At 39.5% G+C, this 576,716-nt stretch overlaps 1 protein-coding gene and 2 pseudogenes across 4 annotated transcripts; 2 read left to right on the forward strand and 1 right to left on the reverse strand.

Moving 5' to 3' along the window:
* The first annotated feature begins 36,959 nt into the window (after positions 1 to 36,959).
* LOC133097169 (cell division control protein 42 homolog) lies at positions 36,960 to 37,602 on the forward strand (annotated as a pseudogene).
* A 7,944-nt stretch (positions 37,603 to 45,546) lies between these two features.
* Positions 45,547 to 46,019, reverse strand: LOC133097332 (ubiquitin-conjugating enzyme E2 D2-like; annotated as a pseudogene).
* A 25,209-nt stretch (positions 46,020 to 71,228) lies between these two features.
* Positions 71,229 to 467,289, forward strand: KDM4C (lysine demethylase 4C). 4 transcript variants are annotated; one of them, XM_061200412.1, is made up of 22 exons: positions 71,229 to 71,350; positions 106,945 to 107,105; positions 111,493 to 111,668; positions 124,219 to 124,333; positions 148,580 to 148,773; positions 170,074 to 170,123; positions 182,613 to 182,716; positions 186,539 to 186,676; positions 276,200 to 276,393; positions 279,334 to 279,569; positions 281,947 to 282,260; positions 285,911 to 286,019; positions 306,220 to 306,401; positions 308,060 to 308,273; positions 310,196 to 310,272; positions 331,874 to 331,929; positions 334,128 to 334,236; positions 383,865 to 384,050; positions 410,171 to 410,341; positions 450,938 to 451,057; positions 454,320 to 454,412; positions 466,282 to 467,289. In XM_061200412.1, exons 2-22 carry the CDS (start codon positions 106,962 to 106,964, stop codon positions 466,456 to 466,458), a joined length of 3,159 nt encoding a protein of 1,052 aa, XP_061056395.1. In that variant the 5' UTR covers positions 71,229 to 71,350; positions 106,945 to 106,961; the 3' UTR covers positions 466,459 to 467,289. The 4 variants fall into 4 exon arrangements, with proteins under 4 accessions (XP_061056395.1, XP_061056396.1, XP_061056397.1 ...); XM_061200413.1 differs by having other exon boundaries at positions 281,947 to 282,191; XM_061200414.1 differs by lacking the exons at positions 383,865 to 384,050; positions 410,171 to 410,341; positions 450,938 to 451,057; positions 454,320 to 454,412; positions 466,282 to 467,289 and having other exon boundaries at positions 308,060 to 308,269; positions 334,128 to 334,212.
* The last annotated feature ends 109,427 nt before the right edge of the window (positions 467,290 to 576,716 follow it).

The following is a 576,716-nucleotide window of genomic DNA, read 5'->3' on the forward strand; positions in this document are numbered from 1 at the left end:
GGGCCTGAGAACCACCTACTTCCAGGGGGAGGTCGGGTGGGGGGGATATATGTCATGTCCAAGTAAGCTCTCTGGGGAGGGGTTTGACCAAACTGATCAGAACAAACCTTGAGGGTCATCCACATTTGAGGAGAGAAAGCAAAGACCCTGCAGGAAGCAAGGAAAAGTGTTGAGAAAGAGGGAGGAGACACGGGTTGGCCTAGAGTCTTGGAGACCAGAGAGGAGAAAATGTCAGACAAGGTGGGGGCACTGTGCCCAGATGCCCCAGGGAGGTCAGGGGAAAGAGAAACAGGAAAAGATTCATTGGAGTTTGCACAGAGAAAACCCCTGTGACCTATGAGAGGCAATTACCCCAGGTCTAGAGCCTGTCTATGCAGGGCTAAAGTTGAGAGTGATGTGGGAAGGGATGCAGCAGATTCCAATCATCTGCTTGAGATGTCTGGTGATAAAAGGGAGGAAAATCCCATGGTGGCTTGAGGGAACAGTGAACAGAGAAAGTTTTAAAAGTAGGCTGACCTTGACCCTTGTGGCACTGGATGACACATTTACATGGGTTTTCCTGGCCAGTGCTGACCTCAGTGGTGTAATCCAGCACTCTCTGGTCAGAGTTTTACACCAACAGGTATCACAGAGTCAATTCCAAAGTTCACTGGGTGGGCAGCTTGTGAAAAGGGCAAATAAACCATAGGTCAGTTTTTTTGTGTTTTTTTTTCCCCCTCAAATCCTATTCTCTCTACAAAAATGACCTCAGAAATAGCACATAGAACCTCCTCTACCCATTTTGGAAAGGAAATGCAATGGATATAGAGACACTGTATCAGAAGATGAACAGATCATCCATACGTCTGGAGAAGTTGGAGCGCATACAAATACAGTCCTCAAAAAAAAAAAGGAGTAGAGTGGAGATGATAACCCCTAATTAATTTGTCAGACTGGGATTGGCTGGTGGTGGTGGTGGTGATACTTCCCGAGGAGGGACTTGGAGAGCCTGTTAGATGGGAAGGGTCATGGGTCAGTTCACAGTTCAGGGGGAAGCATAAGAATGCGAGTGTGGAGCCTTCAGGAGATTGGAATCTGAGAGGTTCAGCTGTTTAGCAATAGCCACTGTGGGGTGGGAAGAGGATCTTTCACCACCAGCAGCCAGAGCTTGGCCTCAAGAAACTTTTTTTTTTTTTTTTTAAGGCTATTAGTAGGCAGAAGTTCTAGCAAGCAGTAACTCCAAAGAAAGGTCCAGTCGCTTAAATTTGAGGATAAACTCCAATACTGTAAGGAATCAGTGAGGCCCTAGAGACACTGGGGGAATAGAAAATCTACTTAGAATTTAAGATAATTTGGGTGACACGGTCATTGAATGATATAGAGTGCCTGTTACTAAAATCCAGCTAAAATCCCAGTTATTGGAACCAGGAAATAAGGTCCAGGTGGACCCATCCCCACCCCAGGCTAAGCAGAAAACTAACCTCCTATGTATTTCCCCAGTTTAGAGACCAGATTAGTGGATTACTATAGAGTTTGGGGTAGGTCAAGGCCCGCAGCAGGGAATGAAGTGAGAGGGACTTGGGGCCAAAACCAGGTCAATCATTGCCAAAGCTCTGTGACCAGCTCAGCCTTGGGCATTGACTCCTGGAGTGTTTTCCAATACCATCAAGCAACTCTCCAGTTCTCAGGGGACACCAACTGAATGTCCTACAATTTAACTCAAGTCTGACACTATCTACCTGAAGATAGCGTCATATCCCACAGGTTAAGGGCTCAGTTCCACAAGACTGCCCCCACTTCAGATGCCATTTGCAAGTCCAGGTTGTCACCCGTGCTTCTGAATGACCAGCTGTAAGTTGAAGGTTCCCATGACCACCTCCTCGAGTTCAATTAATTTGCTAGAGTGGCCCACAGAACTCAAGAGAAATACTTCCTATGTTTACCAGTTTATTTTAAAGGACATCATAAAAGATACAGATGAACACCCAGATGAAAAGGTACATAGGGCGTGGTCCAGAAGGGTCCTGAGCACAGGAGCTTCTGTCCCTGTGGAACTGCGGTGCACCATCCTCCCTGCACATGAGTGCATTCACCAACACAGAAGCTCATCAAACATTGTAGCTCAAGAATTTTCATACAGCTTAATCTATAGTGTCCCTCTGCCTTCCCTTCCTGGAGGTCAGCGGGTGGGGGTGACATCTTCAGCCCTCTAATCACTTGGTCGTTCTGGTGACTAGCCCTATCCTGAGGCTATCTAGGGACTCCACCTTAAGTCAGCATTAACTCTGGTATGAATAACTTTTAAAAGACACTCCTGTCACTCTGGAACGTCCAAGGGCTTTAGGAGCTTTGTGCCAGGAACTGAGGACAAAGACCAAATATATTTCTTTCTATACCACAACTCCTCACATGGTTTCAGAGTGGGCCATGCCATTGTGGCATTCTGACTCCTCAACATCTCGCTGAGAATCCTTGGAGATCCCTGGTCTCTGACTCTGTCCTCACCCCAGGGTTAGGATTCTACTCCAGTTATACGAAATGGGTCCCAAGGGCAGATGATGGGTTGGGGGAGAACTGGGTCTGGCCTGTGTTCTCTCTCCCTCAGCTCTGAGGAGCAATAAGCAGATCCTAAGAGGTACTAACTCATGTCTCCAAAGATCGCTTCCCCCAAGGTCTTCCCTCTGCAGAAACACCATGAGTGTTAGCCTCTGACCTGAGGACAAGGATGACCAGGAGCCTGCACACTACAGATCACATCTTCCCTTTTTAATTAACATTTCTACTTCAGTGCAGCCTGATTTCATTCACTCCTCAGCAGGGTCCTGCTCCTGTAACATTTTCACTGCCAATTACTTCATGACTCCCTTATTCAGGGCATACAGGCTTCCTTTTAACCACCCACTCTCCTCTATCTCCTCTGTGTTAATCAACCCAGCATGAAAGCAGACTGTTCAAGGGTCAGGGAAGCCCAAGGTCAGGAGGAGTTAGGCATTAGTCAAAGGCTGAAGACCTTCCAGACAAGTCAAGAGGCAGAGACCATGTGCCTTTAGGGGCTTCAGCAGCCTGAGGGTGGGCTCCCATATTTCCTGAAGCACACAGAGACTGAGAAAGCCCTCAGCACAGTGTTGCTGACAACCTGAGCACTTCCTTCTTCAGAATCCGGGCTCTAATGCTGGGATTCTCACTTTTCTCCTACCATATTTCATCAAAGGTGGGTGTGTCTGACTAAAGTGTGTGTTTTAACCACTCTGAATGTGCAAGAAAATATAAAGGGAGTGGCCCACATGTCCCCTACTATACTCTAGGATCTGCCAATTTAACAGGGATTTGGAGGGGAGGACCTGAGGCAGGGACCCAATATAAGTGGCATCTGCACATTCATCTTACAGGCCAGTGCTTAGCATGAAGGTGGCTTTGGAATGAAAAAGTGTGTGTTGAAGTGAAAAAATCAAAACTATTCAGGTGTGGGACACCAGAACTTGATGTCCCTCACCAATCTGAGTTCTGTGGATAAGATCAAAATGTGGAAGGCAACAGGGAAAATACAATGGGCTGAACTAGAGCAGAGGTGCTGGGTCAAATGGAGGACTCTCCTAAATGATCTACTTCACAGGTAACTTCCATCCCAGGGCAGATTTCTAAACTCGATTCTTTTCCCCTTTAAAAGAGGCACCGTTGGGGCTTCCCTGGTGGTGCAGTGGTTAAGAATCCGCCTGCCAATGCAGGGGACACGGGTTTGAGCCCTGGTCCCGGAAGATCCCACATGATGGAGCAACTAAGTCCATGCGCCACAGCTGCTGAGCCTGACCTCTAGAGCCCGCAAGCCACAACTACTGAAGCCTGTGTGCCTAGAGCCCGTGCTCCGCAACAAGAGAAGCCACCAAAATGAGAAGCCCATGCAGCACAACGAAGAGCAGCCCCCGCTCGCCGTAACTAGAGAAAGCCCGCGCACAGCAACGAAGACCCAATGCGGGCAACAAATAAATAAATAAATAAATTTATAAAAAAGGAGGCACTGTTGGGACTTCCCTGGTGGCGCAGTGGTTAAGAATCCGCCTGCCAGTGCAGGGGACACGGGTTCGGGTTCGAGCCTTGGGCTGGGAAGATCCCACATGCCGCAGATCAACTAAGCCCGTGAACCACAACTATTGAGCCCGCGTTCTGCAACAACTAGAGAAAGCCTGCATGCAGCAATGAAGACCCAACACAGCTGAAAATAAATAAATAAATTTATAATAAAATAAAATAAGCACTGTTTACACACATTCTTATCAGACTGAATATCTGCTATTCCAGCCCCAAATCCTCTGGCTCCTGTGTCTCTGTCCATTCTGTGCCTAGAGCTTCTTTTACCTCCACTTGGCCGGTCAAAACTCTATCATCCTGTAATGTACATCTATTACTTTATATCCTGAAAAATACATCTGTATTCTCTTTTTAAATTGAAACAAAGAGCAGCAACTGTTATTCATCCAAGATGACTTATTTTACCCCTTCCTCTGTGCCCTGGGGGCAGGTTACTTTCCCTGCTTAAGACTCAATGTCCCCAGCCAGAAATGGAAATATTAACAACCACTTATATAAATGAAAATAAATGTTCATAATTGAAACACTGTATATAAAGTGCCTAGCAGGGTCCTGGAAGTATGCTGTCAATAAATACTAATTCTCTTTCTCACTCTATGCTCATCCCAATATAAAATGACTCTCAGCTCCTTTGCTGCACACTCCACCTTGTTCTACAGTATCAGTGCTCTTTCCTCTTCAGTTTGCAGTGCCCTTAAAGGCTAGAGGCTTAATCTTATGTGAGTTATTTTACCTTCCTATTTCTGCCACAAACTGACACACTTAGTACCTTAAATACAGTATATACTTAAGAAATACTTGTTTTGAGATTTTTTTTGAATTAATTTTATTTTTTTAAGCTATAGTTTTTTTAAATTGAAGTACAGCTGATTTACAATGTTGTGAGAAATACTTATTTTGTTGAAAGCATGAATGAAAGTGATAAAGAAGGAAGAGATTGAAAAAAACCTACCTGCCCATCCACTATGAGAAAGAGGAAATCACTTCATGTTTACTTTTTCTAAGAAGTTTCATGGGGGGGGAGGGGCTTGTAGGCTAGAGTTTTGTTTGTTAATTTATTTACTCTTTGTTTTACCATAAGTAAAAGTGCTTAGAACAGCACCTGGCACAAGTAAATACTATAATAACCTTTTACTATTATTCACCTCTCCCAAGTGTACTTCTTATAGTTTAGCTACTGGCAAACCGCATTCTCAAATACTGTCTCTAACTAAGGCAAGCAGGAAGATCACTGGGCTTGTGGGGGTTTTTTGTTCATTTTTTTCTTTTTTTTGGGTGGGGGCGAGTAGGGGGAAAGTAGCCCATCTGGTCTGATGCATAAAATCCCACCTGAATGCTGCCATCTAGTGTTCACTTCAAAAGTTAGGTGTGGTCCTAGCTAAGTAACCCTGTCCTCCCTCTCAGCAAAGACCATTTTAACACGGTTTTGTTATTGGATCCCAGGTTTTGGGAAATTTTGGTTACCAAAAGTACAACAGAGCTTTTGGCAGTAATGAGGGGGTAACTGAGAAACTGGAAATTTTCCTAAAATTCTAACAGAAATGATCCCATAGCTAAGTGATATGATTACAACCAAAATCAAAGAAATGAGAGATTTAGGTTATCCTGTGAATAGTCGTTGCTGGTACATGTGGTTTCTGTTGTAGAGGGGAGTGAGGAGAACACGACTGTTTATTTGAGTACCTTTCATGCATCAGTCTCTTTACATAGGGTTACTCTAATTCAGATCTCCCCGTAACCCTCTGAGTTAATACTGCTATCCCCATTTTAAAGGTAAGAAAATAGAGGCCCTGACAGTTTCACTTGTTTTCTTTTCCAAAGCTAGTTGAGAAAAGAATTAGGTTTTGTACCCATGTCTATCAATTTTCAACTCTATGCCCTTTCATCTGTACCCCAGTGCCTGCTAAACTTTTGGAAATCCCAGCAACAGGCCACTGACTCTGGTTACTATTCTCATAGATTTCTACAGTGTCCTTGCTTGAGAACCACTGCACTAAAGAAATACAAAACCCTCTGCGTGTTAATGTCCTAGAAATAAACTGTACCATTAAGACCTGAACCAAGACTTTCAGATATCTAAGTTAGAAACAGTAAGTACTAAGAACAAATCAACTTGCTTCACAGTGATATAAAGGGAAAATGATCAATAAATAATAAAATACTAATCTTCCCCAAAGTACTCTATATCTTTACGAGAACTGAAACCAAATAACAGAATCATAGAAATCTGCATTGTAGAAATCATGGAAATGTTATTTTTAACAAGCTTCTATCTTTAATAAGCTTGTGCTCAATGTTGAAAAGTTTTTTTATAAAGGGGAAGAGGAAACAAAATTAAAAGGTAACAATAGGGCTTCCCTGGTGGCGCAGTGGTTGAGAATCTGCCTGCCAATGCAGGAGACACGGCTTCGAGCCCTGGTCTGGGAAGATCCCACATGCCACGGAGCAACTGAGCCCGTGAGCCACAACTACTGAGCCTGCGCGTCTGGAGCCTGTGCTCAGCAACAGGAGAGGCCGCGACAGTGAGAGGCCTGCGCACCGCGATGAAGAGCGGCCCCCACTCGTCGCAACTAGAGAAAGCCCTTGCACAGAAACGAAGACCCAACACAGCCAAAAATAAATATAAATAAATAAATAAATTTATTAAAAAAAAAAAAAAAGGTAACAATAATCTCTGAAGTCCAATCACTTAACCTCCCAATATTTTTATGTATAGCATAAGTTTTAAATGCATTATTTGAAACAAATGTATATGTATATATATAATTTTTAAAGTAGCAACATGCTAAACATGCAGTTTAGTTAGCTTTTTTTAAAAACTAAGGTACATTGGTAATAGTTTTCCATGACAGAATTATTATTCTATAATTTTTTAATGGCTGCTTTGAGTTCCATTTAATGGATAATTATATTATATTTAACCAGATTAAATACATTTAGTTTGTTTCAGATTTTTACCAATACAAGATAATGCAGGGGTAAATAACTGCATTCCTAAACCTAACATATATCTCTGTGTTAACATTCAAAGGAAGATATGCAGTGCAAACAGAAAGTGGACTTAAGAGACTCTTAAAGAAAGCAAGGGGTGCAGCCAAAAAAATTAATAGGAAAATTACAAATAATCAATTAGCTAAGCAGCAAAGCTGCCCAAGAATTAATCCTCTTATCCTCAGTGTTCCAAATAAAGTTAAGTTGACAGAAATTGCTTTCTCACAGGCAGGGCTCTGGCTCTTCCTGTGTGCCATTACTGCAAAGTTAGAAGGAATCAGGGGTGCAGTCGAGGGTTAAGAATGATAAGCCAAATGCTTACACAAAGAAAACCATCAGAAACCAAGTAGTATTTCTAGACTGGGCTTGCAAACACAGGCAGAGGTTAAGAACCTGAGGTAAAGCTGAGAGACTAAACCAGAGTCATAGCACCCCATGAAGTCAGGGCTCCGGCGTGGGCGGACCAGCGTTAGAACCACAGATCTGCCAATCACTGTGAACTTGGGCTAGTCCCTTAAACTCCTTGAGCCTCAGTTTCCACATTTTCCTCATCTTTAACATGGAAAGAGCAATAATGCTTCTCCCTCAAAGTTGTCAGGATTAAATGACATAATGTAGCTTCCATGTAAAGAGAATGCTATAGAGTGGATGTTCAATAACTGGTAGCTATAAACCAGGAAACCAAGTTTTGTCTAACTAGGGTAGAGGGTCACTGTGCTTTAGCCTCAGAGGCTGGAACTAGATAGGGCCCAATCCAAAGGGCGGAAAGTATCTGAGCCACACAGGGGACACTGGTGAGAGCCAGAGCATGGAGGCTAGATCCCAGAAACCAGGATGACACTTGGGGCCCGTGAAGGGTAAGGGAAGGCATGTGGGAGTGCAGGCAGGGACTGAGTCCAAAAAGCAGGTCCCCAACTGGAACTCCTTTAACTCCTCTGATTTCCCTAAGAGCCCCCAAAGCTGTACAGCTTTTACTTAGCTCCTTTTACAGGAATTTCCTTCTCTTTCCTCCTCTGACTCTTTGTGTTTGCCTCTATTAAGTTTCATATTGACCTAACTTTCAATGTTTACCACTTTCTGAATAGTAAAGCCTTATTCCAGAAGGAGAATATAAATCTTTGCTTTCCTGGGAGAAATGAGAGGAATTCCTTCAGAGAAGCTTGGCAGCACTCTTGATAATCTCATTACATCTAATACATCCCCATACCCCAAGGATCCTTCTTCTGAATATTTTGTGAATACACTTCCTTAGATCTTTATTATCACCACAATAGTTCAAAATGTCTTCGTCTTTTCTTGGACTCCTACAGTCATCTGCTAACTGGAGCCTTCATTTCTACTTGTGTCCACGCCCATTCTCCATTTGCAGCTAGAATAATACTGTATTATAAAAACAAAAATATGACCAAATCTTTTTCTAGCTTAAAAAACTTCTAATAATTCTCTTTACTATCAGGACGAAGTCACAATTCCTTAACGTTGTCCACAAAGCCTCTATGACCTGGGCTTTGACTTTCCACACTCATTGACAATTCTCCTCTTTGTTCATAATGCTGCTGTAGTGGTAACTTTTCTTCAGTTCCTAGAAGTCATCAAGCTTTTTTCAACCTCGGGCCCTTTGCACATAATCCCCTTTGCCCACAGGCTCACTGCACAACTTTTCACTTGACCAATTCCTCCTTATCCTTCAGGTCTCTAATTAATTTGTGACTTATTCACTGAAACTTATCCAAATCTCCTAAACTAGGTTAGGTCTTTGTTTTATGCTTTCATAACACCCTGTACTTTGTCCTGGCTGCACTTATTACAACTCTAAATAATAGTTGTTTGGTTATTCTTGAATATCTAGCTCTTTGAATTGAATATGATCAAGGATGTATGTCTTATGTTCAAAGCTATAAATCAAGCACATAGCACAATTACTAGCACATAGTAGGCTTCCAATAAAAATAATGTATGTCCACAATTATCCATATTTGCATCTTCAGTCATATATCTATGTGTGTGAAATACATAAAACTAGAACAAAAGAAATTTAGCTGATTTCCTGCATGCTCTTTGGAAGTTAGAGGTTATTCTTTGCCTACTTATCTTGCAGTAGGAGGTACTCAATAGCTAAGAGACTCACTATAGTAAATTTTCTCCAAGTCTGACCCTGAAAAAGTGGTTTATACATAGAAAAGGAGCATGTCAGCTATAAAGGATAGAGAAAATCAGGCTGGCTTTAGCAATCTCCATATCAAAATTCAATGCTAGGAGAAAATGGAGCAATGGCCTACAAAGCACACAGTTAAGGAAAAAAAAATAGTGTGATGCAAGAATGTAACATTTAGCAAGGTGTCTTGATATATAAAAGCAAGAGGGACTTCCCTGGTGGTCCAGTCGTTAAGACTCCACACTTCCACTACAGGGGACGTGGGTTCAATCCCTGGTTGGGGAACTAAGATCCTGCATGATGTGTGGCATGGCCAAAGATTTAAAAAAAAAAGAGAGAGAGAGAGATAAAAGCAAGAAACTAAAGAAAATAATGAAATCTCAAATTTCTATTTCCAGTTATGATGGGCTAGGTTATTCAAACTAATATGCCCACTGATAATGACTAAAGATGCTGGATAAACTATAAAAAAATAATCTCAAAAGCATCAAATTACTGAAAGAAGGTAAGGAACTATTAGGCCAAAAGCTAAGAGAAGGCAGAAACCGAAAGAAGCAAATGGGGCACCAGAGCACAAAAGCTATTCTTGCCCTGAGGACATTTTCTAGTCAGGGAACATGTAGCTTTTTTTTTTTTTTCAGTTGCTTCATTGGGCATGGAATGAGCAGACAATGTCCAGGGCTACCCAAGGTGAAAATGGTATAATGTGATTCTCCCCATATTAAGCTGCAATTTCACAGGCTATACCCTAAGGGGAAGTATGAACCAGTACCTTAGAATTTTAGGAAAGTTTGCTTTTACAATGACAAAAAAAAAAAGTTTGATTTTACATAGGAGAAAGAAAAGATAGTTTAAAAAAACTCCCATCTTTGAATAGATGGGCAGCCATTGGGCAGCTCTTGCTCAGATTTGTAGCCTGGGTTAGCAATGGCCCAAGGAAACTCCACCCATGAAAACTGGTCTCTGATTGAGAAAGCCTCAAGGCACCCAGCAGGAACAAACAAAAATCCTCTTTGAAAGCAGCCACAAATACTTTTTTCTCACAAATCGTTTTTTCAAGGTTAAAAAGTGAAGACACAAAGAAACCAGACACCACGGACCATACACAGCACATATATCAGGCAGCAGAAAGGAACCTGAAAATAATTCAGACATTAGAACTATCATGATACAGATTACAAAACAACTGATACAGATTACAAAACAACTATGACTACTATGTTTCAAGAAATAAAATAATCCAGCTCCAATTAGCAGGAAACAGAGAGGACAGAGAAACATGCTGAAATGCTCCATGTATACGGAATCAACAAAATCCAGGCTGAGCGGAAACACTATAGAGTCTAAGGTCCCAGGTTCGTCAACAGAACCTTGTAAGGAATATAAAGCTTTAAACGTTTTGCCATTAAGTAGGATGTTTGGTATATGGTTTATTGCAGATACCCTTTATTAGATTAATTTCCCTTCCATCACTGGTTTTCCATGAGCATTTATCATGAATAAGTATTTGATTTAATCATTTATTCTACAATTATTGAGATAATCATATTCTTTCCATTAGTCAATTAATACTTTGAATTCTGGTGTTAAAACAACAATGTGCTCAAAACGTGTTATTCTCCTTATATAAAACTAAATTTGGCTAATATTTTGCTTACCAGTTTTTGCACCTACATTCATGAGTAAACTGTAAATACCATTTTCCTTCAATTTGCTCTCCTTGTCAGGTTTTCCTATCAGGGTTATACTAACCCTCATAAAAAGTTGAAGTGTTCCCTGTTTTTGCCTTCCCTTCCCCATTTTTCTAGAAGTATTGTATTTGATTAATATGGGAATTATGGTTATAACAAACTTATGGTTACCAAAGGGGATGGGGGAGGGGATAAATTAGTTTGGGATTAACATATACACACTACTATACATAAAATAGATAAACAACAAGGACCTACTGTATAGCACTGGGAACTACATTCAATATCTTATAATAACCTATAATGGAAAAGAATCTGAAAAAGGATAGATATATGTGTACGTATAACTGATTCACTTTGCTGTACACCCGAAACTAACACAACATTATGAATTAACTATACTTCAATTTTTTAAAAATGGTTTTAAAAAAGAGAAAGCAGAAAAAAAAAAAGGGAATTATGTTTTCCTCATAATGTTGGTTTAACTTGCCAAGAAAGCCTGGGTGGCCTGGAGTCTTCTTTGCGGGAAGGCTTTGGACTACTCTTTCAATTTGTTTTTAAACTGTTTTCCTGCACATGGACAAAGAGGTTCCTCCCCAGGACTCTTCCATTCCGGGAAGCAGACTGTGGAGTGCTCGGGCCACAGAAGTGAAGCAAACGCACACAAGATGTGGTCACTACGCGCCAAGGGAGAAACCGGGAAACCACTCGGGGCGCAGCTGGGCCGCGACGCCCCTTGCCCCGGAAACCGCGTTCTGACGTCACCACGCGGCAGCGTCCCCGCAGGACCTCAACGGAGCCTATTGTATCACGGGACACGTATGGCTACACTCTGGTCTTAGAGCGTTGGTGCGGACTTTCGCTCGGTGCTCTATGCACCTGTTCCTCCCGCCTGCTCAAACTTCTTTCCTATTTATGAAGAGGGGGGCGTCCCCATCTCCCGGAAGCAAGGAGATGCGAGAGGACGGCGCCAGTTTAGGTGCAGCTAAAGGTAATGGAAGCTGATCCGGAGCCTGAGACCCATCAGAGGCTCACGTGACGGTCTAAGGGCTACTACTGCCTACTAAGGTTCCCCGCCACCGAGGGATCACGTGACAGATGGCTGGCTCGGCTGTCACGTGATGCCGCGTCGCGCGCGACTTTGCGCTGGAGAGTGCTAGTTCTGGACTGTGTGTCTTTGCCTCCGCGGCGGCTTTGGTCCCCTTCTTTTGCCGCATGCGCAACACACGACTGCCTCCTGCGTTGTCCCCCGAGCCACAATTCCACCATTTCTTCCTCCCGGGTCCAGAGCTGTGTGTCCGCTTGTCTGCCCCTCTTGGGCTCTGGGGCAGAAGGTGATCAGGGAACCGGAGGTCAGGGGAGTCGGGACAAGAGGTCTTCGCCCGCATCTGCTGAGACTGTTGTGATCGCCATGCTGAGGGTTGGGGAAGAGTGCCACAGGCCAGCGGCGCTCCCGGGGATTCTGTCTTGTGTAACGTGCTCTCGAGAGAGCTGGAGTGAGGAGCGTGCGTCCTAGTGACTCATGATGCGGCCACGTCACTGTCACCTTCTCTCTCCCTTGGGACTTCCTGGGAGTGAGCCGGTGTCCTAGGAGCTTATTCTCATCCTTAGGAGAATCATCGTCTCCATCTCCTCCGCTAAGGGGTTTCGGGCCTTACACGACTTTTTTCTGGATTTCTGACCATTAGCCTCTACATCCCCCAAGGCTTAACTCTAAGCTGACCTCCCACTGGTACTGGACCTGCGCCATGGCCCTTATGGGTATATAAAGTATAAATATAAATTGACCTGGATTTTTTAGATTTTTAGCTCCCCAGTTCAAAACATACCTTCCTTGTCCTTGATTTCCATCCCTACACCATGATAGTAGGACTAATCCACCATTACAGTCCACCACTACCTTCTGTAGACATACTGCTGGACGTGGCATCTCCCATCCGCTCCTCTTATGATATTTGACATAATATTATCTGGCTACTGTATCGAAACAAATGCTTCCAAAATCTCAAAAGTATTTTCCTCTGGTTATTACGTGTGCTGTTTCATTAAAACTTTTTTTTTCTTTGTACTACCTTGGTATTACCAAACAATTCAAACCTGATCCTTACAAGAACAGTATTTTTTATTATTAGTAAGAAGACTATTTTAAAGTGAAGTTGTCTCTGCACCAGACATGCAACAGCGAAATTCCTGTTTTAGCAAATAAAGATGAGGCTGTCTGATCATTCCAAATGTCATGAAAAAGTAATACTTTTAAATGCTTAAAAATAAAACAAATAGCTGCCTGTTTATCTTTTATTTAAGTTTAGCTTGTTGAAAACACTTTTATGAACCAGTCTAGCACATTGTGAAATGTTTTTATTGAATGAATGAATGACTCCTCTATGTCAGGTTTAAAGATAAAATATATGATTTATCTGTCCAGTGCACATGTTGGTAGCCCTGTGTTAATGCTCTTGGTAGGTCTGCAGTTCAAAACAATGTTCTTTCACTCTGAACCATGGAATAAAGCATTCAGTGCACTTCTTATCACATTATCGGGAGTTGTTATAAATGGATCTCCTGCTTTTTCTTCATAGTTAAGCTAACTTAATTCTAAGGAATTACTCTCAAAACTTCTGCTACTAAAGGTAAGAGTTTCAGTGATTTTTAAAAATTCAATCTATTTTTAACCTGTTTGGTAAAATGTTTTATAGTCATGTGATTCAAATATTGAAATGTAAAAAAGTATATAGTGAAAAATCTGTTTCACATCCTTGCAACCTATTTGCTCTGTTCCAAATGCACCCTATCCCAAAGACAACTAGTTGGGAGGAAATACAAATACACTTATTTTCTTTCTTTTTTTTACACAAACAGTAAACTATTTTATACAATGTTCTGTATCCTGGTTTGTTTTTGTTTGTTTTTTGTTTTTTGTTTTGGCTGCTTTGGGTCTTCGTTGCTGCGTGCGTGCTTTCTCTAGTTGCGGTGAGTGGGGGCTGCTCTTCGTTGCAGTGCGCGGGCTTCTTATTGCGGTGGCTTCTCTTGTTGTGGAGCATGGGCCCTAGGCGTGCAGGCTTCAGTAGTTGTGGCATGTGGGCTCAGTAGTTGTGGTGCATGGGCTTAGTTGCTCCGTGGCATGTGGAATCTTCCCGGACCAGGGCTCGAACCCATGTTCCCTGCATTGGCAGGCAGATCCTTAACCACTGCACCACCAGGGAAGTCCCTGTATCCTGCTTTTTTCATTTAAAAACATTTTTGTTATCCATATGAGTATATAGTATTATCCTTTTTTCTGTAGAGTTGTATAGTATTCCATAGTACATATATCCTATAATATTTTTTTTTTACCAGTTTCCTATTGATGGGCATTTGGGATCTTTCCAGTCTTCTGCCTATTATGAATAATGCTGTAATGAAAAATAAACTGTTTTGTAATTGTGCAAGTGCATGATGATATAAATTTCTAGAAGTTAGTTTCTGTGTCAAAAGTTATATGCATTTGAGATGTTGATAGACAAGTGTCAAACTGCCTTCTGTAAGGATTGTATTAATTTAACTTCTGTAAGCATTGTACTAATTTAACTTCCACGACCAACGAATATATATTCCCCATAAACTCATCAACAAAATATTAGCATACTTATTTTTTTAAATAAATTTATTTATTTATTTATTTTTGGCTGCATTGGGTCTTTGTTGTTGGGTCTTCGTTGCTGCACACGGGCTTTCTCTAGTTGCGGTGAGTGGGGGCTACTCTTGGTTGCAGCGTGTGGGCTTCTCATTGCGGTGGCTTCTCTTGTTGCAGAGCTCGGGCCCTAGGCATGCAGGCTTTGGTAGTTGTGGCACGCGGGCTCAGTCGTTGTGGCGCATGGGTTTAGTTGCTCCACGGCATGTGGGATCTTCCCAGACCAGGGCTCGAACCTGTGTCCCCTGCATTGGCAGGCAGATTCTCAACCACTGCACCACCAGGGAAGTCCCTAGCATATTTTTTTGTCTTTGACGATTTGATAAAATTGTCATTGTATCACATAATAGCTTTAATTTTCATTTCTGTTAGGAGATGAGCATCTTATATTTAGGAGCCATTTATATTTTCTTTTCTGGGAACATATTGCAAATCCTTGCTCGCTTTCCTATTGGTTTGTTTTATTCATTAGTTTTTAATATACATTTTACATCATATTAAAAGGACTTGCAGCAGGGATAAATGTCAATATGGTTAGGAAAATTTGAAAGGAAAATTTTCTGCCAGGGTTAATTCATTTGCTGTGATGGAGCATATTTCACTCTGGGCTTCTGTCAGACATGTAAAAAAAAGGGGGCGGGGAGGTATTTGGCAAAAGGAAACAAACAAATGAGAGAGAAAGAGAACCTTAGTGGGTTCTAAAAATTCTAGAAGAACTGTAAAGCTTAGGGAAAAAAGATATCATTATCCTGATTTTATTTGTTTTGTTTCCCCTAGAACAAGAGAAGTTGGTAGGGAAATGGAAAGACAAAAGTTCTGATGATTTGCCCTTAATTTTACCAAGTTAAGTCAACTTCAAGAGTCCTCTTGTCAGAAAGGTAAGAACTGTATCCCCCAAATCAACACAATGTATCTAAAAGGTTCATTCTTGCTTAGACTGCTGAAAAGCATCTCTAACAAGTCAGCTAAAGTACAAATGCTTACCTATCTGGTATTTAATTCTACTGAAAATGGACACCAGAAATCCTCTTTCTTTTTAATAAATTAAATTAATAAGATAAATAAAACAATACAAATTGAGTACCTTTGGAAGCATTGTTAATATAAAAGGTCCAAAAATAAAGCTAAATTTCTCCAGTAACAAGCAAGTGGTGAATTATAACTTGATACGTCATCAGTTAGAAACCTCAAGAAGAAAAAATACTTAGAAATTTACATGATGGTGTAGGGACATATTAAGAACCCCAGAATTAGTATGAACATTATTTTAAGTTGAAGACTTTTGACAATCAATGGGTGCAGAAAGAAGCATTCTTAGAGCTTCCCTTATTTGACTAAAAGCAGAAACTTCTGGGAAATAAGGCTGCCAAAAATTCCCACTTCATCGTGGGTCTACTCCCAGGAGAGAGACCAAGAGTAAACCACTATAAATACCTCTCCCAGGGGTTTCATGGCCATAAAGAAGAAGGAAAGACCCTCACACGAGCATAAACAAACATTATCACAAACTTTCTTCCCCATTTGTTCTTCTAAAAACCCATTTGTCTTCCCTAAAGAAACCTATTTGTTCTTCCCATAGAAGCCGGTTCTCCCCAGTCCCTTTTCCCTACTAAGTTAGGTATATAAGCCCTATTAAGTTAGGTATATAAGTTCTCCCCAGTCCCTTTTCCCTACTAAGTTAGGTATATAAGCTACCTCCTTAGTTAGCTCCAGATACATATGAATAAACCTTTTACTCTTGGTAACGGTCTTTTGTCAGTTTAATTATCAGGTCCCCCTTCTGAATTTAAGAGGTTGGAGGAAAAGTTTTTCCTCCCCAGCAGTGGTCAAAGGGACAGCAGTTTTTTCCATGAGAAAAAGACAAATAAAATGGGTGGTGAGGGGAACCTCAAACATTTTCCAAAAAGAAGAAATCCAAAAGGATTTCTTTGGATAAAATAAATTGTAAAAAGCCATTCAATCTCATAAATATCCAGAAAAATGCAAGTTTAAATCACCCCTCTGGTTGACAAATATTAAGAATCTGACAATAACCAACACTGGCATGTATGATGAGCAACAGAAGCAAACACTGCTGGAGAAAGTGTAAATAGATGCAACAACTTTCCAAACAGTTGCATGTTGTCTAGAAAATTGAAGATCCAGATACCCTATGACCTAGCACATTCACTCCCAGCTAAACATTGAGCATCTCTCAGCAATTTGTTAGAAATATAAATTTATGGGCCCCACTGCAGACCTTCTGAACCAGACTCTGCATCTTAACAAAATCCACAAGTGATACATAAGCACCTGTACTCCGGGTTACATGGACGAGAATGTCCCTGAGAGCCCCAAATAGAAACAATCCCGTTATCTGTGAACATGAGAAGGGTGTGCTATATTCATACAATAGAAAGCCGTTTATCAATGAATAGGAACAAATTACAGGTAAATGCAACATGGATAAATATCACAATGTTGAGGGAAAGAGGCAAAGCACAAATAAAATATGTAGAGTGTAAATCTACGTACGTAACCCTCAATAACGGTCAAAACCAAAGTGCACTGCTAGGCATGCACACTGAGGTAATGATACTAAAAAGGGGGAGGGGGAGAAAGTAAAGCAGGAAAGTGATTCCTAAGGAAATCAGAGTGGAATTTACCTCTGGAGGAGAGAGGGTTGTGATCTTAGAGGGAGGGTGGCAGTTGTGGGGTTATTACAAAACTAGTATAGTTGTGGATAGTGTTTAAGGGGTTTTGTTTTATGATTATTTCTTTTTTTTGTTTTATGATTATTTAAATAGTGTAATGTTCTATGTAGTTTTCAGTATGTGTGTTATATTTCACATTAGATAAGTAAATGCTATAGACTCATTTCCAATTAGGAAGAAATCAGCTACGTTAACACACGCAAAACTACAAATTGAACTTCTTCCAACCAACACATAGATAGATGAGAAAAGCAAGAAGCAGGAAATAACAGCAAAGTAAATTGGTTCTGGATAGAGAAAAACCAAGGTCTCCCAGTTTCTATTCTACTAAAAATAAGGTCTTTTTTCCCCCAGTAAAGCTATCTCTATCTCTGTTGTCCATGAGGGAAGTTTAGGCACACAGCCCCAGGCCTGAGGAGTGGGTGTGCTCTGGGGGTGGAGGTGGAGGGAAGCAGGGGAGTTGCAGGAACTTGGGAGGAGGCTGTAGGCCATTCGAGGTGGAGGAGAGGTGGAGGCAAGGGAGGGAGGGCATGGCACTCAGAGATCAAAGAAGTGGGCTGTACCCCACAGAGCTAGCCTGCCCCTCTTCTTCCTGCCTGCCTCTTCACCTTTGACCCAGAACCCTCACAGGAATAGCAGTTCTGGAGCTCTTTTTCTGGGTCAAACAGTGCGTGGAGGGAAAGGGCGTTCCATATTAGAACTCATTGTCAAAGGAACATACCCCAAATTGAGCGTTAAGGAGGATTTAGCCACTAGGGCACCTACACAGGAAGTTAGGTCAGGTGAAAAATCCCCAAGAAGAAAACAGTCAACTCAGGCTGAGCCTCCTGTAGCACTTAACAGTGAGGCCTGACATTCACAGAGTGGCCTTGAAGCCGGTCATTATTATGGCCTTGTTGTGGGTTGGTGCATGTATTATTTTAGTCTAGAGAAAGTTCCTTTCTATAAAAAAGTAGAATATACAAGATAATGAAGTCTCAAGTTGTTGAAAATAAGCCTCACTTGAAAGAAAAAAAAAAAAAAAAAAAGAACAAATTCCTAAGGATGTGTCCAAACATTAACAGAAGATAACAGGAGCTGAGGAATCTTTTGATTCATGTCACTTCAGAATACAACTCACTGTTAAGAAGGCTGGGTTTAAAATTACAATCAGGGCTCTAAGAAAGTAGGCAAAAGGCAGAGGGAAATGAATTTAAGATGGACTTTGAGAAAGAACTAGTGAAGAAATCTGAAAAATGTTACAAGTTTCTGAGAAGATAAAATATAAATCAGTACAATTTTCAGAAACAGAAAGGGTCGTTAATTGTCTTAGTCCATTCGGGCTGCCATAACAAAATGTCACAGACTGGCTAGCTTATAAACAACAGAACTTTATTCTCACTGTTCTGGAGGTTGGGAAGTCCAAGATCAAGGCGCCAGCATGGTTGCCTGGTTCATAGCTGTGCCTTCTTGCTATGTCCTCACATAGTTGAAGTGGTAGGCAAACCCTCTGGGGTCTCTTTTATAAGAGCATTAATCTTCCACCCTTCATGAGGGCTTTACCCTCATGACCTAAGCACCTCCCAAAGGCTCCCCATCCTAATACCATCACATTAGGCACTGGGATTTCAAAATATGAATTTTGGGGAGGGGGACATAAACATTCAGACCATAGTATTTTTTTTTAATAAATTTATTTTATTTTATTTACTTTTGGCTGCAGTGGGTCTTCATTGCTGCACTGGACTTTCTCTAGTTGCGGCGAGCGGGGGCTACTCTTTGTTGCGGTGCACGGGCTTCTCATTGCGGTGGCTTCTCTTGTTGTGGAGCACGGGCTCTAGGCACGTGGGCTTCAGTAGTTGTGGCATACGGGCTTAGTTGCTCTGTGGCATGTGGGATCTTCCTGGACCAGGGATCGAACCCGTGTCCCCTGCATTGGTAGGCGGATTCTTAACCACTGCACCACCAGGGAAGTCCCAGACCACAGTATTAATGAAGCAAAAATCATTAAAGAGACCATCAGTGTGAGCTCTGTCAAGTGCTGGGGGAAAAAATTTAGACTTTGGAAAATAGAGCAGTTGCTATACAAAGTAGAGAACCAGGATGAGCTAGCCACATTGAGCTGAGTAAAACTTTTGAATGTACATAAGAGGTCTCCAAAAGAGAAGGACAAATCTGTTGATTACAAAGAGAATGCCACTTGATATGATTTGGTATGTGCTGTGGTACCAAAAGTGTGCCTGCCAGAAATTGTACGTTACTCTGACATTTATGTCGCTGTCTTATTTCCCCTATGACTGCAGTGGTCTGAAGGGTAGAGGGTTGACCTTATCCAAATATACTTTCTCATCTCCCACCCTCAGCACCAAGCTGATGTAAGTACCAAGTTGTACACTGTAAATACTTAATAAATACTTTAAGGCATGAATGAAAGAAAAATAGGCAGAGAGTAGAGATTTTTTTTTTTTAAAAAAGAAAAAGAACAAGCTAAAAAAACTTACTTGCTGTTATAAAGAACAACATAATTAGTTCTTGAGAATTGATTCAAGAAGATTCCCTACTCCCCCTGCTCCACCCTCTCAATCACCACAAAGACGAAATCACTTCGTGTTTATTATTTTAAAAGGAAAATAAAATATAATAGAGGGGAGGGAAAGGCTTGCAGGTTAGTTTTTTGTTGGGTTTCTCTTTTTTTAATTTAATCTTCTCTCTCTAGCAGCCTCTACAGATGCTTTCTTTTCTAGGTTAGTAACTATTGTCCTGATGGAGGCAAGTGGGAGGGTCCCTGGGGAAGCGGGATCCACTGGGTAAGAAAGACACTCGGAAGAAACTTGGCTTGGGTTTTGTCAGGAGGGGAAAACAAAAGTGGGCCATTGACCCAGACAATCTTGTCTGAAAGCTGCCATCTAGTGTTCATTTCTGAGAATATGCCCTGACATACTAATCCTGTGGTTCTCTATCTGAAGGACAGTTTTTATTGATGTTTTATCATTATGCACCAGATTTTAAGATAATTTGGTTACCAAAAGAAATACAATACGAAAAGAATTGTGTTTCTCATCTGTTTAACTGCATACGTGTAATACTGCCAAAACAAAACTTTGGATAAATATTTCTAAAAGAAACGATCCCAAACTGAACTGATGTAATAGCAATTAAAAAATAAAAATAATATGCAGGTTATCTTCTCCATCCTATTGTTAGTAAATGTTACCAGTAGTTTTTATTGCAGAGAGGGCAAGGAGAGAAGAACCATTTATTGTGTATCATCAGTGTGCCCGACTCTACAAACATTGTCTCGTGTAAGTCTTAAAACAGTCCTCTGAGTATTTTTCCCCTCACCTTTATCGAGGTATAATTAACAATTAAAACTTGAGTTAAGGGGAATTCCCTGGTGGTCCAGTGGTTAGGACTCTGCACTTTCACTGCCAAGGGCCCGGGTTCAATCCCTGGTCTGGGAACTAAGATCCCACAAGCCACACAGCACGGCCAAAACAAAAAACAAGACTTGAGTTAAGTTTTTCTAATACCGTTTTACAGATGAGAAATTGAGGTGAAGTAACTGGGCTTTATATCAAAGAGCAAGCTGGATAAAGAACCCACATATGTCATACTCACAGGCCATGCACTTTCATCTAAACCACAGTGCCTAGTAAACTTTTTGAAATTCAGGGGAAGGCTTGCAACTCCACATTTACTGCTTTCATAAACTGTTAGAAGGCCTAATCAACTTCATTTGGAAATCACTGCATGAAAGGGAAACCCAACCCCCCACATCAGTCTGCAGGGCCACTTCCTTAAAACAAATTGTACTCTTGAGACCTGAACCAAAATACTCAAAATTCTAAGTTAAAAACACTAGAGTGGGGAATTCCCTGGCGGTCCAATGGTTGAGACTAAGTGCTTTCACTGCTGAGGGCCCGGGTTTGATCCCTGGTCAGGGAACAAAGATCCCACAAGCTGTGCGGTGTGGCCAAATAAATAACTAAATAAATAACAGTGCAGAGTAATGATTAAAAAAAAAACAAACCAGGAACTTCCCTGGTGGTCCAGTGGTTAAGACTTCATCTTCCCATGCAGGGGGTGCAGGCTCGATCCCTGGTCGGGGAGCTAAGATCCCACATGCCTCGTGGCCAAAAAACCAAAACATAAAACAGAAGCAGTATTTTAACAAATTCAATAAAAACTTTAAAAATGGTCCACATCAAAAAACAAAACAAAACACCTTGGGACTTACCTGGTGGCACAGTGGTTAAGAATCCACCTGCCAGGACAGGAATAAAGATGCAGACTAGAGAATGGACTTGAGGACACGGGGAGGGGGAACGGTAAGCTGGGATGAAGTGAGAGAGTAGTATTGACATATGTACACTACTAAATGTAAAACAGATAGCTAGTGGGAAGCAGCCGCGTAGCACAGGGAGATCAGCTCGGTGCTTTGTGACCACCTAGAGGGGTGGGATAGGGAGGGTGGGAGGGAGACGCCAGAGGGAGGGGATATGGGGATATATGTATACATATAGCTGATTCACTTTGTTATACAGCAGAAACTAACACAACATTGTAAAGCAATTATACTCCAATAAAGATGTTAAAAAAAAAAAAGAATCCACCTGCCAATGCAGGGGACACGGGTTCGATCCCTGGTCTGGGAAGATCCCACATGCCACAGAGCAACTAAGCCCATGTGCCACAACTACTGAGCCTGTGCTCTAAAGCTCGAGTGCCACAGCTACTGAAGCCCGCGTGCCTAAAGCCCGTGCTCCACAACAAGAGAAGCCACCGCAATGAGAAGCCCATGCACCACAATGGAGCGTAGACCCCGCTCGCCGCAACTAGAGAAAGCCCGCATGCAGCAAAGACCCAATGCAGCCAAAAATTAATTAATTTTTTTAAATCTTAAAAAAAAAAACCACTAGGGTAGTTTTATTCTTTAGTTTTACTAGAGCAAATTCTTAAAATATATGAGGTATTTTAGTTACACTCTAACTTTACTACGTTTCAACTGAAACTTCATGTTTTATCTTACATTTACTTAAACTTTTAGCTATTCCATATTATATCAGGAATCCAAATTCTTGCATGGAATCAATCAAATAAGCTATGCCCTCAACTCCCAATTTTGTGTATAAACAGTATTCATCACAACAGAGAAACACACACAATTTTTTAAATTAAAGCAAAATATTAAATTTTCTTGGTTCAGGGACTTCCCTGGTGGCTAAGACTCCAAGCTCCCAATGCAGGGGCCCTGGGTTCGATCCTTGGTCAGGGAACTAGATTCCACATGCTGCAACTAAGAGTTCGCATGCTGCAACTAAAGATCCTGCAGGCCGCAACGAAGATCCCACGTGCCACAATTAAGACCCGCACAGCCAAATAAATAATTAAATATATTTTTAAAATACTTTACAAAAAAATTTCCTTGGTAATGTATTTAATCACCTTTTGAAGTTTGACAAGTATTTTAACACAAAATTCCCTGGCTTGGAATAAATATTTTAGAGCACCAATATGATTCATTAATGAAACATTTATCAGAGAAAAGAGGACTCATTGATTTGACACCCATCTGTCTAGATCCTGAGCTTTTGTTCTTAGGCAAGATTATTTTTCTTTACTTCTGACAACAATTCTATAAAGTTTGTAATAATTGTGTGATATTCAGGCAAACTAGTGTTGCAAATAACCCTAAATTTTAGGGGGCTCAACACCATAAAGTTTTATTTATTGTTCACATTATAGTCTAACACGGATCGGTGGGGTCTTACTCCATGCATTTATTCAAGGAACCTGGCTTCTTCTGCCTAGTGCTCTACCACCTTCAAGGCAGGTAAGATCTTTTTTTTTTAAATTAATTAATTAATTTATTTATAGCTGCATTAGGTCTTTGTTGCTGCGCGCGGGCTTTCTCTAGTTGCGGCGAGCAGGGGCTACTCTTCGTTGCGGTGCGCGGGCTTCTCATCGCGGTGGCTTCTCTTGTTGTGGAGCATGGGCTCTAGGCACGTGGGCTCAGTAGTTGTGGCTCGCAGGCTCTAGAGCGCAGGCTCAGTAGTTGTGGCGCACGGGCCTAGTTGCTCCGTGGCCTGTGGGATCCTCCCGGACCAGGGCTCGAACCCATGTCCCCTGCATTGGCAGGCGGATTCCTAACCACTGTGCCACCAGGGAAGTCCCCACACATTTACTTTTAATTTAACAAGCTATAATACATTTGTAGCATTCCACACCCTTTTTTAGAGGGGAAAATTATATTATGTACTTTACATGTTAAAACAGAGGTGCTTTCAGTTACACACGTTTAAATTTTAGTATTTATTAAGTGCCTCCAGCTAGACTAAGATTCTTTATTTCAAGTTCTGCGATCCCTGGCCTTTAATTTAGGCTTCCTTTGAATAGTGTGAAATTACACTATTATATTTCCAATTACTGAAAAGTTAGAAAGGAGTTAAATTCATTAAAATATATGTGTGGAGAAGTCTTGGGTCCATTTAATATGAGGATATGTCTTCCTTTGGAGCACATATCTTCTTTTGGCAATTAGCTGGGTACTCTAAATGCATCCTTTCTATGGTATGCCCTCTTAAAGGCTATAGGCTTTTGGTGATAATGCATCAAGTAATTAGTCATATATGTAGACAATTTAGTAGAAGATTCCTGTCATCAAATAGTTCCTGGCATCCCCAGAAGAAGGAAACGTGGAGGCTTGTGAGTCAGAACAGGGTGACTTTAACAGCAGCGTTAAGGGAGTTGCTGAGGTTAATTTGGGCTTTCATTTTTTTCCAATGGCCATGTTTTTACCATGGTTACATTTGTACTCCATGGTCTGTCGAAAGGATGTGGCCTGCTTAGGGCTTTCATAGGTACCCAACAAGGCAGTATTTACTCTTTGACCTGGGCAAGAGGACCCTGCACTGTAGTGGCCACCACATATCAGAAACATGCTAAACTGCTAAGGCCTGTAGGGGAGGAAAACATTTTCTTTTCCTTCTAGCCATCTTAGGTTCTCTGGCTGGGGCCCTGTATTTAGACTGACAAGACAGACTAAGAGAAAAACAAAGAGTTTATTAACGTGGGCTTCCCTGCTGGCGCAGTGGTTAAGAATCCACCTGCCAATGCAGGGGACACGGGTTCGAGCCCTGGTCTGGGAAGATTCCACATGCCGCGGAGCAACTACGCCTGTGTGCCACAACTACTGAAGCCCGTGCCTAGAGCCCGTGCTCCACAACAAGAGAAGCCACCGCAGTGAGAAGCCGGCGCTCCACAACAAAGAGTAGCCCCCGCTGGCTGCAACTAGAGAAAGCCCGTGTGTAGCAACGGAGACCCAATGCAGCCATAAATAAGTAAATAATAAATTTATTTTTAAAAAGTTTATTAATGTATGCATCACGCAAACACATGGGAGCAACTCGGAGATGAGTTACTCAAAAGAGTGGTTAGACCTCGGCCTATACAGCATCTCAAAAAAAGAACAATAAATTTTTAGATAAACGACAAGGCAAAGGAAAAGACTTTTGAGTTTCCAGGGCAGCAAATTGTGGGAAGGCAAATATATGGGGGAACTAATGGAAGGTAAGATGTGTTATGGAGATTCCTCTGGTGCTGTCTCTGCGCTGAAAAAAGCATCTAGAGTTGTCTCCAGTAATTAACTTTTGTCCTTCCTGGTAGAGAGAAGAGGTGGAACATGTTAATGAATTTATGTCCTGCTTTTAGGCAAATAGGGGGAGGGCAGAAAGCTTTCCTTATATCTGCTTTTTCTCAACTGTCTTCAGCAAAAAATAATCCTGATGCCAAAGTGGCATATTTTGGGGTGGTATGTTCTGCTACCCTTCACGCCCCAGGAGATAAACACCCCAGCATATCTCTAGCTGTGTGTCCTCAAAAGAAAATGACATTGGGTCCAAATGCTAAGAAGCCTCCTTGGTTGTGCATGGCCAACGTCATAGATGGATGTTGCTTCAGAGACTGGAAAGGTTTTGAGTAGCAGAAGCACTGAAGTAGGAGAACGTAACAAATTACTTTGTCAAATCCTTTCAGATAGCATTAATGCAAGGGGTTCTTACATAGCACAGTTACGTAACAGTGTGGAGAATTGATTTCTTGCTTCTCTTTATATTTCAGTGAGTGGTTCCAGAAGTACTCAGGAATTAGGTTATTAGCACAGTATCTGCAACAACTGAGAAACACTTAAGAATATTAAACAATTCATATTATCTTTAAAGTCCTTTGTATGAATGTCAAGACCTAATATACACAAAATATGATGCTGACTACTAACACTGGCAACTGGATGGACTGTGAACACTAAAATCATATTAGTTTTATTTTTATAACAATATTTAGTAAGATTTAATTACATCTGCCAAAAATTAAGATTGTTTAACTCTAAATAATTTTGACTTAAAATCTTTATATTCTTTAATTATAACACATTTTGCCTTTTAATTTTGGAAGATAATTCGGAAAACTTTAGAAGAAAAATAACTTCTTAAATATGTGTGAAAATAATTTTTAAAATGTTTACAATAATTTAATTTACACTTGGGGAAAATATATTAAAATCTATACACTTAGAACACAATTACATTTTACATTTTTAGTCATTTAGGTCAGGGGTTGGCAAGCTTTTTCTGCCAAGCTCTAAATAGTATTTTAAACGTTGTGGGTCAGTCTCTAGGACAACTACTCAACTCTGCTGTTATAGCTCAAAACCAGCCACAAACAATACATAAATAAACGGACATAGCTATATTGAAATGAAACTTTATTTACAAAAAGTTGGTAAACCAGATTTGGCCCATGGCTGTAGTTAGCTGACCCCTGATTTAGATTATGACTGTCAATAGAACCTAAGTAATATTAAAGTCTTAATTATAATAACATAATTAGTAATATTGCTTAAATAAGGGCAAGAAAATTTAATATTACAGAATAAAAAAAGTTTATGAGTCATGTGTCTTAATTTTATGAACCTTCCAAACATCAGCAGTCCATCAACAGAACACCTGAACAGGTGCAATATTAAAGAGAATCAGCAAAAAACAGAAGAAGCAGGAAGTGAAGTAGGAGAAAACCAAGAGAATGGGTGTCCTGGAAGTCAAGAAAGCATGTCAGGGAGAAGAAAGTGATCTTATGGATTGATGGAGGGAACAATCTAGTGAAATGGCTTTGAGGGATCATGGGAGATGAGTCATCTAGACAGTAATTATAGACAGTTTATCCATGTCAGCATCATTATGTTTATTACTGCTCCTCTAATCACTCATGTCGCTTTGCCTCGTAAGTAGAGTTAAAGCCTGATATTGTACACTGCATTAGGAATATTCCCAACTGTGTGCTAGTGTAGGGCAAATTAAGAAGTTTTGTGTATAAACAATATTTTTGTTTTATAACCATCAATATCACGTTCCTTTTATCCTCACTGCCCCTCAAAACAAAACATCTGGGACTAGAACCACCGAGGTTTTCAAATAAGCTGAAATTAGAGTTTTGTAGCATTGAAATTGAGTCTTTTCACCAAAGTATAATATAGCTTGAAATAGGAAACAGCAATTAAGAGTCTGCCCAAATCCACCGGCCAGCATTAGGATTGGGCTAATCTTCCTTAGCTGAGAACACTATAGAAGAAAGTCCCATTGGGCCTGGCAGTGAGACGCTTTCAGGCAGTTAAGAAAATTCAATTTACCTTTGCTGAACGTTTGCACGTTGTGCCATCTGCCTCTGGCAGCAGAGAAGACCTAAATTGCACACCCTGAAGGGTGTTTAAGTACAAAAACAAGGCTGCCTTTGACACAGTGAATGGAACCAGGGTGCACCTGCACTTCCAAATTTCTCAATTTCAGCCCAAGATGGGCTCGGTCCAAGCGTTCCTGTGAAAGTTCCTGTTCTGAACGCTCACACCCGCAGGGACAGAAGATGCTCCACACTGGTGCCTCCAACACATGGCACTTGTGCTCCCTGAAGCTTACAACTCAGTCGTTGCTTAAGGGGCCTAAGCAAGGGCTTTTAAGCCCGCCCAGGACCTTCCCACTTGACAGAGGCTGTAGGGCCGTGAGCCTAAGGGAGTCCCTTCACACGACGCGAGCTCTCGGATCCCGGGCAGCACCGAGGCCATGCCTCTGATGTCCCCGCTCCAGATGGCCCGCGCGCTGGTACGGAAACCTATTTCCAAGGGAGGGCGTTGACTCCGGAGGTCTCTCCCCAAAGGCATCCCGCGGGTAGCTGGGCATCAGTTCCTCTTTCCTGCCTGAGTGTCTCCCCGTTCTGTGACGACCAAGTCCCGCTCCAAAGGTGCAAGAAGCTTCCGAGCTGTGGATTTAGCTTCTGTGCTGCGCGGAGCGGACCTGGAAGAACCGGAGTGGCGTAGGCAGTCAGTTGACCCACGTGACTCGCTTGGACCCGGCTTAATGGTGCGCGCATTCCTTGGGTCACGTGAGGCCATGGGCAGTCAGGAGGCTCGGCATCCAGCTCTTTCTGCGCGTGCGCTGGCAATCTACTCCCCCACACCCAACCCCGGAAAAATCTTTCAAATGGCATCCTCAATACTGGTTCACTTTGTCCTGCTACCTTCCTCTCCGAGGTCGGGACACGCAAGCCCAAGTTCTCTTCCTTCCCAGCGGCTGGTGCAGGTGAAAGATCTGGAACCAGGCAGTCAAGAGGTGCGGAGACCGCTGGGACGCGGCAGTTTTCCTTCGTGTTCGCGTATGCTGCAGTATGCCTGCTGTCACGTTCAGCGAGCTGCGAACACTGCAAGTCGGCCGGGGTTTTTTTTGTTTTGTCTTTTAACATATTTATTGGAGTATAATTGCTTTACAATGTTGTGTTAGTTTCTGCTGTATAACAAAGTGAATCAGCTATATGTATACATATATCCCCATATCCCCTCCCTCTGGCGTCTGCCTCCCACCCTCCCTATCCCACCTTTCTAAGTGGTCACAAAGCACTGAGCTGATCTCCCTGTGCTATGTGGCTGCTTCCCACTAGCTATTTTACATTTGGTAGTGTATATATGTCCATGCCACTCTCTCACTTCCTCCCAGCTTACCTTTCTCCCTCCCCGTGTCCCTAAACAGAATTTTAAGAAGTTAGCCAAGATAAAATGAGACACTGATTTAGACTTAGGTCCCAAATTTACAGTTTCAATGATTTAGGAGAATTCCTTGGTAGCCATACTGAGCCTCAGTTTTCACATTTGTAAAAGGGTGAGGATTTAAAAAACTGATACTTCTGGAAACGCCTGTCATTCTGATTGGATATTTTTTAAATGTTGACTGAAATTTAAATGGATAAATTATAAAAAGAAGATGACAAAAAGGCCTATTGTCATTTCATTACCCAGGTAAACCCTGGTGGTCCACTGATAGGAGAAGGGGCTTCTCTAAGTCTTCTTCATCCTGATTTCTGGACACTCCCTTCTTTAATCTGCTTTTGGAGGCAGGGGGTGACATTTTGGCAAGTTTTTTTTTTTTTTAAACATCTTTATTGGAGTATAATTGCTTTACAACAGTGTTTTAGTTTCTGCTTTATAACAGAGTGAATCAGTTATACATATACATATATCCCCATATCTCTTCCCTCTTGCGTCTCCCTCCCTCCTAGCTGGGTTTTTGATCCCCAAGCTCGCAGTTCTCTGGAGGTCGGGCGTTGATGGCCGAGCCCAGCGGAGCGTTGGTGCATGCGGAGGTCGCTTGGTGCCAGACTCAGTCCTGTCCCTCGCCTCTTGGGCCCTTCTTTTTCTGAAACCATAATCCCTAGAGTTAGTTCCTCCAGGATATTCTCCAGACCCTGTGACCAGCTTTTTCATTTTTCCCTCCTGGAGCCAATACTTTCTACAGTGTCTACAGCCAAAATATCTCACCACCAGAGGACCTTCACCACCAACTTGTCATTTAGGACTCTTCCTCATTCGTGGAAATCCACGGGCCTTTTGCCACTTCCTTTTCTGGTAGGCTATCTCTCAGGCTTAAGGTAGTGTAGGCCTCCCACCTGTAAAAAATGGGTCATCCCTATGGCCCTTAAGACTAATTACATTAAACTGACCCCCATCATTTTTTAGACCCTTAACCCTCTAGTTTAGTTTGTTCTTTCCTTATGGTCTTGATTACCAACCCATCTTAGGACCAGAAGAATTCATTCACCTTCACCTTTAAAAGGTGGAGGTTGGTTGGCATCCTTCCTCAGGCTGTGTTGTTAAAACACATGTTTCAAAATCAGGTATAACTTTTCCTTTGGTATTTAGGTTTTACAATTTTATGAAACAATATTTTTCTCTTTGAGCTGTCCTGGCATCATGCACTTCTGAACCAAACAATTCATATCTGATCCTTATATCAAAGGAATAGGTTTGGCATTAGCTACAATGGAAGACTACCTCAAAGCCTGTCTTCTTTGAATGCTCTTCCTTGGACTTAAGCTGCTGCTGTGTGGAATCCCAAATAAACCCATATGGAGGAGAACTGAGGCTTCTGGCCAGCAGCCCCAGCTGAGTTTCCAGCTGGCATCTACCAACAACTGTCTGCCTTGAGAGGGAGGTCAGTTGGGCCTTCTTTCTTCCACACCTCGGAGAATCGAGTCATTTTCAAGATGTAGTCTATGAATGAGGTTTGGGAAAACAGATATTAGTTGGAGTGTTGCGGTGAGATGGGAATGAATGACAAGCAAAAGTTGGCAGAAAAGGAAGAAAGTCAATGAGATCCCCATGAAGTGGGCATTCCAGACAGCGAGAGAGGTGGGTGTTCCAAGACTTGTGGGGAATGGAGACCTATTATGATAAAGTGACAGTAAGCACAAATACTGAGCTGAGAAGTACTGGGAAGGAATAAAGAGCAGGTGACTAAAAGTGTGGACTAAATAGAGATGTCTTGTAGCGGAAAGATGAATACCCAATCACATGTTGTAGGTGATTGGTTTAGAAAGAATTGCTTCATCTAGATACTTGAAGAGCCATCATACAAGAATGGTAACAGCGTTAAATTAAATAATGGTTAACAACACTATTATTAAATTATACCTTAAAACAAAGGCTGGGAATTCCCTGGTGGTCTGGTGGTTAGGACTCCGCAGTTTCACTGCCGAGGGCCTGGGTTCAATCCCTGGTCGGGGAACTAAGATCTTGCAAGCCCTGTGGCGCGGCCAAAAATACAAGCAAAAAACAAAGGCTCTTTCATTCTTATATTAAAAAGTGTGCATTTCAAAAGTTTACATCATTCACCAAACAGACTCATTCACTCATGGGTAATTTTTTTTTTTTAATTGTTTCTTTTTTCTTTTTTTTTTTTTTAATAAATTTATTTATTTATTTATTTATTTTTGGCTGTGTTGGGTCTTCGTTTCTGTGCGAGGGCTTTCTCTAGTTGCGGCGAGCGGGGGCCACTCTTCATCGCGGTGCGTGGGCCTCTCACTATCGCGGCCTCTCTTGCTGTGGAGCACAGGCTCCAGACGTGCAGGCTCAGTAGTTGTGGCTCACGGGCCCAGTTGCTCCGCGGCATGTGGGATCTTCCCAGACCAGGGCTCGAGCCCGGTCCCCTGCGTTGGCAGGCAGACTCTCAACCACTGCACCACCAGGGAAGCCCCATGGGTAATTTTTGTATAAATTTCCCCACTAAGAATTGTTGGGTTCTGTTAAGTATACAGCTTGATATATCATCACCCAGAAATCGCAAAGAAGAACACAAGGAAGTTTAAAGTCAAAGTGGTAGCAGTTTTTAGGGGATAATTTGGATCATGCTCAGATAGAGCTCTGCAGATTTTTTTGTTGGACTTTTCTTTGCCTATCTAAGAAACTAGTCAAATGAACATGAAATAAACCAAAAAACTTGAGCTTCATAGAACTTTCATCGGCCCAAATAAGTGCATTTATTTAAGATGTTATTCTTATCACTTTACCTCATTAATTAATTTTGGTTTATACAAAATACTCTTCTGAATGTCTACAATGTAGCAGTTATTTCTGAGCATTTCCTCCTGGAAACTCGCAGAAATGAACAAGCATATTTTGCATGCTGTAGGACTATTGAGAACAATCGTGGCAAAAATACGATAACATAAAAATAGGTGAGGTAATAATTTCACTATATATGTATGTATATCAAATTATTATGTTGTACATAATAATTTATTATGTTATTGTTATGTTGTACACCTTAAACTAAATACAAGACATAATTAAAATACAATGTTGCATGTTAATTATATCTCAGTAAAACTGGGAGAAAAATAGGTTTTGGAGTATAGTTGAAAAACACCAGGAAGATCCTGGAACTAAAAGTCAAAGAATTTTCCCAGCTCGGTGTTTAGTCTGCCTTGGCATAATTACATTGAAAATGTTCTAATATTACCCTCAATAAATCATATTCCAAGTATATGGGAGCAAATGGTAAATTGGGCTGGAAAGAGTTTCCTTACAGGCAGAGATTTTTACCAAACCAGTTAAAGAGTGTCAAAGAATTCTATTTTTCTGGAAATAATGAAAAGAATCATGTGTTGAATTTCAACAGTGACGCTCGAAGGCGTTTAAAAGTTGAATGAACTGTTTTTTTTTTAAATTTATTTATTATTTATTTTTATTTTTGGCTGCGTTGGGTCTTTGTTGCTGTGCGCGGGCTTCTCACTGCAGTGGCTTCTGTTGTTGCGGAGCACGGGCTCTAGGCGCGCAGGCTTCAGTAGTTGTGGCCCACGAGCTCTAGAGCGCAGGCTCAGTAGTTGTAGCGCACGGGCTTGGTTGCTCCGCGGCATGTGGGATCTTCCCGGGTCAGGGCTCAAACCCGTGTCCCCTGCATTTGCAGGCGGATTCTTAACCACTGCACCACCAGGGAAGCCCCCTGAACTGGTTCTTTAATGTATTTGTATGTATACTATTGTGGAGTTAATGAAAAGAATCTCCTCGCATAAAGGACGCGGTAGGACTCCCCGAGTCCAGGTTAGACACCGCGGCACTGCCCGCCGTGCGGTCTCGGACGTCGCGCTCCTGATGTCACCGCTCTGGGGACTCCCATAGGTCCAGGTCGCCACGTGGACGCGTCAGATTCAGCCCAGTGTGAGGCGCTTCCCGCAGCTCCGTTTAGGTCCGTTCCTCCCTTCTGTTCATCTCACCTGGCCAGGGCTTTCCGGGCCTCAGGGGGCAGGAAATTAGGCAAAGGGGGTCCTTGTTTAGGTGAAGCACGGAGGACGGAATTGGACCGAGGAATGTAACGTAACCCCTCTAGGCCGTGGAGGCTCACGTGGCGCCAAGTGTCCGGGGTAAGGCGCTCACTACAGCCCTTGACCGTCAGGTGATTTGCCTTTATGCACCTTTCGTGTACCTCCAAAAAGTCACGTGACACGTGGAGAATGCTGGGTCCCAGGGGAATGTTTCTGTAACTGACAGCAGTCTGGCGTTTGACACCTTCATTGCCTATACAATGGCCCACTCACCTTTTTAGATGGGGTCCTGACCTGTTCGCCCAGAACATTGCTGTTGGGATGCGGGTGCAGGGTGGAGGCATAGGTGAGGGCCTCCGGACTGCTTCTGAACACTGCTTCTTCACGACGGCTTCTGGAGGCACCACGAGGTGCTCACTTTTGGAGCTTGGGAAGGCAGGGGCCAGTAGGGCAGTTTCCACCAATGTCCTTCATTCCTGTTGTGACTGTCAGTCTGGTGGAGTGAGCTGCCAGCTGAACTTTGCCCCTCCTGCTGTCTAAGACTTTTTCTGCAGTGCTTCCTGTATGTGGTCTTACCCACCACCATCATCTGGTCAGTTTGGCTCACCTCCTCAATTAAGGCTTAAACCCCCTTCCACTTTCTTTTTTACTAGGCACCCTTCAGGCTAATAAAAACAGGTAGGTCCTAATGAAACTTAAAATCTTTTGCAAAGCAAAGGAAACTACAATCAAGACAAAAAGACAACCCTCAGAATGGGAGAAAATATTTGCAAACAAATCAATGGACAAAGGATTAATCTCCAAAGTATATAAACAGCTTATGCAGCTCAATATTAAAAAACAAACAACCCAATCAAAAAATGGGCAGAAGACCTAAATAGAATTTTCTCCAAAGAAGACGTACAGATGGCCAAGAAGCACATGAAAAGCTGCTCAGCATCACTAATTATTAGAGAAATGCAAATGAAAACTACAATGAGGTATCACCTCACACCAGTTAGAATGGGCATCATCAGAAAATCTACAAACAACAAATGCTGGAGAGGGTGTGGAGAAAAGGAAACCCTTTTGCACTGTTGGTGGGAATGTAAATTGATACAGCCACTATGGAGAACAGTATGGAGGTTCCTTAAAAAACTAAAAATAGAATTACCATATGACCCAGCAGTCCCACCACTGGGCATATACCCAGAGAAAACCATAATTCAAAAAGACACATGCACGGGGCTTCCCTGGTGGTGGAGTGGTTAAGAATCCGCCTGCCAATGTAGGGGACATGGGTTTGAGTCCTGGTCCAGGGGGATCCCACATGCCACGGAGCAGCTGAGCCCGTGCGCCACAACTACTGAGCCTGCGCTCTAGAGCCCATGAGCCACAACTACTGAGCCCACATGCCACAACTACTGAAGCTCATGTGCCTAGAGCCCGTGCTCCGCAACAAGAGAAGCCACCCCAATGAGAAGGCTGCGCACCGCAACGAAGAGTAGCCCCTGCTCGCCACAACTAGAGAAAGCCCATGCGTGGCAACGAAGACCCAATGCAGCCAAAAATAAATAAATAAATAAAAATAAATTTTTAAAAATTATTAAAAAAAAAAGACACATGCACCCCAATGTTCATTGCAGCCCTATTTACAATAGCCAGGTCATGGAAGCAACCTAAATGCCCATCGACAAGACAAATGGATAAAGAAGATGTGGTACATATATACAATGGAATATTACTCAGCCATAAAAAGGAATGAAATTGGGTCATTTGTAGAGCTGTGGATGGATCTAGAGCCTGTCATTCAGAGTGAAGTAAGTCAGAAAGAGAAAAACAAATATCGTATGTTAACGCATATATGTGGAACCTAGAAAAATGGTACAGGTGAACTGGTTTGCTGGGCAGAAATAGAGACACAGATGTAGAGAACAAACGGATGGACACCAAGGGGGGAAAGTGGCGGGGGGTGGGGGTGGGGGTGTGATGAATTGGGAGATTGGGATTGACATACACTGATGTCTATAAAATGGATGACTAATAAGAACCTGCTGTATAAAAAATAAATAAAATTCAAAAATAAAAAAAAAGCTTTTTGATATTTTTAACAAACTTCCTAAGTATCAAAATTTGAATAAAGCTTTTTAGTCTCCACCTGACTCTGAGATACTTCGAAAGAACATCTCTGAGACATCTCAGAGAGAGATGTCAAACTAATTTTATTTGGTATGTTAAATTACTTCAAAAACATTGTCAAGTGATTGGAGATGAACCTTAGGTTATGGTGTATGGATAAATGTCATTTATATAGATATTCCAAAATTTATATGGAATCCCTAACATCTGATATGTCCTGATATGTTATCAATCATAACACTAGTTATTCTAAAATGTTATATCCAAGTTTCCTGCTAATTACATTGTACTCAAATCTTTAACCATGCTATTTTAAGTTTTGTCCTGATGCTTTTACAAAATGAAGATTTTCAAGAAGACTGATAAAAAGGAACTTTTTAAGAAATCTAAGTTTCTGATAGTCTTTAGATAATATCACTGGACTGGGTAACATATGACAAAACTATTGGGAAACCTGATTATTTCATCCAGATCAGTGGGAATTAATTACATGAGACTGAATGAAGTGGTAAATATGATTTATAACTTTATGACTTTGGGAAATATACTGGCTTTAATCTTTGTTTTTCAGAAAAACCTTCTCTTTTATGCAATGACCTACAACAAGTTGATAAAGTATGCCTTTGTAAACAAAGACGAAACATTTATCTTTTTCTCTCTACCTGATCCTGCCAGAATTTGTTGTCTCCAGCTGGCTCTCCTGTGGACTTGATATTTATGTCTATCATTGTTTTAATTTGTTCTTTATTTCCAAATTGTTTGTGCTTTGTGTCTCCCTGCTGCACTATGTCTTTGTCAATGTTACTAGCTGCATTACTTATATCCTATTTTATAAAATTGTTGTCTCTTGCAGTACCCAGGTGTAACCAGGCCTCCAACAAAACTCCTGTGGCTAGGGCTTCCTTGGTGGCGCGGTGGTTGAGAATCTGCCTGCCAATGCAGGGGACACGGGTTCGAGCCCTGGTCTGGGAAGATCCCACATGCCGCGGAGCAACTAGGCCCGTGAGCCACAATTACTGAGCCTGCGCGTCTGGAGCCTGTGCTCCGCAGCAAGAGAGGCCGCGATAGTGAGAGGCCCGCGCACCGCGATGAAGAGTGGCCCCCGCTTGCCACAACGAGAGAAAGCCCTCGCACAGAAACGAAGACCCAACACAGCCAAAAATAAATAAATAAAAATTAAAAAACAAAAAAACAAAAAAACTCCTGTGGCTGAACATCTTAAGGAAATAGATCACTTTTATAACATAAAATAATTGTAATAATATGATCTAGGTATGGGAAGAAGCAGCAAGGGAAAATGTCTCCTGGATCATAATTAGAGGATCCAGAGAATCTTTAATTATCAATAGGGCCTAATCCAAAAAATAGCACCTGGAGTGGCATATCAAGAATCTTTGCCTGACCTGGGATGAGCCTTCCAGCACCGTGGGACAAAATTTGATCGTGAAATGTCTCCCAAATATTGGTCAGATTCCTGACCAGGAGGAGAGGATGTCATCTGCAATTGCAGCCCTCCAACGTGAGCTAATAAACCCTGAGGAAATTCAGGAAGGTGAAGAATACCTGCCATCTAGCAGCCATCAGACTGCAGCCACTCCCTGTGGTGAGCCCTGAGGACACTCAGGATGTGAAAATACAGGATACAGGCTCCAGATAGCTGTGGTGCATATCAAAGAAATGATTTCAGTGAGCCCAGACTCTTGCATCTTCCCATACATAGAAAAACGCTAAATTCCTTAACTTGAGATGCTGCCTCCTGGGCTTGAAGCCCTCAAAATTCCTGATAACTCTCAACTTTTAGGTTGTGAATATTTTTAAGTCTACAGGTGTAAAGTAGACACTTCCAAAGTGGAACAAAAGACAAATCTCAACATTTGGAACACTGACGCCGATGGCGGACACTCTCAGAAAGATCCATCTGACGGAGCAGTTAGAACATTGTCACCCCTTTTTCCACAAGATTGTGGAATGGACATTGACAGTGGGGAATTGTAACAGGGAAGAGCTAAATCGGACTCCACACTGGATCTGTTTCTTTGACTTTAACCTTTGCTTTTCGTTGCTTTTGTTATAATCATACATAATGGCCTGCCTCAGGAAACCCTGCCCACCTGTGAATGGCTGCAAGAAAAAAGAAACTAACACATCCTCTCACTGAGGCTGGTCATTCCAGGAGATGTTTTGCAAGACTGATGGCCCTTTTACTTTACTTCCTCACCTCCTCTCCCTCTCTGATTCTATAAAAGCAACTGGCATCTAGACCCAGATAAGATGGTTTATCGGAGACACTAGTCTGCCATCTTCTCAGTCTGCCGGCTTTCCGAATAAAGTCGTATTCCTTGCCTCAAAAAAACCCAAGAACCAAAAAACAGAAAAACAGGTAGGTCCTTCAAATCAGTTGGAGAAGCTGAGTTCAAAATTATATTTGGAATATTTCCAGTGGAGTAAAAAATATTTCAGCAATGCAGACAATTTGTGTTGTGAGTGATGGTGTTGTTGGTAAGATGTGTCTTGATATGCTATACAACAATAAGTTAATGTCTGAATACGTTCCATGGTTTCTGACAACTATGCAGTCAGTAACTGGTGAGAGCCATACACTTATGGACTTTTTGATCCTGCAGGACAAGAAAGATTTGAGAGAACAACCCCTCAGCTATCCACAAACATATATTTCTAGTCTTTTTCAGTGGTCTTCGGCCCTTATTTGGAAATGTGAAAGAAAAGTGGGTACCTGAGATAATTCACCATTGTTTGAAGACTCCTTGTTGGAACCAAAATTGATCTCAGAAATGTGATACCCTCTATTATCGAGAAGCTTGCCAAGAACACAGAAACCTCTCACTCCGCAGACTGCTGAAATGCTGTTCTGTGACCTGAAGGCTGTCGAATACATGCAGTGTTCTGCATTCACACAGAAAAACCTAAAGGATGCATTTGACAAAACATTATTGACTGCCTCGGAGACTCTGGAACCGAAGAAAAGCCGCAGGTGAGTGCTGCTTTGAACATATCTCCAGAACTCTGCACCATTGGTGTTGTCATCAAACTAAAAGCAATGTTTAAATCAAATTAAAAATTAAGGCTCTGCATTGGAGATCAAAGAAGCCTAACTAAAAGAATTGTGGGCTGACGCACACGATAACTTCTTTTTGAAAGGGCTATTTTATCTTGAAGATTATGAGTTTGGAGGAACTAAGGTGATTGGCAGTGGAAAGAATCAGAACATGTGAAATTCCTTAAAAATTTATTGACTTAAATAACTTTGTGTTACACATAATTAAAAAAAAACCCTTTACACTTAAAAAAAAAATTAAGGCTCTGAACCAATTTAATGTACCATTGTAAAAATGTATAATTTAAATGATACGTTACTTTTTTGTGCTATGAATACTTACAAAGTGTTAGAGAAAAGTTTTTTGATGTCCAGTGTGTTTCCTGTGTAAATAGTGTCTGTTGGCTGACAAATCAAAAGTTTCTGTCTTGATGGCATTATTGCTGTGTTAGCAGATGCTTGCCAGCAGGTGTGACTAGTAAACACTGACAATATAGAGGCTTCTTGCCAAAAAAAAAAAAGTTTGGGGACAATGAAGGTGAATTTACCACACTGAAGTCCTCCAGCAGTCATAGAAAAAACCATGTCCTGTCAGACGTGTAACTCCTGCCAAAAGTTGACCTTATCTATGGTAAAAGAGGCCATACCATTGTGGCCCTTGAAACTTGTCTGTATTATCTTTTTTTTTAATGATATTCTTGTCTGCTTACATTCTTTTTATTTATGTATGTATGTATGTATGTATGGCTGTGTTGGGTCTTCGCTTCTGTGCGAGGGCTTTCTCTAGTTGTGGCAAGCGGGGGCCACTCTTCATCGCGGTGTGCGAGCCTCTCACTATCGCGGCCTCTCGTTGCCGAGCACAGGCTCCAGACGCGCAGGCTCAGTATTATCTTTTATTCAGTGAAAAGTTCACACACCCAAGTGGTTGTAACTGATACCTCTGAATGTATTGTGGGAACAGATGTGTTGCGTATGTATAGTACTTCTCTTGATTATTAGGAACGTTCCCAGTGGGGAAATGCCACAAATTAAACAGTGCTAGTGGGATGAGTATACAACTAGGAGCCCACCTGGATCTTTCAGCCCAGTTATGTGATACCAATAGAGCAGGACAGGATGCCAGGTGAAGGGAGGAGAGGGGATGAGCAGATAACTATACTGACTAAGGAAGTGGTAGTAAGAGGACACATAAGGAAACTATCTAGCAGGCTATACAGACTGCCCTCCTATTTCGACTGGCTAGTTCTAATGAGCCTTTTGAGCTTCAAATATCAGTGCTTGACAGTGCTTGCAGTAGACTGCATCTGTGGCACTAGGCAGTGGTGCCCACTAGGGTTTTGGACAGAGCATTTTCCTAACACAACTGCCTGGTATACTCCATTTGAGGGGTAATTATTGGCCTGTTATTGAGTGCTGGTGGACCCTGAGAAGCTAACTATGCAATAGCACATGATGTTATTCTCTGACCCGCCCATTCTGGAATGGGTCAAAAATAAAAATGCCAACAAAGTGGGTATTGCCCAGCAAGCATGCATTATGAAATGGAAATGGTATATCCAGGAAAGAAGTAAGACTTGGTGTTTTACTTTTCTATTGCTGCTGTAACAAAGTACCACAAACTTAGTGGCTTAAAACAACACAAAATTGTCTTACAGTTCTGAAAGCTAGAAGTCCAAAATGGGTTTCAGTAGACTGAAATAAAGGTGTTGGCACGGCTGCCCTCCTTCTAGAGGTTCTAAGGAAGAATCAGTTTCCTTGCATTTTCCAGTTTCTGGAGGGTCTTGGCTCATGACCCCTTCCTCACATCATTTCAGCCTCTTGCTTCCATCATTACATCTCCTACTACCTCTTCTATAGTCAAATCTCCCTCTGGCCTCTTTCTGTTAAGGACACTTGTGATTACATTTAGGACCCAAACGGATAATCCCCATCTCAAGATCCCTAACTTGATCACATCTGCAAAATCCCTTTTACCACATAAATTAACACTCATAGGTCACAAGGATTAGAACCTGGAAATCTCTGGGGGCTGTTATGTAGCTGCGAATCTCACAGCTACATAATTACCAGGAAGATGTGGCTATCTCAGATGCAGGATCTATGCTATCACCTTAGGCTTCTTGGGGGCCTGGGTACACTACAGCTCCTAAAGATGCCTAAGCCTCATGGATATGCCAGCTAAGTTAAAGGTCAATGGGGTTGTGTAGGAGAGAGTTAACATAGCAGATCTGAGCCTGCTTATCCTTAGGAAGTTCTGCTTACAAGGTTGGCCTTTTGCTGGTGTCTGAGATGTGATTTGGGGAGGGTTCCCACCATCCACAGAACTGATAAGAGTGGCTCATTGTACCTAAAATGTTTGTACAACCAGTGTGGATTATGCTGGATACCTGCTTTCCTCCTGGGAGTCTGGAATTTTGGTATGTGTTAGGCAGAAGGTGCCTACATGACCAGTCCCCCAATAAAGCCTTGGGCTCTAATGTGCTTGCTCCATGTGCCTTTTCTATCTGCTGTCTTGTTTTGTATCATTTCACAGTAATAAATCTTAGCTGTGAGCACAACTATATGCTGAACATTGTCCTCCTAGTAAATCATCAGACCTTGGGGGAGGGTGGTCTTGAGGACCCCTACCTCAGTTGGTGTCAGAAATGGGATTTGCTAGCCCAACTCTGACTCACTGAAATATGGCAAAAACAGCTTGAGAAAAGTAAAGGTGAAGGAGTGAGGGATAACACATCTTTAGTACTAACTATGCTGGCTATTGAGTCATTCACGGGATGAAACAGCAGTATTTTCTGAGAGGTGGAAGTTACCTGTGGAATTTGAAAATGATAGATCCAACTCCAGGAGAGTTGGCTTGCTGGATCTCCTGGCTGTTTCTGGCTGTGCTGGCTGAAGCGAGGGGCAAAAGTGCAGCCTGTGCTAAAATGTGCTAAAGTGAGGGGGAAAAGGTGATGCCTTTTTGTATTTTGTTCTCTCCTTCATGTGGGAGGAGAAAGGGCCCCCAAATTCCCAAAGGTGAGTTTGGATGACCCAGAAATATTAAAAGTTTGTATTGCTTTTTTTTCCAAGTTGAAGGAAAAAAATATTAGGTCAGTTCCCATGGCTAGAGCAAAGCAAACCAGAGGGGGAAAAGGGAAAAAACCACTGCAGCCATTTCTTCAGCCTAGTTACCATCACTGGTACAGTAGCCCTATCCTCCCTCTCCTGCCCCCAATTCCAGCTGAGAGTCTTCCTTGGTAGCTCTAATGTTAATCCTGGAAATGTTAAATTTACTGGTAGAAGGTTGAGTAAATTTCCATTTAAAGGTTGAGGGGGGTGCGCTGTGTTGAAATAGCTTTGTGCTTTGCGGTTTTTGCATCTGGATGTAGAATAAAAATTGATGGAAAATATTATATGCTTATAATTTCATAAATGCTACAGGGATCATCCCAGGCAGGGAAATTCGCAAAGAAAAAGTGTTAGTGGGACACACAAATAAATACTTGCTTTTTGCCATTGGTGGGTGTATTGAAATTTTTTTTTTTTTTGAGTGTTGAGAACAAAGTCAGTCTCTGTAACTGATGATATTTGTTATACTTTTTGCCTGTTGTAACTTCTGGAAAAAAATGAAACAACATGAAAAGAGAGGCACTCTCCAGATAGAAATACACTTTTGGAGTTTTACAAAGCAGATTTGAGTTGCTAATGAGCTTTTGTAAAATCAGATGTCTGATCCATAAAGCCTGATGATTTTCCAGCCTGATGTGCATATTTTTGGGTGGGTCTTTTTGGACTCTAAGGCTGACAAGATAAAAAGGGTGTCATAAAGCCTCACTTGTCAGTTAGACTTGGAACATGGCTCTCTGGCCTTGTAGTATCTGGGCTTTGAATATGCTGCTAAAGAATATGCTGCTGGCTTTTTTGGAATCTTGACGCTTAATTGCCTAGACCTGACTCTAAGCTGAAACCTGGTCTGGGCTATTTCAGCCTCAGCACTAGCTGTGCCAAACTAAAAGCTGACGAAGTTCTGCTCAAAAAATAAAACTCAGATTCTGGACTAGTTACACATTTAGGACACTTCTCTGTGGGCTAAATTGTGGAAACATCATGGATGCTGGCTGGACCATCTGGGTCACAAATGCCCACAGAAAAGGGCTTATTTCTGATGGGGCCGTGTGAAATTGAGCTGCTGATCAGCTCTATATTTCTGATACAGAGACTGAATGCATTCCTAACAGGATTCCTGCAAAAGCTAGGGAGTATGACACCTCCACACACTACTAACAGGTCAGACTCTGGACCCCGTTTCAGGGTCGTCTCACTGCTGTTGACTTGTATTCAGCTTTCTAAATTAGTTGCAGTTTGCAATGGCAGTCTGATAGCCTGACTCTACTTCCCTCACCTTTTTCCTGGTATACACACCTTAGTAAGGCAGTTTGATTATTAAATGCAGCTGTCCCCAGAAAGGGACTGATCTTTTCTAGGCTGTTCCCTGGATAAATGATTAGGACAAAATGGATGGCAGGTTATTAAGCCCATTATAATTATCTTTTAAAAATTTAAGATTTCATTCTGACCCATTTCGAATATGATGTGTCTTTCTGGTTAAATTATACAAAAATGTTTTTCTGTGAAAATGCTTTTATGCCTTTTGCATACAACTTTTCCAGGTGAATGGCCTAGATGAGAGTAGGGGATAATTGAAAAAATGTTGTTACCATTGCTGAACAGGACACAACTGATTTTGTAATGATGCAGGAAAAAGTAAAACCCCAGCACCTGGGGATGGGGAGGCAGGGGGGAAGGGCATTAATGATCTTTGTTTTTCAGAACTGTTCCTGGAAGCCTTGCCCTCTTCCTAAAGGAAAAACTATATGCCTTTTCAAGCTGCGAGTTCTCTGAATTAAACTGGTTGCTGAGGCTAGGCTCACACCTTACCAGCACTGAGATGGCAGGGGGTGACCCCAGTGCCAGCACTTTCCTGCAGAACACCTATAGATGTTGTCCACACTTGTGAAGCTGTTGAACTGATGTTATAGACAGGTAAAACTGTTTGGAACTGACTTGCCTCAGGGAGTCCCTCTGAAATCAAGGACTGAACTGCATAATTTGGACGGACTGAGAACCCAGAGTGGGAGGTCTGACAGTATAAGGCCACATGGGGCCCTGATAACTTGTGCTGCCTGACTAATGTATGTCCTGCTTGGCATGCCCCAACATTTGTGAACTCTTTGTTTCTATGGTTACCACTTGCGATCTCTGGGACTGTACTTGTCTGTGTGCCCCGACTATCATACTACCTCAGCCCTGGAAAGCTTTCAGGTCAGCTTCAACTTACTGGCTGTGCCTGAATTGATGCCTTGGGCTAGGTTAAAAAAAAAAAAGTTAAGCAGAAGCTTAAGGATGAAGTCATCTGGCTTTTTCAGATAGATCTGTATAGTTAGTGGGACTTGTTTTAATTGGCTAAGTAAAGGACCCTGAAAGGGCATAACTGAGATGAGTACTGCAGGCCGCTCTCACCCTGCTGCAGGAGGTCCTACTGATAATACTTTCGCTGTAAAGATGCCTTGGCCAAGGGCCAAGAGCCTGCTTATCCTTGGAAAGTACTGCTTACAAGGTTGGCCTGGTGTCTAGGATGTGTTTTGGGGAGGGTTCCCACCATTCACAGAACTGATAAGAGTGGTTCAATGTACTTAAACTGTTTGTACAACCAGTGTGGTTTATGCTAAATAGCTGCTTTCCTCCTGGGAGTCTGGAATTTTGGTATGTGTTAGGCAGAAGGTGCCTGCATGACCAGCTCCCAGTGAAAGCCTAGGGCACTGTTTCTAATGAGCTTCCCCAGGAGGTAACATTTCACATGTGTTAGCACAGCTTGTTGATGGGGGAATTAAGCTGTCCTGTGTGACTCTACTGGGAGAGGACTCTTGGAAGCTTGTGCCTGGTTTTCTCTAGGCTTTGCACCATATGCCTTTTTAGTTTGCTGACTTTGTTTTGTATCCTTTCACTGTAATAAATCTTAGCTGTGAGTACAACTATGTGCTGAATTTTGTCAGTCCTCCTAGTGAATCACTGAACCTGGGGTGTGGTCTTGGGGCCCCCTATACAGGAATGTACTGGAATGGTACAGCTGTGCAGCTTTAAAGAAAACTGTAAAACTATGCATGGAAAAGGGAACTCTGCTCATTGAGCATAGTTTAAGTTGTGGTGGTTGCTCTAAAAATGCCTCCCAAAATATGCCTTGTTGCATTTTCATTGACTCATGGCATTGGGCAATGGGCTAGCAGTGTAGTCTGGTACTTGGCAGCAAAGTTGGATGATCAAGTCTTAGCTCAGAGGGGCCAAACGGGGCATAAGATTGCACAAGACCCATGCCCTCTGTTTGTGACCCATGTGAATGCCTATGGAAAAGGACTCTTGGAGGATGAACATCAGTGGAAACAAGCTGATTTGACCTGAGCTTCCCAGGTAAGGACCATAGCCACCTGAATATACTATTGCACAGGGCAGCAATCCATCTACAAGTCAGAACCGGGCCTAAAAATAAGCTCCAGTGATTCCAGCACCTGAGACAAAGGAAGCCTGGCACACATACCCAAACTGCCAACTACGCAGTCAAGTAGCAAAGGGAACTTGGGGACACATAGTCTGGGGCACTGGACCTGGCTGGTCTTGGCATGCGGACTGTGTAATTAACTAATTCACTCTTTTCCTCCCAAGTCTACCTCCTGGGATACGGGGATACTGGAATTTGTGTGTATCGAAGAAGAGCCAGGAGGTGGGAGATTCTGACTCGATGTCCTTTTGCTGCCCAGCTAAGCTTGCTAGATTTGGGCGGTTATGGATAATGATGATAATGATCATGGATGTGAGATGACAACTCTAAAGTGCTTCTAGTGTTGCCCACATATCAGAGGACTGTAGATGTCCTAGGTGGTACAAGGAAGAAACCACTGAGCCACCTAGGAACAAGTCTGGGCGTATGGTGTGAATAAGACATGGGGACAACTGGCAAAAGGGTGACATGATTGCTGTGGGGACTGATGCCAAGCACTTGGGTGTGGTAGCTAGCACAGGACAACCTTAACTGCTGGGGAGGGATGGGACTGGGGAGGGTCCATTCATCTCTTTCAGCTCTGATCTGCAGAGCATCTGGCTAGTTTTTTTTTTTTTATGTAATGACTGTAGTAATCAGTTTATTACACAGATTAATCATTCTTGAACGTACAAGCTCCAGAGGAGCAACTGGGTCTTTAAATATACACAAGTATTTCCATCGAATGAATTTTCACCCTTACATCCAGATAGACCTAAGCAGTTAAAAACATAAGAAAAATAAGAGCTATTAGCTATGTATTAACTGAGAAACCACATACAAACCAAAGAATATGGAAGAGAGAAAGAGGGGCTGAAGGACGAAGGTTGAAGGGTGGGGAGATGTAAAAGAGTTGGAAACAAAGCCCATCACACTTTACTTACTAATAGCTCCAATCCATTTAAATGTTGACCAGTTAAACTTAGACCTTAAAATACAGGATGTAGGTAGAGTTTAATCTGATTGGTCATAACTTTCACCTAAGACGTTAAGTCCTTCGGAATAAAATGAATACAGAAACAGCTTCATGTTCTTCGCCTTGCTTTTCATAACTGTTTTGAGTTTAATGGGATTTCACTTAAAAAACAATCTCCTACAGGTCAGTGGAGCTTTCCTTCCCCATCCAAGCACACACCATACCCACCACCCCTCACTCTGCCGTTATCCAAATTTAAGTCAATAAGGAAAGCTTTTAGTCTCACACCTAGGTTATGCCTGGAGAACTGGCTTGTCACACACACACTTCTCTGCTAGGAGGCAATGTTGGTACAGAAGTACAGTATTTCTAGTTTGTTGTTCCAAGTATGTACAACACGCAGCACTGCTGTATCAGGTAAACGTGCACAGGGGAAGATGAGGCCTGGGCTCATAGAAAGCAGTCAAATGGAAATCAAAAGGACTTTCTTTCAGAGTTCCCCTATCTTTATTTGTAGAGGTTATCCAATAATTTCTTTAATGACATCGCATACTTCTGAGTCCGTTCCCGAGCTATTCTGTTGTACTTTTCTCTATCTGTTTTGTAGATCCGAGCAATCTCAGGCACTAAAGGATCATCTGGATTGGGATCACACAACAGAGAACAGATGGGCAAAAGTACTCTTGAAATAGTGCTGGAGACCACCGTGACCGCAGAATATCAAGACAAATGCTGCCATTACTGTTAATATTTGGATGATAAAGTCTTGCTGTAAATGCAACCTTAGGTGGTTTGAAGGGGTAATCTGCTGGGAAATGAATTGTCAAGAAAAATACTCCACCCTGACAGGGACTGTCATTTGGCCCCATTATTGTAGCTTGCCCATGGAACATATCATCTCCAACGGGACCTGCTGAACACTGTGCTGGGGGGTCCCGCGCCAGGTCGTTCAATTCCTTGTGGATTCTCTTCAGAGCCATCGCGGGAGGCGGGCGGAGGCGGCCCCCGGGGCGGGAACAGCGGCAGGGCAGGGACGGGGAAGGGGCCAGGGGGCGCGAGGCCGCCTCGGTGATCGCGGGTCGGCCGGAGAAGATGGGGAGTTCCGGAGCGCGGGTCCGGCGGGACGGACTTGGGGCCGTGGCCCACTCGGCTCCTGAGCCTGCCGCAGGGGTCACCGCATCACCCGGCGGCGTCCCCTTTATGCGCTGCCGCCCGAGCCGCCCCCGCGGCAGCTGCCTCTTCCTTCTAGGCTCAGCGCCGCCGCCTCAGCCGCCGCCGCGGATCCCTCCGCCAGGGAGCAAGAGCCCAGGCCTCGGGCTCGGCCGGCGCCGCTGGGTCGGACGGTCGGAGGGACTGCTTGCTGCAGGGGGAGCGAGGGACGCGCGGGCGGGCGGCCTGGCTAGTTTTTAAGGCAGACTGCCACCTCCAACTTGACCACTGGCCGATAGGGAATCTTAATCCAAGAGCTCTCAGAAACTTCCCAGCAGCTGCTGACTGCAGGAGTTCACAGCTGCCACGCCAGACAGTAGAACAAGATCAACTTTCTCGAACCCGATCCGATTTCCTTTTACCTATTCACAGTCCTATTCACAGACTATAGCAACTGCTCTAAGTTTAATCGATTGTTGTATCTCTGTTGCTTAGGACAAATTAAAAGGATTTGTATAATTAGGATATCTGATGGGGTGGCCCATGTTTCTGAAGAGTTCTTGGCTGGTGATGTGAGCGGTTAGGGGGTGAAGTTGTAGGGAAACTGCTCTGTGCAGGTGTCCTCGCAAATATCCATATAGGCCACACAGACAAGGCTTCACCTCAGGAGATCTAAGTCTTGGTAAAATGCCCCATAATCCTCTCAGAACATGAGAGAGTGGGAGGCTTGGGAGGAGCTGCTACAAGGCCGTTTCTCACCCTCCTTTTTATCTTTCCTCGAGGCTGTTATGAGACAATTTCTTACTGCCTCCCAGGTTCTGGTAAGATATAAGGGCTTCTGCCTTGAAACTCCTCTCTTCCCCACACTTTAGGGTACAGCTGCATGCTATAAAATTGCTTAGCAGGAAATACTCAAACTGCTTAGTATAAAACTGGTTCCTGGGACTTCCCTGGTGGTCCAGTGGCTAAGACTCCATGTTCCCCATGCAGGGGGCCCGGGTTCGATCCCTGGTCAGGGAACTAGATCCCACATGCCACAACTAAGAGTTCGCTGGTCGCAACTCAAAAGATCCCACATGCTGCAACGAACATCCTGCGTGCTGCAACTAAGACCCAGCGCAGCCAAATAAATAAATAAAACTGGTTCCTCAGAACCAGAGCTCCTTATCACCCATGTTGCCTTGTTATCTGACCCCTTTTGCTTTAGTGCTGTCTTGTGGGGCAAAGGACACAGGGAGCTGGCACCTTTGCGGATCTTGCTATTGCTGTCTATGGAAATAAGAAACTGTCTGACTAAAAACGACTAATTATTTCTTTAGCAGCTGAATGTCTCAGCCTTGCATGAGGGCAAGGACAAATGCTCCGCACCCACCCTTGGCCCATAAGTATGGATTTCTTTCTTCTCCCAACTCAGCTTAAATACTAGTTAAATTTGAGTATGTTAGAAAAGTGATCAGGACTAGTTTTTGGTTTTATTGTTACAAAAATTTTTGTGTTTGGAAGTAAGGCATGCTCATGATGACTTTGTAACAGATGAATTCTAGGCTTGAACTGTTGAGCCTAGAACCACTGGTTCCTGTCTGGAGAGTAATCTGGGACCTCTTAGTGTTTTATTTTTCTGTTTTGGTGGTATGTGTGAAATTGTTGTTGTTGTTTTTTAATCTTGTTTTTTGTTGTTGTTTGCTTGTTTTTTAATTCATTAATAAGTGAACAGCCTTTGGAGGGGAGGAGGACAGATTGAGTCCACACTGTACTTCCTAGATCTAGTTTAGAAAAGATACTCCCCACCTGGTACTCTTAGGAATTGCAAATACCTCATTTAATAACATACTTCCTTAAAAAATTTGCCTTTTCTCTTCCACCCATGAATAGGTCTGGTATTTGATGAAACTCATGAAAGAGGGTGAACCTAACTTGCCCCTCTTCTCTAGGATGCAGTGAATGCATATGTGACTGTGACTTTTCAGGTAATTTGTCATTTCCTTATTTCTTTGAAGTTAACTTCTAACTCCTTTTATTGATAATGAAGAAAAACACTGCACTTTTTGAAATATACCAGTTGAGTGCATAATTTAAATAGTTTTTCCTTGTCAAAAAAAAGTAGATGTAGCAACCAATCTATGTTTCCCATGTATACTTATGTTATCATTATCTCCAGTTTATAGAGAAGGAAACCGAGGCTTACAGAAGCTCTGTGTGATCACATTTCCACAATTCACAGTGAGTAGAACTGGGACTTGAACTCAGGTCTGTCTGATGTCAAGTCATTCCCTTAACCACTCTGCTCTACTACAGAAAATTACAAATGAACCTCAGAGGAGCTCATAATTTGACAGGGAATTTGAGGGAGGCCCAAGTAAGACATTATTATGAGGCAGGGCCTCCATTTGATTTATGTTGGCAGTTATGACCTAGGGCAGGCTTATAGTAGGGGTTCAAAAACTATGTGTTGAAAATAAATGATAGGCATTAGTACCAGTTTTCTGAGGAGCTGGTACATTCATCTCTGAGTGGACATATCATAATGTAGAGGCAGCAGGGAAACCCAGAACAGAAGCTCAGTAGAAGCAGGACACCAAGGTCAAATGGAGAAATCCTAGAAATAATCTCCTGCAGATGTGTTGACACAGGTTTTAAATCTCTCTGTGCAGATTTAAATGTCTTTCTTTCCTCTCTTTTAAAAATATTTTTTAGATCTGAGAACTTAAGATCAACCTACAGGCAGCCCATTCCAGTCAGCTTGAGTGCCCACAATTTCTCTCCCTCCAGCCTCTACATCTGTGTTGATGCTGTACTGAATGTCTGTTTCCTGCCTTTCAATCTCTTACAATTCTTCTATCCTACAGTGCACATACATAAAGTTTCTATTTCTTAAAACTGCAATAAATCACTTTCAAAAATAAAAATAGTAACAGATACTACCTCTCCCACCTGCTATCTTTAGAGGCAAACAGACCAGGGTTCAACCCTAGATTTTGCTGTTTCCTAACTGGAAACTTGCCTTGGTTACTTATTCTCCTCAAGACTCAGTTACCTCTCCTGAAAAATGGGGATTTTTTTTTTTTTTTTTTAACGTCTAACAGGGTAAAAGTGATATGAAATTAAATCATGCATGTTGGGACTTCCCTGGAGGTCAAGTGGTTAAGACTATGCGCTTCCACTGCAGGGGGCATGGCACAGACTCAATCCCTGGTCGGGGAACTAATAGCCCACATGCCAGGAATGCTGCCAAAAAAAATTATGCATGTTAACCATCTAGCTCAATACCTGCCATATAATTCGCCCTCAATATATGTCATTTTCATCCCTTTTCACTACTTATCCCAGAATGAGATAATCCTTTCCTTTACATCTGGTAAAACTTCACTTCATGGGCATGTCTCACTTTCTACCTGTATTGTGGTTTTTTGTTTTTTTTAAATTTATTTAATTAATTTATTTTTTATTTTTGGCTGCGTTGGGTCTTCGTTGCTGCGCACGGGCTTTCTCTAGTTGTGGCAAGCGGGGGCTACTCTTTGTTGCGGTGCGCGGGCTTCTCATTGTGGTGGCTTCTCTTGTTGTGGAGCACGGGCTCTAGACACGTGGGCTTCATTAGTTGCAGCACGCGGGCTCAGTAGTTGTGGCTCACGGGCTCTAGAGCACAGGCTCAGTAGTTGCTCTGCGGCATGTGGGATCTTCCTGGACCAGGGCTTGAACCCATGTCCCCTGCATTGGCAGGCGGATTCTTAACCACTGTGCCACCAGGGAAGCTCCTGTACTGTGGTATTTTTGTAGTTGTCTTATTTTCCCTGTAAGACTACAGTGTCCTTAAGGAGAGAGGATTGCTTAGAATGCAAGATCCAGTCCCCGCTTCCCTACATCCAACTCCCTCACCCCCCATTTACACAGAGTTCTTTGTACACAGTATGTTCTTGTTAAAGACTTGTTAAAACATGATTAAAATAAAGAAAAGAAAAAATGAAGAGATAAAATAACAGACTGTTGCATTAAAAAGTTTATTGAAGTCATCAAAATGATTCAGAAAGATTTCCAACTAATATTTACCTTTCATGTACCCTTCTCTCCCAAATTGTAGTACTAAAATATAGCATGTAACTTTTTTTTCTTTGAAAAGTAATAAATAGTGGGAATTCCCTGGTGGTCCAATGGTTAGGACTCTGTGCTTCCACTGCAGCGGGCATGGGTTCCATCCCTGGTCTGGGAACTAAGATCCCAGAAGCCGTGGAACGTGGCCAAAAAAACCCCAAAAGTAATAAATATTGTAAAAGTGGATCTAGCTGTTTGGGTTTTAGCGATTGGTATTTGCTCATTCCTTTTACTTGCCTCTTCTAATTTGACTATCTGGCAAAAAGGTTCCCAAATATCTCAACTACCAATATAACTGAACTGTCACTCACAAAAAGGAAATCAGAAGGAGGTATCAACTGGCTAAGCTCCAGGATTGTAGAAAAACCCTAATAATTAGTGACCAAAAAAATACTGTCTAAAATCTGCCATCTAGTGTGGACTTTGTAAAATTACATATTACTGGACACATTAATGCTATGATTACTACTAGGGCTTCCCTCAGTGGACACTAGGTTTCAAAATTTTAATTATCAAACAAAATGATCAAAAGTAGCATTAAATTTGATTTCCCATTTAGTTTTAACCATAGATATATAGAGAGGTAGAGAGATAGATAAATGCTAAATAGATATAGATTGATCTGCAAAATAGAGCTTTTGCTCAGCATAGTAAGGTGGTATTGGAAACCTTTAAATATAAAAATTATCTAATAATGAATGTATATAATTGGTAATAAAAACAAAGAAACATATTCCCCTTGTTTATCCTTATTATTGGTAAATGTCATTCCTGACAGGAGAGGGTGAGTAGGAAAGTATCATTTGTTGGGCACAATCTCTGTGCCAGGCTCTTAACCTACTTTAATCTAATTTAAATCTTATCTTTTGGTCTTTGAGTTAGAATATTACAAACCTCATTTTACGTATAAAAAAATTAAGACCTAAAAGGTGAAGAAATTGGCTTTCTATCACAGCTGGTTAGTAAAAGCACCAGGATTTGTACCCATGTCTGGAAACTCCAAAGCTCATGTTCTTTCATCTCCATACTGCCTTTTATACTTTGTGAGATGCTGGAAATAGTGTACCAACTTACACTATGTAGCAATAATCCCCTCTTTCATTTCTGATATCAGTAATTGATGTGTTCTCTCTCTCTCTCTTTTTTTGTTTTCAGTCTTGCTAGAGATTTATCAATGTTTTTTATCCTTTCAAAGAACCACCACCTTTTAGTTTCATTAATTTTCTGTATTCTTTTTTATTTTCAATTTTATCTCTGCTGTTATTTCTTCTGACTGCTTTGGGTTTATTTTATTCTTTTCCTAGTTTCTTTAAGTTTCTTAAGTCTTAGATTATTGATATGAAAGCTTTCTTCCTTTTTTTTTTAAATTAATTTATTTATTCATTCATTTTTGGCTACATTGGGTCTTTGTTGCTGCATGTTGGCTTTCTCTAGTTGTGGCGAGCGGGGGCTGCTCTTCGTTGTGGTGCACAGGCTTCTCATTGCGGTGGCTTCTCTTGTTGCAGAGCACGGGCTCTAGGCGCGCGGGCTTCAGTAGTTGTGGCACGTGGGCTCAGTAGTTGTGGCTCGCGGGCTCTAGAGCGCAGGCTCAGTAGTTGTGGCACACAGGCTTAGTTGCTCCACGGCATGTGGGATCTTCTCAGACCAGGACTCGAACCCATGTCCCCTGCACTGGCAGGCAGATTCTTAACCACTGCGCCACCAGGGAAGCCCTGTCTTCCTTTCTAATACAGGTATTTAATGCTATAAAATCGCCCCTAAACACCACTTTATCTGAATTCTACCAATTTTGTAATATATTTTCATTTTCAGTTTAAAATATTTCCCAATTTCATTCAAATTTCATTTTCATTCAAATTAAAATCTTGTCTAATTCGAGATTTCCTCTTTGACCTATGAATTATTTAAAAGTATTTTGTTTAATATCCCTCTGATATTATTTCCCTCACATCTGAACTTCCTTTAGCAACTTTTTAGAGCAAATTTTTTTTTTTTTGCAAAAAATTCTCTTAGTTTCCTTTTATCTGAGCATGTCTTTATTTCATCTCTATTTCTGAAGGGTATTTTCACTGGATATATATATCTGACATCTCTCTTTTTTTGGCACTTTAAAATGTTATCCTTCCTTCTGCCTCCACAGTCATTTGAATCTTTGTTTACCTATAAGCAATGCATTTTTTTTTTTGGTAATAAATTTATTTATTTATTTATTTTTGGCTGCATTGAGTCTTTGTTGTCGGGTCTTCGTTGCTGTGCGTGGGCTTTCTCTAGCTGCGGCGAGCGGGGTCTACTCTTCATTGCGGTGCGCGGGCTTCTGATTGCGGTGGCTTCTCTTGTTGCAGAGCTTGGAATCCAGGAGTGTGGGCTTCAGTAGTTGTGGCTCGCGGGCTCTAGAGCGCAGGCTCAGTAGTTGTGGCACACAGGCTCTAGAGAGCAGACTCAGTAGTTGTGGCGCACGGGCTTAGTTGCTCCGCGGCATGTGGGATCTTCCTGGACCAGGGCTCGAACCCGTGTCCCCTGCATTGGCAAGCGGATTCTCAACCACTGCACCACCAGGGAAGTCCCAAGCAATGCATTGCTATTCTCTGGCTGTTTTCAAGATTTTCTTTGTCTTTAGTTTTCAGCAATTTGATTGTAATGGATTTTGATTCAAGTTCATTTGTGTTTTCCTGACCTTCTTGAATCTCTAGGTTATTGTTTTTTTGCCAAATTTGGTAAATTTTTAGCCATTGTTTTTCATACACACACACACACACACACACAATAATGCACTCTTTCCTCTTCTTCTGAAACTCCAGTGACATGAATGTTAGCCCTTTTGGTATTGTTCACAGATCCATGAGGTTCTGTTCATTTTTGGCAGGGAGGGATCTTTTTTTTCCCTCTGTTGTTCAATTTAGATAATATCTATTGATCTATTCTCAAGTTCATTGACTCTTCTGTTACATTCTTCTGTAAGATTTATTTTTTAGTTATTGTATTTTCAGTTCTAAAATTTTTAAAAAACTTTTTGCCTAATTTATTTAAAGAATGGTACTACTTTCTAGCATTTTTTTCTTTTGTATTAGTATCTGCGTTTGAAATGCTAATTTCTCTTTCTCCCAAGGTTTTGCAGCCATCTCCACTACACAGTTAGGCTGATGGGCAGTTGTTTGCCAGCCACAGCTGGTTTTAGCTATGAAGTATACACGTACTTAAGTGAAATATCAAATCTAGTAAAGAATCCATCCCAAGTTACCTCTACCTTCTTTAAATTTTCAGCTCTTCTGAGATGTCTACCTAGATATGTATCTTCTCAAAGTTTAAATCTCCCTTCTGATATGTTTAAATATGTGTATCTCATAAGGGCAGTTTAAACTTTGGGGAAAAATGTTTCACTTTTACTTCAGATTTCATTATACATTCTCAGAAGCCTTAACCTTCACCCTTTTGATAAATTACAATTCTTTTTTGTTTGTTTGCTTGTTTTTGATTTTTGTCTGTTTCGGTTTTTAAAATTTTTTGTCTTTCTTTTTCTCCAGTTCAACTATTTTTATTTGAATGTTTGGGCTGTTGCTCTCTGGGAAATGACTGCTCCCCAAGAGAAACCAATAAAAAGAGTTTCTAAAAGTGTCCTCTTCACCTTTTTCTTTCTTTCTTTTTTTCATTGAGCTATAATTGACATATAACAGTGTGTAAATTTAAGGTATAGATTTGATACACTTACATACTGCAATATGATTACCACTGTAGCATTAGCTAACACCTCCTTTATGCCACATGATTAGCATTTCCTTTTGTGGTGAGGACATCTAAGATCTAGTCTCTTAGCAACTTTCAAGTATATAATACAGTATTGTTATATTAACTATAGTCACAATGCTGTGTATTCGATCCCCAGAACTTAGACGTCTTCTAACTGCAAGCTTATATCCTTTGACCAACATCTCCCCAATTCTCTCACCCTCTTCCTAATTCCCACACCCTGAAACTTCTATTTGGTTTCTCTTTATATCTGCTACTTCTTTGCTAAGAGTTTCTGTCTTTCCATTCACTTCAAAAGTGTTTGCCCTTGTTGGAGGTTTTTAATAATAGCTGCTTTTTTTTTTTTTGGCTGCCCCTCACAGCTTGTGGGATCTTAGTTCCCCAACCAGGGATTGAACCCGGACCCCAGCAGTGAAAGCACCAAGTCCTAGCTGCTGGACTGCCAGGGAATTCCAATAATAGCTGCTTTAGGTTTTTTTTTTTTTTTGGCTGTGTTGGGTCTTTGTTGATGCATGTGGACTTTCTCTAGTTGCAGCGAGCAGGGGCTACTCTTCGTTGCGGTACGCGGGCTTCTCATTGCAGTGGCTTCTCTTGTTGCGGAGCGTGGGCTCTAGGTGCGTGGGCTTCAGTAGTTGTGGCGCACGGGCTTAGTTGCTTCACAGCATGTGGGATCTTCCCGGACCAGGGCTCGAACCCATGTCCCCTGCATTGGCAGGCGGATTCTTAACCATTGCGCCACTAGGGAAGTCCTAGATTCTTTATCTGATAGTTTTAACATCTGTGTGATCTCAGTTTTGGCATCTGTTCATTGTCTTTTCCCATGTACATTGAGATTTTCATGGCTCATCATATGTCAAGTACTTTTAGATTGTATCCTAGACATTTTGAACATAATGTTGTGAGACTCTGTGTCTTGTTTAAATCCTATGGAGTATTTTGATTTTTTTGCTTTAGTAGGCAATTAACCCAGTTTAGTTCAGACCACAGGTTCCATCTAGCCTTCTGTGGGTTGTGGTTTCTATGTCGGTTCCATTTTTAAAGTCTTTGCACTCTATTTGGATCTGTCCTGTATGTGGCCAGTGTGAAGCATGGGAAGAGGACTGTTACTTTAGTTGTCAAAGATTTTAGTATGCTATTTAGGATCAGATCCATGCATGTGCAGCTCGGGGGTGAGCTCAGGAGTTCAGAAACAACTTTTTGAGGTCACTTTTCCAAAATCGTCTTCTGTAATCTCATCAGTACTGTTCAGTTGCCTAGGCTCCCTTTGTGGTCCTCTCACCAGAAAGCTGGGGCTTTATTTACCTTACTCTGCTGCACACTTTCCCTGACCCATCCAGAATCAATTGCTAGCAAGACAGAGAGAAGGAGAGAAAAAAAAGCAAAGGTTGTTTTCCCCATTCTCTTGGGACCACAGATCATCCAGTTGGAGAGCGAGTTTCCCTTAGAGTTTTAGGTACCTGTTACCACCACCACTGGTCACTACCAGGAGAACACTTTCCCTCATCACCAGCCTGAACTAGAGGACTTCTAGAGCTATCTTTGTCCACACAGATATGTACTTCCTGGTTTGGAGCTGTGCTGTGACTAGGTTGGGGGATGCAAAAGGGGGAAGGAAGTGGTAAACTCAACTCCAGTTCTCTGGTACTGTGATTTCTGGTCTTCCCCAATTTACCTGCTTTTATTTACTTTTCATAGTCCTTAGACTGTTCCCTGCATTCTTTCTAGGTTTTTTAGCTGGATGAGTGGAAGAGACAGAGCAAAGTGTGCTTACTCTTTTTTACCTTCAACTTGAACTCACGGTGTCTTTTTCTTTTTTTTTGGCTGTGTTGGGTCTTCGTTGCTGCATGCGGGCTTTCTCTAGTTGTGGTGAGCGGGGGCTACTCTTCGTTGCAGAGCACGGGCTCTAGGCGTGTGGGCTTCAGTAGTTGTGGCACGCGGGTTTAGTAGTTGCAGCACGTGGGCTCAGTAGTTGCGGAACGTGGGCCCTAGAGCGCAGGCTCAGCAGTTGTGGTGCATCTTAGTTGCTCCTCGGCATGTGGGATCTTCCCAGACCAGGGACTGAACCCGTGTCCCCTGCACTGGCAGGCAGATTCTCAACCACTGCACCACCAGGGAAGTCCCCATGGTGTCTTTTTTATACAAATAAACTTTATGCAAATTTGTTGAACATCTATTAGTACATGAAATAAGAATATGTTAATATTTTCCCCCTAAACCCAAGGCTATATCTTTAGTTGTGTGAAGCGTGAAACTACCATACAAACTCCCATATTACAGAGTATCATGGAGATTTAATTTTTGTCTAATCACCAAAGTAATATGTGTGGAATTCAAAGAGTTTGAAAAATGTAGAAAAGCACAAATATAATTTGAAACATAAATCTCTGTAATCCCAACACATAAAAAGAACCATTGTTAAAGTTTGTATAGATTGTTTCTAAGATTTTATTCATTGTAAATATGTACATGTTTTAAATAAAGGTAAAAACATTATATATTATTTTGTTTTTTTCTTTAACATAAGAATATATACTGTTATTTTTTTCCTTTAACATAGTTATTTTTTTCTTTAACATAGTAATATATTGGCCAGTGTTTTCTATGACAATAAATATTGTACACTACAGCAAGCTTTTTTTAAAAAAATTTATTTTATTTATTTATTTTTGGCTGCTTTTGTTCTTTGTTGCTATGCGCGGGGTTTCTCTAGTTGCAGCAAGCAGGGGCTACTCTTTGTTGCAGTGTGCGGGCTTCTCATTGCAGTGACTTCTCTTGTTTCAGAGCTCCGGCTCTAGGCACGTGGGCTTCAGTAGTTGTGGCACGCGGGCTCAGTAGTTGTGCCTTGTGGGCTCTAGAGCGCAGGCTCAGTAGTTATGGCACATGGGCTTAGTTGCTCCACGGCATGTGGGATCTTCCTGGACCAGGGCTCGAACCCGTGTCCCCTGCACTGGCAAGCGGATTCTTAACCACTGCGCCACCAGGGAAGCCCAACAGCAAGCTTTTTTTTTTTCCAGCAAGCTTTTTAATGGCAGCATTGAATCCTATAATTTATTTAGTCAGAACAACACTATGAGGATTTAATATTTCAAAATTTTAGCTATCAAAATAATGGTAGGATAAGGTCTCATACACATAAGTGACTCTCACCTCCAATTGATTCCTTGCACAAAATGCCTGAAGTAGAATTGCTGGCTTAAAGGCAATGCACATTTTTAAGGATTTTGATACATCTATTCAAATTTCCTTCTAGAAAAGATGTTGGAATGTGAATTGATACCTATTTCTTTTTTTTTTTTTAATACATTTATTTATTTATTTATTTATGGCTGAGTTGGGTCTTTTTGCTGCGCACGGGCTTTCTCTAGCTGCGGCGAGCAGGGGCTACTCTTCGTTGTGGTGCGCGGGCTTCTCATTGCGATGGCTTCTCTTGTTGCGGAGCATGGGCTCTAGGTGTGCAGGCTTCAGTAGTTGTGGCTCGCGGGCTCTAGAGCTCAGGCTCAGTAGTTGTGGCGCATGGGCTTAGTTGCTCCGCGGCATGTGGGATCCTCCGGGACCAGGGCTCGAACCCGTGTCCCCTGCATTGGCAGGCGGATTCTTAACCACTGCGCCACCAGGGAAGCCCCCTATTTCTTATTAGGTAGTTTTTTCCTGTTTTTATATTGAATTAATTTTAAATTTACAGAAAATTTACAAGACTAGAACAAAGAATTCCCATATACCCTTTACTTAGATTTACTATTTTTGACATTTTGCCATATTTGCTTCCTCTCTCTTTCTCTCTCCACACACACATGCATGCATACCATGCACAGATTAATTATTTATACTTTTTGAAACATTTGAGGCTGGGTTGCATACATCATGTCTCCTTTCCCCTGAAAACTTTAGTTTGTATTTCCTAAGAAAAAGAATACTTTTTTTTTTTTTTTTTTAAGAATACTCTTTTACATAACTACAGTGTAGCTATCAAATTTAGGAAATTTAACATCACTAAAATACTTCAATATGAAAATAACAAGGGATCAAGAGGACTAAACAATACATCTGCTAGATAATTAATCCTCTTAAGTAGAGCTAATGAAATTAGGTTGACAGAAATGGTTTTTGTCAGCGCTGGGGGCTCCTGCCTTCTCGGTGGCATTACCGAGGCACTTCATATAGGCAAAGCCATACCTACCTTGCACACAACTATCACTAGCATCTCTGACAACTCAGGGCGCGAGGCAGGCCCCCAATGAATATCCATTTACTGAGTTAATGAGCAACAAGGATTACCCAGAGTTTGCACCTTTAGTCTCATGATTATTTTATTTTGTTCTTTTGTTTGCTGTTGTTAAATAACAGGAAGTTAGAACAAGGGAAAATACAAAATTTTCTGCCTTCTATATGGAATCTGTAGCTAATTTTGTTCACTTGAATAGTGGAAGTGGAAGTAGCTAAGAGACTCTCCAAGTCTGACCAAAAATGGGGCTTCACCAGACAACATTCTGTCACCTCTAAGGGGTAGGGTGGGGCGGAGTGGGGAGACGGGCTGACTTCTGCAGTCTCATTACAGTCTTTGGAAAACTTATTTCCAAACCTAGGAGAACTCAGGATCTAGTTCACATGTGACCTCCTTAAAAAAGTAGTAGCAGTTTAACGTCTGCCAAGCAAGAGGTGAGAATGGAGAATCTTTGGCAAAAGATCCGGCAAACATGAAGGGGAGCATGTTAGTCTCTTCTTCTATACCTGTGGTGTTTCTTTAACAAGAATTAGCTCATAGGACATTGATAAATAAGCCTATGCCACTATAACAGTGGAAATTATGGGTTCAAGTGGAATTTTCCTCTGCACATTAATGTTTGGGAGCAATTAAAGGAAAAAAAGCAAAACAAAACAAAAATTTACAATGCAGGAAGACCTTAGGAAAAAGATGAAAATACTACAGAAACCCCCTGTTTAGAGAAAAAAATGTCTGGGTTAGTGATTGCAAAAACCTGGCCACACTTTCCCACATTGAACTATTTTGGGAAGCTGTGTGTGCAGATGAAAAAGTGTAAAGATATTTCTCTGGCTGTTACTAAAATTTGATCAAGAATGCTATACCCCAGATAAGATTTTAATTTTTTAAGAAATATTTACTTATTTATTTATTTTGGCTGCGCCGGGTCTTAGTTGCTGCAAGCAGGATCTAGTCTCCTGGCCAGGGATCAAACCCGAGCCCCCTGCATTGGGAGCGCAGAGTCTTACTCACTGGACCACCAGAGAAGTCCCAAGATTTTAATTTTTGATGAAATTAGTCTCTAAGGCCCTCAAGAACCTATCTTGTCTAAGAAAGAAGCAGAAGTCCATAGCGCCTAACGCGGCCAGAGGTCCCCTAAGGGTGGCAGCCCCACACTCCGGAGGAATTTTAACTGTGCCAGCAGTGGGATTGCTAGTGCTCTGGATAGGCTGCAAGTGGTCTGCCCCATTCCTAATTAACCCAAAGGTCCGCAATTGCACAGAACTTGAGGTTTTTTAGGACCGCGTATTTGGAGTTACTGCAGAAACGCCTGTTACACAGCAAAACAATCTCCCGGTTTCTATTTTACTAAAACTAAGTCCCCTGCCAAAGCTATCTCTATTGTTCACGAAGGAGGCATGGGCACACAGACCTGGAGCCCTGTGCTGGGGAGGTGGGGGGGTGGGGGAGGGGTGGAGGGCAGCAGGAGAGTGCTTGGGACCCTGGGAGGAGACTGCAGGGTGGAGGAGGTGCCAGGGGCGGGCTGGAAACTCCGGGCACTCAGCCAGGCAGGCGGGAACCAGCACTCGGAAGAGCTTTGCCTGGGCGGTGGGTGCGGGAGGGCAGAGAGGTGGAGGCACAAGGCCCGCTCCTCCTCCTGCTCCGGGGTCAGCACCTCGCTGCCCCTTCGCCTTTGACCCCGCGGGTCTCCCCGACGCGGCAGCGGTGGCTTCAGTCGGCAGCCCACGCTGGGGGCGACGCCCCGCGGCAGCAGTTCCGGACCCCTCTTCTGGGTCAAATGCCCCAAGGAAGGAGAAGGCGCCTCAAGGAGGGACTTGCCCAAGGAGCATCCCAAGAATTGAGAGTTAAGGAAAATTTAGCCTATGGTTCTCAAACTTATTGGTCGTAGGACCCCCTTAACACTCTTGAAAATTGTCTCTGTGGGTCTATCCATCGACATTTATTATATCAGGTTTTAAAACAAAGAATTTAAACACAGTAATACAGGTGCCTTTCCATTAGCCTTCATGGCAGTGTTGAAATCACTCCTAGTTGTAGCTGCAGACAACCCCACTGTGAATGAGAGCAGAAAAGGCCAATAAAGTCGAAGTATTATAATGAAAATGGTTTTAACCTGGCCAATTCCTGGAACACACTTTGACAAGCACTGCTCCAAAAAAACCCACAGCTTAGAAACAGGGCCTTTATTTCCCGGAACGATTTAGACAGGAGCCCTGGGGAACCTAGACCAGGGCCTGTGCTGCTGGAGTTAGCTAGACAGTGACCTGCAGAATTTACAGGGGTGCCCTGGGATGCTGTGCACGTTTCAAAAAGGAACAGAACATTCCAAGTAACTAAACACGACATGCTGAGAAGGATACACTTCACTTGAAAGGAAAAAACCAGAAGCTACTGACAAGGTATCGGAATGTCAATAGCCTCACAAGATAAGAAATCACTTGAAGAGAACAGCCAACAAAATAGGAATGCATCTCTCTGATGAAGGGGCTAGATAAAATCAGCAAACATTTTAAAAGTAATCTAATTCCAGTGAAAAATATACTTGTTATGGTGTAAACTAAGAAAATACAAAGAAATCTGTAGAAAAGTTTTAAGTTTATAGAAAAATGACGAGTAAGAATTTAGTATACCTTTTAGAGAAGATAAGATAGTTCTTAATGAAGCAAAACTACTTGAAGAGAAAGTTAAGTGTACTCTGTCACGTGACAGGAAGAGGAAGTTGAAATGAGCAAAACAGGAAAAACTGAAAGTACATCAAAGGTCTCCAAACGAGAGGAAAGGATCTCTCGATTATAAAACTGATGATGCTAAAGTTTTGAATAATTGTCTTGCACAGATCAGTTATGTGCAGGTCAATTCTGAAACTGAGGGCAAAAAAAAAAAAGAAGAAAATATAAAAGAAATTGTATTTTCTGAATTAGACAATGGAGGGTCAGGGGATCAGCAAGTTGAGAAAGTTAAAGACAGAGAAGATAATACTATCAGTTATCTATTGTGGCATAATAAACAACCCCAAAACTTAGTAGCTTAAAGCAGCAATGATTTATTATTATCTTTAAATGATTCTCTGGGTGGGTTGACAGTTTATCTGCTGGTTTTACCTGGGCTCACTGGTACAGAAACACTGAGCTGAAAGACAGTTGGGCTGGAAGGTCAGTGTGGCCTCACTTACATGTCTGACAGTTGGTGCTGTCCATTGGGAGCTTTGGTTCTTTCCCATGTGACCATTATTCTCTAGCAGGCGAGACTGGCTTCCTTACATGATGGTCTCAGGGCAGCATCATAAAAGGGTAAAAGCAGAATCTGCAATGTCTCTTAAGATCTGGCTTTGGAAGTCACAGAACATCACTTCTGCCACATTCTGTTGATCAAATCAAGTCACAAGATGAGTCCAGATTCACAGAGGGGGGAAATAGATAACCTCTTGATGGAAGGAAGAGCAAAGTCATTGCATAGGAGCATGGGAGAAATTTGTGGTCATATTTTGTATTTTATCATAACAGAGAATGAATATGACGAAGACCCAAGCTATATTAACATTAGTTTCAGGAGAGAAACCGTTTACAACTTTATCTGAGTGATGAGATGTCAGGTATGCATGATTGGAAGAGCACTTAAGGAAGGTGGAGCCGGATATTTGATGATTGTAGACAGCGCAAGGTCCCTTGAAAATATAAAGCTTCAAGCTGAAAATTGGACTCATTGATCAGACAAAAAACCTTACTGGAAGAATTTGAGCAGAGAAGAAAGATTAGGAGTAGTTAGGTACAGCGGAAGGGAAATATTAAAATTAGTGAATTCAACAAAATAGAGGGAAACTATAGAATATGAAAATATCTTATAAGGCAACACGTTGTTCTGCAGAAGAAAGCCCATGACTATTGGGTTCTTGTTTGTGATACTGAAAGAGCTATTGCCGGAGAGATGAAGCAAGCCACCTTTCTGAGACAGAAATTAATAGAGGAATGAGTTAAAAAAAAAAAAGTTGCTAATGCTCTGAAAACCAGGGATTGTTAAAGCAACATTTCGTGATCTCTTTCCAACTAATACACAAATTTCATTTCCAAGAAGAAGAGTCCTTTATTTTCTGTTATAATCAGAGACTATAAAAGTAGCAATACAATATCTGATGTCTCCTTCAATGAAAGGATCTTTTAAGTTCATGCCTGAGGGTGGAGGGGTACAGTACTCCTCAGTGATGAAGGATCTTCTGTGAAATTACAGGTACTCTATGATCATTAGTAGAAGAGATTTGCTTAGACTGGAACCCTGATGCAGTCGGTACTAATTAGTATCGCCCCAAATTCCTCCCCTTCCACCACAGTGGATGGCTTGGTTGACTCTGGTACAAATCCCAACCCTTCTCAGGTTCACCTCACAAGCTTACTACCAGCAGGGCCTCTGTTTTCTCCTGGTCAGTTTGGACCACTTCCCCACCACAGGGACTTCATGGGCCTGAAACTTTTCTTCTACCTTTTCTTTCTGGCTCCACCTGAGGCCTAAGAGAGGCATACCTGGCCTCTACCTGAAATATATGGCCTGTTCTATGATTATTAAATCTATAAACACTGACCTCTACCTTTTATCTTTAGTAATATGTTTTTGCTAATTACCAATAATGCTGCTCTTAACATGTATTTTGATGCACATATATATGCAGACTTAGGGGAGAAATTGCTGGGTCACAGTGTATGCATATGTTCAACTTTAGCAGGTAATGCCAGTTTTCCCAAGTGGGAGTGAGCACTTAAAAGATATATAAACAAAAGTCCTTCACTTCACTTGCTGAAGACCCCAAAGCATTTTTTATGGAAAATAAGTATTAACTTACGATGAAACATAGATAAAGTATGTATAAAAAAAAGAATTTGTTTTCATTTTGGCAGAGACAATAATTTCTCCACCAAACAGAACATTTTGTTTCTATAATTCATACCAGAGTACTATTTCCTAGCATATTTCAATAAAGCTTGAATGAGTGAATTAATTAATAGGTCTTCTCCATAGATTGGTTTAAATCAGATACACTTTAATACACTGGAAATTATATGGTATTTAATGGTTAGATATGTTGTAAGACAGACTTTTTACTCCAGATAATTTTTTCTTGGGTTTACAATGTAAACCAGTACACCTTGTTCCATTAAACCTCTGGCTTACAGACTAAAGAAGTTGGTTAACATACACATGGTATTGTCATATGCTGTTGTAAATGGACCTGCTGCTTTCCTTACTAACCAGAACTGATTTCAGCAAACTAAGGAGAGAAAATATTTTAAAAATCATCCCCCTTTTTATTAAAAAAAAAAATAATAACAAGGCATACCTTGTTTTTGTTTTTTATAAATTTATTTATTTTATTTATTTATTTTTGGCTGTGTTGGGTCTTCGTTGCTGCACGCGGGCTTTCTCTAGTTGTGGCGAGGGGGGCCTACTCTTTGTTGCGGTGCCCGGGCTTCTCATTGCGGTGGCTTCTCTTGTTGCAGAACATGAACTCTAGGCACATGGGCTCAGTAGTTGTGGCTCACGGGCTTAGTTGCTCCGCAGCACGTGGGATCTTCCCGGACCAGGGCTTGAACCCATATCCCCTGCATTGGCAGGCAGATTCTTAACCACTGCGCCACCAGGGAAGCCCCATACCTTGCTTTATTGTACTTCGCTTTATTGTGCTTTGCAGATAATGTGGTTTTTACAAATGGAAGGTTTGCGGCAACCCTGCATTGAGCAAGTCTATGGTCACCATTTTTCCAATAAAATTTGCTCACTTCCTGTTTCTATGTTGCATTTTGGTAATTCTCACAATATTTTGAATTTTTTCGTTATTTTATTTGTTTTGATGATCTGTGATCAGTGATCACTGATGTTACTGTTACAATTCTTTTGGGGCACCACAAACCACACCCATATAGGATGGCAAACAATTGATAAATGTTGTGTGTGTTCTGACTGCTTCACTGTTCCCCCTCTCTCTCCCTCTTCTTGGGTCTCCCTATACCCTGAGACACAGCAGTGTTCAAATTAGACCAAGTAATAACCCTACAATGGCCTGTAAGCGTTGAAGTGAAAGGAAGGGCTGCGCATCTCTCACTTTAAATCAAAAGCTAGAAATGATTAAGCTTAGTGAGGAAGGCATGTCTGAAAGCCAGGATAGGCCCAAAGCTAGGCCTCAAGCAAAGTAGTTAGCCAAGTTGTGAATGCAAAGGAAAAGTTCTCGAAGGAAATTAAAAGTGCTACTCAAGTGAACACACAAATGATAAGAAAATGAAGCAGGCTTTTTGCTGATATGGAGAAAATCTGAGTGATCTAGATAGAAGTTCAAACCAGCCACAACATTCCCTTAAACTAAAGCCTAATCCAGAGCAAGGCCCTAACTCTCTTCAATTCTATGAAGGCTGAGAGAGGTGAGAAAGTTACAGAAGAAAAATTTGAAGCTAGCAGAGGTTGGTTCATGATGTTTAAGGAAAGAAGTCATCTCCATAACATAAAAGTGCGAGGTGAAGCAGCAAGGGCTGATGTAGAAGTTGCAGCAAGTTATCCAAATCTAGCTAAGACGAAGGTGGCTACATTAAACAACAGATTTTCAAGGTAGATGAAACAGCCTTATGTTGGAAGAAGATGCCATCTAGGACTTTTATAGCTAAAGAGGAGAAGTCAATGGCTGGCTTCAAAACTTCAAAGGGCAGAATGACTGTCTTATTAGGGGCTAATGTGGCTGATGACTTGAAGTTGAAGCCAATGCTCATTTACCATTCGGAAAAGTCCTAGGGCCCTTAAGAATCATGCAGAATCTACTCTGCCTGTGCTCTATAAATGGAACAACAAAGCCTGGTTGGCAGCCCATCTGTTTACAAGATGGTTAACTAAATATCTTAAACCCACTGTGGAGACCTACTGCTCAGAAAAACAGATTCCTTTCAAAATATTACTGCTCATTGACTGCTCAATGTACTTGGTCACCCGAGAGCTCTGATCCAGATGTACAACAAGATTAGTGTTGTTTTTATGCTTGCTGACACAACACCCATCCTGCAGCCTATGGATGAAGGAGTCATTTTGACTTTCAAGTCTTATTATTTAAGAAATACATTTCATAAGGCTATAGTGGCCATAGTTATCCTCTGATGGATCTGGACAAAGTCAACTGAAAACCTTCTGGAAAAGATCGCGCATTCTAGATGCCATTAAGAACATTTGAGATTCATGGGAAGAGGTCAAAATATCAACATTAAAGGAATTTGGGGGACTTCCCTGGTGGCGCAGTGGTTGGGAGTCCGCCTGCCGGTGCAGGGGACACGGGTTCAAGCCCGGGTCCGGGAGGATGCCGCATGCCACGGAGCAGCTGGCCTGTGCACCACAGCTGCTGACCCTGCGTGCTGCGGCTGCTGGGGCCCGCGTGCCTGGAGCCCGTGCTCCGCAACAAAAAAAGAGGCCACCGCCATGGGAGGTTTGCACCCGCGGCGAGGAGTGGCCCCCACTCGCTGCAACTAGAGAGGGCCTGCGCGCAGCAGCGAGGACCCAACGCAGCCAAAAATAAATAAATAAATAAAATAAAATAAATAAATAAAGGAATTTGGAAGAATTGGATTCCAACCCTCATGGATGACTTTGAGGGGTTCAAGACTTCAGTGGAGGAAGGAGCTACAGATGTGATGGAAATAGCAAGAGAACTAGAATTAGAAGTGGAGCCTGAAGATGTGGCTGAATTGTTGTAACCTCATGGTGAAACTTGAATGAATAAGGAGTCACTTCTTATGGATGAGCAAAGAAAGTGGTTTCTTGAGATGGAATCAACTCCTGGTGAAGATGCTGTGGAGATTGTTAAAATGACAACAAAGGATTTAGATTAGTACATAAACTTAGTTGATAAAGCAGTAGTAGCATTTGTGAGGATTGACTTTAATTTTGAAAGAAGTTCTACTCTGAGCGAAATGCTATCAAAGAGCCTTGCATGCTACAGAGAAATTATTTGTGAAAGGAGCCATTTGATGTGGCAAAATTTATTGCTGTCTTATTTAAAGGAATGGCCACTGCCACCCCAACCTTTAGCAACCACCACCCTGATCAGTCAGCAGCCGTCAACACCGAGGCAAGACCTTCCACCAGCAAAAAGTTTACAACCTCTGAAGGCTCAGATGATGGTTAGCGTTTTTTTTGCCAATAAAGTATTTTTAAATTAAGGTCTGTACATTTTTAAGACATAATGATATTGCACATTTAATAGACTACAGTATAGTGTGAACATAACTTTTATATACACTATGGAACCAAAAAATTCATATGGCTCACTTTATTGCAGTGGTCTGGATCAGTCCCCACATTATCTCCAAGGTATGCCTGTATATTCTTTGCCTGCAACTAAAAAGGATTTGAAATATCAGTATGTGTATAATATGGCTGAGAAAGCTAAAAAATTACTTATGCTAACAAAATTATTGTAACAGAGTATTACATTTCACTGTGAGTTACTGACAACCCTGATAAAGAAACTATCCAAGTAAAGGAAACAGTAGAGAGAAAACTCTTTCAGTTACTGAAATTCTTAAGGGTCAATAGGACCAAAGGAAAAAGGCACTCAGTTTCCTTTTCACTTGTTTTTGCCTTCAAGTTTTCCCCTTTCTAATCAACAAAAAATTTTGTTCAAAAGGAAAGGGAAGGTTCAGAAGTTTTACCCTTTATTTATCAAGTTAAATCAACCTGGGTGGTCCATTTGTCAAAAGGTGGGTAAGAAAGTTGCTATAAAAAATATACAAATATTAACATACTAAATATTTGAAAACCTTTTAAATTTAAATGTCACTTATATAAAAGTGCACAAATCATAATTGTACAGGTTGATGAATTATCACAATTATTATCATCCAGGTTAAAAAACAGAACATAAGCTGCACCCCAGAGGTTCCTTTCCCCTTCCCTCCCAATTGCTCCACCCCTTTCTTCTCCTCAAAGGCAACCATTATTTTGACTTTTTTTTTTTAAATAAATTTTTAAAATTTATGTATTTATTTTTGGCTGTGTTGGGTCTTCGTTGCTGCACGCGGCGAGCAGTGTGGCGAGCGGGGGCTACTCTTCCTTGCAGTGCACGGGCTTCTCATTGCGGTGGCTTCTCTCGTTGTGGAGCATGGGCTCTAGGCACGCCGGCTTCAGTAGTTGCGGCATGCGGGCTCAGTAGTTGTGGCGCATGGGCTTAGTTGCTCCGTGGCATGTGGGATCTTCCCGGACCAGGGCTCGAACCCGTGTCCCCTGTATTGGCAGGCGGATTCTCAACCACTGCGCCACCAGGGAAGTCCCCATTATTTTGACTTTTAACACCATAGAATTGTTTTATCTATTTTTAAATGTTAAATAAATGGAATAACACAGCATGTATTCTTTTGGGTCTGTCTTCTTTCACTTACGATTGTTTTTGTGAGGTTGTCATTCTGTTCTGTGTAGCAGTAATTCATTTATTTTTATTGCTGTATAGTTTTCCATTGTAGAAATTTATTGACTTTTATATCTCCACTTAACTGCTGATAGATACTTGGGTTGTTTCCAGTTTGGGGCCTCACAAGTAATACTATAAACCTTTTTGTGTATGTGCTTGATGCATATGTATATGTATTTCTATTTGTATTTCTGTTTCTCCACATTGTCACCAATGTTTGTCAGTTTTTATTTTTAGCCATTTTTGTGGATGTATGTTGGTATCTCATTGTGGCTTTATTGTGTGTTCCATGAGAGCAAGGCCACATCTGTCCTGTTCATAGTTGTATCATTATCCAAAACCTGTTCATAAAACATAGTACAAATAATAATAAATAACAGTAATACATAATAAAAAGGAGGATTGATTTAAACAACTATAAATACTGAGTTTGCAACTTCAACTTAGGTATGTAGTTTTTATTTGCTATAATGAATATTTAATTTTTTATTGTTATTATTTGATGTCATAAATAAGTCCCAATGTTTTCCTTGATGTGAAAGAAAACATAAACTACCTCACTTGTTTCCCCAGCACCCCACCCTTCCAAACACACACGTACAAGTTTAGGACAATGGCCCAGGGAGAACTAGAAGCCCTAGGGAAAAAAATGACATATCTCCCCAAAGCTTTAATTTTATTCAAATATTTTGATGGGGAAATTAAATATTTTAACTGGTAATTTTAGGTGTTTTTCTTATATTAAACACAGACATAATGGTATCGAAACTGATTGAATATTTAGCTTATACAGAGAGTTGACTCACTTCAATGTCTAGCCCACATCCTTGGTCACCATATTCTTCTTGGCCATTGTGACTCCCTTAGTGGAAAAAGACTGGAAAGCTTTGATGATGATGGGGAATTAGTGAAGTGTTTCAGTTGCATGGAATCATGATCCAATTTTTATTTTAGGAGGGTAATTCTGACTTGCAGTACAGAAGATGAGTTGGAGGGGGAGGGGGTGAGTGGAGAATGCATTGGAGGTAGGGAGATCATTAGGAGACTTTTGTAATAATCCAGGTAGGAGATAAATTGATCTGAACTTCAGAACACAGGACACAGAGAAGAACAGGTACCAAGATTTCTAATTTTATTAGGTACTCACTATCATATTAACTATGACACTTTAAAAAAATCATCTGAACATCTAGTTATTGGTTGGTTTGTATTATACCTGTAGAAGTAACATACATATGTGATAATGATAAATGGAAACATTAATGAGTATTACTATTATTTCTTTATATTTGCAAAAGTCTAATGGACTTCAATATATTCAAAATTAGACTATATTATTTAGTAGTGTATCAGTTTATCAATTTGCTGCATTGTACATATTTTAAGAAATTTACAAGTATTGTCTCTGAGGTGAACAATAGTTCACATAACATAAGCTTCAAGGAAAATCTATGTATCCATTATACAGCCTCCATCTTATTACAATTGGCGTTTTTAATTGGACCTAAATAAATTAATCTACTACATGGCTAAAATGTTAATTTTCATTGTAATTTACAACAGAGGTATTTCAATACATTAGGGACACAACATTGTCTTCTGTGACATGAATCCAGTTGATTTTCTAGTAGGCTCACTTCAATTTCCAAAACTGTGAAGTGCTTAATAGATTCACACAGTGCTTTACAGCTTTTGAAGTGTTTTGACATTGTATCTTCTTTAATGTTCAAAAATGCTCAAAGTCAGCAAAACTGATATGTCACCCTCATTTTTCAGATTAAAAAAACTGAGACTCGATTTACTGTGTTCGACAAACGTTATTTGTGCAATATCATGTGTCTACAAATTGTGAGTGGACTGGAATTCAGGTTTCCAGACTTTTAGTTTTGGTGTACTAGGTTCCTCGTCTAATACAGCACATGGCTTCCAAGGACCCTGGTGTTTAGTAGTTGACATATTTCTTAATCTCAATACTTCGGTTTTCATATCTGTAACAAGGAGGTAATAATCATACCTATTCATTGAATGATTGTAAGGATTAATTTCGTTAATATATGTGAAGCTCTTAAAACAGTGTCAAGTTCACAGTAAGCCCTAAATGAATGTTGTTATATGTTTATTGTTTTAGCATATCCGATTGACTTGTAAGGAGGGTTGGGATCCTCATAGTATACACATTTGGAAAAGTCCCAGTTGAGTTTACATATTAGGGAAGTTCAATCGTGTACCTATGTGGGTAATGTTCCTAATTTAATGACTAAAGAAATGTGGTGACCCAATAATTCCATTAGCTTTACTTAATCACCCATATTTCATCTGTCCTCGCAATGCTCCTTCCAGTGAGAAAAGACTTCCAGGGTGCGGTAAGTGGACCTGTTTAGATATTTAAAAAAACAGAAATCAGTGGATTGTAGTAGAAAACTCAGCATATCAGACAGCCCGAGTGTGCTCAGAAGTGTAAGGTTCTGCCCAATCTTTCTTCGCCGAGAAGACGTTAGGGGAAACGTCACAAAGGACCCAGCTGGGAACTCTACAGGAAGTTAAAAAAATTGTTCAGCTTTGCAAAACACCTGGTGCTCAGCCATCTGTCTTTGGTAGTACAGAGACCTTAGTTAATAAGGTCTGTGTGGTTCTTTCTGACACCTTGGAAGGCAGAGGTACAGCGCAGAAATGACAAGTTGTAGCAAGCTAATTTAAGTACGTTCTGAGAGGTCCGGAGGTACCTGCACTTCCTGTTACTACAATTCAGGCCATAGTGCTGTCACCACAAGTTTTTGAGAGACCCCCTGTCCGAATTCCTATTAGGGCCGCCTCGGGACTCAAGAGCACACCTGCGCGGGGCGGACCTTGTTCCGCGTAGGTGACTGCAGTACAGGACAGTTTCGCTGTCCTCGACTAACAACACGGCTTCTTGCTTGAGTTACTTGTTAAAGGATTGGCAGGCACACACCCTTCGCTCTCTCGGGATCTCCCATTTCGGTCTGGAGGCTCAGAAGCCCCGGCCGTAAGACGCTGTCATTGCTGCCCAGCAGCGAGCCGCGACATCCTAGCCAGGCTCGGCTGGGCATTCCGAGGCCCCACCCAGGGCAACGCCACTCTGACGTCTGCGCTCCGGAGGCCGCCATAGGCCCGCGTCGGAGCCCAGGGCGACGTGTGGCGCGTGGACTCCATCAGGTCCAGCCCTGCGGGAACCCGGTAGGCGCTTCCAGGCAAGGTTCTGTGCACCTGTTCCTTCCTTCTGCTCAAGTGTCTTCCCCTTCTGGGCAAAAGGGGACATGTCCGTCTCCAGAAAACACGAAGCGCGGTGGGAGCCTAAGCTAAGAACAGTGCGGAAGATTAAGCCCAAAGCAAGAAGGTGCCTGGCACCTTTAAGCTGTTTGGAAGTTCACGTGACCCACTAAGTGCCGGGCCCCAGCGGTCACGTGATGGCGCGCGCGCCCTCGCGCAGGGAGAGCCGGCTGGCGCTGTGCGCGCGCCTTTGCCGCTGTCTCCCTGCCCCTCGACGGGAGGGTGAGTAGCGGCGGAGTCATCGGGAGACTGGGGCCGGTGCGCGTGCGCAGCGAACAGCTGTCACCCAGTGCGGAACAAGTCTCCCAAATTTCCCGAATCTCCCTGGGCCGGAGGCCACCGTTTGCCTTCTCACCTTCCTCTTCTGGGTCGTGTCCTCTCCCCCGCCCGCGCGCCAGGTAACCGCTTTTCCGGAGTCCGGGGGATGGGGACGGTGGGGGGAGGGGCCCGGGCGGTCTTCCCGGCACTGCCCCGCTCTGCGCGGGGCAGCAGGGGGTGCCGGCGTTCGGCGGAGCGGAGACGCCGGGCCAGAGACGCTAGGTCCGGGGCCGCCGCGACTGTCACGCTGGCGAGAGAGCGGCCGGCCATGGTCTCAGGGGTGGGAGGCGGGAGCCAGTGACAGCCCGCTCCGGCCCTCCGGGGGTTCGGTCCCCAGGCTCGCCGTTCTCCCGGGGGCCGGAGTCGGGGTCGCGCTCCTTGGAACAGAGGAGCGCGCGGGTGGTCCGGGGATGCCTACTCCTTACCTTTCCCCTCCCAGCCCGGTCTGCGGTGGACTCCGCGGAGGCCGGGCCTGGTGCGCCTCTCGGGGCCATCTCTTCCCTGGGACTCTCATGACCCGCGGGGTGGGGGTGAGGGCTCCTCTCCAGACCTCCCCACCGTAGGTAGCCAGCTCCTCTCTCGGGTCCGTCCTTAACCGCTGTGGCTATCCTTTTGGTTTTTCCGGCGTGGGGCCATTTCTTCCTGCAGTGCCTCTCGCCACGATGCGGTGTAGACAGTGGGTGCTTAATAAATATGAGTTGGATCGGGTCGCGTGGAATGCCAGGCATGGGACGTGGCGGGGGGTGGGAATGTGAAGAAAGGAGCCAGGCAGGCTGGGGCTCCGGGCTCGAGCTTGGGGTTTTCCTCGGGGCTCAGCCAATGAAACCAGCAGGGCTCGATTCGGATGCTTTCCGGGTGAACTCGGAGCCAGCCTCCCCTTGAGCTGCAACCACGCACGTCTGCACGGTCTGGTTTTGGTTGTGGGCGAATGCCAGGGAGGGTTTTTGTGTGGTTCCTCCCCCTGGAGAAGAGAGGGCAAACTTTTTTTTTTTTTTTTTTTTTAGCAGTTGGTAAATTACCCTGCGGGGTGATTTATCAAGCGCTGCTTCGGAAGTGTAGGTTAAAAGTTGCAGTCGGTCCACTCTTAACCTTGTGGAAGTTTCTTGGTAGGCTCGGTTCACCTACGTTCGGACCAAACTTTGCCCTGTTTCACCCACTTGAATTTGCAGTATTTTTTTATTTTTAATCTCGGGAAACTCAGCGTCACTGTTTCTATGGCAACGGTTACTAATATTCTCATTTCGAAGCGTCGTGTTTGAAAATTAGTGGCTTTAAATCTTTAAGGTCCATTTTTACTTTGTAGCACTCAGTTCTTTATGATCATTAGTCTAGTTCTCCTACCTTGCGGGTCCCCTCCCAACTCCCAGGCTTTGTTTTGGAATGTGTCACACGGTTCGGGTTTTTAAGGCCCTCTTTCTTCCAATTTAAGGTCTTATGAAAAGTTTGCACATAATCTTTACAGCACCCCACGAACTTGGCAATACAGTTTAAATCGGAGACTTGTTTCATTTTATTAACAGACTGTAATCTGTTGCTTTTGTAAAGTTAAAAACATGTTTTAAACATTGCATGTGCGCAAATGCTTAAAAGAAGAGTCTGTTAACATTCAGTAAGAACGCAGATTTTAAGAGGCTGAACAGGTACTTAATTTTAAAAGAAGTTTCTTAGACTTAAATTTCAATTTAAGGACGAAAATCTGGTATATTGAGTTCTCTTCTAGACATCGTAATCATACAGGGCTAGGTTAGGTGCCGCTGGGGTACAGTCTGAATTCTTTGCTTTTCTCATTGTTTTCTAATTGCCTGTTGATTGCCTTTTCTCCTCTACTACAATGTTAAGAGCTCTGAGGACAGGTTTTGTGTGTGTGCGTGTGTGTCTGTGTTTTCTTTGTTCTGTTTCCAGCAGTTTATCATAGTGCCCCAGGTGCTCAAAATACCCTCTTTCTTAATAACAGCTTTATTGAGATATAATTCACATACCATAAAATCCACCTATTTAAAGTGGATTTTTTTTCATGGTTTTTAGTATATGTATAGAATTGTGCAACCATCAGCACAGTCAATTTTAGGACATTTTTATCACCTCAAAAAGGAATACTTTGCCATTAGCAGTTACTGTCCATTTCTTCCAAATCCAATCTTCACCCCAGCCCCGGGCAAGGGCTAATCTGCTTTCTGGCTCAGTAGACTTGCCTGTTCTGGACTTTCCATATAAATGTAATCATATAATACTTGGTCTTTTGTGGCTAGATTTTTTTCACTTAGCATAATATTTTCAAAGTTCATCCATGTTATATATAGAATATTTCAGTACTTTATTCATTTTTATGGCTGAATAATATTCCACTGTATGGATATATCACATTTTGTCTGTTTGTTGGTTGATGGGCATTTGGGTTGTTTCTACATTTTCGCTGTCATGAGTAATGCTGCTATGAACATTCATGAACTAGTTTTTGTATGCATTTTTTTTTTTTTTAACTCTTGGATATATACCTAGTAGTGGAATTTCTGGATTAAACATTTTCTCTTGAATGAGTGAATGAGCAGGTAGGGATAGTAGTATTGATAGGCCCCTTTGAGGGGCCTATTGACTCTTTCCTGCTTCACTACGAAGACCACTCACTTTTTAGAGGCAGAATTCTCTGTGTGTGTCTTTGTCCTGAGTATAGTGCTGTGTTTTTCTTGTCTGGATGTCATTAAGATCGTCCCTTTCTGTTAGCCCAGTCTGTTTTCATACGTAATACTCATAATGATTATTCCCTTGATATTGATTTATTTGTTGTATGTTTATTAGAGATATGATGATAAAACAGGTACATTACATGCTGTCATTAAACTCAGTGTCTAATGCAGGTCTTTCAGTCTTTTAAAATTTATATTTTCTTTTTTGTAATATGAATAGTTAATGCTTCTCTCCCTACCTTCATTTCTAATATGAATTTCTTGGGAGTTCTACCATAGTTAAAGTCACTGCATTTTCTTTATCCTTATCAATCTAGAAGGGTTTTTGGGGCCTAAAATATAAATTTAAAATATCGGATTATTATTTTTCTCCCTGCAGCTTCACCCCTCTCTCCCCTCCCCAAAGATTCCCCTGTGCCCCTACTCTTTATACCCTTTGGGAGAAGATGCTGATCATCTAAGTCCACACTTGTAGGGCCTAATCCTTTTCCCACCTAAGCAATTGGGACATCCCCTTTGAGGAGTTTGTTTACCTTGTTTCTCTTTCAATGGCCTCACCTCATTCTTTCCCTGAGTCCTCTCAACAAGGCTTTGCCCAGCCAGTCTCCTCCCTCTCCCCAGTTGCCTGGCTTGGTGGGGTTCGATACCCAGCGCACATTCTTGTTCTCCCTGCCTAGCAGCCTGTGCTTCTTTGTCTGGTTAATTCCATCTCATCCTTCAGATAGCTCAGCTCAGTTGTCGCTTTAGTTGTCACTTTAGGTTAGTCTTTCCTCAGTCCTATATACTTGCCATAGCAGTGTTCTGTAATCTCATTTATAGACGTAAGTCTAGTTGTGTATCACTCTTTACTTTCCATCCCCATGTATGCACAGAAAAAGCTCCACGTGAAATATTGAAAGTGGTTACTTCTGGGCAATGGGAGTATGGTTAATTTGTCTCCGTGTGTATGTGCATCTTTGGATTTTTCTCCTATGTATCAGTATGGCCTTTGTGAACAGGAGAAAAAACCAGTTAAAATCCATGTTTGTTAGAAAAACTGGAAACAGGAGACTTTAGAGGAAAAAAAATCATTAGTAATTGCCATTTTTAACCTTTTTTGTTTTGTTTTAATAACCTAGATGAGATTTTACTATAGCTTTTCAACATCAAGCTTTTATTACATTTCTATTCTTTCTCATGTGTAGGGACTTCTAGGGATCAGTGAGGTTGCCTGGGGTGGTCTTCCCTAGAAGCTTGAAATTAAGCTGATTCTTAGGGACCAGAACATAGCATCTATTTGGGTATGAGAATTGAGTTTGTGCTAAATAACTCATTTCCCTTTTTTTCCCTGAGAAATGTCCTTATTTATACATTTGTATGTTTCATAGTACAGTTTTTCCTTGCAGAATTGCTTGTTATTTGCGCCATTTGTTTTATTTTTGCTGTGGTTTATTCTGCCTAGTAGTGGGTACTTGTCTTCAATAGATCACACCTCCTATGTGCCATGCACTGTGTGTTAGATATGGAGCATATTGTGAACACAATAGACAAGTGATTCCTTACTATTTCATAAAAGAGGATTATTTTGAATGTGACTGTTTAGTTACACCGTTGCTCTTGCTCTGTATTTTCAGATACACATTGGCTTCAGCTACTGTGGTATTTATGAATTGCTGCTCCATAGAGACTAAAATTTTTTTAATTTAATTTTTATTTTATATTGGAGTATAGTTGATTTACAATGTTGTATTAGTTTCAGCTATACAGCAAAGTGACTCAGTTATACATATATCTATTTTTTTTCAGATTTTTTTCCCATAGAGTTTATTACAGAGTATTGAGTAGAGTTCTCTGTGCTATACAGTAAGTCCTTGTTGATTATCTATTTGATACATAGTTGTGTGTGCATGTTAATCCCAACCTCTGATTTATCCTAATTTATCCCACCCCAGCTTTTCCCCTTTGGTAATCATAAGTTTGTTTTTCTAAGGCTGTGAGTCTATTTCTGTGAGACTTTAAAATTTATTCTAGATTCTTCTGTGTTTGTATTATACATTACTGTGGGTAAATATTTAAGGAGCAGAATAATGTATCATCAAAACCGTTTTGCTGATGACTTCTTTGTTTTATATTTCCATCCAGTTTTAGTTATTAATTTGGCATCTCTACCTGTTAACTATAACAGGCCAAACTGTGATCTTTCCTCTCAGCTCTGGTCCTCTGAGTTTTTCTTGCACCTCACTCCATTTCACTGTTAACTTGGGAAACCTGAGGGTTATCCCAGACACCTCATGGCTCTTCAGCCCTCGCATTTGTACCATCACCAAACCTTGTCACTTCTGCTTCCTAAATATGAATCAGATCAGTCTTTTAGTCTCCACCTCGTACCACCTCTGTATCCACTCTACCCCCCTTGATATCTCTTCTCTACTCAGTGATCTTTTAAAATGCAAATTAGATCATTCTAATGGCCCTCAGGACACTTAAAAGTCCTGCATTATCTCTTCCTATCCCAAGCTCCCCCCCAAGCCTTATTTATCAATAGATGGTTCTACCTTTCTGCCCAGTGGCTTTTCTTTTTTTTTTTTAATTAAATAAATTTATTTAGGGCTTCCCTGGTGGCGCAGTGGTTGAGAATCTGCCAGCCAATGCAGGGGACACGGGTTCGAGCCCTGGTCTGGGAGGATCCCACATGCCGCGGAGCAACGGGGCGTGTGAGCCACAATTACTGAGCCTGCGCGTCTGGAGCCTGTGCTCCGCAGCAAGAGAGGCCGCGGTAGTGAGAGGCCCCCGCACCGCGATGAAGAGTGGCCCCCGCTTGCCACAACTAGAGAAAGCCCTCGCACAGAAACGAAGACCCAACACAGCCATAAATAAATAAATAAATAAAATATAAACACTGGGTTCAATTAACTGCCCATCCATTAAAAAAAAAAGAAGAAAGTAAAGTAAGCGCTTACAAATCAAACAGTTCTAAATACAAGAAAAATTAGGCTAAATAAATTTCAGGTTCATGTGACCTGGGAAATATTCAATATTAAATTAATACCTGGTATTAAAAAAAAATAAAATAAAATAAAAAAATTTATTTATTTATTTTTGGCTGCGTTGGGTCTTCGTTGCTGCGCAGGCTTTCTCTAGTTGCGGAGAGCAGGGGCTACTCTTCGCTGTGGTGCGCGGGCTCCTTCTCATTGCTGTGACTTCTCTTGTTGCGGAGCACCGGCTCTAGGCGCGCAGGCTCAGTAGTTGTGGCGCACGGGCTTAGTTGCTCCGCGGCATGTGGGTCTTCCCGGACCAGGGCTCGAACCCGTGTCCCCTGCATTGACAAGAGGATTCTTAACCACTGCGCCACCAGGGAAGCTGCCCAGTGGCTTTTCATTTCCCCAGACCTTACAGACCCTTGCTGAAGGTGCCATTTTCTGCCAGGCAGATTTTCCTTCCCACTCTCTTCCTTTCCAAGTACATCTTTCTGGTCTCTGCTTGAATGCAGTTTCTCAGACAATCCTGACCTGTCACCCCTACCTTCTCCCCAGTCTAAATCAGCTTCCCTAATGATAACCGATCCTAATTTACTAAACTTTTCCTTCCATAACACTTAGCAGTTTATAATCTTATATTTATGTGATTATGTGACAGTTTGTTTCTAAACTGAAAGAATTCTACAAGGGCAGGGATCAACTATTATTCACTTACATCACACCAGCGCACTGCTGTCTCACCAGCACTATAGTATAGGTGCTCAGTAAACCTTTGTTATACAAATTAATGACATTTATATATATGAAAAAATTAAGGAAATTAAAATCAGGCACACGGTAGGAAATACATTTTACCCATCCTGACCACACACACACACGTATAAAACTGAAACAAAAATTTCACAAAACAATAGTTTGCCACCTGTTCTGTACTCTGATGTTGTATCACATATTATAAAAATATTGATATAACCCACTAAATCAGGTAGGACTGCTGACTGCAGTTTGAATAGCAGAGGTCTAAGGCAATCCATTAGCCCCTCCCCCCCTTTTGAAACACAATTACTATTTTCTTAGTCTTATCTGATGGGAAGTATAAATATAGCTTTAAATACCACCTTTCAACCCCCCTCACACATTTAAAGAATTGGCTATTGCCAGAAGCTAGTTATTCTTAGAAGTTCTGGCCTGATCTCAAAGGAGGGTTGCTTAAGGTCAGGTTGAGAAAAATCTAAACCTGACTCGTTTTAGGTCTTCTCTTCCAGGTTTCTCTGGGGTCACTAATAGCACTCTTCCACCCTGCTTCCCTGAGCTCATTACAGGTGTGTTTTAAGGCTGGCTGCTCATCAATTTTATTTTCTCAATTTATTACAAACCAAACAATTCCAGAAATGAAAACAAGGGGATCAAGGCAAACCAGTAAGTATTTGTGAATGTATGAATTAAGGAGCCTGGCCGGGCATGAGTGTCACGTTCAGCGTATCACTAGAGCTTATCCTTAGGGCTGTGGTTCTCATTTGTTCACTTACCAAAACTCCTGCAAGGAAAAGGCTTGGTGCTGTTTAGCCCCACCATGAAATATTGATCTCTTATATATTTTGCTAACTAAATATTAGAAATAACCTAAGTGTCTAGCACAGGGACTATTTTAAGTGAACTCTATGCTCTGCTATTACTAACTTGGAAGAATATTTAAAAACATTAGATAATTGCAAACCTTCTTTGTTTAATGAAAAAAAGCAATAAACAAAATTGTATACATTGTATGATTCTAGTTGTGTTTAAACATGTTTATAAATGGGTGTATGTCTAGAAAAAATACACTGCAATGTTAACTTGGTGGTGGGATTACTGGTAATTTTGATTTCCCATCATTAAAAAAAATTTTTTTGAGAATGAACATTATTATATTTATAGTAAGAAAGGCTCAGTTGAAAAAACAAATTTCCTATACACTACCATGTATTTGCAAATAGGAAAAATAACACCTTTCTTAAAATGGTGGTTAGGGACTTCCCTGGTGGTGCAGTGGTTAAGAATCCGCCTGCCAGTGCAGGGGACACGGGTTCGAGCCCTGGTCTGGGAGGATCCCACATGCCGCGGAGCAGCTAATCCCGTGTGCCACAGCTGCTGAGCCTGCGCTCTAGAGCCCGCGAGCCACAACTACTGAGCCCGCGAGCCACAGCTACTGAGCCCGCGCACCACAGCTACTGAAGCGCACATGCCATAGAGCCCGTGCTCCACAACAAGAGAAGCCACTGCAATGAGAAGCCCGCACACCGCAACGAGGAGTAGCCCTCGCTTGTCACAACTAGAGAAAGCCCGCATGCAGCAATGAAGACCCAACGCAGCCAAAAATAAATAAAATTTAAAAATAATACACTTTAAAATGGTGATTAGTGGCCAGTTTTCTAGTGACTGTGTTTTGGGAACCTCTGTCCAAGTAGGACTTACATTCTACCTTCATGATATGTAATCTTGCACTGCACAGTGTTCTACGTATCTGCTCCTAGCCTGCATATTTTTCCTTTTCTAAGTTATCAAAGTTTGCTAAGCCTTGTTTTTTATCTTTTATTTTGCTGAAATCTCTCCCTGTCATGCTCAAGCATGTTGATAATGAATGTTCACTTATGGTTGATAATTTAGAAAGTCCTAATAGCCCTTATTAAACCCTGCAGTCTGGCATGAGTTGAAGGGATGGAGAGGGTTTTGGATGAACTAGGGTGTATACAGGTGATACCTTTCTGTTAAATTTGGAAAATGTCTAGTTATAGTGGGACTTACAAACCAAATTGAAGGAAACATATAGTAATAGTTTGTAATGTGTAATCATCAGTAAAATTTCCCAAAGCTGTATTTAAAATTATTTAGGCTTTTAACACTCAGGCCTTAGTAGATTAAATTAAATATTTGAAAATGTATTTGATAACTGTACAAAATACATATTCTAAGTATTGATTTACTATTTACTAGAGAAGGAATGGGAAAAGTTTGAAATTAGAGAGAAATGTCAAAATAAGGACAGTTAGCCAGATATGACCTTTTGGAGTGTGTGTGTGACAGTGACAGCACTTTTTGGGGATTACATATTCCTGTTCTCATTTTCAGCATTGCAGGTTCAGAAATCTGAACTTTTCCCAGTGATCCAGAGTATGTCAGGCATTGGAGGACTAAGGTCCTCAGTGTCACTCCCTAATCAAACTCACAGGAAGAACCAGAGCTCAGACCCAAAGCATACCCTGTTTGTTCCTCAGGGCTCTTTCTAGAAAGTCTGGTCCCTGGGAAAGCACACATTATTTGGTGACAGGCAGGTCCCACAGATGGAGATGGTAGCATTGAGGAGTAATCTGAACGGGGGTATTTTTCACCTGCTGGGCTTCTCTTGACCCTTAGAAGTACTCACTTCTGTTCATCAGGACATTCTTCCTGCAGGTATGTTTTTCCTGTTGAAGGAGGTTAAAGAAGACAAATTTCTTCACGTTGGCTCTTTCTTTATCTTTACCTTTTAACTCTTTTTTTTGCACTAGGCATTTGTTTAAATTCTAGTCCTGAGGACATCCCTTTGTTTCTCTGATTGAAAATCAGTCTTGTTGTTTTGGTTCTGTTTTGGGAGTCCATCAAATACTCAGCAAGGTCACGGGCATCCCTTTGAGTGGGAGACTGATGGTACTGATGAGGCTTATTTATTTATTTATTTTTGCTGGTAGCTTATCTCATCCATTTTGTTTTTATTTAATTTTCAAAAGGAACCCTCGCCTAAAATTTGGATACTTTACTGAGAACTCTCAGTCTACAACATTCAGGCAACTTTCATTAGCAGGAAGAATCTAGCCCTGAGATAGGGGAATTCAATTTTCATTCCTTTTTGATAATTTTATTTATTTTTGTTTATTTTTAAAAATTTGTTTTATTATTTATGTACATATATGTTAAAGAAATATTATTTTAAGTAGGCAGTACAAGGTATACAACAAGGTATAAAACTGAGAAGGTGTAAATGGGTAAAAAGTACATATTCTTACCTTTGGCCATCAGATAGGCATTTCCTCTTATTAGTCAACCACTGTTAAAACTGTTTCTTTTGGGGCTTTCCAGACATAGTCTATATATTCTTTGTAAGACATTTTGTACGAGCATATGTGTGTATATGCATATGTATGCATTTTTTACACAGATGGTAGTACCTATACTTATTGCTTTGAATATTTTTTTTTCATTTAACTGTAACTTGGATGTGACCTTCCCCTCCCCCCCTCAGTTTTATTGAGGTATAATTGACATACAGCACTGTATAAGTTTAAGGTGTACAACATAATGATTTGACTTACATACATCATGAAATGATTACAACAGTAGGTTTAGTGAACATCCATCATCTCATATAAATACAACATTAAAGAAATAGAAAAAAAATTTTCCCTGTGATGAGACTCTTAGGGTTTACTCCCTTATCAACTTTCGTATATAACGTACAGCAGTGTTAATTATGTTTATCATGTTGTATGTTATATCCCTAGTATTATAACTGAAAACTTGTACCTTTTGACTACCTTCATCTAATTTCCCCTTTCCCCACCCCCTTGGATGAGATTTTTAAAATATAAATATAGAGCTTTTTTTTTTTTTTTGGCTGCACCACATGGCATGCAGGATCTTAGTTCCCTGACCAGGGATTGAACCCATGCCCTGTGCAGTGGAAGCACAGATTCTTAACCACTGGACCAGCAGGGAAGTCCCTAGAGCTTCTTTTTTTTAAATGATTGTACAGTATTGCATTGTATGTGTGTATGATAATTTATTTAACCAGTGCAGTATTGAAAGTTATTTTGATTCCTATTACAGCAATCTATTTATGTACCATTACCTCAACGTTTTAATTGTTGTAGCTTTATAATATATTTTTAGAGCTTTCCAGGTTATTCTTGTTTATTTTTCCTCATTATATTTAACTTTATAATATGTCAAGTTCTAAAAAATCTATTTATAGTTTTATTGGAAATAAACTTAATAGAGAAATGTAGAGAAATATCTTTAGAATATTGAGTTTTCCTGCCCGCAAATATGGTATGCCTTTCCATTTAAGTCTTCTTTTAAGTCCTTATAAAGGATATTTTAAAGCTATCTTTACATAGATCTTGCACATTTCTTAAATTTATTCCTTTGTATTTTAAAAATAATTTTCTTTTTTAACTTTGGGACAATCTCAGACTTTTAGAAAAGTTGCATTAATAGTACAAAGAACTTTTATTTCCTTGAAAAATTTGCCTTTATGCCCCCATCACTCCTCAATACTTGGGTGTGTGTTTCCTATAAAGACAGTTTCCTGCATAACCACAGTATATACATTAAAATCAAGAAGTTAAATAACATTGATACATTACTGTCATCTAATCTTTAGACCTTTTACATTTCACCATTTGTTATAGCAATCTTCGTAGCAGAAGTATCCAGTCCAGAATGATGCATTGCATTTTCTTCTTTTCAAGTTTCTTAAGTTAACATCATTCAGTCTCAAATCATCCTCAGTTTTTCTTTGATTTTCATTATACTGACACCTTTGAAGATTACAAGCCAGTTATTTTAGAGACTCCCTTAATTTTTGTTTGATGTTTCCTCATGATTATATTCTTGAGGCATCTTTGGCAGGAATATCACAGAGGTGATGCTGTATTCTTTTAATTATATCTTATCAGGTGGCATACAACTTCATTTTGTTCTATTACTAGTAATGTTCGATTTGATTGCTTGATTAAGACAGAATCTTCTATGCTTCTCTGCTCCAAAGTTATTCTTTTGTTTCAAAAAACTATGTACATATCTTGTTCCTTATCAAGCTTTCAATTTATTCATTTATTTTTGTCAATTTGGATTTATGGTTTCCTATTTTATTCAGGGAGTTATAATTTGTTAATATTATTTATACTGATGCTTAAATTGTCATAGGTTTGGCCCCTGGGAACCCTTCAAGGTAAATTCTCTGTCCTTTTGACATGTCCCATCGTTCTCTGAGCACTCCCTTCAGGCACAGTGAGAGATTCAGGCTCATCTTGAACGTTCCCTACCTCAAATATTTAGAAGCCAAGATCTAGGTGCTTATTGATATTGGGGTGTTGCTCCCATGCCCTCTCAGTGAACAGAGCTAGGGAATATGCGTATGTTCAGATATACTTATCCATATACACACGCACTCAATACACATACACAAAGAATTATATAACACATGTACTAATACTGAACAATTCTTGTATTCCTGGAATAACCTTTTGGTCATGGTTTATTATTTTAATGTGCTTTGGATTTTGCTTGCTCTTTTTTTTTTTATAAATTTGTTTATTTTTATTTTTGGCTGCGTTGGGTCTTTGTTGCTGTGTGCGGGCTTTCTCTAGTTGCAGCGAGTGGGGGCTACTCTTTGTTGCGGTGCGCGGGCTTCTCATTGCGGTGGCTTCTCTTGTTGCAGAGCACAGGCTCTAGGCTCGTGGGCTTCAGTAGTTGTGGCACACGGGCTCAGTAGTCGTGGTTCACAGGCTCTAGAGCGCAGGCTCAGTAGTTGTGGCGCACGGGCTTAGTTGCTCCGTAGCATGTGGGATCTTCCTGGACCAGGGCTCGAACTTCTGTCCCCTGCATTGGCAGGCAGATTCTTAACTACTTTGCCACCAGGGAAGTCCCACTTGCTCATTTTTAAAAGAATTCTCATCAGTACTCTTAAATAAAATTGTTTTGCAGTTTTCTTGGGCCAATTGTCAAGTTTTGTTACCCATTTTAGCCTTGCTTCTTAAGGATATTAAAGCTTATTATTTTTTTTTCTTGTGCTCAGGAGCAGCTTAAGTAACATTGGGTTATGTTTCTTAATTGAGCATAATTCTGTGCAACCATCTGGGCTTGGTGCTGCAGATTTATTCTTAAATTTAGTGGGCTTTGGTTTGTTTGTTTTTGTGGTAGCAGGAGAGTTGAGCAAAGAGGTCAGTTATATTTAGGGTTTGGGTTTGGGGGATACTAAATGTGCAATCATTGTACCTACTTGCTATTAGATTTTAGGATAGGGATTTCCATTTCTGAGCCTTAGTCTCATAATTTCACAGAAAACTTTTAAGAATGGAAATGAAGTATTATATGTAAAAAGCACAGTAAAGAACCAAACAAATGCAAGGCTTTTTTTTTTTTTTTTCTTTAAAAGGTTCATTTTAATAAGATAGTGGTATTTAAAGAGTTGTCAGCATAGTTCTCAGTCTCACACTGTTGAAGGAGTTTGTGCAGAGGGACTGGGCCTCCCTCCATAAGACCAGGAAAATGGAGACATTTGTTTTGCTATTAACAACAAAGAAAAATTATGAGTCAAACAAACCAAATGCAGCCCAGGTAGAGTTCATTTCTGTGAACACTAATGAAGGTTTGGCCTTATATTTTAATATATTAAACCATATTTTATAATCAGTAAGAAGCATTGGGTAACAGATTATGGTTTTTCCTTTGAGCTTGTATCATGATTGTATTTGTGTTTATTATAATTTAGTTTAATATTTGTGAACCTGAGGAAAATTAAACTCATCTAGTAGACATTGAAAATATTTTTAGATGCGTTTGCATGTCAAATATAGCTGATACTGCATATGGCTTATGCGATTGTGGATTGTTAGGAATATAATTTCCAAGTTTGCATATGAAATTGCACTTAAATATGTTCTCAAACTGGTTCAAAATTTGGCTGTCGTTTTAATATTTTAAACTAAGAACCTAAGAGTAATTTACATGGCCTCCGGTGAGTTTTTCTCGTAGGTCTAAATGGTTTCGGTAATCTCAGATGTAAAAGTTACGCGGGCTTCACTGTAGGGTTGGCGGCGACGCGTGTTTCACCCTGGGTGTCTACGCGGCTCCGGGATCCAGCTGGTGTGTGGGCGGCGCAGTGCTGGTTAACCAGCCCGCCTGCAGAGGGCGCCGCGGGCCGGTGGTAGCCAAGAAGCCGCAGCAGGTGCTGTGGGTCCACGGCAGCTCTCGCCCTTCCGCTGAAGTGGCTCCTCCTCCCAAAGCTCCCCGAGCGATACAGTCCAAGCCCAGCAAGCTTTCAGTCAGAACTCACAATCATGTGAAATACAAGTTTTGGAAACTGTTGAAATCGCCTTCTTCGTTTTGTGTGTCCTTGTCACACCGCTGCATAATAATAGAAAGTGCATCAAGTTTCTAAATTCTTCTTGGTCATAGGAGAACAATCCTTTTTTTCTATTCAAGCAGAAATATTAGTTGGCATTCATTGCATAATTTTTGGGGTCTATCCCGACCCAAATTTTAATGTAATTTTCCTAAAAATTGGAAATAACAGAGAGTTAAGGTTTTTTCCTTAATTCACATTTATTGAAAATGGATCAGAATTTCCCTTTTTAGCCCTTTTCATGACAGACACAAATCTCTCATAATCAGATAGGTTAAGTTTCCATGTTTTAAAAATGATTTTTATTCTTATAACTTTTAAAACATTTTTTTCCAAGTTTAAATGTTTTATTGATATGCAGATTAGAGATTACTTTTGGCTTCAAGTTAAAAATAGTAGGTTTGAAAGTAGAGTCCAACAGTAAAGAAAACATTGGTCATTTTAAATTAGTATTTTCTAAATTCTTAAAAAGAAGATTTAATGCCACAGTGATGCTTTCTCTGTCTTGTGATCACTGTTTATCAGGTACTTTTCCACTGAAAATTTAATTTTTTACTTTCTTCCAAAAGGGAATTTAGCAGTATGTCTATATTTATATTTACTGATTTTTTAATCTTATCTTTGTCTTCTCTGTACCTTTGACAATTTGAATCATAATGTCTGTCATGACACTTTCCTGCATTGCAATGTAAGAAATCACTTGCTTTTATGAAACACTGCGAACTATTTCCTAGATAAAGAGATTTCTTATTTTGAATTACTGCTGTTTGTAAACTTTCTTTCCCCTTGCCATTATGATACATTTATGTGACAAGATTTCTTACCAGATTACAGGGTATTAGTAGGATTCATAGTTCTCATAGCTAGAAAAGAATTTTATTCTAGTGCGCAAATGATTTTCTTTTTTTTTTTTTTAATATTTCTCTAGGCTGGGCTGTGTCTTAGTTGCGTCTTAGTTGCGGCACACAGAATCTTTAGTTGCAGCATGTGGACTCTTAGTTGCGGCACGTATGCAAGATCTAGTTCCCTGACCAGGGGTCGAACCTGGGCCCCCTGCATTGGGAGCGTGGAGTCCTACCCCCTGGACCACCAGGGAAGTCTCTAGTGTGCAAATGAATTTCTACACAGATTACCTTTTGATGCTAAAATTATTGTTGATGTTATAGTTGATGATTTTAAGTTCTTCCACCAAAGGAGCCACACTTGATTGTTCATTTAATCTATACATTATAGGTATTTATAGTTGTGTTATTGTTTGTGTAACAGAGTAAGCTAAGGGAAGGAGACCTAAGCAAATTAATTCCTTTTTAAGGGCTTGAATACAAATACATAACCCAGCCCTAGGCTTTTTCAGTTAAAATAATGCGACAGTATATAATTTAAAAAACAGTTTCAAGCCCTATGTTGGGGTGTTCATTGGGCTTGCAGGTCTGTCTTGCTTTGGTACCTTTAATATAAAAAAATATGGAGTCACCAAAAATAAAAACTAGGAGTGATTATTTGCTTATTACTGGTAGATTTTTTTATATTAAAGAATAGTTTCAGCATAGAAGTAAAAAAAATTTCTTGGTATTAATTTAAAGTATGTTTAAAATTACCAGGTATTTTCAGGAATTCATAACTTATATTGATTGTTTCATCATTTAAAAAAGATTTTATGTAATGCTTGAGGCATGTGAAAGACATGGTATACAGTACTATGAATTCACCCAGATATAAAACTTTGTTAGAGACTGTCATACAGAGTGAAGTAAGTCAGAAAGAGAAAAACAAATACCGTATGCTAACACATATATATGGAATCTAAAAAAAAAAAAAAAAAAGTCATGAAGAACCTAGGGGCAAGATGGGAATAAAGATGCAGACCTACTAGAGAATGGACTTGAGGATACGGGGAGGGAGAAGGGTAAGCTGGGACAAAGTGAGAGAGTGGCATGGACATATATATACACTACCAAACGTAAAATAGCTAGCTAGTGGGAAGCAGCCACATAGCACAGGGAGATCAGCTCGGTGCTTTGTGACCACCTAGAGGGGTGGGATAGGGAGGGTGGGAGGGAGGGAGATGCAAGAGGGAAGAGATATGGGGACATATGTATATGTATAACTGATTGACTTTGTTATAAAGCAGAAACTAACACACCATTGTAAAGCAATTATACTCCAATAAAGATGTTAAAACAAAGAAAAACTTTGTGATTCTCTTCTATCCCAACTACCTTCGCTTGGCAGCCTTGTCCTGATTTTCTTTTATTGCTTTTTATTTTTGTTTTTGTTTTTTTTTGGCTGAGCCATGTGGCTTATGGAATTTTAGTTCCCTGGCCAGGGATCGAACCCAGGCCCTCAACAGTGAGAATGCAGAGTCCTAACCACTGGACTGCCAAAGAATTCCCAACCTTGTCCTTATTTTTATGTTCAGTATTCCTTTGCTTAAAAAAAAAAAATGTATTTTGTATGCATTTATCCTTAAAAAACAAATTAAACTTTATTTTCTAGGTTTGTAAATGGACACGTACTTTGACTAGTCCAAGACTTAACTTTCTGAGGTTCATCGTATTGTTGGGAGTAGCTTTGGTTTGTTAACTTTCACTGCTGTATAATATTCCATTAGGTGAATATACTCTGATTTATTGACTGATTCTTCTGTAGATAGACATTGGAGTTGCTTTCCAAATGTCAGTAGAGCAGGGTTGTATGTATGTATGTATGTATGTACCTGGCTGGCTGGCTGGCTGTGCTGGGTCTTCATTGCGGCACGCGAGACCTTCGTTTTGGCATGTGGGATCTTTTTTTTTTTTTTTTTTAATTTTTATTTATTTATTTTTGGCTGTGTTGGGTCTTTGTTTCTGTGCGAGGGCTTTCTCTAGTTGCGGCAAGCGGGGGCCACTCTTCATCGCGGTGCGCGGGCCTCTCACTCTCGCGGCCTCTCTTGTTGCGGAGCACAGGCTCCAGATGCGCAGGCTCAGTAGTTGTGGCTCACGGGCCTAGTTGCTCCGCGGCACGTGGGATCTTCCCAGACCAGGGCTCGAACCCGTGTCCCCTGCACTGGCAGGCGGATTCTCAACCACTGCGCCACCAGGGAAGCCCGGCATGCGGGATCTTTTAGTTGCGGCATGCAACTCTTAGTTGTGGCATGTGAGATCTAGTTCCCTGACGGGGTCAAACCTGGGCCCCCTGCATTGGGAGTGTGGAGTCTTAGCCACTGGGCCACCAGGGAAGTCCCTAGAGCAAGGTTTTTAACTTCTGCACTATTGACATTTAGGGCTGGATAATTATTTTGTTGTAGGTGCTTTTCCTATGCATTGTAGGGCTGTTAAGCAGCATCCCCCCGCTGGCCTCTCCCTCACTAGGTGTCACTAGCACTCCTCCAGTTGTGACAAACAAAGAGGACTGCAATGGTTCCAGACAATGCCAGTTTTCCAAACAGGATAAAAATTCCTCCCTCACCTTCTGTTGAGAACCATTGTTGCCTTTGACCCATGTACAGTTTAAAATTATCTTAAAAGTTTCATACATATGGGGATTTTAAATTTATCTTTTAACTCATAATTTTACAATTCCTCTGTTTTAGTAAATATATATCCCACATAAATACAAGGTCTTATTATTGGGTTCCTGAATAATTTTTAAAAGTATAAAGGAGACCTGAGATCAAAAAGTTTGAGAACGCCGCTCTGCGCTTCCAATTCCCCACTTACAGAATAAGGTTAATAATAATACTTACCTCGTAGGGCTGGGCTCTTGGGAGGATTAAATGAGTTAATTTTCCTATATTAGCACTGTTATTATGTGCTCCCTATCCCCCATAGAAGGATAGCTCACCCTTTTTTGATCCCATTTACTTAAGACCCACTTCAAACTCACCTCTTCTTTATGCCTTCCCCCACAGTGGCCATCTGTGGTCTTGCCTTTTCCCCAGGAACTCCTGTAACATTTATGTTTGTACCTTGAGTTTGACTCTGAAGTACATACTGCGTGTGTTTGTCAATTTTGCTAGGATTCTTCATTCTTCTGGATTTTTGCTGTCTGACAAAGGGGAAGGAATTTCTGGTCAGTTGGCCAACCTTTATTACTGCTGTTTTCCTTGTGATTTTGGTTGAGTTAGGCAGTTATCCTGGGAGGAATTCTTTTTACTTTTGGCTTCTGCGTCTAGAGCCAGATGGAAGCACATTTCAAGCACCTGAGCCTCCCTTTCCACCTACTTGCCCATTTAGTTATCCACAACAAAATTTGAAAATATCTTTTCAAAGCTGTGTGACCTTGAATGAGTTTGTTAACCTCTTGATGTTAAGTTCTTGAATGTTAGCTGCCTCTGCTGTTAGTAATGCAGAGTCTTCTTCTGCTTGGTCACATATTTGGGGATTGATTGGAGGAATCTTAGGATGACTTTGTGGTCTGCCTCCATTAACTTTTCTGTAGTGGGCATGGCTCTTTCAATAGTCAGTGCTTGTGTTCAGCATTTTTGAGATTGCTCTCATATCTTTACCTATCTAAGATAAAGTTTTTTCTTTCCTCCTTATTGCCTCCAGGTCCTTGCAGTTAAATAATCTTAGCAGGCAAATTCTTTGATTAATCTTATTTAGCTATAGAAAGAGAGGGTTGTCATTTGAATGAATGAATGAATGAATGATTTAGGAGGGATAGTTAGGTCTGAAAATCTGTGTGCTTTAGAGGAAAATAATGGGATTACTTGTCTTAAATGTCAAGCTGAAGAATTGGAAATTAAAGTGGTTTGCCAATGTCATTTCAGATTCCACTTGAATGGCTTCCATTGGAAGCCATTTTTACTAAGAGAATGGTTTGTTGAGAATGTTACCTTTGGAAGTTTCATCCATCTAGGTAGAGGTTGGGGGTCTGTAGAGTTAAAAGCTCGGAAACCAGGAAGGTAAATAAGAACTTCAGCTTGAGTAAATTACTCGATTTTTATTAATGTAAATAAGCAATTCCTTCCATCCCTCCACCCTTTCTTCTTTTCCCTCTCTCACATGTAACGCTGGGCTCATGAAGGATCTTAGAGATCATTTAGTTTATTGGTTCCCAGATTTGAAAAAATAAGCTGGACTGACATAGGCTTGTCAACTTTTAATTTTCTAAAGTAAAAATTATAAAAGAAAACTTACTATAACTTACTGTTCAAAAAAGCACCAACAAAGCAGGAAGAGCATTCTTCAAGAAGAAAAAGTGTAACTTTATGAAAAATCAGAACACTTTCATTCCTGTTTTTTAGTGAACTGACGGAACCACTGCCCACTAGTGTTTAGGAACACTGAACTTGTTTAATTTCCTAAGTTTAAAGGTTACCAAGACTAAACATTAACAAAGATGAAGTGCTTATACCTCTGGGTATAGATGGAACCACAGCTCAGACCACTTCTGTGGCCATGATCTAGTCCAGTGGTTCTTAACTATTTTTGGGGTCATGTGTGATACATTTTTGAGAGTGATGGGAGCTATAGATCCTCATCTTGGAAAAAATAATTGGACAAGAACAGTGTTAGGACTGAAAAGAATATCAAACTATATGTGAGACCATGAAAAACTTATGCTAATACATTCGAATGGACAGTTTTCCAGAAAAATATAAATGCTGAAATGTATTCAAGTTGTAGAAATATACCATCTGAGAGTTTTTATCCTGTAGTTATATGTCTTACCACAAAGAATACCAGGTTCAGATGGTTTTGCAAGCTAGTTCTACAAAGTATTCAAATTATACCTAATTTCAACCCTCACAAACTCAAAATTTCCCTCTTTCAGGAACACTTCCCAACTCATTTTTTCAGGCTAGCAAGTCTTTTTTTTTTTTGGCTGCGTTGGGTCTTGCTTGCTGCATGCAGGCTTTCTCTAGTTGTGGCGAGTGGGGGCTGCTCTTCATTGCGGTGCGCAGGCTTCTCATTGTGGTGGCTTCCAGGCACGGAGCACAGGCTCTAGGCACGCGGGCTTCAGTAGTTGCAGCACGTGGGCTCAGTAGTTGTGGCACACGGGCTTAGTTGCTCCGAGGCCTGTGGGATCTTCCCGGACCAGGGATCAAACCTGTGTCCCCTGCATTGGCAGGCAGATTCTTAACCACTGCACCACCAGGGAAGTCCCAGGTTAGCAAGTCTTAATACCAGCACCAGACAATGACAATATGAATAAGGAAAATTACTAGCCTCACTTATGAAGGTAGGATATGAAACCTTAAATAAAATGTTAACACAAATAATTCCACAGTGTGCAACTCTGACAATACATCATCATCAGATTGGGTGCATTCCAGAAATATAGGTTGGTTCAACATTAAAATCATATTTAATCTCAGTAGTAAAGGAGAAAACCGATCGTAATAGATACAGAAAAAGCATTTGATAAAATTCTTTTAAAAGCAAAACAACCCCCCCCCCAATAAAACAAAAAACCTAGAGAAAGGGATAGAACAGAACTTTTCTAACCTTTTAAAGGGAACCTGAACCTATACATAGTAAACATTATTCTGAAGAGTAAAGATTAAAAGCATTCCCTTTACAATAAGACATTCTACTGTCACTCCTCTTTGGCACTAGGATGCCCTAGCCAGGTCAGTAAGATGAGAAGGAGAAATAAAATGAATAAGTATTGTCAAGGAAACAACAAAAAAATTACTATTCTCAGATGATTTTCACATGATCAATGTAGAATCATTAAGTAATCTATAGACAAATTTTTGGAAATGAGATTCTTAGCAAGGTAGCTGGATATGAGATCATTTAGAAGTTAATGACATTTTTATGGGGCTTCCCTCGTGGCGCAGTGGTTAAGAATCCGCCTGCCAATGCAGGGGACATGGGTTTGATCGCTGGTCCGGGAAGATCCCATATGCTGTGGAGCAGCTAAGCCCGAGCGACAACTGCTGAGCCTGCGCTCTTGAGCCCACAAGCCACAGCTACTGAAGCCCGTGTGCCTAGAGCCCGTGCTCTGCAACAAGAGAAGCCACGACAATGAGAAGCCCGCGCACCGCAACGAAGAGTAGCCCCCGCTCGCCGCAACTAGAGAAAGCCCGCGTGCAGCAACGAAGACCCAACGCAGACAAAAAAAAAAAAAAAGTTAATGACATTTTAATATACCAGCAACAAAAGAAAAAAATACACCGAAATAAGAAATGTTGTATTTAAAACAATTAAATGTTCTGTTTAAATGTTTAAGTGTTTAAATGTAAAAGTGACTGTATTCTTCAAAAATGACAATGTCATTGAAGACAAAAATAGATTCTGGAAATATTCCAGTTTTAAGAATACTAAAGAGAAATGACAGCTACACGCAATACCTAATCCTAGACTGAATTCCCTACTGGAGGGGAAAAAAATGCTATATAACAGATATTATTGGGTCACTTGACAAAATTAGAACACAGAAATTAGATATAAGTATTGTATCTATGTTAAACTTATTGGAGTTGAAAACTCTTGTGTCTGCGTGTAAGAGAAGACCTCTATTCTTAGGAAACACACACTAAAGTTTTTAGGGTAAAGGGCCACGATATATGCAACTTACTCTCAAATGGCTCAGAAAAATTACATGTATGTGTGAGTATGTGGAGAGAAAGAGAACACAAATTGATAAAGCAAATAGGGTAAAATACTAATTTGATGAATCTGGGTTAAGTGTAACAGGGCTTTTTTTGTTTTTTATTTTTCTATTCCTGCAGTTTTTCTGTAAATTTCAAATTATTTCTAAAGCAAAAGTTAAAGAAATACTATTTACAATAGCATCAAGTATAAGAGTAAACCCACAGAGCTTTGTGTTTTTCTTTAACTCAAGTTAAGTTCCCTTATTGATTTGACTTTCTCCTAAGTCAGGGATGGAGGGCTTGGCACTATGGAACAGACAAGGGAAATAGCTCTGTTTAGCCATAAGGAAATATTTTGACAAATGTTGACATTGCATTATTTTTATGCCTGTATTATAAAGGCATAGAGTAGTTTTTCCAAAAGTTCTTGAGTAGTTTTTATTTTAAAGATGTAAATCAGAAAGAAAGATACATCTATTATTTTATTTCTACTTAAAACATAAATATACATTCATTTGCTTATGTTTTGTTGTAAGATAAAGCCTTTTCTTTGAGTAAAGGTTGGAGTCCTGCATTTCCTCTTTTGCATAAGCAATACACTCCCAATATAGCATGTACCACTCTCAGTTTCTGTTTTTTTAAAGTGAGAGTTTAGACACTTGAAATAACACGAGCCAGAATCCTTATAGATTTTACAAATCCCTTTACCCCCTAACCTTTTACTACTGCAGTTCCCACACTTCATTTGGCACTTTTTTTTTTTTTTTTAATCATCTTATCTATACTGGATTTTTCCAAAATATTTAACTTAAATTTTGTAGAAACAATAACATTTTTGTATTCAGACTTCATCTATTTAAATAATATTTAATCACATCACATAATGGCACAGTTTGCATAAACTGGATTGGAAATAAGCACTGTTGATTGCTAAGCATGCATTTCAGCTGATACTTAGACACAATAGGTATAGCCTACTAGCCTCGCCTATGTTGTGGGCAGCAGTGACGTTTTTCACAGACATTGCGTTAGTATTTGGTGAATTGGTTAAGCAAAAGGCTATTGAGAGCTTCTACTATGCTAGACCACTAAGGGAAAGTAGCTGTAGTGGCTGGCTAGTTTGTTAAATGGCTCAGTTAGTAATTTTACTCAATTACTACAAAATCAATTTTGAGTAATTTGGCTTAATTTCATTAAGATACACAAGGAACTGATTATTTGTATACCAGGTTTCTTTTCTACTCACCGTTATTAGTTTATATTTGATAATTTTATCAGTCATGATTCGATTACAGACAGTGGACACGTCCCTGGTTAACTTAACCAGAAAGAGATTTGATATTGGAGTTGTTGAAGGTTGGAGAACAGGTTCTTGGCTGGGACCCCAGGGACCTGTCTCCTGGGATATCTCCCAAAACACCATTGCTGGTGGGCCTGCCTTGGGAACTGCCATTTCTGCCACAAATAGAAAACTGAAGAATCAGGGTACAGGATCATAGCACCTTGGCTGAGATCTGGGGAGCAGGAAGTTGCTGCTGCATTTGTTTGTTCCATGGACTCACTATCTAAGTTGTGATCTAGGGGTCAGGAATCATGCCAGAACTGTTAAAGATCCAGACTACCTGTGCTAGATCTGTGCCAACAAAAAGGATGCCTCATGGGTTTCCACCTCTTTCCCCACTCTGCCCAGTTCTGAATTCAACTGTCTTCCTATTGGAAGAATTTAAATCATATCTGGAGTGCCTGTTGCAATGTAGATTTCAAGTCTCCAGACCCTGCAGTCTCTCTCTTTTTTTTTTAATAAGTTTATTTATTTTATTTATTTATTTTTGGCTGTGTTGGGGCTTTGTTGCTGCTCACGGGCTTTCTCTAATTGCGGCGAGCAGGGGCTACTCTTCGTTGTGGTGCGCGGGCTTCTCATTGTGGTGGCTTCTCTTGTTGCGGAGCACAGGCTCTAGGCACGCGGGCTTCAGTAGTTGCAGCACACAGGCTCAGTAGTTGTGGCTCGCGGGCTCTAGAGCACAGGCTCAGTAGTTGTGGCACACGGGCTTAGTTGCTCCATGGCATGTGGGATTTTTCCAGACCAGGAAAACCCGTGTCCCCTGCATTGGCAGGCGGATTCTCAACCACTGCGCCACCAGGGAAGCCCCAGACCCTGCAGTCTCTTGAAGATGCAGACTCTTCAGGCATTTACCTTATGACTTACATTATGCCTGGGTGACTCAGGCTTGGTTTCTTCCCTTTCTTTTTTCCCCTCTAAAATCAATCTCTCTCTCTCTTTCTCCCCACCCACCTCCCCTTCTCTCTGCTCATCTCCTTTCTGTTAATGCCCAAGGAAGACAGTGGCTGCCACAGCCCCTCATGGCTTTCTGTGTTCCCCACTTCTGAGTTCCTGGGGGAGTGATTGATCTAGCTCAGGTCAGTTGTGGTCTGCAGGATTGGCTGCCTGGCTCACTGCTGTAGGTGGGAGAAATTCTTGAGGGGAAGGGAGGAGCATGAGAGGAGAATGGTAGGTAGGGGCTTTTTCTGAATGATCTAATTAAAAGGGCTTAGGTACAGTCAATTCTCATTATTTGTGGTAGTTATGTTCTATAAAGTCACTGTGAATACTGAATTAGTGAATTCTGAACCATTGCTCCTAGGGGAAATATAAGTTAGATTCCTATGCGTCTTTGATCACAATGCTTGTCAACGCTTGTCAAGGTGATATATTGATCTTGTGTTATGTGTGCTTCTGTTTAAAGACACCTTATTTAATATGTAATTATTCATTCATTAACAGTGAACTAGGGCTTCCCTGGTGGCGCAGTGGTTAAGAATCCACCTGCCAATGCAGGGGACACGGGTTCGAGCCCTGGTCTGGGAAGATCCCACATGCAACTAATCAACTAAGCCCGTGTGTCACAACTACTGAGCCTGCACTCTAGAGCCCGGGGGCCACAACTGCTGAGCCCACGTGCCACAACTACTGAAGCCCACGTGCCTAGAGCCTGTGCTCCGCAACAAGAGAAGCCACCGCAATGAGAAACCGCGCACCAAAATGAAGACCCAGCACAGCCAAAAATAAATAAATTTATAAAAAAACAAAAAACAAAAAAAGAAACAGTGAACTCATGCCAACAATGTAACTGATAACTGAATGAAGCTATGTAACATGTATTTTCATCATAAAGCACATCATAGCTTTCTTGCATTTAGGAACTTGTGCTTGGGGGCTCGTTTAAGCAGCTAAATCACCAAAAGGAAGCACAAAAAAATGTAAAAAACACTGGCAATAAATAGACTGCAAAAAGGATACTTGTTTACAGTATGAGGGCTGAAACAAGAAGGCAAATCATTGCCTTGTTTGACCTCAGCTGGATGAACATGCATGTAGGGTGATTCACATATTTCACCACTCCATGTGTGTTTGTGAATAACCATACAAGTGCCGCAATCACTGATTTTGGGGTTATGAATTTTAGCAAATAGGTGAATTTGCAAATGCAGAATCAGGAAGAATGACGATTGACTGCGGATATGGAGTGAGAGTGAGGAGAGCATTAAAAAAATGACATTGGTAGATGGTGAGGAGTGTTGTCGGGAAAGGCTTCATAATGCAGTTTATACTTGAGATAAACTTTGAAAGATAGGTTTTTGCCAGATTGCCAACGGAGGAAAGGCCAAGGAAATAGCATAGTAGTTATGAATATGGTAATAGAATTTTAGGTTAAGCTCAGGTCACATCCTCAGCTCTTACTATGGGATCTGGGGCAAGCATTTTAATTTCCATCATTGGTGAATTAGAGATATTCATGATATTCATATTCATGATCACTCTCAGTGGAGTTACTTTAGTGTTTAAATAGGAAAGTGCACAGTAATGCACTTTGTAGATGTCTAGCTCACAGGAAGTACTCATTAATGTCATACACATGATGCATGTCTGTATACAGTACAGCAAAGGAGGGAAGTAGCCTGGCATCCATGGGAACTTTGGTTAGAATGAAGCAAAGGTTTCAAGTAGGCTAAAGGGCTCTTTGAGGCTGGGGGAGAAGACAAGAGCTGGATCATGGTTTTCATGCTGAAATGGTTCTGAGCTATTAAAGGGTTTAAAATAGGGATGGCGTGATCAATTTTGTGCTTTGAAAGTTTGTTCTGTATTTTTTATAGTGTATAGAAGAGAATTGAGGGGAAAATCAAAAGGTATGTAAATCAGCAAAGACTCTTGGAGTAGTTTAGGAAAGAAAGGACCAAAGCTTGACTTAGGATAGTAACATTGGGAATGGAGATTAGAGAATGGATATGAAAGATGTTCAGAAAGTTGAATAGACAACAGTTGGCATCCACATGGAAGTGGAGAGTGAGGGAGGGCTCAGGATGGCTCCTCGGATTCTGATGTGGTCCTTGCAGTGGAGGACAGGGCTTGTGTAGGAGATGTTCTTCCTTCTCCCTTCCCTTTACACCCTTTAAGGTTGGATCCCACTGTTCTTGTACTACTAAAGGCTCTTATGGTGCTCTGTGCTTCTCTTTATTGCAGCACCTGGCCTGTGGTATCATAACCACCTGTGTATTCCCTCTTACACATAAGCTCTTTGAGGATTAGTGCCGGTCAGTGTTGGTCACAAAAAGACAAGCAAGACTATGGATGGATTGAATGAACCAGGATGGAGACTCTGGGATAGAGAAGTAGATTTTGGAGGAAAGATTCCTTTTTATCCCTGTTAAGCTTTAGATTCAGTTTTGTCTCTGTTGAGTGTGAGAATCATCTCTGAATGGCTGTGCCCAGTAGGCACTTAGATTTACTGGACTTGGATTCAGGGGAGAGAGGTTCTTGCTGTGTATTTCTTTTTTTTTTTTTTTTTTAAATCTCATTAATAGCTTTTAAAAAATTTATTTATTTATTTAATTAATTTATTTTTGGCTGCGTTGGGTCTTCGTTGCTGCGTGCGGGCTTTCTCTAGTTGTGGCGAGCGGGGGCTACTCTTTGTTGCGGTGCGCAGGGCGGTGGCTTCTCTTGTTGCGGAGCACGGACTCTAGGCACGCAGGCTTCAGCAGTTGTGGCTCGAGGTCTCTAGAGTGCAGGCTCAGTAGTTGTGGCGCACAGGCTTAGTTGCTCTGCGGCATGTGGGATCTTCCCGGACCAGGGCTTGAACCCGTGTCCCCTGCATTGGCAGGCGGATTCTTAACCACTGTGCCACCAGGGAAGCCCTGCTATGTATTTCTGAGGCATTGGTAAGGACAGTTGAGGCCAATGTAGATGAACCCTCCCATAATGTCTGTGTCTGGTGTAGAGGGAAGACAACCACAGAAAGAACTTTGCAGTCTATCAATAGTGAGGGGTTTGGCTGAAGAGGAGCATGGAAAGGAGTTCCAGAAAGTGGAGTGACGATGAGAGAGTGAGAAGGGGATGGTGTATGTCCCACCATCCCCAGAAGCTGTGGCAGGAGAGGACTTGTCCAGTTATAAAGACTGCAGAGAGGTTGGTAAGAGGATTAAGAACAACATATTGGATATAGCAATTGGAAAGTCACTGGCAACCCTTTCCAGAATGATTTCAATGCACTGGTGCATGGAGATGTCAGATTGCAGTGGGATTGAAGATTGAATAGATGAAGCAGATAAAATGAGTGTAGGCTATTCTCTGTTGGGTTTTGTCTATGAGGGTTGGGTAAAGAAGGCTGAAGGCTGTAGCTGAGGTCCATGTAGGAGGGGCCATGGTGTACAGGGAGCCTTTAAGAATTATATGGGAGAGATTTGAGCATGTCTGTAGGCAGTGGGGAAGAAGCTAATAGAAGAGATTTAATTTGAATAGGTTTTTTTTTGTTTGTTTTTTAAAAGCCAACATCTGTGCCTACTATAGCCTGGCAGTGTGCTAAAGTGTTATATTTAGCAACTTATTGAGTCCCCATCATAGTGCTGTAGAGGAAGTAGTGTTATCTCATTTGACTGATGGGGAATCAGGCGTAGTTGAAGTAATTTTCTTGATGCCCTGCAGCTATTAAGTGTAGGAGGCATGTGGGAGGGATTAGAATCTGACTGGTTTGACTTTAAGGTCAGGTCTTGCCTCTTAACTTGGTTGCCTCTTAAGTGAAGACAGTCACAATTTGAAAGAAATATACCAAATGATTTAGTTCAACTCCCATTGTGATGGTAATTTTGTATAAGATGCCATTTTCTTTGGTTGATATTACCACTGTGATGTCAGTTTAGTTGAATTGCTAGAAAGTGGAGTAACTGTCATTTGTTACCGTAACCTTTTGTTTTGTCTAGTGCTTCCACCTAAGGATTTGGACGTGGCCTAATTAATCAGCATGGTTACTGGTCTTCGTATTTTTTTTTTTTTTAATATTTATTTATTTTGGCTGTGCCTGTCTTAGTTGCAGCACACAGGATCCTCACCACGGCATGCGGACTTCTTAGTTGCAGCATGCATGTGGTATCTAGTTCCCCCACCAGGGATCGAACCCGGGCCCCTTGCATTGGAAGTGCCAAGTCTTACCCACTGGACCACCAGGGAAGTCTCTGGTCATTGTATTGATAGTGATGAATGGAAACTTCATCCCAAGGGAAAAGGATAATAGGATTTCTAACAATTAGGTGGTTATTATGTTGCACAAGCTATAACTGAATGGAAGTTTGCCTACCCCCCAACCCATCCATTTTCTAATAATTGCCTACTTAGTGGAATCTGATTGGTGATAAAGGAACTCTGATAGCCGTTGAACATTGTAAGTTGAAAGTAACAGGGCAGACAGAAAAAAAAAGTCTGAGTATTGAATCCAAAAAGTTCAGTGTTCTAATTTATGCCTTTTATTATTTATTTATTTAGGCTGTGCCGAGTCTTAGTTGCAGCATGTGGGATCTTCAGTTGTGGCATGCAGACTCTTAGTTGCGGCATGCATGTGGGATCTAGTTCCCCGACCAGGGATTGAACCCAGGCCCCCTGCATTGGGAGAGCGGTGGCCCACTGGACCACCAGGGAAGTCCCTAATTTATGCCTTTTATTTTATTTTATTTTTTAAAATTATTTTTTAGAAATTTATTTATTTTATTTTTGCCTGCGTTGGGTCTTTGTTGCTGTGCCTGGGCTTTTCTCTCGTTGTGGCCAGCGGGGGCTACTCTTTGTTGCGGTGTGCAAGCTTCTCATTGCAGTGTCTTTTCTTGTTGTGGAACATGGGCTTTAGGCATGCATGCTTCAGTAGTTGCGGCACACAGACTCAGTAGTTGTGGTGCACGGGCTTAGTTGCTCCGCGGCATGTGGGATCTTCCGGGGCCAGGGCTCAAACCCGTGTCCCCTGCATTGGCAGGCAGATTCTCAACCACTGTGCCACCAGGGAAGTCCTTTATGCCTTTTAAATGAGGAATTTTCCAAGGCATTTTCTGGTTTATAACAGAGCAGAGTATTGATATGTATATACATAGAAACATATAAAAGACCCTTTTTGTTCCAGTTTTGCTATTTCTCTTTTAATCTTATTTTTTCCTCCTTTGCTCCATCATTCTACTGCTTTTCTATGTAACTGTCTGGTGATGCATATAGTTTTAATTCATATCTATCATGTCTTTTTAATGTAACAGTCCCTTGTTCCCACCCCTCCCACCCCCGCTCCCCCATTGGCTTTCGGAATATAGACTATCCCACATTCAGTGTTTAACATGTTGCTTTCTTGTGGTGGTGTTTAGTTTGTTCCACTAGCCCCTGTATTTCCTGACCACTGGTAGTTAGATTTAATGGCTCGGTTTAGATTCAGATTTACTTTTTTGGGTCAGTATGATTAATAGGTGATGTTATATATTTTCCATTGCTTCATGTTTACTTAGTCCACCGATTGTGAGGCTGATTCCTCCATTATAAAACTTCCTATTAACTTGTCAACTCTTGATTTTAACATCTATTGATGATGTTTCTGTATATTCTTTACTTTATTAGGGATTGTAAAAAAAAAATGGTAAATGGTGATCATAGAATTGTGTTATTTTTTCTACTTTTATTAGTTGGAATTTTTCTATAAAGAACTTTCTACCATTAATTCTTTGCTTACCCTATGTACTGGCAGAAAAAATTTCCCTTCTTCCCTTCTAGATTCTTTGGTCTAATAATTAAATTGACATAGGCAGATTAATAGGAGAAAAACAATTTTGAAAAATACTAGATTTAATTTCATATGTACAGGAGCCCCAAGTATATGAGACCCAAGGGCAGGTTGGGCAGTTGAGGCTCATATGCCATCTTGAGCTAAGGAATGGGATAGGGGCCTGGGGCTTCAAAGGTGAGGAGGGTAATTTACTGGACAATAAGAAGAGCGGATGTTTGATAGTCAATGTTTGCCCTGTTGTACAGGTAGGTCTTTCAGATAAAAAGCTATCTCTGGTAATAGCTCTCTTTCTGACCCAGGCTCCCTATCTAAATTCTTCAGGTAGTTAAGGGATAGGTAAAAGTTTTTCTTGACTCTGCTGGGTCTTGATTGCCTTCAGCTCAAAAGAATTCACATGCCAAAGTGACATATTTTGAGGTCACAGATTCTCCTCCTCACCTAAAATATCATTTGTTCAGGAAAGACAAGGGCTTGATTCCTTCCTTTTATTTTATTTTACTTTTTTATTATTTTACTTTTGGCTGCTTTGGGTCTTTGTTGCTGTGTGCGGGCTTTCACTAGTTGCAGTGAGCGGGGGCTACTCTTCGTTTTGGTGCGCGGGCTTCTCATTGCGGTGGCTTCTCTTGCTGCAGAGCATGGGCTCTAGGCGTGTGGGCTTCAGTAGTTGTGGCATGCGGGCTTAGTAGTTGTGGCTCACGGGCTCTAGAGCACAGGCTCAGTAGTTGTGGCGCACGGGCTTAGTTGCTCCGCGGCATGTGGAATCTTCCCAGACCAGGGCTCGAACCCGTGTCCCCTGCATTGGCAGGCGGATTCTTAACCACTGCACCACCAGGGAAGTCCCCCTTCCTTTTATTTTAAGTCTTTGGAGTATTATGTTGATGTATTCCAATGGTGATTGATCATTTTTTTTTTTAAGGAGTATTATAGACTTACAGGTTTAAAAATATTTTAGTGTATTTATTTCACTATAGACTCATGGTTTCTTGCTTTATTTAGTTGATTATAGTCTATTATTATCAATTATTTTTATGCTCAGCTCCCCCAGATTTAGCCTGTGGAAGCCCCTTCAAGTTGGCTTTTCTGTCCTTTTGACATGTCCCCATTGTTTTTTTGAGTATTTCCTTACTTTCTAGCGCAAGATATTCCAGGCCCACCTTGTAGTTTTTCTTCCCCTGCCGTGGAATCAGACTTTTATCCAAGAAGCCCTGGTTCCTTTTAGTGGAGAATGGTAGTATTTAGCAACAGAGATTTGAGGGCTCATTGCTACTGGGGTGTTACTGCTCTTCAAGCCTCTCAGTGGGCAGAGCTAAGGAATTATCTGTACATATACATATATGCACATAACACGCACACACTGTGAGTTTATACCAGTACCTCCAAATTCCCTCCTAGTGCCGTAAGTTAACTCTAGTTCCTCCCTCTTTTTATTTGTGAACTCTGTTCTCCGACAGTGAGAATCTTGGCTCCCATTACCAGTTAGTATGTATCCACGTTCTCATTGCTGCTGCTGTGTTTGCATGGATGTCCTTTTCATCCCAGTCAGGCTCTGTCATACTGCATGGGGCCACCATGGCTATCTTCTGCCTTCCAAAGTGTTCCTATGTCCTTTTGACCTGACTCCTGTTAGTTGTTATTTTTTAAACTTTTTATTTTGAAATAAATTCAGAATAACAGAAAACTTGCCAAAAGACAAAGTTATTCCCATACACTTCATCTAGATTTTCCAAATATTAGAGTTGTTCCTTGCTCATCATTTTCTCACTCTCACTTTCTCTCTGTTACTCTGTGTGTGTGTATGTGTGTATACACATATTGTTTTCTGAACCGTGTGAAAGTAACTTGTAATACTCCTTTACCTATAAATACATCATCATATATTTCCTAAAAACAAGAATATTCTCTAACCACAGTGCAGTTATCAAGATCAAGAAATTAACCTTGACACAGTTCTATTATCTCATCTACCAATCTTACTCAAATTTCACCATTTGTCCCACAAATATTCTTTGTAGTAAAAGAGAAGAAGGGTGTGGAGAAAAGGGAACCCTCTTGCACTGTTGGTGGGAATGTACATTGATACAGCCACTATGGAGAACAGTATGGAGGTTCCTTAAAAAACTAAAAATAGAATTACCATATGATCCAGCAATCCCACTACTGGGCATATACCCAGAGAAAACCATAATTCAAAAAGACACATGCACCCCAATGTTCATTGCAGCACTATTTACAATAGCCAGGTCATGGAAGCAGCCTAAATGCCCATCGACAGACGAATGGATAAAGAAGATGTGGTACATATATACAATGGAGTATTACTCAGCCATAAAAAGGAATGAAATTGTCATTTGTTGAGACGTGGATGGATCTAGAGACTGTCATACAGAGTGAAGTAAGTCAGAAAGAGAAAAACAAATATCGTATATTAACGCATGTATGTGGAACCTAGAAAAATGGTACAGATGAACCGGTTTGCAGGGCAGAAGTTGAGACACAGATGTAGAGAACAAACGTATGGACACCAAGGGGGGAAAGCGGCATGGGTGGGGGTGGTGGTGTGATGAATTGGGAGTTTGGGATTGACATGTATACACTGATGTGTATAAAATGGATGACTAATAAGAACCTGCTGTATAAAAGAATAAATAAAATAAAATTCAAAAATTAAAAAAAAATACCATTAAGTCGCTTAAAAAAAAAAAAAAAAGAGAAGAGAAAAAATTTTTTGTTTTTTGGTCCATGATCTGAGGATCACATACTACATTAATCTTTTAATCTGAAACTGTTTTTCATTCTTTGTCTTTGATGACCCTGACATTTTTGAAGAGTACAAACCACTTATTTTTAAGAATGTCACTTAATTTAGCCTTTTCCTTGTGATTAGATTTAGGTTACATACATTTTTGGCAGGAATAGCCATATACGTGGTGGTGTGTCCTTCTCAGTACATCATACCGAGAACTTTTCTTTGCTGTCTTGCTTTCTAACTTAGGGCCCCAGGCCTGTGGGGTCCTCAGATGACAGGAAAGAGCAGCCTTTAAAGCCAGATGCTCTTGTTGTGGTTCTGTACCTGGTTAGGGATGCTAATGGCCGATGTAGAGGCTTGCCACCTCCCTTTCCCACCCAAGTCTAGAACCAATTGAGAAAGATGAAGGAGTCAAATGGAAGGCCAGAGTATTATGAGCTTTACTATTGATAAAACTGGGGTTGGAGAATGTTGCCCTCTCTACTTCTTTCCCTCTAGTCTGGCCTTTGATGCTGGTCTTAGTTGGTAGGGCTGCTGTAATAAATTACCACAAACTCATATGGCTCAAAACGAGAGAGATTTATTCAGTCACGGTTCTGGAGGCTAGAAGGCCAAAATCAAGGTGTCAGAAGGGCCATGCGTTCTCTAAAGGATCTGGGAAGAATCTGTTCTGTGATTTCTCTTGGCTGGTTGTGCTTGCTGACATCCCTTGGTTTGCAGCTGCATGGCTTCAATCCGCCTTCATCTTTACATGGTGTTCTTCCCTCTGGGTCTGTCTCCCCTCCCACCTTCTTAAAAAAATTTTATTGGATTATAGTTGATTTATAATGTTGTGTTAGTTTCAGGTGTACAGCAAAGTGATTCGGTTATGCATATATATATATTCATTAATTTTCACATTCTTTTCTCATATAGGTTATTACAGAATATCAAATAGAGTTCCCTGTTCTATGCAGTAGATCTTTGTTGGTTATCTATCTTATATATAGTAGTATGTGTATGTTAATTCCAAGCTCCTGATTTATCCCTCCCCCCTGTGTTTCCCCTTTGGTAACCATAAGTTTGCTTTTGAGTCTCCTCCCCTTTTATAAGGAGACACCAAAGTCATGTTGGACTAGGGTCCACCCTAATCGAGTTTGACCTCTCTTAACTTGATTATATGTACAAAGACCCAGTTTCCAAATAAGGTCACATTCACAGGTATTGGGGGTTAGTTTTAGACATGTCTTTTGGGGGACACAATTCAGCCCATAACAATGCCTCACCGAGGTTGCCTGCAAAGCAAACGCTTACTTAGCTCCCTGTGAAACCAAGCTGGGTGAGCTGCAGTGGTGGAACTGAAAGGCCAGACTTCCAGCTGCCTCAGGTAGGGCCTAGGCCCTCCCTCCGGTGAACCTGGCTCACAGGGACTGGAGTAGAGCAGGGTAGTAGCGCCTGCTCTGTCCAGGCCTTGGTTGCTCAATTTATTTTTAAAATCTCACTGTAGGAAAGGAGAAGTAAGTGAGGACTGGAAAGGATGGCCTCCAGAGTTTGGGTAAGGCCTCATGAGGAGCCAGGGGGAGGCGGGAACAGAGTTCTCTTCGAACACTAGCCCAGCTGGTATTTGTCCCTCGGTTCCTTTTCTTTCTAGCCAAGTGCATTATCTGCTTAACTGGTGAGTGCTGTTATCTCCCAGGGGGCTGTGCTTTATAGTAGATCCTCAGATGTCCTCTTCAGTGTAGACCAGTTCTGTGGCAGGCATTGTCTAAGAAACTAATACTCCCATGGTGAGAGCCATCAGTTTTTACTCTTCTCACAGAAACTGTTTAAACAACAGGACACAGGTCAGAAATACAGGTGTATATAAGGAAAGCAATATAGGCTATAGATTGACATTTAGCAGGAAAGCCTCAGCCTTAGTTTCTTTTTTATTACCAAATAGAGATATATTATTAGAATAAGGAGAGTAGGTGTTTTCCCTTCATGATAAGATAAAATTTTTCAGCAAAGAGGCTTGGGTGAGTTGTTTAAGTATGAATTAGTGTTAGATTTTTTGTTTTTGTTTCCACTTAATGAAAAAGATCTTTAGTTCATTAAAAAAGTTCTTAGGGTACTTACTATAAATATGATTATTTGGTTTGAGTGGTCTCGAAAACATTGAAGGCCAGCTCTGTAGAGGCAAAATAACAAAGTTATCATCACAGATACTGTTGTCACTCACTTTGGGGACTCAGTCTGTAAAGAGGTGTAGCATTAAAAAAAATGTCTATTGCATCACCTTCAGTAGAAAATCATAGAGATGTTTCTTGCAAAATATGTCTTTCTCCAACTAGGAAACATTATTGCAAGAGCACTTTAAACCTTCTTTTCTGCTTGGCTCAGAGAAATAAAGGTAAAAGAGAGAGAAGCAGGGCTGGGAATTTGATCTTAGCAACATGATTAAGTTTAATAATGATAAAGGTGGATTAAGAAAATCTCAAGGAACTAAAAATTTATAAACTAACTTTTAAGGGTAAAGAAGGTATGTAGACAACCCCAAGATGAAATGAAAATGGTTATAAATGTCCAAAAATGATCAATATCACTAGTAATCAAAGAAATGAAACTTTGCACCAGACTTTTTTGCCTGTCATATTGGCAAAGATTTGGGTGGTGGGATTAACATTAAATCTTAAGATACTTTGACGTTTTAAATTTTATCATGATCATGTATTAACTTTATAGATTGAAAAGGTCTAAATATAAGCTATCTAGGTCTTTAGTAAATGTACCTGATTTGGAGGTAGAATTGGTTTTGTGTAATCAAGGGAGTACTGACGTTAGGAAGAGGCAAAGTTTACTTCTCAGACGAGTTAGCAAGCTAGATCAAGGGCGAGGGTTTAATTCTGATTGTTATGTATTTGCTGCATATCTTAACAGTTGCATTGCTTGTTTTTCTTTTTTTTAAAAAAAATTATTTATTATTTATTTTTTGGCTGCGTTGGGTCTTCATTGCTGTGCGTGGGCTTTCTCTAGTTGCGGCGAGCGGGGGCTACTCTTTGCTGTGGTGTGCGGGCTTCTCATTGTGGTGGCTTCTCTTGTTGCGGAGCACGGGCTCTAGGTGCATGGGCTTGAGTAGTTGTGGCTCGCAGGCTCTAGAGCACAGGCTCAGTAGTTGTGGCACATTAAATTAGTTGCTCCGCGGCATGTGGGATCTTCCCGGACCAGGGCTCGAACCCGTGTCCCCTGCACTGGCAGGCAGATTCTTAACCACTGTGCCACCAGGGAAGTCCCTAGAAAATTCATTCTTTCTAGGAAGGACTCTGAGGAGGAGAGAAATATAATTAGGTCAGTGATTTAATGCCAGGAATAGGAGCTTGGGAGGAGGAGTAACTAGGGGCAGTTTTTCTTTTCAGGAGTCTGGGGAGAGATGAGGGAGTCTCCCTAACAGGGTGATAGAAGGGAATGGTTAAGTAACTAAAAGAGTTTTTGCTGGGGGAACTTACCTGCTATTTGGGAGAAATGACCACTGACCTCACCACCCAATAACTCAGCACTGATGCCCGCATCATCTTCTCTGCAGAGACTGCCCCAGCCATCATGGAGGTGGCCGAGGTGGAGAGTCCGCTCAACCCCAGCTGTAAGATCATGACCTTCAGACCCTGCATGGAGGAATTCCGGGAGTTCAACAAATACCTCGCATACATGGAGTCTAAAGGAGCCCATCGAGCGGGTCTTGCAAAGGTGATTATCCTCAGATCTTTTAAGCCAGAAAATGATCACTTGGGCTTTCAGTTATGCTTAGTCTTCTTGATGTGGAAACTTGTTTCTTCCAAAGGAAGACATTTGTAAAATTTTTGTTCTTGTTAATCCATTAATGCAGTTAATGCAGTGGGAAGCATTGATAGGCTTAAAGTAGAGGAGAGGAGGATATGGTGGCTGCTTGTTTGTTTATTTGTTATTTTTGTGACATTATTTTGATAAGATCACACTGGCTTCTACATGAAGAATGAATTTGAGGGGGAGGCAGAGCAGAAGCAGGGAGTCTTGTCAGGGGTAGTTGTGACGTGCTCAGGGACATAAGGGTAAGGCGCTGAGGACTGCATTGCAGGGTTGCCCCCATAAGCCCAGAGTTAGAGCTTTGAAAGAGAGATTGTCTAGATTTGAATTTAACCTGAGATAGGTGTATCTTTCTATAATGGAAATCTATTTCAATTTAAAATTTTCCTCAAGAATAGATTTTATTGATACTTGCTTCGTTTTGTTATTGTTCTAAATGTTAAGTTTATAATCTGGGTTTCTGTAGACTTGTTGGCATCACCACATAAATTCCTGAGCCCCAGCAGAGCCTTCTCTACTGTGGCTCGTCACGGGTTCTCCTTGGAACCCCATCTCCGTGGAAGGTCCAGTAGCATTGAGAGCAGACAGTAGCCTCGGAGAGAACTTGCAGAACTGCAGGGGTTGGTGTTCAAGTCCTCCTCCTGCATCTGGACGCAGCTGCTTGTAACCTTGGACTATTCTGACATCTCTGCCTTGAAGTCTGTTCTTTGATATGTATGGTTCAAGTCACTCCTAGAAAAGGTTTAAAATTTGGGGATATTAAGTTGAGTGAACGTTGATTAGGGGTGGGTGAGAGAGATAAAGAAGATAAAGGTTTATAGTGAATTTCTCAGATGAGCTATCCTTAATCTTTTCATTAGGTTCGCTCTTAAAGATCTCATTTTTGGAACCTTAACATTTCCGGGTTGTCTTTGAGGAGGAAAAAAATCATGCTTAAGTTGAAGAGAATGATATTTCAGAATCAGTTGACACACAGAATTTTGATCATAAACTTAAAATGAACCGGTTAGCAAGGTTTTGAGCTTTATTTGGGCAGAGGGGTGTTAGGGTGACTGTCTGTCCTCTTCTCTGGGCTCTGAATGCAGCCCTTTGTCCTGTTGTTCTCCCTCTTTTGTTGCCTGAAAACATATATCTTACTGTGTTCCACTGGGATTAGTGAATGTTCTGTGGTCGGGGGCACGTTTAGTAACCTTAGAAGAGGAAGCAGCAACTAGCCTCACAAGGGAGCTGCAGGCACACAGAGGACACCTGTGCTGCCTTGGGTGTTCTCTGACAGAATGACGTTAATGAGAACTACAGTTAGTTTTCTGAATGTTGAACCAGACACACCTGAGTCCAGACTTTTTTTTTTAAGTGAGACTCACTGACAAAGCTGGAGTTACTCATTTATTCAATCTTGTGGTAATTTCCTTTTACTTATACTAGGAATACAATAAACTGTTTTATTCCTACTCATTTTTGCCATCTTTTACATCAAGTCACATGGACTCAGTTTCACCTCATTTCCTTCTTTTTCTGGAAGTTACAGCAATAGCAAATGTATAAAAGATTTAAAATTATAGTTAAAAAATAAGATTTTTGTTATAGTCCTGAACTTACAGATTTTTAAAATTCTGTCTGAACATTTTAATTGAAGTAAATGAACACATGCAGAAAATATTCACAAAGGTAATATTTAGAGTTTTGTAAATGTATTCCTTCTTTAACTTTAGAGAAGAAAATTTGGTTCAAAATTTTTGGGGGGTGAACAACTGCCTTGTTTTTCACAACACAGGAAAATATTTAACTCTAAACATAATACTGATTTTAATTGTAGATATATTTCTAAACAGGAGCCTGAATAAATCTATGTTTTATATTTTGGAATACTCACAGTTATTTCTGATGAAGAAAATGTTAGTATTTATAACACTCTTAAATACTGCCCTCTCCCCTTTCAATATGTGATCAAGACAATGTAGTATGTTTATCCGTATCCATTTGGTGCGATTGTCCATATGCTTTTAAAATACTGAGTATGTGTCTCATTTTAAGCTAACATACCTTGGAGAAAATAAAATGTATAATATTGCCATATTGCTGATGAAAATTAAATTAATTTTAGACTTGACTGCTCCCCCCACCTCTTTTTTGAATTAATAGGGTCATTTATCAGCTGTATAACATTGGCCAAGTCACTCCTTCCCCTGCTCCAGGTTTTCTCATCTGATGAAGCTTGACTTAAACCTTTCACAAAAGCCAGTTGCAGGTGCAGTGTAGATAAAATGTGAAAGACAAAACCTTAAAACTCTTAGAAAACAAAATAGAATGTATTCATGCCCTAGAGTAGGAAAATATATATTTTTTAAACAGAAGATCGAGGCAAAACATGAAGAAATTGGATTATATTAAAGTTAAGAACTTATGTTTATCAAAATATACAGTTTAAAAGGTTGAAGGGAAAGTTACAGGGTAAGAGAAGATATTTGATATATGTACACACACATACATATAGATAATGGCAAATACACACACACACACACACATTCTTCTAAGAGTAACCAGACTATATACAGAATCTCTATACATTAATAAGAAAAAGACTGACAGTGCAATAGTAAAATGAGCAAGAGGCTTGAATAAGCACTTTACGAAAGAGGATATCTGTAGGGTCAGTGAATATATGAAGAGATTTCTTTAGTTATCAGAAAATGCAAATAAAATCCACACTTGAGTACCATTACACACCTTCCAGAAAGACTAAAATTTAAACGATCAACAATGCAAAGTGATGATGAAGATGTGGAGCGACAGGAACTTTCACACATTGCTGGCAGGAGTATGAAATGGTACAACCACTTTGGCAAAAGTTTGGTAATAACGATTAAATTTGATCTGTACGTATCCTTTGTCCCAGTAGTTTCACTGTTAGGAGGGTCTGTGCGTGTGTGTATTTTAGAGAACCGTGTGCCCACGTGCAGCAGAAGATGCATACAGCAATATTAATAGTGTTGTTTGTAGTTGCCAATAATTAGAAAAAAACAAGTGACCACCAAGTAGTCACCCTTACAAATAAATATTTATACGAAGGCATACTAAGTAGGAATGAAAGTCAATGAACTTCAGTTACCTAGGTCATCATATTTGAATCTCACAAAAATATTGAGTAAAATATAAAAGATAAAGAATGTATGTATATATGGATGCTTATGTTTCTGTACATTTAAAAAACTGTTGTTAGCGTTTACACACAGACATAAAACTATAAAGCCCAGCAAGGAGATTAATAGCTTAAGTGCCATGATAGTGACCACGTTTTGAGTAAGAGAGGGATGTATTTGGAAAAGGGTACCAGGACCTCTGGGGTGCTAGCAGTATCTTACTTCTCACACCTGAGCAGTGGGTACTCTGGTGTTTGCTTTATAATAACTCACAAAGCTACATGTTTGTGATTAATGCATTTTCTGTATGTGTGCTATCTATATTTTGCAATTAAGTTTTTAAAAGAAGTTTGTCTCTAAAAATTAGGATAACTTCTAAAGGTGGATAAATTCCAGCTATAAACCATGACTCAATTCATAACTTTGTTCCTTCTAATTTTTGATCATATGAATATGTATTTTTGGTTTTACTGTTGATGATCTTTTCATTGTTAGTAATTAAGTGTTGAAATATTATGGGAAAGCAGTGGTGTGCTGAGCTACTTCATACAGGCACATGAGAATTGAGAGTGCACATCTTTTCCAACCCCATGTTCAGTGACATCACATTGGTAAGCTCAAATTGGCCATGGCGGGAGTAGTTACACCATGGAAATAGGCAAAAACCACAAATCAGGGTTCCCCCACCTCCCCAGAAAGTTGTTGGTTAAACATTTACTTGCACACCACTCTGATTTGCCATATTGTGTGAGAGGTGTTTAAAGAAACGATATCAACTAAACCAATATTTATTTTTCTCATGGTACTATAAACAGCACTTGAACTCTAGCAAGTTATTTTACTTTTGTGTGTCTCTCAATTTTACCTTTAAAATAGAGAGGTTAACAGTAGCCACTAAAAAATAAGTTAATACAAGTACAGTATTTTGTATAGTGAGTACTCAGTAAATTTTGCTGTTTTAAAAAAGTCATGTCAGTAAGGTGAATATTTGGGAGAATGCAAGCATTTCCTTTAATGTGAATCTTCACAGTTCTTTTACACATTTGTCATATAAATGCTGAGAAATTCTTCACTTGTATTCTGTTGGAATAGGAAAGCTAAATAACTACCTGGAATGTTTTCCAAATAATATTTTATTATTTTACTTTTAGGTGATTCCTCCTAAGGAGTGGAAGCCAAGGCAGTGCTATGATGACATTGACAATTTGCTTATTCCAGCGCCAATTCAGCAGATGGTCACAGGGCAGTCAGGACTGTTCACTCAATACAACATCCAGAAAAAAGCCATGACAGTGAAGGAGTTCAGGCAGCTGGCCAACAGTGGCAAGTGAGTAGATTCAGTTTACTATTTTTATTTCTTTAGAAGATATAGGTGAACATGGTAAGAAACCAAGTAGATGGGAGCTTGTGGTGAAAAGCAGGAGTCTTCTGCACAATCTCTTTCAGTCCTCATTAAACTGTTACTGTTTTCTGTTTTTCAGGTGGTTGCCTGCCTACTTACTTTAGTTTATTGCTAGGGAAATTGTTCCTCATTTTATCATCTCATTCATAATATTTGTAAATGTTTTTTTTCCTATCTTTTAGTTGCCATGAGTTTTTGATTCTACACTTGATTCATCTTTGTTAGGCAAATTTTCTTCTGTGTGTGACAATGTTTAAGTCTTTTTTTTTTTTTAAAAAGCATTCCTCTTTTTTAATAATTAATTAATTAATTAATTAATTAATTAATTTTGGCTGCGTTGGGTCTTCGTTGCTGTGTGCGGGCTTTCCCTAGTTGGCATCGAGCGGGGGGCTACTCTTCATTGTGGTGGGCGGGCTTCTCATTGCAGTGGTTTCTCTTGTTGCAGAGCATGGGCTCCAACAACTTTCCGGGGAGGTGGGGGAACCCTGACTTGTGGTTCTTGCCTATTTCCATGGTGTAACTACTCCCGCACAGGCACGTGGGCTTCAGTAGTTGTGGCACGTGGGCTCAGTAGTTGTGGCGCATGGACTTAGTTGCTCCATGGCATGTGGGATCTTCCCGGAGCAGGGCTCGAACCCTTGTCCCCAGCATTGGCAGGCGGATTCTTAACCACTGCGCCACCAGGGAAGTCCTGACAATGTTTAAGTCTTAAATGATAAGTTATATATATTAGAAGATGAGTAATTTAAAAAGAAAATCCTTGAATGACTTGAAGGGCCACCATTATTGTGTTAGTCACCTGCTGCTATCTAACGAATCACCCCAAACCTTAGTATCTTAAATCAATAAACATTTAACATCTCAGTTTCTGAAGGTCAGGAATCTGGGAGTGGCTCAGCCAGGTGGCTGTGGCTCAGGGCCTCTCCTGAGGTTGCATTCAAGTTGGCTGGGGCTGCTGTCACCTGAAGGCTTGACTGTGACTAGAAGATTTTCTCCCAAGATTGCTCCCCTTACGTGGCAGTTGGCTGGAGTCCTGAGTCCTTTGCCACATGAACTGCTCCTCATGTTGTGGCAGCTGGCTTCTTCCAACGCAAGTGATCCAGGAGTTACCAAGATGAAGACACAATGTCTTTTCATGACCTGTTTCTTGACTGTCATTTCTGCCATATTCTATTTGTTATAAGCCAAATGCAGCTCATACTTAAGGGGAGGAGAATTAAGCTGTAAGTCTTGAAGGGAGGTGTATCAAAGAATTTGTGGATATATTTTAGAAACTATCACAGTTATGATTATTATTAAATTGCCCCCCCGTTTGTTTTAAAGTTTCTGATACGGTGGTTAAGGCCTTAGATCAAAATATTAATCTGGAAAAAAAAAATACCCCCCCAAAACCAACCAACCAACCAATCATCCAACCCAAAAACATAAGTGTCTAAATTCTCTGGATGGGTATTCATGAGATTAAGTTCTTTGGATAAATTTAGTTGATATCTTTTAAAAAAAAAATTTATATTTGACATAGTAAGCACTTGATGGTACTTGAAGAATCTTTTTTCTGTGTGAAGTTCCTATTATGGAGCATTCTGGCTAATCCAAAGCAATTAGACATTTTATAATTAATTCAAGTCGCTCTTGAATTTTTTTTTTTAACATCTTTATTGGAGTATAATTGCTTTACAATGGTGTGTTAGTTTCTGCTTTATAACAATTGAATTGTTTTTCATAGGCATTAGTAAAGCCTCATTGTTTCAGATTTCATTGATTGAGAATGTGAAACTTTTATCATGGACTAGGCTTGTTTGCTTTCATACTCTTTAAGAACTCTTTAATAAGTTCAATGCTAAAACAAGATTGCAGAAGCAATTTTATCCAACTTTTTTTTTTTCCTAACCCAGTGTTAGAAAGATATTTTCTTTTCTTTTTTTTTCTTTTAACTTAATTAATTAATTTTTGGCTGCATTGGGTCTTCATTGCTGCACATGGGCTTTCTCTAGTTGTGGCAAGAGGGGGCTACTCTTTGTTGCGGTGTGGGCTTCTCATTGCGGTGGCTTCTTTGTTGTGGAGCATGGGCTTTAGGTGTGCGGGCTTCAGTAGTTGTGGCATGTGGACTCAGTAGTTGTGACTCGTGAGTTCTAGAGAGTAGGCTCAGTAGTTGTGGCACATGGGCTTAGTTGTCCATGGCATGTGGGATCTTCCTGGACCAGGACTCGAACCTGTTTCCCTGGCATTGGCAGGTGGATTCTTAACCACTGCGCCACCAGGGAAGTCCCTATCCAACTTTTTATAAGTATAAACTGTTTACCATATTCTGTTCTCCATCTTCTAGTGCCTATTTCCAGAGTCATTCTTAAAGTATTAAATAGCTTACAAAACCCCCCTCCAGGCTACGTGGGTCCCTGGGGGCATAGGAGGGAGGCCGGGGAGATCAGGAGAGGCAGGTGGGAGGGGTCCTCCAGAAGAAGCTGGAGAGGAGCGGAGGGCGATTGCCCCGCCCACTCAGGCACGGGGAGCCTGCTGAGCTCCCAGGCTGGTCCCCTGCTCTCCCAGGTGCCCCCCCACCCTACCGGCCACATTGGCCCTGGGGGCATAGGAGGGAGGCCGGGGAGATCAGGAGAGGCAGGTGGGAAGGGCCCTCCCAGATCCCAGACCGGAGGTGCAGGAGAGGAGAGGAGGGCATTTGTCCCACCCACTTGAGCCCAGGAAGCCTGCTGGGCTCCCAGGTGAGATCCCCTGCCCTCTGAGACCAGGGATGGGCGGGGCACGCCTGGGCCCCTTCTGTTCCTTGAGCCTAAGCCCCACCGCCCACAGCCCCCAGGGCCTTGTCCAGACCTGTGGGTCCTGAGCATTAGCCCCACCCACTGCCCAGACCTCACCCTTGCTTAAGCCCCGCTCTCCACAGCCAAGGCCTCCCCCCCACTTTTTTTTTTTTTCCTTTCCTTCCTCCTCTTTTTTACTATTGTGGTACTGATGTACCTTCTGGTTGTTGACTCATCTATATTTTTATTTTTACATTTTTTCTAACATATCTGTTAGTTTCCTAGTCTAATTTTATTTTTTACTTTGTTATTTTCTCTCTTTTTTTTTTTGCCAGCCCATGCGGCTTGCAAGATCTTGATTTGCAAGCCTGGGGTCAGGGGGAAGCTCCTGCGGTGGGAGCTCTGAGTCCGAACCACTGGACTAACAGAGAACCTCAGACCCCAGGGCATATTCATCGAAATGAGGTCTCACAGAGTTCCTCATCTCAGCAACCAAGACCCAGCTCTACCCAATAGCCTACAAACTCCAGCGTTGGAAGGCTCAGGCCAAACAACCAGTAAAACAGGAACACAATCCCACTCATTTAAAAAAAAAAAAATGAGATGGCAAAAAAATATGTCACAGATGAAGGAGCAAGGTAAAAACTTACAAGACCCAGTAAATGAAGAGGAATAGGCAATCTACCTGAAAAAGAATTCAGAGTAATGATAGTAAAGATGATCCAGAATCTCGGAAATAGAATGGAAGCATGGATTGAGAAAATACAAGAAATGTCTAACAAAGATCTAGAAGAACTAAAGAACAAACAAACAGGTGAACAACACAGTAACTGAAATGAAAAATACACTAGAAGGAATCAATAACAGAATAACGGAAGCAGAAGAACGAATAAGTGAGCTGGAAGACAAAATGGTGGAAATAACTGCTGAGGAGCAGAATAAAGAAAAAAGAATGAAAAGAATTGAAGACAATCTCAGAGACCTCTGGGAGAACACTAAATGCACCAACATTTGGATTATAGGGGTCCCAGAAGCAGAAGAGAAAAAGAAAGGGTCTGAGAAAATATTTAAAGAGATTATAGTCGAAGACTTCCCTAACATGGGAAAAGAAATAGTCACCCAAGTCCAGGAAGCACAGAGAGTCCCATACAGGATAAACCCTAGGAAAAACACACCAAGACACATATTAATCAAACTAACAAAAATTAAATTCAAAGAAAAAATATTAAAAGCAACAAGGGAAAAACAAAAAATAACATACAAAGGAATCCCCATAAGGTTATCAGCTGATTTTTCAGTGGAAACTCTGCAGGCCAAAAGGGAGTGGCAGGATATACTTAAAGTGATGAAAGAGAAAAACCTACAACCGAGATTACTCTATCCAGCAAGGATCTCATTCAGATTCGAAGGAGAAATCAAAAGCTTTTTTTTTTTTTTTAAAGATAATTATTTTATTTTTTTTAAAATTTATTTATTTATTTTTGGCTGCCTTCCTTCTTCATTGCAGTGGCTTCTCTTGTTACGGAGCATGGGCTCCAGTCGTTGTGGCACGTGGGCTCAGTAGTTGTGGCTCGCAGGCTCTAAAGCACAGGCTCTGTAGTTGTGGCACACTGGCTTAGTTTCTCCGTGGCATGTGGGATCTTCCTGGACCAGGGATCGAACCCGTGTCCCCTGCATTGGAAGGCAGATTCTTAACCACTGTGCCACCAGAGAGGTCCCTCAAAAGCTTTTCAGAGAAACAAAAGCTAAGAGAATTCAGCACCACCAAACCAGCTTTACAACAAATGCTAAAGAAACTTCTCTAAGCAGGAAACACAAGAGAAGAAAAAGACCCGCAAAAACAAACCCAAAACAATTAAGAAAATGGTAATAGGAACATACATGTCGATAGTAACCTTGAATGTAAATGGATTAAATGCCCCAACCAAAAGACACAGACTGGCTGAATGGATACAAAAACAAGACCGTATATATGCTGTCTACAAGAGACACACTTCAGACCTAGGGACACATACAGACTAAAAGTGAAGGGATGGAAAAAGATATTCCATGCAAATGTAAATCAAAAGAAAACTGGAGTAGCAATACTCGTTTCAGATAAAATAGACTTTAAAATAAAGACTGTTACAAGAGCTAAGGAAGGACACTACATAATGATCAAAGGATCAATCCAAGAAGAAGATATAACAATTATAAATATTTATGCACCCAACATAGCACCCCAATACATAAGGCAAATTCTAACAACCATGAAAGGAGAAATTGACAGTAACACAATAATAGTAGGGGACTTTAACACCCCACTTACACCAATGGATAGATCATCCAAACAGAAAATAAACAAGGAAACACAAGCTTTAAATGACACAATAGACCAGATAGATCTAATTGATATTTATAGAACATTCCACCCAAAAGTGGCAGAATACACTTTCTTCTCCAGTGCACATGGAACATTCTCCAGGATAGATCACATCTTGGGTCACATATCAAGCCTCCGAAAACTTAAGAAATTTGAAGTCGTGCATCTTTTCTGACCACAACGCTATGAGATTGGAAATCAATTACAGGAAAAAAACCGTGAAAAACACAAATATGTGGAGGCTAAACAGTGCGCTACTAAATAACCAAGAGATCACTGAAGAAATCAAAGAAGAAATAAAAAAATACATAGAAACAAATGACAATGAAAACATGATGACCCAAAACCTATGGGATGCAGCACAAGCAGTTCTAAGAGGGAAGTTTATAGCAATTCAATCTCACCTCAAGAAACAAGAAAAATCTCAAACAATCTAACCCTACCCTTAAAACAACTAGAGAAAGAAGAACAAAACCCAAAGTCAGTAGAAGGAAAGAAATCATAAATATCAGAGCAGAAGTAAATGAAATAGAAATGAAGAAAACAATAGCAAAGATCAATAAAACTAAAAGCTGGTTCTTTGAGAAGATAAACAAAATTGATAAACCCTTAGCCAGACTCATCAAGAAAAAAAGGGAGAGGACGCAAATCAACAAAATTAGAAATGAAAAAGGAGAAATCACAACTGATACTGCAGAAATACAAAAGATTATAAAAGACTACTACAAACAACTATATGCCAATAAAATGGACAACCACGAAGAAATTGACAAATTCTTGGAAAGGTACAATTTTTCAAGACTGAACCAGGAAGAATTAGAAAATATAAACAGTCCTATCACAAGTAATGAAAAGGAAACCGTAATTAAAAATCTTCCAACAAACCAAAGTCCAGGACCAGATGGCTTCACAGGCGAATTCTGTCAAACATTTAGAGAAGAGCTAACAGTGATCCTTCTCAAACGCTTCCAAAAAATTGCAGAGGGAGAAACACTCCCAAACTCATTCTACGAAGCCACCATCACCCTGATACCAAAACCAGAAAAAGATATCACAAAAAAAGAAAATTATAGACCAATATCACTGATGAACATAGATGCAAAAATCCTGAACAAAATACTAGCAAACAGAATCCAACAGCACATTAAAAGGATCATATACCATGATCAAGTGAGATTTATCCCAGGGATGCAAGGATTCTTCAATATACGCAAATCAATCAATGTGATACACCACATTAACAAATTAAGGAGTAAAAACCATATGATCATCTCAATAGATGCAGAAAAAGCTCTTGACAAAATTCCACACCCATTTATGATAAAAACTCTCCAGAATACGGGCATAGAGGGAACCTACCTCAACATAATAAAGGCCATATATGACAAATCCACAGCAAGCATCATACTCAATGGTGAAAAACTGAAAGCAATTCCACTAGGATCAGGAACAAGACAAGGATGTCCACTCTCGCCACTGTTATTCAACATAGTTTTGGAAGTCCTAGCCACAGCAGTCAGAGAAGAAAAAGAAATAAAAGGGGTACAAATTGGAAAAGAAGAAGTAAAACTGTCACTATTTGCTGATGACATGATACTATACATAGAAAATCCTAAAGATGCCACCAGGAAACTACTAGAACTGATGAATGAATTTGGTAAGGTGCAGGATACAAAATTAATGCATAGAAATCTCTGGCATTCCTATACACCAACAACGAAAAATCGGAAAGAGAAATTGAGGAGACACTCCCATTTACCATTGCAACAAAAGGAATAAAATACCTAGGAATAAACCTGCCTAGGGAGGTGAAAGACTTGTACTCAGAAAACTATAAAACGCTGGTGAAAGAAATCAAAGATGACATAAACAGATGGAGAAATATACCATGTTCTTGGATTGGAAGAATCAATATTGTGAAAATGACTATGCTACCCAAAGCCATCTACAGATCCAGTGCAATCCCTATCAAACTACCAATGGCATTCTTCACAGAATTAGAACCAAAAATCTTACAGTTCCTATGGAAACACAAAAGACCCCGAATAGCCAAAGCAATCTTGAGAAAGAAAAACGGAGTTGGAGGAATCAGGCTCCCCAACTTCAAACTGTACCACAAAGTTACAGTAAGCAAGACAGTATGGTACTGGCACAAAAACAGAAATATAGATCAATGGTACAGGATAGAATGCCCAGAGATAAACCCATACACATATGGGCATCTAATTTATGACAAAGGAGGCAAGAACATACAATGGAGAAAAGGCAGCCTCTTCAGTAAGTGGTGCTGGGCAAACTGGACAGCTACATGCAAAAGAATGAAATTAGAACACTACCTAATGCCATACACAAAAATAAACTCCAAATGGATTAAAGATGTAAATGTAAGACCAGACACTATAAAACTTTTAGAGGAAAACACAGGAAAGACACTCTTTGACATAAACCACAGCAAGATCTTTTTTGACCCACCTCCTAGAGTAACAGAAATAAAACCAAAAATAAACAAATGGGACTTAATTAAACTTAAAAGCTTTTACACAGCAAAGGAAACCATAAACAAGAGAAAAGGCAACCCTCAGAATGGGAGAAAATATTTGCAAATGAAACAACAAAGGATTAATCTCCAAAATATACAAACAGCTCATGGAGCTCAATATCAAAAAAAAAACAATCCAGTTAAAAAATGAGCCGAAGACCTAAATAGGCATTTCACCAAGGAAGACATACAGATGCCCGAGAGGCACATGAAGAGATGCTCAGCATCACTAATTATTAGAGAAATGCAAATCAAAACTACAATGAGGTATCACCTCATGCCAGTCAGAATGGCCATTATCAAAAAAGCTAGAAACAGTAAATGCTGGAATGGGTATGGTGAAAAGGGAACCCTCCTGCACCGCTGGCGGGAATGTAAATTGATACAACCACTATGGAAAACAGTATGGAGGTTCCTTAAGAAACTAAAACTAGAACTACCATATGACCCAGCAATCGCACTACTGGGCATATACCCTGAGAAAACCATAATTCAAAAAGAGACATGCACCACAATGTTCATTGCAGCACTATTTACAATAGCCAGGACATGGAACCAACCTAAGTGTCCATCGACAGATGAATGGATAAAGAAGATGTGGCACATATATACAATGGAATAGTACTCAACCATAAAAAGAAACGAAATTGAGTTATTTGTAGTGAGGTGGATGGACCTAGAGACTGTCATACAGAGTGAAGTAAGTCAGAAAGAGAAAAACAAATACTGTATGCTAACGCATATTATGGAATCTAAAAAAAAAAAAATGGTACTGATGAACCTAGTTGCAGGGCAGGAATAAAGAGGTAGGCATAGAGAATGGCCTTGATGACGTGGGGTGGGAGGGCGAAGCTGGGGCGAAGTGAGAGTTGCATCGACATATATACACTACGGAATGTAAAATAGTTGGCTGGTGGGAAGGAACAGCATAGCACAGGGAGATAGGCTTGGTGCTTTGCGAAGGCCTAGAGGGGTGGGATAGGGAGGATGGGAGGGAGGCTCAAGAGGGAGGGGATATGGGGACATGTGTATGTATATGGCTGATTTGCTTTGTTGTGCAACAGAAACTAACACGGTATTGTGAAGCAATTATACTCCAATAAAGATCTATTTAAAAAAAAGTATTAAATAGCTTAGTTCATTTAGTGGAACCTCTACTTGACTACTTTGATATTTCAAGAGACTATTTGTACTTGGAAATAATCAGATAATACTTACTAGGAAATGTTGGTTAATACCCTTAAAAATCATCATAATTATTATGAGAAAGTTCTGTGGGGTTTCAAAGGAAGGTAAACCTTCTGTGGTAGTTAATTGGAATGGTGTAATTTCATTTCATAGGTGCTATTGAGATGGATTTTGAAGGAAGGTCAGAAATGTTACAAAACTAATGCATGCTTATTTAAAAATTCAAACATTATAGAAATGCGTAAGTTCAACTCCCAGGGACAATCATTGTTAATAATACATGGCGATTCAAAATATTGATGAGTACAGAGTCTCAAAGTCCTGTGTTCTCTTGTCATGGAGAAACTTTGATTATCATCTCTAGCCCATTTGATTATCGTAGCATGGTGTCAGTTTTCTATTTAGAGGGAATTTATCTTACTAGGCACTTACTTTATTCATATCTCTGTTTTTATTCTGGTGGCTTAGTTGTAGATTGACTCTTCCTGAAGGTAACCGTTCAGGTGACAGTCTCTGTTTTGTGTTCCACTGTGTACCCAGTGCTTGGTACACTATCTGGGACATGGTAGGTGCTGTTTCAATATATGTTGATTGAAAAAATAAATAGTGTCATGAAGCTAAAATATACTTGAAGTAGTATAAATTATTAAACAGATTGTAAAGATTTACTTATTAACAGAATATACATTTCTTGATATTCTGAAGTTCAAAGATAATTTAAAAAATAGTGGACTCAAAAAAAAAAAAAAAAAGTAGTGGACTCTAGGGACTTCCCTGGTGGTCCAGTGGTTAAGAACCCATGCTTCCAATTCAGGGGGCTCAGGTTCCATCCCTGGTCGGGGAACTAAGATCCCACATGCCACGTGGAGTGGCCAAAAAAAAAAAAAAAAAAAAATGGTGGACTCTTTTTTCTCGTTACAAAATATAACTATCATGAGAAATTGTCTGAAAGATTATTTCCAGATTAAATGTTATTTCTTTCAAAGTTGATGTATCTTTTGAGTTGCATTAATTTCACTATAATTGTTGTAATGTTGTTACCTTTGAAATTTATATTTTTGTATTTCCTCTGTGAGTTTCATATGAAAATTTATTTCAAATGCCAGTGAAATGGGTTTTAAGCCTTAAGCCAAGGCTCTACTTGTCCACTCACAGCTACACTAGGATCACATGGTCTTCATAACAGTTATGGAATGGTCCTAAGATGGGACTAATTTTCATGGTAGGCAAGAGGCATTTTTCTGGTCTTTCTGTTCATCTGTTCTCCTTCAGTACATGCCCTTGCATAGGTACACAGTACATAATGTGCTTGGTGGTAGAGAGGATAACACGCTCATTTGGTTAATAACATAACTTAGTCCAAAGAAAATCTGGAGACCTCCAACATATCTTTACTATAAAAGTTTGTGGAGGTGAGTAATACGCTGCTTCCCATCGCTTACATTGTTGATCTGTACTTTCTTCTAGGCATGGAGCTACGTGCTTTACAGAATTATCTGATGGAGCCTTCACAACAGCTCAATTGTTATCATCCCTGTTTTATACAGGAATAACTGAGGTCCAGAAAGATTCAGTCTCCTGTCCTGGGTTATGTAGCTTATAAATGGCAAAGCCTGGATTTAGATCCAGGCAGTCTGGTTCTGGAGCCCTGTCTCTTAACAGCTGTGCTATAGTGAATGAAAGATTCTGGGTAAGAAGTGTGGTTGAATCAGTTTTGAGCAAGTTGACGCTGGATTTGTGGAATAGGCGTGATTGTTTGGCAGTCCTTTAGGGATGGAAACTGTAGCCAGGTTTCATTAGAATCAGGTACCAAGTAAGTGAACTGGTCCCTTTTTCCAAGTTTAGTATCAGTGTTTGTTTCAAATATTCAGGGATTTTAGACTTTAACCTCAATAGCTAATACCGAACTATAGCTTTCTCTCCTAGAGTTATGGGTTGCTAAAAATTGATCCTGAGTGGGTGAGTATATGGTGATAGATTCTTTAGGTCTTCTCATAGTGAAAGGCAGTTTAGGCTTTCAATTTCTAAAATCTAAGAAGTTTCTTTAGAAGTCATAATAAACAGCATCTTTGCTACCTTTTTTTGTCACCTGACTCTGACCTCTGGTTAGCTTGTTTAGCTTGTGCCTGGAATGTTTGTTACTATTGGAACCCTCTAATCAAAGCATTAGAATGAAGTGGAGTGGATTCTTTCATACCCATCCTTTTTATTTTTGGTTGCCCTGTGAGATTAAATCTGTAAATTACTCTGTATTTCAAATACAGTTGTTAAATCAAGTTGTTTGGCATTCTTGCTTATTGCTTAGATAATCAGTTTGGCATCCCCAGTGTAGTAGATGTAGATGTTGCTTGTTCTATAATTCTCCAATCTAAAATGTCCAGTAAGCTTTATAGGGATTGCTGCTTCTGCTAAACACCTTTTTCACTATGTGTGTTCCATTGCTTTCTCAGTTTGTTGATTTCTTTGCTAATTTTTTTTTCCTGTAGAACGTTGTGTTTTTTTTTTGTTGTTGGTAGTAATATAAGATTATTGTTCAAAATCCAAATAATACAGAGAAGTGCCTTTCTGTAATTCCTATGTAAGAGATAACCATTAGTATTAATAATTTAGAGTATATTTCTTTCTGGCCATTTAATATACAGTTACAGATCTTTTTTTATGTAAATAGGATCATAGTATATTTACTGTTCTGTAATCTGCTTTATTCACTGTGGAAAGATTTTAATGTCAATATACAGAAAGATCTGCCTTACTTTGTGTTCATTTATTTAACGTAGTCCTAGTTGCTGGATGTAAGCTTGAGGTTTCAGTTAATGCTGCAGCAACATCCTGGGTCATATATCATTGTATACATCTCTGTGTTGTTGAGATGAATTTCTAGAGTTGAATTTTAGGGTCAAAGGGACATTTTTTTAAGGCTATTGAAAAATTATACTCTGGTACCAGTATATACCCCGACTCAGCTGTGTAAGAGAGGTTTCATTCTTTACCACAATTTATATATTAAGCATTTGCCAGTCTGAGAGGTGCAAAATATCTTATTTTAGTTTTACTTTCTTGGATTTTTAGTGAGATTGTCCTTTGTCAATTTTTCTATAGAAAAATATAAGAAATTTTAAGTGAATTACATATAATTAGTAATAAATATTAAATTACGTATATAACAAATTACATATATGTAATTATATATATATAAAATACATATATTCTAAGTTATATGTTTTGTCTTTTATATGTAAGTCTTTTATTCTAAGTTATATGTTTTGTCTTTTACATGTAAATCTCTAAAATGTCCTAGTATAGTATAATTGGTTAAAGATTTTAGAAAATATTTTGAAAGCTAAAATACTATTAAGTAGTTTTCTGCTTCTATTGTTGATACTTTCATAAAAGTATTTTTCTTATTCATCAAAAAATGAGGTTTTCATATAGAGTTATTTAGGAATCTTAGAGTCTTCAGAGATCTATGATAAACATTTATATATTTACTTGTCAGATTTGACAACATGAGCTACTGCAGTGTTTTCATTTTGATAGAATTTTGTTTAGAAAGTGATTTAAATAAAATGGGTAGGGAAAATCTTAAAATTGTCTTACTGTTTTGTGCTTTGTTTCATCTCCCTTTTCCAGGTATTGTACTCCGAGATACTTGGATTATGAAGATTTGGAGCGCAAGTACTGGAAGAACTTAACCTTCGTGGCACCTATCTATGGTGCAGACATTAATGGGAGCATATATGATGAGGTATATTTCTATTACAGTGGGTTTTGTAAAGCATCATTTCATGTTACTATTTTTGTTACCGTTTTCGGTGGTTGAGTAGTAGTCATTTGTTGTGCTTTGTGTGACCCATAATTCTTCACAGGACAAGAGGAAATAAAGACACATCAGTATGATTTCTGCTGCTTCTGTTTTTTACATTGAAACCAGCTAATTGTACAAATATCTGAGCCTGTTCAACAGTAATATAGTATGTGGTTATCTGGCTGATCTTCAAATTACACTCAAAATTTTTAAAAGCAAAGCACATTATAAAAATACCTGGAAAACAGGAAATATTATTCATAATAGTACCATCTTAAGGCAAAAGCAGTATTGTAATATGTATTCTTCCTGTAGTTTTCCCCTAATCATTTGAAAAAGTTATATTAAACATGATTATAGGACTTCCCTGGTGGCACAGTGGTTAAGAATCCGCCTGCCAATGCAGGGGACACGGGTTCGAGCCCTGGTCTGGGAGGATCCCACATGCCGCGTAGCAACTAAGCCCGTGCGCGACAACTATTGAGCCTGCACTCTAGAGCCTGCGAGCCACAACTGCTGGGCCAGTGTGCTGCAACTACTGAAGCCTGCGCACCTAGAGCCCGTGCTCCACAACAAGAGAAGCCACCACAATGAGAAGCCCGAGCACCGCAACAAAGAGTAGCCCCCGCTTGCTGCAACTAGAGAAAGCCTGCGTGCAGCAACGAAGATCCAACACAGCTAAAAATAAATGAATGAATGAATGAATGTATATACCAAAAACAAAACAATACAAAACATGCTTATATTCTCTTTTTTATCCCCCCAACACACAAATTGTGAGAATTTTTTCTTTTTTAAAAGTACATTTTATAGTTTTTCCAGTTATTTTTCATGAGAGCATAATCTGCTTGATATAATCTAATCCTTCTTGCCTCCCCCGATACTACTTGAAATCCTATTTAAAAAAAAAAATTGGGGCTTCCCTGGTGGCGCAGTGGTTGAGAATCTGCCTGCCAATGCAAGGGACACGGGTTCGAGCCCTGGTCTGGGAAGATCCCACATGCCGCGGAGCGACTAAGCCCGTGAGCCACAGCTACTGAGCCTGTGTGCCTGGAGCCTGTGCTCCGCAACAAGAGAGGCCCCAATAGTGAGAGGCCCGCACACCGCGCTGAAGAGTGGCCCCCACTTGCCGCAACTAGAGAAAGCCCTCGCACAGAAACGAAGACCCAACACAGCCATAAATAAATAAATAAATAATTAAAAAAAAAAAAAATCTTTCCTTTTTGAAACCTTTTATCCCCTCTCCCATTGTTTTATTTAGAGAAATTTCTTGCCTACCAAAAAGTTGAAGTGATACAGTGAACACCTGGATGCCCTCACATGGATTCACTAGTTGTTAATATTTGTCACATTTGCTTTTTGTTTCTCTGTCACTCTGTCTGTGTCTGTCTCTCTGTCTTTATGCTGCAACATTTGAAAGTAAGTTGCAGACATCATGACAATTCACCCTTAATTATTTCAGCATGTTTCTTTCAGTTATAAGGCAATTTAACGTTTACATAATGTCATCTAATATAGAAACCATACTCACAGATCCCTGATTTTCCCAATAATGTTCTTTATAACCTGCTTTTTTCCCCATGTGAAGGATCCCGCCAGGGATTTCCCTTTAAAGTTAATAAGTGTGCTATAGGGTAATATTTAGAGGCTAGATGAATATCCTGTTCCCAATAGCCTTTCACCCAGTGAATTTGCCTCCATTGATAATCCTTGACTGAGTCAGTTATTGTACTATTTTTAAACTGTTTATATTTTGAAATATAAAACAAGCTGGAAAGTGCATAAAACATAAACTTAGAGCTTCATGAATTATCGTAAGGTGAATACCTAGGTACCATCCCTGACATCAAGGAAAACATTATGGGCACCCTAGATTTCCCCTATCTGTCCCCTTTACCTATTATAGTCTCCTACTTTTCCTCCAAAGGAGTGGTTATAGGGTATACACATGGGTAGTTTTAGAAGAAAACTATTTTCCAGTTTACACCTTTCTATACCAGTGTTTGCTACTTCCCATTGCCCCACAGCCTCCCTGACACTTGGTATTGTCAGTCTTTTAATTTTAGACATTCTAAAATTAAATGGGAGTGTGTAGTAGGTTCTTGTGGTTTTAAATAACATCATGATTTTTTTCTTTTATGTTCATTGGCTGTTTGGATTTCCTCTTTATCAAAATGCCTGTTCAAGCCTCTTGTATGTTTTTCTTTTTTGTCATGCTTTTCTTATTGAGTTACAGTTCGTTATAATACATTTCTGGATATGAGGTAGTGGCACAGTTTTAGTTTTTCTATATGGATCTTCAGTTGTTGAACACTGTTACTGAAAGGACCATTCTTATTTTTGAAAATGGGCCGGGTATTAGATGATACTATGGAATTACTGTTGTCCTATTAGATGTGATGATGACATGGTGGCTATGCATATTTTTTCTTGTCAATTGACAATACACACTGAAAAATATATCGGTGAAATAACATGTAGTCTGGGATGTGTTTTGTTTTTTAAATTAATTAATTAATTATTTTGGCTGCGCTGTGCGGCTTGCAGGATCCTAGTTCCCCAGTCAGGGATTGAACCCCGGCCATAGCAGTGAAAGCACCGAGTCTTAACTATTGGACCACCAGGGAATTCCCCTGGGATTTGTTTTTAAAATACCTCAGGAAATAAAGTGGTATGACTTTCGTTGAATAAAGATTGGCAAAATATTGTTAAATGAAGCTAGGTGATGGATACATGATGTTTAGAATATGTGTATGTTTGAAATACTAAAAATAAAAGTTAAAGAAAGGGAAAACATCCTTTCTCTTCCCCCTTTCGTATTTTCACTAGTGTAAGTAACCTCCCTGTTGAGAATTTTTGTTTAAGTTGGTACATGCTCATGTAGAAAAATTGAAAAATAGAGAAAAAATGAAGAAAAAAATTACTCTTAAGCTTACCAAACAAACATAACCTCTTTATGATTTCCTTTTGGCCATTTATTTATTTATTTATTTTGGGTATACTATTTTATTAGCATTTAAATTTCACCAAGAGTTCAAGCGTATGCTAGCCATATGTTCAGACTTTTGAAATAAAGATAAAATGGGCAAACAGCTTTAAGGGTGCAATGTATTTAACACTGCACAATATATTAACTAACTAGACAATCTAGGGGGTGGTATAACTATACACTTAGGAGCACCAAGTTTAGGAACAAGTCCTGGGATTGGAGGAAAAACCCGCCATTCAGGACTGAACAGAGGTCCTTGGTTGCTGACAGAATCTCCCCTTGACTTCAGACTTGAGACAAACCGAGCAAGTCTATCAGCATACAAAACCCACTGATTTCAGGACAAACAGTAACAGGATAGACTGACCAGAGCCAATTCAGGTTGTGGGGATAGTCTGAAGCGATCAGGGCTGGCCGCAGGCTGGAAATGTTGCAGCTGAAGTCCAGGATCGGCAGATGAGAGCAGTCACCTTCTAAAAATCGCTGATTTCTATACAAGTTCCCAAGATGCTTTTCCCAAACAGGGTGGCCTTTTATTTTATGTTAGTGTGTGTATGTATATGTATGCATGTGCTTGCATGTGTGTTTGTGTTTCCCCATCTCAAAGGCTGAGAGATTTTAACAGTTTTTTTGCTTTAGAAGCATTTTCAGTATTGGTCTCCAGAGGATCATTTTAGTGTATTCTAACCCCAGCCAGTTTTAGATTGTACCTTGTATTAAGTCTTTGCTTTTTTTTTTTTTTTGGTATTTCAATTCCAAGTATATTCTTTTTTTTAAAAATTGAAATATAGTTGATTTACAATGTTGTGTTACTTTCTGCTGAACAGCCAAGTGATTCCTTTATACTCCAAGTATTCTTTAAGTTTGACATGTTATGGTTACTTATGTTTAGGAAAATGAGTGCCATTAGTAGTAAAGCTTCCTTACGGAAGATGGCACCTTGTCTTATTAAAACAGCTTCTCTGGGATTTCCATTGAAATGGGTGAGGCCAAGCAAATACAGTTGGTATTTTCAGTTGGGGCCCAGCAAAGTTAAAGTGTTTTCTCAAAGTTACGAGGCTGGTAGACTGGCTGCCAGGTGCTCTTATTCCCCACACCAGTTTTAAGGAAGTAATTATGTATAGTCAGTCTCACAGTTGTGGAAATGTGTACAACTAGGTCTGGGTCACCTACAAATTTCCCCTGAGCTAATGGTTTATTTTGTGCCTTCTCTGTGGTTTCGTCCCTGTGGTATCCTGGCAAGTTTACAGGTTTCTAAAAGGAAGACTGAGCTGAGGAATCATCTGGATCTTGGGCTGAGAGGTTGCATGTCTCGGGGCTCAAAAATAAAATAAAACTCAATCCAAGATTTTTTTCTAACAATACCTTGGGATCATTGGGCTCTTTGTCCCTTTTTGCAAATATAATTAAGAGGTAGAAGCAGCATACGATTTTCAGAACAGTCAACATAAAACTGCCCTGAACTGGCTTTACACATTTGATAGTTAAAATAACATAATTGTTGACAGCACAGCTGAGGGTGATGGACATTGGTTTGTAGTGCTTATCAATTTACTGCTTGTGTTTGAAAACCAGTTACACAATGGCATTGCTTCAAGGGAACATTGACTTTAGACTTCAGATTTGAGTAACTTTAGTTATTAAAATCCAATGAACAAAATCCGCTGGTTTGTAAACATGCAGTTTTAAAACATCCTCATTATTTACAGGTTTTGGGGCCAGGAATCTGTCATTTTGGTAGGACCTACAAGGCATAGTATTTTATGGAATTTTTGTAGGAGCATTTAGTAGCTCCAGAACTGAGCTGACGTTTTCAATGCTTTTGTATCATAAAGAAAGACATAAGAGAGATGTTGTAAACTGCTACTGGTAAATGAAACCAGTCACACTGAAGACAACTGAATTCAAGCAAATGAAAAATAACTTGTATTTGTCCCCTTGAGGTAGATGGAGAGTAACAAGAGAAAGAGTGCATTAAGGAGAGTGATGAAGAGTGAGTGTAGTAATAACTTGTAACTGTCAGGAACATTCGAAATCATCACAATGAATGTGCATTGAATAAAGCCCATGTATTGTTTTGCTCTTCACTATTGTATCTTTGCATTGTTTAACTGCTCAGCTCAATTTAAATTGTATTGGGAATGGGTTTGTTATGGTTCACGGCATTATTTTGAAAGGGATTATAGTCATCAAATTGTAGTTCAGTTCCCCCTGAACTACATTAAGGCTTTTTCCCTTAATGTTAGAAGAAGGGTTGAAAAACCGTAACCTTTTCTTGGTGGGGATGGGAGTTCTTGGAGAGGGTGTGGGGAAGGTAAGAGAAACAGTCTGTGCAGGGTGCAAAGATGAATAAGGATCCTGGTTCTCAATAATTCACAGGCTTGAGGGGCAAAGGGGCAGTAGGATGTAATGAGCTTGGCTGTAAAGGCAAGTGTGGGGTTCCAGGGAGCCCAGAGCAGAGGCACTTATAGTAGCTTGGCGTTGAAGGAAGACTTTTTGTTGGAGACATGGCATCTGAGATTGGCCTAGAGGAGCAAGTTCAAGTCAGGTAAAGGAAGGAGACAGAAGAATGGGGCTGAAACTAGGTAAATTTGAGGGTAAGACTGCACTTAATAGTCTTTGTATTTTTACTGAATTTGGAGGCTTTTTGGTGAGCCTGGTCTTGAGGAGGGTGAGGCAGACCTGGCATAGTGGCTGTGGGGTCTGAGGGAGAGAGATCAGCCTGGCCGGTGATGGGGCTGTGAGGGCCCCTTCTGCTCAGATGTTTGTCTTGCAGCACCAGGCAAGTCTGTTAAGGGGCAAAAAGAGGTGCCATTGTAGTGTGATCCAGGCCTGGGTACAACACAGGAATTAGGAGTGAGAGTGTTCATGAAGGACTACTTGAGGACAATCAGCCTTGATAGTAAAGGGAGTAAGTAGGGCCTGGAGATTCCAGGGAATGAGTCTTGGCCCCTCTTTCATTTGACTGCTGCTTTCAGAGCTTGATTTCCTTAGGATATACTTAAAAATCTCAGTCAACACCATGGGCAGCAGCCTGTGGCAGCAGTATCAGTAACATGATTTAAGCAAGTTACTAGTTTTTAAAGCAAAATGCCAAGACTTTCAAAGGCATGACATGACAAAGCCCAGTCTTTGGGTGTATGATGCAAAGCCTGGCTTGCCAGCCAGATTCTGCCTATTGCTTGTCTTTGTAAATAAAGTTTAATTGGAGCATAGCCTTATTGTTCATCTACATATTATATGTGCCTGGCTTTTTTGCGCTACAGTGGGAGAGTTGAGTAGTTGTGACAGAGATTGTGTGGCCCACAAAAGCTAAAATATTTACTGTCTTGCCCTTTGCAGAAAAAGTTTGCCAACCCCTAATATAGAGGCACAGTTATTTGCTCTTGGGGAAGGGTGCTCAAAACCTTTTTTGAGATACAGATGAAATTCTGAATGTTTTTGGGAGAATGAGATTGACTACGTTGATACCTTGAAATGAAATTTGGTGATGTCAGGGACCTTCTGTAAGTAAAGAAGGTCCTGAACTTAGAAATAGAGCCACCTGTATTCTTGGGTGGCCCTAGATGATTCCTTGGAAACAGTAATAGAAGCATAAGAGTCCTAAGATCTGAAACTTTTTTTTTTTCTTTTTTTTGGGTTGTGTTTTACTAAGGGCTGGTCCACTGATAAAGTTTTAATTAAGGAATTCCCTGGCCGTCTAGTGGGTAGGACTCCACCCTTTCACTGCCAAGGGCCTGGGTTCAATCCCTGGTCAGGGAACTAAGATCCCGCAAGCCGTGCAGCACGGCCAAAAAAAAAAGGGGAAAGTTTTAATTAGCCTATTCTAACTGTACATTTAAAAAATAAGTCCTCTGATAAAAGAAACATGGGAGTTACTTCAGGAAACAAACACACAAAAAGAAGACAGATAAAGAGAAAAGATGAACAGGTAGAAAAAAGCAATATAACTGTGTGGGATGATTCAGTTTGACTAAGAGACATGAAAATAAACAGATATCTGCAGGGAAAAAAGGAGGTAGAACATTTCTGGGATACCCAATAGCCATGCTTCCACAGACCCTTGAAGACAGAGTGCATCTCTTTGTTCTGTGTGTGAGAGCTAAGAATCGGCATCAACATTTTTTACTTACACTAGTACAGTGACATTAAGTCATTCAGGCTTGTGTTCTGTGCTCTTTGGGGCTGCATTTCTAACAATACCTATCATGTGTATAGTGGTGAGCCTCTTAATGATGATAATGGTTCATTAAATTGAGGTTTAAAAATGAAGTCCCACATGCTTCCCTTAAGCTGGCTGTTACCTTCTTTTTTTTTTTTAATTAATTAATTAATTTATTTATTTATGGCTTTGTTGGGTCTTCGTTTCTGTGCGAGGGCTTTCTGTAGTTGCGGCAAGTGGGGGCCACTCTTCATCGCGGTGCGCGGGCCCCTCGCTATTGCGGCCTCTCTTGTTGCGGAGCACAGGCTCCAGATGCGCAGGCTCAGTAATTGTGGCTCACGGGCCTAGTTGCTCCGCGGCATGTGGGATCCTCCCAGACCAGGGCTCGAACCCGTGTCCCCTGCATTGGCAGGCAGATTCTCAACCACTGCGCCACCAGGGAAGCCCCTGTTACCTTCTTGATAACACTGTTTTCAAGAGTCTTCTTTGCAAGATTTTCCCTTTGTTGAGTGGTGACAGACACCTCTTCCCCTAAGCCTCACCTGTCTCCTCCATCGTCCAGGCTTTCTGATTTGAATAGTTCATTCATATCCTAACAGGCATTGTTGTCTGCAGTGGCCCCTTTGAGATGACGTTTTCATAGTAGTGCACCAGCAAGGTTCCTACTTCACAGTAATTTAGCCTTCTTTGGATGCTTTATGTCTAAGTACTTCTTTCTTCTGAATAAACCTATGAGATGGCATGGCATTAAGACTGACCGTTTCCCTTGTGTGTAACCATCTTCAATGATAGTTTTCAGCAGTTCACTGGAGGAAGATAGTACATCTCACTGTGAGGGGAAGCTGCTTCACCCGTGATCCACAACTTGTACAGTCTCTCACTGTTCTTAAATCTCCCAGTCTTGCTTTGAAACTCAGCTCCTTCACTGAATCATGTTCCTCCCCTTTGCAGCTGCCTCCAGATCACTGAAGGTGTCCGCCCTCTCCTCTACCAGCCTGGTACTCAGTGGTCTCCTACACTGAGAATGACTATCAGTCCACTGCACAAGGAGTTTTTCTAGTTTTTCATATATGGTGTTGGTTCGAGTAACACGATTAAGCTTTCCAGGAGCAACACTGCTATGTTGTTAGGTATGGACATATCGCGATCATGTCTTATGTGCTTCTCTCCCTCATTGCACACCATAACCTTCAAGTCTTTCTAATGTGTGGGCTTTTCGAGGACTCTTATGCTCACTTACCTTCTTTTCAGGCTTTTCCACATTTGCAGAAGACATTTTCACCAATAATGATTGGAAGATGATAGCAGTGATGCCCAATACATTTAATCTGGGCACAAGGCATAATCCTTTTGGGACAAGAGCTGAGATACAACCGAATTGCTGTCTATATTATCTTACCTAGATTTGTATACAACTGAAACCGTTCTATTGGTGGATGTTCACAAGTCATTATAGAGAGTTTTTGATTTGGACAGTGAATTTTGGGTAAAAAAATATGTTATTACAGCAGGTATTTGGAAAATTAGTACAGAAAATGAAGGATACCTATATTATTTCTGCTTCAGTAAACTCTGAGTCCAGTGATGGCAGGTATCATTTCTTATAGACTCTCCAGCCCCAGCCCCTGTCATAGCATCTGCTTCAAAGAATGCACCTAAATAATGATAGGATTGATGAGTGCATGACATTAGAAAAATAGGCTGAGGCTAGATCATGGAGTTTCCTGAGTATTTTTGGTTATCATTCTCTACATCTTGAAGAACGTTTGAGATTATTCAATAGGGAAGTGATAGGATCAGAATCATGCTTTAGAAAGTGTGATCAGATAATGGTCTACCAGATGGACTGGTCATAGCAAGAGGCTTGGAAAGTGCTTTGAGTAAGGAGGAAGAGGAGGGGTCAGAGTGATCTTCTTCAGTGTGTGTTTTTCTGAACACTAGTATCCTGAGACAGTAGTTTGGGTCTCAGCACCCATTTATATTTCTAATAATTTATTGTGGACCTCAAAGAGCTTTTGTTTATGTAGGTTGTATCTATCCTTGTTTATTGTATTGGAAATTGAAACTGAGAATGTTTAAAAGTATTTAATTCACTAAAAATAATGTTACATAACATTCCTATTTTTATTAAAAAATGACTGTATTTTCCTACACACAAAATTTAGTGAGAGGAGTGGCATTATTTTACATTTTTTTTCAAGTTACTAATGTCTAGCTTAATAGAAAACCGCTCTGGATTCTTATATCTACTTTTGCATTTAATCTGTTGTAATATCATATAGCCTCCTGAAAGCTCTACCTTACACTGATGCGAGAATGAGAGTGAAAAAGGAGAATAATGTCTTGGTATAATTTTGAAAACGGTTTTGATGCCACAGACCCTGATGGGATCTGGAGGTCTCCCAATGGTCCCCAGACAACATTTTGAAAACCTCTGCCTTAAAATATTTAGCAAAAGATTTCTTCTCTGATCTCACTCTACATAGATGATGCAGGGATCTCCAGGCAAGGTAACAGTTTCCATTCTTGTTTACTGACCTTCAGCTAACTGTGTCCCTGATATGAACCTCAGAGACCTAATCACATTATGAGACAGAGGTTCTCAAACAAGAAGTCATGGAGTTATTTGGGGAACATCATGCCATAAATTCTGACATATAACTCAGGCAAAATTTTACAAGCAGAAAATGGGCTTAGGATGTGAATTCAAGTTCCTGCATCTTAAGATATATAAAATATTTTAAACTGTATTTCCAAGATTTTCCTTTAATATTAATTTGCTAGTCTATTGCTTTTGTCATCCAGTTATTTATTAATAGATAATTGATAGAAAATTCAAAACAGTTTGAAAAATACAGTGACAAACCTTAAGACAAAAAAATATAATGTCTTATACTGCGTATTTCTCCTTGAGAGCTGGGGAAAAATTTTTTTTTTTAACTATGCAGGTACTGGATGGATGGGTGTGTATGGGGGTCCTCTTTCTAACTTCCCTTTTAAGTTTTCTTTATAGTCTATGATTATAAATGCATAAATTTTATAGGTAAAAATTACCTTTTTGTTAATATAAATGTTAATATAAAAAATGATGGAAAGCATTATATGACAGAAAATTGAAATCACTCGTAATCCTGGCATTCAGAGACAAGAGCTGTCAAAAAAGTTTAGTGTACTCCCTTCCAATGTTTCTCCTCTACTTTGTGCTCAATAATTGTATTTCTTTTAACAGGCGTGGTATCATGGTGAACATAGTTTGGTTTTGTCTTTTCTCCCTCCCGTTTCAACACATATGAATGCTTTGCCATGATTACAGATAGTCTTCAACAGGATGATTTAACATTTTTTTTATCTCTTATTTTTATTGGTAGGATGGTTTTCTTGGACAGGGGAAAGCTGATTAATCTAAGGTGGAGAGGGACCCTAGGGGCTGCGGAGGCAGGAAGGGTATGACAGTTGTTAGTCTTGTGTGGGTCAGTGTGAGGCTGGGCCACAATGCACAGTGGGGTGGGCAGATCATTGCTAACCCATGAGAGTGGTACTTTGCCACTGACACTGCCTCATTTCCTGCCTTTTCTCCACAGCCTCTTGAAATAGAAGGCTGTATTAAACAGCACAGAATATTTGACCTATTTACTTATATAGTCAAGGTCTGCCATCCCTAGCTGTGAGTTTCAGGAAAGCTCTGTCTTTGCCTTAGAGTCTGTAAAGGAAACGGATTGAATTAACAGCTCTCTGAAGTTCCTTTCAGCTTAAAAATATTTGCTCTATTATAAGTAACATTTCTTCAAGAAGGTGAAGTCATTGACAATGAGTTTTTATGAGTTGTAGATTCCTTTTATATTAGAATTTTATCAAGAACCCCTTTGTAAGAAATATGTTGGCTGAAGCATAGGAATCTTTTCATACCAAAATTGTAGTCTTACTGGCATTTAGCCTTATAGATGACTTTTTTTTTATCTTCCTGCACTGGGGTAGCTTAAATACCTTCATCCACCAGATGGTGCTCTTGGACAACAAATTTTTCTGAGGCTGAGCGTTTCCAAATGAGGTAAAACATTTAAACTGTTGAGTCACCAGAGTTCCTTTACATTTTGTATTTTTTTAATTGAAATATATATATATATATATATTTAAAAAAATTTATTTATTTATTTTTGGCTGTGTTGGGTCTTCGTTTCTGTGCGAGGGCTTTCTCTAGTTGCGGCAAGCAGGGGCCACTCTTCATCGCGGTGCGCGGGCCTCTCACTATCGCGGCCTCTCTTGTTGTGGAGCACAGGCTCCAGACGCGCAGGCTCAGTAGCTGTGGCTCACGGGCCTAGTTGCTCTGCGGCATGTGGGATCTTCCCAGCCCAGGGCTCGAACCCGTGTCCCCTGCATTGGCAGGCAGACTCCCAACCACTGCGCCACCAGGGAAGCCCTACATTTTGTATTTTTATCATGTTAGGATATTTATCCTGAAATAAGAAATAATTTTAAGCCAGATCACTAACTGTATGTGTAATTTTCACATCCAAGGGAAAATATCATCATTCTAGACATGTCTTAATGCTAAGAGATGGCTGTTGGCTTGATATTGTGACTTTTAGATTTTACTTCAGTGAAATAAGGCTTCTAGTTAATCAAAACTCATTACCTGCCAGCATGTTATGGCTGATCTTTAATAAATGAAGTCTTAGCCTCATGATCTCAAGTTATGCCATCCAGACAGGGGAGGTGATGGTAGTTCTATTCACTTGACACATTGCATCTAGAATGTTTCAGCAGTTCTGGAAGCTGTATTTTCAGAGGGGTATTGCTAGGGAATTGTCGATAGAAGAGAGTTAAGCCCAGTTGCAGGCTGACCTCAGAGTACATGGCTACTGCCCTCAAGTATCTATCTTGCACGTCATAGGGTTAGATGGGATCACTGTGGGGAAAATCAGTTTTGTCTCTGGAAGTGCTAAATTGATAAAACACATATGAGTCCCATGCTGAGTAGTTTGTGAGGGTGTGAGAAGTGTTAGGGATACCAGGTGTTTGCCAGTGGAGGGTGCTAACTTGGTAGCTGGAGAGTTGTGAAAGGTTTCCCTAAGGGATAAATAACACGTACAGGGCAGACTAGGTGCCCCGTGGGTCGTGTGAATACTATGTACCATAGGCATGGAAAGGGGTAGGCATGGAAAGAGGTTATGTTTCTTGGGAACTGGCACAATCCCTGAGATTGTGGTGAGAATTCAGGGCATCTGTGGGCATCAGGCATGTGAACTCTCTTAGTGAGGATGCTAAGAGAGTTCTGGAGGTACTGAATGGTCACTATGCCTAGAAGGGCAGATATCCCTGGGAAAGTGTTAGGGAAACAGAAGTGGGAATTACTGAAGGGGAAAGAACATGAAAGGCAGAGGTGAAAAGCCAGAGTTCTAGTGCTGAATTTGGTTGGTGATCATCAAAGCATTGATTATTTCACCTGGAAAGAGTCTTGGACATCATGATGTAGCCAACACATTTATAGATGAGGAACTTCAGACCAAAATGTTAGGGTTTATCCAAGATGACACCCAGTGACAGAGCTGGGAGATCCCTTTTCCCATTCTCTTTCTACTATTTTATTATTTTTTTAATTTTATTTTTATAAATTTACTTATTTTATTTATTTTTGGCTGCGTTGGGTCTTTGTTGCTGCATGAAGGCTTTCTCTAGTTGTGGCGAGCGGGGGCTAATCTTCGTTTTGGTGCGCGGGCTTCTCATTGTGGTGGCTTCTCATTGTGGAGCATGGGCTCTAGGCGTGTGGGCTTCAGTAGCTGTGGCATGCGGGCTCAGTAGTTGTGGCTCGCAGGCTCTAGAACGCAGGCTCAGTAGTTGTGGCACACGGGCTTAGTTGCTCTGCGGCATGAGGGATCTTTCCGGACCGGAGATCGAACCCGTGTCCCCTGCATTGGCAGGCAGATTCTTAACCACTGCGCCACCAGGGAAGTCCCTCTTTCTACTATTTTAGATTGTCACCAGAAAGGATAATTAGAACTTTGAACTACACTGTGTGCTCTCTATCTCTTCCTCTCTTGGATTAGTATCTGCCAGGGTCTTCATTGGATGCTTAGTGTCTTCAGAAGCAAAAGTTTCTTCTGTTCCCATTGCAGCTGACCTTGCCTGCAGGTTTACAAAAGGACTTTGATAAAGCATGTTTACTTGAAGCCCTTCCTACTTTGGGCTGTCCCCATTTTAAAAAAAAAGGATGATGAAGATCATCTAGATTTCATCTTTACTATGATTTTTTACAGACATGGAAACTGAATTTTCTTTTTAAGGAGGAAATTTATAAATAGAGTAGAAAGATTCAAATAATTCTGTTGTCAGAAAGGAAGTATTGATCCACACCTTTCTGCTTCTAGAATCTATTTTAGAAATGATTAGAAATACGGATCGATGTCTGTGTGCCAAAATCATTTTCCAGTGTTTTTTTTTTTAAATATTATAACAAAGAATGTAAAACAACCTGTATGTCACAAAGGAGAATAATGATGCAAATTGTTACAGACAAGGAGGTGATATATATAATAAAATAAGTGTTAGGAAAATGTTCACAATCCAATAGTAAGTGAATAAACCAAGGTAACTACGTATAGCTATATCTCCAAGATCTTGAATGCCCACACAGGATTTCCAGTATTGTATACAATTTCCCTCATAAGTCATCCACTTGACTATGGGAAGAGAGCAGCAGGTCTGGCTGAGATGGAGAGGTTGGGGAGCTGCTCCCACACGCCAGCATCCTAGTGTCGGTTCCTCAAAAAAATAAGTCACCACCTGTCAGTGGGCTTTTGGGGTCACTGGAACAGAGTTAGAGCCATGAATTCCAGGAGTGTGATTCTAATTATGTTCTAACTAAAAAAGAATTTTTTAAAGAGAAAGATACCACTAAAATGATAAAATGATCTTCTTATTTGCAGGTTTATACATTTGGTTTTTTAAAAACTTATGTTCCAAATGTTCTAAATGAGAAAATATAGAATATTAATTCAGGAAAATTGTTAGTTTTTTCTTTTTCATTGAAGGAATAATGTTGAGCCTGTGTATATGATCCAGAATTTTTCACTGTGAGGAATGAAAATGAGACCATTGGAAATACCTTAAGTTGTTTTTCTTCATGAAGAATAAAAGGGTGTTATTTGAGCCCTCTGCCAGGTGTTATTCAAGTGTGTTAAATCTAAAATTGCTTTAAGTGAGAGGTAGCATTGAGGAAGAAATGAAGCAAGGTGGAAAAAACAAATAACTAGATAGAGTCCTATAGAGGAACAGGGAGAAAGAGGTACATTCTTTATCTAAATTGAATTTTCCTGGCATTAGTAGTTGTAAAGAGGCTCAAGCCCAGCCCATACTTTGGTACCATTCAAAAGCTAAGTGGCTTCTACTTTTTCTTTAGTAGAATCACATTAGCGTCATGGACTCTGATATATTACTTTCTTACTTAAAACCATTAGGGAATGGGGGAAGTGGGGACCTATGGATTTGGTTACTAAGGAGGAAATGTATTAGACATTATTTTGCTGTCAGTAGTAGAGACCTTAAAATAAATGGCTGAAACAAATTGTTTAGTTTTCATGTACAAATTTGAGGCAGGTAGTCCAGGGCCATGTTGGTTCCATGATGTTGTCGTAGACCTGTACTCCTAGAAATTTCTTCTGCCATCCTCATGATGAGATTCTTACCCTTGTACTCTTGTGGTAGCTGCTGATCGTGTCTGAATGTCTGGTAGAGGGAAGGAGGGCAAAGGAGTTGTGTCTGCTTGAGTCAGCCTCTTCAAAGGTTTCTCCTGGAAGCCCTGCTCAGTGATGTCCAGTTACGTTTCATTAGCCAGAACCATACATATCCAGCTGCAGCTACTTTGTTCTTTCGATTAAATGGGGTTCTATTAGTAAAGAAGGTAAAAATAGATACTAAGTACTTAGGCAATCTCTGTTATAAAAGTTTATTAACAAACACAGTGATTTTGAAGTACTGTTTTATACTGCAGTGTAATACACCTTAAAGAGTTGAATGGGACAAGGGGCTTAATAGTCTAGAAAATATGAATACATTAGTAAAGATTGTTGTGTTTTTAATTTCCTGTATTTAAAAATAACTTGTCAGGGTCTGGATATGGGATTTTACTATTTTATTAAATGTTGAGATAATTGATCCTCTTTAAAGAAGAATAGGGCTTTTATGGTTCAGATTCCTTTTAGGATTTTCTGCAAGGGCCATGTGTAGATGTGTAAAATAAAGTTAACAATTCTGTTTATTATTTAAGTGAGTTTGTTTTTTTTTTAATAGAATGCATGTCTGTGAGTGAATCCATGAATCCTGCTCTTGGCCCAATGCAGTTTTTTAAAATCATCTTTTTGATTGGTAGTCCTTAAAAGAAAGAAAAGTAGCAAACATAATAACCAAATTACTAACTTTCCCTTCCAGTCATTGGGGGGATACAGGGAAGTTTTCCCCTCCTTGATTGTATAAAAGTTTAGAATTGACTTTCTGGCTCATTGTTTGGCCAGTGAGGCTTCAGACACAGTAGTGTCAGCTCCGGTTAGAGTTTTCCATTCTCATCCTTCCCGGCTCCACAGTTATGAGCTGGGAGATCTTGGGCAAGTTATCTGACTTCTCCTGGGGCAGTTCTCTCATCTATAAAATGGCATTGATAATAGATGATAGTTTTATTTATTCACCTCATAGGATAAAATGAGATGAATAGATAAAACACCTAGGATAGGGCCTGCTCCATAGTATGTACTGAATAATAGCTGCTACTGGTGGCAATATTAAAGCAAAATGGGACAGAAATCCTGAGGCTGTGATGAGATGTTCAGTAGTTGACTCCGACCAAGAGAATCGTGAAGAATTCTGTTCTGCAATAGTCATTTACTTATAAGTCCAACCTGCATTCCAGCAGTTTATACTTTCTGCCGTTTGTCAAAGTCTGTCACGTCAGAGCCGTGAAGGATGTTTGTTTAGGAGTTACTACTTAAGAAAATGCGCCTGCTATTTTCATGAAATACACCACTCTCTTCGTGTCGGTGAGACAAGGTGCCAGGGCAGAAATGGTGCCGTGAGATGTGACTCAGGAGATGTTCTCTTTTTCATGACTTTTGCTTTATCATATTTTTGGAATGTAATAATCTGATTTTATATGTGCAACTTATGCTTTACAGCACAGTGATACACTGACTACCCCAGACCCACCATGGAGTCCCACAGCTAGAGCGTCAACAATACTGCTCATGGGGAATTCCCTAGCGGTCCAGTGCTTAGGTTTCTATGCTTCCACTGCAGGGGGCACGGGTTAAATCCATGATTGGGGAACTAAGATCCCGCATGCCATGTGGCGGGGCCCCCCCAAAGAAAAAACCAAAAAAAAACAATACTGCTCATGGGATGCTCTTTCTATAGTCCTTCCCTGCTACCCCATCCCATCACCCAGGGGTTGGCTGAACTTTGTGTTTGATTTCTTGCCTTAAAAAAAAAAAAGGTTTTCTCACACAAATTTTGTTGCTGTGGTTGAAGTATGGTTGATTTACAATGTTGTGTTAGTTTCAGGTGTACAACAATGTGATTCAGTTATACATACATACATATGTGTATGTATATATGTGCATATGTATATGTATGTATGTAAATGTATATATAAAAGGATATATATATATATATCCTTTTTCAGATTCTTTTCCATTGTAGGTTATTACAAGATATTGAATACAGTTCCCTGTGCTATAAAGTAGAGCCTTGTTGGTTATCTGCTTTATATGTAGTAGTGTGTATCTCTTAATCCCAAATTGTCAATTTATCTCCCTCCTCCTTCCCCTTTGGTAACCATAAGTTTGTTTTCTATGTCTGTGAGTCTGTTTCTGCACAAACACATTTAAAAAAAAATAAATTTATTTAATTAACTTATTTGTTTTTGGCTGCATTGGGTCTTCATTGCTGCGTGCGGGCTTTCTCTAGTTGCAGCAAGCAGGGGCTGCTCTTCGTTGCGGTGAACGGGCTTCTCATTGCGCCGTAGCTCCTCGTTGTGGAGCATGGGCTCTAGGCATACGGGCTTCAGTAGCTGTGGCATGTGGGCTCAGTAGTTGTGGCGCACGGGCTTAGTTGCTCCTCGGCGTGTGGGAATCTTCCCGGACCAGGGATCGAACCCGTGTCCCCTGCATTGGCAGGCGGATTCTTAACCACTGTGCCACCAGGGAAACCCCAGCTTTTCATATCTTTGTTGGCCATTTGTGATTTCTCTTTTTTCCTCTGCCTATTTTTCTATTAGATTGTTTGACTTTTCCTTATTATTTGGAATTTTTTAGGTATTCTGGATACCCAAACTATGCCATGTTGTTGAATTACATTTGTTGAATTATTTGCTTCAGTAGTGGCTTGTTCTTCCCAAAACTTTTTTGTTTCTTCTATTTTCAGTGTCTTTGTGTGTGTGTGATAACAGGTCAGTTTTAATTCTAGCACCTGAAACTATACAAGGGTACACCTTATCAGCTTCCTGGGACTGTTGTACACATTCTGTGAAGTGACAACTGTGCAATGCCACTTAGTATCTCAGAATCAGGAATATAATTTTGAATTATTTAAACACAATCCATAGAGTTAAAAACAAAATCAGATGCCATCTACAGTTATATTATTGTCAATTAAATGCTATACACCTAATACTTGATATAATAGTCAATATCTAGCAGGGAATGTTGAAAGCGATTTTAGATTTTCATCCTATCGTACTCTGTTGGGAATGTTTCTTGAGTAGGTATGTGACTTGCCAAAGATGGGACAACCAAGACCAGAACAAGTAAAGTTCTACCATGGTTTCTGTAGTGTTCACTTTTTTTCTTTGTCAGTTTTAAAAGTGAACAGCGAGAATTAAATACTTGACTTTACATATATACAGGTATGTTGTAAAAATATATTTGTTTACAAGCATGTAAAAATACTTGGTAACTAGTTTGATAAGAAAATAATGTACAAAGGTATATAGCAAAAACATGAATTGTCTGTGACCCTGCAAAATCAATTCCATATTTTATATTATATCAAACAAAAACAGTTTTAGTTTTAAAAGGAAGATGGACAGAAATTATTATTTTTACACTGAACATGGCTGTGAAAAGAGTTAAATTAGAAAGACTAAGAATATTGGAATGCCAGAATGAGCCCAAATATTTGTCCACATAGAATATTATTGTCTTCAAGAGTAGGAGTAATAATGAAGGCTTTATAAGCAGTTTTTAATCAATAAATGTAATTGGCATTTTGATGTTTTGGTCACTGTAAAACAAAAGCTGTAGCATCACTAAAGGTCTGAGAAGTCTGTTTTGTAGCTTCAACTCAGTGTATTTAAGGTTAACTAAAGTTGACATCAAAATTTTTAGAGATGGACTTATTTACAGTGTCTTTTAATGAACAGATTTTAATTTTAATGTAATTGGTTTCATCAGTCTTCTCTTTTAGTGACTTTATTTATCAATAATTTTGTATTTTTCTCTCTCCTGGGACTCTGAATACATGAACCTTAGACATTCTGTCCTAAGTATGCTTAACTTTACCTTTCAGATATTCCTTCTCATCTTTCTGTATTGCATTGTGTGTTCATGTCTTAAATTTTACACTTCTCTTGTTTAATCCTTTCAATGAGTTTTTAGTTTAATAATGATATCTTTCATTTCTAGAAGTCCACCTCTCCCCCCAAATCTGACTGGTCATTCCAAATAGTTTATTTTACTTTCTTGTCTTTGTGATTCCATTTTTTATTTCTTTAAACATTTCACATTCTTTAGTGTCTGAAAATTCTGATATCAACAGTCCTTGGGGTGATGCAGGGTCAGTTGTTTTTGCTAGCTTTCTGCAGTGAGGTCTTGACTCCCTGTATGCGTAGTGATCTTTGGTTGTATTCTTTGGCTTGATCTTAATTTGTGGAGAATTTACAGGTTTAAGTGAAGGATGCTTTTCTCCCAAGAGGATTGGAGTTGCTTTTGCCTGGAACCAGGGATACCATTAACCTCAAAGCCTCAATGGTCCAGAATCAAGGCAGGAGTCCCAAACTCTCTGCTATCTTTTATTTGACTGGGCATTTCCCCCCTTTTCTTCTCTGCCCTCCTTCTTGTCATATTCATATTTACCTTTTTAAGGTGAACAGTCTTTTTATATGGTACTTTTTGTTGCAGAATTTTTTTGTTACTTCAGAACTTGCTCTACATTGGTTATTGTCTAGACTTTCAGAAAGCAAAGAAAGCACTGCTATAAAATTGTAGGTATTTTGGTGTGTAAAAATGCAAAAAGGAAAAGAGGTTTGTTTTAAAAGTAGAAAGTTTAGAGAATGTGATATTTTCATGGAAAGGAAGAAACAAAAAGAGCTATCACATCACACATTGTAATTAAATTTAAAGCAAATTGAATTTCACATGGGTCTAATTTTATTCTTACTGTGTAAAGATCCTAAGGAAATCCTCTATTTTAAAATGTGGCCAGAGCTTTCGTTTTAGTTATTGAAAGGTGCAATTTTCACACATTACTGTGCGAAATGGATTGAATTTTGAAGTCTTTAAAAGTAACCAAGTTTTATTTTTCTTTCTTCATTTGCATTACCTTTGAAACTTCAAGGGCTTGTTACAGGCATATGAATTGGTGGCAGTAATTTACATTAGCCTAGCTTTAAAGTAAGTGGAAATTAGGTGGATGGTCTTTTGTTTGGATCACAGTACTCGAGTAGGTGTTGGCTGGACTGCATTAAGGGTCATAGAAAGTGATGGTTAGAGCCAAATGAGGAAAGCATAATCTTTTAAAAAATACTAAATAAAAGTACCTGAAAACTTTAGTTAGAATCTTTAATAATACCTTTTAGTATTTTCTCAGAGTTTTACAGTACCTAGGAGGTGGATCTTCTTTTTTTAATAATTGGATTTTCTAATGAAATGATGTTTTTCCCCATAAATTTATAGATTTCAGAATTTATTGCTGGTCCCTTTGAGTCCAGCTTAGAGCTGGGCGTGTGGCAGTGAAGCTTTAGAGAGATGGAGGCTCAGAGCATTGTTTGGAAAGAGCCCCATGGGAATAACGTTGAAGGTGCTGAGGATGATGGCAGGAGTCGGGGCAGGCCGGGTGGGCAGGGGAGGAGAAACATGTGCGTTGGATATTGACATTGTTGAGGAAAGATAGTAATGTCTTACGTAAACAAGGTCCCATGGTCAAATCACATCCGGGAAAAGTGGAGTTAAGCAAAGTTAAACAGGCTTCCTTATAGCATGGCCTCTCAGAACGTTCGGAGTGCCTGTTGGCACTGTGACTTTGTAAGAGGAGGAGAAAAGGATGCCAAAGTTTTTTGACCACAGCCTCTTGTAGAAGTAATGTTCATCAGAAGTATTTTGGGAAGAATTGGTTTGCTATGATTTTTGCATTATTTCTCTGTATTAGGTGGGAATGACTCCTTATTGGTAAGTTTTCTAATGTGGCATGTGGCTGCCCTGTCCTTCAGTCTCCCAGTGACTGAGCGCGGTCACTAAAGTGGGAATCCCAGATGCTCATAGTCCGGAGAAGAAGGTGCTCCTGGCCTGGATGTGGCCTGTGTTCAGGGACCCAGTCCCAGAGCTCAAGGGCGTGAACTCAAACTGGGCACAGTCTCTCTGCATAGGTTTATAGATGCATCGTTCATGCTGATGCCAGTTTGGGGGTACTTACTTCCTCTGTGAAGTCCGAAGTCCAAAGCCTGGTCCTCAAGCAGCTCCTGAGTGCCTATGGTAAGGAAAATTTAGGAGCTCTTTCAAACTGCCATCTGATTCTTGATAGGCTGATGATACAGAGATTGAAAGGAAAGATCCTTGATAAACTTCTCATTTACACATATGTGTACAAATTATGGTCCAATGGTGAATTATTTCAGAAAACCAGGCAGATACAGGGTAAATAGACCAACAGGGCAGGGCAGGCTTAGAATGCACTGGGTTATTGGGGTGAAGGGAGGGGTGGAACCAGGAAGGAAACATCTGCCCAGCGGAGGTCAGGTGAGTTACAGATATTGCTCAAGCACCTGCTGGACATTGTGTAGAAGAGCTTTATATGAAGGGATGGGGTCTGGGAAGAGTCATTTGTCTATGAACTTGGGCTGGTGTGCAGACTTTCTGCAGAGACTTGATGGCTTTAAGCTTTGAACGGTTTGGCAAATTTTGACCTGTCATTGTGGGGCTTGTTTGTAGCTGGGGTCTTTCTGGAGGCTACTTTTACACTAAATTCTATCACCGACTCCCAAGTGAAGCAGCTTTTCTTATAGGCTTTGCCAGTGTTTGTGTAGGGCGGCTGTATGCCTGGGTGGGAACAATGTAGCAGCTTTATATGTTTGCCTGTCCTAAATTTTAGCTTCTTGGATCTTTGTTGATAATTGACGCTGAGAGAAAAGGATGATATGCTGTATTTAACATGGTCAGAACTGGAAGTGTAGAGTTTATAAGTGAAAGCCTAGAGTCAGGTAGATTTAGGTTTATCTTTGCCTCCCACTATTCTAGGAGCACTCGTTTTTTTCCATTTGTTCATTTGGGTATAATGTTACCTGTGTTACAGGATTGTTTTGAATAGATGTAGTGTATATGTATGTGTAGAGTAGTGAGGTAGACTGTGGTGTCACACTTCTCCTAAATGACAAATGGGGTGTACTCTTTGTCTGAATGTCTGAAGGAGACCTGGTGCTCTTCAGAGTTTGAGTAGAACCTGTCCTTGGAGGTAGCTAGCCAGTTCAATCGATAGTAGAGAGCAGAAATTGGAGAAGGAATTTGGAAATAGTAAGATTTATTCTCAGCCTCTGTTATACCAGTTATCCTTAATATTTTAATAACCTCTTTTATTGAAATTATATGACTTTTTATTTTAGCAAAAGAAATTAAGTTTTAACATCATGGCAACCTTGGCCTTGCCCAAAAGAGACTGCTACAGACATATTATTTGCCCATTAATGGGGAGAATTTCAATAGTAAGTTTCATAGGACTTTATTATCACTTACCATGTCTTTGGCTTTTGTTTTGGTGGAGGCTTTCCAGTAAGATTTACTAGAGAATAGTGGAGACATTTATTTAATCAGTTCTAAGACATAGTAAATTTTATTTTTCCAAAGGTTTTATGTCCTTCAGCCTATTCAGTACTCTGAACAGCTCTGGGAGGGTACTGTAGCCCTCAGGCTTTCACGAAGAAAGACTAGAAGCTCAGAAAATCTCGGTGATTTTTGCCCTGGGCAGTGGCAGAGCCGGAGCCATAATCTGGGTCTTTTTGCCATCACTCATTCTTCTCTTCCCTCATCCCTTTAGACCCACAGGTGTAGCCATGTCAAGGGATTCAGCCTCAGTTATTTCTGAAAGATGATATCAGTCAAAAACAAAGATAAGACTTCTTCAAATGTAGGAATTTCAGAGGGATGGTTTGTTCCTAAATTTGCAAGCTCATTCACTTTTTAAAAATGATTCCTATAATATGGTGCTCATTTATTACTTCATATTCATTGCCTCAGTAATGACTTTTAAATAGGACTCTATTATTAGAGTGATTGGACTGAAGTCTGATTGGACTAGAGTTAAGAGATTGCATCACTATAAATAGAGTGAGATAAAATATTTTACATGATTTGATTGAACTTTTATGAGGTCTTGTAAGTTGGAACCTAGGATCTTCTCTAAAAAGATACTTAACTTTGAACAATTTCCAAATAGCAAACTTCCTACTGTGGGGTTTAAGTTGTAGATAGAGTGGCTACCTTGGGGAATTCGGGAATTAAATTATTTCCCCTGGCACTTTCAATTATATTACCTGAGGCAGAACTTCATTAACTGCCCCATCAACAATTTTCCTGACTCAAAAGCTCAAGGAAGTAAGATCAGGACACTGATTATATTGTCATCTAAAGACCAGAATGAAAACAGAACAGCCCTGAAAGTTTTTAGTGCATAAGGGAACTATTAGACATGGTTGTCTGTGAGGCCGTTGGCATAGTTATTGGGGAAGGCCTTTTGGGTATACATAAATAAATTTAATGTCCCTCTTTAATAGCACCATGAAGAGGCTGAACTAGTTTTAAAGACATTGCCATTTCCTCATGATTGCATAAAAATAGACCTAATCTCTGATATTTAGAATTTGATTATTAGAAAAGTATATGGGAAAAATACATAGTTGGTAAAAATGGTAAGCAGTTGTGAATTACAGTGAATTAATAAGAGATTGGTAAGTTTTAATAAAACTGGAATCTTTTCCTGTCACTTTAACTTTTATATCAGTGACTCAAACTTTTCTGTCTCTTTCTGTCACCAGCCATGTTGGGTTACTGTTATAAAACTACATTATTCCAGCAATTTTACCAGAGTTTGGATAAGTATTTTTAGCAGTTATTCTTTGTTTAAAATTTCCCATCAACATAAGAGGCTGATATTTAGTTGAAGAAGCAGTAAAAGCATAATGATCTGTGGCTTAGAATAGTGCTAAGAATTTTCCCAATAATTAGAGTTGAATTTTCAGGAAATGATGTATCACATGCCAAAATTGAAATGGGTGGGGGTGAGAGAGGGATGACAGAAGATATATTTTGTTAGTGGTATCTTGAGATGATGTCTGATGTTTAATATGACTTCTTAAGTAATGTACAAATAAACAAGCAAGCTAAAAAACAGGAAACCCCCAAAATTAAATGGTGTGCTAATGATGGAAAGCATGCTCCAGATCATATGCTTTGAATCAGTGATTTTTCTTACTAACAGCAGATGGGGAGTGGGGCCTTAATTCTCTGTCATTTGGTACAATTTTATACTAATGTTTATATAGAGCCACATTACGTTGGTAGTAATCTTAGATAATTAATCATGGATCTGTATAAATATATGTGTGTGTGTGTGTGTGTGTGTGTGCACGCGCGTGCCTTGGATAATTGTTGCTTTATTTTTTATTTCTAAGTGAATTAAAATACACAGTGTAATAATTTTGGCAGATGATGGTTTGAGCAGTAAATGTTATCTTTATGAGTTTATTAATGTTGGCTTTTTTTTTTTCCTCTCTCTCCCCTGATTCTAGGGTGTGGATGAATGGAACATAGCTCACCTAAACACGGTCTTGGATGTGGTTGAGGAAGAGTGCGGTATTTCTATTGAGGGTGTAAATACCCCTTATCTCTATTTTGGCATGTGGAAAACCACATTTGCGTGGCACACCGAGGATATGGACCTCTACAGCATTAATTATCTCCACTTTGGAGAGCCCAAGTCTTGGTAAGTTATATGTTTAATATTCATTTGCTTTGGAGTTTTGAAATTTGGGCAATATGAACCCATTGAAGATGAATTTTTTCCCTTTATCTGGTGGATTCAGATTTATATGAGCTGTAAGAAAGCTTTTTTGACTGTAACAATTAATTATTACAGAGTCTTCCACTCTGCCTAGGGTTTTGCTCAAAACCATAAAGCTAATGGTGACTTGTATATCTAAAATTGCCTGTAGACCACTTTTGTGGGCCGTGGATTGATAGGTATTTAGTCTCGAAGAATTTGTTTGGGACTTCCCTGGTGGCGCAGTGGTTAAGAATCCACCTGCCAATGCCGGGGACACGGGTTCGAGCCCTGGTCCGGAAAGATCCCACATGCCGCGGAGCAACTAAGCCCGTGCACCACAACTACTGAGCCTGCGCTTTAGAGCCCGCGAGCCACAACTGCTGAGCCTGCGCTCTGGAGCCTGCGAGCCACAATTACTGAAGCCCACGCACCACAACGAAGAGTAGCCCCTGCTCACCGCAACTAGAGAAAGCCCGCGCGCAGCAATGAAGACCCAATGCAGCCAAAGATAAATAATAAATAAAATAAATAACTTAAAAAAAAAAAAAAGAATTTGTTTGGCATCTTTACTTCTCTGAGATTTGCTGGAAGGTATGTGGGCAGCAGTTAGGAGTGAAAATCGACTTCCTGGATGTAGAGTATCAAGTAATCCTAATGGTTTTCTGGTCTAGTCCCTTCTGAATAAATGACAAGTTCCATTTAGTATGTGGTGGCTAGAGGGAGAGGAGGGATGAATCAGGAGGCCTATTATCGCTCTTTGGATGATGGATGTGGGGAAAAGAATAAGTTAATGTGAATATGTGTTCTTAACTTGGAATTTCCTGTGTTTGTGAGCCTCTTTCCTCATCTTTCTGAGCAACGATTTTAAGATTTATTGCTCTGTAGAATGCATCATATGTAATGCATCAAATAATTACACATTTGTAATTATTAGTCTGTCAATCACCCTGGAGTCCTTTGTGGTCAGCCAGTTTCACGTTTGAACTTGTTTTTGTGGGTTTTAGTCTTAGGAGAGTTTCAATATCAGTTGTATTTTGTAAAGTACACATACATGCAGAATAATTCAGAGACAGAAGCATATGAAGTATCTACTTGACAAGCCAGGAAATATGATGTTTCTGCTGGTATTCTGTTGGAACAAGATAGGATGCTCTTCAGGTGCTTGTGTTAGCCCAGTAGCTTTCTTGCCTCCAGTTTAAAGATAATGGCCTCTTTTCAAGTTCTCCTGCTGATTAGGTGTTGAGTACAGTGTATAATTTCTATCCCCATCTTGCCATTAGTTGCCCTTGAGGTTTTATCATTTGGCGAAGTGTGAAGTTGTAATCTTTCTCCAGCAAATTCAAATACAGCAAAAGTTCATAATGATCAAAAATGACATTTAATCAGCAGGAAAGCTTTAGGAGCAAGGGCAAAGCTCTTAGGACATAGAAGAGAAATCCAGGTATTTTCTGGTTTGCTATGGAGTTTTAGGGTCTGAAAAAAGTTAGTGAGAAGCTGTGTAACTTATTTTTAACAGTGTTTTACTTACACATTTTGTTTGATAAATTCTAAGCATTTCTGCTCTCTTAATGGAATAAGTAAAATGTAAACATTTTTAATAGGTGGTCTAGGACCTAGAGAGTCTTTGGTGACAGAATGGGGCAAAGAAATAACTCCTTACAAGGTGTTTGTCGAGGACCAGCTGTGAGCACAAACTTTAGAACCTGTGAGTCTGTCATATTTCTTCAGCACCCACTGTAGAGTCTGTTGGAGGGTCATCCTTTAGTACTTTTGGGACTTGGCTTTGAGAGACTCAGAGAAATATTGTAAACAATGTGTAGGCTCCTGGGCAGTTTTTTAGCTGCATAGTTATCCCCATGATCGTTCCGATCCTCTCTTTTGTTGTGGATAAAATTATGTGAAATTGGTAGATTCAACATCTTGCTGAAATCTAGTCTATAGGCAACTATATACTATACTTCCCTTAAGAAATCTGAAAAGTTAGGGAATTCCTCAGCAGTCCAGTGGTTAGGACTCTGTGCTTCCACTGTAGGGGGCACGGGTTGGATCCCCGGTCGGGGAACTGAGATCCTGCAAGACGTGTGGTGCAGCCAAAAAAAAAAAAAAAAAAAAATCTGAAAAGTTAGTGGCAAAACTTTCCTCTAGGTTTGGAGAAATTCATGACAATGCCTAGGACATTAATTTGAGTTTTTAATATTGGAGGAGTTGAAACGAAGTCTCTCCTTTCTTATTAAGAAAGGTGATTCCCCCCCACCCCGGGACAAGGATTGTCGTGTCCTAAAGATTGCTTAGAGGAGAATATTCTGTCTGGGATAAGACTGATTATAGAGTCTTGTGTCTTTGGGAGAGAGCACCACTGTTTATGAGTGAGAATGAGTACGCTGGATTCCAAAGTATTTCTTTCTCTCTGGAATGTATTTATATTTTCTGTATTTAGTTACTCTATTAGTTTTTAAGCATATAGACTCCATTGTATGCATTAAGAGTAGATTTATAATATCACTGTTATCTTTAACCTTGGCCATTATTTATAATGATAAAAAAATAAAACATAGCAGTGAATTATGACAGTTAATCTACATTCCATTTACTAGGATAACTAGTGTAGGAAAAGAGTGATATAAATGACTCTAAGGATGTTTCCCAGTAGATTTATGAACGATTATATTAGCGTAGTATAAATAATTTTGAGGTAAACTTTATTATCATTAAAATTCACTTCAGGGGCTCCCCTGGTGGCGCAGTGGTTGAGAATCCGCCTGCCAATGCAGGGGACAAGGGTTCGTGCCCTGGTCCGGAATGATCCCACATGCCGCGGAGCAACTGGGCCCGTGAGCCACAATTACTGAGCATGCGCGTCTGGAGCCTGTGCTCCGCAACGAGAGAGGCCGCGATAGTGAGAGGCCCGCGCACCGCGATGAAGAGTGGCTCCCGCTTGCCACAACTGGAGAAAGCCCTTGCACAGAAACGAAGACCCAACACAGCCAAAAATAAATAACAATAAAATAAAGAATTATTAAAAAAACAAAACAAAACAATAAAATTCACTTCAGTAGTCATCATAACATATTTGAAGTCAGCTTTGAAAGGTGGTAGAAGCAATACAAATTCATGTAAACACTGAAATGTGTGTGGCAGACTCAGACTCAAGGGAGCAGCGATCAGGGCTCTAGTCCTTACTCTGCTACTGACGTGTGCGGCTTTGGGCAAAGAACTGTACTTCTGTGACCAGTTTCCTCACTCACAAAATGGCAAGACTAATCAGGATGCTCTCCAGTGCTCTAGCTCTGTAATGTGTGATCACAACTATTGGAATATTTTTACCTAATCTACAAAGTGAGAGGATGACAAGGTGACGTAAGGTTCTGCGTGTGTGCGCGCATGCCTGCACTGGTTTCCTTTTCCGGTGTCCTCTCCTTGTTCATTTGTTTGTTTGTTTGCCGCTCCGCAAGGCTTGCAGAATCTTAGTTCCCCGAACCCGTGCTCCCTGCCATGGAAGCGTGGAGTCCTAACCCCTGGACTGCCAGGGAAGTCCCTGGTGTCCTCTCTTTGTTGAGTTACCTTTGCTCTTCTCCAGGGGTGCCCTCTCTCATGCTTAACATCTCTGGCCCCGGCAGTGTGTCTTCCTCCTCTCTGGTCTTATAGTCTGGCATTTAATTTCAACTTCCTTCTCTTCTTCAGTTCTCTCAGGCACCAAGTTCTGGGTACGATTATTGCAGAGACTGCCTACGATTCTCTCCTTACTTCCATGACTGCACTACTGTCCTCTGCCCGAGTATTCCATAGATTTTTGCCTGAAGGCTTCCTGGACCATGCGTTGCCCCACCTTAGACATCTGCCTTTGCACCTTTCAAGGGGTTGTGACCACCCCTGCTGGTCCTTTCCTGTGCTTGCTTTGAAGTTCGGGGCTGTGTTTGCCTTTGAATCATCAGCACTTAACGCAGGGCCTGGCTATAGGATTGATGCTCTGTAAGTAATTCTCATTTTGAATCAAGAGAGTTTTAAATTGTTTTGGATCAGTCTGTTCAAGGGCAGACAAGATAATATATAAAATGTTCTATAAAGACTCTTGTCTCAAATGTAACTGTTAAGAGCACCAAGTTTCCAGAGATTTCTGAGTAGCTGCTGATAGGCCTGGCTCCAGGTAGAAGCCGTGAAACATGCTTTTCCGTGCACAACATGTAGCAGATTTTGCTGAGTTAAGTGTTCATGAACACGGGTTCGTACTGAAGAGACTTTAGAGGAGCTAATGATTTATTTAAACATTTCTGGCATGAAGGTTTAAGGAAAAAAGAAAGTTTGAAGTAGGCAGATAGAAAACTGCTTTGGCAGTCGGTGGTAACATATTTATTTTCTGGGAATTAATACTGACTTTGGAGCCAGAAGACCTGTTTTAAAATCCCAGTATGTCACTTACCAGCTGAATGACTTAGGGCAAATCACTGTACTCCTTTCATCATGAATTTCTTTAACTGCCAAATGGAGGCGTGATTTATTCTCTATCTACTTAATAGGATTTCTAGGAGGGTCCAGGGATATACTGTGTATACAAGTCTTTTGTAAAGTGTAAAGAACTATACAAATATTCATAATTACTATTGTCTTAATAACATTATAAAAATAAATAATTTTTTGGTCATAGTAATTACTTAAAGCCTGAACTTGGCATGATGTATTTCTGTATATGATAGAGTGGGAGTTTCAAGGATAAGCAAAATATAATTTTCTTTCCCAAGCATCATGTGGTAGTGGTTAATTGCTGGGGAAATAGAATTTAGATGGTGCTTTGAATCTTTCTTCCTGAGATCATGTCCAAACATAATGAATAAGTTACTTTCAGATTTAGTACTCTGTAGAGAATGAGAAAGGTAAGGTTTAAGAGGACATGTCTTAAACTATGAAAGGTCTAAAATCAGGAAAGAAGTTTCTCCTGGATGTTTTTCAGAAAAATTAAGGATGGGCTGCAGCATTTTGGACTTGGCTAAATTTTATTCAGTAAGCTGTGCGATTTTGTTAAATGTAGCAATAAGAAGGTGTCAGATTATTCAGTATAATAATATAAACTTAGTTACATGCTTTTTCTTTAGATCGATTTGTTTAGTGCTGTGTAATATTTAAGAGCACAGGTTTTTGCACCAGAGTCTTGTGTTTTGAGTTCTGGCATTGCTTTTTTACTTAGTATATCACCCAGGACAATTATTACATAACCCCCATGCCTCCATTTTCTCTCCTAAAACACTCACATGGTTTGGTGCCCACCTTGTAAGGTAGTTGTGTGGATTAAATAAAATACAAAGCGTATACCACAGCTCCTGGCATATCATAAGTGCTCAATGGATGTTAACATTTCATACGTTTACTTAACAAATATATATTGCATGTCTTATGTATAAGACCTTACAGATCCTGTATTAATAAGGATTCTTTGTTCTAAATGACAGAAACCCAATTTAAGCAAAAGAACATTTGGCAGTGTGTATAATCGCGATAAGCTAGAAGCAGGGTTCAAGCCCGAGAGCGGATTCTCGCATTGGATGTCCATCTCAGCCTGTCCCTTCTTTTCTCCCCACCGCCCCCCATTCATTTGCTCCCTCCCATCTCACCGCTACCCCTTCTTGCTGTTTTTCCTTTTCCTTTCTTCCTGGGGTAGAGAAGGAGCTCTTTACTTATAAATAAATATTTGATTATTGCTGAATTTTAAAATTCAGGGCTGTCTTTTTAAAAGAACAAATGAATTATATGTCATCGAGTTGACCTGAGCTTGTTTGTTGTACATCTTCTCCATTACAGTGTGAGCTCCCAGAAAGGGGGACCCTCACTGTCTGGCTCACTAGCGTGTCTCCAGTGCTTGCAATGGTATCTGGCATGAGCTTGGCACACAGTGGGTACTCAACTATTTGTTCAATGAATGGTCTTACTGAAGGAATTCCTTATTGAGGTTTTTTCCTTTAAACACCTGGAGCGGAATGTTACTTTAGGGATTGGACAGCTTGATACTATTTAATGATACATTGAATTAACAACATATAGTACTAACTCCTGTTGTTGATTTATCAGTTTAGTAAGTTTAGACTCATTAATGTATTCTAATTGGAAATGTTAAGACTAACTGAATAATGGTAAAAGCTGTATCCTTCTGATGGTTTGTATAGAAAAAATACTCTAGGAATTAACAATGGTTTGCTTCTGGTTTAAATTATTCTTCCTAGAGAAATATGACCTCTAAATAAGCAAAATACCTACTGTGTAGCATAGGGAACTCTACTCAATGTTCTATATGGGAGAAGAATCTGAAAAAGAAGAGATATATGTATATGCATGGCTGAATCACTTTGCTGTGCACCTGAAACTGGCACAGCATTGTAAATCAACTGTACTCCAATATAAAATAAAAATAAAACAAAGAAAAATAGACTTTTATAAATATTTTTTAATTGAAGTATTAATAAAATTAATTGCATAAGTTATTTTGATCACTTCTGGGCATATCTATGTATATATTTTGAGATAATATTATTTAAAAAGGTTTAAAAAATTGGAACTATACCCCAGAAATATGGTATTAATTTTGTATCAGCTGCTAGCTGTATTTGTAGGAAGAAAGAGAGTGCAGAGATAACAGGAAGCAAAAATTTTTATTGATCAGATGGATAATATTTTAGTTAGACCTGAGCCTGACTTGGAGATAAACACAACCACACTGGTGCACACACACATACCTGCAGTCCAAACAGTGAGTCCCGAAGACCCCTGCTCAGCACCGAGTTTTTTAAGGAAAGTCAGTGAGGTCTAGTGTTTGTGATTTTGAAAATAAATCTCACTCATTTCCCTGAAGTGATGAGATGTAATGCCTTTTCATTAACTGATTGGCGACTGTGGGTTCTCATACAGGAAATCTAAACATATTAATTAAGTACTTTTGATACCCCTGATAAGCATAGCAGGGGCTTGTAAATTCCTTCAGGATGCCTATTTCCTTGTTGCTACTCTTTCACTTAAAGCCACCACCATCACCACCTACAAGAACCCCAGAAAACCCTTTAAATGAAAAGAGATTGCTGAATCAAATCCGTAACTCTTAGGGAAAAATCAGACGGTTAATGCAAATTTATATACTATGTAGTTCATGGAAAACAAGCATTAGTGCTGTCAGCCTTGCTAATTACTGTGGCAGATATAGCAGTTCACAAATTATGTTGCTTAACTTATCTTTTTCCTCCGTATTTCTCTTCCTCCTTTTCAGACTGTTTAATATTGCCTTTTAGATAGCACTTTGTAGAAAATATTTATTACTTAATATTTGTTTTATAAAAATTATTCTTTGACTTGAGCATATAGGAAAGCAGTTTTTTTTTTTTTTTTTTTTTTGATTGCCCTTCTGCAGGTAGCCTTACAGATGGATTTATAAACGCTACTTCTGTGACCCCAAATGTGTTCATTCTTTGTCAGCTTACTTTTCAAGGTGTAGGTCTTGACTAGGATGGTGAAGTATGTTCTTTATCTTTGGTGACTCCATTTCATTTAGTGTGTACCTTTTATGTGTGCCAGGAACTGTGCTAATCATTTTAAGAAATCATTTCAGGTAATCCAGACAACAGATGTTTCAGGTAGGTGTTTTTTGGCCACATTTGTAAACTAAGGACTCTGAGACTGGTGCTTAGTGAGTCTTGCAGCTGGGATTTTTAACTTTTATTTGTCTGACTCTTCTCATAGATTTAAAGAGAAAAGGAAAGAGTAAAGGTGAAGGAACAGGCAAGAAGAAAGTGTGCCTGTCTTTCTTGTTTATACCATCAACTTTCTTTTAATGAGATTTTCTGCAGAACCAAAAGAGAAACCAGCCTCTTATACTTTGGGACAAAACTATGGCATAAAAGAGATTTTCAGAAGGGTAAAATGTGGCTAGATTCTAATCTTGTTATAATTGATAGCAGTTATTTGGATGGGGGAACCATTGGAGTTGAGAGTGGGAGAGACCACTGGCCCAGCTTCGTTTGCTTCAGATTTGTTCTTTAGATATCCCTGGGAAATCTACTTGAAATCAGAAAGAAAACCCCACATTTTAGAAAGAACGAGTTTTACCTTGAGGATTTTGTCTTCCTCTAGGGAATGGGTGATGATTCTTCAATTAGATGCTTACTTTCAGTCCCCTCAAATGAAGTTTTGGAAAAAGCAAGTCTGTTCCTGTTGAGAGCTAAGAGTGCTTTGTCTATCAAACCTATCAGATAAGAACTGCTAGGATGGGGACCAGCCTAACTTCCAAAGGCTATAACAATCCTTACTCTTCCAGTAAGGTCAACTAATTTTTACTTTAATTTTCATGCATTTCCTCATGTTATTTGGAACCTTTTTTATTTATTTATTTTTTTAAAATTTATTTTTATTTATTTATGGCTGTGTTGGGTCTTCGTTTCTGTGCGAGGGTTTCTCTAGTTGTGGCAAGCGGGGGCCACTCTTCATCGCGGTGCGCGGGCCTCTCACTATCGCGGCCTCTCTTGTTGCGGAGCACAGGCTCCAGACGCGCAGGCTCAGTATTGTGGCTCACGGGCCTAGTTGCTCCGCGGCATGTGGGATCTTCCCAGACCAGGGCACGAACCCGTGTCCCCTGCATTGGCAGGCAGATTCTCAACCACTGCGCCACCAGGGAAGCCCTGGAACCTTTTTTAATCCATTTAAAAAATAATGTCTGCATTGGATGTCTCTGGATCGAGAATGTTTTGTTGAAATTGTCTTGGCTCCTTGAAATATAAACTCACTATGAATCAGCTTAGCCAAAAGGAAGAATTTAATTGGCTCACATAGCCATGAATGGTCAGAAACATCTGGAACCCTTGGAAGTTGCCAGGGTGTGTTGGATCCTGGGCCCCACTTCTCTTTGTGTGTTGCCTTCATTTTTCTCCCTGGCTCATATATTTCTCCCTGTATCACTAGAAAGGAAAGCTGCCCCATTTGGGAAGGGACCATGGAATCTCCTGGCTTGGATTCTATGCCAATCTCTTGTTTAAATCACTGAGGCCAAGGGTAGGAAGGTATTGGGATTGTCCTGGCTTGGGTCACAGGCCTGTCTCTGTGGCAGTGAGGGCAGAGGCATGAAGAATGGCAGCCCCCATTAGAATTACATGTTTGTGTTTGGAGGAGATGGTTCCCCATTAAGAAGGAGAGTGCTATTACCTGAATTATGCTGCACGAAGGGAATAAAACTCGATGTCTCCTACAGATATAAGGCAAAGAAAATCCCAAATAAATGTTCAAGTATTTGCTTAAAAATTTTAGGAAGGCTGATTCAATTACTTTAACTGGCTCTTAACTTATTTTCTGTAAGATTTGAAAAGATGTCCTGTGGGGTTATTTCCTTAAGATGGAATGAATATATATATTTAAGGTATTAAAGTTATTAAAATGTATGTTTGTTTAACTTATTAAAAGCATTTCTAGCAATTGATCAGTAACTTTTACCCAAAGTAGAGGCAATTGGCAAAAATAAATCTTTACACTGGACTTGAAACTAAAGAATCTATAATTTGTTAAGTTTTTTTCTGACTACTTGAACCAAAATTGCTCTTTTCTTGTGACTTAAATAGTCACAATATCTAATAGTTTTTCCACTTTATTATGTCCTGTACTAATAGTCAGTTTTACCACTTTTTTATGTCCTGTTCTTTCAGAACTCTTTTTTTCATTGGTTTGTGTGTTTTGGTCTTGTCTCCACAAGGAGACTTGCTGCATCTTGAGGGCAGCACCACAGCACCTTTGTCAAGCCAGGCACCACTGTAGGCTCATAGGCCTGTTTAATTATTGAAGCAGGATTCTGCTTCTGTTTTTTGGGATCTGCTAACTTGTATATCACATATCTACAGCATCATGCTTTTTTTTTTTAATTTTATTTTTAATTTTTTTACTTTTTGTATTTTGGCCATGCTGTGCGGCATGCAGGGTGGTCCCCCGACCAGGGATCGAACCCGGAGCTCTGCAGTGAAAGTGCCGAATCCTAACCACTAGGCCCCCAGGGGGCTGTGCGGCATGCTTCTTTCAGTCTTTACTGATCTTTTTATAATACTCTTTTTGGTTTCTTATGGGTAAATATTACAAAATTAGCCTATAAAATAATATAGTCATGTATCTTGTGTGATGCCTTGTATAGAATTGACCTGATGTATAGGAAATTTTTAGAAGTTACAAAAACCTGTTAGAAAGTTTTAGACACTCTACTATATTTTGATTGTCAGCGATAATAACAGATTTGATAGCTTGCCTAAGAGAAATCCACAGACAGTACACTCCAAATTTAATATAGCCAAATGTTGTGTCCACCCCTTCTTCCCTTCCTCCAAATGACTGATTACTTGTGGGGGCTCCATACGTGGTTTCTTTATTTAAGGATTCGTGCACGAAGCTTCTGGAATGTTATTTTATAGCATATATTTCTGAGAGGACATAGCATCCAATTGTGTGATCTCTGAAATGATGTTCTGACCAGAGACAAAAAAAGCCCATTTAACAATCTTCCTTGAAAAGTGAATGTTCTTTGGCAAGGCATTATACATCAACAAGGGCTTGAATTAGATGGGTTGCCGTCATCATCTTCGCTCTTATAAGTTACCTCTCTCAGCCCACCTGAGTAAATATTAACATCATTTAGGGAATGTCAGGTGTTGGCAGAAACATGTGACTATTTACTGTCTCCCCGCCCCCCCAATTTTATTGAGAAATAATTGACATACAGCACTGTGTAAGTTTAAAGCATACAGCATGATGGTTTGATTTACATATATTGTGAAATGATGGCCACAGTAGGTTCAGCTAATATTCATTTTCTCGTATAGATACAATAAAAAGAAAATGAAGAAAAAAAGAAAAAAAATTCTTCTTGTAATAAGAACTCATAGGATTACCTCTCTTAACTTTTCTATATATCATACAGCATTGTTGGCTATAGTCATCATGTTGTTCATTGCATCCCTAGTACTTATTTATCTTATAACTGGAGGTTTGTACCTTTTGACCACGTTCCTCCAGTTCCGCGTTTCCCCACCTTTGGCCTCTGGTAGCCACAAGTCTGATCTCTTTTTCTGTAAATTGGTATCTTCTTTTAAAAAAAATCCACATATAAGTGAATACTTCTTTTTTTAAAATTTAAGGTTGTATACCTTTTTTGTTTGTTTGTTTTTTGCACGTTGCTTGAGTTGTCTTTGGGTAGCTTGGTTGCTTTGTGTAACGTGCACTTTTGAAAGACTCTCAATTTTTAAAGAGGTTTCCAACTGTACAGTGGCTGTGTAGGTAGTTTTCCCTTGAAGATTAAACATCAATCACAGGAAATCTCCTTGAAAATGCTTCAATACTTTGTTGGAGATAATTGTGGTAGAACTCTGTAAGCCAATTGTAGTGGAACTCTTTAAGCTACTTTATCTTATTCATGGATGGTACGAGTATCCTTTGAATAAATGATAACTTGGAAAGGATACTGCCCTCCGAAGATTTCTGTATAAGGTAAGTTTGTTTTTCATTGGGAAAATATTGGATTTGAAAATTTTTGATATGGACAAATAGCTTCTTACGGGCATGTTTTTGTTTATTACCAATTTTTGAAGTTACTATATTTTTGATTCTTCTGGAAGTGGCAGTTTGTTTCTGTTTTATTAATGCTTTATCCTGTAAAACATTGCATCTGTGTTCGGTGACTTTTGGTTTTGTTTGTTTGTTTCTTTCCTGTTTGTTCATTAAATATTTATTGAGCCACCCATCAGTCAGATACTGGGCTCGGTGCTAGCGATACCATGGTGAATAGGGCAGAATGGTCTTCATGAAACTTACAGTTTAGAAATATAGCTTTTAGTACCCCCACCCTCCCCTTTATTTTCTAGCAGTAGCAGAACACTTGTTCTTAGCACAATTTTATTGGAATCCAAATCTTACATGAATTCAAATCTTACACAGAATATTCATGCATAAGCCAGAAAAAAATTTTCTGTGATGGGTCCTCACTTTGGAGAACACTGGCCTGGCACAGAGGTTCTCAAACTTTCCATTTGAAAATTTCTTCAGAAGGGCAATTTATACAAAATTGAAAATAAAGGCAGAGCTGACCTGGCTGAAATGTGTTTGGTGGGACCCTCTCCCTTACCAACTCCTTCCTTGAGGTACCTTCAGGAAACCCTGGGGCCCTGGGGGGTGCCATGGAAAACAGAAAATCAGTCATTTGATCATCTAGTACTTGAAAAATCACTTTGCTACTGAATATGTTATCTGTTGAGTATTTTGGAGAGGTCAGTGTTAAGACATAAAGATTTCTTTTATGTTGTTTATGGGTGATATCAACTAATAATTTATAATACCTTTTTTCTTGCTGCAGTTGCCTTACTTATGGTTGTCTACAGATGTGGCTGCTAGACTTTTTTTTTTTTCCATCTAATTGTTCTGTCCGGAAATGGGCCACAGGTGGCATAAGGGTGAGGCCAAGCTCTGGCTGAATTCCTTTCCTCAGGGGCTTTTTATATGGTGTCCCTGTAGGGCCTCAGTTCAAACACCTTGTCCTCCGGTCATAGTTAGAGACGCCCAGCTTCTGTTTTCAGGACTGGTGTTTAAGAGACACCTCCTTACAAATATGTTCTTTGTAATTGTTTGTTGTAGCTTGTGTCACTCAGGAAGGCAACTTTGAGACTCAGATTTGTGTGCTGGAAGCAGCAGCCTTGGGGAGGGAGGAAGGCAGGACTAGGCAGAAGGGAAAGTTGACTGCTTTCGAGCCCTGGGCAGATCTCAGAGGCAGCTCTGGACCTGGCAGGGCCCTTCAGAATTGCCCCAAATGGAGGCAAGAGGGCCAGGCCTTAATACTCAGGCTTGGACCATTCATTGCATACGGGCCACCATCCCCTCCCTCGCCAGGGGCATGATCCTGGGGGAGGGAATGAGACCCTGGGTGAGCATGATGTGGGGCAAGGATCCTCCCTTTGGTGAAGGTGCTGAGGGCCTCATCCAGAAAAGGAGAGTCTGGGCACCTACCAAAGCATCCCTTACAGTCACACGTTCTGTTTCTCACATTCATCTGTTTTTAAGAACTGAAAATGAAGTAAGCAGTGTTCTGTTTTCCACAGTTAACTAATGAGACTTCATAGTATAAAATAGTAATGCTTAAACTTTAATAAATGAACAAATGGTAAAACTTGTTAACATCATCAGTAATGTGAAAATGTAATATAATCACACATATAAAATCTATAGCTGTTCAGCCTTCTTTTTGACACAGGAATATGCCTTGATTAAAAAGTATATTGTAAATTACTTCAGAAATATTGAGTTTTGTGAAATATAATTTAGGCACTTTGCTTTTTGATTCGTGAAGTTTTTTATAACAAGAACTAAAGAAAAGTTTTGAGTAGTGGTTTGATGACTTCGTTCTTTGTATCTGCATTTTATCAATATTTAAAATGTCATTATCATTTGCCTGGTGTGTACTATAACTTTAATTTCAAAGGCTAGTGACTTTTTTTTTTTTTTTTTTGCAATTGTGAATTTTAAAAGTGGGTAAATGTAAGAAGGATAGCTGGGAGAACTATTCTGTGTGTATATTGGAACTTTGGCCTGTTAGCAGACAGAAAACTTTTTTTTCTGAAAGTTGGATCACTCTGCAGTGATTGCAGTGATCATTGTAAAGGGTGTGGGTATGTCCTGGGGAGGGACAGACTTGGTAGCACCTGTCACTTCCTTCTTCTTGGCATCTTCCTGTGATTGATGAGGAAACAGGAATGGAATATGGGTCTGGAGAGCATGTCTTGGGCTTTGGAGTCAGATCTGGGGTTGGGCTCCAGCTCTGTCATCGACCTTGCTCAAGTAAATTAATCCCTCTAAGTCTTAGTTTCCTCATCAGTAAAATGGAGGTGTTAGTAGGAGAACTTTTATCACAGGATCTCAGCACAAGGCTTGGCGTCTTAAAAGTGCTTGATAAATGGTGGCTGTGATAAGCGATATAATCATGTTTATTTGTCAGATATTCTTTTCACTCAGCCTTCAGCACTTTAGTAACTGTTGAAAGCAAATCAGGCACACATGCTTATGCCAGTAAAAGAGGGGAGGGTCAATTTAGAGTTGCTGTTTGTCAGAAAACTATCCTTGTGGACTTGAGCCTGAATCTTCATGGGAGATGACTGAGTAGCAAGAAGAAGAGGAAATATACAAAGGAGGAGGAAAGGGCCACTTCACACACAGCCTCCGTTAGGGGAACGGAGTAGAGGGCAGTGCTGTTTCAGGACTGACCTACCTGAGCATGGCCTGGACCTGGAAGGGGATCTCCCCTCTGTGGCCCTGGGCTTGGTAAGACTGCCCTTGATGTCACAGGGTGGCGGGGGTGTGTGGTGGGAGTGGGCCAGTGGGAGGTGCCAGTGGCCAGGGACCTCTGCAGCTGCCTGTGTGAGACAGCACAGTGACAAAGGTAGGGGTAGCGGGACAGCTGAGGACATTGATTTCTAAGTACATTGTGATAGCCCCAGGGCTCCCAAAAGATATTAGGGAGCCCCTGGGGGATGATCTGAGAAATAGGAGTTACCCTTTAGTAGTGCTGGTAAACACTTCTGATAGACTAATGGACTGAGCATATCTTGAAACGAGAAGTACAGAGACCAGTTCATAGAGAAAGCCTGAATCAGAGGAATGGATCTAGTACATTTTGAAAAATACAGCTTTACCTACTGACAGTTCGAAATGTCAGTCTGATATTATTCAGTTAAACATAGTATTTGTATTACAATCACCAGGATAACATCATTTTAGGTCTATGAGAAAACCACCCAAAGATGTACTTGGGGTTATTCTGTTTTCCTTGGCCTTCAAATTAGATCTTTTTCCCCCTTAGTTATAAAAGACTTTGGTTTTAAATAAAACACAACTCTGTAAATATCTAATTAGTGTGTTCATAGTTCATTAGTGATTCATAGTTTCTTTTATTTATTTATTTATTTATTTATTTATTTATTTATTTATTTATTTATTTATTTATTTATTTATGGCTGTGTTGGGTCTTCGTCTCTGTGCGAGGGCTTTCTCTAGTTGCGGCAAGCAGGGGCCACTCTTCATAGCGGTGCGCGGGCCTCTCACCATCGCGGCCTCTCTTGTTGCGGAGCACAGGCTCCAGACGCGCAGGCTCAGTAGTTGTGGCTCACGGGCCTAGTCGCTCCGTGGCACGTGGGATCCTCCCAGACCAGGGCTCGAACCCGTGTCCCCTGCATCGGCAGGCAGATTCTCAACCGCTGCGCCACCAGGGAAGCCCCATAGTTTCTTAATGTTAGCAGAACTGTTTGCAATATTCCTTATATCTGAAACAAAAACACTGTCCTAAAGGTTAAATGAACAGTTAATAATTTCAGCACACCATTGTGTACTTGAGGGTATACAATGGTAGGCATCTTATTTGGTGGTTTTCAAAGGACACAAAGAAGTGTGAGACACATTTATATCCTTAAAGAATTAAGAATTAGCTGCCTAACTGAGCAGTGGTGGCACAGAATAGAGTGCTTGGCTGTAAAGCAGACACTCACTATAAAAGGTAGGTTAAAATGGATAATTTGTTTGAAAATTTCTGGGTGGTGGTAGGCATTCTCTCCCTCACAGAACTCAGTGCCTTTCCAGACAGAAGTGATTTATGCACACCACACAGCAGCTAGCTATGGTAAGTAGTAGATGATAAATACTACATGAGAAATATAACGGAAGGGCTCTGGGAGGACGAAAAGGGGTAGGATTGCCGAGATTTCCAGTGGTCAGAGAAAGCTTCACGGAGGAGGTGGAATCTGGGCAAGGCTTGGGAAGATGGGATTTGAAGCAGAATGGAGGGGCTGTTTGTGGTGAGGAGTGAGGTCAGAAAACCCCTGTGAGGGATAGAATAATTCATAGTCCAAACTGTGGAGAGTGGACTGCTGCTATTTGTGGCTGTGGCTAAACTGTGTGTGTGTGTGTGTGGGCATCCTGAAAGCCAAGCAGTAAGGAATAAAGGTTTTTATCCTATGATAGTGATATGAGGTCTGTAGCTGCCCAAGGAGATAGACAGTTTAGTTATGGTAATGGTCTAGCTGGGGCAGATCAGGGTTGGAATTGAGGTTTTGCTGCAGGGAGGTGGATATGAGGTTTTGAGGGTGTAGAGTGGATAGGACTTGTGACTGGCAGTGGGGGCAGAGGATGACAAATTAAAGAAGGGGTGACTCTGATAGTTCCAGTATGGGATGCTAAGGGCAAATGGAGTTCTGAACTGCAATGGGGAAGCTGGGGGAGATAACCAACTTAAGGGGGGAGAATCACAAATTTGATCTTGTTTGTTGTGAGTCTTTTGAAGTGATAGGATACTTTCATAGAAAAGTCTAGGAGGTGGTCAGAGCCATAGAATTAGAACTCCCCTGACTGAGGTCACTAATTGTCTGTAATAAACCCCTATGCATACGGACCTTCTAGCTTGCCTCTATTAGTCACCAATTCCTGCTTCAGATAGATTTTAAACAAGTGAAGGAAGTGACATGAACTGATTGGCTACATGGACTAGAGAGGGTAAGGCTGAAGACTAGCTAAGAGGCTGCTGTAATGATGTGTGTGACAGAATGGTGCCTGGACCAAGGCGGTTGTAGTTAGGATAGAGAAATGTAGACAGGTTCATGAGATTTCTCTTGTATAAGTAACAGGTGGAACACATAAAACTTGGGGATTGATTAGATAGGGGAGTACAACCACAGACAAATTCTGTTTCTCTGGGCAGTTAGATGAGGAACTCTGTAAAAGAAGCAGGTCTGTCTTGAAGATGCTGGAGGATTAAGCTTTGGACAAATTGTGTTTGAGGGCTGCTAAATGGATTTGTTCAGTAGCTGGTTGGTTTTTGAAGTGCAGAACTCAGAGGGACACACATGGGATGGAGATATGGTTCAGCAACATGTGGGTGATCTTGAAGGCTTGAGGGAAGGTGGTTCCCTTAGGGAAGAATGTGGAAGCACTAAAGCATGGCGCCCTGGGGAATGTTAGGCAGCCAGAAGGTAGGTTTGGCAAGAGCAGAAGGTAGAAAAGCACTGGAAATGACTTAAATCATCAAACTCAAGAGAAGTGAGTGTTTAAGGAGCTAGTTGAAAATTCCAGAGAGGACAAGGTAGGTAAAGACTAAACAACGTGGCAACCTTTGTCTAAGCAGTCATAACTGAGTGTGATGGGAATAGGATCCAGATTGAGCTGGACTCCAGGGTGAATGGGATAAAATGAGGCAAGTACTGGAAGTGGTGTGTGTAAAGGGAAGAAAAGAAAGTAGATGGGTGGTATAGCAGAATGAAGGGCCCAGAGAAGGTATTTTTTTGAGGCAGAAGAGATAAGCATGTCTAAATGCTGATGGGAAACGGTCAGATGGGTGGGCAGGTAGGCAGTATTTTTATGCTGTTATTTCCAAATAAATGCTGAGAATTGTTTAATGTTTCCATGAAGTAGTAGAATTTACTAGAAGACAGAAATTAATAAAACCTTGTATGTTAGAGCAGCAGGAGTTCAAACTTCTTAAAAGTATACAAGTGATCCAGGTTTTTAAGGGCTTTTATCCCCCCCTATGATTGCTCTCGTTCAGGGCATTCTGTTTCAGTTATATTCTGATAGTTGCTTATATTGATTTTTTAAATTGTTTAGATGAAAAATATTAACATTCTTATGAAGCTGGAACTTTTTTCTGGTTGACTTGTATTTATTACCTTTGTTTTTCTTTTTATAAAGAAATTAGATGGTACTTTTCTTTGCTGGCTGCTGCATTCATAGGAGCTAAGTTTTTAGGGCAGTTATATCAGGAACTTATTTTTGCCCCATGCCATTTAAGTGGAAATTAAGTGCCCCAGTCCTGCCCATCTACCTTGAGCACACTTTGTCCTTCACAGGGTAAGATCCCGGGGGGATGAAGAGAAGGCAAGGCAAAATGGGGAGACCATACTAAAAGTATAGAGTCCTGTGAGAAAGATTTGATTGAATTAGGTATTTGAACGGATTAGGAAATTGAAACTGGTAGAGTTGATCCTGAGTATGCCAGGCTGACCCTGTAATTAGGAAATGAGGTATTGGCTTATATAATTTCTTACCTGTTCTTCCAATTTCCCACTTTCATGATTTTTTCTTCTTGCTGTATCCTTCCTCTCCTTCCACATCTTCCATCCTGGAAGGTCAGTAACATGATTCATCATTTTGAGAGCCACAAAAGTCAGCACATACTTTCTGAGCATCTGCTTTTCTGGTGCTTTGTTCTACGAGAGACACTGGTCCTTGCCCCTAGGGAGGTTGAAAGGAGAGAGGGAGGCAGAAAGGTAAAAAAAATTAAATTCTGAGTACCATGGTGGAAACCTGTCTTCTTTGTGGTTGATAGAGCAAAAGGAGGAGTGTGGAGCTCTCCCTGGGGGTGACTCAAGCTGAGTGGAGAAAAAGGAGTGAAGGTTTTGTTGGCTGGACAGGGATGGTAAGGGTGTGTAAATCCCAGAAACAGGGGAGGGAAAGTAGTGGAGGTATAAAGTAACAAAGGCACTGGAAGGGCATTCAAGTGGTTTGGTAAACCAAAGAGCAGGATTTGATTGAGACATTGGTCAGTAGGTGCAACTGAAGAGGTGTCGGGATTGCAGCAGGTCTGTGTGCCCTGCAAAAAAGTTCAGCTTCTATCCTTCAGGTAAGTCAGCCACTGAAGGCCCAGGGTTTTGTCATGATCAGATCTGTAGTTTGCAAAGATGGCTTTGGCACACCATGGAGGGTAGTTTGGAAGGGTACAACAGAAGGTGGGCGCCCACCTGTAATGGTCAGTTACAACTTAGTGACCTGAAGGCCAAACTGCACTGAGGGGACACACTCAGTGCCTTACAAGTCATGTGTCTAATTTAAAGAATTTTTGATACATGTATAAAGTATGGAAAAAATCTTTCTGATGATTAGCCTCCAGAGAATTTTTACTAGAACCCTTTTAAGAGATGTGTTTACTATGTGTTGGCTATGTGATTTTTGTCATAGAGTTGTGAAGATCAATTGAAAGACTATGTCAAGTGTATTTTTTATCCTTATATTTTTGTTTATATATACATTTATATTTACTTATGTTTTCTGTGAGCAGATGGTTGAATTTCGGGTTAATGAACTTTAACTTTGATACCATTTTTTAAAAAAAGTGAGCCTGGATATATAAATATCTCCATGTCCAACCCTTACATGAGTGCATGCCTGTGTGTGTATACATGTGCATGTGTTAGCATGTATGTTATGCTTGTATGGGGCATGTGTGTGTGTGTGTGTGTGTGTGTGTGTGTGTCCTTTTCTGGGTATATTTGGCAACGTAAACCAGGGATTAAAAATTGCTGAGAAGTGGCCAGTGTATAAATATACGTTGGGTGATTGTCATTTAGTTATGCTAAAATTTTATCTTCCCAATTCAGTTGGAATAATTTCATTAACAGTGCCTGAAGCAACAGGATATATGGTTGAATTTTCTTTTAGAGAATTGCCTAGTTACAACGGATCCGATTAAGTTCTGCATATGTTATCAGTGGCATTAAATGCAACCAAGTGTGGTGTTAAGTAAAATGAGAAAAGTTATTTTAGTAAAAAAGTAACTTGTACTTAATATATATTGAGCTAGTAAACAGCAAATGTAGGTCTGAAGAGTAACATATTCTTATTTAAAACATGAAATGATCATTTAACTTGAGATTATTGTTTTAAAATTTGTTAGTAAGTTCACAGTAAATAAAATCAAGTATGTAACTTTTGAAAACACCAGGAACTAGAAATGAGTAATACTTGAAGACGAATTTCTGTTTTCTAAGGGTGAACAATTCTTTCTTTTTTTTTTTGGCTGTGCCACATGGCTTGCAGGTCTTAGTTCCCCAACCAGGGATCCAACCCAGGCCCCGGCAGTGAGAGCACCGAGTCCTAACCACTGGACCACCAGTGAATTCCCAACAATTCTTTTTTCTATAATCAAGATTTTAGAAGTCACATAATTGTGAAATAAATCAAAGCTGCCTTTTTTATGGCTGGTAAATTTTTATTTAAAATCTATTTGAAAAGTACAGTGTTCTTAGAAAGGTTTGGTGGAGATATAAATGTTACTATAATAATTTCATGTTCTATCCTGCTTGTCAGTAAAAACATTTTAAAAGGTTTTTATTTTTAAAGAAAACTTTTTTTTTCTGGACTTCCTTGGTCACGCAGTGGTTAAGAATCCGCCTGCCAATGCAGGGGACACGGGTTTGAGCCCTGGTCTGGGAAGATCCCACATGCCGCGGAGCAACTAAGCCCGTGCACCACAACTACTGAGCCTGCGCTCTAGAGTCCGCGAGCCACAACTACTGAAGCCCGCGCGCCTAGAGCCTGTTCTCCACAACAAGACAAGCCACCGCGATGAGAAGCCTGCACACCGCAACAAAGAGTAGCGCCCGCTCGCAGCAACTAGAGAAAGCCCACACGCAGCAATGAAGACCCAACGCAGACAAAAATAAATAAATTAAAAAAAACAAAAACTTAAAAAAAAAAAAATTTAGCTTAAAAACAAAGGCCAAACTAACCAACTGCAAAACAAAAAATATACAACCAAAAATAGCCCTGGATCGCTGGGGTGCTGTGAGTGTTACAAGGGAGGTTCTAAACTCCATGCTGTGGCGAGGTGCCCCTTGTCCAAGCAGTTTGCTGGCCTTGGGCCTTTGTTCCCTAATGTGTAAAATGTGGTTGGAATGGTGAGCTGGGACATTGAAATAGGTGATTTAAGTTTATTTTTCTTCTGTTTAGTGTCCAAGAGATACAGTTCTGTGTTTGGTTCTCTAATCTCTGCTTAGTTCATCTAAGTGGAGTTTGGGGTTGACCTTTTTTTTTTTAAATAAATTTATTTATTTTATATATTTTTTATTTTTGGCTGCATTGGGTCTTCGTTGCTGCGCACGGGCTTTCTCTAGTTGCGGTGAGTGGGGGCTACTCTTAGTTGTGGTGCGCGGGCTTCTCATTGCAGTGGCTTCTCTTGTTGCAGAGCACAGGCTCTAGGCGTGCAGGCTTCAGTAGTTGTGGCACGTGGGCTTAGTTGCTCCGTGGCATGTGGGATCTTCCCGGACCAGGGATTGAACCCGTGTGCCCTGCACTGGCAGGCGGATTCTTAACCACTGAGCCACCAGGGAAGTCCCTGGGGTTGACTTTTTTTTTACATGACATTATTTAGGAATAGATGTCCTTAGGATACTAGCTGAACAATTATAAATCTAAAATTTTTATTTGTGTTTAAAATTTTAGGTATGCAATACCCCCAGAGCATGGAAAACGACTGGAAAGACTAGCTCAAGGTAAACTTGCTTTCTGTTTCTCATCTAGATAGGTTTTTTGTTTTTGAGGTATTGGGTTGGCCAAAAAGTTCCTTCGGTTTTTAAGTAAAAATAAAAGACACATTTTTCATTTTCACCAAGAATTTTATTGAACAACATATTCACTGTTTTGTTCCATTACCTTCTGCAATTTTTGGGGCAACTTCATAATTCCATCTTCCCAAAACTTTTTATGTTTTTGAGCAAAGAACTGTTCCAGGTGCCTTTTACAGTCTTCCCAGGAATTGAAATTTTTTTCATTAAGAGAATTTTGTAAAGACTAAAATAAATGGAAATCCGAAGGTGCAATGTCTGGTGAACACCGTGGATGAATCAGAACTTCCCAGCCAAGCTGTAAGTTTTTGCCTGGTCATCAGAGAAACACGCGGTCTTGCGTTATCCTGATGGAAGATTATGCATTTTCTGTTGACTAATTCCGGACGCTTTTCGTCCAGTGCTGCTTTCATTTGGTCTAATTGGGAGCAGTACTTGTTGGAATTAATCGTTTGGTTTTCCGGAAGAAGCTCACAATAGAGGACTCCCTTCCAATCCTACCATATACACAACATCACCTTCTTTGGATGAAGACCGGCCTTTGGTGTAGTTGGTGGTGGTTCATTTCACTTGCCCCATGATCTCTTCCATTCCACATTATTGTACAGTATCCACTTTTCATCACCCGTCGCAATTCGTTTTAAAAACGGAACGTTTTCGTTAGGTTTAAGTAGAGAATCGCATGTGGAAATACGGTCAAGAAGGTTTTTTTGCTTAACTTATGTGGAACCCAAACATCAAAGCGATGAACATAACCAAGCTGGTGCAAATGATTTTCAATGCTTGATTTGGATATTTTGAGTATGTCGGTTATCTCCTGCGTGGTATAACGTTGATTTTTCTCAATTAATGTTTCTATTTGATCACTATCAACTTCAACTGTTCTACCTGACCGTGGAGCATCGTCCAGCGAGAAATCTACAGCACGAAACTTCGCAAACCACTTTTGACATATGCAATCAGTCACAGCACCTTCTCCATACACTGCACAAATCTTTTTTTTGCATTTCAGTTGTGTTTTTAGCTTTCTTGAAATAATAAAGCATAATATGCTGAAAATTTTGCTTTTTTTTTCATCTTCAATATTAAAATGGCTACACAAAAATTCACCAATTTTGATAAGCTTTTTTTTAAAATGCACTCCTGATATGACAGCTGTCACAATAAAATCTAACAAAATTGTTTCGAATGAAGTTAAAGACAACTAAGCGCTACTAGAGCCATCTTACGGAAAAGACCTAATGAACTTTTTGGCCAAACCAATATTTTTACAGTGTAGAATATCACTGTGTTAATTTTATTCTTTTCAAGTTATTGGCATTTAAGTATTTCTCTCATTGAGTAATTTTAATTTTTTCACATTAATGTGTGCATATTTTTCCCAGTTGCATAATCTTCATGATTATTTTAGTTGGCTGCTTAGCTTTTCGTCAACTGATTGCACTTAACCTATTTTGGTTATTTCCAAATTTTTTTCTCTTTTATATAGTGTACTTAACATCACTGTGCCAATAATATTTTTTCTTCCTTTAGTTGTACCCTTGGGATAAATTCCAAGGAGTACTGATGCTGCATCTTGGGCTGTAGGTGTTTTATGAGTACTTTTCATGTTGCCATATCATTTCACCAAAGGGTTGTGTTAAATCTCTTTTTTGACCCCCTCATTTTTATTTGGCCCCCTGGGCCTGAGAGTGCCTGAAGTATGAAGGTGAATGTCCCCAGCTAACTGGATGAGCATGATATTGTATGCGTTCTTAGACTGTTAAAATTAAACATACTTTACTGGAACTTGAATTTTTATTTTTTAAAGCTTTGTCCATCTTCTTTTTTTCTTTTTCTAGTTTTGTTGAGATGTACTTGACATATAGACATTGTAAGTTTAAGCTGTTCAGCATAATGATCTGACTTACATACATCATGAAATGATGACCACAATAAGTTTAGTGAACATCCACCATCTCATATACATACAAAAATAAAGAAATGGAAAAAATTTTTTTTCCTTATGATGAAAACTCTTAGGATTTACTCTTTTAACAGCTTTCGTATATAACATTCAGCAGTGTTAATTATATTTATCATGTTATATATTGCATTTCTAGTACTTATTTATCTTATAATTGGAAGTTTGTACCTTTTGACTGCCTTCATGCAGTTGCGCCTCCCTCAACCCTGTCCATCTTCTTAAGAGCCAGGTTGAGTCATTCTTCTGGGAACTCTATCAATTGCTTTCACTCTGTGACCACTTGTATCTACAGAGAGCACCTTCTACTTTTCTTCCCTGCCTTAAAGATACGCCAGGCAACCTTGTTCTCATCTGCTCCCGCAAGGGAGGAGAATCATATTTACCCCGTTACCCTCTTTTTCTGTTTTGCTAGCCACCCTAACCAACGACGACGTAGACTGGTAGTGACTTATTTCCAGGGGAAAGTGGAGTTCCACTGAGTGACAACTGAAGATAAGACAGAATGTCTTATTCAGAATGCCTTTATTCAGAATTGAATCCTCAGGGAGCATTGTCTTTTCAGTCAGGTGCTGATCTAAGTTTCATTGGTATGTTAGGTTTGCCTTCTAGTAGAAAAGGAATTTTGTTCCTGCATTATGTATGCTTTCATTTAATAATGAAATGGGGACACTGAGAAACCCTGTCCTTTGACTTGACAGTTCTGAACAGAAATTGTTAATGATATCTAAAAGTTACTTTCCTCCAAATTAGAGTTAGAGTATCACGTTTGTAAGAATACGCATTATTATAATTTTGGCAGGCTAATAACTATAAAGACTTAGTGTTTTTATAATGTAATACATTATAGTAATAATAGCAATGTAATTGTAATCTTGAACTTTGTTAGGGACTATTTTCATGAATATTAAGGTGGGTGAATCCTGGTTCTGGGTAATAGATTAGAGCACAGCTTAGAAAATGATTACCATAATCCTTAAATACCCTGGCAATGAACTTTGTGCTAAATCTATATGCTGTGAACTATCCTCGTCCCTGTGATAATTATTCTACCATGTTCTGTTCACCTCATTGCCAGAGAACTTTTAAAATGGAGCCAGTGTAAATTTTACGGTATGGACTCACATGCTAAAGTTTTTGCTATAAACTGTCTGTAAACACTTTGACGTAAACTGTCTGAAAATGACATTCCAGGAAAATGGATGCCATTTGCATAATCAGTAAGAGATTAATAAACTTGAAGGTTGAACGAGAACTTTAAACTCAATTGCATGTTTTTTGAAAACTTTTTGCAGCATTATTTTGAGAAATGATTCAGGGAAAAGACACTATGGGACAGTGGAGGATTTCTATCTGCTGACCAGATGCCAGCCAAATTAATTGAGTTCTGCTAAGTAATTAAAATGATAAAATAATGCAGTAAATGAGATGGAGCATTATAGGTTGTCTAGGTCAAGGCAGCACTTGATACATAAAATGAAAAGCAGCCTCGGATATTTTCCATTATCTTGTCTGAACATCATAATTATCACACTTGCCTTTTATGCATGAATGCTTTCATCTTTGGTTTCTATTGAAATCTTGATTGACTGTGGCACCTACAAATATTTTATCTGAAAGACGTTATGCCTGCATCTAAATAAAGCCAGGAGTTTGATTTTGCCCTTCAGCTGCTTTCTCATCTATATAGGTTTTTTTCCAATATTATGTAGACATAAATGTAATAAAAAATCTCAAGTGAATTGTTGCAATTTTTATACTTGTTATGTTCGCCTATAATGCCATTGCATTCTTTCTAATTTTTGGCTTGATACAATTGAATGGAAAGTATAAAGGAGAATAGAGATATAATATTAAATCATAAATGACAGTTTTGAAGATTTTCAGTTTTAAGAATGTCTGAATCTCATCTATTTTAGAAATAAGACAATATCTTTGTGGTTCTATTAAGTTAAGCAAGATATGGATTAAAGTAAATTGGAAGCAGCTAAATTTTTTTGTGAGTGACTGTATTCCATTGGTCTCTCATTGTTAATAAAGTGCTAATATTTAAGAAAAATTGAAGATGCTTTACTTTGGTCAAAATTTTGGTTACTGGGAAAAGAATATGTGAGTTAGGACTTTGTGCAGCAGATTTTGGAAGTGTGAATGATCAGCAGGAATTTTGTTTTAAGTGACAGTATGGTAGAGTTAGTTGAATACACTGGTTCTTTTGGAGGCTTATATTTACTTGTAACAAGTGTTTTCGTTTTGACTCCTTAAAAAAGCGACAGTAAAAAGGAATGGATGAATCATTGTTATGAAGGATTAATTTAGTTCAAGTTTTTTTAAGCAGTTAATTTTGGTGTGTGTGTGTGTGTGTATGTATGTTTTAAAATGACTAGTTATCTTGAGTTTAAACCTGTGGAACAGAGTCTTAGCCTGATTTGCAGGGATCCCTATTCCAGGAGGTGCACAAAGGGTCTGTGGGTGGGATGCAGGCAGTCTGTGGCCACTCTGAAATTATATTCAAAATTGCGCATATATGTGGATTTCTGGGACGCTATCATCAAATCCATTAAGAGGGTTTGGTCCAAAAGAGATTATGAACCACTGCTATCAAGAGACTAGAAGAGTAGAATTAAATAACAAGTCATTTTAATTTTATAAACATTCTAAATTGACCTGTTCTCATACCTCTGACTTGGAATTAGGAAATGTACTTTTATCAGCTCTCAAAATGATAAATACATAATTCCCTTAAGCATTCATTTACATGATAGCCTGAAAATATTGTATTAAAATGCTTGGTTTTGAAAGGATAATAAATAAAATACCCTTGATTATGAATAATCAATTTTAGGGGGCCCCTAAGCCCTAAAAAATGAAAAAGTCCAGTGATATATCCTCTGCCTTCATGCCTAACTCATGCTTTAGGCATGGAGGTCAATGTGTGGTGTGTCAGGATATGTTTATTTTCATCTTACTATCAGTTGTTACATTAAGAATGGTGAAACAATCCCTAAATTTAACTTCCTCATATTTTGATGTCAAATATCACACTGTGTTTAATTTTGAATATTTTATATCCAACCATGTTCCTAGTAGGATTTTAAACATCGGACAGTAATACATAACATACACCAAGTTAGAGTAATTAGAATGTGTGGTGAAAGACAGTTCTGAGAAGTGACAGGTAGGGAACGGGGAGGAAAATTCAGGAAGGGAATGCCAGCTAGCTGGGAAAGATTACTATGGAGGGAAATTAAGAGTTCTTTGATTCTGTGGGGGGTGTGGAGGGGGGAAGCTGAGCCAGGAAAATCCTGTTTAGCTTGACTGATCTGTTTGTGCCAAAGTGCTTGGCCTGAGGCGTCCTGGGTGACCTCCGCGTGTGTGGTCCATATGCCGTGTCAAGGTGGGAAAAAGCTGGAGCTGAAACAAAGCGGTCTCAGGAATGCAGTAAAACACCATGTGTAATGGTCTATATACCTGTTAAATTAGGTGGAAATTTTAACTCTAAGTGTTCTGCCAACCAGTTTGAAGTGGAAAAAACTTTCCCATTACTCACTGCACTGTGTTCAAGAGTTAAAAATAAGGCAGTTGTTTAGGAGAACCACCATCCTTCTCGATACCACGGTCAGTATGAATTTCTCCTGGTGCTCCTCCTAGAGAGCTCCATGGAGCTTTGTCTCTCCAGTAGAGATGTTGATGGATTACGGGACACGTGGAGCAGAGTGAAGCCTGCAATGTGATAACTTTCTACCCAATTATTAATTGCTCAGCGAACGGTAGGAAGAACAGAGAGGTCAACTACAGCTTAAACCTCTAATGTTGACCTCTTAACTAGGAATGTGGGTAAAAATACCAGGTTTCTCCCCACATAATGTAGCTCATTAGTTCTTTTCATTAAGAAGCATGTTAAGAAATTTCATATGTGAATCAAATACATCTTTCTAAAAGTATTTCCCACAGAAGCATTCCTTCCATATTCTTTTCCTATGTCCTTTTCCTTACCATTCGTTTATATGGCTACTATATTTTTTAAGCCTCATATCAGTTGTATGAATATTGCAAAAACCATTACAGGCCTACTTCATTTTATTGTGCTTCGCTTTACTTCAAGTTGCAGATAATGCACTTTTTTCTTTTCTTTTTTTTTTTTTGCAGATTGAATGTTTGTGGTAACCCTGTGTTGAGCAGGTCTATTGGTTCCATTTTTCCAACAGCATTTGCTCACTTCTTGTCTCTGTGTGACATTTTGGTAATTCTCACATTTCAAACTTTTTCATTATTATGTTTGTTTTGTGATTGGTGAGTTGCGAAAAGATTACAACCCATGAAAGTGTTAGATGATGGTTAGCATTTCTAGCAATAAAGTATTTAAAAATTAAGGTAGGTACATTTTGGGGGCATAATTCTATTGCACATTTAATAGACTACAGTATAGTATAAACGTAATTACATATGCACTGGGAAACCAAAAAAATTCTTGTGACTTGCTTTACAGTAATATTTGTTTTATTGCTGTGGTCTGAAACAGGCGGAACCTGCAATATCTCTGAGGTATGCTTGTATAAAACTCTATGAAAGCATACTTGGGTAAATTTCAATTATATTCAAATTAAATTGTCTTAAATCTATTACTAGTGTGGACATACACTCTACATGTCTGATTTCTCCATCTTTCCCCTCTGCTTCCCTCTCTTTTTCCTTTCTTTCCTAAGCAATTAATAACTAACGTCAGCTTCTCCAAACTAGTGTTTGTATATCCATAGAAAATGTTACTGAACTTTGATTTTTAAATTTTTTTCCTAGGCTAAAACTTTGTTGGTTAAATAGTAGCAGCATGTGTTTGTCATATGAGATTGGGATTTAAAAATAATTACTTAGTAATAGCTAATATATTAGAAAATGTAAACCAGTTGACAGTTGGCAAAACTTCTTATTTGAAGGAAAGAGCACACTATTTTTAGAGTATATCTGCTCTATTTCTAAAACAATTTAAAAACATTTAATAATTTTTTAGGTCAGATTAATTGAGGTAAAATGCACTTACAGTAAAAGCCACCCCCTTTAACTATACAGTTTTGTGAGTTTTGACAAATATATACAGTGGTGTAACTACTACCACTATCAAGATATAGAACATTTCCAGTACCCCCAAAAGTTCTCTTGTACCTTTTTCCAATTAATTCTTCCCCCCAGCAACCACTGGCAGCCACTAATCTGATTTCTATCTCTAGAATGCCATAAAAGTGGAATTATACAATGTGTAGACTTTTCTGTCTTGTTTCTTTCACTTAGAATAGTGCTTCTCACATCTGATCACTTTTACGTTGAATACAGGGCATCCTTGGATGTGTATAGCACCTGGTTCTTGAGAGGGCTTATGTGATTCTGTACTTCCTCATGCTATAAAACTCCCAGCAGAACTTTGGCAGTCTTAGCAAATGTTATTGTGGGATGCTTTTAGGGTTTCAGGGCTCTGTTGGGATTGCTGGAGTACATGTTCCTTATCATGGTGGAAATGGAAGATTTGTTGAACTAACATGATAACTAGAGTCAACATGGTGGAAATGAGTAACAGGGATAATAATAATGGCCACTATTCATTGAATGTTACTATGTGTCAAGTAGACTAAGTTTTATTATTTTTTTTAATTGAGGTAACATTCACAAAATGTAAAATAAACCATTAACCATTTTGAAGTGTACAATACAGTGGCATTTTAGTATGTTCATATTGTGCAACCGTCATCTCTATCTAGTTCCAAGAGATTTTTATCACCCTAAAAGGAAACCCTTTATTTGTTTGTTTGTTTATTTATTTATTTATGGCTGCGTTGGGTGTTCGTTGCTGCGCGCGGGCTTTCTCTAGTTGCGGTGAGCGGGGGCTACTCTTCCTTGCGGTGCGCGGGCTTCGCATTGCAGTGGCTTCTCTTGTTGCGGAGCACAGGCTTTAGGCGCACAGACTTCAGTAGTTGTGGCTCGCGGGCTCCAGAGCGCAGGCTCAGTAGTTGCAGTGCACGGGCTTAGTTGCTCCGAGGCATGTGGGATCTTTCTGGACCAGGGATTGGACCAGGGATTTAACCTGTGTGCCCTGCATTGGCAGGCGAATTCTTAACCACTGTGCCACCAAGGAAGTCCCAACCCTGTATTTTTTAATCGGTCATGCTATATTCCCTCCCATGCCTCCCCAGCCCCTGACAATTAGTAGTCTGCTTTCTGTCTAGGTATTTACATATTATGGATATTTCATATACATGGAATCATATAATATGTGATCTTTTGTGTCTGCCTCCTTTTATGTAGTGTTCTTCTATGTTATAACTTATAGCAGTACCTCATATTTTTTTTATAGCTGACTAATATTTCATTGTAAGGATATACCATATTTTGCTCTTCCATTTATCAGTTGATGGACATTAGGTTGTTTCCACTTTTTGATAATGGCTAAGTTTTTTGTGCATTATCTCACTGGATTCCCATAAGGATCCACCCAGTGAGGATAGCCACTGTGGAAAACGGTATGAAGGTTCCTCAAAAAATTAAAAGTAGAACTGACATATGATCCAGCAGTTCTACTTCTAGATATATATTTGAGGGAAATGAAATCACTGTCCTAAAGATATATCTGCACCCCTGATATTACAGCATTATTTATAGTAGCTAAGACATGGAAACAACCTAAGTGTCCATCGACAGGTGAATGAATAAAGCAAACTGTTATATATATATACAATAGACTATTATTCAGACATAAGGAAGAAGGAAATCCTACCATTTCTTTCAACATGGATGAATCTTGGGGTCATTACGCTAAGTTAAATAGTCAGATACAGAAAGACAAATACCGTATGATGTTACTTATGTGTGGAATCTAAAAAACCAAACTTATAGGTACAGAGAACAGTTTGGTGGTTGCCAGAGGCAGGGGGTGGGGAAAATGGGTGAAGGGGGTCTAAAGGTACAAACTTCCAGTTATAAGATGAGTAAGTTCTGGGGGATGTACTGTACTGTATGGTGACTATAATGAACAATACTGTATTGAAAGTTGCTAAAAGAGTAGATCTTAAAGCTTCTCATCACACAAAAAATTATAACTATTTTTAGGTGATGAATGTGAATTAAACTTAACGTGGTAATCATTTCACAATATATACATATATCAAATCATTATACTGTATATCTTATACGATGTTATATGTCAATTGTATCTTGATGCTGGGGGAAAAAAAAAAAAGACCCCACTGAGGAAGGTAATACTAGCATCCTGATTATATGAATGGGGAAATTGAGGAGCTGAGAGATTATGGGACCAGACAAGGCTATGTGAGTTGTTGGACTTGTGCTAGGAATCCATGTCTCTGTAGGGATTCTTAACTGTTATTCTCTTTTATTTTGCTAGCCATGTGGACAAGATGAGGGTGACTTCAAATAGTTCAAACAGTTACGTTTTTTTCATCTAAAACTTAGCTCTGCTATTTAATAGCAATGAGAAGGTGTATGTTGTGAGCAGTAAATGAGAGAGGAAATTTGGTGTTCAAGTAAGCGTCTGTGTTAGGTGTCTGTAAGAGGAGATTGGGCAAGATTTACACAAAATCCCATAACATAGTTTGCACCTCACAGTAGGCTGCCTCTCAAATGCTTCCACCAAAATATCCCTACAATGGAGGAGAGTGAAACCCTACCACTCCACAACACTCATGCAGATTTTGCATCTTGCTCCCTTAATACGTTTGTTTATATGCAAATATAAACCACGTAATTTAGCATGACAAAAGTAGATGCTCAGAAAGATGTGCCAGGTTTATTCTGTGTATTCTTCTACACCTGGCATGTTACCTGATGGCCATGGGGTATGTGAGGTGTGGTAGTGAGTTGCTAGCTGCTATGTCCACTACTAGATATTGAGGGGTCAGTGTAGAACTGTTTTTTTATTGGAACTTCCTGGTTTTCAAGATTATGAAAGAGTGGATTCTCCAATTATGTGACTGGTAAATTGGAAAGTCTTACAGAATGTTGCAGTAGTAACATTCAAATACGGTAAGTTTAAGAGCAGACTTCTTCCAAATAAATTCTTTCCAAATTGAAAACTTAGAAAAAAAGCACATTAAGAAAGTAAATATTAGAATAGAAAAAGAAGGTTCTGAAAGGCATATTTTAAAGAACTTAACTTGCAAAAATTTTAACACATACCTTGTTTTCTCTTTATTTGGTGACTTTCAAAAAACTCTGATTGTCTTAAGTTGAATTTTTAGTTAAATTTTATCTTTTCTATCAGATCTATTTTTGTTATATTTCATACATGTGATTCCAAATTTTGTTTTTTTCACTTGTTATGAAAGCTGCTAACATTCCTTTAGCCAGCATAGTTCTGAGTTTTAAAAGATACTATCATTTTGTATCAAATAGTATTCTGGTTATATTGGCTTCTTTATATATTGAATAAAATATTTTTAAGAAATGGTGGAGTGAGGGTGAGTGTGAACCATGTACTTCTGCAAGTATTTTGAGGTAAAATTCATTTTGAGACACATACATTATGTCATAATTTGTGGTTTATGAGGTGTTTTCCAGGGCGATGTGAAATATAATTCTGATAGCCTATTGAAAATATAAATTCTGAACCAATACGAAGTTCTTAACATATGGCAAATTGCCTTCCTTCAGTGGTTTTCCAATTTAACTTATGACCAGTCATCACATTGTTCAGGTCCTGACTACAAATCCATATCAAAAGAAAATTAAGTAGACTCCTCTTTCTTCATTGATTTTAATTTAAAACTTAATTCATGCAGTGCTGCACAGAGTTACAGATTTGAAAAGCTTGATAGATCTATTTAAATTGTATTGCTAAAACTTTTCCGTGGGTTATGTGTTTGGGGACTGCCCTGCTGTGCTTTACTCTCTGTGGTATAGACTCAGGACATCTTGTTGTATAGATACGGCCGTTGCATTATGTGGTACTTTCTCACCATTCACTAAGGTCTGCATTCTTTCAAAGGTTATTTTCTATTTATGTATTATGAATATTAACCATAAACGGAGGGCTATATTAAATGACCAGATAGGGCACAATTATTCCTTTTATTCCCATTGGTCTTGTAGCGAATGATAGTATTTCTGATGTTTCTGTTGGATGTACTTTTTAAATATTTCTGTCTGGTGTTCATCTTAAAAATCCAGGTGTAGATGCTTAAGCAGAATATACGACTCTTTGCAGGTGGTTCTTTATACCCTAATGGCTTTTTTTTAGATGTTTCATTTGTTTCCTTCCAATGATCTGTGGCCTCACATACTCCATGGTGGCATCAATAAAGGCTTGTTTACTTTAAAACTATTCCTGTAAAACCTTGCTATTCTATGAGGTTAAAATGGTTCATGATTAGGTAATGAGTGCTGGTAATTCTTTCATCAGATTGGTCATATTCTGGAGCTATTTATACGTAGTGAGCCACAGAGTTAGGTAAGTAACATTTCCAGTGGCCTTCATTTTGGTAGTGGAGGAGTTAAACAGCATCTGTGCTTCTTCCCACTTTACCCAGCTACATCACACATGCTTTCCTGGTGATTCTGTGTTCCTTCTGGGTCCTCTCTCTGATTCTTCTCTGTCTCTTCCATGTTTCTCTTGTCTTTCTCTTTTGGCTTTCCCGTTCTCAGTGTGGTGGTTTTTCCCTCTGAGTGAGGAAGGTAAAGAACAGGATATCAGGCACATTCATTTTCCTCTAGCTTACATAACTGAGTTAATGAGAGTCTGCCTCAGACAGACTGCAGGATTGAAGGCAGAGATGGAGAGAAACAACTGTGTTTCAGTGCATAATATACTGTTGAATGAAAGGGTTGCTGCATGTTTAACTTCTTCATTTAAAGGTGTCCTCAAAACAGTATGTACTGTTCACATACAGGCTGGTGAGACAGGTTTCCAAGCTTTTGACTGGCCCTGGCTGGGAGTTACCTCAGGAAACTAGAAGCAGTTAAACTATTTAAAATCGATCAGAAAGAAACAAAGGTGGGAAACTGCTGTGTCTACTGTATGCCGGGCATTGGGACAAGTGCTTCTAGAATGATTGCTTCTAGGAGTCTAAAATGAGAGATTTCCTCTGTTAAAATGCAGATTTTCCTCTTCCACCTTCCCTTAATATTTTGTCCATTTATCAGTTAATAGGTAGATTGAGTTCAAAGCTGTTACAAATTGGAAGTTGTAGGTTTAGTCATTTTATATCATGCCAACAACTCTTGGCAGATCTTTTTTTTTTGTAAAAAAGGTCAACCCTTGGTGATATAAATATGTATCATTTAATTTTTAAGAATTCTGACTCTGGTTTTTAGTACCAGGGTTTTTGATGGTGGACTTGGTCTATATTTGCGTAAAGCTGTCATTCTATAAGAGTACTAGAACATAAGCTTAAAAAAAGATTTGAAATTTTATCTTAATTGACACATTACTGCTTATAATTACTGTTTCCATTTAGGTTTTTTCCCAAGCAGTTCTCAAGGGTGTGATGCATTTCTTCGCCACAAGATGACACTGATATCTCCCTCAGTATTGAAGAAATATGGTATTCCCTTTGACAAGGTATATTAGTGTTACTCTTTAACAAATTCATTTAATGTGTGTAGTATTCGTATTTAAGACAAATTTAACATAAACTAATATATTTTTGACTTCAGGTAGGACTTTTAGGATGTGGGGAGAAAAATTCAGATTCCTGTTTTACTTAGGTAACAGTTATTTACCTAAATATTAATTTGAAGCTACTTTTATTTCAAGATGCATTTACTAGAGATTTCATGCAGTTCTAGTTCACTTACAACAATACTGAAAGTGAAACGTAGCACATTTGACAGAATAAGATATATAGCTCTTCTCCATTGAAGTCTCTTATATGAGCAACAAAATTTATGTGTATGTGATCTATTTTTCTTTTTTTTTAAAGAAATCAGAGCAATTTTCATTAGCAGTTTGGTTGGTTAGAATCAGTGATTATGGTGCCAGTATGTTATTTCTAAACACATTCAGACATAATACAATTGAGATTTCATTACGGATAAAATTGCCTGATGATTTAATAATCAGATATTGCTTCTTTGGAGTATTTCTGAAGATTAAGTTCTGTAAGACGCTGTACAGGCTAGATCCCTCTTTCTTTGTGTTTGTGGGTAGTTACTGGGTCAGAATTATTACAGAGCATGAGCATTTTTATGTGGAGAAGCTGAAATGAAAAACGCTTTTGACCAGATAAATAAAAGGTCTCTCTCAGTTGGAGGAAGATTAAGTCCTTAGCTACTTCAGAAACATTAAAAAATAGTTCCACTCTCTTTTTCATTTTTTATTTGACTGTCTTCCCATAATCCTTGCTGTTTTCCACCTTAGAAGCTTTTCACTTGTGACTAAATCTTTCCCTCTTCTTAATCTCAGGCCCTTAAAGTCCTGTCTTCCACCTCCCTCCCCCACCACCCCCAGCCCAGGCTTTGTTGAAAGTAGAATTTTTGCAAGGACCAAGAAACATTCTCCAACTTGAGGTGGTCCCGCTCTCTCACAAACAGGCTGTGCAGTAGTCATGCATGAGACATACTTGTCTTATTTGATGAAGGTGCTCTCAACACTGGTTTAGTCACATACTTTTACCCATGACAGAAAGTGTGCCTTGGAGATGTGCACTATGGAGAAGGTCCACAAGTGTGGGTGGGCTGCAGCACTGCTGCAGGTACAGAGGTCAGATGCTGCGCCCCCCCCAGAGGGACCGTTCCTTCTAGGGGGCCTTGTCTTACTCGCAGATGCCTCTGGGGATCAGGCTTTCCAGTCTCAGACATATCGTCAGTGCACGTTCTTTCAGGTGGTTGGCATAAGCCTGATTAAGCACTTTTATTTAAGTTGGAATATTAGAAGGCAGAGGAGAAAGAGTAGACTGGAGTCCTCCAATACAGGAAAACCTCTGCGGGTTTAGGGCTGGTGATAGGAATTGATCAAGCTGTTCTTTGGAGAGGGGTTGTATGAAGTAGCAGTACTGCGGGATTGGCTCATTTGCCCAGGATGGAGGCCTTTGGAGTTTGTAGCTTCTTTCTCAAATTTGGGGAGAAGGAGGCAGGTGCCTCACACCCCTTTCTGGGCCGAGGCTCTTCAAGTACTATTTGGTAGGTCACTAGATGCACCAGGCTCTTATCTGGTCTTTTGAGGATGGGACATTTCGTGGCTTCTGTGGGAAGTGGAAGGGTGAGTGCTCGTCCACAGATGGTGAGACACCAGCGATTTAGAGGGCTGATTGGCAGTTGCAGTTTTTCATATGAAATACTGCCACTTCCCCTTCCACCTTGATAAAGGGTGTGTGATGATTGTGTGCTCCTCAAGGAGCTTATTCTCTGATGATGATAATGTAACTTGGGACAGAGTAGCACAGACTTCAGAATTATACTTCCCAAGTTCATTTCTGATTCCGTCACTTGGGTAAATTACATAATTTTTCTGAGCCTCAGTCTCTTCATCTGGAAAATGGGGATAATAATAGTACCACTTAATAGGGCTATTATGAGGATGAAAAGAGATGATCTATATGAGGGGCTTTGCACAGTACGGGTTATATATAATAATAACACAATCTTCCTCCTCAGTTTAACCTTTTCTCTTTAGGCAATCATTTCGCAGTTGGACTAACATTTTTTTCTTCTTCTTTCAGTGAATTTGTACATATTCATACATATATATGAAAAAGTATGTTTAGCAAATAGCTAATTTCTGCTTTTCGATTACGTACACTACCCTTTCTGACATTTTTTGCCGTATGGAATTATGATGCTTGGTTAGTCTTATAATAAAAGGGACTTGTTCTTGTCTACCCCTATATCTTTTTTTTTTTTTTTAAATATCAGTTTGTTACACAGAGGCAGTAAATTAGCCTTATATTTTGGCTAAATGGGATTGACCTGTTTCTAGAAATTATATAGAGGCATAACATTTACGGTCCAATTTAATGGGAACAGGTACTTTTTCAACATGGCAAGAACAGGGTTTTCTAGGGAGAGTAGAGAAGGATTGTAGGTGGAATTCAGTGGAGCAGTGAAGCTAGTTTCCTTATCCCACTGACAACAGACTTACCCTCTTCTTCTACCTTATAGGGCTAGAAACAGTTGAGCAGAGTGAGTTTTGTTTTATCACATGGTACAAGGAAGTGCCTAGTTTCCAAGCACAATTATAATTAATGAGATTCAGTGAGACCAGGAAAGGAGAGAATCAGGCTTTGTTCTCACGTGGCTCGGAATGATGGAACTGGAACCATGTTGAACACTGATAAGCCATTCTCTGCCTGCCAGGTGGCAGCTGAGTTGCTGCTCATTGCAATAGAACACCTGCTGGGGTATCACAGGGGAGGGGGTGATGAGCTAAATTTCAGAATTGTTGGGAAAGAAAATACTTCTACACACAACATTTTAGCATTCCTAAAATGGTAACTGAATTGCAGTGTGTGCACCTGTATTTATACAGTGTGTCTCCTGTATGTTTCCACACAAGTGCATACTCACATATTCATTTATCAACATTTTAGGACTGAAGTGAACCAAGGTAACTGAATGAATCAGTGAGTTATATATTTGATAGTCTAGCATTGAGTAGACAAGTTAAAAAAAAAACACTGAAAAATTTAGCTTCACTGTATTTCTATAGCTCATGGTGTGTTTTGTATGCTTTGGTGATTATAAAAAAACCAAATTTCTGTAATCTGAAAATTAGGAATGGACTGAATACATTTTTCATCTTTGCTTTTAGGCTGCTGGCTTATTTATCCAAGCTAGTTTAATTATATTTGAAAATGCACTCACTCACTCATACATACTTATATATTATACATATATTTGAATAACTATTTGGTAGAAATTTTACTATTAAATGGAATGCAGTTAATTGAATGTTCTCTAAGTATTATGAAAGGATAATTTGGTGAATACTATCAACTCTTTAGCAACAAGAATTCATAATATTCAGCGTGTGTTATCAAAGTTTTTATAGCTCTAACTTGAAAAATGTCAGTTATGATAGTCCTGTTATATAATTCCAGTAATGTGAATTTTTAAAGTATTAAAATATACATATTGAATGCTAATAAGAACAAATTTATTTGAATAACATAAAACAAAGACATCTTCAAATAGAATATAATTTCTTTGATTATGGACTGAATGATTGAACTACATTGCCAGAAGGTCACACCCTGTTTAGAAAATTCTTTTAAAAGTCTCCTGAAAAACTATTAAAGGATTAAGTAAAGGATCTGGGGGGACTTCTTTTATAGCTCGGACATCATAACATTTTTTCTTTTTTTTTTAATAGGAAATATATTTTAACTGTATTTGCAATTTGGGAAGTCTTATAATTGGGAAATATTATATGTTTTCTACCCTGCAGATCACCCAGGAGGCTGGCGAATTTATGATTACTTTCCCATATGGCTACCATGCTGGTTTTAATCATGGTTTCAACTGTGCAGAATCTACAAATTTTGCTACTGTCAGATGGATTGACTATGGGAAAGTTGCTAAATTGGTAAGTTATGTCTCAAACGCTTAAATTAAATGTGTATTCTGATTATTATAGTGGGAAAGCTAAGAGCACATGCAGCATTTATTTTTTTCCTCAATGATGTATGCTTGTTACCATAGTAATTTATTCCAGACAGATATATTTATTTTACATAGGCTATATTAACATTTGTAGCAATGTTTTCCTGTTTTGAGATTAATGTGGAGCAGTTTACTTTGAGAGGTAATTTTATGCAACCAGTGCTTTCTTTCTTAAGGCCACCAGTTGTTTTTTCGTGAGATTTTCCAGTGGCTCCGTGTGACTCCATATTAGGTAGATGTGGCTCCTTCCATGTTAGAATTCAGTCCATGGCTTAGAAAACAACTATTTACAGAGGAAAGTGGTAAAATTGTTAACAAGAGGTTAAGGGAGGATGGTAAGAAGAAATAATTAAAACTGCCTTTAGTGCAGAAATGAATTTTTTGAAAGTAATAGTATAGAATGTATTTTAACAAGTAATATATCTTAATGTTAAATTTGGTGTAAAAATTTGCATCTCCTACTCAGTATATTTAATTTAGTTCACAAACTGTGTATTTTCATTCACAAGCAACTTGTGTTAAATTTCATTAATTGCCCCCCTGCAGTGTTAAATAGAGGACATCTTCAAAGTGATGGTAGCTTCTATTGGGTTGCTTCCTTTCCTGTGGATTTTAAGGCAGATGTATAGGCTGGCAGAGGGCAGTTTCTTAATGAAACTGTGTGTTTTACTACAGAGTATGTAAAATTGACGTATATTTGGTGGAAAATGGCACATACAGGCTATGTAGCCTTATCTTGGCCACTGCATGGTTCAGGCAAATATTATTCATTCTACATTGATAAAACTTTCATGTGGAACCATTGAGTGAACTTGGATAGAAATATATTCAGGGAAGACAACTCTAGGTTTATTTTACACAGGTATTTAGAAAATTGCATAATATATTAAATAAAAGTATAGCAGCTCAGAAAGCATTTGAATGAATTTGTGACATAAAAGAAATCTCCTGCCATTAGAAGACTTTCTCTGTTCTAAGTAATTTTTATTTATGAGGGGTAATTTAGAAAGGAGCAGAACTGAACTACTTCTTTCCCTTACGCATCCTTCGTATTACAATAAACCTAATAAAAAAACAGAAAGCCTGGTGTACGTACCTTGGTCAGCTACTGCCGTGCTTTTGCAGAAAAGTAATGCTTGTATCTGCATCGAAACAGTGTCATAGCCCTGAGGTTATAACAAGGTATGTTATTTTATGGTTTGCATCTTTAATCATTGACATAATAAGTCAGCTATCCCAGCTGTTCAGTCACCAGAAAAATTAGTTGGTTCTTGTTTACTACAGCTTTCAGTTCTAGTTCTGAGAATTGGCTTCTTCCCAAGGCTAAAATGTCCTGAGTGCATTTCCACCTTTCCGGGTGGTCAGAGTGGGAGTGGAGTGTGACCAAGTAAGAGAGGTCAGGAGTGGTCCTCTCTGAGGTCTCAGCTGATGGAGCCCAGACCTGTGGGGCTGTTAGGAAGCAGAGCCCCATGGTGGAAGAAGTAGGGATTTGAGGCCCAGCTCGTCTTCTTGCTAGCCAGAGAACATCAGGAAAGTCATTTCTTCTTTTTGTTTCTTCCTATAAATTAAAAATTCCTCTCTACCTCATAGATTTGTTGTGAGGAAAAAAACTTAGGTATGTGGATACCCACTCATGCTGTGTTGATTTATATCATTCAGTTTAGTCAGGGGATATGACTGTCTGGGTTCTGGTTTTTTTTTACTGGGTACAAAATGTTCAATGGCTATAATGCAGTTTTGGCCGGTTAATTTAAAATTGTAATTACATGTGTTTGAGATGTTTCTAGGTGTTGTCTCCACTCTTTCCTTACTTTTGGTGAGGTGATGCTATTCTGAGAATGTATTAGTTTTCTATTGCAGCTGTAGCAAATTACCATAAAATTAGTGGTTTCAAACAATACTCTTGTACTGTTTCGTAGTCCTGTAGGTTATACATTTGACATTGGTCTAACCAGCAAAAGTCAGGGTGCTTGCAGGGCTGCATTCCTTACTGGAGATTCTGACAAAGAATCCACTTCCTTGCTCAGTGAGATTGTTGGTAGAATTCAGTTCCTGGCAGTTGTAGGACTGAGTTCCTGTTTCCTTGCTGCCTGTCAACCAGGTCTTTGCTCCTAGAGGCCTCTCTCAGGTCCTTGCTGTGGTCCCCTACATTTCAGAGCAAGCAATCCACAAAATCCTTTTTGTCATAAAAAATAACATATTCACAGATTGCAGGAACTAGGACATGGATATCTTTGCTGTTAGGGGTGGAACCGAGTGGGGGAGTGTGTGGGCGTCAGCATTCTACCTACCACAGAGAGCTTCAACTGATAACTGACACGGTGACGTATTAAGAATCTACTTTGGGACTTCCCTGGTGGCGCAGTGGTTAAGAATCCGCCTGCCAATGCAGGGGACACGGGTTCGAGCCCTGGTCCGGGAAGATCCCACATGCCACGGAGCAACTAAGCCCGTGCGCCACAACTACTGAGCCTGCACTCTAGAGCCTGCGAGCCACAACTACTGAGCCTGCATGCCACAACTACTGAAGCCCGCACGCCTAGAGTCCATGCTCTGCAACAAGAGAAACCACCGCAATGAGAAGCCTGTGCACTGCAACGAAGAGTAGCCTCCGCTCACCGCAACTAGAGAAAGCCCGCGCACAGCAACGAAAACCCAACAGAGCCAAAAATAAATAAATTAAAATAAAAAAAAATAAAAGAATCTACTTTGATTCGTGTAACGAATTTTGGTTATTCTGCATAAAAATAGGAAACTAATCTTGGATACAATTTTGAATGTTTCACTAAAACATCCTTAGGCTTTCTTAAATTTATTCCTCAGTATTAATGTTTTTCTTGGCTATTTTAAATTGTTTGCTTACATTATAATGTGCTGTGATGGCATTTTGAGGGAAGATTTTATTGTCTTTTATCATTTATTTGACACATATTTTTATTGATTTTCAAGTCTGTTTCTTTAGGGAACCTTATGAATTTACTATATTGTGTGTGTGTGTATGTACGTGTGTGTGTGAACATGTGTAATTTTTAATCTTAGGAAAATTTGTAAATTGGGCAGTTTTTGTATTTTGCTGGGGACAAATGTAATGTATAGTGAATTAATTATGAATTGTACTTAAAGACTTTTAACTTTGATGATGGCCAAATTGGTTAGTCTTAACTCTTTGTCTTCTTCAAATCATTCTAAATGATAACTATTTAAAAAACAGTAATTTTTCACAAGTGATGATGAGTTATGCATTTAGGGGGGATAATTTAAAAAATAATGACATACTTTTTATAGTTGAAGCACTGGGGAATGACATCTGCTTTACCTGTTGCATGTTGATTTGAGTATATAAAAGCATCTGATAAAGTGTCTGTGGTGTGGCATTAATTAATTAACGTGGTGCAGAGTGAAGGATCTCTACTGATAATATTTCATATATTACAAACCAATATTTCTAATTTCATAACATAGACAAGAGCTGTTAGGAGAGGTTTTTTTAAAAATTAATTAATTTTATTTATTTGGCTGCATCGGGTCTTAGTTGCAGCACGCGGGATCCTCGTTGCGGCATGTGGGATCTTTCATTGCAGCACACGGGCTTCTCTCTAGTTGTGGCGTGCGGGCTTCAGAGCGCATGGGCTCTGTAGTTGTGGCACGCAGGCTCAGTAGTTGCAGCATGCGGGATCTTAGTTCCCTGACCAGGGATCGAACCTGTGTCCCCTGAATTGGAAGGTGGATTCTTAACCACTGGACCACCAGGGAAGTCCCCAAGAGGTTATTTTTTAATTTAAAAAATAATTTTGGAAAGATAACCCCAGGTTCACTGATATTATTGGTCGTCTTTGTTTAACAGCCAGCAGGCTTTGGTTAATAGGAACCTTTTAAGCCATTCAAGTGGCTTAATGTAGATGGGGACAGAGCTCTGTTTTTTCAGGTAATGCTTGTCTGCTCTATACCAGGCACCAATGTATGTTTCTGTGAATTCATCACTTGGAGGCTGACCTATTTGATGGGAGCCAGAAGTGAGGGTAGAGTTGGCACTGCAAGGGATCCAGGACTGCTTCCTTTGTTGTTGGCTACTTGACCTCTGGTGGCATCTCTGGAGCAGGACAGGAGGTGGGGTTTCTGTGGATTTCCTTTGAATGTATTACTGACCTCTTGGTATGTGGTATTGGTTCATGAAACCTTCCCTTTGTTTAAAGTATAGCTTACATTGACTAGAACTTCCATGCCATTATTTGTGATGATCCCAAATACTTGTCTTCCAAATTTCAGCAAATTCCTGAACCTTTGATATTCTCAGCTAAATAATAATAATAACAACAATAATTATTATGTGGATATTCCACTGCCTGTCGGTATATTCCCTGTATTCTAGCACTTAGTCCAGACGGCTCTTTATTATAGTATCTACCCAAACTGCCTCACCTCTCACATAAGGCTTTTTTTGTGCCTAGATTGTGGAGAAGGTCTTTAGAAAACAGGCATAGGTAGAAATGAGCCATGATAGCAACTTAATTTGACTATCCTTGTTTCTAAAAATTCCTGCTAATACCCTTGGCCTTGCCATTCCTCTTGTTTCTGTCTTTCCCTCTCTTCTCTTTAGGATCATTCAGCTGTTTTTTGCCTTGACCTAGTAAATATAGCAAGCCAAATCCTGCATGATACTCCAGAAGAGAAGGGCCTTGCCTTAAGAGGGCCCACCTACCTAAGAAAGCGGTTATATAATTTCCCCCCCATTTAATTTATCAGAATTAAGGTTTTCACTGAAAAAAATTGAGAGGAATGTTCCAGGTGGCCGCGTGCCCATATGCCTACTTATAGGCGGAGTTCAGCTTTGGTGAGTGCCCGGCGAGTTTCTTCTCTGGAACAGGAATTGTGCTACATGATTGTACAAAAGGACTTGTTTTCCTTGTCTTCAAGGAGCGTTCATAAAGAGCAGAAGGGCTTTTAATAAACCTCCATTTGCAAAGCTATAGTATGCGTGGAACATATCATCCAGTTATTTTAGGCATTTTTCTAGCTTTGAATATCAGAGTAATCTAGAGTGAAACACTGTATATTTTTTTCTAGTAGAGATTTAAACATATCTACCAGATTGCATAGCAGTTGAACTAAGATATTGGTGTATATTCGAGATGAATGTTTTCTGTTCCTGGAACGTTCTTTCTGTCTGTGGTGAAATGGAGTCCGTGGTAACTTCTGTGCAGCAGCTGTGGTGGCATTCACAGGTCTGCTTCCTAGCTAGGACGGACCAGAGAGCTGGCCTGCAGGTTATATTTCATTTTTCCGTTTGGTGGGATGAAGTGCAGTTGTTTTGATGTTAGGTTTGATGGATTTGTTTGCCACTGCATTCATTAGCTTCACATCAGAAAACTGACAGGCTGTTAAATGAAACTTTGGCTTAGATTTTCAGCTTGACTGTTTGGAGACATTTGTGAAGATATTATGTTTTTGTGTTGCAGCAGCCTCCAGCACTATGATTGTCTCTAAGGGAAGAAAAGTTATTTACTGTACTGATTTTCTTGAGTAAAAACGAATCATTGTCTGGGGGACAGTCATATCTAGCCTACACCATCAGAAGCAGTGTATTTATGACAGTGTGTGCAGCATGAGAGACTTATCTATGGCATGATAAATAACATTATCTTTTTGGAAGGAAAGGTAATAGTTGGTGACTCCAAAATGATATCTCATATTTTACATTAATTTTATTTTAAGTGATAATCTATTAACATGATATGCCAGAAAGTTGAAAAATTGCACTGCAGAGCTGGGAATGTTCTCTTATGAACTCCAAGAGCATTACTTCACTATCTAACTTTAAAGCATTCGGACATTTGAATTCTCAAACGTTTGAACAAGTTTAAAAAGAGATGATAGAATGTTGAAATTGATTTCCTTTTAATCTGGAAGGGATTTCAACTATTAAATTGTCTTTCATGCAAGAGCTATGATATGGGTTCATTTTATTTTATATTTCAATCCTTCTCTAAAATTAAATTTGGTTTTTCCTAAATCAGGTAGCAATTGTCCTAAAAAAATCTTTAATCTTGGGCAGTCTTTATTAAAGCAATCAGGAATCATTTTAACAGTGAGTCTCTAGGTTATATTTTAATATGCTTTAGATCGTAGAATACCAGTATAGTGACATTTCTCTATTCTTACAGCTTGTGAAGGAAAGAAAATGTAGACAGTGTTGCACATTGCTCATTTAACAGTTCTTGGCATTCTGATTTTAAGTGTCTGGTATGGCATATAAAATATGAACTTCGGGAGTTTAGTGATTTTATATTCTGCATTTTATCTTTTTACCTCTACTTTGTCTCTGTTTCCTGGGTCCTGCTGGTACAACATAGCAGTGCTGATGAGTGACTCTCCTCTGCCTTTTTTACAGAGCTTAAAGGAAAGAAGAGAAAATACCATGTAGAGAAAAAGAAGCATACAAAGTCATGTCCTTAGGAGTTTGTACTCTAACTGGGAAGTTAGTATTTATGTATCAAGAAGAGGTATTAAGAAAGCAAATAGTCACATTATGTCCCCATTTTATTCTGATGAAGTATTGAGTTGTGGGATTCAGAAAATCTGAGACTTCAAGTAGTATACTAGGAGAGCCAATTGATTAGTATATATTGTGTCTGCAGGAGAGATATTTGGGGCTTGAGTCCTCAGAGATAGGGAGCCTGATTTCATTCAGTGCTAATTTAAATTTGCTGGATTATGGGATTTGAATGGAACTAGGTATGTGGTTTATGACACTGATGTTTAGTTGCTAACCTGAAATCAAGGTAATATCTGTTTTTGAGGCTTTAGTTAACTCAATACCTTAAAAAAAAGTAAATTGGCTTTTTGAATAATGTGTACACTATACTGAGAAAAATTAATTTGTCTTTAAGCCATGCTACTTTTATCTAGTTTGATAGTAGTAGTAGCCGACATTGTTCACAATCTGCCAGGCGTTGTGCAGGGCACTTCACACATGTTACTTCTTGCCATCTCAGAGATAATGCATCTTCTGTCTTCTACTAGCCCCCTTTCTCAAGCCAAGGAGTTGGGATGATGCCTAAAATGAGGATGGTGAGGTTGAGATTAGAGGCAGAAGGTTGGCCCCCTAGTGAGTGCCCCATATCCTTCTGGATTCATCTCCTTGGATGTGGTGGATTAAACAGGTGCCAGCCAAGTATGTGATTTGTAGGATCACTTTTAAGATACTTGAGGCTTCAGAGTGATCCTGTCCCACGAAGGCTGTAGTTGACAATCACCACCAGGTGGTGGTGATTCTCTCTGGCATTTGTTTTTGTTTGGATTCTTAAAGCCAGTGGACACTTTATTCTGTATTCTTATGATCTGTTGGTCAACCTACATATGAATTCTTTTTTAGCCCATCGTTACCTCTCAGGCTTTGACCACCCTACTCTTTAAGTTGGGGGAAAAAAAAGTTCTTTACTTCCTTCGTCATTTTGAGGAGTGAGGGGGATCCTGAGGCATCAGTCTGGACAAAAAGGTGTGTATGTAGAGAATCAGAACAAAGTTTAGTATGCTCCTACCTTGACATATTTCATGATTATCAGGGACCTAATTTTATTGAAGCACTTTTTGAAGCTTTGGGGAATTTTTTGTTTACCATTTCTTTTGCCTTTTCCATGTTTTTTTTTTTTCCCCCAGTGTTTATAACGGTAAAGACAGTAAAAAATTCCGTAAAAAGCTGTGTCCTAGATAAGTGTCTGGAGAAGACGGTAGAAGTCAGGAGTGAGTATTCCGGCCAGGGGTGATCCAGAATTCTAGGAGAGTAGTGGGAAGAACACCTTGGCGGTATTTGAGGGAAGCAGGTTGGCCAGCCCCTCGAGGGAACAGAGGGATAATGGGAGAATCATTTGGGCTCTGGGCACCCCCAGCATTTATAACAAACAGATTTCCTGGTTCCCCACAGCTTCTCATTCTCTCCCACACAGGGTTTACTGTGTTTTCCTCCTTCTGCAACTACCACTGAGAAGACAAGCAGTGGTTTATCTAGTAAGGGGTGGTTTCCTCGCTTGAGGGATTTGCAGCCAGGTGGCCCCAGGGTTGGTGCAGCTCAGCAGTGTCATGAGGTCTCATGCTCTTCCCCTCCTTCTGTCTTATTCTCCTCCGTGGGAGGGTATTTATTAGCAAGCTTGCCACTATAGCTGTGCTTACTCCAGACGTGTTTCTTCCAGGGAGGAAGGAGGGGGACAATGCAGGAATGTGGCTCACCCACGTCCCTCTACCTGGGAGGAAAATCTTTCCTTGAACCCTACCTGAAAAAACTTTTATATCTCATGGCCAACCCAAACCATAAGGAAGCTAGGAAAGTAAATGGCAGGTCATTTTGGGAGAGCACCTGTTATGTGCTGGGCCCTGTGCTTCAGTTAAGAGAGTAAACAAGACATGTGTGGTCTCTGTCTGGTCGATCGATCCACATTTAGAGTCTATAGCAGCTGTTCTCAACCCTGCGGAGCTTTAAAAGCATGGACCCACCCAGACCAATAGGATAAGAATCTCTGGTGAAGGGATACAGCATTTGCATTTTAAAAATCCCCCTAGGTGAGCCTGCTGGATGCTTTGGGTTGAGAACCACTGGTCTTTAGTGAATTAAATAGGCCTTTGTTGTTTGGGTTGATGTTTTCTTTTTTACATTTCAGCTAAAGGTTCACTGGCAGCTCTATCAAACAGACCAAAATAATTATAAATGCAATTTATATATAAATGTAATGTATAAATTTACCACATTTAAAAATTTTCTTCTGAGAACCTAAAGCTCTCCAGTCCTTATGTGACATCCATTTTTACAACTTAACTCATCACGTCAATTCAGGTGATGAAGCTTAAGATTTCATAGCAGGAAGGGAAATGATCGATTTGGAAGGTTTTCGGACAACCTAAGAAAAAGGAAACATGGACCATTAAAATAAAGTCAGTTCTTCTAACACCAATAAGCTGATTTTCTTTGGGAAAATCACTTTGCCTTGCTAAGACTGTACTGTTGAAATAGTGGTCCTGTTCCTAAATTTATTCAAAAGCTGTGGTGGAAATGTCCACATGTTGGTTAGGAGGCAGCATGGCGAGGGATAAAGAGAGCACAGTTTGTAGCTAGTGGGGCTGGATTTGAATACGGGGACGACTGCTTGCTAGTGATTAATCCTAGCAAGGATTCACTTGATAACTTTATGATCTGGTTGCTAATTATTTGTTCTTACACAGTACCTCCCTCAAAAGATCTATATAATCTTTTGATTCAATGCTGTAACTTACAGAAAAAGCTAGTTATAGGAGGACTCGGGAAGATTTCTCAGGTGGGGTCTGAACCCTTGGCCTAGCCACATAGTGATTTTTCTTTCTCAGTGCAAGAGCTAAGTGTGAATTAGGACTTCTTATATAAGGCATGCCAACCAAGGTCACTGTTCCCTTTCTTTCAAGATCCTTGTCCTCTGCTGATTGAACAAAAGCAACATGTGCAGATGCCCAGTTTGAAGTTTGATGTAGGCATCTTGCCTACTTGATCATTTGCTGTGACCTCTTTGAATCAAAAGAGAGCTTTAATGGGATTTCACTGAGGTCAGTGGCTATAATTAGACTTTAATCTGTGGATCCACAGTCTGTCCTCCCTCTGCTTGTGAGCAAGATGATAGAAAGTGTGAATACACCTCTCTTCGGAACTGCTTGTCAGGACTGTAGCCCGGAAATTCCCACGGGGGCTGTAGCCCCGGAACACTCTCTCACCAGAGCCCCTTCTCAAGCAGAAGGTTGAAAGTAATGAGGGTAGTAGCTGAACAGGGTGTTGATATTTAAATATCAAAGGGAATAAAGAATGGGTGAAGAAACCCCTGATTAATCTCTATTACTGTTTTAACAGTTCCGCACTTCCACAATTAGAAGAATCAGAGCGTTAGCCGATTCAAAGAGGAAAGGTGCCCCCAGTTAGGCAGACCCTAAAAAAGTCTGATATAATATAGAAGCCCAGTGCTTGGTTCTCTCCCTCTTTCAGCCATGCCTAGTATTTTAAATTTACTATGCTTTTATTCCCTACAAACTATGCCTAGTAATATTTTTTTTGCCTCTTTCCGAAACGAGGAAGGTAAAGCAAGAGTATCTTCTGGACATTCCAGATACTCTGGAGGGATGATTTCCAACATGATAGCTTAGAGCACTGATTGATTCTTTGTGGCTCTATCTGTGATATTTAGTGCTCACAGCTAATTCCATCTGGCATTATTTTTGTCTTTCATTTGTATTGATCAGTTTGCTGATCCTTCCAAGTGCTGTCCTTAAGGGAGAGCAATATCAATACTTGTATGCCTCTTGCTTATAATGCTGAGTGCAGTTTTATGATGGTGTTATGTTTCTCTTACTGTCTGATATTTTGATTTTTATCATACTTGAGTATGACCAATGAATAAGTAGCTAAGTAAGGGAAGTTTCAAATTAGTGTTGTTAAAAATATGAAGAAATAAAATCGTAATATTGGGGAACTGTCTATTTTATAGTCATAAATAGCAGTATTTTGGCAGATAGGGGATGAGGATTGTATGTATATATTTTACCAATATTGCTATTATTTTATAGTCTTTTAGTAAAAGGCTAGAAAAACATTAAGGAAGAAAAATTTAGCATGCCTTATGTTCCATGTATAATATCAAAGTTAGTTTTATAAAATTAATTATATGTTGTATCTCCCTTCAAGATGCTTCATTAGAAATATAGCTCAAGTAGTTATTGAGATTCCATGATCTGCTTAGTATTGCCATCAGGATCACTCCTGACGTGACACAGGGTAGTGGAGGCGGCTGACACTTTGGAGAGTAACAGACTGTCTTGAATCCCTCTCAGGCTGTGTGTAATTCTGCTGAGCTTCATTTTCCTCATATATTAGGGAGGCATTGTTGTGCAGTGAAGGCGGACAAGTTCAAGGCTTGGCCAGGCTCTGACTTGAATTCTGCCTTTTCCTTTTACTAACTGTGTGATTGGAGCAAGTACTTAATTAACCTCTTTAAATACCTTTTTCCCATATGTAAAATGGAGATTATAGCCTCTTTAAGTTGTTCTGAAAAATAAATGAAATTAAACCTGTAAGGAGCCTTGCAGAGTTGTGGTGGGGACTGGATAGGTGTGTGGTGGGTTAGGATTGTGTTTCCTCTGCATCTTTCTTGCAGAATTCCAGTTTGGGGAATTGACCTCGGCTCAGTGGTGGGCCTGGCTGGTCTAAGAGAATTCCCGTTTCCTTTTCCAGCGATGATGGATCAGATCAGTGGACCAATCTTGGCCAAATAGAAAGGAGGAGGAGGGTAGGATTGGTGGAGAAATAGAGGAAAACGCCAGCTTGCCCTAGGAGAGTAGTGGGAGGCTCGTCTCTCTAGATGAGGACAAGGAAGCACTGAAGTCTCCAGCCTGCGATCTTAAGGGGACCAGACCTAGCTTAAAGCCCGTGCTTTGGACACCAGGTTAGAGAGCTGAAAGGCTTCTGTTTAAAATCGAAGCCTGGAGAAAGCAGGCCAGTGTTTTATTTTTCATAACTCTGTCAGAAATACAAGTGTTTGTTGCTCCATCTCCAGGGTATTTCTTTCCTTACTAAAAGTGTTTTGATGGCTAATTTGAGTGCAAGCAAACAAAAACCCAACCCAGTCACACAGACCTGTGTTAGAATTCTGGTTCTGTGTGTGGTACTTGTGTAACCTGCCTCTGTGAGCCATAGTTTTCCTACTTGTAAAGAGGGCTTTAACTGGTGCCACACCAGGATGGGGGCCACAGTGGGGGCAGGCACCTAGCACCATGCCTCTCTCACTGAGTACATTTTTAAAAAGCCATTCATCATGGTCATTTCTAAGTCAGGGAACTCCCTAATACTATTTGGGGAAGACTGGTGGGGTTCAGGCCTGAGGTGCTGAGAAACAGTGGCTATGGGGATAGTATTTGCAGCATACATGCTAACAGCAGGCTGGGCAGATGGATTGCTTTATATATTTCTACTGAATTCTCACATCCATTCACTTTTACTTTCTGCCAAAATGAGGGCAGCATTTGGAGTTCTGTGGGCCAGATTGCCAAGAGGAGAAATTTGAAGGAGCTGTTGCTTATGTGTTCAGAAACATACTGTGGCTCTTGGGCCCTCTGTTGAATTCGAAAGACCATGTGTTGTAAATTCTTGGAAAGAAAACCATCATGGACGTTGTAGATTCCTGCTAAGTTTGACTCTCGTCCAGACATGGCTTTTACATACTGCATACATATTTGAATTAAGATAAAAGAATAGATTGTTTCCAGCAACTTTCTAAATTTTCATGAACTATATTTTTATACGGCTTAGTCATAATTTTCAGTGTTTCTTGTATTCCCAGTTCTCAGGAATGTGTATTCTGTCCTTTAATTTTAAGTATTAATTAACAAAAAATTGGACTGTTCTGATGACTATTGAAATAGCATGAAAACCTGTTTCTTTGAAAACTGAAAAATTGTTCAAACTTCAGTAGTAGTCATAGTAATACTGAAGGATTTTTTTTTTTTTCTTATCATATTAGTAAAGACATAAGGAAAACTCCCATTACTCTTGAGAATGTACTTCTTAGAGTGATCACTTTGCACTTCTGTTGGTGGTGGTGTAATTGGGATAAGTATCCTGAAAAGCAGGCAGGTAATATATATCAGTACCCCTCAACATCTCCATGCCCTTTGATCCATTTCTTACACTCCTAGGAAATAATTGGAAATGCAGGCAGAAGTACACTTACAAAGATGATTGGTGTAGTGCTAGTTTTATCAGCAAAAATTGAATTATAACTACTATGTCCAACGATATGGGAATCATTGAGTAAATTATGGTGTGCCATGTACTAGAATCCTTTTAATTTTACAGAAAATTATTGAAAGGAAATCATGATGGCTCTTAGTATTGTTACCTGTTGTTAAAGTGTATAAAAAATTAGTATATGTCCACGGCTAAAAAAATTAGAGTACAGAAAAATATTTAATGGCACCCTTTCTAGCCCCTTCCTTAAAGGTAAAACCTTTTAACAACTCCTTGTATATCCTTTCAAAAATATTAGCATATGTCTGTCTCTGTCTTTTAAAAAATTTACACAAAGTTAATCAGTGCTGTTCACATTGTTTTCCAATGTCTTTAAACAGCTTTCCTTTTAATACATCTTTCATTTATGGCAAGTAAAACATTTAGAGTGTAAATATTTATTAGAAAAATCTTCTAGCTTATCCCAGTAGAGTAGGACAGGTGGTTGCCGTAGATTTTTTTTGTGGGCCGTCACAGAACCACAGTAGTGCATAAGAGTTCATTGCACAGATCTCGTTAACAAATCAGGACTTTGAAAACGAATGCCTTAGTTCATTGCTCTGTTTCGCTTCCCCCCCTTCCCCCGTGCAGAGCAGATGGCTAGGTGGACCTGGAGCACTTGCACGTTTCCAGCCCTGTCTTTGTTGACGGGCCCTGCCTGCACCAGCATCTCAGCTTATTCCACCACAGTTAATACTGGGAGATAGTTAATGCCATCATAGTTTCTGTTTTACTGAATGACAGCATTTCTAACCGTGTCCTCATATTTGAAAGATTGGATTGGTTAAATAAATTTTAATAAGTTCCTTTAGAATTGCATTTCTCTGTCCTCATAAAGGATTATCCCAGTGAATTTGGAAGACACGACAGGAAAAAGTAACTGAGTGACTTTTGTCAACAGTTATGTGATAATGGGAAATTGAAATAGGAATGGCACAAAGAGGGGATAAAACCCAGCCTGGTTGCTACGTACAGATGTAGGCAAGAAAGGCTACATAAAATAAGAAAATGCCAACTGCAATAATCATAAAGGACACTCTAGATTTAAAACATGTACATGAAGTAAGACAATCAGGAAGTTATTGCCCATTGTTTCAAGAGAGCAGATGGTGCTTAAAATATCCCTTAATTTTATGTCATTCTTAAAAGCAAACAACCAAAGAGCATATACAAGCTGTATTTAAAAAGTTAAGTGCAAACTTTTCTGTTTTGGGGGGATGCTAGAGTAGAGCTGAAGAAGAACAAAAGTAGCATTAAATCTGCCAATAAAGATACACATTGGAGGCTGTCTTGGCAGGGGGTTGAAGGCATAGATGAGGGGAAAGATAACCAAGAGAGCAGTAATCCAAACCCTGCTCAGCTCCTGTGTGAAACTCTTCTGTTACATATTTTCCCTCTCATTGGCTCTGGTAAATGACTTGATGTTTAAGTTTTGAAATGTCTAGATTATGTCTCTAAAACCACATCCATTTAGGTACATGGTCATAACTTTTAGAAAACGTGATTTCATATTTCAGTATTTCACATTTGATTAGAGAGAATTTTAGGAAGGTTTTTTGAATTTTGGTGCTGTTTACACTCAGGACCTTCTGAATTAGTGCTGGATCATAGATCCTGAAGTGTTTAGTTTGAGTAAGCATGACCAAGGCCTCTCAATAGATAAACTGCTGTTCTCAGATTTGTACACAGTTTACACTATAGCAGTGTGTCTTAAAAGGCATTTCTGTAGTGTAGTTGCCTTATGATCAATTCATGGTGCTTTTTTGCCCAGTTACTACACAGATGTATTTGTGTAGAGATGGAAGGTGTTTGTGGTACCTCAATAGAGATGGAAGGTGTCTGTGGCAAAGTTAAGTCAGTCTGTGATGTACTCAGCCACTCAGGGCTGGACTGAAAAGTGAACACAGATTCCTTTACAGTTCCTGTTTACCACTTTACTGTTTGTTCTCATCGGTGATCCCGCCTGTCAGAGCAGCCTAAGTGAAAGTGAAGACAAGGAATTGGAAGCTCAGATCCATATTTCTAGAAGTATCCACTCTTTGAGTTGTGCAGTGGAGAATCTGAAGTCCATACTCAGTTACTGAGTAACTGATGGAGCTACTTACCAGGAAAATTGGGGCGATGCAGTTCACTGTGTTTTCAAAGAAACATTTTGAGGTTGGGAAGTTTACAAACATAGAATTTCAATAAACACATATAGAGTTTAGTTTTTATTAGATTGATATAATGCAGTTTGGGCTGATTTCATTCTAAGAGATCCCCCTTTCCCCCTGTTTATATTCTGCATTTACCTTCTGGAACTGATTGACATGATAGCAGATTGAATCAGACTTTATAATTCTTAGACTTTATAATCATTAAGCTTTGAAGTAAATGGTGCTTCTTATTTAAGGGAATTCCACAGGATAAAGCCAAACAGGTACCACTGTGGAAGGGATTGTCTTCAGTGGATATCATGTGTTCAGCTCCTAGCTGCTTATTGTCTTAATAGGGTCTGTGGACAAAGTAGTCCTCAGTGTAACAGTGGTTCTGGGCCTTCTGCTTCAATGTGTTTGTCTCTGAAGCAGAAGGCCTGGAACCACTAATCAGTGTCCACCAAATTTCTTAAGACTGGCATTCAGTTTAATTCAACATCTGTTAATTACCTGCTGTGTAATGACCTGTGATGGACTTCTGGGAGGAGGCCCCAGTTATCCTGAATACTGTGGGTGCATAGAGAGTCAGTTTGATGAGATCTTGGATGCACTTCCCTAAACCAGGCTTTTTGTCATGCATATAAGAATATTAAAAAAAATTGGAATATTATCAAATATATAATTTTACATTTTGCTTATATTTTTATTGTTTTTGAATATTTTCTCATGCCACTTCAGCATTCTCAAAAATACTATTTAAAATAGCTGAGGGGCTTCCCTGGTGGCACAGTGGTTAAGAATCCGCCTGCCAATGCAGGGGACATGGGTTCGGGCCCTGGTCCAGGAAGATCCCACATGCCGCAGAGCAACAAAGCCCGTGCGCCACAACTACTGAGCCTGTGCTCTAGAGCCCGTGAGCCACAACTACTGAGACTGCGTGCCACAACTACTGAAGCCCGCGCGCCTAGAGCCCGTGCTCTGCAACAAGAGAAGCCACCGCAATGAGAAGCCCGCACACCGCAATGAAGAGTAGCCCCCGCTCACCGCAACTAGAAAAAGCCCGTGCGCAGCAACGAAGACCCAACACAGCCAAAAATAAATAAATAAAATAAATAAATTTATTAAAAAAAAATAGCTGAGTATTTTATCCTATGAATGTACCCTAATTTAACCGTTTACCTGTTGTTATGGAGTTTGGTTATTTACAAATTTCAGTATTACAGATTACACTGTACTAAAGAGCTTTATGAATTCATTGCTGTCCACCTCTTTTTTCTCAAGAGATACAATTTTAGAAGGGTAATTTTTTTTTTCTGTTTAAGGATTTTTTTTTTCTTTTTTTTTAACATCTTTATTGGAGTATAATTGCTTTACAATGGTGTGTTAGTTTCTGCTTTATATCAAAGTGAATCAGCTATACATATACATATATCCCCATATCTCCTCCCTCTTGCGTCTCCCTCCCATCCTCCATACCCCATCCCTCTAGGTGGTCACAAAGCACCGAGCTGATCTCCCTGTGCTATGTGGCTGCTCCCCACTAGCTATCTGTTTTACATTTGGTAGTATGTTAAGTCCATGCCACTCTCTCACTTCGTCCCAGCTTACCCTTCCCCCTCCCCATGTCCTCAAGTCCATTCTCTATGTCTGCGTCTTTATTACTGGCCTGCCTCTAGGTTCTTCATAACCATTTTTTTTTTTTAAGATTCCATGTATATATTAGCATATGGTATTCGTTTTTCTCTTTCTGACTTAGTTCACTCTGTATGACAGACTCTAGGTCCATCCACCTCACTACAAATAACTCAACTTCATTTCTTTTTATGGCTGAGTAATATAGAAGGGTAATTATTGAATCAAATAGTTTTTGGATACAGGTTGTCAGATTGTTTCCAGAAGTTTTACTCACAGGTCACAAAAAAATTATTTTTTGCCAACACTGAGATTGTTATTAAAATAATTTTTCTTGTTTAAAGAAAAAGCATAATCGTATTTTTTTTGAATTTTATTTTATTTTATTTTTTTATACAGCAGGTTCTTATTAGTTATTATACATATTAGTGTATATATGTCAATCCATAATCTTATTTTTTATTTTCATTTTAAAAATTACTAAGGAACTTGAATAATTTTAATTGCTTATATTTTCTATTCATATTTTAATATTCAAAATATTATTATGAATATTATTATGAATTAAGGATAAGAACCTTTGGCTTTATTTTCCACAAACATTATTCCCAGTTTGTTTGCTTTTAAATTGTATTGGAGTATTTTTTGTGTTTTTATTTACAGGAGTCAGTGTTTGCTTATGGCCCAAGGATTGAGCCTGTGTTCCTTTTTTCCTCTTAGCTGCCACTATACTCCCACCTGGACCTTCTTTTTTCCAAATATTGACAGTGGAATGGGTGTAGCCTTCCTAATTCCCACTCTGTTCCTGCAGCAAATTGTAGATGTCGTTTGTATTAAGATTTATACTGCTAGTAACTGCAGGGCAACAGAGGATTGAGAGTCACACTTTGTGGGAGTCTCAGAGGTTTTAGGTCAGATTATGTCCTATCTACCTCATAGGGATAAGGATGTCTTTTCCCTGGTTCCTCTGTCTGTGCAATTGAATAAGGAGGTCTTTACTGTTTCCAGGTTCTTGACCTACATTTTTCAGCTCCACTGCCCAGTTTTTACCCTCTTATGCTTCAGCTTTGCTTTATTGCGCTCTTTTCCCTAAACAGCTTTACACTGTATACGTTATTGATTACATGTGGAAAGATGTCTTGAAAAAGCTTGCAGAAATTCTAACATCCTTCGAAGTTCAGCTTAGTATCCCTTCTCTCCCATGAAGCCTTTCTTGGGGCAGCTATATTCTGTTAATTGTGTCCTTGCTTATCTCTCTTCCTTGAACCTACCTCTGTTAAATAGATGCTTTTTATTGGATTCATTTTCGCAGAGCAGGACATGTTATCTTCTCTCAAGAGGTCAAGGGAAAGTGTTTCTCTGCCTGCCATTCCCAGATGCAATGACTATGAAACCAAACCTAGTCCAAACACAGTGGTCTTGACTTGAGTTAAATGCTGGGAAAGCAATCAGTGAGGAAATTACAGTCTTGGGGAAACAGAAATAGGACACAGAGGGAAATGGGTATTCAACACAGTCAAGACACAACTATAGATTGAATGTTCATTCATTCACTAAGCTATACATTTAACAGAGGATGATAAACTCTTTAGGACTGGGCAGTTTGCAAGGGGGGAAAAACTTGATAAAGATCAGTTCCAATCTAGATGTGTGGTTTTTACAAAGCCTGTGTGTAGAGATGTGCAGACAGTAGAGTAAGTGCTTCTGTAAATTTAATAGGAAGGAGCCTAGTGACAGCTTGGGTGTTTGTGACTGTGCTGTTCATTAATAAACCTTCAGAGTAAATTTATAACTAAGTGAAAGGAGGACAAAGCTAGCCTATTTTATGCCATTTGTATGTTACGGTTTAAGCCCCACAGCAGAACTAATCACTGGAGTTGTATGGATTACTGAACAAAGATGAGGAAATTTGAACTTCAAGGAAAGATGCTCTTTATAGAGTTATTTGTATTTTCAGTTGGGGATTTTAGCTGTGGCTTAAAAGAAGTCATATAATGAGGAAAGATCAATGGGATGCTATATGGTTGCAAAAGAATGTCATTCTTAGGGTTACATGCTTATTATTTTTATGAGGTTTTGAATAGTTCTTTACTATAAGGAGAATATTTTTGCATAGTAAAAAACATATGAATACTCAAATATATGATATGCATTTTCCCTCTTATAGGTACAGCTTTTGGTTTTTAAAGATTTTTCCTTGAGTTACTGAAAAGGGTTGGCATTACATGTTTTTATGTACTTAATTGTGTACAGTTATAGACTCAAGTGGGTTTTAAAATCAAGTTGCTTCTAAATGTTAGTTTGGCAAAAATGAAAACTGCCCTGCATTTCTACTGTGCAGCTGCTAAAAATAGTGGAATACATCTGTATGTACTGATACAACAAAGATCTCCAAAATATATTGTTAAGTAAAAAGCAAAAAGCAAGTTAATGTGTACTTTGTATAGTATGAAGCTATGTTTTTAAAAACCATCTTTAAAAAAATGTAAATAGTTAGAAAAAGAAATGAAAGGATTCATATGGTTAATTATGGTGGCCTTTGGCCAGTGGAATGAATTTGAGGTGTGTAAAGCAGGGACCCTCACCTTTTATGCACTCTACTTCTGTGTTGTTGGAGACGTTTTTCTTTTTCTTTCCTTTTTTTTTTAAACAAGACTGCTTTCATATATTATTTTGTGCTATTTAAAAAATATCCAATAAAATTATTTCTTACAGCTTTCAGTAGTATCTTTGTATGGAGAGCCCTAATGTCTAATGTCTAAATGTGTCTCATAGATACATGGTAGAGATATTCTGAAATCTCTCTGCTTCAGGATATTTAGCTTGTAACCAAAATTTCACTGTGAAGGAGGAGGTGATAAATATATGTGTCTATACATGCTCATAGTACTTTTTTTTTTTTTTTTTAAAGTGACTCAGCCCTTGCAGTGTTGTTTTGGGAGGTCACCACTCTTTTTTTTTTTTTTTAAATTAATTTAATTAATTAATTTATTTTTGGCTGTTTTGGGTCTTTGTTGCTGTGCGTGGGCTTTCTCTAGTTGCGGCGAGTGGGGGCTGCTCTTCGTTGTGGTGCACGGGCTTCTCACTGCGGTGGCTTCTCGTTGTGGAGCATGGGCTCTAGGCATGTGGGCTCAGTAGTTGTGGCACGCGGGCTCAGTAGTTGTGGCTTACGGGCTCTAGAGCACAGGCTCAGTAATTGTGGCTCACAGGCTCTAGAGCGCAGGCTCAGTAGTTGTGGCGCACGGGCTTAGTTGCTCCGCAGCATGTGGGATCTTCCCGGACCAGGGCTCGAACCCGTGTTCCCTGCATTGGCAGGCGGATTCTTAACCACTGCGCCACCAGGGAAGTCCCCCTTATAGTTCTTTTTTTTTTAACGATTCCCTGGGATCATTCTTTTTTTTTTTTTTAATTCAAACAGAAAGTCACAAAAATTATAATCATCCTCATCAGTTCACTCAGTCCCATGTCCCCCTTATAGTACTTTTAAAACTTTATCCTATCATTACTGATTGATCTTTAATTAAGGTGACATTCCTCATTGATTGCAAAATGGAAATAAACAACATTGATACACATTCAAACAATTGTTGAAAGAATTAAAGTGGAAATTTGCCTTGAAATTATTTTCAGATAGAATATGTGTTCTGTATTTGTTGTAGTAAAAAAGCCTGAAATTGCATAATGGATTTTTCTAAGACATATACCATGTGTGTGTTTGTCTTTCCCATATAATCCAAACTCACTAGCAGATTCTGTAAATTGTATCATGGACTATGGTGCTTAAATATTAATGTATTTTATTTTGTTCTCAGTGAAGATTCACGGACAGTGTGTATCATTCACCAGCAGAGGGCAGTGTCTCTTCACAATTTTTTTTTTCCTGCACAGTCCTTTGGAATGAGTGGGTTTCCCTCATAGCATTTGACCTAATTTGAAGTATAGAGATGTAGAAGATATTATTGATTATGAATTTGTAATAGATATGTTTTATATGGAAGAGAAGATAAAATCGATGTAACTTAATGTAGGAAGGGGTATTTATACTCTTGTTTATATTCCTTCTAGATTAGTTGTTTCTTAAAAGGAATGCTCATTTTATGCGTAGGAAGCATTTAGCCTAAAATATCATCAAATTGAAGTGCTTTCTTTTGTGAAATGAAGTTATAATTCCCCCAAATCTATTGCAAGCTGTTCATGGGTTTGGTTCCTACATGTTGTATAGTTTGGCCACTGTGCAAAGGGAGAGCATGCCCCCCCCCCCAATAAAAAACAACACACACACACACTCTCAGCACAAACATATTTATTTGGAGGAAACTTACATGCTGACAAAGTAGCAGTGTAAGTCCCCGCAGGTCCTATTCTCCCAGGGTGAGGTGGACTTGAATTGGGGAGTATTGCCGGGAAAGGGCTTCAGTGGAAGGATCCAGCCTGGACCTTGTCATGTTGTGCTCCCTTATTTACAGAGAACCAGGAGCAAAACACATCCACGTGACCAGGAACCGCAGGAGATTCCTAGGCGAGGAAGTAGTCTTCATGTGAAGAGATGACACTTAATTTAGACTGCCTGGGCTTGAATCCTGGATTGGTTGTTTGTAGGTAGTATCATTTTGGACAAGACATGTATAATTTGGGATAATAATACCATGTCATATAGGTTACTTGTAAGAACTAAATCAGGTAATTCATATAAATTCCTGGAATAGTGACCGACACAGGGCATGTAATAAATGTCTCTTTTCTCTCATGAGGTTTTGACATTTATTAAACTTTAAAAAGCAATTTGGGATCCCCATCTTCTCAAATTGTACCATGGCAGTGACCATCAGTGCATTTCTGCATTTTGCTTCCCAGATCTGCCCCAAGAACTGGTTGTAAGCCAGGGCTCCTTGTTCTGAAATTACACCTTTGGTGGGTGCAGATCTAATACCATGTCACTGTTGGGCAACTATCATTGAAATACATAGCAGCCATGCCATGTTAACTGTCTTTCAGAATAAACTGTGAAGGTACCCAACATGGGGATGCATTCTTATCATTCGTGTTCTGAGGGATTTCAAATGGGTCAAAATATTTATTCTTTGGTTTTCATTTGGCTGTGTCCAGAGCATACCAAAGGGCTGTAGTTCTAGAATAAATTTTTATCTGTCATACATCAGAGACAGAAACTATCTGGGAGAAAGGTTCAGTGTCGAGACACCTGTTCTAAAACATCCCCCCACCCCCAACTGATCCCTTTCTTTCTTTTTAAAATAAAGCAAGACGATGAAAGATTTTGAAAATGCAAAACTCTACTTGAGAGTATTTATAAGTAAAAAAATGTAATTCTTTAATTTCTTGGATATGAACACCCAGAGGAAGAAGGGTTTGTTCTTAGTCCAACTCTGACTCTACATTTGTGGAAGGATGTCCTTTATTCTGCGGCTGTGGCTAAGAGAGCAAGTGTACAAATGCAGGTGGGAGAAAGGGGACATTGAGCTGCAAAGACAACACTTGCCCTCTCTACGCGCTTGGTCCACACAGAAAGGCTTGAGCATGCAACAGGTTTCTTTACTCCCACAGATCATTAATCTGGATGTGTTATGACTCTCTGATCTAGCACATCCAGGGGCATTAATGCATTGGGGATAGAAATTTAATTTGATAAACTCAAGGTGTTCAGCAGTGGCCATGAAAAATCACCAGAGATATAGATGGATCTTTGCCACTGTGAGATGTTTCAAAGATTTCTTCTATTAAATGCTGTTTCCAAAATGATAGAATGCTCTTCAATTTTTTTTATATAAAATAACATACCTTAAATATATATAATTTTATTAAAAATATAAAAACGCAAATAAAAATTGAGGTAAAAGACCTTGGGTAAATTTTATAAGATATGAAAGAGCAACATAAATCAGAATAGAAAAACAAGAAGGAACTTGAAATAAAATTAAAAATCATTTCACAAAAAAATAATTAAAACTCAAAAGTAAGTTTCCGTTTGTACTTTTTATATAGCAATCTTTGTACACCATTTAATGAAACAAGTACTTATATTGAATGAAATACGTACTTATATTTTAAAACCTTCAGTATTTTAGGGTAATTTCCACAGAGAAAAAGAGGGTGAGGTTGGAGGGCAAGTGAGGGAAAATAAGTTGAGATTTCCATCTCACATCCAAACAAAATTCTGTATGGCTGAAATATTTCACATGTTAAACATTTTAGAAGAAAATTTAGGGGAATATTTATCTGATCTTTGGGTTGAGGAGGACTTTCCAAGCAGGACACCATTGCTGGATACCATGAAGGAAAAGATGGTGAGATCGGAATTAAATTTAAAAAAGTTGCAAACTAAATAAACAAGTGTACTACTGGCATTACCTGAGAGATAGTGGATTAATGTCCTTAATAGGGTGCACCTCCAGTTAATCCCTCGATGCTACTTAATAACAAATTAGTTGAAAAAGAAAGTCAAATATTGATATAATTTGAGGCAGAATGTGAAATTTACAGGAGTATTTAAAATAAAACTGGTTAATTTTGGGAAATTTGGCACATCTGGGATGCTGCTTGGTCTTTACCTTCAGATTGCATGAGGCTACGAGCTTTTCTTCTTTGCCATTAGGTGTACTTCAGCAGGCGAGTTTGAGAGGTGGCATCACATGAAGAACCTCTCATTCTTGTCATTAGTAATTACCGTGGCTAAAATTCAATGAGTGTTTACTCTGTGTCAGGCATAAAAGTTTACACTAACTCATCTAAGTTTAACAATTGTTATATGAGATAGGTAGTATTACTACCCCCATTTTATGGTGGGGAATATTAAAGTGCAGAGAGGCACAAATGAGGATTAAAACATGTTGGTGAAGTGCTTAAATGGAGGTAAAAAGACAAGAGGGGCGCTTTAGAAAATATCCAAGATGAAGAATCTGATAAATCAAGGGTTACATCACTTGCTAGATTTGAGGCTTTGGGTAAATTACTTATTTTCAGCTTCAAACAGCAGTATAAATATCAGTAATCCCTGAGTGCATATAACTGTATCTAATATTTCTAGTGATGACTGTGAGCCATTAAGCTAGTTAATGGTTTTGATGTATCGCATACCCTGGTAAAGAAAGAAAGCAAGTATATTAGGGACGGATGGAATTAAGAGTGTCAAATAGTTGAAATTCACCCCCACCCTTCTCATGGTGTATTTCACTACCCCCATGTGCTAGATAAATCAGGCCTGTTAATAATGTTAGCAGTTTTATACAAACGTTCATATTTCAAGCAAAAGGGGGGGATGTGACTAATCTCTTGGATCTCTAAAATAACTTATTTTATCTGGAATCTTAATTAAAAATCTTTTTTTTTTTTTTGGTTGTGGGGCTTTTTTGGAGATATTTGAAAGGCGTATTTATGAACCCGTATGACGTAGCTGGCCGCCTCTCGTCCTGCATAGGATGGTAGGTGCCGAGGGACGGCAGTGGCAGGGGCTGGACACGGTCCACTGAGAGAGGAAGTGCTGCGCCCGGCCCTCCCTGGGGTCTTAGTGGTGAGAGTCTTCTTCAGGGCTTCACCCCTGCTTTGGTCTGGGGCTGCGGGTTAGGTTCCTACTTTAAACAGCTGTGAAGGAGTAAGTAGGAACCTGGTCCTGAAATTCCTTGCCAGCCATTCCATTTCTAAGGTTTCTCCCAGCAAGTTGGGACAGACAGGCAGATGGAAGGTGGCTTTTGGGAATAGATTTTCTCAAGGTGCAGGCAGAGCCAAGGAGGGGCCTGCAAGGTGCTATCCTGAGACCTGCCAGCCCTGTTCCTCCTCCTACTGCCCTCCAGCTCCTCCCTTTTGGCCGTCCTGTACCTCCTTACAGCAGGGAGCAGGGAATGGTGCTCCTCCCTCCCAGTCTGATGAACACTATACGCTGCGGGTCTCAGCTTTGCTGTCACGTCTTGCAGGCAGCATCCCTGACCCCACAAGCAGGTTAATAGGACTCATATCTGTCTTCAGGGTTACTCTGCAGGTTACATGAGAAAGTGTGTCCTTGGTGCTTGCGTTCCTGGCAGTGCTCCTGCAAGCAGCTCTTCTCTGAAGCAGAGTTACAGGAGCCCACAGAGCCCTGGAATTCACTGTAGAAGGGACGCAAATACCTCAGCCAAACAGGGGATCAAAACAGAAAGGCACTTTTACATATGTAAATAGAGTAGGTTGAAGGTACAGAAAACCCATGTGCAAAGTTGTTCGCTTTTCTATCTGAAGGGCAATATGCTTGGACATAACCTTTTCTGTAGTGTCTGGTGAGATTCACAGCTTCGTGTGTTAACTAATTTTTGTTTTGCTGTATTCCAATGACATTTCTTTTTGTTTTACATATACTTACATATATATATATATAGGTATATGTATATATATTCTTTTTCAGATTCTTTCCCATTATAGGTTATTACAAGATATTGAATATAGTTCCCTGTGCAATACAGTCGGTCCTTGTTGTTTATCTGTTTTATATATAGTAGTGTGTGTCTGTTAATCCCAGACTCCTAATGTATCTGCCCCCCACATCCCCTTTGGTAACCATAAATTTGTTTTCTATGGCTGTGCGTCTGTTTCTGTTTTGTATCATTTTTTTAAGATTCCACACATAAGTGATTTCACATGATATTTACCTTTCTCTGTACTTCCAAAGACATTTCTGTTTAGATGAGGAGGGGTTTCTTTCCCCATTAACTGGCTTCTAACTAGGATAGCAGGTACCAGTGTCTTCTGAACTGTGAGCTGCTCCCGGAGGTGCGTGTGTGCTCCCTATGAGTTTCAATAAGATGTTTTCCCTTTCTTTTTGTACTAATTTTGCTATTGAAATTAGAAGGAAAGAATACTGTTGATGTTTCAAGAATTGTGATATTCTGTTCTTGGAGTTCTTTTCTCATATGGTAACTTTTCCACATTGTTGCAAACCAGTGGCTATTTCCAGTATGTTGAGAAATTTAACAAAACGAAAATAAACAGCAAACAAAATACTGGCTGTCTCTCTGTCCTTCATCTGAAAAGAAATGGGACATGAAGATTGAAATGCTTGAGATATAGCCTTAGTTCAGTAACTGAGTTTCAGTTCTGTGTTTTCAAATAAACAAAACACCAGCACTCATACCGGGAAAAGTAAATGTTCAGATTTCTTTCTAGGTAATATAACTTGATTATATTCTTTTAAAATTAGCTGCCCAGGGATAGGAATTGAAAAATAAAAATTCCTGCACAAAAATGTTTCCCTAGTATTAAAATTTAAATGCAAGCAAATTGGTTTAGAACTTAAAAAACAGGTTTTGGTGTTCTTGAAGCATATGGTGAAACAAACACATTTTTTGTAATGCAATGCACCATTTATGGAATCTAATGCACTGTCTTAGGCTCAAGTTTGTAAAATGGATTTTTATGAAGTATATCTTTCTTTAGTCCATGCCTTGTGCCAGCTGAGGAAGAATACATGTCACATTCAGAGTGCTTCCGCAGCGGGGTTGGGGAGAGGCAGGGAGAGGAATGCTATTTGGCACTTCTTCTTTCTGGTGTGGGGCAGTGGACTTCACCTTCCCTCCTGCTCTGGGGGTGGGCTTGGCCAAGGCTCCTTAGCAGGGGAGCTATCTCAGCTCTGCCGGATGCCCTGACAGCCTCTCCACCTGCCTTCTTTCCTCTTCTTCCTTCTCTTCCTTTATTCTGTTCTCTTCTTATCAGCAAAGCTAGCACTTGGGAAAAACTGGACAGGTTTTACTTTATTATGATAATACATATAAGCAAAATTGAAAATTCCCAGATGAGAGTTCATGCAGTTACTATTAAGCACATTATCTGTACCTGCTGTTTAGATTACGCAAGAATGGGTGTTCTTTCATCTACCTACCAGCATTTGTCTTAGGGTTTTCACATTTCTTTGAGGGGGTTAGGGGGTTGCATGGTAAAAGGGATAGAAAACAAAAGAAATTGACCTTCCTCTGAAGCAATCATGTTCAGTGCATTCTCTTCTAACTACCACCATGATGAGGAATTGGAGATGCCTGACACTTTGAGATTGGAGGTTAAGTTCCCTTTCAATTCAAAAGAGACAGAAATGATTGTTGCAGTCTAGTCATTAAGAAGTCATTGTCCTCCTTGTACTTGGCACTTTTTATGCTATTTCACTGTCAAGATTTGATTGTTTTTAACCCTTCAGAAAGAGAACAACAATTTAGGGGAAAAATCCATTTGTCTGTCTCAAGAATAAAGAGATGTCTTGGTTTGGTTTTGCTTTCCTTGAATATTGTAGCAATCTATTTATTTATCTTTGACTTGGACCTTATTGTAGCTTTAATCTTGATGGGTATACATTGCATCCCATAGCTTCTGAAGAACAAGGAAAGGGCCAGTTAAATGCTTTCTGTTTCCATTGTAAATGGTCCCTTAATAGAGTTAACATCAGCTTGTGGTAGTGCAAGGACTATGCTGGGTGTGAGAAGCTAAGACAGTTTTTGGCACTTGAATATGTAAGAGGCTAGGCTTTTATCACTGATAAATGCTCTAACAAAGGTACAGGGTAATACAGGAATATAGGATGAGGAGAGATTAATTCCAACATGGCAGGGATCTGAAACTTTTTTTTTTTTGAGAGGACTGATATTTGAGCTGGTGAAGATTAGATGGGATTTTGGTGGTTTGGAAGTATGTGTCTGAAAGGGAATCAGCAGCTTGAGTGAAGTCTTGGAGGCAAGAGTGGTAGGATATTTTTGACAATTGTCTCTGTGTGGTTTGAGATGTAGTACATTTAGAATGGGCGGGTGGAAGCAGGCTACGAAATACCTTGAATGTTAGGTAGAGGCATTTGGACCTTTTAATTCTGTGTGATGGGGAGCCAGTGAACATTTTAGAAAAGAGTTTCAATATAAACTCTTTATAAAACACAGTGGTGAAAATACAACAATAAGTAAGTTTGCAATTTTAATAAGAGCATTTTTCTGTTTTGGCTAGTTCTTTTGACCAAATAAATTCTTTGCCATTTATTCAGCAAATATATATTAAGTTTCAGTTACATACAAGATAGTTTATATGTGGGAATAAAACATGAATAAACCAAATCTGGCCTAAGAAGAGCTTTTAGCAGGATGTTTCATTTTATTTCAATTTTAAGTATTGAATATTGCATACCTGTTAAGAGGATTGTGTCTTCTAAAATAAGCCTACATTTTAAAGAAATTCTGATAGCCTTTGAATATTTTCCATTTTGGTCAAGTGACTCTCAACGCAGCAGCACGGTGTTTCCCTATGCTTGTGTGGATGGCCAAATGATTGCAGGGAGACAGTGGAAACATCCCAGTTCCACTTATTTTTCTCTCTAAATTTTAAGAAATGATATAAATGGGGGGGTTCATATTCCATCCATTAAAGATTATTTAGGTCATCAGGCTTTTTGTTTATTTGTTTAAATGCAAGAGTGAAGAGGGTTAGGTTAAATCATTTACACTGGTATGAATTATTTTCATTGGCAGGAATGACTTAGAGAATACAGAAGATTAGGCATAAAATGCAGGCTGTGAGAGAGATGTTCAGAAAGGCCTGAGGAAATCACTGATGGGGAAGCTCCTGCCTTGACCTTCTCTCTTCTGATAATCTTGAGTCCACCCTACTCGATCAGTAATTCTTATGGTCTTAACACATGTACTATCTTCATATTCCCAGTTTCGGGCATCCCATCCTGTGACATCCATCTCCTGACTTTTCAGCTCATTTCCTTTGCTACCCCAACTCCAGCATGCCTGTGGACCCCAGTAGGGACTAAAATCTATTGATCCTACTTTTCATGGTCACTCACACCCTCATGCTCTTACTTCCTTCTCTGTCAGGCTTATATTCTGTGATCTATTGTTGTATACTCTCCCTTGCCTCTCTCACTGTGTCATACTCACCTGGCAAAACCCCCATCTTATTCCATCCAACTATCTCCCTGCTCTCCATGCTTGTCCCTGGGCAGCTGCTGTGGCTGGGGACAAGTATACAGCCATCCCAGCTGTTCTTCCCAGATCTAAGACCTCATTTCATTCCCAGAGATCCAACCACATTCTCCTCTCTCTCCATCCTCATTCTCTGCTAATTACCTTGCTTTTCGTTACAGTGAGAAAACAGAAATTTCCATGGATTCCCACCAGCACACCTACCTACTTACCAGGCCCAATGCCCGTATACTTGACCTCCCATTCCAGTATCCCAGATGAATTGTTTTTGCTTTTGAGGCCATTCGTGCACTTGACCCCAGGCCATCTTGCACCAACTTCTTTTTTTTTTTCAATATATTTATTTATTTATTTATTTATTGGCTGCGTTGGGTCTTCGTTGCTGTGCGTGGGCTTTCTCTAGTTGCAGCAAGCAGGGGCTGCTCTTCGTTGTGGTGCGCAGGCTTCTCATTGCGGTGGCTTCTCTTGTTGCGGAGCATGGGCTCTAGGCATGCGGGCTTCAGTAGTTGTGGCACGAAGGCTCAGTAGTTGTGGTGCATGGACTTCGTTGCTCCGCGGCATGTGGGATCTTCCCAGACCAGGGCTTGAACCCGTGTCCCCTGCATTGGCAGGTGGATTCTTAACCACTGTGCCACTAGGGAAGTCCCTTCCACAGTGATATTTCTATTTTAACTTCAAAGACAGTTTCATAAGGAGATTTCTCAATAAATCCCCTCATTTCTTGCTTTGTCATATCCTTTAGACTCTCAGGTGTGAATTTTCTTCCCTCTAAATTAGCCTTTTTTAGGATATTTATTTGGTAAAGCCTGTGTGATTTAACATTTGTACTCTTTACTGGGTTTGGAAGACCCCTTTTCTTCCACTTGTTGACCAAGATTACAGTTACATGTTAGCTCTTTTATTATCATAGAGCATTTGAATCAGATAGATTCTTAAACTCTTCAAAAAATTCTCCTTTAAAAAATGTTGCACTGATGTTGCATCTGACTCGCCTTTCTGATTAATGTGACTGGGAATTGGGCCAGTAATGTGGTTCATATTTGTAGTTTTTATTGAAGTGCTGTTTCCTTTGTGATGCCGAATCATTTTATACTGACCTTATGTTTTTTTTGAGTGGTTACCTTACAAATGCAGTTGAAATCTTTGTAGTCCATAACGACTGCAGTTTAAGTTTTGTGTGAATGTACATTGCTAGTGAATTATATTCTTGGGTTTATTTGAATGAGTGAATGAATGAATGAGTGATTACAGTGACAGAAGAAAGGATGCAAATTTTAACCTTTCATTGAATTCCAAGAAATGTCTTCTTGAGTGTATGTGCTAAGGGCTATCAGGTGGCAGAACACAGAATAAGCCAAACGTAGTAAGCAAGTTCTGAGTCTTGTGGGGTTTGGTATCTGGCCTAATTGCTTATAATTAATGATCAAAGAAAAAGACGTTCATATAATCACAGCAAATGGCTCTTATCTTTGTTGTTTGTTTCAAATGCTTTCTGTGTCACTGACTACGGAACCCAGAATTATCTATTTGGGGGCAGGGAATCAAAGGGGTACCACTGTGTCTTTGAGCACGTCTGTTTTTGTCTTCATCTGTAGGAAAAGGAGCAGAGTCTGAGAAGACACTGGTGCTGCTGGCACCTCTAGCCTTTTAGGTGGGGCATGCGACTCCTTTCTTTCCTCTGATATTTGGACATTTCTTGGTAATTTTGGGGCGCATGTCTCTCTCCGGTGCCTTAGGCAAGACAGTGTTTACTTCTTACAAACCTCAGGTATGGTAATCCAGAATCTTCTTTCACACAGCTGCTGGGGAAATGCAAGCTGAGGTTTTATACTTAAGCTCAGAATCAGAACACTAGGAAGGAGGAGATGGTTAATGGTTGCATGAGCTTTTGTTTGTTTTAACTCACTGAGGGCGTGGGCTAGTTTCCTATACTGCACAGGATTTATGCCCCCAGGTCTGCTTTGCACAGGGTCTCCACCCTGCTGCTCTGTAGGCCACAATACAATCAAATTAGCCCTTTGGTTCCTGGTTGGAGGCAGGCGGTGGAAACAGGCAGGAGATTGAGGGGGGCGGAGAATGCAGCCCACCCTCAGGGTTGCCTCAGGCCATCCTCCAGGGACTCTCCTGGATTCTGATCATTGCTCCCTCCTCCAGGCCTTTTAGACTGAGCTTTAGTGAAAACTTGGCTGTTAGCAGGCCCAGGGTACTACTCTGCCTCTCTTGTTTCTTTTTTTTTTTTTAATTTAATTTTATTTTTTTATACAGCAGGTTCTTATTAGTTATCCATTTTATACATATTAGTGTATACATGTCAATTCCAATCTCCCAATTCATCGCCCCCCTCCCCCCCGCCACTTTCAACCCCTTGGTGTCCATACGTTTGTTCTCTACATCTGTGTCTCTATTTCTGCCCTGCAAACCGGTTCACCTGTACCATTTTTCTAGGTTCCACATATTCCTGATGGGAGGGACTGGTGGTGGGCAGAGCTCAGTAAAACTTTAATCCACTTGTCTGCTGATGGGTCGGGCTGGGTTTCCTCCCTGTTGGTTGTTTGGCCTGAGGCGACCCAACACTGGAGCCTACCCGGCTCTTTGGTGGGGCTAATGGTGGACTCTGGGAGGGCTCACGCCAAGGCGTACTTCCCAGAACTTCTGCTGCCAGTGTCCTTGTCCTCATTGTGAGACACAGCCACCACCCCCCACCCCCCGCCTCTGCAGGAGAGCCTCCAACACTAGCAGGTAGGTCTGCTTCAGTCTCCTATGGGGGTCACTGGTCCTTCCCCTGGGTCCCGATGTGCACACTACTTTGTGTGTGCCTTCCAAGAGTGGAGTCTCTGTTTCCCCCAGTCCTGTCGAAGTCCTGCAATCAAATCCCGCTAGCCTTCAATCTCTGATTGTCTAGGAATTCCTCCTCCCGTTGCCGGACCCCCAGGTTGGGAAGCCTGACGTGGGGCTCAGAACCTTCACTCCAGTGGGTGGACTTCTGTGGTGTAAGTGTTCTCCAGTTTGTGAGTCACCCACCCAGCAGTTATGGGATTTGATTTTATTGTGATTGTGCCCCTCCTACCGTCTCATTGTGGCTTCTCCTTTGTCTTTGGATGTGGGGTATCTTTTTTGGTGAGTTCCAGTGTCTTCCTGTCGATGATTGTTCAGCAGTTAGTTGTGATTCGGTGCTCTCGCAAGAGGGAGTGGGCACACGACCTTCTACTCTGCCATCTTGGCCCAATCCCTCGCCTCTCTTGTTTCTTTACACCCTGCCTCCACCTGTTCTGTCCCTTCATTCAAATTATTCCAAAGCTTCATTTTATCCCTGTTTTCTGCTGGGACTCAGACTCATACAGTGTTGACCCAGGAATCTCCTGTGGATTTTGTCTGAGGAGTTTTTATTAAACATAAAAACTGAAATTGTTTGAGGTCATTCTTCATAGAAAACTGTTCTTTCCTTTGGTCTCTGGATTCTGCTTTGCTATTAATATGGACACAATATAGGTTACTATATGTATTTGTTGAAATTAAACTCTTTTTAAAAACACATTCTGGTAACAAAGCTAGAATGTTGATATTTTGTGTTAGTGAGTCTTAGTCTTCCTACTTTGAGGTTCTGAAATGAACCGTGTATATGGCAGTGAAGATTCAGGGAAACCTATATTCTTTTTACTATTTAACGTTCTAAACCTTTTTTGAGGGTTCAGTATTCCATTTTGAAGCTTGCAAAGTGTGGGTTCTTAATTTCAGGCCACTTATTGTTTCTTCTTTAGCCGCTTTTGTGGGTGCCCAAGTTGCGCTTTGCTGGGACTTGTTAAGATCATATGTAAACATTTCAGGGCTGCCACTGCTGGTGACACATCTCACCCGATAGCCATGGAGGAGCTTCTGATGGAATAATTATTATATGAACAGCATTGTAGGAGGTTGTTACCACAGAAAAATATGATGTGGATCAAATAAAAGAGACACAAACTTTAATAAATTGCCCTTGGTTGCTTTCTTTTGCCCAGGATAAGCTCACTTCCAGAATTCTCCTGGCCTGCTGTAGTGGAATGATGGTTTATCACAGGCTTCTTCACTGTTTTTGAAAATGCTGTTATAAACAGGTTTTTAAGGAAAACTTTTACAGTGAGTCATTAGTTTCACTTCTCTGTCCATCTTTACCACCCTCCTCAATTAACATGCTAGTTACTTAAGTTTTTAAACTGAAATTCAAATTCAAATCTCGGTTGAGATTTGAGTTTTTTTTCTGTTGAGATTCAAGTTCAAAGTCAAGTTTTGTTTTTGTTTTTGATTTTTGTGGTAGCTGAAATGATGTAATACCACCTGTTGAGAGGTCTAAAGATATATTTTATAAGAGGGCACTGGGACGTGAAAAGGCACTGTTTTTTTGTGTGTGTTGAACTGCAGTTTAGCCTGGATTACTAGAGAACAGCCATTGTGAGCAATAAAAGCTTGTGGTCAGAGATATCCTGTATGGGCATCATGGCTTCAGTTTGCTCTTACAAATGACCTAGTGATCAGCTGGTGACAGTGAAAATACAGGTTCCCCCCCCCCCCCCGCCCCCGCCCTTTGGATGGTGCTTTGTTGATGAACCAGGTTTTTCTCCTCTTTGTGAGATTATCCAATGTGATGGTAAGTGGGTGTCAAGCGTTGGGTCTTACAAGAAAACATTCGTGAAGCTGTGGGCTTCAGCTAGGAGAGGCATCTATGGTGATGGTGGGGAAATAAAACTGGCCTTGTCGGAATTTGATAGACTGGTCCACTCATGTCTTTGAGCTTCAGTTTTCTCATCGCTCATATGAGAATATCTGTAAAATGTGTTGGTATGAGAATTAAATGAGCTAATATAAGGGGGTTTGTAAATGTAAACAAGTATGAGATAGTATTAAAGAAGCAGATGTAGAGAGAAAATTAGCAAATGAGAGATCAAAGTAAAAATGAAGGAGAGAGAAATATTAGGTGAAAGGTAGAATCTTATCTCTGAGTGCTTGTTTCATTTTTTGCTTTGATAAGATTTTGTAGCCATATTCAGTTCTTTGCATAATCAAAGTTATTTCCTGTGAGTGGCAGTTACAATATAAAACTGATTATATCCTTCTCAGTGAGAAGCCACAGGATCTTTCCAGTATTAACTTCAGACCCTCATTTATATCTCATTCTACACTCTAGGGTGAATAAGGCCTGGTGCTAAGAACACACGCTGGGAAAAACAAATCAAATGCCTCCAAACGCTGTTTATCACAGATATGGGCTAGGGAAATGGATGCTCAGAATTCCAAAACAATTGGAATATTTTCAGTAGTTTACAAATTATTGAAAGGTTCCTGATATTTTGACTTATCTGAGGGATTATTATAGTGATTATTATTAGGGATTATTATAGTGATTTAGAATTTGTAGTTCAGCATTGCAAATTCTCTTCAGATGATCTGGTCATTCTTAGTGGCATTGTTGCCTTTTAACTATTGCTCACTTTCATATTCATAAATGTGCCAATATTATTGGTACATGCAATTAAATATACGTGTTCATTTTTTAAAATTGTTGTTTCTGTGATTGATGGAAAATGTATTAGGTGACATATATAGCTTTTTGGTAAAATCAGTGCAGGCTTTTTACCATTATTACTAGAAGAAAATAAACTCTTCAGGCTTTATATTTAGTAACTCCCTTGATCATTTTGACCTAGAGTCTAAAGTGATGGTGGTAAAGGAACTGATGATAAACAACATTAATTAGACTATGAGACGTATCAGATTTACCTCCCAAGGCAAGAAGCTTCCCTTGAGGTGATCATCCATCCTCTGCGGGGAGGCTTCTGGCCCTTCCAAGGCGCTCTCATCATTGTTTTGTCTGACTACTCCTTTGAAACTGCTTGAGCCATTGGCCTGTACCTTACCCCAGCTCAACAATCAGCCTGTGTTTTTATCTTATTTGACCTTTTGGTAGCAGGGGGCCCTTCTTCCCTTCTTGAAAAACTTTCTTATCTTGGCTCCCACACCCTCAAACTCTGGGAAGGAGTCTCACTGTCCCTATTTCGTCCCCTCTGATGGCTTCTTTAGCACACTCATATTGGGCTGTCGCAATAGCTTTTATCCAGTTTACCTCTGGGCCGAAGCCAGTAGTCAATCTCCATCCTCACTTTACTCAACTCCTCAGCCTCCCCAGCCTTGAAACACCATCTTCTTTTTCCTCATAACACCATACTCACCTGGTTTTCTTCCAACTTCCTATCTGTTTCTTAGCCTCTTTTATCAGGCCTCCAAATATTAGAAGGCCACGGAGCTCTGTCCTTGGCCCTCTTCTCTGTCTTTAAGTTCTTTATCGATTTGGTAATTTGTCTTCCCTGTACAAGGATGTAAGTCCCTTGCGAGCAGGCACTTTTATCTGTCTCGTTTGTGCTTGTATCTACTGTGCCCAGAGCAGAGCTCTGTAGGTATCGACTGACTGGCTCGACCCTTCACCACTCCTCTCATTACTTGGACTTGTGTGTCCTAGCTCCCCGTAGTTTCACAAAGATTGTAGCCAGTGGTTCTGTGATCACTTTGAATGTGACTTCAGTGTCCTGGAATATAGTTTATATAGTTTATTACTTCACTTGACCTATGTTTTGTTTTTCCAATAATGGTACTACCTCTTTGTGGCAGGTAAAACCGAGGCCTTTTGCTGTGTTATCGATGCCTCCCTCATTTTTTATCCCCTGTGATCAGTTACTTTGCTTACTGCCTTGTTACCCATCCATTCCTTTTCAAACCTTTACTTTTTAACCACCTTGGAGGTTGATGGTTAGTTACCCCTTGTCTTGACCCTGCCTCTTAAAATCTGTCAGATTATGCTGAGAACGCAAAAGTCTGAAGTTCCTTTATGAAAGAAAGGATTTTGAACAAGGAGTCCCAGTTGCCAGTATTCTAAGTCTCTGCCTCCTTACACGCATGTTCAGGTGCCCTCTATAGCTTTCTGTCGCCTGTTTCCCAGTCTGTGGGCACTGCCTACAGCCTATGCTTTAGCAAGACTGAGTTACCTTGTACCCCACACCTGTGCTTCTTCATCTCCCTGCTTTGCCTCGTGCTGTTACCTGGAATATGGTCTTTATGCAAACTCCACACATACTTCAAGACCATTTCAACTGCCTCCTCCTTTGTGAAGATCTATCTGCTCCCCCTAAGCTTGAAGTAATCTGTCTCTACTGTGAAATCCCTAGTTATCTTTACCTTAATGATAGTGCTCAGATTTTTCTTTTTTTGTGTTTGCTTATGTCTTATCTCTCTTGTAGGTCATTGAAGACAGATGCTTAGCCCTTGCCTTTTGTTCGATAAATATTGAAGGAATAAAGGAGACTCAACTCATGAAAAGAAAACTAACTGCCCTTTTACTATTTACTTACCTATCCTGGGTGTCAGTTCTCTTTTAATTGTGTTTATTCTTCCATTTCCAAGTTAATAACAGCTAACATTTGAGTGTAATGCTTTACTTTTCACAAAACATTGTACATTTATCCTGCTTGACTTTTTCCCTTCAACAGTTCGGTAAGGAGACAGTGTATGTAAACCATAAAATAAGGCAGAAATTGAAGTGCAGAAGCTGTTTCTCTGGTTAGGTGCTACTGTGCCCCAGTCACTGGTCCATGAACTTTTCCTGTACTATTGAGTTGACTCTTCTTAGCAGCCCATTTTTTCCTAATTATTGAGGTATAGTTAATTAGCAATATTATGTAAGTTTCAAGTGTACATCATAATGATTCACAATTTTAAAAGATTACACTCCTTTTATAGTTATAAAATATTGGCTATATTCCCTGTGCTGTACAATACATCCTTGTAGCTTATTTATTTTATACATAGTAGTGTGGCAACCCTAACTGGTACTTCAGTCAGGTTTCCAACTCAGGTATATTCTCTTGGGATATGGGAGAAGGAGGAATATTTTGTGGGTGCCAAAAGAGAATATTTAAGAGGTTCATCTTCCCTATTTTGGAGAAATTGTAGAGATTTTCTTTCAAATGTTTTCTTTGGTTTTTAAGGATTAAAATAGACTTGATTTCTACAACCCTCTGCCACTTCTTTCTTTTATGGCTCATAGAGTCTCATTTCTGAAATGTCATTAATTTTATTGGCCCCTGAAGGATGTTACTCACTCTTGATGAGTCCTGAGGGTCTTTGGGATATTAGTCTCATTTTAACTGTTCCTGGTGTAATTGGATCAGTGTGATGCTTTTGACTTAATTGGTTCCAGTTTGTCAGAGGAGAAAGACATTCTCCTTGGTACGGTGCTAAAGTGTCTCTATCTCCCAGGACTCCCTACAGAAATCACATTATTCAGAGTCAGCAGTTCTTGGGATCTCCTAGAGGTCAGATTCAGCCACTGGTGGGAAATTCCCCAGGGAAGCCACAGGTAGGTTTTAGGGGTATGTATGTTGACTTCTCACATCCTCAAAGTAACTTCTGTCCCATCTGTCCAGATTAACAGAATTATCAATATTAGTTGCTTTTATAAATTCCCTCTATAACCTTTTCATGTAAATCCATTTTTAATTTAGCATCTAATATAGAGAATGTCTAAAAAATAAAACAGCTGTTGAATTTATTTAAAAATATATTTTCAAAGGCTCTGCATAGCATAATTCCTTCCTACCTCTTAAGTAATCAGTATTCCTCTGTTGTAAAAGAATGACCTCTCTAACCTGGTAGTCCTTTCACTTTAGTGTACATAGGAAACTGGAGAACTTGTAAAAAATAGGGAAGCTGGGTCTTACTCTTCTGCACCTACATTTTGCAGGAAGCACCTCAGAGTATTCTGATGCCTGTGATCCTCTGAGTACGTGTTGAAGGTACACTGCTGCAGTCTCACTGTTCTTTGCCTGTGACTACTGTCTTCTTTTGCCAGAATCCTTCAGGACAGCACTGACATTTACACAGGGTTGCTTCAACTCTTGACTCTTGGGTGTGTGGAGTACTCTGTCTCCCACCTCGCCACACATACCTTAGGCCTTGATCCCCTGTCATGAGTGCAACAGGCATTGCTGGTTATTCCCCTTGTTTTTTCATTTAGGGAGCCCCCCACCAAACCCACCCCACCAGCATACATACCGTGTGAAACTACTATCACCTCACTTCAGTAGGTTTATAATTGCTTGAAGGGATATATATATATTGAACAAAATGATTTTGGTGAGAAATATATTGGTTAACAACTATGTGCTGATACACAACAAGTAGAGTTGCTAAAAAATTTAAAAGGTTTAAAGAAAGGTCACAGTAATCATGTTTTATTAAGAAATGCTCTTCATTTGGTTAACAGGGATACTTTTTGTACTCAATTAATGGCCCTCAACTAAAATTCATGCTTAATAATCATTCCCTCCAGGTTTTTTTTCTTTTTTTAAATAAATTTATTTATTTTATTTATTTATTTTTGGCTGCGTTGGGTCTTCGTTGCTGCGCGCGGGCTTTCTCTAGTTGCGGTGAGTGGGGGCTACTCTTCGTTGCGGTGTATGGGCTTCTCATTGCGGTGGCTTCTCCTGTTGCGGAGTGTAGGCTCTAGGCGCATGGGCTTCAGTAGTTGTGGCTTTCAGGCTCTAGAGCGCAGGCTCAGTAGTTGTGGCGCCCTGGCTTAGTTGCTCCACGGCATGTGGGATCTTCCCGGACCAGGGCTCGAACCCGTGTCCCCTGCATTGGCAGGCGGATTCTTAACCACTGTGCCACCAGGGAAGCCCCTCCCTCCAGGTTTGAGTGAATATTACTCTTGAATATTAGTCTTGTTGGGGCTGTGGTTGTCAGTAAGCACTGGTCATATCTTAATGGCAGTGTTATATGAGAAAGGTGTTTACCGTGTAGTTCTATGTAAGAAGTATATTGGCCTATAAGAAAATTACAATCCATTCTCTAAGGTAGCTGTGCAATTAAAAAGAAATCTTAAGTGATAATGTGGCTAGGGCTCCGGCTAGACCCTGCAGGGTAGACAGAGGAGTAAGAACAAAAAAGGCACCTGAGGTTTGGTAGGGAAATGAGTCCTGATGGGCTGTAGCCATCACGGAGTCATTCGTGCCCTGAAGAGTACAAGTACTATGAGAGAGTTTCTGCCAGAGTGTTTGGTGGTTGGGTAAGAGAGAGATGATTCGGATGCCATCAGGAAAATACTTCATGAAAGATGCTGGGATCTAACAGGTGTATAGGTACACATGTGGTGGAGTTATGTAGCCTATCAGACAAGAGTCACAGTTGGAGTACAGAGGGGAAAGTATGTGATGTGTTCCAGTGACCAAGTAGATCATCCTGGTTCTCTGGTGCATAGACTACAAGTAGGTAGTAGGATTTGGCATCATATTCTTAGAGCCTACAAGCCTGGGCTTTTAGGAGAACTCTCTAAGTAATCCATAAGCCTAGTAATGCCCCTCCCCCACTTCTAAAATTCCTTAGTTTTGTATCCTTAAGAAAATTTTTTTTTGAAAAGTACACATTTGTAGCTTAGGGAGTCAGAAGTAGAGAGAGATGCTGCAAAATCTACAATCAAAACAGTCATAGCAGTAGCAGTAGTCAGTATTCAGTTCTTTTCTCCTTTAATCCTTACAACATTTATTTGAAGTAGGGGAGACTGAGGCAGAGAGGTGGAATGTCTCCCCCCGGTGCATACGCAAAGGAGCAGAGCCAGACTGCACCCTGCATGTGGCCATTTCCACTAACACATCAGTTCTGAACCCTGGGATAATCTTGTCCACAGCGGACATTTGATAACGTCTGGGGACATTTTTGATTGGCATGACTGGGGTTAGAGCCACTTGCATCTAGTGAATAGAGGTCACAGGTGCTGCTAATGCACAGTGCACAGGTTAGTGCCCTACCACAAAGAATTATCTGGCCCCAAATGTCAATTGTGTGGAGATGGTACTAACTGTACTACCAGACTTTGTAGTCACCGTTCATGTAGACCTCTATTAAGTTTTCCATTAAGCTCTAGAGCTAATTTAAGAAAAAAAGCAGTTTATTTTATTCTTAGTTTTTTGATTGTGCAGGAGGTATAGTGAGTTCATTTATATGTCTGTGGTAGTAAAATCTTAAAATATTTTAGTTCCATAAGAAATATGTATCTCCTGTGCTAAGTATTACTGTATTGAAATGGCATCAAATAGACCATCAGCATAAATTGAATCAGCTTTTCTAAAGCACATTCTGGAATTCTCCTATGGGAGCAATAGGTATTAGGATGTTAACTTGAGAAAGCCTCTATTAGATTCTGACAGGTAATTATGCCTACAGGTTCCAAATCCCTTGGTTTCTTTAATTCTGCAGGTGGTGCTGTTTGCCTAAGGGAAAGATAAATGCCAGCATTTCCTGCCTGTTTGAAGCAGATTCTAGTTATCTGCTGCATGCACTGCTGGTTGAGGGGCATAGCTACCAATGGTTGAAATGAAACAGATTTAGGAAAGGAATGGCTTGGGCCACGTTCAGGGTTGACTTTCCTCATGGAAAAAAGTAATTCTGATGAGCAGCGTTCTCTGCAAATAACTTTTCGGCTAAAATTTTACATACAATTTAAAAGAGAATGCTATGTTAATAATAAACTTTGAAAGGGCAAATAAAAGTTCTGCCAGTACAATTGAACTTGATGGTAATTTGATTAATATTTACTTACATATAGTTTTAATATACATGTAAGACAATGTGTAAATCTCAAAGGAGTAAACATTTTAGTCAAGAACATAGAGGTTTGACAGTCAAATAAGGAATATAATATGATGGTAAGGATTTTGGCATGTTTGTTTCTGGAATGAATGGTTCTTTGAATTACAGTTTTTCCAGATCTTCCACACTGTAAAACTCATTATCGAAATTAGAGTTGGATAATTTTTTCTAGAATTAAATTTCTATACTATCTTACATGAGCTGATCCTTTTTTTAAAACAAGATTTTGTAACCAAGTTGAGGATCATTATTAATATTTAGGATTTAAAAAATATTTCTGATATTTAAAGTGTGCCTGTATTCCTACTTTTCCAATTTCTCATAAACATAAAAAAATTTATTATGAAAATCATACAAGACTTTGTTTATATTAGGAAGTATGGTATAAAACAAAAGGCATTATAAAAGTCTAGTAAATATATTGCTTTAATGTATCTCTGTGTAGTTTGTGTTATTTCTGTTGTCACTGAACAGCATTAAGTTCTTGTAGGGAATCACTTGCTGAATAGGAAAGTCCTGATTCCTGCCGAAAAACAACGTAAATTCCAGATTTAAAGCTTAAATTTTTTGAAGACATTATGAAAAATAGTAAACAGTACTAATTTTAAAGTGTCAGCTTCCTGTTTAATAAAACCTATTGAATTACATTGGCAGACAAGTATACTTATGTTTATTTCACATAATTTGTTTAGATTTAAAAAAATAATTTTGTTTAATTTATTTTGGCTTTCAAGCGAGAACTAGAATTACTTAGAGCCAGAAGGTAGCTCTAACACACGAAGTTTATTCAAATCCTAGGGAGAAGAGAAACAAATTCATAAAACCAACAACATAAAAAAAAAGATACCTTGTGATTTCACGATATCCAGATGTTCATGTGTTTTCTTTTTAAACTCCATTGCTTACTACCTTGTTGTTTTTACTTAAGTTAGAAAGACTCCACCCACCCCATAATTATGTAACTTTGCATCTATTTTTAAAACTACATATGCTATAAATATTGGAGATTTGTAGGTATGTGTATATAGGAGTACCTTGAAGATATTGTGGGTTTGATTCCAGACCACTGCAATAAAGTGAATATCACAATAAAGCGAGTCACAAAAATGTTTTGGTTTCCCAATGCTGCCTATAGGAGTTATGTTTACACTATATAGTTTATTAAGTGTGCAATAGCATTATGTCTAAAAACAATGTACATTCCTTAATTAACATACTTTATCGTTAAAAAATGCTAACCATCATCTGAGCCTTCAGCTAGTCATAATCTTTTTATAATAGTAACGTGAAAGATCACTGATCATCATAACAAACATAATAATAATGAAAAAGTTTGAAATATTGGAAGAATTACCAAAATGTGAAACAGACATGAAGTGAGCAAATGCTGTTGGAAAAATGACACCAGTAGACTTGCTTGATGCAGGGTTGCCTCAAATCTTCAATTTGTAAAAAACGAAGCACAATAAAACGAGACGTGTATATACACAGTATTGCTTTACGTGGACTTGATTTGCTTAGCAAATCAACGCATAGATACATTTATCCATAGATAACAGGGCTTGAGAAAAAGACATTGACATTGGATATTTAATATTTTCACTTTTCATTTCAGTGAAGATATCATCTCTTTTGATAGTCCAGTAAAGTAGATACTACTGTCTTAAGATAAATGGAAGGTTTCCCAATGGAAATCATTCAGTCCTTTCGCTCGAGCTTTCTGGATTGCTCCTGGTGCTGTAGTTGACTGGTTCAGGTTGTATACTCTAGCATTCTGATAAGTGAGAATGACCCTTGCTCTGATTATTTAGAAAATGGAAGTGTTCATTCTCTGGGAGCCAGTTTGTAGAAAGGCTCCCATGTGGGAATAGTATTTTGGGAGGTACAGAGTATAATGGTTACAAGCAAAGACTTTAGAGTAACAGCCTTTAACTCTCATTTCTGCCACCTAGTAACTGGGTGCCCTTATTTAGGTACTTATCTCCTCTGTGCTTTAGTTTCCTTATCTGAGATAAGAGCACCTACCTCCCAGAGTTATTGTGAAAGTACCTTATGTAAGGATTTTAGCACAGTGCCCAGCGCTTAGTACTGAGGAAATGTTGATTAAATGTCTGTTATTACTGACTTGGTTTCAGGTACTGATTCTAAAACCAGAAACACATAGTTACTTAAAATCTTTTGGCCATTTTACTATGTAGACTATGTGGAAATCATAGACACTTTTATCAGAGAAGTAGAAAAAGGGGAACACTACAACTAATTTATTACTGTAGTCACTAGGAAAGAGTAGAAGGAAAAGTTTATTGATGTTCTCCTTGTTCATTGTATTTACAAGACTTAATGGTCTCTTAACTATATAGCTTAAGTGGTTTTAAAATGGAAACTATATAGCTTTCTAGGTTTTAAAAAAGAAACATCATCATCATAAAAACTTAAAGTTATTCCTACAAAAGCAGCAGCATCTGTAATATCTGATCAAAAGGCTCTTGCTAACTTCATGGTTCAAACCTTTTTAGGGAGATAATCTTTGTAGCTCACACTGTAAGCTGTATGTGCTTTTGGGGTTTAAACATCGATCAGTAAAAATAGATGTTAAGGGCTTCCCTGGTGGCGCAGTGGTTGAGAATCCGCCTGCCAATGCAGGGGACACGGGTTCGATCCCTGGTCCGGGAAGATCCCACATGCCGCGGAGCAACTAAGCCCGTGCGCCACAACTACTGAGCCTGCGCTCTAGAGCCTGCGAGCCACAACTACTGAAGCCCGCGCACCTAGAGCCCATGCTCCACAACAAGAGAAGCCGCCACAATGAGAAGCCCGTGCATCGCAACGAAGAGTAGCCCCCCCGCTCGCCGCAACTAGAGAATGCCCGTGCACAGCAATGAAAACCCAACACAGCCAAAAATAAGTAAATAAAATAAATAAATAAAATAAATAAATAAAATAATTTAAAAAAATAGATGTTAAGTGGAAGACTGTAACCCTGATTTTGTGTTTCTAGTGTTAAAATATATTTGTTTCACCTAGAAATTCTGTGTTAGTAATTGAATATCAGTTATGTGTGTGTTTGTTTTGAATCTCAACATGGGAGTTCAAATTAGACTGCTGTCGTGGAGGAGGAGTACAAGAGCCTGAGATGTTCATGGGAGGTGAGGAAGAAAGACTCCCTAAAAACCGCAAAAAGGATGGGATCAGGATATACAGTATAGTTTTCTAAAGAAGTTAGAACTGGCAATCTATACATAGCCTTTCCTATTTCCTCTCATTGTTTTTCTTGCAAAATTAGGTTTCACAGTTAAAGTTTGAAACTCTGAAAACCGAAAATGCAGATCAGATTTTAAAAATAAATGGCCATTTGGTTAGTGGAAGCATAAATAATTGAAAGGTGCATGTCAGATTCTCCTGTGGATTGTACATAACAGTGTACCCCTCAGGAGGGCATTTCCCTTGGAGGTGATTTCATGCAGTTAGGATTTGCTTTGGGGATAATGCCAAGTATTCAGTCTTCTCACTTGTTTTTTATTATATATATATATATATATATATATATAATTTATTTATTTATTTATTTATTTTGGCTGTGTTGGGTCTTCGTTGCTGTGCGCGGGCTTTCTCTAGTTGCATCGAGCGGGGGCTACTCTTCGTTGTGGTGCGCGGGCTTCTCATTGCGGTGGCTTCTCTTGTTGCAGAGCACCTGCTCTAGGTGCGCGGGCTTCAGTAGTTGCGGCTCATGGGCTCAGTAGTTGTGGCTCACAGGCTCTAGAGCGCAGGCTCAGTAATTGTGGCGCACGGGCTTAGTTGCTCCGCGGCATGTGGGATCTTCCCAGACCAGGGCTCGAACCCGTGTCCCCTGCACTGGCAGGCGGATTCTTAACCACTGCACCACCAGGGAAGCCCCAGTCTTCTTACTTGTAACATAATAAGATTATTCTTGTGAATTAAAACAATCTTTATTGTAATACTATATATTATTGGGTATTGACCTTTCTTGTAGCAGAGCGAGCAGTTCTTACCTCTTGTGCCTATGTAGCTCTCCCACGCTGAGAGTCCTCCCCACAAAGCCAGCTACAGAGTAATACTTTTGTCTTTTGAGTCCTGGGAGCACCCCTCCCCACCTTTCCCCTTCTCTGCTGCAGAATATATGTTTTAAATTTATCTTCTTAGTCAACTACTTTCAACACTTTTACAAATTGATGACATATCTCATGTAAATGGGACAGAACAGAGTAATTTAATAGTTACATGCACAAGGTGTTCTCCAGATCTCCTCCACCTCCTTCCTCCAGCCAAAGGTTTCATGTTTGCATGAATGATACATATATGCGTATGTATACATAATTTAGTATATATTGCTGTATCACAAATTGAATATGTTATGTTTGTATATTTGATATATAATATATTTTAAATAAATATATTTATTTCATAGCTTCATTCCCATGACATAACACACATTTTCAGAGGGTTGCTTGTGGTCATCCAGAGAATACTCTAGCTGGGTAAGGAAGGTGATGGTTTTACTAAATGAGTAAACTCAGGTTTAAAACTTTTCAGGAGGACAAAAAGAAACAGTAAGTCTTTGGTTCTCTTCTAAAGGGAGTTAATATTTTCTTTGCTCCTCCTGTGTGAAGGCTGAAAAGGTAGCTTAACTGTGTCAAAGAAAGGGGAAATTGAAACCAACCATATAAAGCTGTTCTTGGAAGATACTTTAAATGAGAACAATCTTCCAAAACAGCTGGCTTTTTAGTCAGCTAAGCCATCTGTTTAGTTTTTCAGCTGGTACTGTCTTCAGTCTCCCTGATTTTTATAGCTTCCCCTTGGGAAACCACAAGATTCCAAATCGTCACAACATTGCAGAGCCCTTCGAAGAGCTGTGTGTGACTTAGAGGATTATTTGTTAGTCTTCTTTTATATAATTCTGAATGGTTTTTACTTCTGTGGAACTTGTGGTTTTATAAATTTTGGGAAGAGGGAGAGTCTGAGGAAAGAAGAAAGACGGTTTTTCTTATATAAGCATTTATTTTCCAGTAATACATCACTAATAAAATGGTAGCTCTTTTATGTTTCATTTAATGGGGATGCATAAACCTGTTAATCGAAGTAAAATTGTTTTAGATTTTTCAGTTCTACCATTTAGTTGGTTTCATTCTTATGTCAAATTCAGTGATGTTACAGTTTTGTTGCAAACATTCCTTAAAGGGTGTTGATGTTAAATTTATTTATACCTCATTATAATGATTACAGTTTCTTAGAACTACAGAATGGATATTTTAAAATTGATGCATAGGTATCAACCTGTTTTTAATGAATGTGTTCCTTTTGTTTTAAAAGTTAATCATATTTGTAAGGCTACATTTTAATATTATCATATGGTAATCAGCAAGTGACTTCCACTGTCTCCCGGCTATATGTATATATATAAAATATATTTTGGCAGAGGAAATAATTGGCAAAGAGTTATGCTTTATCCTGTGTGTAGAAACCACATTTCTTGTTTGCTCACATGTGCTCTAAACATAGAGATAACAATTCTCAACCTGCATATCATTTGAGCTTCAAAATGTGAACAATTACTACCTATTATCGTCACTACTCTGGAGAGCAAGATGAGTATAACTTTTAAAAAGTCTTTGTGAGAATCGTGACAATTCCCAATTCCACCCTCACAAAAATAGGACCAAAATGTTAGGGGATAAATACTAATGCAAATAATTTAATGCTTTGAAATTATTTGAAAGACTCACAATCATCCACACGGCAGGAATAGTTTTTAAAGTCATTTCAGCTCTAAAATTTCATACTTACATTGAAATATTGGGAAAAAATAGCCAACATTTATATAACTTTTCATTTCCATTATATATTTCATTAACATCATAAAACTCATGTTTTATAGGCATATATATATTCATACATCACTAGATGTATAATTGTACCACCTTTCTTCCCTAATTGCTTTCTTACCATCTTAGTTGCTCTTTAGCTGCCTTCATTGAGTGAGGCTTTATAAAATATTTATTCTTTTACTTGATTTTGAAACCTCAAAGTACCCATCCTTCGGAATTTTTCCTCATGCCTGAGAGGTGAAGGTGTCTCTTCCTTTTCAGACTGAGTTGTGTGTTCTCATTATCCTTCTCCACCCAGTTTCCTTGGGTTTTCACCTCAGGGCCTTCTTACTATCTGTCCACTTGCATGTCCGGGCCCAGCTTCAAGAGGGTCCTCAGCTGTGGAACTGTTCCTGGACACGTTCATTAGCAGTGGGCTTGCAGGTCTCACTCCTCAGATGGCACTTACTGTCTCCTCACAGAAATTAGATTGCTGCCTTGTATATATTTGCTGTTCAGTTCATGATTTAAAAATTTAATCCCATATAAAAACCTTTTTTAAAATGTTGAGTTTGTTTAATTATAAACTATCTTGATGTAGCAAGGATGAAGGTGCTTTCTCCTTTCTTTTTTGAAGAACAGTGCTCAATAACTCATAAGACTTGATAAAAAGTACTACTCTAGTGAAGATGTAAATATTGATTTTATTCTTCTTTCTCTGATGAATGGTATCATGGGCAGCTAAGATAATGCATTTTTATTTTAGGTGAGACTAATGGCTGATGAAGAATGAAGTTACTATATTTCTATGAATTTTATCCTAAAATATAGGTTGGTTGTAATTTCCTGTTCTGTGGACAGACCCTTAAAGAAGGATCCTTACTCATTTTAAGTCAAGATGTGTAAAATTTTACTGTTTTGGTCCAGCATGGGTCCAGCATAGGATATTGGATGCATTTTGTTTATTCCATTTGCAATTTTTGCTATTTGAAATTGACCTTTTTTTTTGTGGTAATTAATATTTTTTTAATTGACGTATAGTTGATTAACAATGTTGTCTCAGTTTCAGGTGTACAGCAAAGTGATTCAGTTATACATACATATCTACCTATCTATCTAATCTATTTTTTTCAGATTCTTTTTCCTTATAGGTTATTACAAAATATTGAGTACAGTTCTCTGTGCTATACAGTAGGTCCTTATTGGTTATCTACTTTATGTATATCAGTAGTAGTGTGTATGTTAATCCCAAATTCCTAATTTATCCCTCCCCTGCCCTTTCCCCTTTGGTAACTGTAAGTTTGTTTTATAGGTCTGTGGGTCTATTTCTGTTTTGTATAGGTGCATTTGTGTCATTTTATTTTATTTTTTAGATTCGACATATAAGCAATATCATATGATAATTGTCTTTGACTTACTTCATTCACTTAGTATGATAATCTCTAGGTCCATCCACGTTGCTGCAGATGGCATTATTTCAATCTTTTTTATGGCTAACACTCCATTTTGTGTGTGTGTGTGTGTGTGTGTTTGTGTGTATATATACCATATCTTCTTTATCCATTTATCTGTCGATGGACATTTAAGTTGCTTCCACTTCTTGGCTATTGTAAATAGTGCTGCAGTGAACATTGGGGTGCATGTATCTTTTTGAATTATGGTTTTCTCCAGATATATACCCAGGAGTGGGATTGAAGGATCATATGGTAACTCTATTTTTGTTTTTTTAAGGAACATCCTTAATGTTCTCCACAGTGGTTGTACCAATTTGCATTCCCACCAACAGTGTAGGAGGGTTCCTTTGGTAGTCAATTTTGCCTCTGCTTCTGTCTGTAAAAATGTCTTGTGCTGTCTTCTGGAATAGTTTTCTCTGCTTCCTATGGCTTAATATCATAAATGATTATTTTCCTAAAGCATTAAAATTTTAGAAATGAATGCACAATAGCCCCCAAATTATGTAAAACAAATTCATTCTGAGATTATTAATGGAATGTATTCATGGAACAATGGAATGTAGAAACTAAAAAAAAAAAAAAAATCCTACTTCCCTTGAGTGTTATTAGGAGAACAGAGCATGCCTGTAGACAAGAGAAGCAAGAGAGAGAAAATGGAATGACTTGCTTGTTATCACGTGTATCATCGATAGCTTCATACTTGTCCTCACGGCAGCAGAGCCATCAGAGATGGCTGTCCACTCCATGCCACGGCCATTCTCAACCTGAAAACCCCAGATTCCCCTGAAAGTTCAAGAATCTGTACCTAGCAGTCATGTAGCCATGACCAGCCTACGTGTGTGTGTGCACAGTGGTGGCTCACAGTGTTCTTTACATGTTTGAATTATGTTAATTGCCAATGTTTAAATATCAGGAGATTTCACAAAAAACTCTGGAGTTACAGGTTCTCTTAAACACTGGGATGATTTGAAAACATTGCCCCCATATTCCCTCCCAGGCAACATTTGGCTGGTGGTGGAGGCCTGCTCCTTTAGACCATGGAGGCTCTCTCCATTTCCCCCTAGTTCTCAGCTTGCCTTCTGCCAGTCACACACAGAGGATTTTTGGGCCCTACTGCCACCTGTGCCTACCTAGTTATTTTGGGGACACCTGCCCCACTTCACTCATTGTTACTTGCCTGGTTCTGTGGCTATTTGGATTTGCTCCCTTCCAGTTTCAGTGTTCCTTCAATCGACCAGACAGTTAAATTTATTATTTTGAATGTGTTATTGTAATCTAACTCTTTGAAAATTAGATTGAAAATTGATTGTTTGAATAAATGCTGGAGAGGGTGTGGAGAAAAGGGAACCCTCTTGCACTGTTGGTGGGAATGTAAATTGATACAGCCACTATGGAGAACAGTATGGAGGTTCCTTAAAAAACTAAAATAGAACTACCGTACGACCCAGCAATCCCACTACTGGGCATATACCCTGAGAAAGCCATAATTCAAAAAGAGTCATGTACCACAATGTTCATTGCAGCTCTATTTACCATAGCCAGGACATGGAAGCAACTGAAGTGTCCATCAACAGATGAATGGATAAAGAAGATGTGGCACATATATACAATGAAATATTACTCAGCCATAAAAGGAAACGAAATTGAGTTACTTGTAGTGAGGTGGATGGACCTAGAGTCTGTCATACAGAGTGAACTAAGTCAGAAAGAGAAAAACCAATACCGTATGCTAACACATATATATGGAATCTAAAAAAAAAAAAAAAAAAAAGGTTCTGAAGAACCTAGGGGCAGGACAGGAATAAAGACGCAGATGTAGAGAATGGACTTGAGGACACAGGGAGCGGGGAGGGTAAGCTGGGACGAAGTGAGAGAGTGGCATGGACATATATACACTACCAAATGTAAGATAGATAGCTAGTGGGAAGCAGCCACATAGCACAGGGAGATCAGCTCGGTGCTTTGTGACCACCTAGAGGGGTGGGATAGGGAGGGTGGGAGGGAGACACAAGAGGGAGGAGATATGGAGATATATGTATATGTATAGCTGATTCACTTTGTTATAAAGCAGAAACTAACACACCATTGTAAAGCAATTATACTCCAATAAAGATGCTAAAAAAAAAAAAGACAATTGATTGTTTGGGGCCCTTGATAGTAATCAGTTAGGATTAAACTAAAAAAGCCATGAACATCTGTGTGCATAAAATATCTCATTAATAATGCTCATACCAAGTTACAGAAAAATTAAGCAGTGGTGAAAATTCTAAAATATGAATTAGTATTCCTTCTAATTTCTGAAAGGAGAAGTCTTTATAAAAGAACCTTCCCCACCCCAGTCAGTGAAAGTGAATATTTGTGTAGACACAGAGGAGCTTGTGCTCTTTCCCTCGGTGCTGCGTGGGTTTGCCTTCCTGCCTCCTGTACCGCGCTCCTCCGAAGCTCTCCGCGTCTGCCCACTGAGCTTGGTGGCATGGCACTACAGCCTCCAGCCCTGCTGCTGTGACCCCTGCAGCTGTACAGCTGAGAGTCCAGGTGACAAGGAGCCCTTTGAAGGGGATTGTGGATATTAATTGGAAGAGCAGTTATTCTGCTTCTATCTTCTTTAGGATAGGTTTTACCATATTGAGTTTGGAGGAAAATATAATTGCCTAAGAGTTTCAGGGAAGCAGTAGAGTGATTATTAAACTAAGGTGAAACTGGTTTATCTTTTTTTTTTTTTGAAGTATATTTGATTTACAATGTTATGTTAATTTCTGGTGTACAGCAAAGTGATTCAGATATATATATATACACACACACACATATATACATTCTTTTTTATATTCTTTTCAATTATGGTTTATCCGAGGATATTGACTATATTTCCCTGTGCTGTACAGTAGGACCTTGTTGTTTATCCGTTCTGTACATAACAGTTTGCATCTGCTAACCCCAAACTCCCAATCCCTCCCTCCCTCACCGCCCCCCCCACCCTTGGCAACCACAGGTCACCCTTGGCAACCACAGGTCTGTTCTTTATGTCTGTGAATCTGAAACTGGTTTATCTTTATCAAATGTATACCTACATTTGGTTTCCTTTCCTCTTCTTTTTTATTGTCTGTTTTGCCGTGTCTATTTTTCTGTTTCTAGTCCTCAGAATTTTATTTTTTTCTCTCTAATTACTTCCAAATCTAGTAGCACTAACACTTGTAATTTAGGTGGTTAGGTACTGAATCTTATGGCTACTGCTTTTACATCAGACAGCGCCCACTTGAGTCTTGAACTTCATAGCATGTCAGTACTTTTCTGGTACCGAGAAGGCAGGAGCTGCATAAAGTGTGCTACGCTGTGTTTTGTTATGATACTTCTTTCTTTATGGTTTGTAAACCAATTGCTTTTTTCCCCTTTGTTTTAGCCCTGTGGACCTTATTATGAATATGACTGTGTACTTTTGTAAATGAAGGCCTCCATTTAGTGGCCATCTACCTTTCTTTTGACGATATTACCCTAATGTTTTATATAATGAAGCAAAGCTCAAGACAGAAACATAGAAGCATGGAAAGAAGAAAAAAAAGCATATTCTAAAATGCTAAACATTGATTAACTCTGTAATAGGATTTCAGGAGATATTTAATCTTTTGTGCTTATCTCTATTGTCCAAGTTTGAAACATTTGAGCATGTTTTCCTTTAATCAGAATAAAACCTATAGACATTTTTGGAGCATAAATATTAAGAGAAGTAAATTACTTTTCTTTAGAAATGTATAAACATTTTAAGTCATCATTATCTGAAAAAAAATTATTAAAAAATTTTGTGCTCTTTCTTTGACAAAACAGAGGACGCCATTTAAAAAATTGTACAAGTAACTATCTGCCCTGGTGGAAATACTTTGGTCTGCTACTAAAGGGTATTTCCATGTAGTGTGTATAAGTATAGGTGTGTATAGGTATAAAACCAATGGCCTTCGGTATCAGAACCAAGTGAAATGGTTGTTAAAAATGTAGATTTCTGGGCCTCATTTTATCACTCACTGAGCAGGAAGAATCTTGAGACTACTTGAGAAAAATGTTTTTCTTCTTTTTTTTAAAAACAAACTCTCCAGGTGTTTCTCATGCTTGCTAACGTTTGAGATCCACTTCCCTTTACTAGGGCTGCCAGGAGAGCAGTGTTAAATTCTAAACTTGATTTTTATCTGGATCCTTTCAGTCATTCCTGGCTTAAGTGTAAAATGTTATAATGTGTTCTTTCAGGTTAGCTTAAATTTATATATCAGATAAAACTGCACAGTTTTAAAGATTGATTTTGTTAAATTATGATGTTTAAGAAATCCTCTAAAATGAAATTAATTATCTACAATTAATTATCTACAAAGCAGGTGCTGTTGAATTGGCTCTGTAGTCTGAATTTATTATTGATTGGACATCTTTATATTTGAATTTATGCCGGGTTCAGAAGGTCTAGGTGGTACCAGGAAGTGGTTAATATTTCAGTGACAGTCAAACCTTTAAGTGCCTGAAAGCTAGGGTGTTAAACTCCCTCCTGCAAATTGATTTTCAGTTGCAAGATTTCATGCACATCAATGACGGAACGGCAATGTCTTATTTACTAGTTTGATATCGTGGTTCAGTAGATGCAAATCTATTTTGATGAGTTTTGGTGACTTTTTAAGAGTTTGGTTCATGTCTTTTTTGCTTTTTTCACCTAAATTAGGGTATAATCAAATATGTGAAAGCTATCAAAGTATTTTATTTTATTTTTTTAATTTTTGGCCGCACCATGCAGCATGTGGGATCTTAGTTCTCTGACCAGGGATTGAACCTGCGCCCCCTGCAGTGGAAGCGCGGAGTCTTAACCACTGGACCTCCAGGGAGGTCCCTCAAAGTATTTTGGCACTCATTCTCATCGTGCAAATTCTGTTCTTTTTTTCTCTAAAACATATGGGTTACTTTTGGATAAAAAATTAGCTTGAATATACTTTCTGTAGATTCCCTCTAACCAAATCACTTGTAGTCAAATAAAGCAGAACCTTCTGCCTCTTTGCAACAAAGGAAACAGCACAGCATGGGAAATTATGTATGCTAGGAGGGGCTAATTATTGACTTTGGGCTTGTTTAGGTGTTTTGGGGGAGGGTTCAATGGAAGAGTGGTTTTGGTTTGGATTGGATGCTGGCAGAAAGTGGGAAATTGTATGATCTGATATCTTAATTTTATCTATAGGGCAATAGAAACAGTAGGCTAAAGCTGTAATTGGTAAAAAAGTAGCAGTTACTCATATTAGCTGGAACTGGGGATGTTAGGTTATGGTTGCGATTTGTGTAGTGTTCTTATTTTTGTCTGTGTTTCAACACAGTTGTGCAGTGATTATGTTTTTGTCTTGCTCTATTCCTGATCACCGAGTGGTCTTTTCTTTCTCATTCTTGCTTTACACACACACACACACACACACACACACACACACACACACACACACCCCTACCCCACATATGGAAGCTTTCTCTCTCTTGTTTTAGTCAGCTCATTTAGGTAAACAATAAAAAGAGAATATAATTTATCTTTTATTAGTTAGAATCAGTCCAACCTTCCTTCTTAAAATAAACAGACCATTTTTACCTGACACTCTGGCTGTAAATATTATTTCGGGCAGGATAAATTCAAATTGATTTGGGAATTATAAACCATCTAAAAGTAGCATTGATGTCTTTGTATTAATATTCATTTGCTTAAGTGTCTGTTTCTTGAACTCATGATTAAGGAGAAAATAGCACAAGATTAAATTTATTAACTTAATTTTGACAAAATCATCAGCTTTTAAGTAGGACTTACTTGATAAGGTTAATAGTGTGCCTATTAAATTTATAATCTGAGAATCAATCTGAAATTAGATAGATTTTAATACTTAGAAATAATATACATGTTTATCATTTCAGATTTTAAATATGGCTTAAACCTAATAATGTTTTATTAGTATAGTTCGGCTTTTAATCTGAAGTACATACTAATATTTCCTCAAGGTAATGGAAATAAATTTTTACATGTTAAAGTCTTGAATCACAGGCAAAGTGTGTTTTTATATGTGCTCTCAGAGATATTAAAGGAGCTTTTCCTGGTCATGTAAGGGGATGAACTATCATATTTCATGTAGGTCAGAAGCAGCACAATTAGAACCCACAGATTTTAAGATATTTTGTTTGATGCAGATGTGTCTTTTCTACTGGTGTTTATGGCAAAATTTGTACCATTCGAATGAGAACTTGATTGTGGTAAAAGAACATAATTTTTAATGACTTTCTTGCCACAAATTAATTATGTTCTGGGCAAGCATGATCTCATAGTGTTGCTCAGGAATGCTAGAGGTTCCTACTGATAGGAGAATATGAGGTGGTTGTAATTGATACTATAGATGCAGGAATTTTAATAGTCCATATTTAATGAAATTATACTTACTTTATTTTTAAATTTAAAACAAATTATGCAAAGTGGAGTTCTTTTACTATTATATCAATATTATACTTTAATTTCATATTTTAGTTTTATCTTTTGATAAATTATACAGAGATGTACATGGTACCTTTCCCTAACACTTTTCCTTACTTTTTTTGGCTGCCTGTCATTGATCTCCATTTCATACCAGCAATTTTGTAACATTTTCTAAAGAGATTATAGAAAGATGACTAATTTTTTGCTCTAGTATAGTTAAAACTTTTTTATGGTTATTTAGTTCTAAAACATTTCCTCTATTGTCACAACTCATTCGCAGGCCATGCAGATTTTCAGGATTGATGTCCATATTTGGGATAAACCTCTGTCTAGTTTTTTTCGTATGTGAGCTGAAATATTTCCAGGCTTTTCAAGGTGTGTGTTTGTCTGGTGTGTTTGTGTGTGTGCATGTGTATACAGTGAATAATTGCATATTGAATATATTCTTTGAATTGATGGCACTCATTAACCAGTATGTCATTGATGTTCTTTTATAGTACCTTATGAATTTTACATTATTTTTGTTGATGTCAGTACTTAATGTCCCATAGCAGAACACTTTTTTTTTGCTCTTCCTCATTAATTTGATAATAAAGTAATCCTAAAGCCTTGTCGTTACTTATATTTAAAATTTTACCTCTAATTTCAAATTAAATGCACCCCAACTCAGTTGCTTCTTGGCCAGATCCCAAATACTCCAGCAACACTCTGATGCCACCTGGCATAAGGTGAAGTGGGGGAAGAAAAATTAAATGGAAGAGGTCAGTGCTTTTAGCAGAATCAAATGAAAATCTTTTACTGTTGTAAATTAACAAACAACACATAACCATGTGAATACGTATCTGGGTCCTTCCCAGGATAATCTATGGAAAATATTTATATTGACTATTTTGTGCCACATTTCTCTTAAGAATGTCAACTTATAATTTCTACAGCTGTGTTCCTCTGTATCTGTAATGGCTGTGAATGCGAACACTATATGTTTGTTCTAATTTTATTGGGGAAAATGGAAATTGTTTCAATTTGCATTTCTTTCATTTCTATAAGATAGTCAACATTTATCATCTTTATTCATTTTATGTTTTAAAAATTTTTTTCCTTTTTGTCCTTTAAATATTATTTTCCCACTAGTGTTTTTCTTGCTGCATTCTGTGCGCTCTTTGTTTAGTTAAAGACAGTCATATCTACCAGTTTTCTTTTTTAACTCATATATTACACATTTGGTGTTATGCTCAGAAAGACTTTCTTTACTGTAGTATGTCACAGCAATTAGGATTATCATTTATTAATTTTATAATTTCTTTTCTTTAAACCATCTAGAATTGACTTTATTGTATGGTGTGAGGCAGAGACCAAACTTAATTTTTTCACAAGTCTTCTCATTTCAAATTGTTTGCTTGAAATTTTGTTTTAACTAATTTTTAAAAAATTGAAGTCTAGTTGATTTACAATATTGTGCTAGTTTCAAGTTTAAAGTCATTTTTTAACCAGTTTATCTCTAACCTATTTATTTTCTTCTAATATGGCTGTGTATTAGAGTTACCTGGAGAGTTTTTAATCAGTATTTGGACTCTTATCCCAGAGTGAGTAAGTCCGAGTCTCTGGGTGTGTGGACTGTTCATTGATATTTTTTCCAAGCTTGTCAGGAGACTGTAATATGTTCCTGAACTGAGAGGCACTGCTGTAAACTTTCATAAACATTTGCATTTGTGCTTCAGTTTTCATTTTGTTTTTATTGGTCTCTCCATCCCATATTTGTTTCTTATTCATAATGGATTTACTCGTTGTTAGCTTCCAAATGTAATTTGATTTTGTTTTTATTCTATGAGAGATGCTATAGCTTCTTTTATTCAGTTGAGTTTGAATCTAGCTTTATAAATTGAATTCCCATTTTTATGGTACTTCTGAAAGGAAATAAAGTTACCTGATATTAGTTGTAGTATCAGTATTTTTAATTTGTAATCTTAAGAGTTACTAACTAGCTACATTAAAAAAAAAGTTGACTGTTTTGTGACTTACGCAAAAATTGATTTTTTTCTGCCTAAAGGATTACTTTTTATTTTATTAAAATTTTTTCTTCTAGTTTTATTGAGATATCATTGACATTCAGCACTGTATAAGTTTAAGGTGTACAGCATAATGATTTGGCTTACATACATCATGGAATAGTTATCACAATAAATTTAGTCAACATCTATTACATCATATAGATATAAAATTAAAGAAATAGAAAAAAAATTTTCTTCCCTCATGATGAGATCTCTTAGGATTTACTCTTTTAACAACTTTCCTGTGTGACAGCAATGTTAATTATATTTATCATGTTGTGCGTTATATCCGTAGTACTTATTTATCTTATAACTGGAAGTTTGTACCTTTTGACTGCCTTCACCTAACTCGCTTTCCCCCAACCCCTGGCCTCTGGTAACCACAAATCTGATCTCTTTTTTTTTTGAGTTTATTTTTGAAGTGTAATTGACTTACAATACTATGTTAATTCCTGTTACACAACATAGTGGCTCAATATTTTTATATGTTTCAAAATGATAACCATGATGTCTAGATTCGATCTGTCACCATACAAAGATACACATAATTTGATTTCTTTTTAATATGAATAACTTTGCAAAACTGCCTGAATTCTACAACAATTATTAGATAGCATTCATTAGCTTCAGCTAACTCCTTAGCAGAGATGCAGCAGTAGTGGTAATTGTACTAGATATTTGATATATGTTAACAGTAGAATTATGCTCTGATATATATCTATCATATATAATATGTAATATACAATATCACATACATGTGTATACAATTAGACCTTGTAGAAAGGCAAATGATAATAATATAGAGATGATATATATGACTTTTCCATTTTTCTCTTTCCTCACTTTTTTTAAATGAAGAAAAGGGATCAGAATATTATAAACTGATGTTCTTTTTGGATTTTAAGATCCTGTATTCAACCTATGGATTAATGGGTTGAAGGGAAAGCAGAGGCGTTTTATACTTCTATTCTCTCAATATATTATGTTTTATTTAATGTGCCATTTTCAAACAGGTCCTGGGTATCTTTCGTTTTTTCTAGCCTAGAGGATTCACATTTCTTGATAGTTAACTTTGAAACTTCCAAGGCCACCTATATACCTTTGAGCTATAAATTAAAAGCCCACGATAAACCCTGTTTTCTGGACTCAGAAGCCCAGTATCAGTTTCTTCCAGCCATGATCTAATTATGTTCAGTTGCTCATAGGGACACTGATACAGCCCGTGACATTTGGGCACCACTTGTTGCATCTTCTTTGTTATTGGGAGTTGACTTTCTCAGAAATTGAGGGATGTCTTGGAAACTGGCATCAAGAATGCCTACGTATGGTGGAGGCTGTTAAGTATCTCCTGTAACCGGAATTAACTATTTTAGTTAAGCTGTGTTAAGCTGTGTGCAACCTATAGATCGTTATAATAGGACAGTGACATATAGGTATACAATTTTAGAAATAACATTGAAAAAAACACTACATTGAGAATTTGACTATTTACATATTTTATACATTTAAGTATAAAGTAAGCATGCAGCATAGAGACATTCAAATTAGTTATCAAGTAAAAGAAAAATTTGTGTGATTTACTTCACTTTGATACTTTGTTAGTAAATTGGGAATAAAATCATAAAAGCAGTAATTAGCAACACTATTTAAAAGATGTGTTATTAATATACAGTTTATGAGAGTTGACATGTTTTGTCATTTTAAGTATATTTAGATGTCTTCATTCTTTTAATATTAGGAGTAGAGTAATATGATTTTTGAAAATTGGCCTTGCTATTACTTAGTTAATAATTTAAGAAATATAATAACTAGCAGTCATAAGAATGAACTTGAATTGGTTTAAAACATATTGCTGGTGACATCATAAACTAATCTTTATGAAATAAAAGTTGAGAAAATGTCTGAAAAACTTAAAAAAATATGCATACCCTATGATCTGGCATTTTACTTCCAAGAATTTGATCTAAGGAAAGAGATATGAAGAAATAGTTATACATGCAATATTTTATTTGTAAAGATGTTCAACACAGCATTATTTACAACAGTAAAACAAAACAACAACCTGACAGCACCTCTGTGTGTAACACTAGAGGATTAGTAACATAAATCAGGGTACTGTTATGTTGGAGAATGCAGTTGGCCCTCCCTGTCTGTGGCTTCAGCATCCACGGATTCAACCAATTGCAGATCAAAAATATCCAAAAAAAAATTCCAGAAAGTTCCAAAAAGCAAAACTTGAATTTGCTGGTGCATTTATTTACATTGTGTTAGGTATTATAAGTAATCTAGAGATGATTTAAACAATATAGGAGGCTGTGTGTAGGTAATATGCAAATATTTTTTAAAAATACCCCATTTTATTTTTATGTGTTTCTTTTTTATTAATGTTATGACTTCTACATAATATTATTGCATAATAGGAAATGCATGTCTGAAACACATTATCCCTTCAGTACACTATGAGAAGTAAGTACAGATTTGCCATCCCTTGCAATAATTCCATCTCCATCTATACCTCTGGATCTTAGGAGAAGCACAGAACTGCAGTAGAACCCAGCTGACCCCCAACTCCTTTACTCTGACCATACTGACAAAGCCTAATGCACAGGAATATGTTTGTAACTTCTGTCACAAAAGCTCAGACTTTAAGGATGTCCCAGAGTAAATGCAAACTACCCATATAAGTACACATGATAGTGGCCTACAGGTGCCTGGGCTCTTGGATTAATTACAAAAAGTGAGGGCAGGACCAGCTACATAATTTGCAGGGTCCAGTGCAAATGAAATGCAGGGCCCCTTGTTCATAAATTTATTAAGCATTTCAGAATGGTGACAGTAGAGAATTCAACCAAGTGTGGGGAACTTCTGGACATGGGGTCCTATTTGACCTATGAAACCAGCCTTGAACTGGGGCCAGGTATACACTGAGATGTGTGCTGCACACAGTGGACTTTTATGATCATCCAACAAAATCTGTCAGCATTTAGCAAAGCAAATGTAATAGTGGCACCTACTATGTGCCAGGCCTTCCTCTAAGTGCTTTGGGTGTTATGCTACATTTAACTGATGAAATAGGTATTATTATTCCCATTTCGCAGAAACCAAGACCTAGATAGGTTTAGTAACTTAACTAGTAACCTGCTGTATAGCACAGGGAGCTCAGCTCGGTGCTCTGTGGTGACCTAGATGGGTGGGATTGGGCGGGGGAGGGAGGTCCAAGAGGGAGGGGATATATGTAAAAATACCCTATTTTAAATAAGAGACTTGAGCTTCTGTGGGTTTTGGTATCTGAGGTGTTGGGGGTGGGATGGGTTTCCTGGAACCGGTACCCCCAATGGAGACTGAGAGATGACCGCACTGGGGAACCATTTTAAAAGAAACACCACATGCAGTATTGTTCCACTGACAGAAGTGCGTTTGGAAAGGTGAATGCAAGAAAATCACGTTAAGTGGTTATATGGTTCTCCCCAGGTGGTTATTTTCCTCATGATATCCTTTGGCATTTTTCAACATTACTCCAGTGAGCATGTTTCAACTTTGTAGTTGGGGTAGGGGACCCAACGCATATTTTTAAAAGATTTTGCTTCTTGAGATGACTAGCACTTGCATTTTTATATCATGTCTTTTTATAAATGGCTTAAGGTGCCCAATATGATAATATGTAACAAAATGTAACACATCATCTGAGCCATTTTTATGATTAATTGATACTTTTGTATTTTAGATGTTACAAAGTTCCGTGCCAACTTTTCTCTGTGAAATGGCTGGAATTGGCCATAGATCTTTTTTGTTCATTTCAGCACATTTTATGAATGGATATTTATTATGAAAAGTATCAAGCATCTTCCTTTCACTAAGACAGCCAGAGTGTTCTCACTTGATTGAGCTGACGGCTTATAATAGTCTGTTTATTTAATCACTTTTGCTTACTCAGCAACTTGATCCACAGTGGAGTAAAGGCTCTCCCAGCCTTTATTTTTTGAAGATAAGATTGAGCGATTTAAACATGATTTATTCTTCTTTGACCTATGGTTTGAATTAACTTGGCTGTTAGCTTTCTTATTTTTAAGAGAAGCATTTAATCCTTGCAAAGCAATAATCTAATCAATCCCTTTGTTTTTCAAATTGCTCTGGAGACAGTCCTAAACTGCCTAGATTGTAAAGCTTTCTTTTATTAGAGTATGAAATGCAAATTTGATTTTGATAGCTCATTTGGAAAACAATATGTATTTAAGAGAGTAACATTTCGTTTCAGATAAGTCTCACTGTGCAATGTTATACAAACATTTCCCCAATTCATACTGACGTTTTCCTGCCGATCCTCAGGTATGATTAATGAGCTTTGAGAGAACTAAGGATTTTTTTCAAGTGCTGTTATGGGATTAGTTCTGGGTGATAGTAAATACACTGATTTTCCTAATGTTCTGCTATCCCACCTCTTTTTTTCTACTAAACGTCTTGAGTGTGTATCACATACTTTCAGGTGTAGCTGTTGGGGAATCAGTAAACAGTATTTCCCACAGAGGCCATCTGTGCTCTTTTCTTTTACTCCATTCTCAAATACTACATTTCATTCTATAACCACACTGAACTGACCAGGCAGTACCCCTTCTAACTGAACTGTGCTGTCCCTACGGTCTCCTTTCATTTTCTATCGGTTTTGATCCTGTGTATCTTTCAGTGTCTACTTCAGGTAGCCTGAGCCCCCTTCCCCATGCAGTATGACTTGCTCCTGAGACTCTGTTTGAATCTCTGTTTAGTACTGGGTCATGTAAATGTCTTCGTAGTACAGTTGTTTTTATGCTCTTAGAAGAGAGAGGCTGTGCTTTTATTTATCTCTGGGCTTTCTTAGAACCCTGTGGAATTCCTGCACATATAATCCCTCAGTGTCTTCTATATTGAATAAAATTAAAGATGTTATGTGATAATGAACTATTCTGGTAGCCACACTTGCCAAGTAAGTTAGACAAAATGCACAGGACATGATCTTTACTCTTCTTTTCAGAAGTGCTTAGGGGTCCAAGAAGCCCTATAAAATTATATGAAAAATCCTTATATATGTTCCTATGTGTATTTTTCTGAAGTTTAGATTCATAGCTTTTTATCTGATTGTAAACAGCATATTTTACCAGGTTAAGAACATCTACTTTAAATGATTTAGGTTTCTAAGTAATTTCATAAAAGTACGTAAGTCCAACAAAGGAGAATCAAAGCCAGTAACTCTTGTCGGGTAGTTCATTCAAAATCTCTGGTCCAGAATTCATGTACCCTCTCCCTATTTCATAGATTTCAGAACTTGGAAAAATCAGAGAATTCTTACTCAGTTCAATTTTGGGTTAAGTTGACCAGGGACAGAGTATGGCAACTTGAGAATTGAAGGCTGGATTCTGGTCCTAATTACTTTGCTTCCATCTCTAGTACCTCCAGAGGCATTTCTCTTGGAAGAATGGGAACTCTTAGTTTGCTAGCGTGAGCAGTCATATACTCATGGTGGTTCAGTACTAGATCACTGGGCCTCCCCTTTAGAAACAGGTGAGTGCACTGCAAGTTTAAAGGGCACAGTGCTGGTAACTGGATGGTGGAAGCGTCTGGACTTCTAATGCAGAGCTTATGTCTGGATGCCTCTCTATGTTTTAGCAGTAATTCTTCTACTATGGGGTGAGAGGAGTGGACACACAGGTTTAAGAGGATAATTTTTTGGTTGGTGTTATCACCAAACATATCGTTGATTCCAAGAGCAATCAATCGATTATTTAGGTGGGGTAAAGCACAGAAAGATGAAAGGCTCCCTGCACAGCTGTCTGTGTCCGTAGGTTGTTACTTTTCATCCCTGAATGGAGACGAAACTGTTGGCTATTTCGTTCCTTGCCCTTGGTTCACCCTTTCTTTTTCATGGAGGGCAGTGGACCATGACTCAGGCCCCACAGAGCCGAGTGTAGAGTTTTCTTCTCCAAAAGCTGAGCAGGAATTTCTTGTCTTGGATTCACGGAATCATTTGGCTCTCTCATTGTGTTGCTGGCAGATTTACACGGAATTTGTGCTGCAGCCTTATCAAGTATGCTTCCCGGAAAGGCAAGTGTGACTGGCTTCTAATTAATGGCATGATCGTGATGGCTTTTAAAATTAGGCACTTGGAAAATTTTCAGCTTCCTTTTTTTTTTTTTGATTTGTAAAATAGTTATAATCTTTTGTCTTCTTTCCACATTTACCTTACCAGCCAGTACCAAGTCAATTAACTCAGTTGTGGGGAAAAATACTCTCTTTATATCAAAGTGTCTCATAATTTGATGTATTAACTTTAATTTCCATGGCAAGTCATTAGCTTCGAATGGCATATGGCTGCATTTTTGTCTAATACAAAATTATTCTCAATCTTTATAATGTGAATAAAAGAGCACATTACAGCCAGTTGCCTTTAGCTTAGGTTGGAAATATAGCAGAGCTGCACCACCTCTGTCCGTGCCTTGTTTCCAGAGCCTCCTTTAGTTCTTTCAGAAATGGCGATGTGGGTGCTGATAACTCCTGTCTTTTGATTTTGTGTTGGCTGCCCGTTCAAAAAGTCAAATGCCACCTCACCTGTTTCTCTGAAACTACATTTTTTTCAGGTCAGTGGTTGGCAAGCTACGGCTCCCTGCCATTTTTGTGATAAAGTTGTGTTGGAACAAAGCCATGCTCATTTGTTTGTGTATTGTCTGTGGCTGCTTTTGTATTACAATGGCAGATTTGAGCAGTGTGGCAATGATCATATGGTCCACAGAGCCTAAAATAGTTACTACCTGGAATTTTTCAGAAAAAGATTTTTGACCCCTTCTCTGTGAGATCTGACTGGGCTCAGATGTTGCATATTCAGGTGTTGTCTACACGGCTTTGGCAAAGAACCTGCTGGCCTGCTTTATGCTTGTTGGTAGCAGAGAAATGTTTCTTTCCTTTCCCAAAGCATGCATAGTGGTATCCTGTTCTTTGGCTTGAGAACTCAGCTGGGTCTCTGTTATGCTCTGTGGCAGTGTTCCTAGTCAAGCCACAGCCTTTTCCAGCATATTCAGGCTTGGCTGTATTTCTGAAAAGGTGTCTTAAGGGTCAGGCTGCTTTGAGGTACACTCACTCACAGTGAGCGTTGCACTGTCACACTTGGACAGACAAGGGATCTGCTGGCTTTGCTGACTCATTTCGCAGTGAGGCTGATTAGCATGGAGCATAGATCTTGTTTGTGATATTTTTTAGGCCACAACATCTAGAGGTAGAAAATAATGACTTGGGCATAAACTCTTTTATTTGTAGTGCCCTGCAAACATGTGTGCAAATTCTCCCTGGTACACAGCTGCTGAGGAAGATTATGCTCTGCATAATGCCATCCGTCATCACTTTTTTTTTTTTTCAGTAGTTACACCTAAATGTTTATTTTCTTTCTCCTTACTACAAATCAAAAATATCTGTTTAAAAATGTTTTTCTGAACAAAACATTCATCTAACGTTGTTTTTCAGTGAAATAGAAAAGAGCATGAGAACATTAAAGCTACAATGCTGGGAGGATCTAGGCAAGTCAACCGACTTCAGAGTCCAATAAATCATATGTAATTTCAAGAAATCCTTAACGTTGTGCATTACCAATGTACCTTGCTCATGTTTTAGAAGTAGAGGGAATCTTATCCCCAAATATTTGATGAATGAGAGAATATTAAGTGCACAAATAAGTTCTAAGAAGTTTGAAGTGTAGCTTTTACATATTAGAAACAGAAGGAAGGAGAAATAGAAACTAGAAACAGGAGGAATGAGGTTATAATAATAAGGCTCAGCTAAGAAAGGTCCACAGCGATTGCACTTAAAGCACAGTCACTTTCACTGCTCTCAGGGAACACTGCTATGCTATGAGTCCACAGGAAGAAATGCTATTACCTCAAGTAATCGTACTTGGGCCATGAAAATAAGAAAAAGTGTACCTTTGTGCTAAAATCACAGCATGAAACCATTCTAGACAAGAGCCAGGATAATTTTTCAATAATGATACAAATTACTTATAATTTAGTAGTAAACAAAGAGACAAATACCAGTTACTTCATCTACTCATATACTTTGCATACTCAAAAATTTAAAATGTTTTTAACCTAAGATATTTCAAAAATGGAAACTGCAAAAACAATAATACTCACAGCCCCCCATAAAGGATTCCTTTCAAACAACATCCAGCAGTGCCTTTTATTCTTCTGATTAATCATACTTATTTCCTGCTTGTGGAGGAATATGTTGGATATACAACTTGTGGGTAAAATCTATAGGCATTCTGTATTTAGACACCAAACACGCACACATCTTCTGTTCGACATGGTAAAGAACTAACTAAGGGGAAGTGCAGAGCTATGTTTCATAACTCCTCTTCTAGCACTGATGCAGCCTCAAAGAACTACGCAAGTAACGAATTTCAAAATTCCACGAAGGTATTTCAAAATGTAGTGAGAGAACTCTAGAATACTGTGGTAAAATGGGAAGGATGGGGCCAACTACATGTGATTTTATTGTAGTTATAGTCTTTAAATTTATAATAAACTATCCTTTAAAACTAGGTCATAAAGAATCTTAGCATATTTTTTCATGGTCATAAGAAAGTAATAAGAAATGCTGAATAGCAAAACCGTATCCATCTCCCCCCAAGCAAAAGGACCTTCTGTTTCCTTCCCAGGTTACTAGCAATCCCAAATGACCTCTTCATTAAAAAAAAAAAATCAGGATTTTAAAGAAGGAGAGGCACCAATGAGCAAATTTCTCATCCCTGCCATGCTTATAAGAGAAAATTACTAATTAAAGTCAATGTTTTAGATAATATATCACATAACATAGACTTCTCAACGTCATCACTTTTGGTATTTATTTCTATCACAAATCCTTCACGATGTTTTATAATAAATAGTACAAACTAAACCTACCATTCATTTTCTTTACAAATGAGTAGTTGCAAGACTGAAATCTATGTCTTAGCTTTCATGGAGGTTTTTGCCATTTGCCTCTCCATTCATCACTGAAATCTTTCTGATGGGACTTTATTTTTGGTCTCCTGGCAAAAGAGGGCTGCATTTTGGCCATTTAGAGCTGGTCAAAACCATAATGAAATTAGAGAAAACTTTTTTCCTCTGTGGTAATGGCAGCCAAGTAGCAGTAGTAGTCATGTCATCAAAGAATGTTTGTGGATGATGATCCCACCACCATGGTAAGAGATGAAACACAGAGACTGCTGATTCTCAGAAGGCTGTGCCATTCCATTCTTCTGTGCACAGAACCATTGCTCCTTCCCAGAAGTATGGTGTGTTGCAAACGATCCCTGACATGCATGCCTCTGACCAGGTATTCAGTCTCACAAACTTGGTGCCGTGGTGTGGTGAGTATTCTCTAATAGAGATACAACTTTATTGTCTGTGCAATGGAACCAGGAATGGGTCCATGTTACAGAGGAGTCACATCATGCGAGGCAGGATGATGACAGGGTGCTCAGGTTTGGAGGCAGAGAGCTGGGCCCACACACTGGCTGTGCTCTTTATTGGCTAGACAACCTTGTACAAACCACTTAGCCCTTCTGACCCTCACATTCCTTTACAGTAAAATGCATACAATCTGAGTATATATGTTTATGGTGGCAATAATAAAAAGTATTATCATCAGAAACCTACAGAATCCATGCTTAGGGCCACGGAGATGTTGGGTGGTGAGATGGTATGACCTTCAAGTGTATCACTCATTCAAGGGAAAGAGAACAATTGTAAACATACAAGCGTTAGTGGCATTCAGCTAATCCTATTTTGCAACCAACATTTGGGGCTTTGCTATAGCAAAGTAGCCTTTTGGTTTCTTTTTAATTGTTTGTAGATTTTCTTTCCATTGCAGGGCAAAGAATGGTTTTATCCAGCTGGGTGTTTGCAAAACTGATTCATAATGCTGTCCTTACCCTGTCAACTCCACAGTCTTGCCAAACTATTAACAATAACACCAACACAATTACCAAAAAACTACTAAAAGAGTGTTTTTAATAGAAATCATTTAATTATTGCTATTGCAGTTAGGGACAAATAATAATATAGCTCTGAGTAAGAAATCATTATTTCTTTTCCTGATTAGTTCAGCTGTAAAGGTTAGGATACATTTGCCTTCTTTCATATGTAACTTTATGATAACATTATGATGATAGGAGAGAGGAAATAATAGAGTTTAGTAGAAGGTCTTGTAGAGTCCTAAAGGGAAGTCATAGGATCTCTCCTGTGCCTCCCTTTCAAAACCTAAAGCCTGGAATAAAACATTTACAGTCATTCCCACACTTTCTCTTCCCTTTCTGAGATATCCAGGAATCCAAAGACCAGATGACTTAGCTTGATATAGTCCTACCCCAAACTCTTTCTCTAAGAGAAAAAGGTGAGAAGATGAGAGCTGGATAGCCCCAAGTTTTCTTCCTGGTTTTACAGTCCTTTAAAATACCCTCCGATCTTGCACTGTTCCCCATACGTGGCCACAGACAGAGGAGAGGATGTTGGTTGCCCCTTCTCTCTTTAAAATGTTGGTCTGTTTGTTTGCATCATTGCCATTTTCTTTTGAATTTTAGGCTATAACGTCTGTCAGGGGCTCTTGGAAAATATGTCTTGTATTGTTATTTTTGAACTTTTACTTGCTTAATAAATGTTAAGCGTTGTGACTGTAACTTGCCTGTGGTTATCATAGCACAGTTGTACCTGATGTCACATCTTTAGTCTGAACAACTTGAAAAGCCATTTAGTGGATTTTTTATGCCAGTCAGATTAACCAAGTATATATGCAGCTACTTTCATTCTCTAGATTTGTTTCAATTTATGAGTTCCTATTATAGTTCATAAGACAACTCCAAGGAGTGTAAGTGACTTGTAATTTATAGCCATGGTATGTTAATTCTGTGAAATTGTAGTCTAGTTAGGCTATACGAATTGTGATGACACTTATCAGTTGTTTACACGAAACAACAGAATAGATATGTGTGTCTTCCTTTGAGAAGTAATAAAAAGAAATGCCTGTCAACTTAATTTATCACCAGACATTTTCATATTTAAAGCCCTTTATAGTGAAATAAAAGCTTGACCTAAAGATTATGGTTACTGCAGACTTGACAGCAGCTGTGACTGTGGCGTAAAATACTCTAAGGGCCTCGACTGCCATAATAAAAGCTGGTAGCTCGTATGAAAAGCTGTTACATGAGGTGAATGTTCTTGGATATAGAAATGATTAAGTAATCCTTCCAATCAGAGATCTGAGAGGTCATCTGGTTGTTTATGTTATATCAGAACTGTGCCTTTTCAAGCACTAAAAAATTTTGTTTGCTGAAGGAGATATCTAAAATTCTTTTTCTCTTTTTTGAAAGTTTAAATATTACTAGTACTGAATAGCCAGGAAATATCAAAGGATGATTTTATAATTATCTAGTGGTAATTGCATTGTGCAGTTCTGCCATCATGTAGCTACATACATGCCACATTGACCAGGGGCTGATGAGTGGAAGATCCTGTACAAGCACAGAAAGAAGAATTAGATGGTTTGCTTACAAGTTTAGCACATGGTATTTATTATTAATGGCTTACTAGGTCTGGCTCCTGAAAATTATACAGTTACTTTCCATCAGAGATAGAAGTCATTTGTACAAACTGTCAAAAGTTTATAAAGTTTCTGTTTTTCAGGTAAAAGTTACATTTTAACTTTTTTTTATCAGAAAGAATGTAGCATTTATACACAGCATAATTTATTGGTAATTCATAAACTGTCTTTTCATATCTTCTTATATCTTAAACTGTGACTTAAATTAAAAATTATAATAGTAATGTTTATTATTAGAATTCAAACTTGCAGTCATAACGGGCAAAGTAAAGGTCTGTGCCCCTCTCAAACAAAAATAAAAATAAAAACTAGTAACCTCTTTGGTGGTATTTAGCATTGTTGTCTGTCTGTAATCTGTTCACTGCCATGGTTATTTTTCCATGTAATTTCTTTCCTCCATAGAAATTGCCATCATTTTATGCTTTTTCCCCTACTGGCCTATGGTGTTTGACGGATGTTGTGAATGCAGTTTCTTTGCACTACTGAGTATATGCATTAATCAGAGACTATGAAATGCCCATTGTTCTCTCAAGTTCATTTATAAATCATTATAAAATCATGACCAAGCTACTGGCTAGGTTATGTTTGCTAACATTCACTCTATTATGTACTTATGTCTGAGTGGTGGGGAAACGTGGAGTCATGGCGAGCACAGGTAGCTCCATGGGGTATGATTTTGAAGAAAATGAAATAAATTGAATGATAAAAGCAAGGATAGGACTGATGATGATTAAATGTCTTGTACCCAGTAAATTCTCAGCTGAACCTGCAACAGCATCCTGAATTAGAGGCCCTTACATCATAGCATAAACCCCTTCCTATGTTTGCTCAGGTTAGCAGTGTTACCGACCAAACTTGGGTCCGCTCGCCCGAGCGCAGTAAAGCCAATCTGCTGACACCAGGTTGTGGTGAAGGAAAGTGTAGCGTTTATTGCAGGCACCAAGCAAGGAGTCCAGGTAGCTAATGCTCAAAAAACCTGAGTTCTCCAATGGGGTTAAGGGAAATGTTTTTAAAGACAGGGTGAGGGTAGGGGGTTGTGGGGTACGTGACCAGCTTGTGGGCATTCTTCTGATTGGTTGGCGGTGAGGTGATCGAGTCAACATCATCAACATTCCGGTTCCAGTTGGTCTGGGGTCTATGTGCTTGTGATCAGCATACAGTTAACTTCTTCTACCTGGTGGAGGTTTCAGTATCTGCAAAACAGCTCAAAGAACATGGCTCAAAATATTATCTATAGTCCTTGAGGAGGAACTAAGCATCTTTGACTTTGTTTAATGGCTAAACTATTATTATTTTGTCTTGCTTGACTGTTTTCCTTTGTTTCTGCATTTTCTTACTTTAATTAAATTTATTCTTTGGAACCTGGGGAAGGCCTGCGAGGCTAAAGTTTTTCTACAAACAAGAGGCAGGCAGAGGATGGGATGGGATGGGGATGAGTCAGTGGCAGTGGAGGGGTCCCAGGAAGGTCCCGTAGGGTCCTGCTCAGTTACAGCAGTAGTTAAAGAAAAATTTATATCTAATGCATTTGAAGACCAGATATTGATAACCTATCCAGTTTTCTAGTTTTAGAAATACAAACTGACCTTTGGATACCGAAGCTATTAATGTTCAGATGAGTTAAAGGCTAACTGAGATTTTCAACTTTTGTGGTAATCACATAGTTAGACCATATGAAGGCAACTTTTTTAAATGAAATATGTTCAATGATCATTTTAATTGGTTTGATTTTATTAAAGGAAAAAGATGTACTATAAATAAACGTTTTTAACATTTACATTTTTACAAAATAAATCTTTTATAGTCAAAATGAGAGATTCAGTAAAATAAGATGCTTATTTCTTTGTTCCATTAAAGGGGAGGGGGGGAAAAGACATCAGCTTAAACAACTGCCTCAGCCCTCATGTAGATTTGTTTCTATTTCAATAAATCCTCTGGGCATTAGTATTATAATATGTAAAAAGCAATAGGCAATGTGAAAACTTTATCTATTTCTTCTTAAAATCTGGTGTAATATTTTCATTACCAAAAGAAAAAAAGAAGAGCTCAGCATCAAGAATTAGTTACTGACATTTTCCATAATTCACTATACATATACGAGAATTGCAGAGCTAAAATGTGGAACCCCAGACATATTTTACAGGATACTTTTCTTTCAAGTAGCCTTTAATGGACATTGTTTTCATAGCATTGTCTTAAAATTACTTAGCAATGAATTGTAGAACCAAGCTGCCTGGGTTTGAATCTTGCAAAGACCTTCGGCAAACTACTTAACCTCTCTGTGCATTGGTGTTCTCATTAGTTAAATGGGCATAATAAGTATACCAACCTCCTAGGGTTGAATTATTAAATGTAATGTGCTTAGAACAGTCCCTGGCATTTAGCACATGCACTCTACAAGTGACAAATAAGTAAATAAATGTAGACAAATGCTTTTTTTAGTGTTAATTTATTGTTGAAAATATATTCAAAGGACACTTTTTTTCATTCAATTTATTAATTCATGCAAAAAGTATTTATTGACCCCCCGCCCCCTTCGTTGAAAGGCACAGTGATGAGCAGGACAAGCATGATCTTTGTCCTTTTACAGGCAAGGCTTAGAAACTGACATTTATAAAATAATTATACAACTAATTAATTATGATGTCATTTGTGTCACATATTCAGGGTGTTGAGTTATTTTGTAGTAGGGGGAACTGACCTAGTCTGTATGCATTTAAGGTGAAATATGAAGGATGTTAGCTAGATAAATATGCTTGGTTATAGCAAGAGGATGAGAATGTTTCCAGTAGGGGCAGCAGTACATGGGAAGATTTATAATGTAGCGTAGCAAAAACAGTGGAGAAAAATGACAACGCGAGTCGATAAAGGTGTTTCATTGCTTTTTAAATTCATGAGATCTGCTCTTTCCCCTGTTATGTGCCCTGTTGTCTGTCCTCCTGCACATTCTTCCAGAGCAGCATCCCCTTTTCTGCTTCTCAGTCTTCCTTGTGGCTCAAGGACCGCACCCCCCCCCCCACCCTGCCAAGCAGAGTCTGTACATTCTTCTGTTTGATGGTGCTGCCATCATCCTGTTGTTTCCTTGACACATTCCTACTCCTTTTTTATCCTGCTTTTTCTTGCTATCACTTTTTCAACTGTTCCTAGGTTAGCTACTTATTCTTCAGTCCAAATGAACATTTGAATATTTGAAAAATGGGTAAAAAGAAGCTTCTTTGCAAACTGTTGGAGCTAATAATTTAGGCTCTTTGGACACTAAGAACATAACTCTGATGGTACTTTATTGACTAAGGAAGTCTTGCTTATTTTTTGCTTATGACCTAAGAAATATTCTATTTCAGAATTTTTCCTGATCATCAAAGGACTAGCTTAAGTTAACTTCTACCTGCATTATTCTCCTAAATAGTCTTTTTATCTCTGTCCATATTTTTTATCTTTTGATCTCTGTTTCTTGAATGCCAATCTTACAAAAATGGGAATTTCTAAGAGGCTTCTTTATATGGTTTATTTCTCCATTACTACATCTTTGGAATTATATCAATTAAAGAGAGAATAATTATTAGTAGGAAATAAAAGAGAAAGGTGGTTCTGGCTGTGTAAGCATAAGCATGTGTGAACTTAAATTAAGGCAATTTGCAGGGAAATACCTAAAACCATATACCCCTTTTATGTTTCTTAATACAGATATGTTATAGCTGAACTGTGGTAAAGTGAGGGTAATTGATGACTAAGTGGCATTTATCTCCAGAACACAAGAGTATTACTCAGGTTTCTCCAGAGCCAATAGGATGCATATATGTAAAGAGATTTATTGTAAGCAATTGGCTGTAATTATGGAGGCTGAGGTGTCCCAAGATCTGTAGTCAGAAAGCTGGACATGCAGAAATAGCTGATGTTTCAGTTCTAGTGCAGAGGCAGGGCAAAACCCTTGTCCCAGCTCAATCAGTCAGGCAGGAGGAGTTCCCTCTTATTCCTGGGATGGTCAAACATTCTGTTCTATTCAGGCCTTCCCCTGATTGAATGGCGCCTGTTCATATTAGGGACAGCAATCTGCTTTATTCATTGTACTGATTCAAATAGTCATTTCATCTAGAAGCACCCTCACAGACACACCCAGAATAATGTTTGACCAAATGTCTGGGCACCCCATGGCCAAGTCAAGTTGACACATGACGGTAATTATCACAAAAAAATTTGGTCTAACATTTAAAAATCAAATCAGTTTAATCCATCACATTAACAGAATAAAAGAGAAAAAACATATGATCATTTTACCAAATGTAGAAAAAGCAACATTCATTTCAGATAAAAATGCTCAGAGGGAACTTTGTCAATAAAGTAGGTATAAGAAACCTACAATGAATGTCATACAGAATGGCGAAATATTGAACAGTTCCTCCCTAAGATTTGGCGCAAAGTGAGAAGTTTCATTCTCACCACTTCTGTTTGTTATTTCACTGAAGACTCTGGCCACTGCAGTAAGTCAAGAAAAAGTAGTCAAGGGCATGAAGATAAAAGAGAAGTAAAACTGTCCCTATTTGTAGATGATTGTTTATGAAGAATATAGCTACACATAGATCTAGATCTTCTCCAATAGAAGAGAAGAGAGAACCCAAAATAGACCCACGCTTATATGGCATTTAATTTTTGTCAGTGGCACCAAAGCGATCCAGGGGGGAAAAAAGAGTCTTCAACATTTGTGAAAAAAATTAACCTTGAACCCCACCATATAAAACTACTAATTCAAGATGAATCCTAGACCTGAAGGAGAAAACTGAAATATGAAGCTTTTGGAAGAAAATATAGGAGAATATCTTTATAACTTGGGGATAGAAAAAGGTTTCTTAAGTCATAGAAAGCAATAATTATAAAAGACAAGAATTGATGAGTTAGACTTCATTAAAGTTAAAAACTGCTCATTAAAAGACATCATTAAAAGGACACAAATTAGGAGAAAACATTTGCAAAACATATATTTGATAAATGACTGGTATCTGGGATATATAAAGGACTCAGACAGCTCAATAATAAAACAACAAAAATATCTCAATAAAAAGTGGACCAAAAATATAACAGACTCTTCACAAAGGAAGATATACAAAATTAAAACGTGTTCATGAATGTACAGTTGTTCCCAGTAGTTTGCTCCGAGTATGAGCTAGGCTGCAACATTGTTGGAAGGACTGGAGGAGTGAAAGGGTGTGTAGGGAAGATGGTGTTACCTGAGCTCGGGAACAGCCGGGACCTTTGTGCCCCTGTGTTCCTCAGCCCTGGCCTGCTGCTGTCACTTCTCCAGCAGCCTGCTGCTGAAATCTTTAGACTCTCTTCTGCCTTCTAATCTCTGCAAGTCTCCTTAATATCAGAGCCACATCAGAACCCTTTGGCCTGGGGCAGCTCCATACGGGGAAGAGTTCAGATGGACTGGGACGGTGCTGAGTATCAGCACTGTATATCCTGTACTGTCGATATATTGTTCGTCTTTAGGAGCACTGATACTGATGACGAAAGGATGTAGACTCAAGTCTTCATTCTACCACTTGCTTAATTCATGACCTTTCGCAAATTATTATTATTTTAAAAAATATTTATCTATCTATCTATTTATTTATTTAGGTTACGCCAGCTCTTAGTTGTGGCTGGCGGGCTCCTTAGTTGCGACCTGCGGGCTCCTTAGTTGTGGCATGCAAACTCTTAGTTGCGGCATGCATGTGGGATCTAGTTCCCTGACCAGGGATCGAACCCGGGCCCCCCTATATTGGGATCACGGAGTCTTGTCCACTGCGCCACCAGGGAAGTCCCATGACCTTTGGCAAATCATTGATTCTCTGTATCCTACATTAGTAAAACAGAGTTATTAATAGTTCCTCATAGGGATGTGAAGATTAAGTGAACTAATATAAGTACCGATGCAATGAGAAAATGCTTTGCATTTATCACTGTGCCTGGCACAGAGAAAGCACACAGTATGAGATGTTTGCTATTATAACCATCAGCTTGAATTCTTATTTTTTACTACAATCAATTAAAACCTTTTAAAAACCAAGAACTGGTATTTAAGATAGGTCCCCCTTCCTCTTATACTTAAGAACTTAGGAGACTAAACATAAATGAAAAAATACCACGAATAACTTGCCATTGGACACAAGAAGCCATGAGTACCATTGCTGCATTTAACTGATCGCTCTTGGTGAGACAGTTCTTCCTGCTGCATCCACTGCAGGAGTTTCACGTTCTGCTCAATCAGGCCGTCTCAGAGGCAGGACTTCTGGTCTGTGATTGACAAGATTCTTGGATGTTGCTGCTGCTGAGTAATAATTAAGTTAAACTGTTTCATTAAAAGTATAAAAAGGAAGTAGTTGAATATTAAAAAAAAAAAAATTACACATTTACTTTGTTTGAATTGCTGGAAGAAGTCCAGAGTAAAGGTTCTTTTTTAAATTTGGGATTCCAATAGCCTTTGTAGTTCAATACCAGTAAGTTAACATTATCCTTTGATATACGTAATTCATTTTCAGGCACTTAGTAATTTTATGTCTTTGTGGTTACAGGTTGCCGTATTTCTGACATTTTATTATTAAAAGTAGTATTTAGATCTGAGTGTTAAAGTGAGATGGTATTTTAGACTAGGCTTTTAAAATAATGTATTTTACATTGGGTTTTTAAAAATTTAATATTGGTCCTGGGACATTGGAATATGTAACTTCTGTTTGTTTTAACACTACGTAATTGCTATTTTGATGTTTCTTTCTTGATGATATAGAGACAGAAATGTATTTATACGAGTGTAAACTTTTCCTGTTGAAGGCTTTTTTGTGTGTTGTGACTGGCATTTAAAATCTTAACTGGTTTAGACAGCCATATGGATTCAAGTCTCCAGATTAAAAACATGGGGCTAATTTATCTGTTTATCTTTAGGCCTGATATTCTAAACATGCTAATTGACCTTAATTGTTTTGAACATATGTAAAAGTGTAAATTTGATGTAGTCTTCTGCTTTGGCAAATTCTTATTATAATGTTCTGTTACTGATTTTCTTGTTAATTTAACTTTTATGACTTGTTCCTGGCTCACAGTATATGTCTGTCTTACCTGATAACCCATTTCATTTCATTCTGACTATAAGATCATTTTCTTGTAACTCAAATGCTAATTGTATTGCTCTGGTTTCAACTGTAGATACATTTCCAGTAACAATCTGGAGAAGTAGATTTAAAAATCCTTCCTATGCTCATAGATGATTTTAACTTTTCTTCTGAGTATGTCATGTACTTAGTTAAGTGTGTAGATTCTGTCTTAAGTTGATCTTAATGGATCAACATTCTCAAAAGTTGTAGCCTTCCACCTCCTTTTGGCGCAGAAAGAAAATGGACTACCTCCTTGATGTATATCTTCAGAGATCTGTCTGGTTCCTCTTACTGCACTTTCTTCTCTCTGGTTCTTTTATCACACTTGGCTTCCTTCTCAGGCTTTTGTTCCCCATGTTGTGGCATAGATGACTGTCGGCTTTTTCTAGGCTAGTAGACTAGGAACAAGTCCTGAGATGAATCCCCTTGGCCTTCCTGGGTCGTGTGCGGATCCCTGAACCAGTCACTGTTGTCACTGGGATGGAATGTTTGATTGGCTCGTCCAGCCTCACCTAAAACACAGGCCCTGGGCCTGGGGGAGAATTGTTTTTAGTGCTTTTTTTAGTCAGAAAACATCCTAATAAAGAAAAGTCTTAGGAGTGAACCACGTAATGAAATTTAGTGATTTAATCCTGCTACATCAATTTCAGTAAAATTTTTTGAACAAACTAAATAATGAATAGTAAATTATAAATAAAAACAGCCCTATTCAGTTTCACAAAACTTAACCAATGGTGAGAATTGCAAACTTTTTCCAGATTTCTGCCCTCCCTCATGTAGCTGCTTATTTATGAAGTTTGGTAACTGTGCCCATCATACCTCTTTGCTCATATTAGTAGTCATACCTCTTTGCTCCTATTAGACCCTGAAATGTTTGTGGAATGAATGCTGTCATAGCTTGTTACTCTGGACATTATTGCAGCAGCACAGGTATTAAATTGAATTGAGAATGGATGTAATTTAATATTTGATTAAAGGACTGGGCCTTCTACTGTTAGTTTTCTTTTCCATATTCATTTCACAGAGAGGGGAGATAAAAGCTTGTGGTAGGGTAGGCTTCGTGCTTCTGCACTTGGAAGGGGAGGCTTGCCATTTACAGTCTTGGGCCAGAGATTGTATGGATCAGGTGGACAGTTTGAAGCAGAATGGATTTCCCACACGGAATTAGAGTACTGGGAAGCCATTTACCACTTATTTCCCATGTTTTTAGACAAAGTAAAAAGGCAAAGGATGAGCAGACGTGGTATGTGATAGTTGTTTATTGCTATAAAAAGCCCTCCCTGACCCCTGCCCTGCCTTCCAGAAGACCTCAGCAACAGTTCTTGGAATGTAAAATGAACCAGAACTGAAGTGATGAACTAGTGTCCTAACCCTGCCATTCCCGGTGCTTTACCTTCCTCTCCCCTTTAGTTGGGGCTCTCCAACCCCATGAGGAAAGGTTTTTGCATTTTGATTTAAAGGGTCACTGCTACAGCTTGTATTTATTCACTAGTGAAGGCAGAACATTCCTGGTTTTTTGCTTCTTGACAGTGATGGATTGTAGTAGGCAGCCACATCTGAGGAAATAAGTGAAACTACAGCCCTGAAATAATTTCTTATTACACATATATAGATGAATAATCTTTACTCTGATTATTGTGTAAGTTGTACAAATAGGGGGCTTTTTTTTGGCACCAGAAGTTTGGTTGGATATAATTGTTTTAAAGTGGAGTGGTCTTTAGTACTTGGCAGGATTTGAGGCTGATATCAGCTGTGTTTATGATTACTTTCTGGACTCAGTCCAGTTTGAATTTAAATATATTTAAAAGTATATGTGAATATGAGGGAATGTAGATCATTAAAATTGCACTTATTATGTAGCCTTTCTTTTTTTAAACATTTAGACTGATTAATGAGTTTCTGTAGAGTAAAAATAGAACACATCCTACCAAATCACTTCCTAGATTTTATTAGTAGACCTGTTGCCCCTGGGGTAGTGAAGGACTTCTCTTGTCCAGAGCTTGTTAATGATCATTGCAACAATGACAATTCTACATTTTATTTGTATCAACCAAATTCTTAGAGAGTGGATATAAAGTTAGAAATCTGAGTTGTAGTTTGTAGCTGTGTGTCATTTGCTGGACCAAAAAAAGCATTCCTTAACATTTATGACATGTTTCCATTAATTAAGGCAGAGTCCTCATATTTGCTAATGAAATACTTTGAGGTCTTCTAATGAAAGGTTCTACATAATGATAAAGTAATTCAATTTTTAAATAAATTATGTAAATAGAAATGAGGCAAGTAAATAATTCAAATATAGTAAGGTCAACATTAGATTTCATTTTCATTTTCGTTTTGCTTCTTACATTACGGGCAATATTCTAGTGTTTGGCAGTCATTCAGCTAGTATTTATGGAGCACATACTATGTGTTGGTGACGGTAAAACTGATCTGAGCCTTGTCTTCACAGAATGTAGGTTCTAGGGCAGGAAATAGACATTAACCAAATAAACATACAAACATATGGTTAAAAATTGTTATAAGTGACCTGAAGGAAAAGAACAAGGTGCTAGGAAATGAAATACTTTTGGTTTGGATAAATATAGAGAGATCAAGAGTGAGAGAGAAACTTCATCACTTAAGAAAGGGATTCATCTATTTAGGGATATTTCCACTCCAAGTGTAGAGCTTTAGTCCAAGCAACCTCTTCATGCCATGCCCACTTCTACTTGTACCCACCACCTCTGTCCCCACACCACTCTCCCCAGTATCGGATTTAAGGAAATGGATCAGTCTCTAACATATGTATGGGCATTATAGGTAGATAAACATATATATTACATATATGATCATGTATAACCTGTTTTCTCCACCTACTAGTAATGCTTTTCCATATCTCTAAATGTTCTTCCATAAGTTATACCATGAGTTTTTAAAGGAATACCCTCTTTTTTCTAGAAAATGTTTTCTTTCCCGTTTTTTAGGTCTTTGATAAACGCTGCTGAAATGAACATTCTTAAACATAAGCTGGTACATTAAGTGATAATTATTTTCTTAGGATAAGTTCCCAGTTGTTAAATTACTGGTCACAGATTATTCATATTTTAAAAGTTTTATTACATATTTAAAAGTTCTGTGTTGCTAAGTCATTGGCATGATTTATCCTTAACATGTCACAGATTGGTTTAATGCAGCTTCAGTTTTTGCTATTTTTTAAAAAATTTAAGCCATTATTTCTTCTTTTAAAAATTTATTTATTTTATTTATTTTATTTTTGGCTGTGTTGGGTCTTTGTTGAGCGTGGGCTTTTCTCTAGTTGAGGCGAGTGGGGGCTACCCTTCGTTGCGATGCGCGGGCTTCTCATTGCAGTGGCTTCTCTTGTTGCGGAGCACAGACTCTAGGCGTGCGGGCTTCAGTAGTTGTGGCACATGGGCTCAGTAGTTGTGGCTCGTGGGCTCTGGAGCCATTTTTTGCTATTTTTGAGTCTAAAGTCAAGCAAATAATAGTAATAGTCATGGAAGTTAGTTCTGCATGTTGGATCCCTATTGGCCTTAAACTGATTTAAATCCTGTTTTTCCCATCTTAATTTCTTAGAATAACAATGAAGTCTCTTATAAGAAATGTTTTTCCATAGACTTTCCTATTTATGGTTTTCTAAATTTGGCCAGAGAGAAATTGAAGAAACACAAATCCATTGTGTGTTTTTCTATCTTCTGTTTGTTTTTCTACTGGTTCAATGAATATATCTACCTTTTTCCCCTGCTTTAAATCATCTCACAAAATTAATAACAGAAAAGCTAATAGCAGTGCCAGACATATTCTCACACTTGAATGGGAATGCAGGAATTGCCAGATAAAATGAATCTGAGATGCTGAATTATTTACTTATAGTGCTGTGTGGTTTTCTAAGGAAGTATTGCTGAAAAAGTATCTGTTGTCAATTTAAATAATTTTATTTCCAACAAAATTATTTGTTTTCCTTTGATTATTTAATGTTAAATTTCCAAGCATATTGTTAACATTAGAAAGCCTGAAATAAATTATACTTCTTCCTAAAGGCATTAATTTTTTGACCTAGTTAGCTTTCATCCGGTTGTCTCTTGTTTTGGAAATAGTGCCAGAGAATTTTTTATGTAGCAAGAGACATGTGATCAGAGTGCATTGAGTGTGGGGTAGTGTTTATGACATGACTGTTAAATAAATAAAGGTTTCGTTTTTCCTGAAAAATATATTAAAAATTCAGTATGACATATAGGATTTTAAAATATGGTAACCTAGAATTTATTTGAAAAGTAACAAGTTATTTTTGTTTCTCCCAAGCGAGAGCACCCTTGATATATACGGTCAGCTCTCCGAATCCTTGGGTTCTGTATCTGTGGGTTCAACCAATTATGAATTGAAAATATTAGGGAAAAAAGTCTAGATGGTTCCAAAAAGCAAAACTTCAATTTGCCACCCACTTTGGTAGCTATTTATATAGCATTTACACTGTATTTATAACTATTCCCATAGCAGCTACATGGTATTAGGTATTATAAGTAATCTACAGATAATTTAAAGTGTGTGGGAGGATGTGCATAGATTATATGCAAATATTTACTATACCATTTTATATAAGGGACTTAGGCATCTGCAGATTTTGGTGTCTGAGGCCAGTCCTGGAACCAATCCCCCAAGGATACTGAGGGACAATGGTACTATCCAGCGCTTCCATTCTGGGGATTACATTATGCATACATGGCCTTTTTATTCATTTTCCTCCTCCCTCTCCCCTTTAGAAAAATGGTATTTACTTATTAATCATATTTCGTACATTGATAATAGTGTTTGAACTGTACAAAAAAAGGTGGAAAAGGGTTAGAGGATGTTGCCTTCATCTCCAGTTCCACAGAAGTGAAGAGGTGAACATCTCCAGCATTAGTCAGATGGTTCTTACCATGGCCAGTGTTCTATCATGAAACCTGGGGCATGGCTAATTCTGCATTCAACGCCTTGAGTTACTCAGCGTGTTCCTATGTGCTTAGTGGCTCAGTGAATGGGAAGCTGAAAATCCCAGAGATGCTGGTAAGTAGGATGAGTCTTGCATCACGTGAACTTTTTTTTCCGCTCACTATCCTTGTGACATCCAGCAAGTGACTTAGTATTTTTGTGCCTCAGTTTCCCATCTATGAATTATGATAATTAGAGTGGATTTTTTATTTCCTAAGGTTCATTCCAGGTGCAGGATGAACTTCTAATTGTGTCCAATTAGTCATTAAAAAATATTTGAACGATTCAAAAGTTAGTGTATCTGAGCATCATGGGAGAAGGATTATATGTTGTGTACTTCTATGCATTTCTTTTGGCTCTCTCGCATATGATCTTACAGACTCTTAGGAGCAAATATTTATATTCATAAATCACTTAGATCCCTAAGACTCTGCAGAGCCCTATTTTTTATCTGATCTTGCCCAAATTTATCACCCGTATAAAGTGTGTGACATGCAATGCATGAATTCAGAACAAAATAACTTCATCTGTTCCCCAGTACTAAGGAGTTCAATTTCATGCTGTGTTTTACATGGCACAGTGGGAGTAGATTGTTTAATGTCTGTAACTCTGAACTTCCTTAACCTTTCTATCAGATACTTAGGTAAGTGTTGAGAAGCAGAAATTCTAAAAATAATTCCTACAGTTTTTTAGAGACCCCTGGAGCAAGCTATTTGAGCCCATTCCCCTTCTTTTTGCATAGTTTTTCATTGTCTATTTGAACAGTGTTCCCATGGGTCAGAAAGATAGAGTTTCTAGTCTCATACCTTAAATTGCTTTATAATTGCCTTACTTTATAAGGGAGATATACCTTATAAAGTATGGTGAAGCCTGAAAATATTCAGAAGAAATTAATCTGAATCTATTAAAAGTAGGGAGAGCGGAGGAAACATATTTCGGAAAGTTGCTAGCTAGACTGGATAAACTCTATCAACACAGCATGATGTCATGCATAAAAAGCTAAAATAATGAGATCCAGGCATTTATTCTCAACTACAATTTCAACTTGGTTATGGGTCATAGAAAAAGAAGTTTAGAATGGAAAAATGTGGCCCATATTTAAATTAAAACCATTTAAAATGTGTTAAATATGGTTTGGTTTTGAATGTCCACAGTAGATTGGTTAAGAGTATGGGAGTTATTCTAGATTTGAATCTGGTAAAGGCTGTATTACTTGTTAGCGGTGTGACATTGGGCAAATTAAGTAAAATTCTCTGAGCCTCTGTTTCCTCATATGTTTATAAAAGGTTATTTATTGAAAAAATATTTTTAAGGGCCTCCAATCCTCTAGGCAACTATAGAATGTACTTCTCAGAAAGACAGACACAATGTATATTTTCATGGTTTAAAATAAAATGGGAGGGGAAGGTCAGATATGGCAAAAGTATCTGAAATAATTCACAATAATGATTTATTAAAGTGAGAATAAGAAATTTAGTAGTGGTATCAGACTTTCTTACTATGACTATGATTATCTTTTTAGCCATTAGGGATATTTTAAAGCTACTTTCTTCTTTATGTCCATGAGAACAAAACATTTAGAAAATTTCTCTGGGTGTGTATCCTGGGATCCCCAGAACCTTTAAATGCTTTGTGCACCTTGACAACATCAGGGGTATGTGAGCTCTGCAGAGCAGTCTGGGGAAAAACAAGGGATGTGCAGGTCTCCTGCAGAACTTGCTTCATTAATGGATATGAGGACAAAAGAAATGACCTTTGCATTCTTTATATACTTTCATTGTTGATTAATACTGATCTTAGAATTGTATTTCTTTTATCTCCCTGCTCAGTCAGTGTAAACATAATTATATAGTTTACTCTTCATGTGATCTGGTGAAATAGCCTATTACTTGTCTTTGACCGATATTATATGAAATGTTACTCAGGAAATCAAAGTGCTGTTCAAATATTATTTTCACCTTAATTAGTTCTAAGTATTTAACAACTCTGTTTCTTGTATTAAAATAATACTTATAAATTGTTAAGGTAATTATAATAATTTTCTCCCAAAATTATTAATGAAGAGGGTACATGAACAAATGAGCAATGATTGAATAAGTACACGGATGAAGTAAATCAGTATTATAATGGATATTACATATGACCAAGGGATGAAGGCCCATTTGGTGTACAGTGATGGATGCCTAAATATGTTCCATAGATAGGAACTGGCAAGAAATGGGGCATTTTCTGTTCTACTGTTACATTAATTTCACGCAATTTCTTTAGCTCATTTGAAGAATCCCATGGCTCTACCATCTTTGAAAATCAGTTCTGTAAAATATAAGTATTTGAGCGCAGACTGAAACTTTAAAGCATTACATTGCTTTACAACAGCATTTTGAGTTTCCTTCAGTATTTTGTGAGGAAGAGGGTTGGGAGGATCATAATCATAATCACGTTTAAGGAGCTCGGTTGATCAAGTGTATTTACACACTTAAATTTTTTTGAACCTTTGTGAGAGAGCCAGGAAGACATTTTTATATGAAGGAGCGGACTCAGAGCTCAAGACTTACCATTTTTACCCAGCTAATAAGTAGAAGAGCTGTAGTCAGTTCAGGGTTCAACAAGTATATAGATAGAGCAGTGTGGCTACTGCTTATTCATCATATTAAACATAGTTGTATTCATTAATCTGGTGGAATAATCACCAATGTGGACTTTAAAATTGCCTGGTTTCTTTAGCTCAGCACAATGTATATTAGATTCATGTACATTCATTATACTGATTCTGAATTCCCCTTTTTCTAATGTATACTTAGTTTTGAGTCAGCTAAGAAATACTGATCTGTTTGGAGTACTCCAAGGAGGGTGAAATTCTGTTCAGATTTGTAACTGGCAATGAAAATTTTATGATAATAGAATGAATTGACTACAGAAGTAGAATATTCTACTTTTTAAAAAAATTTATTTGGAATAATTTCAATATAAATAGGTTCCTTTACATTTTTTTACAGTTAATCAACACATTAAATAGTTTTATTCATTCTTAATTGTATGGTGAATGTAAAAAGAACAAAAGTTCCTTCAAAAATTTTTGTTGTATCTCAAAAGGTTAGATACTTCTACAGATAGTATAATAATACCCTGTCAATAGATGTTGGCTTCATTAACTGCATAGTGCATTTATTTTCTAAAATTGTTTTTATTTAATGATTCTTGGCAACCGTTTAAATTAGGCCATGTTTCTGTTAAAATAATTAATTAAATTCCATAAAAACTGAGTGGCTTCTCCATTGGAACACAATGCCAGAAAATATTGATCAGAAATACTACCTTAAAAATTTGAGTGCATGTTGGAAAATTTTGTTTCTCATTCATATTTGAAATGAGAAATAACTAAGTATAATTGTACCAGAAAAAGTCTGGGTTTCCTGGACTTCTGCAAATTTAATATGGGTTAACAGTGTGGCAGTTTTCCAAAGAGCTGGGTCCTTTCTCTCCTATAAGTTTGGTATGATGCAGTAGATTGGATGTATGTTTATGTAGTTGTGAGATGAAGATGGAGATTCCAGAGTACTAGTGGATTGATAGTAACATAGTTTGTTTTAATGCTAAAAAATTTACCAGCAGGTTATTTTTTTACATGTGGAGGGAAAGAAGAATTTTTAGGTTTTGGACATGACTAAGTTGAAAACAGATAAAAGGATTAAAAACAAACAAATAAAAAAAAAAGAAAAAAGAGTTAAAGAATAGGAAGGAATGAAAGAGATGTAAATCTGGAAGAATAAAGAGTAAATCATAGATCAGTTGGTCAAAGATTTCTCTTGATGCTCTAGCGCTAGAATTGTCTAAACCTTTTTTTTTTTTTCCAATGAGGTATCTGAGCTTCCTGAGTGCTAAATTATCTATTTACTATAAAAGGTAGTTTGATGGTTTAGAATATAATTATATTTCAGGCCTAGTTACTGCCTTTGGCTCTAATTAGTTATCACCATCAGTCACATTCTTGGTTAAATAAGAGGTTGCTATGCCTAAGTAGTATCTTTGTTATTACTTAGAGTAAACAATAATGAATGGTTGTGTCTAATTATGTTAATAACACATTCTTCTTAATTCTTGTTGTCATAGCTAAAGAAAGTGTGTTGTTAGAAAACAACGAAGTGGAGAATATTTCTCTTCCCTTTATTCTTTATTTATGATGTTCTTTCAAAGGGCAACTGGTAATACAAACTTTTGGGTTCTCAAAGCAAACGAATGGTGATTCCATTGAAGGTTTGGCATTTTCCCATTTGATACACAGTCCCATATTTTCATAGCTTCTGTGTTTGGAGATGTAAGACAGTTTTGCTGTGTGTTGGATAGGAAATGGATGCTTCTTTCTTACTGTATTTCTGATTTAATATAGTAATTTGGTTGTACCTTGAAGATAATTAACAGATAACCTTCAAAAACAATAATTTTCTTGGAGGGGGACTAGATTTTGATAAAAACCTAACTTTTCCAATTATTGATTTGAATTTTTGAAGGAAATAGGAATTGATATGCTTGTTTGTGTTTTTAAAATGAGTCATTTTCATTGTTAAGTACAATTAAAATGGTTATCATAAAGGACAGTATCTTACAGTGTTCTTAGGTTTTAAGATACACCCACTACCTATGTGTCAACAGCAGACAGCAATATATGCTTCATCAGACACTTATAAATATTCAAAACAAGAGTTTGCCATCATTGGCTCCTTTCCTCTTTTTGATTGTCCTATTCAGTAAATCTGTTTCATCCTATGCATTGGTCCCTTTTTATAATTGTTGAGAAATTAATAATTTATAAGAAAAATTTAAACATTATTTATCCTCTTTGGGCTATGATATACTGTGGTTGACATTCATTGGAATTTTGTATGTAAAAAAGAGAACATTTTCCTGTATATGTACAGAAAATTAGTTTTTAATTCTGAGATTGATAGTATCTCATGTCTCTTGAAACTACATACATGGAGCCATCTAACACCAAGCTCTTAAATTGATAAGAGGCCCCTTTTTGGGGGATACAGTAGAGAAGTCACATGAATTCATCCCCCACCCTCATCTTATTCTACCTTACAGTATCCTACCTGGCAGGATTCACTTGGGTCATGGTGTTTCCCCTCATAAATGCCTGACTTCTATTGATCCTTCAGTTTCTGTTGTTTCTTCAAGAGGGGAAGCCGAGGAGTTGAGTCTGATAGGAAGGACCCAACCAGGAGCTGGATGTGCATCGCAGTGGGTTCCACCCATGACAAAGGCCCAGTCCTCTCACGTTATCTCTCAATCCCCTGCAAGGTCATAGTTGCTCTCGATTCTTCAAAACCTCTGTGCACTTCTCCTTCACTCTTAAGACCACTTGTTATACCGGAAGCCTGATTCTTACTTCCTCAGTTGCTTCAACTTTCCCAGTAAGGCAAAATTTAATAACACTAAGAACCTCTATATTCTTGTAGTCAGACCAATTTAAGGCCTTGTCCCCTGTGTGTCTGTGTCTCTTCTTGTCTGATAAGGGCACCAGGCCCATTGGATTAAGGTCCCACCCTACTCCAGTAACCCCTTATGTAATTACTTCTGCCATAACCCTTTCTCCAAATAAGGTCCGCATTCTGAGGGGGGTTAGCACTTCAACATACCTTTTGGGGGTTGGGGAAGGGAGACATAATTTAACCCATAACAGCCACATCAAGTGGCTATTAGGCTTGTTATCTTATTTTAAGCTATTCTTTCCTTAGTTCCTTCCTAATTATCATTTAATTGTTATAAATAGACTGAAAAGCAGGATAATTTCACACATTTTTGCATACCTTCAAAGCCTTCCTTATCAGACATTTGCACATGAGAGTTTTTTTTCCTCCCATAATGAGCCATCCTGTGTGTCACAAAGAAAATATGTTAAAGTAATACCTCAGTTTGGGTTTTTATTAAGCATCAACTTCTTATTTTATTAATCATATATTGCGGTTATATGAAATTTCCAATTCTACAATTCAGATGACTAACTGAGTATTTGCTGCCTTAGAAAGTTGCTGATTTTTAGAAACATTTTCATCTTGAAATTAGATTGCTGGTTTTCAGTATGAATAACGGAGAGCATGAATTTGATTTCCTGGGAGATAGGAACAAATAATCATGATTCTGTGTAACAAGTCTTAGGGTGGTGAAATATGGAAGAATTCAGTGCTTAACAGACTACTGACGATTCCCTTTAAATTTGGACTTAGCCATTACATACATTACATATTACGTAACTAGTATGAATGTTCTTAAAAGAAACAGTAAGAAAAGCCATTCTTATTAGTGTTTTGAATTCATATCCAAAATAGATTACTTGAGAAGTATTACCTAGTATTGGTTATTGCTCTTTGTACCAATATGTAGTCTGTAAATTTCTTTGTTTCTAAATGGGAGTGTTAATGTCTTCCATTCCTACTAATAAAGTCACATAGCACGTTCTATTAAATGATCTCATCTAATCTTTAGGGCTTTAAATGAGTGTATTATTTGTCACTACTGACAGGAGTAGATTTTCTCTGTGCTGTTGAAGTTTACTACAACTATTTTTGACTCTGGCATTGTTCCCTTGCATTATTTTGGGTATTTTATGACTCTATTTCTGAATATTTAAAATCAAAGGTAAGACATATATATGTTTTATTTTAAGGAAGTCTTAGAGTTTATTTTTTTCTTAAACTTTTTATTTTCAGATAATTGTAGATTCACATGCTGTTGCAAAAGATAATACAGGTAGATCCTGTGTATCCTTTATCCTGTTTTCCCCGATGGTAACCTCTTGCAAAACTATAGTACAATATCAAAAAAGAGGAAATTGACAATGATAGAGTCAAGATACAGAATATTTCCACCACTGCAAGGATCCCTCACATTGCCCTTTTATAGCTGAACCCAGTTCCCTCTCACCATCATCCCCTCCCTTAACCCTGGCAACCATTAATTTGTTCTCTATTTCTATAATTTAAGACATATATTCTTGTATTGAGTCAAACAATCAGTTGAGTGGTAAATCTTGTTGCATGTGTACAAAATTCAAGACTTCTAGGAAAGAGGAATGGGAAATTAAAATCTAGGACAAAATTCTTGCTGTGGAAACTTATATCATTTATATTGTCCACTCCTTTTTCTTCACGAAGCAAATATTAGTAACACTATACGAAAATAAGAGAGTCTCTGCTGGTGAGTCTAAACTTCATTTCTTCCTTTAGTGAAAGGTTGCATCTTAAACCAAAATATCTTTAAATTTCTCAGAATCCTCATTTTCCATATTTCTAAGCTAATTATAGTAAAAATGACTTAGAACTCTCTCTTTATAGGCATGCCTCAGATATTGTGGGTTCAGTTCCTTTCCCCACAATAAAGCGAGTCACACAAATTATTTGGTTTCCCAGCGCATATAAAAGTTATGTTTACACTGTACTGCAGTCTATTATGTGCAATAGTACTATGACTAAAAAAAAGCAAACAATGTACATACTTTAATTAGAAAATACTTTATTGCTAAAAAATGCTAACCATCATTTGAGCCTTTAGAGAGTTGTAAGCTTTTTGCAATAGTAACATCAAAAATCACTGATCACAGATCACAGTAATAATGAAAAAGTTTGAAATATTGCGAGAATTACCAAAATGTGGCACAGGGATACAAAGTGACCAAATGCTGTTGAAAAATGCTGTTGGAAAAATTGATAGACTTGCTTGATGCAGGGTTGCCACAAACCTTCAATTTGTAAAAAGCCCTTTATCTGTGAAGCGTGATAAAGCAAAGCGCGATAAAGCGAAGTGCACTAAAATGAAGTTTGCCTGTACTTAACTAATAATAGAAAGCAGTGGTGTAGATAAATAGTACTCTATTCAGAAGAATAATTGGTACAACTTGCATTCAGTGTTTAGGATGAATTTTCTTTGGATGGCAGAATGGTGAGCAGGAAGGTATTATGGGAGGAGCAGAAGCACTGAGGTAAGGAAGCTCATGGTGACTCTGCTCCCTGGGTTGAAGAGGAATGTTCATGTTGACTTGCAGTGGGAGAGAAACCTGGAAATCTCACTAGTGGAGTCCAAGCTTAGAGCCCTTGAATGCTGGGCTCAGGACTTTATATTAAAGGCAGAGCAGAGTATTACACCTTATTGAACTCCAAAGTGAAAGATTATGATATATTTGAGGGAGATTAAAGGGACAGCTATAAAGATGAATTGGTGCTAGGAGAGACTGCAGGCAGGGAAATTAGTTAGCTTTGTTATGCTAGGTTTTAGCATCTGACAGTGAAGGTGTCCTGGTAAAAGGATTTTTGCAGGTAGAGGAAGAGCTAATTATAGATGACGACAGACTGGATTTCTAGGGGTAGAAGACAAGGGAGGGATTAGGAAATGTTGATTGTGAATATAGGAGAATAGAAGGATTGTCATATCATTTATAATAAAATTTTTGTTTGCAGTTGGAGAAGCTGGTTTTAGGCATACTGACTGTTAGCTGTGTCCTAAACTGTTTTTTTTTTTTTTTTTTTTTCCTTTTTTCTTTTTCCTGAACTTTCAAGGCAAGATTGGCACTCTCTGGAGGAAGTTTTGGGCTGGAGATTATTAGGAAATTTTAAATTAATTTGCATGGAGATGATAATTGTATTGCCAAAATATTGAAAGACCTACTGTTTCAAGGCTGTTGTTGAGTCAACCAGTCTGTCGCCAGGTGTGTTAGGGATGGTTAAGGTATGTTAGTTACATCTTTGAGACTATCTCTGTTTCACTATTTGAATTCTATCTGTCGCATTGCATGGAGTATTAACCTAGACAGTATAACCTGTGTGAGGTCTTTATTAGGAAACTTGCTTTATACGATATGACTTCTAACTATGTATTCATGAGAATCAAAGTTCTAGTGGATTCAAAATAATCTTTTCTTTGAACTTCTTATCTTAACACTATTCCTTCTTTCTAGTGGATATGATTGTAGTGGTGATGGTGGGTGTTTCATGTGATATGATGTAGAAGAGACTGTTTATTTGCTCCTAATTGTTGGTTACTTTGTGAGAGTATATTTGTTAATAAACATTTATGTGATTAAAATATATCTTGGAGAAAATTTATCTCAACCTATTGGTTAAATTATTCTAACCACACATTTATTAACTACTTTTATTCATTGTCAACCTAGGTTTTCAGCTTTACAGTATTCAGCTCACTGATGCATCCTTGTGCTAGGAGAGTAATCCTTCTGTTGCAGGCATGCTTTCAAATGTGTGCTCTTTCCTTTCCATTGTTCTTGGTACACAGTTTCCAAGAACTCTACAATGCATTTTAACATCTTATTCTACTGTTTATAGATGTGAATATACAGGTTGTCACCTCCATTCAGAACAAATTGAGTTTAATACTCACTGAATGTTTTTCTTAAAACTTTTTTTTTAATATTTATTTTATTTATTTATTTTTATTATTTTTCGGTTGTGCCAGGTCTTAGTTGCGGCACATGCGGGATCTTCGCTGTGGCATGCGGGATCTTTTTTAGTTGCGGCGTGCGGACTTAGTTGCGGCATGCGGACTTCTTAGTTGTAGCATGCATTGCAGGATCTAGTTCCCTGACCAGGGATTGAAACCGGGCCCGCCTGCATTGGGAGTGTGGAGCCTTACCCACTGGACCACGAGGGAAGTCCCTACTCACTGAATGTTTGAAAATGTAAAACATTATTCTCCATTATTAGTGACTAAGTATTCGTGTATGGTACATTCAAAGGACAGCTCAGTGTGACTTTCTGTAGTTAGCAAAATGTTTAAAGCACTCCAACCCCATTGCGTTTCAGTGCACCTGCAGGAAAGACATGGTGAAAATTTCAATGGATATCTTTGTGAGGAAATTTCAGCCAGACAGATACCAGCTTTGGAAACAAGGAAAGGATATATATACCATTGATCACACGAAGCCTACTCCAGAATCCACCCCTGAAGTAAAAGCATGGCTGCAGAGGAGGAGGAAAGTAAGAAAAGCATCCAGGAGGTAATGATCCCGCCCACACCCCATCCTACTTGTACTTACTCAGTTAAAATGGCTCCTTGAACATAATGTTCTCAAAGACTATTTATTTGCTTTTTTTTCTGTTTATTCACCATAAGTTTACTTAATATCTTATGAAAAATTTGAGGCAAAGTATTTTTAATTCTTTGGAAGTATAATAAATAAATAGAATATAAACAGAGATGTATATTTTATTTGAGAATATTTTTGAAGTTGCAATGCACGAGAAATAGAACAATTCTAGACTTTCTAAACCCCTTACATTAATGTATTTAAAGATTTATCAGTGCCCTCTATTCATCTCCTTATTTTTGTCAACTTCAGTAACTCGATTTCCAACTTTTTTATTTTGCTACTGATTTTGACTTTTAGTAGTTTTCTTCTTCATTTTTCAAACATCTCAGATATTACCTTTCTCATTGGGATGCCTATATATTTTGCTACATTATACACACTTGGCTTTATTCTTTCACAAGATGTAAATCAGAGCATGTGGTGTTTCTGTAACGTGGTTGTCCCTGTGTACTTTAATCTACATTCCATTTTCGTGGCCAGTGCCATTTCAAAAGGCTTTAGGCCTGTCGTGGTCATCTTGCTGTCTTAAAACACATTAAATAGAGTGTGTGTTACGTTGCTCAGGTCCTCAGGCAACCTTTTTAGACTTTTATATTTTCCAGGTTTATATTACATTTTTACTCTCCAGTATTACTCATTGTTTTTCTTTCAGATTGTAAAAGTAATATTTGTGCATTGGAGAAAATTTGTAAAATAAGGAAAAGAATAATGAAGGAGTCCCAAATCACCCATAACCTCACAATCCAGAAATAACCAGTGTTAACATTTTGTATATATCCTTTACATATATATTTTTATTTATTATATAATATTATATACATTTCCAAAATTGGGGCCATGCTCTATTAATAATCTGATGACCAGTTTTGTGTTTTTTCATGTACCTGAATGATTTGCTACAACGTAATTTCTAATGCCTGCATGTATTTAATCTCCTGTATTTGGACCTGTAGCTCGTTTCTAGTTTTTTGCTACTAACCAAATAACACTGTAATTTTAAGTCTTTGCCCACACTTCTGTTGCTTATTTTCTGACTCTCTCTCACTTCCCCCCACCCCCAACAATTTATTTTCTGCTATTTTAGAATGCTAGTGAGTGGAGGAACCTTGAGAACATGGAGTCAAACCAGCATTTTATAAGAGATATACTTGACTCACAGAATTAGTTAGTAGCAGAATTAAAACCCAGGTGTTCTTATTTCACCCTATAGTCTACAGCAGTAATTTTCAAACTTTTAGTTTTCAAGTCAATTTAATAGGTTAGGAACAACATTTTAAAATTAGGAAGTAAAAGAGAATAAAATGCATTGTAGTTCTTCCCATGAGGTAAGGGTAAGTATTAATTCATGACATGTGTGAGCATGTGTGTATTGTGTCATCATCTGAAATGTATAACTTACTATGGGTTGCATTTAAAAAAGTTTGGGAAACACCGACTTAGAGAGTCACTGTGTTTTGTAAATGTGCGAATCTGCATTGCCAAAAAAGTTCACTGTGGAAGGAGGCAGTAGTCAGTCTTGAGTTCAGTAGCCAATAGCACATCTTGAGAATTGTTCTTTAATGGACAGAAAACACAATACTCTAATTAGGTGTATGATCTGGTCTCTTAGTTACTAACCACAGTGGTCCTTGTGGGTTGACATTGAATATAGATCTATGACATTGAACAGATTCGAAGTGCCTTTCAGTAGGTTAAAATAATCAGTGGTCTTCGCTCACCCAGTTAGAAAGCCTCATGTTAAGGGACTTGTTTATTATGCTCACCTTTGTGGTTTGATCATCGAGTTTGCTGATCTCCCTTAAGTAATATGCTATATCTAGGAAAATCTAATGAAGGGAATGATTCACTGAAATCTCAAAGAGATGTCAGCCATCTTATTGTAAGTGTACTATGCTATTCATAATGTAGAGATAATTCCACGTAGGCCACTGCATGCGTTCTCAATAAAAGTGATGATGATACCAATACTGTTACTTCCAGCAGCAGCCAAAGCTAATTTACATAGGTTACCCCTGGCTACCCCCTTTATCTTATCCGTGACTTCCTATAGAAAAACACTAATGTGTTTTCTTGTATGTGTGTGTACTCTGAAGTACATGTCGTTTTGATTTGAGTTGTAATTCTTCTTAAATGAAAGTGTTAGAAATGTGTCATATACAAAAGGCATCTGCAACAAAGCTATCAAGTGACTTGCTGGAAAATACTAGAAGAGGAAAAATTTAAAAACGGCGTCCACTCTGAAAATAAATAATACATTGATATAAGATGTTAAATACATATGGTTAGCCTTCCTCCTCTCTTAATTCCTTTAGTTAATGATAATTGGCATTTAATCTTAATGCTTTTCATGCATATTTCAGAATTATACGAAACTCAGGGAAATATAGCCACCAGTTCACCTTGGAATGTAAATAATCTACTCAAATTTTAACAATAGCTTTATGGAATCTCCTCATTTCCTTTTTCTTTCTTCATTATCTAAATAATATTTGCTTTTATCCTTATGTCATCATTTTTCACTTTATTTTTATTTTGAGCTTTAATATTGTTATAAAATTTTAAGTGATTTTCCAATAATGTTTAATAATCAATAATATTTAATAATAATGTTTAACAATTTAGAGTTGTTTTAATTTTAATTTTTAGTAAATTGTTATTAAAACTGTTGTTAACATTTCAATTTCAAATTTGATCTATTCATCGTGAAGATTATCTTTGTGTAATGTGATTAAAAACCAATCAGTTTTTTCTTCTCTTTTTTCATTAAGTGAAAATAATATTTGTATACATGTTTTTTCCTGTCCATTGGAAACATTGTGTTCTGACTCTAGCTTCTTTTGTTAAAAGCTTCCAGTGCACTAGTTCTCACTCTAAGAGGCCTAAGAATGAGGAGGACGAGGAAGTGTCAGCTGCAGTTGATGTCAGCTGCCCCACTCCTGACCCAGACCCAGATGAGCTCAAGGACAGTGAAAAGCCAGAAGAAGCAGTGAAACTAGCAAACACAGAAGCACCTTCAGAGGAAGAGGCCTCTGCTAGCAGGATGCAGCTGGATCACAATTTATCAGATAATATCAGATTCGCAGGTGAGAAACTAGCTGATTATGTTTCACATATTAGTAGTAGGTGATTGTTGATCTGCCTTAAATCTGTGTTTACTAGGGCAGATATGTTATTTTTCCACGTAGCTTAACCAATAAGCTATCTAAAACTATGCGGTAACTCAATCAAAAGGCCAAGGGAGTGTTATGAAAATCAGAAGCACCACTGGTACAGGTAATGGAATTTTGAGACAAGCAGCCAGCAGTGCCTATTTCGTTTAATAAAAAAGAAGATTCTAAAATGAAAATAATTTATTTTTAGTGCAACTCAATTTATGATATACAATACATTTTTTGGAAAGCTTCTCTTGAATTCACATGGAATAGGGAAAACCAATTATAGATAATTCTTTGCAGATTCTTAGCTTCGACTTAATTTTAAGAAGAAAATAAAGATTAAGGTTTTACAAAAGAACAGCAAACATCATTCAGTCCTGTGACATGTATATATAGTCCCCTGGCTGTTTCTCTGCACCAAAGCCGTCATCTGTAAATCTCAACTGCTTTGCTTTTCCCCTCTTTTATAGCATATTTCTCTGAAACTGTTTTAATGCTTTGCCTCTTTAATAGTTGTTGGAGATTTTGTCCTTTTCTTAATCGAGCTTGGTGGTAATTCCTGTCTCTCTCTCATACCCCTCCTCTATTGTATCCTTCAATTGTGGGACTCTCCCAAATCCAGCCACCCCCTTGCTTCCTCTTTGTTCAAGGCACGTTATCTCTTGTCTGGACTGTTGCAGAAATTCCTTCCTTCCTGTTTTGCCTGTGTCCACTCTAGTCACCCCTACTAGTCAGCTCTCCATACGGCAGTCATAGTGATCCATTTAAAAGACGTGGTTTGTCTTGTCCCTACCATCTTCTTGCTCTTATTGCACGTAGAGTAAAAGAAAAGGTCTTGTCCGAGTTAGTCGGATCCTTGGCTGCTTCTCTATTCTTACTACCTTTTGCTCTTGAAATATCTATATTAATAGAGTTTAAATCATAGACATTTTTTTCACTGAGTTTATATTTAATTGGAGAGCTAGACAAATAAATATATAATTCCTACCTAGCGTGCTAAGTGCCACTAGTAGCGATGGCATAGGGTGTTCCTGGAATACCAAGGAAAGACCTGAAACAGACAGGAGGCTGGACTGGCAGGGTTTCTTGGAGTAGGTGATGCCTGAATTGACTTGTGATGAACACATGGAAGATAGGAAGCAAAGAAGGTAGGGAAGGGAATAGCAAGCAGTACAGAGAACAGTTATGCAGTGCATACAGATATTTCTTGATAGTCTCTCACCGTAGTTTTTGGTGGTTGTTTTTAATCACACCAGGTTAAATTAACTACTTTACAAATTACTGGGTAGTTTAAGCTAAGGGTACCCAGGTTTATTATTTCTGTCACTGCCTGGTCTCTTGCATTTTGACTTCCAGGTTTTGAGACCTGGCAGAGCATTTAACAGAGGACTTGGCTAGGTGCAGCATCCGAGCTACTATGTGATAGGTGAAATGATGCTTGTGTGTGTGCGCGTGTGCGTGTATGTGTAAGGAAGGGAGGAGGGTGAATAGAGATGGCTGTAGAAGAGAAGTGCATGTGATATTCTTCTTTCATATGCTGTCATTGTATGATGCAGGAGTAGTGTAGGAAATAATTTTTATTCGACCTCACAGTTTTACATGTGGTTTTTTTTTTTAAATATAAATTTATTTTTGGCTGCGTTGGGTCTTCGTTGCTGCGCATGGGTTTTCTCTAGTTGCGGCGAGCGGGGGCTACTCTTTGTTGCGGAGCGCGGGCTTCTCATTGCGGTGGCTTCTCTTGTTGCGGAGCACGGGCTCTAGGCGTGCGGGCTTCAGTAGTTGTGGCTTGTGGGCTCTAGAGCGCAGGCTCAGTAGTTGTGGCGCACAGGCTTAGTTGCTCCATGGCATGTGGGATCTTCCCGGACCAGGGCTCGAACCCGTGTCCCCTGCATTGGCAGGTGGACTCTTAACCACTGCGCCACCAGGGAAGTCCCTGCCTGTGTTCTTGAGTTACATCCTCTGAGCTGGAATGTTTCCTCAGTAGCATATATTGGAATTAAATTCTTATTTTTAGAAAGATCTCAACTTGCTATTGCTTGGGTAATTATTGTTATTGCCCTGGCTTTTGACATTGGTCTGCAGTGGAATCTCTTTTTAAATCCCTTATTTTGTCAGTAAGTATATTATTTTGCCACCTTAACAATTACAAAGGCTGCATGGTGCTTTGGTGACCTTTCCCACTCAGGTCTTTAGTGGAAATTTAGAGGGAAAGTTTGATGATAGAAATTTAGTTGAGAATAGTTCAACAGTTCTCAGCAATAACACAGTGTAAGATTTATTAACAGTCTTTTGTTTTACTCCTCAGGAAACGTCTGCCTAAGCACATCTGTGGCAGAGAAAATCAAAACTGAGGCTGACCAAACCTGTGCCACAATTCCGCCTTCAATTCCCAGTGATGCTGATGATTCCATGTCTAGTGGCCATGTTATGTCTAAGGAATCAGAGCCACCCAAGCTTCCATGGCCAAAGTCACCTGAGTCGTGCTCCTCTGTGGTGGAGAGTAACAGTGCTTTGACAGAGGGAGAAGAGAGTGATGTGGAGAGCCATGGGGTAGGCCTTGAACCTGGGGAAGTCCCAGAGGTCCCCAGTGGAGAGAGAAATGGCTTCAAAGTTCCCAGTGTATGTGGCAGTGTCAATTTTTACCATATTTATTGTGTTGTCAAGGCACTTTCCGAAAACAGAATACTGTGCATCAAAATCTTGCTTTAGGGCAGAAATAACATTTCACATTACGGGTCTTAATCATATTTCCTTCAATGACCGGGAGGTAAGCCTTCTGTGAGGTCTGGCTCACATGGTAATAATTCAGAGAACATGGAACTTTTGGCCACATATTGGAGCTTAATTTTCTTACTTTAAAAATTTTTCTAACACTAAACTCTTTATTTTGAGATAATTGTAGATTTATATGCAGTGGTAAGAAATAGTATAACAAGGTCTTACGTATCCGTTTTCCCCCAATAGTGTCTTCTTGGAAAACTATAGTAGAATATCACAGTGATACTGACATTGATCCAGTCAAGACACAGAGTGGTTCTGTCACCTCCAATAGTAGCCAGGCTGGAAATAATTTCAGCTGCAGGGCTCTGGCCTCCTTCTGCTAATGCTTAATACCTCTGGGTTGCAGGCTTCCCACAGCCTCTATTTTAAGATTAGGGCTCATCTGGTCATGCTTTTCCCTGACTCTTTCCTCATGGACTCTGAATCTAGGACCAGGCTGACCCTTCTGGTCCTGCCCACCGCGGGAACCAGGCCTTTGCCTCTTGGAAAACTCAAGATCCCTCTTGATTTCCAGCCTCCCCATTCTAACCCTTTGCATAGGGCCTCCCTGTTTCTCGTATGTTCTTGTACAATGTTAATATCATATGCTTTCAGCGTAAACTTTCACTGTAACTTTAAGATTGTGAGTGTATCAGCCAAGCTACGATTGCGTGTAGTGATTGTCATAATTTGGTAACCTCTTTTGACCTGTACAACTTGATAAAGGAGTTCAAGTGGGTGAGTAAGGGAAGCCTCAAATGTTTGCGCTGATAAATTGTGCTGGCCACTGAACAGACCCACTTCTGGATTGCTCCTGCCCATTTCAACTCATCACAGGTCTTTTGTAGCTTTAGTAGCAAGGGAGAGTAAATAAAGACATCAACTTGGAATACTCTGTTTATAAGTAGTTTTAAAATGTCCAATAAAATATAGATGATTTCCTAATTTCACCCAATAACTTTTATCATTTTTATGCATGATTGTCCTACTGAACTATAAAATATTTCTCAGAAATATCTGAGAAATAGAAAAATATGATCTAATTTATTTGAAAAGGTTGCTGAGAAATTTGAAAATAGTATTCACATACCAGTAAATAAAATTTACAACTTAATATCACATAGCGATTGTAGCTGGATAGATATTGGGATTCTGGAATGGTGAATAAGTCAAATGCCTGTTTATATTTGGTCAGCTTCTTTAAACTAGAATGGAACTGAAAGTAACTTTTCTGTTTCCTTGCTTTCAATGGAGGCAATTCGATTCTCAGTGCTGTTAACCTTCATCTTTATCATTTCTCTGAACAAAGCCTGACTGCCTGGGAAAGCAAGTGCTGCTGTTGAGGGCTGAGGGACTTGGTTTGCTCTCATCAGAAACGGCTGTGTGGTATTCTTTTCTCATACCATGGTGTCAGACAGTCCTTCTAAGTAATACAGACCCATTTCATTTTTGTGTAGTGTGACCAGTGTTTCTTAGTATTAAGCGTAATGCTATGTGTATGCTGGTAGCAGTCAGCTTTAGTCAACCTTCTCAAGAAACATTGAGTTATTTTTTAAACAGTGGCTGTCTATCTGTCTATCTGTAACTGGACTCCATGCTTTTCCTGGAATAAATCAAATGTGTTCACACCTTACCTGCTATTTCTGCTGTCCAAAATACTCCTGCCCTAGAGAGCTAAATGTACTGCTCCCTCATTGCACTCAAGGCTCCACTCAAATGTCTTCTTGTCAGAAAGGGCTTCTCTGATGACACCATATAAAATAGCCTTCTCCCCATCTCTTTGCATTCTGTGTCATGCTTTATTTTTTTATTGCATATTTGCTTAATAGTACTTCATAAATATTTACTTTCTACTTGTTTATTGTCTGTGCTCCCCCCCCCCCCCCAATCTATATTGCACTTCTTGGAAGCAGGGACCTTCTGTAGCTCACTCTTAGAACAGTGTGGCATGTAGTAAGGGTTTAATAAATATTTGTTATTGTTGACTAAGTTATAATTCCTCACATTAATTTTTAGCTGTTATAAACTACAGGTAAATCTCATCCTGTATTATACTTTGTGATCCCAGCTTTGATTAGACTGTTCTCACACATGTTCTCACAATTCTGTTTTGGTGTCAGATGTCAGCATAGTTTCTCTCCTTCCGGGCCCTGCTTCTTCAGCTTACTGGGAAATTCCTGACACTCCTTTCTTTTGCAGTCAACTGTTGATGCAAACCCACTAGTTTCGAACTCTTTCTCTAACCACACCCCTGCCTTTTTTGGGGGGTTGCTGCATGGGCAAGAAAGCTTGTAAGTAGTTTCTGCCTGGAAGATGTCAGGATGCACATGACTTTTTCCTTTACCTTTGAAAGGAAAATGTAGTCTGGGCAGCTCAGGACAAAAGATTTTACATAAAATTTAAGTGGTTTCAAGATGACAGTAATGTGCTATATTAAACAACAGCAACAACTTTTGATTTCCTGTTTGATCCTCAGAGAAGTGGCGATTCATTTTTGAATGGAAGGAAGAGTACAGGCTCACCTTGGCAGTATTGCCTCCTGTGTGAGGATAGAAAGCAAAATAACCTGCCACATAGTCACACATGACCAAATGCCATGGTCCTATTTTGTTATGAATATATAATCCTAAATTTAAATTAGTTTTAAAGAACTTTTGAAAACTAGCTAACTGCTGAGTTTATTGTAGGTTTGAGAAGCGTACTCTGCACTACAGATAGTGTTTTTGTTTTTTTAAAAAAATATTTATGTGTTTATTTCGGCTGCACCTGTCTTAGTTGCAGCATGCGGGATCTTCATTGCAGCATGAGGACTCCTTAGTTGCAGCATGCGGGATCCAGTTCCCCAACCAGGGATTGAACCTGGGCCCCCTGCATTGGGAGTGCAGAGTCTTACCCACTGCACAACCAGGGAAGTCCCCAGATAGTGTTTTTGTTTTTGTTTTTTTAAAATTTGTATTTATTTTTTGGCTGTGTTGGGTCTTCATTGCTGCGCGTGGGCTTTCTCTAGTTGCGGCGAGTGAGGGCCACTCTTCGTTGCGGTGCATGGGCTTCTCACTGCTGTGGCTTCTCTTGCTGCGGAGCACAGGCTCTAGGCACGTGGGCTTCAGTAGTTGAAGCATGTGGGCTCAGTAGTTGTGGCTCACGGGCTTAGTTGCTCCGCGGCATGTGGGATCTTCCCGGACCAGGGCTCGAACCCGTGTCTCCTGCATTGGCAGGCCGATTCTTACCCACTGTGCCACCAGGGAAGTCCCTCCAGATAGTATTTTAATATGAAGTGGAAGAATAGTTAATTGACTCCCCTGTCAGTAAAATTATTAATAGAATGGATTCCTATTTCTTTTGACTTGTAGGTTTAAATTTCTTTAACGAAGTGTTAATTCCTCAGCAGGTAAATAAGTATAAGAGTTCTTCATAATTAAATTGTTGAAAATCATCATAACCATAGTTATTTGTTTTAAAACAAGTCTTTAATGGTGGCTGTTTCTTCCCCATTTGTGTTCTGTAACCAGAGAATAGAAGGAGAAACCAAAACTGCTAAAAGCTGGCGCCATCCACTTAGTAAGCCTCCAGCAAGATCCCCAATGACTCTGGTGAAGCAGCAGGCAACGAGTGATGAAGGTGAGCTTGTGTTGTTTTCCAGTATTTATTCCATATAGACTGTATAAAACTCAGAATTTATTCTGTCAGTTTGTTGTAACAAACTTTTCTAAAAAATGGCCTGGTAGAGAAGAAATCTGACCAAGTGGCAAATATATACACCATAAGGAGATCATAAGTAATACATAATTTATTTGGAATTTATATTTTAGGGATACATACTTGATTCACATAATCTAGCCATGTTAAAGTCTTCCTTTTTTTATATGATGGGGTAAATTGGTCATTTCTGACATTTGCCTTAAGACCCTCCAGAAGAAGCTGACAATCATTTTTCTCAAGGTATCAAATTACGGAATTAACATGCTTTGTGTTTCTTTGCATTGCCTTTGTTTTTAACTTGAATCCTTTAAATTTATTAACACCATCTGAGTAAGAAACTACATGCAGTACTTCTATATCCTGTTACACCTGGTGTGTCATGAAACATCCTTTCTCATTAACTAGATTTTACTGATGTGGCTTGGTGTGAAGTAGTTTTATTTACAACCAGTTACTATTCCTAGATGTAACATTTATCTGTTTGTCTTGCCTAGTTACCCCTTTTACCTCTCTTTTTCCAAAAATGTTTTTTTGTTGTCTTCAATCATACCACTGACCAGCTATTTCTTCCTTGCAAGTGTCTCATAGCATCATAAGGGTCTATTTTTTTTCCATCTCTAAAAGGATCAGTTCAAGCAGGTTTTCTGTAAAAAGCCCTTCTTTGAGATGTTCTCCTTTCATGGTGGAAATTGTTAATTAAGTCCTATGTCTATGAGGATGCTGTCAAGGGAATAACATGAATCTTGGGTTCAGGCTTCCATTTAGTTTAAATCCAGTTTATCAGAGTACACATCTTTAGCAGATTTTTTTTAACTTTTATTCACTGTCTTCTTTTATGCCACATGTTTAGTTAGAAAAAAAGATCATCAGTGTAGGGATCAGGTAATGATGGTAGCAGTCTCTGTAATACCAATTCAAGGTAGAATTCTGCCTTGAGTAATAAAAGTAATGAAACATATTTGCCTTTATTTCCGTATATCATCATGTTCAGTTTTTCTTTCTCCAACTTTATCATATGCAGCACAAACCGTTTTCCCCTTAGTGCCAAGATAAAGAACTGTTCTGTATAAAGTAATTAATACTTAATTTACATTACTTACGGATTTTCATTACCCTTCCCCATCATAGCCTTTAACAGCATAGCTTCTTGGAAGGGAATGGGCTATCCTAACACATAAGGAAAACTGCCTTCTCCTGTGTCATTATCTTCCTAGGAAGTTTATTTCCATGTGAATCATCATAAATTGGCCCAGAGTTTCTCCGTGGAGAGCAGTTCTGATTTTGATCAGTATAGCTTGCAAAATTTCTAAATGGATTGGTTTAACGAAGACATCTCAAAAGTCTGAGGTTAAATATCTTGCTGAAACACTGGTGATTGTAGCTTTTGCAGCAGTCTCACCCTCTATGTTAATATATTAAGGACTGCTGGGGTCCTCTGGGGATTTTTGAGAATTGAGAGGAAAAATCAGAGAATTACAGTGATGGCTAAAGATTTTTACAAGCTTCCAAACAGAGAGTAGATAATACTCCATGTCCTGGAGCAAATTACTTATTTATTGGGCATTGAATGTTTTTACCTCAGCCTTCTCCCTCTGTGTCTTACACATCTAAAAGTAAATGAAAATCATCATTATTATGATTATAATTATGTCATTATTAGACGTCATTATTAGAAAGTGACGAAGGGTGGGGTTAGTGCTCATTGGGAGCACACAACTCCAAATCTAGCGTCTTTTGGGAATTTCCTACCGTAACTACTGGGCTCCTTTTGCACTCCTCTTACAGAAGTAAGTGTGTATGCCAGACAGGAGCATGACTAGATTGGAGCATCTGAGAAATTGCATCTCTAAACAGCAGTGTCCCTTATTGGTGAATGAGCATTTCTCTATTCAAGCTGGCATTTGACTCCCTAACAGAAAAACAGCAGAGGGGAAAGATATTGATCCAGCACCTCTGGGAGCTTATGTGCAGCTGGGAGATAAGAGTCACCACCTCTAAGCTGCTCTTCTCAAAGGACAGTGCAGTGGCTCTTTGATACTCAAATGGCCTGAAACTGTAGAGATCATTCTAATTGGTGGCAGATCCAGTAATTACAGGATCAGCAAGGATTTCCTGACTCTTAGCCTGTTCTTTCCTGGAAGAAGATTTTCCATACTTAGCAGAAAAACACGAGGGTCTACAGTGGTGGAGCAGAGTGGGGAGATACCTAAGAAATGAATTGATGTTTCAGAGTATATAGCATTTTTACATAAAAACTAATATCTAATTCATTCTTTTTAGGAGGATGAAAAACTGTCTCAAATGTATACTTATTATTATAAATTTATTTATTTATTTATTTTTGGCTGTGTTGGGTCTTCATTGCTGCACGCGGGTTTTCTCTAGTTGCGGCGAGCGGGGGCTTCTCATTGCAGTGGCTTCTCTTGTTGTGGAGCACGGGCTCTAGGAACACAGGCTTCAGTAGTTGTGGCATGTGGGCTCAGTAGCTGTGGCACACGGGCTCAGTTGCTCCACGGCATGTACGATCTTCCCAGACCAGGGCTCGAACCTGTGTCCCCTGAATCGGCAGGTGGATTCTTAACCACTGCACCAACAGGGAAGTCCCTGCATATTCATTATTTGTAGTTTAAAAGAAATTACTAATCTGTCTCTGGTTTTCTTTTAAGTGAAGTGTTTTTCAGTTCCCTTTTCCCTTAAGGCAGGCAGCTGCACAAGGTGATCCTGAAGCATGGATTAATATTCTATATATTTTTCTGTTTTTTAAGTTAATTATACAATGTTGAATTGAAACGGACTTGAAAGAGAAGTGCTTGGGTGGGTCGTTTTAGTTTTGAAACTTTCTGGGTATGTATCCATTCTCCTCTTGTGATGTGTCACTATAACAGCATGTTCCCGTTTTCCGATTTCAGAGCTTTGTGGTTGAGTGTCTACAGGGATGGGGGTGTGTATGCAGCACGGGTGAGCCAGGGAGGCTCTGAGAATAACATCTTGCCTGGCCTCAGAAGGCCCTGAGTGTGAGAGGATGGACCCTGGCCGGGCGGGAAGCCCAGAAATCTGCCATAGTAATTCTTTTTCTTTGGTTGCCGAAGATGTCTGCCCAAAGGCTGTCACATGTTTCCCTTAATATTACAGATTCGATTGAGGATAAGTGACTTTAAGGCTGTTCATGATCCAGTACTAGCTTCTCTCTGCAGCTTCATTTCCCTCAACTACTCAACGTGAATCCTCCTTTCCATCCATTCAGACAACTGTTTGTTTTTTCTCCTGAGTATGTCTGCTGCTTTATGCTTTCGTGCTTTACCTGTGATGCACCTTTCCATCTTGGAACCATTCTCACCTACTTCTCACCACTTACCCCTCCTTTCTCTTCCTTCTCCTCTACTGTCCTATTCCATCTATACTTAACTCTAGCATATCGCTTGTCATCTTACATTGTGCTTCATTATTTTTCTCTATGTCTGTCTCCTCACTCGCACTCCTTTTGTCTCCCCACTCCAAGTCCAAGGTCAGTCTGTGGCTTAACTCACCTGTGGATCCAAAAGCAGGAAGTCCTTGGTGATTAGTAACCTTGAAATCAGCCATTAAAAAAGATAATGAAATACTTTGATATAACGTATGCTGTCATGTTAAAAGGAAAACCAAAATTCTTGTCCAGGCAATATTCTCTCTCTATATACGTGCATAGAAGAACATACGGTTTTAATTAGCTGTAGATAAAATATGTCACCTAACTCAGTTTTGTATCCTGAATGTGTGGGAATCCTCTTTCTACTCTGCCAAATCCTAGAACCTACTCAAAGTTAATATGAAGCTGACGTGTTGCAGATGTGGCCAGTGCTTTGGAGACCTGAGGGCCCCCAGAGTAACGATTGGGATAGTTGCTTAGCTAGCACCTTGGTGTGTATGTAGGGGTGTGTGTGTGTGTGTGTGCGCACGCGCGCATGTGCGTGCGTATGTGTATTTCCTTTCCAGTTTGAAGGCATTCTTATTCAAAAATTTTTCACTCATGTATGCTTTTTCTGACTAGTTTTCATTGGCAGCAGTTTGTGCTGACACAAACTCAGGACTTTTCCTGAACTGACATTAGGCTAATAGACGTTGTACATTGACATCCATATTCTGAACATGCATTTTATCCATCCCCCTGCCTTGCCCTTTATGGTTCATTGTTTGGTCTTTGAACTTCTCCTGCACACGTATGTGCGTTTTTTAAAATTGAAGTATAGTTGATTTACAATGTTTCAGGTGTCATGTATGTGTTTGTTTCCCACCTAAAATTTTTTTTTTACTGCATTTGTTTCCGGTATAAATTTTCCAACTTTTCCTACTATTGACTTACAGTATCTTCACTGCTTTTGTAGTTACTGTGCACATAACCCCCTTGGTGAAGTGATAAGGTTAATGTTGTTTCTAAAGCAACTGTAAGGGAGAATCCCTACAAACACACAGGAGACCTCATGAACGTGGCAGTGGCTGATGCAGTGATACTCTACTCATTGATTCCCGTGTTTGTTGGTGTTAATTTGAGTTGACATACTAATGCTGTCTGTGGAGTTTTGCTGGAGACTTAGAAAGTTAAGTTGAAAGTTTATAAGAAAATATACAAGATTGTTATCAGGTGATTTTAGTTCTCTTTTCTTTGCTGATGACTTTTCAAACTTTTTGTAATAAATACATTTCTCATACATTTGGGCAAAAAAATATTTTAAAGAGACAGAGAGTATGGATGTGATGTACTGGATTACCAGATAACCCTCCAGTTACAAAAGAATCAGAAAAATAATTGATAAATAAAACAATCAACCTTTATACATGCATGGAGAGGCAAAAGTAACATAAAGGGTTGTATTTCTCCATGTCTGTGATCATGGTCAGCCAGCTCCAGTGCTCCATTAGCTGCATGACCCTCCATGCTTTGGCTCTGTGCTTACCAAGTGAAGATTATAGCAGCATCCGCCACATGGAGCTCTTAGGAGGGTTAAAAGACTATGTGTAAGGCACTCAGAACAGTGTCTGGCACATAATGAATGTTTGTTGTCTTTGTTGTGACATGATGCGGAGGAGCAGGAGGTGGGTGATAGCTGAGCTCTCGAGAAATGAGGGAAATCCGGAGGGGATTCAGAGCGAGATGACATTCAGGTGGGTAGGAGAGAGTGAATGCCATGTCGTTTGGAGGAAATATGCCGGGACTGGAGTGGAGGCTGGGAAATCAGAGCTAAGACCTCATAGGATCCCCAAGACTCATAAAGCAGGACTCCTGAAAGCCTAAGCCCTTAGTTAAGGGTGTGCTAGGGAAAAACTAAAGACCAAAATGGACCATAGGCCCAGGCAGAGGACAAGAGGTCCTGCTGCTGGGTCTCGGCTTGGGTGGGGAAAGAGGATAGGATAAGAGAAAGTCACCCTAACAATTCTTAACCATAGGGCTGCCGTCACATTTATGCCTCTTATTCCAATCAGAAATTTAAAGTAAAAGTGCCTCCAGGGCATCTAGCAGAAGCAATTGCAAAATCTTTTATTTACTTACTTATTTATTTTTGGCTGTGTTGGGTCTTCGTTTCTGTGCGAGGGCTTTCTCCAGTTGCGGCGAGCGGGGGCCACTCTTCATCGCGGTGCGCAGGCCTCTCACTATCGCGGCCTCTCTCGTTGTGGAACACAGGCTCCAGACGCGCAGGCTCAGTAGTTGTGGCTCACGGGCCTAGTTGCTCCGCGGCATGTGGGATCTTCCCAGACCAGGGCCTGAACCCGTGTCCCCTGCATTAGCAGGCAGATTATCAACCACTGCGCCACCAGGGAAGCCCTGCAAAATCTTTTGAACCCACCTGAATAGGAGTTTAGTTGACTGAAAGACAGTAGACGCTGACTGAAGTCCTGGCTTTGTCCCTTAGAAGTTTTTTGACTTCTGCCAAGTCTTCTCTCTGACCTCAGTTTCCTTTTGTATAAAATGTGAGCCTTGGTTTTGAGTAATTAGGGCTCCTAACCTACAGGTTCATGAATGGATTTTGGACATTTCAAATACTCTGAAATAACATGGTGATATGTTGAGCTCATCACCCTGGGACCAAATTTTTATTTGTAACTCTTCAACTATAATTTTATACGGAAAGATTGAAAGACGCCAATACCCATCTGTACTGTGTTTACCCAAGTGCAGAGGTGACGCCACCTACACGTTTGAATATTGACAAGATTCAGATTAAAGCGCTGGTTATGGCTCTGATTTTCTTTAATCTGAACTGTCTGGATAACTCTTTCTAAATCATCAGTTCAGCAAGTGCAGTACCGTAATGAGCTGTTACGGATCTCTCTGAAATTAAAGACAGCTTAGATCCTGATCCTGTCTCTGTAATGTCTGCATGCCTTGAGGGTTACATTAAAAGTGTATTTCAGGCAGTGTTACAGCAATTTATTTTTTGGACAGTCTGTCTATATTAATATTATAATTCATTTAGTAATAGTTTAAATATTTAAATATAGAAATGGAAGAGGTGGAAATTGCTACATTAATTAGAGATTATTCTTGGAGTTTGGCCATTATGTAACCTATTTAAGCTACATTTTCAGTTATTTTGAAGAATAAAATGTGTACATTTAAGTACATTTAAGCAAGGAAAATCTCAGGAACTCACATCTGACAAAATCTGATTAATTCCTCAATGTTTTTCTCTGTTTCACACTCATTTTGTGAAAACATTCGTGTTTATAATGCAATTGAATGATAAATTGGTCCTAAACATGTTTTCCCAAGACTGATTTCACTTTATTAGAGATTTTTGTTTTCTTCTGGGATTGCCTGATATTTCCTGGGTATTTTCTGAACTTTACCCTGTGTCATTTGGTAACTGTTAGTTCTGTTGGTGCAAAAGCTGGCTTTTGGGCACTTTGTAATCATCCCTCAAATAAAAGGACATTACTTTGAATTGGCTGTTTCACTTTATCTTTGGCAGAGAGATGTTTTGGAGACTTATGCCCTCCTGCCCCTGGCATGCTGTAACTCCCTCCTTTGTAAGAGCATTGATATAGGTTTGCCAATCTTCATTTTGTAAAAAAATTTTTATTTCAAAGATTTAAGTGGATATATTGACCAAATATAATAGTGATGTCTTTTATTGATTCAAACTTTAAAAATGTTATTCTAAGTATTAGATTAAATTAAAAATTTGTTTTAATACCAAAAACATTTTTGCCAGATGGTAATGGGCACCTGACTGTGTTTTTGGTTAGCAACCTGAGACCTGCCTTCTAGTCTCTCCTTGGCTGTTAATGGCTGTATGGCATTGGAAAACTAAGTCATGTAACCTTCTAAGGCTTATCATATGTTTACTCATATGTATGATGAAATTGTTGGATTAATGATCCCAAAGTTTCATTCAAACTCTAAAAGTCTTTAATTCTATCAAAATATAATAGGAAGAAACTATCACAACATTTAAAATCAACTATACTGCCCCCCTCCAAAAATAAAATAAAATAAAATGTAAGGTCCCCAATCCTAATATATATACGTAATAGGAGAGGATACTGTGTAGTCCTCTTGCTTCATGCTAGCCTTTCTTGGAAAAGCAAAATAGTGAAGTATAAGAACATTCCTCATCAACAGTGTTTCCCCTCTGTAAAAAGTCCTTTTCTCTGCCAGTTTTGAAAAACAAATGCTGTTTTATGATCGTTGCATGTCATGCTCCAAATGTTATTAATTTTTACATAATGATCTCTTCTTCGTTCCATCAATTCTTATTAGCTCGAGGTAATATTATACTTTCATAATAAGCACAGTTATATTTCTGTCTGTTTAAGCAATAAAACAGCAACTTCAGCAGATGACTAAGCAGATTGGCTTGGAATGTTTGTTGCTAGGTCACAACCAGTGTTTTCCTGCATTATGTGGACATAAAACATTAGATGTTGTTGGCACTCAGATTTAATGGATATTTTATCTAACACTTAGCTTTGTAATAAACGGGCATTCTCAGTTTAGCTTGATTTTTCTGTTAGCAAATCCCATTGGAGTCCCAAGGGCATTGACCTTTTCTGCAATATAGGGAATAAAAATAAAAAACACCTTGCCCTTATTATGGAGTGGCTTGGTAAGGGTTTGATTGAATTAGACAAAAATGCACTAGCTTTTTAACTCATGTTACACGGTTGCTTTCTGTAGTTTTCAGAATCAGTCTTGAGACTTTTTTAAAGTGGTTGGCATGAAGTCTTATGATCAGTTGTCTATAAGCGCTGAAAGCATTGGGATTGTAAAATGATAGTCAAGACTTGGATTTATTTGAATCCATGTGTGCCTTGTTTTACTCTTAAAGTCTTGTAGAAAACATCTGAGGAACAGCTTTTGATATTATAATTGTGTGGTTCATTCCATTCTTTAGAAAAATAAATTATTGTATTAGGTTGAAATGTATGAAATTGCTGATATTTGATTTTCATATATCTTCATGTATTACTTTACATTTCCTTAAACTTGTACACAACCCCTTCTCCCTGGAGACAAGGATGTCTTACCCTATAGGCCATTGAATTATCCTGTGTTTTGTACTACATTTTCGGCATTTTTAGTTCTATCTTTTGTTTGGTTGTGAAACTATGAATATCGAGAATAAGCATGCAGTTTGCAAAGTTAATGTAGCTTTTAAAATTTAATTTTATAATTACTTTACGATCTTCATTTTCTTTGTTTTGTCTCTGACTATTGAAAACTTAGCCTGGGCTGGCAATGTTTTGCAGGCTGACATTTGGGGACCATTGTCATGGATTTTAGGAAAAGACTTTTTACTTCTGGGAGGGTTGTTAAGTAATATGTGTAAGGCTCCCAAATAGTGAGTGGTTAGGAAGTGGCTCACTTTATCATCATTTAAATTCGATATAGTATTGTTTTATTCTTTTTCTTTTTTCTGATTCTCAGGTTCCCAGTTTTAGGGAAGTGATGAGGTGACTTTTTTTTATACATACCACATGGACCTCTAAATTCTACATTGTTTTACTGTTCATGTTTGGTTTGGTTTTGTTATGGGGAGACATTTTCAAGATTGAAAAGTGTATGGATTTTTGTTTTGCTAATAAAAAAGTAGAAACCAAAGGAGAAAAGGTTTGTGATGATATATGAACATATTTGAATATTACTCAAATATTTCTATAGTTGTTAAGGTCTTTCCTTGAGGAATCATACTTTATGATGCCTTTAAATGAGTTAGCCAAGGATCTGGGGTAAGAATCTTCTTGGGAGAAAACAGTGAGTACAAAGGCCCCAAAGGAAGGCAGTTAGTGTGCCATGTTTGAAGAACAGCAAGAAGAACCCCTGATGGCTTTGGATGTGGAACAACAGAATGAACGTTTGCTGCCTTGTCCTCTTCTTATTTCCGTACATCCTCTCGAGTAGTCCACACCCTTGTTTCTCTAGTAGTTGTCATTGTGGCTGCTCTGCATGAAGTTCTCTGTCTCCTTAGCAGCCGTTTTGTGTGATCTGCCAAGTGACACCTCTGTTAGTTCTTGGGTCAAAGTGTCTAAGGGTCCTGCTGTCCTTTACACAGATGACCAGAGCTGGCTTTTAGCTAAGAGGAGCAATTTTTTTTTTTTTTTTTTTTTTTTGCAGGTAAAGTGCAACATACCAGTTGTTCTTTGCTTGGAGATCTTGTTTTGGCCATTTTAATATAGATGCTGTTAATGAAATAGTTTAAGAAACTGAAGCGTTCTTCCATGGGAAGTTTTGAACTCCTTGAAGGCAAGGGACTGTTGATTTTTGTTTCTTATCTCCAGCATCAGTCATATTGCCCAGTACACAATAAGTTTCATATGCTGTCTTTCACCTATCTTTGATTTGATTCTCAGAATAACTTCCTTTTGGTGCCATGTTGTCAGCTAGTTTTCCAAAGATATGCCAGCTTTTTTTTTTTTAACATCTTTATTGGAGTATAATTGCTTTACAATGTTGTGTTAGTTTCTGCTTTACATCAAAGTGAGTCAGCTATACATATACATATATCCCCATATCTCCTCCCTCTTGCATCTCCCTCCCATCCTCCATATCCCACCCCTCTAGGTGGTCACAAAGCACCGAGCTGATCTCCCTGTGCTATGCGACTGCCTCCCACTAGCTATCTATTTTACATTTAGTATTGTATGTATTAGTCCATGCCACTCTCTCACTTTGTCCCAGCTTACCCTTCCCCCTCCCCGTGTCCTCAAGTCCATTCTCTGTGTCTGCGTCTTTATTCCTGTCCTGGCCCTAGGTTCTTCAGAACCATTTTTTCTTTTTTTAGATTCCATATATATGTGTTAGCATACGGTATTTGTTTTTCTCTTTCTGACGTAGTTCACTCTGTATGACAGACTCCAGGTCCATCCACCTCACTACAAATAACTCAATTTCGTTTCTTTTTGTGGCTGAGTAATATTCCATTGTATATATGTGCCACGTCTTCTTTATCCATTTATCTGTTGATGGACACTTAGGTTGCTTCCATGTCCTGGCTATTGTAAATAGAGCTGCAATGAACATTGTGGTACATGACTCATTTTGAATTATGGTTTTCTCAGGGTATATGCCCAGTAGTGGGATTGCTGGGTCATTTGGTAGTTCTATTTTTAGTTTTTGAAGGAACCTCCATACTGTTCTCCACAGTGGCTGTATCAATTTACATTCCCACCAACAGTGCAAGAGGGTTCCCTTTTCTCCACACCCTCTCCAGCATTTGTTTATAGATTTTTTGATGATGGCCATTCTGACTGGTGTGAGGTGATACCTCATTGTAGTTTTGATTTGCACTTCTCTAATGATTAGTGATGTTGAGCATCCTTTCATGTGTTTGTTGGCAACCTGTATATCTTCTTTGGAGAAATGTCTATTTAGGTCTTCTGCCCATTTTTCGATTGGGTTGTTTCTTTTTTTGATATTGAGCAGCATGAGCTGCTTGTAAATTTTGGAGATTAATCCTTTGTCAGTTGCTTCCTTTGCAAATATTTTCTCCCATTCTGAGGGTTGTCTTTTCACCTTGTTTATGTTTTCCTTTGCTGTGCAAAAGCGTCTTTCATTAGGTCCCATTTGGTTATTTTTGTTTTTATTTCCATTTCTGTAGGAGGTGGGTCTAAAAGGATCTTGCTGTGATTTATGTCATAGAGGGGCACATTCTTTTGAATACTTCTGTAAAAGATATTAATCTTTTTATTATCATAAATATACTCAGTGATGTTTTTGACTGAATGGGAGAATAAAGGCCTTTTTTTTTCCTGAAAGGATAAATCTTGAAATATTTTTATATAGGAGATAACTGGGTGTCTGTCTAGATTGGCTCTTTCTGTTCCAACCTGTCTTGTCATGTTAAAAGTTTAGTGTTTAGGGCATATATTTTAAGTAATTTTCTGGATGATCTTTGAAGAGATTTGCTGGAGACCCTACAGGTTATGCTGGAGACCCAGAAGGGAAAGAATCATCATCTGTTGAAGCCCTAGGTCTGTCTTACTAATGAATAGCAGCTGTACAACTGGTAGCTCGTATGCTCATTTGGCAGATGAAGGAATTGAGGTTTAGAATTATAACCAAACATTAAGATGACATAGATTACATGAATGAAACATTGTTTTAATTTATTCTAATAGGTTTGGATCAGAGCTCTACTCTTGTAACCATGCTTACCTCAAAATAGTTGAATAACACACAAAGTCAGGGCTTTTATAACATTTCTTTCCTAATTTATTACTTTAACTGTATAATGTTTGTTATAGATTTGATCTTGTGATCACTTAAACGAATATTTTTAAGTATTATTTTTTAGTTTCACTGTTTACTAGTTGCACTCTTTAAAAACTTATATATGCTTTTATATGACGAGCAGTGTAAATTGTTTTATGTAGAAAGTAAAATATAAACCCTTAATCATTAAAGTTAACAGTGTACATCTATAATAATCCCTGCGATCATGTCTTAGTGAGGCCCCCACCACGCCTTGGGAAGTGTTATTAATTGAGGGGGAAAGTTGCTCTCTAAACAATGGGGTATGCCTCTAGATTAGTATAAGTAGAAGTCTCAAGAAGGTTCTCTGAACATCTTAAGATTCTCAAGTGAATAGCAGCAAGCCTGACTTTCTTTTCAGAACCAGAAAGTTTTCTGAATTCCCTGAGCTCCCACTTTTCTAGGGACCTCCTCCTCCTTCTCTCCATATGCTCTGCAGGATTGACTCTTTCCCCTGCAGTACGCTTGTTGCTGCTGTGAAGTCTCTGGGTCAGCCTGGGATGTACTACTGACTTGCAGACTTTATAGTTATGTATGGACAGGACACATTTCTAGTTGTCCCTTTGAGACTGATCTTTTGAGAAACAGCATTGTTTATGGTCGTGAGGAGAGGGCGGGTCCTACAAGCGAGGGTACTTCTGACAGCAACGGTGTGGCTTACTTTTCCCAGGCGCCAACTGGTGTCCTACAGTTTAGTTTCTTTCTGACACTAATGACTCAGCGTTAGCACAGCCCCTGCAGGTTAAGGACTCAGTCCAGTCTCACCAGTTGTCCCCACTTCAGATGCCAATTGCAAGTCCTTACACCTGACCATTGAGCTATGAAGTCTGGGGACTTCCTACAGTTCCCTCCTCAGGTTTGATTATTTGCTAGAATGGTTCACGGAAGTCAGGAAAACACTTCTTACATTTACTGGTTTATAACTCAGGAACAGCCAAAAAGAAGGGATGCACAGGGCAAGGTATGAGGTGGGGGCAGGTGTGTGAAGAACTTTCATGCCCTTTGCAGGTACATTACCCTCTCAATCCCAGAAGCTCTCTGAACCCTGTCATTTAGGGTTTTTGTGGAGGCCGCATTGTGGCTACATGATTGATTAAATCACTGTCTATTTGGCGATTGACTCAATCTCCAACCTCTCTCCCTTCCCCTGACGTCAGAGGTGGGGCTGAAGTGCTAACCCTCTACTCATGCATTGACTTTGTATTCATGCCTTGGTCTTTCTGGTGACCAGCCCCAATCCTGAAGCTATCTAGGCGGCCCCAGCCACCAGTCATCTCATTAGGTGACAAAAGACACTTTTCAGTTCTGCAATTCCAAGGGTCTTAGAAGCTCTTGTGTCAGGAACTAGGGACTAAGACCAAATATTAATATTTTAACCAATGATGTTCCTCTCACCCATATCATTCAGGAAATTCCAAGGGTTTTAGAAGCTCTGTGCCAGAAACCAGGAAAAGACCAAATATATGTTTCTTTTTATGTCACAGTATCATAGCGAGTATGATTTAAATAGCAAGCAGGGAGGATCATTTTGGAGAAGTATTTAAAATACATTGGAGGGACCTCCTTGGTGGTCCAGTGGTAAAGAATCCGCCTTCCAATGCAGGGGACGCGGGTTTGATCCCTGATCAGGGAACTAAGATCCCACATGCCGCGGGGCAGCTAAGCCTGGGCGCCACAGCTATTGAGCTCGCGTACTGCAATGAGAGAGCCTGTGTGCCGCAAACTACAGAGCCCACATGCTCTGGAGCCCACGCACCACAACTAGAGAGAGAAAACCCGCACGCCACAGCTAGAGAGAAGCCCGAGCGCTGCAACGAAGAGACCGAGCGTCACAACGAAAGATCCTGCATGCTGCAACTAAGACCCGACACAGCCAAAAAAATAAAGAAAATAAATAAATAAATAAGATAAATAAATATTTAAAATACATTGGAAGGACTGAGGGGAGTTGTAAGCAGGCGGCCTGTGAGGGGCTACTTCCTGTGATTTTATCTGCAAGTTATTTTAGAGGCAGAAGTTGTGGTCGACCTCTTAATACACAGCTGTCACAGGTATAAATCAAATATTGTGGTTTAACTTTTATTTCTTCTTGAGCACTCTTAGTGGGTTCTATATGCGTATCTATTTCTACTACCTTTCTCCAAGAGCTTTTATTTCTGCCAAAAATATTCAGAGTTGGAGGCAAAAGCTTGGTTTCCTAGGTGTAAGTCAGAAAGAATATTTTTAATATTCTGAGATACTGTGTGCATGATCCAAGAGCTTGGTGCTTGGTCTGTAGGCAGGCAGGTTCTACTGATTGTTTTTTAGTGATGTGGCGATTGAAAAATTTCAGAGCAGCCATTGAGGGTGCTGCTGGGATGACAGCAGTGTTTTCAGTGGTTTACTTCAGTACGTTTATCCAGGGTCATATCTGTTTTCCCCATTCCCCCACCACCATGCTTGTCAGGGGGCTGGCTATCCTTCATAGGAGGCCGCGCTTAAACTGAGGAAACATCTCTCTTCTTGTGTTTCTGTAAATACAACAGTCCAGGAGTCTAGATTTCTGCCATGAGGTAAGAGGCTCACCAAGAAAAAAGATAATTCAGTGTCGGCATAGAATTTTTTTTTTTCCCTGCTATAGCTGGCAAACCTTGCGGACCTTGAAGAAACGAGAGAAAAGAAGGCCTTCTTGCAGTATTGACTTGTTTTCTTTTTGCTTAAGCATTACTCGTTGATTGAGGAAAACAGTTTATGAGATTCTTGCTTGGCTGTGAGAACACAGTCTACACCAGCTTTATTAGGGCTGTGTTGTTTAACAGTGACTCTGTGGTACTAATACTTTTGGGTGAAAATGCGCATGTATATGTCAGTGATTCTCAATCTTTTCCTCAGGACTCCTTATGCTCATAATCATTTTGAGGACCCCAAAGAGGTTTCATTTCATCTCCTTTCTTTTCATTTCCTTTCTTTAACTCCCTTCCCTTCCCTTCCCTTCGCTTCCCTTCTCTTCTCTCCCCATCCCATTTGCCCCCTTGCCCCTTTGCCCCCTTTTCCTTCCCATGGATTTACCTTAATGGTACTTATTTGCTGAAAGTTAAAACAGGGAAACATTTAAAGTAACAGTCATAAATGCATAAACAGTTACATTTCTTTTCTTGAATTCATCCATTAGTTTTATTTTCTAGGTTAAAAACCCCAAATTACTCTCATCTTTATTCAGGTTTTCTATTATTAAAACAATTATTATTGTTTTTTGTTCTTTTAAAAAAAATTTTTTTTAATTAAAAAAATTTTTTTCTGGAAAGGCATTTTATTTTAAATATAGCAGTGTGTACATGTCAATCCCAAACTCCCAGTCTATCCCTCCCCGCCCCACTTCCCCCCGGTAACTGTAAGTTTGTTCTCTAAGTCTGTGAGTCTGTTTCTGTTTTGTATTTATTTGCTGAAAGTTAAAATGGAAAAATTTAAAGTAACAATAATAAATGCATAAACAGTTACATTTATTTTCATAAGAAAATAACAGTTTTCCCAAACCATAAAAATAAAGAGAAGAACAGCATTGTTTTACATTTTTTGCAGAGCTCTTTAATATTGGGTTTAATAAAAATTGGATTCTCATGTCTGCTTCTGCATTCAGTCTGTTGGACCATGTTGTTCTGGTTGAGGTATATTTGAAGAAAGTTCAGCTTACCAAGGATACATGGTTAGAAGGGGTGCAGTATTTTAATAGCCTTTTCAGATAATTATGAATATTCTTTGGCACTACATAAAACTTGACAAATGGTGGTTTTTTAAAGATTAGTTGCAACATGAAATCTGAAATCCCATCAGTGAACTTTTTGTTCTCTATTAAGCTAAAAATTCATTGGTCTGTCTTGCACTTCGAGTGGCTTTTCTATGCATGCGTGATTTTGTAACGTTATGCATTGGTAAACAAAGATCTGTGTCATACAGGTCTTTTTATATAATATAAAAAAATTACATTTGTTATTATCACCATCAATTCCATCAGAAATAGCTTTAATTATTGGGAAGCTGTCAAGCTCACAAAAGTGGATACAAATTTTCCAAAGTTCTAATTTTGACTCAGAAGCTTGAATTTCACCATTGTCAACAAATACTGTCAGTAGTTTTTTTGTTGAAATGACAGCTTTCTTTGTTCACTTTCATTGCTGCCAGATACCCAAGTCTGAATAACCGCTTGTCTGTTAATCATTCATTCAAGTAAAAATGGTGTTCCATGAAAAAAGGCAGCTCATTCAACGTGCGATTCAATTAATTGCACATGTGCTTTTCCCAAGACAACCATTGAACTTCAGTGTGCGGCAAAAGTGCTTTATGCATACATCCCATTTTATTGCACATTTAATAAAATTGATACTTTTTTCTTTTTTTTTTTGCTTCATCAAGGCATTGTTAAGAGAACACCCCCCCACCGCCAACTGCAAATTTGAGATAGTCAAGAATATAACGACTGCATTGGTGCCACTGCCTTGATTCAAGCTAAGGCACCAACAGTTTTACCCTTCATTGCTTTTGTGTCACCGTTACAGATGTCAGCAGTGTGACACAGGCAAATAATGTCTTCGTGTTATTATTTTTTCAGTTTATTTTTTTAATTAATTTTTATTAGAGTATAGTTGCTCCTTCATGTTATTATGAAATTGACCATACAGACCTCATGAAATTGTGTTGTGTATCTCCTGGAGTACACAGACCTTACTTTGAGAACTGCTGTTACACTATTAGCTCTTCTTTTGTTCTTGTTGAGAATACAGTTGGGAAAGAAGGGAGTTCTATGCTGGTAACATTTTCACAGATTTCCCAGAATTTGATGCATTTGCAACAAGGGACCTTTCCTTTGCCTCATTCTCTCTTGATTCTACAGCAAACTGTGGCATTCGGGGTGAGACTCAGAGCTTCTGAATGTTGCTGTGCTGGTATATTAAAAAAAGAGATAATTATAGTAATAAAAACATTGGTATTCATTGAATGCTTACAATGTCCATGTCCTTGTATGGTGTTTTTTTTTTTTTGATTTGATATTTTTATATATTGTGGAATGATCACCAAAATTAGTCTAGTTAACATACATCACCACACAGTTACAAATTTTTTTCTTGTGGTGAGAAAAAGATCCACTTTTAAGATCCACTCCGTTAGCAACTTTTAAATATACAATACAGTATTAATCAATCAATTACTAGTTAACTATTAATAGTTAACTACTGATACTATTGATATCTTAATATTATATAATAGTTAACTATTTTTTTTAACATCTTTATTGGAGTATAATTGCTTTACAATGGTGTGTTAGTTTCTGCTTTATAACAAAGTGAATCAGCTATACATATACATATATCCCCATATCTCCTCCCTCTCCTTGTATGTTTAATATCTGCCCCTGCCCTCTTCTTTTGTGAAGGTGTTGTGAAAACTAATTTGATATTTAAAAAAACTTTAAAACAGTGTGGTCTATTTTCATTGCCTGAGATCTTACAAAATGCATCATATAGGGAAGTAAATATATACCAACGAGATTACAGTGTAACTTTAGAGGTTCATTAGTTAACTATAGTTGAAGAAGAGGAGGAGGAGAGGAAATTCCTAGGCATAGTGATTCCAAATGATCAAAACATTTAGAAGCTACGAAGCAAAAAACATTTTCCCTCTTCCGTATATTGGAAGATAGAAAGTATTTTTTTCAAAATTAACTGGATGAAGAAGGTACACTAAAAAGAGACCAGAAACAGGAAAGGTGTTTAGAGGCTAAAAGGGAGGATTTTCATTTGAAATTGTGTGATGATGAGAGTATTTAGATATCCTGAAAGTACTTTGCCCCCCAGAATATTTAAGACTTGTAGTTTACATGAATATCATGAATCTGGGAAAGGCAATAGCCAAGGTTAGTCTATTCTTGAACAATGCCATGGTTCAAAGGTAAGCAAGGCTCTTGGAGATAGCGGAGGGGTGAATAATTTGATGAGATAATTTCAGGAAGACAAAATACCGTCAAGAATGTGCCAATGTTTCTGACTTTTAAAACTAAGTTAAAATCTGAATAATCATTATCATGTACTTATGATTAAATGCCGTCTCTTTTTCCCCCCTCATAAAATTCAGCATGGAATTGACAGACAGATCATATGAAAATAAGATAATTGGATGGATTTTACGTAATAATATATGCATTATATAATCACTTTAGAATTTACGAAGAATTTTAGCACTTCGGAATTTTAAAAGAAGTTTTACATTTACTATTTCATTTTAATATTAAAAAGAAAAAAAACCCCTGAAATAGGTGAGAAGGGAATGATCACCATATGAGAATCTATCTTACGGAAAGAGTTAGAATTTAAAGCTAGGTCTTTGGGGGAGTTCCCTCGCGGTCCAGTGGTTAGGACTCAGCGCTTTCACTGCCGTGGCCCCGGGTTCAATCTCTGGTCAGGGAACTAAGATCCTGTTAAGCCGTGTGGTGCGGGGGTGGGGGGGAGCTAGGTCTCTGGACAGACAGTTCCTGTACTTGGGACTGCACAGTGTTTCTGCCATGCTGCTTTGCATACTCTGGCCTGGAGAGCATCCAAACAGAAGACAAATGCTCTTTGGGCCAGAATGTGACCTCATTTGGGGGCAGGACAGCTGTAGAGCAGGGTCCTCTACCAGGTCAGTGTTGAGTCTGAGGACAAGCTCAAGGTGTGTCCTAGATCAAGTCTTAGACCAAGTCTGCCAGAGGGCTTGGCACACACACTTTCCTGCTCTCTGGCTCCATTGTTAAGAATTGTTCTTTTCCTGTACTTCTTGTTCATTTTCACTAGGCTTTTAGGAATTAAATATTTCCTTAATCCCTAAAAATATTTTGAGAACTCATCACCTTAACTTATGACCATCTAAAGGAATAAAAGCATCATCCATCTTGTGAGTTTCCATCTTTTTTAATAAAGCAAATGATATGATAAATTCACTGTGAGCCAATTAAGTAGAGTCCAAGTTATTTAAACCCAAGGATTTTTTTTTTCAGTTTAGATCTCATTTTTAGTATATATGTTAGAGATATTAGCTATTAGACTTTATGGGATTTCAAGTTCCTGGTTAACTTTCACTCCCATCTTTCATTTGTCAAATTTTGGTCTTCACAGTAAGTCTTCTATTGTGTATTATAAGGAAACTGAGGTGGAAACTGTTAACGTTTAGTGTCAGATTACTTTATTTCAAATGTAGGCAAAGGTTCTTACCTTTTGTTTTGTTTCAAACACTGCCTCTGACTGAATGCTAAGCATTTTCCATTGTAAATAATAATGCTGCTGCTGCTGATACCATCACCACCACCAGCACCGCCATGGAAACAGGAACGTTCCCTTTTGCTTCAGTTGGCATTTGATGTCTTTTGAATTATTTTCAGCCTAATTTAGCTCTTCCTATTTTCCACTTGAGCAAATCCACTTTGACTTTTTCTAAAACAGGTAAGTCAACAAGGCAAGGACAGGAGCACATTAGTTCACAGGTATACCCCTTCTGGGACTTGAGGACATTGCTCTACAGTATTTATTTGTAGCACTGAGACAGCTACTGGTGAGGAAGTTTAGAGTGTATCACAGCTGTATAGACATCAAGTACTAGAGGTAGCTGCGGTTGCTGCCACCCGCTTTGATATACTGTCCTCTGCTATAGGCATGAGGAATTTTTCGTCTTAACCTGTTATGTCTTTCTGTATTTTTCTGGCCTTCTATAAATTTTTGTAAAATGTCATTTTTGTGGAATAGATCTATGCCTCTTTCATGTTAACAGATATACATGCTTAAGAGATTTGACCCTCTGGGAAATCATATTGAACAAATGAGATTTGGCATAGGGATTGTCTTTTATATCCATGTAACGGCAGTATATCGCTTGGCACATGATAGGTGCTCTGTAAATGCTATTTACATGAATTTTGAACCTAAAAGTTAATTAAATGAAATACAATTAATAAATTTTTATTAAATCATGCACAATGTTAGGTCAGGAAACTAAAAATATTGGTAAGACAGGTAGTGGCTAGCAAATTCCTCTGCTAGCTGGAAGATAATCTCACACATATGAACCCTTTTACCCTGGGAGGTATCATGGTAGCACAAGAAACACGGAAGGAGTGGAATTGAGAGGAGGGAGCAGTCTGGTGATTCCTGGCAGGGATGGGGAAGGAGTGGAAAGGAGGGTGGTCTGTGTGGCCGTCGGATCTTAGGTAGTCCTTGATGATGCGGACGATGAAGATTTTGTTTCACCTCTCGGAATATATTTGAAAGACAAAATAGGTTTCCTGTCTGACATTAATATCACAGATACTTTGGAGTGTGTGCTTCTTTTATAATCAGGGTGATTGTTTTTCCCTGAGTCCCCTGCTCACTGTGTTTTCACACCCTTTCTCTTAAGAGTTGCCCGAGGTTCCATCGATTGAGGAGGAAGTGGAAGAAACCGAGTCTTGGGCAAAGCCTCTGGTCCACCTTTGGCAGACGAAGTCCCCAAACTTTGTGGCCGAGCAAGAGTATAATGCAGCCATGGGCAGAATGGAGCCGCACTGTGCCATCTGTGCTCTGCTCATGCCCTACTACAAGGTAGCCAGGGGGCGGGGCCCCTGCCCACGTTTCCTTTCACTGCAGCACTTTCTGTGTGACTGTGGAAGCCCAGGTGAATCTCTGTAGGGTTAGTAGGCACATGAAGAGGAAGACATTAGTACTTCTGTAGCTGATGGCTATCATAGAGCAGCAAATGGAATTCCTGAGTGCCACTTGAGAGACTTTTCTCTGACAGTGCTTTATCATTTTTGAAAGTCTTGGTTTATTTCAGTCAAGGGGCAATTCCAACCTTTCTTTCTTCCCCTTTCACCAAGAAACACAGAACTTAAAGCTTAAGAATAGTAGAAGCTTACAAAGAGAGAACTTAGATCTAGTCTCTGCTTTATGTTTGAAAATATTACTCTCAATCATATAAATGTCGGCTCTGGGCCCACATTTAAAATATCTCTCTTCATCTTCCCACGTGGAACATGCAAAAGACACAGCAGGACTCAATGCAAACTGAATTGTCCAGTTCACCCTCATCAGCCAGCCATTCATGATATTATTTTCAGATGTCATTTTGTATATGTTATGCTGATAGCATCTTAGGTCACAGAGGGCCACATTCTCCAGCACTAACACAGACAAAATGATCTTTCAGAATCTGGTAAGAGTAAAACTACCAGATCCATTTTTAGATACAATATATTTTAAAGTCTATTGATGTGAACATTGTGTTCTGGGTTATATTTTCACTGGTAGAGTCAGAAATATTTTACTCAAGATCACATCATTCCTAGAGTTCCACATTAAGTAATTCTGGTTAGACGTTTCGGAGCATGAATATGTATGATGTGCCACATTCTCAGACCTTTGTAAATAGAGGAAGTAGTTCGTTCACTTGTCTTTGAATGTGACACTGGTGAGTGATTAACCTTATTTTTATTTCCCATTTAGTCACTAAATTTCTGTGTTTTCTTGGAAAAACTTACCTTTATATTGATTCTTATTTCTGTATCGTAATCTGCCTGTATATTTCCCCGATAATTAAAAAATTCCAACTAAAATTATAAGATTTGGGGAAATTTATTAATATAAGGTCTCTGGGGATAATAAGGTAGTTCATTAATTAGTTTCAAATAAACACTGAATATTTGTTGTATATTTTGGTGAGAGGTGACAATTTCTTTTTGAACATTATCCTTTGTTATTTAATGACATATGCTAGATCTTTCTGTCTTGCTGTTTTAAAACTTTGTGGTGAGTCAAAAAGCCTTCAAAAACTCTCTAAATACTGTCGTACAAATTAAAACTGAGGTCTTTGAAGATACTCCTTCAGGTGTAACCAGGTAAGATTCTTCAGTAAATGAAATCAGATCTGTTAACCTAGTGCAAATAAAGAAGCAAAAAAAGTTCATCAGAAGAATTGATGCTTTTCATGAACTATGTATTTAAGAACATAGTTTTAGTAGCTCATCGATTTCTGTACCAGCAGATGTACAGAATATCCTCTCATTCCTACAGCTTAGCTTCTGGATGGGAGCCTGAGGAGCAGCACTGATAAAGAGCTAATAGTTGGGTCCGGGAGAACAAGAGGAAATACAGAAGCTGGAAGTTAGTGGATGAACAGCTATTAGTGGATTTGAGTGACCAGAGCAAGTGATCTGAGCTCTTTTCCATGTTTTTCACTCACGTGGAAATATTCTGTTTTTCAGCCAGATAGCAGCAATGAAGAAAATGATTCTAGATGGGAGACAAAATTAGATGAAGTGGTTACTTCAGGAGGAAAGACTAAGCCCCTCATTCCAGAGATGTGTTTTATTTATAGCGAGGAAAATATAGAATATTCTCCACCTAACGCCTTCCTGGAAGAGGATGGAACAAGTCTTCTGATTTCCTGTGCAAAGTGCCGCGTACGGGTTCATGCAAGTAAATGAGTCTATCACTCATTAATCGCTGGCTTTTCAGTGCTTCACAAAGTCTCTATTTCTCACCCCTTTGTAACTTGCCAAATCTATCACATTGTACTATTGGCATTATTAATGGTTAGGTCATTCTTTCTCACATTTCTTCTAATGAAAGTATGAATAGGTGTAATCATCCTTTTTCCTCCAATTTTATGTGGTATCAGTGGAGAACAGGTCTGGTTCTCTTTGTTTGTTTGTTTGGGGTCCAAATGTGGGGTCATTGTGGGATTCCTTTCACATGCTTGAATTTTATTTATTTTAAGTTTGTAAAAACTGAGTTTTAATCTCTAATGTTGATTCATGACTGTTTTCCTTTGTTACTTTTGAAAGATAAATGAGTATTCTTTTGGTGATTTGGGGAATTATTGTTAAATTTAATTATCAAGTTAAAATTTTACTCTTTGTAAGGGTAGGGAGATCTTCATTGCCTTCCAGGGGGAAAAAGTGCTTAGAGTTGTTTTCCCCCAAGACTGAGAAGGTTAGGCTCCATACCTGTCTCAATTTGGTGTTTTTACATAATTGTGTAAGTGGCAAATACATTTTTTTAGATTGGTCTGCCATATAAATCCTCTAAAATGTATAAAATGGATCTATTAAACATTGCAATTCTATTTTAAAGCATTTTAATATTCCAACTCTTACCAAGTCAAATGTTCTGTTAACGTTCTTATGTATGGTGTGAGTCTGTCAGTGTAGGATGAATGATTTATAATAAAGGTATTACCTTCTATATTTACCCCAGAGTAATACCAGTCTTGTGTTAAGGTTGAAATTGCCTGGCTATCTAGCATTTATTTATTAGATACTTTCATCTTCCCCAAGGGATTTGAACATGATGTGCTTGAAATGTAGTTATATAAAACTTCTTATTTGTTTCTATCAATTTGTAACACACATACACATATATATACACACACACATTCACTCTACGTGATTATGTTTATATGAGAAACAGTGCACCATTTCACAAACAAGTTTGGATTTAATCTTGACTCCAGAATGCACTAGCTATGCAATTTAGCCATAATATTTTATAAACATGTGCTTGAACTAAACACTTTATGGTCTTGGGTAACTATGATAGGCTTTTCTTTGGGTAATTACATTTCTGTTATTTTCTCTTCCCATGTCAAGTGTTATAGAAATTTGATATTAAAAATTACTCCTTTAAATTTTACTCATTTAAATCTTTCAAAACTCTTTTTTCAGGAAACCAGAGTAACACATGTTTGTTGATACCGTATAATTGCTACATATATTTATATCATCAGCTATCTCTTTACATCGTTATTTTGAGTCAGGCATGTACTGAATGGACAAATAGAATTGAAGACAGCTCTTCATCACTAACTATGAATTGTACATCCTTTGTTCCTATCACTGAAATTAAAGCTAATTAAACATAATTTTTGAAATGTAGTTTTACATTACATTAATTTTATGCACTGATTTTATGTACATAAATATTATGTCACAGTTTATTTATTGTGTCATTTTAAAACTTCCCCAAACTTTGCTTCATAAATTGCAACTTATTTTGAAATATGTTTTGCATGAGTAAAGGACTAGACTTGACAATTTAGAAGTTTTCTAATCACGCATTAAGTATTATCATCAGTATTCTCTATAATAACTGTTGTGAGCACTGGTAACTATTAAGATGCACGCTCTCATTTTTTCTGGCAATGATAATCCTATTAGCTATGAGGCATGGGAACCAAAAGTATCTTTGAGCCAGCCTTGCTAATGTTTTGTTCTAAGCAGTGAGAATCAAAAATGGTATGGTAGGCTGTTGTTCCGATTTTATTTATTCAGTGCTAAAATGTGTAATATTGTCGAAATGCAAAAGACTTTAATTAATGGATCCATACTATTATTTTATAGGTTGTTACGGTATCCCTTCTCATGAGATCTGTGATGGATGGCTATGTGCCCGGTGCAAAAGAAATGCATGGACAGCAGTAAGTGGCTAATTTTAGTATCTTTTAACTCCTTTTCTCACTCCATCCACTGTGGGTCCATTTAAATCTAGTGGTCAGGTAAGATGGTGCACATGCTTTTGTGTGCCATTCCACAGTTACCTGTATTTCTCGTCTTCTCTTTCCAAATCATCCTACCTGGTAGCTCTATATCGATTGTGGAAATGTTAAATACATTTCTAGGCATCACCATTTGCTCAGGAACCTATGGAGACTACTGGTTTATTAGAGCATGTCCAAAGTATTGCTTCATGTTCTTGCCCAGCTCTATTTTGCAATTCTTGAAAATAAGTCTTCTAAGTAACAGTGAAGGTGGGAATATTCAGTGACCTCTCAGGAAACTGTGCTAATTCACAACTACTCCACTAGCGTGAGGTCTTCCCCGCTTATTCATTTGTACATTCATACTTTAGAAAATTTTAGAGTGTTCTGTGCTAGGCATTGCTGTGAACTTGAGACAGAAACTTCAACAACAAATGATTCCCCACTTGGAGAACATAGATTTCTCTTCACCTAAACTGTTTTTCCTGAAGACCCTGTTGAAACTTTAGCTTACATCCAAGCGTTGCGTTCCATTCTGTTAATCCACCATGTCACCCATTTTGTCATTTGATTATGTGCTACCTTAACTTTTCTTAAAAATTCTCTTTCAAGAGGTATCAGAACATGGTTGAAAGTGGAGACCGATCAGATCTCAAGACTGTATCCCTCACTCTTGATCTCAGAGCAGATGCTCAGCTTGATTTTGATTGTAATAGTAGCATTTGCTTTATTCCTTAATGATCTCTAATGATAATGAATTAAATTTCCTTGCAACCAGAGTTAAAAACCTGAAGGACAATATAAGGACAATGCTTTACGTGAGGAAAATTTATGTCATGATTATGTATGTTTAGCTCTCAGTGTTGAAATAGACATATGGTGACTGTAAATTAAAGGCATCTGTGAGAATGTCTTTCTGTATGATTTTATTGCTGGCATTCACTCTGGGTAGTGAGGGGAAAATGGGGCAAAATATGGACACTCTTTATAGTCCAAATAATCTGATTTCATATTAGAGGTAATATCTCCAACTTAAGAATTCTTTTCATTAGTGGGCCCAGGTAACATTTTGGTATTTCCTTTGGTGTGTTCATTATGTTAACAAAAACTGTATAAATGTACAGCATCTTTAAAACAGCCATGAAGTCCTGCTATAATAAATATATTCAGCTCTTGTTTATCAAGCTGGTTCTATTCATATTATATGAGCCAAAGTAAAGCCTTGTAGAGTCAGTTTTACTAATGATATCCCCTCATTCACTCTGAAGTATAGATTTAGAATTTAGAGATATTCTAATCCAGTTCACCAAGGCATGAAGAGTTCTCTGTTCCATCCACAGTTACTGCTTGGCTCCTGTGCTCACACACCGAGCAGTCCTGTTACCCAAGGTACTACTGTCCTTTGCATGGCAGAGCCAGGGCCAGGTCTAGCCCAGCCACCCTGATTCTAAGGCAGCTTCTGATCAATTATGTCATTTTCCTTTAGCATGTCTACAGAAGGAAATAATCACTCTCTGCAACTGATTTGAAGCATCTTTCTATTAATCTCAACCCCTCCGCACCCTCAGAAAATATAGTGTGCCTTTTGTATTTTAATATTGATACCATGTAAATCTCTTTTAATTTGCAATAAAAATGGGAGCTCTTAAATACAGCTTTGCATTGATTTTTTTAGACCTACATAATTTCTTAGTTCTAATTGGAAATGATCTGAATTCACAGTGAGCCAATTGTTTTTTCAGTTTATTCGTTTTGAGTGAACTTTGTCCATGAAGCTCTATTTCTAAATTTTTCTCCTGAAAAAGAATTGAATTTTATTTTAAGCGTTGCCGAGAAGTAACTGATAATATTGATATTTTGGCTTTAACACCCTTATTTAGTGTGGCATTGAGTGTTGCAATATTAATTTTTTACTAAGCACTTAAGTATGATTCTTTGGATTTTGTGGCTGGAATGATTGCATTTTGAAAGTACACTTAGACTTGCTTTCTTAGGAATCAATCTCACACTGTTAGTTTTAGGTTCCAGAGGAGTCCTAGACCTCCTTTTATTGATAAATAGAAGCTCTAAAAAAGCTAATGGAAATCTAACGAAGCAGCTGAGGTCAAATGCTATTTCATTGCTGGCTTTTATTTCACTAACTCTAATTACTAATTATTTCCTGGGATTTTCTTTTTAAACATGGTTTGTGAAGGTAAGGCTTATTCATCATGAACACAGAACACTCCAAGAGCATATTTTGCTTGGGATATGTATTTATACAACAAATGTGATTGTTTCAGTTAATTCTGTTTCCTTTTATGATTAGTGCTTTGAATATCTTGAGGGTAAGAAGAGGGTAGCCTGAAACACCTTGTATTCATTTTCATAAGGTATGTGTGAGAATTGTATGTGGTAGTTCTATTTTTTAAAGATTCTTCTTAAAAAGAGTGTCTGTCGATGGGTGAATGGATTAAAAAAAAGGTTGTGTGTGTGTAGATACACACACACACACACACACACACACACACGTACAATGAATATTATTCAGCCATAAAAAAGGAAAGAAATCCTGCCATTTGTGATAACATGGATGAACCTGGAGGGTATTATGCTTAGTGAAATAAGTCAGGGAAAGGCAAATACTGTATGCTCTTACTTCTATTGGAATCTAAAAAAAAAACCTGAACTCATAGATACAGAGCATAGATTGGTGATTGCCAGGGGCGGGGGTGTGGGTGAAATGGGTGAAGGTGGTCAAAGGGTACAAACTTCAGTTACAAGATGAATACGTTATGAGGATCTAGTATATAGCATGGTGACTGTAGTTAACAATGCTTTATTAGATACTTGAAAGTTGCCAACAGAGTAGATCTTAAATGCTTTCACCACAGAGAGCAGAGTAGATCGTAAATGATTTAATCACAAAAGATAATTATGTGAGGTGATGGAAGTGTTAACGAACCTTATTGTGGTAATTATTTCTCAATATATAGATATATCAAATCATCACATTAAAGAACTTAAACTTATACAGTATGTCAATTATATTTCAATAAAGCTGGGAAAAAAAGAGAAACACTATATCATAGAGATAAGTATCAATTATTTAAATTTTGGAAGCAAAGGTGTCTCAGCGATTATTTCATCCAGTCCCAGACCATAACTAAGTAAATAAGTTCATACATTAGAAGATTCTGTCAGCTTCAACTTGGGCTTGGTGGGTGAGAATGTACAGAAGGCTGGAATCAATGTTCATAGACCAGCTGTCCTTTTACTTACCAATTCTAAAGCGTGGAAGTTGCTCCGGACCAAACTGCCCTGCTAGTTTTTAAGTAACTGGAGGCCAAAACTTTGTCTCATTTTTCTCTGTAACACCCCTAACACCTGGTATAGTGTTGGATCATTTCTGACCTTGCAGAGCCTTTATCTGTGACCTTGGTCTGTGACCTTCAGTGCTCTCACCATTTCCAGTTTTGGTTTAGTCCTCACTGTTTTTCATTTTGCTACTATTTCTTTACTTTAGCCACTTATGTTATCTAAAATAAGAAACAACAAGCTGTATTGCAGCTTTAGCTGCATGTGTTAGAGGGAGAGATTAGTTACAAAATTTGAATAACACCCTAACTTGGATTCTAGAATCCTAGCTCCGTGCTCAAATTCAAATGAAATGAAATGAAACAGTGAAATAATTCCCCACATACCTGTCTCTCCTGACATTCGGGTTGTATATCTCATAGTTCTAATTAAATATCATTGCTTTGTGCCTGTTTGTCCCATTTCAGTACTGCTCAGATAAATAGATCTGTATGAAAGCTATGTTTGCGTTTATGGCTTATAACCCAGCTTTATTAGAGTATTTTATTTTCAGCTCTGTTTGTTTCCAACCCTTTTGTGATTATGTAATTCATTTTGGAGCCATTTTTACTCCTTCATTATAGTAGCGCTTTAGAGTGCATTCCAAATATTACCAAGTTCTGTTTTTAGGTGTTGAATGTCATTACTCTGATTCTAGAATGTGTTTCTTGCTATTTTGAGTCTTAATTTGAATCTAATCACTTTTGACCTAAATTACTAGAGTTTTGTGTCTAATCTGTTTATGGATTTCCATTTTATAATGACTACAAGTTACTGCTAATTAAAAACATAATGTAATATTCTCACTGTAAAAATACAGAATTTGTATTGCTTTCTTTCAGGTTTTTTTCCCTACCATTTCCTTTTTTTTTTTTTTTTAATTTTTATTTATTTATTTATTTATGGCTGTGTTGGGTCTTTGTTTCTGTGCGAGGGCTTTCTCTAGTTGTGGCAAGTGGGGGCCACTCTTCATCGCGGTGCGCGGGCCTCTCATTATCGCGGCCTCTCTCGTTGCGGAGCACAGGCTCCAGACGCGCAGGCTCAGTAATTGTGGCTCACGGGCCTAGTTGCTCCGCGGCATGTGGGATCTTCCCAGACCAGGGCTCGAACCCGTGTCCCCTGCATTGGCAGGCAGATTCTCAACCACTGCGCCACCAAGGAAGCCCCCCATTTTTTTATCCCTATTTTGAAAAATTGTTTTTGAGTCTGAGTATTTCTGTAAAATTCCTGAACTCTACTTTAGGGCTTCACTTCTAATTATGAAGGAGGATGTTAGTTTAATGTCTGGAAATGAACTGGTAACGTAAATACTTTTATTGTAAAAAATAATAATCTATGTGCTGAATACTCTGTAGAGTATTAAGAGGTAATATGCTAATAAATCACAGGAGGATTTTCTATACTATCTTCTAAAGAATTTATAAATGGAATTCTAAAGAATAAAATAGAAGCAGGTTAAGAGGTTAAAGAGGAATATGGATAAGATTTTCTCTTTTTAAAATTTAGGAATAATGTAGCTTTTTGGTGGTTGTTTCTTTGCAGGAAATTTGGATGTTTCTTTTGCGGTGGGGGTCACTGTGAGGTTTTGTTTTAGTGCCAAAATGGGAGTGAAAACTTCATGGGAAGATTGGTAGTTTAACATATGGGAAGTCACGTCATACTCAGATTTATGACTCTGACAAATCTTGAGTTGCCAGTCTTCTGTCCAGGGTAGCATTAAGCCTGTGCTGTAGGTTTTCATTGTCAGTGTGAAAAAGTCCAAATAAAGTATCATTTGTGCTGTGCCTTACTAAGGAGCTTTTTTAATCACCATATGTAATTCTTGGGGGGAAGGGAGGGGTAGACACAGTAGCTCACATACCTATAATCTAAAATCTTAATTACAGGAAGATTTAAAAGCAACGTAATGAGAAGGTTCGACTAGAGATGTATATCTAAGACCTCTTCTCACCCTAAAATCCCTTGATTCTGTGTTGTTTTTTATTTCCATTTTGCCTTAATTAGTTTTCCTTAAGAATTGGGCACCTTCAAGAAATCTAAATTTATTCCTGTATTTCTTAACCTGGTCAGAGGTGATGAGTAACAGAAAAGTATAGGAATAGAAGTGACATCGGTAATTATTGGCTGGATCAGTGTAGTTTTTACGTGTTCAAGGAAACTTTCGTTGTTTTTTAAAAAGTGACTTTAAGGCCTTACTATAACTTTATCTACCTGATGTTCAGGAATCTGTGGCAATGCACATCATCCTCGGGATTTCTTTTTATTTCAATATATCCCTTTGCTCTTAATTTAGGAGAATTTGTTTAAATATTTTCGTTTCAAAGTAATACAGTAAAATACACAGTTGTATATTATATTGTTGGATGGATATTGTCATGCTATGAAAAGGTAGATTTTGAAATGGAAAATTAAAACACCTTAAAGGTTAGAATTTTCATTCTGTATAATGAAATACATGAACTAGGTACACATTTATTATCTATTGAAGAGCATTTATTATACTCTGTAGAATAATGAAGTTGTACTATATATGTTTAACAAGTATAGCATTCTGTTTTTTTTTTTTTCAAAATGATTTTAAGAAATCAAAACCCAAACATGAAATAGGTTTTCACCTTGGCCACCTATCTATTCACTGTTCTCTTTATTTTGCTTATTTGTTTTTTTTTAAAATGGACTAACAGATATGAGCACAAGCTATACCTTGATAATCATTTGGAATTAGCGTCTTCTTTCCTCTTACAAAGAGTGGAATAAGCAATTGCAGTGATTAAAAATAAACATTTTGGTACTGTTTGTTTATTTATTTTTATTGCTTGATTATAAATAAGTGGCATCTATAGATTGAGTAGTGGTTGCCATTCATGCCCTCCAAGGCTGCACATAGCTATTTTTTGGCTTTTGAAAGAAAGTGAAGTGTTTTCTCTGCATGAATCATAGTCCGAAAGTTAAAATCTGGAAGTACCTGAGGTAGTGGTCTTTAAAAAACCCAACCCCATAGTGTTGCTAAAGCTTGTGAGCTAAAGAATCTATGTCATTTGTTGGAACACGTTTATCTGAACTCTTAATCTTTGGAATATACCTTAGTCTTTATTTTTTTAAATTTATTTATTTTATTTTTATTTACCTTTGGCTGCGTCAGGTCTTCGTTGCACGCGTGGGCTTTCTGTAGTTGCGGCGAGCGGGGCCTTCTCTTCGTTGCGGTGTGTAGGCTTCTCATTGCGGTAGCTTCTCTAGTTGGGGAGCACGGGCTCTAGGCGTGCGGGCTTCAGTAGTTGTGGCACTCGGGCTCAGTAGTTGTGGCTCGCGGGCTGTAGAGCGCAAGCTCAGTAGTTGTGGCAAATGGGCTCAGTTGCTCTGCGGCATGTGGGATCTTCCCGGACCAGGGCTCGAACCCATGTCCCCTGCATTGGCAGGCTGATTCTTAACCACTACGGCCCCAGGGAAGCCCGTATACCTTAGTCTTAACTCCCTACTCTTAAGGCTCAAGTAAAAATGATCAACTTCTTGGAAAGTTGGTAACTCATCTTTGGGAACAATGAGGTCCCAATCCCTATAACTCTATGTACTCTGGCTAATAATGGAGGAAGGTGGTCAAATAGGTAGAGTCTGACTCCTACTTTGCATTGAGGCTGGTCCTATAGATAGGGGCGTGATTGATACGAAGCAACCCTAACCGCACTCTGTTAAATCTGAAGGCAGTGCTTTCTCTTCTTTCTCTCTGACATGGGAATTCTCTTAGGGTAGAGATAATTAAGGAAAATGTATGTGGCTGAGGATTATGTTACCCTTATCGCATAATACAACCATTATATCTCCTCTCCAACTCCTCAAATAAAAATAGTGGTACTGATAATAGATGTTAGAATTGCCAATCATTTGGCTCTTGGAAGTCTTGTGTTTTAAAAAAAGTAATAGTTTCATTTTAAAATGTTTGACCTACAGATTCAGAATAACTGCTGATTTAAATATAAACCAATATAAGTAGCAAGGATAGAATTTTTCTAGCTTCCATAACATTTAGTACTGGCAAAGACTAAAGAATTCTTCATCTATCTCAGAAATTTCATTTTACAGATACTGAGCCAGGGGTTTGAGAGAGTAACTCCTTTGTCCAGGATCACCCCTGTATATGGTAAGAGAGCCCAGATTCATGGCAGTACTCAGGCCTCTAGATTCTCAGGCTCACACTCCTTTTTTTGTTTTTTTACTCTTCTCAGTTACTTGTTTTTAGAGTGGAAAGAAGGCTGAACAACCGGCCTAATTCTGAGCAATGTATTTGAATGATTTTTGTTTGTTTACATTGAAAATAAAGTCAGCACTAATAGTGTAATTGGTCACATACTTAATATGGAATGATTAGTGTTATTGGGTGGTTGAGTAGAGCAGTGTCCTTACTCTTTCATATTGACTCTAGTTTCTGCCTGGAGGACCTTTCCCAGAGCTGGATAATCTCCTGAATCTAGTTTCCCAATTGACAACTGAGTTGGCATTTTTCTTTAACAAGGAGCTCTGAATTGGCTTTGTAGCCATTGATGTTTAGATCTGATTGGCTATGGCCTTGAGAGGGCGTGGTGGCACTCCCGCTCCGTGTGATGTGTTTTATGCTGTTTTTTTTTTTTATTCCATGGGATACTGTCAAGACCAGGTGGTGAGAGGCTGTCAGTCTGAAAGGCTGACTTTGATCCTCAGACACAGTAAAACTAGTAGAAAAAGGAAGGCTGTATTCTTGTTAAATGCCATGACTGTGTGTAGCCAAGTGGTTGCTTGTGCCATTTCTCCTCTCCAGTGAGGTGTCCCTGGAAGCCGCTAGCCAGACCACACTCTTCCATTTGAGGTGACGCATTTGAGTTCAGAATTACCTTTTCCCTCCTGAGGAGGCAGATTTTTCTGAACAGCTGCAGACTTAAACCTTGGCTCACAAAGGCCAGGGTGGTAACAATTATTTTACTTTAAGCAAACAGAACAGCACATTTGAGGATATCAATTATCCTGACAGCATAGCTATGATGTGGAGGCCTTTCTGTTAGGGAACTGCTTACAGGCTAAAAAAGTCATAAATCTTTTTTTTTTTTTCTGTTCATTCTTCTCCCTTTTGCTCAATAGACACAATCCCTCCCTACCCCACTTTGGTAATGGAGAGAGAGAAAGAGAAATCTACAGAGCTTATTGTAAGTGGAACTATATTCATAAATAGCTTCTTGATTGAGAACAAATGCCTCATTAATCTTAAGTGCTTCAACCAGAGAGCACAAGTAAAGTCAGGAAGAATAATGACTGACATTATGGGGAGCATAGCATACTGCAGTGCACACCAGGATGTGCATGCCCGGAGGTCATTGGGCTAAAAGGCACATCTCCTTAGCAATGAGGAAAGAGATCCCTAGGAGGCGTGGAGGGGAGAAAAAAAAGTGCAGTGCAGGCGTTTCTCATGAATGGCAAAAACTAGCCCAGTGGCAGGATGAAGAAATCATGTACTTTGTTATTTGCTATCGAAGGTCATGCTGGGAAGAAAGAATAAACCAGCTGGGTTTTTATTTGAAAGCCAAATGTTGTACAGTTTTAACAAAGTAAGATGTATGTTCAATTTGAAGTACTTTGCTTAGGATCCTGGAAATACTATTATGTAAATGCCATGAAGTTCCATGTAGATTACCTCTGACCAGTCTTAAATTATAGAGGTGCTTCTCCTTGCTATCGAGCATATGCCTGGTATCAGATAGGTGCTCTGCAAACCTCAAAGTAATTTTTATACTGCTGTAAGGAATGGCATTAGAAAGATAAATGGTTGGGGGGATGTAATTTGAAACAGAGAGTATGATTTCCTCTTCTTTTATCATCCTTTCATACAAATGGCTGTATGATAGTATTTAAATTGTTAAAATGTAGTGAGAACATCTCCCCCCCTCCCCGCCGCCAGCATGTCTACATCCTAATCCCTGGAACCTGTATGTTATGTTGCATGAAAAGGGAATTATGGTAGCAGATAGCATTAAGGTTGCTAATCAGCTGGCTTTACAAATAGGGATATTACTCTGTTTACCTGGGTGCATTCAGTGCAATCAGAAGGGTCCTTAAATGAGGAAGAGGGTGGCAGAAAAGGTCAGAGAACTGTGATGTGAGAAGTGCTTGTCCTGCTGTTGCTGGCTTTGAAGATGGAGGAGGAGGGCCTAGGACCAAGGCACGTGGGCTCCCCTAAAAGCTGCAGAGGGCAAAGAAATAGATTCTCGCTGAGAGCCTCCAGAAGAGAGTGACCTGCTGACACCTTGATTTTAGCCCAGTGAGACCCATTTTGGAATTCTGACCTACTGAACTGTACATATTTATGTTGTTTTAAGCCATTGTATTTGAGGTAATTTGTTATTGCAGTAACAGAGAACTAAAGGGTGTACAATAGAAAGACAGCCTTTTGAAAGGGTAATTAGTTTTCACTCTTAACCATTCGGCATTCCACTAGGTATGTTGTATTTTCAGTGTCATCTTTCATTTTCAGGCATCTTTCTCTGACTACCTTCTGTCTGTCTAGCCCACACCCTCTGGTTCTGGGACTCCAGCAATCCTTTCACCTCACTGTGACGTATGATTCAGTAATGCTCCCAACTTTTCAGTCTCTCCCTCCCCTCATATCCTTACTTCTGTTTAAGCTACTATATTTCCTTGCACATACTCTCAGCTCTCTTGCCACTCTCTGACTTTGTTACTCTTCCTTGGTATAACTCAACCCTGATAAATCCAACTATCTATCTACTCTGTACCTGCACCTCTGTAGCTGAGTATGGCTGTGGAGAAACACCCAATATGCAGATTGCTCTTGCTTTCAGTTTGTAACTGGAGGTTGGTCCTCAACGGTGTGGGTAATTCATGTTGCATTCCCATCACTCATTCACTCTACTACTCTCCTGATTGACTGTTTCATATCTTCTTCTCAAGCTTCCCCATCTTCCCCATCCTCACCCTCACCTCATGAAGTCTCTTCATATTCATGGAGAAATGGGAAGACACCAGTAGAGATCTTAATGTTTCTACCTGCTTCATATCTATAATATCTCTTCTAAGGCCATCCACTCTCTTATACACAGGATCATAGTTACAGTAATTCATCCCTTTCTTGCCCACATCCCTTCTCCAGATGATTCTCATTATCATCCACACAGTCTGTTATTTTTTCCATCTTCAAGTAAACCAAAAAACCCTCTCTTGATCTTTCTTCCCACTAGCTCCCACTCTATTCCTCCACGCCCCTATATATATAGTAAAACTCTTGAAAAGACTTATCTTTATTCACTCTCTCCAACCCTTCTCCCCCACTTCTCTCTTAAATTTATTCCAGTCATAGGCTTTGCCCCACTTTTGCTTAGAAACTTCTGTTGATCACTGTCTCCTGTTTGAAGCAGTCCTCACTTGGCTTCCAGGATCCTGCACTCTCCTGCTTTTCCTCTCACTCCCCAGAGTTCAAAATGTGGGCCTCTTTTCTACACTAACCCATTTGGTAACCTCATCCCATCTCATAGCTTTAATGGTTGTAAACAGCATCTAGTCATTGATGGCTTGGGCATCTCTAGTCCAGCTCAGTCTCACCCTTGTGGCCAACTTCATGACAGCATCTCCTCTAGCATGTCCAATAGCTCAAATTCACTCTGTCCTGAACTGAATTCTAGATATTCTGCAGGCTTCCTTATCTCCAGGCCTTCCAGCTGCTGAGGCCAAGAACTTTAGAGTTAGATTTGATGCTTTCTTTTTCTCATACCTCACATTTGTCTGACAGTAGATCCTGTCTTGTCTACTTTTAAAATGAGTCTAGCATCCTGTCCACTTCTTAGTCACCTTGGCTGACATAATCCAGACTAATCTGCTCATTACCTCTTTCCTGGATATGGTAGTAACCTGCTAACTTCTCTTCACCCTTCTACCTTTGAGCCTTTATTGTCTGTCAACACAGCAATTGGGATGATCTGATTAAAATATAAGTCAGGTTCTATGTCCTTGGTGCATTCAAACCTTACAGTGGCTTCAGGCCATCGACTTTTTTTCATGGCTTATGAAACCTTACCAGATATTCTTTCTCTTACTTTCTGATAACCTTTCCTATTAGAAAAGGCCAGGATCTGCTGCCATCACCTTTCCCTGGAGAACTCCATGGCCCACTCCCAAGTGCTTAACATCCTTTACCTTAAATAATCTACTGATTTAGTTTGTCTTCTCTCCTAGCCAGAGTGTATCTTTGTCATTCATTGCTGTTGCCCAGTGTCTAGGACACAGCATGGTGATTCACCAATATCTGTTGAATGAATATATATTTTCACTTATAATACAAATTAGGTGTGAGCATCTAAATTAGGGAACTCACTTGCTGGTATAAAATTCATTGGACCCTGTGAAATTTCCATTCAGAAGATTACTGCAGGAAATTTGTCATTCAATTTCCTAATCACTCAGAATTCTTGCCAGCCCCATCCTAACATGAGATTCCATCCTCTCTCCAACCCTGATAACTGAGCCCCATCTCCAGAAATTGTTCTTCCATGTTTTGTTGATCAGCACTTTGTAAGCTAGTTTTCCGTTAATGTGATTAATTAGTCTTTGTTTTCCCAGCTCAGACAGCCCTATTTTATGGTTTTGCATTTCTGTTATGAACACGTCAGATAAATAAGGCTGTGGGGAGGTACTTCAATCTTGTAATTTTTCTATAGCACTGAAAATTGGCTTTAGTGTCACTTATGGATATGTCAGCTAAAATGAGAGCTCCTTACAAGGCAGCTTGAGAATGTTGGTATTGACATTTCTTTAATTGATGTTTTATAGAAGAGCCATTGGAACATGATTTCCCTCTAGGACAAATAACAAACAACTATGATAGCCATATTCTAACAATGCCCTTCTCACCATTGTTGTTAACGTGTCAGCACTTTGATTATAAACACTCTTTTTCAGTTTAATAACTGAGCTGTAAAGAAATCATTCAGTGTTGTAAATTGGTATACTAGCTGTTCATCTCAGCGGTGATTTTTTTATGAAACCAAATATTAAAAGTAACTTGGTATTGCTAAAAGGGGATTTTGTGAATGGTATTAGGAGAGGGAAAGGGACCTAAGTAGGAAAGGTACAATGTCCAGAATATGATCTCAATTTATACTTCTTCATTCAGCTTTTAGCTGCCCTGTGGGTGGGTTACACAACAGAATGGCTCTTTAGATGCTGTCCTTGGGAGCCAGGAATAACAGCTGCTCATAGAGTAATCATTTTGTAACAGGCATTTCAGCATTTTTTTGTTTTGTTTTAGGAAACATTAGTTGACTAGCAATATATCTAAATCTTTATAATAGTGAGTCATTTTACACAGGGTGTTATTGTTTCTAGAAGAGGCATGCTCATAAACATAAGACAAAAAAAGCCTGGCAATGAGTGTTCACTGTAGAATTTTATTTATTTGTTTTGTTCTGCAAGGCTGAACAATTTTGGTATCTCCTCAGGTTAGGTTGGAAAGAAGTTTCCATACACTGAAAGACTCTAGTAGAAATCACAGATGCCCATTTAAAATTTTCATTTAAGTAAAAAAAAATTTAGGAAAAAAAGATAAACCTCCATGATTACATTAATTTTAAATTACACATATTTGATGGAAGAAGGTTTTTTTTTGAATTTTATTTTATTTATTTTTTAATACAGCAGGTTCTAATTAGTTATCCATTTTATACATATTAGTGTATATATGTCAATCCCAATCTCCCAATTCATCCCACCACCACCATCACTCCCCCACCACCACTTTCCCCCCTTTATGTCCATACGTTTGTTCTCTACATCTGTTTCTATTTCTGCCCTGCAAACCGGTTCATCTGTACCATTTTTCTAGGTTCCACATATATGCGTTAATATACGATATTTGTTTTTCTCTTTCTGTCATACAGAGACTGTCATACAGAGTGAAGTAAGTCAGAAAGAGAAAAACAAATATCGTATATTAACGCATATATGTGGAACCTAGAAAAATGGTACAGATGGAAGAAGGTTTAATTTCTTTGTGTGTCTGTGAGTTTTCTTTTTTTAATGTAAGAGTAATAAGTATTGTTAGGAAGGTCTCCCATTCCCAACATTCTCAGATTCTCAAATCTCATTTTTTTTTTTTTTTACAGAAAACTACTCATATTGTTTAGTCAATCAGCCTTTCAGATCTTTTCTGTGCATAAACTAATGCTATATTTTGTTGTTCTTGGGAGACCCAAATGGTGTCACAGTTTATTTAAACATGCCTTAGTGTTTTCACTTAATATTTCATTGTGTAATTCTTAGTAATTCAGTAATTTTTGGATTTACCATATCTTTTTCATCACTATTTTAAATTTCAAACCTGAATCTAATTAAAAAATTCAGACATTACAAATAAAATCTAAGTAACTGACAATTCCAGTTCCTCCCAGAGGTAACTGTTTTCTCTATTATGAACAGAAATGAAATAGTAGTCATTGTATATTCCTACTTCTGCATAGATGTAAATGTTTAGCTAAGATAGATTCTAAGAAGGTGAATTGCTTGTCGTAATTTATGTACATTTAAAATTTTGATTGATAATGCCAAATTCCTCTCCACAGCCACCATAACAACTCACATACCCCCAGACTATAGATGTTCTGATTTAAAAATCTGAGGTTAACACTCATTATTTCATTTTTCATTTTCTTTATTCTTGAAATTGTGTATCTTTCATGTATTTATTGGCAATGAAGAGTCTTTGAATTTTCTGCCTATTTTTCAAAAGTGTGGCTTTTTAAAAATTATTTTTTGGATAACAATCTTTGTTTTTTATTGTAAATTTTTAATCTTATTTTATATTAATTTATATAGTATTTTATCCTTTAGAATTTAAAAATTTTGATGTAGTCAAACTTTATTAATGTTTTCTACATGCCTTTTGTTTTTTAAATGTTATATTAAGAAGTCATATTTATCCTAAATTCATCAATATATTTGCCTAAAATTTCTTTTAATACTTCTGTAGTTCTGCTTTGTTTTTGAGTTTAGGTCTGTAAATCAATTGGAATTTATTTTTATGAATCAGAAATACATACACACACATTCAATTGAATTCATTTTTGAATAGTTTGTGGTATTAATTTTTGGTTATTTATCCAGCTCTAACTTTCTGTTTTCTAATTTTCTCTTCAACCAAGAGTAGTCTGCTGTTTAACATATCACTAAGTTTTTAATTTCAGTTTTTTTTTTTTGGTTATAGAATTTTTATATTGTTTTTAAAAATCTGATTTGTTATTTATTTATAGTCTCTCACTTACATTCCTAATATCCATATTTAATTTTTAAACATATTAAAATGCTTATTTTACACCTTATATCTGAGCTCAATGTGCATCTAATTCTACTGTCTTTTTTTTGCTGCTTATGTAACCATATTTTCTTGGATGTTTTTTGAGTTTTTATTGTAAGCTTATATTCCTTCGAACTTAATATTTGAGAATTTCTTGAGGGCTTTGTTATAGGTGGTTGCTGAAAATTACAATTTTCATTTTTATATTATCAAAATTCACCTTCCAGTAGTATCATCCTACTTCATGAACAGTGTAAGAACCTTACAACAGTATAATTTGATTAACTTCCCTTCTGTTTGTGGTCTTATCTTACATTTTACTTCTGCATAGACTCCACTCCATAGTATCGTTATTTTTGTGTGAAACAATCAAGTTTTTAAATGAAACTTGTATAGTCTCTCTGCCTCTCTCTCTTGCTCTCTTTGTGTGTGTGTGTTTTGAAGATACTAAAGCTTTATTTTATATTTACCCGTTTTAGGTGTTCTTCATTCTTTCCTGCCACTTCATGGTTCAGGCTGGTGTCATTTTCCTTCATTCTGAAGATTTTTTTTTAGTGGTTGTTATAGTGTATATTCATTCTCATAGATCTTTATCTCTATGAGATTATTTTTATCTTCATTTTCAAAGGTTATTTTCCTTGGAAATAGAATTTCAGGTTGCCAGCTTTTTTCTTTCAGTATTTTATGGATATTGTTCCATTGCCATTTTCCTCCAATGTTTCTGGTTGGATTTTAGGTGGAATTTATATGGTTGTTTACTAAATGTGTCTTTTTTGTCTGCTTTTAAGATATGTTCTTCATATTTGGTTTTCAGAGTTTTGATTGTTAAGTATTTAGATATGTTTCCTTTGTAGTCATCTGCTTGTGGTTTGCTGGGCATCTTGGATCTATGGGTTGATGTCTTTTATCAACTTTGGAAAGTTCTCTGCCTTTATCTGTTCAAATATTTCTTATCATCCATTCTTTCTTCCCTGTTCTTCTTGGACTCCAATTATACATAAATTGAATTGGTTGTTATTTCCCCTTAGATCTCTGTTAATTCTTATAACTGCTTTTTTCCTTATATTTCCTATTCATGTCTTTAAATTAATTGAGCTTTTACTCTGCCAATTCCAGACTGCTTTGAAATCTGTCTATTGAATTCAACATTTCTAATGTCATATTTTTTCATTTCTACCATTTTAATTTGTTTTTAAATTAATTTCTATGACTTTGCTAAAATTTTCCTATTTCTTCACATATGTTATCTGTTCTTTTCATTAGATCCTTTAGCAATTCAAACATACTAATTTTAAACTCTCCATCTGATAATTCCAATATCTTGTCTATCTTGTGTCTGATTTTATCGATTATTTCCTTTCTTGATCATAAGTCATATCTTCTTGCTTTTTAGTGTACCTTGTACTTTTTTTTTTGATTGTTTGGTGGACATTTTGTCTGTAGCAAATGAAGTTAATATTATTATTTCCAAAAAGAGTGTGCCCCTTTGTATGTCAGATTTCTAGAGTAGAAGCGAAGTGAACCTGATTGCACCTGAGTGGGGTCTGGGCTTTTTTGCAGCTTTTGTTTGATTCAGTCTACTCTGGTGTCAGGTGTTTTGAGGGTGGGATTAGGACTTCTGCCTTTAGCAGTGTCTGTTTCTGAGACTATGGAGACTCTAGCATTTGTCTGGTTTCCATAGCTGGATTGGCAGCTTTTAAAACTAGGAAAGATTTCTCTTTGCTTTAGAGCCCAGCTACCTGGATTTTGGATTCCTGGAGAGTTTTCTTTTCTCTCTACTTCTTTGTCTTGCTTTTCGTACCTCAAGAGAATTATAATGACAGATCCATATTTTATTCCCTGCTAAATTACTATACCCAGCTCATCCATTGACAATATTATAGTGGTCTGGAACCGCAATTAACCTTTCACATATTTAACTACTGTTCTTCTTGTATTGATTGTGTGTTTATGAATTGCTTTATATTTATAAACTCATTTAGGGAAGTAGTAGTTTTTTCCTCTTTTATAGGTGAGATATCTGAGGGGTAGGGGGTAGGTAAGTAACTGACCAAAGGTCATATCACTAGTAAATGGCAGAACTGTGATTTGAACCTTGGCCATCTGCACTTTGTTAAGCACCCGGATATGGCTGGCTCCCTAGTTTTACTGTTCTTCCTCTCATTTAAATTGGATTCATTTAGCCTGAGGTTTGATTGCACAGACCAACTAAAACATTGCTTTTGCCTGAAATGGTATCATTTTTGAAGGATGAAGTGGAGATAAATTTAATATCATACCAATGAGAAGTTTTATTATTAGCTAGGTTAATGAAACAAATGGGAACACAGATTGTTATGTAATATATGCTGCTTGGTAACAATTTTTTATGATATGAGTTCTTTTGAGGGAATTAGTTTAAAAAATGAATTCTTAGTTACTTATAGAAATGAGGAAATGGGGACTTGGTTATGCCCTTTTTCGTTATTTTCTTCATAGCATGGTTAAATACACACAGGTCTTCACCCCTTCTCAGTTGTGAGCGTCCCAGGGCAGGTACAGTTTCCTGTTTATTTTGTCTCTCTACCTTGTGCCTTGCCTTGTACATAGGGGCAGAAGATGCTGGAGAAAAAAGCGTGGACATGTGGTCAGGAAGGGCTGAGCTTGAACCCAGTTGCTCCTTTTGCTAGTTTGTTAGGGGTTGGAAAACTACAACCTGTGGGTCTAAGCCGGCTCACTGCCTATTTTTGTAAATAGCATTGTTATTGGGGTACAGCCACATCCATTTGTTTACATATTGTCCTACAATGGCAGAGTTGATTAGTTGCAGTAACTCTGTAGTTGTGCAAAGCCTAAGTTAGTGAATATTTGACCATTTACAGAAGAAGTTTGATTACCCCTGGATTGGATGATTTTAGTCAAGTAACTCAATCTCTTGCATCTTAGTTTCCTCATCTATGAAGTGTGATATTAGTTACCTAATAAGTTCATGTTAAGGAAGGGAGGTGAAGTACATGTTTCTGGCATGGTATCTGGAATGAATAAGACCTTTAATATAGTCTCTGTTCTTCTGATGGAAGAATTTTTATTACTGATAACCAATTCAATGATTTAATGTCCTGAAGGACACTATCACTTCCTACTTTCTCATTCAATTCTTTCACTGAATTTGAAGATGATCAATACTTAGTACAATTAGTATATTTGGTAGGTGCCAGCCTTTCTGTATATCACATTGTATACAACCTTTCTGTATATCAGTCTGTGTATCTGTACAGATTCTTAAGAAAACTTGGGCTACTTTTCAGGTAAGGGTTAATCTATTAAATTTTTTTGTTTTCTGACAATAAAGTACTACTTAGACAAAGGAAAGAAAGGTTAAAAATTGTCCTATCTGATATTGTCTTCTATTGAGCTATGAACATAGGCATTTAGTTCAAATTAATTTACAAATGAATGACTTGACAGGTTGACATCTTTGTGTTTCTATCAGACCAGCTAGTTTCACCCATATGAGTGATGGTGAGTCAAAAAAACTGATGTAACTGGACATGACTTTTTTCTTTCCTAGTTATTTTTTCCAAATTAAGGGAATCAAATAGAAACTATGATATCATATAATATCATGTAAATCAAAATTACTTGGCCATGAATATTTTTGTACTTTACTAAGAAATATGATTTCTCACTCAAGTAAATCATGGCAAAAATAACTATGTCAAATCACTGTTTCTTTTTTTCTATTTTTTTTGCAGAATTTTAAAGTTTTATTTCTTTGTAAAATACTTATCAAGAGTTTAAACAGTGCTTGCATTCTTCTCATTGTATAACTTATTATTATTTTTTAAATAGATCTTTATTGGAGTATAACTGCTTCACAATACTGTGTTAGTTTCTGTTGCACAGCAGAGCGAATCAGCCATATGCATACACATGTCCCCATATCCCCTCCCTGTTGAGCCTCCCTCCCATCCTCCCTACCCCACCCCTCTAGGTCATCACAAAGCACCGAGCCGAGCCGATCTCCCTGTGCTATGCTGCTGCTTCCCACCAGCCAACTGTTTTACATTTGGTAGTGTATATATGTCCATGCCACTCTCACTTAGCACGTTTCTTAACTCCCTGTTAAGTCACTGGAGCCTGAAGCTTTCTTTCCTTAGTACACCACCAATATGTGAAAATGGTCTTGGCAATTTTGTGATGCTTTGGTGGTTTACAAGATTTTCGCTCTGCCCTGTTTTGCCATATTTTCTCATTTATTTAACAAATTCATATGGAGGGTGCACTCTATATTGGCTGTCGTGATAGAGAAAGAGTCACCTAACATATTCTCCCAGCACTCATTGAGCTAACAGTTTAGTGAAGACAGCAGAAGGGATTCAACAAATAGTTAACAAGAGTAACGAGAGGGAAGTAACTGAGCAGGGGATAAGGAGAGCCCTCTTTGAGAAATCAACATTTAGGTTGAAATGTCATGGATGTGTTCAGTTTAATGAAGAACGGAGCAGCGTGTGTCTGGTGTGTTTGGGGTCAGAGGGAAACTCATGGAAGGTGGGACTGACAGAATTCAATTGATTGGACCTAGGTTGAGAGGAAAATTATGTCTTAAAGCCTGAGCTAGACTGGATGGTTGATGCCACTGCTGGGAAACTGGCTTGGGAAGAAGACATGAGCTCAGTGCTGCACGTGTATTTGAGATGCCAGTGGAGCTATCAGTGAGACATCTCAGGAGACATGTTTGAGTCAGCGGCCTTTTGGGAATCAGGGGAGTAGATCAAATGCCTAGCAAACAAGTGTGGAGAGAAGAGTGAATAGGCCCTGCTGCAGAAATGACAGTGTTTAAGGAGCATGAAAGTGATGCCTGTAAAGGAAGCTGAGTATCAACTAGAGATGGAGAAGGACAATGAGGAGAGTGTCGGGTCATAGAAACCACAGGGAGAAACTGTTTCAGGCACAGTTGCCAATGTTGAATGCTGCTAAGAGGTCAGGCGAACCAAGGACTTGAAATATCCATTAGATTTGGTGACATGGAGGTCGCTTGTGACCCTAGAAAGAAGAAGTTTCATGTTGTGGCAGGCGGGAGTCTTCTCAACTCCACTTAACATCTTGAGTCTACAGATTCCACTTTAGAGGCTGTTTCCTTCTGTTCTATTTGGCTCTGCAGCACGTGTACCTGTTCATGATCCTAATCAGGTGCATGGAAGCAGCTTCCATGCTGCTTTGCTATGTTTAATTCTGCTCACTCGTCCCTTTAGGTGTCTTCTCACCACTAGTTTCATTAATCAGACATCTAATTCTCTCAGTGTCTGCGCTCCTCACCGTCCACAGCTCTCCTTTCCTGCATTCCCACTTCCGTATTAACATCTCTTTATGCTAGTTTCAGTGAAAACATTTGACCTCCTGTTTTGTTTTCATTTTCATCCTCTCTCTGTAGAAAGTGTGTTAAATTACTGAAAAAAATAAAATCAGTAACATTTTATGAAATTGTTATTGAATAATTTGGATATTATTGAATAATGTGAATGATTGGATTTCTCATTTTCAGTATTTGGATTGTGAAATTTTCCTTTCATTGTGTGTTTCATCAAAACCAGTCCTTTCAAAGGCCGCTGGACTATGGCTTTGCAATAGAGAATGTTCTCCATCAAATCATCTTCTTGAGCTGGGTTTATAATGGATTCAAATGGATATACACAGGGCAGCTTTTGCTACTCTGAACCTTTAATAATCACCAGGGAAATTTCAAATAGATGTGCAGAGACTTTCCAGACAAGTAAAACCATTGAACATTTCTAGTCTTTTTGCCTTTTTTGCTGCCTATCAAGAGTTCTACAGATATGTTGATCCTCCTCAGTGGTTTTGGTGGTGTTCTCAGAAAAAGAAAAGCTGTGGAGTATGACACCCCATTATTAATAGTAGATAAGTTAGAGGGATTCCCTGTAAAGCTGAGCAAAGCTGTCAAAATCAGTTAAGGGAGATCACCTTAAAGAACAGATAAAGAAATTTTATATAGACAGCTTGGAGGAAAAAAAAAAAACACAAAATAACCTGTAACTATTGAAAAAAAAAACCCAGACTATTAGTGCAGTAAATTGGGAGGACAAGCTTGAGGTTGAAAATAAAAAATTTACTTAGGTATTTAATTAAAAATTCTAGGTCAACAAAAGGCATTGCATTACTTTCTGGCCCTGTTTTCTCGTGGACTTTTTCATAAAATTGTAATGAGAAATGATAAAGTCTATGTTTGTAGTAAAGGGAGTCATCTTGGAATGAAAAGTCTGTGCCAATCTAAGACACATAGAAGTGCCAAAAATATAAACTTATGTGGGGAAGATAAAGGAAAACATTTTATGGCACTGTTTTCTGGGACTGGAAAGCCTGGGTTTATCAGAGCAATTTTTCCAACACTGTTTGCCCATAGAAAGACCCAAGAGATAGATTTGTGAAGCGTGTCTTTTAAAAAGAGCTTCCTTCTTATCCACATATCAGAATGAAGCCTGCCAATACCGTTTTTTAGCCATCCTGTATACAGGAGTGGATTCCCAGAACTCAAGGGAACCGAGTTGTATGTATATTTCTCTGTTCTAGAATTTTGGTACCTATCTCCCCACCTACCAGTTTCTCTGTGTCACAGCTTTCCCCCAGCGATGGCAATTGAACATGATACTAGGATAATGATGGTTTCCCCTAGGAGATACATACACTGAGAACACTTTTGGGTGTCCCCTCACTTTCCTACCTCTCTTCTCCTCTCTCTTCTTGAACTGTTTAGAGAGAGTCCTTCATGAAGTTCCTGATAATTTTAATTTTAAAATAAAAAATTAGCATTTATGGGGATATTTAGATAAACAGTACTGACTTTTATTACATGGCTCTAATAATTGTGTGGTGTTTTTTCTGCCCTAGGAGTGCTGTCTCTGCAATTTGAGAGGGGGTGCTCTTAAGGAAACTAAGAACAATAAGTAAGTAGTACATTAATTGTGTTGAATTTCATCGTTTCCTTCTCTCTCTTGAGTGTTGAACCTCTGGGTGACAGTGTGCTCTGCCTCTCATTGTTGTACACGTTCCACAGCTTTTGCTGTTTAGGTCTGAGGTGGGGATTCTGTGCATGTCTCCAGAAACCATTACTGACAGCACGTTCACCTCTGCTGGGCAAAGGTGTTCTAAGTCAGCTTCTGTTCTGTGTCTTTGGCATCATGAGGAATAACCCCTCTTTCACTAACAGAGTTTGAAGAGAGCCCATATCCTCTAGGTGCCTTTGGAATCCTTGTGTTTAATATGATGAATGCTTTCATTGTAATAAAAACAGAATATGCCTGAAAACAGTGAAATCTGTTATCTTCAGGTAAATAAAATCAATTATAATCATACTATTAGAATGAAACCATTTACTTTTAACACCAGCAAATTAACAAGAAAGTGTGTATTCTAAAATAGAAACACAGGGAGAAAAGATTGATTTTGCAATTTAAAGGGGACAGTTGGAGGATATGAAGAGAGTCATAAGTGAACATAAAAGAAAGTCTTGTTTCTATGGCAGTTGTTGAAATATATTTTTGTGTGAATTTTATTTTTATGACCCGATTTAAATATTTTAAATGGGGCCAAAGCAAATTATAGGTTCCTATGGAAATAGAAACATGTAGAAATGGTTTAGGTATAGGTTGTATTATGGTACTTGAGAGCCAGATCCAGCCCCAAGATATGTTTTATTTGACTGACACACCATTTTATGAATTTAATTCAAAATTTAAAAGTTGAGAGATTTTATATAAAAATCCAGATGTTCATCTTTACTTAATAAATGATTGTGTATCTCTATATGACAATAACAAGCTAGGATGAGAACCTGGCCTAAATGGGGCAGGCGCTCCTCGGGTTACCATGATTTACCAGTATGTGTGTATTTGGTTACATCTTGCCTGGCCCCATGGGCACTGGAGTTGGTACCCTTGGAATAATGTCATGTCCTGTCATGTAATGATGGAGTTGGCATAATTATGTGCATGTGCATGTTTCTGATTGTTTATAAGGAAGAGTGAAGGCACTTATTCCTACATTGATAAAGTTTAGTCTAAGAAGCTGTATATTTGCTTAATTTTGGATGTTCATCTCTCACAGTCTTAGTTAATGTCATTGGCACTATGCTAAAAACCATTGACTAGTTCTAGGATGTTACACGGGTTATGCAGACTGCGAGATGACTTAGGCAGTTCCTGTAAAGACAGAGGTGACAAGAACTTCTCTTCCTTCCTTTGGGCAGGACACAAAGAAGTAGTGTTTGCTATAGAAGTATAGTATTTATTTAGATACAAAAGAATGCCCTGATGGGGTTGACACTCACCCTCTGTCCCTGTGGTCTTTAAAGGCAGGATGGAGTCTTATATTTAGAGTGAAATAATATGCTTTGACTTAAAAATAGGTTGACAAATTCGATAATTCTTTCAAAATCTCTTTAAACCTCAAGAGTCTCTATATTTATTTGAGGCATAAGATTTATGAGAGACTTAATAGTGTTAATGAGGACGTTGTCATTTTTCTGGAGTAATTCAGAATTTGAAAGGAGATGTTCTAGGTTTTTAGTAGGAAACAAGGGAACAAGCTAAATTTCATTTCTCCTTATCTCTTGGTTCCTTTGATTATAGTAGGATTGCAATAAGAAACAATTAAAAACTTAATCGGTATTAATTCTGTTAGAAAACTTTTGCTATTGTTCTAGTTTGCTTCATGATATTCGTATTATGTAAAAAAGATTATGTGGTATACCCGGTTTATACCTTTTATTAATTGAACTAATCTTTTGCCACATACTAATTATAATTAGCTTAAGTACATTAAACACCTCTATATTTCAGTATCAAATGAAATAGCGGACCTACATTTCAGTATTTTGCAGGTCACGTGTAGAAAAATATAATGATAGTGTTCTTTGGTTTTCACCTAGTTCTTCATGCCACAGTTGTGGGCAGGTGTGGTACTGAATCTATCCAGGTATCATCCGGTAGGTTTAAAATTCAAAGAGTCTGTGATGGATATAGGCTTTGGGCTTTCTTTCTCATCTGTGTGTTTCCCATCCGAGAGAATTGCCATCCTCTGGTTGAAGTATGGGATACATAAGTTTAGGGAACGGTTGTTTACATTTATGTCTCCTTTCCTGTAGGTGGGCCCATGTCATGTGCGCCGTTGCAGTCCCAGAAGTCCGATTCACTAACGTTCCAGAAAGGACACAGATAGATGTAGGCAGAATACCTTTACAGAGGTTAAAGTTGGTGAGTACCAAAGCTTCTTTTTTTTTCCCCTCATAAATTAGTGTTAATTTCAAGTTCTGAATATTTCTATTTATGCACGCACTCCAAGGTAATTTTTTTCTTAGCTTCATTGTTTCATTCTACCTTTTTTTTTCCTTTAGCCTAAATTTACTTATCTGTACGCATTCTTTTCCTGTTATATTTTAAGTATGCCTATAACTTTCTTCAGCTTCTGTTTTCAGTGAGGCAAAGGAATACTGCATTTCCTGGATTAATGTGAATTTTCAAACTATAGGCTATCCGGTGAAGTTTGTTAGAACTGACCCGAGCTATCCAACTATGTCTATTTGAATTGCTTAGTTTTTCTCTCTCTTGCCTCTTTTTGGTTGGCCTTGACTTGGCAAAACGCATCTAACCTATTACGTCATCTCTTCACCAAGAAGAGACTTGCACAGAAATGCAAAAACTTTAATTATTCCCAAGGGATTTTCCCACGAATAGAGACAAGTCATTTAATTTGCCAAACTCTCTGGCTGGTTATTTTCCATTGTTTCTCTTTGTTAAGAGTATTTTTTTCATTGAAAAGTTAGGCCTTTAACATCCTCAAGATTGAGGTAACCTTGGAGTTCTGTTAAATTGTGAGCCAACAGATCATTAGCTTAGGCCCTTATATTTCATAGTTAATGAGAATTTTCCCTAAAGTTAAATTGCCTGACCATAAAATACTGAAGCCTGTCTTACAAGTGGACTTAATACCCTACAGTTTCTTCAGTCCTTATTACGTCTAACTTGGGGTCTTTCCACTATTTCAGAGGCTGAGCTGTAACTCTCTACCCGAGTGTTACTTGCTTTGTTATTAGTCATCTTTCCCCCACTGGGGAGCTGGGTGCTTTGTCTCTGGACTTCTGTCTCAGGAACTTAGAATCTATTCTGCTGTCTTTCAGTGAACACTGTTATTTTCCACTATAGCTCCATCAGGAATTTCACATAGCTAGAAAATATGTGGCCCTTTATGGGCCTGATGATTGCTGTTGGCAGATATGAGTGGTGGGATCAAGGATGCTCAGGGTGTGGTAATGGAAGTTTTGTGAATGAGATGGAAATGATTGGGCCATTTAAATGGCCCTTTAAAGCTCATAGTGACTATCAGAAGAGAGTAAGGTTGTTCAGCTCATGGACTTCCGTAGGAAAAAGTTTGAAATCTTATATCTTGTTCACCAGTTTAAAAAAGAAAAACACTGACACGAGAGAGAGGCAGAAGTCATCTTCCGTGACTCTTCAGACTGCTGTTTCTACTTGCTTTCAAGAAATCTCATGTTTCTTTATTTTGCCCTTTCTTTCATTTTACTGGGCTGTTACTTTGTTTATAAGTGCATTCTGAGTGCAAAAACTGTGACACCCAAAAGGGTGAAAAGTTGTGTAAAAATTGGTGCAGAAAGAAGAAAAAAGAATGAATACAATAAACCTTATATCACATTACATTTTATGCGCAAACTGCTTTTCAACTATTGCTGTTTACTTATATAAACTTGTTTTCATTATTCAATTGATACATATTCTATCTGTGAATATTGTTTGGGCCTTTATGATTGGCACAAAATGCATTAGTTTTTTCCATTAAAACTAATAAAAATATTTTTCATTGGGGAAAAAAAACCACCAAAAAGAAACAAAAACATTTGCCAGAATTAGGACTGTAGGGCAGGTTATAAAGAAAAATGTTGAGTTCATGACATGCTACAACATTTAATGCTTAGTGTGACAAATACTAACAAATGTCTTACATTTTAATATTTTTCTGATTTACAAGTAATATATATTTGCAAAAATTCAAACACTACATTTAACAACCACCTTTGGTTCTCTCTTCTGAAAGATGATTTCTGTTATCAGTTTAATGCTCCTTGGAATAGTGGTCATTGCTCTTGATGCTTCCCTTTAAGGACCTATGTTCTGGCTACTCTTGTCCACAAATGCTTCCTTAGTGATCTGCCGTCACTCACACCAGTCTCAAAGGGGTTTTAAGGGAACAGCAGGGAGGGGCAGCATGGATCATTTCCGTGCCAGTCAGCAAATAGTATTTGCTGTATTTCAGAAATCTGAAATCTGATGGTTGCATCCGAAAGTGGTAAAAGGTTGCCACCTTGATTGTGCATGTTACATATTCTTTATAGAAGGATTTCTGTCCTTAAACAATTGGCACCTTTAAAAGAATATGTCTTGACTGAATTTCAGATCACCTAAACTCTATTTCAAATGACAATGGAGAGCTCTTTATTGACATACAGATATTCATGACACATACTTGAGTGAAAACAGCAGGCTGTAGATCAGATTTTTTTTCTGTTTTTAATATAATTTTATATGCATGGCGAGGTTTTTGGAATGATGTTTATCAGAATGCTCAAAGTGGTTATCTTAAGTGGGAAAATACAAGGGGAACCTTCATTTTGGGAGGGAAAAATAAATCACTCAAAAATACTGTGATAGTTTGAAAGGGGACAATGGCCAGAAAGAAGCGTGGGTGACTTTTTCACCAGAAATCCTCAAGAAAGCACCATGACTCTGTTACATCTCCTGTAGTATGGCGTCTGTGCCCCAGCCTTGCCCACTGTCTCTTGGTGATTGAACTCAGGCTGGCTTTGAATAACAGAATTTATAAATGATCACTTGTGTGTGGGGTGGGTGGAATGCACCTTTCCAGGAAATAGGATGCTCTGCCCTGAACATATAATCAAGTGTTCCTAACATCAGCATTCTTTTGAAGTTTAATTAAGCTAATAAGTGCACATCGAGCTAGAAGTCAGAGCAGTAGTTTTGTGGTATTTCATCCAAGCCAACCTAAGTGTAGATGGATTATTTTACTATGTCTATTTAGTGGATGTATGTCTGTCTCCTAGTGTCAGTTTCAGTCTTTTTTCTGGAGCTGTAGCCAACTCTTTTTTGGATGCTAGATTGTTCACCCACCTTCTTATTTACACAGATATGGGGGGGGGGGAGTATAAGAATTAGATGTCAGTGTCAATGTATTTCACCAAACAGTTATTACCTTACCTCGCCAAGTACTTAGTGTACATTTTTGAGTAAGACATTGTTTCTGTCTTCTAGCATCTTATAGTCTAGACTGGGCTTTCTCAACTTTGGCCCTCTTGACCTTTTAGACAAGTTAATTGTTTGTTGTGGGTGACTGTCATGTGTATCATAGATTCCAGCATCCCTGACCAAACAGATGATACTAAAGGTATAAATTTCTAGTTATAAGATAAGCACTAGGGCTGTAATGACAACGTCATGACTATAGCTGAGACTGCTGTGGGATATGTAGGAAAGTTCCCAAGAGAGTAAATCCTCTGAGTTCTCATCAGAAGGGTAACTTTTTTTCCTTTTTTCTTTTTTTATTTCTTTTTGTTGTATCTATATGAGAAGATGCATGTTAGCTGGACATACAGTGGTAATCATTTCACAGTATGTGTAAATCAAACCATCATGCTCTATGCCTTAAACTTATACAGTGATGCATGTCAATTATTTCTCAATAAAACTGGAAAAAAGTAGCCAATGCCAGATATCCCTTGGGGGGTAAAATCACCCCCATTTGAGAACCCACTGGTCTACAGGGAAGACATAAACATAAGGAGAAAATTTTCATTTTTGTCATTTTCAGAAAGAGAATATCTTGGTTGAAAGAAGTAAGTTGGAGACTGAGAGAATGGAAGTTCTTAATTGCTTTTAAAAACATTCCTAGGGATTTTTTTGGGCAAATTGTTTGAATTTCTTATTTGTGAATAAAGCAATAAAATTTGGCAACCTATGTGTATATTTGCTACTGTACAATTATTAATTTTATAATCTGATTTAGTATTTTAACATTACCTGTTTTTATAGAAATTGAACAACCTTGATTACTAATCAAGTATCATAAAGATTTACAGTTCTGTAATGTGTGTGTATGTGTACACATGTGGTAGTTACTGAGTAAGTATTCATGAAATGAATAAAAGGCAGCAAATTGTTACTTATTATTTGTGCTTCTGGCTTAAAATTATTGTGGCTGGAGGGTTTGATCAGACAATACCAAATGACTTGTTTTTTTAAGGCAAAACCCTTTAAAGGTCACAGTGGTAAATTCATGCACATCTCTGTGCGTGCTGCTTTAAAGCAAGGCATTGGTTACCTTATCTGCATCACGGGGGACATGTGATTAGGCCATAGCGCCGAGCAGTAATTTGGAGAGCCTCTGAACACCCCTGCAGCCCTTGCCCTGTTGTCTGAGAGTTCTGGTCTTGGAACCTCTGGTCAGTTGGGGATTGAAAACTGGAGTGACCTGACTGAAGCAGTAGCAAGGGAAATCTGAGCCTCTCTCCAGTGCCCACCAGGTGGTGCTGCTGTACCAGTTTCTCATCCAGTTGCCCTTAAATCACCTCCTTTAGCAAGTGCCTAATCGGAGCCTGGCCCCAATGGTAGAGGGTGTATGTGTGTGAGATGTGATGCATACTGGGTTGCTCTAGCCCAAGGGATGACGGCAGAGCAGAAAGTGCTGCTTGCTGCTGTGCATTCAAAGTGCTGAATTCCAGAGGGCAGTTTTTTTTAGTTCAGGTTTTGATTTAGCCATATAAAAAAGAGCTGCTTTCCCTTGGGGCAAGTTAGTGTTTTTCTGTGTAAGTAATAAGCAACACTAGTAAAAGCTAGTAACTGCAAGAGTCTTAAAGAACAGCTTATGGCAAACATGAGTTGAAAATGTCTTCTGAAGTATGAAAGCTGTATATAAAAAATGCTTAGTATTATTAGCGGTCTTTCTAGAATATGGAATACTGGAGTTTATGCAGACGTATTTGAATATTTTGGTAATATTGTTGTTAGCCTTTTATTTATTCATAGGTTCAACTTGCAGCTTTTGAAATACTCCTCTGTGCAATTATTTGTGTAGGAAGATTTTTGTAGAGGATGTAAGAAAGGATTTGTTTGCTTTAGCAGATTTGTCCTCTTATAATGACCATTGAAAAAAAGAGACAGCAAATGGAAAACAACTCTTTCAGTGCTCTTCAGTGTTGATCCTAAAATAGTGTGTGCTTTGTGAAGAACCTTAATCTCATCCAGCCACCTTGTTTGCTATTATCATAGGTGTGGCCTCTACTCATCAGATAATTAAATGGACATCAATGATGGCACTGGAGTTATTTTTAAGACATTGTATTTTATTTTATTTATGTGGCTGTTAATTTAAAATACTTTAATAAAATTCATTATTTTTAAACTAAACAAAATACTGCAAAAATATATTTGGCTATAGTGGTAGTTATCCAATTAGTTTGTTCTCTTCTTTCTTTACCAATATTTTGCTTTTGTGTAGAATAATTATCTCAGGGGTTAATAAAGTAATTTCTGCTCCATCTTAAAAATGCTAGAGGTTGCTATCTAAAAGCACCAGGTAGACTTCCCTGGTGGCGCAGTGGTTAAGAATCCGCCTGCCAATGCAGGGGACATGGGTTCGAGCCCTGGTCCGGGAAGATCCCACATGCCGCAGAGCAGCTAAGCCTGCGAGCCACAACAACTGAGCCCACGTGCCACAACTACTGAATCCTGCACGCCTAGAGCCCCTGCTGGGCAACAAGAGAAGCCACCACAATGAGAAGCCCGCGCACCGCAATGAAGAGTAGCCCCCGCTCGCCGCAACTAGAGAAAGCCCGCGCACAGCAGTGAAGACCCAACACAGCCAAAAAATAAATTAATTAATTAAAAAAAAATAAAAGTACCAAGTTATTAAGTAGAACCATCCTTTAACAGGAAGGAAATGGCTGTAAGTTACCTGAATAGGCTTTGTATCCAAAGCCATGTTCAAAAGGGAGAACCATTTTCTCTGTCAGTTTAAGCATTCTTCTGATTATTAATGCAGGTTCTAGATTACCTAGTATTTTTCTTATCTACTCATTTAGAATGAATTTCTTTGCTTCTGAGTAACTTTTCAGTTTGGGAAAAATTATACTTGTGGCGAGTCCTGTCATCCCCAACCCCTTCCCCATGTCCTCTGGTACCTTCTCCACTCATCCAGAGAACATCAGAGCTTTGGCACCTGGTAAGAAAAAGAATGAGGAGGATGCTGGGGACATCTCCTACTCCCCACTTGAGTGGTGTGCTCAGGGATAGCCAGTCTTGGGGCTTGCTTGAAATCACAGATGATTGGTATGCCTGAGGACACAAAGAAAAAATTGCCCCCATGTGGTATAGATTTTAAAATGTACTCAGTCATTTCCTTTTCTTATTTCTTTCTGTCTTATTTTCTCTACTAATATGATTGGTTGGTCATGGTCATAATTGAATCTCTGGAAGAGAAACAAAATTGTGCAAAAATGATAACAGCAAAAAAGGAAGTAGAGAGATATAAAACACACATGAAATTAGAATGTCTTTTAAAAAAAATTTTTGTAATAGAAAAAAAGACGGCAAAAACTTTCAGGAAGAATTAAAACAGGAATTTTGAGAGGACAGTGCTTTTATAATATGATCACACAGAAGACAGCAGTATCGTCAGGAAACAGATCACCAGTCTTTAGATCTGATTATAAAATTTAAGAGAAGAACATTTAAAAAAAAAAAGAACACCCCAGAAAAAGGAGTAAATCAGCATGAAATTCTGGTATTTGTTAGATATTTAGCCGTGAATGTCTATTACATACATTCATCACTTCTTGACGATTAAATTAATTAAATATCTATGGAATTTATAGAAATGAAACAACAAGGCAAGTTTGTGGATTATAAGAAATCTTGGAAAATTGCAGCAGACTCAAAATGCAACCATTAGTTTAAACAGTCTTCCCTTTTGGAGAGAAAGTTCTCAAATAGAAGTGTTGTGAGAATATTTACATATTAAACTGCACATATCAAAGCAAATGACGTCTATCTTGCTTGCTGTCAGTGCATAGAGAACTTGGTGGTGTTCGTTGACCACACACCTTCCTCACAGTGGCATGGAGGGTACCTCTGATTTCTATGTCTGCAGACATTCCTAGGATTTTACATTTGAAATCCTATTTCTGCAACAAAATAGAGGGAGAAATGATTTTTGGAATAGCCGAAGTTGCCCCCAGGCATTTGATGACCTCCGATTTGTATTTGACAAGTGAACCAAGCACAGGCACAAGTGTTCTCCGAGCGAAGAACATTATTTTGAAAAGGAATTTACACTGCAATGATGACTGAGCTACAAGCCTTTCAGTACCTGGCTGAGGCCAACTATTCTGCTTAGAAGCCTCTATACACTTTAAAATTTGTACCTGAAGGCAAATAATAGTGAACTTGAAAGCCGAAGATTATAGTTTTGAAAGGTACATCAATTCTGAGAATAGAGTGATTTCACTGTGGTATTCCATCTGAAGAGCTGAATCAAGGGGAAGAAAATACATTCAGCCTTCCTATTTCTTAAAGGAAGGCACTTGATCCCTTGCTAACTGGCTTATGTTATCAGATGCATTGGATACTAAAAATAGAATTACTGAGAGATAGAGATGGGGTCTGCCTCTCATGCTGTAAGATCACTCTGAGTCCTATTTAGTTGAAGTTACAGCAACCTTGGAGAGCAGCTTCGCTTTCTTTCTAGAGGAAATCATGGTCGTATTTGACAGAGCCTCTGTTACTGCAGTTTGGGAGATGCAAAGACATACTGATTATCCTTCATCACTTTAAAAGAAAAAAAAGTAGCGTTGTAAAGGCAATCGGAAGTCATTGTGTTCCACATTAGCTCATGTACTCATTTATTCACGTCTTCAGTTATTTTTAAAGACAAAGGGGAATTCTAAGAAAATAATAAACATTGACAATGATGAGCAAGTTTATTGGTTAAATGCAGTTGAGGGAAAATTTGCTTGTAATAGTGAACTACTGAAGGGAGAACAAGTGACACCACAAATGACAGAATCGTGGTGTGGTGTGTAGGGTCCTATTATTTCATATGCTCAGTATAAAATTTATTATATCATTAAGAACATTCTTCAGGATTTCAACATACACATGTCCCCAACTTTGTAAGATTTTTAAATGAGTGTGGTGTAAAAAAAAAAGTACATTAGTAGCTGTATAGTACTTTACTGTCAGAATGATTTGCTACAGGGACTAGATCCTATTGCAAGCTGTCAAATTTGTATATTGCTGTAATACCAAACCATAAAATCTTTTGAGTAAAATGGAAAATGTCAGATGGGCATGACTACAAATAATATACTTTCTGAAGGCTGTAGATGTCTATAGGAGAAAATGTGTAAATGCATGAAATATTATCTTGTTACTATGGATTTTTCTTTATCTGACGAAAGAAAACTGTGAGGCGAAAGGAAATTGATTGGAGCCTTTAAATTTTTTAGTTTTGAACTCATTTTTCCTGAGGACTAATTTTAAAAACATTATTAAATAGATAAGTAGAACTTCAGATAATTCATGATTAAAGAGTATAGTGCGAGAGTCATCTCGTTTTTTAGCTTACATTGCTGAATGGTCCATTTTTTTCTGATCTTGTCTGTGTGAGTGGTGATTACTGATGGATCTTTTAATTGAGTGAGTTGGGGTCAGGGTTCCAGAGATGGGGTCACCCGTTTCATTCCAACATCGACTGAGTCAATACCAACAAATGCTTGCCAAACCGAGACAGCTGCTAGATGGCTCTAAACAATCCATAGGGTTTTGCTTGGTCAACAGTGATTGACAGCAGAGAGGTTATAGTTTTTGAAAGGTACAGTCATTATTGTAAAACAGTGGGTCCATAATTATTTATTTTTCTAATATTTTAGTATAAATTATTTATTCCCTTGAAAGCGGCTTTTAAAAATCAACAAAAAGGTTATATATAAAGTGACAATCTTTTCATACTTGTAATTAATTTAATGTAAGTCAGTGTGGTATATTTTAGGCATGTTCCCACAATTTAGTGATGTCATTTTCTAAGATGAGCTCATAGATACAGGTACCAGCCCAGTTTGCATTTATTGATTTAAATATCAAGGGTTCTGTGCATTCATCTGTATTGCCCTTTGGGTCATGAATTCTAAACCTCTGCTACATTGAGATCGAGCGTGCAGGCTCTGGACTAAGACTGTTGGAGTCCTGCGTCCACCACTTAAGCAACCTTGGCCATGCAGCTTAACCTTTCAGAACCTCATCTGCAAACCGGGGTGGTTGTGAGGATGACATGATGCAATGATGCAATGCATCATCGGCGAATGACGCAACCCCTTGCTGCCTAAATCTCTGTAAACTGCCTTTTGGCCAATTAGGATTGGAGTGGATAAATATTTATAAGGAGGGAGTAGGTTCTTTGTGCTATCTCATTTGTTCATCCATTTGCTCAATAAATATTTCCTCAGGACTTGTTGTGTGGTTAGGTGTTAGATGTATGTCATTTCTGTTTTTATAGATATTACAGAATAATGGAAGTTATTGAAAATTAGAAAAGCAGCTACAAAGCAGCATGAAAAGTTCTACTGTAGTAAAAATCCAGAATGCAGTGAAGGATCTTACTCAGTTTGGGGTTTGAGGGCAGTAAAGGGGTGTAGAAAAGCTTCCTGGAAGAAGCAGTGCCTAATAATGCCTCATCTGAGACCTGAAGGATGAGAAGAGGGCGCTGGAGGAGCGGTCAGGACCAGGAACAGGATGCTCGGCATCCTGGAAGTGGGAGGGAACCGTAAGGTCTAGGAAATGAAATTTCAGCAGAGCTGGAGCATGAGGTATGAGGAGGGAGAGATGAGTCTTGAGAAGGGGAAGCCTCAGATGATGTAGCACCGTGCTGTCCAGTACGGTAGCCTCTGGCCACTGACGGCTGCTGAGCACTTGGGATGTGGTTAGTGTTACTGAAGAGCTGAACTTCGGATTTTATTTAATTTCAGTAAGCTAAGTTAAAAAACAGAAGCAGCATAAACACATGAAGTACAACTGTAGTTTTGGTAGGTCCACATTTTACATTTCAAACACCCTTGAAAATTGAGCATCCAAATTGAGATACATTGTAAGTATAAAATTAATACACAGCAGATTTCAAAGACTTACTATGAAAAAAAAAGAATGTGAACTATCTCATTAATAATTTTTATATTGGTTACATGTCAAAATGATAATGTTTTGGATTTGTTAAGACGTATTGATGTATTATTAAAATCAATTTCACATGTCTTTTTTATTGCAATTATGTATACTGAACATAAAATGTATCATTTTAGTTATTTTTAGGTGTGCAATTCCATGGTGTATGGTGGCATTAAGTATATTCACATTGTTGTGCAACCATCATGCCCCTCTATCTCCAGAACTTTTTTATCTTTCCAAACAGAAGCTCTGTACTCATTGAACAGTAACTCCCTATTCTCCCCTTCCTCACCTGTGGCACAGGTGTCTCCTAAAAAATTAAAAATTGCACATGTGACTTGCATTTTATTTCTACTGGACAGTGCCATTCTAGAGGACTTTGTACTTTATCCCAAACAGGTGGAAGAACCTTTAGTGCTCATTAAGAAGTGGAATAATATGATCAGATTTGTGTTTCAGAAGGGTGTTGTGCTTCTGGTGGGGAGAATGTATTCAAGAGAGTAGGACTGGAGCCAGAGAGGCCAGTTTCAGTAATCACGTGAAAGATGATTTTGGCGTGAACCTGGGATGGAGATCAGTGAACTGATCATAGGAGGGATTGGCTTGGACTAGGTGTGGGGGGAGCTGGGGTTCTCGCATAAGCAGCTGGGGGACTGGTCATGCCATGCACAGGGCTCGTCATCACTGGAAGGGGACGGGGTTGAGGGGGAAGTACACCTGGACATCCTTAATTTGAGGTCCTTGTAGTCCAGCTGGGTGTAGCACAGGGTAAGCATGTGCCAGAATTCTACTTCTCATGGGTATGTAGCTATTTACCAGCTGCTCTTAGGTTGTTAGGACGAGAAGCAGATGAAGCTCAGTAACTATTACTGGTCAGAAATTCAGGAACAGTGAGCAACTGTGCTTTGTATGGATGTGAATTTGGTTTGTGATAATATTGTATCTGCCTCTCTGTACTCTTTCTGAAGTGTAATAATCAGGTAAAACAGCGTTAGCCTTGGGAGTTTCATTTCTGTCTTCTCTCAGAGCAAAAGAAATGAAGAACATTGAAAATGGAAACTAAACCTATAGAAATGGAATAGTTTGATTTGCAAAAAAATGAGCAAGAAGGAAAGTCCAAGGTTCTCATGAAAGATAAATGTGTCCTGCAACCAGTAAAAACACAGCCTACGTGGGGCTATCGTTGCCAGGATGAGTGGCCACAGGGGAAAGGAGATTTGCAGTAAGAATCACGAGGGTTTGCACAGACTCATGAGGAGGTGTTCACTTCAGAATGGCCTTTCCTTTTAATTTCAGTTGAATTTTAGTTTAAAAGCATCTTTTCACTAATAGTTTTTGAGATAAAACTGCCTTTAGGATCAAATTTTAAATCGTAGATTTTTTTTTTTTCTGTTCAGAATATAAAATGCATTCCACCTTTCTTTAGTAACAAAATATTTTACTTTAAATAAATGGAAAAAATAGTCAAATTGACCACTTCATTGTAGCAATAGTGCTTAAGGTTAATTAAAACTTTCAAGATTTTTTTCTTAGAGCCATCTGTTCATAATTGATTTTTAAAATTCATCAATTTTAAGCACTTATTTTCTTTGGACAAAGCAAAAAAATTGCAAAGTCTTTTCACTAAATGGCAGATATTTTTCAGTAAAAGAATCATGACATCCTGGCAAAGGTATAATTTTAATAGACTAATGAGCTTTCTGACCAGAGCCGACTGAGCCTCATCTGATTTTTACAATGATAAATTGGCTGTGTCAAAATTTGCAATCTAGTCTGGTGAAATATTTAACTATGAAAGTTTAATTCTCATTTTTTATTTATGAAAGCAGTGGTAGTGTCATAGCAACTTATAATATGCTGGCCATTTGGTATGATTTATTTCAATGAGTGTCACTTGTTGTGTTTAGTGGTTGTTGACCCATATTTAATTCTAAAGACTCTTAAGTGGTGTGAAATGTAATAAGTCAGCCACTGTACTTAAAAAAACCCCAAATCATGATCCACAGATCTATTCAGTTGTCTTTTCCCGGCTGTAATGATGTCACAGCTTTATATTTGACAGCTGTTGATGCAGGGGCACTGAATGAGTAACAGCTTTCTTTACAATTGTGGGGATCTACTTAGAGTAATTTGTACCACAAAACATATACTTGAAATGTCATAAAATCATCTTTCATTGGTTCATTTGGGGATTCCAGCTTGTCGTCATTTTAAAGGTTTTGAGGAAACTTGCGGAATAAAGAGCATTTCTTTCATTTATCAATCTTTTTATTCAGTAAAGACTTATGGAGGTGATCATAGTGTTTGGTGCCTGGTGACAAGTGGCATTAGGTGGACAGGGTCATCCCTCTTGTGAGGTTTATATTCTGGAAGAATTTAGATACAGATCTTCCAAGAATGTCATTTGTGTTTTTGGTTGTTTTGGAAGGCAGACAGGAAGGGCTAGATTAAAGCATTCTTCTAAGGCATTTCTTTACAGAGAGGTATAATAAGCATTTCTGTCTCCTAATGTCAGGGTATTTATCTCATGTAGATAATTTCTAACAAATAGGTTAAAATAACAAAAGAAAACATTTTTTCAGATATTATGAAATTAGTTTGATATCATTTTATAAATAATAATAAGCATCTTCAAAAAACAAAAAATTTTAAATGGTGGTATATTGTTAACATAAAATTTCAAATTATTCATAGCTTACAACAAAATGAAATATCTTATGAATAATGAAACATTTATAATAATGAAACATTCTTCATAATATGTACTGTTTCAAATACCACGTCTTGGATTTTTTTTCTTTAAAGAATTGAGTTATTGTGTTGTTGTTATTACTTCTTTTATAATGCACAGTAAAAGGTATAAACTCATACTGCTGCAGAAATTTGCTGTAAAATTTCTCAAGGAAGAGGCTATCCAGAGAAAATTATCCTCTGGTATTATCCTTTTCTTATGTTTCTCAAAGCAATTCATAAACATTTTTCAAATAATAATGTAGCATTACAGAACATTTTAGTTGGCAGGTCAACTTAGAACTGAGGGGGAGATCAGTGACCCAAATGTTTTTAGAAACAGCAATCAAATTTAAATACTTCTAATTCTCAGGTACCGTTTCTCTAAGAATCCCTTTTCATAATTAGAAAATGAAGAAGCCAGCAACAGGAAAATCACTGCTTTTCCTGGCAGGCCCAGCAGCTAATATATGTGCATTTTCAGCCTTCTCATTTTGACAGGGGCAATCACCATTTAATTTCAAAATTCCCTTTATCTTAGTGATAGCCTTAGAACTGTTGAGTCTCCCTTTCCTGTCTGTGACAGTATTACTGTTTCTGTGCTCTTCGCCACACACTGATTTGGTAGCCCTACCCCGCAGCTATGGCACCGTCGCAATGTACATTCTGCATAGATAAGACATGACAGCCTTTTAACCTCAGCTTGCTGTTTGTGCAGAGGGTGACAGCCCACCTGCACTGGGGAAAGCAAACAAGCAAGCGTGATGCGTTCGTCTTAATCACATTCCGTTTCTCTCAGAGACGTTCCAAGAAAATGACAGGCCAAGCTCAGAGTTCAGGTTATCAGCCTGAAACATATAAGGCGCAGGGCATCTCCACAGCAGATAAGGTTAAACTGTACTATTGAACTTTGACTTGTTTATTTAAAGTTAGAATTTTAATATATAGATCCTATAAGGTTCTTGTTCCTTATTTTAAAATTTTATTTTCAAAGACCTGTTATTTTAGTTATAAAAGCAATGCCTGTCATAAAATTTTTTTTTAAAACTGAAGTATATAAAATACAAAATGAAATCATCTCTAGCCTCATGCCATTCCACAGAAGTGGTCATGTTTAACATATTGGAGTAATGATTCCTGACTTTTTTCTATGGAGGAAACAGCTTGGAAGGATATAGCTTTATCATAGTGTGTTATAATTAAGAGAGTGTTTCAGTAGCATACTATATACGTATGATACTCAGACACATATACATAAATCTGTTTTATAAAAATATCAACCCTCTCTTAAGGGTAGTCATGTTTTTCCTTTCCTTTGGTCTTATTATGAACCTACCGGCATTCATGACGCTTCACACACCTTTGCTTATGTCACTCACTCAGAAAATTTTCAGGCTGCATTTTTAAAGTTCGTTTGGTTTTTTTTTTTTTGAATAGAACTTCATCACCTGAACCGCATAAAGGTAGTGCTGAGTGGTCCTCAGGTGTGTCATTTGCTGCAAATGTAAAAGCATCTGAATGCAATAATAAAGCATATGAGTGTTGGGGCCTGACAACTTGGGTTCATGTCTCAGCTCTGCCACATACCAATTACTTGAGAATATGTCATCCTCTTTGGAAGTCTGTCCTTGATTTTCATGACAGCTGTCCTTGATATCCCTTCTCTCTCTTTGGCCTCTTGGTCTCAGGTTTCTTTGCAGGTTCCTCTTCCTTTGTCTGACGCTTGAATGTTTATGTGCCCCCAGTTTCTATCTGAAGCTCTTTGCTCACTCTTTGCCTTCTCAGTAACAATTTGTAAAATTAGAATCACAATAATAGTACTTTCTTTTGTTGTTGTGAGTATCAAATAAGATAAGGCATCTAGAGTACTTCACCCAGTGCCTGGCCATAGTAATTGCTCAATAAATGTTCCTTCTTATTGTTGTGATTATAAGTACACTACCCTAATAATACCTTTACAGTAACAATGATATGAAAATAAAGCAATAATATATAATTAATTAATAATATTATTAATAAATAAATTAATAAATAAATAATAATAAGTTTGTTTTAAAGTTTACTTTTATTGCTTGGAACATTTTCTCATATATAAAATATTACAAATAATTAAGTATCAATAAAGCTCACAAATGTTTAATTTTTAAAAAAAACCTCTTGATTTTTAAATAATTACAGATTCGCTGGAAGTTGTGAAGGTAGTATAGAGATTCTTGTGTGCCCTTCACCCAGTTTCCCTTATTGGTTACATGTTATATAACTATAGTACAATATCAAAACCAGAAATTGACATTGGTACAATATGTGCCTTTAGTTTTATGTAATCTTATCACATTTATAGCTGTCATTTTATTGCAAGGAAATGTGGTTAAAAGGGAGGTAAAACAAAAGTAGCAGCAATGTATATGGTTTATAGCATGTGTAAAAGAACTCTATTAAAACTGTGCAAAAATTTGATCTTACCCTTCACCAGAGGACAGAGTGCTTGATGACATTATTCATTAGGTAAAGCAAGTAAAACCACAATGTGGCGCCACTACATGTCTGTGGAATAGTTAAAAATCAGTGAAACTGACAATACCAATGCTGATGTGTAGCAGCTGGAACCCTCCTTCATTGTTGGTGGGAACGCAAAATGGTACAGCCATGTTGGAAACAGTCTGGCAGTTTCATATTAAGGTACACATACAATTTACCATACCATCCAGCAATCCCACTCCTAGGAATTTATCTCAGGAATGAAAATATATGTTCGCACAAAAATTTGTAAGAGTTATAGTGGCTTGCTCATAATCACCCAAATCTGGAAACAACCCAGTGTTTTTCTTTTTTTATTTATTTTTATTTTTATTTTTTTATTAAGTATAGTTGATTTACAATGTGTTAATTTCTGCTGTACAGCAAAGTGACTCAGTTATACACATATATACATTCTTTTCTGTATTCTTTTCCTTTATGGTTTATCCCAGGAGATTGGATATGATTCCCTGTGCTTATTCAGTGGGACCTTGTTTATCCACTCTAAATGTAATAGTTTGCATCTATTAACCCCAAACTCCCAGTCCATCCCTCCGCCTCCAACCCAACGTTTTTCAGCTGGTGACTGAATTAACAAACCATGGTATGTCGATACAGTGTAATACTTCTCAGTAGGAACAAGCTACTTACTGATACCATCAACATGGATGACTTTTAAATGCGTCATGCTAAGTGAAAGAAGCCTGACTCAAAAGGCTCCATACTGCGTAATTCCATTCATATTGTACTCTCGTGAAAAATAAACCTCTGAGGGCAGAATCCAGATTAGTGCCAGGGACCATGCCGGGTGGAGAGGTTGACTGCAGAGGGAATAAGGGAATTTTTTGTGCTGGTGGAACTGTTGTATATCTTAGTTGTGGTGGAGGTTGTGTGACTGTATTCTTTTGTCGAAATTTGTGGAAGTGTACGCATTAAAGGGTGACTTTTATTACATGTTAATTACATCGCAATTAAAACGTTAAGTATAAAAACCATATATTTTTTTTTCACACACACACACTGTATTTTATTTTTACAAGAGATAAACTGACACCAAGCATTGTAAATGGATGACCACAGCAAAAGCAACAATGATTGCAATTACCAAACACAAAACACACTCATACTATGTCATAATATTGACATTCAGTCCAGTAATCCTCCACTGTAACAGCTCCTTTACTTTGCAGTGAAAATTGATTTGTATATTTTTTGCCTCTGAGTCATTGTGGGATTTTTTTTTTTTATTCAAACAGAAAGTCAAAAAAATTATAATCATCCTCATCAGTTCACTCAGTCCCATGTAATTAATTTTTTTTTCATGTTGATCTTTTGTTAGCACTTTTATGAGTTCATCAGTTTTTCATTAGAGTTCTGAAAATGCTTATTCATTCAGTTCAGCAGTATAGTCAGTTACCAGAAACCTGTACTTGTCAGAGTCTTTTCCATGAATTCCTTGAAGATGAAACCCTTTTTTAGGAACATTTTTGCAAAAGCATCAGAGTACACCCAGAACTGTCTGTAAATGGCAAAAGACTTAAAAATGACCACGGTTAAAGATTTGATGAAAGTTCATAATAATGCAATTGACAAGGAAATTTAGTTATTTCTGAGATACACATTTTAAAGTAATAACTAGAATTATGACTTATAACATTATACCAGAACATATAAGATTTTTAGAAATTTCATGTAATGTCTGAAACATTTATATTAGCATATTTCCATACAAATAACCCAAAGAAAGTTTAGTATTAGTTGTTTTTTTTGTTTGCTTTTTGTACTGCAGGTTCTTATCAGTCATCAATTTTATACACATCAGTGTATACATGTCAATCCCAATCGCCCCATTCAGCACACCACCATCCCCACCCCACCGCGGTTTTCCCCCCTTGGTGTCCATACGTTTGTTCTCTACATCTGTGTCTCAACTTCTGCCCTGCAAACCGGTTCATCTGTACCTTTTTTCTAGGTTCCACATACATGCGTTAATATACGATATTTGTTTTTCTCTTTCTGACTTAACTTCACTCTGTATGACAGTCTCTAGATCCATCCACGTCTCAACAAATGACTCAATTTTGTTCCTTTTTATGGCTGAGTAATATTCCATTGTATATATGTACCACAACTTCTTTATCCATTCATCTGTCAATGGGCATTTAGGTTGCTCCCATGACCTGGCTATTGTAAATAGTGCTGCAATGAACATGGGGGTGCATGTGTCTTTTTGAATTATGGTTTTCTCTGGGTATATGCCCAGTAGTGGGATTGCTGGATCATATGGTAATTCTATTTTTAGTTTTTTAAGGAACCTCCATACTGTTCTCCATAGTGGCTTTATCAATTTACATTCCCAGCAATAGTGCAAGAGGGTTCCCTTTTCTCCACACCCTCTCCAGCATTTGTTGTTTGTAGATTTTCTGATGATGCCCATTCTAACTGGTGTGAGGTGATACCTCATTGTAGTTTTGATTTGCATTTCTCTAATAACTAGTGATGTTGAGCAGCTTTTCATGTGCTTCTTGGCCATCTGTATGTCTCCTTTGGAGAAATACCTATTTAGGTCTTCTGCCCATTTTTGGATTGGGTTGTAAAACCATATTTTTAATGTTACTAGATTGACTGTGGATGCTATTGAGAGCTCAGTGGTATGGGGAGAGGGGAAATGTGGTGAAGAAAACTGGGAGGAGGGGAAGTGAAAGGAAAGAATGTGGGTGACAGTAGAAAGGGGAGTGTTTGGGGAAGTGAGAACTGGAGTCCATGACGGCCCACATCCCAGGCTACAGAAAGATGTCCACGCCTTCCGCTCTAAAGGCTTTTCACGTAAATCTCCCTCCATTCAGAAAGTTCTGATCTCAGGTTGCCATTTCCATAGCTGAAATCTTACCGCCAAAATCAGTCCGGAGAAAGGTATTAATTTTAGTTTCTCCTGCTTCATCATAATAATTATTATCTCATTGAGGGTTAAATGAGATATTTGTTACATTTGCACAATGGCTGGCACTGAATAAGTTTCAATAGTTAACTGTCATGAAGTGATGAGGTCAACTTTTATTTAATAGATGAGAAATCAGAGGTTTAAAGTGGTTTTGTTTTATAGATTATAACTGAAGAGCCATGTTAAACCTGGCCTCCTGACCCAACTCCCATGCTCTTTCCTATTAAGTTATATTCACCTTGGAGTCAGGTAGCTTTCTGATCTTCCCAAAGGCTGAAAACAAACACTGACGTGCAGAAGTTAAATGTTTGCAGGATTTTCCATGAAAACCATTTTCACAGTTCAGGTATATTATCTGGTTTTCATTTTTTTCTGTTTTCCATTTCAGAGGACTTTAAATGTGTGCAGTAGTATAAGATGATGTCTGGGTTATCTAAGTCCTTGGGAGAAAGAGGTTGCAAGAGAGCGGGGGAAATATTCTTAAATTAAGTGTAAAAATATTCTCACACAGTGCCATTAGCCTTGCAGGGCCTGTCAACCTCCAGTTCACTCTTGCCTGGTGTCAGATGTGTTGGAAGGCTTTGACAAACAGTTGATATGCCAGAGACAGCTAAAAGCCTCAGAGAGGTGCATAGAGACGTAAATCTATCATCTAAATGAACTCCACTAGTGGCAGGTGTCTCAGAACTCTAACTCACGGTGATGTGGGCACATGGGTTTTGTTAACCAGAAGCAGCATTTTAACACTGACAGCTTCTAAAAAAGACAGCTCTAGATAGGAATTTACTATCTGCAGAACTGCAAACTAATCTTGCCTTCAAATGAAAAGATTGTAGTGCAGCTCACTTTATAAGAGCGGAGAAAGATGTCATTGTTGTGTTTATTTCCTAACATCTGAATCTCTTAATGCATAAGCAATTTTTATATCCACCGTTCTTGAAACTTGACCAGAATGAAAACTTTGGTTATGGAAAGTTATGTACAATTAAGGTTTGACCACTTTATTTTTATGCTTGTGAGCAAGTCTTGGAAAAGTCTGCAGTAATTTTTTTTTGAGGTTTATTGGTTTTTAAAAATGCTTTTATACATTTCTTTTTTATCTCTATTTTCTTTTTCTTTTTTCTTTTTCATGGAAAGGCATTTTATTTTAAATACCGCAATGTGTACATGTCAATCCCACACTCCCAGTCTATCCCTCCCCACCACCCAGCCTCCACCACCCTTTCCTCCTGGTAACCATAAGTTTGTTCTCTAAGTCTGTGAGTCTGTTTCTGCTTTGTAAATAAGTTCATTTGTATCATTTTTTTTAGATTCCACATATAAGCGATTATTACCTTTATATTATAAAACAATTCTGGTTCTTTTGAAGCATGCCAGGCACTGTGTTAAACTCAACATTAACGTTTCACCTGTCCACCCTTCATAATTTTATTTATTTGAGAATAACCTTAAGAGGCCAGATCATTGTAGTTAGTAGTTTTGCCGAGACTTCTGTGGCTGTTGTCTAAGGCATTAGTGAATGAGCCTAGCTGACCATCTAGTGTCGACATATAGACGCAACCTTGTCGCCTCTGTATGTCAGAACACATGTTATGTTCTACATGGAAAGGTATGTGCTCTATTGCTTCTCATGAATTTGGGAGTTTACAGAGGTCTTAGAACCTCTGACAAAATCTTCTACCATATATGGTGAATGGGTGATTTGCATCCTTGAGAGTGATGGTCTCCTTCCTTTTTATATATGAGGTGGTCAACAGAATTCCCCCTTTCTTGAGCAAAAGAAGGGATATGAAACAATTTTCTCCTCAAGCAGACCCTGGAGGAAAGCACCCCAGCTGTGATGGGTGAGCGTGATATGGAATGAGTAGACGGTCAGCCAAACAACTCTACATTCAGATGTCTTGTCAGTGTCCCCCAAAACAGATCCCAGAGCTTAATACCTCTTTGCATGTAGGAAGTTAGTTATAATTCTTTCTGTGTATGCTGAATTTTTTAATACTTTAGTAAAAGATTCAGCTGACCTGTTCAGTTGGTTTGACCTGACTTATCAGGATGGATAAGCTAGCTGCTGGAGAAATTAAAGAGATAACCTTTCTCTTAGATATTTTATTTAGTCTTTTTGAAAGTTTTTTATTTGGGGGATAAATTAAATCTTGGGGACAGTGATTTGTCTTGTTAGTATTCTTAAAATAAGTCAACCCTCACTTGTCCCCACTCATGGAAAGGTGCAGTTAGCAACACAGCCTGTGGGATGGAACTGACATCTACCATGTGTGTGCCCTGCACTGGGTGCTGTGCCACTGCCATCATGTGCATCACCCTTGTGGTCTTCAACAGTTCTGCATGTGTTTAGGATTTCAGTCCCCTCTTTTCCATGCCTGTTGTGGGCACCCTACTGAAATGAAAAACAGTAAAAACAGCAACGACAAAAGCCCAAAGTTCTTGCTTTCATAACATTTTATGCTAAGCATTATTCCAGCCCATTTTTACTGGAAATTCAGATGGTTTTAAGGAAATTGAGATATATGACTATTCATTTAAGATATACATGTGGGAAGTGGTTGAGCTGGGATTAAATTGATCTGTATCACACTAAAGCCCTTTCTGTTTGCACTAAAATTCATTAATGTCTGGCATATTATCTGGCATTTCATACTTTTTAAACTTAGAATATACTGAATTTTTTAGGGTAGGCTAGGAATCTAGACACAGAACTACACCAACAATAATAATGAAGGCTCACTGTGAAAACTGCAGTTCAGTAGGAAGTGGACAGTTGTGTGGGCACCCCACCCCCAAAATCTTGTTTAAGATGGTTCTCATTCTAGATGGGAATAGTCAGCATCATCTCTAGGATGGGGACACAATAGCCTGAGCTCCTGTTGGAGTCTAATATCCATGGATTTTTTCCTAAGATAAAATGTCACCTGTCATTTTCCCCTGGAACTTTAGGACTTTGTGTTCAGTTATTTTAAGTTTTGTTTGTTGCCCTAATGTGTGGATAAAGCTACTTCTTTTTATTTCATTCATTCATTCATTCATTTATTTATTTATTTATGGCTGCGTTGGGTCTTCGTCACTGCGCGCAGGCTTTCTCTAGGTGTGGTGAGCGGGGGCTACTCTTCGTTGCGGTGTGTGGGCTTCTCACTGCGGTGGCTTCTCTTGTTGTGGAGCACGGGCTCTAGGCGCACAGGCTTCAGTAGTTGTGGCACGTGGGCTCAGTAGTTGTGGCTTGCGGGCTCTAGAGCGCAGGCTCAGTAGTTGTGGTGCACGGGCTTAGTTGCTCTGCGGCATGTGGGATCTTCCCGGACCAGGCCTCGAACCCGTGTCCCCTGCATTGGCAGGCGGATTCTTAACCACTGCGCCACCAGGGAAGTCCCAAGCTACTTATTTTGACTAGTGTACTTTCCCTACCCTGGAATTTCTCTTTTCTTTTGTAATTGAGCCTAACATATATGCTATTATAGCCTGATAAATAGTGATCGGAATCGAAATCTTTCCAAGGTGCATTGAGTTAATGGTTTTGGTACATGCTGGGGTCACCTCTCGTAGCATGGAGGCATTTTAATGGGACTCTCAGAAGTCGAGCAGTTAATCCTGCCACACAGCACAGGCCAGAGGCTTGTTTCCTGGGGAATCCACTTTGTATCTCTCAGCCTGACTCCTGCCTTCTGGCAGCACATCAAAGCAGCTGAACATTTTGAGTTTTGGTGCAACTATCACTCATTCATCAAAGTTCTGTCTGGGTGATATATGTTTTTGAAAACAGATGTGGAAACTGAGGTGACAGACGTTGAGAATGGCCCTGTTGTTGAAGCTCATATTGTCACACATGCTGTAGGAAGACAGGTTGTTAGCATTCAGAGTGGAGCACCTACAATCTGGTGAATTCAATATGTTGTTTGCATAGCTCTTGGATTAGTCTTTGTGGTTTGATTTGCATTGCTTTGGAGGTAATTGAAAGCTGTCCTCACCCCCACCCCCTGTGCGTGCGCTAAAAAATAGTAAACATGAAACAGGGTAGCTTACAATATTTTAGTGTTAGCAAGATATACCAATGTTCTTGTGTTGAATATTCTTTTTCATTTTGGCTGCTCTGTGCCAGGCATTGTCTAGGTGATCCTACAATAACTCTTTGAGGTTGATATCATTGATCCCATTTTATATTTGATAAAACCGAGGCTAAGAGGAGTTTGGTAATTTGAGTTTGTTCAGCCACTCAGCTTAATCCCAACCACTGTGCGGCCTTTACTGCTTCTGGAATGTGATGTGGCGCAAAGTACCAAATGGAGAAAACGATGCTCTGTGACTCACAGGAACACCTTTAAACGGCATCACGACTCCTGAGTCTCTCATCGCTGTGCCCTGGACCCCAGCTGTATGAGAAGTCAGCTCATCAAGGCAACACAGTGTGTGGTCCACATTTTCAGCCAGACCAGTCACTCTAGGGAGAAAAGCATCTGTACTCAGTGTTCATTTCTGTATCTTGGTCAAATGTCATCCTGAGCCATGGCAGCACGTAGGCACGTTCTCACCTTGGGTTTCTCAGGTTCCAAGTAGATACTTGGGCTCAGGGACATCTGAGCATCTTTAGTACAGGTAAAGGAAGAAAAAAGTTCTTCAACAGGCCTGTTTAATCCACGTCACTAATAAGTTTTTCATAACCATGCTTTGATGAGGAGGAAATTTAAGAGAAATTATGCATACAGAATGTTCCCAATTATTATTTTTTTTAATGAACAGGGAAATGACTTGAATGCCATATTGTGGTTGCCTGTGGATGGCAGGATATTAGGTGATTAAAAAAAGTAATTTTTTACATACTATTGTGTACTTTGGAGTTTTTCTGCAAGAAGCTTCGTATTGCTTGTAAAAAATCAAAGGAAAAAAAGTACAATATAAAATTAGGGAAAATGTTATTTAACACCTTGGTCTTTTATATGACTTTTTGTCTAGTGACCCCAGTAGGAGGGATATGGGACCAGCTTACAGCAGAGAGAGTCCTCATTGGTTTCCTCCCTTTGTCTTCAACACAGACACCCTGAGTCATCTTCCCTCCCTCCCTCCCTCCCTCTCTCTCTCTCTCTCTCTCTCTCTCTCTCTCTGTCTCTGTCTCTGTCTCTGTCTCTCTTTCTTTCTTTCTCTCAATTCTGGACACATTTTTTTCTTAGTGATGTTCAGAATTCCATATTCATTTTCTCCTTAATGGTTCAATATGGAAGGTTCTCTTCTGATGTCTGTGGTAGTAATTTTCAGGGAATCCTTGTTTTGCTTGCTAACTAAGACCAATATCTGTATTTTAAATTATTTTCGTCTGTCATTTTAAAAGTATGTAGCTTAAGTAAGTCCAATATAAATTGCCTTCACCCTTTTCTAGAGGTTCCATATCCAAAAAATAAATTTAAAATGTACTGAAATTTCTTTCATTACTTACTATGTTCTTAGTATCCTGAGATCAATGTATTCTTGTCTGTCAAACCTGATTTCTATGTGTGTTGGCGGTCCCCAAACCACTCCCAGGTTCGGTGATTCACGAGGAAATCTCACAGCACTCAGCATACAGTTGTTCTCACAGCTGTGATTACACCAAGCAAACTCAGCAAAGGGAAGAAAAGGCACATGGGGTGGAGACTGGAGGAATCCAGCTGCAAGCTTCCAGAGTTCTCACCCAGGGAGGCACACAGTGCTCCTTAATTCCCCCTGGAATGAGTTATGACAATACGTGTAGAATGTTGCCAACCAGAGAGCCTCATTAGAGAGTCGGTGCCCAGAGTTTTTACTCGAAACTGATCACATAGGCACCCTCTGCCTAGCACGTATCACAATTCCAGACTCCCAGAAGGGAAGCAATTGTTCAGCATAAACCATATTGTTTGTACTGTGCAGTCTAGGCACCGTGAGCCATCCTTTTCAGGAGATGGAGGGAATTCTCCCGAAATTCAAGTTCCCAGACACCTGCCAGGGGGCCAACCTTGTCAGCAGGACTCTCAAAGGATAGCATTCGCAGGCCTGTTATGTTAATTCCTTTCTACACAACATGCAGTAGAAAGCTAGAATATCCATTTATACCAAAGGCAAAAATAAGTTTGCTGGAGCAAAGAATATGTGCATTAACCTCTTTAAGAGTGACTTTGGACATCTTCCCTCTAGCTCACTTTTCACCTCTGTAAAATGCGCGAGTACTTTGCACTTTAGAATTCTGTGATCCTCTATGTTTTCTAATACTCTATACATCAGTGATTCTCAAACTGGGGTCCATGTACCCTAGGGTTATGTGAACACTGTCTCAGAGGTACAATGCAGTGATAGTTCTTTGAGGATCAACTTCCAGATCCTTGACTTTTGTACATGCTGTTTCCTCATATTGGTGTGAAGGAGAGAGAACCTTGGAAGGAGCTCCTGGTTCTCCTTTCTCACCACCCCTTTTGCTTTACAGAATAAGTGAATTCCTCTCAGGTAGGTAAACAAAGGGACAGATTCTGAGGGCAAGTGTTCAGAGACCAAAGCAAAGACAGATTAGGTAATAAATACTGAAGAGAATAGCACATTATTTCGCTTAGACCATAAATTTATTGCAAAGGTTGTGACCTTATTTACTAGCTGCTCACTGACATCCATGGTCTTCTCTTCCTTGGGCCACAGCTAGTTCACATCACAGCCTCCCTTGCAGGAAGGAGCTCAGCCAAAAGTATGGGACGAAAATGATGGGTGACTCCCAGGCTTGGCTTCTAAATACCCCCATCTGTCCTCCTCCTTACTGTTTTCTGGAAAGGAGTTGACCCAGAGAGAGACCCCGGAACCCAAACGTTGAGATGGCAGCGCTTTTGTCCCTAAATGACTGTGGAGGAATGTTAGCCCACTGAACTGTTTTCCAGCCCAATACTGTTATGTGAGCCAGAAACAAATTTCTGTTATGTTTAAGTCATTATATCGTTGGACCTATATTTTACCCTAATACACTCAAGATTATCTCTTAGAATTAGAATTCAGAAATGAGGTGCTTGATATGGGGATGCATATTAGTATGTTTATTGTATTTTAAAAAATGAATTCAGTCTTTTTCTGATAGAAACTAAATCTGTTTTGGCAGATTGGTTTGATAATGAGGACCACCTTTGTCTGTCAGGTTATATATATGGCTGACATTTCACATAAATTTGGCTTAATTTGCAGTCCCAAAGTTTGACAAAAATATATTTAAAGCACACGTATAATTATATCCTGGAATTCTATCCTGGAAAAGAGTATCCTTTACTTTTTTTTTCCAATCTTAAAATTAAAAAATAAAATTTATAAGGGTTAACTTTAACATATGCAAGGAAATATACAGTTTTCCAAAACTCTTTTGGGGGAATTGTAAGCAAAAACAATTGAAGACTGCTGGTATATAAAAGAGGACTGTTAGCAAGTAGTTTAAATGAGTCTTGGTTGATCTGATTAATTAACAGGCAGTTAGTTATTCACTTGTGTAAATGAGCTAAACCTAAAGCAAACAACAGAGACTAATGCTACAGCTTGAACAACTTGTACTCTTGTAAGTCTTCCAAATTATCCTCTTAAAATATTTGTATAGATCTCATCAAGCAGGTGAATGGAAAGGTTGAGTAAGTGAGCTTCCTGTAAGAAAAGTGTATGCATAGGGGGATTACTTCACTTAGTGTGCCAGTAAACCTGAATTTTATTGTTCCCTCTCCTTTCCTTAATCTCTTTTATGTGCTGAGGAGACACATAGATATGGGATGAACCTCGGGACCTGGGCCAAGTGTTTGTAGGAAAGAAATTGAAGAATAACTAGGTGACTAAAGTGCTAAGGGAAGGACTTAGTCTAACAGAATGCAATTTCCTAAATTTATGATTTGGCAAGCTTGGCACCTGTAGGGTTTTAAATAACTTCAGGGAAACATTCCTACTTGTGCCCCATACAGCATGTCACACTCACTGCAAGCAAGGAACAGCAGAGTGCAGCCTGAGCATTTGTCCTCCGGGTAGATCAGCTGTAAAGGATCAGAGGCACTCATCACGTCTCACGGGAGGCACTACCCCGTTGACTAAAAGTGCTCCAGGAGTGTGTCTCTGGCATCCATCCACTCTGAAAATGTTGGCAGTCATAAATGCCAGAGTCACACCTGGCATTTCTGTTGAAAAACACTGAACACCCCGTGGGTCCAGAGCCTGAAGGGGTTAGGGGGAAATCTGGGAAGTAGAATAACTGCTCTGCATGAGGAAGTATGAAGACAGACCTCTTCGAGTTGATGGAAGGTATCCTTTGTGTTTCCAGCATCTGCAAAACAAGTATCTAAAACCCTGGAGATGAGTTCAGAGGGGCAAACAGTGGAAGGTAGGCCAGGTGCTAGTAAGGAATGGCATGTGTTACCTCAGGAACTCAAGGGACAGGATGAACATCCCATGTTTCTCGCACTTCTTTAGAAACTGCGTGAGAGCAGGAACCTAGAGAGCTAATTGCTGGCTAAAGGGACTTTGTGGGAGGTATTTGGTGGACGATGTTTAGACCTTAGGTGCCTTCCACTTGGCCTGGCCTATCGCCCTGTGAATGGCATCGAGGTGGCTCTGGGGATGGAGTCATCAAAGTAATACTCCTGAGACCTCCTTCTGGAGACTCTGTGATTCCTCCAGGGCAGACACCACCGTGATCTTCGGCTTTGTATCATCAGAGCCTCAGGTGGGGCCAGAGTCTATACTCAGAAAAGGTTTAAACGATGAATGAATGGACCGGTTATAAGGTTTCCCTCCAACCTTGCCCACTAAAATGGCACAAAGGGAGGGACTCGGACCAACATTCCATCAGGACTGGTGTGTGCTCACCTGAGTTTCATTTCAGCCTCCCTAGCAGGTGAGATTCTGGAGGAGTCAGGAGGAGAACCCAGTCAGGCATTGTCACTGATACTGTGATCAAGATAAGACACTAGAGGCATCCCATTTAGAGCAACTCCGCACACCCTCACTGAGTCTTCCAGAGCCTTGCACTTGAGTCCTCTCTGAGGGTGATGATGGAAAGGATAGTACTTGTTGTGTAGCCATTTGCAGAGACAGAGCTCTGGCTGCTTCCTGCCTGTGGGACCCAGGGGGCCTCCATAGGGCTTCGGGCAGTCCTTTCCCTGAAAGAGTCGGCCCCGCTACTGCAGGCAGCCTTGTCTGCTGACTTGACACTTCATCTTGAGACTGCTGGGTTGTCACGCTTGGCTCCGGAACTCACACTGCTTTAAAGCTGCTTCCTTGAGGGCAGGAATATCTACAGGGAATAAAAAATGAAACGGGCAATTTTGCCAAGGATTTGCGGTAGCAAAACAGAGAGCTGACAATAGGAACATTCATTCTATTCAACAGAATGAATGATCATGTTGTATGCACTAAAAGGAAAGTGTCAGAGTTAGGAGAAATGATAAAGTAGAGCACCAACCATTAAGGGTTCCTTCCTTATTTAATATTTATATTCCTAGCCATTGTTAGGGTTCCATCTCAAGCAGGGATGAGACCTGACTGAAGTTCCCTATTGTCTATTTTCCTGAAGAAGCGTTGCACAGTATTTAATAATTTATCAAATAAGTAGAGTTCTCTCAGTTCAGCAGTCAGTATGTACTCGACAGTTCAGGAACATTTCCCCCCATTCCGAGTTGGTATTTTGTACATGTGTTTGTATGTGTGTATTTTATATAAAACACACACATATAAAATATATTTAGTATGTGTGGATGTATGCATTTGCGTATGTCAGGGGAGAGAGGAGTTGATGTTTACTCTGGCTCTGTCTTAACTTTAGCTCAAGATCATCAGAAAGCCTAGATGAGCATTTCTATGCAGAGGGCAGAACATCAGGAGGGATCTTGTCCTGGTTCTGCTGTTGGCTACGAGACCTTAGGCAGGGAATGTAACCTCCAGGTGTCTAATGTTATTTGCTACCTGTAAAATGAGATAGTCATACCTAACATCCAGAGACATAACGAATCATGAGTTACTGCATGTAAAGTGCCTGAGGCAGATGGAAGTTACGTTCTTTGTGAGACAGGGCGGTAGCATTTAAACAGTAAAACTGTGGGACGGTTTGGGTTCCTTCTACATCACCCCTTCTCTCAAAAGAAAGATAGGAAGGTCTCTCCACCATACCTCTATGAGAATTTGGGTCCAGATCCTTAAGAGGTTTTTTGTTTGGGAGAAGATTGAAAGAGTAAAAGCATTATATGAAGAGAAGACTAAAAAGCTACGAAGAATTATAGGAAGGATTCAACTGGTAGCACATGGTGAGCAGGGGCAGAGAGCTACTCAGATTATCACCTTTAGATCCCTGCAATCAAGTGCCTAGAGGAGACAAGGCTCTGAGGGACCAAGTATGTGCTGCCATAGACATTTTAGTGAAGATAAGGAGTTGAATGGAGGTGGTTGGTTGCTTCTAATGCCCTGGGGAACTTAGGGGAAGAAAATAACGAGCTTGGGGCTTTTAATTTAATGTGAGTGGTAATGACCTGTGCTGCTGCTGGCTGAAGCTCTGGGAGCCTCTGCGTGGTGCCACCATCTCTCCGTTCCCATCTGTGAAAACGGCGTGGTTCAGATAGGGGCGCTCCCCCAGCCCGGGGCCCAGATTAAAGACCTGCAGCAGAGTCACAGCCAGCATTCAACATGAGCAAGAAACAAACATTTCATGAGGCTTTGGAGACTGTTGCTGCTGGAGCATGAAAGATGACTAACATAAAGTCTGCTAACATATTCTTTTGGAAAATGCTCACATAGTGTCCGATATCAGGGCCCACTATGCTCATAGCTTGTTCTTTAAAAATCTTTCCAAGCACTAAGTTCTCATGCAGGTCTCCATTGACCCTTTATAAAGCAACTACCATAAATGTTACCCAGGGCCGCGACTGTTCCACTTATGAGCTGTGTGATCTTGGTGAAGTTCCTGAACTGCTCTGTGCCTCAGTTTCTACATCTATAAAATGGAAATATTACTATTGCCTATCTCATGGAGTTTAGAGGAATAAATTAAGTAAATAATGAATAGGGGCTTCCCTGGTGGCGCAGTGGTTGAGAGTCTGCCTGCCGATGCAGGGGACACGGGTTCGAGCCCTGGTCTGGGAGGATCCCGCATGCCGCGGAGCGGCTGGGCCCGTGAACCACAGCTGCTGAGCCTGCGCGTCTGGAGCCTGTGCTCCGCAACAGGAGAGGCCGTGATAGTGACAGGCCCGCGCGCTGCGATGAGGAGTGGCCCCTGCTCGCCACAACTAGAGAGAGCCCTCGCACAGAAACGAAGACGCAACACAGCCAAAAATAAATAAATAAATAAATTTAAAAAAAAATAATGAATAGTATATGTATTACCCTCAAAGCAGTATCCAACATGTAGTAAATATTTATTAAATTTATTTGTAAATATTTAATGAGTGTTTACCTTCTTCCAGGTCCTGAGCCGTTACTTATAGGGGCTTACATGTAAGGGCTTATAAGGATGAACCAGAACATATTGGTTCCAATGTTCTTGGAGCTCTTAGGTCTAGGAAGAGAGGTATATTAAAAAATGGCTATTTATGAAAAGGAATCGTCCCATGACAATGTCCATCAGACTAACCTAATTTGGAGGGTCAAGAGTGGATGACCCTGAAGGAATGACATTTAAGAACTAAAACGTGAGGAGGTGCAGCCAAGATGAAGGTAGGGATGGTGAGTCATATATTCAAGGTCCTTGAGGCCGGAAGAAACGAGGTGCATCAGAGAAGAGAAAGGAACCAGTGGGGCAGGAGCAGCGGAGGACAGAGCTCTGAGCCGCGTGGCAGAGGAGAGAGGGATGCCTTTGGGCGCGTCTCAGCCCTGGGTGTGTGATTGTGGGCAAGCTCATCTGCTTCAGGCCTCAGTTTCCTTATTTCTAAGATAAACGATCCTTTCAGTTCTAAAATTCTTATTCTGGGATTTTTCTTACCTTTTCCTGGTTCCAAAAGAGCCAGTGAGGCTGTGCTGAAAGTTGTTTCTAATCAAGTCTAGTTGTGTAGGGTGAACTAAGGGGAACAACCAGAAAGGGGGGAGGGTAGGCTCTTTCTGGTCTGATGCTTAACCTGACTTTTACACTGTAAAATGCAGAGTCCCGACGGCTGACCCTCCAGCAGCTTTGGGTCCTTGGGTGGCATTGCAGTGAAAGCTCCTGCTAGAGGCAGAAAGACAGGAGTCATGCTTACGCTCCCGCTTCCTCCCCTGCTCGTAGGAGTGTGGGCTTAAAAATTTTTTTTCTGTTGTGTTTTTCTTCTCAGACTGCATGGTGAGATAATTTTAGCATTTATAGAAAATGGTGCTCCCCACTGGGCTTATACATTAACCCCTCCTAAAGTGAATGGAGCATGCAGTGGAGGAACTTAGTTTTTTTCTCTTTTTCTTTCTTTTATTACTTTTCATTTTAAAAAGTTATTCACATGTGGTACGTTTGAACCCAAGAGCAAGCAGAAAAGTTTTAAAAATTGGTAGATATTTCTGTATCTTAAAACTCCACTGGCCTCATTGTGAATTTCTGAGTTAGGCCACAGAGGATTTTTGGTTGTGTGTCCTCTTACATACATTGATTGCTGCAACACCAGCATCAGAATAGTTATTACCCTGTTGAGTAAATATGCCTCTGTCACAGATGGGAACAATTTTAGCCACAGTCTGTGCTGTGTTTCTCAGTGGAAACTTTATAGCAAGTTTAGAGGCTGGGGGAGATGGGAAAGTTGGGAGAATACGCTTTGGAATAGGCTGCGCTGAGGAAGATGCCCACCCTGCTTCTCAGCCCCAGTCCCTCCCTGAGCCAGCTGCCACTCTGCCCTCGTGAAGTAAATGTTGCCCTGGGCACTGCCCTCTTCAGCCCTTGCTCCTGACCGAGGTGCTGTCAGAGTGCTCTTCACTTTTGATAACTGTAGTTGCTACCAGAAGACCCCTGGGATCGTGAAGTACAGGATCAACTGGCAGGCACTTTTGAACTGATGCCCACGTTCCCGCATATCCTTCCTAAGAACGTGTACAAGGATAATCCACACTTTTCCCTGAAGTCGATCTGCCCAAGAACAGACCTGCTGTCTACAGGTCTACAGCATCTCCTGTCCTCCTCCCCCTCACAGCCCGTCTCCTACTTGGCTCGCGTCTGTCTCTGATCTTAACTGTGGTACCCTGCTTGTGTCAGAAGACCTCTGGCATGTGAAACAGAGGAATGATGCAAAACGCTGGTCTTAGTGAAGTTTAAAAAGGGAATGAATGTAATGACTGGGTAGCAAGTACTTATTTGCAACTCAGGTGGCTCCTTTTTGTTACTTTTGACAAAATTGAAGGACTACCCAAAGGAAGTCAGCTGATAGATAGTGATGGATGGTAGTTGAGAAAGAGTTCAGAAGAACTGAGAAACATTGCTGCAACAGAGCTCCTCCAATCCTATCCACTTATTAATGTGAATTTTTTTTAAACAAAAATATAATTAAAATGACACTGGAACTATATCACTAGCAGTGTGTGATATTATCTGTATTTATACAAGCTACTTTAAAAAAATCTTTGTATATCAGGTTAACAAATATATATATCCAATAAAAATTTACTTTTTTACTTTAATAATTAACAACATTGTAATATATATGTAGCTCCGATCAGCTATAAACTGAAAATAAGTGTAATTATTCAAATCAGAAGATTTTTTTCAACTTAGAGCCTGTCATAGGAAATTTTAAAAAATGAAACTTCAATTAATATGCATATTTCTTTTGACAGAATTATGGTGGAGTGGTCAATAAAAGACTTTTGAGCATAGAAGTATCTTGTCTTCAGATAAAATTCTGTGGGGAAAGTGGAATAGAGGTAACAGAAGTTTAAAGAGAATAAATAATACTATAAAATCTGTTAAAAAAAGAGGCTGTTCTTTTATGTTTTTAAATGGATGATGGAGGTATCAAATCACCATAGTATTTAGAAACGATGTATTTTACTTTTAAAAGTCAATATTTAATACAGAGAATTATAACTTTCACAACTTAAGGTTATGATGAGAAATTTGATGTATCTACTTAAAATTACTCAAGGGAGTAAGTACATAGATTTTCAAGAATTATCTGCTTCTAGTTCGTGAAGGATTTGGGATGTAGTGATTTCCAAATCTGGCTTGGGAATGTGTATTAAAAATACAGATTTCTGGGCTCCTTTTCAGACTTACGAATCAGAAGTTCTAGCTGTGGGGAGGATGGGACCTTATTTTTAACACAATCCTCTGATCCCCAGTGGTGCTGGTGCAGCCAACCCCAAGACCAGTGTTTGGCCCCTGTGTCCACTTGCTTCTACTTCCAGGCCTGAAGACCCTGCCCTGTCTTCCTAGGAGGGACTCATGAAGCAGGAGGTGACAGGCTGCTGTGGAAGTGGTGCAGTGGCAGAGACACAGGTGGGAAGGAACCACGGAGCCAGAAGTTCCTGAGGTGTCAGCCATGGAATGGGGACCTAGAACCGAAGCCATTCTGTCCATTTACTTTTAGGGGCAGTTCACATTGTCTCCTTAAATCATCTTTGCCTGGCTCATCCTAAGATGTGCCATTTTTGAGCTCTTTTTAAGAACTTTCAGTTCTTTACTGCAATTTTCTAGATTTATTAAGCAGAATTAATATTGGCCCAAGATCTACCTGGGATCAGTGAAAAACCATTGATTTAAAAACTATTTGACTTGCAAAATTTGAGTCCATCAAAAAATCGGAAGCAGTCAGTGATTTCTAGCCATCCTTCTGGACCTTTTGATTGTAAAAAATTCCCTCAGAATACGAGATGTGGCTATTATTAGGCAGTATAGAATATTCTGAAGGGTTTGACTTAATAGACTAAATTTGCTACACATTGCTAGGGGTGCATTGTCTTTCTCTATACTTTCTTTTATGTGAGACATTTGTTGCCGTTTCCTGTGTCTCAACAAGATAAATGAACTAATTTAAAATATTTTCCATGCCTCATCTGTCCACTCCACAAGCTGTCAATGGGCTTGGATTGGGGGTTTGCGTGCCAGCAGTTCTCAGCCCGGAGTACTGGTATAGTGAAAAAAGAATGTCATTTCCATAGCAGCTTGGAATGCCTTTGCAAGTGTGCTTTCACATTCTTGCAGGATTGGGTAAGAAAGTCGATACTTGTTCGAGCTTTCTAGAGCCCATTTGCTTGACTTAAATGAGGTCATTGTTTTTTTTTTTTTTTTAAATTGAGGAGGTGGGAGAACATTTTCAAGAACTGATGAAGGGAAAACAATTTGACATGAGTTAACAACCAAAACAGAAAGAAAAAGAAAAACATTGGAGTTATTAAAATTTCAGATTATAAAAATTAAAGTGGGAAAAGTTACTATTTTTCTTCAAAATAATGTTTCTAATTTAACATACTTTAAAGTGTTTTGTGGGTTGAATAATTTAAAAAATATCATGGCCTCTTCACAGGTTTATTATTTTTTATAGTCACTGGAATTCATCATATATTCCTCTGTAGCACATTTAAAGGAAAAATCATATGCAGAGCATCATAGTGGCTCTTTAGGGCATTTTTCATCCTCTTTTTCATCAGGATCGAGTTCTTCACAGTATTTACTGAGTGGTATTTGTAGAGGAGGCAGAGTGAAAGAAGTGATAAGTTGGAAAGAATTTTTACTGTTTCTGAGATAGTACAGACGGGTTCCTCTTGGATTTTCCCAACTTTTTTATACTTAATAATACATTTTAATGAGCCTTTGGGGGAAGTCATAACTTTGCTACATTGCTTATCTCTGCCGCCTGCTCACATGACACAATACTCTTGTGAGGTATAATATTAAAATCATCTCTGGCTAAAAGTGGATTTTGGCTTTTAGCCTAACTCTGAGCAAATAACCTTTCCATTCCAAGTTAAGTGTTCCCATAAGCTCCTTAAAACCAAATTTTCCTTGTTAAAAAAAGTTACCTAATATAATTCCCAAAGGGTAGGGTATGGAAGCTATTTAAATGAGGCTTAAAAAAAATCCTTCCCACATTTTGCTGGCTTGGTCTTTCTTTTGCTAATATTTGATGGGTGTTTCTTTGCTAGGTTTGGAGTGAGAGGTCAGAATTCTCACAAGGGAGTTTGATGGTCCATCACATGGGTTCATTTCCTTAGCTCAAATTGTGGCTTAAAGCAGAATGCAGCTGCCTATTGCCAGTATGCCTTCACTGGGGAATCACTGCAGAAACTCTATCAGGCCCCATCTTTGTACTTGATGGTGACCCCATTATTGTCCAGAACTCTAAACCTCCAGCTCCCTCATAGCACAAGGCCAGGCTTTCTATGGTTTCCCCAGTATGTCAGCCCCAAGGTAGATGAAAATTTGATAGATGTGCTTATAACCTCTTTGGAGTTTTCTGTAGGAACTTGACAAGTAGATTCTTTCTACTAAATATTTTAACACACAGCCTCTAAAATGACATTTACCTCTTCTAGGACCATTTTTGACAGTGGCATGTAGTAGTTTCATTTTATTTGAAAACATCATTTGGGGTTTTACAGAAAAAAATAAAATATGTATCTCCACAGCTTGTTATCAGCAGGGAGGATAGGCATTCTTGGATGGATGGATGGAAGGTTTATTGGTGGAAAGATTCAAGAAGCTATTTTGTGATAAAGGATTTCTTTGCATTTTTCCTCTAGTCAAGTAAATTGCTTGTGGGTTCTTGCTAGGAAAAAATAATCCCTCTGGTGCTGCTTTTAATTTGATCAGGTTTAAAATGTTTTCAGAAGGGTTAAGCTTCCCTTGCATTAATGTCTGGTGTGGTCAAATGGAGGATGGCTTTGGAAAGGGCTTTTTTATGATGTTCTATTCAACCTTGCCACAGGAGGTTCAGTACAGTGGACCAGTCAAAACAATAACACCATTTTCACTTGACTTTAAGATGTGTGGTGTGTCCCCTTTCCCCTGACAGATAGTTCCTAAACATATTTTTCTTTGACTCATGTGGTAAGGGTTTATGTTTCCTATGTTATATATCCAATGGGCCCAGCTGTCACTTTCAAAAAATAGGCACATACCACAATATTAACCCACTGTCATGATTTCTCATATATGTCTGCTGATAACTAGACTTCACTTGCAAGGGGAAGAATTAACTGTACATCCTGTTTTTGTTCACTAGGTAAAAGTTTGCAAGATAAACTATAATCCTGGTCGGGCATAGGAGCATTTTTATGAGCAGGTGGGCCAAGTTGTGAAAAGACCATCATAAAGCTTAAAACTTGGGGAAAAAACCAAAACCTCCTGTGCTTGGGGGCTCTGTTTTTAATCTGATCCTCTGCTGAGTTCATGAATATTTCAAGGGAACCTGAACAGGTTACTCTTTCTTCCCTGGGGGCTACTGGGTGGTTTTCAATGGAAACATGCAGTTTGTCACTTTCGTAGGAATGGTTTTAACACTATTTAAGTCCAAAGTGGAGGTCAGAATTCACTTAAGAGAAATAGGGAAACCCCGTGTGACATTTTGCCAAACTTCACACAAGTCTAGTAATAGAATAGAATAAATTTTCCACCCCAGTAATATAGACGTTGTTGAGTTTTTGTTTTTTTTCCCTAAAAAAACTTAACATCATTAAAAAAAAAAAAGAGTTTTCCCTCTGGAAGAAAGCAGAAATACATGCTCCCTATACTTTAAGAAGGGTCTGTGAGTCCAGGTGTTTAGTTTCTTACATTTTGATGAATACTGGATAAATGTATGATTTCAGTGACACTGCTTTAAAAAATAATTAAATAAACATGGCTATTGCAGAAAAAATGAAGAAAATACTCAAAGTCCTGGATGAAAACCCTGAATCTAGTAAGAAGATCCCCCCCCAGCCCTTCTTAAAAGTAAATCTCAAAAAAACACACTGGTGATAAAGAATTAAGCTGTGGTCATCACACTTGCCATTGAAATGGGAAGCCAGGATTGAAGAATGAGCACATTGGCTCACAGCTGGGAAGACATCAGCAGGGGAAAAAAGATCACATGGTGCTGAGGGAGGCTGAACAGGGGAACTTGGTACAGACTAGTTTGAGAAGAGTTGTTGGTGCTTGTCTGGACACGGGGCTCAGCCACAGGCTCAGCAAATGGGGCTACACTGTTCTGTGAAGATTTGTTGAAAAATCACACCCTTTTTGTTCCTCAGTGGTATAATCCCCTTATAACTGGTGCAATCTGATTTTCTGACTCATTTGTATCCTATGTTCAAGCTCTTGTGCCTTTTGCTGTGGCAACCCGAAAGGAACAGATACATTGTCACATTCTACTGTTTCTTTTCCCTTTTTTTCCTCATCTTTTCAAGGGTACAGTAACAATGGCCATGTTTGCAAAGCCTTTTGTGTTTAGAGAGCACTTTTGTATCCATTACCCCCTTAATTCCCACGGTGATCCTATGAAGCACAGCTGTAGAAGCTGAGGCTCAGATGCACATGGGAACTCACCCAAGTACCCCGCTCCCTAGTGGGGGAGCTGGAGCTCAAACTGCAGTCTTCCTCAGTGCCGCTCCTCTGTCAGGGAGCCGGATGGGTGTGAGTTAGCCTGAAATTTGCTCAGATACCGGCAAGCATTATGAGCCCCAAATCTTAACCTTTAGTACAAAAAAACCTAGAGGTCTTGAACTCTTCTTTCTGTTTCCTCATTTTTCATTCATTTAACCACAGTCATTTGAAGGGGATTCCAAAGAATACTGTTTTTTCTTTATCATTTACCATTGAAAAGTACCACTTTGGCCTCAAAATTGTAGCACTGAAATTTATATGTGTACATACTTAGACAAAAGCAGCTTGACTTTTACTACCTGAAGCTTGATGGACTCCTGTTCCACGGATCAGCTGAGGGGCTCTCATCACACACAGGCATACACATAAGGGAAGTAGGGCTGTGAACTTCAGGATGAAATGGATTATCCTCATCTTTTAAAAAAGTAATGTGAACGATAGAAGACGACCACACTTTAGTTTTACGATTGCCAGTGAGCCATAATAGAAGCAGTAAATGTCTCTTAGAGTTCTTTCACACATCTGCTTTGGTAATTCACTGTTCTGTTTGAACAGATCTCACAGAAATGGAATTTTTAAATATTGAGAAAATTCCATTGAGAAATAGAGGGAGAATGAAAAGCTCACCATAAAAGCCATGCCAAGAATAAGCAAGATGTGGCCCACATCTGAAAAATGTTTACTTTTAATCTAAATGAACTTTTCAGAGAAGTTAGTGTTCTCACCCTTTTGTTGAAGAGTCAGTTGCTGGGCCAGTCTAATACCTGTTTGATGTTGTTTAGCCAATTTTTCGTGACAGAAAAACATTGTAGGTAATGTGGATAAGGTATTGTTATTTTCATGAAGAAAATCTGCATGGTTAGAATTACTTGACTCCTCTGTTGCCGCTATACACCTTTTTATGACCTGTTCATGGCTAGTTGCAAAAACAGGGAAACAGGGTAGTGCACAGTGTCTTTGGTTCATTGTGGAAGCAAATCTGCCAGTTCTGATTTTGAAATGTTAGGAAAGAAAAGAAAAAAAGCTCTAAAGATACCATGGTTTTTATGCTCTAACCTTTTTTGATTATTATTGTAAAAACAGTAAAACAACAGCCTTAAAAAAGAGAAACCTAGGGTTCTAGTAATCTAATCATGATGTTTTCCATTTTTGCTTATTCACTGAAATATTTGTTCTTATGTGGTGATTATAATCACTGTATTCATTCATCATGATTTTAGACATTTTTAATTGTTCTGTGTCAGGGATTCTTAACTTGTTTCATGGACTCTTTTGGCAGTTTTTGGTAAAGGCTGTGGATAGTTCTTCAGAAAAGTATTTTAAAATATTAAAAATAAAATACATAGGATTACAGAGGAGACAATAATATTGAAGTACATCTACTAAAATATTTAAAAAATTAGTTTGTGACATGGTAACATGTGCTTTTTTTTATCAATGCATTAAATACCAAGATGCGGAAATCTGTAGTTACCTAGTGTCTGAATGATTACGGGCATCAGTGTTTTGAAACTGTGGCTCTGAAGATGAAGGGGAGGGCTAGGCGGTTGAGGAACTTCATGCCTGATGGCCCCTATTATCTGGGTGAAGGAAGAGGCTCAGCTGTCTTTAGAATGTGAGGGTTTGGGCTTGGGTTCCAGAGTCGTAAGGTCTGGGAACAGATGGGGCAGCCTTGGCTTAGCTCTGACGATGTCCCAGGGACTGAGAAACCTTTTACAGATGTTATTTCTTTGAAGCCTGAGAGCAGCTTCCTGAGGAGGAGTTGCTGTTGTCACCTTTACTTGACCAGTGAAGCAGCTAAGCTTGGAAAGATTACCCGCAAATAGGTCATTGAAAAAAATATTGACCATTTACTCGTCCTCAGAGGAAGTCCACCTAAATAATCCAGAAGCAATATCCTGGTTAGTAAATCAATGCAAGGCAGGGTGAGGATTCAATCCTAATCCTTTGACCAGAGCCTGTTTTACCACCTTTTGTCCATTCCCTCAGCTGGGAAAGATAAAAGAACTTCTCAGTGACCCTAAGGGCCACTTGAGATTGAAACCCCACATTTGTCTAATCTAGAAGACAAATCCCCAAGCTCACTGTTAGGTCATTTTTCCTCCAGAAGCAGGAGGAGGGATGGGCTCTGGACTGGGCAGTGCCCACACAGCGGGCTGTACCCTGACCTGGCTCTTCTCAGGGCCACAGTTTTCCCCACCGAAGAGGGAGAGGGTCTTCCTCTGAAAGGCCACCTGTGGCAGGTCTGCTAATGTTGACCTAATAGCTTTTCATCACTGCTTCCTCAGTTTTATTTGGAGACATGGCGCTGGGGTATTTTAATTTAAGCATAAATTTTCTCAATGTGGTCTGCTGCTGGTGTAATTGAAAGACAAGAGGCAAAGAGGTTGCAGCAGGCCACAGAGAGAACCGTTCATGGGTAACAGTTTCTCACAAGAGTCAGATGTATTCAGGGGCCTTGGGGCAGCTTCTGGTGTTTAGAGCAGGAAGTACACCCCAGCATCTCAGTTTGTGTAGTGATCAAAAAAAAATCATGAGATCTCTTTATTTTTCCTTTTCCCAAACATTCAAATAAGTACCATTCACCAAGATAAGTATATGTAGCAGGAGTGTACATAAATGTTCATTTAAACTGTTAAAAAGTGCCTGTGGAAAGTCAGATAAGAGAGGCGGTTGAAACTTGGCTCGTGGGAGCCAGTTCCTTCACTGCCGATTAGAGATGCCTTTACTGTTTCCTCTCAGACCCGACCAATGAACGCAATTTCAGTAAATATACAGAAAACAGGCATTTCAGAAACATACACTCCTCTCTAAAAAAAACCTTAAACAAAGCAACCCTGCAAACTTTATAGTGTTGGATGTTTGCACTGTCTCAAAACAAATATTGCTAAGGATAATTAGTCTTTGTCTTTGATTTATTCTGTTTTTTTGTCAGATATCTTAAGGCCTTCAGGCTTGAGGCCAGAAATAAATAGAAAATGTGTACTAGTCCTTGATCTGATAATGCCAATAGCAAGTGGTATCAGATATTCATAATAAATAAAGATTTTTTTTTTGCCTGTCCTTGGAACAGCAGGAAGCTTGTAAGCCAGCCTCCCTAAACTGTGACAAACAGGAAAATTGTGTTTCTTTTTAGATTTAACAGAGAATTAAATGATTAAAATGCTATCATTTCCAGCATTAATTCAGAGCGATCTATAAAAATTCTTCTAAGTTATAAGTAACCTCACAAATTTGTGTCAATTTTTGTAGGGTGGAGAGCACATATCAGTGACTAAGCAGGACCTCGTTGTATCAGAAAGGACAGAGTGCCTTTTTTTTTTTTTTTTTAAGTAAGTACGTAATTCAGTAATTCTGGGTTCAATTAAATGCTTTATTCGAGGAGAGTAAGAATTTCTGTTTGATCTCTTGTAAACAATAATTTCAAAAAATGAAATTTCCTCTAGGAAACAGGTGCTCTTTAATATTAACATAAAAAGAAATAAAAGTGCAAATAAAAAGTACTTAGAAAATGTTTATTTTGTGGTTTAGGAGGCTTGCTTTCCCCACCCATCAGCTGAAAGATGTTTAGTGACACTTAATAAGTACTCAGAATAAGATTTGTTCTAAAGCTCTCTATATGCTATAGTTGTATGCCTCCTTCGCCCTTTAAATCTGAAATAAACTTGAAATGAAGTATAGAACCCAAACAGGCTGTTAGAGAAGTAGAAATGATAAGTGATTGATTTTTCTCAGCATAGATAACATAGCCTATTTCGTGATTCAGCAAATGCTGCTTTATACTATTAGTGAAGTGCCTCTTTCAACATGAGATTGTGATGTTGCCTTTAATATTTAATTTACTTGCAAATGCTGCTTATATGTCTGGCTTTTCTGCATAGCCCAGGTAGTAACTGCAGAGGGGAAGCTCTGTTTTCTGCTGAGGGGGTGTCAGGAAGAAGGGCAGGAGACGTTCAGGGGCTAGCTTGCTGACCCCATGACTTCTCACCACTTCTGTTTATTCAGGCCATGTTATTTTGGCTGTTTCTGTGACTAGCCTTTGTGCCTGTGCTGAGCTGGATTCAAAACCAGGTCTGTCTGACTTCCCAGTCCATGCTTCTAATAACCGTGAAATACTGTCCACGTAAGGAAGACAGGAGAGTGTGGTGTTTGGTCAGGGCACTCCCTAGATATTTAGTTTGTACACATGCCAGGTGCCTTCGATAACAATACGAGTAGAATTTGTCCAACCCTCAAAGAGCAAAAGATGGATGAGCAAAGAGACATGCCTGGGCAACAGGCATTCTTAGCCCAATGTTGTTGAGATTTTCTGGGCTGCTCTGGAGACTTGCTTGGTTGCTGAAGCCACTCAGAAACTCTTAGCTTTGGTACATCCATCTAGAATGTCCTCCCTCCCTCCCTCCTCATCCCACTGCATGTGCACAGGCTGAAACCTGCTAGTCCTTCAAGGTGAACTCAAAGGCAGCCCGCTCTCGCTGGCTTCCCCAGTTCTCTAAAACCCGCTGGACAGCTTCCTTGAGCCACGCGGGGGACCCTGTGTCCCCGCCGCCACTGCAGGCTCAGCCATCATGCAGCACGTCCCCAACACCCTGCAAGGCAGCATAGGATCTGGTGTAGAAGCATTGCATGTAGCCTCTGAACACCAGGAAGTTAATTACAAGGAACTTCTGACTTTGGAGAAACCCCCTTTTTACTTTATTATGAGTTCCCGGGAGCCAGCCTGTGGAACTGACCCAGAAGTGCCTGGACGTGGTGACTCATGGCCCTCAGTTCAGAGCGGTGCACAGGTCACCTGCCTGAGCAATCCTGCCACCTGGCCTGAGCCGTCCAAGCAGAATCGCACCTCCTTCCTTGTCCTGTGTTTGGTGTCCCTCGGGTGGCTGTCGTGAAGTTCCTTCTTCGTTGCCCCTCTTTCTCAGTTGAAGAGTGGTGAAGAGCGGGGCGCAGATGGGTAACTGCTCAGGTGCACGTGCCGGCCTCACCTTTGTTCTCCTGGTCCAGCCCCATCTCCTTCCAAATCCGTAGCCCTTCATCTTGCTTATTGTGATGACCGTGGCAACACTTTTGTCACAGCTCTTTTTATTTGCCAAATTAAGCTTCTTGAATAAATGGATGGCATCTTTTTGGGTCTCCTTTTGCATTTTTCGAAATGCCTTTCATATAGAAGATATTTAATAAATATCGAGAGAGCTGAAAGAATGAATTGACGCGTTATATATAACAAGGAAACAATCCTTCATGTGGTCAATGGATATTTATTGAGCACCTACTGTTTGCAGTCAGTGTTCTAGTACTGGTATTAAAAGGTGCTTCCAGAGGATTCCTATTTGGTGATCTTCCCGGCGGTGTTTTCTGCTGATCCAAAATTTAAAAAAAAAAGTGTGACCGGGCTGTTGACGTAATGCTTTTCAAGAGTCATTTGTTAATTTGTCAGTTTGTGTATGAACTGCCATGGCCTTTCCAGTTCTAGAATCCTTTTGTGATTCTTGTTTAATATTTCTCGGGGCCAACAAAGCCTCCCTTGCTTGTTTTGAATAAGTGCAGCCTTCTGGCTGATCCCCACCACCTCTGCCCGTTTTTCTGGCTCTGTCTCTTGGCCTGGCTGAGCTCATTCCTCTGCCCTTTCCTCTTTAGCCTGCTGTTTGACTTTTTCTTAGCTTCTCACCTTTTGTGGGGTGAATCTCACTAAACAAAAAGCAATGAGATAAATGGCTTCTGATACATATCATAAATAATGATTTAATTCAACACACTTGACACCGTGAGCCATTTATTTTAATGCTCTGAACTTGAAGAGTAGAAATAACTTTTCTTGATGGGGGTGTGGAGAGACAGAGCGCTCACCATGTTACGAGCTGGTGCACAAGTATTCAGAATTGAGTTTTACTGTATCATTTCATGATGTCTGCCATTTGTAACATCCTTAGACCACTGAGATCAGAACAATTCTGTCTGGTCCGAGTGGTGTGAGGCTGCATATTAATTGCTGCCCCTTACTATAGCAGCCCATACCCTGCAGTGTGAGTTCACCGTGGACACCTCGGTTTTCAACCTTCCCTTCTCCCTTCCTCCCCAGCCGCTCTTTAGCTCTCTGGGTAAACTGATTTCTCTTGGTATCAATCTACTGCTCTCTCTGCTCCTGATGAATCTTGCTCTCACATGACAGCTCTCGTGTTCTGCTTTGCCTTCTGCCTAAGTTGTTTACACGTCTGTTTCCTCCCCTGGACTGTAAGTTCCTTGCTGTAGATCTTAGACTTCATCATACAGTGTTCCCCCAGTGCTGGCCATTATTGGCACGTGAGTGACTGACTTAATGAATATTTATGAGCAGAACATAAATTTTACAGGTAAAAAAAAAAAAAAGGGTTTCTCTTTTAAAACCTATATTTAAGGATATAGAGCAAAATCAAAGTTTCAGCCTCAGTCCTCTGACTTGCCTGCAACAATAGTGACATCCATTGAGTCCAACAGTATTCCCTGGTGGAGCTGGAAACGTCAGCTTGCCATGGAGTACCTGGAAAAAGTGTCTTTGGAGAGCAAAAGGAAAAAGGAATTAGGTAATATCAGCTTGTTACTTATCTAATAAGGAAATACTAATTAAAATAAAAGTGTTTGTGCCTGTTTTGAAATTATCAGCTTATTTATGGAAGAAAAAAGAATCATAAAATTGGCAAAACAACAATAAAATCATACTACAAATCATATTAAAAGAAAAAAAAAGAAGGGAAGGGGATGTGCTTTGAACCTGTAATTCCTTCACAGCCCATCATTTCTTGATGCCCTTTGCCAGGCTGTGTGCTCAAGGAATCTGATGATACACAAAGCCTCATTGCCAGATACTTCATTAAATCCTCAATCCATTAGGAGCTTTAATGGCCTATGCCGTTGGAATAAGTATGGAAATCCTGTCCCCCAAGAAAGTACAGTGATCTGTAAATCATACTTGCCTGAGGATTCTCTCAGCCCTTGACACAGAAGAATAGATGAAAAAACATTGTACTTCCTGAATTGCCTTATACTAGAGCCTCTCAGAATAATCCACACCCTTTAACACTTTAACCCTCCAGCCCAGTGGTTCTCAAAGTGTGATCCCTGGATCAACAGCATCAGTATTACTGACAACTTGTCAGAAATGCAAATTCAACAGCCCCAGCCCAGACACACTGAAATTCTGGGGGTGGCGCCTGCAACCTGTGCTTGAAGCACGCCTCCCAGTGATTCTGAAGTCCTCTAACATCTCTGGTGCCATAGTTATGTGTGGGGTCTTTTTTCACTGTTGAGGAAACAGGTGAGCAGGTCTATAGCTTGACCAAAATATACTTGCCTGGATTCAGTTTAATTCAACAAACATTGAGCAGCTGTTATGTCCCAGGCATCTTTACTAGAAAACCATAAAGGTGAATGACACCTTAAAGTCACTCTCCAGTGTCATCTGTGTCAGCATTTTCCTGCTCTGCTATGTTGGTCTCCCTGGACATCAGCCCTCCTCGACTTTGTTCTGAAGCACCCCAAGTGATGGCTCTCTAGGCTGCCTCATTTGACTTCTCAAACCTCCTTTATTTATCGTCTTCCAGAAATTGGTTCCTTATCCCTTTCCCAGTGGGTCACTGGCATCTCAAACAGGAACTGCAGGAAGAATGGCCGTGTCTTTCTGAACCTTCTGTGCTTTTAAGTGCCCAACAGTCTTACTGTTCACACATTCCTTTCAGTCCTCATCCCTCTAGAAATTGGTCACCTCAACCCTCATCTATTTCAAAACTAAAGCAGCTGCTAAAGAGGTTCTTTCCCACAGCACGCAGACTGTCCAGCCGTGGCCTTGAGTGAGTAGCTCTATTTAAAGGAAGATATAGAATCTCTGTCAACAAAGAATAACAAGAGTGAAAAGCACTTAACATTTACCTTCCTCCTAATAGCCACTTCCCTAGTCCAAGTCCTCATCATCCTTTGCCTCAGTATTTCTGTGGCTTCCTAACAGTTTCATTTCCCACCAGTCTGTTCTTTATCCACCTTGCTGCTAGAGTGATCTCACTTAAATACTGATTCCATCATTTCACAGCTCACTATCTTCAAATACGTGCCCATAGCCTATAGCTGGGGTCAGCACACTAGGGCACGTGCTTGTTGTTGTAAATAAAGTTTTATTGGAACACAGCCACACCCATCATTTATGAATTATCTGTAGCGGCTTTTACACTACAGTTGACCCTTGAGCAACATGGGTCCATTTATCTGTGGATTTTATTTTCAATAAATATATTGGAAAAATTTTTGGAGATTCGTGGCAATTTGAAAAACTTGCAGATGAACCATGTAGTTTAGAAATATGGAAAAAATTAAGAAAATGTTAGGTATGTCATGAATGCATAAACTATATGTAGATACTAGTCTATTTTATCATTTACTACCATAAAATATACACAGATCTATTATAAAAGTTAAAATTTATCAAAAGTTACACACACAAACACAGACCACACATGGCGCCACCCATTACATTCGGCTACCATAGAGCAGTCATATTACTGCTTCTTCATTATTAATGCATGAATCATTATACCTGTAAATAAATATGAATTTTTTTAACATTATCTTTTCATTTTTGATGCCTAGTGTTAGCAATATGTTTAACATCTACAGTTTTTCATATCATATAAGACAATATTGATATAGGTACCGACAGACAATTCATATTGTAAACAGATGACATAAACTTAGGTATGGATAAATATAGTACAGTACTGTCAATGTATTTTATCTTCTTTGACTTTTTAAATAACATTTTCATTTCTCTACTTTATTGTAAGAATAGTGTGTATAATACATACGACATACAAAATATGTGTTCATCGACTGTTTATGTTATGGGTGAGTCTTCTGGTCAGCAGTAGGCTATTAGTAGCTAAGTTTGGGGGAGTCAAAAGTTACATGATTTTTGACTGCGCAGGGGTTGGGGTTGGTGCCCCTAAGCCCCACATTGTTCAATTCAACTATACAATGCAGAGTTGAGTACTTGCAACTGGCACTGTATAGCTCACAAGCCTAAAATATTTATCTGGCACTTTAAGAAAACTTTTGCTACCCTTGGTCTATAAGATAAAATTTAGTCTGTTTACAGTTAACTTACTGATATGTTTGGGTTTAGTTCCACCAATTTACAATGTTCTTTTTCCTTTGCTCCCACCTGTTCTATGTTTCTGTTTCTTTCCTTTCACGTCTTTGTTTGAATTTATTATTTTTCCTTATTCTATTTGTTTTCACACTATTAGTGAATTGGTACTTTTACCCTTTTCCCAGACAATTCAAGAACATTTAGAACATTTAAAACTTCACTTTTACTACTTCTTCCTTATATGCTACAATTGTCATCTATTCAAATTCTCTCTCTGTTTTCAAACCCAGAAGACATTACTGTTATTGTTCATACAGTCCATATTCATTTAGATTTATCCACATATTTAGCGTTTTGGTTACTCTTTACTTCTTCATTGCATACTTCTGATCCTTGAATGTGAAAAAGAAAAAATAATCTTTATGTTTGCTCTCACATTTGAATGAAAATTAGGCTGGATGTAGACCAAATTTAATTTTCCTCTATAAATTGGAAGACATTGTTTCATTGTCTTTTAGCACTCACTATTGCAGATTAGAGATCTGACAGTAATCTGATTTTTCTCTTTTATTCTTTGCAAGATTTTGGGATTTTCTCTTTTTATTTGGAAATATAACATGTGTCTAAGATGTGTTTAGGTGATTTTTTAAAAAAAAAATTAACCCTACTTGTTGGGCCTTTTTTCAGGTCTGGAAAACTTCTGTTATTTTCTCTTTTTCTATTCATCTAGAATGCGTTTTAGAGAGATAATAGAACATCTGGATGTCTTTTCCATACTGCTTAGCATTTGTGTTCTGTTTTCCTTCTTTTTTGATCTTTTCTTCTGTGTTCTGTACAATCTCTGGGCCTCATCTGCCAGCTGCTAATTTGATCTTCAGTGGGATCCATTTCAGAATTCAGCACATCTTAATTTTTTTTTTTTTTTACAATAATATTTTTAATTTTAGAACTGGGTGGTTGTTACTGTTTTTGTTTTTCAATTGATGGGATCTGTTTGGGAATCTCTATCATAACACGTGCTGCATCTCTTTTAAACTCGTCTTCTGTTTCCCGTTACCTGATTCCTTAGGCCAGCTATTCTTCTATTTATTAATTGTAGTACCTCTTGTTCATGGCATTGTTTTCCTTCAAGTGTTCCTGATTTTTAAAATATATGATTGTATTTTATCTTGGGTGTACTATTTTTTTTCCTTAGTCCAAACGAGAATTCACTTGTCTTATTGGCAAATTATAGGTCAGGTCACAGGACTCGGATTCAGATCGGATCAGATTACTTCACCTGCTGATGATGAGTGGGGGCAGGTGGGCCATGGGGTTGGCCTGACAGTGGGTCCTTGTCTTTTAATTATTTGCTTCCACTCTTGATGTTGGCCTTGCCAGAACTGCCTCCTCAGAGATACCTACTAATAGTTTTTTGCTGGGGCTCTCCTCCCTGGAATTAAGTGCTCTCTTTTTTGTTAGTTAGTGCTATTGTGGTTTCATTCTTTTTCCTATCTCTGTTTATTTAGGGTTTGGGGCTGGTGGGTTTGTAGCAGGGGCTGAGGCCACCATCTTGATCCAGTCAGTCATTGCATTTCTTTAAAGCCTTCTTCCCTGTGTTGCCCCCAAGCATACCTCATTGCACTGGTCATTCTAGTTTCATATAGCATTTTGTTTCTACTTTTTTCATAGTACTTAATTCTATTGTAACATTCTAGGAAGTGTCTTATATGTCCTAATCTTTGCCCTATTGAATTAAATTCCGCAGCCCAGCAGTACAGGTGTTAAGTTGCCATAGATGCTTTAGCCAGGGTAGAGAACAATTGGTTTAGTAGCAAGCAAGTGAAACTGGGGTTTGGAAATACTATGTAGTATGCATAATACAGCATACGGAATGGCTCCCCTACTAAGTTTTGTGGAGTTCTCTATCTCTGCGAGAACCTATCAGATGTTTAAGCCAAACTTCTCAACTCTGTGAATAAACATCTTCCAAAGCATTGCATTACAATAGTCTGCAGGTTGACTTTCTAAGGATACTGGTTTTATCCTTAGAAATGGCCACCTCTGGTCTTCCTGGGAAAGGAGGCACTCCCCTTACTAGATTCCAAGGAGTGAGTTATTAGTAGGCTTAAATGTATTCTCTCTGTCTCCTTCCCTCTTTCTGGAGAGCTTCTGTTTATTGAGGAAGTTAATGGTAGAAGAGGCTGGGAGTTACCAGTTCATTAATTAGCTAAGTCATAGTACTCTTTCTTACTCTTAATCCTATTTAATTGGTAAAATAGGAAACAATTTCTCCTTTCGTACATCTGTCAATATCTGAATTTATTCAAACACTGACCTCTTTGTGGTGTGATTAGGCTCTTAAAAGATTATCTGATTATGCCTGGGGTTCCTGATATGAGGTCTTTCTATTATATCTGTCTTCGTATTTCAAATGGTTGGAATCGACAAAAAGATACTGGTAAGCCAAGAATTACCAGGAATATATTGAAACTTATACCAAGAATTGCCAAAGAGATATCAAGATGTTAAATAATGCTTTTGTTCGTATTGTAATGGATCTTTTTTTAGTTCTATGGGAAGGTGAATCAAAATGGCATGAAATAAAAGACTGCGAGACTGGTTAGGAGGCCATTACTACACTGGGCAAGACACCATGGACAGAGATGGTGAAAGTTGGTATAGATGGGTAGGTGAGATCAGAGCAAGATTAAGGTGCAGAATCTATAAGACTGAAGATGCTGATCAGATGTGAGGGCAAAGAAGAGTTAGAAGTTTTGTCCACATTGATTCTTACAGGTCTGTTGATAAAATATTACAGTCCTCAAAAGGCATTGAGTATAAGTACCTTTTTTGTCCCAGGAAGGAAAATGTACCTATAAAAGAAGAACATTTGCATCATCATTTGATCAGATTGCAGACTTACTTTATCCTTAGGAATGAAAAGTTGAGCTTTTTGATCATTCTGTTTCTTCTGCTTTCGGAACCTGACCCTGTGTTGTTTCTACAACTATTTTTTCCTAACCTTCAAGTATTAGTTCACAAATCTTGCATTTAGTGAAGCTGTTTGATTTTTTTTTTCCATCTCTCATAACAAATGTACTGATAATGTTTAGGGCTAATTGTATGCAATTTAATTTTCATATTGTGATAATTATTATTGCAGTTTTTATTTCCATTCTTTCTTCCCCAGGCATAGTCAGCCAACAGAATTATGCCCTTTGGGGTGATTTTCAATTTTCTCACTTTGGGAGGCATATTTTTGTTTCAGTCATGAAGGGTTCAGATTTGGATTATTAAACACTTGAGCCTGTAGTTTCCACATTGGACCATTTAACACTTTACGTTTCCTTGTAAATGGAAACGTGAGCCCAGCTGTGTGCTCTTTGGGTATTTCTGAAGACCTCATCTAACTTAGGAGAGTATGTGCCTGTCTGTCAAACCCATAGTGTATCTCTTGATGTACAGAAAGGCCTGGCATGCAGAAGGTAAAAGAGAAGTAGCTTCAGCATTCATGGGTGATTTACAGGAGCACCCGGGGGGCCTATTCCTCAGCTCTGTGCCTGGAGAAGCATGTGCAAAAGGGCTTGGCTTTCCTCACCACAAGGAGTATTTCAGCATGTGTCTGGTAGTATGCGGCCGTAGCTGTGTGTTTCCTTGAAGGTACGCAGCTTATGTTGTCACAGTCACTCTCACCGTTAGGGGCCCTGGAGGTCAGGCCTTGTTGATGTAATCAGTTTTTTTTACTCTCTAATAGCTATTATGCTGTGAAGTGTGGAAATTGGCTGAGCTAACCGAGTTTGAATTGATGCTCTTCTTTGTTAACCCTCCAGAAATGCATGTTCTGCAGGCACCGGGTTAAGAAGGTCTCTGGAGCCTGCATCCAGTGTTCCTATGGCCGCTGCCCGGCCTCATTCCACGTCACGTGTGCTCATGCTGCTGGGGTGCTGATGGAGCCTGACGATTGGCCGTATGTGGTGAACATCACGTGCTTTCGACATAAAGTCAACCCAAATGTGGTAAGGCCTGCTCTCCCTTTACCGATGCCAAGACTGCATATGAATCCCTTCCTGCACACCTCCCAGGGCTAGCATGCTCTACTCTGTAATGTTACTCATTGATGACGTGTCTAGACTGTGAGTTTCTTGAGGGCAGGTATTATACATTATTATTTACTAGTATTTGCCCAAGACCCATCAGTGTCTGGCACATGCTAGATGCAATAAATATTTATTGAGTTGAATGAGTGAATGAACAGATGAATGGATAAAACTCTTTATGCCTGTTCTGGTTTGGGGTCTGTATACAGGGCTGCTGAGTATGCTTGTACAGGTTGTGTCCTGCACATCTCTGGGATGAGGGGGAGAGCATTTCTGGGAAGAGACTGATGTGAAAGCATCTCCTGAGATTCTGCAGTGTTTAATCCAGACACCTGTACACTCTGGCCTTAGGGGTTTATTTAATCCCTTCTAGAGAAAACAGAGAGCAGCAACCCAGTAAAGGGAGGGAGAGGGTGATCACAAATGTTTGGGGACTTGCTGTCTGGGATGGGATAAGTTAGGGGTAGCATCGAGGCCCCGGGAGGAGTGAGGACAAGCTCAGAAAAGCAGAAATGCAGAAGGGAAGTTCAGAGGGCAGCGTTTTCTGCCTTTTCCATTTCACTCAGGACTGAACCTATTTCTGGGAAAAGAGTGTTTGCAACTAACTAACATGTGAATTTAACTGTAATTCAGTTTACCTGTCCTTGGTGAATGGAGTCTTTCCTCTGTTTCAAAGGCTTAGAATCATTAAGACAGTGTAGAGGTAGTTGCTATGCCTTTGTTAGCTTTCCTGTTCACCGTCATTGTTTTTGGCTGCCAGTGAGGACTCTAAAGCATCCTGTCGACCCTCAGCTTTGCTAACGTGCTGCCCCTTGTTATCCCTGGGAAGCTTGGCCACAGATTATTTGCAGACTAACATGCTTGTCCTATGTCTCTAATCACCTCCTGTGAGCAGCCTGCCAAGTCGTCGGTATGGGCTTGGGGAGCCATGACGCATACACAACAGATCTCTCAGCTTTTTAATGATTCTGGCAATTTCCATTGGTGTCTTGAGAGATGCTTGATGTTTGTGGGTTGGAACTCGGTGTGGATGCATGCAAATGTGCAAATGTAGAAAATGACATCACCAACTGTCACATCTATTTTAAAGTCATTTTCCATACTTTTCCATTGTCTTAGGTCTCAAGTTACATATTCATTCGTGCTTTTTCCTTAGTTTCTTGAGTTGATGGGCTCTTGCTAAGAATAGTATATGTACTCAGCAGAAAACACACTTCAGCAGCTTAAAAAAATTACACTAATAACACATTGCATTACGTGGCGCTTTGCCATTTACAGTGAAGTCACTAGCATTACCTCATTAGATGACACATGTGAATACATTTTGAGATGTGAACCAGGTCATGGCCTCTGGAGTCAGAGTTGTTGGTGTTCACACTTAGATTCTGCCAGTAACGCATGTGCAGCCTTGTGCAAGTTCTTCTCTCTGAGTCTCAGCTTCCTTGTCTACAATGGCATGCCTACCTTACCATGTGGTTTTCAATCCACCAGACACTGTAAGCCCTCAGAAAATGAAAGTTGTACTACTGCTTTCTCTTTTTGCTACTTCTGCTGCTGTTGCTGCTACAATCCTACATGAACTGGGCCACATGAGTAATATTATCCCTGCTTCAAGGATAAGAAGCTCAAGTTCACAGAGGTTCAGTTTTTTGCCCAAATAGATTCAGTTAATGAGCGACAGGTGCTGGAATGTAAATGTCTTTTCAGCCCCTACTCTACTGTTTGTTGAATTCCAAACCCCAAACCTCCAGTGGTGCTAGAGGTGTTCATCTAAAGCTTTGCTTGGGATCATACATTCCCTTTTTAATATTCCAGAGCTCTGTGGTTACTGATGATTATATTGAAGTTGCTATTAAAGAGATCCAGGTGTTCAATCAGGACCTCATTCCTCTTAACTCTGACGTGTGGCTCAGTCAGGTTTATGTTACTATGTGTTTCATAAATGATGATGAAAAGGAAAATATTTGACTTTGAGGTGATTTAGAAACTACTCTCCCCTACAGATTACTTTAAGCTTGGTATACTTTGTAAAGGGTAGGGAAAAGATCATATAATTTACATTACATGTGGCAGGTTTTCCTTATGAGGAGAACATTTTAGTGATCGTAAATTGCGTTTGCAAAGCTCTCTAGGGGGAAGCACTATGAACACTGGATTTCTAAAATACATTCCTGAGAGCTAATACTTATCCATTATTCTTTAATTAGACTTCAAGTATAGATTCCTCCCCAAAATGTTTGACAACTAACTAGAGGGAATTCATAGAATCTGGCAACTTTGGTTAAGAGCATTGTAATTACCCTTACTGCGTTAAGTGTCCTTTCCTTTTTCAAGCATAAAAAAATTGAACTTCACTCAAGTATCTCTCTTTGTGTAAACTGTGAGTGCCAGGGGACACACTCCCAAGAGTCGGAAGTATAGTTTGTCTATGTTCTTAGCCATGCCTTGATTGTTTGGGAGTAATGGGCAATCACTGAATCATAGCAGTGGAAAAAACTGAGATAAATTTCAGGCTAACTTGGCGAGCCAACACAGGCATTTTAGAGAGTAGAGGATGCCTGTACAATTTAGGTGAAATGAAGTATAAAGCTACAGTTACTTCAGTATTCCATTTTTACTCACTTTAGAGTTTTTGTTTCCCTTTTTTTTTTGCTTCTTCCATTATTTGCTTTTTTGCGTCCAAAAGGACCATTTTAAAGTAAATTCTACTCCTCCTTTAATGCCATAAATTATTTAAAATATACTAGCTTATTCAGTGTTGTTGAGCTTTGGGTGTAAAGTCATTCTGGATAATGGTATAAAAATTTTGTCTGATTTATTATAATGCACTTTTCCAGTAGACAGTAATCATACTCTGTAATTAGAATGATAGTATTTGGGAAAATAGGTAGCTTTCAAATTCTTAAAGTAGAAAGGAGCATATTACAGAAAGTGTTCAGCTAATCCTTGTTAATCTAAATTTTAGTTCGCAGTTTTCAGTGTTTTTGTCAAACATATTTTTTGACTGGCACCTTACTTTCTTTCAAATATGAGGTTTCATTCGTGTGTGCATGTATGTGTGCACATGTGTTTAGGTGTGTAGTGTTGTGGTACTTGACCATCCTTTGCCGTGAGCCACTGTGACCTCTTTTCTGGCTCTATTTCTGAAGGTTCCATTGGATGTATTCCTAACCCACTTACATGCATGTTGCACAGATGTTTATAAGGAAAAGACAGAGAACACAATAAATAGTAAAATGGTTTTGAACCTGGGAGCCTTGAAAACATTTCTTCTCCAGAGCAAACAATGAGCTGCTCATAAATTGTATACTTCCTGCAAAGTACAGCCACCACTGGGCCATCTCCTCACACCTGAGTAAACTAGACAGGTGTCCGATGGAAGAGATGCCTGAATAACGAAGGGCAACAGAACTGAGAAAGATGGAATGCACAGATTTCTTTTTCAAGCAAATTACTTCAATAAACCTTCATATTAGATTTATAGTGTTTGTTCCATATATACAGTGTTGGAGCTCCAGAATCACTTTTACTTTATGCATTAATACACTGTAAGGAACAAGGCTTATCTAATACAGAATCTTATACAAGGTACATCATTTTCATCTTAATACCCTCTCCTATCAAAGACATTTGAGAAATTTATTTCCTTTATAATTTTCTAAGTTGTGGCTATTAGCAGGGAGACAGACACCTATTCAAAAAAGAGGAAGAACTTGAAGTAAACATCTTAGTGGTCAATTTTTTTCCTGCTATTTTGTGTACCTTTTCTTCAATTTTTTTCTATTATTTTAACTAGATCATTATATTAACTGATTTAACCAGTGTTTTATCTTTTAAACTAGTACTCAGCCTTCCGTAGAAGCTGCTTGGTATAAATTTGTTGAAATAACTCGCTAATGCTAGGGAATGAGCTTAGTGGACAGAAGAGAGCTAGTGTTTATTGAGCATCTTTTATGTCGTGTGTGTGTTAGATATTTTACCTGGGCACCTTATTTCAAGGCAGTGTTCTTGGTGTGGGCAATGGAAAGCAGTGGTTATGTTGGCTTCTGTATGGCACCCCCCCCCCCCACACTCTGAAAGTTTCTCTTGTTATTCTGCCCCTTTAGCTTGCCTTCATGTTCTATTCTAGCACTTATCTTTGTAATAGAACTTGAGTTCTTGCTCAGCACTTACTGACTTCTTTCCCCACCTGTGTCTTCAGGCCAGCTGCCCAGACAAGCTTTAGCACAACTCCTTCCCTGCTGCCACTATGTGTGGCTCAGGACAGGAGGGACACCCGCATTGCCCAGGATCTGGTGAAGGGCTTATAGCAAGGCAGCTCTTCTGGTTAATCTATGCTTACATAACTAACCTCTGGGTGGTGATGGGGTGAGGATACCTGTCATCACTGACAATAAAACCTTTCCTTGGTGTGCAGAAACAACTTTCACCTTGCCAGCATGTGGAGCAATGGACGATCAAGGCCCCTAAATTCTAAACCCTAGAATATTGTATAGTGTATTGTACTTTCAGTATCAGTTATTGAGAAAACACCAAGTGACCAAAAAAAAAAAAAAAAAACCATTAAGAAATCAGTAACACTTTTATATGAATTCATTAATTATAAAAAGGGTCTGTAGTGTTTCAGGTTGATTATGGATTGATAGGGAGAGACCCCAAATACTCATTCCCACTATAAATCCCCACTGACCATTTTGAGCATCATTATGGGTTCTAGCCTTTTAGAGATCCAACAGGTACCAGTTGACTGTAGTTTTCTTCTTGGTGCTTCTGTCACACTTTGACCATGTGGTTTCAAAACCAGGCACTCTGACACAGAACGAGGCTCTTAGCTGCTATGCTCTATTCCATAATAAGATAGGCTAAATAAAGATATGAATAAAATGTTTTGGGAGTGCTTGGAAGGAAGTCACTAATTCTATAGGGGGCAGCCAGGTAGAATTCACAGAGGAGGTAACATTTGTGCTGGTTCTAAACAGAGAGAGTTTGAGTTTGCTGAGAGTTTGAGTCGATGTGTTGACCCTGTTGGAGCCAGGCAAACTCGCTGGCATCGGAAGGCCACACTGAAAGCAAACTAAACTCTCACTTGTGATTAGTTCTCAGTTATCCAGTTGTCTCTTGATTCAAACTATAGTTTGAATCCATCAGTGTTTTTTTTTTCTTTTTCTTTTTCTTTTCCCTCCTTTAGTTTGGATTTCCATTCCATGGCTTGACTCTGTCCCGTTCTAGTTTCTCTTCCATGCTTTTAAGAAAGAGAACCAGGATTTAGCTAACACTCATCTAACAATGATCTGAATGGTGCCATTTCCACAATCCTCTTCCTGCCCCCCAGATCTGGGTGTCTTTGTGCTTAACTGACAGTGTTTGGTGGTTGTTGTTTTTTCTATAACAATTTGGATATTGCTAACTCCCTTTCTGTTCAGTCAGTAAAGTTTGCTATGACCAGATAACAAGCTCTTCTTAGACTTGCGCATAATAATCTGGTATTTGTATATGATTTGTTTCTTCTGTGTAAATTATTTTTGAAATGCCCTTCTGAATTTGTACTGTTATTGAAAAGCAGAGAGAATTCTGACCAAAGCAAATGTCTGGAGTAAAAAGTTCTTAGCAAGGTTTCAAACAAACAAACATACAAACAAACAGACAAACAAACAATATGGTGATTCAAGGATGAATCTGATCAATCTTTCTAAATCATACATACATTTGAAAAAAGAAATCCCTTACCCTTTTATCAGTGGAGTGTTTTGTGGAGATCTCAATCCATGTATCCTAGATGACAGAAAGTTAAGGCCAGATTTGCCTGGGAGGAGAAATATTTAACACAGAAATTTTAGAATATTTACAGTTGGAACCAATTTTTCCCTTGTTCACTCTGTCAGGTAGAACCAGTGAAGACAGTGTTTTTCTTAATTATATCAAGAAAATTATACCCCACTTCAAACTTCTGTACTCTATTAATAATCCTCATTTTAATTTCCTGCTCCTCCTTCTGTAGACATTTCCAGGGGAAGGGCGAGGCCAATGATCATGGAGCTTTTCTCCTCCAGGCTTCCAGTCAGTAGAACAAGGGCTTCAGAGGATCTGTAGCACATCCTTGGTCCCTGGGGTCCCATTGTTATTGCCTTCATAGCTAGTGTAGTTAGAGAGACCCAGGGGGTCTCTCTGAGGGCCATCCTACCTTCTGCTGGGCCTGGCTGTGGGGCATAGAGGAAAAGTTCCACTGACACTGACACTCTCCCCACAAGCTCCCTGCAATCACCTCATGGTCCTAGGCCAGAGGCTCTTTTGTCTCCGTTGAGCCATCTTTAGCTTACCCTTCTGTCCCTCCCCATTTTCCAGCTCCTTTTCAAAGTCTGGCCACTTGGTAAGGGTCTTTGTGCCCGTCCCAGCTCGGGCACCAGCTGCAGAGATTCCAGACCCATTTCTGATGCTAATTAAAGTGTTTCAAGGGATTTTTGAACTTGTGGTAAGAGATTACAGGTGCCTCCAGTGCAGATTCCAATTTTAATTCAGTCAAGGATACAGAAAATAATCAGAATGGGGAGACCATGCAGGCAGAGAAAGGCCAAATGCCTTGGTGTGCCACCTCTCCTGCACACTGTTCCCTAGTGGGCTACCCAGTTGTGGCAGTATCTGCATGGGGTTGGCTGCTGCTGGATCTGAATCAAAACTGAATTTTGCTAGCATATGTCGATAGTTGCTCTCTATTAAGGGTTTACATTCCCATTCTGGAAGAATGTACTGTTAACAGTCTGGATCTTTCCATTTAAGGAAAAATTTGCAAGCAGCTGGCTCTGGAATCAGACTTCTGGTCAGCAAAGCCACATCCTCATCTGGGGGCAGAAAGCAGAGTGGGTTTCCAGGGGCTCAGAACAATATCTCTGCCTTTAAGTACAGCATTTCTCCAGACCCTGATTTCTTATCCTTTATCCTTTAATCTGGTTGGGTAAAAAAACATTATTTCAAATGCTTCCCGGAAACATCCAAATGCATTTGAAAAATGTTAGGACATAGGTTGTGTGGGACGCCCTATTTATTTTGCAAATAGACAGCGCTTGCTCCTAAGGGCCTGAAGAGCCCCTGAAATAACTCTGAAGCCATGTTGGCTACTGAGGCCTTAAGTGTTTTTGATGTGAGTGTTAGCAATCACCCTCTTTGGAGCCTTGATTTTCAGGAGCTCTCTTGTTTGACAGCCTTGGCTGTCTTCCTCTCTCTCAAAATGCAGAATAAGGTAGCTTTATAGAAAGGAGAATTTTGCCTGAACTTTTTTCAGCCTTGTAAAACTGCAAATTAATCCTGATTTAAACAAGAAAATTTCATGAAAAAAATCTGCATCTTGGTACAGGTGTTTGGTTTTTATCACTAAAGCAGACTCATCAGAAGGAGAAACTTGTCAGTGTTGTATTTCCTGCTTGGCCCTGTTATCCCCACCCCCTGCCCCCGAAGTGCATCATGGAACCAGGGACCAGTCAGCAGACCTACCGCAGAGGGGCCAACTGCAGGAAGGAATGTTTACATGGGACGGTGGATACTTGGCAACTTCAAGGACCACACGTACTGAGGAAAATCAAGTCTTCCACTCTAACAACCACTTATGTGGCTACGTTTTTTAGCATAGGTAAGATGTGTTTCTATATGAAACACTTGCTCAGTTTTTCACAGAATTAATATTTCTCAGTTCCCAGGAAATTTTAAGCTTTTCAGCAATTTATACACCTTTTTAAAAAAAGTAATTAAGGCTTGCATTATTGTCTGATAGCTTGTTAAGAAAATTAAGTAGTGACACTAAATCCCGTATTTTAACATTGGTATTACAGTCAAGCACCATGGATACAGTAGAGAAATATAAATGGAATGTGCCACAACAGCAAAGGGTATTTGACATTCCAACATCTTGTAAAGCGTAAGAGGCAGGATATTTAATTCCTTCATTTAGAAAACAGTAATTAGACGCCATAGTCGTAATGAAATCCATAGATACTGACAAAATGTAATGAGAGTATAATTTTATGAGACTATTAACTGCAAGCAATAGAAAAGACACTTAAATGAGGTAAGTTCCAAGGTTTCTATCTAAAAGTCTAGGTCTATGTTCTGTGTCCACTTTCAGCAAACATGATATATAAAACTGAATTAACTAGAAAGGCCTCTTGAGGTCTCTTGACAGGAAGCCAGGCAGCCTGGGGCTACTTCCCCCCTTTCCACAGAGTGTTGGTAGCCATCTTGGGCTCTGACACATTTCTCACGTGTAAATAAATACTTCTTTCCGGGTATAAAAGGGATGGTTTCTTGACCATTCCTTATCTGAAGTTGGCTTGTTTTCACCGTGAGGTTTCATGCATCCTCCCTGTCTTGTCCCACACTGGGTATAGTGGGTCAGTGAAATTATAGAGTAGTTATCTGAAGGAACGTAAGAAATTCCTGTTTCTACATCTTTCAGTAAAACATTCTTTTATTAATTTTTCTTTCAGCCATTACTGGGCTGACCTGTCACTCAGAAGCTTTTTCTTGGGGCAGGAGGGAGGGAGAAGTGAAAAGCCTCTTCTTTGTGGGCATCGGATACGCTCATGAGTTATTTTCCATTTTGTTTATCTTTCCTTGAGAATTAGGTAGGCCTTTTAGTTAATTGTGTCCCCCTTTTCTCATATATTTCTCAGGAATTAGAAGAAAATTAAAAATTTGCAAACCCTTATATTAAACAACTTTTAACTATACCTTAAAGTGTGTTGTCATGTATCTTTATCATGTATTTTGAGAAAAGAAGAGCATCCTTAATAGATGCAAAGAAGTAGCTTTTGTCAAGGCTGCAGAGCCCAGAGAGATTAAAAGGAGGGCTACAGGCATGGGGCTGGAAAGGAGGGGCTGCTCCGGAGCCTCTCAGTCCTTCCCCTGCCCTTCCTGCCTCCACTGGAACCCCACACAGCTGTCTTTCAAGCACAGTTCTGGGCACATAGATGCATTTAATTAACACTTGATAGACTGACAGATGGATATTAGCTTGCTTGCTTAATAGCGGACGTTAAAGACTGTGGATTTGTCCTCTTTGATTAACATTGGTGAGCCAGTGAGGCAGAATCTGCGCTGTTCCTGCTGTTGTTGTGATGGGCAGTAGAAAGCTTTTGGCTGACTTCTCTGCCACTGCTCCTTTGGCTGTTTCTCCTGAAATTTCAAACGAAGCTTAGGAAGCTTGCACTTGTTCATTCTCAATCTCTCTCTCTCTGTCTCTCTCTCTCTCTCTCTCTCTCTGTCTCTCTCTACCTCTCCCTCCCCTCTTTCTCTCTGATGCTCATGTAAGTAGTGTGCCTTTGTAGAATCAGAATTGCTTGTCCCACCCTGATTTTCTCTCCTGTTCAAGGTGACTTCCCCCTTTTGTTGAGAGCAGCATATCAAGGTAGATGAGGTAAATAAAATTAATAATAGCTAATATTGGTTTAGTGTCTTTTAAAGTTTATTGAACGCTTTCATAAGTATTGGGTTGGCCAGAAAAGATTCGTTCAGTTTTTTCCTTAAGATGCCTCTAGTAGTACTTAGTTGTCTTTAACTTCATTTGAAACAATTTTGTTAGATTGTATTGTGACAGCTATCGTATCAGCGTACATTTAAAAAAAACTTATCAAAATTGGTGAATTTTTGTGCAGCCATTTTAATATTGAAGATGGAAGGGAAAAAGCAACATTTTTGGCATATTATGCTTTATTATTTCAAGAAAGGTAAAAACGCAACTGAAATGGAAAAAAAGATTTGTGCAGTCTATGGAGAAGGTGCTGTGACTGATCAAACGTGTCCGAAGTGGTTTGAGAGGTTTCGTGCTGGAGATTTCTCACTGGGTGATGCTCCACGGTTGGGTAGACCAGTTGAAGTTGATAACGATCAAATCGAGGCATTAATTGAGAACAATCAACATTATACTACGCGGGAGATAGCCAACATACTCAAAATATCCAACTCAAGCATTGAACATTATTTGCACCAGCTTGCTTCTGTTCATTGCTTTGATGTTTGGGTTCCACATAAGTTAAGCAAAAGAACCTTCTTGACCGTATTTCCGTATGTGATTCTCTACTTAAACGTTAACAAAAACATTCTGTTTTTAAAACAAATTGTGATGGGTGATAAAAAGTGGATACTGTACAATAATCTGGAATGGAAGATATCATGGGGCATGTGAAATGAACCACCCTCAACTACACCAAAGGCCGGTCTTCATCCAGAGAAGGTGATGTTGTGTATATGGTGGGATTGGAAGGGAGTCCTCTATTATGAACTCCTTCCCGAAAACCAAACAATTAATTACAACAAGTACTGCTCCCAGTTAGACCAGCTGAAAGCAGCACTCCACGAAAAGCGTCCAGAATTAGTCAACAGAAAACGCATAATCTTCCATCAGGATAGCGCAAGACTGCATGTTTCTTTGATGACTAGGCAAAAACTATTACAGCTTGGCTGGGAAGTTCTGATTCATCTGCCATATTCACCAGACTTTGCACCTTCGGATCTCCATTTATTTCAGTCTTTACAAAATTCTCTTAATGGAAAAAATTTCAGTTCCCTGGAAGACTGTAAAAGGTGCCTGGAACAGTTATTTGCTCAAAAAGATAAAAAGTGTTGAGAAGATGGAATTATGAAGCTGCCTGAAAAATGGCGGAAGATAGTGGAACAAAATGGTGAATACATTGTTCAATAAAGTTCTTGGTGAAAATGAAAAAATGTGTCTTTTATTTTTACTTAAAAACCAAAGGAACGTTTTGGCCAACCCAATAGTACATTGTCTCATTTGGTCCACACAGTAACCCTCTGTTACAGGTGTTCTAATTGTATCCATTTTACAGATGATGAAAAGGAACTTCAGAGGGGTTCAGCAGTCATTAAAGTTACAGAACCTCCATTTCTTCAAAGTCAGAGCACATGATGTGTCATTTAGATGGTGCTGATTTGGCTTCACTTTTCCAGTTTGAGACCATGCCTTGAATTAGTTTACATGGTTTTATTATTTACCTGGGCTTCCTTCTTGGTGACACAGAAAAACTGCTAAGGCCTTTAATTAGTCTGTTTTGCTTTGGGCCACCTTGTTAAGAAAATCTTTGCATCTATTTTAGCTATTTTTACCCCATTCACCTACTGTAATTGAGATTCAAAAATCCTTATAGGTAGGAATACCATATAGTAATGCCCCATGTCCCTTGCTTCTCTCTGTTGAAAATGTCCCATCTGAGGTAATTTTTAAAAATTGCATTACCTTATAAATGAATGAATGCTTTTCCTCCTCATTTCCCCTAAATTGTAATTTATTCCAGCATTGTTTGTATATTTTAGGTTCTTTGCATTTTCACATAAATTTAAAAATCGGCTTGTTGATTTCTAAACACACACACAACTGCTGTGAATGATTGAGATTTTGTTGAATCTATAGGGTCCCCGCCCCTATTTTACTGTTACTACCCAAGAGGTCTGAAGAGCATCTGAAATATAAAAACCCAAAGCAGAGCTTCTAGTGTCAGGCATCCAGGGATTCACATGTTCTCTTGCAACTAATGAGATTGGAAATGAGTTGGCAAGAGCTCACGTCAGGTCTTTCCTGTCTGCTCTTTATGAAGTGTGTTTGCTGAAAACTATTCAGAATAGAAAGCAGGTGGTGCCTACCTGTTGAGAGTTTCCTACATTAACACAGTGAAGCATCTGAAGATGGTTCTCCCATCCCAGTCCCCTTCACTTAGCTCCTGAATAAGACCACCACCTCTGAGGTGAGCTAATGACTCGGATGGAAAAGAATTCATTTTTTTTCATCTCAGTATCTTCTGCAGCCTGTTAGTTATACTTCTATAGGTGTTAAATTGAATAAGACCTTAAATCTGCTGGGAAACTGCTTACCACCATTTCCCACTGTATTATATGTTTGTACTTAAAAACCCACAAGAAATAAAGTACATGTGAACAAACAGACATGTCGAAAATTAAATACTTGTGGCATTTTTATGAGCCTGCATGTACATTTGTGCTGTAAGAGCAATTGTTTCTTCATGAAGCCCCAGGGATTTAGGTTTTTCTGGGTAAAATATTTTTACCTAGTTCTCATAATTTTATAAAGGAAGCTTTCATTATTACAAGGCAAATTTAGAAGAGTGATTTTTGCTGCATAAGTTTGGTAAAAGAATAATAGTTTGTATTAATTTATTTACTCGAATACCTCTAGGATTTTTTAATAAAATGGATACCTTGAAAAAAATACAATAATATCTCAGTTTATTAATTCATAGAAATTATGGAGAAATAATAAAGTTGAGAAGGCAAAAGGGTTATTGGATATACATGGAAATGTGCTTTTTGGCCTGTTCATTGGATAAGTTGCTTAGCTTTTTCCTTCAACTCCCCAGCCTTGATGAATCAATGATGGATGTACCTGTGAGCCTCTACATATACTATCGTATTTGGATTTGCACCCTTTATTAACATCATTATTACAGATGGAGAATCCATTCAGGGATTTTCCTAAGATGACATCTCTACCCATGACTCACCTCATCAGATGGTGGGTGATTCTCCTTCAGGGTATGAATGCACATCAGCCTTCACAGGTCCAATAAGAGAAGACACATTTTGCAAAGCATAGAAATATTCCTTCCTCTACCACACAGAACTCCTCTCTGAGCCCTCACTTTAGAGGTCATGTTTGAGCTAAAGTCCTCTCTGTTCTCTGTCAAAAAGTCACTGGGGAGAAATGATATTTGAGGATGCAGTACATATTCCAATCTCAGTGCTTAAGTTAGATTCCTGTTTCAGTTTAGGTCACCCCAAAATTACCCACTTTAGCCTCTATAACTTCACCCTTCACAGAGGTGCCTTCATTGAGTTTCATTTCATTACTATGTCCATTTATTGACAGTATGTACAAGCACCAGACGTAAATAACATTGTTGTGATTTTTATAAAGATTGTTGTTACAAGGTTGAGTGTAAAGGTTGTGCCTTTAAATGTTCCTGGTGATAAAATCTTTTTAACAATTTAGTATCAAGAAAAATTTGTCTGTTAGAGCATGAGGGAAAAAATAGCAATTTTCTTTCTAAGTTCCAGCTAGAATTTAACAGTTCTGTCAGTTTTGAGCATAAGCAAAGGTGGCATTAGCAGTTCCTGTGACTCTGTCCACAATAGAAATCACATTACCATTGTAAGAGAGATCTCAAAATATTACTATGCCTATTGTAACTTTTTTTTAAAACAGCAGGTTCTTATTAGTTATCTATTATTTTTATTTTTTTATACAGCGGTTCTTATTAGTCATCCATTTTATACACATCAGTGTATACATGTCAATCCCAATCTCCCAATTGATCACACCACCACCCCTACCCCCGCCGCTTTCCCCCCTTGGTGTCCATACGTTTCTTCTCTACATCTGTGTCTCTATTTCTGCCCTGCAACCTGGTTCATCTGTACCATTTTTCTAGGTTCCACATGTATGCATTAATATACGATATTTGTTTTTCTCTTTCTGACTTACTTCACTCTGTATGACAGTCTCTAGAGGCATCCACGTCTCTACAAATTACCCAATTTCGTTCCTTTTTATGACTGAGTAGTATTCCATTGTATATATGTACCACATCTTCTTTATCCATTCGTCTGTTGATGGGCATTTAGGTTGCTTCCATGACCTGGCTATTGTAAATAGTGCTGCAATGAACATTGGGGTGCATGTGTCTTTTTGAATTATGGTTTTCTCTGGGTATATGCCCAGTAGTGGGATTGCTGGATCATATGGTAATTTTATTTTTAGTTTTTTAAGGAACCTCCATACTGTTCTCCATAGTGGCTGTATCAACTTACATTCCCACCAACAGTGCAAGAGGGTTCCCTTTTCTCCACACCCTCTCCAGCATTTGTTGCTTGTAGATTTTCTGATGATGCCCGTTCTAACTGGTGTGACGTGATACCTCATTGTAGTTTGTTTTTTTTTAAATTTTAATTAATTAATTAATTTATTTTGGCTGTGTTGGGTCTTCGTTTCTGTGTGAGGGCTTTCTCTAGTTGCGGCAAGTGGGGGCCACTCTTCATCGCCGTGCGCGGGCCTCTCACTATCGTGGCCTTTCTTGTTGCGGAGCACAGGCTCCAGACGCGCAAGCTCAGTAATTGTGGCTCACGTGCCCAGCCGCTCCGCGGCATGTGGGATCTTCCCAGACCAGGGCTCGAACCCATGTCTCCTGCATTGGCAGGCAGATTCTCAACCACTGCGCCACCAGGGAAGCCCCCTCATTGTAGTTTTGATTTGCATTTCTCTAATAATTAGTGATGTTGAGCATCTTTTCATGTGCTTCTTGGCCATCTGTATGTCTTCTTTGGAGAAATGTCTATTTAGGTCTTCTGCCCATTTTTGGATTGGGTTGTTTTTTTTTTAATATTGATCTGCATGAGCTGTTTATGTATTTTGGAGATTAATCCTTTGTCTGTTGATTCGTTTGCAAATATTTTCTCCCATTCTGAGGGTTGTCTTTTCATCTTGTTTATGGTTTCCTTTGCTGTGCAAAAGCTTTTAAGTTTCATTAGGTCCCATTTGTTTATTTTTGTTTTTATTTCCATTACTCTAGGAGGTGGATCAAAAAAGATCTTGCTGTGATTTATGTCAAAGAGTGTTCTTCCTATGTTTTCCTCTAAGAGTTTTATAGTGTCTCCCCTTACATTTATGTCTCTAATACATTTTGAGTTTATTTTTGTGTATGGTGTTAGGGAGTGTTCTAATTTCATTCTTTTACATGTAGCTGTCCAGTTTTCCCAGCACCACTTATTGAAGAGACTGTCTTTTCTCCACTGTATATCCTTGCCTCCTTTGTCATAGATTAGTTGACCATAGGTGCGTGGGTTTATCTCTGGGCTTTTATCTTGTTCCATTGATCTATATTTCTGTTTTAGTGGCAGTACCATACTTTCTTGATTACTGTAGCTTTGTAGTATAGTCTGAAGTCAGGGAGTCTAATTCCTCCAGCTCCGCTTTTTTCCCTCAAGACTGCTTTGGCTATTCGGGGCCTTTTGTGTCTCCATACAAATTTTAAGATTTTTTTTTCTAGTTCTGTAAAAAATGCTATTGGTAATTTGATAGGGATTGCATTGAATCTGTAGATTGCTTTGGGTAGTATAGTCATTTTCACAATATTGATTCTTCCAATCCAAGAACATGGTATATCTCTCCATCTGTTGGTATCATCTTTAATTTCTTTCATCAGTGTCTTATAGTTTTCTGCATACAGGTCTTTTGTCTCCCTAGGTAGGTTTATTCCTAGGTATTTTATTCTTTTTGTTGCATTGGTAAATGGGAGTGTTTCCTTAATTTCTCTTTCAGATTCTTCATCATTAGTGTATAGGAATGCAAGAGATTTCTGTGCATTAATTTGTATCCTGCAACTTTACCAAATTCATTGATTAGCTCTAGTAGTTTTCTGGTGGCACTATCATGTCATCTGCAAACAGTGACAGTTTTACTTCTTCTTTTCCAATTTGTATTCCTTTTATTTCTTTTTCTTCCTTGATTGCCGTGGCTAGGACTTCCAAAACTATGTTGAATAATACTGGTGAGAGTGGACATCCTTTTCTTGTTCCTGATCTTAGAGGAAATGCTTTCAGTTTTTCACCATTGAGAATGATGTTTGCTGTGGGTTTGTCGTATATGGCCTTTATATGTTGAGGTAGGTTCCCTCTATGCCCACTTTCTGGAGAGTTTTTTATCATAAATGGGTGTTGAATTTTGTCAAAAGCTTTTTCTGCATCTATTGAAATGATCATATGGTTTTTCTTCTTCAATTTGTTAATATGGTGTATCACATTGATTGATTTGCATATATTGAAGAATCCTTGCATCCCTGGGATAAATCCCACTTGATCATGGTGTATGATCCTTTTAATGTATTGTTGGATTCTCTTTGCTAGTATTTTGTTGAGGATTTTTGCATCTATATTCATAAGTGATATTGGTCTGTAATTTTCTTTTTTTGTAGTATCTTTGTCTGGTTTTGGTATCAGGGTGATGGTGGGCTCATAGAATGAGTTTGGGAGTGTTCCTTCCTCTGCAATTTTTTGGAAGAGTTTGAGAAGGATGGGTGTTAGCTCTTCTCTAAATGTTTGATAGAATTCACCTGTGAAGCCATCTGGTCTTGGACTTGTGTTTGTTGGAAGATTTTTAATCACAGTTTCAATTTCATTACTTGTGATTGGTCTGTTCATATTTTCTGTTTCTTCCTGGTTCAGTCTTGGGAGGTTATACCTTTATAAGAATTTGTCCATTTCTTCCAGGTTGTCCATTTTATTGGCATAGAGTTGCTTGTAGTAGTCTCTTAGGATGCTTTGTATTTCTGCGGTGTCTGTTGTAACTTCTCCTTTTTCATTTCTAATTTTATTCATTTGAGGCCTCTCCCTCTTTTTCTTAATGAGTCTGGCTAATGGTTTATCAATGTTATTTATCTTCTCAAAGAACCAGCTTTTAGTTTTATTGATCTTTGCTATTGTTTTCTTTGTTTCTATTTCATTTATTTCTGCTCTGATCTTTATGATTTCTTTCCTTCTGCTAACTTTGGGTTTTGTTTGTTCTTCTTTCTCTAGTTCCTTTAGGTGTAAGGTTAGATTGTTTGTTTGAGATTTTTCTTGTTTCTTGAGGTAGGCTTGTATAGCTATAAACTTCCCTCTTAGAACTGCTTTTGCTGCATCCCATAGGTTTTAGATCGTGTTTTCATTGTCATTTGTCTCTAGGTATTTTTTGATTTCCTCTTTGATTTCTTCAGTGATCTCCTGGTTATTTAGTAATGTATTGTTTAGCCTCTGTGTGTTTGTGTTTTTTATGCTTTTTCCCCTGTAATTCATTTCTAATCTCATAGCGTTGTGGTCAGAAAAGATGCTTGATACGATTTCAGTTTTCTTAAATTTACTAAGGTTTGATTTGTGACCCAGGATGTGATTTATCCTGAAGGATGTTCCATGCGCACTTGATAAGAAAGTGTAATCTGCTGTTTTTGGATGGAATATCCTATAAATATCAATTAAATCTATCTGGTCTATTGTGTCATTTAAAGTTTCTGTTTCCTCATTTATTTTCACTTTGGATGATCTGTCCATTGGTGTAAGTGAGGTGTTAAAGTCCCCCACTTTTATTGTGTTACTGTCGATTTCCTCTTTTATAGCTGTTAGCAGTTGCCTTATGTATTGAGGTGCTCCTATGTTGGGTGCATATATATTTATAATTGTTATATCTTCTTCTTGGATTGATCCCTTGATCATTATGTAGTGTCCTTCCTTGTCTCTTGTAACATTCTTTAAAGTCTATTTTATCTGATATGAATATTGCTACTCCAGCTGTCTTTTGATTTCCATTTGCATGGAATAACTTTTTCCATCCCCTCACTTTCAGTCTGTATATGTCCCTAGGTCTGAAGTGGGTCTCTTGTAGACAGCATATATATGGGTCTTGTTTTTGTATCCATTCAGCAAGCCTGTGTCTTTTGGTTGGAGCATTTAATCCATTCATGTTTAAGGTAATTATCGATATGTATGTTCCTATGACCATTTTCTTAATTGTTTTGGGTTTGCTTTTGTAGGTCCTTTTCTTCTCTTGTGTTTCCCACTTAGAGAAGTTCCTTTAGCATTTGTTGTAGAGCTGGTTTGGTGGTGCTGAATTCTCTTAGCTTTTGTTTGTCTGTAAAGCTTTTGATTTCTCCATCGAATCTGAATGAGATCCTTGCCGGATAGAGTAATCTTGGTTGTAGGTTCTTCCCTTTCATCACTGTAAGTATATCATGCCACTCCCTTCTGGCTTGTAGAGTTTCTGCTGAGAAATCAGCTGTTAACCTTATGGGAGTTCCCTTATATGTTATTTGTCGTTGTTCCCTTGCAGCTTTCAATAATTTTTCTTTGTCTTTGATTTTTGCCAGTTTGATTACTATGTGTCTCAGCGTGTTTCTCCTTGGTTTTATCCTGTATGGGACTCTCTGCACTTCCTTGACTTGCGTGGCTATTTCCTTTCCCATGTTAGGGAAGTTTTCGACTATAATATCTTCAAATATTTTCTCGGGTCCTTTCTCTCTCTCTTCTCCTTCTGGGATCCCTCTAATGCGAATGTTGTTGCATTTAATGTTGTCCCAGAGGTCTCTTAGGCTGTCTTCATTTCTTTTCATTCTTTTTTCTTTATTCTGTTCCGAAGCAGTGAATTCCACCATTCTGTCTTCCAGGTCACTTATCCGTTCTTCTGCCTCAGTTATTCTGCTATTGATTCCTTCTAGTGTAGTTTTCATTTCAGTTATTGTATTGTTCATCTCTGTTTATTTGTTCTTTAATTCTTCTAGGTCTTTATTAAACATTTCTTGCATCTTCTCGATCTTTGCCTCCATTCTTTTTCTGAGGTCCTGGATCATCTTCACTATCATTATTCTGAATTCTTTTTCTGGAAGGTTGCCTATCTCCACTTCATTTAGTTATTTTTCTGGGGTTTTATCTGGTTCCTTCATCTGGTACATAACCCTCTGCCTTTTCATCTTGTCTATCTTTCTGTGAATGTGGTTTTTGTTCCACAGGCTGCAGGATTCCCATTGTAACTTTGAAATTAGGATATTAATAGTTGTTTGACCTGCCACTAGGTATTAATATTTAGTACTTTATTAAAGAATTATAGATATTATACCAGAAATTTGTTTTTTTCAATATTATTTCAATATAATTTTTTTGGTGGGGGAGGATAGTCTTGTATTATTTTATGCATTTAAAAACATTTTTCTGAGTAGGGATCCACAGGCTCACAAGTTAACCAAGGGGTTCCATGGCAGCAAACATTCCATTCTCAATGGCCTTCTGGGCACATGTGCATATGGGCTTCCTGGCTTCCTTAGGCTTGGTTCAGATGGTCAGAAAGCTGTGGTGATAATAATTAAAGAAATACAGTTGACTCTGGAACACCATGGCTTTGAACTGCACAGGTCCACTTATGCATGGATTTTTTTCAATAAATATAGTACCTGTATTTTCATTTTTTAGATCTTTAACTAAGTGTGGAGAAAATTTGTGTTTGATTAGAGATCACAGTACGTGGCATCAAAAGAGTCTTGATTCCAATCAAACTGTTTCAGCTTCCTGCCCTTGGTTGAGTCATGTACTAATTCTTTTGTTTTTGAGGTAGAGATAGCGCTATGCAGATATTTTCACTGTGAAGGGGATCAAGGTGCCCCTGACCCCTGTGTTCAAGGGTCCACTGTGTATAATGGAAAGTACACAGAAGTACATAAAGAATCAAATAGACAAAATCCCATTACCTAACATTGTATATAGCTAACAGTTTAGTATATTATTTTCTTAGTACATTTGACCCTTGAACAACATGGATTTAAACTGTGTGGGTCCACTTTTATGTGGATTTTTTTCCATAAATACATACTGAATTCTATACAATCCTTGACTGATTGAATCCATGGATGTGGAGTGCCGACTATAAAGTTATATGTGGGTTTTTAACTGTGCAAGGCCGGGGGGTGGTTGACGCTCCTAACTCCTGCATTTTCCAAGGGTCACTGTATTCTTTTTTCTAAGTTGTGTATGTGACAAACCATCCCAAAACGTAGTGGCTTAAAACAATGACAACTCTTTAGCTGCTGATTCTGTAGGTCAGAAGTTAAGGCTGGGCTCAGTTGGGTGGTTTTTCTGTTTCAGGCTGGTTGCCTCATCTGTCTGTGGTCAGCTGCAGAACAGCTTGCCTTCTTTTGGCTGGGTTCTCTCATATGTGTAGCGCCTCAGCTTTGGTCAGTGTGGTCTCCAACCTGCCAGCAGGATAACTTGAATTTTTTCACATGACAGAATCTGGGGTCCCTAGGGAGACAGCGGAAGTGTGCAAGAGGCTTTGAATTTGCACACCGTTACTTCTGCTGTATTCTTTTGGTCAAAGCAGGCTAAGCCACAAGCCTAGCTCAGATTTGAGGGTTGGGGAAATAGACTCCAGCCCTAGATGTGAGGAGCTGCAAACTCACATTTCAAAGAATGTGGAAAGAGGAAGGTGTGAAGGTATGTGAGCATTTTTGCAATTTACTGCAGTGTGTATGCGTGTCATGTGTGTACACATAGGAAAACTGATAGCATATGCAATTATACATTCTGCACTTTTCATCTTCAGATAGGCTCCAAATCCAAGTTGCTAATTCAACTCTGTGATTATACTGGGTAGATTAAATGAAGTGCCTCAAAAGGTACGTAGAACAGAGGAGGTTCTAACTCAATAAGTCAGTTAGAAAAGAAAGAAATGTAACTTCTCTGGGAACTGCTTGAATTCCATTAGTCTCACTTCCTGGTTAGTTTTATTTCTCCTCTGATTTCTTTCCATGTGTGTTCTCCTGGTTGATGATACCAAGGCACTTGTGGTGGGCGAGCATCTGCTTCTGGGCCCCACTTCAGCCTCTCACCAGCTCTGAGATCTTGGAAAAGTCACTTGACCTTGTGCCTCAGTGACTGCATCTGTTTAATGAAAATAACAACTTCTTCACAGAGTTATTGGGAGAGTTTAATTAACTCATGTGCATGGACATGTGTTGGTAACATATCTGTGTTATGTGTACCAGTGACTCTTTGATGCTTTTGCGAAATGTCTGTAACATTTTCTGAGTTAACATTTTTTTTTTCACATCCCCAGAATTTTGAACTGGTTCTAGCTTTTCTTTAAGTCGTGTTTTTTCTTAAACCACTGTTTGTTGATTTCTGCTTAGTGCATGTTAAAGAAAATGTGACTTTCACCAGCCTTAGCCTGTGCGCTAATCTTAAAAAAACATAGCCACTTCTATAATCTGATTGAGCCCCTTGCATAATGTCCGTCTTCTCTGATCAGAAATGACATTCTTAACATCAATAGATTCTTAGGCTTATCTGACAGGAAATATTATTGAGGACGTATAATCAGTTATGGGATATGCTTGTCAATAAATTTTTCCTGCAAAAATAAATCAGAAATCATATTAAAGTAACATTATGAAAAAAATCTGTTTTCTTTAGTACTCCTCATGAAATGGTCATGCTTGAGGCTTATGAAAATTTGTATTTAGATGAAGGCTGTATATTTAATTTGTGTGCTGGCCATCTTTCCAACCAGCCAGTTTGCATAAATTTCGTGTCCTAGCAGGAAGAAAATGGTTGTGGTCTAGAATCAACCTTTTCTCTGTCAAGTCTTTGTCACTTTTCTTTTCCCTTGACTGGCTACTTCTATTTTCCAGACCTTGTGAATCTCACTATAAACCTTCTTTATTTCCTCCCCTTACCTACATACATGCCTACCCACCCTAAGAAAGAGGAACTTCTTCCTAAAACTCCCCTTTGTTTCTTTTTGCCCTTTTCTGGACAGTGAATAATTAGAATCAATCTTCTCCCATTTAAAAAATGTGTCTCTACCCCTCGTCACAGTTCATTTATTTAGTTTTTTCCTGTTCATTCATTTTTCCATTCATTTTTTCATTCATTGTTCATCTGACAGCAACAGTGTTGTACGCAGTGTACTGGGTGCCACAAATAAAAAGACAAAGAGGTCCTGGCACTGACCTGTGGATTTTGCCCTGTTATTGGTGGGATAGTCAGTGAAAGTGACATTTGACCAGGGCCTTAAGAGAGTTGTAAACAAAGGCTTTGAGAGCCTTGGGGGTGGAGACCACATTATTTATGCCTTCCTTCCTAAGAACCATAGCTATGTGCCCCTGTTTGATAAGAATTAGAGTCAGAAGGGGATGAGATAAAGAGCAGGACAGTGATTATTTAGAGCTGGATTGAGCCTTGTCATGTGAAACCAGGGTGCTGCACAGTTGTATATGCTAGTTACTGGGGTACGGTAGGGAAGAGTGGTTTATTAACCTGGGGCTAGGTTCTCACATATGTTCTCCAGTTCTTAAAACGAAGCCAGTTAACAGTTGCCGAGAGCCAACTGCCTATGAGTCTATGCATTTTATGTACTTCATCTTATAGGAAACCTTTAATGTAAGTATTATTGTCCCTTCTACAGATGAGCAAACTGAGGCTGCTAAAGGTTATGTAACATCCCCAAGATCACACAGCTAGGAGGAAGCTGAGCTTATAATTCAAATCCAAAACATTGTTTCCTTAGAGGGTGCATTCCAATTTTAATAAAATATGCACAATGAAACTATCATCATAGTAAAACACAGTACGTGCAATTCTGACTATGAGTGTTTTTAAGGTGGTTTGACAAAGAGGGACAGCATTTGCAAAAATATGCTGCCAACATGAAGCCTTTTTTGGCCCTAATCCAGGTCACTAAGGACCACTGTGTTCAGCCAAACAAGTCGCAACCTTCGCCTCCTCGGGTCAGTTGTAACTGATACAATCTTTTTTTTTTTTTTTTTTTAAATTTATTTATTTTTGGCTGCATTGGGTCTTCGTTGTTGCGTGCGGGCTTTCTCTAGTTGTGGTGAGCGGGGGCTACTCTTCATTGCGGTGTGCAGGCTTCTCATTGTGGTGGCTTGTATTGTTGCGGAGCACGGGCTCTAGGCGCATGGGTTTCAGTAGTTGTGGCACATGGGCTCAGTAGTTGTGGTTGGCGGGCCCTAGAGCACAGGCTCAGTAGTTGTGGCGCACGGGCTTAGTTGCTCCGCGGCATGTGGGATCTTCCCGGACCAGGGCTTGAACCCGTGTCCCCTGCATTGGCAGGCGGATTCCTAACCACTGCGTCACCAGGGAAGCCCTGATACAATCTTAAGCAGCAGTCATGGGCCCAATTTTGGAGTTACAGAACTCTGCAGACTGTGCCCTCACTTGAATTTATTATTACATCTAAGTTGTTCTCTTACTTTGAAAGGTTAGATATATTTAAAGGGGTTGGGCAGAGGAATGAAGTGGGAAACTAGGGAATTATTTTGGCATATGTAGGGTACTGTGGCCTAGCTGTTAAAGATTTCTACTTCAAGCAAAGTACGTTTAAATCACTACAGGCTTCTTGCTCTTGTCCTTTGTCAAAATGTTTACACAGCTAACTACACCTAAAGGCACAGAAAAATTTCCCAACCAACCTAGCAATCAGTAGGGAATGATTTCAAGAAGGAAAATATCCTTTTGTTTTGTCAGGCATGTGAGAAACTAGATGGCAGAGCTCACTCTACAAGGAGGGGACTCTTAGGAACACGTTTGGGAGAGAGTTGGCCCTCTGCCCAAGTCATGAGCATCTTTGTCTGTAGGCCCTCATCTCCCACCTGGAGCTGCCCCTTCTCCCCTAAAAGCCACACAGACCTGGATCATTTTTCTTCTATGCTTAGTCCTCTCAGTGGCTTCCTTAGACTCACAGGGTAATATATAGACTCCTTAGGATGGCATAAGAACTGCTCTACTCCCCTCTTCCCCCATAGCCTGACCTCTGGGCCCCAGGCCATTTCTAAAGTCTTCTCCTTCCTCCCCTCTTCCCCTCCCACACAACAGCCGATCTCTTGCAGTTCCCAGAACAGAATGGGCTGTTTCCTGCTTCTGGGCTTTTGCTCATGCCCATTACTTGGTGCTTCATTGTTCTCCTCCCCTAATTCTGCCTGTGAGTATGAAGACATGCTGTAGATGGCATGCTAGAATATCACCAGCCTTGAATCATGCCACCTGTAAGAGAACTTCATGGCACATACCTTTGTGGGCCTGTTCCAGGGAACAGGAATCAAGTCTTAGTGGTTTTTGTTTGAGTCCCCAGCACCAGGGGAGGTGCTTGGTGTCCACTGGCTGGCAACACATGACTGTTGAAGGAATTAGTGAATCATTAACTCTCTGGGCATTTCTTCTTTGGTTTCCAGAAGGAAAAGATAAAGCATAGCACTTTATATGTTTCCTACAAGGTGTTTTAGCCTTTTTTGAAATTCAGGGTAAAAATAAGTAAAACCTCTAATTAAACCAAGATTCTGAATTGATGACACTTTATTTCTCAGTGATGTTATAAATACCGCTGCCAGAAAACACTGGGGTTTAATGAATCTTGGCTTTCTGTAGGTTAGGGGTGACATGTCAGACTAATGTTGGTATCTTGGGGATCTTGAGACTGTGCCTTCTAGGGCCCATTTAGCAAAGGTCTTGAACCTTCCCAAGTGCTTGATTCAGGGCCCCCCTAGTGGGTCAGAGCTTGTGGCATCAAAAGAATAAGGGTGATGAATCAGACTTGGAGCTGGGGAGTAAAAGGGACTGAATGTTTGAGAGCAGACTTCCTTGTAAGATGTTGACTACCCTCTCCGCCTGGCAGGAACAGGGTTTGTATGAGTTCCTGACAGGGGAGCAACAGCCTTATTCTGAAAAATAAAACAAAGCAAGCAAGCAAACAAACAGAAAGCCCCAAATACAGCAAGCTAACGTTTCTGGAGTACTTACTGTGAGCCCAGCACTCTGCCAAGCATTTCCTGAAGCATTTATCCTGAAGCCTGCTTCCATAGCATGACACAAGTACTCTGAGACCTAGTCCATGGTTTTCCATGGTTATACATATGTGCATGTATACCTGTAGTGTGATAGTGTGTGTGTGTATGTGTACATATACACACACATACACATATATCTACATGCATATATTTCTTTGCTCTGTCTTCTGAAAGGGTCAAGAAACAAAGGTGCTATTGTAGTAATAAGCACACCTAAGCACCTGGATCTTATTCTCTAATATCACTGCCCTCTAAAATGAACCACACTTCTCAGGGAAATGTTAATTCCAGGGCTGAGGCAAGATGATCTTGAGACATCGTGTTAGGCCAGAAAGTAAGGAACTGATAAAAAATAAAAAGACATCTTAAGGGGCACAGGAAAACAGATTGAAGAGGCTTCTATTGGCCAAATCTGAGATAATCTGAGCACCAAAATTACTAATTATAGTATGAATTCTAAACAGTTGGGGAGGAGGAATTAATAATTCCATACTGATGATGGATGGATGGATGGATGGATGGATGGACGGACAGATAGATGGGAGGAAGGTAGGAGATTTTTGCTTAATAACTGCCAGGTGCCAACTAGTAAATGTGGAGGGAGTGCTGGAGCAGGAAAAATCAGCATATCATCACCATCATAGTAAAATTGGATCAAGCAAGGCTCATCAATGGTTGCTAAATCTAAGCAGAAATGTGGAGGAACAGGATATTTACATGGTGTTAAAGTCCCTCCCACAGATTGCTTATTAGTTGGAAGGGAAAAATAGTCATTACAAAATGAAGAAATTGGACTACTCTTTGACCAGGATCAAAATTAAAATCACCATTGAAAGGTGGACAAACATGTGCCTCCAGATGTGATATCCTGAGAAGAATACAACATTGTCTCTGTGGTATTCTGGCCAGGAATGTATAACCTGAATCTAATCATGAGGAAACATCAGACATATGCTCTACTGAAAAAGCAGGTGGAGGGAGAGCTGTATCCTTCAAAAGTATCACGATCATAAAAGACAAAGAAAGGCTGTGGAAATGTTCCAGATTAAAGAAGGTCAAAGAGACTTGGCAACTAAATGCAGTATGTGACTCAAGACTGCATCCTGTACATAAAGGATGGGGGACATAAAGATCGTTATTGGCTCACTTGACAAAATTGGAATATGCATCGTTGATTAAAGTATGGCATCCGTGTTAAATTTACTAAAGTTAGTAACTGTACTGTGGTTATGTAAAGGAAAATCCCTGTTTTTAGAAAATACACACTGATGTATTTAGGTGTTAAAGCCCATGATTATATGTAGCTTATTCTCAAATGGTTTGTGGCGTGCACACACACACAATTTTATATATACTTAAATATACACATGTGTAAAATAGAGAATAGGCAAAAAAAAAAGGGAAGTGGTAAAATGTTAACAATAGCAATAAATAACAATAGATGAACCTGAGTAAAGGGTCATGAGTATATGTATGTTTTTGTATTATTCATATTCTTGCAACTTCTGTTTGAAATTATTCCCCAGTAAAAGGTTTAACAATTAAAAGTGTATATCATGACCACACCAATGATGTTTTCTAAATAAATATTTCTTTTATTTTCTGTTCTTTCTCCTGTTTCTTTTCTCTCCTCTTTCTCTGCCCCTTCCTTAGAAGTCCAAGGCTGGAGAGAAGGGCATCGCCGTGGGGCAGACGGTCATCACGAAGCATCGCAACACCCGGTACTACAGCTGCAGGGTGATCGCTGTGACGGCGCAGACCTTCTATGAGGTCGTGTTTGATGACGGCTCCTTCAGCAGAGACACATTCCCCGAGGATATCGTGGTGAGTAAGGTCCTGGGTGCCTGCTCCCCAGTTTACTTTTTGTATAACTAAACCAGCTGAACCTCTCGGGAGTCTTTACTTCGGCTCTTGAAGTAACTCATTTCAGTTAATATTTGATTCAGGTGTTCTGTTTTCCTACCACAAAGAGTATTGTTTTCTAGGAGGTTCCTTAGCTGTCATTATTCTAAATAGTAGATGAACTTAGACTCATCTTCCCAAATTCTTTTAACTAAGTGAAAAATGTGTGTGGTCAGAAACATAAAATGTGAATTCACCTGTTCTTTTCTGTTACAGAGTGTTTGCATATTTGAATTCCTTTATTCTTTTTCTTTCTGCTTAGCTGGAGAATATGGCTTTTATTAATCTGACCTGACAGTGACATCTGTGATCAGACAGAAACATCTGTGGATGTTTCATATGGGAGTAACAAAAATCACGCAAGAAAAAGGCTCTGACTTTTACTGAGTTTCTTAACTGTGGTCTGGAGTGGGAAACATGCGTGCCAGTCTGTCTGTTTGTGTGTCTCAGGGACTTGCTTTTGAGCAGGATGTTTCACAAGAAAAGCACTTTCAGCAGAAGGTTTTTTGAAACTGAGATCAAATCAGATAACTGAGACCAGGGTTAGTCTTCTGGTCATCTTGTTATCCCTTCTTCATTTAAGGGAAATGTCCATCTGGGGAGCCAGGCCTCACTAATGTAACTTCTGCCTTGTCCTGGGTCTGTTGATGATATGCCCTTGTTTGTATTTGGAAAGATGTTATTCTTTAAAAGTAATAATTATGCATTATGTGCAACTGATAATTAAATGTAACCTTATGAGGTTGCTCATAAATACTTCTAGAATTTTGGTCTCCTGGAGCTGAAGAAACATTGATTCAGTTAGCTTTGTTAGGCTTACTTCTCTATGCCTTTAAGAAGGACAAGTATGTAAACAGAAGTTACCTTATTTGAAAGATTTTAAAGCAGATGAGTTTAAACAAATTAAAAATCCCAGGACTTGATCATACACCAAAAGGGTGAATTGTGTTTCTTTGCAGAATTCCACCTGGAGCTTTGCTTTACTGCACTGCCATTGCTCTTCATAAGCAGCAGCCCTTAGGTACCACGCTCCCCTTGTTAGACTAGGCCACCCCTTCAAGCACGCAGTATCTGCTGTGTGCCAAGCATCACACTGGGTGCTGGCAGAGATAATGAGAAAGAAGGTGTGATTCCTGCTCAGTCTGGGGGGAGGCAGGCTGGTAAATAGGTGCTTTCTAGACAGTGCGATAAATGCTATAAATGAGCCAGAAGCAACTTCCCACCTGTTGGGGTCAGGAGACTTGAGTCCGAGAGTCCACAAGGTCAATAAGGGCTGACACTGCCGGACATGTACCACATGCTGCCAGGACTGCTTCAGGAGCTTGACACGCATGAATCATTTCATCCTCACAACCTTACACGCTTACAAGCCAGATTTTCTACATCTGGCTACTGAAGAAACTGAGACACAAAGCAGTAAATAACTTTCTCAAGGTGACCCACAGCTAGTTAAGTGTCAGAAAGCGTATTCAGTCCCAGAGTTGGGCTCCAGAGCCTCTGTTCTTAACCCCTGGGAAGAAAGGACACTTAGAGTGGGAGATGAAGAGGTATGTGAGGGCAAGAAAGGCAAAGAAACACACAGGCTCTCGTCAGCCCTGCCCAGCCTACACACTTATTTCAGAATCAATCAGCCTTCTTTTGTGTAGGCTGTCAATATTGAGCCAGCCAAAGAGAGAAAACTTTGCTGGGGAGCATATTGGGGATGGGACAACAGACTTCTGAGCACTGATCCCAAAACCTGAGCAAATAGCTAGGTCTTTATCCATGAGAGTATTTAATGAATCCTAAATTCCCTTTCACTTCACGAGCCTCCACACACCCACTTGGTCTTAAGCTTTCTTGGATTGTCTTCAACTTGTACTTTGGAAAAAAGTGGCTGTGATCCTAGGAGTTTTTTGAATCCACAAGCCTTCCCTTTGATAACTTCGGTTCCCACTCTCTGTGAACCCAAACAAGTTTGGTTTAAAGTATTTGTGGGTGTCGTGAGAACAAGGCTCTAAAATTTATAAGATTGTTCAGAAGCACCTTGGCATTTAAATCAACAAGAATGGAAAAGCAAAAATTCTTTACAGCTTGATTAGCTATTACTTAGCGTATGTGATAAGGATTTGCGGTTTAGCAGTGGGGCGTTTGTGTGTACGTGTGTGTGCGTGTACGTGTGTGTGGCCACAGCTCTAGCCTTGGAGGGAGGCGGTGCTCATGGTGGCGTGAGTTAATGTAGATTGGAGAGGGGCGTCTGTATGAATTTGCGTGAATGATAATATTTTTCAGGGAAAAGAATTATAATTGTCTTTGAGCAGGTCTTCTCTCTTTCATCCAGCCTTTCCTCCCTCGATATTCCCCACCGCCCTTTCCTGTCTGGTACATTTTTGGTTACTCGTTCCAGGCCTGTTACACCAACCAAGTAGGAATATTTGTCATGCTGTATTTTCAAATTTCACATACTTTCTAATAATGTCACCGTTTGTTGGCTACTGTGGCCTCTTCCTCTTTGTTCTCTTGGTGCTGAATGAGACATCCCCAGCTTTCCTTCTTTGGTGGCTCCATAGGGAAGGTTTTATTTTTCCTTATAATATTGTATTAGAGTTCTCCAGAGAAATAGAACCAGTAAGAGTAGTGTGTGTGCGTGTGTGTGTGTGTGTTTAATATATTACAAGTAAATATGTATAATATGTATGATTTATTATAAGTAGTTGGCTCATGTGATTTTGGAAGCTGAGAAGTCCCAAGATCGTAGTCAGCAGACTGAAGATAGGAGAGCAGATGGTGTAATTCTAGTTCAAGGGCCAGCAGGCTCAAGACCCAGGAAGAGCTTCAAGTCCAGAGTCAGGAAAAAACTGAGTCCCAACTCAAAGCCAGTCAGGCAAGAAGAATTCCCCTTTATTTGGGAAAGGGTCAGCCTTTTTGTTCTCTTCAGGCCTTCACTTGGTTGCATGGGCCCTAGGAGGATCGTCTGCTTTGTCTATCAATTCACATACTAAAGTCATCCAATAACACCCTCACAGACTCACCTCGAATAATGTTTGACCAAATACCTAATATCTGGGCACCTGTGGCCCTGTCAAGTTGACGCATAAAATTAACCATCACATATGTATTGTCCTGGGGCATTTTAGGAGACTGCTTACCTTGTGGTGCCAGAAGCTCTGACTCATAGGCAGAATGTAATTTCCCTTTCTGTAAAGCAGCCACGCTGTTTTGGTCGGTTTGCAGCACTCTGTAGATCCACTCCATTAGCTATGTGCTCTGTCCTGCTCATCATCCAGGTTCCCAAAAGGCGAAGTCATGGATTTTATAAAGCAAGCTTTTAAAATTTAAAGGACTGTCAGGGATGGATTGGGGTCTGTGTTTCCCACCGAAATTAATGAGAGCTACATGATTAAATGCCCTCATAATATGTCAACTAGACTTCAGTTGGATATGGGGAATTTGATGTTATATTTCGAAACATAATGTATGTGTATAATTATATTATAAATATATTCACATATAAATCATATATATATATTTTAAAAAATGCTTTGCTGAAACCCTTTGGAGAGATAGGGGTTTTGGGAAGCATGAGCCACCCATTCTCCTTGCATGGCCCTGCAATAAACCTATCTCTGCTCCCCCCCCCACCCAAAAAAAAAATCATACTCATTCTCGTATGTGATATAATGTAACTACGTTTATATCACTGTTTTTCAGCCCATGTGGGTTAATTCTTATGATTGTCCCACTTCCACTTTTGATATCCATCAACATCAGAACTGTCTTCTGGGAGATGGGAACGCTACTTGGTTCCCTAATGGGGAGTTTCATCAGGACATAAGAAAAATGTGACCAGGTCTGCCTCTGTCTCAGCATCTTGCAGATTGTGGCAGAATAATTATTTGTGTGGAAACATCAAATGTATTCCATATTCCTCAGAGAAATCTTGTTTTCATTAGATAATATACCTGTGCCGTCTGAAGCTGGGGGTAGAAAATGATTTTTTCTTCTGTTTGTCTGAAAACTCTCTAATCCACACAATGTGCTTAATGGGGCGTGAGTGCTTCTGGGAAGGCCCTTTCATCAAATGCAACGTGACGTCAGTGTGACTGGCTAGTGGAGAACTAGCTTCTCTAAGCTGTGGGTACTTGCTAACTAGAACTGCCGTAAGGGTACAACACAATTTCAGTTCTTTAACTATGAAAATAAAATCTAGAACATCAAGTTTAATTATCCCAAAGTGTTTATTTACATATAACATAGTCTTTTATGAAGCCTGATGCTTTAGTAAAGAAATACATTCCCTTATTTATAGAATCACTGATTATGATCACTTTATGCTCCCAACAGAAGAGAAACCTTTAATGCAGGCTGGCCTATCCATGTTTGAAAATAAATTTGCTGGGCATTAAAATGCCTTTGTTAGGGTTATGTGACTAGAGGGAGTGTTTGGAGTTGTAGAGAGAAACATTCTTTGGACTACCAGAAAATTTCTTTCCAGACCTAGGTACTTTATTTCTGTGATAGCCAGAAAAATGTCCCAAATCTTTTCTCTCAACAGTACACCTGCAGGATATGTGTATCGGCCCAGTTAAACACAGCATGCAATCTGTAGCTGTCAAGGGAAGTAACAAAAGATGTATTGCTACACACCTCCATCTGTCAGTCTATGAAATTGCGACACACTTCCTGATGAAATTTTTTGTAGTCTCCTACTATTTTGATGGGAATGAAAGTTGCCCACAGGAGAGAATTCAACGGGCATGGCGATTCCAGGGCCCCCTATTACCCTTTGCTAAAACCTGGGATCCTCTGGCATGCCTATGATGACCCTAGAATGATGGCTGCTTCCCTTCCTCTGCACTTGGAGCTCATTTCGAGGGAGGAAGATGGTGCAGTGTGATCCGGATAGTTTTAGGACAAGCACTTAACATTCACCACTGGGCTTGAGAAGAGAAACAGGACCATTTAGAAATTCGACAGCAAGAGTCCATCACTGAAATTTCCATGAAGACTTGCTACATTTTTCAGCGTCCTTTGAAATGTGAAAAAAGCACGAGAACTGTACACTTCAGGATTCTAGGGATGGACTGTCATGGCCTTTAATTTTTGTGGGCTTTACAGTGCAAACTGAAATTCTTAAAGCTAATTTTTTCCTCAGTTATAGGCAGGTTGCTCAAACCTGTTTGAAGCCTGTTTTTTCCCCCACTAAAAAGGGAATAATAATTTATACCTTCTGAGGTTATTGAAAGGACTAAATGAGCTAATTTACCATGTAGCTAAATGCCTAACATGGTAGGCACAAAATCAAAATTTTTAGGTAATTAACTTCAGTCTGTAGAACTTCTTTTTCCCTTTTTCCTCCCCCATCTAGTTTACGCTGCCCTTTTCTGGTCTTGATGAAATTTGGTTAGAAGATGTGTCCTTAGAACTTTATTCCTACTTGTTAGGTAAATGGGTATCTGTACAGGTGAGATTTCATTGAGTCAGATTATTGTTTCCACTTGCTGTAAAGCAGTCCTGGCATCTTTAGACTTTATAATAACCCAGTTCTCTGCATTTGTGCATGTATTTTTCTGCATGTTTAAAGTGTTATTTCATTGGCTTTTCATGACAAACCCGGCTCCAGAATAAGTTCGTGCTCATTTCATAGATGTGATACTTGCCAAGTCACAAAAACCCTATGATTTGTGCGAGTTCCCCAAATTAGGGGTGACAGAGTCAGGTGCAGAATGTAGGTTGGCCCCCTGCATTCCATTGCTTGTTGCCTCTGTGCTTTGGGGCACCTTTCCAGGAAGTCTGCTCTCTGTGACTTTAGCGTCGCTGTGGTAGAAGACCTTGTACCTAACTGCTCAGGGTTCAGCACCTCCACAAGGCAAGTATAGGCATAGGGGTGACTCTGGATGTTCAGGATACAAAAGAAAGTATCTGAGGGTGTTTGAGAAACTAAGAAAAAAGTTTTCCAAGAAACTCTATCTTACGTTATAGGATCCTGGGAAGTGTTTTTGGATGGATTCCTGTTGGCTCCTAGATTGTGAGGTACCCTGGATTTTTAAGTCAGGTGGAAGTCACGCCCCATCCCAGACCATCTGTGTTATGTGTGCTCCAGACTGATGCTTCCCCCACCCGCCCCCAGTCTTGATTCTTCTAGAATCAATGGAATTTGCCAGAGAAGGCTCCAGGAACTTTTACTGGTTTAGGATTCTGTAGGTATGGCCCACATGGCATTTAACTGCTCAAGAGGGGCACCATTGCTTCTCTTTCTTGGCTGTAGAGCTGAGAGTCTGTGAGGTGAAGGGCTTTGCCAAATTCCTGTTGATTTTTACATCCTTGGGAAGCCTTTTATACATGTAAAAAAAAAAATCTGTTATTACTTTGATTTTAATCAATATTCAGTTTAAAATCTATTTTTTTAAGCCTTCAAATTCAGCTAACAAATTTTCTTATTTATAAATCTAATAATTTTTTACATAAAAATTTAGAACAAACTCATTTGTTCCTTGATTAATGTTTATATAATGTATAAATTGATAGATCAAATTCTAACCATTTTACATTTAAGTAATCAAATTTCCTTGGACATCTTAACTATGCTTATAGGTTTAATATAGGTAATTCTCACAAATGTCACAATTTTTTTAAGCACTCAGTGTCCATAATGCTAATAAATTAGACATTAATTTAGTAGTTCAAATTCTTCTGTTTTAAACATCTTCAAAAAGCAAACAACACATACAGCAGTACAATATTTATAAAGCACATTACTGCACCTTTATATAAACACAGTTTACATTGGATAATCTGTTAAATACAATCTGTATTTAAACACATTTTAATGATAAATAAGTAAATAGAATCTACCCACCAAGGGGGAGTAGTATTACTATATTGGCTAGGCGTTTACTAAGAAAAAATAATCAAAGAACCTCAAGGCCATTCAGAGGCATAGAGTCTGGTTATATCTTTGAACACTAAACCTGCAGTTGCTGGGCAGGGGCTCTTAACTAAGGTCAGCTTTCATCTGATTCTTCAACTCTCTAAATTATGTGCTCTTCACTGAGGCTCTAACTAGTTTCATAAGTTTCATGAACTGTCTCAAGTTGGTGGGGGTGGGTACTTACCAGGTCCTGGAATTTTATTCTCTTTTGTGTAATTCTGGTGTGGCTTTTTGCCTTGAAACCTGGGGCATACTAATGGAATGTTGAAGCCCTTATTTGAGTTGGACTCCCTTTCTGTTTTATAAATTGTATGCCTCTCTGCCCATGATTCTGTAGCTATCATATTGACAATTTCCATTCAGCATTGTGATCCTCTGAAGAAAAGTATGTCATTGCCCTGGTGTCCCATGCAGGATATTAACTAGTTGCCCTGAAGACACAATGTCAATTACATTTTTCTTCAAATACATATCTCCTTCACTTGACAGTATTTCTCTTATTTCTCTTTTGGCAATTATCTCAAGGTGATTGGTTTGAGGAACTTATTCCCAGGAGACAGTTTTTGGTGTTTCTTTCCCATCCTTTTCTTTCCAAGGGAACTCAAAGGTATATAGCATCTCATCTTCACTCTAACAAGATAAAAATAACTACATTGAACTTGGGGGCAGTGTTATTAATTTCCAGGACTTTATCATGTCTTCTCAACACAGGGCTTAATCCCAAGGGTGGCAGTCACCATGATCCAAATCTACCCATGTTTGGGAATATCCAATCATATCATTCTTTTTGACCTGTGTATTCAGTGCTGTTTTAGGCACCATGGAGGATTCAAGATGTGTAAGCATAGGTGAAGGAGTGATCCTGGGTGTTCTGGAGGCAAAATAAAATACCCAAGTGGGTTTGAAAGACTAAGAAAAATGTTGTTATCAGAAACAGTCTATGCTATGGGATTCTGGGAAGCTTATGGATTTTCTTTTCTTTTCCAAGTTTTTAAAAAAATTTATTGAAGTAGGTGATTTACAATGTTGTGTTAATTTCTGCTGTACAGGAAAGTGATTCAGTTGTCTATCTATACACATTCTTTTTTATATTCCTTCCATTATGGTTTATCATAGAATATTGAATATAGTTGCCTGTGCTATACAGTAGGACTTTGTTGTTTATCCAGTCTATGTATAATAGTTTGCATCTGCTAATCCCAAACTCCCACTCCATCCCTCCTGCACCTGCCTCCCCCTTGGCAACCACAAGTCTCTTCTCTATGTCTTTGAGTCTGTTTCTGTTGCATAAATAAGTTAATTTGTGTCATATTTTAGATTCCACATACAAGTGATATCATTTGGTATTTATCTTTCTTTTTCTGACTTACTTCACTTAGTATGATAATCTCTAGGTCCATCATGTTGCTGCAAATGGCATTTTTTCATTCTTTTTTATGGCTGAATAGTATTCCATTATATATATGTACCACATCTTCTTTATCCATTCATCTGTCGATGGACATTTAGGTTGTTTCCATGTCTTGGCTATTGTGAATAGTGCTGCTATGAACATAGGGGTGCATGTTTTTAAATTTATTTATTTATTTATTTATGGCTGTGTTGGGTCTTCGTTTCTGTGTGAGGGCTTTCTCTAGTTGTGGCAAGCGGGGGCCACTCTTCATCGCGGTGCACGGGCCTCTCACTATCGCGGCCTCTCTTGTTGCGGAGCACAGGCTCCAGACACGCAGGCTCAGTACTTGTGGCTCACGGGCCCAGCTGCTCTGCGGCATGTGGGATCTTCCCAGACCAAGGCTCGAACCCTCGTCCCCTGCATTAGCAGGCAGATTCTCAACCACTGCGCCACCAGGGAAGCCCGCATGTATCTTTTTGAATTATAGTTTTGTCCGGATATATGCCCAGGGGTGGGACTGCTGGATCATATGGCAGCTCCATTTTTAGTTTTTAACAGAACCTCCATACTGTTTTCCATAGTGGCTGCACCAAGTTACATTCCTACCAACACTGTGTGAGGGTTCCCTTTTCTCTACACCCTCTCCAGCATTTGTTACTTGTAGATTTTTAAATGATGGCCATTCTGACTGCTGTGAGGTGGTACCTCATTGTAGTTTTGATTTGCATTTATCTAACAATTAGTGATGATGAGCATCTTTTCATGTGCCTATTGACAAGCTGTATGTCCTCTTTGGAGAAATGTCTATTTAGGTCTTCTGCCCATTTTTTGATTGGGTCATTTGTTTTTTTGTTATTGAGTTGTATGCGTTATTTGTATATTTTGGAAATTAAGCTCTTGTTGGTCATGTCATTTACAAATATTTTCTCCCAGTCTAGGTTGTCTTTTCATTTTTATTATGGTTTCCTTTGCTGTGCAAAAGCTTATAAGTTTGATTAGGTCCCATTTGTTTATTTTTGCTTTTATTTCTATTGCCTTGGGAGATTGACCATTGATCATTGGTATGATTTATGTCAGAGAATATTTTGCCTATGTTCTAGGAGTTTTATGGTGTCATGTCTTATACTTAAGTCTTTAAGCCATTTTGAGTTTATTTTTTTGCATGGTGTGAAGGTGTGTTCTAACTTCATTGATTTACACGTGGCTGTCCAACTTTTCCAACACTGCTTGCTGAAGAGACTGTTTTTTCCTCCATTGTATAATCTTTTCTCCGTTGTATAATTTTGCCTCCTTTGTTGAAGATTAATTGACTGTAGATGTGTGGGTTTATTTCTGGGCTCTCTATTCTGTTCCATTGACCCACATGTCTGTCTTTGTGCCAGTACCACACATTTTGATTACTTTATCTTTGTAGTATTGTCTGAAGTCTGAGAGGGTTATGCCTCCTGCTTTGTTCTTTTTTCTCAGGATTGCTTTGGGAATTCTGGGTCTTTTATAGTTCCATATAAATTTTAAAATTATTTGTTCTAGTTCTGTGAAAAACATCAGGGGTAATTTGATAGGGATCGCATTAAATCTGTAGGTTGCTTTGGGTAGTATGGCCATTTTAACAATATTAATTTTTGCAATCCAAAAGCATGAGATATCGTTCCACTTTTTTGAATCATCTTCAATTTCCTTTATTAATAGTTTATAGTTCTCAGCATATAAGTCTTTCACCTCCTTGCTCAGGTTTATTCTTAAGTTTTTTGGGTTTTTTTGGATGCATTTTTAAAAGGGGTTTTTTTTTTTTTTTTTTTTAACATTCCCTTTCTGATATTTCCCTGTTAGCGTAAAGGCATGCAACCAATTTCTGTATGTTAATCTTGTATCCTGCTATCTTGCTGAATTCGTTTATCAGGTCTAGTAGTTTTTGTGTGGCGTCTTTAGGGTTTTCTATATATAGTATCATGCCATCTGCATATAATGACAACTTTACCTCTTGGGAAGCTCCTGGATTTTCAAGTCAAGTGGCCACAGAGACATTATAGTAATAGAGACCAAGCTGATGAAGAGATACCTCTTGTTATGAGGCCACCTCAGCTTTGGGAATTCATGCCCCATCTCAGCCCATTTGTGTTCTATTTTCATCACTGATGCCCCTTACATCCCGTCACCCCAACCAGGAGCTGATCTGAAAGATTTTACAAGAAAAATACCCAATGAAGGTTGTTGAAAGTAAGTTCAGAGACGGAAGCAATGGTGATGGACCAGAGGGTTGAAGGAAGTCACTTCAGGGAGGAGAGAGATGAACTAGGTTACTGACTTGTAAGAGTTCTTTGTGTATTTTAGATACAAGCCCTTTGCCAAATATTTAGCATTTTTTCTCCAAGTCCGAATAATATTTCATTGTATAACATATTTTGTTTACCCATTTGCCAGTTGATAGCTGTAAATCCAGTTGATTAGATTATTTCTAGTTTGGGGGCTATTATAAATAATGCTTCTATGAACGTTTGCTTTCAAGTCTTCTTTCAAGTCTTTGTGTGGACATGTGTTTTCATTTCTCTGGGATAAATATCTAGGAGTGAGATTACTAAGTTATATGGTAGATACATGATTGGCTTTATAAGAATATGCCAAACTGTTTTCCAGAGTGGCTGTACCAGCAATGCGTGAGGGTGTAATTTCTCCACACCCTTACCAACACCTGGTATTGTCAGTTTTTTGGATAATAACCATTCTAGTGGGTGTGTAGTAGTATCTCAATGTGAGTTCAGTTTTTATTTCCCTGATGACTAATGATTTTGAGCATCTTTTCAAGTGGTTATTAGCTATTCATACATCACCTTTGTTGAAAAACCTATTCTGATATTTCACTTTTTTAAAAATGGAGTTGCAAGTTTTTAAAAAAATATTCTATACATGAATTTTTTGTAAGATATGTGATTTGCAAATATTTTCTCCCAGTTTGTATGTTGTCCTCACTTTCTTAAAGGTGTTTGAAGAGCAAAAGTTTTAAATTTCAATGAAGCTCATTGTATCAATTTGTTCTTTGTGGATCATCCTTTTGGTGTCATATTTTAAGAACCCTTTGCCTAACTGAAGGCCACAGAGATTTTTCTCTTATGTTCTCTTCTAGAAGTTTTATAGTTTTAGGTCTTACATTTAGAGCTATAATCCATTTTGTGTTAATTTTTGTGTGTGGTGTGAGGCCAGGGTCCAAGTGCCGTAAAATGAAAACCATACAACCTAACTTAATCAATTAATTGTAAGGATTGAGAGAATGTCTATAATCATCATAGTGCAGCACCTTTTACATAGTAGGTGCTCAAAAAAGGTCGTTCTTCCCTGCTCCGTCACCTAATTTTCTCAAAATTGCACTACAGAAGGGAAAATTAGTTATTTCTTTTAATATTCTGAACTTCTAGAAAGCCTCATGGATGGCTTGTTTGCACGTCTACCTAATATCAAGAATATTTTGTAGATATGTATTGTATAAGCCTTCAGAAATTTAGTTTCAACATAATTTCTGTACCTTTAAGGAAAGAAGAGTAGAAAATACCAGATAAAACGTGGTTGCATCTGCAAAGAGAACTGGAATATGGTTAATGTGCTTAGACCTGAAAAATACTTGATAGATTTTAGATTAGTCCAAGATCATATTTCAAACCAGGACATGTTTTGTTTTTCCAAAGAAAGAAAGAAGGAAGGAAGAGAAAAACAGGAAATATTTTTTTTGGTTAGTAATATAAGGGAAATTAATGAAGAAGTGCTTACTTATAGAAGAAATTAAACTCCAGATTTTCCATTTTAACTTGATCTTGTTTGTCATAACACTTACCTCAGTTGATATATGATAGCCGTTGAACTTTGAGCTTCTTGAAAACAAGGGCCATATCTGTTTGAGTTACTGTTATGTACCTAGTTCTCAGTACAGGGTTTATAGTAAGTGGATAACAAATAGTTGTTGAATTAAAGAGTAAATAAATTAATAGCCATCACATATTCAAGTATTAAATTTGTTATTCTAAGTCATACCTTAGACAATTGGTTTTTTTTTTTTTTTAATTTTTATTTATTTATTTATGGCTGTGTTGGGTCTTCGTTTCTGTGCGAGGGCTTTCCCTAGTTGCGGCAAGCGGGGGCCACTCTTCATCGCGGTGCGCGGGTGTCTCACTATCGCGGCCTCTCTTGTTGCGGAGCACAGGCTCCAGACGCGCAGGCTCAGTAATTGTGGCTCACGGGCCTAGTTGCTCCGCGGCATGTGGGATCTTCCCAGACCAGGGCTCGAACCCGTGTCCCCTGCATTGGCAGGCAGACTCTCAACCACTGCGCCACCAGGGAAGCCCGGTATGTTATTTTAAAATCCATAGTCAATGTCAAGAACTGTTTTAGAATTTGAGTCCAAGTTCGTATTGTAAGTTTCGTGTCCTTTCCAGGTAAAGAATATTTATCCTTAGAGCAGAGCTATGCTCCAGCAGTAGTCCCTGGGAAAACCCAAGCCTTCAGTGTTTGGCTTCTACCTAAGATTTCTTTAAAGAAGAAGGTCTCGAGCCCTGAAAAAAATTAGAAAGCACTGGTACAGATGAAGTGAATAGTTATGTACTGTCCCTCTGCCGCAAGAGTGAGGAATCTGTCATGAAGAGGTGGTTAAGGGACCCATGGTGTTAACGCTGCTGCTGGTACCTGTGTGTGCCTGAGAGCAGGACTGTTGGGAAAAGTCACCTGTGGTCTTAGCAGGTTCCACCATGAATGTTCAGCTCGAAACTGTGAATATAAGTGACATCATTTCTAAATTTCAGAGTTGGGCTGAATCAACTTGCATTGAATTGAAAATATAAGCATAATGAAAATTCTTTATTCCTTTTGATAAATACATGGCCAGATGTCAGTGTTGCTTCACATCATAGTATTATAATGTCAGCGTTCATTGTTGACCCTTCTCTTCTTCTTTAAATGAAAATGGCACACTAGCTGCCTTTGATGGCAAGGTCTCAAACTTTTAAATCTTTCTTTGCTCCGACTACATTTTGATCTCAAACCTAGATACTGTGACCCTGAGTGTGGTATAGTCATGCATGTTTCATAAGTGCCTTAAATTGTCCGGAGCTGACCGTTCCTGTAGCACATCTGTAAGCACAACGTGCTGCATGCAATTTCTGAAATACATAGCTAACGCTGAGATCTTCCTGAGGCAAGCAGTCAACAGGGAGCTGCCTGTTCACAAGCCTTTTTACATTACCCTTCACCTCTTATCCAACCCCAGGTGCGAACGCACTGGGACATAGCACATAAATTGGTGACACATCCCAGAAGATATTGGGCTCATGAATCAACAGAGTTTATGTTCCTATTTGACCATGGGGTTTAAATTATTTTGGTAATGGAGTGAACTTAGATTATTATCTGATAAGTATATCCAGAAGAAGTCGATACTGTCTATTTATTGGTAGACCGGCACTGCCTTCATTTTATTATTTCCCTTTCACACCTTGTTTGAAAGAGGTTAGCTGATTTTCATGGGTGAGAGAGAACCAGTAATAAATCTTGCCTTTCGTTTCATTAAATGAATTATATTTTGAGGTCAGGCTGTGGGAGTAAAGGGAGAAGAGGAAATGTGGAGAGGACGGAGTGAGTGCGATTTTTCCTTCCATTTCTAATCTTTCCCACAGTCAGAAAATGTTCCCTGCTAAGAAGTGAGTGAAAAACCTGGAAGTTGTGACCTGCTGTAGTCTTTGTTGGTTGTATGTGTTTCTGCAAATCAATTGCCCTGCCCTATCTGATTTCTTAGCTTCTGTGAAATGGAAGATATTATGTTTGCAAGTCTTCTATGCTTATTTTATCCAGTACCATTAAACATAAAGAATGTTTTAGCTTTTTCTAAATGTTATAATATTGATAGTACAATATGTTGAATAATGTTTTATGCATGGTTTTTCAGATCCAAGTAGGGTTTTCTACTACTTGGAAATTTTCGTAATTAATGGTGATATGATCTGTGCCTGAAAAAGATGCCTTTTGCAGATTAATGGCTAACAACTCAGCTAAAAGGGAGGGGGGGGGTAAAATTATGCATGTTTCTAGTAGTATAGTTATAAGAATATACTTGTAAGTTATTGTTTTTAAAACAAGCCTGATATTTATCCTTTTTATTAGCCTTTAATTAAAACTAATCTGAACTAATGATTCTATTATATGTGATATCCTCTTTTTTGAGTGAGTAACAGATAATATTGAATCTTCTAAACAGTTTATCTGATTTATACCATAAAAGTAGTGACTAGCACAAAACAAGTCAGACTTTGGTCATTGCATTCTAAGCAGCCAATATCTGAAGCCCTGTTAAAATAGGAACTATAAGAGAACTGGTATGAAATTTAATATTTTATTTACAGTTTTAAAATTTATTTCAATACTAGTAAAACTCCTTTCCTATATTTATGTGGAAACTCTACCCCATGTCATTAGTTACGTTTCTAATGGGGTTTTGTTTGTTTTGTCTTGTATTTTGTTTTTGTCTTTGTTTGCAGGAGGTTGGAAGGGCAAACATCTAACCAGTATGTAAGAGTGGGTTCCCTGCAGGAGAAGTCTAATGAGGATGGGAAGCAGCGTGTGTGATGCTCAAATCCTCTTTCTTCTCCAAGAGTGAGGGGCTCGTATCAGTGTGGAAGGCTGATGCTTCCCCAGGAGGCCCCTCCTCTTGTAGAAAAGGAACCCCTGCAGCTCCAGGTCTTTGTTTGATAAGCCACATCTGGGTACCTGCATTGGTGATTTATGGATTCTCCAGCCAAGGGATATGTTACTCTTCAATAAGTGGAGCCTTACTAAAAATTTTGCTTCCAGTGAGCACCTGCTACATGCCAGGCATTGTGCTGGGCCCTGGAAATATGATGGTGAGAAATAAAATTGAAATGGTTTTTGCTCTCATAGAATTTATAATCTAATGGGAAAGAGTTAACATATGACAGCCACACTAATAAAAATGCACTTCAAATTGAGATAAGTCCTGGAGTGATAGGAATGTAATCCTATAAGAACAGGTAACAAAAAACCTTATATAGATGTGTGATCAGTGCGACTTGAGCTAAAACCTACAGGATGCGTCACTGGACAAAGGGCAGAGGACAGTGTCCCAGCAAAGAATGTGTGAAGGCTGCTGTTGACAGGAGGGAGCATCCTGCTCAGGGTGCTGAAAGAAGGCAAGTGTGTCTGTTGGGAGAGGTAGGTGGTAGGCCTGGAGAAGGAGGAAAGGGGCAGACTAGGCTATGCCTTGAAGACCATGTTATAGGGTTGTATCTTTACTCCAAGAGCAGGGGGAAGCCATTGATGGTCCTAAGCAGAAGTCAACATGAAGAGATTTGTTACGAAGCATTTTCTTTGGCTGTCATGGAGAAAATGAATCGGGGAGTAAGCTGTAGTGTATGCTGGGGGACCAGTTAGGAGAGCATTGCAGTAGATCAGAGGAGGAGTGTTGTAATTTGGACTAGGGAGCAATGGAAGGATCTAAAATACATTTAGGAGGTGAAATCAAGAGGAGTCATGGTGGACTTATACTGGGGCCGAGGAAGAAAGAGGTGTCAGCATGACTTGCAGGGTCCAGCTTGCTCAGCCAAGTGGAAGGAAGCCCGTTTCAGGACCAAGGTTATGAGTATACACTTGGCCATTGTTGAGGTTTCCTCCCTTCTTCCCTGCTCTTCCCATCTAGAGCAGTTACTGTATTTACGGCCATCCCAGGACCCTGGGGTTGCAAAGCACAGGATTGTTTTGTTTTGTTTTGTTAGTCTCTCACAGAGCTGAAGGGACGCTGAGTGAAAGGCCCCATGTCACAGTGTGAGAACAGACATCCCATATTTCAGAAATGGCATGGACAGTCACTTCATTTTCATCTTTAAATGGATGTATCATAACATACACACTATTACCTAACTCTAACCCGTTTGATAAAATAGTATTTGACCAAATTAATTCTTCGTTAATTTGGCCACCCAAATCGATGAGTCCTGTTTACCCTTGATGGGGCTTCCCATCTTGACACACGAACATTTAAATTGGGCATAATCACACATTTGTAGACTTGGTCTCACTGTATAGCTCATTCTAACTTACCTTACTCCATAGTTCTCCTCGGCACTCATTTACCTGACTTTGCTCCCATCCCACCCCCAGCCCTGTTTCTGTACACATAGCCTGTGGGCTCCTCTCTGGGACTTTTACTTCCCCTCTGCCTTCCGTGCTCCCTCCCCTTTGGCTGTAGGCTCTGGGAAGAGCTCTCATTTTCTGAAGGAGACGGAACTTCCAGAGTCTTGAGCATCCTCATTTTTGAGTTTCACATACCATTTTTAAAGGGAAAGGGTCAGTGACTTACTTTGGTAGACAAAATGTTGTGGTTAGCAGTAATAATAAGAATTAGCAGCTAATATTTAACAATCACGTATGCGCAGTGTTTTACATAACATTCCCATGGCTGGCTAAACCTCAAGAAATATAGAAGGATGTGAGATGAAAGGTACAAGTCTCTGGAGCACCCCACATTGGGTGCAGTCCCACCTGCTGCTTATATATCCTCCCAGGATTTTAAAAATGCATATATAGTCCTTATGTGTGTGTATATGCATGTAGATCTTTATTTGAAGGCACCTGGCATCATACTGACTTGTTAGAAGCTAGGAATCGCATCCCATGTTCTATTAATGTTATTGCTGATTGGTAGTTAGTGATGGACGTTTAAAACCATTTGCTGGCAAAGCCATCTCTTTTTATCCCTTATCTTCTTCTGCCTCCATTTCTACTTTTTCATAGTAGCATCCCTGGAGTCTTCTTTCTCCTTCTTTGTTTAACCTATAACAGCCAGGCTCAGCTGTTCTGGCTCCAGCATCACCTCCACTGACACCCCCTTTACAGCTGCCCATGTACCCTGGGATTCTCCCTTTGGCATGTTTTTGGTTCACAGTTGCTAGTACATGCCAGTCTACATCCATTCAAAACTGTGGGTGTCTGTTTCAAGGAAAGTAACTGACAATGCTAACAAAACCTTGTTTTTTGGAGGGAGATGGGAAAAAAAGACCATATCATAATTCAAATATTAACTGGCTGACTGCTTAGTTTTCATTTTAAGCAAATCAGATATTAGCAAGAATCAGGCTTCAAATAAAGATTAATATCTAGCATGAAAAGGACAGAGAGGTTCCTACTTCAAAGGTTCATTAACTATCAGAAAAAAGGGCGCAACGTAATCCTCAATGTAATTCTGAACCAGGCATTCCAGGGCTTGAGCGTGATCAATAAAGCTAAATTCACTGCCCTCCTCTAATGTGTTTTTAAGCCTTTGGATTAAAAGCTCTTGTTTTGATGAATCTGACAATAGCATGTTATCTATATATCATTTTCATTCTTTTCCGGGAATCTACAAACAGCAAAATTCTTATTTCGATTTGACAGCCTTTGACAACACAAGAATCACTTGGGGAATTTCTGAAATTTCTGACTTCTCTTTAAGGTTAATAGTGTTGAGTAAATAGATTGATTCATTACCCTCTCCTCAACCATCTTATTTATCTGTCTACCATTTGTGACAGACTGGCCTCTGTGGAAATAGGCTGGTAGTAATTACACACGTCCTGTTCTTCATAAGACAGTCTGTTATGAACATGATTGTTTAAGTTTATGCATTTGCATTAAATCTGAGAGGAAGGACATGTTAAATTAACAGAGATAGAAGCAGTAGGTTCCATGGGAAGCATTTATAGAGTGAGTTGTTCATATTTTATTGCTATGCTTAGGCACATCTGCAACTTGAAAGAAATTCTGGATTACTTCATTTCTACATATATTCATTTTAGGACTCCTCTGCTTCTGAATTTAACATAATACTGGCTGACATTTTTTGACAAATCATATTCTCACAAATCCTTAAGTTTGTCTTCACCCCTTCCTGGTTCTTTTCTTTAATCCTCTGTTTAAAATCTTCCCCAGATGTTACTCATTTGCTCAAAATCTTGCACTGCTGAGCTGTGAAAGGCAACATTAACTTAAATAATAGCCAGCTCTTGGTGAGTTGTGACTCTGGGCCAGTCACTTCATTGTTCAGCCCATTTCTTTTTTTTTTTTTTTAAAGATATTCGCCATGTATTTCTTCTTTAGGTCTTTTTCTTTTTTTTTAAATTTATTTTTATATTTTTATTTTTGGCTGTGCTGGGTCCCTGCCCCTGCGCGAGGGCCCCCTCCAGCTATGGCAAGCGGGCGCCACTCTTCCATTGCGGTGCGCGGGCCTCTCACTATCGCGGCCTCTCCTGTTGCGGAGCACAGGCTCCAGACGCACAGGCTCAGCAACTGTGGCTCACGGGCCCAGGCGCTCCGCGGCATGCGGGATCCTCCCAGACCAGGGCTCGAACCCGTGTCCCCTGCATTGGCAGGCAGACTCCCAACCACTGTGCCACCAGGGAAGCCCCAGCCCATTTCTTTAAAATGGGACATTGGCCTAGAAGATCTCGTAGGCGTCTTCTGATTGTGGCAGGGAAGAAACACATTGGGTCATCCATAATCATCTCTGACTATAAGCATTAGAATGTGCCCCCAGCCCAGCGGTCCACTCATTTACACACACATATGCCCCTTTCCCGAGCCCAGGCCTTGATGACCACCTACCTGTGTGGTCATGTGAGGGAGCACATGCTGGGCCAGCTTGGGTGAGGCCGTTTGTTTGGGCACATAGCCTCACTCGACAACATGGCGTGCCACTTGTATATTGCAATATCATTTGGAGACTAGAGGGCCAAGCTCTTCTTAGGCCATAGCCCAAGAGTAATTAATCCTTGACATATTTTTATACACTGCGATGTCTTTTTGCAGTTGTACATTTCACCGCAAAAGCTTTGTAAAAGACTTTTCCACAGAGGTAGGCAGAGGCCTCACACCGGCTTCTTTCATCACTTCTATGCTTTTGCTTCCCCTGTTTGTGAGTTTCCTAGTTGTTAAGTTAGAACCTTCTATGTACCCACCAGAGGATGAGGCGGTGCTGCATGAGTAGGTCCTCTTCTTGGGGTGTTGATCCAGAAGGATGCTCCCTTTCTTTGGCCATAGAGGAAGCTGATATTATAAGGAGCTCAAGGAGTGTAGCCAGAGAGTGACTGAGATTAGATAAAGGGAAAAGATTATTTTCCATCTAGGTCTGATTTTTCTTCTTGTTTTTTCTTTTTTGCATGCTCTGTTCCCAACATTTTGGTGTAGGAGGACGGGCACTGGACAAGGGCTTGAGAAATATAGAAACCATAATCCTAGCTCTGCCTGTAACGTCCAGTGAGACTTGGACAGGCTGTTCAATGAGAGAATCTTAGCCAGCGGGTTTCTTGTCTAGAAATTCTGAGTAACCCTGGCTCAGTTCAGGGCTGCTGCATAACTAAGACAGGCTAAGGGCTAAGTGTGCAGTCTGCTCCCACCACAGCCTTTAAACCACCCTACTCCCTTCCCCGAACCCTCCTCTGTGACCCCCTCAGATTCCACTCTCTGCAGAAAGTATCTACTACCCTAGCCCTGGAGAGTGGTTCTCAGGTCCGTTGTTGATACTCAAGTGGCAGGGAGCACACTTCCAATTTGTTGCTGTAACTATTAGGGAGTATCAGCTTTGTGTGGAGTCTAAATGCTGCCTCTGAAACACCCCCAAGAACCAGTCAGTTCTTGACCTTTAGATCAAAACCAAATACCCCCATTTTCTCTTTGTGGCAGCTTTTACATGCTATCAGGTTCCTCAGTCTTCTCAAATTCAAACAAAATGGTCATCCTGCCTCAGTCACTTAATACATATTTGTTGTGGGGAGGAATGAATGATTCACTGAATACAAAGTGGTTTTCAGAATATTCTTCCTCCAGGACACTCTCAAGATGAAATTTTTGGGGACAACGTTCCACACAAAATGCTGGTCTCAGATGTAAGAACACAGTGCCCAAAACCCAAACTGGCCTTGCAAGTGTGACAACTCGTTGTTCCCTTAATCTGGACATTGAACACTTATACAGTGCAGCTAGATGGAAGGTTAAATGAATTATTTATGCTGCTATTAAAAATCATGTTTTCAAGGGATAGTTAATGAAAAATCATGTTTTCAAGGGATATTTAATTATAAGTGGAGAAATCAGGCTTGGAATTGTATATACAGTATGATCCCAATTATGTATAAAAATATAAATATGCAAAGAAAAAATCCTCAAAGGAAATGCATCAAAACGTTACTGATTATCTCTGGAGAGTGTAATCATAGGTGATTATGATTTTCAACTTTATCACCTTCTTATAGTTTCCATATAAGCCTGTTTTATTTTTATAATCAGGAAAAAATGTTATTTGTTTAAAAAGATCTGAACCCTTCTGAGAACTCTTTATATTGTGACTCGTTTTTCCTGATTTTCCTTATCAGGATTCTTTCAGAATCTTGTGTCAGAATTTCATTTTAGTTCTCCCATCTCCTGGGGCATCTTGAGGCTCTCTGGGATACAGTAACCATGTAGTGTGCCAATAATCCCTCTGTTAAATGCTTCTGCTTTATACTGTAAGTTCTATGATATAGTTCTTGCACTTATCTTTTTGTTTTGTTTTGTTTTTGACTGTTTAATTGCATATGAAACTACTAATATTTTAGTATGTATTTGTTTTACAAGAACTTAGAAAATTTCAATTCAAAAATGATTACAAAGCATATTTATTTTCAGTGTCTGATCTACGAATGAATCAGGTTCTGGGGCACATGTGGTCTTGTAAGACTATCGTCATCAAAAGTGGTCCTGAAGCATGTTAATGAAAGGACATTAAAGCTAATACATGTCTTGTACTTATCTTTATTATTATTTTAGTTTAAGGCCTTCATTTTCCACTAAAGAGTTGCATGAAGTAAAACACCACATCTGTTTTTCTCACTACTAATCCCACTATTCCTAGAACACAAGAGATGCTCAAAAGTTACGTGTTGAGTGAAAGGCTGCCCCACTTGTCTACTTACTAGCTGTGTGAGCTGGGGCATGTCACTGTGCTTCTTTATCTGTATGGGAGATGACATCTGCCTTCCTACCCCATGGGGTTGTTTTGGATTTTCAAAGAGGATAACATTGTCTGGTCATCTTTAACAGTAGGTTCTTGGCTTCTCAGTGTGTCCTTTCTTCATGATTTTAAATGCCAAGAATCACCTTCTCCCAAGGCTTTTTGTCCCCTGCCTGGCGTCCTCCAGATGCTCCCTGTTGATGTGAATTAAATCCAGTCACAGTTTACTTCAGACTCACCAGCTGCCAGCCACTGTGCTTTGCTTTTCTCTTCTCCTCTCCTTTTCAGTATATATTAGCTCTCATTTGCCCAACAACCCTGCAAGGTTGTATTATTATTTTCGTTTTATTGCTGAGGAAGCCGGGACATAAAGAGGTGAAGTCCCCTGTGCATGGTAGCAGCTCTTCTTTGACCCTGGGCGGCGTGACTGCAGGCCTGGAAGCGCTGCCCTGGGCCAGGTCGTTGGGCCCAGCCGCGTGCTCTGGGAAGCGGTGCACACCCTGCGGAACAGAGGGGGGCGGGCAGAGGCTGGCGCGGTCCGAGCTGCTGTCTGATCTCAGAGCCCCCGGCATGACGTGTGAGCACAGGACAACCTTTTCTCCCACAACGCTGACCCTTATCCTTCCTTTCATCTTTCTTTTTTCAGCTTTTGGAACTGACATTTATTTTTAGAAACCACTATAGAGAAATTCACCTCAAGCCCTGCATTTCTTCTTTTTGCAACATACATTTTTATTGACGTGATAAAATATTTTGTTCCCCTCATGCTTTAGCCTCTGCCAACAACTAAAAAAGGGGGAAAGACCTGTCCCCTATAGATGGGAAGTTTTCCCCTTTTCTGAGTATGAGGAGTTACAGCTCTGGGGTGCTTACGCATTAGTGTCTATAGGGAAGACAGCAGGAGGATGCAGCCAGGCCAGGGGCAGCCTTTAGGAACGGTGTTGGCTGTCTCTCTGAGGTGGGAAGAACTGGTTGTGTAGCAGACAGACCTAGTATACATCTCTGCTCCGTAACTAAACATGCGACCCAGGGCAAGGGAGTTGACACCAGTTACTTTATCCACAAAATGAAGATAATAATAAATGCTAGGATTGTTGGAATTATTGAAATATATTGTATGAAGCAGTTAGCATAGTGCCCAGCAGCACATAATAAACACTCAGGTAGTGTTTATGTTTATAGTGGTGGTTATTATTATTGGTGGTGGAGGCTAGTAATTTTCGGTCAATTCACTGGTCAAGAGAGTCCCTAAGCATAAGATTCCCAGTAATACTTGGGAATTATACATCTTCCATACCTTTGTAAGAGGAGAGGTTACTAAAAGAAGGATCTAAGAGGAAGTATCAGAAAACTTTCAACATACAAATCCCATTTTCAAGTAGTTTGTATATCTGGGGCTTTGGGGAGTTTAACTGGAAAGATTTCCTGCTTTGGCTACTGGTGTGATGGGGAATCAGCCCAGGGATCATTGGTGGGATTATTCTAGAACACTCTTGAGAGGCAGAGAAAGGGTCGGGCTACCGCTCTGTCTTCCTGGCTTGGCTATACCACTCAACATAGTCAGTGTGATAACCAACTATGGAGCCCCAATAAAATCAAGCTGCCATGCCAGAGCCTCCAACAGTGATCCCCACAAAGCACTGCAGGAGCTGCCAGCTCCCTCCCAGGCTGTGTGTGTGTGTGTGTGTGTGTGTGTGTGTATGTATGTGTCCCTTAAAAAAGAATTAAAAACCTATTATAAAGAAAAACTGGATATCAGACATAGAATTTTCCTGGAATGATGGCTGTCAGTGTGGAAGCAGGTTGGCTTGAATCCATTAACCCCCAGGCTGAAATGACAGTGTTTCACAACTAGCACAGAACAAAGATAAGAGGTATGTTGGAAGGCTGTCACTGTAGAAGAGCTATAGTCAGTGGAAACAGCATGGAATTAGTTCTTCCTTTATAGGTAGGATGTATAGTTTATGCTGGGAGAGAATCTTCTTGTGTGGTGATTCTCAGCATGGCTGAGCATCAGATGGCTTGGGAGGGCATTTAGCCTGGACCCCACCTTGGACTGACTGAAGCAGAATTTTCTCTAGTGGCTAAGAATAGATTTGCTGCACTAGAAAAGTAAGTCTGATGGTGAATTTTTCAAAGCTGATGAAATTAACTTTATAAATAGTTTATATACCTTTTCACCAAGTGATTCTGGTTCTACAAGTCTATTCTAAGAATATAGACAGTAATTTGGACAAAGATTTATGGAGAAAAATATACAATAGTATTATACATGATGGGGAAAATTGGGAAGACCTACATATCTCACAGTAGGCGCATGCTTAAATTAATTGTGGAATATCCATAATGTTGCATATATTCAGTAAAATGGAGTTTTAAAAGGATAATTAATAAGAAGATCCTCTTAATTACAAGTGATAAATAGCAAGGTACAAAATTATATATGTATATGCCAAAGGGAAAATATATTATTTCACTTATGAGGTGCCTACAAATAGCCAAATTCTTAGAGACAGAGAGTAGAATGGTGGTTACCAGGGATGGGGGGATGGGGGGATGGAGAGTTATGGTTTAATGGATTCGGAGTTTCAGTTTGGAATGATGAACAGCTTCTGGAAAGGAGGGTGGTGATGGTTGTACAGCACTGTGAATATACGTAAGGCCACTAGAATGTGTACTTGAAAGTGGTTAAAAGGCAAGTTTTATGTTTTGCCTATTTTACCACAATAGAAAGAGCCCTCCCCTCGTGCTATGGGATGTGCTGTGGGATGAGTGAGGAACATGGTGGGAACTGCAGTGTGAGCTCTTCACAACAGCAGCCTTGCCTGATTCTTCAGAGAGAGGTCAGTTGTGTGCTCATGTGAAAGAAAATAAAGGTTGTAGCTATGAGGGAAAATACTTAATCTGTACAGGAAGCCCGAATTTTTTAAAAAAAATGCATAGAAGTGTAGAGAGAAAATCCACATGGTAACAGGATTTACTTCTAGGTGGTGGAAATATGGGTTGTTTTAAAGTCTTCTGTCTTAAAAAAAAAAAAAAGTCTATAATTTCCCCCAAAGGAATATATAGTAGAAGCTCAGAACAAAAAGTTATTTTTAAGAAAAAGAATTTTAAAATGTTTTTCTATCTTTGTTAATTTCTACATGAAGGTTGATAGCAAATCATTATGACTTATATTCAACGAACAGTCCAGAATTTTATCCATGCGAACATGGTGCATCCCTTTGAAAGTAGTCCCCATGAGAGTCCCCTCTAAGGGCTACCATTGCAGAGAGTAAATCTTCAGACTGTGGGGAGTATTGGAAACTTGGGGACAGTCACAAATCATCTAGGGCCGTGCCTTGTAAACAGGTGGGCGGTGACATGAATATGTCCCCTTCCTTTGTGAGGGGTGGTTTTCCTCATAGGCCCTTTGAACGAGGATTAGATGGTCGGGGAAACCCTCCATTTTTATATCCCACCGTTAAATGAAAGGGTTTTTTCCTCACTTTGTGAGGCGGGATCTGCCATCACCCAAACTAGCCGTTCCTTATCAGTCAGGGTCGTTAGTGTCGAGCAACAAAAACTGTAACTCAGGAATTCCTGGGCGGCCCAGTGGATAGGACTCGGCGCTTTCACTGCCGGGGACCCGGGTTCGATCCCTGTCGGGGAACTAAGATCCCGCAAGGCTTGTGACGTGGCCAAAACAAAACAAAACAAAACAAAAAACTGACTGTAACTGATTTAGGCACTACAGGAACTTAGTGGAAAGTTATTAAGGATGCCCGCAGAATCTCCAGGAATGCAGAAAAACAAAGTCAAAAAACAGGTGAGAATGAGGGAGGCTGCTCAGCTGGAACGTGAGTAGGACCAGGCCACCTCCCCTTTCGGTCCACCTGGACCAGGGTTCTGCCATCGGCACGTGGGAGCTGCCACTGCTGCTGCCGGCCTCTGAGAGCATTCTCCCCTCCACTGTTTCTCTGCATCTCTGGTCACAGGTTCTATATCTACTGGCAGGATGTAGCTAATTGGCCGGGCCCCGCTCCATACCTGCTGCTGGGCAAGGGAGTATCTGGCATCTTTCAGCACTTGTAATGGCAGGTGAGCTCTGCCTTCCGCTGAGACTCTGAAGGGGAGAAGGGGGTTCAGATGCTGGGAAGCCAGATGACAGATAGCCAGTATGATTAGCACATGGCTTTCAGTCAGTCTTGTTAATCTCTGCCCGAGTCCAGTAATGAGCAGGTGATTATCCCTTAAAATGCCAGCAGCTGCTGGCTTCAGTTTGCTCTCGGTCACTTAAGCATTTTCTGCATGGGGGACTGTAAGAGCTTCCAAACTATATGCTGATTAAGTACTGGGAATTCACATACCGTGTCTTCATCTGGTGCAGCGGGACTGATAGACGGGGCTGCCTGCCCTGTGGTTTATACTTGATAGGAGTAGAGGTGGGAACTGGGGGAGGGAGGAAGGCAGGCAGCATGCAAGGACAGCTGCTCCTTCTAGAGGTCCCTTTCAAAGGGCCTAGAGGCAGTTCAAGAACACAGTGACTTCAGAATTCAAATAATCAGACTGGCAGTTGGGCTTTCCTCTTTGTTGGGAGAGCAAGCACAGGAGCTTGGCCCTGACTTTGGCAGGAATGAGATATGACACCGTCCTCTTGCCTGGGATTATGACTCATCGCAGTCCTTTAATCACAGCCCTTTAATCATAGGCAGAAGTCCACTCCTGACTATGATGACTATTTCTGTCTTTAATTTTTACATCATCTATGTAGTACTCTAGCTACAGGCTTACTGGCAGCTCCAGACACCTGTGTCCCTCTGGAGAGGGCTCTGGCAGATTTCAGGGGAGTTCACACATCCCTGGAGGCAGTACAGCAAAGGGTAAACAGGTATTTCTGTCAGGCAAAGGCAGACTTCTTCTGAGGGTCTAGACAGCAACTGAGAAAAACGCATTAGTCAAGGTTTTTAATGCATATACTTTTCCAGCAAAGTGTTACTTGCTCCAGTAACACACTAAGAACTGCATCAGGAAAGGTCTCTTTAACATTTTACATCCTTTGGTAGAATAGATCTCAAATTCTATAATGCTTTAAAAAACCATCCAGGTCACATAGAGCTGTGGGCAGTGTGGGCTGGAATCTTCATTTTTAAAGTGTGTCCCCAGCAGTTGGGACCGCACTTTGAGAAGCTCTGCTCTATTGTCTGATTCCTCATGCACAGCCAGGGAGACGTGAGCCGCTGAAGGCCTTTAAGAGAGAGGCAGACCCTTCAAGCCATTGCTTTCCATAAACTGAATCCCCTCATCTTCAGATATTTTATTTATTTTATTTCATTTTTTTCAGACCTCTCATTTTTAACAGAAACTTTTTTTTTCCTCCATGAAGTCCCACTCAGAAACCCAACATATAAATCAAAAATTCTGTTCTGGTTGGAGTGATCATGGTGGCCAAAGCTCATGTACTCCACATGGATTCCAGCCCTTGCAGGGAGCCCTGAGGCCCCCAGCCCACAGCTGTGGGGCTCAGTGTGACAGGCTTCCAGGTATGGACACGACACCCTCTGTCTGTCCCTAGCTTGGGAAGCTGGACACTGTTGGCTCCTCTAGTGTCTCACACAGGTGGTCAGTAAATAGATATCAGCTTAGTGACTGTGACAGTTTTGGGGACACCCAGCAGCTTCTATGCTGGAGGGGTCATGGAAACGTAAATATCAGACTTTTCAACTTCTTTTCATCAGCCCACATGCTCCTAATCCCATTTCTGTTTAAATGCTTTATATGCCATGTAGTCATAGAAAGTTTCTGGCAGACTCAAGAATTGAGACAGCTGATGAATTGAAACCACTTCTCTATGGAGGAAAGTAGATGTTACAGAAATTAACTCTTGTGTTTTACTATGAGCTGCCTTAAGTCCATTTGGGAAGTAGCTGGGGTGTAAATAATGAGTAATACTCACTAAAGGAAGTTATATGCAAATCCAGGTACATCCACTTCCAGCTAAAGGACCTGGCAAAGGGTGAGAAATTGGGCATCATGACCGACAATAATGCCACCTGGTGGTGGGAGGGGGAAGGGAGATTCTCAGAAAAATTTTATGTTCTTATGTGTTTGGTTGGTTATTTTTCTTTATTCTTCTCCTATGAATAAAGAAAAAAAGTTCTGAAGCCAAGAAATTGAGAAAGCAAACCGAAGTGTCTTCCCTAGATTTTGACGGGAAAGCGTGTGAAGTGACTGTGGCCGATCCGGAGCACAGCCAGGTTGAGGCTGAGCTGGAGGAGGCTCTTGGAGGTCACTGTGCCTGGAGGCTGAGCTGGGGGGCTCTTGGAGGTCACTGCCTGGAGGCTGAGCTGGAGGGGGCTCTTGGAGGTCACTGTACCTGGAGGCTGAGCTGGAGGAGGCTCTTGGAGGTCACTGTGCCTGGAGGCTGAGCTGGAGGAGGCTCTTGGAGGTCACTGTGCCTGGAGGCTGAGCTGGAGGAGGCTCTTGGAGGTCACTGTGCCTGGAGGCTGAGCTGGAGGAGGCTCTTGGAGGTCACTGTGCCTGGAGGCTGAGCTGGAGGGGCTCTTTGAGGTCACTGTGCCTGGAGGCTGAGCTGGAGGGGCTCTTGGAGGTCACTGTGGCAAATTAAGATTTGCTGTGAGTAAAGTGCTCATTGACAGTAAGCAAGACGTCAAACTGTATCTCAGACATTTAGTTCCAAAGAATTTTTCAAAAAGGAATTGTTTCTCACTTGGTAAAGTTACGTACATTTAGTTTACTAATAAGGGTGTATGTTTATGATAAATTCCTCAAGTATACTTTATACTTTCCTCAGGCCACATTTCTATGGCCATTGCCACACCTTGGTGTTATGGTACGCAGAATTGCAGGTCAGGATTGGTTTGGGGTAGTTATTTTAAAGGCTAGTAAACCTCTGTTGAAGGTCAAATCTGTGAAACTAAGGGCATAACTCTTCTGCTTGGAGGTGGCTTGTGGTGGGTGAGTAGATGGGGACTGTGGCCTTGTAATGCCTGAGGCCTTGACTTGCCTCTGTTGGGATTGAGGAAGGGCCCAACAGAAAACGTCTCATCCTGCCTGAGGACAAGCAATTTAGAGAGAGAAAGAAGTCAGAGTTTGAAAACTTAACATATCTCCTTTGTCATAAAGCAGATGCTGGAGAGTGTGGCTTACATCTGTGGGCAAAGAATTTTCCTGATACTGGACCTGAGAATTAGGCCTCCTAGAAAGGTAGTACAGGGCACCGCCAGATCCTCTCTGTGAAAGGAACAGAGCAGAAAGCAAGTTCTCTGCCGGCAGAGGGGATCCAAAGAGAAACGGAAGGTGAGGGGTAAGCCAGAAGTTACCAGCCTTGCTTGTCTTACAGACCCTGGCTATCTCAGCACATTTTTTATAGCGCTCCTAGGCCAAAGGAAATACCTAACAGTTCCATCTACTAGTTTGGTCTAAACAACTTAATAGTAGTAATAAGCTTGGTGTCTGACAAGTGTCCCTGTGTTTCCCCTGAAAATATCCCTATTTCAGAACCCCAGTGAGTTCGCTGTGGTGCCCCAAGGCACTGTACTGCATAGTTTGGAAAATGCAGTCTCCTTCAGAAAACTCAACAATAAAATTGTCACTCCTTATTCTCTTGGAGAATGAGTTTGTTTTCTGTATCTATAACTATTTCTGTTCTGTAGATAAGTTCATTTGTACCCCTTTTTAAGTTTCCACATATAAGTGATATCACATGATACTTGTCTTTCTCTGACTTATTTCACTCAGTATGACAATCTCTAGGTCCATCCATGTTGCTGCAAATGTCACTATTTTGTTCTTTTTAATAGCTGAGTAATATTCCATTGTATATATGTACCACATCTTCTTTATCCATTCCTCTGTTGGTGGATATTTAGGTTGCTTCCATGTCTTGGCTATTGTAAATAGTGCTGCAGTGAACACTGGGGTGCATGTCTCTTTTTGAATTATGGTTTTCTCCAGATATACGCCCAGGAGTGGGATTGCTGGATCATATGGTAGCTCTATTTTTAGTTTTTTAAGGCACCTCCATACTGTTCTCCATAGTGGCTGTACCACCAACAGTGTGCGAGGGTTCCCTTTTCTCCACACCCTCTCCAGCATTTATTGTTTGTAGACATTTTGATGATGGCCATTCTGACTAGTGTGAGGTGATAGCTCATTGTAGTTTTGATTTGCATTTCACTAAGAAATACTGATATTGAGCATCTTTTCATGTGCTTTTTAGCCAGCCATATGTCTTCTTTTTTTTTTTGATTAATCTTTATTGGAGTATGGTTGCTTTACAATGTTGTGTTAGCCTCCACTGCACAACAAAATGAATCACCCATATACATACAGATATCCCCTCCCTTTTGGACTTCCCTCCCATTTAGGTTACCACAGTGCATTAGGTTCCTGTGCTATACAGTATGTTCCCATCAGTTGTCTATGTTATACATGGTATCATTAATGTATATGTGTGTCAATCCCAGTCTCCCAATTCATCCCACCCCACTGCTTTCCCCCTTGGTATCCATACATTTGTTCTCTACATCTGTGTCCTATTTCTGCTTTGCAAATAAGGTCATCTATACCATTTTTCTAGATTCCACATATATGCATTATTATACGATTATTTGTTTTTCTCTTTCTGACTTACTTCACTCTGTATGACAGTCTCTAGATCCATCCACGTCTCAACAAATGACTCAATTTCATTCCTTTTTATGGCTGAGTAATATTCCATTGTATATATGTACCACATCTTCTTTATCCATTCCTCTGTTGGTGGACATTTAGGTTGCTTCTATGTCCTGGCTATTGTAAATAGTGCTGCTGTGAACATTGGGGTGCATGTGTTTTTTTGAATTATGGTTTTCTCAGGGTATATGCCCAGTATTGGGATTGTTGGGTCATATGGTAGTTCTATTTTTAGGTTTTTTTTTTTTAACATCTTTATTGGAATATAATTGCTTTACAATGGTGTGTTACTTTCTGCTTTATAACAAAGTGAATCACCTATACATATACATATATCTCCATATCTCCCCCCTCTTTCGTCTCCCTCCCACCCTCCCTATCCCACCACTCTAGGTGGTCACAAAGCACCACGCTGATCTCCCTGTGCTACGCAGCTGCTTCCCACTAGCTAGCTATCTTACATTTGGTAGTGTATATATGTCCATGCCACTCTCTCACTTCGTCCCAGCTTACCCTTCCCCCTCCCCGTGTCCTCAAGTCCATTGTCTATGTCTGCATCTTTATTCCTGTCCTGCCCCTAGGTTCTTCAGAACCACTTTTTTTTTTTAGATTCCATATATATGTGTTAGCATATGGTATTTGTTTTTCTCTTTCTGACTGACTTCACTCTGTATAACAGACTTTAGGTCCATCCACCTCACTAGAAATAACTCAATTTCGTTTCTTTTTACAGCTGAGTAATATTCTATTGTAAATATGTGCCACATCTTCCTTATCCATTCATCTGTTGACGGACACTTAGGTTGCTTCCATGTCCTGGCTATTGTAAATAGAGCTGCAGTGAACATTGTGGTACATGACTCTTTTTGAATTATGGTTTTCTCAGGGTATATGCCCAGTAATGGGATTGCTGGGTCGTATGGTAGTTCTATTTTTAGTTTTTTAAGGAACCTCCATACTGTTCTCCACGGTGGCTGTATCAATTTACATTCCCACCAACAGTGCAAGAGGGTTCCCTTTTCTCCACACCCTCTCCAGCATTTATTGTTTGTAGATTATTTGATGGTGGCCATTCTGACCCGTGTGAGGTGATACCTCACTGTAGTTTTGATTTGCATTTCTCTAATGATTAGTGATGTTGAGCATCCTTTCATGTGTTTGTTGAAAGTCTGTATATCTTCTTTGCAGAAATGTCTATTTAGGTCTTCTGCCCATTTTTGGATTGGATTGTTTGTTTTTTTGATATTGATCTGCTTGTAAATTTTGGAGATTAATCCTTTGTCAGTTGCTTCATTTGCAAATATTTTCTCCCATTCTGAGGGTTGTCTTTTCGTCTTGTTTATGTTTTCCTTTACTATGAAAAAGCTTTTGAGTTTCATTCAGTCCCATTTGTTTATGTTTGTTTTTATTTCCATTTCTCTAGGAGCTGGGTCAAAAAGGATCTTGCTGTGATTTATGTCATAGAGTGTTCTGCCTATGTTTTCCTATGTTTTCCTCTAAGAGTTTTATAGTGTCTGGCCTTACATTTAGGTCTTTAATCCATTTCGAGTTTATTTTTGTGTATAGTGTTAGGGAGTGTTCTAATTTCCCAGCACCACTTATTGAAGAGGCTGTCTTTTCTCCATTGTATATTCTTGCCTCCTTTATCAAAAATAAGGTGACCATATGTGCGTGGGTTTATCTCTGGGCTTTCTATCCTGTTCCATTGATCTATATTTCTGTCTTTGTGCCAGTACCATACTGTCTTGCTTACTGTAGCTTTGTAGTATAGTCTGAAGTCCAGGAGCCTGATTCCTCCAGCTCCGTTTTTCTTTCTCAAGATTGCTTTGGCTATTCAGGGTCTTTTGCGTTTCCATACAAATTGTGAAAATTTTTGTTCTACTTTTTTGAAAAATGCCATTGGTATTTTGATAGGGATTGCACTGAATCTCTAGATTGGTATTTTGATAGGGATTGCACTGAATCTCTAGTCATTTTCACAGTGTTGATTCTTCCAATCCAAGAACATGGTATATCTCTCCATCTGTTTGTATCATCTTTAATTTCTTTCATCAGTGTCTTATAGTTTTCTGCATACAGGTCTTTTGCCTCCTTAGGTAGGTTTATTCCTAGGTATTTTATTCTTTTTGTTGCAGTGGTAAATGGGAGTGTTTCCTTAATTTCTCTTTCAGATTTTTCATCATTAGTGTATAGGAATGCAAGAGATTTCTGTGCATTAATTTTGTCTCCTGCTGCTTTACCAAATTCATTGATTAGCTGCAGTAGTTTTCTGGTAGCATCTTTAGGATTCTCTATGTATAGTTAATGTCATCTGCAAACAGTGACAGTTTTACTTCTTCTTTTCCGATTTCGATTCCTTTTATTTCCTTTTCTTCTCTGATTGCTGTGGCTAAAACTTCCAAAACTATGTTGAATAATAGTGGTGAGAGTGGACAACCTTGTCTTGTTCCTGATCTAAGTGGAAATGGTTTCAGGTTTTCACCATTGAGAACGATGTTGGCTGTGGGTCTGTCATATATGGCCTTTATTATGTTGAGGTAGGTTCCCTCTATGCCTACTTTCTGGAGAGTTTTTATCATAAATGGGTGTCGAATTTTGTTAAAAGCTTTTTCTGCATCTATTGAGATGATCATATGGTTTTTATCCTTCAATTTTTTAATATGGTATATCATATTGTTTGATTTGTGTATATTGAAGAATCCTTGCATTCCTGGGATAAACCCCACTTGGTCATGGTGTATGATCCTTTTAATGTGCTGTTGGATTCTGTTTCCTGGTATTTTGTTGAGGATTTTTGCATCTGTGTTCATCAGTGATATTGGCCTGTAGTTTTATTTTTTTGTGACATGTTTGTCTGACTTTGGCGTCAGGGTGATGGTGGCCTCATAGAATGAGGTTGGGAGTGTTCTTCCCTCTGCTATATTTTGGAAGAGTTTGAGAAGAATAGGTGTTAGCTCTTCTCTAAATGTTTGATAGAATTCGCCTGTGAAGCCATCAGGTCCTGGGCTTTTGTTTGTTGGAAGATTTTTAATCACAGTCTCAATTTCAGTGCTTGTGATTGGTCTGTTTTTATTTTCTATTTCTTCCTGGTTAAGTCTCGGAAGGTTGTGCTTTTCTAAGAATTTGTCTATCTCTTCCAGGTTGTCCATTTTATTGGCATATAGTTGCTTGTAGTAATCTCTCATGATCCTTTGTATTTCTTTATATTTTTTTTTGTTAACATTTTTATTGGAGTATAATTGCTTTACAATGGTGTGTTAGTTTCTGCTTTATAACAAAGTGAATCAGTTATACATATACATATATCCCCATATCTCTTCCCTCTTGCATCTCCCTCCCTCCCACCCTCCCTATCCCACCCTTCTAGCTGGTTACAAAGCACCGAGCTGATCTCCCTGTGCTATGCGGCTGCTTCCCTCTAGCTATCTATTTTACATTTGGTAGTGTATATATGTCCGTATATATACTACCACTCTGTCACTTTGTCCCAGCTTACACTTCCCCCTCCCCATGTCCTCAAGTCCATTCTCTAATAGGTCTGCATCCTTATTCCCGTCTTGCCCCTAGGTTCTCCATGACTTTTTTTTTTTTTAGATTCTACATATATGTGTTAGCATACGGTATTTGTTTTTCTCTTTCTGACTTACTTCACTCTGTATGACAGACTCTAGGTCCAACCACCTCACTACAAATAACTCAATTTCGTTTCTTTTTATGGCTGAGTAATATTCCATTGTACATATTTGCCACATTTTCTTTATCCATTCATCTGTCGATGGACACTTACGTTGCCTCCTTGTCCTGGCTATTGCAAACAGAGCTGCAATGAACATTGTGGTGCATGACTCTTTGAATTATGGTTTTCTGATCCTTTGTATTTCTGCAGTGCCAGTTGTTACTTCTCTGTTTTCATTTCTAATTCTATTGATTTGAGTCTTCTCCCTTTTTTTCTTGATGAGTCTGGCTAGTGGTTTATCAATTTTCTTTATCTTCTCAAAGAACCAGCTTTTAGTTTTATTGATCTTTGCTATTGTTTCCTTTATTTCTTTTTCATTTATTTCTGATCTGATCTTTATGATTTCTTTCCTTTTGCTGCTAACTTTCGGGTTTTTTTGTTCTTTCTCTAATTGCTTTAGGTGTAAGGTTAGGTTGTTTATTTGAGTTGTTTCTTGTTTCTTGAGGTAGGATTGTATTGCTAAAACTTCCCTCTTAGAACTGCTTTTGCTGCATCCCATAGGTTTTGGCTCATCGTGTTTTCTTTGTCATTGGTTTCTAGGTATTTTTTGACTTCTTCTTTGATTTCTTCAGTGATCTCTTTGTTATTTAGTAGTGTATTGTTTAGCCTCCATGTGTTTGTAATTTTTACAGACTTTTTCCTGTAATTGATATCCAGTCTTACAGCATTCTGGTCAGAAAAGATACTTTATACGATTTCCATTTTCTTAAATTTACCAATGCTTCATTTGTGACCCAAGATATGATCTATCCTGGAAAATGTTCCATGAGCACTTGAGAAGAAAGTGTATTCTGTTGTTTTTGGATGGAATGTAAATATCAATTAAGTCCATCTTGTTTAATCTATCATTTAAAGCTTGTGTTTCGTTATTTAGTTTCATTTTGGATGATCTGTCCATTGGTGAAAGTGGGGTGTTAAAGTCCCCTGCTATTATTGTGTTACTGTCGATTTCCCCTTTTATGGCTGTTAGCATTTGCCTTGTATGTTGAGGTGCTCCTATGTGGGTGCATAAATATTTACAATTGCTATGTCTTCTTCTTGGATTGATCCCTTTATCATTATGTAGTGTCCTTCTCTGTCTCTTGTAACAGTCTTTAAAGTTTATTTTGTCTGATATGAGTATTGCTACTCCAGTATTCTTTTAATTTCCATTTGCATGGAATATCTTTTTCCATCCCCTCACTTTGTCTGTATGTGTCCCTAGATCTGAAGTGGGCTCTTATAGACAGCATATATGCAGGTCTTGTCTTTGTATCCATTCAGCCAGTCTATGTCTTTTGGTTGGAGCATTTAATCCATCTACATTTAAGGTAATTATCAATATGTATTTTCCTATTACCATTTTCTTAATTGTGTTGGGTTTGTTATTGTAGGTCTTTTCCTTCTCTTGTGTTTCCTGCCTAGATAAGTTCCTTTAGCATTTGTTGTAAAGTTGGTTTAGTGGTGCTGAATTCTCTTAGCTTTTGCTTGTCTGTAAAGGTTTTAATTTCTCCATCGAATCTGAATGAGATCCTTGCTGGGTACAGTAATCTTGATTGTAGGTTTTTTCCTTTCATCACTTTAAATATGTCCTGCCACTCCCTTTTGGCTTGCAGAGTTTCTGCTGAAAGATCAGCTGTTAACGTTATGGGGGTTCCCTTGTATGTTATTTGTTGTTTTTCCCTTGCTGCTTTTAGTATGTCTTCTTTGTATTTAATTTTTGATAGTTTGATTAATATGTGTCTTGGCGTGTTTCTCCTTGGATTTATCCTGTGTGGGACTCTCTGTGCTTCCTGGACTTGATTAACTATTTCCTTTCCCATATTAGGGAAGTTTTCAACTATAATCTCTTCAAATATTTTCTCAGTCCTTTTCTTTTTCTCGTCTTCTTCTGGGACCCCCTATAATTCGAATGTTGGTGCATTTAGTGTTCTCCCAGAGGTCTCTGAGACTGTCCTGAATTCTTTTCCTTCTTTTTTATTCTTCTCTGTGGTAGTCATTTCCACTATTTTATGTTCCACGTCACTTATCCGTTCTTCTGCCTTAGTTTTTCTGCTATTGAGCCCTTCTAGAGAATTTTAAATTTCATTTATTGTGTTGTTCATCATTGTTTGTTTGCTCTTTAGTTCTTCTAGGTCCTTGTTAAACGTTTCTTGTATTTTCTCCATTCTATTTCCAAGATTTTGGATCATCTTTACTATCATTTCTCTGAATTCTGTTTCAGGTAGATTGCCTATTTCCTCTTCATTTGTTTGATCTGGTGGGTTTTTGCCTTGCTCCTTCATCTGCTCTGTGTTACTCTGTCTTCTCATTTTGCTTAACTTACTGTGTTTGGAGTCTCCTTTTTGCAGGCTGCAGGTTCGTAGTTCCCGTTGTTTTTGGTGTCTGCCTCCAGTGGCTAACGTTGATTCAGTGGGTCGTGTAGGCTTCCTGGTGCCTGTGTTCTGGTGGATGAGGCTGGATCTTGTCTTTCTGGTGGGCAGGACCGCGTCCGGTGGTATGTTTTGGGGTGTCTGTGACCTTATTATGATTTTAGGCAGCCTCTCTGCTAATGGGTGGGGTTGTGGTGTTCCTGTCTTGCTAGTTGTTTGGCGTAAGGTGTCCAGCACTGTAGCTTGCTGGTCGTTGCGTGGAGCTGGGTCTTAGCATTGAGATGGAGATCTCTGGGAGAGCTTTCGCCATTTGATATTATGTGGAGCCAGGAGGTCTCTGGTGGACCAGTGTCCTGAACTCAGCTCTCCCACCTCAGAGGCTCAGGCCTGACACCTGGCCGGAGCACCAAGACCCTGTCAGTCACACGGGTCAGAAGAAAAGGAGAATAAAAGAAAGAAAGAAAAAAATAAAATAAAGTTATTAAAATAAAAAATTTTTTTTAATTATTAAAAATTTTTTAAAAATTAAAAAGTAATAAAAAGGAAAGAAAGAAGAGAGCAACCAAACTAAAAAACAAATCCACCAATGATAACAAATGCTAAAAAAGTATACAAAAAAAAAACAAACAAAAACCAAGGAAACGGACAGACAAAACCCTAGGACAAATGGTAAAAGCAAAGCTATACAGACAAAATCACACAAAGTCCATCGCTTCAATTTTGGGATGATTCATTGTCTATTCTAGTATTCCACAGATGCCGGGTACATCAAGTTGATTGTGGAGATTTAATCTGCTGCTCCTGAGGCTGCTGGGTGAAATTTCCCTTTCTCTTCTTTGTTCGCACAGCTCCTGGGGTTCAGCTTTGGATTTGACCCCACCTCTGCCTGTAGGTTGCCTGAGGGCATCTGTTTTTTGCCCAGACATGACAGGGTTAAAGCAGCAGCTGATTAGGGGGCTCTGGCTCACTCAGGCCGGTGGGGAGGGAGGGGTACGGAATGCAGGGCGAGCCTGCAGCGGCAGAGGCTGGCGTGACGTTGCAACAGCATGAGGCGCACCGTATGTTCTCCCAGGGAGGTTGTCCCTGGCAGTGGCGGGCTGCACAGGGTCCTGGGAGGGGAGGTATGTGGATAGTGACCTTTGCTTGCACACAGGCTTCTTGGTGGCTGCAGCAGCAGCCTTAGCGTTTCATGCCTGTCTCTGGTGTCTGTGCTGAAAGCCATGGCTCATGCCCGTCTCCGGAGCTTGTTTAGGTGGTGCTCTGAATCCCGTCTCCTCGCGCACCCCGAAACAATGGTCTCTTGCCTCTTAGGCAGGTCCAGACTTTTTCCCAGACTCCCTCCCGGCTAGCTGTGGCACACTAGCCCCCTTTAGGCTCTGTTCACGCAGCCAACCCCAGTCCTCTTCCTGGGATCTCTATTTTTAGTTTTTTAAGGAACCTCCATACTGTTCTCCATAGTGGCTGTATCAATTTACATTCCCACCAACACTCCACACCCTCTCCAGCATTTGTTTATAGATTTTTTTGATGATGGCCATTCTGACTGGTGTAAGGTGATACCTCATTGTAGTTTTGATTTGCCTTTCTCTAACAATTAGTGATGTTGAGCATCTTTTCATGTGTTTGTTGGCCATCTGTATGTCTTCTTTGGAGAAATGTCTATTTAGGTCTTCTGCCCATTTTTTGATTGGGTTGTTTGTTTTATTTGATATTGAGCCCCAAGCACTGTTTGTATATTTTGGATATTAATCTTTTGTTGGTTGCTTCGTTTGCAAATATTTTCTCCCATTCTGAGGGTTGTCTTTTTGTTTTTTGTTTGTTTATGGTTTCCTTTGCTGTGCAAAAGCTTTAAAGTTTCATTAGGTCCCATTTATTTTTGTTTTTATTTTCATTACTCTAGGAGGTGGATTCAAAAAGATCTTGCTGCGATTTATGTCAAAGAGTGTTCTGCCTATGTTTTCCTCTAAGAGTTTTATAGTATCCGGCCTTACATTTAGATCTTTAATACATTTTGAGTTTGCTTTTGTGTATGGTGTCAGGGAGTGTTCTAATTTCATTTGTTTACATGTAGCTGTTCAGTTTTCCCAGCCCCACTTATCGAAGAGACTGTCTTTTCTCCATTGTATATTCTTGCCTCCTTTGTCATAGAATAGGTGACCATAGGTGTGTGGCGTTATCTCTGAACTTTCTATCCTGTTGCATTGTTTTATATTTCTGTTTTTGTGCCAATACCATACTGTCTTGATTGCTGTAGCTTTGTAGTATAGTCTGAAGTCAGGGAGCCTGATTCCGTCAGCTCCATTTTTCTTTCTCAAGATGGCTTTTGCTATTCGTGGTCTTTTGTGTTTCCATACAAATTGTAAAATTTTTTGTTGTAATTCTGTGAAAAATGCCATTGGAAATTTGATAGGGATTGTGTTGAATCTGTAGATTGCTTTGGCAGGGGAGGGATAAATTGGGAGACTGGGATTGACATATACACACTACTATATATAAAATACAGTAGTAGATAACTAATAAGAACCTACTCTATAGCACAGGGAACTCTACTCAATACTCAGTAATGGCCTATATGGGAAAAGAATCTAAAAAAGAGTGGGTATATGTATATGTGTAACTGAGTCACTTTGTTGTACACCTGAAACTAATACAACATTGTAAATCAAGTATCCTCCAATGAAAATTAAAAAAAAAAAGTGAATGAATGAGGGAGTGGGAAAAAAAAAGAAAAGCCAGGAGTATTACCTTAATGGAGCTTCCTCCACATGGAATAAAACTTTAGGAGAAGGAAGAAACTTACTCTTGTTCTCTCCTTGCCACCATTACCAAACCATCTGGGTTTTAGCTCAGAGTTACCCCTGAGCTGATGTAGCTTCCTATCCTAGGAGACAGCGTCTATTTAGAAGCTACACCTTCCAATCTTCTTAGTACCATGTACATCTTTGGAAGGGAAGGGAAATGAAAAGTGAGATGATAACTCCAGGGGCATACATAGAATACAATTCTTCATCCTACCCTTTCAATTCTGTGTAGCCTGAGATCAAATATTATGAAGGCCAAGAAGAAACTTATTTTCATTTGACTAAGTTAGATGCAGACTGTCAACTCTGCAGAGCCTCTGAGCACACACTTTTTTTTCTTTGCCCATAGCTTTAAATGGAGGCCTAGTCTGCAGTGAGAAAGATGAACCTCTCAGGTATACTCTGAACCCAACAGTAAAAGGCCCACTCCTTTATGATGCAAAATTTCTGTTAATAATGAAAAGTAATACATGGTGGATTTATAATCATAAACAACTAAATATTTCCTGTGTGTGCCTCTCATTTAAACCACAGAACCCTGCCCCGTCTGTATTTAAAGCTTGACTGGTCAAGTGTGCATTTCAATCAGTCAGATTGGTCTCATCGGTAAAATACCAGGATTAGCAAAACATGAATTGCTAAATGTGCAAAAAATTTATCAAAGTAGTCAAGTATTTAATTCCTTTGTATTCAAATTTTATTGTGTCATTCTCAATACATACAAACTTAAGTTTGCAAAATGTATCCCTCCCCCTCTAAAAAGCACCTTCCCAGGATGAGCTAGTGGGAAGTTCGTTCTGAGTTGCTGCCCAAGGAGGAGGCAGTGCTGAGTGGAAGAAGTGAGGTGAGAAGACTGCTTGTGGCACCGCCAGGATCACCTGCGGAATGAGGTGGACTACTCAGTGGATGGGAGGTGCAGGCAGAACCAGGCCTGTAGGGGAAGGTCCAGGGGTCTTCAGAAGAGGCCTGCTGAGCAGGACCCAGGCCTTACAGCTTCCCCTGCCGCACTTTGGAGGCTCCTGCATTTTTCCCTTGCTGCTTTGTCCGGGCCTGCCAGCTCTGATGACAGTCTGCTTCTCTCCTGTCCCCAGGTCCACCTGGGTGTCCTCAGTTCTTCATCTCTTACACCGCTTCACTTCTCCAGAGATCCTGACAACTGAAAAGAGCCTCCTCGGAGGCTCAGTTTCCTTGTCAGTAAAATGGGGGTAATTAATAGTCTCTGCCTACCTCATGGAATGATTGTGAGGATCAGACGAGATGTATGTTAAAGCATTCTGTTAACTGTAAAATGCTGTATAAATGTCAGGTGTTATAAATCATTAGCCAGTCTATTTCTCAGCTAAAGCAGTTTCTATGCACATTTTACTTACCCTCTGAACAATTCTTTGTCAAATAGCAAATGTAAATGCTGTTTTTTCCTTCTTGGATTATGGTGGTTCCTTTCTAACTTTATGATGTAGGCTGAATCTTTAAGTACTCCTTTGGCTTATAGCTCTTCCCCTGAACACCCATGCAAGATCATAATCCATAAAACACAGAGGCAATAACTCCTTTTAATTGCCAGGAGTTCATCATTTGCTATGTTCTAAATGCAGTCACTTAGACATTTGCCTTGAAAAGCCTAACTCTATTTATTATGCAGAGCCGAGACTGTGTGAGGCTAGGCCCTCCTGCCGAGGGAGAAGTCGTTCAAGTCAAGTGGCCTGATGGCAAACTCTACGGGGCAAAATATCTCGGATCAAATGTTGCCCACATGTACCAGGTGAGTGCCGCCCTGGGTGTGATGCTTGCTGAGATGGACAGGAGAAGCCAGAAGGCAGACAGTACAGCCAGTGTACTGCTGACCAAGAAGCCACGTGAATTTGGAACACCTTTTGTTTTATAAAAAAGGCAAAAATTCGATGTTTGATGATCTAGATATTAGACTTTTATTACTGAGTTCGATACTGGGAAACTCTAGTAACATTTGATGAATGGGTTAATTGTAAGGAATATAGTTAGGTCAAAAAGATTCCCAGCTGGATGGTGGGCTGCTTTCTTGTGTTTCTGTTATACGGGGAGAGACTAATTGGCTGGATTATCTAACTGTAAGCCAAATCAGTGATGGCTGTTCATCATCCAGCAGCCCCTGAATGGGTGGCTTTTCCCTGAGAGACATCATCCCCGTCGGGCGTTTCAGCAAACCTAAACCAATGGTGCATCGGCACAGATGTGGCCATTTGTGCACCCGAGCGTAAAGGAGTGCTTATTTAATGAAAAGTGCAGTTATCGTTTTGGCATTCTGTTACTGAACAACTCTACATATTATTAAAGAATATATATACAATTTAAAAATGAATTGTATCCCTATTAGAAATGAGGATGAGTTAAGCTCTAATAAGGAAAACAACATGGATGGCGCATGTGCATTTATATTCCTTCAGAAAGACTTTAAAAAGGAACAAATTTATTAGAACCAATAAATTATAGTACTTTTAGTAACACGATGGCAGAAATCAACATTCTAAAGCTAAGCAGTAGTGTAAAAACAGGAAGATTGAAGTAAAAGGAGAAAAAGCAAGAAGGTTCAGGCCTGTGAAGTTAAAAACAGCTTGAGAATGATAAGACCTCCAGTTTCCTCAGAGAAATTGTTCAAAGACTGATAAAGGGCTAGGGCTTAAATGGAACAGTACATTAAAAGACACTGCACTAAAAACTGGAGCACCATGTAATTAAAAGTGTTCAAAGAAGTTTGGAAAACTTAGGGGAGAACATTTTTTAAGGTGTAGAAAAAGCAAACGGGGTGGGGAGGGGAGGATGTACATATCCAGTGTGTGTGTGTGTGTGTGTGAGAGAGAGAGAGAGAGAGAAGGCCATTTCCCCTTTGTATTGGTGACAAAGTGTTAAGTTGCAGATTCAGGTCATTTACAGCAGGGTAAGTGCTGGAGCATTTTTGTATCAGAATGTCCAAAATTAGGCAAAAATCACAAGACAGGCTGGTAATACTGGAGACTCCTAGAAAAGAAGTGTTTACTACATCATTCAAAAGAAAATAATTACATTTAATTAAACAATAAATGCAAAAGTGAAGCGTCTTACATGTAGCAAAGCTATTAGCTACATGAAAAGTATCATAATGAAGACATGTTGAAATTCAGGCTAATTAGTAATCAGTGTGCTAACTTCAGTTGAATTTATGATGGCCTATCAACATAGAACTGTGAGCATATTTACAGACTCAATGAAAAAGTTAAGACTAATATTAAAATTGTCTCTCAAGGAAGTAGTTTAAAATTCCTCATTAAACCAACTGGCCTTTTGAGATCATTTTCTGTTTTGTGTCTATTTATTCAGCCTCACCATTGAATAAGCAAAGATATTTATAAAAATGGAACTAAATACCTACTGCACAGTGCTAAGTATCCTAAGTATATGCATTTTGGGGGCCCTCACAGTAGCCCTGCAAGATAGATGTTTTTGACTCCTACTTTACAAAGGAGGGAAAAAAGGCTCAGTGAATTTGATAATTTGTTCAAGAGCATACAGCTGGTAAAGGGAAGGGCCAGAATTTACTCTTGGCTCTGTCCCAACTCGGGTGAACAACTATCCCAGCTTGCGAGGGACTGTCCTTGATTTTAGCACTGAAAGTCTTGCATCCTGGGAGACCCCTTCAGTCCTGGACAAACTGGGATGGTTGGTTACCATACCATACTCCCTCTTAGTTTTAAAATTGCCTTTTTCTCTTTTAGAATTTTCAAATGATCTAAAACAGAAGAAAGGTAGGCACAGGTAGTTCTAGCTATGCTATCAAACTGTATAAATTGCATGACACCTTGGCCTAATTAAATGTTACAGAAACCATTTTGCTGAAACAAGGCCAGGAAGAAAAGGCTTCCCATCTCAGCGTTCTGAGAAGTAGCAGGGAGAGGTCTCCTGCGACCGAGACCTAATTCTGCCCCTTGTTTGAGCTTAGTCAAATGTGAGCAGTACATGGATAATAAATACGAAGTTTAATTATATATTTTATCTTTAGTATTTTTTAAACTTCAGCAGATTTTTTTTTATTAACATAAATAGCACAGCTACATGGTTTAACTTATCTTTTAACTAGAATTGCAAGCATATACTTATTTCTTAAAAGTAAAGAATTCAGACAGACAAGTTAGGGATTTCAAAAATACCATAAGTGGTTCAGAGTTAGAACATATTAGATATTCTACCCTGATTGCATCCCTTTTGTTGTTTTCTTCTGGAAGAGTTCATGTGGGATTGAGCCTAAACCAAGATCACTTTGAGTAGGGCGTTTGATGAATTTCCCCCAGATGCTCTGTTATTCAGTGTCACTTTTTCTCTAACAAAATATCCTAAAATATTGAAAAAACTGGATAATGAAATTACTTGCTGCCATTTGATTAGCTTGAAAAAAAAGTTTTAAACGTTTTCCTTTAGATGATAATGTATTTTCACAAATTGAGGTGGCTGACATGTGAGGTTAAGGAGAACCTGAGATCTTCCTGGCCATTTGTTTGAATTTACCAAAAGTGAGTTTTGAAAGTTAAAGCTCCATAAGAACTTGAGAAATTATTTTATCTGGGAGGATTATTATACAAGAGTAAATATATCATCACTTCTTTCTCAAAGAGAAACAGTCCTCCCTCTTATGTTGTCAGAGCCTCTTAAAGAAACAATCAGTACTTACAGGCCCCACCCATCTTAATGCTAAATTGGCCACAATCTCATGTTCTGAGAAATCATTTGAGCAGCAGTTACTTTTCTTTGTTTTTGCTTTCGGGGGATAAAGTTTTCATATCACATATTGCAAGACACTCATTTTCAAGAATTTTGGCCTGTTTGAAAACATACTTTGTTCTTAGTTTGATAAGGGAAAGAGCTTTTCTTCCTTCCTTGGCTGTTGGCTAGTTCTCTTGTTTGTTCTGCTTGAATCCTTTTTTCTTTTTTATGTAGCTAATTGGAACCCTGAAGAAAATGGTGAGTGCTTGCTTCTTTTTTAAATAGATCGTGCTCGATGTCTTATTTTTCATTAGGTTGAATTTGAAGATGGATCCCAGATAGCAATGAAGAGAGAGGACATCTACACTTTAGATGAAGAGTTACCCAAGAGAGTGAAAGCTCGTTTTGTAAGTGCTCGATAGTCCCTCTGAGGGATCTGCCATGTGAATCTCTCCTCTCTCACTGTGTCCCAAGCCCGGCAGGAAACATACTTAGGCTTTTGGATTGATTTTGAAGAAAGCCAATGCAACTTTTCCCTTATTGAAATCTGTTTAATCCAAAGCTCAAATTTGGCCAGAAACAGGGAAACTGGTGCAAGTTCCTCATCTTTCTTTCTAATGAGGTCAAATGATGCTTCTTTGTGTTAACATCTATTGGCATACAGAAAGTTATTGAATATGTGTTCTATGCAAGCTAACTGGGAACATATAAAGATACCATCAAGACATTTACAATCTTGTTAGTGGAAGCAACGTTAAAAGAAAGCTTTCAGTAGGAGATTCAAGGGGACTCAGCATAGCGAACATCTAGTTTCCTATGGCCTTATCATATACAGTTCACCCTTTAACAATGTGGGGGGTTGGAGTGCTGACCCTCCACACGGTCACATACAACTTATATAGTCAGACCCTTCCTGCCCACAGTTTCACATCTATGGATTCAATCACTCGCAGATCATGTAGTACCATCATGTTTATGATTAAAAAAAATCCGTGTATTAAGTGGACCCATATATAGTTCAAACCCATGTTGTTCAAGGTCAACTGTATTAACTTCTCTCTCAGAAGCTGATTAATGTTTGTGTCAATTTATAATTAAACTAAACTCTCACTTTTATAACAAAAGGAATAAACAAAGCCCAAATACTAGTTGTGGGAATACTAAAGCAGTTTTTTTTACAAAAGAAAACATTAGTTTCAAGCCCTGTACATACCATCAAAAGACAAATAAACATGGACAAATAATCAAAACTGAAGTTGTTAAAAAATATAATTCACAATAACCTAGTTTTCATTATTGTATCATAAAATATTTACTGGACCCTGAAATGAACTCAGTTTTACTCATTTAGAATTGCATCTAGTGCATCTGTGAAATGATAAGTCCTAAACTAGGAAATTTGAATGAGGGGATTTTTCTGACTAAAATGAAAATTTTTTTCTGAATAAGTGACATCCTTAGTTTTCATTGCATGCTAATGATATACTTTTATGCAGTGATAGAGTTACCCTAGATTACTTTGGAAGAACATGGGTTTCCTTAAATGTTCAGTTGTATATTCAGCTCCTCTCCTGTCAGGTGGGATCCTGAGAACAGGGTAACCGCATCAGGTGTAAACTGACTTTTCCTTCTCAGCTGCATCCTTGAGGGGAAGGTCCTTCAAAGTGAAACAGTCAAGAGAAGAGTGATAGTAACAGCACTGCTGCCCACCCAGTGAGGAAATGTGGCATGTAGGGGACCCACACACCTGAAAACAGATTAACCCCCAGATAATAAACAGCAGGGAAAGGGAAAAGAAAAATACTCCTATAGTAAAGACATCTGTTAAACCTTAACAAAGACCTAAAAACCTGGATAATTTGTCAGTGTTCTAGGTCTTGAAATCTCTTGAGAAAAACTTTCCTTTTCAAGGTGCTGGAGGTGACTGCCTCTCATCCTGTTTCTCCTATCTTCCATGGATTCTCTGTCCCCTCCCATTCCCTCCCCCCTTTTTAAAAAAAAAAAATCTCCTAAAGATTTAGAGGTTGGGAAATGGAGTAGGTAGCCCTCTGGAAGTCTCTCAGGTCTTTGATTTTCTAATCCATGTACGGTTAAACATCCTACCAGCTGGGTCTTACAGATTTCAAATACCATTTCTTAATTACATTAAAAGAAAGCTTTTTGCTTTCTGCTCTGATCACAATCTCTTTGTTCCACAGTAGATTTGGCTCCAGTACCAGTATGCTTTCCCATGTAGCTTTACTTGAGCACGAATTTTCTAAGGTCCATTTCTCAGAACAGTCACACCAAACTGAACTGCTTTTTAAAAATTCTCATAGAAAATTTTTAAATTAAAAAATATATAAATCACATAGGTACTCTGAATCTAACCTGTTACGTTATGTTGAGCCTAGTAGAAGATTTCTTCAGAGACAAAATCCAGTTTGCTCACTGTCCCTAAATCCAGTTTGCCACCTCTGTTTTTACTGAATCAAAGACTTACGTGCTTCTGTTGTAGAAAACCAGCTTTTTCTTAAGGTTTGTATATAACCCTCTGGCCCTTGGCTAGTCTGTCCCTGACTGCTATTTTTTTTCCAGTTGGTGAAACAAATCTATTTGGAAAACTTATTGACGGAAGATACTTTATAATTAGAGAAATCTTTTGGTTTTTTTTTTAAGGCGGGGTGGGTTGCAGCCCCCACTGGGAGGCCTTCATGTTTTAATGACTTCTGCTCTCCCAGACATACGCTGACTTGGGGAGAAATTTTTCTAAAGAGTCAGTGACTGTGCTGGGTTCCTTCCCACTAACTTCGGAAACAGCCCCATTACCTTTTATGGTCTCACAGAATGACCATAGCAATGGTGTATAATTAACTGATGCTGCTGGTAAACTGGTTTTATTAATGTATTTGAGAGGCTTACTTCTGCTGTCCTCACATAGTGGCAACACTTTCATGGATGTTTTATTTTCTCCTTTAACTTTAGCACTTATAAAAGGGAAACATTACTCAGAGGAAGTGCTTTGCCAAGAATGAATGAACCAAAACTGTTTTATCCTAACGGTAGAGGGTGCCCAGCCCATCCACAATCTCTTACTTTTCTTCCTGAGTGAAGCTAGGAGCATCTGGGGGACTCCATGGAGGGAGCCTATCACCCTGGATGACCATCTCACGAGCTAGCAGGGAACATGCCCAGCTTTGCACTTGGGTCCATTTTTAGTTTTCAAGCTTCTTTGTAATTGTTCCATTGTTTCTCTCTTCTTCATGATTGACCATGTGCTTTCAAGCCTTAAAAGCTGGACCCTGCCTGTGTCACTACCAGGGGAGGGGGCCTCCGTGACACAGTTGGTGTCATCTCAGTAAAAACCAGTTGGGAACACGTTTGAGGGGCAAAATAGGAAATCAGGAAGGAAGAATAGTACTTTAAAGTAAGCTTTACCTGGAGGGAGGAATCAAAATGGTGGAGGAATAGGACTTAGAGCTCACCTCCTCCCACAAATACATCAAAAACACGTCTACAAGTGGAACAATTCACACAGAACACCTACTGAACACTGGCAGAAAACCTCAGATTTCTGTAAAGGCAGAAAAACCTCCATGTAAACCAGGTAGGACAGAAGAAAAAAAAAAAAAAAAGAGGAATTGGGATGGGACCTGTGCCCCAGGGAGGGAGCTATGAAGGAGGAAAGGTTCCCTCGCCCTGGGAAGTCCCCTCACTGGTGGGCAGATCAGCCTGGATGGAGGGGGAGCTTTGGAGCCTTGGAGGAGAGCTCAGCAACCAGTTTGAGGAAGGCAAAACAGAGAGTGACCTACACAGATGGTTGGTAGTGCCGCCCTGAACTCCCCAGCCTGAGATGCTCATCTGCCAGAGCAGGCAGGGGCTGGGTGCTAAAGCTTGGGCTTTGGAGGTCATACTCAGGGAAAGGACCAGTGCTGGCTGCACAGAGACAGCCTGAAGAGGCTGGAGTGTGGCAACTGAGGATGCACTCAGAAGAAGCCTGGGTCTGCCAGAGAGGCAAGGCACCATTGTTGGGGGATGCAGAGGAGAGGTGCAGGCCTTGCCATAGGAGCTTCTTTCCCTGCGTGCACTCTCAGGCAACAGGACACCACCTATATGAGTTCTGGGGGCAGGCACAAGCCACCGCTGTCATCGTGAGCTCCAGAGGTGGACATGGGCTGCTGCTGCCACTGAGAGACCCATAAGCAGGTGCCAATCGCTGGCCCTACCATCTTGCGGGCATGCAGGCCGCTTCTGGGAGACCCACAAGTAGGCGCTGATCACTACCCCAGGGTACCAGGAGTGAGCATGGGTCACCACACCTGCCCACCCCATATCAAGGGGATAACAGCCAGCATACATTGAGGAAAGAGCAGGAAGTATCCAAACTAAAAGCAGCCCCTCGATTCCGACAACATGGCAGAGTAGAAGGACTGCAGCTCACTTCCTCTCACGCAAACACCAAAATCACAATTAACTGGTGAACAACCATCGACAAAAAAGACTGGAACCTACCAAAAAAGATATTTTACCTCCAAAGACAAAGAGGAAGCCACAACGAGATGGAGTGAGAGTTCTGAGCCTCACGTCATGCTCCCCAGCCTGGAGGTCTGGCATTGGGAGGAGGAGCCCCCAGAGCATTGAGCTTTGAAGGCCAGTGGGGCTTGAGTGCAGGAGTTCCACAAGACAGGGGGAAACAGAGACTTCACTCTTAGAGGGCACACACAACGTGCACTGGAACCCAGCACAAAGCAGTGACTCCATAGGAGCCTGGGCTAGACCCACCTGAGGGTCTTGGAGGGTCTCCTGGAGAGGAGGGTGTTGGCTGTGGCTCACTGTGGGGGCAAGGACTCTGGTGGCGGAGGCCCCAGGGAATACTGATCAGTGTGGGTTCTCTTGGAGGTTGTATATTTTGGTACTGAGACCTGGCCCCACCCAATAGTCTGCAGGCTCCAGTGCTGGGACGCCTCAGGCAAAACAACCAGCAACGGGGGAACACAGCCCCACCCATCAGCAAACAGGCTGCCTAAACTTGTACTGACCTCACAGCCACCTGTAAACACACCCCTTGACATGGCCCTGCCCACCAGAGGGACAAGACCCAGCTCCACCCACCAGCCCCTCTCACCAGGAATCCTGCACAAGCCCCTGGACCAAGCTCACCCACCAGGAGACAGACACAAGAAGGAAGAGGAACTACGATCATGCAGCCTGCAGGAAAGAGACCACAAACACAGAAAGTTAGACTAAATGAGACAGTTGAGAAATGTGTTCCAGAAGAAGGAACAAGATAAAAACCCAGAAGAGCAACTAAGTGGGGATAGGCAAATATACATGAAAAAGAATACAGAGTAATGATAGTAAAGATGATCCAAGATGTTGGAAAAAGAATGGAGGCACAGACTGAGAAGATACAAGAAATATTTAACAAAGACCTAGAAGATTTAAAGAACAGAGATGAACAATACAATAACCAAAGTGAGAAATACACTAGAAGGAAACAATAGCAGAATAAATGAGGCAGAAGAACTAATAAGTGAGCTGAAAGAAAGAGTAGTGGAAATCACTGCGGCAGAACAGAATAAAGAAAAAAGAATGAAAAGAAAGGAGGACAGTCTCAGAAACCTCTGGGACAACATTAAATGCACCAACATTCACATTATAGGGGTCACAGAAGCAGAAGAGAGAAAGGACCTGAGAAAATATTTGAAGAGATAATAGCTGAAAACTTCCGTAATATGAGAAAAGAAACAGTCACCCAAGTCCAAGGAAATGCAGACTCCCATACAGGATAAACCCAAGGAGGAACACACCAAGACATACAGTAATCAAACTGACAAAAATTAAAGACAAAGAGAAAATATTAAAAGCAACAAGAGAAAAGCAACAAATAAAATACAAGGGAATCCCATAAGGTTATCAGCAGAAACTCTGCAGGCCAAAAGGGAGTGGCATGATATATTTAAAGTGATGAAAGGAAAACACCTACAACCAAGAATACTCTGCCCAGCAAAGCTCTCATTCAGATTCAATGAAGAAATCAAAAGCTTTACAGATAAGCAAAAGCTAAGAGAATTCAGCACCACAACCAGCTTTACAATAAATGCTAAAGGAACTTCTCTAGGCAGAAAAGAAAAGACCACAACCAGCTTTACAATAAACACTAAAGGAACTTCTCTAGGCAGAAAGGAAAAGACCACAACTAGAAACAACATTACGAATGGGAAAGCTCACTGGTAAAGGCAAACATACAGTAAAGGTAGGAAATCATCTGCACACACACAAATATGATATCAAAACCAGCAATCATGAGCAGAGGTTAGTACAAATGCAGGATATTGGAAATGCATTTGAAATTAAGAGACCAGCAACTTAAAACAGTCTTGTATATATAGAGACTGCTATATCAAAACCTCGTGTGATCTGAAAACCAAAAATCTATGATAGATATGCACACAAAAAAGAAAAAAGCAACCCAAATACAACACTAAAGATAATCAGATCACATGAGAAGGGAACAGAAGAGGAAGGGAAGAAAAAAGACTTACAAAAACAAATCCCAAACAATTAACAAAATGGCAATAAGAACATAATATTGATAATTACCTTAAATGTAAATGAATTAAATGCTCCAACCAAAAGACATAGACTGGCTGAATGGATACAAAAACAAGACCTGCATATATGCTGTCTATAAGAGCCCACTTCAGATCTAGGGACACATACAGACTGAAAGTGAGGGGATGGAAAAAGATATTCCATGCAAATGGAAATTAAAAGAAACCTGGAGTAGCAATACTCATATCAGACAAAATAAACTTTAAAATAAAGACTATTACAAGAGACAAAGAAGGATACTACATAATGATCAAGGGATCAATCCAAAAAGAAGATATAACATTGTAAATATATATGCAGTCAACATAGGAGCACGTCAATATATAAGGCAAATGCTAACAGCCATAAAAGGGGAAATTGACAGTAACACAATAATAGCGGGGGACTTTAACACCCCACTTAAATCAATGGACAGATTATCCAGACAGAAAATCAAAAAGGAAACACAGGACTTAAATGACACATTAGACTATATGGACTTAATTGATATTTATAGGACATTCCACCTGAAAGCAGCAGAATACACATTCTTCTCAAATGCACATGGTACATTCTCCGGGATAGATCACATGCTGGGTCACAAAGCAAGCCTCAGTAAATTTAAGAAAACTGAAATCATATCAAGCCTCTTTCCCGACCACAAGACTATGAGATTAGAAATCAATCACATGAAAAAGACTGCAAAAACCACAAACACGTGGAGCCTAAACAATATGTTACTAAACAACCAGTGGATCACTGAAGAAATCAGAGGAAATCAAAAAATACCTAGAGACACGTGATAACAAAGAGACAACAATCCAAAACCTATGGGATGCAGCAAAAGCAGTTCTAAGAGAGAAATTTATAGCAATACAGTCTTACCTCAGGAAACAAGAAGAATCTCAAACCTAACAACAACCTAACCTTACAGCTAAAGCACCTAGAGAAAGAAGGACAAACAAAACCCAAAGTTAGCAGAAGGAAAGAAATCATAAAGATCAGAGCAGAAATAAATGAAATAGAGATGAAGAAAACAACAACAAAAATCAATGAAACTAAAAGCTGGTTCTTTGAGACGATAAACAAAATTGATAAACCTTTAGCCAGACTCATCAAGAAAAAAAGGGAGAAGGCTCAAATCAATAAAATCAGAAATGAAAAAGGATAAGTTACAACTGACACCACAGAAATACAAAGGATCATAAGAGACTACTACAAACAACTATATGCCAATGAAATGGACAACCTAGAAGAAATGGACAAATTTTTAGAAAGGTACAACCTTCCAAGACTGAACCAGGAAAAAATAGAAAATATGAACAGACCAATCACTGAAATTGAAACTGTGATTTTAAGACTTTTAACAAAAGTCCAGGACCAGATGGCTTCACAGACGAATTCTATCAAACATTTAGAGAAGAGCTAAAACCTATCCTCCGAAACTATTCCAAAAAAAATTGCAGAGGAAGGAAAACTCCCAAACTCATTCTGTGAGGTCACCATCACCCTGATACCAAAACCAAAGATACCACAAAAAAAGAAAATTACAGGCCAATATCACTGATGAACATAGATGCAAAAATTCTGAACAAAATACTAGCCAACCGAATCCAAGATCAACTGGGATTTATTCCAGTGATGCAAGGATTCTTCAATATTCGCAAATCAATCAGTGTGATACACCACATCAACAAACTTGAAGAATAAAAACCATATGATCATCTCGATACAGAAAAAGCTTTCAACAAAATTCAACATCCATTTATGATAAAAACTCTCCATAAAGTGGGCATAGAGGGAACCTACCTCAACATAATAAAGGCCATATATGACAAACCCACAGCTAGCATCATTCTCAACAGTGAAAAGCTGAAAGCATGTCCTCTAAGATCAGGAATGAGACAGGATATCCACTCTCACCACTTTTGTTCAACATAGTTTTGGAAGTCCAAGCAGGGCCATCAGAGGAGAAAAAGAAATAAAAGGAATCCAAATTGGAAAGGAAGTAAAACTGTCACAGTTTGCAGATGACATGATACTATACATAGAGAATCCTAAAGATGCTGCCAGAAAACTACTAGAGCTCATCAATGAATTTGGTAAAGTTGCAGAATACAAAATTAATACACAGAAATCTCTTGCATTCCTATACACTAACAACAAAAGATCTCAAAGAGAAATTAAGGAAACAATCCCATGTACCATCACATCAAAAAAGAATAAAATACCTAGAAATAAACCTACCTAAGGAGGCAAAAGACCTGTACTCTGAAAACTATTAGGATGTTGATGAAAAAAATTGAAGATGACACAAACAGATGGAAAGATATACTGATACCATGTTCTTGGATTGGAAGAATCAATATTGTCAAAATGACTATACTACCCAAAGCAATCTACAGATTCAACGCAATCCCTATGAAATTACCAAGGGGATTTTTCACAAAATTAGAATGAAAAATTTTACAATTTGTATGGAAACACAAAAGACCCCAAATAGCCAAAGCAACCTGAGGAAGAAAAACAGAGCTGGAGGAATCAGGCTCCCTGACTTCAGACTATACTGCAAAGCTACAGTCATCAAAACAGTATGGTACTGGCACAAAAACAAACATATAGATCAATGGAACAGGATAGAAAGTCCACAGATAAACCCACACACCTATGGTCACCTAGTCTATGACAAAGGTGGCAAAAATATACAATGGAGGAAAGACAGTCTCTTCAGTAAGTGGTGCTGGAAAACTGGACAGCTACATGTAAAAGAATGAAATTAGAATATTCTCTAACACCATACACAAAAATAAACTCAAAATGGATTAAAGATCTAAATGTAAGGCCAGATACTATAAAACTCTTAGAGGAAAACATAAAGAGAACACTCTTTGACACAGATCGCACCAAGATCTTTTTTAATCCACCTTCTAGAGTAATGACAATAAAAACAAAGTAAACAAATGGGACCTAAGTAAACTTAAAAGCTTTGCACAGCAAATGAAATCATTAAAAAAAAATGAAAAAACAGCCCACAGAATGGGAGAAAATATTTGCAAATGAATCAACAAAGGATTAATCTCCAAAATATATAAACAGCTCATGCAGCTCAATATTAAAAAATACAAACAACCCAATCAAAAAATGGGCAGAAGACCTAAATACACATTTCTCCAAAGAAGACATACAGATGACCAAGAGGCACATGAAAAGCTGCTGAACATCACTAATTATTAGAGAAATGCAAATCAAAATACCATGAGGTATCACCTCACACCAGTTAGAATGGCCATCATTAAAAAGTCTACAAACAACAAATGCTGGAGAGGGTGTGGAGAAAAGGGAGCCCTCTTGCACTGTTAGTGGGAATGTAAATTGATACAGCCACTATGCAATACAGTATGGAGGATCTTTAAAAAACTAAAAATAGAACTACCGTATGATCCAGCAATCCCACTCCTGGGCACATATCTAGAGAAAACCATAATTCAAAGAGATACATGCACCCAAATGTTCATTGCAGCACTATTTACAATAGCCAAGACATGGAAGCAACCTAAGTGTCCTTTGACAGAGGAATGGATAAAGAAGATGTGTATACACACACACACACACACACACACACACACACAATGGAATGTTACTCAGCCATGAAAAGAATGAAATAATGCCATTTGCAGCAACATGGATGGACCTAGAGATTATCGTACTAAGTGAACTAAGAGAGAAGACAAATATCATATGATATCACTTATATGTGGAATCTAAAAAAAAATTGTGTAAGTGAGCTTATTTACAAAACAAACAGACCCACAGACTTTGAAAACAAAAGTATGGTTACCAAAGGGGAAATGGGGGGGGGAGGGATAAATTAGGAGTTTGGGATTAACATATACACATTACTATATATAAAATAGATAACAAGGACCTATTGTGTATAGTACAGGGAACTCTACTCAATATTCTGTAATAACCTATATAGGAAAAGTATCTGAAAAAGAATGAATATATGTATATGTATAACTGAATCATTTAGCTGTACGCATGAAACTAACACAGCATTGTAAATCAGCTACACTCCAATATAAAATAAAAGTTAAATTAAAAAAAAAGTGAGCTTTACCTGAGCATAACTGAAAAAGCCCACATTCCTTTGCCTAGCTATCACTTACTGAGCAGTGACTGTGTCAGGGCACATTCCTTGCTGTTGGGAACATGTATAAAATTCAGTTCATAGTCCCTAATATCCTCACCGTGAAGTGGTTCAAGGCACCCCCTATGGGGAGACACTTACCTACCCCTTATCTCTGCCACTGCCCTCATTCTACTGCATTGACATGTAGAGTGTTACAGGAACCCAAAAGAAGGAACCTCACGTTTGTCAGTGGCAGAGAGGATAGAATATCTTCTATGCAAAGGAAACAGTACATCTAAAGATGGAGGGGCATGAACCAGTAAGGTGTGGCCGGGAATTGCAAATAATTCAGTCTAATCCAAGCATGGGGTAGGACTATGCCTGGTTACGTATGTCCAGCCTAGGAAGTGTAGACATCATCTTGAAGGCAGTAGGGCTACTGAAAGACTATTAGCAAGGCTGTCATATAATCAGAGATTTTAGAGAGCTTTCTTCTAGTGGTTCTGTGAAAAATAGACTGGGGTGCAGCATTTGTTACAGTGGTTTAGGAGAGGAAGTGTGAGGGCCATGGGGTCAGTAGGGTTAAGGAAGAAAGGATGGAGGGCTTCAAGGTACATGTAGGAGGGGCCCTGGATAGGGTAGGGACAAGGGGAAGTTTACAATAACTTTCAGGTTTCCGATCAGTGTAGCTAGAATTGATGGGGATGGTGCTGCCGTTCATTGAATACAGGAAGGACAGAGATGGAGAAGGAAGACTTTGAGTTCACTTTAGGTTGGGTTGGTTCAAAGTGCCTCCAGTATAAACACTTTGAGATGCCTGCTGGGTTGTTGGACATGTTTGCAGGCCTGAGCACAGGTGGAGGTCTGAACTGGGGCGAGAGATGTGAGCATCTTTGTGGTTGATGTTGAAATTGAAGTTGTGAGTGTGGGCAGGCAGGCCCGGGGAGCATATGTGGCAAGGAAAAGGCCACACGCAAAGCCTCAGGGGCATCAGAGTTGAGCAAATAGTTAAGAAAGGGGAGCCGCTGAGACATCCATGGTGAGCAGCCAGAGGAGGAGGAGGAGAGGCAGGAGGAGGGCTTACAAAATGACAGCTTCATGCAAGAGTTGGGTGACAGAGTAGTAACATAAATTTAGGGTAGAGAAGTGTCCTAGGAACTAGGACTCGAGCAAGGACAGTTTCAGGGAAGTGGTGGGGACAGAGGCCCAGAGGTAAATAGGAATAGGGGTGAATTAGAGATGACTGTGGACAAATTTGTCATATACCTGGTTGGGCATATACCCTGGGCTCCAAAGCCCAGGTTGGGCAGGAGCCAGAGGGGGCATGAAAAGTGAGGGAGATTTAAATGAGAAGACTTTAGTCCTGCTCATGTTGGGGAAAGTCCCTGGGGGTTGGAGATCCTGAAGAAAACTGAGCTAAATGGAAGCAGGTGGGGAGGCTCCAAGGCCCCTGCGTGGGGCCTTCTCCCTGGGCCTCAGCACCCTCCCCACTGCTGACTGAGTCAGATCTTTGTCCGTTCTTAGGCTGTCGAGTGCCTGCCCTTCTGCAGTGTAACACTGGCTGTTCTTAGTCCACAGCCTCTGATATGCGATTTGAAGACACATTTTATGGAACAGACATAATCCAAGGGGAGAAAAAGAGACAGAGAGTGCTGAGCTCCAGGTTTAAGAACGAATATGTGGATGACCCCGTCTACCGCACGTTTTTGAAGAGCTCTTTCCAGAAGAAGTGTCAGAAGAGGCAATAGTCTACCTACACTGCTGCAGGCAACAGAATGACTTGGGCTAGAAGAGGAACGATGAAGGGACAGCCTGGGGCTGTGCCATGTGTTTCGCTGGGGTAGGTGACGGGCTGTGTCTCTGACAGTGGAAAATTAGGCTTCCCAGAGTTTGGTCACCAAAACCACAAAATACGCATTATTAATTGGATGCCACAATCTGAAGTTGTCTCCTAGTCTTGCATTTACTTCTGAGCAGTTGTCTCCTATGATCCCAAAGAATTTTTCTAAGTAGAAGGGAATAATAGTGAATCACCCATCAAAAAAAGCCACTGCCAGAGGAGGTGGATCCCCACGTGTGGCTTACTTAGTCCCTATTCAGGAGCCACACGGAGACTTCTCTCCTCAACCCTAGCAGGTGGGAGCCTCGATTCCCAGGTGGGAGGGTGATAATTTATATATTTTCCACAGTCAGGGAAGGACTCTCACTTATTTGTTTTAAATGGCAGTTTTTATAAAACATTTTTAAAACACAAATGGCATGTATGGTAATGAGATTTACCCATATGCTATCTGCATTTCCCTTGTACAGAAATTTTACATTTTTTTATATCCGTTTTACTTTTGATTGTGTCTGATGAGAACTGAGTTGTTGGCCTTTGTGAAGTTTTTGGCTCTTGAGAAAGAATTCTTATGAATTGTATGGGAATTTTATATATTTAAAGAGGGAGATCTGGGGCTGTTATTTTTAAATACTTTTTTTCCATAATACATATTCTGAGTAGATATTTATAAAATATATGTTTCTTTCATTATGTGTTTGTAAGATTAGAGTTTAAAATAAATATGCTTTGATGCATAGTTTTGAAGTAATATGATTTTTCCTTTTTGAAACAGCTTGGAAATGTACTAGTGTTTAAAAATAAAGATTTCCATTTTCTCCAATCCTGTCTTCTAACTTGCTTATTTGTCTAGGTTTAAACCTATAGAAAACAAGTTTTTTTGGGGGAGCTGGCTTTGTGGACATTCTGGGGCCCAGGTTTGTCAGAACTTCTTCTCTCACTGTTTACATAACTGTAGACACACTGTGAGACATTTATGGCTATACCACTGGGGACAAGGCTCCTCTACCTGCCCACAGTGCCTGATGAAGCGTTTTCCTCAGCTCCATCTTCAGGCCTGGAAGAAATCTGAGCATCTGGAGTCTGGGGCTCTTTTCATCCTAGGTTTCTTGGTCCTCAGCTTCATTAGAAGGGGCTGTACAGATCCTCCAATCCCTCCCATCACTTTACAGATGAGCAGTGGAGGAGAGGAAGGAAGAGGGCTTGCCCAAGGTCACACAGTAATGCTTCAGTTAACTATGGCCACAGTTGTGCTGCGTAACAAACAACTGCAAAATCTGTGTCCTGTGATGAGCAGCACTTCTTTTGCTCATGAGTCTGCAGGTTGGCTGATCTAGGCTGGGCTTGGCTAGGTAGCTGTGCTGACCTCGGCTTGGGCCAGCTCACACGTCTGCTCCATGTGTCCCCATCAGCCCACTGGACTCAGTGGGCTAGCCCAGGTATGTTCTCAGGTCGCTGGCAGAGGCAGAGAGGCCAGCCAAGTAAGCAAATTTTAGATCTGTCTGTGACGTTGGTTAACATCCTGTGGACCAAAGCCCAGAGCTAGGCATTAGAGGGCATTTCAGAGTTTTATGGCAAAACGTGTGGAAGTATCATGTTACTGGGTAGAGAGTGAAGATGAAACAGTAGTGACAGAGCCACAGTTAAAACTCGGTTTTGCAGACTGCTAGCTGGCTGAGTGCTCATTTTCCAGAGTGCCTCATGGCTGAACTCTGAGCTGGGGAAGAGCCCATCAGCCATATTTTTACAAGGACTGAGCACTCCATGTTTTCTGCCAGTATAGTCATATGTTTTATCAAGTAATCAAGCTTGCCTTTTCTATCTCCACATTTTGAATGGAACTGACCTGCTGTCTCCACAATATGCCAGGAAAGTAGGCCTGTGTAAGGCATTAAGAGGAATTAATCTAAATAGGATCATTTGTTTTGTACAAGTTCGCCTGTCAGCAAGATTTCTGATTGGCTGCCACAGGGAGAAAATGTGCAGAGTCCTATGTGATTTCAAATACAGCTGTTTTTTATGGTCTCACTTAACTAATGTTCCTATAATCAAGTACAGCTGTATATAGCCTAAGCAAAATAGTGCTGGCCACAAGTGCACTCTGCCTCTTGAGAAAGATACCTTTGTATCACTGCATTCTGCATAAAGTCATTATTAGCTCTATGACCAGACAGACCAGTAAAGCTGTTTCACTTTACCGTGTGACACCTCAATTGTAATTTTAATTTCTTTGCATTAAACTAACTACATTTTTAGTGTGTATGTGTAGCGTGAAATCAGCTGAAGTCCTTCTAGTATTAAAAAAAGAATTTCTGGCTGGACAATTACTGTGTAATTCTAATTACAAGCCCTTTTTCTGGAGGTTAGAGGATTAGTGAAACTGCCTGACATATTTCACAACATTTTAGTTCCTTTATATGTGTTTGAAATGAGAACAATGTGATTCTTGTCAGTTTACTTTTATTAAGGTACTTTTGTTTAGTTCATCTAAAGAGAAATTGAGAAGAAGCATCCACTAAAATATCACATGGCTTCACAGAATATATTATAAATTGCTACTGGGTAATGGTATATGAAAACGTGAAGACTCAGAATACAAAAACAAGTAGGAGTGAATGGGTCTGCCACTTCTCCCTGTACCCATCCAATGTGAAGCAAGGCTGAAACGTGATTGTTACTGTAAATGACCTGGAGGTCTTATGAGTAATCATATTAGAGGAGTATATGCTGCAAGATAACACTATTTTATTTTTGCCTTTAAATAAAAAGGATCTAAAATGAAACAATCCTCATTTTAGATATTAATCAGCCCCATAAACTTGAAGCTAACTAGAGATCCTGAGACATTCTCATTACATGAAGTAACTGGTTGGTTGCAATACTTGACTGTACCACAAACTGCTTCTGAGAATTCAGATGTGCAGTCATGGGAACTCTCGCACAACATGTTGTTGAGACATACAACACTGACGGGCCTCTGAGGAGCCTGTCCTCTCCAGCAAGTGTGCTAGAGACTCAGAAGCCCCATGCTCCATCCTCAGAAGGTGAAGGTCCCCTTGAAGAAATGGAACTTCATCAATATTAATGATGTGCTGAGAATCTATTGTGTACACAGAGCCTGGTAGACTCCTTAGTGGCATTTGTCTTATTTAATCTCCCCCAAGAAATCAGCAAAGGAAATATTCTTCTCTTCCATGGAGGGTAACGAAGGTTCAGAGAGGTTAAGTCACTTTTGAATCACTCAACCTTCTCGATGCATGAAGAAAAGTGAGGATTCTAAACTTCTTTTTCGAATCAAAAGACCCAATCAAGACATTGGGTAGATGACTCTGAAGCTCAAAAGACAGGTCAGCACTGTAAGGTCAGCACAGGTTAGAGGTATAAATATGGAAAGTATCATCTTTATTTTGTTTAAAAATACATGAAATTCACCTTCTGGCAAACGCAAAACTATAGGGACAGAAAAGAGATCAGTGGTTGCCAAGGACTGGAGGTGAAGGAGGAAATTGACAACAGAGGGTCAGCATGAAGGAACTTTTTTGGGGCGATGGAAATATTCTTTATCTTGACTGTGGTGGTGCTAACAGGACTCTATGTCAAAATTCATAGAACTGAACACAAAACAGGTGGATTTTACTATGTGTAAGTATCATCTCAATAAACCTGCCTTAAATAAATAAATAAATAAAATCAAGTGGAATGATGGTCAGGTAACTCAGGGAGAGAATATGTTGCGTGAGAGGAGGACAAGAAGTGAGAAGAAATCAGAACCCTGGGAAATAGCTACACACAGTTGAGTAGAAAAAGAGGGGCCTGTGAATGAGCACTGAAAGGGGCCAAGAAATGGGAAACCAGGATGCTGTGATGTCATGGACTTCAAGGGAAGAGAGTATTCCAAAAAGGAGGAGAGGTCAACACAGAGAAAATGCTGCAGAGTCCCAGATCATGTAATTCTTCATTAGGAGGCCACTGGTGTCCTTCATGAGTGCATTTCACATGGCTTCAGATGAGAAACCTATTAATATTCAAATTGGTGAGGAGAGATCAAGATGGCGGAATAGAAGGACATGGAGCTCACCTCTTCCCACAGATACATCAAAAATACATCTACGTGGGGAACAATTCTCACAGAATACCCACTGAACTCTGGCAGAAGATTTCATACAACCAAAGATGCAAGGAAGATCACCATGTAACTGGGCAGGATAAAAGGAAAAAAAAAAAAAGGAATCCTGGGAGGGAGCTGTGAAAGAGGAAAGGTTCCCTCACCCTGGGAGCCCCCTTCACCAGTGGGGAGATCAGCTGGGACAGAAAGGGAGCTTCAGAGGTTCAGAGGAGAGTGCAGCAACTAGCTTGCAGGAGGCAGAATAGAGAGAGACAAGCACAGATAGTCCTGGCCACCTTGCTGCACTCTCCAGCCTGAGAGGTGCATCTGTTGGTATGCGTGGGGGCTTGGTGCTGAAACTCAGGCTTCAGAAGACAGATGTGGGGAGACAACTTGGGTTGGCTGCACAGAGAAGCCCAAAGGGGCTAGAGTGTGGCCCTGGCCACAACTGGGGGTGTGTGCAAGATGGAACCCGGTCCACCATAGAAGCCCCATTGTTAACATACACACATGAAGGGAAGGGCAGGGCCCCACCATAGCAGCCTCATTCTCAGCAAGCTCACAGTGGCCAGGGCTCCACCTCTGCAAGCTCTGGGAGCACACAAGCAGTTGCCCACATGCAGAGGCAGGACTAAAATCTGAGCCCTGTCTGGCAGCTTTGTGACTTTGGTGGATCTATGCCATTGGTGCCTTTGTAAACTCAGTGCCTGTGGGACATCCAAGAAGATTAATGGTGCTCCCGTGGCTGGGGTGGGTCTGGAGTTAGCAGCTGAGGGCTTTGGGGGCATGAGTGCATGGAGGCGGGGCTGGGGTCTGTGCTGAATCTGTAGCTCCCATGATGGGTCCAGGTGAGTGACTATGCACGACTACTGTGAACCTGGTACCTTACTTCAGTGGATCTGTGCCTATGGGTCTGCACTGGTGGCTTTCTGAGCACAATGCCTGAGGGACATCTGGGCCAATTGCTTGCACTCCCACGGCTGAGGTGGGGCTGATGGCAGTGCCAACAACACTGTACGCTGTGAGCCCACACAAAAGGTGACAGACAACACCACAGAGTGCTCTTGCTGTTGGACAGCCTCTGCAGAGGAATACTCAGTGGCTCCTCTCCCAGTGGAAGTGCTCCAGTCCTGCCTATCCCACACTGCAGCTCAGAAACAGATGTGGTGGCTTCTACTCCAACAACTGGGGAGCAGACCCTGCCCCTAACAGGATTGTGATGGCCGAAGAGCAAAGAAGAGGCCCTGCTCAACATCTAGTGCAGGCTCTGGTCACCACAACACCAATCACACCACCTATCAAGGGGATAATGGCCAGCACACACTGAGGAAAGACACGGCAGGCACCCATATTAAAAAAAGCCCTTGCACCAAAAATACCAGACTCATGCAGGCTACTCAGGGACACTACCGAAAAAACAGCCCTTCAAGACCACAGTAGATAACTGTTTCTCCTACATTCATAGAGTCAGAGAAATAAAAGTAGAATGAAAAAGCAGATAAACTACTCCCAATTAAAGGAACAAGAGAAAACCCATGAAAGAACAATGAAACAGACCTCTCCAGTCTACCAAATCCCAAGTTCAAAACAGAGATAATGAAAATACTGAAGGAATTAAGAAAGGCTATTGATAGAAATGCAGATCACTGTAACAAGGAACTAGAAACTATAAAGAGGAGCCAGTTAAAGTTTGAAAACTCATTTGCTGAGACAAAAGCTGAGCTAAAGGCAATGAATAGCAAACTGAATAATGCAGAACAACAAGTAAGTGATCTGGAAGATAGAATAATGGAATTCACCCAATCAGAACAGCAGACAGAAACACAAATCTAAAAAAATGAAAGCAATATACGAGACCTATGGGATAATATAAAGCAAGCCAATCTATGCATAATAGGGATCGCAGAGGGAGAAGAAAGAGAAAAGTGATTGAAAATGTATTTGAAGAAATTATGGCTGAAAACTTCCCAAACCTAAAGAAAGAAACAGATATCCAGGTACAGAAAGCACAGAGGGTCCCAAACAAGATGAACCCAAATAGACCTACACCAAGGCATATTATAATCAAAATGGCAAATGTTACAGATAAAGAGAAGATTCAAAAAGCAGCAAGACAAAAACAAAGAATTAGTTACAGGGGAACCCCCATAAGGCTCTCAGCTGATTTCTCTATAGAAACGTTGCAGGCCAGAAGGGAGTAGCAAGATATACTCAGTCCTGAGAGAGAAAACCCTGCAACCTAGAATACTCTATCCAGCAAGATTATAATTTAGAATAGAAGGAGAGAGAAGGAATTTCTTAGTCAAGCAAAAACTAAAAAAGGGGCTTCCCTGGTGGCGCAGTGGTTGAGAATCTGCCTGCCAATGCAGGGGACACGGGTTCGATCCCTGGTCCGGGAAGATCCCACATGCCATGGAGCAACTAAGCCCGTGCGCCACAACTACTGAGCCTGTGCTCTAGAGTACATGAGCCACAACTACTGAGCCTGCGTGCTGCAACTACTGAAGCCCGTGTGCCTAGAGCCCATGCTCCACAACTAGAGAAGCCACCATAGTAAGAAGGTGCTCACTGGAACTAAGAGTAGCCCCCGTTCGCTGCAACTAGAGAAAGCCCGTGTGCAGCAATGAAGACCCAACACAGCCAAAAATAAATAAATAAAAATAAAGTTAAAAAAAAAACAACTAAAAGAATACAACAATACTAAACCTATCCTAAAATATTGAAATTTTGATCTTATCTAAATAAAAAAGCAAGAATCTATAGGAAAGAGAAAATCACAATTGGAAAATAAATCACTTAAATAAGCCAGTACATAGATTAAAAAATTTTTTGTGAAGGAATTGTAACTACAGTGAACAGCAGAAGGATAATTATGAAGATGTAAAAGAGGACATCAAAATCATAAAATGTGGGGGAGGGGAGTAAGAAAATGTAGATTTTTTTTTTTTTAGAATATGTTTGAGCTTATGTGACTGCCAGTCTAAAGCAAGTAGATATAGTAATGGGTTAACATACTTGAAAAACAAGGTAACCACAAATCAAAAACACGTAATAGATTTACAAAAACCAAAAAGAAGACAACTCAAGCATAATACAAAAGAAAACCATCAAACCACAAAAGGAAAACCAGAAATAGAAAGGAACAAAGATGAAATACAAAATCAACTAGAAAATAAGGTTTAAAGTGGCAATAAATACCTATCTATCAATATTACCTTAAATGTCAATGGGCTAAACTCTCCAATCAAAATAAATACAGTGGCAGATTAGATAATAAAACAAGAGCCTACAATATGCTGTCTACAAGAAACCCACTTTAGGGCAAAGGACACACATAGATTGAAAGTGAGGGAATGGGAAAAGGTAATTCATGCCAATGGAAATGACAAGAAAGTGGGGTTACCTATACTCATATCAGGGGACTTCCCTGATGGTCCAGTGGTTAAGAATCCGCCTTCCAATGCAGGGGATGCGGGTTCAGTCCTGGTCTGGGAACTAAGATCCCACATGCCACGGGACAACTAATCCCACACGCCACAACGAGACAGCCTGTGTGCTGCAACTACAGAACCCATGTGCTCTGGAGCCTGCATGCCACTAGAGAGAAGCCTGCATGCCACAACTAGAGAGAAGCCTGTGTGCTGCCACAAAGAGCCCACGCACTGCAATGAAAGATCCCGCATGCTGCAACTAAGACCTGAAGCAGACAAAAAATAAAAAAATAATTAATTAAAAAAAATACTCATATCAGGCAAAGGAGACTTTAAAACAAAGGTCATGAAGAAAGATAAAGAAGGACACTGTATAATGATAAAAGGATCAATACAAGAAGCCGATATTATACTTGTTAACATACATGCACCCAATATAGGAGTACCTGAATACATAAACAAGTACTAGCAAACAAAAAAGAAGAAATTGATGGGAATAAAATAATAATAGGAGACTTTAACACCCCACTGACATCAATGGAAAGATCTTCCAGACAGAAAATCAATAAGGCAACAGAGACCCTAAATGACACAATAGAACAGATAGAGTTAATTGATATTTTCAGGACATTCCATCCAAAAAAAAACACAAAAAAACAAAAAACCAAAAAAACAGAATACATGTTCTTTTCAAGTGCATATTCAAGTGCATATGGATATTCTCCAGGAAAGACCACATACTAGGACACAAAACAAGCCTCAATAAATTTAAGAGGATAGAAATCAAGCATCTTTTCTGACCACAATGGCATGAAACTAGAAATCAACCACAGAAAGAGAAATGAGAAAAAAAGCAATTATGTGGAAACGAAACAACAGCTACTAAAAAACCAATGGGTCAATGATGAAATCAAAGAGGAAATTTAAAAATACCTTGAGACAAATGACACAAATGGAAACACAACCATAGAAAATCTGTGGGATGCAGCAAAAGCAGTCCTAAGAGAGACCTTCGTAGCGATAACAGTCCTTCCTCAGAAAACAAAAAAATCTCTAATAAACAACCTAACCTACCACCTAAAAGAATTAGGAAAAGAAGAACAAAACAAAACCTAAAGTCAGCAGAAGGAAGGAAATAATGAAAATCAGAGAGGAAATAAATAAAATGGAGATTAAAAAAAATACAAAAATATTAATAACACCAAGAGCTGGTTTTTTGAAAGGGTCGACAAAATCAACAAACCTCTACCCAGGCTCACCAAGAAGAAAAGAGAGAGGACCCAAACAAACAAAATAAGAAATGAAAGGGACTAATAACAACCAATACCACAGAAATGCAAAAAAAAACCCATAAGAGAATACCATGAACAATTATATGCCAACAAATTGGACAACCCAGACGAAATGGACAACTTCCTAGAAATATACAGACCACCAAAACTGAATCAAGAAGAAATAAATAATTTGAACAGATTGGTCACTAGCAGTGAAATAGAATCTGTAATACCAAACAAACAAAAAAACTCCCTGCAAATGAAAGTCCAGGACCAGACGGCTTCACTAGGGAATTCTACCAAACATACAAAGAAGAAGTTATACCTATACTTCTCAAACTCTTCCAAAAGTTTGAAGAGGAGGGAACACTCCCAAAGTCATTCTTTACCCTGATACCAAAAGCAGATGCTACCAAAAAAGAAAATTACAGGCCAATATCTTTGATGAATATAGACACAAAAATTCTCAACAAAATATTAGCAAACCAAATCCAACAACATATAAAAAAGATCACACCCTATGGTCAAGTTGGATTCATCCCAGGGTCACAACATATGCAAATCAATCAATATGGTACACCACGTCAACAAAGAAAAGACAGAATCCACATGATCATCTCAATAGATGCAGAAAAAGCATTTGATAAAATTCAACATCCATTAATGATAAAAACTCTTACCAAAGTGGGTATAAAGGGAACATATCCCAACATAATAAAAGCTATTTATGACAAACCTACAGCCAACATAACACTCAATGGTGAAAAGCTGAAAGCCTTCCTGCTAAAATCCAAAAACAGACCAGGATGGCCACTCTCACCACTCCTATTCAACATGGTATTTGAAGTTCTAGCCACAGCAATCAGAAAGAAAAAGAAATAAAAGGTATCCAAATCAGAAAGGAAGAGGTAAAATAGTCATTATATGCAGATGACATGATACTATATGTAGAAAACCCTAAAGACTCCACACAAAAACTACTAGAACTGATAAACAAATTCAGCAAGGTAGCAGGATACAAGATTAACATACAGAAATCGGTTGCACTTCTTTACACTAGCAATGAAATATCAGAAAGGGAAAGTAAAAAAACAACCCCTTTTAAAATCACATCAAAAAATAAAATAAAATACTTAGGAATAAACTTGTTTAAGGAGGTGAAAGACTTATATACTGAGAACTATAAAATGTTGATAAAGGAAATTAAAGACGATTCAAAGAAATGGAAAGATATACCATGCTCTTGGATTGGAAGAATTAATGTTGTTAATGTGGCCATATTACCCAAAGCAATCTTCAGATTTAATGTGATCCCTATCAAATTACCCATGACGTTTTTCACAGAACTGGAACAAATAACCCTAAAATTTATACAGAACCATAAAAGACCCAGAACTGCCAAACCAATCCTGAGGAAAAAGGACAAAGCAGGAGGCATAACCCTCCCAGACTTCAGACAATACTACAAAGCTGCAGTAATCAAAACAGCATGGTACTGGTACAAAACAAACATGGGTCAATGGAACAGAATAGACAGCCCAGAAATAAACCCACACACCTACAGTCAATTAATCTTCTACAAAGGAGGCAAGAATATACAATGGAGAAAAGACAGTCTCTTCAGCAAGTGGCGCTGGGAAAGCTGGACAGCTGCATGTAAATCAATGAGATTAGAACATTCCCTCACACCATACACAAAAATAAACTCAAAGTAGTTTAAAGACTTAAATATAAGACATGAAACCATAAAACTCCTAGAAGAGAACATAGGCAAAACATTCTCTGACATAATTCGTACCAATGTTTTCTTAGGTCAGTCTCCCAAGACAACAGAAATAAAAGCAAGAATAAACAAATGGGACCTAGTCAAACTTATAAGTTTTTGCAGAGTATAGGAAACCATAAACAAAACAAAACAAAAAAAACAACCTACGTACTGGGAGAAAATATTTGCAAATGATGTGACCAATAAAGGCTAATTTCCAAAATATACAAACAGTTCATACAACTCAACAACAACAACATGACAAAAAACAAAGAACCCAACTGAAAAATGGGCAGAAGACCTACATAGACATTTTGCCAAAGAAGATATACAGATAGCCAATAGGCACATGAAAAGATGCTCCACGTCGCTAATTATTAGAGAAGTGCAAAGAGTCTACAATGAGCTACCACCTCACACTGGGTGAAATGGCCATCATTAAAAAGTCTACAAATAAAAATGCTGCTGGTGGGAATGTAAATTGGTGCAGTCACTATGGAAAACAGTATGGAGGTTCCTCAAAAAACCTAAAAATAGTGTTGCCATGTGATCCAGCAATTTTACTCCAGGGCATATATTCGGACAAAAATATAATTCAAAAAGATACATGCACTCCTATGTTCATAGCAGCACTATTTATAGTAGCCAAGACATGGAAGCAACCTAAATGCCCATTGACCTGGATAAAGATGTGGTATATATATATGTATACACACACACACACACACACACACACACACTGAAATACTACTCAGCCATAAAAAAGAATGAAATAATGCCATATGCAGCAATATGGATGGACAAAGAGATTATCATACTAAGCAAAGTCAGAAAAAGACAAATACGATATATCACTTATATATGGAATCTAAAATATGATACAAATAAACATATCTATGAAAGAGAAACAGACTCACAGAGAACAGACTTGTGGTTGTCAATGGGAGGGGGAGTGGGGAAGGGATAAGTTAGGAGTTTGGGATTAGCAGATGCAAACTATTATATATAGCATGGATAAACAACAAGGTCCTACTCTATAGCACAGGGAACTATATTCAATATCTTGTAATAAACTATAATGGAAAAGAATATGAAAAATAATATATATATATGTATAACTGAATCACTTTGCCTTACATCAGAAACTAACACAACATCGTATATTAACTATACTTCAATAAAAAAACAAACAAAAAACCCCCGATTTGGTGTTCCCCACTGGACATGTATTGTGCCTCTCTCTCTCGCCTTTCAAAATTTTCTTCTTTGTCTTCAGTTTCAGAAGTTTGATAATGTGTCTTGGCTTTGATTTCTTTGGGTTTATCTTGTTTGGGGTTTGTTCAACTTCTCAGCCTTTCACCAAACCGGGAAAAATTTCAGCCATTATTTTTTGGAATTTGTTTTTAACCCCACACCCTTTCTTTGCTCCTTCTGGGACTTTAATGACAGAAATGTTGGATCTTTTGTTGTTACACAGGTCCCTGATGATCATTTAAGCCTATTTTCTCTTTGTTCAGATTGGGTAAATTCTATTTATCTTTCCTGATTCTATCCTGTGTCATCTCCAAACTATTACTGAGCCCATTGAGTGAGGTTTTTAAATACTGGTTGTAGTATTTTTCAGTTCTATAATTCCTATTTGGTTCTCTTTTATATCTTCTATTTCTTTGCTGAAATTTTCTATTTTTTCATTTGTTTCAAGAGTATTCATAATTCTTCATTGAAGCATTTTTTTCTGATGGCTACTTTATAACTTTATTTTTCAGATAATTCCAACATCTAACTCATCTTGGTATTGGTGTCTGTTGATAGTCTTCTCTCTTCAAGTTGTAATTTTCCTGGTTCTTGGTATGACAAGTGATTCGATTGTAACCTGGACATTTTGCGTATTATGTTAGAAGACTTTGTATTCTATTTTAAATCTTTTCTTTTAGCAGGGAGTTACCCTGTTTTGAGTTAGTGCTCCTGGCCAGATTTTGTGGGCTGTGGTTCCAATGACAATTTAGTTTTCAGAGATCTTACAGTGCCCTTCTGATCTGCTTTGTTTGCATGCTACCCAGAGGCCACTCTGTAAACCTGGGTGCTATTCCCCACTTTAGTTCATTCTAAGACTTTTTGTTGAGTTAATGTAGGTCAGTTCCATGTATTGGCCAGCAAGATCCTGTGCAGGTTTAAAGAATTTCTTTCTCTAGCTCCTTGCTGTTCAGGAGCTTCCTTCCTTCCTCTTTCCCATTCTCTAGTTGGGAAAGTGAGGGATGCTGCCTCCCACTGTTGGGAAATCCCACTCAGTCTCCTGCATGCTGGCATGGACAGAAATGCTACCCAGGACCTCCAGCTGCTAAGTGAGCAAGTCCAGCCTTTCCCCTCAGTCTCCATGAACACAACAGTGGGGGTGGGGGAGATGGGGTGGGAAACACTGCTCTGGCTCACTTGCTGCCACCAAGTGAGGGTCAGAAATCCAAACTACCTACTTGGTCTCCACTGAGGCTCTATGGGCAGGGACCGTTCATTATGTTTGGGGTAGAGTACTACCAAAAAGTTTTTGTCCTGCTATGCTGCTCTTTTCTGGGTCCTTTGACTAGAAAGAGTAAGATTTTCTTGGGTCTTAAAACATATATTTTTTTTCTGTGCCTGTTGGTGGTTTCAGTTTGCAAGGCTTCTCCAGTTCCAAGTCCAGGATATAAGAGAGATACAACAAAAACCCAGAGAACTCACCACTGTGTAGTCCCTAAATCCTGAAGTCTTTAGCTTGTCTGCTTGCCTCTTTCAACATTTCATAGTCCTCTTATGACTGTTTATTGTATTATGTCCATGGTTTTTAATTATACTTAGACAGGCAGAGAAGGAAGAATTAAGTCTACTCTACCTTGCCCAGAACAAGTAGTCCTCACTTTTTCTTTTAGGTGGGAGAAAAGAATTTATTGCTAAGGGCAGGAGTCTAGTTGAAAGTCAGATATTGAAGATCTAAAGGGAATAATTGATGGAGGAATCCTGAAGGGAGGGAAGGGGTTTGAGACCAGAGGTGGAATGGTTGGCCTTACATAGGAAAAGGGAGATTCATCCATGAAGACTGAATCCTGATTATAAGAACAGAGAAGGCAGATTATAGAATTGTTTCAGGAAGGGGCTTTCTAGGTGGTTTTGGTATGTGGAAAAGGTTGTAAGAGAACTGAAGATGCTAGAGAGAGAATAGTTTCTTTCTACCCATGAGTCTGGATTGAATAAGAAAGGTAGTTGATGTCAAGAGGGGATTGACTGGGAGAAAACAGAGGGATCTAGGAAGTGGATGGCTATAAAAGACTGAATAATGCCCTCCCGCCACCAAAGATGTCTATAGCCTAATCCCCAGAACCTATGAATATGTTACGTTACATGGCAAAAGAGACTTTGTAGTTGCTATTAAGTTCAGGATCTTGAGGTAGGAAGATTATCCTGGATTATCTGGATGGACCCAATGTAATTACAAGGGTCTTTAAAAGAGGGAGCCAGGAGGGTCAGAGACAGAGAAGGAGATATGATATAGTAGCAGTGGGTGGAGCGATCTGCTTTGAACACAGAGGCAGAAGCCAGAAGGCAAGGATTGCAGGTGGCTTTTGGAAGGTGGAAAAGGCAAGGAAACAGTCTCCTCTAAAGCCTCTGTAAGGAACCAGCACTGCTGAAACCTTGACTTTAGCCCAGTGAAACTGATTTTAGACTTCTGGCCATCAGAACTGTAAGGAAATACATTTCTGTTGTTTTTAAACCACTAAGGTTGTGGTAATGTGTTACAGTATCCATAGGAAACTAAGACAATTGCTAAACAGATATAGCAGGAGGGAGGGTGAGAGAAAGCGTTCAGTGGTCAGAAGGAGGGGTATTAGTGTAAGATTTCTGCAGTTGAGATTTAGGTATTGATAAGACATAGGGTGTGGTCATGGGAGTAGAGTGGAGCTGAAAGTCATTTCACCAAATTAATTTGTTTCTTTTAACTATATAGTTTTTTAAAATTGACAATCCACATGGCAAAAATTCACCCTTTTAAAATGTACAACCCAGTGGTTTTCAGTATATTCACAAGGCAGTGCAGCCATTACCACTATATAATTCCAGAATTAAATATTTAGCTTTGATTGACTAGTATTCATTATGTCTTCATATATTACAGCATTTAAAAAAAATGTTCAATTTGTTTCTGCTGCAGCTTCTGGAGACTGAGAAGCACAGGAAAATATTTTCATGAGTATGTATTCTTGAATATGAAGAATTCTTCTGAACATTTTACTATACTCACTCATTTGAAAAGATGATACAGTTGGCCAAATGGAGGCATGCCTCCTGTTGATTTGCCAGGCTTCTGATTGTGGTGCTGTGAGTCTTTTCAGTGGAAGACAGACCACAAAGGGGGAGGGCACATCCTGGCTGCAGAGCAGAGTTGCCCTGGAAGGTCAGGACCAGAAGACTGGCGGAAAGTGTGGCCCTCAGCTCCAGCAGCCACCAGGAATGCTAGAGCACAGCCTTTTTGCAGCAGCTCTTTGGAGAAAGATGAATCCCTGGCCCCACATTCAGTGATGGGCCTCTCACACCCTCCTGGTAGGAGGCCTAGGGGTTCCAGTGGAGGTCAACTTTCTCCATTCACTGTACCTTGTTCCCTTCCAGGAGTATCATGGATGATCCGGTCCTCTTTTCTTTCTCTCCTGGGGGTGCTCTCCTCTCCTGGGTGGGTGTTCTTTTGCTCCCAGAAGCTTTTTCATAACTCATAAATCATTTAGAAGCAAACCTGACCTAACCCTGAACTGATCTGAGGCTGTTTATATTCTTAACTCATTTAGTATGAATATTCAAACATATCACAATAGAAAATTCATGTTGGATGTTAGGCAATATATGATAATTGGTATGAAACTACCTTTCTAAAATCCTGAAAATTCTGAACTTACATACAATAAATCTAGCCCCAAGGATTTTGGATAAGGGAGTGTGGCCCTCTTATTTTATACCCATTACTTGCTGGGTAGTACTCACTACTTACAGGGCCTTATTCACCTCCGTATTTCCTGTGATTCCCCTGCATGTCACAGGCCCTCATTGAGCCTGGTTGTATGCCAGCCACTCGCTTGGTTGAATGCCATGCAGATGTGTGTTCTCACTGGGCGAGGGACTGATGGCATTTGTCTTAGCTTTGGGCACTGAATTAACATCACCAGGCTTGAAGGTCACAGTACTGCTGACCAGGGGAAGAAACTCTGCCATCTGAGGTTAATTGTGAAATGGTGGTGTCATCCCATTCTGGCTACTCATGGAAAGGCCCAGGTGTCGCCAGAGGGTGGGAAGGCTCATTCACCAAGGCAGACTCATGCTACCTAGACAGGTTGTTCCTTGCTTTCATGACTCAAGAGAGCAAACCAATTTCTCCCTGAGGCTGTAAAAAGGCATGGCATAGACCATGTAGGGAGAAACATTTCTTGTTTGCCCTGAAACAGAGATTTGGACTCTAGGGGAGAGGTTGAAGCCTGCAAGGCTGGAAATTGAAATGTCTGCTTTGTCCATAGAATGCCCTGAATCAAGGCTTTGAGGCCACCCCCTGTGGGCTCTCCATGTGTGATATCACTGTGATATGATTATGAAGCTATTTATCTCAAGCTTTCCCCCCACCCCAAATCAAAGCCATAATGAGTAAAAGGGCCTCATAATCATTTCTGCATATTTTGGTAACAAAGGAAATGGCTGTTGATGATAAAAACTGCTGTTCATAAATTTGCACCCTTTGTTGCCATTTAAAAAGAGATCTTGTATTGCAAGCTCATTAGCAGCTGAACTTTATTTTGTCAAAGGAAATGGAGTCAAGAGAGATTATGTTTCATCCTTAATACAGCTGTTCCACAACAATGCCATTATCCTGAGTTTCAGATGAATTTAATTGAACCTTAATGAACAAAATTAGTTGTTTTATGCAATTAGAGTCCCATTTAAATAGGTTAGAAAATAAGTAGGATGGGAAATGTGGTTGATTTGATTTTCCTCAAGACTGACTCTCTAGGCCTCCTCGGCCTCTACGTTTTCTCCCCTCATTGAATAAGACACTAATATTTTTAGAATTTAAGAAGAATTTTGACTTGCCAAGTTTTTTCCCCAGGCAATAGAAAATGCCTGGGACCTCCAAGGAGGTGGGGAGCAAAGGAAACTGGCCAATGGGAACCAATCACAGAGAACTAAGGTAGAAACACTCTTTCAGCCCAATGTGGTCCTTGCAACCTGAACTCCCTTCCCTTTTGAGGTAAGGAAGAGGTTATTGAGCAGCATCTAACAAAAGGTAAGGAGGAATGATCTGAGTGCAAAGCTTCCTTCTGCCACTTAATAACTTTGTGACTTGCCATATATCTCTTGACATTTGGACCTCACTTTCTCCATCAGTACAGTGGGAATAATAAAATCCATTTCTTAAAAGTGATGGTAGAGAAACTGGTTCAAGATGGCAGAGTAGAAGGACGTGCTCTCACTCCCTCTTGCGAGAGCACCGGAATCACAACTAACTGCTGAACAATCATGGACAGAAGGACACTGGAACTCACCAAAAAGATACCCCACATCCAAAGACAAAGAAGAAGCCACAATGAGATGGTAGGAGGGGTGCAATCACAATAAAATCAAATCCCATAACTGCTGGGTGGGTGACTCACAAACTGGAGAACACTTATACCACAGAAGTCCACCCACTGGAGTGACGGTTGTGAGCCCCATGTCAGGCTTCCCAACCTGGGGGTCCGGCAACAGGAACAGGAATTCCTAGAGAATCAGACTTTGAAGGCTAGCGGGATTTGATTGCAGGACTTTAACAGAACAGGGGGAAAAAGAGACTCCACTCTTGGAGGGCACACACAAAGTACTGTGCGCATCGGGACCCGGAGAAGGAGCAGTGACCCCATAGGAGACTGAACCAGACCTACCTGCTAGTATTGGAGGGTCTCCTGCAGAGGCAGGGGTGGCTGTGTCTCACCGTGAGGACAAGGACACTGGCAGCAGAAGTTCTGAGAAGTACTCCTTGTCGTGAGCCCTCCCAGAGTCTGCCATTAGCCCCACCAAACAGCCCGAGTAGGCTCCAGTGCTGGGTTGCCTCAGGCCAAACAACCAACAGGGAGGGAACCCAGCCCCACCCATCAGCAGACAAGTGGATTAAAGTTTTACTGAGCTCTGCTCGCCAGAGCAAAATCCAGCTACACCCACCACCAGTCCCTCCCATCAGGAAACTTGCACAAGCCTCTTAGATAGCCTCATCCACCAGAGGGCAGACAGCAGAAGCAAGGAGAACTACAATCCTGCAGCCCGTGGAACAAAAACCACATTCACAGAAAGATAGACAAGATGAAAAGACAGAGGACTATGTACCAGATGAAGGAACAAGATAAAACCCCAGAAAAACAACTAAATGAAGTGGAGATAGTCAACTTTCCAGAAAAAGAATTCATAATAATGATAGTGAAGATGATCCAGGACCTCGGAAAAAGAATGGAGGCAAAGATCGAGAAGATGCAAGAAATGTTTAACAAAGATCTAGAAGAATTAAAGAACAGACAAACAGAGATGAACAATACAGTAACTGAAATGAAAAATACACTAGAAGGAATCAATAGCAGAATAACTGAGGCAGAAGAACGGATAAGTGACCTGGAAGACAGAATGGTGGAATTCACTGCTGAGGAACAGAATAAAGAAAAAAGAATGAAAAGAAATGAAGACAGCCTAAGAGACCGCTGGGACAACATTAAACGCAACAACATTCGCATTATAGGGGTCCCAGAAGAAGAAGAGAGAGAGAGGGGACCCGAAAAAACATTTGAAGAGATTATAGTTGAAAACTTCCCTAACATGGGAGAAGAAATAGCCACCCAAGTCCAGAAAGCGCAGAGAGTCCCATACAGGATAAACCCAAGGAGAAATACGCCAAGACACATCGTAATCAAATTGGCAAAAATTAAAGGCAAAGAAAAATTATTGAAAGCAGCAAGGGAAAAATGACAAATAACATACAAGGGAACTCCCATAAGGTTAACAGCTGATTTCTCAGCAGAAACTCTACAAGCCAGAAGGGAGTGGCATGATATACTTAAAGTGATGAAAGGGAAGAACCTACAACCAAGATTACTCTACCCAGCAAGGATCTCATTCGGATTCAATGGAGAAATCAAAAGCTTTACAGAAAAGCAAAAGCTAAGAGAATTCAGCAGCACCAAACCAGCTCTACAACAAATGCTAAAGGAACTTCTCTAAGTGGGAGACACAAGAGAAGAAAAGGACCTACAAAAACAAACCCAAAACAATTAAGAAAATGGTCATAGGAACATACATATCGATAATTACCTTAAACATGAATGGATTAAATGCTCCAACCAAAAGACACAGGCTTGCTGAGTGGATACAAAAACAAGACCCATATACATGCTGTCTACAAGAGACCCACTTCAGACCTAAGGACACATACAGAATGAAAGTGAGGGGATGGAAAAAGATATTCTATGCAAATGGAAATCAAAAGAAAGCTGGAGTAGCAATACTCATATCAGATAAAATAGACTTTAAAATAAAGAATGTTACACGAGACAAGGAAGGACACTACATAATGATCAAGGGATCAATCCAAGAAGAAGATATAACAATTATAAATATATATGCACCCAACATAGGAGCACCTCAATACATAAGACAGCTGCTAATGGCTCTAAAAGAGGAAATCGACAGTAACACAATAATAGTGGTGGACTTTAACACCTCACTTACACCAATGGACAGATCATCCAAACAGAAGATTAATAAGGAAACAGAAGCTTTAAATGACACAATAGACCAGATAGATTTAATTGATATTTATAGGACATTCCATCCAAAAACAGCAGATTACACTTTCTTCTCAAGTGTGCACGGAATATTCTCCAGGATAGATCACATCTTGGGTCACAAATCAAGTCTCAGTAAGTTTAAGAAAATTGAAATCATATCAAGCATCTTTTCTGACCACAATCCTATGAGATTAGAAATCAATTACAGGGAAAAAAATGTAAAAAAAACACACACATGGAGGCTAAACAATACGTTACTAAATAACCAAGATATCACTGAAGAAATCAAAGAGGAAATCAAAAAATACCTAGAGACAAATGACAATGAAAACATGACGATCCAAAGCCTATGGGATGCAGCAAAAGCAGTTCTAAGAGGGAAGTTTACAGCTATACGAGTCTACCTCAAGAACCAAGAAAAATCTCAAATAAACAATCTAACCTTACACCTAAAGGAACTAGAGAAAGACGAACAAACAAAACCCAAAGTTAGCAGAAGGAAATAAATCATAAAGATCAGAGCAGAAATAAATGAAATAGAAACAAAGAAAACAACAGCAAAGATCAATAAAACTAAAAGCTGGTTCTTTGAGAAGATAAACAACATTGATAAACCATTAGCCAGACTCATCAAGAAAAAGAGGGAGAGGACTAAAATCAATAAAATTAGAAATGAAAAAGAAAAAGTTACAACAGACACCACAGAAATACAAAGCATCCTAAGAGACTACTACAAGCAACTCTATGCCAATAAAATGGACAACCTGGAAGAAATGGACAAATTCTTAGAAAGGTATAACCTTCCAAGACTGAACCAGGAAGAAATAGAAAATATGAACAGACCAATCACAAGTAATGAAGTTGAAACAGTGATTAAAAATCTTCCACCAAACAAAAGTCCAGGACCAGATGGCTTCACAGGTGAATTCTATCAAACATTTAGAGAAGAGCTAACACCCATCCTTCTCAAACTCTTCCAAAAAATTGCAGAGGAAGGAACACTCCCAAACTCATTTTATGAGGCCACCATCACCTGATACCAAAACCAGACAAAGATACTACAGAAAAATAAAATTAGAGACCAATATCACTGATGAATATAGATGCAAAAATCCTCAACAAAATACTAGTAAACAGAATCCCACAACACATTAAAAGGATCATACACCATGATCAAGTGGCATTTATCCCAGGGATGCAAGGATTCTTCAATATATGCAGATCAATCAATGTGACACACCTTATTAACAGATTGAAGAAGAAAAACCATATGATCATCTCAATGGATGCAGAGAAAGCTTTTGACAAAATTCAACACCCATGTATGATAAAAACTCTCCAGAAAATGGGCATAGAAGGAACCTACCTCAACATAATAAAGGCCATATATGACAAACCCACAGCAAACATCATTCTCAATGGCAAAAAACTGAAGGCATTTCCTCTAAGATCAGGAACAAGACTAGGATGTCCACTCTCACCACTATTATTCAACATAGTTTTGGAAGTCCTAGCCATGGCAATCAGAGAAGAAAAAGAAATAAAAGGAATCCAAATTGGAAAAGAAGTAGTAAAACTGTCACTGTTTGCAGATGACATGATACTATACATAGAGAATCCTAAAGATGCCACCAGAAAACTACTGGAGCTAATCAATGAATTTGGTAAAGTCACAGGATACAAAATTAATGCACAGAAATCTCTTGCATTCTTATACACTAATGATGAAAAATCTGAAAGAGAAATTAAGGAAACACTCCCATTTCCTATTGCAACAAAAAGAATAAAACACCTAGGAGTAAACCTACCTAAAGAGACAAAAGACCTGTATGCAGAAAACCGTAAGACACTGATGAAAGAAATTAAAGATGATACTAACAGATGGACAGATATACCATATCCTTGGATTGGAAGAGTCAATATTGTGAAAATGACTATACTACCCAAAGCTATCTACAGATTCAATGCAATCCCTATCAAATTACCAATGGCATTTTTTACAGAACTAGAACAAAAAATCTTAAAATTTGTATGGAGACACAAAAGACCCAGAATAGCCAAAGCAGTCTTGAGGGAAAAAAACGGAGCTGGAGGAATCAGACTCCCTGACTTCAGACTATACTACAAAGCTACAGTAATCAAGACAATATGGTACTGGCACAAAAACAGAAATATAGATCAATGGAACAGGATAAAAAGCCCAGAGATAAACCCACGTACCTATGGTCAACTAATCTATGACAAGGGAGGCAAGGATATACAATGGAGAAAAGACAGTCTTTTCAATAAGTGGTGCTGAGAAAACTGGACAGCTCCATGTAAAAGATTGAAATTAGAACACTCCCTAACACCATACACAAAAATAAACTCAAAATGGATTAGAGATGTAAATGTAAGGCCGGGCACTATAAAACACTTAGAGGAAAACATAGGAAGAACAGTCTTTGACATAAATCACAGCAAGATATTTTTTGATCCACCTCCTAGAGTAATGGAAATAAAAACAAAAATAAACAAATGGGACCTAATGAAACTTTAAAACTGTTGTACAGCAATGGAAACCATAAACAAGATGAAAAGACAACCCTCAGAATGGGAGAAAATATTTGCAAATGAAGCAACTGATGAAGAATTAATCTCCAAAATATATAAACAGCTCATGCAGCTCAATATCAAAAAATCAAACAACCCAATCCAAAAATGGGCAGAAGACCTAAATACACATTTCTCCAAAGAAGATATACAGATTGCCAACAAACACATGAAAGGATGCTCAACATCACTAATCATTAGAGAAATGCAAATCAAAACTACAGTGAGGTATCACCTCACACCAGTCAGAATGGGCATCATCAGAAAATCTACAAACAACAAATGCTGGAGAGGGTGTGGAGAAAAGGGAACCGTCTTGCACTGTTGGTGGGAATGTAAGTTGATACAGCCACTATGGAGAACAGTATGGAGGTTCCTTAAAGAAGTAAACATAGAATTACCATATGATCCAGCAATCCCACTACTGGGCATATACCCAGAGAGAACCATAATTCAAAAAGACACCTTCACCCCAATGTTCATTGCAGCACCATTTACAATAGCCAGGTCATGGAAGCATCCTAAATGCCAATCGACAGACGAATGGATAAAGAAGATGTGGTACATATATACAATGGAATACTACTCAGTCATAAAAAGGAACGAAATTGGGTAATTTGTAGAGACGTGGATGCCTCTAGAGACTGTCATACAGAGTGAAGTAAGTCAGAAAGAGAAAAAGAAATATCGCATATTAAAGCATATATGTGGAACCTAGAAAATGGTACAGATGAACCAGTTTGCAGAGCAGAAATTGAGACACAGAAGTAGAGAAAAAACGTATGGACACCAAGGGGGGAAAGCAGCGGGGGGTGGGAGTGGTGGTGTGATGAATTGGGAGATTGGGATTGACATGTATACACTGATGTGTATAAAATGGATGACTAATAAGAAAAAAAATACATAAAAGTTGAGTGGAAATGTAAAGAAAATTCCTACAACTTAAAAAAAAAAATGTACATGTGAGGGTTCCAATTTCTGTACATCTTCACCAACACTTGTTATTTTCAGGTGTTTTTTTAATGCTGTCCTAGTGTGGGTGAAGTGGTATTTCATTGTGGTTTCGATTTGAATTTCCTTAATGACTGATGATATCAAGCATCTTTTCATATGTTTTTTGGCCACATGTCTATCTTTTTTGAAGAAACGTCTACTCAAGACCTTTGCCCAGTTTTTTTAAAAAATAAATTTATTTATTTTATTTAGTAAAAAAATAAACCAAAGAAATAGCAGAAAATAATATAAATAGCAGAAATAATCTATAAGCAGATTATGTAAAGTAATACCAAAAGTATCAACTAAAAGAGGTGAAAAGAATTGCCTCTGGGAGAAGGTAATAGTGAGGTGGAGAGTTGTTGGTTGTGTTTTGCCTTTTAACAAGACATAGAGAACCTATTGTCTCTAAAGTATGATCAGGTATACATTTGATAAAAATAAAACTGATTTTTCTTTAAAAAGGGGGGAAAGCAACTAACCTTCTAATTCTTTTTATTCCCATCTCAAATCCTAGAACTCCCTAAATTCTCATGCTGCCTTCCAGAAGAACAAAACTCAAAACAAAAAGGTCCAGGTAACAAACTGAAGGAGAAAAACCATATGATAATCTCAATAGATGCAGAAAAAGCTTTCAACAAAATTCAACACCCATTCAACACCCTCCAGAAAGTGGGCATAGAGGGAACTAACCTCAACATAATAAAGGCCAGATATGACAAACCCACAGCCAACGTTGTTCTCAATGGTGAAAAACTGAAACCATTTCCACTAAGATCAGGAACAAGACAAGGTTGCCCACTCTCACCACTATTACTCAACATAGTTTTGGAAGTTTTAGGCACAGCAATCAGAGAAGAAAAAGAAATAAAAGGAATCCAAATCAAAAGAGAAGAAGTAAAACTGTCACTGTTTGAAGATGACATGATACTATACATAGAGAATCTTAAAGATGCTACCAGAAAACTACTAGAGCTAATCAATGAATCTGGTAAAGTAGCAGGATACAAAATTAATGCACAGAAATCTCTTGCATTCCTATACACTAATGCTGAAAAATCTGAAAGAGAAATTAAGGCAACACTCCCATTTACCACTGCAATAAAAAGAATAAAATACCTAGGACTAAACCTACCTAAGGAGACAAAAGACCTGTATGCAGAAAACTATAAGACACTGATGAAAGAAATTAAAGATGATACAAACAGATGGAGAGATATACCATGTTCTTGGATTGGAAGAATCAACATTGTGTAAATGACTATACTACCTAAAGCAATCTACAGAGTCAATGTAATCCTTATCAAACTATCAATGGCATTTTTCACAATCTACAGAGTCAATGTAATCCTTATCAAACTATCAATGGCATTTTTCACAGAACTAGACAAAAAATATCACAATTTTTATGGAAACACAAAAGACCCCAAACAGCCAAAGCAATCTTGAGAAAGAAAAACGGAGCTGGAGGAATCAGGCTCCTGGACTTCAGACTATAGTACAAAGCTACAGTAATCAAGACAGTATGGTACTGACATAAAAACAGAAATATAGATCAATGAAACAGGATAGAAAGCCGAGAGATAAACCCATGCACATATGGTCACCTTATTTTTGATAAAGGAGGCAAGAATATACAATGGAGAAAAGACAGCCTCTTCAATAAGTGGTGCTGGGAAAACTGGACAGCTACATCTAAAAGAATGAAATTAGAATGCTCCCTAACACCATACACAAAAATAAACTCAAAATTTATTAAAGACCTAAATGTAAGACCGGACACTATAAAACTCTTAGAGGAAAACATAGGCAGAACACTGTATGACATAAATCACAGCAAGATCCTTTTTGACCCACTTCCTAGAGAAATGGAAATAAAACTAAAAATAAACAAATGGGACCTAATGAAACTTAAAAGCTTTTGCACAGCAAAGGAAACCATAAACAAGATAAAAGACAACCCTCAGAATGGGAGAAAATATTTGCAAATAAAGCAACTGACAAAGGATTAATCTCCAAAATTTACAAGCAGCTCATGCAGCTCAGTATCAAAAAAACAAACAACCCAATCCAAAAATGCGCAGAAGACCTAAACAGACATTTCTGCAAAGAAGATATACAGATTGCCCACAAACACATGAAAGGATGCTCAACATCACTAATCATTAGAGAAATGCAAATCAAAACTACAATGAGGTATCACCGCACACCTGTCAGAATGGCCATCATAAAAATCCTACAAACAATAAATGCTGGAGAGGGTGTGGAGAAAAGGGAACCCTCTTGTGCTGTTGGTGGGAACATAAATTGATACAGCCGCTATGGAGAACAGTATGGAGGTCCCTTAAAAAACTAGAAATAGAACTACCATATGACCCAGCAATCCCACTACTCGGCATAATTCAAAAAGAGTCATGTACCACAATGTTCATTTCAGCTCTATTTACAATAGCCAGGACATGGAAGCAACTTAAGTGTCCATCGACAGATGAATGGATAAAGAAGATGTGGCACATATATATAATGGAATATTACTCAGCCATAAAAAGAAACGAAATTGAGTTATTGGTAGTGAGGTGGATAGACCCAGAGTCTGTCATACAGAGTGAAGTAAGTCAGAAAGAGAAAAACAAATACCGTATGCTAACACATATATGTGGAATCTAAAAAAAAAAGTTCTGAAGAACCTAGGGGCAGGATAGGAATAAAGACGCAGACGTAGAGAATGGACTTGAGGACACGGGGAGGAAAGGGTAAGCTGGGATGAAGTGAGAGAGTGGCATGGACATATATACACTACCAAATGTAAAATAGCTAGCTAGTGGGAGGCAGCCCCATAGCACAGGGAGATCAGCTCCATGCTTTGTGACCTCCTAGAGGGGTGGGATAGGAAGGGTGGGAGGGAGATGGTAGAGGGAGGGGATATGGGGATATATGTATATGTATAGCTGATTCACTTTGTTATACAGCAGAAACTAACACACCATTGTAAAGCAATTATACTCCAATAAAGATGTTTAAAAAAAAAAAAAGGTCCAGGAACAAGGAGGTAGAGAGGAGAGGAAGGCTTTGTTTTCCGATGGCTGAAAACCCGCCAGTGACAGGGTGGGGGGCCAGATGGAATCTGTAACCCAAAGAAGCTCAAAGTAGAAATAATCAAAGGACCCAAACAGAACAGGCTGAACTGTCCTATATATCAAGAGGTAACCCTAGAGGAAGGAGCCCTGGAATTGTACAGAAAGCCAAGTTCCTTTAGCAGGGCTTCAAATCTGCTGCCAAGCTTTTGGCAGCTAAAAACCCAAACTGGAGCATAAACTGTTACAAAGTCTTTATGATCAGAGAGAATTATGGAAAGTTCCTCAGGGGAGGCAGAAGAGCTTTTCTTAGCAGTAAAATCTCAAAGAAATATCTAACATGGGGCTTTTATAGGAGACGTTCTGTGATGTAGGTGACAGACAAGGCCCTCAGTAACGCCGCTGCTGCAGGAAGTGTAGGGGTGAGTTGCCTGGGGCTTCCTGTGACAAAAGCCTAAGGCAGGGAGCTCTGCAGGGGTTAACGTAAGATCTAGCAGCCTGGATGTGGGGTTTGATCAGAGAAGTGCCCAACGATGTCTGGCTATGGGGTTGCCTAAGTATCAAAGACAGAAGAATATGTTTTTAAAAACCTGAGAAACACGGACACTGATGTGAACAGCAAATGAAGCAGATATTGTGAGCAATTTTAAAGCTAGAAAAGTAAATCAGGAAAGTGAGAGGAGCATCCCGTGGGTATGAGGATAGCCAGGCTGTCCCAAGGCTGCCTGGCGAGGAACTGATCTAAGGTTTAGACAGAAAGAGCTCTGCTTCCCCAGGGACTGGAGAAAGACAAGGAAAGCCCCAGGTAATTGGGAACTAGTCACTGAAGGCTTGAACCTGCTGCCTTGGGAATGAAGCACAGGGCCAGGGTGTTCTGGGCTTGATGACTAAGAAGGGGTGGCTTAATTGTGTCCTGTGTCCCTTCTCAGTGTATTATTATACCCAGAGTATTGTAAACTTGGCAGAAAAGTTGTTATGCCTTTGATGTGCTTGCATTTCAAAGGGAGAGTTGAAAAAATAGCCTTCTGGATTCACTGACCTTAAAGGTGCTGTGGAAGCTAAGAGGAGGACAAGTTTTATTCTAATTTGGGTCAGAGAGGGTTTTTTTTTTTTAAACATCTTTATTGGAGTATAATTGCTTTACAATGGTGTGTTAGTTTCTGCTGTATAACAAAGTGAATCAGCTATACATATACATGTATCCCCATATCCCCTCCCTCTTGAGCCTCCCTCCCACCCTCCCTACCCCACCCCTCTAGGTGGTCACAAAGCACCGAGCTGATTTCCCTGTGCTATGGGGCTGCTTCCCACTAGCTATCTATCAGAGAGGCTTTTGGATTTAAGGCTTGGATGATGTGGAGGATGTTGACACTGGTGGAGGCACAGACAGCCAAGGACTCAGGGACAGGAAAGATAACAGTGGGGACATGGTCAGGTATGGCTAGAGCATCAGCTGTCTGAAGAAAGTTGAGAAAGATGAGGATTGAAAGCAAGGACATGCTTTGGAGAGTCTTGAATGTCAGGCCAGAGAGCAGCATGTATCTGGTGGCTGGCGCCAGCTCTGAGGGACAATGGTAGGACTGCAGATTCAAAAGTAGGGTGGTAGTGGTGGTATATGTGTGTTAGGAATGAGACTTCTCTCTCCTCTGTCCATTGCCTAAATACCATGGCTAATGTCTCGAGCAGCCATACTGTAATCTCCTTAACAACTGCTAACATTATTGGAACTCACACTATGAGTCCAGGCACTGTACCGGGTGCCTTGCATTTCTTATTGTTTTATGATAATTTTATAGCAAATGAAGGCTGATAAAAGTTGGGCATTTTGCTCAAGATCACAGAGCTGGTAATGATGGAACTGGGCTCAGAACTCAGCTCTTGCTTTTTTGTTCATTAGCACTTTAATGCCATCCTTACAGTCAGAACCAACCCTTTTTTTTGATAGTCTCACTGAACCCAAAGATCAGTTCAGAGCAAGTGCTCAAAATATTCCTCTTGGGTCTCTCACTGCCATAGTAGGATGTTAGGAAGACCAGCTTGGCTCAGGTAAGGGGGACTACTTCCTTAGAGACAGGATGGGACTCAGTTGCTAGGGGTAGCAACTCATGTCTCCCCACCTGTTTTCCCTGCCCCCTCCCAGGCCCAGGAAACTCAACTAGGACCCATTGAAGACCCACTTCTGGGGACAAGGCTTAGAAGGGCAGGTGAGTGGCTGCCCGCCTCTTGGTGGGTCTGTGGGAAAGGGCCCTAGCTCTGCTCTTGGCTTCTAGACATCTAGTTAGAGAAGGGACTAGGCAATGATAGTGACCTTTAACTTGTTTTTTAAATTGAGGTATAGCTGATTTACCATATTAGTTTCAGGTATGCAACATAGTGATTCAAAATTTTTAGAGATTATTCTCCATTTAAAGCTATTATTAAATATTGGCTATATTCCCTGTGCTGTACAATGTATCCTAGTATCTTATTTATTTTATCCATAGTAGTTTGCCCTTCAACTCTTGAGGCAACTGCTCCTGAGGGCTATGGCCTCAGCAGCACTAAGTTGATGTCGGCTGAGAGTTCAGGCGCAGCCAAAGGGGTCTATCAGTGGAGACATTAGCGCTGGGATGTTCTGTTCTCAGGTCCTGAGTCAGGGTGGGGCCAGGAGGCAGTGATGCGGACTTCTTATGATAATTCCTATTTCCTTGCAGGAAGCCTGGCCACTGGGCCAGCCTTAGGTCAGGGAATAGGAAATTACACAAGTTTTCTCCCTACCTCCTACTATGGTGTCTAAAATTCCATTACTAGAAATCTATATACTTTCTGCCTTTTGGAACATCCTATTAAAATTGCAGCTCCCCGGGGTAAAGACTATATTTTAAGTACCTATTAACTGACTTCTCAGCTAGGAATATTTGAGTGAGATAATTATGGGAAACTAGAGTAAGAGCTTTAAGGGGAAAGGATGGAGGTGGACTTGAAGAACTGGGTTACTAACAGCAACAGGAGTGGAAGGACACTGAATGGAGAATTTCAAGGCACTTAGGGGCAGCTCTACATAACCATGTCAGTAAGGACAGGTTCTAGAACTTAAATAGAACAAAATACATCATCCAAAAAGTTTTTAAGCCAGGGATAGCTAGGGAATTCATTTACCCATCCATCCATCCATCCATCCATCCATCCATCCATCCATCCATCCATCTATCCACCCATACTTCAAGCCTTTAACAAGGGCTTACTTTATGCCAGGTGCTGAAAGAGCTACTTAGATGATTTAGACATGATCTCTTTCCTCTAGGAGTTTCAAGTCTGGTGGGAGAAGAGATAAGATATATGTAAAAATGGTCTCCAAACAAGATAGTGTTAAGACAGGGACAGGTAAAGCACTCCAGGAATTCCGAGGTGGGCAAGCCCAGACACACTGGGCGAAGCTTCCTAGAGTAGGTGGCATCTGAGCCGGGCCTTGAAGAGTGGGTAGGATCCCAGCATGTGGAGCCAATGAAGGGCATCTGGACATAGGAAGGACGTAAGGAAAGAAAAGGAGACAGGAAATTTCAGGGTATACTGGGGCGGCTAGGAAGGGCCTGTGTGGCTTCACAGAGCTTGTGAAAGAAAGATTGGAGAAAAGGCTGGAAGGACCCGGAGGTTTGGCTCAGGGTAGTCTCTGTTCTCAGGAAGGGGCTGCTTTGCTGTTATGCCTGGGAAAGCTTGCGAAGGGCTGGTGATGGTGGCAGGGCTTTGTGAAATGTAAAGGGTGGAAGGAAGGGTGGGAAGGGTGCTTAGAGTCAGACAGACCCCAGTGGGATTTCCAGCTTGTCTTTTTGCTTTGCTGAGAAATTAAGAGCAAGCTATTATTAGGTTTGCTGTTCCTTCACTTTTCCCATCTCTAAATCTGTTTCTTAAAAGAAAACATTTAACATATCTAGGCCTAAAATGTTTTCAAAACTTCTGGGGCTGGAGGCTATGGCTCCATGATACTCTTCAAGATTTTTAGCACTTGTGAGTTCCAGAGGGGGCAGGGCAGTTTCTGTTTCAACTCTCTTGTGCCCTGCCTGCCAGAGAATGGGCACATCCCTCTGGGTGGGGGAAGTGACATGATTAGCAGGGGACCAAGTGATTCTTCCCATTCATGCTCTGGATCTTGAATGTATAGCAAAATCTCAGTCTTAGAGGGGAGATCGAGCCTGGGCAGGGGCAGCCCCATGTTGAGAACTGGCTCAGGATGACTTGCAAGAAGAAGGCAGTCAGGGTACCAGAGGTTAGGAGCCTGGTTTGTCATTGTTTATAACAGTGAAAAATTGGAAACAACCTAAATGTCCAAGAAGAAGAGACTGATAAAATAAATTATCGAAGAGGCAGGCTCTGAAATACTGTGAGACCATGGTATTGATCTACATTTATTTATGAAGTAATATTATTATAATAGAGCCAATCAAGATTTTAAGACAGCATACATAGTATGAGCCCATTACAAATATCTGTTATGTTCCCTTCTATTACAATTAACAAAAGTTCATTAGCCTAGAAAAGATGCATTGCTATACTTGTGTAAAAATCCTATTCATTCTATCTCCTCTAGGGCACGGGTCCAGTCATTCGGTCCTCTTTTTATCATCAACCTTTCCCCTTCTCCTCTGGATAATTACCATCACCTTAAAGATGTGCCATACTATGACTTATCCAAAACACTAAAACAAAATATCAAGACTTTCTTGACTCCTCCATCTCCTACCAGTTATCATGTCATCTCTCTGCTTCCCTTCAGAGCAAAACTTTTTGAAACATTTATATTTGCCTCTATGTCCCCTCCACTCATTCTTTCTTAAATTCACTCTGATCATGTTTTTGTTCCTACTGCTCCACCAAAACTACTCTTGTGAAGTCATCAATGCCAAATCTGGCTCTAATTCGTCAATCAGATGCTCAATTTCCTCTCCTCATCTTATTTAACCTTTCAGCAGCCTTGTTGCAGTTGATCACACCTGTTTATAACACTTCCTTTATTTGGCTTCTGGGACATCAAACCCTCCTGGTTTTCCCCTTACCTCTCTGGCGGTTCTTTCTTAGATGATTCTGCAGATTCCCCTAATTTTCCTCACTTTTAAATGTACTTCTATGTTGCTTTGCTCCAGGGTTTAGTCCCTGAATCTTTTCTCTTTTCTATACTGTCTATAAGTGATCTCATCCAGGTCTATGGTTTTAAACACCAACAATATATTGTGAATTTCAAAATGATATTTCTAGTCTCAACACATCTCTGCTTGCATGCTTAATAGGCATCTGAAACCTGAATTCCCCAAATGGAACCTCTGGTTTTCCCTGGACCTGCTCCTTCCATGCTCTACAACCCATAAAGCATCCCTCTATCTACTCAGGTCATCTTGACTCCTAGGTTTCTCTCACATTTCACACCAAAGCCTCGGCAAATTCCACTGGTACTCTCTGAAATCTGCTCTAAAATGCTAGCAACATCTTAGAACATTTTCTGAATCTGACTATTTCTCATCACTCTACAACTCTCATCTAGTCTAAGCTACCAATATCGTTCTTTTTCCAGTCCTACCTGATCACACTGCCTCCTCTTTTGCTTTCCCTAAAAAGCAACCACACTCATTCTTTTAAGACATTCACCTCTGCTTACAACACTCCAGTGACTTTTATCACACAGGATAAAATCTAAAGTCCTTACCATGCTCACAAGACCCTGTGATCTGGCCCCTGCTACCTCTCTGACGTCATCTCCTACCCTTTTCTCTTGACCACTGCTTTCCACCTATACTAGCTTCTTGGCTGTTCCTTGATCATGCCCAGAACATTCCTGCTTTAGGATCTGTGCATTTGTTATTCCCCTGCTTGAAATCAAGTCTCTTCTCTCAGATTGCTGCTGAGCTACCTCTCTCTATTTCTGTAGGTAATTCTCAAATATTCCTTAATCAAAGAGGTATTTTCTGACCTGTCATTCCTTACATAATATCTCTCCTTTATGTTGCTTCCTGTCTCCTATCAGTATCCATTATGTGGTGTAGGAGTTGTGCCTAACTCTTGAGGAGGTCATTCACCTCAGCTGCAATGTGATTGGCCCCTCCAGAAGCCTGCAGTGCACAACCTGCATAGCTGTATATGGCACACATGCTAACACACGTAATACCGTAAATGTATTCATTTATTTGTTTATTTTCTGATTCCCCCACTGCAATGTAACCTCCTCCAGAATGGGGACTTGGAGTATCCCAGCATGTGGAACAGGACCTACAACATAGCAGATGTTCAAAAATTATTTGGTATATGAATTAATATGTGCTTGGTGTATGTGTGCCTCTATATGGATGCATGGGGGAAAATGTTTAAAAAGAAATACACCAAATGTTGATAGTGATTATATCTGAGCAATGGAATTACATGTGATTTTTCACTGTCTTCTTTATCCTTTCCTTAGGGCATGGATATTTTAATAAGAATATATTATTTTTACAAAGACGAAGGAATTTTGGAGTCAGATAAACCTGAGATTGAATCCTGGCTCCATTCTTTACTTGTTGTGTAAACTTGGGCAAACTTATTACCATCTCTGTGTCTCTTTAAAATGGAGATACTATTCAAATCATTGGGTTGTTGTGAGAATTAAAGAAGATATGTCTGTCAAAGCCTGGCACAGCATCTGCCTGAAAGTAAGCCTGTAGTAAATAGTATTCCCTCTCTTCCTCTGAATTATTATTGTTTTTATTATTCTTTTGGGGGAGGAGATCACTGAGATGTAAACAAGAGCCCCCAAGCCATGAGGGACTAATGGGTCTATGTTTAACCCCAAGTGTCCTTCCGTGACGGCTGATGGGAGTCATTAAACTGGACTGACACCAAAGGCAGTGCAGTGTGGTGAGTGAATGAAGGAAGAGCCAGGTTGGTGTCATTCGCATCTCATGAAGACTCATCATTAATAGGATTTTAAATCTTTTAGGACTTCTATACGCTTATCTATTTTCTGTGGATAGTAGCAGTAAGATGGGCTGCATGGGCTAGAATCCCCTATTCTTCACTGGGCCTGGGAATACTGGAAGCCCAGGTGAAAGAATGACTGAGGTGCTGGGAGCAATCTACAGGAGCTCTAGTGTCTGCTGGAGGGAAGACAAGCTGCAGAGGAGCCTGTTGGAAGCCCAGTGTGCCCACCTTGGGCCAAGTGCCAGAGCCAGGAGAACTTCTCTACCCTGGCCCAGAGACCTAGGGGCACAAGCTCCAATCTCATCATGCCATCCTTTAGCTCAAACAGCAGAGAACAGATGTTCCATTAATAGATTTATGGTGATATTTATCTTGGTCAAAACTCACGCTCATGTCCATTACAACGATGAACTTCACTGCTCACCTGCTGGCTTTCTGGAGAGCCCACCAGAGAATGTTTCAGCCAATGGCTCAGTTGTTAACTCTGGCAACACTTCTGGCCTGAATCCTGCTACCTCCCGCCATAGGAAACTCAGTTACGTTAATTTAGAGTGAAACCTTAAGGTCCTGCTTCCTCTCTCTCCTTTAAAACTGGAACAAGCCTTAAGCAGGATCCCTTCCTTTGTCCTCTGACCCATCCTCATTCCTATAGGATTTCAAAAGCCATTCTAAGCAGAATATGTCCCAAACCCTTAAGAGTATCAACAAGAAGAATTAGGAAAAGAAGATAAACAAAACTTAAAGTCATTAGAAGGAAGGAAATAATAAAGATCAAAGAGGAAATAAATAAAAGAGATTAAAAAACAATTAAAAAAATCAATAAAACCAAGAGCTGGTTCTTTGAAAGTGTAAACAAAATTGACAAACATCTGGCCAGGCTCACCAAGAAGAAAAGAAAGAAGACCAAAATAAACAAAATAAGAAATGAAAGAGGAGTAATCACAAGTGATACTGCAGACATACAAAAAACCAGAAGAAAATACTATGAACAATTATATGCCAACAAATTTGACAACCTAAAAGAAATGGACAACTTTCTAGAAACACACAGCCCACAAAGACTGAATCAACAAGAAGTAGATAACTTGAACAGACCAATCACTAGAAATGAAATAGAATCTGGAAAAAAAAAAAAAAAAAAAAAAAAACTCCCTAAAAACAAAAGTCCAGGACCAGATAGCTTCATTGGGGAATTCTACTAAACATACAAATAAGAACCTATACTGATCCTTCTCAAACTCTTCCAAAAGGTTGAAGAGAAAGGAATACTCACAAAGACATTCTATGAAGCCACCGTCACCCTGATACCAAAACCAAAGATACTACCAAAAAAGAAAATTACAGGCTAATATCTTTGATGAATATAGAGGCAAAAATTCTCAACAAAATACTAGCAAACTGAATCCAACAACACATAAAAGGTCATACACCATGACCAAGTTGGATTCACCCCAGGGTCACAAGGATGGTTCAGCATATGCAAATCAATCAATGTGATATACCACATCAGCAAAAGAACAGACAAAAACCACATGATCATCTCAGTAGATGCAGAAAAAGCATTTGATAAAATTCAACATCCTATCATGATAAAAACCCTTACAAAAGTGGGTATAGGGATTCCCTGGTGGCGCAGTGGTTGAGAATCTGCCTGCCAATGCAGGGGACACGGGTTCGAGCCCTGGTCTGGAAAGATCCCACATGCCGCGGAGCAGCTAGGCCCGTGAGCCACAATTACTGAGCCTGCACGTCTGGAGCCTGTGCTCCGCAACAAGAGAGGCCGCGATAATAAGAGGCCCGTGCACCGCGATGAAGAGTGGCCCCCACTTGCCGCAACTAGAGAAAGCCCTCACACAGAAACGAAAACCCAACACAGCCATAAATAAATAAATAAATAAATAAATAAATAAATAAATAAATAAACCCAAAGTTTAAAAAAAAAAAAAGTGGGTATAGAGGGAAGATATCTCAACATAATAAAAGCTATTTATGATAAACCTACAGCCAATATAATACTCAATGGTGAAAAGCTGAAAGCCTTTCTGCTAAAATCTGGAACAAGACAACGATACCCACTCTCACCCCTTCTATTCAACATAGTACAATATTAGAAGTCCTAGTTACAGCAATCAGACAAGAAAAAGAAATAAAAGGTATTCAAATTGGTAGGGAGGAGGTAAAATTGTCATTATATGCAGATGACATGATACTATATATAGAAAACCCTAAAGATGCCACACAAAAGCTACTAGAACTGATGAATGAATTCAGCAGGGTAGCAGGCTACAACATTAACATACAGAAATCAGTTGCATTTCTTTACACTAAGAATGAAATATCAGAAAGGGAATGTAAACAAATAATCTCTTTTAAAATTGGATCAAAAAAATAAAATACTTAGGAATAAATCTGACCAAGGAGGTGAAAGACTTATATGCTAAGAACTACAAAACATTAATAAAGGAAATTAAAGATGATTCAATGAAATGTAAAGATATCCCATGCTCCTGAATTGGAAGAATTAATATTGTTAAAATGGCCATACTACCCAAAGCAATCCACAGATTTAATGTGATCCCTATCAAATTACCCATGACATTTTTCACAGAACTAGAAAAAATAATCCTAAAATTTATAAGGAAGCATAAAAGACCCAGAATTGCCAAAGCAATCCTGAGGAAAAAGAACAAAGCAGGAGACATAACCCTCCCAGACTTCAGACAATACTACAAAGCTGCAGTAATCAAGACAGTGTGGTACTGGCACAAAAACAGACATACAGATCAATGGAGCAGAGTAGAGAGCCCAGGGAAAAAACCCACACACCTATGGTCAATTAATCTTTGACAAAGGAGGCAAGAATATAAAATGGGAAAAAGACAGTCTCTTCAGCAAGTGGTGCTGGGAAAGTTGGACAGCTGCAAGTAAATCAGTGAAGTTAGAATACACCCTCACATCATGCACAAAAATAAACTCAAAATGGCTTAAAGACTTAAGCATAAGCTATGAAACCATAAAACTCCCAGAAGAGAACACTGGCAAAACATTCTCTGACATAAATCATACAAATATTTTCTTAAGTCAGTCTCCCAAGGCAATAGAAATAAAAGTAATAGTAAACAAACAGGACATAATCAAACTTATAAGCTTTTGCACAGCAAAGGAAACCATAATAAAAATGAAAAGACAATCTATGGACTGGGAGAAAATATCTGCAAATCATGTGATCAACAAGGGCTTAATTTCCAAAATATACAAACAGCTCATATAACTCAACAACAAAAAAAAATCCCATCAAAAAATGGACAGAACACCTAAATACACATTTCTCCAAAAAAAACATACGGATCGCCAATAGGCACATGAAAAGATGCTCAACGTAGCTAATTATTAGAGAAATGCAACTCAAAACTATAATGAGGTACCACCTCACAGTGGCTGGAATGGTCATCATTAAAAAGTCTACAAATAACAAATGCTGGAGAGGGTGTAGAGAAAAGGGAACCCTCTTATACTGTTGGTGGGAATGTAAACTGGTGAAGCCACCGTGGAAAACAGTATGAAGGTTCCTCAAAAAACTAAAAATACAGTTGCCATATGATCCAACAATCCCACTTCTGGGCATATACCCAGACAAAACTACAATTCGAAAAGATACGTGCACCCCTATGTTCATAGAAGCACTATTCACAATAGCCAAGACATGGAAACAATCTAAATGTCCATCGACAGAGGAATGGATAAAGAAGATATGGTATATATAAATATATACAATGGAATATTACTCAGCCATGAAAAAGAATGAAATAATGCCATTTGCAGAATGGACCTAGAGATTATCATACTAAGTGAAGTAAGTCAGAAAAAGAAAGACAAATACCATATGATATCACTTATATGTGGAATCTAAAATGAGATACAAATCAACATACCTACTAAACAAAAACAGATTCACAGATACAGAGAACAGACTTGTGGTTGCCAAGGGGTGGGTAGGGAAGGGAAGGAATGGGCATTTGGGATTAGCAGATACAAATTATTATATATAGAATGGATAAACAACAAGGTCCTACTGTATAGCACAGGGAACTATATTCAATATTCTGTGACTTGTCACCTAATCTATGACAAAGGAGGCCAGAATATACAATGGAGAAAAGACAGCCTCTTCAATAAGTAGTGCTGGGAAAACTAGACAGCTACATGTAAAAGAATGAAATTAGAACACTCCCTAAAGCTATACACAAAAGTAAACTCAAAATGGATTAAAGACCTAAATGTAAGGCTGGATACTATAAAACTCTTAGAGGAAAACACGGGCAGAACACTCTTTGACATAAATCGCAGCAAGATCTTTTTGACCCACCTCCTAGAGTAATGAGAATAAAAACAAAAATAAATGGGACCTCATGAAACTTAAAAGCTTTTGCAAAGCAAAGGAAACCATAAACAAGACAAAAAGACAACCCTCAGAATGGGAGAAAATATTTGTAAACAAAGCAACTGACAAAGGATTAATCTCCAAAATATACAAACAGCTCATGGAGCTCAATATAAAAAAAAAACAAAAAACCCAATCAAAAAATGGGCAGAACACCTAAATAGACATTTCTCCAAAGAAGACATACAGAAGGCAAGCAAACACATGAAAAGATGCTCAACATCACTAATTATTAGAGAAATGCAAATCAAAACTATAATGAGGTATCAATCACCTCACACCAGTCAGAATGGCCATCATCAAAAAATTTACAAACAATAAATGCTGGAGAGGGTGTGGAGAAAAGGGAACCCTCATGCATTGTCGGTGGGAATGTAAATTGATACAGCGACTATGGAGAACAGTATGGAGGTTCCCTAAAAAACTAAAAATAGAACTACTATATGACTCAGCAGTCCCACTACTGGGCATATACCCAGAGAAAACCATAATTCAAAAAGACACATGCACCCCAATGTTCATTGCAGCACTATTTACAATAGCCAGGACATGGAAGCAACCTAAATGCCCACCAACAGAGGAATGGATAAAGAAGATGTGGTACATACATACAATGCAATGTTACTCAGCCATAAAAAGGAATGAAATTGGGTCATTTGTAGAGACGTGGATGGAACTAGAGACTGTCATACAGAGTGAAGTAAGTCAGAAAGAGAAAAATATATTAACATATATGCGGAATCTGAAAAAACTGGTATAAATGATCTTACTTACAAAGCAGAAAAAGAGACACAGATGTAGAAAACACACATATGGATACTAAGGGGGAAAGGGGGGTGGTGGGATGAATTGGAAGATTGGGATTGACATATATATACTATTGATACTATTTATAAAATAGATGACTAATGAGAACCTACTGTATAGCACAAGGGAACTCTACTCAATGCTCTGTGGTGACCTAAATGAGAAGGAAATCCAAAATAGAGGGGATATATGTATATGTACAGCTGATTCACTTTGCTGTACAGTATAAACTAACACAATACTGTAAAGCAACTATACTCCAATAAAAAAATAGATTCATAATAACCAAAAAACAAACAAAAAAACCAACCAAACACAGTAACAAAACAAAAAGGGGCAGAAGACCTAAACAGACATTTCTCTAAAGATGATATACAGATGGCCAACAGGCACATGAAAAGATGCTCAACATTGCTAATTATTAGAGAAATGCAAATCAAAACTACAATGAGGTACCACCTCACAGCAGTCAGAATGGCCATCACTAAAAGGTCTACACATAACAAGTGCTGGAGAGGGTGTGGAGAAAAGGGAAGCCTCCTACTCTGTTGGTGGGAATATAAGTTGGTGCAACCATTGTGGAAAACAGTATGGAGGTTCCTCAGAAAACTAAAAATAGAACTACCATATGATCCAGCAATCCCACTCCTGGGCATATATCCAGACAAAATTATAATTCAAAAAGATACATGCACCCCTATGTTCACAGCAGCACTACTCACAATAGCCAAGACATGGAAACAACCTAAATGTCCGTTGACAGATGAATGGATAAAGAAGCTGTGGTACATGTGTACAATGGAATACTACTCTGCCATAAAAAAGAAAGAAAAAATGCCATTTGCAACAACATGGATGCAAGTTGAGATTATCATACTAAGTGAAGTCAGTCAGAAAGAGAAAGACAAATACCGTATGATATCACTTATATGTGGAATCTAAAATATGATACAAATGAACCTATCTATGAAACAGAAACAGAATCACAGACATAGAGAACAGACTGGTGGTTGCTAAGGGGGAAGAGGTTGGGGGAGGAATGGAGTGGGAGGTTGGGGTTAGCAGATGTAAGCTTTTATATGTATCAGTAGAATGGATAAACAAGGTCCTACTGTATAGCACAGAGAACTATATTCAATATCATATGATAAACCATAATGGAAAAGAATATATATATATATATATATATATATATATATATATATAAAAAGATGTATATATAACTGAATCACTTTGCTGTATGGCAGAAATTAACACATTTTAAATCAATTATACTTCATTTTTAAAAAATTTAAAAAAAGAAAGAAAAAGAAATGGTACAGATATGAATTAGGTGTGAGTCTATATTACAAACAAATTGTTTTTAAAAAGAGTTCACTAAATTTTTCTAGAGCATTAAATAATAATACATATTATTTTATGTCCAAAAATCAATTAATTTTTTATTGAAGAAATACATAAAATGGTATTAGGGATGAATGTAAAAGACTGCTGACAATATAATTACCCAAAGATAACTACTATTAATAATTTGGCATTTGTTCTATTTCATTATATCTGCACATATATTTAAGTGAAATAAGAATTATAGTGTATATTTTGGATTGTAAATTCCTCTTTTCCCTTAACAATATGCTACAAATATTTTTCCATATTAAAAAAAATCCTGTGACAAACTATAATGGAAAAGAATATCAAAAAGAATATATATGTATAACTCAGTCACTCTGCTGTACAAAAAAAAAAATAACACAACATTGTAAATCAACTATACTTCAATAAAATTAAAAAAACAAACAGAGTAGCAACAAGAAGTACAAAGATGGTCATTGGCCAAAATTTCTAATTAAGCAAGTGTTTTCAAATCCAAAAGGTATCTCTTCACAAACCTTGAGGCCCCATTATTCATCCCTGGGTATAATTAAAAGCAGATAAAGAAGGCTTTGTTTCTAGTTCATCTAGAGATGCTCCCAAAGATCCCATTTCCTAGTCTTCTGAATGCTCTTCTTGATGAAAAGGGGAGAGGGCAAGGAAATGAGTTTGTCCTTCCTAGGTCTCTAAGCCAGGTGTACCAAAAATGTCCATCATGGTTTCTGTCATATCCATCTCTCTTTCCAAAAGAAACTGCCCAACCTTAGTACCTACCATGTTTAACTGAGCATTAATGCTTCCACCTTTGCTCCAGCTGATTGGACCAGGAGTGGGGATCTGACCCAAGGGCAGGTATAACATTGGCTGGCCAGGGGCCCATGAGGTGGTGTGGTGCTAGAAACTCTACTCCAATAGGAAAGAGCAGGGGCAGTGGGATTTTTGCCCTCAGGAATTTGAAATACAGAAGATCTAAGGCTGAAAGCATGCATCTCACAAACCAAGAGGGATCATTAACCAGCTGAAGTTGGGATAAACCAAAATTATGAGAAAGCAAAAAGCACAATATAGAGAAGATATATATTAAAGGTTTTGAGGCAGTTGCTGGGTTGTTAGATGAGGAGTGGACATAAGTAGACACAAACACGGTTACTGGGAATCAGTTGTCCTCAGAGGAAATGCTTGTGAGTTTGATAGTTACACAGTCATAACTTTGAGCATCTCCATAAATTGTAGTAGAAAGACTGAAGCTAGTTTTGCCAGATCTTTTTTTTTCTTTTTCCAGTGAATGGAAAATGTGATGTCAGTGTCCCCCTGGGTCCTCAGCTGAGTCTTCCAGCAAACATCACTAGCACATTCTTAGTGTTCAAAATCAGTCTTGGCAGCCTTGCTCTTTTCTGACCACCTCCGGCCGTCCATATAGCTATTTTCCATCAAGCTCCTTTGAGGCTCACATGAAGATGACATGAGAAGTAGTTTCCATTTTTCTTCTTTGGCTCTAAGAGCACATTTGGTCTACAATTAGGCATATTTGCCTCCTTTCACGTGTTCCCACATTCCCCCAGGGGGAAGCCCCAGTGGATTCACAGTCCAGCCAACACATTTTACAGTTGGTAATAGAGTCCCCAGGGATTATGTGTGAAAAAAGTATGCGACAGAGATCAAATCTCCTCAGGCACTTTGCTTTATATTAAAGCTTGGTTTTTGCCTTAGCTCCTCCAGTTTTTGCCTTTAAGTATGTCCACAGAATAACCCTAGAAGTTGTAATCAATGAGGAGATCAAGAGGGTAATTAGAGGTCATTTATTTCCTAAAAGAAGCTTAGCCCTAATTGGGAGAAGATGAAAAGATTGTGGAATTCCCTCCAAGTCAAAGGTTTTCAGGGATACACATAAAAACAATTTAAATCTTTTAAAAGTTAAGAAGTGTAGAATTCAATCAATACAGAAGCTTGAGTAGATGTAGCAAATTTGCTGAAAAGATGAAAGAATGGGAAAACGGCCCCTGCCATAGACACGTGGGAATCTAAGTGTCCCCTCAGTGTTATGGCAAAAATCTAGTCATCACCTCATGAGGACCCTCTCCTGTAGCTCACAAATCATGGCAAGAATGGATGGCAAGTCCAAAAATATTTGGGAAGATGATCCCAAAATTGTTTGGGATTTTATAATTAGCATCTTTTAACCTCAGATATATAATTAAGAGTAGAATTTTTAAAGAAAACTAAATAGACATTATTATTTTTGCATTAAGGAATCTGTGAATATTTTGTTATTTCCGAAACTTAAGAATAATTTAGCCTGCTAGAATAAAGACATGTCTGGTAATTCTAATTTCTCATTTATGCTTCAGTGAATTATTTAAATTTATGATCTTAAGTTGAAGTTACTTTATAAATAGTATTCGGACATGTAAAAATTAACATTCACTGAGTTTATGAGTTTGATTAATAGCTTTACAAGGGTTAAGTAGTCAGTTTTATAAACTAAGTCAGACAATTGGCGTGCTTGAAAAAGCCATAGGATGGTAATAATGGTGGATTTAACACCCACATAACTTCCCTCTTTTTTGCAACTCCACTAAAACAATAGCAAAGGGATCATCATTATTATTTTTTTAAAGATAGAAGCCCAAAAGGATGGGGAGAAAGGCAAGAAGACAATGGCAATAAATTCTGGAAGCTAAAAAGCAGATGGATGACTGTTAATTTACTTAGCAAATACAAAAAACCTGAATCTTAAGCCTAAAATGGAGAACGCCAAGAATATCCTGATCTAAACCACAGAACCCTCAAAAGACTCAGAGCAGAAACTGGGGAGGGAGGTGGGGCATAGTGGCCAAAAAAAGAGCATTGATTAAAAGTAGTTAGAGCCCTGGATCTCACCCCACCACCCCCAGCTCCTGCAAGCCTCTAGGTGAGTGCCTCTCCCCATCCCTGGCAGAATAAACGTGGAGGTTTCTTCTCTGAGCAGAATCAGAGGGGCTCCAGACTGGAGGACACGAAGCCTCAGGTGACTGTGCTGAAGAAAGGAGGGGAAATGAATGTACGCACGTGGCGTGCTGAGACCCCCCCCAACACTCCTACTCCCCCCACCCCCATCCCAGTCTTTCCCTTTCACTTCTAAGAACCACTGAGCGCTAAGCCTCTACCCATCAGTCAGGAAATTGGGAAATTGCACCAGCCCAAGAGGAAAGATCTAGAGATAGTGGCATCAAGGATCCCTCATTAATGGCCCAGCTAGACCCACCTAAGTGAAGCTCAAAGTTGACAAACTCCACCCATATCCTTAAGACTTCCAATTTGCTCTTTTACTCACTTTTACACATGAGTAGACAAACGAAGTTTGCCGGACATCTGAGAAAAGGTTGTAATATGGAAGACAGAGACCAAGACAGACAAACCGGTGAGTGGGAGCAGAGACTATACAAGGGAAGGACACTTACATAAAACATGATTGTCACAATAATCAGAAATAAGCACAGATATTGCACCCATGAAACAAGAACAAGATGGGATAAAAGGAACATTCAGGGAACAAAACAGAGCTCTCGGAAATGAAAAACATGACGGCACAAATGAAAGAAATCAAAGGAGTTAGGAAATAAAGGTGAAGAATTCCTCCAGTTAATGAGCAAAATAAGACGGAAGAAGAGGATAAAAGAAAAATAATAAGGGACAAATTTAGGACAAGCAACATCCAAATAATGGATGAGAAACAGAAATAGAAAGAAAGGGAAAAAAAAACCCATAACTGAGTTAATCATCAAAGAAATAATTAAGAAAAATTTCCAGATCTGTAAGACAGGAGTTTCTCTATTAAAAGGACTCATCAGGTTGCCAGCACGATAGTTGAAGATAATCCACATCAAGCCACAGCATTGTAGAATATTGGAATTGTGGAGATACATAGCTGCTAGAAAGAAATTAAAAGTTGCAAGAATATTTGAAATGGGATGAAACTTTGCAATAGCCATAATGGAAACTAGAAGGCAACTGAACAATGACTTCAAAATTTGGGGGGGCAAACATATAATTTCCAACCTAGAATTTTCTACCCAAACCACAATTAAGTGTGAGTATAGAAAGAAGGTATTTTCAAGAACAGAAATATCAAAACATTTAGCTCCCACACACACATACTTGGGAAGCTAGTGGAGGATGTCCATTATCAAAACAAGGGAATTAATTTGCCCCAATCAGGAAACAACCGGAAATGGTGAGTTCCTATATTTTGATTTTCTTTTAGGGTGAGAAAGTGGGTCACTCAGCTCCATGTTAGAATGTGGGGCATTTAAGAAGTATTCGGGTTTAAATAGGAAGAGATAATTCTAAAGTGTTATATAATTATACAGGGACAAGAAAACTGGTGTGCAGCACATGACACAGGTGGAGGGAATCTCCAAGATAGTAGTGAAGGGAGGTATCAGGGAGTCCTACGTAGGGACTACATCGAAATTGTAGCAATAAGACTCCGGAGGTAGACAGACTCTCATCACTACATCACTGGCCATCATGCCCTCTTTCTAAATCAGCTAAAATACTGAATGATATGCTCCAACAAAACAGGGGACTAAACCACGAAGGAGGGAGACATGAGCTCCAGGAAACAGGGATTTTTTCATGAGAAGACAAAGGGAATTCCTGGGATGATAGTAAAGAGAAGTCACAGGTGACTGTATGTGGTAGGCCTAGATCAGCACAGGTAGAAGGAGAATGAATTTCTCCTGAAGGGCAGTCTCCAGGGGGAAAAATGGCAGTGTTAGATCCTGGCATGATAAAATTTATGAAATACTGTACTGAGAGATTTGTGAAAATTATGGGACAAATGAGCAAAATGTACAAACAAACAAAAACTCTAGGCAAATTTTTTTAAAAAGCAAGCAATTGTTAACTTCAGGGAAAACAAAATAAGAAATAAAAGTCATAGTGCCATACAATGCTTAGCTTAGAATTACATTTATATAGACAAATACTGTGACCACTGAGAATTACTTCAATCAAAGATCTTGATATAACTGTAGTGAGACAATGATCTGGATGAGCAAAGGGGAAGGTGGCATGAGAGAGCACAGTCCTCCTCGGTTATTACAGGTCAGGAGAAATGAGTCAAACTGAGCTGCCAAAAGTTAGCAGTAGATGCATATTATTTAGAAATATGGAGATGTGTATATTCCAAAAGAATGGGTGAAAGGGTCTAGAGTAGCTGCCTCTGGAAAAGCGGAAAGCGGGAAGTGGGAGCAGTGGGGCAAGGAAACTATCTTTTTTTGTTATAAGGCTTTTTGTACTATTTGTGACGTTATGTGCATGAGTTATTTTAACAAAAATAAAAACAATTTAATAAAATAGAATATATTAAATTTATAAATACTATTTAAAATGTTTAATGCTTAAATAAGTTTATAAATGGGTCCAAGTTTAACCAAAGGCTCCTAAAAGTGATTGTCATGTTTGTTGAAATTATATATAAAATAACAATGTTTGTAAGTTGAATTTAAAAGCTTAAGGAAAAATTAGGTTCAATTAACTTGAATAAATTTAATATTATTTTTTAAAAAGTAACTTCTGAATATCCTTTTCTGTGCAAAAAAGTCCATCTTGATCACATGAAATTCCCTTGTATTGCCAGATTTTAAAGCCTGTGCTGAATTCTGGAGGACAGGGAGATGCCTGGGGATGAATGACTGACTCAGCTTTGAAAAAAGAAAGAAAAATCTTCAGCTATGGTCTTTTCATCAGTTCCTGCCATCTGTATACTGGGGAGATGGACTGACGGGGACACCCCAATCTCTCACCCGACACTCCAGTCTCTCACCCACCCAGGAAGCTGGCTTCCTCCAAGCAGTTCTGCATCAGATGAACAGGATGGGCTGTTTGATCTTGAAACTGTCTGGTCATTCCTGAGTCATATTTTGCGCTTAAGCAGCCTTCTCCCCAGCTCTGGGCAATTCCCTGTGGAATAGATAGGAAGGCTGACAAATTGCTTTCCCAATCCTGTTAGTGATGTTTCCTACCCCAGTCATTAGGCTCAGGGAAAATGAGCAGTGGCTGCTAATTAGAAATAGATTGGGGTGAGGGTGGGCAGGCAGCAGGGGATAAGCGGGGATCCAGGGACACAGTTCAGAGACTTTTGTCTAAAGAAGTCCAACCTGAAACAACGGACAACTGTTGAATTAGCCCACACCACTAGGCACTCATTTTAAAAGATTACAAGAGATGTCCCTACAGTCACCCTCAGGAACCAATTTTTTCCACACTGCATAGTCCTCCAGCTCTTCAGAAGGCAGGACTGGGCAGGCTAAATTTAAATAGGCAGGGCAACTCTAAAACACTGTACTGAGCAGGATATCAGAGGGACTTCTTAGACAGGGGTCTGCACATATTTTCTATAAAGGACCAGCTAGTAAATATTTTAACCATAGGATCTCTGTCACAGCTGCTCAACTCTGCCATTTTAAGCACAAAAGCAGCCAAGGGCGGTTATGTAAATGAATGAGCATGGCTGTGTTCCAATAAAACTTTATTTACAGAAATAGAGGTGGGCCACATTTTTGCCCACAGACAGTAGTGTGCTGATCCCTGCAATAGATGAAAAGTGTGAAGAGGTAGAAATGCTAAGGATTGAATCTCTAATGATGGCATTTCAGGCTGTTTGACAAGTGGGTGAATATCAATCAGAATCTTACTGTTGCAACTACTGGAAGACTATCCAAACTTGTTTAAGCCAAAAGGGAATTTTTTCGTTTGTTTGTTTATATTGTATAACTGAAAACGTAGAGGTAGAACTGGTTTTAGGAGACATTCTGAATGACTTCTCTCTTTTCCTCACCTTTGGGCTCACATTCTCCTCTGTAAAGGGCATTCTCAACCAACTTCTCTTCTCAGAGTCATAAAATGGCTGCCACCAGCTACCAAGGCTAGACCCTTCCAGATTCACATCCTGTAGCAAGAGCTTGGAATTCCTGGCAGAAGAATTGAGACACAATCAAATTAAACTGACTTTAAGCCAGGTACCTATTCAGTCTCAATATCTGCTAGCACGAGGTTCTTTTCTTTGGCTTTCTGTTTCAAAAAGGTTCTGATTACTCTTGGGCCATATTCTTCCATATAAACATTGCAATCAGCTTATCAAGCTCCAAGGAAAATCTTGCTGGGCTTTTGACTGGAACTGTATTAAACCTATAGACCAACTTGAGGAGGATCAACATCTTGACAATATCGTCTTCATATTTATGAATGTGGTATAGTTCTCTCCATTCTTTTAGGTTTTCTTTAATATCTCTTAATAATGATTTATAGTTTTCCCTGTAGAATTCTTAGATACATTTTGTTACATTTATTCCTAGAGTCTTGATATTTTTTGATATAACTGTAAATCTTAACTTACAAAACTTAGTAACACAGCAATAAACATTTGTTATCTTCACAGTTGCATGGATCAGGAATGTTGGGAGTATCTTAGTTCTGACTTGGATCACTCATGACATTGCAGTCAAGCTGTCAGCCAGGGCCGCTGTCATCTGAAGGTTTGACTGGAGCTAGAGAATCACTTCCAAGGTGACTACTCACATGCCTAGCAAGTTGGGGCTGGTTGCTGGTGAGAGGTCTCAGTTTCTCCCCTATGGGGGCCTCTTCACAGGCTGCTTCAGCATTCTCACAACATAGCAGCTGGCTTTCCTTAGAGTGAGTGATTCAAGAGAAAGAGAAACCCAGGAAAAAGCTATCCTTTTTATGATCCAACCTCAAAAAATCACATAGCATCACTTTCTGTTAGAACTGAGACATTCGTCTGGCTCATTTTCAAAGGGAGTGGAATTAGGTGCCATATTTTGAATCTCAGGAGTGAAGAAAGCACAGTCCCCACAGTCTAAGGTTTCTGTTTTGTTCTGTAGTCGGTTTTTTGCAAAGAGACCTCTAGGCTCATACAGAAATGGACATTTGCTTTTCCTATTTTCACAATGTGCTTTCACCAGATATTTTGGTAAATCCTAGTAGAAGAAGATATTGTTTTCTTAATACTGTTGTCACCAGAGCCCCTCTTGGTCTGAATTCCAGCCATATGGTACTGATTGTAACCTCCCATAGATACTCTAGTTTTGCTGTCATTCCTCTGCATGTGCTTTTCTCTCTGCCTGGCTTATTCCCACTTAAGCCTTCCCTGACCTCAGTCTGGGTAGGATCCCCCTTTACATGCTCCCATCACACCCCATACTTTCACCTTCCTAACACTAATCACACTATAATGCAATGGTCCTCAGAGTCTGGCCCTCTGGCAGCATCAGCTTCACTGGACATTGTTAGAAATGCAGATTTTCAGCGCCGCCCCCCCCCCAACCAAGCCCCTTGGATCAGAAACTCTGGTGCAGGGCCCTGAAATCTGTGCTTTAACAAGCCTCCAGGTGATTCCGGTGCTCACTCAGTTTGAGAACCACTGCTTGCTCTAATGTAATTGCCTATTTACTGTTTGGACCCCATGCCAGAGGGAAGCTCCATGGGGTAGGGCTCTATCTGTCCTAGTCACCTCTCTGTCTGCCAAGCCAACGGTGGGTGCTCTGTCAATTCTATGTGGAATCTGAAAGACAAAGGTAAGAAAAGGTGAGGGGACCTGGTCAGAGAGAACTGCCCAGGGGCCAACCTCCACCTTCCTGCTTCCACTTTCTTCCACTCATCTCCAAAGTCAGTCACACTAGATGCTCCAGCCTTTTTGTTTGCTTGCTTACTTTTATTTTATTTATTTTTATTTTTAACATCTTTATTGGAGTATAATTGCTTTACAATGGTGTGTTACTTTCTGCTTTATAACAAAGTGAATCAGCTATACGTATACATACATATCCCCATATCTCCTTCCTCTTGCGTCTCCCTCCCACTCTCCCATCCCACCCCTGTAGGTGGACACAAAGCACCAAGCTGATCTCCCTGTGCTATGCAGTTGCTTCCCACTAGTGATCTATTTTAATTTGGTAGTGTATATATGTCCATGCCACTCTCTCACTTCGTCCCAGCTTACCCTTACCCCTCCCCGTGTCCTCAAGCCCATTCTCTATGTCTGCGTCTTTATTCCTGTCCTACCCCTAGGTTCTTCAGAACCTTTTTTTTTTTTTTTTAGATTCCATATATATGTGTTAGTATACAATATTTGTTTTTCTCTTTCTGACTTCCTTCACTCTGTATGACAGTCTCTAGGTCCATCTACCTCACTACAAATAACTCAATTTTGTTTCTTTTTATGGCTGAGTAATATTCCATTGTATATATGTGCCACATCTTCTTTATCCATTCATCTGTCGATGCACACTTAGGTTGCTTCCAGGTCCTGGCTACTGTAAATAAAGCTGCAATGAACATTGTGGTACATGACTCTTTTTGAATTATGGTTTTCTCAGGCTATATGCCCAGTAGTGGGATTGCTGGGTCGTATGGTAGTTCTATTTTTAGTTTTTTAAGGAACCTCCATACTGTTCTCCATAGTGGCTGTATCAATTTACATTCCCACCAACAGTGCAAGAAGGTTCCCTTTTCTCCACACCCTCTCCAGCATTTATTGTTTGTAAATTTTTTTGATAATGGCCATTCTGAACGGCATGAGGTGATACCTCATTATAGTTTTGATTTGCATTTCTCTAATAATTAGTGATGTTGGGCATCTTTTCATGTGCCTCTTGGCCATCTGTATGTCTTCCTTGGTGAAATGTCTATTTAGGTCTTCCACCCATTTTTTAACTGGATTGTTTGTTTTCTTGATATTGAGCTCCATGAGCTGTTTGTATATTTTGGAGATTAATCCTTTGTTGTTTCATTTGCAAATATTTTCTCCCATTCTAAGGGTTGTCTTTCCGTCTTGTTTATGGTTTCCTTTGCTGTGCAAAAGACTTTAAGTTTAATTACGTCCCATTTGTTTATTTTTGTTTTTATTTCTGTTACTCTAGGAGGTGGGTCAAAAAAGATCTTGCTGTGGTTTATGTCAAAGAGTGTTTTTCCTATGTTTTCCTCTAAAAGTTTTATAGTGTCTGGTCTTACATTTAAGTCTTTAATCCATTTTGAGTTTATTTTTGTGTATGGTGTTAGGTAGTGTTCTAATTTCATTCTTTTACATGTAGCTGTCTAGTTTTCCCAACACCGTTTATTGAAGAGGCTGTCTTTTCTCCATTGTATGTTCTTGCCTCCTTTGTTGTAAATTAGGTGCCCATATGTGCGTGGGTTTATCTCTGGGCATTCTATCCTGTACCACTGATCTATATTTCTGTTTTTGTGCCAGTACCATACTCTCTTGATTACTGTAGCTTTGTGGTATAGTTTGAAGTTGGGGAGCCTGATTCCTCCAACTCCGTTTTTCTTTCTCAAGATTGCTTTGGCTATTCGGGGTCGTTTGTGTTTCCATATGAATTGTAAAATTTTTTGTTCTAATTCTGTGAAGAATGCCATTGGTAGTTTGATAGGGATTGCATTGAATCTGTAGATTGCTTTGGGTAGTATAGTCATTTTCACAATATTGATTCTTCCAGTCCAAGAACATGGTATATTTCTCCATCTGTTTATGTCATCTTTGATTTCTTTCATCAGTGTTTTATAGTCTTCTGAGTACAAGTCTTTGGCCTCCTTAGGCAGGTTTATTCCTAGATATTTTATTCTTTTTGTTGCAATGGTAAATGGGAGTGTTTCCTTAATTTCTCTTTCTGATTTTTCATTGCTGGCATAGAGGAATACAAGAGATTTCTGTGCATTAATTTTGTATCCTGCAACCTTGCCAAATTCATTTATTAGTTCTAGTAGTTTTCTGGTGGCATCGTTAGGATTTTCTACGTATAGTATCATGTCATTGGCAAACAGTGAAAGTTTTACTTCTTCTTTGCCAACTTGTATTCCTTTTATTTCTTTTTCTTGTCTGATTCCTGTGGCTAGGACTTCCAAAATTATGTTGAATAAGATTGGTGAGAGTGGATATCCTTGTCTTGGTCCTGATCTTAGTGGAAATGCTTTCAGTTTTTCACCATTAAGATGCTTGCTGTGGGTTTGTCATATATGGCCTTTATTATGTTGAGGTACGTTCGCTCTATGCCCATTTTCTGGAGAGTTTTTTTCATAAATGGGTGTTGAATTTTGTCAAGAGCTTTTTCTGCATCTATTGAGATGATCATATGGTTTTTATTCCTTAATTTGTTAATGTGGCGTATCACATTGATTGATCAGCATATATTGAAGAATCCTTGCATCCCTGGGATAAATCCCAGTTGATCATGGAGTGTGATCCTTTTAATGTGCTGTTGGATTCTGTTTGTTAGTATTTTGTTCAGGATTTTTGCATCTATGTTCATCAGTGATATTGGCCTGTAGTTTTCTTTTTTTGTGGCCTCTTTTTCTGGTTTTGTTATCAGGGTGATAGTGGCTTCGCAGAATGAATTTGGGAGTGTTTCTCCCTCTGCAATTTTTTGGAAGTTTGAGAAGGGTCGGTGTTAGCTCTTCTCTAAATGTTTGATAGAACTCACCTGTGAAGCCATCTGGTCCTGGACTTTGTTGGAAGATCTGTAATTACTGTTGCAATTTCATTACTTGTGATAGGTCTGTTTATATTTTCTAATTCTTCCTGGTTCAGTCTTGGAAAATTGTACCTTTCCAAGAATTTGTCCATTTGTTCGTGGTTGTCCATTCTATTGGCATATAGTTGTTTGTAGTAGTCTCTTATAATCCTTTTTATTTCTGCAGTGTCAGTTGTGATTTCTCCTTTTTCATTTCTAATTTTATTGATTTGCATCCTCTCCCTTTTTTCCTTGATGAGTCTGGCTAAGGATTTATCAATTTTGTTTATCTTCTCAAGGAACCAGCTTTTGGTTTTATTGATCTTTGCTATTGTTTTCTTTGTTTCTATTTCATTTATTTCTGCTCTGATCTTTATGATTTCTTTCCTTCTACTGACTTTTGGTTTTCTTTGTTCTTCTTTCTCTAGTTGTTTTGAGTGTAGGGTTAGATTGTATGAGATTTTTCTTATTTCTTGAGGTGAGATTGTATTGCTATAAACTTCCCTATTAGAACTGATTTGCTGCATCCCATAGCTTTTGGGCTGTCATGTTTTCATTGTCATTTGTTTCTATGTATTTTTTTATTTCCTCTTTGATTTCTTCAGTGATCTCTTGGTTATTTAGTAGCATATTGTTTAGCCTCCATGTGTTTGTATTTTTTACAGTTTTTTCCCTGTAATTGATATCTAGTCTCATAGCATTGTGGTCAGAAAAGATACTTGGTACGATTTCAATTTTCTTAAATTTACCAAGGCTTGATTTGTGACCCAAGATATGATCTATCCTGGAGAATGTTCCATGAGCACTTGAGAAGAAAGTGTATTCTGTTGTTTTTGGATGGAATCGCCTATAAATATCAATTAAGTCCATCTTGTTTAATGTATCATTTAAAGCTTGTGTTTCCTTATGTATTTTCATTTTGGATGATCTGTCCATTGGTGAAAGTGGGGTGTTAAAGTCCCTACTATTATTGTGTTACTGTCGATTTCTCCTTTCATGGTTGTTAGAATTTGCCTTATGTACTGAGGTGCTCCTACGTTGGGTGCATAAACATTTATAATTGTTATATCTTCTTCTTGGATTGATCCTTTGATCATTATGTAGTGTCCCTCCTTATCTCTTGTAACAGTCTTTATTTTAAAGTCTATTTTATCTGATATGAGTATTGCTACTCCAGCTTTCTTTTGATTTCCATTTGCATGGAATATCTTTTTCCATTCCTTCACATTCTGTCTGTATGTGTCCCCAGGTCTGAAGTGGGTCTCTTGTAGACAGCATATATATGGGTCTTGTTTTTGCATCCATTCAGTGAGCCTGTGTCTTTTGGTTGGGGCATTTAATCCATTTACATTCAAGGTTATTATCAATATATATGTTCCTATTACCATTTTCTTAATTGTTTTGGGTTTGTTTTTGTGGGTCATTTTCTTACCTTGTGTTTCCCGCTTAGAGAAGTTTCTTTAGCATTTGTTGTAAAGGCGGTTTGGTGGTGCTGAATTCTCTTAGCTTTTGCTTTTCTGAAAAGCTTTTGACTTCTCCATTGAATCTGAATGAGATCCTTGCTTGGTAGAGTAATCTTGGTTTTAGGTTTTTCTCTTTCCTCACTTTAAGTATATCTTGCCACTCCCTTCTGGCCTGTAGAGTTTCTGCTGATAAATCAGCTGATAACCTTATGGGGATTCCTTTGTATGTTATTTTTTGTTTTTCCCTTGTTGCTTTTAATAGTTTTTCTTTGTACTTAATTTTTGATAGTTTGATTAATATGTGTCTTGGCATGTTTCTCCTTGGATTTATCCTGTATGGGACTCTCTGTGCTTCTTGGACTTGATTGACTATTTCCTTTCCCATGTTAGGGAAGTCTTCAACTATAATCTCTTCAAATATTTTCTCAGAACCCTTCTTTTTCTCTTCCTCCAGGACCCCTATAATTCGAATGTTGGTGCATTTAGTGTTGTCCCAGAGGTCTCTGAGATTGTCTTCAATTCTTTTCATTCTTTTTTCTTTATTCTGCTCATCAGTTATTTCCATCATTTTGTCTTCCAGCTCACTTATTCGTTCTTCTGCCTCATTTATTCTGCTACTGATTCCGTCTAGTGTATTTTTCATTTCAGTTATTGTGCTCTTCATCTCTGTTTGTTTGTTCTTTAGTTCTTCTAGATCTTTGTTAAACATTTCTTGTATTTTCTCAATCTGTGCCTCCATTCTATTTCAGAAATTCTGGATCATCTTTACAATCATTACTCTGATTTCTTTTTCAGGTAGATTGCCTATTTCCTCTTCATTTATTTGGTCTTGTAGGTTTTTACATTGCTCCTTCATCTGTGATATATTTTTTGCTTTTTTTTTTTTTAATGAGTGAGATTTTGTTCCTGTCCTACTGGTTGTTTGGCCTGAGGCTTCCAACAATGGAGTTTGTAGGCTTTGAGCAGAGCTGGTTCTTGGTGCTGAGATGAGGAACTCCATGAGACCTCACTCCAATGAATATTCCCTGGGGTCTGAGGTTCTCTGTTAGTCCAGTGGTTCGGACTCAGAGCTCCCACTGCAGAGCTTCAGCCCAACCCCCAGGTCATGAACCAAGATCCCACAAGCCACCTGGGGTGGCAAAAAAAAAAAAAAAAAAAGAGAACAATACCAAAATAAAAAATAAAATTAGACTAGGAAACTAACAGATATGTTAGGAAAAATATAAAAATAAAAATATAGATGAATCAACAACCGGAAGGTACATGAGTACCACAATAGTAAAAAAGAGAGGATGCAGGAAAAGAAAAAAAAAAAAAACTGTGGGGGAAAGGCCTTGGTTGTGGAGAGTGGGGCCTAAGCAAGGGTGAGGTCTGGGCAGTGGGCAGAGCCAATGCTCAGGACCCACAGGGCTGGAAAAGGCCCTGGGGGCTGTGGGGGGTGGGACTTAGGCTCAAGGAACAGAAGGGGCCCAGGTGTGCCCCCCACCCCTGGTCTCATAGGGCAGGGGACCTCACCTGGGAGCCCAGCAGGCTTCCTGGGCTCGAGTGGGTGGGACAAATGCCCTCCTCTCCTCTCCTGCTCCTCTAGTCTGGGAGGGCCCCTGCCATCTGCCTCCCCTGATCTCCCCGGCCTCCCTCCTATGCCCCCAAGGACCTACACAGCCTGGAGGGGGTTTTGGAGGGCAGGGGATTGGCTCCTAGGAGCTCAGCAGGGTCCCTGTGCCTGAGTGGGTGGGACAATCACCCTCTGTTCCTCTCCTGCTCCTCCTGAATGGCTCCTCCCACTTGTCTCTCCTGATCTCCCTGGCATCCCTCCTATGCCCCCAGGACCCACGTGGCCTGGATGGGGCTTTGGAGGGCGGATACCGGCTTGGGAGCTCAGCAGGCTCCCTGTGCCCGAGTGAGCCAGGCAATCGCCCTCTGCTCCTCTCCCACTCTTCCCATAGAGTCCCTCCCACCTGCCTCTCTTGATCTCCCCAGCCTCAGGGGCACTGATCCTGTCTGGCCTCCACTTCTCCTCCCCCCTCAGTCCCCCTACATCCTACCGGTTTACTTTGGGGTTCCTCCCGTCTCCTTGGGTGTCAGAGTCCCCCACCAGCGGCCAGCAGGCGCCCTAGTTGTGGGGAGACACTAACTCCGAGTCTTCCCACACTGCCATCTTGACTCCGCCTCCCCTGCCTACACCTTCTCTGAATATTGTGGCCATGCCACACATTTGGAGACAATGAGGTATGTGACTGACCCCCATGGAGATGGATTTCCAGCCCAAACTCTTTACTCTCTGACTGAAATGAGCCCGAAAGATCTCTTTCCATGATGGACCCCAGTCCTAAAGAGAAAATATATGTCAGTCCCTTTATCACTCTGAGAATTTGGAAATGTGGGGATGAACAAGGACCTTGGAACCTAACGAACAGACTTGGAAGCTGCAGATCTGGGGAGGATCTGAGCCTGGTGAATTGTTAAGGATCAAATTCATACAAATTAAAATTAATTATGTTAATTAAGGCTACAATTTAAAGCATAATTAGTGATCCTTTTAAAATAGAGAAATATTTTTGGTTAGTATGCATGTGTTAAATAAAAATTTATACTAGAGGCAATAAAGTTTGATTTGTTATATGTGTAACATATATATATATAAGTAATCTTGCAAAAATGTGTGTGCATATATAAAAATATACCATTCATTTAACCGTTTATTCATTTTCTTATCAATGATTTATTGGTCTATTGTGTGCAAAGTACTGGGGATGGAGAAATGAATCACACATTTCTGGGGATGCTGGGATGGACCATTTTGCTGTATTAAAGAATTTGGATTTATCTTTCAAAAAGTATTATTCTCACTGGCCCTGACCTGGGCCTAGAAATTCAGGCTTGAAATTTTGACCTTTCTGGAAAATGTGATGCCTGGCAACTGTCTGTGGCTGGACTGAAAATACTGGTAAAGGGTTTAAGTCTCTAACGACTCTTCAAGAACAACCAGCCTGACAATGAGTAATAAGCAGTTTGATGTGAAAATTAGAAAACTGGCAGACGAATCTGCAAGAGGGAAATTGGATTTCCAGAGAGACGAATGGGAGGCCATGCGGCTGAATAGGGTTCACAAGATGCAAACGCATGCAGGGGAGTTGCAATCCTTCCTCTTTCTCTGCGTGCAAAATAAGTCCTTATTATTTATTTATTAATGGGTGAAAGCGAGAGTTCCGTGGTCCTGGTGTTTATGGCCAAAATGGAAGGATTCAATATCGAGCAATGATGTGTTCAAAACGAAGGCACGTCATTAAATGTCACAGGTTTTATTAACACATTTTCCTCCTTATTCGAATAAAACAAGCATTATCCCACCAGGTCCGTGACTTTCTTGCCTTTTCTTGTCAGGCTTTAGCAGATGCTTAGTTTCTGGGAGGCAGTGTGGTTGAAAGCAAATCTGGGAAAAGCAGAGATATCCAGGGGGATGTGATGAGGAATGGAAAATGCCTAGATGGTAGCTTTAACAAGGAGGACTCCATCTTCTGAAAGTACAAATGTGGCTTTCTGGCTCTTTCTCTTTAGCTTCCCCCATCATCTGTCCCATTAGGTCACCCACTGGTTTCCCATCCCCTCTCTCCTCTCTTATTCGTCTATTTCTCACTGCATATCACTGACATCAAGAAAAGGCTTCCATTCTCATGAACTGTGACTTCTTCTCCCCACAACAGTTGGTGGGGGAAAGTGGCAACCTTCATCTCAGAATCCTTTGAACGGCTCCATGCCCAGAGCAACTCCATGCTAAAAAGACTACACGGTTTTGAATGTTTGTGCTCCAACTGAAAGAAACCAACTTGGAAGAAACGACATAAATTCATTTTTACTGCACTGAAACCTCTTTCTGCTCCAGGCAGAGAAGATAAATTACCACCCAAGTGATATAAAGTTAGTTTGAATATATTCTTGGATCAAATGTATCACAATGTCTGGAAATCTCTCCTCTTTCAAGTTGGAATTAAAGAATGGTTATCAGACCAATAATAGACGCTCTCATTTGCATACATTTCATCTCAAGGCACTTTTGAAGTTATGCAATACTCAAGTGGTTAATTGTTCTTCACACTCCTGACATATCAAATTACAGCTCAGATTAGGGAGGACCCATTGGTGATTGAGATGATTGGCAGGAGCTCACAAGGGGGGCATCTTTTAGGCCTGAAGGAGGATATGGTCAACAGGGGTGCTGCTAGGCCTTTTAAAGTGTTCCCACGAAGAAGGTGAACTTTGCAAATTTTACTTAAAGTAGGTCTTCTCCATGCTTTATGATTCCAAACAACTGGGCATTCAACGGAGACAAAAATGCTAGTGTTTTTTCGTTTTAATTGTCCCTTTTCATCAAAGACTTAAATTTCTTGAAACAGCCTCTAAAGTTGTCATTGATTCCATTTCCTCCCCCAGAATTCTTACTGAATAGGTCTCTGGTCTCAGAGATTGTTCTATGGATGGAATTAATAATCAGTGTTTACTTGGTGTAATGTCAGTAGGCTGATTTTTGAAAATCCTCCCTGATTTCTTCATAATCCCAGGGGACCTTCAAGAAAGAATATACTCCATTTTATTTACTTTGAGCCTCCCAAGCCCAGCACAGAGGCAGGTGTGGGAATGATATGCCTTCCTTGTTGAGTAAAGAAGTAACTAGCCCATTTCCCATGGTGCCATGTTGGGCTGCACCCCACAGGCCTACAAGCCCTGTGCTTGCTCAGCTTCAAGAACAAAGAAAGAGCCCTGAGTTGGCAACAGAGACATCAATGGTTTAATTATTAGGGAACCTTACATGTCTGAAGCAAACTCCTGATGTGACACCCCACTGTGTGTAGCAGAGAGTGGGCAGGACATGGCAGCAGTCTTTGCTCCCAGGGGGAGGGGGAGGTTACCAGTTACAGGGGGAATTGACATCAGGTTGGCTTATTGGTTACCAGGTAGTTGAGACTAGCAGAGGGACGTGCCCCTCACCACCTCTCTTATAAGCTATCATAGTGAAGATGTTCTGATCTAAAGCTTATAACAGTCGCTAGCTGGGGCAGGGGCAACTATGTAGGAAGGTCAGTCATGTGAGTAGGGTGTAGGTGAAGCAGACACTGGTCAGCAGAGGATGTACAAGGAGCAAGAGAACACCCATCTTGGGTGGCCTGATCATACACTCCACACCTACATACCCTGCATGAGCCTTACAATCTTGGTCCGCCCCTCTTCTGAGATATCCCTGGGGTCAGGTATGTAGAGGGGCACTGCAAACAGATACAACAAATACAATACAGACACGAGCAGCTAAAGAGTATCAACTGAAAGATAATTAGTAGGCTAGGAACAGTCGTTTGCCAGCATGTGGGCAAATTCTGGAGCCAAGCACTTACTGGGTCAATGGAGAGGGAGTCAGTGATGGCAGCATCCTGTCCAGTTTATAATGAAGGTAAGGCCACTCTGGGTTTTCACAAACCCAAAGCCACCCCCATGGTGGCAGTGGGGAGGCCCTGGCTCTAAAAGAAACATTCTGTTGGCCTAGCCAGGAGTCAGCAGTCACAGTACAGGGCTACCACCCCATATTATGTCACATGCCATTAGGTGTGGACCCATTAGGTCTTTCCAAACAAAAAAAAGTTAACCCCACTTGTTGGACTTGTGTGTCCAAAAGCCAGCCTATTCTATTCCACACAGCATAGACCGGGGGGGCTTGTGGGCAGTCAGTTGTACAGTAATGTTTACCGATGGGGGTCCTTCTGATATATTGGCATGTGGGACAAAGAAGGTGGTGAGAGTCTTTCTCCCCCATGGTCGGTAGCCCCACATAGTCACATTAACCAGGTCAATTTTCCGTGGAAGTCCAGAGGAGGACGACAGTGGCATCTCACTGTAGACCCAGCAATTAGACTCATTTCACAGTGAGGCCAGTGTTGCTGCTCAGTCCTCAAGTAGATTTCTTCTGCTCAGACTACAGATGAAATGTAAGATATCTAACAGGCACAGCACGAGGGAGATCATGACCATTAAGCAAAATACAAGCAGTACCCACATTCTGAGATGATACCACACCTGCCTGTGTTTTTTGTCCTCTTCTGCAATACAGTTCAGAAAACTCAAGTTTTCAGTAACACAGGAGCGTATCCAAAATAACCTCTAAAATGGCCACCTAGTTTTACCTTGGATGTCAGAATCACAGCTACTCCACTTTGACTTTTGAATGCATTCCCCTCCACAATGGCCAGAGCAGATGTAAATGCATATTTGATAGGCCACAAAACAGGCCACGTTAGTCAGTAAAGTTTAAGTTAAACCATGTATAAACCAGAATGACCTCCCCATACCTCCATATGTGAAGATTTTTCCATCATTTTCCCTTTTGATTGTAAATCTTTTGACAGACCAAAGTATACATCCCTCGAAGGGGGAATGCTGTCTGCCCTGGGTCCAGATCATGTCCCTTGGTGCTAGGCCTCCTTTATGTTTGCCTAGTTATCCATGTTGGGGGAAAACTGATCAGATATTGTGAAAAAGCTCAGAGGTATGTTAATGGGGAAACATTTTATAGGCTATACATTTTATCACTTATACCAAATTGTTACACAAACATTGTATATGTGCTTTTAGCAGCAGACTTACAGTGATACAGCATGAGTAGTTATACTCTGTGACAATTTCACTAGATAATTTTCTTTCCATCCTGAACATCAGGGCATAAGTATGGCTAACACAATAACTTTCATAAATACAGACCTCAATTAGCAGAACTAGAATTTAATATCCACTGAAACATAATATTTTTTCTCTCTAAAATTACCCTCAACTCCACCAAACACAGCCAAATCGAGACTAATTTGTTTGCAAAATGAGTTTGGTCAATTGACCACATAGGCTCTTCCAAACTGGCTGTGGTAGAACTCCCCAGAAGGAGTCTCAGACTGAATTCCCAAAATGCCTCTTAAGGCCAGGAAAGCCATGCCAAAGACCTGCCATCAGGCTCTGCCTCAGTGGATTTCTCTCTTCTAGCCGTCCCCAAAACGTTGAGATTCCTGCTTGCCAGGAGACAGTCATTCCCATTCACCTGATAAAGCTGCTTAGAACCCAAGAGTCTCCAATTTCTGGAGGGCCAGCCAGAGAGAAAAGAAAAATGTTCAATTCTACCCACAGGTATAGTTTAACAAATTGCTGTAAGTCATAACTAACTTGAGGGGAAGGGCTTCCCTGTATCTATTTTTATGAAGCCATCAGGTTTTCCATTAGGATTCTTTAATTTCTCACCCAGTTCAGCAGTATAATCTAAAACTTATCAGAGGACTGTACTTGTCATAAGGTCCTTCCTATGAATCTTCTTGAAGATGAAGTACTTGTGCAAAAGTATCAGCGTACAATAATAACTGTCTATAAATGACCAAAGACTTAAAAAGTCATGGTTAAACACCTGATTACAATGTAATTGATAAAGAAACTTGGTCACAGTAACTAGAATTATGACTGACTGTAAACTTAACCTTTAAAAATCTTAATCTCTGGCAAAAACCAAGAAGCAAATAATTGTGAACTGCTTGTCATATCAGCACTTCCTGATTGGAAAACTGATGCTTTAGTCTTCCTCTCCTAAGAAGGCAAAGCTAGCTAAACTTAGACCCACCCAGCAATTAATGTTCCAATATTTTATCCTATTTGAAATGACCCAGATAGTCAATGAATTTTCTTCATTTAACTTAGTTTAGTTTCAAGTTACCAAAACCTGATAAATATTCCCAAAACATAATTATGCCTACAGAGTTTGCCTAAAAGTTCCTATTTCATTTACATTTACTTAAAATTTCATCATATCAAGTTATTTTCCTTGCTGAAAAATTTGCAACAAATATAACAAGGTCTTATTTGACCTCTAGTAAACCTAGGTCCAACAGAAGTGTTATACTTAACACTGATGACTCTGAAGACATGTCTGTATTAAATCAAACCAACAAGCTTAAGTAGTTTCAATACCAGATGTCAATTCAGTACTGAATATCTCCCATATCATGTGAACCTGAAATTCATTCAGGAATGTTTCTTTTTATTTTGGAGAATTTTATATTTTTGAGAATTATTTTATATTTCTGAGAATTTATATAAGCACTTAGTTTCTTTTAAGCCAATTAAACAGAGCTCATCCACAAACCAATCTTGGCAATGCCATTTGGAGGCAGAGATACCTTATATTTATAAGGTACATATAGACATACATGTATCTATATAGACACAGAGATCTCACAGTTTTCCTGCTAGAGTTTAAAAGGCCTCTTTTTTTTTTTATTTTTAAACTCTCATGGATTAAAGTTCCTGAGGAAGCCCAGGTACTTCCTCTAAGGACATATGCAAAAACCAGTTTTAGAATGTCAAAAGAGTCCCATCTTGGCCATTTTCAGGGATTTTTTTCAGTTTCTAAATAGCTAATTCAGTTTAAACAAACAACAGTAATAGAAAATAGTACATCTCATTCATTCACATGCCTCACTTTCAGGGGAACAAGAATCAGCATTCAAGTTAACCTTTGCCTCAGCTGTTAGCTAAGCCTCTGTGGTCTTTCTTAATATACAAAGCAATGGCCAATAACACCCAAAGCAATCTACAGATTTAATGCAATCCCTATCAAATTACCCATGACATTTTTCACAGAACTATGACAAATAATTCTAAAATTTATATGGAAACACAAAGACCCATAATTGCCAAGCCATCCTGAGTAAAAAGAACAAAGTTGGAGGTATAACCCTCCCAGACTTCAGACAACACCATAAAGCTACAGTAATCAAAACAGCATGGTATTGGCACAAAAAAAGACATATGGATCAATGGGACAGAATAGAGAGCCCAGAAATAAACCCACACACCTACAGTCAATTAATCTTCAACAAAGGAGGCAAGAATATACAATGGGGAAAAGAAAATCCCTTCAGCAAGTGGTGCTCGGAAAGCTGGACATCTGCATGTAAATCAGTGAAATTAGAACACTCCCTCACACCATACACAAAAATAAACTCAAAATGGCTTAAAGACTTAAATATAAGACAGCGCACCATAAAACTCCCATAAGAGAACATAGGGAAAACATTCTCTGACATAAATTGTAGCAGTGTCTTCTTAGGTCAGTCTCCCAAGGCAATAGAAATAAAAGCAAAAATAAATAAATGGGACCTAATCAAACTTACAAGCTTTTGCACAGCAAAGGAAACCATAAACAATACAAAAAGACAACCTATGAACTGGGAGAAAATATTTGCAAATGATGTGACCAACAAGAGCTTAAGTTCCAAAATATACAAACAGCTCACACAACTCAGTAACAAAAAAAAACCCAATCAAAAAATGGGCAGAAGACCTAAATAGACATTTCTTCAAAGAAGACATACAGGTGGCCAATAAGCACATGAAATGATTCTCAACATTGCTAATTATTAGAGAAATGCAAATCAAAACTACAAGGTATCACCTCACACTGGTCAGAATGGCCATCATCAAAAAGTTTACAAATAATAAACGCTGGTGAGGGTGTGGAGAGAAGGGAACCCTCCTGCACTGTTGGTGGGAATGTAAATTGGTGCAGCCACTATGGAAAAGAGTATGGAGATTCCTTAAAAAACTAAAAACAAAACTACCATATGAGCCCACTCCTGGGCATATAAACAGACAAAACTATAATTCAAAAAAACACATGCACCCAATGTTCACAGCAGCACTATTTATGATAGTCAAGACATGGAAGCAACCTAAATGTCCACTGACAGATGAACAGATAAAAAGATGTTTTATATTTTATATATATATATAAATATATATATATACACACACACACACAATGGAATATTACTCAGCCATAAATGAAATAATGCCATTTGCAGCAACACAGATGGACCTAGAGACTATCATACTAAGTGAGGTAAGTCAGACAAAGAAAAACAAATATCATATGATATCACTTATATGTGGAATCTAAAATATGATACAAATGAACTTATATACAAAACAGAAAGACTCACAGACATAGAAAACAAACTTACGGTTACCAAAGGAGAATGGGGGGCAGGGGTAAATTAGGAGTTTGGGATTAGCAGATACAAACTACTATGTATTAGATAAACAACAAGGTCCTACAGTATAGCACAGGGAAATACACTCAATATCTTGTAATAAACTATAATGGATAAGAATATGAAAAGGGATATATATATGTATAACTGAATCACTTTGCTGTACACCAGAAACTAACACAAAATTGAAAATTAACTACCCTGGGGTTCCCTGGTGGCGCAGTGGTTAAGAGTCCGCCTGCCAATGCAGGGGAAACAGGTTGGAGCCCTGGTCCGGGAAGATCCCACATGCCGTGGAGCAACTAAGCCCGTGCACCACAACTACTGAGCCTGCGCTCTAGAGCCCGCGAGACACAACAAGAGAAGCCACCGCAGTGAGAAGCCCGCGCACCGCAATGAAGACCCAACGCGGCCAAAAAGAAAATAAATAAAATAAATAAATTTAAAAAAAGAAAAGAAAAGAAACTACACTTAAATTAAAAAAGAAAAAAAAAGAGCAACAGCCAGCCCACAGCTGTGGCCACTGTTTTCCCACTGTAACGGCGGCCAATATCTCCACAACAGCCTTGGGGTGTCTGTGAGAATTCTGTGAACTCTCTTGGTGGCCCCCATTCATCAAGGACAGCCACTACAGGGCCCTGCATACTAGTGGACGGCCCCCCCCCCAGGATTTCTGCTGCAACTTTCGAGATTACCCCTGCAACTTCCAGGCCCCCATTCCCCACCCTTACTTCCCAACATCTCTGCGCTCACGGGAGTTTCCTCCATCTCCTGGCTGCTCCTCCACCCCGCGGGCCTGCTAGGCCTGTGTTTGCCCAGCTTCAAGATCAAAGTAAGAGCCCGGAATTGGCGACAGAAACGTAACGGTTTAATGGATGGGGGAGCTTACATGTCTGAAGCGAGGTCCTGGAGCGACATCCCACCACGAGCGGCAGAGAGCGGCGGGCAGAACATGGCGGCAGGCTCCCACAATGCGGTGCGGCGGGAGGTTACCAGTTACAAGGGAAATTGACTTCAGGTTGGCTCTTTGGTTACCAAGGAAACTAGCAAAGGGGCACGCCCCTCACGCCCCTCACAGCCCTTTCTGATAAGCTCCCACGGTGGAGGTTTTTTTTCTTCTTTAAAGCAGAAATGTGTTTATTAGGCACCCTTTTTCCTCACAGAGGAGCAAGACCCACGATAGAAGTGCCTGCAAAATCTCGAGGTTGCAGGAATCTCTCAGAAGATTCCAGAGAATGTAGGTGCTGACTGCCCACCACCCCGAGAAGAGCACCATTTGGCTGGAGCATGACTGCTGGAGCAGCATGACGCGGAGTTGGCTCCTGGACTCCACAAACACTGAGGAGTGAAGGGGGGGCGGGGGGCCGGGCCCCGGGACAACCATCCGAACACCGGCAGCCGCGGAGGCCTTCCCAGCTGAGGCATATCACCTGCCTGAGCCAGCAAGGAGGGGAGGGGAGGGGAGGGAGAGTGCCGGCTCCCGGGAAGACCCTCACCCGGGCCAGGTTCAAGGGCCCTCCCCAAATCTGCAGCCTCCTCCTGGTGCTGACTCAGTCCCACGAGTAGGGGTTTCTAAAGACCCTAAAGACCTGGGAGTTCCTGCCTTCCTTCGGCAGTGCGGCCTCCTGGTGGCTCTGGGCTGCGTCTGTATCTTCAGGGCAGGGTGGAATTGGCACTGCCCATCACCTGGCTGTTGGCGGTGGCTCATGGGGGGATGACATCGTAAACTCCTTAAGGATGGGCCTCTGTGCGACAGGGTCATCTCAGATGTTCTGATCTCAAGGTTAAAACAATCAGCAGCTGGGGCAGGGAAAAGTATGTAGGAAGGTCAGTCCTGTGAGTAGGGTGTAGGGGAAGCAGGCACTGGTCAGGCAGGGGGTGTACAGAGAGCAAGAGAACAGCTATCTTGAGTGGCCTGATCATACATGCCGTTCTTCTTATAGTTCGCAATATTATCCACACAGCTGTAGCGTATTCTGTAGAGATACACTGATGCTGAGCTGACGTGAATGGTAGCCCCATTAGGCACTTTGAGCTTCAAATGAGAGACACACCAGATTACCATTTGTCAAGTGGGTTTTCTGCAAGGGTATGTGAGGTGTCATTGGAGGTCATCTTTGGGATGCAGTCACCTCTGTGGCATAGACAGTGTCACCAAATGTTCTGTGTGTAACCCTGTACTTTAGGCCTCCCTCAGATTAGTGCCACGTGGCTATGCGTGGCCAATGGACTGAGAGAAAGTGGTAGGTGTTATTTCCCAGCAGAGGCAGTTGAGACCCAGTGTCCCCAACTCCAACTTTTTCTGTCTGTTTCATGGGGACCTTGGAGACCACAGTTTTAGACTGTTTCATTCTAATAGGATGGAGACTTCATGAGCCTGGATTCCCCAGTGAGTGGTGAGCAATTTCCCCACCGACTGCATTAGAATTACAATGTGAGAGAAAAATAAATCTTTGTTGTGTTAGGTCACCAAGGTAGAGTTAATTTGTTACCCTAGGGAATTCTGACAAATTCATCCCCAGCAGATTTCCCCTTCCATCTCATTGGCCAAACACAAGTTATATGGTCACCCATAACTGCAAGGAAAGCTTGGAAAAATGGGAAGAGGATTGCTAATTTGGCTTAAATGAATCATGGCCTCCCCTCTGGGGCTGTTTCACCCCAGACAAAAGTTGGGGTTCTGTTACAAGGAGGGAGTGAGGGAGACATTGGGTAGGCACTCTCACTGTCTGCCAAATCACCAGACACCATTCAGCCTAAACAAGGAAAAAGCTAAAGCCGTAAAGGCAGTAGTGGATACCCGGGTATTTCTGTAATCCCGCACCTCAGACGAAGTGTCCCAGAAAAGTCTGATCCCAAGTGGCTCCTTCTCCTCTGAGCTGTCAAGATACCTGGTTAAGTGACAGTTCAACAGCCTCTGCCTCCTACCTTCTGCTTCCCACCGCCCAGGACGCTGCCCTGGAGGTAAGTGATCCCGCTATCCCTTTGCTAGATCTCTCAGAGAGGTTATGAGGCTGAACAGATTTGTGTTCGAAAAGGGCTTTGCGGCTCTGGTGTGAAAGGCACCACAGAAGTGCAAATACCTGCAGTTCATTGCCTGCTGAATGGAACGGAGCTGAGTTGCTCTAAACTGGAATTTCAGGGCCGGTGGCTGGTGTGTGGGATTCCCCCCATGTTTTTTTGAACAGGTTCTCTTCTGCATGGACTGCTTGTTCCCATGGTGGTTCCCTACCCACTTTAACACTCAGCGCTCTCCTCACCCATCTCCTTCTGGAGGAGGTAAAACTGCAATTGATTCAAATTTGACGCTCAGCACTTTTTCCATCTCCTTCCCTGACCTTCTCTGGTACTCATCCCTTCCACCACTTAGCAGTTCTCCCCCCACTCAGGGCCTGATTGTTGGGAGAAATTGAAATCCTATTAGCTAGACCCGGGGATTGGCCCCTTGGTGGAGGTGGATGAGTTCTGAGGATAATGATCTGACCTGCCTCAGCAAGCTACTGGGAGGGGTGTTAAAAGTGCACATTCCGGGCTTCCCTGGTGGCTCAGTGGTTGAGAATCTGCCTGCCGATGCAGGGGACACGGGTTCGAGCCCTGGTCTGGGAAGATCCCACATGCCGCGGAGCAACTAGGCCCGTGAGCCACAACTGCTGAGCCTGCGCTCCGCAACAAGAGGGGCCGCGATAGTGAGAGGCCCGCGCACCGCGATGAAGAGTGGCCCCCACTTGCCGCAACTAGAGAAAGCCCTCGCACAGAAACGAAGACCCAACACAGCCATAAATAAATAAATAAATAAATAAATAAAAACCAAAACAAACCAGGAAGATAGGGAGTTCAAAAATTAGATAAATGTATAAAAAAAAAAAAAAGTGCACATTCCCAGGCCCAGCCCAGAGTATCTGATGCAGGATCTTCAAGGGCTCTGTGGTTTCCAAGCACGTGAGTGTTTGCCAGAGAGGAAGCTCAATAAAGATTCCTTAAATGATGAATGAATTGTGAAACACTCATAATGTGAGGTCCTATGCTGTCTTCCCTATAAGTTCTCATTTTATCTTCCCTGAGCCCTAGGAGGCAGCTATAATTCTCAGCATTCCTCCATTTTCCAGATGAGGAAACTTGGCCAAAGAACTCAGCCAGGATTGGAACCCAGGCTTTACACTAACACCTTAGCATGATTGAGTTGTCTGTTTCCTCTCCCCGAGGATTAACATTTTTTAAAGGATTTCAGGGCAAGAACCCAGTGGAATGGACCTCCAGTGGTGACATTTCTGGCAGCAGAATTGGTGAGAGGCTATTACCCAGTGCTGCAGTGTCAGGAAGAGTTAAATCTTTTTGACAGTTCAATGGCCCCCTTTAGGTTTGCCCAAATGGCACCTGTTGTTGAGGTCAATAGAGCTTAAAATTTAATTTCATCTGCCTGCAGACAATCCCTCTCATTAGGGGGTGGAATGATGATGGGATTCTCCCAGCCATGCAGTTTCACTTTCTACAGGGCAATGCATAAGTACAGTCACTGTTTCTGCAGAGAGAGGGGGAGAGTTACCGGGCCCCTCACCAACCCCCCAGACTGCTTGTAATGAGGAGGAGAGTGTCTGGGTAAGGAGAGATGGGGGGGAGCAATGAGTTGGGGTGAGAAGAGGTGAGAAGAGGTCAAGCTACACACAGGGTTCCTAAGCGGCAGCTCTGCTTTTTTCCTCTCTGAACCGTCACCTGTCCTTGAAGGCTAATCATTATGTTCAGCAGAATTTGAATGCTTCCATGATCCAAATGACAAGGATGTGGTTTTTCCATTTATTAGAGATGAACTCACAGCTGGACATGAGGGACTCTTTTCTGTTTTCAACTCTGAGCTAATAGGACCCTTTGGTTCCATAACAAAGGTGATGATAATAACACTAGTAATAACAGTGCTAGTAGTAGTTACCATTTGCTTGCTACAATACGAGGTTCACTGCATACATTTTGTTATTTAATTCTTACAATAGCTCTGCGAGGTAGGAATCTCATGCCCATTTTACAGGAAGAAACTGAGACAGAGCTAGAAGAGGTAACTGCCTAATGTCACACAGCCAGTAAAAGACAGAGCCAGAACTGGAACCCAAGTTTGTGTGACTTCAAGTGTGTACCTTTTCTATCACCCCGTCATCACCTATCGTCCAACTGTGTTTCAGTAATGAGATAAAGACCGTGCGTCCCAACTTCTCTCTGTGGATCAGGACGATATCCATGACAACTGAAAAACACTGCACATTGCATCTGGAGTGTTGAGGGCATTTAGACACTCTCCTCCCCTCTCCCTAGGGAATTCCTTGGAGAAACTGGGGTGGGGGGATACTGTTGGAGATTTCATTTTCTTTTATGAGTTATTGGTGATAGAGTGTACGTGTGTGTTTGCATGTTCTGGTAATACTGATGTCTGATGTGTGACCTGTTTTTTATTAAAGTTATAGCTTTTGCAGGGAATTGGGGTTATTACTGGTGGTTTGGGAGAGCAGGTGTCAAAGTTGGACTCATTCTGACATGTGGAAGGTGATTTCAAGTTCTTTGCCCTGGAGATGTATATGCTAATAGGAAAAATGCTCTTGATTTTCTTCAGGCCAAATTCTGAAAGATTATACTAGCTCTGTGGATTGCAAAAAGGAAAATAAAAGAACAGACATGGCCTGGGAGGCAGACTTGGGAGGGAAAGAAGAAAGGAAGAGACTGATGTCACTGAAGAAGGCTGACAAAGGGCAGGTAGTGTCCCTTTCCACAGCGCTGCGGGGCATGTGTGGTATGGGGCAAACCAGTGAATGCCAGTATACCTCATTGAATGAATAAATTGTGGCACTGAATTCAACAGGTTATTAGAACCTAAAAATTAGAGCTATGGAAAAATTCAAGTCCTATATATAACTTCCCTTTCTCTAACTTAATGTCAAACAAAAACCTTTTGATGGTACAAGATAAGCCTGTCTCCAGGTCATGCTGTGCAGGGGATATTTGTCATAATCATGACCACCCTATATCTTTTGGACTCCCATAGTACATTTGGTGATTTTTCTCATTGAGATTTGCACCTTCCAACAGTTGAGGCAAGAAAACTTGCATTCCAAGCCACTGCTGAGGCTAAGGCCAGACCTGTGAGCCAGGTTCCACCAGGGAAACGGGCCACATAAAGAAGGTCACATTCAGAAACTACCTTTCCAGAGGAAAGGGCAGGAAGTGACTGGAGTAGTAGTAGCAGCAAAGCTCCTAATAGTAAAATCTTGGGGCCAACATACCACACTCAGTGTCTCACACTCTGTGTCCACCAGGGGAGCTGTGGTGCTGCATCCACAATGCCAATGGCACTGACCAATGAGTGGTCCAGTGTTGGCATTTGGGTTTTCTTCTTGGCTGTAGAGACTCTGACCTTAATTCACTGTCTCTGAGTTTCTGGAAATCCTGTAAGTTTCATAATGTCTGTAGTGATTTTCCTTTTTATTTCAACTAGTTAGTATTGGTTTTATGGTTTGCAACTGAAAATCCTGATCTACTTAGGTGGACATTTCTTTTCTTTTTTTTTTAACTGTGAATTAATAAATGGCATTTTGGTTTTCCTGAATCTAGCCCACTGTTAGACACTGATGAGATCCAAGTTTCTGAGTCTGAAAAGCAGAGAGTTACAGGCCGTGGACCCTGGATAATGGTAGATTTTCCAAGGTAAGTCCCATTGGGGACATGTCTGCTTGATCATCTGGCTGTCTCTAGGTAGCACTTTCAGCATTGCTGTATTTTACACTTATTCTCCATTTACAACATTTATTAGTTAGAGTTCTCCAGAGAAACAGAACCAACAGGATTTATATAGTTATATAGAAAGATTTATTATGAAGAATTGGCTCACATGATTATGGAGGCCAAAAAGCCCCATGATGTGCTGTCTGTAGGCTGGAGGTTCAGGAGAGTCAGTGGTACAAACTCAAAGGCCTGAGAACCGGGGAATCCAGTGACGTACATCTCACTGGAGTCTGAAGGCCTAGAAACCAGGAGAACTAATGTTCAAGGGCAAAAGAAGATGGATGTCCAGCTCAAGTAGAGAGCAATTTCACACTTCCTCTGCCTTTTTGTTCTATTCAGGCCCTCAGCTGACTGGAAGATGCCCACCTACACTGGTGAAGGTGATCTTCTTTACTTTGTCTACCAATTCAAATGCTAATCTCTTCTGGAAACACTCACAGACCTACCCAGAAATAGTGTTTTACCAGTTATCTGGGCAGCCCTTAGCCCAGTCAAGTTGATACATAAAATTAACCATCACAAACTCATTATATAGTTGCTAGAATTTAAAAGGCCACACTTGCTAGAATTTAAAAGGCCACACTTTTGTAGGAATCATATTGGTCTCTGTTTCTATCTTCTTGGCTTTTACACTGCTCTGATAGCTTCATCACCTTATTCAGAAACCCTTAATGGCTTCCTGTTGTCTATGGGAAAAATTCCGAACCTTGGACTCTAGCATTCATGGCTTTCCACACTATGGCTCCACTTTCCACTTGTATTCCCAATACTCTAATGCCACTAACAGATGGTGATGTTTGCTTTTCTTTTTTTTTAAACTCTGGCCTTTCATTATGCTATTCTCTCTGCTTGCAGGAATCCTTTTCTTTTTCTTTTTTTTTACAATTGGGATATATTTTATTTATTTTATAATTATACCACAGTTTATTCAGAATTTTTCATATTGATAGTAGGTTGTTTCCACTTTTGCATAGAATAGATGCTTAGAGTTGCTATTTGCTCTGACCAGAAAACTCTTTTTAGTTATTTTTATCAGAGATGCTTGCAGGAATCTATCCTACCTCTCTGTCTACCAGAATCTTCCCCATCATTCAAGACTCCATTCAGATTCCATTACTTCAGTGAGGACTTTTCTAATGACACCCTGCAGAAATATTTGCTTCATCACCTGAAATCTTCTCTGGCATTGAGAGTACTTATTTTGTTTAGACATCTTTCCAACTATGTTCCCAACTATAACTCCTTGAGGACAGGACCATGACTTACTATTCATTTTGTTTCTTCTTGTATCACTGAATATTGAAACTTGGTTATGGTAGATGCCAACACAGTGAATAAATTCTTTAATTAGTGAAGCACTCACAGTAGACACACTATTTGTCAAAACAGAAAAAAACAAAACAAAACATAGTTCCTTTTAGAGATATCTGGGAATTTTGCGAGAGTTTCAAGATTGGGCTATTCTTGTGGACAGTCCATGGGGTCATAACTGTTTAGTAGCACAACTTATAAACCTAGAGACACATGCATTTATAGTGTTGGAGGAATACCATATCAAGACACATTCAAGCCACAGTTCAATGCTAAATTGTGGGCACGAGAAAGGTGTGTCCTTCCTTTAATGTGTAGCTTCACACGTACACTCAGTAGTGAATGGGGGTCCCTTCAGAAGAGTTGGAAGAACAGAGGTCTTAAGAGTCCAAAGTCCTGGTTTCTCTGGTCTTGATTCTGCTGCAAACTAGAGGAGTGACCTTGGGCAAGTCCTTTATCTTCTTTGAGCCTTGATTTCCTCATCTAAATATTGGGTCATGATCATGTTTCTGCCCCCATTTGATTGCTGAGAGGCCAAATAAGGGATGAACACCTTGAAAGTAAAGGAGGGGAAGTTTGGGTAGAGGTTAGTGGGAAGGAGACAGAGAAAGAGAATAATAAGAAGGCACCAGTAAGTCTGGTGGGAGAAGGAATGGTATAATAGAGCCAGAAACTGGCCTAGAGGCACTATCAGTGGAGGGGACCCTCTTCCATCTGAAAGACACCAGGGAGTCTTTCTGAAAGTCTTCCTAAGGGCTGTATCAGAGGTTGCTATTTACCCACCAAAATGTCATCCTCCCCTCTTCTTCACTATCAGAACCCCTATATTGTGACAGGGCGCCACCTTGGAAAAAGCAAGTTTTTTTTTTTCCACATGTTGCTTTCTTCTCAAGTCTTGGGCCTGGGGCCTAGGAAAGCATTTGTGTCTTGCAGGCATTCTGTGTGCCTTGGAGAATCAGTGTGGCCAAAAGAGCAATTGTGAACTTTCTCCTGAAAAATCAGTTTGGAACAGAGCTTAAATAACATGAAACTGGGCCTCTTTATGGCTTAGAGTATGAAAAGATCTCTTTTTATCTCCTGGGCAGAGCCTTGTCTTTCTCTTTCCCTCCCTCCTTTCCCTCCCTCCCTCCCTCCCTTCCCTCCCCCCCTTCCTTCCTTCCTTCCTTCCTTCCTTCCTTCCTTCCTAATTCAATCATGTAGCCAGTGTTGTTAAGTAGCAGAAAGCAATGCTAGAAGACTTATCATAACAATTCTAAAATAAAAGACATCATAAGAAGAATCTGAGTTTGTCCTGTGAGCCCAGGCCAGCACATTTTTACCTGCACTCTTCACTATGGTCATTACTACTGCAGCCTCCCCTTCTTCATTATGATGATGAATTTTCATCCCGCTGCTTCCCAAATGAGGAAAGATCTTAAAACAGCCAGATACAGTCTCATCCCTGGTCCTGCTTTGTACCAGCCAGACGCAGAACAGGGCAGGACATTTTCTCCTCATTATCACCTCATCACTCAGTTCCCCTTGTCTGGGTAGGGTCAGCGGATGTGGGGCTCGGAGCTGAGTGCAGGAACCGAAGTGCTAATGAGGAGAAAGTGTTCAAGTGTGGATCCTGCCCTCTCACTCAGGTCCCATTGAAAATGGTAACACCATGAGATCATCTTTCTTTTTACTGCTAAGTTTGAATGAATTTTAATGCTGCTGTTTTCTGAAGTAAGTAGTATGCAGAAGGCTTTAGTTCTAAGCAATAAACTGTCCCATGGAGAGGGAAATTAACCAAATATTAGGGTGGTACAAAAGATTCTTATCTCTTTATGAAAAGAAAGACATAATTTGAGTTGGGGGAAATGTTTTAGAGAACAAGGCATAGCTATGTGTTAAGCTTTGGGCTAGGTGGTAAGAATACAAATAAATATTTACCATTTAATGTTTCCTTTAAGACAGGAACCATGAGCTAAGAGCCTTTGTGATGATTTTATTCTTTGTCAATTCAGCTAAACTGGAACTGTGGTTCCCAGATTTCCTTCCTGGCATGGTTGTGGGTTAGGGCTGACTACAAGAGAAATTTGCATGAGGAGTGGAAGGTAGAATTAAAGCAGCAGCAAGTATGCTCTGGAGGTCCAGGCAGGGCACCAGGTGCTGCTGCAGCCCATGCATGTTGTCACCAATCTGCCGCATGCCTTGCTGGCATGGGGTGACAGCTCAGCTTGCAGATCTTCTGGCTCCCGTAGAATCTCGTCCTTCAGCCTTCTGACCCGGCTGTATGTGCATCTTTGTGGTGAGGGAATCAAGTCTTTGTGGTAGAGGTGATGAGAGACACGAGGGTTTAGTTTGTCCTGTGGGTTCCAGTTTGTCCTTATGGGTTCCAGTTTTCCCCCTCTCCCCACTTCATAGCCAGCTTTTCTGATTGCTGACCCTGCCGACCTATGTATAACAACTTCAGCCCCACCCCCAGGTATAGAGCCAACAGCCCTGCACAGACTTCTTCACTGTTGTTTCTTTTGCGGTTCCTGTTAGTGACTTTTCTCTGATCCTCCAGCCATCCTCTCTCTCCTGGATTTGTACTTCACTGGTTTCTTCCACAGTTATGTAAGGTCTAATCTGTGTAATCAATCCTTTATTCCATATCACTCATATGACATTGGTTTTGAGACTGGCAGAGGCTTGAAGGATCTCAAGGAGACTAGCAGTGAAGCTTTGGAGGATAGGCAGGAAGTTGATATTGGAGGATGGAGAAAAGGCAAACAGCCCATAGTGTGTAATGGTGAAAAGCTTGGCCACACTGCTGTATGCAGTCATGTGAAAAATAGAAAATATACCCAATGAACTGGTAGGTTTGGGTAAGGAGATCTCCAGGAAGAATATTGAATGTGCCAACTGGTTTCTTTTCACAATGTATAAGGTAGAGCTAGAAAGAGATGAGCTTAAAAAGGAACTGTTAGGTTTTCAAGCAGAATTTAGAAGAAATATAGATGGCTCAAACAAAATCCAGCAAAAAGACCTCAAAGTAAGAAATGGTCTCAGGGCGAGGAACAAACTTAGGGCAGTAAAACATTGTCTTAGTGTAAAAATAGGTACTTAAGTGTGTGTCTTGTAGACCTCAGATAAACAATAGGACTTCTAAGAATCCTGATGTACCTGTTGGATGTTCTTTGTTTGAAAACAGAGCTTCTAAGACTCTTAAGGGTCTCATAATTTCTTGGCACAAGATAGAAAAGGAATTATTTCAGAAGGAAATCTGGATGTGCCATTTGCCCAGTAGAGTGGAATATAATTTGATACATAAGAAACATAAATTTTTAAAGGAATTGTCTTAACTTGAACTGAAATGAACAGAGATAATTCAAAATGAAAAGAGGACTCTGAGTCTTTAACCTTCTGGCAGGAAGCAGGCTGAGAAGGCTACTCAACTGTAAACACAAGCCATTTCTGATGGAAAAGGAAGGATAACTCAAGAGAGTGGAGCTGACTGCCCAGGGGAAAGAGCCAAGAGCCACTTTATATGCCTGCATCTTTACCTGATGGCTTTTTCCAGTAACACGGAGCTTGCTCAGTCCATTCAGGAGAGCCAAGATGTGTCATAGACTTTGTGTTCTCAAGGACCACCCTCAGGCAACGAGGGGCAGGAGTCAATGGAGAAATGCTTCAGCTTCTGTGTTTCTTGGTGAGCTATTTTTCATGGTTCCTCGAAGGCTGCCCAGTGGGAATGGGCTGCAGTTGTCAACAGCAATAACCTACTCATTAACATATTTTACTGGTTTTTCTCATTTAACTGTCTCACTTTCATCATTCCTTTATTTATACTTCTTGGGATCATCCCCCCAAATAAACCCCCTGCACCCAATTCTTGTCTCCGGGCTTGCTTTTGGAGGCATCCAAATTAAGACCAGGAAGAAATGATTAACTCTAACTGGGAATATGTGAGGTCGTGTCTGAGAAGGGTTCTCAAGGATTAAGAAATGTAGCAGGCCAGCAGGTTGTGTGGGATGAGATGGGCATTGCTGGCAGAGCGGTAGCATGTGTCAATGCCTAGAGGTGAGAAATGGGGGGGGGGGCACATTTGGTGAACCATTAGTCATTTATATTGCTAGCCAGTACAAGCCTTTGTGTGGAATCGAAAAATGCAAATGCAGCCTGGGGAGCATAGTATGTTTGAATCAGAAAAAGGTGCCTAGGGATAAAAGGGCACCCCCTTTTCCAAAAATATGCAGCCTATCCCCAGAGATTAAGGCTTGGCAAGTGGGTTGGGCTGGATTTCAGCCTCCTCTTGATCCTTGTGAGATGAGACTGGACAGGCAGGCAGAGCTGTTGTGAGGTGGGCATATGGGTCGTGCCAAGAGAAGTATTCTGTATACAAAGGGCTCTGTTAAGGTGTTTTAAGTGGTGGGTCCAACATCATTAGGTTGTGTTTTAAGAAGATCATTGTATCTGCTGTAGATAGAGGAGTTTAGGTTTGGGGATAACACTGAAGGCAATGATGATGAGGGCTTGAAATAAGCAATGTCTTTGGGGATGGAAGAAATGGGCATATTTTCTAAAAATGGGCAAGGTAGAGTGAGTAGGCACTGATGACAGACTGGTCAGGGGTGGGGAGCTGGGGGTGGAGAGACATATGACAGACATTTTGAGCAAATGGTGGTCACTCAGAATTTTATCTGGTCGCTGCATTCTCCTGTCCCCTTGCAGCTAGGTGGGGACTTGTGGCTAATTCTGCCCCATGGGCTGTAGTTAGACGTGCTATATGAAATATGTATCAGCCCTCTGCTCATCCACAATGGACAGCATAACCTAGGCTGTTCTTCTGAGTTATCAGGAGACCTCAAGGGTGATGCCTGGCTTCTGACTGGGATGACTGGGTGGAGAGGTAGGTCCCTGAGGTATCTTGGAAAGGAGGGGTGCTGTGTCAAGATGAGAGATACATTTTCAGGTCCCTAATGCAGAGGATTGTTAGTGCCTTTTCTGGAAATAAAAGCATCAGGACAAGAGTAAGAGGAACTGGTCATCGCACTGGACACTAGACTCATTGAACATCTACTCAGTGTCCTGGCCTATGCTGATGCTGTGAGGGAAAGGAGAGTGGTTCAGGACATTGCCTTTGCCTCCTGTGAACTCACAGTCTGACTGGTGAGATGAAGCACGTACAGAAGAAAGAGTCAAATAAGCCAGGTCAGCAAGTGGCCCAAAGGGGGAGAGAGACAGCCACTGCCATGGGATCCAGGGAGGAGGAAATAACCGAGTAGAAGACTAGATTTAAGTTTCCTCCAGTCAGAAGGAAGAAGAGAGGACCCCCTGGGACACATCAGGAAAACTAAGCTTAATATACATGTGTCTAAAGGACTTCAGAAGAGTCACAGGGAAGTATAAAATAGAGCCTAAGCCTGATGCATATTTGCCCCAAGGAAGACAATTGGAATGAACATGAATCTCACGTCAGCGGCAGGGAAGACTTCATGGCCAGACCAGCCATTTAAACATTCCTCCACATCATCTGTTCTATATCCCCAAGACAGGCTCCTAGATATTCATGTGATAAATATCTCCATGGGCAGGTGGTAGAAAGAGGTACTAGTGTTGGGGGTTGCTACATGGCTTACAAAGGAGAATTAGTATTTTTTATGCATCTTTTATTCCTACTGCCCATCAGCAATCCTCCACCTAACAGGAACATGTGCACATACACAACACACACACACCCTCCAATTCCCAGTCAGGAACACAGAGCTCTGGCCATAAGCACACACAGAGCAACGTCTCAGATTCCCTCACTAACGTTATGGATCGCTTTACGGGAAAACATGGAAAGGGAGATTTTCCCTAAAGGGGCATGTTTGCTCATCGCATGTTAGCAGAAGAACATCCAGGGTTTGTGATCTGTGTGCTTATCTTATTTAACGCCTGCATGTACGGCGGTGTCCGTGCTAACTTTCCTCAGTTGGGCTGGCTCTGAGCCTCGTCACCCCTGGGAACATCTGAACACCCGGCTCCCCAGTGCTGTGGAGGCTATGAAATTAGCTTAGACAGCAGGTGGGCACTGAAGAAATTGGACAGCAGCTGATCTAAGTCACAGGGCACTGTGCACTCCTGCGAGGGGTACGTGAGACATAGACCCTGTCATGAGAGCCCATTTGGCAAGCGACCACCTTCCCCTCCACAGGCCCAGAAATACCAGCTCCAAACAGTCAAGAGCAGAGGAAGGAGGAGTGCTGGGTTCCTGAGCACTTTCTTCCGCATCATCTCTCCGTGGGGTCATCCAGCCTCTATAGGCTGTCCTGGGCGGTGGGGTGTGTGTGTGTGTGTGTGTGTGTGTGTGTTGGCGGAATGGATATGGAATGTGATTGATCCTGCCTCGTACTGGCATCAAAATCCAGGAGCTTCCATGCTACAATAATGTAGATGGAACTGAGAAAAAATAGGGGAATATATATAAAAAGAGCCAACATTCGTTGATGGATCCACCTGTGTGCCAGGCACTGCGCTTCACCTGCAGTGTTTGCATATAACGTTTCATTTAGTTTTTCTAACGACTGTATGATGTAGGAACTATTGTTTACACGCATGTTACAGAGGAGGAGACTGGGGCACAGAGAAGAAACAACACAACCTGCATTTGAAGCTCGGCACTCTCACTCCAGAGCTTGTAATTTCCTACTCTGCTGGCAGGCAGCAAAATGGAGAGGGGGTAGCAGCAAATAGAGAAATGCAGGGATAAACCAGCCCTAGTTCCTGGGAAAATACCAAAGTAGGACCTAGAATGTTCAGTGGAACTGAGCAAAGAGAACGTTTACTGCCTTTGGGTCTTTGACTCACTTGGGAGCATGATGTAGATAAGGGTTCGCTGGCTCTGCAGAAATGATTCCGCCCCTAAGCTCTCCACTTACTGAAGATAGATTCCTTGGATTCGGTTGGTAGGGAGCAGAGACAATTTTCCCAGAGTCTTCAGAATGGCTGGCCTGGAATAAGATGAACCTGAACAGGCAGCTGCACAGCACAGGGAGGTGGGGAGAAGCTGGTCCAATTACTGTTCTTCTCATCAGGGGCCCTTCCTATGGCGTCAAGTTCCTGGTAATAAATACTGTAATAGTAGTAAACTACTATGTGTACGGTGCTTTATTAGATGCTGGCACTGTTCTAAGTGCTTCACCATATTAGCCACTTAATCCTGTTAATAACTCTATGAGGTAGGTATTGTTATCATTTCCACTTTATAGATGAGGAAATAGAGACACAGGAAGATTATCTTTCCTACAGTCCCCTAACTAGAAGGGGGCACAGCTAGGTTTGACTCAGGCAGGGGGGCACCAGAGTTCAAGCCTTTAGGCACTCAAGCCACCGTCGGGGGTTTGCCACCTGAGAGATGTCATGGTGGTTGATGAGTGTGAAGGAGTCCTTGCGGCCAGCTAGAGAGCTCAGCACACGAGCAGAGGAGAGGAAACCTTATTCCGCATTTAAGTCAAGGAGAATAGTGCTGGAGCAGAGCATGACACGTGAATGGGGACCTGCGGCTGGAGCTTGCTGGGGGTCCATGGGGGATCTGCATATGTGAGTCACCTCTGCTTTCTGGAGCAGTCTGGTTCCCTTGTTTCAAGATTCTACTTTGGGCTCTGTCAGAGGAAATAACTCCCTTTGGGCCAAAGGGGCAGCAGATGTGGCCAATTGGGAGGAGTGGCATGATTAAGCTGTAAGTACACCATCTTCTTGCCCAGCTCTGAGACTCTGTTCTCTGTCCAACTGGGGAATTCATTAACAGAAGGCTGAGAGGCTGAATTGCCAAGAGTCCCACCTGACCTGTGCCACGGAGGTATGGAGCTCACCACTATAGGAGAGGGGGGCTCAGTGTTGCATTACAGGAACCCTGCTGCACCAGGGAAGTAAGAAGGAGTGAGTGAAGCAAAAAATCCCCTTGTGGGGAGAGAAGCCAAGGGGTAGGTTAACCCACCCAGAGCCAGTCTTCTCACCTTCTGTGTGAGGGTATTGGTATTTTATTGTTCTCATTTTACACATAAGGAAACTGGAGTTCAGAGAGGTTAAGAAACATACCCAACGATGCTCAGCTAGTTAAGGGCAGAGCTGGGATTTGGCCTTTAATGCTCACTGACTGTGGATGCTAAGCTAGTGCACCCTACTGCTCTGTGCAGGTAAAGCCAGGGCACCTGCTAATCTCTGCAGGTAAACCAGTGCACTCCACTGCTCTGGGCAGGTCAACTAGCACATCCCATTGATCTGTATACGTAGACAGCACCTCTCACTGATCCGTACGGGTAAATAGCACACCCCACTCATCTGTGCAGGTAGGCAGCACACTCCACTGACCTGTATAGGTAAACAGCACACCTCACTGATCTGTGCAAATAACCTGAGAGTTATCAGGCAGGGTGACCTAACCGACAGATGGAATTTTACAGGGTAGGATGTAGCAGAGAGAAACCAAAATGCTCACTTTACAAGGGAACATTATGGGGAAAGTTGAAAGCCCCCTGCAGGGATTGGGTTTAGGATCAAGAGAACTGGAGAGCTGTATCCATAATAGCCTTAAGGATTTAGAAGTTTCCTTTGTGGCGCTTTAAAGATGCATTTGTCCTGAGAATAGGAGATGAGGGACTCCCAAGCATATTTAGGTCAGAGTCTAAGGGGGAAATTCCTTTTTCACTGCAGAGGGAGTTACACTCTGGAGATTGTATAATCTCCTTCCCCAAGCCCTTTAAGTAAAATAGGCGTTTTGCCTGCTAGTGAAGGAGGGTGGATACTGAGGCTGTTGACTCCATCTGGGCTTCCCAGCCCTAGCCTGTGAGCTGTGTGAAATACAGACTTCCGGGCTCCCCGACAGACTTTGGGTCAGATCTGGAGGCAGGCCCAGGCATCTGAGTAATGAGCTCAATGTGACTCTGAGAGACTGATGTCCATTGCTGGAAGTCTTAAACCTGCTCTGAAGCTATAATTTCCAAGTGAGTGTGGAGTTCTTCAAGGCCACTTCTGGTCAACCACTTAGGCGTTGTGCTAAATTAGGTTTTCTTAATCCGGGGTCCACTGCTGGCTCCAACAGCCCTGGAACCTTGTAAAACTGGAGGTAAAATTCTGTATGTGTGTCTGCTTTTGTTGAGAGAGGGTCTTTTATATTCATCAGATTCACAGAGAGATCCATGATTACAACAGGTTAAGAACCTTGGCACTGTATGTTTTGGCAACTGCTCTGAACCATTTAAGATCCTAACAAGAAAAGAAGGCTCATTGATTTATAGACACACTTTTGATTGTGCGTGTGCATCTGTATGTGTGTGTATGTATATTGGTGTGTTTTGTGGAGTACAGAATGATCCTACTCAGAGAAACCACTCAGGATTCACAACACTTAACTCAAATTACTTAATAAAAAATTATATGCAGTAAAAAAGCCCCAAACAATCCATTTAGAAAATGAGCAGAAGACATGAACAGACATTTCACCAAAGAAGATATTCAGAGGGCAATAAGCACATGAAAAGATGTTCAAGATCATTAGCCATTAGGGAAATGCAAATTAAAACCACAATGAGATATTACTACATACCTTTCATAAGGGCTAAAATAAAAAGTAGTCCCTGGTGAGTATGCAGAGAAAACTGGATCACTACTACATTGCTGGTGGGAATGTAAAATGGTACGGCCACCCTGGAAAATATTTTGGCAGTTTTTAATGAGATTAAATATATAACTACTGTACAACCTAGCAATGGCACTTTTGTGCATTTATCCCAGAGAAATTATAATTTATGTTCACATAAAAATCTGTACATGAATGTTGGTGGTAGCTGTACTCATGACAGTCAGTACCTAGAGGTAACCTAGATGTCCTAGGTAAATATTGGTAAAGATGTGCAGGTAAATATTGGAAGTTTCTTGAATTGAGCAGTAACCTAGATGTAGCTGAACAGTTAAACAAGAGGAGGTGCATCTTTGTAACGGAGTGTTACTCAGCAATAAAAAGAGTGAGCTATTGATACATGTAACAACTTGGATAAATCTCTAGGGAATTTTGTTGAGTGAGAAAAGCCATTCTTTTTTTTTTTTTTTTTAAACATCTTTATTGAAGTATAATTGCTTTACAATGGTGTGTTAGTTTCTGCTTTATAACAAAGTGAATCAGTTATACATATACATATGTTCCCATATCTCTTCCCTCTTGCATCTCCCTCCCTCCCTATCCCACCCCTCTAGGTGGTCACAAAGCACCGAGCTGATCTCCCTGTGCTCTGCGGCTGCTTCCCACTAGCTATCTATTTTACATTTGGTAGTGTATATATGTCCATGACACTCTCTCACCCTGTCACATCTCACCCCTCCCCCTCCCCATATCCTCAAGTCCATTCTCTAGTAGGTCTGTGTCTTTATTCCCGTCTTGCCACTAGGTTCTTCATGACCTTTTTTTTTTTTTCCTTAGATTCCATATATATGTGTTAGCATACTGTATTTCTTTTTCTCTTTCTGACTTACTTCACTCTGTATGACAGACTCTAACTCCATCCACCTCATTACAAATACCTCCATTTCATTTCTTTTTATGGCTGAGTAATATTCCATTGTATATATGTGCCACATCTTCTTTATCCATTCATCCGATGATGGACACCTAGGTTGCTTCCATGTCCTGGCTATTGTAAACAGAGCTGCAATGAACACTGTGGTACATGACTCTTTCTGAATTATGGTTTTCTCAGGGTATATGCCCAGTAGTGGGATCGCTGGGTCGAATGGTAGTTCTATTTTTAGTTTTTTAAGGAACCTCCATACTGTTCTCCATAGTGGCTGTATCAATTTACATTCCCACCAACAGTGCAAGAGTGTTCCCTTTTCTCCACACCCTCTCCAGCATTTATTGTTTCTAGATTTTTTGATGATGGCCATTCTGACCGGTGTGAGATGATACCTCATTGTAGTTTTGATTTGCATTTCTCTAATGATTAATGATGTTGAGCATTCTTTCATGTGTCTGTTGGCAATCTGTATCTCTTCTTTGGAGAAATGTCTATTTAGGTCTTCTGCCCATTTTTGGATTGGGTTGTTTGTTTTTTTGTTATTGAGCTGCATGAGCTGCTTGTAAATCTTGGAGATTAATCCTTTGTCAGTTGCTTCATTTGCAAATATTTTCTCCCATTCTGAGGGTTGTCTTTTGGTCTTGTTTATGGTTTCCTTTGCTGTGCAAAAACTTTTAAGTTTCATTAGGTCCCATTTGTTTATTTGTGTTTTTATTTCCATTTCTCTAGGAGCTGGGTCAAAAAGGATCTTGCTGTGATTTATGTCATAGAGTGTTCTGCCTATGTTTTCCTCTAAGAGTTTGATAGTGTCTGGCCTTACACTTAGGTCTTTAATCCATTTTGAGTTTATTTTTGTGTATGGTGTCAGGGAGTGTTCTAATTTCATACTTTTACATGTACCTGTCCAATTTTCCCAGCACCACTTATTGAAGAGGCTGTCTTTTCTCCACTGTATATGCTTGCCTCCTTTATCAAAGATAAGGTAACCATATGTGCGTGGGCTTATCTCTGGGCTTTCTATCCTGTTCCATTGATCTATATTTCTGTTTTTGTGCCAGTACCAAACTGTCTTGATTACTGTAGCTTTGTAATATAGTATGAAGTCAGGGAGCCTGATTCCTCCAGCTCCATTTTTCGTTCTCAAGATTGCTTTGGCTATTCGGGGTCTTTTGTGTTTCCATACAAATTGTGAAATTTTTTGTTCTAGTTCTGTGAAAAATGCCAGTGGTAGTTTGATAGGGATTGCATTGAATCTGTAGATTGCTTTGGGTAGCAGAGTCATTTTCACAATGTTGATTCTTCCAATCCAAGAACATGGTATATCTCTCCATCTATTTATATCATCTTTAATTTCTTTCATCAGTGTCCTATAATTTTCTGCATACAGGTCTTTTGTCTCCTTAGGTAGGTTTATTCCTAGATATTTTATTCTTTTTGTTGCAATGGTAAACGGGAGTGTTTTCTTAATTTCACTTTCAGATTTTTCATCATTAGTATATAGGAATGCAAGAGATTTCTGTGCATTAATTTTGTATCCTGCTACTTTACCAAATTCCTTGATTAGCTCTAGTAGTTTTCTGGTAGCATCTTTAGGATTCTCTATGTATAGTTAATGTCATCGGCAAATAGTGACAGTTTTACTTCTTCTTTTCCGATTTGGATTCCTTTTATTTCTTTTTCGTCTCTGATTGCTGTGGCTAACACTTCCAAAACTATGTTGAATAATAGTGGTGAGAGTGGGCAACCTTGTCTTGTTCCTGATCTTAGTGGAAATGGTTTCAATTTTTCACCATTGAGGACAATGTTGGCTGTGGGTTTGTCATATATGGCCTTTATTATGTTGAGGAAAGTTCCCTCTATGCCTACTTTCTGCAGGGCTTTTATCATAAATGGGTGTTGAATTTTGTCGAAAGCTTTCTCTGCATCTATTGAGATGATCATATGGTTTTTCTCCTTCAATTGGTTAATATGATGTATCACGTTGATTGATTTGCGTATATTGAAGAATCCTTGCATTCCTGGAATAAACCCCACTTGATCATGGTGTATGATCCTTTTAATGTGCTGTTGGATTCTGTTTGCTAGTATTTTGTTGAGGATTTTTGCATCTATGTTCATCAGTGATATTGGCCTGTAGTTTTCTTTCTTTGTGACATCTTTGTCTGGTTTTGGTATCAGGGTGATGGTGGCCTCGTAGAATGAGTTTGGGAGTGTTCCTCCCTCTGCAATATTTTGGAAGAGTTTGAGAAGGATAGGTGTTAGCTCTTCTCTAAATGTTTGATAGAATTCGCCTGTGGAGCCATCTGGTCCTGGGCTTTTGTGTGTTGGAAGATTTTTAATCACAGTTTCAATTTCAGTGCTTGTGCTTGGCCTGTTCATATTTTCTATTTCTTCCTGCTTCAGTCTTGGCAGGTTGTGCATTTCTAAGAATCTGTCCATTTCTTCCAGGTTGTCCATTTTATTGGCATAGAGTCGCTTGTAGTAATCTCTCATGATCGTTTGTATTTCTGCAGTGTCAGTGGTTACTTCTCCTTTTTCATTTCTAATTCTATTGATTTGAGTCTTCTCCCTTTTTCTCTTGATGAGTCTGGCTAATGGTTTATCAATTTTGTTTATCTTCTCAAAGAACCAGCTTTTAGTTTCATTGATTTCTGCTATTGTTTCCTTCATTTCTTTTTCATTTATTTCTGATCTGATCTTTATGATTTCTTTCCTTCTGCTAGCTTTGGGGTTTTTTTGGTCTTCTTTCTCTAATTGCTTCAGGTGCAAGGTTAGGTTGTGTATTCGAGATGTTTCCTGTTTCTTGATGTAGGCTTGTATTGCTATAAACTTCCCTCTTAGAACTGCTTTTGCTGCATCCCATAGGTTTTGGGTCATCGTGTCTCCATTGTCATTTGTTTCTAGGTATTTTTTGATTTCCCCTTTGATTTCTTCAGTGATCACTTCGTTATTAAGTAGTGTATTGTGTAGCCTCCATGTGTTTGTAGTTTTTACAGATCTTTTCCTGTAATTGATATCTAGTCTCATAGTGTTGTGGTCGGAAAAGATACTTGATACGATTTCAATTTTTTTAAATTTACCAAGGCTTGATTTGTGACCCAAGATATGATCTATCCTGGAGAATGTTCCATGAGCACTTGAGAAAAATGTGTATTCTGTTGTTTTTGGGTGGAATGTCCTATAAATATCAATTAAGTCCATCTTGTTTAATGTATCATTTAAAGCTTGTGTTTCCTTATTTATTTTCATTTTGGATGATCTGTCCATTGGTGAAAGTGGGGTGTTAAAGTCCCCTACTATGATTGTGTTACTGTCGATTTCCCCTTTTATGGCTGTTAGTATTTGCCTTATGTATTGAGGTGCTCCTATGTTGGGTGCATAAACATTTACAATTGTTATACCTTCCTCTTGGATCGATCCCTTGATCATTATATAGTGTCCTTCTTTGTCTCTTGTAATAGTCTTTATTTTAAAGTCTATTTTGTCTGATATGAGAATTGCTACTCCAGCTTTCTTTTGATTTCCATTTGCATGGAATATCTTTTTCCATCCCCTCACTTTCAGTCTGTATGTGTCTCTAGGTCTGAAGTGGGTCTCTTGTAGACAGCATATATATGGGTCTTGTTTTTGTATCCATTCAGCCAGTCTGTGTCTTTTGGTGGGAGCATTTAATCCATTTACATTTAAGGTAATTATCGATATGTATGTTCCTATTCCCATTTTCTTAAATGTTTTGGGTTTGTTATTGTAGGTGTTTTCCTTCTCTTGTGTTTCTTGCCTAGAGAAGTTCCTTTAGCATTTGTTGTAAAGCTGGTTTGGTGGTGCTGAACTCTTTCAGCTTTTGCTTGTCTGTAAAGGTTTTAATTTCTCCATGAAATCTGAATGAGATCCTTGCTGGGTAGAGTAACCTTGGTTGTAGGTTTTTCTCCTTCATCACTTTAAGTATATCCTGCCACTCCCTTCTGGCTTGCAGAGTTTCTGCTGAAAGATCAGCTGTTAACCTTATGGGGATTCCCTTGTGTGTTATTTGTTGTTTTTCCCTTGCTGCTTTTAATATGTTTTCTTTATATTTAATTTTTGATAGTTTGATTAATATGTGTATTGGTGTGTTTCTCCTTGGATTTATCCTGTATGGGACTCTCTGTGCTTCCAGGACTTGATTAACTATTTCCTTTCCCATATTAGGGAAGTTTTCAACTATAATCTCTTCAAATATTTTCTCAGTCCCTTTCTTTTTCTCTTCTTCTTCTGGGACCCCTATGATTCGAATGTTGGTGCGTTTAATGTTGTCCCAGAGGTCTCTGAGACTGTCCTCAGTTCTGTTCATTCTTTTTTCTTTATTCTGGTCTGCAGTAGTTATTTCCACTATTTTATCTTCCAGGTCACTTATCCGTTCTTCTGCCTCAGTTATTCTGCTATTGATCCCGTCTAGAGTATTTTTAATTTCATTTATCGTGTTTTTCATCATTGCTTGTTTCCTCTTTAGTTCTTCTACGTCCTTGTTAAATGTTTCTTGCATTTTGTCTATTCTATTTCCAAGATTTTGGATCATCTTTACTATCTTTATTCTGAATTCTTTTTCAGGTAGGCTGCCTATTTCCTCTTAATTTGTTAGGTCTGGTGTGTTTTGACCCTGCTCCTTCACCTGCTGTGTGTTTTTTTGTCTTCTCATTTTGCTTATCTTACTGTGTTTGGGGTCTCCTTTTCACAGGCTGCAGGTTCGTAGTTCCCGTTGTTTTTGGTATCTGTCCCCAGTGGCTAAGGTTGGTTCCATGGGTTGTGTAGGCTTCCTGGTGGAGGGGACTAGTGCCTGTGTTCTGGTGGATGAGGTTGGATCTTGTCTTTCTGGTGGGCACGTCCACGTCTGGTGGTGTGTTTTGGGGTGTCTGTGGCCTTATTATGATTTTAGGCAGCCTCTCTGTTAATGGATGGAGCTGTGTTCCTGTCTTGCTAGTTGTTTGGCATAAGGTGTCCAGCACTGTAGCTTGCTGGTCATTGAGTGAAGCTGGGTCTTGATGTTGAGATGGAGATCTCTGAGAGATTTTTGCCATTTGGTATTACGTGGAGCTGGGAGGTCTCTTGTGGACCAGTGTCCTGAAGTTGGCTCTCCCACCTCAGAGGCACAGCCCTGATGCCTGGCTGGAGCACCAAGAGCCTTTCATCCACACGGCTCAGAATAAAAGGGAGAAAAAATAGAAAGAAAGAAAGAAAGAGGATAAAATAAAATAAAATAAAGCTATTATAATAAAAAATAAGAAAAAAATTATTAAGAAAAAAATTTTTTTAATTTTTAAAAATAGATTTATTACTTTTTTATAATAAAAAATAAGAAAAAAATTTATTAAGAAAAAATTTTTTAATTTTTTAAAATAAAAAATATGAAAAAACTTATTAAAAAAATTTTTTTTTTAATTTTTAAAAATAGAAAATAAGGAAAAAGTTATTAAGAAAACATTAGGGAAAAAGAAATTTTTTAAGTAAAAATAAAAAAAAACGGACGGACCTAACCCTAGGACTAACGGTGAGAGCAAAGCTATACAGACAAAATCTCACCCAGAAGCATACACATATACACTCACAAAAAAAGGAAAAGGGGAAAAATTAATATATCCTGCTCCCAAAGTCCACCTCCTAAATTTGGGATGATTCGTTGTCTATTCAGGTATTCAACAGTTGCAGGCACATCAAGTTGTTTGTGGAGCTTTAATCCGCTACTTCTGAGGCTGCTGGGAGAGATTTCCCTTTCTCTTCTTTGTTCGTACAGCTCCCGGGGTTCAGCTTTGGATTTGGACCCGCTTCTGCATGTAGGTTGCCTGAGGGCATCTGTTCCCCGCCCAGACAGAACGGGGTTAAAGGAGCAGCTGCTTCGGGGGCTCTGGCTCAGTCAGGCTGGGGGGAGGGAGCGGTACGGAGGAGGTGGGGCGAGCCTGCGGCGGCAGAAGCCGGCGTGACGTTGCAGCAGCCTGAGGCGCGCCGTGCGCTCTCCCGGGGAAGTTGTCCCCGGATCACGGGAGCCTGGCCGTGGGGGGCTGCACTGGCTCCCAGGAGGGGCGGTGTGGAGAGTGACCTGTGCTCGCACACAGGCTTTTTGGTGGCGGCAGCAGCAGCCTTAGCGTCTCATGCCCGTCTCTGGGGTCCGCGCTGATAGCCGCGGCTCGCGCCCGCCTCTGGGGTCCGCGCTGATAGCCGCGGCTCACGCCCGCCTCTGGGGTCCGCGCTGATAGCCGCGGCTCGCGCCCGTCTCTGGAGTTCGTTTAAGCGGCACTCTGAATCCCCTCTCCTTGCGCGCCGCGAAACAAAGAGGCAAGAAAAAGTCTCTTGCCTCTTCGGCAGCTGCAGACTTTTTCTCAGGCTCCCTCTCGGCTAGCTGTGGTGCGCTAGCCCCTTCAGGCTGTGTTCACGCCGCCAACCCCAGTCCTCTCCCTGCGATCCGACCGAAGCCTGAGCCTCAGCTCCCAGCCCCCGCCTGCCCCGGCGGGTGAGCAGACAAGCCTCTCGGGCTGGTGAGTGCTGCTTGGCGCCGAGCCTCTGTGCGGGAATCTCTCCGTTTTTCCCTCTGCGCCCCTGTTGCTGTGGAATCTGCGCTGATAGCCGCGGCTCGCGCCCGTCTTTGGAGCTCGTTTAGGTGGCGCTCTGAATCCCCTCTCCTTGCGCGCCGCAAAACAAAGAGGCAAGAAAAAGTCTCTTGCCTCTTCAGCAGCTGCAGACTTTTTCTCAGGCTCCCTCCCGGCTAGCACCAAAGCCCGAGCCTCAGCTCCCAGCCCACGCTCGCCCCGGCGGCTGAGCAGACAAGCCTCTCAGGCTGGTGAGTGCTGCTCGGCGCCGATCCTCTGTGCGGGAATCTCTCCACTTTGCCCTCTGCACCCCTGTTGCTGCGCTTGCCTCTGTGGCTCCGAAGCTTCCCCCCTCCGCCACCCGCAGTCTCTGCCCGCGAAGGGGCTTCCTAGTGTGTGGAAACCTTTTCTCCTTCACAGCTCCCTCCCACTGGTGCAGGTCCCGTCCTTATTCTTTTGTCTCTGTTATTTCTTTTTTCTTTTGCCCTACCCAAGTACGTGGGGAGTTTCTTGCCTTTTGGGAGGTCTGACGTATTCTGCCAGCGTTCAGTGGGTGTCCTGTAGGAGCAGTTCCACGTGTAGATGTATTTCTACTGTATCTGTGGGGAGGAAGGTGATCTCCGCGTCTTACTCTTCCGCCATCTTGCCCAGACCCTGAGAAAAGCCATTCTTAAAGGTTACATTCTTTTTTATTTATTTCATTTATTTATTAATTTTTGGCTGCGTTGGGTCTTTGTTGCTGCGTGCAGGCTTTCTCTAGTTGCAGTGACTGGGGGCTACTCTTTGTTGCCGTGTGCAGGCTTCTCATTGTGGTGGCTTCTCTTGTTGCAGAGCACGGGCTCTAGGCGCATGGGCTTCAGGAGTTGTGGCCTGCAGTCTCAGTAGTAGTGGCTCGCAGGCTCAGTAGCTGTGGTGTATGGGCTTAGTTGCTCCACGGCAAGTGGGATTTTCCCAGACCAGGGCTCGAACCCGTGTCCCCTGCATTGGCAGGTGGATTCTTAACCACTGTGCCACCAGGGAAGTCCCAAAGGTTACATTCTATATGCTTCCATGTATATAACATTCTTGAAATGACAGAATTATAGAAATGAATAACAGATTAATGGCTGCCAGGAGAGAATGAGGGTGGAGAAAGGTAGATGTGGCTATAAAAGGACAACTTGAGATAGATATTCTTGCGGAGATGGAAATGTCTTCTGTCTTTAATGGCAATACCCTGGTTGTGATGTTGTACTATGATTTGTGAGGTGTTACCATTGAGAGGAAACTGGGTAAAGTATAGGCAGGATATCTCTGCATTAGTTCTTATAACTGTGTGTAAATCTACAATTATCTCAAAATAAAAAGTCTAAAAAATTGTATCTACCCCAAAAGGATAAAGGTTTACCATCACTGAGAGTATTCCAAAAAATGTGCCCTATGCTATGAAGGCAATTCTGAAAGAAAAGTTGCAGAAGTTCCTGGGGTAGAGGTGGCAATACCAGGACAGTGTGCAGCCTCCCAGGACTCCCAGGAAGGACTGCTCATCACCTGGGTGCGTCAGCCCTGGCCTGCTGGTTAGACAGTCAGCCTCATCACCTTAGCCTGGCTCTGTGTAAGACAGAAAATGTGGTTCTGCAGGGTCTCATACGTGGTTTTGCCTGCTCTCTCTAGCATCTTGGGAGTCTGGGACACTACCCCAGGATGGATGTGAGCAGCCCTGAATGAACCAGTTTGGGTCACATGATCAAATGAAAGTGAAGGAACTTATTGAATGAGCATGAGTGTTGTGTGCATGCACGTGTGCCTGTGTGTGCATAAAAATCACATTTGCAGTGTGTCAGCAAGGTGTTGGCTAAGTGCCTTCACATGTATCGTTCCAATGCATTCTCATGACAATCCTATGAGTCATTCCCATTTTACAGATGGGGAGATAGAGGTTCAGAAAGGTAAAGTGACTTGCCTTAGGTCGCATAACTGGAGAGTAGCACAGAAGTATAGAAACCAGGTTTTTCTGACCTTGAAATCTCTGGGGCCTCCAGCTCAACATGTGGAGGTCTTCTTGAGTGCTTACCTGCAAAGGAGAACTTGCAGGAAGCAAGATAGGGGAGGAAACCTAAGGACTTTTTCCTTTCTGAGCCTAAGTTTTAAGCTGGTTGTTTGAATGACTGTGGAACTAAAAGCTGTGTCAGGGAATCTTCCTGCATGAAAGTAGAAAGGAATGCATTTTCAGTATCTCTGTGAAGCCAAAAAGTCACACTGATTCCTCTGGCCTTTATCAGGACCTTCCTCTGCTTCCTCCTTGTGGCACTTGGTTGCATGTCCTAAGGAGAAAGTGTGTGTGGATGTACCGTGAGTATGCACTGCTGGCCTGTCACCTCTGTGCTTCTTGTCCTGGGCTGTTCTCTGGGGCCACACCAGGGGACCGCAGGCAGCTTGGTGCTGCTCATCAGTGTGGGGCAGATAGGACAGGGATGGCAGCCTTGGGGCAATGGCCTCCTGAGTCCCTCGACCCCACCCCTTCCCTCTTCCCCGTGGGAAGAGAACTCCGTAGAACAAATGAGCAGGACCAAGATGGAACAACACAGCAAGCATTTAAAAACAAAATAACAATGCAGCAATTTCACAGCAAAAGCATGGACAAACATGACACCTAATAATAACGATATTAAAATAAGGGTAGACACAAGAAGAGCGGCAACTGGAAAGTCACGTATTTATAATTTAATTTATTGAACATCATCACTAGTCACTGTGCAGAGCATTTTGCATGGGTTGTGTCCTTTAGTTCACCCAAAACCCATGAGGTGGGTACTATTATTCTTCCTACTTTACACTCGAGGAAATGAAGGCACGTAGAGAAGTCAAGTCGCTTCTCAAGGTCACACATCACAGGAGAGACCAGATTTCAAATCCAGGTAAGCTGACTCCAGAGCCTTCTAATCTTAACCACACCCTGCTACCACCTCAAAGAAACATTGATTATGCCTGATTCCAGAGCATTCTCCTCACTGATTTAGCAGGAGAACTTTTGTGACTTTTTAAGGTGTTGCCTGGCAGCCAGACTTCTCAGAATGCTGAATTAGTGTGTTTCATAAACTCTAGTGATCTGCTAATTTAAATTTGTGAATACCAAACTTTAGTCACCCTCAGTAACTCACTCAATGGATTATTGTTAAGGACCTCTTTGATGCAGGTAAATATTGGAAGTTTCTTGAATTGAGCAGCAACCTGAGATCCAAACAAATGACTTGCCTTTTTTACATGTGTTCAGAGCCATCAGACAATTCCTAGGAGCCCCAGATGTTACTTTGAGAAATATTGACATATAGGATTGCTGGAAAGCTCATTTCCCTAGTACCCAAACTGGTGAGATCCCTGGGAACTGGGTAGAAACAACTCTCCAGCCAGAAGACTGGGAATTTGCTCAGCTTACAAAAACAAGGCAGGGTAATTGTGTCGCTGACTGCAGTGGTCAGGGGGTGGAGCCAGTCTCCTCAGGGACCCTAGTTCAGGATTAGGTCCTGTGGAATAGTTTGCATTATGCCTTGCAGCCCAGAAGTCCCTGAATTTGCATGCCTGGATAAGCAATGGGGACAATGCCTCACCAATAACTTAATCATATTTTCCCTGATGCCTGGAGAGATCTTTGTGGCATACAGTACTTAAATATAGATGGTCTCAGGCTCGCATTAAGAAGGGGTTTCAGTAATTAAAGAAAATAGAAATTTTATTCAGATTCAACATTTCCCATTTGTAATTATCCTCTTGGAGTCCCTTTGTAATTATTCTTTTTGTAAAAAAGATCTTCTGTATTAGCATATTTAATCTAAATTGTTTAATTAGGCGATGGCTTGCTCAAATTAGAGATGAATGTTTCCTATGTAACCCTCAAAAAAAATTATTGTGTGCTTTGATACATTGATGGAGAGAACACCAAAAAGCACGGAAGAAAGCCAGGATTGTGCAGATTTTGCCAGGTAGTGATGCAAATTCCACATCCATACTTAAAGCCCCATCCACCTTTATGTCACAAGCAAACATCAAACTAGGCATTTTGCATTTTGCCAATTGCCCCTAGTTAGGCTGTACATTGATCCATTGAGTACCTACACTGTGCTGGACACTTACACTAGGATCTGGGCTTGGTGGAATGAAAATAGCAAGTCAAAACTTTCATGACCTTGCAGTTTTTTGGAGAGACAGACATTCATCACATAATCACAGTGAGTTGTACTTTCAAACTGAAATTTAAATTAGGAAGCAAAGTAATATGGTGTCATGAGAGAGTATGCAAAGGAGTGCTGGGAGAGCATTCTTCATTGGTCCTTCACATTTCTGCATGTCTTATAACAGCTTTTGTTCTGGACTATGTTTTCAAGGATATTTATATAGCAAGCAGCCTTAGAAGATAGAAATAGTATCTTCCTCTAGGGCAGATGGCAGTGTTGTTTTCTGGCCAGTATAATAAAGATGTCTCCCTCTGGGCAAAGATTGGGCAGGTTTTCTAGCAGCCCCTTTATAAGATTGGGGGTTTCCTAAGATTGGGGTGCCTTAGCTGTGGTGTAAACCCACTGCATGCAAAGTACCCACCTGGGCTACTCTGCATCTCCCTCATGGGACTTGTGACTTGGGGAAAGAATGCAAGCATGGTGCTCATGCAGCTTGCTGTGCAGTGAGTAATAAAGTTCTTTATCTCTGATCCTCGAATCTCGTGTCTTCTGCCTACATCTATGAAACTGTGGCAGGATAACTTGATAGCTTGCAAGTAGGGTAAATTCCCAGACCTTCTGCAGTTCTTGGCACAAATGGGAGTAGGACTAGAGCCCAGCATCACTCACACAGAGCTGCTTGCAGGCTCATTGGTATTGAGATAGCAAAGATAGGTCACTGGTGGACACCCTTCTTTGGGGGCAGAAAGTGAACAAGGCCAGAGTTGCCATCCTGACAGCTCCCCCCACCTCCACACCCACAGAGCTGGACGTCCTATGCTTCCCTACTGCTATAGAGTATTTAGAAGGGTAGAGAAAGGACAAGGTGCCGGACTGCTACTCATTTTCATCAGTATTACGGAAGATATAGGGAGCAGATCCTATGTTGCCAGATTTCATCAGGAAGAGGTCAGGTTCTTGGGGGACCAGTGACAGCTATTCCCCAAGAAAAGATTCAGGGTCTGAGACTGCTCCTTAACTTCTGAGCTCAGGGTTGAGCTACCCTCAAACTTCTAGTTTCTATTTTTTATGAAATGGAAGCTATTTGTCTCTTGCCCTTTTTGCAGACTGCGTGGGACCATGTAACGCCAACCTTTCCCCACAGCTGCATGAAGTTTAAAGTAGTGAGGGAATGAGGTAGGGTGTAGGGGCCTGGCTGAGTCAGATGCCAGGGCTGGGTTTTGATTTTCTCACTTTGACAAGCCTCTGAATGCCTTTTTAATAATAATTTTCCTTATCATTTTTTTCGAATGACAGGTTCACACACAAAAGTTATGTATTTCAAAAATATGTCATTCTGGCAGATAAAAGTGAAGGAACCTGGGATGGACATGAGTATGCAGAGACCCTCTTAGCCTCCCTCCGTGTGCCTGGCCACTCTTGAATCTTCTAAATTATGTTTGACTATTGAAGCAAAAATTAAAATGCTGTCTGATGTGGTTCTAAATGTATGTAGAGGAAATATTTAAAATCATGTCATACATGGGACAGGGTAGAATTTCTATACTTCATGATGTAGAAATTGGTAAAATTTCAACACCAGCAGACTCAGAGGACTGAGGATGGCCCAGGCCTTTTTCACGTTGGTACCACAATACCGGGCACAGTGACTTGCAACAGTACAGTTACTCCAAAAATTATATTATGAATAAACCAATGAGGAATAAAAAAATAATCTTAAGGTCACACACTGAATCAGTTTGTTTTTCCTCACATCAATCTACCCATTAGGCAGTTTTACCCCAAACAGACCTTCCACGGGAACCTCAGAATTTCCCCTCAGGTGGTAGCTAGCAATTGCTAAATTTGCTCTTGCCCTTCAGGAATTACTATCCTTTGATCCAGGGAAGTAAAAGTCCTTAGAAGGGCTGGTATTGAGGAGACAAGTATTAGTTAGGCCCCCCTCAAGGGCACCCTGCATTCTGAGAACTTCTTAAAGCTTCTAGAGCACATTTACAGCAGCACAAGAAGCATAGGCCCACCGCTTTTCGGGTACATTTCGGGCCCAACATTATTTCCTCCAGAACACATTCACCTTGATCTTCACTCTCAAACAGCTTTTAGTTTTCAAAGGTCGTACCTCTTTCTTTCCATACCTTTCCCTCTCTGCTCTCCTCCTCCTCTTTCTTCTCCCTCTCCCCCTCCTCCTTCTTTTTTAACGTACACATTTCCAACAGATTTTTTTTTTGAATGGAACATTTTGGGGAGAGAAAAACATGGGGTTGGGGGGAAGTATGAAATACAAAATAAATACAAATGTAAGCTCTCTGGATAATTGTTTTATAACCACAACCAACAAGTACAGAGAATGCCTTGTATAAAACAACACAATAAAAGTTTAAAGATGAAGGTATTCCCTTAGCAAGGTTGACGGTTTCAGCATCTGGTATTTGGGCCTTAGGCTGCAGTTTTTGTTTTTGGTTGGATCACCAGGTGTGTGACACTCAATTTGCTGTTGCTGTGGCTTTTTCTAAGAACAGGTGAAAGGCCCTCAGGGCCCTGTCAACGGGACAGTCACATGCTCTAGTGATGTATCTCCTCATCTCTCTTCCAAGGAGACGGCTCAGCATTCCCATTTTTCTGATGCGGATGGAGAAGTTCTGCCCTGGTTTCTAAAGCTTAGTCACAGAACTGTAGAGCCAGAATACTGTTCACAACTTCTCATCTCTTGGTGGTATGGTTTATGTATCTTTCTCACAGGGTAGAAGAGACATTTGGTGTTTGCTGGGAAGCACTTGGATGTGGTGGTAAAACCCCTCTAGAGGGAACTCAGGGCATGGTGATAGAGGAAAACTCAACTGTAACGGATCCATGGTGCTCTGCAGTCAAAAGCTACCTCTAGGACATTTTAGTCAAGTCTTTCTGATACAGAAGGCATTGGACAGTCTGGGACTGGGTTCAAGTCACTGAAAGGAGGTGAGACTTTGGGCAAATTGCTTAGAACTCTCTGAGACCCAGTTTCCAAATCCCTGAAGCAGCCCTCTCAACAGAGGTAGGTTCCATGAGCTGACACGTCTGATAATACATACCCAATGATGGCGGCCCCAAGTTGTTATGGCAGTGGCACTGTCTTCAGGGACCTGGGCTCCCTACCAATCTTGTCAGCATGTGGTTGCCATTTCCAATGTCACCTCCTGGTCTAAGATGTTGCTGGAACTCCTGTCTTCTCCTCTGCCGTTCAGGAGATAGGAAAGAGAGGAATGGCAAAAATGTCACACGCCACCTGAGTCAGTTCCTTTTAAGCATATTAACTCCAAGGGAGGCTGGGAAATGTAATCTTTTAGTTAGACTACAGGTGTTCCATTAGTAGGGAAGGGCAGCATGGTGGGAGGAGATGGAATTTGAGTAGATTGCCAGCAGTTTCTGCCACAGGCAACAATCCGGACTGGATGGGTACAGGGAATAGTGGTCAAAGGGTCAGAGTGGGGGGACATTGTCCAAGCGAAGGTGAGTATTTTTCCTACAGCAGCTTGGCATTTTGTATTCTTATTCTGTCAGTTAGTTGGGCATGAACATATTTTGCTCTGCAGAAGGGACTTTTTCAAGGTTCTCTTTGGTCCAGTGTAGGAGATAGAAGGTTTCTATGGAAAACAAACAGTCCGGCTGGCAGCTGGGCACACATGATAAATTACTGCTGGGTTATGGGGAACACAAAGGAGCTCTGAGCAGTAATTCTCAGCTCTCCTCCTCTTTTATAAACACAAGGACACACAAAGTCCTTTACAGTGACACTTGTTCTAGCACCATGGTTCATGACTTCTGGAGAATTTCAGAATAGAATTTTTTTTGCCATTTCTCTTATCTGGAAGACACTGGGACAAGATAATGACATTCTAGGTGGGAACTTTCAGCTATAAGGGCTCAAGATCTTTTCCACCACCTTCTCTTTTATCCTTTATACCCATCTAATCAATAACATTGGTCATTTTTTTCTTTCAAGTATCTCCTGCCTTCATCATTTCGTCTATGGTAATATTGCTAACAGGTCTAGATTACTGTCCCACCCACCTCCTAACTAGTATCCCACATGCATCCTCTCATGCTAACTAAGCTACCAACCCTCCAGAGCAGATAGCTCTTCATGGAATATATTTTTCATTCTGTTCCCCATCTGCTCAAAACCTTTCTGCTATTTCCTCTTTTTACATGAAATTATCCGTTTATTCATAGGCATAACAATAAAAATGATTGGGGGGTACGGAAGTACAGATTAGTCACATATAGAGGTGTTAGATTTCTCTGTAAGGTGGCATGCCTAGGCTTTATTTTCTATGTTGATTAAAAAGTTGTTAATTTAAAAATTTACCTCCCCTCCCTAAATAGAATAACAGCCTGTGTTGTCTTTCATGTGGATTATTTCATGTATTTTGTACAGCCCTATCAGTTTTCTGATGTGTGTGTGTGGGCCCGTGAGCATGCGTGTGTGCTCATGCATGTTTCTTCATGGCAGTGGGTAGGCATGTACTTCTACCCTCCATGCCACTCATTCCTTCATTCACTTATTACTTATTCTAATAAGCACTTTTTTTCCCCCAGAATTTTCTATTCACCAGGCATTGTGGTAGCTGCTGAGTTTTTATTTGTATTATAGTTGTGGTGCCATTACTCAAGTTGATGTGGATTGTTCTCACCTAATCAATTTGCTTATCTAAATTCTATCACCTTTCAAGGCCCAGTTCTAGTTTAAATACTACCAGGAATTAATCCCTCCACCCCTCCAGCATTCACGGGTTGATTCTGAATGTCTGTAGGGGTGTGGTGCAACTATATTGGTAAGACAGAGCTCTCTGAGTGTAAGTGACAGAAACCCAACTCAACTTAGTTTAAGCCAAAAGGGGTTGTATAGACTCTCAGAACCAAATTGTGGGAAGGGCAGGAGCTGACCCTTTGGATTATTTGGAGTAAAGAAGTCTAAGGCTCTCAGGGATCTCTCTCTGTTTTCCTCTATTTCTGTCTTTGCTTCTCTCTGACATTCTTGTTGTTTTCTTTCACTCTTAGAGCACACTACTGGACCATTGGGTGGAGTTGAAATATGACCTATATAAGCTTTGAACTTACACCCTATGGCTTTGTAATCAGAGAAGGAAAAGATCCCAGGGGAGGTTTCTGATTGGTCCAGCCAGAATCCCAAGACCATCTCTGTGGCCTGTTACTATAAGAAAGGGACATTGAACACTGGGTTGACAGGAACAGTAACCACTACAAAGGCTGTCCTGAAAAAATTTACGTAGTCTTGTTTTGAAAAAGATAAAAGACTCTTGTGTTTGTTATTCTGTATTAATTATCTCCTGTGGCTCAATATGCAGTCCCTGAGGAAAGCAATCACAACTTGTGTTCTCCTGTTAGATCAGGTCTGGTCCTAACTAATGTGAGAAAGAGCTAGGTTAGGGCTCATTAGACACACTCACTCCCAGGAAAGAGATCCTGAAGGGCCACTGGGGTCTCTTTCATTTGAGATCCCAGAGCTCTTTGGAGACAAGCCACAGGGTTTTCAAACCCTGTCAATAGCCATTTGTACCCAAGTCCCCTGGAGATTGCTGCACATCCACTCCAAGTTAAGTTGGAATCAGCAAGCATTATTCTGGTCCTCTTTGGTCTGAGAGATGGCCTGAGCAATGGTGTGGCACCAATGAACCCAGACTCAAGGTAGTTATTATGTTCCAATGTTTCTGCCTGGTCCTGGTAAGGGAGACAGTTCACTCAGTATCTCTCCTGGGGCCTTCTACTTAGATTCACTCAAAGGCCAGTCTGCTTTAGGGCAGTCCATGGAGCTGTTCACCAGGGCTGATCAAGGTGGGTCAGGAGGACAATTTGGGATGAACTCCCATTGAGAATTTTGATGAGGTACGGTGGCCAAGTCTGAGGTCAGACTACTGAGTTCAAATTTTGTTTCTGTAGCTTATTAGTTTTGAGATCTCTTGTAAGTTACTGTATCTTTTTGTGCCTCAGTTTCCTGACCAGTAAATTCAGGATAATAAGGCATAATGTTAAACTCTGATAATCTTCACAGGTACTGACCAATTAGACCAATCACAGTAGACACTGGCCATGTCCTGGAGTGGGGATCTGGGGCCCTCTGCTCTGCTAATCCTTTACTTGCTGAACATGGGAGTCCAGATGGTCCTAAGGGGGGTCCAAATGACCAGGGTGGCTGCAGACACATTGAGGGGCTCAAGTTTTGAGTTTTACCACCAGTAAAAATTTCAATATTTTGTACTGCTGTTCCTGTGGGATTGGCGAAATATTAACCCTGGGGATAGTAATTGTGCTTCACAGGGCTCTTGCCACATCCACTAGTTACTGTTGTGTAAGCCATGTCCTGCTCAACCCTAGGGGCATCATTCACCTTGGACCCACTGTAGATGTGTGGAGTTATAATGACAGTTTTCTGGCAGACAGAAAGAATTCTGTCTTTCTCTCAGGGAAAGAATGCCTTTTTCTAATTTGCAGTGTGTTGCCATATGGGTTAGTTGTGGGGCTGGTTTCTGTGAAGATTAAATGAGATAACCCATCCCATGTGCTTAGAATAATGCAGGTGTATAGAAAAACCTCAGTGGAGGTTAGCTATTTCTCTCTGTAAATGAAGTGATGCTGACACACTCACAGCATGCAAAGAAGTAGCTCTGTATCACTCAACTCGAAACTTGTTGTACAACACTATATGCAGTGTAAAATGAATTCACATTAAAAAATAAATTCTGCCTTTATCTTTTATCCCCAACATTGAAAAATTACAAACATTCAGCAAAGTTGAAAGAACTATACATTGTACATTCGTGTGTCCACAATCTAGATTTATTTTTATTATTATTATTTTAAAATATTTATTTATTTATTTATTTGGCTGCGCCGGGTCTTTAGTTGTGGCACGTGGGATCTTCGTTACTGCGTGAGGCATCTTTGTTGCGGTGTGCAGGATCTTTTAGTTGTGGCATGTGGGATCTTAGTTGCAGCATGCGGGATATAGTGCCCTGACCAGGGATCAAACCCGGGCCCTCTGCATTGGGAGTGTGGCGTCTTAACCACTGGACCACCAGGGAAGTCCCCACAATCTAGATTTAAACATGAACATTCTTCCGTATTTGTTTTGTCATATATCTATTTACTTATCCCTCTATCCATCCACCAATTCATTTAAAAATGCATTTCAAAGTAAGTTAAAGGTGTCAGCATACTTCACTCAAACTTCAGCATGCATATCGTTGACTAGAGTTTAATATTTGTTTATGGTTCCTTTTTGAGGTAAAATTTACATACAGTGAAATATACAAAGTTTAAGTGTGCCATCTGATAAGTTTTGACAAATTGTTGGAGAAGGTCATCAAGAGGACAAGAGGACGTGACCGCAGGTCGACCTGTGAGCTCAACTCCGGGCAGGGGGAGGCTCCTCACCCCCACCTCTACCCTTGGAATGTACGCTCTGCCCACTGTACCCACAGTGGGAACCATTTTCAAGGATGTAGCTTTGAGAGAGTAAGGTGTCATTGAGACCATCTGGACAGTATATGTGTCTGAACCCAGTAAGGCCTCTTTATAAACCTTTAAGATTTGTCTTTCCGACGCCCAAGGCAAGACTGGTATGTAAGTTCCCTTGCTTTTTAGAACTGCCATCTCCCCATCTGGAGTGGTCTGCCTCTGTCTTCCATGTCTCTTTACCTTCCATGTATGGGGGCTGGTGTGTGCACCAACACAAATGCATACACCTGGGTAACCCAGGTGTCCCCCCTAAAACATAGAATGTTATCATCACCCAGAAAATTCCTTGTTTCCCTTCCCAAAGACCACCTCCACGACCCCCAGAGGCAAGCACTGCTCTGATTTTTTTTCCCCTTGCTGTAGATTAGTTATGCCTGCTTTAAAACTTCATGTAAACGGATTGATATAGTATTTATTCTTTCATGTAGGACTTCTTTCACTCAGGATAATGTTTTTGAGATTCATCCATGTTGTTGAAAGTATTAGTAGGTCTTTTTCTTTTAATTTATAAGTAGTATTACACTGTATGAATTCAACAGTTTGTTTAGTGTTCTCCTGTTGATGGACACCTAGAGTTTCAGTCTGGGGCTATTACGAATAAACATTCACTGTGAACATTCTAGTACACATCTTTTAGTGGACGTATGCTTTCATTTCGTGGGATATATATGTAGGAGTAAAACTACTGGGTGATAGGATATGTGTATGTTTAGTTTTATAAAAAACTACAGACCATTCCCCAAAGTAGGTGAACCATTTTATGCTCCCGCCAACATGGATGAGTGTTCATAGTTGCTCTGCATCCTTGCTACTGTTTGGTGTTATCAGTCTCTTTGATTTTAGCTATTCTCATTGGTTGTAAACTGGAATTGGGTTTTAATTTGCTTTTCTCTATTGAGTAATTACTTGAGAGCTTTTTCATGTGCTATTGGCTGTTTACATAGCTTCTTTTGTGAAGTGTCTGTTCAAATCCTTCACCCAGTTTTTAAAAACTTTATTATTTTGAACTAATTTTAGGCTTACAGAAAAGTTTCAAAAATAGTATAGAGTTCCTGTATATGCCTCATCTGGCTTCTTCTAATCTGACATCACATATAACCATAGCATAATTATCAAAACTGGGAAATTAACATTGGTACAGTACTGTTAACTAACTATAGATTTTATTCAAATATACCTGTTTCCCTACTAATGTCCTTTTTCTCTTCCAAGATTCTGTCTAGGTTCCCAATTGCATTTAATTATTATTTCTTATGCCCTTCCCCCTCTTTAAAAAAATTGGTTTGTCTTTTTATTAAGTTCTATGTGTACTTTATATATTCTGGATACAAGTCTTTATTAGACATTAGGTTTGAAATATTTTTTTTTTAACTCTATGGCTTACCTATATTTGCTTAATGTTAAATTTGATGAGCAGATGTTTAAAATTTTGATGCTAATTTATCAGTATTTTTATAATGGCTGTTACTTTCTGTGTCCTATTTAAGAAATCTTTGTCTATCCACAACTTGTGAAGGTATTCTCCTGTTTTCTTATAGAAAATTTATAGTTTTAACTTCTGTATTTGGATTTATAACCCGTTTGAAGTTAATTTTTATGGATGGTGTGTAGTGGGGATTGAGGCTACTATATTTTTCCCCCATATTGATATCTAGTTGTTCTAGGACCATTTATTAAAAAGCCTTTCTTTCCCCATTGATTGCTTTGGTTGGAAATTAAATGATTTTAAAGTGTCTGGCGTTGATCTATTTTTCTATCCTTATGCCATTACTATACTGTCTTGATTACTGTAGCTTTAGAGTAAACCTTGAAGTTGGTTAGTGTTAATCCTCTAAAGTTGTTCCTCTTTTTCAAGATTACCTTGGCTATTCTAGGTACTTTGCACTTCCATACAAATTTTAGAATCAGCTTGCTAATTTCTACAAAAAACGGCTATGGTGTATTTACTGGGATTTGGGAAGAAATGGCGTCATAAAAATGTAGTCTTCCAATTCATGAACATGATACATTTTTCAACATTATTTTTAAATATTTCCAAATTTTCTGTAATAGTAAAGTCTTCCTCTTGAGTTTCTGTCAGCAATATTTTGTAGTTTTTATGTCTTGTACATCTTTTGATACATTTATTCCTAAGTATTTTATGTCTTTTGAAGATGTTGTAAATAGAATTTTAAGGAATTTTATTTTCCAGTTTTTTGTCTACCAATATATAAAAACACAATTGAGTTTTGTATGTTGACCTTGCAAAATTCTCTTAGTAGTTCTAGTAGTTGATTTGTACATTCCTTAGAATTTTCCAAGTAAATAATTACATCATCTTTGATTATAGACAGTTTTACTTCTTCCTTTCTGATCTTTATGCCTTTCTGTTTTCTTGCCTTACTGTACTAGCTAGCATCTTCAGTACAATACTGAAGAGAAATAATAAAAATGCCCTTTTCCTGATTTTGTGGGGAAAGTGTTCAATATTTTATCATTGATTATAATAATAATGCTGTTGTTTTTTCCTTAAGTGCCCTTTACAGGTTGAGGTAGTTCCCATCTATTCCTAACTTGCTGAGAGATTCTAGCATAATGGGCATTGAATTTTGCCAAATGCTTTTTTTTTTTTTTAAATAAATAAATTTATTTATTTATTTATTTATTTTTGGCTGTGCTGGGTCTTCGTTTCCGTGCGAGGGCCTTCTCTAGTTGCGGCAAGTGGGGGCCACTCTTCATCGCGGTGCACGGGCCCTTCACTGTCGCGGCCTCTCTTGTTGCAGGGCACAGGCTCCAGACGCGCAGGCTCAGTAGTTGTGTCTCACGGGCCAAGTTGCTCTGCAGCATGTGGGATCTTCCCAGACTAGGGCTCAAACCCGTGTCCCCTGCATTGGCAGGCAGATTCTCAACCACTGCGCCACCAGGGAAGCCCCCAAATGCTTATTTTGCGTGTCAATTGAAATGATAAAATTTTCTCCCTTAATCTGCTAATATGATAAATTACATTGATTTTCCAGTGTTAGACCAAACTTACATATCTGGAATAAGCTCCAATTGATCATGATATAGTACCATTTTTATGTATTGCTGTATTTGATTTACTAATATTTTACTAAGGAGTTTTTGTTTATGTTCACGAGGGCTATTATTTTGTAATTTTCTTTCCTTTTTTGTAATTTTCTCATCAAGCTTTGTATCAAAGTTATGCAAGCCTCAGAAAATGAGTTGAGAAACAATCTCTTATTATTTTCTGAAAGGGTTTAACATTCATATTAGTTAATCTATGAATCTTTGATAGAATTCATCAGTAAAATTATCTGGGCCTGAAGGTTTCTTTGTGGGAAAGTTTTTGATAATAGGCTCAGTTTCTTTAATGGATAGAAATGGGACTATTCATATTCCTATTTTATTTTGTATCATTGTTGTAAGTTACATTTCTCGAGGAATTTGCAGTTTCATCTAAATTGTAAAAAAATTTCCTTTACATTGTTCATAATATCCCCTTTTTGTCCTTTTAATGTCTGTAGTATCAGTAATGATATCCCTTCCTTTACCTTCATTCCTGAAGGTAATTTGTGTTTTCTCTCTTTTTCTCTTAATCAGTCAGGTTAGGGATTTATCAATTTGGTTATTGTTTTCCAAACAATCATGTTTTGGCTTAATTTATCTGTTTCTTTTTATTTACTTCTGCTCTTATCTTTATCATTTTCTTCCTTCTACTTACTTTGGGTTTATTTTGCTTTTCTTTTGCAACCTCTTATGGGAAAATATGAGGTCATTGGTTTTTGTGACAAATTGCATTTTCCAAAGCTGGTCATAACAATATCTCTTATCCCACCTGCTCTTCTAGAACTTTATTACACCCTATCAAGAGTGAAGTTGAATTCTCCTCCCCTTGAACTTGACGATGGGGGGCTTGTGATTCACTTGTAACAAATACAATGCAGTGGAAGAGATGCTGTGAGTTTCGAGTTAGGTTATGAAAGAGCCATGCAGCTTCTGCCTTGTTAGCAGTCAGTTTTATGCTTGGAACCCAAGTCTTCATGTAAGAAGGCCAATTACCCTGAGGGCTTAATGCTGTGAGAAAGCCAAGCCATGTGTATGTGTTGGGATGGTCCTAGTTTTCATGTTCTCCCAGCCCAGGAACCAGACAAGTGAATATTAAGATGCTTCAGGATCTAGCTGATTCCTCCCCAGGCTTCACGTCTTTCCACTTGAAGCCTCTTCACTTTCTAGGTGCTGTAGTAGCCTCCAATTCAGCGTCCTATGCAGTGCCTACTGAGGCTAGCAGAAGACTATGTAAAACATAGAACACACCAGGGCCAGACCCTTCTTTCAAGTGTCAACACTCCTCTGTTTCTGCCTGCTTCTGCCGACCCTAATGCTTTTGGGTGGGTTGCTCTGATAGAAGCTCTTCAGTCATTCATTACCAGAAGAGGAAACTCAGCATCTATCTTTTAAATCCATGAAATTGTATTACCTGCTATATTTACAGAGTTAATCTGTTTAATACAGATGTTTAGTATTTGTCACAATTTTGGTAAACTTGTTTCCGGATTTTTTTCAGTTTTTAACATATTGGGAGTCTCCCTTCTGGAAGGCCTGTGGTCCCTCTGAGCCGGTTCTCCATCAGCTCTCAGAGAGCAGCCGGAGAAGAATTGGAACTCAACTTCAGCTGCTCTCACTCCTGAGTTCATTATGGAGATCCATGTGTCCTGTCCTAAATAACTGGCCTTGGAAACTTTGGCAGAGTTAACCTTGCTCTTAGGGTAGAATTTTTAGAGAATAGATACAGCCCAACAAACCCAAAAAACAAAGTGGTAAAAGAGAAAAGTGAAGACTTCCAGGACTCAAGGGAAAGGCTACTATCTACAAGGAGATTCTGAAGGCCACAGGCTGGAGGGACTGGGGGAAGTTGGAGAAGGTCTCACCTCTGGCCATGGTGGCTGCTACACCAGGAGGGAATTTATCTCTGCATTCCTGTCCCCCCAGCCTGCACTGAGCGTGCCCAGCAGCACTGAATGCTGTCTGCTTTTCTGTGATGTCTTGTTTTGGGTTGAGTTCTTTTTGGCTGGGATAGAACATTGTCTACCTCTGCTCCAGGAGGCGGGAACAGAGATGGCTTTGCAGGAAACCAAAAGTGAGACCTATCCTCAAAGTTAATTGAAGCCGATCGTTATAATTTATTAAAAGTGCAATTTTGTTCAGAACATGAAATGGGGATAATGGCTTAACAGACCCATAAATGAGTGTGAAGTCATGCACAGCTGAGAAGGGGGCCCAAGATAAAAGTGGAGAAGGGGTAATGGTGCAGAGAGAGGACCAAAGTTTCTGATTAAAGCCACACCTAATCAACTGTGAAGGTTATCGCCAAGAATTCAAGAAACAAGCCTCTCATAGGGAGGTCTGCAGTGTCATGGGTGCACATTTAGGGGGAGAAGTGAGTGTGGGAGCTGTGTAATATGAGAAAACAGGCTGAGTACAGAGACTGGGGAAAAAAGAAACAAATCAGGCATCTGCCCACTCCCTCTTTTTCTTTTCAGTCTCTACACCCATTTTTAAAAAAACTAAAAGCACAGATCTAACTTACAGTATATGTAAAAAGATCGTTTTGGGTTCAAGCAGCTCCCTCACTTTTTATCTATGTGATCTCAATTTTCTAATCTGATTAATGGGAAGAATGATGAGTGAAGCCGAAGGACTCTTGTGACAATTGATTGAAATAAGCTATCCAAAACACCTAATACAGTGCCAAGTAATGGGAGCTGCCGAAGCTGATTAGTTTACTCCCCTCTTACACTTTTCTCCTTCTCACTGGGCCAATTTCTTTTACTCCTAATTCAAGTATTAACTGGGTTTATTGTTACAGTTCTAGCCTTTCTATGTCGCACAGAATTACAGATTTATATACTCCTTGATGTGAAAGGGATCATAGAATTTAAGAGAATTACCAGACATCTTTCAACTTGTTATCAAGTCACAAGTATTTATTTAACATTCTCTATGTGCCAGTCACTGTGTCAAGAGTTGGGATCCAGCACTGAACAGTATCGACCCAGTTCTTGCCATTTGTGGAACTTATAACCTAGTGGGGAAAGAGGCTTTCTTTAAGCAAATATTATGCAGATAACTGATCAATCAGAACTGTGCTAAGTGGCAGAAAGGAGAGGTGAGTGCTCTGCAAGCAAGTACAGTGGAACCTGATGTAGAAGCTGGTGTAGACTGGAGCGCCAGTGCAGGGAAGGGTGGCCCCAGAGAAGTGGCTTTGGGTTGAGACCTGAAGGACGAGCTGGAGTTGGCCAGGTGAAGAGTGGGAGGAGGAGACCCATTTGAGAAACTGAAAAGAGTCAGTGTAGCTAGACAGGGGTGGGATGGGTGGGGAGGGTTGAGGGAATTGGGGGTGAGTTGGGTGGTCTGGGTGGTTGGGAGCTGTTGAGAAGAGAGGCTTAAGGAAGCTGAAGAGGAGAGGTAGGCAGGGGCTAGATCCTGCTGTGGAGGCATCTCCAGGGAATTGATAGGACTAACCAAACAGAGCAATGGTCTTCCTTCCCTTAGGTCTTCTGGATGGTTCTCTTCTGCTCTCCATGGCAATCCAAGGCTGTGTAGGGTAAACATAGAGCTGATGAATGCTTGAAGCTAATACTTTAAAGGAGTCAAGTCAAGGAATCATTTCTTTCTAAATAGATTAATGAAATGCCAAACAATGAGTCTAAGTGGTCTTAGAATGTTTTTCTAGTTGCGAAGTGACCAGAGTGGAATGTTGACAGCAAGTTGTATAGATTTTCATTTTCCTTAAAAAAACATACTTAACATGTTTGGAGAACAGTCTCAAAGAATGCTTCTTTAGAATCTTTCTACACAGTTCACTGTTAACTGCAGGGAATCCCTCACAGAAACCTGTAAATAAGCAACTCTGGAATTAAATTAGCTCCCGGCTATCTTAAGCAAATATCCTGCAAAGGAAATTGTGTTATCTAACTGGCCAGTTGATTCTTGGCTTTTTTCGGCTTCAAGAAAGAATTTAAATGGAATCCCTGTGTGTTACTCTCATTTCAAATCCTCTGGAGCAGATAAACATTATCATGAAACTGGCCAAGGATGAAATTTAAATAAGTAGTGATTGGAAAGGATGACAGTAAGAGTTTCCAACTCACAAAAACAGACAAATTAGTTTAATTAACTGCAAAATTTGGATGACAAAGATATGGGGGGAATTATTTATGTTGATGTGAAATGCATGCTCAGTATTTTTGTAAACAAACTTATTAGGGGAAAGGAACTCCATGAATATAATCATCCCTCAAAAATGCACCAGCAGAGAGCAATTTGGAGCCAAGAACATAATTTTCTCCTTGCAAGTTTACTGTCCCTTTATATGGCAGCATAGATGACAGGCCTTTCCTCACCAAAATGGATCTTCCTCCTTTGTGCCATTACAGTACCGGTCTGACTGTATGTTTGTGTGGGGATCATGGTGGCTGCTCATATGGTTGAATCATTGTCTGAAAAGAGGAGATACAGGCTGCCTTTGTGCTAGAAGCAGCCATCCTTTCCTGATGACTGGGGTGAAAAGGACTTTGAATAGACAGTAGAGCACAGCATGGAGTGGTGGAAAGTCATTACCTTGGCCCAATGGTTAGCAAGAGATGCTTTCAAATCAAAGTAGACAGCGAAATTCTACTGTCCCACCTTACCCATCATGAAGCCACGTATGCACATATAGTTTCTAATTTGCTCTTCTGTTACTCTGGTTGTGTAGACAAGGACTAAGTCCTGATATAGCAAATTAGAGATCAGTGTGTTTTAAACCTGGAGAACTATAAAAATATTTTGGTAAGGCCACAGTATTATGTATGTCGCTTATTTCTATAAGGAACATCTATTGATTTTGTTTATCCAGGAATCTCCTCACCCCCTTTTTTGAGAACTCCCTTTTCTTCTTCTTTTCTTCTGTATCCTCTCGCCCCTCTTCCCCTCCCCATCTCTTCCTGCGCCACCCACTTACCATCTCCTGTGGATCAGGTGAGCTGTCAATCATGATACAGTAACTCAGGTTGTGGCCAGTCATAATACCATATTTTTTGGACCCAGTGATTGGTCCATAATTAGATTCATGATCCAAGCAGGGCCCATCAGAATTCTTTCCTGGGAGTGGTAAACAGACATTGGGAGAGGGAATATCTTTCTGTTGGAGAAGATAAACTGGAAGGAAGTGACTCCAGGGCTGCTGCTGCCATCCTTTTTGCAATCTGCAGAGACACCAAAAGCTGAGAAGAGTCAGACAAGTAATTTCAGCATAGTTGAATCCCTAATTTCAGTCCCTGAGGCTCTGGTTCTTATAGCATTTCCTCCCTCCCTCCCTCCTTTCCTTCCTTCTTTCCTTCCTTCCAAAAATTGCTATTATTATTATTGAGAATTTATGATATTTCAGACACATTTCTAAGGGAGGGGGCAATTATGGTGAACAAGACAGACAAGTCCTTGTTCTCTTGGTCTTTATGTACAAGGGAGAGAAAATAGACAACAGATTAGTAAGCAAATGAATAATTACAAGAACTGCAAATAGTGGTAAGTGATGTGAAGGAAATAAAATAGAAGATGACATGATAAAGTCTGACTCCAGGTGGGGAGGATAGCTCATGTTGCTTGAGTGGTCAGGGAAAGCTTCACTGAAGGACAAGAAAAAACTGACCATGTGGAGATTTGGAGAGCAAGAAGTCCAAGAGAAGAAACAGCCAGAACAGAACCATTGACGAGGAAAACTTCAGTGTGTTAAAAGAAAAAAAAGAAAAAGTGATGGTGGAAAAAATAGAAGAAGGAGAAAGTAGAATAAGATCAGATTGGAGACTAGTGAGGCTTACAGTTCTTGGCCAGGAGATGAGATTTTGTTCTAGGAACTGAGGGAAGACTTTGGAGAGTTTTAAGCAAGAGGATGACAATATTAAATTTGAATTTTAAAGGGACTATTTTAAATTCATTCAAAAGGACATTCAATTCAAAAGGACTATTTTGGCTACTATACAGCAAATAATTATAGACAGGAAAGAGTAGAAGCCAGAAATCTGGTTCAGTATTTTATTAATTAGAATGATTATAATTATAACAAAGCTAATAAGAATATGATTATACTATTAATACACAAACAGTTCCGGAATCATTCTCTAGTCTCACAAATGTCATTCAAGACCCAGGCTCTTTCCATCTTTTAGCATGTTATGCTCAGCATATTAACTTTGTTCTTAGGCCTCTATTCTCTTGTTTACCAGACAGCTGCCTTGGTTCCAGGCGTCTTATGTAGACACGCAACCTGAATGATGGAGGGACTGTCCTCTAGTGATTCTCTTTATTATCAGGGAAAACCCTTTCCAAAGCCCCTTCCCACCCTAGAGACCAGGGTTGAGGCACATGTTAAGGGGAACTAGGATTACCACAGTTGCATTAAACCCATTGTGGTTCTTTCCATGGGCACAAAAAAATCAAGATTTACCAACAAGGAAGAAGGGAGGCAACTAACAGTGTCTTCCATGATTGATTTGATTACTCTGAATAATTACTCTGAATAATCCAGATAACTTTTAAAAACCTTTAACTCACCTCCCCACATCTTTGATCATGTTAAACTATCTTTGACAGAAGGGGACGCCTTGCTTAATGATGTATTCTAATATTTTTATCACAGTCTGCATTGAATTTTGAAAACCGCTAAGTACTATAATTCACGGTAGGTCTTACTGAGTTTGTCATTTAACAACTCTTCTTGACCAGTGAGCTCTCTTTTGTTGTCTTTGGGTCTAATGGGGCCAAAGATGGTGACTGGCAAGTCCACGTGACATTGTTGCTGCTTGTGGATTGGTCCTTCTGAGACTGCTATGAGATAGATTCAAATCATCACTCTCCTGGTCCATTCCCTCATCCTCTTTGTCATTTTCATCTTGCTCATCAATGTACCCATCTTCATTTGTGTATGTTGGTGGCCTGACAGTTCCTCTTCTCCTGAAATCAGCTGGCATTTTTTTCTGATTGCCCTTGCTCTGGATTCCTTTGGCCAAGGTTCTGGCCCTGCAACTTCATCATGAAACTCTGCGCTTATCCTGTTGTCTTCACTGCTGCTGCTGACCTCTTCCGTCACACTGTTCATCCTCTATTTAGCTGGACGAGGGTTGTTTCTTAGGGAGCCTCCAGACAGCAGTTCTGGATTCCTTTCCAAAGCCAGAATGCTACTTCTATCCTATGAGCTGTCTCATTGCTGTCATAACATAGCCAATATAGTCATTTCTTACTGAAGTTAGTCTGAGTTTGATTTCTGTCACTTATTACCAATGTTCATGACTAAATATACTTACCCTGTATAGAATGTATTCTAAATGAGAAGAGGAAGACAAGTATCGATAAGAAGGCTTAAAAGGGAAGACTGCCTTGTCCTATTTAATCAGCTGAGTCAGGGACAGTGCTGGGCAGAATTTTCTTGGCTGTCAGTTTGAAGCCTGTGAAATTTCTTTCCCTATCCAGGGTCAATCATTATTTAAAATCATTCAAGTCAATGTCACAGGCTCTCCTGAGAGAAGCAGGCAATGGCAAAGTCCACTCTTGTATATAACTTCTGTAACTCTACTGTCATGCTTTATTGAGTCTCTCAACCAAAAATGTCTTTTAACTGGACACTGGGTCCGGCTTTACATACGTATCAGGTAAATAGCTATCCAACTGGAGAGATTCAAGAAGAAATTACAAGACCCTCTTGCTTTCCATCTTTCCATAAGCA

Source organism: Eubalaena glacialis, chromosome 9 (genome assembly GCF_028564815.1).
Source record: "Eubalaena glacialis isolate mEubGla1 chromosome 9, mEubGla1.1.hap2.+ XY, whole genome shotgun sequence".
Taxonomy (NCBI): Eukaryota; Metazoa; Chordata; class Mammalia; order Artiodactyla; family Balaenidae; genus Eubalaena; species Eubalaena glacialis.

Excerpts from the sequence above, each read along its gene's own strand:
- KDM4C (XM_061200412.1), top strand. The coding sequence starts at position 106,962 with ATGGAGGTGGCCGAGGTGGAGAGTCCGCTCAACCCCAGCTGTAAGATC. Across the intron at positions 279,570-281,946 it reads AGATAATATCAGATTCGCAG|GAAACGTCTGCCTAAGCACA; the intron begins GTGAGAAACTAG and ends TTTACTCCTCAG. Across the intron at positions 454,413-466,281 it reads AGAGAGTGAAAGCTCGTTTT|TCCACAGCCTCTGATATGCG; the intron begins GTAAGTGCTCGA and ends GGCTGTTCTTAG.